General features: G+C 41.5%; 7 protein-coding genes, 4 long non-coding RNA genes, 1 other non-coding gene and 3 pseudogenes across 74 annotated transcripts, besides 43 other annotated features; 8 read left to right on the top strand and 7 right to left on the bottom strand.

The window, feature by feature from the left end:
* The first annotated feature begins 20,750 nt into the window (after positions 1-20,750).
* LOC124906373 (uncharacterized) lies at positions 20,751-20,845 on the top strand (annotated as a pseudogene).
* Positions 20,846-21,366: 521 nt separating this feature from the next.
* On the bottom strand, positions 21,367-26,367 carry LOC101926923 (uncharacterized). Its single transcript, XR_001740580.2, has 3 exons — positions 26,260-26,367; positions 22,473-22,604; positions 21,367-21,457 (listed from the first exon to the last, which is right to left on the bottom strand). It is a non-coding gene; the product is annotated as an uncharacterized LOC101926923 (long non-coding RNA).
* A 30,183-nt stretch (positions 26,368-56,550) lies between these two features.
* On the bottom strand, positions 56,551-62,055 carry DLG1-AS1 (DLG1 antisense RNA 1). The gene is made up of 3 exons (NR_038289.1): positions 61,692-62,055; positions 61,210-61,324; positions 56,551-57,774 (listed from the first exon to the last, which is right to left on the bottom strand). It is a non-coding gene; the product is annotated as a DLG1 antisense RNA 1 (long non-coding RNA).
* Positions 60,981-317,742, top strand: DLG1 (discs large MAGUK scaffold protein 1). Of its 45 annotated transcripts, none has more exons than NM_001290983.2 (26): positions 60,981-61,257; positions 63,067-63,116; positions 63,825-63,956; positions 77,457-77,623; positions 165,713-165,877; positions 198,564-198,662; positions 210,506-210,559; positions 217,534-217,584; positions 220,038-220,162; positions 221,911-222,080; positions 223,624-223,760; positions 229,631-229,775; positions 240,772-240,892; positions 244,219-244,375; positions 255,297-255,399; positions 269,276-269,390; positions 274,546-274,722; positions 279,185-279,251; positions 284,432-284,465; positions 291,042-291,083; positions 293,548-293,598; positions 294,493-294,594; positions 294,854-295,026; positions 300,304-300,413; positions 308,634-308,725; positions 315,573-317,742. In NM_001290983.2, exons 2-26 carry the CDS (start codon positions 63,098-63,100, stop codon positions 315,677-315,679), a joined length of 2,715 nt encoding a protein of 904 aa, NP_001277912.1. In that variant the 5' UTR covers positions 60,981-61,257; positions 63,067-63,097; the 3' UTR covers positions 315,680-317,742. The 45 variants fall into 45 exon arrangements, 39 of the variants coding, with proteins under 39 accessions (NP_001277912.1, XP_016861292.1, NP_001353132.1 ...); XM_017005803.2 differs by lacking the exon at positions 284,432-284,465 and adding an exon at positions 283,617-283,716; XM_017005801.2 differs by lacking the exons at positions 60,981-61,257; positions 284,432-284,465 and adding exons at positions 61,690-61,766; positions 283,617-283,716.
* Positions 61,514-61,643: a silencer, noted in NCBI's record as "silent region_15087". NCBI's record gives its function as "represses an Ori minimal core promoter by ATAC-STARR-seq in GM12878 lymphoblastoid cells {active_cell/tissue: GM12878}" and the evidence as "EXISTENCE:reporter gene assay evidence [ECO:0000049][PMID:35858748]".
* Positions 62,134-62,763: a silencer, noted in NCBI's record as "silent region_15086". NCBI's record gives its function as "represses an Ori minimal core promoter by ATAC-STARR-seq in GM12878 lymphoblastoid cells {active_cell/tissue: GM12878}" and the evidence as "EXISTENCE:reporter gene assay evidence [ECO:0000049][PMID:35858748]".
* On the top strand, positions 66,354-66,424 carry MIR4797 (microRNA 4797). The gene has a single exon (NR_039960.1). It is a non-coding gene; the product is annotated as a microRNA 4797 (primary transcript).
* Positions 156,055-156,593: an enhancer, noted in NCBI's record as "OCT4-NANOG hESC enhancer chr3:196930580-196931118 (GRCh37/hg19 assembly coordinates)". NCBI's record gives its function as "activates a minimal SCP1, AML or CMV promoter by ChIP-STARR-seq in naive H9 embryonic stem cells {active_cell/tissue: H9 hESC(naive)}" and the evidence as "EXISTENCE:reporter gene assay evidence [ECO:0000049][PMID:30033119]".
* Positions 226,831-227,029: a silencer, noted in NCBI's record as "fragment chr3:196860144-196860342 (GRCh37/hg19 assembly coordinates)". NCBI's record gives its function as "represses an EF-1alpha promoter that drives an FKBP-Casp9 reporter gene in an ReSE screen in K562 erythroleukemia cells {active_cell/tissue: K562}" and the evidence as "EXISTENCE:reporter gene assay evidence [ECO:0000049][PMID:32094911]".
* Positions 282,788-282,988: a silencer, noted in NCBI's record as "peak4992 fragment used in MPRA reporter construct". NCBI's record gives its function as "represses an SCP1 promoter by STARR-seq MPRAs in K562 erythroleukemia cells {active_cell/tissue: K562}" and the evidence as "EXISTENCE:reporter gene assay evidence [ECO:0000049][PMID:32103011]".
* Positions 327,869-329,068: an enhancer, noted in NCBI's record as "BRD4-independent group 4 enhancer chr3:196758105-196759304 (GRCh37/hg19 assembly coordinates)". NCBI's record gives its function as "activates an origin of replication core promoter dependent on BRD2, P300/CBP, MED14 and CDK7 cofactors, and independent of BRD4, by STARR-seq in HCT116 cells {active_cell/tissue: HCT116}" and the evidence as "EXISTENCE:reporter gene assay evidence [ECO:0000049][PMID:35650434]".
* Positions 328,470-328,764: an enhancer, noted in NCBI's record as "tiled region #10918; K562 Activating DNase unmatched - State 5:Enh". NCBI's record gives its function as "activates a minimal TATA promoter and a strong SV40 promoter by Sharpr-MPRA in K562 cells {active_cell/tissue: K562}" and the evidence as "EXISTENCE:reporter gene assay evidence [ECO:0000049][PMID:27701403]".
* Positions 329,456-330,092: an enhancer, noted in NCBI's record as "H3K27ac-H3K4me1 hESC enhancer chr3:196757081-196757717 (GRCh37/hg19 assembly coordinates)". NCBI's record gives its function as "activates a minimal SCP1, AML or CMV promoter by ChIP-STARR-seq in primed H9 embryonic stem cells {active_cell/tissue: H9 hESC(primed)}" and the evidence as "EXISTENCE:reporter gene assay evidence [ECO:0000049][PMID:30033119]".
* Positions 330,093-330,729: an enhancer, noted in NCBI's record as "H3K27ac-H3K4me1 hESC enhancer chr3:196756444-196757080 (GRCh37/hg19 assembly coordinates)". NCBI's record gives its function as "activates a minimal SCP1, AML or CMV promoter by ChIP-STARR-seq in primed H9 embryonic stem cells {active_cell/tissue: H9 hESC(primed)}" and the evidence as "EXISTENCE:reporter gene assay evidence [ECO:0000049][PMID:30033119]".
* Positions 330,093-330,752: a biological region, named in NCBI's record as "H3K27ac-H3K4me1 hESC enhancer GRCh37_chr3:196756444-196757080".
* Positions 330,263-330,752: a silencer, noted in NCBI's record as "silent region_15085". NCBI's record gives its function as "represses an Ori minimal core promoter by ATAC-STARR-seq in GM12878 lymphoblastoid cells {active_cell/tissue: GM12878}" and the evidence as "EXISTENCE:reporter gene assay evidence [ECO:0000049][PMID:35858748]".
* On the top strand, positions 330,485-358,562 carry MELTF (melanotransferrin). 5 transcript variants are annotated; one of them, XM_047448150.1, is made up of 16 exons: positions 330,485-330,648; positions 332,392-332,546; positions 333,543-333,642; positions 335,817-335,999; positions 337,189-337,345; positions 338,831-338,898; positions 343,012-343,199; positions 343,933-344,113; positions 344,786-344,937; positions 349,508-349,604; positions 350,490-350,684; positions 351,340-351,493; positions 351,578-351,645; positions 353,566-353,753; positions 356,203-356,401; positions 356,851-358,562. In XM_047448150.1, exons 1-16 carry the CDS (start codon positions 330,600-330,602, stop codon positions 356,928-356,930), a joined length of 2,214 nt encoding a protein of 737 aa, XP_047304106.1. In that variant the 5' UTR covers positions 330,485-330,599; the 3' UTR covers positions 356,931-358,562. The 5 variants fall into 5 exon arrangements, with proteins under 5 accessions (XP_047304106.1, XP_006713706.2, NP_005920.2 ...); XM_006713643.4 differs by having other exon boundaries at positions 356,122-356,401; NM_005929.6 differs by having other exon boundaries at positions 351,337-351,493.
* Positions 330,803-330,852: a silencer, noted in NCBI's record as "silent region_15084". NCBI's record gives its function as "represses an Ori minimal core promoter by ATAC-STARR-seq in GM12878 lymphoblastoid cells {active_cell/tissue: GM12878}" and the evidence as "EXISTENCE:reporter gene assay evidence [ECO:0000049][PMID:35858748]".
* Positions 331,043-331,222: a silencer, noted in NCBI's record as "silent region_15083". NCBI's record gives its function as "represses an Ori minimal core promoter by ATAC-STARR-seq in GM12878 lymphoblastoid cells {active_cell/tissue: GM12878}" and the evidence as "EXISTENCE:reporter gene assay evidence [ECO:0000049][PMID:35858748]".
* Positions 337,519-337,568: an enhancer, noted in NCBI's record as "active region_21107". NCBI's record gives its function as "activates an Ori minimal core promoter by ATAC-STARR-seq in GM12878 lymphoblastoid cells {active_cell/tissue: GM12878}" and the evidence as "EXISTENCE:reporter gene assay evidence [ECO:0000049][PMID:35858748]".
* On the bottom strand, positions 355,558-357,396 carry MELTF-AS1 (MELTF antisense RNA 1). The gene is made up of 4 exons (NR_038285.1): positions 357,329-357,396; positions 356,332-356,700; positions 355,943-356,205; positions 355,558-355,808 (listed from the first exon to the last, which is right to left on the bottom strand). It is a non-coding gene; the product is annotated as an MELTF antisense RNA 1 (long non-coding RNA).
* Positions 356,438-356,837: a silencer, noted in NCBI's record as "silent region_15082". NCBI's record gives its function as "represses an Ori minimal core promoter by ATAC-STARR-seq in GM12878 lymphoblastoid cells {active_cell/tissue: GM12878}" and the evidence as "EXISTENCE:reporter gene assay evidence [ECO:0000049][PMID:35858748]".
* Positions 356,878-357,667: a silencer, noted in NCBI's record as "silent region_15081". NCBI's record gives its function as "represses an Ori minimal core promoter by ATAC-STARR-seq in GM12878 lymphoblastoid cells {active_cell/tissue: GM12878}" and the evidence as "EXISTENCE:reporter gene assay evidence [ECO:0000049][PMID:35858748]".
* Positions 357,818-357,897: a silencer, noted in NCBI's record as "silent region_15080". NCBI's record gives its function as "represses an Ori minimal core promoter by ATAC-STARR-seq in GM12878 lymphoblastoid cells {active_cell/tissue: GM12878}" and the evidence as "EXISTENCE:reporter gene assay evidence [ECO:0000049][PMID:35858748]".
* Positions 359,879-369,710, top strand: RPSAP30 (ribosomal protein SA pseudogene 30; annotated as a pseudogene).
* Positions 369,210-369,504: a silencer, noted in NCBI's record as "tiled region #2091; K562 Repressive non-DNase unmatched - State 7:EnhWF". NCBI's record gives its function as "represses a minimal TATA promoter and a strong SV40 promoter by Sharpr-MPRA in K562 cells {active_cell/tissue: K562}" and the evidence as "EXISTENCE:reporter gene assay evidence [ECO:0000049][PMID:27701403]".
* LOC124909480 (40S ribosomal protein SA-like) lies at positions 372,666-376,413 on the top strand (annotated as a pseudogene).
* Positions 378,470-378,529: an enhancer, noted in NCBI's record as "active region_21106". NCBI's record gives its function as "activates an Ori minimal core promoter by ATAC-STARR-seq in GM12878 lymphoblastoid cells {active_cell/tissue: GM12878}" and the evidence as "EXISTENCE:reporter gene assay evidence [ECO:0000049][PMID:35858748]".
* On the bottom strand, positions 388,491-391,169 carry LOC124906255 (collagen alpha-1(I) chain-like). Its single transcript, XM_047449439.1, has 3 exons — positions 391,053-391,169; positions 390,090-390,906; positions 388,491-390,001 (listed from the first exon to the last, which is right to left on the bottom strand). Exons 1-2 carry the CDS (start codon positions 391,167-391,169, stop codon positions 390,091-390,093), a joined length of 933 nt encoding a protein of 310 aa, XP_047305395.1. The 3' UTR covers positions 388,491-390,001; position 390,090.
* Positions 390,130-390,349: a silencer, noted in NCBI's record as "silent region_15079". NCBI's record gives its function as "represses an Ori minimal core promoter by ATAC-STARR-seq in GM12878 lymphoblastoid cells {active_cell/tissue: GM12878}" and the evidence as "EXISTENCE:reporter gene assay evidence [ECO:0000049][PMID:35858748]".
* Positions 390,130-390,849: a biological region, named in NCBI's record as "H3K27ac hESC enhancer GRCh37_chr3:196696353-196696888".
* Positions 390,285-390,820: an enhancer, noted in NCBI's record as "H3K27ac hESC enhancer chr3:196696353-196696888 (GRCh37/hg19 assembly coordinates)". NCBI's record gives its function as "activates a minimal SCP1, AML or CMV promoter by ChIP-STARR-seq in naive H9 embryonic stem cells {active_cell/tissue: H9 hESC(naive)}" and the evidence as "EXISTENCE:reporter gene assay evidence [ECO:0000049][PMID:30033119]".
* Positions 390,360-390,679: a silencer, noted in NCBI's record as "silent region_15078". NCBI's record gives its function as "represses an Ori minimal core promoter by ATAC-STARR-seq in GM12878 lymphoblastoid cells {active_cell/tissue: GM12878}" and the evidence as "EXISTENCE:reporter gene assay evidence [ECO:0000049][PMID:35858748]".
* Positions 390,790-390,849: a silencer, noted in NCBI's record as "silent region_15077". NCBI's record gives its function as "represses an Ori minimal core promoter by ATAC-STARR-seq in GM12878 lymphoblastoid cells {active_cell/tissue: GM12878}" and the evidence as "EXISTENCE:reporter gene assay evidence [ECO:0000049][PMID:35858748]".
* Positions 390,821-391,356: an enhancer, noted in NCBI's record as "H3K27ac hESC enhancer chr3:196695817-196696352 (GRCh37/hg19 assembly coordinates)". NCBI's record gives its function as "activates a minimal SCP1, AML or CMV promoter by ChIP-STARR-seq in naive H9 embryonic stem cells {active_cell/tissue: H9 hESC(naive)}" and the evidence as "EXISTENCE:reporter gene assay evidence [ECO:0000049][PMID:30033119]".
* Positions 390,960-391,019: a silencer, noted in NCBI's record as "silent region_15076". NCBI's record gives its function as "represses an Ori minimal core promoter by ATAC-STARR-seq in GM12878 lymphoblastoid cells {active_cell/tissue: GM12878}" and the evidence as "EXISTENCE:reporter gene assay evidence [ECO:0000049][PMID:35858748]".
* Positions 391,030-391,239: a silencer, noted in NCBI's record as "silent region_15075". NCBI's record gives its function as "represses an Ori minimal core promoter by ATAC-STARR-seq in GM12878 lymphoblastoid cells {active_cell/tissue: GM12878}" and the evidence as "EXISTENCE:reporter gene assay evidence [ECO:0000049][PMID:35858748]".
* Positions 391,300-391,749: a silencer, noted in NCBI's record as "silent region_15074". NCBI's record gives its function as "represses an Ori minimal core promoter by ATAC-STARR-seq in GM12878 lymphoblastoid cells {active_cell/tissue: GM12878}" and the evidence as "EXISTENCE:reporter gene assay evidence [ECO:0000049][PMID:35858748]".
* Positions 391,300-391,892: a biological region, named in NCBI's record as "H3K27ac-H3K4me1 hESC enhancer GRCh37_chr3:196695281-196695816".
* Positions 391,357-391,892: an enhancer, noted in NCBI's record as "H3K27ac-H3K4me1 hESC enhancer chr3:196695281-196695816 (GRCh37/hg19 assembly coordinates)". NCBI's record gives its function as "activates a minimal SCP1, AML or CMV promoter by ChIP-STARR-seq in primed H9 embryonic stem cells {active_cell/tissue: H9 hESC(primed)}" and the evidence as "EXISTENCE:reporter gene assay evidence [ECO:0000049][PMID:30033119]".
* PIGZ (phosphatidylinositol glycan anchor biosynthesis class Z (Gwada blood group)) lies at positions 391,469-413,946 on the top strand. 7 transcript variants are annotated; one of them, XM_047448993.1, is made up of 5 exons: positions 391,469-391,615; positions 392,529-394,134; positions 394,502-394,635; positions 408,271-408,481; positions 411,617-413,946. In XM_047448993.1, exons 3-5 carry the CDS (start codon positions 394,519-394,521, stop codon positions 413,143-413,145), a joined length of 1,857 nt encoding a protein of 618 aa, XP_047304949.1. In that variant the 5' UTR covers positions 391,469-391,615; positions 392,529-394,134; positions 394,502-394,518; the 3' UTR covers positions 413,146-413,946. The 7 variants fall into 7 exon arrangements, with proteins under 7 accessions (XP_047304949.1, XP_011511494.1, XP_024309535.1 ...); XM_011513192.3 differs by lacking the exon at positions 392,529-394,134; XM_024453767.2 differs by having other exon boundaries at positions 392,529-394,635.
* Positions 408,650-408,944: a silencer, noted in NCBI's record as "tiled region #11589; K562 Repressive non-DNase unmatched - State 22:ReprW". NCBI's record gives its function as "represses a minimal TATA promoter and a strong SV40 promoter by Sharpr-MPRA in K562 cells {active_cell/tissue: K562}" and the evidence as "EXISTENCE:reporter gene assay evidence [ECO:0000049][PMID:27701403]".
* Positions 411,471-412,218: an enhancer, noted in NCBI's record as "H3K27ac-H3K4me1 hESC enhancer chr3:196674955-196675702 (GRCh37/hg19 assembly coordinates)". NCBI's record gives its function as "activates a minimal SCP1, AML or CMV promoter by ChIP-STARR-seq in naive and primed H9 embryonic stem cells {active_cell/tissue: H9 hESC(naive and primed)}" and the evidence as "EXISTENCE:reporter gene assay evidence [ECO:0000049][PMID:30033119]".
* Positions 415,747-416,420: an enhancer, noted in NCBI's record as "NANOG-H3K27ac hESC enhancer chr3:196670753-196671426 (GRCh37/hg19 assembly coordinates)". NCBI's record gives its function as "activates a minimal SCP1, AML or CMV promoter by ChIP-STARR-seq in primed H9 embryonic stem cells {active_cell/tissue: H9 hESC(primed)}" and the evidence as "EXISTENCE:reporter gene assay evidence [ECO:0000049][PMID:30033119]".
* Positions 416,759-417,628, bottom strand: NCBP2AS2 (NCBP2 antisense 2 (head to head)). The gene has a single exon (NM_001355243.2). The coding sequence runs from the start codon at positions 417,583-417,585 to the stop codon at positions 417,286-417,288; it is 300 nt and encodes a 99-aa protein (NP_001342172.1). The 5' UTR covers positions 417,586-417,628; the 3' UTR covers positions 416,759-417,285.
* Positions 417,095-417,768: an enhancer, noted in NCBI's record as "H3K27ac hESC enhancer chr3:196669405-196670078 (GRCh37/hg19 assembly coordinates)". NCBI's record gives its function as "activates a minimal SCP1, AML or CMV promoter by ChIP-STARR-seq in primed H9 embryonic stem cells {active_cell/tissue: H9 hESC(primed)}" and the evidence as "EXISTENCE:reporter gene assay evidence [ECO:0000049][PMID:30033119]".
* Positions 417,095-417,850: a biological region, named in NCBI's record as "H3K27ac hESC enhancer GRCh37_chr3:196669405-196670078".
* Positions 417,171-417,330: an enhancer, noted in NCBI's record as "active region_21105". NCBI's record gives its function as "activates an Ori minimal core promoter by ATAC-STARR-seq in GM12878 lymphoblastoid cells {active_cell/tissue: GM12878}" and the evidence as "EXISTENCE:reporter gene assay evidence [ECO:0000049][PMID:35858748]".
* Positions 417,551-417,850: an enhancer, noted in NCBI's record as "active region_21104". NCBI's record gives its function as "activates an Ori minimal core promoter by ATAC-STARR-seq in GM12878 lymphoblastoid cells {active_cell/tissue: GM12878}" and the evidence as "EXISTENCE:reporter gene assay evidence [ECO:0000049][PMID:35858748]".
* On the bottom strand, positions 417,768-420,425 carry NCBP2-AS1 (NCBP2 antisense RNA 1). The gene is made up of 3 exons (NR_046630.1): positions 420,175-420,425; positions 419,160-419,328; positions 417,768-417,909 (listed from the first exon to the last, which is right to left on the bottom strand). It is a non-coding gene; the product is annotated as an NCBP2 antisense RNA 1 (long non-coding RNA).
* Positions 417,769-418,442: an enhancer, noted in NCBI's record as "H3K27ac hESC enhancer chr3:196668731-196669404 (GRCh37/hg19 assembly coordinates)". NCBI's record gives its function as "activates a minimal SCP1, AML or CMV promoter by ChIP-STARR-seq in naive H9 embryonic stem cells {active_cell/tissue: H9 hESC(naive)}" and the evidence as "EXISTENCE:reporter gene assay evidence [ECO:0000049][PMID:30033119]".
* NCBP2 (nuclear cap binding protein subunit 2) lies at positions 417,774-424,896 on the top strand. Of its 4 annotated transcripts, none has more exons than NM_001042540.2 (4): positions 417,774-417,876; positions 420,870-420,909; positions 422,671-422,792; positions 423,220-424,896. In NM_001042540.2, exons 1-4 carry the CDS (start codon positions 417,799-417,801, stop codon positions 423,289-423,291), a joined length of 312 nt encoding a protein of 103 aa, NP_001036005.1. In that variant the 5' UTR covers positions 417,774-417,798; the 3' UTR covers positions 423,292-424,896. The 4 variants fall into 4 exon arrangements, with proteins under 4 accessions (NP_001036005.1, NP_031388.2, NP_001397786.1 ...); NM_007362.5 differs by having other exon boundaries at positions 420,870-421,051; positions 422,654-422,792; NM_001410857.1 differs by having other exon boundaries at positions 417,774-418,142; positions 420,870-421,051; positions 422,654-422,792.
* Positions 417,901-418,040: an enhancer, noted in NCBI's record as "active region_21103". NCBI's record gives its function as "activates an Ori minimal core promoter by ATAC-STARR-seq in GM12878 lymphoblastoid cells {active_cell/tissue: GM12878}" and the evidence as "EXISTENCE:reporter gene assay evidence [ECO:0000049][PMID:35858748]".
* Positions 418,071-418,310: an enhancer, noted in NCBI's record as "active region_21102". NCBI's record gives its function as "activates an Ori minimal core promoter by ATAC-STARR-seq in GM12878 lymphoblastoid cells {active_cell/tissue: GM12878}" and the evidence as "EXISTENCE:reporter gene assay evidence [ECO:0000049][PMID:35858748]".
* Positions 424,897-425,587: 691 nt separating the features above from the next.
* SENP5 (SUMO specific peptidase 5) lies at positions 425,588-492,382 on the bottom strand. Of its 6 annotated transcripts, NM_152699.5 has the most exons (10): positions 492,229-492,382; positions 473,608-475,151; positions 460,531-460,636; positions 460,240-460,378; positions 459,890-459,937; positions 456,692-456,769; positions 436,751-436,888; positions 432,423-432,506; positions 430,619-430,669; positions 425,588-429,489 (listed from the first exon to the last, which is right to left on the bottom strand). In NM_152699.5, the coding sequence occupies exons 2-10, from the start codon at positions 475,118-475,120 to the stop codon at positions 429,379-429,381; spliced, it is 2,268 nt and encodes a 755-aa protein (NP_689912.2). In that variant the 5' UTR covers positions 475,121-475,151; positions 492,229-492,382; the 3' UTR covers positions 425,588-429,378. The 6 variants fall into 6 exon arrangements, with proteins under 6 accessions (NP_689912.2, XP_005269367.1, NP_001294974.1 ...); XM_005269310.4 differs by lacking the exon at positions 432,423-432,506; NM_001308045.2 differs by lacking the exon at positions 436,751-436,888.
* Positions 461,207-461,714: an enhancer, noted in NCBI's record as "OCT4-NANOG hESC enhancer chr3:196625459-196625966 (GRCh37/hg19 assembly coordinates)". NCBI's record gives its function as "activates a minimal SCP1, AML or CMV promoter by ChIP-STARR-seq in naive H9 embryonic stem cells {active_cell/tissue: H9 hESC(naive)}" and the evidence as "EXISTENCE:reporter gene assay evidence [ECO:0000049][PMID:30033119]".
* Positions 490,873-491,374: an enhancer, noted in NCBI's record as "H3K4me1 hESC enhancer chr3:196595799-196596300 (GRCh37/hg19 assembly coordinates)". NCBI's record gives its function as "activates a minimal SCP1, AML or CMV promoter by ChIP-STARR-seq in primed H9 embryonic stem cells {active_cell/tissue: H9 hESC(primed)}" and the evidence as "EXISTENCE:reporter gene assay evidence [ECO:0000049][PMID:30033119]".
* Positions 492,026-492,605: a silencer, noted in NCBI's record as "silent region_15073". NCBI's record gives its function as "represses an Ori minimal core promoter by ATAC-STARR-seq in GM12878 lymphoblastoid cells {active_cell/tissue: GM12878}" and the evidence as "EXISTENCE:reporter gene assay evidence [ECO:0000049][PMID:35858748]".

Raw genomic sequence — 498,290 nt, 5'->3', positions numbered from 1 at the left:
TTATGAAACCATTTTTTCCTCCTAGGCCTCTGGGCTTGTGATGGGAGGGCTGCCGTGAAAACCTCTTACATGCCCTGGAGACATTTTCCCCATTGTCTTGGGGATTAATATTCAGCTCCTCATTACTTTCTGCAGCCAGCTTGAATTTCTCCTCAGAAAATGGGTTTTTCTTTTCTATCACATTGTCAGGCTGCAAATTTTCTGAACTTTTATGCTCTACTTCCCTTATAAAACTGAATGCCTTTAACAGCACCCGAGTCACATCTTGAATGCTTTGCTGCTTAGAAATTTCTTCTGCCACATACCCTAAGTCATCTCTCTCAAGTTCAAGTTTCCACAAATCTCTAGGGCCAGGGCAAAATGCTGCCAGTCACTTTGCTAAAACATAGAAGAGTCATATTTACTCCAGTTCCCAACAAGTTCCTCATCTCCTTCTGAGACCACCTCAGCCTAGACCTTATTGTTCGTATCACTATCAGCATTTTTGTCAAAGCCATTCGACAGTCTCTAGGAAGTTCCAAACTTTCCCACATTTTCCTCTCTTCTTCTGAGCCCTCTAAACTGTTCCAACCTCTGCTTGTTAACCGGTTCCAAAGTCACTTCCACATTTTTGGGTATCTTTTCAGCAGCACCCCACTCTTGGTATCAATTTACTGTATTAGTCTGTTTTCACACTGCTGATAAAGACATATCCAAGACTGGGCAATTAACAAAAGAAAGAGGTTTATTTGGACTCACAGTTCCACATGGCTGGGGAAGCCTCACAATCATGGCAGAAGGCAAGGAGGAGCAAGTCATATCTTATATGGATGGCAGCAGGCAAAAAGAGAGCTTGCGCAGTGAAACTCCCATTTTTAAAAAAACATCTGATCTCATCCCCATAATTCAATTACCTCCCACGGAGTTCCTCCCACGACACATGGGAATTGTGGGAGTTACAATTCAAGATGAGATTTGGGTGGGGACACAGCCAAACCATATCACATGTATTATGTCACATAGTTTCTGAAGGTCAGGAGTGACTTAGCTAGGCGGTTCTGGCTTAGGGTCTCTGAGGTTGCAGTCAAAGTGTCATCTGAGAAGCTGCAGTCTTCTGAAGACTTGATGGGCTGGAGGAGCCACTTGTAAAATGGCTCACACATGGCTGTTGGCAGGAGGCCTCTGTTCCTTACTGCGTGAACCTCTCCATAGGACTGCTCACAACACATGATCCAAGTGATCCCCACGAACACGTGATCCAAGAAAGAGAGTGACCAAACAGGAAGCCTCAATGCTATTTTACGACCTAGCCTTGGAAGTGACATATCATCACAGTTGCTGGATTCTATTGGTTACACAGACCAATCCTAATATCATACAGGAGGAGATCCCATAAGGGTGTAAATACAGGAGACAGAGATTGTTGAGGACCGTCTTGGAGACTGGCTATCTCAGTACTTCACATACACAACCTCACTTCATCCTCACAAAACTAGCAAGTAAAGGCCCTGCTTCTCTAGATGAGGTGAAGATGGCTCAGAGAAGTTAAGTGAATTCCCAAGGTCTCTCAGGTAATGAACAGCAGAGCTGTGCCTCCCCCAGGTCTCTCATGCAAAGGCTGCCAAATCTACATGTTTGCACTAACAACCACTCTACTACACCACTCCAACAGGAATCCTTCTTGATCCATTCCCCTGACTCAACGCACTTTGCAGCGGCTAAATCTTTTTTTTTTTTTTTTTTTTTTTGAGATGGAGTCTCTCTCTGTTGCCCAGGCTGGAGTGCAGAGGCGCGATTTCTGCTCACTGCAAGCTCCGCCTCCCAGGTTCACGCCATTCTCCTGCTTCAGCCTCCCAAATAGCTGGGACTACAGGTGCCCACCACCACACCCGGCTAATTTTTTGTATTTTTAGTAGAGACGGGTTTCACCATGTTAGCCAGGATGGTCTCAATCTCCTGACCTCATGGTCCGCCCACCTTGGCCTCCCAAAGTGCTGGGATTACAGGCGTGAGCCTGTAATTTTTTTGAGACCGCACCCAGCCTGCAGCTGCTAAATCTTTATCAGAAAATGTTCATTCCTGATTTGTTAAAGAAAATTTAAACTAGGAATAGAAAGATTTTTCCTTACCACAACCAAATGCAACTCATGATAGTGACAAATATAATACTTAATTAGAAAATATTAGACATGGCCGGGCACAGTGGCTCATGCCTGTAATCCCAGCACTTCGGGAGACTGAGGTGGCCAGATCATGAGGTCAAGAAATCAAGAACATCCTGGCCAACATGGTGAAACCCCGTCTCTACTAAAAATACAAAAAATTAGCTGGGCATGGTGGCGTGCGCCTGTAGTCCCAGCTACTTGGGAGGCTGAGGCAGGAGGATCGCTTGAACCCGGGAGGCAGAGTTTGCAGTGAGCTGAGATCGCGCCACTGCACTCCAGCCTGGTGACAGAGTGAGACTCCGTCTCAAAAAACAAAAACAAAAAAGAAAAGAAAAGAAAATATTAGACATAGGGCCATACCACCCTGAAGGTGCCCAATCTTGTCTGATCTCAGAAGCTGAAACATTAGACACAGTCTTGTTAAAATCAGGAATAAAAATCTCTACCATTACTACTATTATTTAATATTGGGAAGATCTGATTCATGCAATAAAATAGAAATAAGAAGTAGAATTATTCAAAAGGAGAAAAAATTATCATTAGAAATTCCCAGATAATCAACTGAAAACACTTGCTGATATTAATGAAATTCCATCAAAGGGCCGTATCTAAGATACATGGCTCGGAGCAGCTGCCTTCCTGTAGATCAGCAATAACCAGCAACAAGACATAACAAATTGCCCTTCTCCCCCATCTCCCCTGTGCCGCCCGGGAGCCTGTGCTATGGTCGTGCTCATTCTGTGGTTGAGCATTTGCACCTTGTCTTAGTCCCTTTGAGCTGCTCTAACAAAATGCACTAAACGGAGTAGCTTGTAAACAGCAGACATTTATTTCTCACAGTTTCAAAGGCTGGGAAGTCCGAGATCTAGGTGCCTGCAGAGTCAGTGTCTGACGAGGGCCCACTTCCTTCTCACTGGAAACTCACAGGGTCACAGGGGCTCACTAGCACTCTGGAGTCTCTTCTATAAGGGACTCATCTCATCCATGAGGGCTCCCCTCATGACCTCATGACCTCACTTCTCAAAGGTCCCACCTTCTAATACCATCACCTTGCTCATTAGGTTTCCCCCTGTGAATTTTGGGGAGACATACAGTTCAGATCACAGCATGCCTTTTCATGGCTTGTGTGTGGAGCAGGTGGCCTGCAGGTATGCAGCTGAAGGGCTGGGAGGTGCGATAGCTACATGAGGAACCCTCATGCTGGAAGTAAGTGTTCCAGGTAATTCTAGGACTGTCCAACCCCCTGAGGCATAACACGCAATATCTTGCCTGCCGCTTTGGGTTTTCCTTTTCAGAGGAAATAAATGATGGAAGATAGGATTCTGGCAGGAACTGGTCAGTGTCTCACCTATAAAAGCCGAATCGAGTAGAAAGTGCCCCTGGTTTTTTAATCCAGAAGATCTAGGTTGGGGTCCTGGCTCTGGCACTATTCACCCTGTGTCCTTGAAGAGGCTACCCACCCACCTCTGTGTTCTTCACTTTCTCTCCCTGTGCGGGGAAAGTCGGGTTGCCCGTCTCCTAAGAGTCGTGGGGAGAATGGAATACGATGATGAGGGGGAAAGAGCTTTGCAAACGAAAGTACGATGGAAACAGAAAGTGAGACTGTTAGAATCAAGGAGGGCTCCACGCCAACCTGCTGACAAAGACTCACTCAGTGCCAGCTCTCTGACCGGTCCCCACACTCTGCACTTGATCCAGCCGTCACGCTACACCCTGGTTCCACACAGGGCTCACACTTGGGTGAACTGATCCAGCCGTCACGCTACACCCTGGTTCCACACAGGGCTCACACTTGGGTGAACTGATCCAGCCGTCATGCTACACCCTGGTTCCACACAGGGCTCACACTTGGGTGAACTGACAACAGTGAGCTCCTTTGGACCTTGTGGAGTCTTTTTTTTTTTTTTTGAGACAGAGTCTCCCTCTTGTTGCTCAGGCTGGGGTGCAGTGGTGCGATCTCAGCTCACTACAACCTCCACCTCCCGGGTTCAAGTGACTCTCCTGCCTCAGCCTCCTGAGTAGCTGAAATTACAGGCACCTGCCACCACAACTGGCTATATTTTTTTTGTATTTTTAGTAGAGACAGGGTTTCACCATGTTGGCCAGGCTTGTCTCAAACTCTTGACCTCAGGTGATCCGCCTGCCTCAGCCTCCCAAAGTGCTGGGATTCCAGGCATGAGGCAACACCTGGCCCCATGTTGACTCTTGTGGGCAGAGAGGACAGGCACAGGAATGCAATTATCTTGCAAGATTATCCAGACCCAGTTTCCTTATCCAAGGATGAGCTTTGATTTCTCCAATGGCTTTGTTTGTATTGTAATGTCTACTGTGAGGTCCCAGGGTCAAAAGGGCAGCATTTTTTAGATATCACCTCCCTTTTCAACAGAGAGATGGTAGTACATCCTATCTCAGGGCAAGGCTTGATGCCTCTCTTGGGCTCTAGGTCTGGTCAGCAAGAGAGTTGGTGACCCTCGGTAGGTCCCAGGGGAAATGACAACGACAAGCTCCTGCAATGTCTTGGGGTACGAGTGGGCAAATGCCGTGAGTGATGCAGAGCAAGGATGGAGGAAGGGTAGCCTTAGCAGTCATCAGAACATAGAGAGAAACAGGCAGGCACTTGGAGAACACGGAACAGGCCAGGGAGCCAGGAGGAGCCAGGAGCAAGGCCGAGGCTCCGGGCTCAGGGCCCCTCGCATCTTAGGAGTTTAAGGTTGACTCTCCTGCTTAGAGCCCACACCTCTGCAGGCCTTCAGAAGTACCACGCTGAACACCAGATAGGATTTCTCAGGTGAACATTTCTCCACCTGACTTTCCTGCTGTGTTGGGAAACAGAGATTCTACGATGGCTGACTCCAGTTACTAAGCCCTCTCTGCCTAAAAGGAGCCATTCCCCCAGCAGACTAGAAAGTGCGTGTGTGTATGTGGGCATGCGAGTGGTGAGGACAGGGGTGTTGCTTAGGAAATGGGGCTGGCTGCTCCCCATATTCCTGAAATGACAGCAGAGGCCTACATCCACAGCCAAGGCTGTGTGGGCTGCCGTGGATTGCAGACCCCAGGCCTCCTGCAGGCTGAGTATCTGCGCTTGGATACTCCTCCCCCTCAACTGGGTCTGCCCTGGCCACAGGACCCACAGGGTCCCTATCGTGGTCCTGGGAGCGGGGAGCTACGGGGGGAGCCTCTTGAGCTCCCCAGCTTGCCTGCGGGCCTGGCCCTGGATTAAAAGGCTGGCCGCCGTAAACCACAGCTGAAGCCCAGCTGTCCCTGTAAGTCTGCCCGGCCCACTTCCCGAAGCGTGTCGTCTGGAGACGATCCTCAGCTGTCTGCTGAGAGCTAAGAAACTACTTGAGCGTGAAGACTTCTGGTGCAAACGGTGCGTGTCCCCAGCTGAGCCACTGCTTTGTCCTGTCTCCCGCCAAGTCCGGCATTTCTCTTTAGCCTCATCTCCCCCGAAACTCTTTGCTTTTTCTCTCTCTGAATGTGTCTCGTCTCTCCGTCTATAGCTCTGCCTCTGTGTGATTTCGTCTCCATCTCTCTGCATGCCTGCCTGTGTATTCCTCTATGTTTACTTCTCTGTCCTGTCTGTGTGTGTCTGTTTCTGTCTCACTGTGTGTTTGTTTCTCTCTGTCTCTCTTTCTCTGCTTTCAGTCTCTCTCTGTTTCTTTCTGTCCCTTTAACACTCTGCTCTCTCTGTCTCTCGCTTGCTCCCTCTGCCCACACGTCTGTCTGTCCCCCTGTCTCTCTGTGTGTCTCTCCTTCAGTCGTCGTCTCCTTGTCTCTGTCTCCTTGTCTCTCAGACTGCCTCTTAGTTTCTCTCTGTACCGCTGTCTCTTTCTGTCTGTGTGCATGTCTCTTTCAGTCTCTGTCTCTTTGATTCTCTCTGCCTCTCAGACTCAGCTCTCTGTCTCTCGTTCCTTCATTCTTGAATAAAGTGCCCAGGGGAAATGTCCAGCAAGAACAAGACCCTCCCCGGACTCCACAGAACAGAGTAGGGTGGACTGCTAGGCTGGGTCCATGTGCCAGGTTGGCTCAACAGTTTTGCTGGGAATTCCCCTCTGGCCACAAGAAGCCATGGCCAGGGAGGGAAAGTGTCCAGCAGTGGATTCTGGGCCTGCGAAGCCAGGCTCCATCTAAGCTTACTTAAGAAGCAACAGTAATAGACCCCCCACCCCCCGCCTTAGGGAGCAGCAGAAAGGTGATTACATGCTGTGTCAGCTAATCCCGTGAAACCCTGTGTCTCCCTCCAAGGAGTCAAACATTCTCAGTCCTTGTATTCCTCCATCCTTCCAAGTGGCAGGAAAGACCTTCAGAAACCAGTGTCTGAACAAAATGCCAGCAGGAAAACCACAGGTCTCTGCTTTATCTAAGTGAGTGGGAAGAAGGGCTGAGGGATGGATCAAGAATTAATGAGGATACAGTAAGTAGAACAATGTACGACTCCATAACCTGAGAGCTTTTGAAAGGACAGCTGGAGCCAGTGCTTCTGGCCGTACATACCTGTGATCAAGTTACACCCTCTCCCCACAAAATAGCCACCTAGCAACCAATACAATATGAATCAGAGTCATAATCACGGCCATTTCTCTTGAATCAGGGGTCCTGCCAGCCACTCTTCATGTATCTGCTTAGTCCATCCTACCAAAAACTCTAACAGTCACCTCCCCATTTTACAGATGAAGAAACTGAGGCTCATAGAGGTTAACTTGCCCGAAGTTACAGTTAGTGAGTAGAAGAGCTAAGATAAGAACTTAGGACTGCCAGGCTCCCAGCCAGCCTGCTCGCCTCCCTGTCAGTCACTGTCACCTCACTGTCACTGTCACTGTCACTCTGAAGAAACATTCTGAGTCAAGTAGAGATGTTCTTTTCACATTTGAGTGTCCTTTTCTGTAGGTGGATCAGAGTATAGAGACATCTGGACACAATTAAGCAGCAGGTCAAGCTGACCTCCCTTCCCTGCCTTCCAGGCAGCAGGTGGCTTCTGAGCATGACCAGCAGCAATGCTGTTCCAATCAGTCCAGGTAGCGCAGGCCCACGGTCATGTCTCTGGAGCTTCGGCAAAATAGTTCACTTGCTGTGCCTGCAGCTCACCAGTGGTCAAAAGAAATCCATTAAGAGCTTAAGAAAAACATGTAAGAGAAAAATTCATAGTTGAGAAAATTCTATTATGCTGTGTTTCTTTTGAATTGGGATAAAACCGACATTCTACACATCATCATGGCAGAGCACTTTTCCACCAGACTTGACCTCAAGGCCTAAGAACAGAGGCAAGAGTCCACCGAAGACTCCTCGTCCGGGGCAACAGCAATTAGGAGGCGTGCATGTGCCTTTCAGGTCTCAGGTCAGAGAAAATTTCGGAAACAAGGTAAAAAGAAAAAGGGAAGAAAGACACTCAGTTCATTCCTCTGTGAATGCCCCACTCCTTCCTTCAGTGGAGAAAGAGGTCTCATCCTCAATCATTGCTCCTGCAGACACAGCGGGGGCAGGGCAGCATGGAGGAAAGCCAGGCAGTGCAGCGTGCTGCCACACTCACAGATATGGAAACCTGCCGAGGCTCTCTGAGTTAATCTCCCCTGGCCATGACCTCATGGGAACAAGATGTGTGTATTTTGTGCCAGGATGAGACTGTGGCTTCACACACAAAAAAAGTTTATGAGGTTTAAAATAACTCATTGCTCTGATTGTACCACAGTGACCCAGAGAGCACACACCCAAAAAGGATTTTGGCCCAATTGCCAAGTTGATGGTCTTTATAGATGACATAAACGGGATTCCGTTCCATTCTTCAAATACTTCCCGAGTTCCTACTGTGTGCCAGTACTGAGCTAGACACTGAGGACACGAAAATAAATCCGCCATGCCCTCTGACCTGAGAGAGCCGATAACTCCAGGCAGGGATATCAAATAGAAACTCAAATATCTATCTTCAGCATATATATATACATATATATTTTGAGACACAGTCTCACTCCAGGCTTCAGTGCAGTGGCATGATCTTGGCTCACTGCAACGTCCGTCTCCTGGGTTCAAGCTATTCTCCTGCCTCAGCCTCCTGAGTAGCTGGGATTACAGACATGCACCACCACGCCCAGCTAATTTTTGTATTTTTAGTACAGACGGGGTTTCACCATGTTGATCAGGCTGGTCTCCAACTCCTGACCTCGTGATCTGCCCGCCTCTGCCTCCCAAAGTGCTGGGATTAAAGGCGTGAGCCACCACGCCCGGCCCCAGCAGATATTTTCTGAGGGCCTACTACATGCCAGACATTCAGAACTAGCGATTACCAAAATGGTAGTCTAATGGCAAATTAGACTCTCTTTGTTGACCAGCTAAACCAGATTCAATTCAGTTTCATGGACAAGTCCCTATCATTTAGCAACTTTTAAAATGCTGTCCTTCCTGCTAGACTGTAAGCTTCATGGGGGCTGGGGCTACACACATGCCTTGTTCACAGTGTGTCTTCAGTGCTGAGATGGTGTCTGAAGACGGTGTCTACAGACGGTGAGTGGTCAAGAAATCCATGAACCTGGGGAAGTTCCTAGGCTATGGGGGGAGCACAAGATGGAGAAGGGATGAAGAACAAAGGGTTCACTCACAAATTATCCTCTCTCTCTCTCTGTCTCTCTCTCATGCACACACACACACACACACACACACACACACACACAGAGTCAATTAATGACATAGAGTGAACTGTAGGCCTCAAACTGCCACGGCTCACAGAAATTGTCATGGTTCCCAGGCTCTGAGCCATCGCGTGGCAGATACCTTGGTTGGCTCTCTCAACACCCACTTCAGCCCCTTGCCCTTGCCATCATGACCACAGAGTCTAGAAAGCTGAAGTACTTAACTTCCCAGCCTCCCTGGCAGCTAGGGATGGCCATGTGACATAGTTCTGGCCAGTGAGATGTTGGCGATGTCTCTGGGCAGGGCCCTAAAACTAGGGACCCTAAAACTAGGATGGTTGCAGTGGTCTGGAATCTTTGGAGTCTTCCCTGCTTCAAGAACCCGAGGACTAGGTTTGAGGGGGAAAGAGGTGGCACCGAGGGAGAGCAGAAGCTCACGTCCTCGGGATAAGTCTTAGCTGCTCTCTGACCCACTTCTCCTTCCTCATCCACCCTTTCTTATTGTGGCAGCCTCCCACCTCCTCTGCCTTCCGTCTTCATGCCAAACACATTTAAACAATTTGGGGCGGAATAGTATTTGTTAGTTTCGGGCTCTGATTCTCCACGGGAGTGATCTTCAACCAAACAGAAAAGATAATGGTAAAATACCTCATTCAGATTTACTTCAAAATAATATGAAATGGGAAGTGAGTGGGGTTACCGCTGCAGCAGGATTGGCTCTGAGTTGATAATCGCTGGAGCTGGGTGATGGCGTTATTCACAACAGCCAAAAGCTGGAAGCCACGTAAGTATCCGTCGACAGACGAACAGGTAAACACAATGTGGTGTGCACAGTGGAACACTCTTTAGCCTTAGAGAGGAGGGAAATTCCAACACATGCTGCAGCATGGACGAAACTCGAGGGCGTTGCGCTAAGTGAAATACGCCAGTCACAAAAGGCAAATACTGTATGATTCCACTCACAGGAAGTAGTTACAATAGTCAAATTCCTGGAGACAGAATGTAGAATGGCGGTTGCCAGGGGCTGGGGAGGGAGGAAGGGGGATGTGTTGTTTAATGGCTGTAGTTTCAACTTTATAAGATAAAAATAGTTCTGGAGATGGTTGCAGAACACTGTGAGTGCAATTAACACTACTGAACCATATCCCTAAAATGGGTAAGATGGTACATTTTATATCTATTTTACCTCAATTAAAAATTTTAGGCCGGGAGCGGTGACTCACGACTGTAATCCCAGCACTTCAGGAGGACGAGGCGGGTGGATCACTTGAGACTAGGGGTTCAGGACCAGCCTGGTCAACATGGTGAAACCCCATCTCTTCTAAACATACAAAAATTAGCCAGGTGTGATAGGCACCTGTAATCCCAGCTACTTGGGAGGCTGAGGCAGGAGAATCGCTCGAACCCGGGAGGCAGAGGCTGCAGTGAGCCAAGAAGATCACGCCACGGCACTCCAGCCCAGGCGACACAGTGAGACTCTGTCTCAAAAAACAAATGAAACAGCTCTGAGGTAGTGATTCAGGGACTACCTGACTCTAGAGATCGGAAAACCTGAATAGAGTGTGAAGACACGGGGATTCTGGGACAGCAGCAGCTTAATGTGTCTGCCTTCCCTCCACATAACATACCATTCCAGACACTACCCACCACCTCTTCCAAGCCAACTTGTTACTGCGGCCAGCAGGTAGGCAAGAGCCTGAAGGAAATATGCTGGGTGGTGAAGTGGGGCTTCCTCCCCTCTAAGAGAGCCTGGACGAGATTCTAAGGGAAGTACCGCTCTGGCCACATACACATACTTGTCTCCTCAGCCCCCAAAAAGCTAAGGAGGAACTGAACAGGTGAGCTGTGAGACCCAGGGGCAGCTCCTCTTGCTCAATAGGGAATGCCTACTGGTCTGCCTGCTCTTACCTGGACCTCCAGGGACCGACAGCACCGAGGCCCCTCCACAACCTGTGGTTTTCTAGCTGCTGAGCCACAGGGGTCAGGCAAAGAAAGGAAACAACATACCAAGGAGGCCGAAGGCGCAAAGGGAGGAATGCACCAAAATTCCAGAACGGGCTTCCGGGGAGACAGAGCACAGTGCAACAATAACAACAGCAGAAGAACTCAACGAATATGGCCTGAAACTTCAAAACATTCTTTTTTTTTGAGACAGAGTCTTACTCTGTTTCCCAGGCTGGAGTGCAGTGGCTCGCTCTCGGCTCACTGCAGCCTCCGCCTCCTGAGTTCAAGTGATTCTCCTGCCTCAGCCTCCTGAGTAGCTGGTATTACAGGCGTGTGCCACCACACCTGGCTGATTTTGTATCTTTAGTAGAGATGGGTTTTCACCACGTTGGCCAGGCTGGTCTTGAACTCCTGACCTCAAGTGATCCACCTGCCTCGGCCTCCCAAAGTGCTGGGATTACAGGCGTGAGCCACCGTGCCTGGTCAAAACATTCTTATTTAACCAAAAAGTGAAATGGATAATTTAAGTGGAAAGATAGCCAGAGATAAGGCTTGAATTCGTGGCTTGACGGATGAATGTGAGGAATACTGCAAACCACAGAGCAAAATGCAGAGGGGTAGAAACTGTCGGGGAAAATGGGAGCCATTTGCAGGGCAGATTTAGGAGACCTAACAGGGGACCAATAACTGAATCAAAGAGGACAACAGGGACAAAAGACAGCGGCCTGACAGATACAGACTCACGGGTTATAAAGACTGCAGCCTTGGAATTGTGTACCTAGCCAAGCCATCATTCACCCACAGGAGTGAAACACACACACACAGACACACACGTATGCAAGGATTCAAAAATTACATCGCTCACATGCAGTCTCTGAAGAAAAGAGTTTTAAAGACCTCAACCAAAATAAGCCCGGCGCAGTGGCTCACGCCCTATAATCGCAGGACTTTGGGAGGCCAAGGCGGGTGGATCATTTAGGTCATCTCAGAAAAAAAAGAAAAAAAAGACTTCAACCAAAATCCAATGAATTCTAACAGAGAAGAAAAGAGGAAACAGAAGTGAATGATAAATCACGCTTAACTATATATGTGTAGATATACATACATATTTAACCATATATACCCACATATGTGTGTGTATATATATGTATTTATGTATGTATTGATATATACATATGTATTATTAAATATAAATGGATAATGACAGACTGTCTGGAAATGTGTAACACTGAATAAGGATTCTTGAAATAGAAGTGAAACACTGCAAAGGAAATTCTCAACCTCCTGAGCAGCAGGGATTACAGGCATGCGCCACCACACCTGCCTGATTTTGTATTTTCAGTAGAGACAGGATTTAGAAAGAAAAGTGCTAAGCGGTTTCAGCTGCACCTAGACGCTGGCAACAGGGCGTGGGGAGTAAAAGCATCCCACAGACTAATTGGGGTGACAGGAAGAAAATGGGGAAAGTAACGGTATTCTGAATGTCTCATTGGTGGAGGAAAGAAACACCTGAAGGGGAGGAATAGTCAGAGAATAGTGTCTGAGTGGAGAAATCATATCTCGTATCCCTATAATACTAAAGAAATAGAGTTTGATTATGAACACCAGGAAAGGAAAGGTGATATAACCATTCGCGGAATGAAAATGTCCACATTAATAAGGGTGGAAAGCAACCTGAGCAAGCCACTAAAATTAAGAAAAAAAATCATTAGAAACATAAGCTGGAAGGAATAAAATGAAATACAACAGTTGTACACTATTGTTGTACACTATCTCTGTGTACACAGAGAATGAACTGAATTCTCTCTTTAAAAGGCAGAATATAGACTGGGCTAAAAAACCAAAAATCTATCTTTTTTTTTCTGAGACGGAGTCTCGTGCTGTCACCCAGGCTGGAACGCAGTGGTGTGATCTCCGCTCACTGCAACCTCCGCCTCCCGAGGTTCAAGCGATTCTCCTGCCTCAGCCTCCTAAGTAGCTGGGACTACAAGCACGTGCCACCACGCCCGGCTAATTTTTGAATTTTTAGTAGAGACGACATTTAACCATGTTGGCCAGGTTGGTCTTGAACTCTTGACCTCAGGTGATCCACCCGCCTTGGCCTCCCAAAGTGCTAGGATTACAGGCATGAGCCACCACGCAGCACAGCCACAAAAACCTATCTTAATCCTGTTTATAAGAAACAGACTTTAAATGGAGTGATAAAGGAAAGTTTAAAGTCCAGGAATAGATCCATGCAGATGGGAAATTTTACTACATGGTAAGAGTGCCATTTCACATTATTGGGAAATAGATGAGTATTTCCACAAAGAATGCTGGGACAATCAGATATTCATTTGGAAAAAAGCAAATTTGGATTAAAAGGAAATCACCTGGGCCGGACACAGTGTCTCACGCCTGTAATCCCAGCATTTTGGGAGGCTGAGGCAGGTGGATCACCTGAGATCAGAAGTTCTAGACTAGCCTGGCCAACATGGTGAAACCCTATCTCTACTAAAAATACAAAAGTTAGCCTGGCATGGTGATGTACGCCTGTAATCCCAGCTACTCAGGAGGCTGAGACAAGAGAATCACTTGAACCCAGGACGTGGAGGTTGCAGTGAGCCAAGGTGGCGCCTGCACTCCAGCCTGGGTGACAGAGTGAGACTCCAGCTCTAAAAAAATAAAAATAAAAATAAAGAAATCACATGAAGCAAAATAGACACACTCAAGAAAATTAAAAGACAAGCAACAGATTCAGATAAAATGTTTCCCACATATATTTATTAATAATAGACAAAGAAGTAATAGCTATAATGTGTAAAGATATCCTAAAAATCAATAAGAAAAAGGCAAGCTACCAAATATAGCAATGGGCAAATAATATGTACATTTCACAGAAGAGAAAAGCCAAATGGCCAACAAACCCATAAAATGATGTTCAACCTCACTTGGAATAAATGGGAAAAAGCACATTAAGGCAACGCCTTTTTTCTCTCATTGGATCGACGAAAATGTTAAAGATTTATAATATCAAGTGATGGCAAGGGTTTGGGGGAGTATAAATACAATCTCTCTGGAAGTCAATTTGACATCTAATGTAATTGTTTTGCTTAAATCTAATACAACCTTAAATGTGCCTTTCTTTTGACTCAGAAGTTCTACTTCCTCTCTTTATTCTAGAAGAAGGCATGTGCAAGAAGCAATGTGCAGGATGCTTACGCCTGTAATCCCAGCACTTTGGGAGGCCAAGCTGGATGGATCACGAGGTCAGGAGATCAAGATCATCCTGGCCAACACGGTGAAACCCCGTTTCTACAAAAAAATACAAAAATTAGCTGGCATGGTGGTGCGTGCCTGTAATCCCAGCTACTCGGGGAGGCTGAAGCAGAATGACTTGCACTGGGGAGTTGGAGGTTGCAGTGAGCTGAGATCGCTCCACTGCACTCCAGCCTGGCGACAGAGCAAGACTCCATGTAAGAAAAAAAAAGAAAAAGAAAAGACAAGACTGGAAAAAGCTAATGTCTACCAATAAAGAAGTGGTTAAGTAAACCTTGACACATACAAACGATGGTATCTTGCAGCTATTAGATATGATATATCTAATACATAGAAAGATAAAAAAGATAGCTTTGACATATTGTAGAGGGAAAGAATCAAGCTGCAGAATAATTTATACCATATGCCACTTTTGTAAAAAACAAACTAACAAACCCACAAAACTATATTATACCTGGATTTTATAGGTATGTAAATGGGGAGAGGATTGGGATTGGGGCTAAGCAAAAGGAACTTTAGCTTTATTTATATTGTTTGAGTGTTTTGCAGTAAGAATGCAATCATGAATTATATATGTGGAAATAAAATATATGTTTAACCCACAGCAAGAAGAAAGGCCTTCCTGCTTTGAAGGGCAAATGCATTCATTCACAATCGGGTGTTAAATACCCACTGTAGGCCAGTTGCTGTTGGAGAGAAAAAATGAATGCTGCCAGCTGCGTCCTGGAGGCTCTCTCTGTCTAGTAGAGGAGATAAGACTTGTAAACCAGTAAGTGAAATATGTCAGCAAAATATGATCTGCGCCATAGGAGGCATACGAACAAATGCTGTGGAACTTGTGAGAGATTAGTTCCTGGGGAGAAAAAAGGGGAGGAGAAAGAAGCAAGAAAGCCTTCACAGGCAAAGCAGTGTGTGAGTTTGTGGTGTGTGTGTGTGTGTGTGTGTGTGGTGTGCGTGTGTATGGGGGTGTTTGTGTGGGGGGTGTGTGCATATGTGTGGGGGTGTGTGTGCGGGGATGTGTGTGTGGGGGGGTGTGTGGGTGTGTGTGTGTGGTGTGTGTGTGTGTGTGTGTGTGGTGTATATGTGCAGTGTCATGTGCAGTATGTAATGTGTGTAGTGTGGTGTGTGTATACAGTGTCTATGTGGTATGTGCACATATGTATGTGGTCTGTGTGTTGTATGCTGTGTGTGTGCGTGTGTGGTGTGTGTGCAGTGTATATGTGGCATGTGCATATGTGTATGTGGTCTCTGTGTTGTGTGCATATATGTGTGGTGTGTGTGCAGTGTATATGTGACATGTGCACATGTGTATGTGGTTGTGTGTTGTGTGTGGTGTGTGTGCAGTGTATATGTGACATGTGCATGTGTGCATGCCTGTGTTCCCACATACGCATGTGGGCAGAGGCTGAAAGGAAGTGGCGGAGGGACTAGGGAAGAAAGCTGTCAGTGGGGCACATGTGAACAGCACAGATGAGAGGTGAATTTGGGCACGCGGGTGAGCAGTGAGCACATAGGTTTGACTAGCCTGATCGGGGAGGGTGGGTTGGAGACACAAGTGAGTGACAAAAGTAGAAAGAGAGGCCGAGGTAAAAGTGCTCATTCATTGAGCGAGCATTTCCTGGGTGCCAATTGTGCCTCGGGCCCTGTCTCCTCCTCGAGAACTTCACTGTCTAATGGGGAGCAGGGAGAAGTCGTTTGGGGGCAAATATATAATTTTATATTTTAAAATAACTGCAATACCACATGCATGCCTGACTACAGAATAAAAATGGCCAGGCTGAGAGGTTTGGATTCCATTTCTGAGGTGACAGAGAGCCCCAGAAGGTGTTTGAGCGGAGAAGTGACACGCTGTGTTTTAGGAATCTCACCATGGCACTGTGTGTGCGGTGGATTCTCAAGGCAGGGAGCTGAACAGAGTGGCTGCAACAGGTCTAGCCAGAGGAGGTTGAGACAATGGTCTGGCCAGGAGGTAATAGGAGCCTACGTAGGGGAGTGAAGAGGAGAGAGAATGGGAAACAACAGATCTGAGCACTATTGTAATGGGAAGATTGTCAGGGTTTGGTGAGTTTGGTCTTGAACATATTGCCTTTGAAGTATTTTTGGAAACACCCGAGCAGGGGTGCGTCACAGGAAGCTGCATAAAAGGATCCGAGGAAGGCCAGCTGGCTGGAGATAATGGCAGATCCAGGAGTCCTGGCTTGTGGTGGAGGACAAAGTGTGGGAGAGATCAGTCAAGGAGAACGTTGACGGGATGAGTAGAGGAAAGAAGGTCACTCTGGAATCTCTCAGGATCCAACAGAATAGGAAGAGACCTAGGGAAAGAGGCCAGGATTTCATTTCCCCAGGACAGTCACAGAAGAGTCAACAGAGGATTCGGTTCTGGCACCTCCACCCCAAACTTGGGCTACTATCTTCCAAGGGCGGGAGGGCCCTCTGATTCTGTTTGTGCAGCTGGCACTGGCCATGGAGAGCCGCCTCTGGGAGTTGACCGGGTGAGGAAGAAACAAGAAGACAGGGCCTCAACTACAGCATGGAGGTGGGTGGATGTACCTGGACACTCAGGATATCAGGGCTGCTAACAGCATCAAAGGACTCATGGCAGCCTCTGATTGGCTTAGGGTGGTCATGTCCATGGTGGTGGTGCTCTGCCCCTTTGCCTTCATGGTGTTGTTTGCTGGCTTCTTCCCAATAGTTTCCTTTGAGACGCAAATTTTCCAGGCCACAGAAGAGGAGAGAAGGAGCAGACACGTCCTCCGGCCTGTGCGTGAATGCAGGACTTTGGTTCACCCGTGGTGAGCGGCAGGCATCTTCTATGACCCTGGATTAAAGGCTCCTTCAATATAGATTTTTGTCTTTATGTCACTCAGATGTCATTTTTCCATGAATAAAGGGCAAGCTGAGTCTAGCCTTCAAGGACTCTATGATTTGGCTCCATATTGCTGAGCTGTGCCTGTTAGCTTCAATGTGTGCCTCCTGATCCACTCTCCACCCTCTGTCATCCTGCCCTCCACCCAAGAGGCGACCTAGAGCGGCTCCCTGGCTTCTGTTGGGCTCAGCCAAAGGGAAGCTCTAGGACACCTGAGGAAGGGAGGACTGTGAGGTCGCGGGATCTCAGTGTGGATCCTGGTTTTATGGATTAAGCTTGCAGTGTTACCAGCCCACAGTTACGAACAACATGTTAGATTCGAAAGGGAATCTCTATTTAGAATGAGAAAAGAAATGGTGACAAATTACACTTTTTAAAAAGCTTACAAACAACACAGTATCACAAAACGTAGAAAAATAACGATATTTTTCTTAATTGCCTAGAAAACTCTACAATACCTTTTTCCCATATCTTTCTGCTGCATATACTTTACATCTCATACAACAACTGTGTAATATAATTTCCCACAGAAAGAATGGAAATATAACGCAGTCTTCAGTAGGCTTGGTTGAAATTTTATTTTATTTTATTTTATTTTTTGAGATGGAGTCTTGCTCTGTCACCCAGGCTGGAGTGCAGTGGTGCAATCTCAGCTCACTGCAACCTCTGCCTCCTAGGTTCAAGCGATTCTCCTGTCTCAGCCTCCCGAGTACCGGGGATTACAGGCACGCGCCACCACACCCAGCTAATTTTTGTATTTTTAGTAGAGATGGGGTTTTGCCATGTTGGCCAGGCTGGTCTTGAACTCCTGACCTCAGGTGATCCACCTGCCTCAGCCACCCAAAGTGCTGGGATTACAGGAGTGAGCCACCGTGCCCAGCCTGAAATTTTATTTTTATCATTGATCATCTACAACTGTTTCAGTTTCACCACTCATTGTAACATCATGTGGAATTTTGAGATTATTGTCAAATGATGGAATGTCAAATGATGGAACATTATCATTTTCTTCCATATATAACTAAGATTTCAGACATTTCAAATTTCCTGGTGCAGGAAGTAATCTTCATTACTCTTTGAGCTGATGACACTTATAAGTCAGTTTGTCTTTGGTGTCCCCATTGTAGTGATGTATCATGAGAAGTCCATTTGTCTTTGGTGTCCCCATTGCAGTGATGTACATGAGAAGTCAGTTTGTCTTTGGTGTCCCCATTGTAGTGATGTATCATGAGACCTACGTTATCATCTGTGGAGGGAGCTGTGGCCACCGCACAGATCCCCTCTTCAGGCCAACACAGCCATCCTTCAGCTGCTGGGGATATCAGATTGGCTGAGGCCATATTTCTGATCAGCTTCTCCCAATCCTGCCATCCTCATTTCCTCACACATATGTCTCCTGAGAGCACTCCACGGTAAGCCTCCGGCCCACAACTTTCCATTTCATGGTCAGCCTCCAGGGAACCCAATCTAAGACAGCTTCAAAGATGTCAGCATTTTTTATCAAAGTAGCAAGAAATGTAAAGCTTTTCCCAGTGAGTTAATATGTTTTACTTTCCTTTAACAATAAGATTACCAGCTGGTCCAAGGGCCTTTATTTCTACCTGCCTTTTCTTTCTTCTTCTTAAAAAATTACTACTTTTGGTACGATCTGAAATGTTATTATGCTTATAGGCTACAAACACAGATGTTTAAGAATTTCTGAAGGGTGAGATTCCATTTTAAGAGAAAATAGTATGGTGTATTTAGAGTTGCATGTACTACATTATGTTTCTGACCAAGAGAACTGAATTCTCCACTTAAAATTGTACGTCTGATGATGGGAAGAATTTGCCATAGGCTATCTTCTGGTTCCATACCTTACAAACCTCTGTTCTCTTCCACTAACCACATACATATTGCAATATGACCTGTCATCACCTTCAAGTCATGACACCAGGTGAGTTGGAGGTGAGAGTATTCCTGAAAGCCATTTTGACATCAGGACAGCTAGTGATGAATTAAGTATATTCAGAAGTGACTGTGGGCTGGGTGCAGTGGCTCATGCCTATAATCCCAACACTTTGGGAGGCCGAGGTGGGCGGATCACTTGAAGTCAGGAGATCGAGACCAGCCTGGACAACATGGTAAAACCTCATCTCTACTAAAAATACAAGAATTAGCTGGCTATGGTGGTGCACACCTGTAATCCCAGCTACTCGGGAGGCTGAGGCAAGAGAATCACTTGAACCCGGGAGGCGGAGGTTGCAGTGAGCTGAGATTGCACCATTGCACTCCAGCCTGGGTGACAGAGTGAGACTCCATCCTAAAGAAAAAAAAAAGTGGCTGTGAGCAACTTACATATACCCAACCAAACCAAAACCCATCTCCCCCTTAACCAGATCCTAAAAATGCCCGCAACGACTCCAAAGCCACCCAACCATGAGATATGTATAGTGGAGGGAAACTGGGATGAAACTATCTTACTTTTGCAAAATTTACAAAATGTGTGACATATGAATACATCGCTAGAACTCCTCCCGGCTTTGGAAGTCACCTGTGCAAGCGTGGGATCCTGAAGCTTAAACTTCGCCAGCGTCACTACAAATCCAGCTCTGCCTGGGTCTCTCCCTGCAAGGTTGCCTCCAGCTTACTGTGCCCCTGGACTGAAGTCTTCTGTTCCTTCCAAGTCAAGTTGCTCTGCAGGACTCTCTGTTCTGGTCTTTGTCTCTTTGTGCCTAGAGGTGATAACACCTTGGCTCTTACTAAGACCAGTTAACTGCACTATTCTTTGTGGTTTCCCTGTGATCACACCTATGCAAATAAACTATCCTGGAACTATCCCATTTTAATTGTGTCCTCTGTTTGCTGTTGGGACTCTGACCAGTCATCACTCACTCTTCCCCAACAAACACCCCTATTTCCCTCAAGCTGCCCCTAACTCTCTCCCTTCCTCACCCCATCCCCAGCTTACACCATCTGCCTCCCCGAAACGTCCTAAGCAAACCCTGCCCATTCTTCCAGGCCCAGCTGATCCCATCCTCCTCCCCAGCCAGAGTGGTGCTCAGGAAGCCCTGCCGGGTCAATGCATGTTTGAACATTATCTGGGCAGTGTCTGCCTGCAGAAGCTCCAGGGAAGGAGGAGGGGTTCCTGAAGATATCGATTTCATAATTAGGCCTCAGAGAAAGAGGCTCTTGGAAGCATCTTTCCTGGAGACCAGAATCACTGCTTACCCCACCACGGAGGGAGGCCCTGTCAAAATGAAGGAGGTTCCTTCCCTCTCCTGGGTGAGGGGCTGGGATTCCCTCTGTCTGTGAGTATGGGAGTGATTAAAAGGGAGGCTGGCTGAGTGCCTTACACAAATCATTTCCAGCCACACACCCGAGGGACACTGCAGGAATGCAGGGCCGAACACAAACGCATCCTTCCTGCTGGGCCTGGCTCAGAAGAGAAAGTCATGTCAGACCCGGGGAAGGGAGCTTCTGGGTGGACAGTGGGTAGAACAGCAGGAATCCCAGGCGAGCAGAGTCCAGGGCTCCTCCTCCGAGGCTCCATGAAGTAACTCATGCAGGAAGAGATGGGAAACAGCCTCTGCCCAGGTTAATGGGAGCGAGTCATGGCCACCTCCCAGGAAAGGAGACTGGGAAAACAGCAGGACCTAGGCCTTTTCTTCCACAGGGCAGAGCAGTCTGGGGAGGCTTCGCTGCTGCCCAGGCAGGAGACGGCCATGAGGACATGTATATTCCTGCGGTGAAAAAAACGGAGGCCCAATTTTGGCCACAGAGGAGATTCCTATCACGGAGAGTGCAGGGACTCTGCCTAGCATTTGAGGCACTTCAGGAAAAGCAGAATGGAGCATGGCACCCAACTCTCCACTCTGACTTTCTGAGTCTTGAGCCCCAAAATGTAGGTACTTTCAAACAAGAAAAGTACCAAGAAAGAGTCTTTTGTAGTTTGCAAGCATGATGATTCGGTTTTGAGAGGTGCCTCCCTCAAACCTTGTAGACGTCGTCATCGGCACATTACCTGCCTGATGTGAAAAAGAGAAAGAAAAAAAGGTAGCAAATATCTGGGGATTTTCTTTCACTGGTTGCTTTTAAATGCTTTAAAATTAAGAGACATTTTTATCCCCTTTATAAAACTGGAAAGATATGCCAGTTTAAAGGTAAGGAAGTGGGCTGGCATGGTGGCTCATGCCTGTAATCCCAGCACTTTGGGAGGCCGAAGCAGGTGGATCACCTGAGGTGAGGAGATCAAGACCAGCCTGGCCAACATGGCGAAACCCCGTCTCTACTAAAAATACAAAAATTAGCTGGGTGTGGGGGGTGCGCCTGTAGTCCCAGCTACTCGGGAGGCTGAGGCAGGAGAATCGCTTGAGCCAGGGAGGCCCCAGCTACTCGGGAGGCTGAGGCAGGAGAATCACTTGAACCCGGGAGGCAGAGGTTGTGGTGAGCCAAGATCACACCACTGCACTCCAGCCTGGGTGGCAGAATGAGACTCTCTCAGAAATGAAAAACAAAAAAATAAAAAAATAAAGGTAAGGAAGTGGCTGATTACCTCTTGGTTCACACGTGGGTGTATGGGCATGGGCCATGGTGGTGTGGTCATAGTCGGTAGAACATGTGTGTAGATATAGATATAAATGTAGCTGTAGACAGAGATAGAGATATATGTCACAGTCAGTGGAACTTAATATTAAACATTCGTGGAAAGAGCTGTCAGTGCTGACCACAGGCAGCTGATCTGTGACCTACACCAGCCTCTACTGCTAAAATTATTGTGACCTTAAGCAAGTCAGTTTCCTATTCTGAGCCTAAGTGTTCTCATCTATAAATGAGGTAATTGGACTAGATATTACTATTGTTTCTGCCGGGCGCGGTGGCTCACACCTGTAATGCCAGCACTTTGGCAGGCTGAGGCAGGCAGATCACAAGGTCAGGAGTTTGAGACCAGCCTGACCAGTATGGTGAAACCCCGTCTCTACTAAAAATACAAAAATTAGCCGGGCATGGTGGTGGGTGCCTATAATCCCAGCTACTGGGGAGGCTGAGGCAGAAGAGTCGTTTGAACCCGGGAGGCAGAGGTTGCATGAGCCAAGATCGCGCCACTGCACTCCAGCCTGGGCGACAGAGCGAGACTCCATCTCAAAAAAAAAAAAAAAAAAAAAATCGATGCTTCTAGTAAAACCAATTGTAGCCCATTAAGAGAGTAGTTTTTAGTGCTCCCGTTAGGTAAGTGTATTCTGCTTTGTGCGGCTCAGTAAGAAAGCCAGGAGCCATAATACTTGGGTTCCCATGTTGACTCTGCCTGTTTCCATCTGATGAGCTTGGATAAGACAGCATGTCTCTCTGAGCCTCAGTTTCAGGAAAGGATCCATCACTTCTCCAAAGCTCATGTGCTCCGATCTTGTCTCATTCCCCAGAGAAAGGCTTTGTGGTGCAAAAACCAAAATGTCTCGGTTCTCATTTTGTCACTTCCAGCTAAGGAGACAGGCATTTCTGAGCCTTCTCCCTTAGGCACCCTATCACAAATAATAAACATTAGTCCATCCTATATCCTGACTTAAGAGGCACCTCAAAATATAATCCCCTGGGGCTTAATGGAGCATAAATACACAGCAGATGAAAGCATCTTGGGGTTTTCCGCATGTAAGCTCCCATTACCTTCTTAAGCTGAGTCACGGTCCCTGACCACATTCTCCTCTTGGATGGCTCAAGGTGGCCAGACTAGTTATGGGACCATTTGGGAGAGGAGAAGACCCATTTCCTTCTGGCAGTTTTCCATGATCTTGAATTCTAGAACCAAAAAGAACACCCCACTGAGCCTCAATTCCTCGGATTGGGTAAGGCCACCCTTCCTGCTAATTGATCGGTAACAGAACATGACACATAACTTCCATAAACACAGGAGCTGGAAAGAGGGGTGTTTCCATGAGGCAGCAGGTGGAGTAGGTAAGTACGGAGGCCCTCGAAGCACTGGCTTTGGATCAGACAAACCCAGATTTGATTCTGGATGGACTACTTTCTAGCTGTGTGAGCTTGAGTGAGTTACTTAACCTCTCTGAACCTCAGTTTCCCCCTCTGTAAATATCTACTTCCCAGCATGATCATGAGGTGTAGACATACTATCTAAAGAGCAGTAGTCTCAGTGCAGGGGCTCGCATGTATCTGGGGCTCAATAAATTCTAGCTCCTCCTCCCTTCTCCTTCCTTTCACAAAATAATATTAGAAACGTGACAAGTCGATGACTGTTAGCTTGGTAGCATCATGAACCCATCATATCAGGCCTGTACCTAACTCTTCAGGTTACTATTATCCCCTAACCTCTTACCTTCTCTGATCTAGTCACAGATCAGAGAACCACCCACCCATTCTCAAATCACACCCTACACTGTGCCATTGTGTGTGCAATTCTTTGCCTAGACTGCCCTCCCCAATCTCCACATGGCCAAGTATTTCTCATTTTTCAAGGTCCAGTTCATCTATTTCTGTCTCCCCATTGCCCTCAATACTGGCAGCAAGGCCCTGTTCAAATGCCATGTTATGTGGGAAGCACTCCCTCACTTCTAACTGGAAGTAAACGCTGCCTCTTCTAAGTGAACGCAGAGGTTTTGCTGTGTGTCTCATCATTTTTCCCTTCTATAATAAAGAAGTAAGAATACCAGCCCCTATCCCTCCACCAGCTGACTAGGAAGCTCTTTGAGAAGGATCAACATTGCGTATGCATCATCCTGGAAACCCTCAGGAGAAAACTCTGAACAGAGCAGAAACCCAGCAAATACTATTGAGTGAATACATGAAGGGAGATTAATATATTTGGAGATGCTGAGAAAGAGAAACTGTACTCTTCAGACAGGGAGTAGAAGGGAAAGAGAAGTTACACTGTCTGCATACCTGCTGTGTGAGATAGATATCGCAGTTCCTAGTTACAGAGGAAGAAAATGAAGCTCGTGGAAGCTAAGTAACGATGTTATGCAACCATTAATGGGTCCAGCTACATGGGCACTTTCCCCAGAGAGCTGGGCATGTGTCATTTCATGTAATACTCACAACAACCCGTATGAAGCAGTCTGATTCTCATTTTGTAGATGAAGAAGCTGAGGCTAGAAGAAATTAAGTAGGTAACCCAAGTTTACAAAGTTCATGGAGTGAGGGCTGTCAGTTTATACCCAGCCTATCAGATGTGGATAATTGGTGGGTACTTCGTTTTCTGTAACTGATCATTTTGTCCTCTAGAATCCCAAATCCCACTGAAGAGCAGGAAACAAACAAAAACTTGTCAAGTCAAAGATCTCATGTTTTTTGCCGGGGAAGGGAGGTAAAAAGAATTTCTGTTTCTGTCTTTGTTTTTTCCGTTGTCTATTTCTTTTGAACAGTACTGTGTTCCAATAATTCAAGGCTCAAACTTCCTTCCAGGCCTGTTTGTCCTTCTCTGAGCTTTCCTCTTTCCCTCCTCCCTGCAGGAAGGCTAGTCCTTGTCCCATCCCCTGAGTTCTCGCCACCTTAGGAGGAGAAGTCCCTCGTGTGCCTGCTCCCAGGGCCCAGTTCACACCTGCAGCTAAAGTCCGTGCCAGAGGACATGTCTGTTCTCTTGGCCCTGGGCTCATCTGAGGCCTGGTGTTCACCCCTCTCCCCTTCTTCTTGCTGCTGGTTCTGTGCCGCCCCAGCTTTTCCCAGTACAGCCAACCTGGGCCTCCACCTGTGTCTTGTGGTGTGGACAATCGTCACAGCATCTGCTGTGGGTCACCTCCCCCTTGCCATAGAGGACTGCTGCCCTCAGCTGACCTCTCAGTGACCTTCTGCTTTCCCCAGTGGGCCCTCAGAGGCTTCCAGATCAGGCTGGGGAGCACAGAGGCGAGGCGTAGTCCTTCCTCAGGCCAGCTGTCTCTCCGCGAGGCCACCCAGGTCACTGTGAGGCCGTCCGCAGGGCAGTCTCCTCCCAGGATTTCTTTAGCAGGAGGGGATACAAACCACTCTTGGAAATTCCCCCTGCTGAACTCACTTCTAATCTTCTCCCTGTGGGTTCGGCCCGGCCAGTGAGCCAGGCCACAAGTGTCTGGCCACTTGCCCTCCTCCTTCCCTTCCCTCTTGCCTCCCACTCCCCACAAACCCCTTCTCCATGCCACCTTGATGTTGAAAGGGTTCCTGTCCCCTCTGCTGTTTACAGATCTGCTTCCTATACCACATTCTCCTCTTTCCCGAGATGCCATTCATCATTTTCCCTTTCCTAGAGCCATAGTGGCAAAATGGATGCAAGGAAAATATATAAGGAAGGTGTCCTGGGGGCCGGGCGTGGTGGCTCATGCCTGTAATCCCAGCACTTTGGGAGGCCGAGGCTGGTGGATCATCTGAGGTCAAGAGTTCAAGACCAGCCTGGCTAAATGGTGAAACCCCGTCTCTACTAAAAAATGCAAAAATTAGCTAGGCGTGGTGGCGGGCGCCTGTAATCCGAGCTACTTGGGAGGTTGAGGCAGGAGAATTGCTTGAATCCGGGAGGTGGAGGTTGCAGTGAGCCGCGATCACACCACTGCACTCCAGCCTGGGCGAAAGAGTGAGACCCTGTCTCCAAAAAAAAAAAAAAAAAAGAAAAAGGAAGGTATCTTGGAAAATACCACTCTGAGTCCACGTGTAGCAGCAGGAATTAAACCCAAATGCATCCAGCACTAAAGCTTTCTGTTAAGCACCATTTTAGACACCCCAATACTACAGAACTAGAGTAGGTGGATCTGAGATTTGAACACAGGTCTAAACCAACCTCAAAATCCAAGCTTTTCCAATTAACCGTTTTTCTCCTTCCTCTTTCACCAACAGACCCTGCCCACTCCAGGGTCTACCGGGTCCCTGCTATGGGTCGCCTCCCCGGTGAATCGACTTCTAATCTTCTCTAGGGTCTGCTTCAGGGGCAGGGTCTAACGGTGGAAGAAAGAAGAAAGACCCTAGTCTTTATCTTACTGGGGTTTCCATACTTAGCAAATCAAAGTATAGGATGCAGGGGTCCGCATTCTCTAACAGCCTGAACAGGAGTCCTTGAGCCTTCACTTCAGCACCAGCTCCTACTTCCTCCCTCCCTGCAAGCAGAGCCCACAGGTATCTCCAACGTTGACCTGAGAATGTTTTCAGAGCAGAAATGCAGAAGATCTTTCTTTCAAAGCACACATGCCTTTGTTCCCTGCTTTGGATCACTTAAGGCAGGCTTGAGCAGCCTCTTAATAGGTTTGTTTTGCGGTTGGTTTATTCCTCCGTTGGGGTGAGTAGACTTCACTTAGCTGCATAGGGGAAGAAAGGCAGTTTGTAAGCCAAGCGGAGCAGCAAATGTCAGATCAGGCTGAAGGCTGCTGAAGTTTCCCACAGGCCCCAAACACCCTCTTGAACGACTTACTCTGCCGGTTTAGTGCAAGGGTGGTTTTCTTTCTCCCCCCTCAGCCGGACCTTTGGGATCTGTTTTACTCACCTGGAAAGTTGCATAATCTTGACAAGCACAAAGCAATTAAGAGATTCCTAGCTCCTGCTGCTGCTGCTGCTGCTGCTGCTGCTGCTGCTGCTGCTTCTACTATACACTGGTAGGTGGAAGAAGGGACACTGGCCTCTAGGATTAAAGACTCTGCCTTCATCGGTAAGTAGACGTAGAGAGCAGACGCAATTCCACAGATCATTCTCATCAATGTAAACTACATGTGCCCAAAATATGTTGGGTCATAAATTTCAGGTAGACACAAAAGTAATGCACCTCCTTGATTACCTCAGTTATTTACAATTGGCTTGGAGAAATCTAGTCTAAGGATTTAATTTAGTAAACATGCATTGAGTTCCTGATGCACAAAAGGAAGGCCCTGGTCAGGTCAGAGCTTTGATTACAAAAATAACTAAGACATGGTCTTAAACCTCACGTGGTTCCTGGCTGCTGGTGGTGGCGGGGAGGGGAGAAAATGACAATATGAAATGTCTGCTCCCCTTAAGAAAATTCTCCCTGTCTTAGAGGGGAACATCACACAATGGGACCTGTCGGGGTGTCGGGGGCAAGGGGAGGGATAGCATTAGGAGAAATACCCAATGTAGATGACGAGTTGATGGGTGCAGCAAACCACCATGGCACATGTATACCTGTGTAACAAACCTGCATGTTCTGCACATGTATTCTGGAACTTAAAGTATATAAAAAAAAAAATAAAGAAGAAGAAAGAAAGAAAATTCTTCGTGTCTTAAGCCTGTCCCCTACCCCTTTGCTTCAAATCCTGGTTTCCAGGAAGATTGATTGACATGTATCACCTCCCAGTCCCCGCCTGCATCTGCTCCCTGCAGTCCTCTGACTTAGCTTTAACTACCATATCTACTTGCAGATTTTAGTCTTTCTCTTACTAGGGTTCCCATACTTAGCAAGTCAAAGTAATATACATACTTATACTTAAAAAGTATTCATTTTGGGGAAGGTGGGGATGGTTAACGGGTACAAAAAATAGAAAGAATGAATAAGACCTACTATTTGATAGCACAGCGAGGTGACCGTAGGCATAATAGCTCTATTGTACATTTTTAAATAACTAAAAGAGCGTAACTGGATTGTTTGTAACACAAAGGATAAACGCTTGCGGGAATGGATACCCCATTCTCCATGATGTGATCATTTCACAGTGCAGGCCTGTGTCAAAACATCTCATGTACCCCATTAAGATATACACCTACTAGGTACCCACAAAAATTAAAATAAAAAATGTGTTAATTAAACAATATTTTTAAAGTATTCATTTCTATCTGAATGCAAATTTAACTGGACATGCTGTATTTTATCTAGCAACGCTGTGTCTTACTAGACTTATCTGCTTGCTCTAACCTGGTGACTGTTCCTTCCTTCTTAAAATGATCTTCTTCTTAAGCAGATGTAACATTGACTGACGTGGCTCTCTCCTGATCATCCTCCCTCCCCTTGGACCACCCACTCAGTCTCTTTCACAGCCTCCCCTTCCCCTCCATGATCCTTAAATGTTGAGCTCCATTAGAGCTCCAGCCTCTGTTCTTCTCCCTCCCTCAGTCTTCCCAGGACATCTTCAACACCTCGTCTTCAATGACCTCAGCCAAGGTGGCATCTGCTTGATGAGTCTTCCTCTAGCTTAGAGAGAATACTTTCTTGAGCTCACTCCAATCTCTATGCTTCATGGTCTCTTGGGCAACTCCAAGCAAGATGTACCACAGGTTTCCCAAGATCAGCATGTTGCAGATTTTTTATTTATTTATGTATTTATTTTTGGGGTGCAGTGGCATGATCTCGGCTCACTGCAACTTCTGCCTCCCGAGTTCAAACAATTCTCCTGCCTCAGCCTCCTGAGTAGCTGGGGTTACAGGCATGCGCCACCACACCCAGCTAATTTTTTTGTATTTTTGGTAAAGACAGGATTTCACCATGTTGGTCAGGCCGGTCTCGAACTCCTAATCTCGTGATCTGCCCGCCTCGCCTTCCCAAAGTGCTGGGATTGCAGGCGTGAGCCACCGCGCCCAGCCGCATGTTGCAAATTTTACTCATTTGTTCCCTCTCCATTTCTACTCTTCCCAATCCCAGTGAATTTACCCCACCATCCAACCCAATACTCAAGTCAGAAACCCAGCAGTGGCTCTTGATTTTGTCCTCTTCCTTCCCGCAACCCCCACATCTAATTTGTCTCCTTGCAGGTTAGATTCTATCTTCTAAAGATTTTTCATCTGTCCCCGTTTGCTCTCTGCCACTGCCCTCTTACAGACCATCATCATCTCTCACCTCGACCGTGGCGGCAGCCTCCTAAGTGGTCTCTCTGCCTCCATTCCTCCTCTATATTCCACAACATCCCCTGAAGGATGTTGCTAACACAAAAGTCATATTATAGCCTTCCCTTATTTCATTGGTTTCTCATCAATCATTGGGCAGCTTGACCCATGGGACTCTTCACCACTTCTCCAAGTTTATCTGCTGACACAGAACAACCCCAGCCATACCGAAAATAGTCTCTCTTCCCCAAGCATATGATTTGGTCTCCGAGTCTGATTTACATGTATCAGGGCTTTCTGCAGCACACTCCTACCTGCACTGGAAACCATGGAAAACTACTCATCCTCCAAGCCTCAAGTCAGGCTTTGCCTCTTCGCAGAAGCCTCTCTACATTCTCCAAGGAAACGTGGAGGGGGAGTATACTCCATGCTCTGTGTTCCTATAGCTGCTAGAGTCTAGCACCTTGTACTAACCTCATTAGAAAGCCCTCTAGAGGACAGATCTGTTTGCAAGTCTTGAATTTACTGTAATTGATTACACATGACCAGACCCTGAGCTCCTGGAACACAGAGACCATATCTTTTATTAGCTTTGTTTTGTTAATATCTAGAACTTTAAAAATATCTGTAAGAATACAGAAACTAATACAACCAACACCTGTGTTTCAATTGACCAGAGTTGACCCCTATTAATATTTGGGTGTATTTGCTTCCAATCTCATCCCTTTGACTCTATTCTCTTCCCTCAGAAGCAAAATTGTAAGCAAGACAAGCAGACAAGGGATCCTGGAGTGAGGGTTTGAGAAGAGTTGGAAGGCCAGGTACGGTGGCTCACACCTGTAATCCCAGCACTTTGGGAGGCTGAGGCCGGTAGATCATGAGGTCAGGAAATCGAGACCATCCCAGCCAACATGGTGAAACCCCATCTCAACTAAAAATACAAAAATTAGCTGGGCGTGGTGGCGCGTGCCTGTAATCCCAGCTACTCGGGGTGGGGGCTGAGGCAGGAGAATCGCTTGAACCCAGGAGGCAGAGGTTGCAGTCAGCCAAGATCATGCCATTGCACTCCAACCTGGCAACAGAGTGAGACTCCATCTCAAAAAACTAAAAATTTAAATTTAAAAAAAAAAGAGCTGGAGTTGGGTGGAGGATGATCTGGGAGGTACAGAAATGAGACAAGTGGAATCGGTCAAAGCATTCTTGTAACAGACTTTGAAACGGCAGAAGTCCACATATTTTTCTTGAAAATGCCCATTTTCTTTGTAAGGCCGAGGTGGGTGGATCACCTGAGGTCAGGAGTTCAAGACCAGCCCGACCAACATGGAGAAACCCCCTCTCTACTAAAAATACAAAATTAGCCAGGTGTGGTGGCGCATGCCTGTAATCCCAGCTATTCAGGAGGCTGAGGCAGGAGAATCGCTTGAACACGGGAGGCAGAGGTCGCAATGAGCCGAGATTGCACCATTGCACTTCAGCCTGGGCAACAAGAGTGAAACTCCATCCCAAAAAAAGCAAAAAATTTGCCCGTTTTCCCATAGACTGATGGCCCACTTTAGCTGTATGTATACTGGTGGCAAACTGAAAACATTAAATGAAAGAAAATCTTATTTTATGTGGTTTTAGCTTAGCAAAAAAATTTTTTTAGAAGACGGCATCACTTTAAAACTCTGGCAAAATTTATTTTCAGTTTCTTTTGGTGTTTATTACAAAAAAAAAACCAATAAAGCAAAAACAAACAAACAAACCGAAACCTCTCTCAAACAGCCTGGAAGACTCTGCACCAAAATATTAATTGTGATTATCTTTGGGTGGTAGCATTAGAGACCATTTTCTTTTGTTTGCCTGTCTGCCTTTTTCAAAGTAATGAAGAAAAGTAATGCAGGAGAGCAATGAGGAAGAGTGATAGCAAATGAGGCAATGAAGAAGAGAATCATGCCTTTAAAAATATATTCTCAGTAATATTCAGGGAAAGGTAAACAGTTTGAGAATTTTTTTCATGATAGACAGAAGATTTGAAGAGAGGAAGAGTATTCGTTGGCAGCCTAGAACTTACAGCTTGCACTTTAGTGAGATTTCTCCCTATCAAGATTATGGATTGGCTGTACCACCCAGGGAACAAACAGCTGACCTCAAATCACATGCCGATATGTTCACAATTAAACAATCACTGAAGAAGCTGTAAAGCACAGAAAATGTGTAGTAGTTAAAAATAATCAACAAATGAAGCTTCTGTGTTTTCTTGCCTGAGAACAAGGGGCTGTTCTTCTAGTCTTTATAATGAAATAGTGAGACTCTGTGGAAAAAGATACAGCAGTTGGTAAATGTTCTAAACGGAGCATTGCAAATATGTCATAAACCCAAGTGCTTCTGAGTTCACCTGTGACTGGGTAAGAACGCAGGACAGGCTGCGAGCAGGTGGTCAGTGGGCCTCTAGATATTAATTCACTGCAGAAAGCGGCCATTACGAAATTTCATTTTTTTCTTTCTTAAAGTCAAATTCCTGATTTTGGTTTTTAAAACAGGAGAAGTATTTCATAATGAGAAAGTGATTTATGTAGAGTTTTTCCACATATGTTACTGAAACAAGGTTGTGCTTTTTGTTTGTTTGTTTGTTTGTTTTTGAGCCAGAGTCTCGCTCTGTCACCCAGGCTGGAGAGCAATGGCTGATCTTGGCTCGCTGTAACCTCTGCCTCCTGGGTTCAAGCAATTCTCCTGCCTCAGCCTCTCGAGTAGCTGGGATTTCAGGCGCCCACCACCATGCCCAGGTAATTTTTATATTTTTAGTAGAGATGGGGTTTCACCAGGTTGGCCAGGCTGATCTCAAACTCCTGACCTCAGGTGATCCACCTGCCTCAGCCTCCCAAAGTGCTGGGATCACAGGCGTGAGCCACCACTTCCGGCTGCCTTTTTTTTTTAAAGGTAACATCCCTGTTCAAAGACAGATTACAGGTGGTAAAAAAAAAAAAAAAACAGTTGAGAAAGCCTTGCAAAGTGTCCATTTTGAAAGCGGAACACCTTTCTCTGTTGTGTTTATTCATGTGCATTTGGCATAGCGAGGTGAAAACCAACGTCCTGCTCCATTCTCCTAATTCGATGCTCACTTCAGTTTCCATGATTTTTGTTCCCCTTGCTACCTGGGGGAGGAGAGTTGTGCTAATGCTTAATTTTTGGACATCCAAATGGTGGGGATAGTTTGTGGCAACCCCTCCACTAGCCAGTCCTGAAATACCTTTTTAGTGTGGGGTCAGACATCCACATTTCCCTGAGGAAGCTTTCCTGGACAGCTTGCCAGGATGCCGCAGGGTGCAACCAAATACTAGAGTATGAAATGGAAGAGGCGGTGGCGGTATGTGCGCTTGATGGGCAGTGAACTGAGGATGGCAGGTCAGCCTGCTGGGCTCTATTCCCACAAATGTCCTTTAGAGAGTTGACCTTCTCTTTGCTGGGCCGAACTCTATTAGATACCATGTGGAATTCTGGTGATAGGAGGGAAATAATTGGAGACATTTATTTATTCACTCAGTCAACAAATCTTTATTGGGCATCCGCAATGTGTTAGGTGCTAATAAATGCAAATAATTTTACAAAGAATAGAAAGTTAGACCCATGAAAGTATTTCAAAATTTACAGTGAGTTTTCATCTGTGTCACTTCAAAGAAGATAAAACAGGCATGGTCCTTGCATTCAAAAATTCATAATCTAGTAGGTGAGATAAAATACGTAGATAAATCATTACATTACAGAGTAGAATACAATACAGGTCACTAGAGAAAGGGCCAGACCCTGACCAGGGAATGAACAGCTGTGCTGGAGTCACATGCCAGTGCTTGCACAGCTCAGAGCTGAAAAAAGGGAGAGGTCACATCCAGCTCTGGTTCCAGCTGTGTCTGAGTAAGATGCACATGATGGAATCTGGACATGCGAATAGGGAGAATAGAGTGGTTGTACTTTCGTCACCTTCAAAATACTTAAAGGGGCACACTCTTGGTTGTGGTTTGTGGCTCAACATCTTCTGGAGGATGTGCATCTTCTGGAGGATGTGCACAACAACCATTTGGTTGCCTTTGCAGAACCTGTACCCTGTACTTTGTTTGTTTGGTTGTTGAGACAGAGTCTCGCTCTGTCGCCCAGGCTGGAGTGCAGTGGTGCGATCTTGGCTCACTGCAACCTCCGCCTCCTGGGTTCAAGTGATTCTCCTGCCTCAGCCTCCTGAGTAGCTGGGATTACAGACATGCACCACCACGCCCAGCTAATTTTTGTATTTTTAGTAGAGACAGGGTTTCCCCTTGATGGCCAGGATGGTCTCAAACTCCTGACCTCAGGTGATCTACCTGCCTCAGCTTCCCAGACTGCTAGGATTACAGGCGTCAGCCACCTTGCCCGGCCTGAACCTGTACTTTAAAATTTAAAAACATTTTTGGAGCCCACAAGATAGTCGAATTGTGGCTGATAATTCATGTGGAATTAGGCCAGGTGCAGTGGCTCACACCCATAATCCCAGCACTTTGAGAGGCCGAGGCGGGCGGATCACTTGAGATCAGGAGTTCGAGACCAGCCTGGCCAACATGGTGAAACCCCGTCTCTACTAAAAATACAAAAATTAGCCAGGTGTAGTGGCGGGCGCCTGTAATCCCAACTACTCAGGAGGCTGAGGCAGGAGAATCACTTGAACCTGGGAGATGGAGGTTGCAGTGAGCCAAGATCCGCCACTACACTCCAGCCTGAGCGATAGAGTGAGACTCCATCCCAAAATAATAATAACAATAATAACAATAATAATAATAATTCATGTGAAATTAAACCTATTGACAGTGGTCAATAGGCCTAAAAGTCTCACTTTTAGGCCATTTTCTAAAGCACCACAATTTAGGGAATAATTTTTTTTTCAATTGTGGGGGATAATTTATAGACCTCAGTGACTCAGATTATTAACTTGGTCCTAAAATTTATAATTCTTCAATACAAGTTCATAAATATTCATCCTGGTGCCTAGGGGAGACCTCTCTTGGCTAAGAGATAGTTATTCAGTAAACATTTTTTGTTTCAACTCTTTATTCTGATAAATATTCTAATACAGTATGGAAGGATTTATTGCCTTGATAATGAGGATACATTATTTTTTTCTTTGGTAATTTCATATCTTGTGGTGTCTCAAATTTCTTATTCTGAGTGCCAGTTGCCATTGAACAGGACTATAGATAAGGAAGATATGAGAATTATAAACAAATGTGGACTTATATCAGAAGCTTCCTTGAAATCAAGGAACTTGCTAAACGTCCTCTGGTATAAGTGTATGTGTGTGTTGTTCTTCTACAAAGATAATTTAAAAAGAATTTTAAAAAGTAGGAATTCGTTAGAGATTCTGATTAGTCTGATATTTTGTATTTCTGGCTTTGCTTATAATTTGCTGCATTCACCTGGTTTTCTGACTCTCATGTCCTGATGGTCTGTGTCCAAGCAGGTAAACACCTGCCTTAGAAGGTCTTCCACGTTCACACAGCAAAAGAAATTAGGGAATCTGCCAAGTTCTCGAGCTCAACGTATCCTTCTTTTTCCAGTTGGTTGAAATGAACAACTAGTATGCCTCTTAGGAACACACACAATAATCTGAATTCTTGGTTTGACTAAATAAAAAATAGAAAGTAATCATATTTATTTAAAGATAAAATCCGCTAGTATCACTTGAAATCAAAAGCCACATAGAATGAACTTGGTTTCAATGAGTCAAAAGATTTCTAATACGCCTCTGTGATGAGATGGAAATGAAGATGAGAAGCAAACTTAAGTCTACTGACAAATATAGAAAATGTTTCACGTCCTGAATGAGTGTGTCCGTGTTTTTCTGTTTCCATCTGGATCCTTTTCAGTGTGATTACTTATTTTTAGGTTGGCATTTTAGCAGGAAGATGAAATGGCTTCAGGAAATAGTGTGAAAGGTTAAGAAGATGGGTGAGAAGTGTAAGTCGAGAGCCGTCATAAGGGAAAACGTGGCCTCACAGTTTTACGTTCAGTGCATCTCTAGAAAAACTAAATATCCATATTTCTGCTCAATTCCTATCATTGAACCTTGTAAACTTGAGTAGCTATGCCGTAGTGTCAAGGATTATTAGAGAAAGTATGGAACTTGAAGACACGTAAGTATAGGAGAGGCAGTGTAACCAAATAATGAAGTGGAAAACAGGCCCTAAAATGGGAATGTGCTATTTTTTCTTTTTCTTTCTTTTTATTTTTTGGGAGAGAGAGTCTTTCTCTGTCACCCAGGCTGGAGTGCAGTGGTGCAATCTCAGCTCACTGCCACCTCAGCCTCCCTGGTTCAAGTGATTCTCCTGCCTCAGCCTCCCGAGTAGCTGGGATTACAGGCACCCGCCACCACGCTCGGCTAATTTTTATATTTTTAGTAGAGATGGGGTTTCTCCATGTTGGTCAGGCTGGTCTCGAACTCCTGACCTTGTGATGCACCCGCCTTGGCCTCCCAAAGTGCTGGGATTACAAGTGTGAGCCACCGCACCCGGCCATGTGCTATTTTTTCTGAAAGCCTTTAGAGTCATATGGGAGAAGGAGGTATGAACTAGAACAAGCAGCAATTTGGTAATGTTATTCATGTTGAACCCAGGCAACCTACCAAAACTGAATGACATAATCTTCAAAATAGTCTTGAGGAAAGAAGCCCTTAGAATATGCATAAATACTTGTTTTTTTATAACAGGTTGATAAGTCCAAGCTATTTTAAAACGCTTCATATTCTCCTCACTCCTTTATGTAGTGAGTAACCAGTGAGGTAGTCAGCTCTGGCTATGCCTTTAGGGCAGCCACCGAGGAGGGCACCAGAACAAATCAGAGTGATGACCGCCTCCTCTGCTGTTTCGACACTCCCCACTCATCTTTGGTGCATGCCAATCCTGGCCCCTTCTGCCTCCCAATCCTGGCCCCTTCTGCCTTCCAATCCTGGCCCCTTCTGCCTCCCAATCCTGGCCCCTTCTGACTCCTGATTGTAGGTTGCCCTCGGGTTTCGCATCCAACTTCTGGACCGGGTTTGGTATTTGCTCACACTTGGCTGAATCAGGGCTGTCAGTCAATATTTCAGCTCATATTCATCATTTAAAATCTTTCCACTACAAGGCCGGGCGCGGTGGCTCACACCTGTAATCCCAGCACTTTGGGAGGCCGAGGCGGGCAGATCACCAGAGGTCAGGAGTTCAAGACCAGCCTGGCCAACGTGGTGAAACCCCGTCTCTACTAAATATACAAAAATTAGCTGGGTGTGGTGGCAGGTGCCTGTAATCCCAGCTACTCAGGAGGCTGAGGCAAGAGAATCACTCAAACCCTGGAGGCGGAGGTTGCAGTGAGCCAAGATTGCACCATTGCACTCCAGCCTGGGCGACAAGAGCAAAACTCCACCTCAAAAAAATAAAATAATGGGTGCAGCACACCAACATGGCACATGTATACATATGTAACAAACCTGCACGTTGTGCACATGTACCCTAGAAATTAAAGTATAATAAAGTAAATAAATAAATAAGTAAAATAAAATAAAATAAAATCTTTCCACTGCAGGCTGCATTGGTGACTCTTTCTGGACTCCATTCCCAGCCTGGCTCCTGCCTACGTAGACGCAGCCTCAGCCAGAAGCCCTGGTCCTGATGAAAGGGAAGTCCAGCAAGAATTCTTTTTTGTTTGTTTGTTTGTTTTTGCTGTTGTTGTTGATGTTAGACAGTCTCGCTCTGTCGTCCAGGCTGGAGTGCAGTGGCGCAATCTCGGCTCACTGCAACACCCGCCTCCCAGGTTCAAGTGATTCTCCTGCCTCAGCCTCCCGAGTAGCTGGGATTACAGGCACACGCCACCACGCCCAGCTAATGTTTGTATTTTTAGTACAGATGGGGTTTCACCATGTTGGCCAGGATGGTCTCGATCTCTTTACCTCGTGATGTGCCCGCCTGGGCCTCCCCAAGTGCTGGGATTACAGGAGTGAGCCACCGCTCCCGGCCGCAAGAGTTCTAATTCTCACTTTGTAAGGATGGAGACGTCCACACAGTGGGACCTTTCCTTCCTTGCCCGCACTGCCTCCACTATGTGGAGCTGGTCCTGTACACTGATCTGTTGTTAACTGAATACATCCTTCCTGCACAGACACTAAAGAGGGCCTTTCCTGTTCTCCACCCTTATGTTTCCCTCCCTCCTGATTTTTCTTTCTTCCAAAGCTTTTGCTGGACTCTTCCTATGAGCCAAAACCTACATTAGGTGCTAGAATTATAAAGATACTATCCCTGCCTTCTATAAACTCATATTCTAGTGGCTTCTGCCTTGAAGAAATAGGACCAATCGAGCACCGTATGTTCATACACTTATTCAACATTTTGGGGGTTTTGCCTTTGTTTAACGTGGAGAGGAATATGAGTTCATTTGCTCCTTGTTTCATGCTGGCTACTTAATTAAGTAAAAGATTTAGGAAGAGCTTTGAGGATAAAATGTATCTTTAGGGAGCTGTTAACTTAACCAGCCCAACCTGAAGTCTCCAGCAAAACTTTTTATTCCCATAATGTAAGTTTGTTAACTTAAAAAATTATTTAAAATAATTATAGGCTCACAGAAACTTTCAAAAATAGAGTCTATACTCTACACGTGTGGTGGCTCATGCCTGTAATCCCAGGACTTTGGGAGGCCGAGGCGGGTGGATTACTTGAGGTCAGGAGTTCGAGACCAGCCTGGTCAATATGGTGAAACCCTCTCTCTAATACAAATACAAAAATTAGCCGGCCATGGTGGCATATGCCTGCAATCCCAGCTACTCGGGAGGCTGAGGCAGGAGAACCGCTTGAACCTGGGAGATGGCGGTTGCAGTGAGCCGAGATTGTGCCACTGCACCTTAGCCTGGGCAACAGAGCGAGACTCTGTCTCAAAAAAAGAAAAAAATAGAGTATAGTCTCTTGAACCCAACTTCCCCAAGGGTGACATCTTGTATGACTGAAGTACAATATCTAAACTGACACTGACATTGGTACAACACTAGTAAGTATGCAACAGACCTTGTTCAGTTTTCACCAATTTTTATATGAACCCATTTGTGTGTACGCATGTGAGTGTGTAGTTCTATGCAACTTGCAATTTAACCCTGCATATAGATTGTGTAACCACCACAACAATCAAGATACAAAACTATTCCATCACCAAAAAGCAACTCCCTTTTCTTTAGGGTGATACCTTCCTAACCCATCCCTGTTTCCTAACAACCACGAACCTGCTCTCCATCTCTACAGTTTTGCCATTTGAGGGTGTTATGTAAATGAAATCATATAGGATATAACTTTTTGAGATCACCTTTTATCACTACACACAATATACCCTTATAATCCTTTCAAGTTGCATGTATGAGGAGTTCATTCCTTTTCATTGCTGAGTAGTATGCCATTGTAGGGATGTACCAGAGTCTGTTCAACCATTTACCCACTGAAGGACATTTATTTTGTTTCCAGTTTTATATTAATACAGATAAAGTTGCTATCAATGCCAATGTACAGTTTGTGTTCATTTCTCTAAGATAAATGCCCAAGGGTGTAATTGTTCAGTATAATAAGTGCACATTTATTTTGATAAGAAACAACCTGTTAGATAGGTTTTTTTGTTTTTGTTTTGTTTTGTTTTTTGAGATGGAGTCTCGCTCTGTCACTCAGGCTGGAGTGCAGTGGCATGATCTCGGCTTACTGCAACCTCTGCTTCCTGGGCTCAAGTCATTCTCCAGCCTCAGCCTCCCGAGTAGCTGGGATTACAGGCGCACACCACTATGCCCAGATAAGTTTTGCATTTTTTATTAGAGATGGGATTTCGCCCTGTTGTCCAGGCTAGTATCAAACTCCTGACCTCAGGTGATCTGCCTACCTCAGCCTCCCAAAGCGCTGGGATTACAGGCATGACCCACCCTGCCTGGCCTTTTTTTAATTTTTGAGACAGGGTCTCACTCTGTTGCCCAAGCTGGAGTTCAGTGACTCAATCATGGCTCACTGTAGCCTCGACCTCCCAGGTTCAAGTGATCCTCCCACCTCTGCCTCCTGAGTAGCTGGGACTACAGGAAGGTGCCACTGCACTCGGCTAATTTTTTATTTTTTGTAGAGACAGGTCTTACTGTGTTGCCCAGGCTGGTCTCAAACTCCTGGGCTCAAGAGATCCTTCCTCCTGCCTTGGCCTCCCAAAGTGCCAGGAGATAGTTTTTAAAAACAGCTTTATAGAAATAAAATTGACATGCAATAAACTGCACATATTGAAACTGTACATTATAAGTCTTGGCAAAAGTATATGCCCTGAAACCATTACCACAATAAAGATAACAAACACATTATTCTTTACTCCCCAAAAGTTTTCTTGTGGCCCTTTGTAATCTATTCTTCCTGCCCTTGCCTGCCCCCCACAACCCATCCCAAGGCAACACTGATCTGCTTTCTGTCACTATCAGTTAGTTTGCAGTTTCTAGAATTTGATATAAATGAGAGTTTGTTCTTTGGTGGGGGCAGGATCTAGCTTCTTTCACTAGCATAATTATTTTTGTATTCACCCATGTTGTCATGTGTATCAGTAACTAATTCATTCTTACTGCTGAGTGGTATTCCATTATATTGATGTACCATGATTTGTTGATCCATTTATCTGTTGATGAACACTTGGGTTGTTTACAGTTTGGGGCCCTTGCCAAAAAAGCTGCTATAAACATGCCTAGTGGATGTCCTCAGAAGTAGCCCAACTCCCTGGAACCTGAGACAAAAAGAGAGAAAGAGAGAGCAAGTAAGAAGGAGGGGCTCTGGCTTCTGCCAGAGAAAGGTCCAGATGATTGTGCCAGAACAGAAGCACCAGCAAATAGCACCTTTCATTTGTGTGGCACTTTGAAGTTCACAAAAACTTTTCACCTTCATTGTCTTCCATAACTTACACAACATCCTTCCCTGGCAACTGGGACAGGCATTACTATCACCAATTGACAGATAAGAAAACTGGTGCTCAGACATATTGAAGTGACTTGGCTAGGGGTCATATAAGCACCAGAGTCTAAGGGCATTATTAATCATTCTTACTGTCCTATGACCTCTTCCATTCTGGTGTTTAGGAAAAAAGCTCAGCTTCTCCACCTCAAGAAATTGTGGCACACACACAAACCTGATTGACTCTCCAGAGTTCTTTAACGTACCTGACTCCCTTTGTTAAATTGTTTAAGGAAAAATAAAAGATATTTGCTACCACTACCAGTTTCCCCTGGAGTACAAAAGCCATTGTGCTATGGATTGGCAGGATTCAACCGTCTTTTTCTTATGAATATATTGGCATTTATAAGCAGGAAGTCCACTGATCTATGATGATGATCCTGGGACACCTCCTCATCCCAAGAACCAAATGGTGCTCTGTGGAGTAGGAATATACTATATCTGAAATAAAATGATTATGATTTTATGTGGTTGACAGCAGATGAGACATTGTAAAATAAAAGGTCAATGCACTTAAAAACATAGTAATAGAAAACTTTCCAAACCAAAGCACAGAGAGGAAAAAAAAATAAACCAAGTCTTAGTGACCTATTAGACACCATCAAGCTGTTTAACGTACTTGTAATTAGAGTTCCAGAAGGGAAAGCAGAAAAAATATTGAAGAAATAATAGCCAAATATATTTCAAATTTGATGAAAACTATGAACTCACAGATCTGAGAGCTCAACAAGCCACGAGACATAACAAAGACAAAACTACATCAAGCCATATCCTAATTAAGTTGCAGAAAACCAGTGAAAAAGAAAAAATCTTAAAAGACATATTACACAGTGGTTCACGCCTGTAATCCCAGAACTTTGGGAGGCCAAGGTAGGCAGATCACCTGAGGTCTGGAGTATGAGACCAGCCTGGACAACATAGTGAAAACCCATCTCTACTAGAAATACAAAAATTAGCTGGGTGTGGTGGTGGGCACGTGTAATCCCAGCTACTCGGGAGGCTGAGGCAGGAGAATCGCTTGAACCCGGGAGGCACAGTTTGCAGTGAGCTGAGATTGTGTCACTGCACTCCAGCCTGGGCAACAGAGCAACACCTCGTCTCAACAACAACGACAACAACAAAAGACATACATACAGAGGCACGAAGATTTTTAAAAATACTGATGACTTCTCTCCAGAAATAATGCAAGCCAGAAGGCAATGGGAAGGCATTTCTAAATTGCTGAAAGAAAACAAAAAATGGCAAACCTAGAATCCTAAAGCCTGTGGAAAAAATATCTCTTAAAAACAAAGATAAAATAAAGACATCTTCAGATTTTAAAAAGCTGAGAGAAGTAATTGCCAGCAGATTTTTCACTATAATAAATGTTAAAAAGAATATCTTCAGGCAGAAGGAAAAGGAACCAGACAGAAACTCAGGCTTACCTAAGGAATGAAGAGTTCTGAAAATGGTAGATAGGTGGGTAAATATAAAAGATTTTTTCCGATTTTTACTATATTTAAATTTAAATGGCCTGTTCTAAGCAAAGTTAATAATGACATATTGTGGATTTTGCAATAAATAGGAATCTAAAATGTACAGCATTGATATGAAGGACCTAAGAAGGAAAATGGAAATACACTGATGTAAAGTTTTTATACTATGCTTGAAGTGCTAATATTATTTGAAGGTGGGTTGTGGTAAGTTAAAAATACATATTACAAGCCCTATAGCAACCACTAAAACATAAAACAGAATTATAGCTAGTAAGGGAACAGTGGAGATAAAATAGAATCCTAAGAAATAAATCACTTACTCCAAAAGAGGTCAGGAAAAGAAGAGGTAAAGGAACAAAGAACAGATGAGTCAAGCAGAAAAAAAAAAAAGAAGTAAGCTTGTAGAGTTACACCTAACTATATTATGTTATAGTATATTATATTAATTGATTTAATTATATTAAATGTAATCAGTGTAATTATATTACATGTAAATAGTCATAACATCCTGATTAAAAGGCAGATATTATCATAATGGATAAAAAGGCAACATTCAACTTAATACTTTCTACAAAAAAAGGAGTTTAAATATATGAAGACAAGCTGGTTAAAAGTAAAAAAGGTAGAAAGAGATACATTACACACTGACTATAAGAAAACTGGAGCAACAATATTAATATCAGACAAAATAGATTTCAGGACCAAGGGTATTACAGTAATAAAGACGGGTATTTCATAATGTAGACGAGTTAATTCAGCAAGATGTAACAATTCTAGATGGATGTGCAGTTAATAACAAAGCTTTAAAACACATGAAACAAAAACTAACAAAGGGCAAAGGGCAATTAGAGGAATTCACATATAGTTAGAATTTTCCACAAAGTCCTATTTCAATAATTGATAGACAAAGTAAATAGAAAAACAATAGCAATAGAAAACATGAACAAGTTACAAAAAACCAGTTATAGAAAACATGAAGAACACTATCACCCAATTTGACTCATTACGTTTTCTAGAACAATATTTCCCAAAACAGCAGAATACACGTTCTTTTAAAGTACACATTGAACATTCACCGTCTCTGATCACAACAGAATTAAAATAGAAATTAATAACTGAAGATATATGGAAATCCTCAACCATTTGGAGTTTAACAACATAACTACTAAATAACCCGTTGGTAACAGAAGAAATAACTAGGGAGACTTAAAAAATATTTGAACTGAACGATATGAGCCTACACTTTACTAGAGAAGCCTCTAATTACCTTCTTTAATCAGCCGAGGGATCAGAGAAGGCTATTTTCTCTCTTAACTTGTTCACTAGCCCATTTCATGTACCCTTCTCCCCAGGATAAAACAGAGGAACAGTGTTACTTAGGTCCTTAACACCTAGTAGTAAGGATTACTATGTATCAGGCAGTGAGCCTGCGCCAGGTACAGTGCTAATTACTTTACCGACATTATCTCATCCAATCCTCACAACATTCCACTGAGATGGGAGGTCTTGTTACACATTTTGCAGGTAAGGAAATGGAAGTGCAGAGAGGTTGACTTGTTCAGATCACAAAATTAGTATCCTGGTGCCAACATTCCAGTCCAAGCAGGATGACGCCGGAGCCCACACGTTTGACACCATGCCATACCAGCACCACAAAGGGCATCGCACAATTCTAGGGGAAAGAAGGAGGGCTATTTATATTTTATGTACTAGGTTTTGGCTACAAAATTCCCTCTTATTAAATCATAGTTTTAGCTACTTTCCAAAAACCACGACTACCTCTTTCTGGTTTGAAAAAGAAGCTTGGAAAAGTCTCCACTATGCTTACTTACTACAAGACCTCAAGGACTGGTTAAGATGAGTCATCCGCAGCTTGAAAAGCAATGTACTTGGAACTAGAAGACACTGATTATCAGCTCTGTTGCCTCAGGCAAGTCACTTCTCTGGGCCTCGATTTCTTCATGTGTAAACCAGGGAAAACAATAACTAACTATAAGGAATATGTAAGAAAACATAAGTGGAAGTGGTTTGTAATCTGAAAAATAATATATGAATTTGAAGGAACTTTTTATGTTTACTGAGGGAGGACCATTTAAAAATGGATTTGATATTACTTATATTAATTTAAAATTTAAGCAGCAAGATCTGATCATTCACTGTGTTTACTGTCAATGATGACTTATATAACACTTTCACTTCTGAATAAGAATTTTGGTATAAAGATTTATTTTCTTTGAGGGTAAAGTTTAAAAAGACTAGAGAGTACTTAAGCTGCCAGCCTTTGCCCTGCTTATACAGAGTGCTGGCAACAGAGGCTGATGCTTCATAAAAATAAACCTTTAGAAGTTTGTACATATACCATAACACTATGCATCAATATTTTTAAAATGTACACCTCTTAATCCAGTAATTTCACTTCCAAGAATTCATCTTATGGATAAACATTTGTTTATCTAGCATGGTTTTTCATAATGGAAATCTGGAAGCAACCAATTTAATAAGTATGGCCATTTGATAAAACACTCTATGGATGATAAAAAAACTATTCTGTAAAAGATTGGTTTCTTATTTACCTGAGAAATTATTAATTTGGGGAAAATAAGTACTAAAAAGCAAAGTTTTAAAAGGAGGCTACAAAAATAGAATGACCATCAGCAATTGATCCAGCAATTTCACTTCTGGGTGTATACCCAAAAGAATTAAAGGTAGGGTCTTGAGGAGATAATTTGTCCACACATGTTTATAGCAACCAACAATAAAAACAACCCAAATGTCCATCCATAGATGAATGGATGAACAAAATGAGGTACATACATACAATGGAATTTAATTCAGCCTTATAAAGGAAGGAAATTCTGATACGTGCTACCACATGGTTGGACCTTGAGAACATTATGCTAAGTGAAATAAGCCAGCTACAAAGAAGACAAATACCGTATTAGTCCACGTGCATGAGGCATCTAGAGCAGTGGAATTCCTAGAGGCGGAAGGTAGAACAGCGATCGCTCGCAGCGGGGAGAGGGAGGAATGCAGAGACACTGTTTAATGTGTGTACAGGTTCAGTTTTGCAAGATGAAAGAGCTCTGGGGATCGGGTGCACAACAATGGGAATGTACATAACACTGCTGAACTGTACACTTAAAGATGGGTAAGGCCCAGCGCGGTGGCTCACGCCTTTAATCCCAGCACTTTGGGAGGCCGAGGCAGGTGGATCATGAGGTCAGGAGTTCAAGACCAGCCTGGCCAAGATGGTGAAACCCCATCTCTACTAAAAGTACAAAAATTAGCCAGGCATGGTGGCAGGCACCTGTAATCCCAACTACTCAGGAGGCTGAGGCAGGAGAATCTCTTGAACTCGGGGGGGCAGAGGTTGCAGTGAGCTGAGATCACGCCAGTGCAGCACTCCAGCTGGGGTGACAGTGAGATTCTGTCTCAGAATAAAAAAAAAAAGGGTAAGATGGTGTATTTTATATCTATTTTACTATAATTTAAATTTTTTTTAATTTACAAAGATAATGAAGAGTTAATGAGGCAGATAGGAAGGAGTGTTTTAGGCCCCCCAAAAAATGATGTTAAAAAATATGGCAGCACGGAAGAGCATGGTACATTCCGGGAACTGGATAGGAGTTTTTACGGCTGGATGTGCCAGACAAGATTGGGACTTTATCTAGAGAAGCAGCATTGAGTTGATTTGCTTAAGGTCACTCATGAAATTGTGGGCAGAACACCGACAGGATCACTCAGACCTGATTCCCAGCTTGGAAGGTGTATGTCTGTGTAGACATGTGATGTATGTTTAACAATCATCATAAATGGGAAACATCTAAATAAAACGCCGGTATCACAACATTTAACATTTGACGCATTAACTGAGTTGTAACATACATCTTCCCGGGGGTAAATATCCCTTGTATAGATCCTTAATTTTCTGTCATTATCATGCACCAAGCCTTTTTGAAGCTATAAAATAAATGTAAATTCCTTAAAAAAAGCAGACTACAAAATAACATGTATGATACTATTTTTCTAAGAAACATATATATATATATATGCATGGAAAATACTAGACATATCTACAGCAAATGTTAGTTGGCTGTTATCTTTGGCTTGTGTGAGTTTGGTTAATTTTTTTTTTCTTAGTGCTTTTCTGTTTTCTAATGTTTCTTCACTGAGCACATAAACTAGAAGAAAATATTAAAGAAAAAGGAATTCTTAGGTGCACCCCATAAAATGGCAGATCTTTAAAGAATGCTTTGGTAATGGTGTCAATCACTTCTTTTGATTCCAAGAAGTAATAATCCTCATATAGGTGAGCTTGGATCTGCAGAAGGAGCTGGAAATGTCAAGAGAGTGGCTGTTAACCAGGAGAGCCCCAGTCCTTACTACCACCTTCTTCCCTCTCTTTTTCTCTTCCTCACTGTGCCATCCATCCCTGTTAGTCTCCTTCTCAACTAGGGTGACTTTCTAGTAACCCAACACTTGTTTGATGGGCTCGCTCCCCAGACAGCCTTATGCCAAGGTGTTTAAATACCCTAGGAGCAGTATGCTGGGAACTGGAAGGTTTCTCATGAATGGGGCCATCTTAGAGAACTAAATTCAGCTTAGAATTCACTGTTTTACAAAATGAGGTCATTTTGCCTCAAAGAAATACAAAAAAAACCCTCAGAGACTATCACCAATACTTCTATGCACACAAACCAGAAAGCCTAGAAGAAATGGATAAATTCCTGGAAACATACAACCTCCCAAGATTAAGCTAGGAAGACATTGAAACCCTGAACATAATAAGTTCTGAAACTGAATCAGTAATAAAAAGCCTACCAACCATAAAAAGCTCTGGACCAGATGGATTCACAGCCAAATTCTACCAGACATATAAAGAAGAGCTGGTACCAATCCTACTGAAACTATTCCAAAAAATTTAGGAGGAGGAACTCCTCCCTAATTCATTCTATGAGGCCAATGTTATTCTGATACCAAAACCTGGCAGGGACACAACAAAAAAAGAAAGCATCAATATCCCTGATGAACAGAGATGCAAAAATCATCAACAAAATACTAGCAAACTGAATCCAGCAACACATCAAAAAGCTAATCTACCACAATCGAGTAGGCTTTATTCCTGGGATGCAAGGTTCATTCAACACATGCAAATCAATAAATGTGATTAGAACCAGAAATAAAGCTGCACACCTACAACCATCTGATCTTTGACAAAGTCAGCAAAAACAAGCAATGGGAAAAGGATTCTCTATTCTATAAATGGTGCTAGGGTAACTGGCTAGCTATATGCAGAAGATTGCAACTGGACTCTTTCCTTTCACCATATACAAAAATCAACTTAAGATGGATTAAAGACTTAAGTGTAAAACCTAAAACTATAAAACCGTAGAAGAAAACCTAGGAAATACCACTCTGGACATAGGCACTGACAAGATTTCATGATGAAGATGCCAAAAGCAATTGCAACGAGAACAAAAATTGACAAATGGGACCTAATTAAACAAAAAAGCTTCTGCACAGCAAAACAAACTACCAACAGAGTAAACAGACAAACCTCCAGAATGGGAGAAAATATTCGCAAACTACTCATCCAACAAAGGTCTAATATCCAGAGTCCGTTCTTCCAGAAGGAAACAATAGACACAGGGGGCCTACTGGAGAGTGGAGGGTGGGAGGAGGGTGAGGATCAGAAAATTATCTATCGGGTACTATGCCTGTTACCCAGGTGATGAAATAATCTGTACACCAAACCCCCAGGACAGGCAATTTACCCCTGTAACAAACCTGCACATGTACCCCTGAAGCTAAAATAAATGGGGGACGGGGGGCAGGAAAAGAAGATGAAGAGAGAGAGAGAAAGAGACAGAGGGCTTATTTAAAGAAATAATTCCTGAATACTTCCCAAATCTGGGAAAAGATATAAACATCCAAGTACAGGAAGATCAAAAGTCTCTAATCTGATTCAACTAAAAGAAGACTATACCAAGATATATAGCAATCAAACTGTAAAAAAAAAACAAAAAAAAACAAAAACAAAGATAAAGAGAGAATCCTGAAAGCAGCAAGAGAAAAAAGATCACCCCTCATAAGGCTATCAGTGGGTTTCTCAGCAGAAACTGCAGGCCAGGAGAGAGTGAGATGAACGATCTGAAAACTATAAAACATTGATGAAATAAATTGAAGAAGACACAAATAAATAAAAGATCAATGAAAAATTAATGAATTAGAAAAATTAATATTGTTAAAATGTCCATACTTTGGTCATTGCTAAATGCCCAAAGAGATCTGTAGAATTAATGCAATCCTTATCAAGAGTCCAGTAATATTTTTACAGAAATAATTTTGAGCAAAAAGAATAAAGCTAGAGGCATCATACTACCTCATCTCAAAATATACTGTAAAGCTTTAGTAATTTAAACAGCATGGTACTGGCATAAAAACAGACATATTGACCAATGGAACAGAATAGAGAACCTGGAAATAACTTCATATATTTACAGTCAATTGATCTTTGACAAAGTTGCCAAGAAGACACAATGTGGAAAGCACCGTCTCTTCAATAAATGGTGTTGGGAAAAGTGGATATTGACACACAGAAGAAAAAAATTGCACCCTTATCTCATACAGTATATAAAAAACAAATCAGAAAGGATTAGACTGAAGAGCTGAAACTGGTAAAACTACTAGAAGAAAACATGGGGAAAAGCTCTATTACATTGATCTGAGCAATGACTTTTTTGGATATGACCCCCAAACCATAGGCAGAGTAGAATGGTGGTTGCCAGGGGATATGGTGTGTGTATGGAAAATGGGATAACATTGGCCAAAGGATACAAACTCACAGTTAGACAGGATGAACAAGTATTTTACAGCACAGTGACTATAGTTAATAATAACTTTGTGGGCCGGGCGTGGTGGCTCACATCTATAATCCCGGGACTTTAGGAGGCTGAGGTGGGTGAATCACAAGGTCAGGAGTTCAAGACCAGCCTGACCAACATGGTGAAACCCTGTCTCTACGAAAAATACAAAAATTAGCTTGGCGTGGTGGCACGTGCCTGTAACCCCAGCCACTCGGGAGGCTGAGGCAGAAAAATTGCTTGAACCCAGGAGGTGGAGGTTGCAGTGAGCCGAGATTGTGCCACTGCACTCCGGCCTAGGTGACAGAGTGAGACTCCATCTCAGTAAATAAATAAATAAATAATAGCATTGTGTAGACTTGAAAATTGCTGAAAGAGTAGATTTTAAATGTTCTTGCCATCAAAAAATGATGAACATGTGAGGTTATGGATACTTTAATTAGCTGAAAGTAATTATTTCACAACTTTTAGATCTACCAGGATATTACATTGTGAACTATAAATATACGTAACTTCTATTTGCCAATTATATCTCAATAATCCTAAAAAATAAAATACAGGAGAAAAAAGTTGCACTACGTTTCGAAAGCTTATCCACATTGTTTAATGTAGCTCTCTGTCATCCTTTGTTGGTAATGTGACATTCCATTGTGCAAATATATATAACTTATAAAATATTTTTTAAATGAGGTCATTTTGGAGAAGCTCAGGAGGAAGCAACAAAAAGGGAGGGAGAAATGTCAAATGATATGAGAACTTAAGGGGGAAAAGGGAAGGAAGAGAAAGATGAAGGCTAAACCATTGTGTAGGAAGACATTGTCAATGCTTCAGCAGGGACTTCAGTGGAGGTGCTGAATACAGCTTCTGACGGTAAAGGTCATGATGCCATCACATGCAAATGGAGAGACAGACTCCTCATCTCAGAAACCAAAGAAATCTAGACTCCTAAATCTGTAATAGCAGGAAGAACCCTCACTGTAACAGGCTTGCCTCTGAATTTCCCAGGCCTCATTGCTGCCTTTCATTCTCCTCTTCCCAGTCTGGAAACGTATTTCCACCCTTCTTCCTTTGACTGCTTTATCAGACCTTCAGGGCTCAGCCCAGGGCTTCCTCTCTTATTGCCTATCAAGTTAGACTTAAATTATCTGTTTCTATGGACCTCCTTCATTTAACTCTAAGTTTCTTGAAGGCAAGAGCTGTGCCATATTCATCTTTGTATTCATCTGTGAATAGATGGTATTAAATATTGCTTGAACTGAACTGAACTGATTGAAGAATTGAGCCTTTCTTGTTCTTAAGGCTTTCACATTTCCTACTTGAAAGCGAGCAATTTTTTTTTTTTGAAGTGTTTCTCTCTTGTTGCCCAGGCTGGAGCGCAATGGCATGATAAGCAATCTTTTCATTGATAACTAAGCTTGGTGCATTGACCAATCTCTAGAGCCTCTGGAGACCCAGGCTCCCTCTACAGCCACCAAGGGCATTATCCATCAGCATTATCCTCAATAGCATCCTATATGGACAGGAGGGATTTCCTTGGGGCAGAGGGACTGATGCAGTAATGCTGCTGCTAATGCTCGCTCTGGACTGGCTAAAAGAGTTTGTTATTCGTGCAATAAAATCTCTGATCTAATCACGTCCCTGGAAAGCTATCTTTTACATTAAAGAAGACTGGAGTCAAGGATTTTAAAGTGCCGGGCACGATGGCTCACACCTGTAATCCCAGCACTTTGGGAGGCTGAGGCGGGTGAATCTCCTGAGGTCAGGAGTCCGAGACCAGCCTGGCCAACATGGCAAAAAATTAGCCGGGTGTGGTGGCGGGTGCCTGTAATCCCAGCTACTGGAGAGGCTGAGGCGGGTAAATCTCCTGAGGTCAGGAGTCCGAGACCAGCCTGGCCAACATGGCAAAAAATTAGCCGGGTGTGGTGGCGGGTGCCTGTAATCCCAGCTACTGGAGAGGCTGAGGCAGGAGAATCGCTTGAACCCAGGAGGCGGAGGTTGCAGTGAGCCAAGATCCCTCCATAGCACTCCAGCCTGGGCGACAGAGTGAGACTCCAACTCAAAAAATAAAAAATTTAAAAAAAAATTTTTTAAAGCAATCTTCTCCTAAGGAATGGTGATTTCTGGAGTAAAAACTTTCTCTGAATAGGAGTTTCCCTTGCTCACTCCTGCACCAGCCTTCTCTCCATGACCAAATTCATAAGGCACTCAGCAAGACTCTGTGCTCAGAGCCCAATTGCAACACACAGTACAATTATGCTGACCATGCCAAATACTTTGGCTTTGGAGAATAGATCTATTAACCCCAGCAACGTGGTTGTGTTCCTCAAGCGATCCTAGCCTAAGAAAAGACATGTGAATAGCCTGACCTCAGAGTCACCCTGGCCTGAGCTTGCCCTCAACCTGATCTGAACTTCCTGGCACTTGGGACCAGAATAATAGCAGTCACACCTGAGTTTCCAGTATAAGGTCACAATGCAAAGAAGAGAATCAAAAACACTGGTCCGAGAAGATCTTCCAAATCCCTTCCTAAATGAAGTGGTTAGATCAGAGATTTATGTTTGAGTTTTTATTCTCTCCTGATTTGTTCACAATTAACTTGCAAAGCTGTGTTAATAGGCAGCTTCATGAACAGAGATCCCAGAGGTTAGAGACCAATAAGAATTGTACAGTATTGCATCATTTCCTTGGGAAATTCTTCAAATTAAGCCACTAGCTGCATTCTTTTCTGGCTCAATTTAGGGTCACCAAACCATAGAAAAGAATGATTCACCAAACAAACTTTTGCTTTTCCTTTTCTGGTGCTTCATTTAACCGCTTTATGCCTCAGAGTAAAGCTATTATAATGGCATTATCCTTCTAATGAGGAACAGTGCAATGCTTTCCTGATGTTAATACCCAGAATTATGCAGTGTTTAAAAGCCACCGTGACTTTAGGGAATACTCACTAAGTTTTCTATTGCAAATACCCTAGTCATATTGAAAATGAATGAGTGTAATTCTTTTGGTGTTTTTAAAAAACGTACAATTCTTTTAATAAATCATAGTTCCCAAAAGGAATAAGAATGGTTCATTAGCAGTACTAATGAAAATTCCATCTTCAGTAAAACTTAGCAGAATATCATTCCCTGTAACAAAATGTTTTCAGACACTTTGTTTGCCAACTTTATTAATGGAGAACTTTGTGGTCTAGATTAGAAAACTGAAGATAATTGAGAGAAAGAGAAAGAAAGAGAAACCATCCTAGACAAGCAGTTATATGTATCATTTAAAAAATAATGGCTCAAACAATAGTGTCACAAATCTTCAGAGGTAATGAGAAATTTTTAAAAAAATTAAAAAGTGGCATAAAAAACATTGTTCTTAGTAAAATTCTTTTCCAGGCATTATATTTATTGCTGAGGTGTTCTCTTCATCCACTCGTTCGTGTTTAGCCAAGCAACCTTGAGAAGTTCGAAGTTGTTTGCCTGCTACAGACCATAAACAAAGACGGAAGATTTGAATTTTCAAGTCCCAAGGCTTCAGCTTTGCAATTTCCTTCTCAGACAAATTTTCCTAGAGAAATAGAATTTGTTTTAGTTCCTGGCTCATAGTAGTTGCATCATACAGATTAGTTTACTGAATGACCTGATGAATAAGGCTTTTATTAAAGTAGCAGACTAAACAATTTTTCTGTCTGTTTTTAGGAACTTTCCCTGTCTGTGGAAGTAAGTGATGACCACCTGAATGAGAACAGAGGCTATTTATACAGAGCTTGCTATAGCGAGGGAGTGAGCACCGTCACTTGCATTTGGCAGAGGCTCAAAGGCAGGCAAGGGAGTAGGAAAGCTTTATAATTAAAAGAAGAGAAAAGGAGATCCTCAGGTATGGAAAAGCTGGAGGCAAGATAACTAGAAGCAAGGCATTTTGTATGATTGATTTAGGGAGAATACTTGCCTTTCTCTGATTGGCCTTGAGTTGAAAGATGGTAAAAATTAGTGAAGCTGGGCCGGGCGTGGTGGCTTACGCCTGTAATCCCAGCACTTTGGGAGGCCGAGGCAGGCGGATCACGAGGTCAGGAGATCGAGACCATCCTGGCTAACATGGTGAAACCCCGTCTCTACTAAAAAATACAAAAAAAATAGCCGGGCGTGGTGGCGGGTGCCTGTAGTCCCAGCTCCTCGGGAGGCTGAGGCAGGAGAATGGTGTGAACCCGGGAGGCGGAGCCTGCAGTGATCCGAGATCGCGCCACTGCACTCCAGCCTGGGCGACAGAGTGAGACTCCGTCTCAAAAAAAAAAAAAAAAAAATAGGGAAGCTGGCAGTCATTGACCAAGTTCTGATTATTTTAGGCCAATTACTGCAGTGGTTGTTGTCTGATTTCCTGGGTTGCTTGCTGCAGAGGTTGTGGATCACAGAGTTCTGTTGTCATATATGGTCTGGTGTGTATTCAGTCTTTCATCATATATAGCAATTTCTTGAATTACTTTCTCATCCCAATCCCCCTTGACATTTCAAAATGTAGTGGCACGCAAAGTGACTTGCCAACTTGTTTAAATCCATTCGTTTTTGTTTGTTTGTTTTGAGAAGGAGTCTCGCTATGTCGCCCAGGCTGGAGTACAGTGGCGCAATAGCTCACTGCAACCTCTGCCTGCCGGGTTCAAGCAATTCTCATGCCTCAGCCTCCTGAGTAGCTGGGATTGCAGGTACCTGCCACCATGCCCGGTTCATTTTTGTATTTTTAGTAGAGACAGGGTTTCACGATGTTGACCACGCTGGTCTTGAACACTTGACCTCAGGTGATCCACCTGCCTCAGCCTCCCAAAGTGCTGGGATTACAGGCGTGAGCCACTGTGCCTAGCCTAAATAGTGATTTTACATGGAGTTTTGTCATTAGGAGGAGGAAGAAACTTGACTTTTTCACTCTAAGGGGATCTTCTATTTGTTTCCAGGAATTTTAGGGACTCACATACATATTAAATTTGGAAAGGTTCTGAGAAGTAATTTTAAAATTGTCTATAGGCAGAACCACATTTAAATCTTCCTAGTGAGGCTGGGTGCAGTGGCTCATGCCTCCAGACCTGGCTAATTTTTGTATTTTTAGTAGAGATGGGGTTTTATCATGTTGACCAGGCTGGTCTTGAACTCCTGACCTCAAGTGATCCACCCACTTCAGTCTCCCAAAGTGCTGGGATTACAGGCGTGAGCCGCCATGTCCAGCCTCAGGTTGAAAGCCTTCTCATAATGTGTGGTGACCCTTGGTTGGCTCCTCCTGTTGAAAGCTGAGCTGATTGGAGGCTCTGTGTATATTTGAGATATTTGAGAGGCTCATTGATTGGTCTGCATTCTTTTTTTCTGACAGATTCTCACTCTGTTGCCCAGGCTGGAGTGGAGTGGCTCGATCTCAGCTCACTGCAACCTCCGCCTCCTGGGTTTAAGTGATTCTCCTGCCTCAGCTTCCTGAGTAGCTGGGACTACAGGCACCCACCACCACGCCCTGCTCATTTTTGTATTTTTAGTGGAGATAGGGTTGCACCATATAGGCCAGGCTGGTCTCGAACTCCTGATCTCAGGTGATCCGCCCACCTCAGCCTCCCAAAAGTGCTGGGATTACAGGCCGTGCCTGGCCTGGTCTGCATTCTTGAAGGGCAATAAAATGACCAGCTTGACATTTTTTTTAAGCAGCTTTATTGAGATATAACTCACACACCATACAATTCACCCATTTAAACTGCACAGTTCAATGGCTGTTAGTATATTCACAGAACTGTGAGTCCAAAACCACTGTTAATTTTAGAACATTTTTATTAAAATAAAAAAACCTCATTCCTTAGCCCTCACCTTCCAACCCCTTCCATCCCATGCTCCTCAACCCTAGGCAACAACTAATCTACTTTTTCTCTCTACAGATTTGCCTTTTCTGGATATGTCATCTAAATGGAATTTGCAGTATGTGGTCTTTTGTAACTTGCTTCTTTTACTCAGCATAATGTTTTCAAGGTTCACTCATGTCATAGCATGTATCAGTACTTCACTTCTTTATTTTGCTGAATAATATTATGTTACATGGGCGTACCAATTTTATTTTTCCATTTACCAATTCATGGGTATTTGCGTTGTTTCCACTTTCTAGCTATTACGAATAATGTTGTAATGAATATTTGTGTATAGACACGTGTTTTCAGTTGTCTTTGGTGTATACCTAGGAGTGGAATTGTCACATCCTATGGAAATTACATGTCCAAGTGTTCAAAAAACTCCCAGACTGTTTTCCAAAGTGGATGCACCATTTTACAGTCCCAGCAGCAGTGTATGGGGGTTCTGATTTCTCCACATCCTTTGCAGCACTTGTTATGATGGTAACAGCTGTGTCTTTTTGATCAGAGCCATCCTTGTGGGTGTGAAGTCTACCTCACTGTGGTTTTTATTTGCATTTTTCTGATGGCTTAGGCTTTCGTTGTAAGCCTTCCAACTATGAGTATCTACTGATCTTTCTGAGGCAATTCCATTTTTCTCTCTGAAGGGTACTCCAGCTATGGCTAGCAGGAAGAAGGAGGTGGGTGTGAGGGAGTTATCTCTGTTCAATACACAGATTTTCCCTTAGTTTCCTGTACTATAATGCACCACCATCTTCCTCTGAGTCTAGTAGTTCCAAATCTAAAACTTCTCTTATTCTCCAATAAATCAAATTCTTGCCTTTTGGAGGAGTGAGGGAAGATGGTCACCGGTCTGAATATGTGGGAGCCTGGGCATCTAAATTCCTTTTTTTTTTTTTTTTTTTTTTTTGAGATGGAGTCTTGCTCTGTCACCCAGGCTGGAGTGCAGTGGCACAATCTCAGCTGACTGCAACCTCCGCCTCCCGGGTTCATGCGATTCTCCTGCCTCAGCCTCCTGAGTAGCTGGGATTACAGACGGGCACCACCATGCCTGGCTAATTTTTGTAGTTTTAATAGAGATGGGTTTCACCATGTTGGTAAGGCTGGTCTCAAACTCCTGACCTCAAGCAATCCACCTGCCTTGGGCTCCCAAAGTGTTGGGATTACAGGTGTGAGCCACCGCGCCTAGCCACTCTTCTTTTTATTAAGGATGGAGGAACAAGTTTCTCTTTGTTCTAATATTTTTGGAGTCTTTTTCCAAGAGAAAAAAAGAATAGAGATACAGCTTTATTCTGCTCTTTTGAACCCAAGCTTCTCCAAATTATTATGGTAGCATTTCTTATTAAATATTTACTTCTCTCTTATTCTTAAATTGCTTTGTTCATCTTCATTAGTAATTGGTAAAGGCCCATCCCTTTTAAATTTTTGACTCATTGTCTCCTACTCCCTTCGAGCTTGGCTTTGTTTATTCATGTGGTAATTTGCAAGTTGAAATGATATCCAACTTGGGAAAATTTTGCAGGATTTTTAAAAAGCATATTTGGAAAAGTTTCTTCAACTGCCGCCCAATTTATTTATAAAAGGCAGAAGATGCTTTAATCACAAATATTTAATCTCAGTTGATAAAATTGTCTTGGGAAGAAATTAATTTAATCTAAAGAAAATTTAAATAGAAAGCAAGATTTAAATGATTCATTATCGTTACCGTTCTTGTGAGTGTAAAATAGAAGAAAATAATAAAGGAATTTAGGGTTATACAACATGAGGAATAGGAAAATGACAGCCCTAGTGAGTGTCACTTCCCAAAAATGAAAGACTGGCACACAGGTCTTTGTTTTGGAAGGTTGTGGCAGTTTTCCATCCTAAATGAGATTGGTCACTGGACACAGTCCACATATAATTATGAAGAATCTTCTGGCTTCTCCACTTACCAGAATTCTATTCAGGTCATATCTCAGAAATGGAATACAAATGACTTCCTAAAATTCTAATAGCATTTCTTCAAATTCCAATTAAGTTTCCAAGTTTATCTTCTCTACCTACATAAGGATAATCTGACTGAAGGGCCCTGGCCAAAGCCTTCTGTGAACAGACAATGGTCATTCTCTTGGCAGGGGGTGGGGTGAAGAGGTTGTTTCATGTAAGGAGATTTTAGTATAATCCTGAGGATTTCCATATGGGATCCTACGGTTCTGTCAATACCACAAGTTCTTCAAAAGCAGAAAAGCAAATTTGGTTAAACTTAGAAACGTATCTCTAGAAAAGATTACTAATTTCTCCTTACCCCCAGCCCCTTCTCTCTAAAAGAAAGATGGATGGTTCTGGAAATGTCAGTAGCTTTCTGCCATCAGGGAAAAGTCCTCTGATAATTGTGTGCCGACGTTGTCTGGGAGCTCTTCTGGAGCTTACTTTACGTGCTTCTCAAACATGGGGATGGGAGTTGATGGGATCTGAGGGCACTTCCAGTTTGGATGTCCCGTCATCCAGAAAACCTCTCTCATACTTAAGGAAATGAAATGAAGGAGAGAAGGAAGCTACAGGGTATTTTAAATATATACCTTTGCATTAAAAAGAAACCCAAAAAACTCCGAAACAAAAAACCAACCCGTTTAGTTATAACATACCACCAGGGTGCGGATATGCATTTCTTCAAGGCCCTATTTCCATCAAAACTGTCTCCATTGTTAAAGGCATTCAAATATATGACAAGTACACTGTACAACAGACTAGCCCATGACTTGTGCCTTATTTTATCTGAATCTCACTCAGCCTCTCTCTTTTCTCTTTCGCTTAGTCTTTCTCTATCTCTGTCTCTCTCTCACACACATATACACCACTCTGTGCCCAGTGTTTTTTGTTTTGTTTTGTTTAATTTAGAAAAGGAGCCAAGTAGAGAAAAAGCAGCATAGATTAATCGAAGAAACAATGAACTAATGTTCAGCCCAGCTCCAGCCAGCTGTGGGGTCCTAAACCAAGTTATCTCAGTTTCCTCTTCCTCTGTGCTCTCCTTTGCAAAGTGGGAGACCATAACCAACGAGTTTATCTTATCGGTTGCTGTGGACCTGCAGTGAGTTAAATCTGCCTTTGAACACTGTATGAGAGGCTATACCACTCTCCGGATAGACCAGTTTACACGGGAGGCAGTTATTAGTCCTATGCTGATTTAGTACTCCATTATACCACACTCCAGGAATCTTAGGGTGGCTCTTCCATTAAAAAGCATTAATTCAGTGCCTAACTACCTATCATGGAGATGGTCAACTGTCCACATTTTAAAGGGAATTGGTTTCAACCTGTAGCTTTTATTCTGTTAAGAATTATCTATGAGAAAGAGATCAGTCTTGGTACCACCAAAACTGGGTAGAACGAATTCTTGATGTAGACTAAAGGGTGCTAATACCATTTCAGTATTCAGCAGGGACTGAGGTTTCAACAGCTTAGAACTGTGGTCTCAGAGGTCACGTGGTTCAACCTTATGTCCTGGGTATCTACCACCCTCTGACACAGAATCCTTGCTGGCTTCATTCAGCACCTTCCTGATTAAAAAAAAAAAAAAATTTCCACTACCTTGAGGCAGCTCTTTGGAATTTTGGACAGTTTCTGACAACTCATGTTAAGGAAAAACTTCCTGTGTTTGTCCATTGGTTGAATTTTCATCCATTGACTGTACTTGCCCACTGGGTACACAGAATAAGCCTGTTTGATGACTGCAGCTCCCTGGAGACTTCTGTTTTTCCAATGAAATGGCCCTAGATTGTACAGTTGTTTCCTGATTGCTGTGGTTACTCTCTTCTTTCCACATGCTGGTTTGTTCAGATTCCTTTAAAAGCGTGCTGCTAAGCAATGCCCCCTAGGCTCTCATGGAGGTCTGACCAATATGTCCACTTTCAACATACTTGACACTGTTCCTCTTCCTGCAGCCTAAGCTGGCATAAGCTTTTTTGACAGCATTAAATCCTTTCCTTTTAGTGATTGCCTTGGCACAGGCAGCATGCTGCTACCCTGCTGGAGTGAAAGCAAAAGATGCAGCGGAGTCTGGCAGGACCTGGACACCTTCATAGATTTATAAGCTGGGGCCTAGATGGAGGAGAAGACAAAGACAGAGATGTGAAGCTGCAAAGGTGGCTTGGGCAGGATGGTTGGGAAGGGAAGGGTTGGAACTTAGAGACAGTATCTTTGACATTGACTCTCTGACATTTCAATAAAAGAATGGGAAATCTGAGCCTTTCCCCATGGTCTTTGACTCCGAAGCCTTTTAAGCTCTTCAAAAGGCAAGTTAACTTGGAGCTGGAAAGTGAACAGCTTTACCTGCTAGTATTTTGTTGAAGTAACTTCTTCTATTCGTCTATCTAACTATCGATAGACAGACAGATAGGACAGATATAGATAGATAGATAGATAGATAGATAGATAGATAGATAGATAGATGATAGATAGATAGATAGATATAGTGTGTGTGTATATATATATATATTTAATGAGGAAGTTGGAAAATTAGATCCAATATTGTGTCCTATTCAATGGCAGCTGCTCACTGCACAAAGTAAGGAAAACTTTGAGGAAATAAAAGTTGCTTAGAAAAATCCAGATGTCAGGGCTGGGTGCAGTGGCTCACACCTGTAATCCCAGCACTTTGGGAGGCTGAGGCGGGTGGATCACGAGGTCAGGAGATCGAGACCATCCTGGCCAACATGGTGAAACCCCGTCACTACTAAAATACAAAAAATTAGCTGGGCGTGGTGGCACATGCCTGTAGTCCCAACAACCCAGGAGGCTGAGGCAGGAGAATAGCTTGAACCCGGGAGGCAGAGGTTGCAGTGAGCCGAGATCGTACCACTGCACTCCAGCCTGGCAACAGAGCAAGACTCGGTCTAAAAAAAAAAAAAAAGAAAAGAAAAATCCAGATGTCATTGCTTTGTATGTTGTGATGATGTGGTAGCCAGCTCCAAGAAGATGGCCTCCAGTGAGTCTTACTTTCTGGTATTCATATCCTTGAGGCTGATCTAAGTAACTGATCGGATATTATGGAGTATGCTATGGTCTGAATGTTTGTGTCCTTCTTAAATTAATACGTTGAAATCTTCACCTTCAAAGTGATCATATTAAGAGATGAGGCTTTTGGGAGGTGATTAGGTCTTGAAAGTGGAGCTCTTCTAAATGGGATTAGAGCCTTTATAAAAGATGCCAGATAGAGCTTGTTAGTCCCTTGCACCATGGGAAGATGTAGCAAGAAGGCTCCATTCATGAGGAATGGGGCTATTACCAGACACTGAATCTCTTGGTGTTTTTTTTTTTTTTTTTTTTTTTTTTTTTTTTTTTTTTTTTAAGACAGAGTCTTGCTCTGTCGCCCAGGCTGGAGTGCAGTGGCGCGATCTCGGCTCACTGCAACCTCCGCCTCCCGGATTCAAGCAATTCTCTGTCTCAGCCTCCTGAATAGTTGATTACAGGTGCCTGCTACCATGCCTGGCTAATTTTTATATTTTTAGTAGAGACGGGGTTTCACAATCTTGGCCAGGCTGGTCTTGAACTCCTGACCTCGTGATCCACCTGCCTTGGCCTCCCAAAGTGCTGGATATTACAGGCATGAGCCACCGCGCCTGGCCATTTTTTTTTTTTTAATTTTTATTCTCATGACTGTTAGATCACATCTGATGGTGTTTTGATCTTGGACTACTTAGTCTCTAGAGCTGTAATACATTCCTGTTGTTTATAAATCACCCAGTCTAAGGTATTTTGTTATAGCAGCCCAAACAGACTATGACAGAGTGTCACTTTTGAGACTAAGTGATGAAAGGCATTGTGGCTTCTTCTGTCTCGCCATCTTGAATCACTTGCTCTGTTGGACGTCAGCCGCTACGTCATGAAGACACTCAAGCAGCCCTATAGAAAGGTCTTCATGGTGAGAAATTGAAGCCTCCGCCCAATAGCCAGCATCAACTTACTAGCTATGTGAATGATCCATGCTGAAAGAGCCTCCCGTAGTCCCCCTGAAGCCTTCAGATGACTGCAGCCCTGGCAGGCTTCTTGACTGCAACATCATAATGCCCTGAGCCAAAACCACCCAACTATGCCGCTCCTGAATTCCTGACACACAGAAACTGAGATAATATTTATCGCTGTTTAACTTACTAAGCTAATAAGTTTTAAACCCTTAAGCTTTGAGGAACTTTTTTTTTATCCAGCAATAAGTAACTAATAAAGATGGGTAGAAAGGAGGAATGAAGAGTAAAGAGCCTTTATTCATTGTTCATATATGTTCATTTGCTAGGCACTTGCTGCCGGCACCTTAGGCTAAGGGTAGAACAAGTGCTGGGTTCACTGCTGCTTTTGTACACCGCTGACAACCAAATAGGGCTGTCACACAGAATGACAAGAAAAAAGGACACGTCCTCTTTCCTCCCCTTCCTCCTTTTTGCTTTTAGGGGAAGGCTAGGATGACATTGAGAACTCACACAAATTTTGTTTTTGACTCCTCAGTGTCCCCTGGGAAAAGGTGCATTGGCCTTTGTGTACTTGCTACAAGGCTGTGTATCCTTGAGAGCAGGACTCGGATCTTATTTATTTCTATCCCCGTTTCCTAGCAAGTGAACATATATGAACAATAAATGTTATCAAGGGAGAGGGCAAATTTCCCTCCCTGTTTCTTCTGAATTCTGAAGAGATTCCATTGTTAGAATGGTTTCTTACTGCAACCATCCCATTCACAGTCCATCAGCGAAGTCTTGAGAGTATGATGCCTGTCATGAGCCACTTTCACTACTAAATAAATTCCGTCCCTCTGTTAAGTTCCCGGCTGTTAGGACACCTCTGCCTTCAGCACCGTTTGACCCTTCTATCCCATTTTCTCTATGCAATGTTGCTTTAACTGTTGTTCAAGATCCCAGGATGCTTGATCCGGGAAAGCACAGAGGTCTGCTGCCAACATACCAACATACCTCTCTGTCAAGTTGTCCAAAATCACAAGAGAAAGAGCCCTGGACTAGAGCTAGGAGACCTGAGTTCTCGGCTGCTCTGTTACTGATTAGCGTCTATGTCCTTGGACAAGTTGCTTCCCTTTTTCCGGACCTCGGTTCCTTGTCCTAGATAGGTTCTAAAGTCGGTGGGTCCTTACAGTAAGTTAGGATTCTAAGGTGCAATCCAAAAGTAAAACCAGTGGTCAGTATACCTCTGAGTAGCTGTTAAGGTTACAATACGAGGTTCCTCGGCCTTCCCTTTGGTAGCCAATGGATACGGCCTCAGTCAGAGGCCGTCAGGTTTACTGGGAAGAGCCTTCCGGTTTTGAAAGACAGGATCTCCGGGTTTCCAGTTCTGTCACTCACTCGGGGTAACTTTGGGCAAATTCTCTCTGGACCTCCTAATAGGGAGGTCCTCGTCACCCCGAGGAAGTTCGAAGACGTGGGCAGTGACTTGGAAAGCTTCCCGAGATTCCCCTTCTATAACCTGGGTGGCTCAGACCGGGAGCGGGGTCCCAGCCGGCCGGTAATTCCGCCCGGAGGTGCGCACGAAACAAACCTGCAGCGCTGGCCGAGGGCGGCTCAGCTTCGGAGGGCGCGACTCCGGGTGAGTTCTTAAAGGGACCGTCAGAGTTTGGGTAACACCTGCGATGCTGACCGGGCGGGGACGCAGGCTTGAGGGAAATGAATGAATGAATGAATGAGCGAATGAATGAACAAACCTTCTCTGCCCACCCTTAAGTATACCATACTCGGAATTAATCAGTTAGGCTTAAAAATCTTGTACTATAACCCTCAAACTCTTGCCAAGTTAACCAGTGTCTCTATTTCATATGTCCTTCTGTAATGAAACCCCTCCCCCCAAGCCTATTACTAAGGGACGAAGAGTAACTTAACAATCAGCCTGGAGTGGAAGGCAATGCAGAGTTGGCACCCCTCCCCGAACTCCTCCCTCTCCCTCTCCCAGGCCCCGCCCTCCCCGCCCCCTGGGAGGTGCAGTTGGCTCCTCCTTAAGGCGGCTTTTCCCCGGTGGGGATCTACCCCCGGGGTCGCCAGGCGCTGTCTCTGCCGCGGAGTTGGAAACGGCACTGCTGAGTGAGGTTGAGGGGTGTCTCGGTATGTGCGCCTTGGATCTGGTGTAGGCGAGGTCACGCCTCTCTTCAGACAGCCCGAGCCTTCCCGGCCTGGCGCGTTTAGTTCGGAACTGCGGGACGCGCCGGTGGGCTAGGGCAAGGTAAAGGCGGGCTCCTCCAGGGCCACCCCGGGCCACCTGTGGAGTCCGAGTGTTAACTCCTTTGTTCTCAGAGCCACTTCAGCGGCCGCCCTTTTAAGCGAAGAGGTTCCCTTAGGATGCTCCCCGGGTACCCCTTCCGTTCCCCTGCCCTCCCCCGACCCGCCTCCCCCTTCCAACCCGAAGGTAGCAGCGCGGGGAGCCCGGGGCTCGGCGCGAGCCGCCTCCTCACTTCCCATTGGCTGAGAGCGCCGGGAAAGCGGTCACGTGGGAGCGCGGCAGGCCAGCTCGGGGGCCGCCATCTTGGCGGAAAGTTTCGGGGGAGAGCGGTTGGGGGCGCGGAAGGAGGCGAGGTTCCGGGGGTGGGGCGTGCGGCAGCAACTGGGCGAGCGGGCCGGGGGGCCGCGGCGAGCGAGGAGGCGGCGCGGCCGAGAAGGAGGACGAGGCCGCGGGGGTGCGGCGGCCCAGGGGAGCTCCTCCCCCGTCCCTTCGCCCCCTCCGCTCGGCTCCGCGGGCCCCGGGCGGGGCGGGGGTACGTGGAGCGGGGCCGGGCTGGGGAGCTGCTCCGAGTCTGGCCGGGGCGCACCCCAGTTCCGAGCGCACGCCGCTCACCGGAACTTTGTGGCGGCGCCGCAGGTGTGGGGGCCCGCGGAGGTGTGCATGCGGGGCGCGAGGGCGTCGCGGAGAGCGGCCGCTGCCCTGTCCGGCCCCCGCTGGAGCAGCCCGGAGGCAGCGAGCAAGGAGAAAGGCAAGCGAGAGGAGGGGGCCCGAGCAGGGCGGGCGGCCAGTCCCGCTGGTCCCCTCTCAGCGCTCTGCGGCCGCTGCTGGCTCAGGGGCCAAGGGTCGGAGCGCTTCACCCGCCCGTACCCAGTAGCAGGTGGGGAGTGTGGATACTTGTGCGGGGGAAGAGGCGGCCTCAGGTCTAGGCTCTTTGGGGAGGGGACGCTTTCGAGGAGAGTTTGGAAGCCGACTTCTGTCTGTTCTTAATTTGGAGGGGTACCCACTCCAAGGAAAAGCTTTCCACGTTGACAGACAACTGCTGCGTTTTGAGACTCTTTCTTTGACTTGGTAAAACTTTGGAACGTGGGGTTTTCAAATAGGCTGCGAGGGTTTTCTATTTCGATAGGGGAAAATGCTAGTTTAACATGATTCTATCCTTTTTCCTTTCCGTTGTGTGTTTTAAAGGTGTGTGCCCTCTTCCTGATTCTGGAGAAAAATGCCGGTCCGGAAGCAAGGTGAGAGTTTATTCCGTAACTCTGTTGTCGATGTCACTTGCTTTTCCGTGTGTCAGTTTTTTGATTGCCGTTTTAGAATCGTTTGTGTAACTTTGATGAGACAGCACGGTCCTAGCTTTATTGCTTAGGGAATCTAAGCCTCATATCATTTCAGAAGATGGAAACACGAAAATGTTTGTTAAACTTTCTTAACATTTCTCTAGTGATTAAGAGAGGCAGTTAGCCCCCCCCCAACAGATGTCCTTAATAACCCTGAATTGGTGTTTTAGTATTTCACTCTATCATTCTTACTAAGCACTATTCTGTAAGCAACTGTGGGATACTAAGAATTTGTATTTTGAAATGTTAAAAATTTGGATTATGATGACAAATTGTAGATAATCTGCTTTTGCATTATCAGGTAATCTGAAACTGTTGCTAATACTTTGATCTTTTACTTTGGCAAACTACCAGTACACATTTATTCCAAACTGCTCACTCTCCTCCGTTTTCTAATGTGATATATGTTTAAATTTTTCTTGTATTTCTTTAATTTTTTTTTTTATTTTTTGGTCATTCTAAGGAATATGTGTACATGAACATAGTGACATCAATTGACCTGAAGGATTTGCGGAACTATTTAGATGTCATGCAGAATTATTTGCACTAGTATGTGATACTTTTTTTGTAAATAGAGAGTTTTAATCAGGCTCTGCTTTTTCTTCTCAGATACCCAGAGAGCATTGCACCTTTTGGAGGAATATCGTTCAAAACTAAGCCAAACTGAAGACAGACAGCTCAGAAGTTCCATAGAACGGGTTATTAACATATTTCAGAGCAACCTCTTTCAGGCTTTAATAGGTGGGAATTAAAACTTCGTAACTATTATGCCAGCTAGGCTTTATGCTCCTCTCAATTCATTTATTTTAAACTTAAGAAAATGATGTACTTAATTCTCTGAGGCATTCGGTAACTTGAACATCTTCAGTGAGTTGTGTGTTTTTCATAGGCCAGTGTCCTTTCTTAAAATAACTAGTAACCAAAAAACTTTCAGGATTATTTCAGTGGCTTTTGAGAACATTGTTTCACATCTTAATAGCATTAACTATTAAAAGATGTTGCACAGATGTTTAAGGACCTAAAAGGTATGACTGAGTTACTGTGAGCTTGTTTCTGTATTTGACTGGCATGTCTCTGAAGTCATTGAAAGCGTGTGAAGGGTTCTGCTGTGTTGAAGAACATTCATTCCCTTAATGTAGATTTCTGTTTGAGCTTGGCATTCATGGAGTCAGAATTTTAGACCTGGAAAATAATCTTAGAGATGATCTTGTCTAGTAACCGTATTTTACAGGCAAGAAAATGGAAAGTTTTATTCTTAATTGTAACTTAATTTGAAGTGGTGCATTGTTTGAAAGAACTGGAAAAATAAGAGTCCTGAGTTCTTTTGCCACTAATTGAATGATATATCCCAAGTCATTTAATCTTTTCTATGCCACCATATTAGCTGTAGAATGTAGCTGTTGAAATGACAGAATGGGTTTAAAGCCTTTTTTAAGTAGATAAATCATTTTTAAAAGCATCATCTCATATTTTGTGTATAATCTCCTATGTATAAAACAAGGTGACTTGTCTGGCTCTTTTGTCCAGGTACCTCAAAAAGTTTGCAAACCACCGAACTAGAAAGTTTGTCTCTTCCAATTCTAAGAATGAAGTTTTTTTTTTTTGTTTTAGTTATCAACTATATAACATTTTAACATAAGAAGACATATACTTAATTATATTACATTTATTTCTTCAGTAACTTCCAGTCAGATATGGCCTTACATCTATCTGTTGATAGAATAATTGTTGGTGTGATTTGAAGACTACTTTCAAGTCAGTGTGTCCTGTCAGGTACATTATTGATAAATGGATGCTCTCTACGGTTTTAGAATGAAAGATTTTTGTAAAGACCACTTGATGCACCTGAACAATTTTGAAAAATGTAACATTTTAATAGACTTTTAAAAACATAAGGATACATAGCACAGTGTAATGAACTGCCTTTTAACTGTTACCCAGCTCCAGAAATTCACATTTTGCCATTTTTGTTTACATTGATGGACATTTTTTACACATTTGAATTTCTGAGGTTTAAGGTCCGAATGGATGATCAAATTGGATTCCTCTGGAAAAACAGCAAAAAGCATTTTTTAGTTATTTGTTTTCTAAATCAACATTGAGCCTAGTAATTTGGTGCAGTTACTGTTGCAAAAAAAGTATGTTTTTTCGCAACAGTATAGAGATATATATATACATATATGTATAGATAGGCAGATAGATAGACTGCAGACTTTTCTTTGTGTGATGGCTGTAACTTAAGAAAATTAAATCGTTAGTGAAATAACAGAATCTACATTTATATTTCTGTCTAGATTGGGGATGGGTTTGCTGTGTTCAGAGACATTTTTGACCTATTCTGCCTTGCCTGTTTTGAATGTGTCTATTCTTACGTACAATTGAACTTTGATAGAGTTAGCTTTCTTCTCTTTTTTTTTTTTTTTTTTTTTGAGGCAGAGTCTCACTCTGTCACCCAGGCTGGAGTGCAGTGGCGAGATCTCCGCTCACTGCAAGCTCCGCCTGCCAGGTTCACGCCATTCTCCTGCCTCAGCCTCCTGAGTAGCTGGGACCAAAGGTGCCCACCACCACGTCCGGCTAATTTTTTATTTTTTGTATTGTATTTTTAGTAAAGACGGGGTTTCACTGTGTAAGCCAGGATGGTCTCGATCTCCTGACCTCGTGATCCACCCACCTCGGCCTCCCAAAATGTTGGGATTACAGGCGTGAGCCACCGCGTCTGGCCTAGAGTTAGCTTCCTAATTACTAAGTTTATATTTGTGAATCTTCTAATTTCATTGGTTGTGAATTTACTTTGACATTTAAATTTACTTATATTTAATGTTCTATAGGATGTGGTACTATATCACATTTTGGTGTAAGACAAGTAATAGATTTTAGGAGTTTTGAAATAGATAACGTTTAATAGAGGTTCTGTGTGTTTCCATGCTATAATTGTTGATACTACGGAATAAATACATTCTCTTGTGTTTCCTGAATAACTTTTAATACTTAGTCTGAAAATGTTTAGTCTGATAAGATTTTCTTTGTATTTTGCAACTCTACCATTGTTTTGAAACAGTGTCATAAATGTACTTTAAGCTTGTAAACTGCCCTAAGCTAAACCAGTTCATTGTGTCCATAGTGTTTGCAGAAAAATCCGACTCAGAAGACAGAGTGCCACTTACTGAAAGGTTTTTTCTCTCAGTAAGTGGCACTCTGTCTTCTGAGTTGGTACCTGTGGACCACTGGATTAAAGGAGAACAGGGGTCTTGGCCACCTGAGCTGTTTGGAGTCATTGAGTGCTTAGATTTTTCACTTCCTTAATTTGGAAATCACTTGTTTAGGCCGCAGTGAGTTATCTAGTTATCTGTTTGGGGTGCCAAGTGTCTTTGGATTTTCAGTCTGCATTGATCATTTATTGATTGATTCTTTGAACTGGTAGTTTATATTGACTTTTCATGCATTTAAAAAAGTTTGAGTCTCTAGGGGTTTGGTGTCCCCCCCTGTAGTTGATACATAGATTAGGTTCCTGTACTTTTGGATTATTCAGAGGGACAAGCATGTACGTACTGTATTATATTTGTTCTAAAATACCAACTGTTAAATATTTCAATATCTGGTATATGTCATTTTTAATTGACAGTGTTTCTGTGTTCTGACACATGAAATAGTGCATTTTATAATTGATACTCGCAATGTAATATAGAAATCATTGGTCTAGTGCTGATAGATACTTGGTAGTATCTTTGAAGGATGGCTTAAAGATTTAAAAATTATTGAAAGCAGAAAAGTTTTTACTAATTTTGAATTTCAGCTGATGTATTGTTTCTTTAGAGCTAAATATTTAAAGTTGTATCTTAACAAAAGTCCATGAACTGCACATTTGTTTAAAATTTACTCCCAAAACATACCTGGTGATTATTTTTGTATAAAGGAAGATAAAGTCTGCTTAATTTCACTCTGTGATTTAGGTGAGAGCAATTTGAAAACTTGCTTTTGTATTCCAGTTTTTTGTGCTTAAGTTTGAAAATTTTTTGAGTAGACGGGATATGGTTTGATTATAATCAGAGCCCAGGTATTCAGGTCCATAGTGGTTTCAGTTCATTCATGATTCTAAGGTGTGTGGGATCTGAGATGACACTGCTAGTCCATAGAGACTTCATACCAGTCTAAACCCCTGCAGTTATTTCTTACGGGATCAGAGAACTCATCTGCTTTCCTTGTGCATGAGAAAAACTGGGGCCCAAGATTAGGCTGGCTTTAGAGACTTGAGTAAGTTGAGTCATGTGATTTGTATATTTTGTCTGCAATAAATAAGCTTATTCTAATGCAGTGTTTTATTTCTGCAGAGATTTCAGAATGAAAGTGGATTATGTAATAATACTGTCCATTTATGAGTTTAGTTACCAGTTCATTTGTTGCCACTCTATTAAAATCTAATAGTTTCACTAGCCCTTATAAAAGGACATTACCCTATCTTTATTTGTAGATACTAGTTTCAAAAGTATGACCCCTTTGCCATCTTCACCATCTTTAAATGTACAGTTCAGGAGTGTGAAATGTATTCATATTGTTGTGAAACAAATCTTCAGAACACTTTCGTCTTGCAAAACTGAAATCCTATACCGAATAAACAACTGCTCCCCTTTCCTCTCACTTCCCAGCCCCTTGTGACCAACGTGCTGCTTTCTGTTTCAGTGAATTTGATCATGTTAGAAACCTCATAGAAGTATTTGTCTTTTTGCGACTGGCTTATTTCACTCAGTGTAGAGTCCGCAAGGTTCATTCATGTTGTAGTTGTTGACAGGATTTTCTTCCTTTTTCAGGCTGAATAATATTCCGTTGTATGTATATACCGCATTTTATCTAGCCATCCATTGATGGACAGTTGGGTTGCTTCCTCCTCCTGGCTGTTGTGAATAATGCTGTTAGGAATGTGAGTGTGCAAATATTTCTTCAAGACCCTGCTTTCAGTTCTTTTGGATATTTACCCAGAAATAGGATTGTGGGATCATACGGCAGTTACATTTTTAATTTTTTGAGGGCCCACCATAATGTTTTCCATAGTGATTGCAGCATTTTACAGTCTCACCAGCAGCACACAGGATTTCCAGTTTCTCCACATCCTTGCCGATACTTAATTTTTTTCCTTTCTTTTTTTGATAATAGCCATCCTAATAAGTGTGAGTATATGACTCCTCTTCAAGTGTATGTAAAACATAATAACCAACATTTATTGAGCACTTTCTATGTGCTAATACAAATATATCATTTAGTCATTGTAATCCTGTGAGGTGTACATTCACCTGTATGAGGTGTTTGTACTGTTTTATAGACTGGAAAACTGAAGCACTGAGAAATGACCAATCTTGCCCTTGGACCCTCAGATGCTAAATTGCGGAGCCAGAAATTGAACTCAACTAATCTGAATCCATAGATACTTCTCACCGTCAACCATTGGGATATTCTTTATCGTTGTTTTTCAGAACTGAGTATTTTAATCTGATAAAGAATACTAAATGACAAGCATGCTTAAGACAGATAGCAATCTTTAGGGTTAGTAATCTTTAAATGATTGTCACTTTGAAGGAAAATATTTATAATGGTGCATTATGTTTATGATGATGGAAATCACACATTTTGAAAACAGTGTTTAGTAATCAGGGTTTGAGATCTTCCAGCTATAGTGGTAAAATGTCAAAATTTCTTAAATTTCTTTTGCATTATATTAGTCCCACTGATGTTACATTTTAGTCTCTTGCTAACTGTGTGTGTGTGTGTGTGTGTGTGTGTGTGTGTGTGTGTGTAACTTTGTAGGCTAGATTTGAGTAAGGAAAACAGGATATGGATCACATCGTTGGCTGAAACTTCCTGAAATGGAGAATTTTAGTAACTTCTCACTTGATGGTTTTGATTCAATTAGATTGAGTTCTTTGCTCATAGTTTGCTTACTACTGCTCTGAAGCAGTGTTTTGATTATGTTGAATCTGGCTGAATTCTCTTTAGAACCTTGGAATCAGAGTTGTAAAGGCATCTAAATATTTCTTCTAAGCCATTTCCTCTCTGCAGGGTCATATTTTTCCTCAGTGCAGAATCCAGACTTGGACCAGATATTACCGTTAGTTGTCACGTCTCTTTACTTAGGGCACATTTCCACAGCTTTTCTTTGTCTTGTGTGAGACTGACTTTTTTTTTTTTTTTTTTTTTTTTACTATTTGGAGACAGGGTCTTGCTCTGCCACCCAGGCTGGAGTGCAGTGGTGGCTTACTGCAACCTCTGCTTCCCAGGCTCAAGCAATCCTCCTGCCTCAGGCTCCTGAGTAGCTGGGACTACAGGTGTGAGCCCCCACGCCTGGCTAACTTTTTCTAGAGACAGGTGTTGCCCAGGCTGGTCTCGAACTCCTGAGCAAAGTTCTGGGATTACAGGTGTGAGCCACTGCGCCCAGCTGAGATTGATGATTTTGAAAAACGCAGTTCCTTCCACTCTTACTTTTTTTTAATATAATTTTCTCATTTTGGGTTTGTCTGATGTTTCCTTGTGATTAGATTCAGGTTTTGTATTCCTGGCTTAGGATTCTGTACATCCAGAGGTACACAGAGTCATCTGCTCTTTGTTGATGATACTGATTTTGATTACCTAGTTGGGTGTTGTCTGAATTCTGTATCCTATAGTCATTGTTTTTTACCCCTTGTGGCTTATAGGCAATATGTGGGGGAGACACTTTAACACCATGTACATATCCTACTCCTTAGCAAAATTTCCACCCATATTTAGCATCCATTGATGATTCTTGAACCGGTTTATAATATGGTTGTTGAAAAGTAAGATTTCTAACAGTAACACTCCTAGGTTTACCAGTTAACACTTTGCATTTTATTCTAAACAAGAGCCTTCCTTCTTTTTTTCCCGTGTCTTTCATGAACTTGCAGATACCTGTTTTTTTTTCAATGACTTATCATTTATTACCATCCTTAATGACATTTGTGCTCTGAGTGATCCAGTGGGGGCCCTTTCAAGCTTGTGTCCTTATGAGATGCCCTCATCATTTTTTGGAGCACTTTCTTAATTTTTGGCATAACAAGATGTTCCAGGTTTATCTTGTACCTCTCCTGCCCCAGCCCTGGAATCAGCCATTTCTCTGAGAAGCTCTGGTTCCTTTTAGTACACACCTTGTTTTATGGAATATGCTTGTGAGTCATGTATGATTCTTAGTCTAATAGTATCTAAAGTATTCAAGTGATTTATTTTTGCCTACTAGCTTGACATCTTTCCTTTCTTTAGTGTGTGAAACAATAGTACAAACTTTTAAATTTTATAGGATATTCTTTCTTCTAGGGGTCAAAAATGACTTTTTAAATGAACATTGGTTTAGAAGAAAGAGTATTTGTGCTTGAGTAGATTTGACTATTGTGGTATTATCTTAGTATGTCATCTGCCCTTCACTGATGATGTTAATTTTGATTACTCAATTGGGTATTGTCTGAATAATCATACTTGCTTTTAGTAAATGAACTGATAGAATTTTTTTCCTCTGAAATGGTAGGGTTATATTTCAGTGTTCTTCAGCTTTCTAGTTGCCTTTCCTGTAACCCTCCAAAATAAATTTATTATAAAAATGATGCATGTTCTATATAAAACATTTGAGATCAGATTATTATATGTAAAATACCATAAGAAAATATTCACACCAGAGGTTACCTCCTACTTCATCCATGGGATGAATATCCTGGAATGTTATTTGTGTGTGTGTGTGTGTGTGTGTGTGTATGCGCGTGTATACACGCCACCCCCCACCTTCATTTTGCAAAACAAACTTCTAAGTAAAACAGTTATTTCCCTTGTGAGAATTGATACTTAAAATCAGCATGTAAGGTGAAAAACCTCATCTAGTTAAAATTATCCCTGAAAAGCCTTCAGAAATTTAACACTAGCTCTTGTTAATTACAGCACAATTGTTTTTTTTCCTCTAGTGGAAAGGAATGATTTCTTCACTTGAGCCCTAGACGAAGCAACTGGCTTGTTTGACTTCTTGTACTAAAAACACGTAATTATAGAATCACACTCAGCACAGTGAGATATAGCAAGAAGCTCACATTTTGAGAGGCACATGAAAACTCAGACTACCTAAAGGAAGAATCTTCTTCCTTCTCATTTTTTTATTTGTGACAGTCACTTATTGGGTAGACAGAGTTGCCCTTTTTTGCAGGGGAGATATACTGCAGTTGTATTTGTATAAGTGTGAATAGTATGATTTCTCTGTACTATACATATTGTTTTTATCTTCTAAAGTTTATCGACAAATGTCTTTCCATGTCAGTAGATTTCTACCATTTTATGTATGTATGTATGTATGTATGTATGTATTTTTTTTTTTTTTTTTTTTTTTTTGAGACAGTTTCACTCTTGTTGCCCAGGCTGGAGTGCAATGGCTTGATCTCAGCTCACCACAACCTCCGCCTCCTAGGTTCAAGCGATTCTCCTGCCTCAGCCTCCTGAATAGCTGGGATTACAGGCATGTGCCACCACGCCTGGCTAATTTTGTATTTTTAATACAGACAGGGTTTCTTCATGTTGGTCAGGTTGGTCTCGAACTCCTGACCTCAGGTGATCCGCCCGCCTCAGCCTCTCGAAGTGCTGGGATTACATGCATGAACCACTGTGCCTGGCCAGATTCGTACCATTTTAAGTGACTGTGTATATAGATTTTTTTTTTCCTTTTCTTTTCTTTTTTTTTTTTTTTTTTTTGAGACGGAGTCTTGATCTGTCACCAGGCTGGAGTGTAGTGGTGCAATCTCGGCTCACTGCTACCTCTGCCTCCTGGGTTCAAGTGATTCTCCTGCCTCAGCCTCCTGAGTAGCTGGGATTACAGGCGTGCGCCACCACGCCTAGCTAGTTTTTGCATTTTTAGTAGAGACAGGGTTTCACCATGTTGGCCAGGATGGTCTCGATCTCTTGACCTCCTGATCTGCCTGCTTCAGGCTCCCAAAGTGCTGGGATTACAGGTGTGAGCCACTGCACCCGGCCTATATAGATTTTCTGTAGTTTTTTTAATGGTTTCCTAGGAGCATTTAGGTTTGTAATTTTTGTGAATTATAAATATTGTATTTGCATATGCATTTTTGTTTCAATTCTTTACTATATTCTTAGGACAAACTCCTAGAAATGAATTGTTTGGTCAAAGGGAGTGTGCATTTTAAGGCTATTGAGGTAATTTGTTAAATACTCTTAGGAATGTTGTATTTATTTTTTAGGAAGTATGTGGAAGAATGACCAATTCACCATACCTTAAGCAATACAGAGTGTTATCCATCTTTTAAATATTTTCTACTCTGATATATGGAATATACCTTTAGTCATTTTTCTGTTTTATTGTGCATTTTGTTGATTAAAGAAATATCCAAAGCTGTAAGAAAGTCTTTAATTATTTTAATTTCTTTTGTAAATTATCTGTTTAATTTGTGCCCCTTCCTCCTCCTTTTTCCTTTTTCTTAGAGGTATAAAATCTACATTAGGCCTGTCAACTCTGCCGTGTAAATTGCAAATAACTTCCCGTGTTACTTGCTTTTAAACTTGGCTTTTAAAGAAAACATATATATATATGGTTGGGTTTATCAATATTTTTCTTTATCAATATACTGCTTTCTGCCCTTAATACGTTTGGAAACATTCCCAATGCTCTAAGCCCCAACATTATTATAATCTATTGCCAAGATTGTAAAAACCTGTATTCAAATTCTTTCAAGACTTTAACATTTTAATGCATTTGAAAATTATCTTGATATAAAGTATGAGATTGCCTTTTAATATAAGTTTATTTATCTCTCATGCAGTTTAAGAAATTAATAGATTTTTTTCAGCAGTTTTGAATTTACAGAAGAATTGAGTGGAAAGTACAGTTCCCATATCCCAAAGCCCCACTTCCCTTTTCCATCTTGTAGGCCATGTGTGGTGGCTCAACGCATGTAATCCCAACATTTTGGGAGGCCAGGGTGGGAGGATCCTTGAGCCCAGGAGTTTGAGACCAGCCTGGGCAACATAGTAAGACCCTGTCTTAGGAAAAAAAAAAATTTAACCAGGCATGGTGGCATGCACCTGTCGTCCCAGCTGCTTGGGAGCCTGAGGTAGGAGGATTTGTTGAGCCCAGGAGGTGAAGGCGCTACTGTACTGCAGCTTGAGTGACAGAGTGAGACTCTGTCTCTTTAAAAAAAAAAAAGGCCTGAGCTCAGGTGGCTCTTGTATATAATCCCAGCACTTGAGGAGGCCAAGGTGGTGGAATTGCTGGAGCCAGGGAGATAACAGCTGCAATGAGCATGATCATACCATTGCACTCCAGCCTGAGTGACCCTGTCTCAAAAACAAACCTTGCATTAGTGTGGTATATTTGTTAAAATTGATAAGCCAATATTAATATATTGTCATTAGCTAAAGCCCATACTTTACATTAGTAGTCACTCTTTGCATTGTACATTGACAAATCTGATGTGCACATTTTTTGCTTTGACACGTATCCACTATTGCCGTATTGTACAGCAGGGGTCCCCAACTCCCGTGCCACAGACCTGTACCTGAGCGGCAGGCGAGCGATTGCCACCTGAGCTCTGCCTCCCGTCAGGTCAGTAGCGGCGTTACATTCTCACAGGAGCATGAACCCTGTCGTGAACTGCGCGTGCAAGGGATCTAGATTGTGCACTCCTTATGAGAGAATCTAATGCCTGATGATCTGAGGTGGAACAGTTTCACTGCAGAAGCTCCCCCACCCTCTTTTCTGTGGAAAAATTGTCTTCCATAAAACCGGTCTTTGGTGCCAAAAAGGTTGGAGACCGCTGTTGTTTTTCACCACCCTAAAAATCCTGTGTGCTCTTCTTCTTCTCCGGTACCCCACTTCTACACCCCCCACACAAACTCCTGAAAACCACTGATCTTTTTACTGTCTCCATAGTTTTGCCTTTTCCAGAATGTCATAATTGGAATCATAAGTATGTAACCTTTTTAGATTGGCTTTTTTCAGTTAGTAATATATTTACGGTTCCTCCATGCCTTTTCATACCTAATAGCTCGTATCTTTTTATGACTGAATAATATTCCATTGTGTGGACATACTACAGTTTATCTACTCACCTGTTAAAGAACATATTGGTTGCTTCAAAGTTTTATCAGTTAGTATAAAGCTACTGTGAGCGTTTGTGTGCAGGGTCTTGAGTTGACTTAAGTTTTCAGCTTGTTTGGGTGAATACCAAGGAGCGCAATTGCTGGAGCATATATAGTATGAGTATGTATAGTTTTTAAGAAATGCCAAAAGTGCCTTCCAAAGTGGTTGTACCATTTTGCATTCCTGTCAGCAATGTGTTGCCCTGTGTCCTCACCAGCATTTGGTAGTGTTGGTGCTTTGGATTTTAGCCATTTTAATAGGTGTGTAGTAGTATCTTGTTTTAATTTGAAATTCCCTGGTGATATTTGATATATGCTCACTTGCCATCTCTGTCTTTGGTGAAGTGTCTGTCTGTATCTTTTGCCTATTTTTTTATTGGATTGTCTTCTTATTGTTGAGTCTTAAAGAATTTTTTGTCCACTTGAATATTAGTCCTTTATTGGGTATGTGTTTTGCCAGTATTTTCTCCCTGTCTGTGGCTTATCTTTTCATTCTCTTTTCCCCATCAAATAAAATTATTATCTTCTCATAGATTAGAAATGTCACCGGTATTATGTTAAATTATTACATACTCTTGGGCCTGTATTTAGATTTTCTCCCCTGACCCTAAGTTAGTATTGCCTTATTTCTTTAGTTTGAGAAATGTTTCTTGGCTTGTGGGTTTCTCTGTTTAAGATTATGTAAGTTGTCACCAAAAGCTAGAATGTTTCTTTGCCTATTTGAAAGTTCCCTTTCTCCCATTCCTCACCCCCTTTGAGAGTATTTCTGGGATTCTGCACTTTCCCTTTACTCCCATTGTTTGCAAACTTTGAATTCTAGCAAGAAAATAACAAAGGTAATGAAAAATTTTTATGTAAAAGAAAATTATATATTTGAAGGCTTCTGAAATGTGTGATCTTGGAGATTTCCAGTTTTTTTTTTTTTTTTTTTAATAGATAAGAATGATTCTGGCCTCTTCTGTTGGACCTAACTGCTTTTCTTCAAGTTTGATTTTTGGAGGTTTCTTAGTGTACATGTTAGAGCTTTGTGTGGTCTTGTTTAGATCTGCGTTCAGGAATCGGACTTGTGGAAACCCAGTTTAGGCCAAAACAGGGAAAGCACTTGCAGATTATGAATGGAAAATGAGGAATAGACTGTGATAAGATTGACCGAGTAGGTTTCAACAAAATTAATGTTTTCAGTTGTGAGTCAACCAAAATCTAATTTTTTCCTAATACATATTTTAGTATTTCTGCATTTTCTTGTTTTCTCTTCTTGCTTGCTGTAGTGTATCATTATTTTCAAAGAAAATAATTTTTCGCAGGGTAGTAAATAAAAATGTAATAGGTGATTTCAATTCTTTGGTATTTGGTAAGCTTTCTGGATCTTCAGATGAATATAGAATCACTTGTAGCTATTGGCAGTCTCTTGACTACCCCTCTGTGCTCCCATTTTCTTTACATTTTCATGGTGAAGATTTAAGTTTAGAGTTGTACTCAAGTTAAATTTTTGCATAGGTTTATTGAAAGACTATCATTTTATACTAGGTAGTAAATTTGGCAATTCCTGATAAAATAGTATTGAGAGAGATGACTTTTGAAGCATTATTTTGCTATAGTTGGATTTTGTTTTACATAGTGTGATGTGTGTGTGTTTGCGTGTATGCATAGCACATATGTGTGTGTGCGTATGTGTGTATATAATATTCTTAACACCCTGTGAGGTAGGTTAATATTATCCTCACTGTACAAGTGTTAGTTTTTACCAGCCCTTTACTTGGAAAGTTTTGCAATTCCACTGGTTATTAAAACTGAAAGGGGGCTGGGTGCACTGGCTCACACCTGTAATCCCAGCACTTTGGGAGCCTGAAGCGGGCAGATCACCTGAGGTCAGGAGTTCGAGACCTGCCTGGCCAACATGGTGAAACCCTGTCTCTACTAAAAGTACAAAAATTAGCCAGGCATGGTGGCACGTGCCTGAAGTCCCAGCTACTCGGAGGCTGAGTCAGGAGAATCGCATGAACCCAGGAGGTGGAGGTTGCCGTGAGCCAAGATCATACCACTGCACTCCAGCCTGGGCGACAGAGCGAGACTCTGTCTCAAAAAAAAAAAAAAAAAAAACAACCCAACTGAAAAGGGAGTTAAGTTTGTCTCTATTTTGTGAAGTTTGTTTTTAAAAGGACTAATGCTTTTAAAATAATGAGAAGCAAGAAGTCTAAGTTATTCTGTCTAAATGTTGCTTACAGTTATGAATTATTCTATACAGGGTAATGCCCACTTTTACTATTCCCTTATCCAAAATTATACAAGTTGGTGAATAAGGAATTAAGCGTGGTGAATCTAAGCGTTATATAACTGCTACTTACAGCTTCGGAATAGCGGGAATAATTAGTGTTAATAAGTTTTTATAATTCTAGCTGATTGCAAAGTCATTTGATCTTTTAAATTATCCTGTGCTATTATAAATAAATTTATCATTTATTTTAGAGTTTTGTCATGACTTTAACTGATTGTTTCTAAAGTAGTATAAAATATTTAATTTACTATTATAAAATATTCAGACTAGAGGATATCCGAAAGCCCTTCTAGTTCTTTGATTTTAATTTCCTCTTTTTTTTTGGCTTTGGCTTTGGCTAGAAGGGCAATTAAAACCACTTGAGGGATTTACATTCCCAGCTTAGATATTGGTGGTGAACGGTAATAACTCCTATCTGTAGAATTCACAGTAATGATATTAGCTACCATCTGTTAGGAGCCTATTCTGTGCTATAGTGCTAGGCATCTTATATGTATTATACTTGAGCCTTGAAACAATTCACAGTGCTAAGAGGCAAGTTACCAGAGGTTAAGTAGTTTGCCTGAACTTGTAGCTAGTTGGTGATGGAGTTGGGATTTGAATCAAGTGCTGACTTTGAAGTGTAAAAAGCCTATGAATTTTACACTGTGCCCTGCAGGTTCTGATATGATTGTGATATAATGAAATAAGATAATATTCACTGTTTAAGTACATTATACGATGGGAATTGATTTACTAATCTAGAGTAAAAATTGTGCTTTTGAGTTATGTTGTTATAGCATTGCATAATTTAGTTAGAAAATATAAATACTTATGAATTTTTATTTTCCTTCTTCTAGATATTCAAGAATTTTATGAAGTGACCTTACTGGATAATCCAAAATGTATAGATCGTTCAAAGCCGTCTGAACCAATTCAACCTGTGAATACTTGGGAGATTTCCAGCCTTCCAAGCTCTACTGTGACTTCAGAGACACTGCCAAGCAGCCTTAGCCCTAGTGTAGAGGTGAGATAAAAAATGTGTTCTGAAGCTGTTTTTTGGTGATCAATTTATTTATGTTACTATGTTTCTTTATTTTATTAAAATAATATTTTATACAAGTGGATTTTGTTATGGAAGTATAATTTATAATAGAATAAAGAGAATGGGGTTAAAAATATTTTTGAAAAGCAAAGCTCAGATTCTCTGTTGCCCCTGTTTTAAAATGTTATGAATGTTTGAAGTCTGAAATACTTGATTTAGACTATTAAAAAATTCTTTGCATGATAGACCTCAACAAGGCTTCATCTGTGTGGTAATTAAAATGGAAATGGTACTTTGAAAAGATGGTTTTGCTCTGGTATTCTTTCCTAGAAATAGGATATAGTTTTGTGGTCTGGGCTGCTAAGTTGTACCCATTTACCTCAAGGAATCTCTTCTTTATTGGCTTGAAGGATGGCATTCAAACTCACTAGAGACTGAAGAGTAAACCTGAACATCAGCACTGGTTTCTACATTTTCTGTAAAGTTATTTCTTTGAGTATTCATAACTATCTTAGTAATATACTTTTTTGTGTGTGTTATACTGTTGCCCAGTTGGATATGGTATAGCAGAGGTATGAAGCAGTTTGTAACAAAGATTCTGCCTAAGAAGCATTAGTCATTTGAAAGTGGTTATTTGTCTGAATTTGAATCTAGTCCTTTCTAGTTAGTGTAAGATGGTGCTGTGCCTGGAAAATGCGATGTTTCTGTTTGGTGAATAATAAATCAGGGAAAAGTGGTGGTAGGCCTCAACCAGATAGCACTTTGGTAAAGAAGTTAGATGGCTTCTCAGTTTTAAGTAACAGAACTATAGAATTTTAGAGCAGGAAGAATCGGAGCACATCTGATCCCTTGTCTTCATGTTAAAGATGAGGAAACTGAGATCCATAATAGAATAACTTGACCCACTTTATTTAGCTAGTTTGGGCAATTATACCTTTGAATTTCAGGACTCTTAACACCCAACTCACAGTTCTCTTTATTAATCCTAGACCTTGTATGTTTCTTTTTGATTAGTGTAATGTTTATTGTGTATATCCTTATTTTCTTTACACTTTTTTTCCATCACTTTTTCCAGGATAATTTCCATTTCCATACTCTTTGGGTTAATACATCACTTGCTTTTATAATAGTCTGAGGTCTATTTCAAATGGATTTTTAAAATGTCTTCAGTCAGTCACTGCTGTGGTTTGAATGTGTCCCCTCCAAAATTCAGGTGTTGCCAATGTGAAGATAATGAGAGGTGGGACCTTTAGGAGGTGATTAGGCCATGAGGACTCCTCCATCCTTCATGGGATTAAGGCCCTTATAAAAGAGCCTCCACAGCTTGGGCACGGTGGCTCATGTTTATAATCCCAGCACTTTGGGAGGCCAAGGCGGGTGGATTGCTTGAGGTCAGGAGTTTGAGACCAGCCTGGCCAACATGGTGAAACCACGTCTCACGTCTAAAATACAAAAATTAGCTGAGCATGGTGTCATGCACCTGTAATCCCAGCTACCAGGGAGGCTGAGGCAGGAGAATTGCTTGAACCTGGGAGGCGGAGGTTGCAGCGAGCTGAGACGGCATCACTGCACTCCAGTCTGGGCAACAAGCGAGACTGGCGATAAGCGAGACTCCGTCTCAAAAAAAAAAAAAAAAAAGAGCCTCCACAAAAAGTTTAGCATGTTAGCTTAACTTTTTGCTTTCTGCCATGTTGAGATGTAACAAGAAGGCCCTTACCAGATCAGATACCTGGATCTTGGACTTCCCAGCCTCCAGAATTGTGAGAAATTATTTTCTGTTTTTCATAAATTACCCAGTCTCAGGTATGCAGCTGTAGCAACACAGAAGGGACTAAGACAGTTATTTCACATTTATTGTCTTAGTTCTAGGTTAGAAAATTGCTTATGTAAAAAACATGTTAAACTTTAAGAGAATTGAATTGCTTACTAGTATTTTTTATTGTCCGATTTATGATACCCTTGATTATAAAGCCTCGAATTCTTATACTCGATTTACTTATTTTTATAGGCGATTGTTTAAGTAATGTAACCATTGAAAGTGAATATTTGACATTATTGGTGGAAATGTAAATTATTACAGCCATTATGGAAAACAGTATGCAGGTTTCTCAAAAAAACTAAAAATAGAACTGCCCACCAGCAATCCCATTAGTGGGTATCTGTCCAAGAGAAAGGATATCAGAATATCAAAGGGATACCTGCACCCCCATGTTTATTGCAGCACTATTCACAGTGGCCAAGATATCAAATCAATCTAAATATCTATCAACAGGTGAATGGATAAAGTGTGATACACACACACACACACACACACACACACACAAAATGGACTACTATTCAGCCATAAAAAGAATGAAATCCTGTCATTTGCAGCAACATGGATGGAACTGGAGGTCATTATGTGAAATTAAGCCAGGCACAGAAAGATAAATATCACATGTTCTCATGTGGGAGCTAAAAATGTTGATCTCATGGAGGTAAAGAGTAGAATGATAGTTACCAGAGACTGGGAAGGGTGGGAGAGGGAAAAGATGAAGAGAGGATGGTTAATGAGTTCAAAAATAGTTAGAAGGAATACATTCTACTGTTCAGTAGCACAGTAGGGTGACTACCGTTAACAACAATTTATTGTCTATTTCAGAATGGTTTAGAAGATTTGAAATGTTCCCAACACAAATAAATGATAAATGTTTGAGGTGATGGATATTCTAAATACCCTGATTTGACCATTACACATTGTATGCACGTACCAAATATCGCATGTACCCTATAAATACATACCATTATATATCAATAATAATATTTTTAACTGTAAGTATTCTTTAAGATTGGAAAAGTGGACAGTTTTGTAAGCTGAAAGTTTTTTTCCATATAGATTTCATTCAGGAAGATCAGTAGTGCATTGAATTTCATCAAAAATGGCATTGGTAACACTTCAATTTTTATAAAATGATGAGGCACTCATATCTAGAACGCTATTTGCAGCTCTGGTTTCTACACCTCCTGAAAGATATATTATGAACATGGTAAAGGCACCTCAAGGGAATAGGAGAAAAAGAACTTTCATATTGTGAGCGTCAGATCTTATTAGTTTGGAAAGTAGATGAGAAGAGAATATGGTCACAGAGTGTTGTTTAGCGCATGGCACATGGAAAATGCTGTAGTAATGTTTGAAATCTGTTCATATTCATGAATAGACTCTAAGGGGAACATTGGGATATGTCCATCAAGGCCTAGATGTTTAAAAAGTAGCAAAAACCTGTATATATCAAACTGGAGTGAGCAAAGTCAGTTAGTAGGAAGTACCATCTTATAGAGATGACAGAAAATCCTGACAAATGTTTGTCTGAAAATGTAAATAGTTTTGAAACACACTGATGGATGATATTTATAATGATTTTTTAAAAAACCTGGAATGTTTGGGGATTTAATTGCTACTTTTTGAAGGTGCTATGAGAGAAAGTAAGCATGTTCCCTTTCACCCATCCATTCATGCTTCATTTGGAAAACTTGGCTAAGTGATCATTTGATCTCTTGTTTCATTTGCTACTTTAGACTCTTGGGGCATGATGTTTAGGACTAAAAAGGGACTTAGAGAATCCACTTGCTCAAAACAAATAACTTAAAACTTAAAGTTTATTGTACTATAACTTGAAAAATTTGAAAATCAAAACCATTTTGTCTTAAACAGAATTTAGGTTATACTTGTGTACTAATTCTTGGATATAGTAATCTTTTCCAACAAAATTGCATGCAACATGCCTCTTTGACTTCATGTTTGCTTTTGCAGGACTAAAAAGAGGATTATTTTTGCTAAAAGTAGTTAAGATTGCTCAATTTTCACAAAGCCTTGACTGTTATTCTCTTAAAATGCAAATCTTCATCTTTAAAGCAGCTATCCAGTTTTGTCTTTTTTTTTTTTAAGTTCACTGATCTAATTCTTGCCAGGTCATTTGTCAGTTACTTTGTGACCTTATAACTTTGTTTGTTCTATTTCTTCTGATGTAGTAAATTTAAAGGGACAGGATTAGTATCCCATTTTCTTAAAAAAATTTTTTTTGTATATATTATCTTTTACTTTGAGCATATGTCTAGTGAGATGTTTGGAATAATGTTTGTTTAGTGTTTAATGATTGTTTCAGAGTGATAGGGATTTTTTTCTTTTTTGTACTACTTTTTTTGTTTTTTTAGAAACTGTGTCTCACTCTGTCACCCAGGCTGAAGTGCAGTGGTGCGATCATAGCTCACTGTATCCTCAAAACTTGGGGGCTCCAGGGATCATCCTGCCTCAGCCTACTGAGTAGCTGGGCCTACATGTGTGCACCACCACACCCAGCTAAAATCATTTCTTTTTTTTTTTTTTTTTTTTTTTTTTTTTGGGACAGAGTCTTGCTCTCCCACCGAGGCTAGAGTGCAATGGTACGATCTCGTCTCACTGCAACCTCCACCTCCCAGGTTCAGGTGATTCTTCCACCTCAGCCTCCCGAGTAGCTGGGATTACAGCACCCACCATCATACACGGCTAATTTTTGTATTTTTGTAGAGATGGGGTTTCACCATGTTGGCCAGGCTGGTCTCAAACTCTTGACCTCAGGTGATCCACCTGCCTTGGCCTCCCAAAGTGCTGGGATTACAGGCTTCAGCCACCATGCCCGACCCCAAAACCATTTCTTTAAACAGTTTTTTGAAGACTGGGTCTCACTATGTTGCCTAGGCTAGTCTCAGACTCCTGGTGGTGGTCTCCAGCAGTCCTCCCACCTCAGCCTCCAGAGTAGCTGGGATTACAGGTGTAAGGTACCACACCCGGCTCTCTCTCTTAATTTTAAAAAATAACACATCATTTTTATAAGAACAACTCTATTCTAAAATAAGAGTGAGTTAGTTTTAGAGATTATAAGAAAGGATATAGACTTAAAAAAAAGCAAGAGTAAAGAGTAGGAGGAATTGCCTGATTTAATGGGATATTTCAGTAGAAAAGGGTTGATTTATAAGGAAGGATAGATGACTCTTAAAAAGATGAGGCCAGGCCTGGTGGTTCACACCTGTAATCCTAGCACTTTTGGAGGCCCAGGCAGGTGAATCACCTGAGGTCAGGAGTTCAAGACCAGCCTGAGCAACATGGCAAAACCCCGCCTCTACTAAAAATACAAAAATTAGCCAGGTGTGGTGGTGCGTGCCTGTGGTTCCAGCTGCTTGGGAGGCAGAGACGTGAGAATCGCATGAACCTAGGAAGCGGAGGTTGCCAAAGAACCCAGGAAGGCAAGATCGTACCACTGCACTCCAGCCTGGGTGACAGGGTGAGACTCCCTCTGGAAAAAAAGGCAAGATGAAAGAGTAGGAGGAATTTCCTGATTTAATGGGACATTTCAGTAGAAAAGGATGCACCCTACTCCTAACATCACAATACATTTCAACTAGACTAGAGATTCAAAGGTTAAAAAAAAAAAAACCATAAAAGTAAGATTTTGGGGCTGGGCGCAGTGGCTCATGCCTGTAATTCCAGCACTTTGGGAGGCCAAGCTGGGCAGATCGCTTAAGCTCAGAAGTTCGAAACCAGCCTGGGAAACATGGTGAAACTCCATCTCTACAAAAAATGCAAAAATTAGCTGGGTGTAGTGGCTCCCTCCTGTGGTCCCAGCTACTCAGGAGGCTGAGGTGGGAAGATCGCTTGAGTCCTGGAGGTCAAGGCTGGAGTGAGCCAAGATCGTACCACCGCACTCCAGCCTGGGCGACAGAGCGAGACCCTGTCTCCAAACAAGAAAAAAAAAGTTAAAAATTAAAAAAAATAAAAATTTTGATTTTTAATAAGGAAGGCTTTTCTAACCATGACCAAAAAACACCACAAAAATTAAAAGGTTAAAAATGCTGCTGACTTTATAGAATTTCTTTGTGGACTTTGACTTCAAATTTTGATTGTAGAACTTCTGAATCTTGAAAGATATAATACAAAGATAAATTATATATTAGGATGAAAATTTGTCACATATATGAAAAAGGATTAATTTTAATTTCCAGTCCTTTCAACTTAAGAAACTTCTTATAGAAACTAAGAAAAAGGCCCGTGTTCAATAGGAAACTGACTTAACAGTGTGAGTATTGTAGTTTGAAGAAGAAGAAATAAATGTGGGCCAATAAGCCTATGAAGAAATGCTCAGCCACACTTAAAAATGCAAATTACATTGACAGCAAGGATATTTTTAACAAATTTGATTGTCAGAGATTAAATAAATAGGAGGAAACAGAAGCTCCTGTACAGTTAGTAAGGGAGAATACAGTAGTGCAACTAATTTGAAAGACAACTTTATATTCGTATCGTTTGATCCAGCATATGCTCCAGATTCACCACAGATTATTGAAGGTATTTGTACAGGGATGCTCACTGCAGCCTTAATTAGTAGAAACCAACAAGGGATATAAAAGATTATCGGTAAGAGATCGGATAAACACATTATGGTAGAGCCATTTAATGCAAGATAAAGTAGCAGGCAAAATATATTCTGTGTATCCATTATGTGTTATTAAATGAGTGAAAGCAGGTTACATGTCAGGAGGCATAGTATGACTGTGTGTGAAAAGAAAACCATGAGGTTAGGCATGTCTGGAAGAATATACACATAGTCTGCTTTCAATAGTACTCTTTTAAAATTGATAAATAATTATACATATTTATATGGTGCTTGTGGTATTTTGATACATGCATACCATGTTTAATGATCAAATCAGGGTAATTGGGATATCCATCATCTCAAGCATTTATCATTTCTTTGTGTTGAGAATATTCCAGATTTTCTCTTCTAGCTATTTTGAAATATACAATAAATTGTTGTTACCTATAGTCACCTACTGTGCTATTGAACACTTCTAATTGTATTTTTGTACCCATTAACCAACTTGTCTTCCTCCCCTCCTTCACTGTACCCTTCTCAGCCTCTGATAAACTACCATTCTACTCTCCAACTCCATGGGATCAGCTTTTTAGCTTCCACATATGAGTGACAACATGTGATATTTGCCTTTCTTTGTCTGGCTTATTTCTCATAAGATATCCTTCAGGCTCATCCATGATGCTGCAGATGACAGGACTTCATGCTGTGTTATGGCTAAATAATATTCTATTGTCTATATATGCTACATTTTATTTATCTATTCGTCTGTTGAGGGACACTTAGGCTAATTCCCTATCGTGGCAGTGGTGAATAGTGGTGCGATAAACATGGGCATGTAGATCTCTCTTTGATATACTGGTTTGTTTTCTTTTGGGTGTATACCTCGCAGTGAGAGTGCTGGATTAAATGGTGGTTGAGAAATGACCATGCTGTTTTCCGTAATAGCTGTACTAATTTATATTCCCATCAGCAGTGTACCAGAGTGTCCCTTTCTTTACATCCGTAGCCAGAATCTGTTATTTATGGTCTTTTTGATAATAGCCATATTAAGTGGGGTAAGAGAATATCTTTTTTCTTTTTTTTTTTTTTGAGACAGAGTCTTGCTCTGTCGCCCAGGCTGGGGTGCAGTGGCGTGATCTTTGCTCACTGCAAGCTCCACCTCCCAGGTCCAAGCAATTCTTCTGCCTCAGCCACCTGAGTAGCTGGGACTACAAGTGTGCTCTGCCATGCCCGGCTAATTTTTTAAATATTTTTAGTAGACACAGGGTTTCACTATGCTGGCTGAGCTGGTCTTGAAGTCCTGACCTCGTGATCTGCCTGCCTCGGCCTCCCATGTGCTGGGATTACAGGCGTGAGCCACCGTGCCCAGCTTATTATGGTTTTGATTTCCATTTCCCTGAGTATTATTAGTAATGTTGAACATTTTTTCATATACCAATTAACCATTTGTATGTCTTCTGAGAAATGTCTAATCTGATCATTTGTGCATTTCAAAATCAGATACTTGCTTTTTTGTTGCTCCTTATATATTCTGGTTATTAATACTTGTCAGATAAATTGCAGATATTTTCTCCCATTCTGTAAGTTGTTTCATCACTCTGTTGGTCGTTTCCTTTGCTGTACAGGATCTTTTTAGCTCGATGTTATCTCATTTACCTATTTTTGCTTTTGTTGCCTGTGCTTTTGAAGCATTACCTAAAAAATACTTGCCCTGACCAACATCCTGAAGCATTTCCCCAATGTTTTCGTATCGTATCGTGTCGTGTCGTGTCGTGTCGTATTGTATCTTTTCAGGTCTTAGATTTAAGTCTTTAATCTATTTTGATTTGTTTTTTGTTACGTTTTCATATTGTGAGTAATGGGAGTCTAGATTCATTCTACATATGGATATCCAGATTTTCCCAGCACCATTTATCGAAGAGACTGTCCTTTTCCCATTGTGTGTTTTTGGCTTCTTTTTCAAAAATGAGTTGGCTTAAATGTGTGGATTTATTTCTGTGTTCTCTGTTGTGTTCCGTTGGTCTGTGTGTGTTTTTACATCAGTACCATGCTCACTTGGTGACTGTAGCTTTGTAGTAGGTCAGGTAATGTGATGCCTCCAGTTTTATTATTTCTGCTCAGGATTGTTCTGGGTATTCGGAGTGTTTTATGATTGTATATGAATTTTAGGCTTGTTTTTTCTATTTCTATGAAGAATGTCACTGGTATTTTATTAGGGATTGCATTGAATCTGTATATTGCTTTGGTTAGTATGGACATTTTAACAATATTAGTTTTTCCAATCTATGAACATGGGATATCTTTCCATTTTTTTTGTGTCCTCTTCACTTTGTCTTAGCAGTGTTCTAGAGTTTTCATTGTTGAGATCTTTTACTACTTTGGTTAAATTTATTCCTAGGTTTGTTTTGGTTTTTTTTTTTTTTTTGGTAGCTATTATAAATGTGATTGTATTCCTGATTTCTTTTTTGGATTGTTTGGTGTTGGTCTATAGAAATACTACTGATTTTTTTATGTTAATTTTTGCATACAGCTTTTTAAAAGTTGTGCCTGTTATTTACAAGTCCCCCCTTTCAGCCCTTCAGTGTTTATCTTATTGGGAGGGGAGTTTTCTGACTGAATGGTGTTAAGGGATACTTTTCCCTTTCTCTTTGACCTTGTGGTTTAATATTTTAAAATAAGCCATCTGCTTTAATTTGAGTGGAGTTTTAGGAGGCAGTAGAGTTAAAAGTATATATTCAGCCGGGTGCGGTGGCTCACGCCTGTAATCCCAGCACTTTGGGAGGCAGAGGCGGGCAGATCACTTGAGGTCAGGAGTTCGAAACCAGCCTGGCCAACATGGTGAAACCCCATCTCTGCTAAAAATACAAAAATTAGCCGGTTGTTGTGGCGGGCACCTGTAATCCCAGCTACTTGGGAGGCTGAGGCAGGAGGCCTGGGAAGCAGAGGTTGCAGTGAGCCGAGATCACATCACTGTCTTCCAGCCTGGCTGGCAGAGCAAGACACTGTCTCAAAAAAAAATAAAAATAAAAATAAAGAAAAAAATATATATATATACACACACATACACACACACACACACACACACATATATTCAGTGTACCAGGTTTAATCTGAAGTCCTCTAAACATTGACAAAAAATTTACTGAAATACTGTATAATATTCTTACATAAAGATACACAAATAATAAAGGAATAGGTTGATTAATTACTGCATTGTGAATATACCAGGTCAAGAAAAAGAACATGGAATGACTGCTAACAGGTTCTGGAATTAGATAGTGATGGTAGTTGTACAAGTCTATGAAAATATCAAAAATCACTGAATTGTACACTTTAAAATTTGGTGAATTTTATAGCATGTCCATTTTATCTCAGTTTAAAAAAGAAAAATACCAGTACCCCAGAAGTCTTCCTTGTACTCTCCCTATTTACTACCTATCCCCTCTTCCTCAGAGGACCATCCAAATTTCCAACATCATAGATTAGTTTTGCGTTCTTTTAAATTGCATATAAAGAGACTTACACAGTGTATATACCCCCTTGTGTGCTTCTTTTTTCTTATATTTGTGCATTTCATCTATGTAGGTAAAGTTTTTTCATCCTTACTGTTGTATGATATTCCATTGTATGATATACCAGAATATATTTACACATTCTGCCATTGATGGTCATGTGGATTGTTTCCAGTTTTGATTAGTGTTGCATTGAACATTCTTTTACATTCAGGTCTGCTGTAACAACAGATAACTTTCCTAAAAATCACCACACTATGAAAAATGGCACAATGAAAACCACAGGTGTTATTTCAAAAATGAGGGCAGGGACCAAACACTTAAAACTTTGTGAGTGACATATTAAAAGAGATTAAAACCTAATAAAAACAACAGCACAGTTTTATGCTTTTTTTTTTCTTTTTTTTTTCCTTAGAGGAGGTCTTGCTTTGTTCTTCAGGCTAGTGTGAGGTGGTGTGATCATAGCTGACTGCACCCTTGAACTAACGGGCTCAAGCTATCCTCTGCCTCAGCCTCCCAAGTAGCTGAGTTTATAGGCGTGAGCCACTGTGCCCAGTTTATGCATGTTAAGTGGTGAATAAATATGTGAATACTACAATCAATTTGGCATCTTACCTTGGAAAAAAACTCAGCTTTGCTTATAGGAGTGTGTTGCAAAGAGTTGCAGCTTGTGAGTTACTGTGATGTGTTAGCTGGGGGAGCTATCTGAAATTGGATGAGAACTTATAGTAGCACCAGTTGTAGAGGAGTGTGGATCATAAAACTCCCATAAACTAAAGTCGCTGGTAGATGTCTGAGGTGTGTGCATTTTGTGTATTCTTAGGTGGCTCGTATCCTCTGGGTACAGTTTTTTGCCTTCACCTAGTCTTTCTCACAGACAAGATTGTGCTTGCTTTTCCTGTATGTGTGTATTTTTTGGAACTATTTGAAAATCAGTCGTAGACATCATGCACTTAAACTATTAAAACTTCAGCACGCATCTCGTAAGAGTAAGAATAGTTAGATATTCTTCTGTGTTATCTTAGTACCATTACCACATCTGAGAAAATTAGCAATAATTGTTCAGTTTTCTCTCCAATCTCTATTCAAAATTGTCCCCAGTCTATTTTGTGGGACTTGAAAAAAATCAGATAAAGCAGATAAATCAAATACATACCATTTATGCATTTGATTGTTAGGTGTCAGTACACATGCCATTTATGCATTTGATTGTTAGGTGTCTGTTTTTAACTGGGTTTTCCTAAAAGCAGAACCTGAGGCAGAGGGCTTAGGTGCTATTAATTTATTTAGAGAGTTCATTCCTAGAGAGCAGAAGTGAGGGAAAGTGTGAAGATAGTATAGGAAGGGGAAAAACTAATACAAGGATGCTTCCTGCCACTAAGTGTGACTGATTTTTGTATCCTTGGTATTGCATCCCTGAGAAGCCATTTGTACTGCATGTTAGGACTCTGCAAGGAAAGAGAAAGAATTTATCTACTGGCTTCTAGTGGGCAGCAGTTCCCCCATACTTTAGGGTTGTGGATTTGTCAGTGTAGGTGATTTATCAGGAAAGCCCCAAGTGAGGGGGTGAGAGGAGGAGATGTGGACTGGGGGCCACAGGCATGAAGTGTTCCTGGGGCTGCTCAGGATGAAAGGTAGGTGTGAAGATCTGGGGGTGACTGTTGGAATGGGTTGGGAATACACATACCAAATCTGGTACAGTGTCTCTAGTCTTTTGTAATCTGATAGAATAGTCTTCCTTATCTTCTTTTCCCCCCCTTTAAATGACATTACCTTTTTGAAGAGACCATGCCAGTTGTTTTATAGACTATCACACATTCTTTATTTGTCTCATTTGTTTCCTTATGTTATTTAACTCATTCCACTAATCCTTGTATTTCTGGTAAGAGGAAGTTAGGTGTAAAGGTTGATGAGACTCGTTTTTGGTAAGCAGACCTCACAGTGATACACAGTGTTGTATTTCATATTGCATCATCAGGAGGCTCACAATATCAGGTTGTTGCTCTTGTGGTGCTGAGTTGGATTGCGTAAAGGTGGGGACCTCCAGATCTTCCACGGGAAAGGTACGTTTTTCTTGTTGATATTGTGAAGTGTGTATGGGGTTGTACTTTGGCACCTTGTAGTGAGTCAGTTTCCCCCCATTGGTGATCATTGCCAAATCACTACATTTGAGGTTTCAAAATGTTATTTTTCTCCCTAATTTAATCATTCTGTTTGTAGTTATTAGTTGGCATTCTTCTATAACACTCTTTTTCTTCATCAACTAGGGATGAACTTCTGTTCCTTCTAAAAAGACAGGCTAAAGTTTACATTACTTTCTTTTAATGATCAGTTATTTGAGTAGCTTGTGTGATAATCCCCTCCAGAGGTTGCTAAGTTCCCCCTTTTTCTTGATCTCTCTCTTTACAAAGTTATCACTGTATACCGAGAAATTTTTATTTACTAAATGTTTACATACATTTAAGTTTGGGTGCTCATATTACTTCATATTTGACTAGACGAATCACTTGAAGGAGTATCTGTGTTTTCTTAGGATATGCTTTACTAGTCTTTGAGCATGTCCTTGCCTTCCAACAATTTTCCCAAGTTTATTTTGAGTTTTCACTGCTCCTGAACTAGAATCCACGCATAACGATGGTTTCCATTTTTCTATTCCTAGGGGTTGCTTTTTCTTTGAGGTGTTATTTTTGAGAGGTAAGAAAGTGGACAGGCAGGTGACACATTCTTCCAACTTTAGCCTTTTGCCCCAGAACTGGTAAAATAAAATTTGAGAAATATCGCGTGAGAAGAAAGCACATATTGTATTCATTTTAAAATATTAATGCAAAATATTGTATTAATAGTTTACAATATTAATATTTTAAAATGAATACAATATGCTTTGTCTTCCTTTCTTAAACTCACGTGTTCCACAGGAACGGATTAAAATAATAACCTTATTTTTCAAATAGCATAGTTTTAAAAGGCACATCACATACATTGTAATAATTTGGGATGTTAGAGGAGCATGAATTCATTCTTGCTATAGCCTCCTAACATACACGAGGTGAGCCAGATTTTGGTTCTTAATACGTGGAGCTTATACTGTGTTTACTTTAGAATTGATCAAACTGTCATTCAGGGATATTGGTACTGCCCAACGTTGCAGTATTAACCTATAGAAAAACTGATTAGAATTCAGAACTTCAGGCTTCAAGACTGATGTTTCCATTTTTGTTTAGTAACTTTCTTGGCAATTGGACTTGTTACCTAGACAAAGGAAAATACTGCAATAAAGTTAAAATAAGGAGAGAAAGAACTAATTTTAATAGAGATAGAAATGTAACAGGCAACGTTTATTTTTTTAAAAAAGCTATAGAAATACAGTAATATGTGGTATGATGATGTTTTGGCCAGCCACAGACCATGTTAAGTAGGGATCCCTTAAGGTTATAATCAAGCTGAGAAATTTATATCTCCTAGTGACATCTTTGCTGTCATAACATTGTAGCATGACGTATATCAAGTGTTTGTGGTGATGCTGGTGTAAATAAACCTGTTCTGCCAGTCATAAAAGCATAGCACGTATAATTAGGTACAGTACATAATACTTGATAAATATTAACAATTATGTTACTAGTTTATCTACTGTACTTTTAGTAGTTATTTTATAGAGTGCACTTCTACTTATTTTAGAAAAAAGTAAAGTGTAAAACGGCCTCAGGCAGGCCCTTCAGGAGGTATTCCAGAAGAAGACATTGTTTTCGTAGGTGGCGATAGCTCCATGCATGCTATTGCCTCTGAAGACCTTTCAGTGGTACTGTCCAGTGATACTGATGATTCTGGCCTTGGGTAGGCTTAAGTTAACGGGTGTGTGTGTGTTTGTTTTTAACAGTATTTAAAAGTGTGTGTTTGTATTTAAACAGTAAAAAAAAAAATTAAAAAATAGAAAAAAGCTTATAGAATCAGAATATAAAGAAAGAAAAAATTTTGTACCTCTATACAGTGTATTTGTGTTTTAAGCTAAATGTTAAGGTGAAAGAGTCAAAAAGTTAAAAAATTTAATTTATAAAGTAAAAAGGTTACAGTAAGCCAAGGTTAATTTATTACTGAAGAAAGAAAAACATTTTTCTATAAATTTAGTATAGATCAGCCTGGGCAGCATAGGGAGACCCCATCCCTACAAAAAAAAAAAATTAGGCGTGGTTGGTGCCTTCATGCCTGTAGTCCCAGCTACGTGGGAGGATGAGGTGGGAGAATTGCTTGAGCCCAGGAGGTCAAGGCTGCAGTGAGCTGTGATCAGTCCACTGCATTCCAGCCTGGGCGACGGATCAAGACCCTGTCTCCAAAAAAAGAAATGTTATAAGAGAAGTGGAACAACTGTCATATTATGCCAAAAAAAAAGCTGTTAATCTAGGAGAAAACTCAGCAAAACTTTACACAGTTACTGAGAAAATGAAAGGCTATGTGAAAGCTTAAGTATGTCACATTGGTTAGACTTATGTGTTCCTAGAAGACACCCCCAATTAGTTTTGAATTATGAGTTTTGATTATGTGACATTTTCAGTAACTCATCATTTAAATAATCTTGATTGCTCTATATCTGTATCTGTGCTTATTACTATTTTTAGTATTAGAGCAGTGATATCTCATGTGCTCCTAAACCTCCTCACCTCTCCTGTTTTTTGGATTTCCAAAGTGATACATGTTTATTGCAAAATTTCCTAACTTTATATGTTTTCAATTATGTGAAAGTCATATCAGAGAATAAATACTAACAGCTCTGTTATGCTCTTAATCCTTTTTTCTTTTAGAATCCCACTGTCCTTTTTCATTATGGAATATCTATAACCTCTTTCTCTGTCTTGGGCCTCTGTTCCCCTCTTTATTTTATCCTGTAAATATGTTCAAAGATTCCATTAGAAAAACAGACAAACAGAAAAAAGTACTTCTCAGTAGGACCCAAAGTAATAATAAACATATAGGATTAGCTGAACAAATACATACCAAATGGTTAAAAGAGGTTATCTCGGGAAAAGAATATAAAAAAAGACTTCAGCATTATGCATCTGTCTTTGTAAGTATGTTTAAGGTGTGCCTGAATTACCTGTGTAGTTAGATAATTTTTTTTAAGGTAAATAAAGGAAAAAAGAGAACAGTTACTGTGGAGAAGGAGGGTCAGAATCTGGGTTACAGAATATTGGGAATGGGAAGAAAAAAAGGCAAACTACGTTTTCAAGAAGCTTAGCTAAGAAGAGAAGGAATGCTATAGGGTCCTACTAAGAAGTGCTTTCTCCCCCTGTCTTTCTCCTAATGGCCTCTGTGAACATATTATATTTACAAGATAAAGTGAAGAAGGGAACAGAGGCCCAAGATGGAAAAAGAGATTATAGACATTGTATGAAGGGAGAGTGAGATTCCAAAAGAGAAAAGGATCCAAGGGCAAAACAGAAGCTGTTCGCATATGTTATCTGATTTTTTGGTGGCATTTGCTACTCTCTACTCTGCTTTTGAAAATTTTTTATCTTCTTGGCAACTATTTGACCTGTTGGTTTTCCTTCATTTTGTGTTATTTTTTAAAAAAATATTTTAATCATGGAGAAACTGTAGTGAATATTATAAATATCCATGTATTTACTACTACCTTAAGAAGATAACATAGTGTAAGTATAGCTGAAGTCTCTTGTGTTTTCCACTGTAATCACGTTCTCCTGCCTTGTTCCCCAGAATTAACCTCTGTCTTGAATTTGGTGCTTGTCACTCACATGTACTGTTTATAGTTACAGTTTTCTTTACCTTTCTTGTGCCTGGGATTCATTGAGTTTCTTGGATCTGTGGGTTTATAGTTTTTACCTACTTTAGACGTTTTTCACCAATTATTTCTGCAAATATTTTTTCTCTTCCTTCCCCTTTGCTTTCAGGGATTCCAGTACTTGTATATTGGTTTGGTTGACTTTGTCTGCAGTTCACTGATATGATTAATCTTTTTTCAGTCTTTTTCGTTGGTATGTTAAATTTTAGACAATTGCTGTTGCTATGTCTTCAAGTTCATTAATCTTCTCAAGTATCTAGTATACTATTAATCTCAGTCAGTTTTTTATTTCAGACAGTTTACCTCTAGAAGCTTGATTTAGTTTCTCTTCTCTTCTCCTCTCCCTCTCCTTCTTTTTGGAGACAGGGTCTTGCTGCGTCGCCCAGGCTGCAGTGCAGTGATGTGGTCATGGCCCACTGCATCCTCAGCCTCCTGGCTTCAAGCAGTCCTGCTGCCTCAGCCTCCCCAAGTACCTGGGGCTACACATGTATACCACCAGGCTGGGCAATTTTTTTTTTTAATTTTTTGGCAGAGATGGGGTCTTGCTGGATTGCCCAGGTTGGTCTCGATAGTTTCGTTTTTATTTTTGTCTAATTAACACACTCTATCCTTCTCTGTCTTCATAAACATAAGGGACAGAGTTAAAGTAACTTTTAAAATGTTTTTGTCTACTGATTCTATTATGTGTCATTTCTGGGTCAGTTTTTATTGATTGATTTTTTTTCTCTTCTCTGGATCGTGTTTCCTTGCTTCTTTACATGCTTGATAATTTGGATGAATTTGGCAGACGTTGTGAATTTTACCTTTTGGGGGCCTAGATATTTTTTTATTCTTTTAAATATTCTTGAGCTTTGTTTTGGGATGTAGTTAAATGACTTGGAAAGAGTTTGATGCCATTCAGACTGCTTTTTTGTTTGTTTTTGAGACGGAGTCTTGCCCCGTTGCCCAGGCTGGAGTGCCGTGGCATGATCTCGGCTCACTGCAACCTCCGCTTCCTGGGTTCAAGTGATTCTCCTACCTCAGCCTCCTGAGTAGCTGGGATTACAGGCATGTGCCACCACGCCTGGCTAATTTTTGTATTTTTGGTAGAGACGGGGTTTCACCATGTTGGTCAGGCTGGTCTTGAGTTCCTGACCTCGTGATCCACTCTCCTTGGCCTCCCAGAGTGCTGGGATTACAGGTGTGAGCCACCGCGCCTGGCTGCTTTTAAGCTTTTTCAGTGGGACTGAGCAACATTTGGTTGTAGAAGGCTATCCCCACTGCCCAGTATATTATGAGTTTTCATTATTCTTGGCCTTGCGTGAGCTCTGGGTTTTGTTCCATTTGCTGCTTTCTAAGATTTTTTCCTCACCTTGAAGTTTCCTTACATGCATGTACTGATCAAAACTAATCTGAAGACTCGAGGGGAACTCTGCAGATCTCTGGAGCTTTTTCTGTCCCGCTCTCTCCTTTCTGGTACTCTTACCTGTGAGTTTTAGCTCTGTTTATTCTCAACGCTTTCTCCTCAACTTAAGGCTGCTGGGTTTCGTTGAGTTTCCCCCTTCTGCTACAGCCAGGAAACTTTTTCTGGGCATTTACAGGACTCACCTCATTAGTTTCTCTTCTCACAGGGTCCAGTGTCTGAAAGTCAGTCTTTTTTTTTATTCCATTATGGTTGGCAGCAATTGCTTGTTTATGGAAAGCCATTGGTATTCTAAAATACTGTTAATTATCTTATGTGCCTATTAGGTGAAGTGTTGCCATCCCAAAAGGCTTATATTTCAAGTCCTTCTAAAGTAGCTCATATTACAGGGTGATTTCTAAATTACTTTTAACAGCAAATGACCATCTGAAGAGAACACATAGGCTTGAAATGTACCTTACTCAGTGCCAGTTGGGTACTTACAGATACTTACAGAAGATGCAGTTAGTGTAGAATTTAACACAAATTGAATAATCATTCCCTGAGTACAGCCTTAAAACCTGTAAGTATTAGATCTATGCAAGCTTTTTTGAAGGATTATTAGGTATATTAAAAAATAATATAGTAAGGGGTTAGTTACATCATGAAGGTTATAAATACACGCCTACAGTACAGGGGAAAGTGGCTTCCTCTTCTGTGAATGAGCACTACAAGTTGAGTGTTCCTTATCCAAAATACTTGGGACCAGAAGCGTTTTGGATTTTGGATTTATTTGGATTTTGATATTTGCATTATACTTGTTGGTTGAATATCCCTGATCTGAAAATTCAAAATCTGGAACGTGGCTAGGCACAGTGGCTCACCCTTGTAATCCCAGCACTTTGGGAGGCCGAGGCAGGTGGATCGCCTGAGGTCAGGAGTTTGAGACCAGCCTGGCCAACATGTCAAAACCCCGTCTCTACTAAAGATACAAAAATTAGCTGGGCGTGGTGGCAGGCATCTGTAATCCCAGCTACTCGGGAGGCTGAGGCAGGAGAATCATCGCTTGAACCTGGGAGGCAAAGGTTGCAGTAAGTTGAGATTGTGCCATTGGACTCCAGCCTGGGTAACAAGAGTGAAACTCCATCTCAAAAAACAAAAGATAACAAAATCTGAAATGCTCCAACGAGTATTGTCTTTGAGTGTTATGCTGGCACTTAAAAGATTTTGGATTTTGGAGCATTTGGATTGTGGATTTTTGGATTAGGGATACCCAATCTGTAGTAGTAATTAGGGATAAATGGTCAAGTGACGTTGTAGTTCAGAAAGGGCCATATCTCAAACAACTTAAACCGTATAAAACTGATGTTTGAGGTCACAGAGATTAGATCATTAAAAAGTGGTTGTGGTTATGATGACCCTAGACATCGGAGATGAATGTGAGGAGTTTAACTAAAATTTGTTCTTTGAAATGTGACTGGAATAATATATTAGACATACTATTTTAATGTGTTGTTAAGTAATTATATGTTAACTGATTAATTTGGATATTTGACTATTTCATCTTATTCTTACAGGTTTGTAATTGAGTTGGCAAACTTCTATTTTTACTGGGAAAATGGAATGTCTAATTTTCAGGATTGTTTCAGGCTGTTTTCAATTTTGTAATCACCTATAGTTTAAATATTAGAAAGGCCACTCATTAATTCAGCAAACATTGTGGTCACCCTGCTATCCCCCAAGATGATGGGGATAAAGTGGTAGGTATTTGAGACATTTCTTTTCTTTTTTTTCTTTTTCTTTTGAGATGGAGTCCCACTTTGTCGCCCAGCCTGGAGTGCAGTGGTGAGATCTCGGCTCACTGCAGTGTCCACCTCCTGTGTTCAAGTGATTCTCCCACCTCAGCCTCCCGAGTAGCTGGGATTACAGGCATGCGCCACCACGCCTGGCTAATTTTTGTATTTGTAGTAGAGATGGGATTTCACCATGTTGGCCAGGCTGGTCTCGAACTCCGGACCTCAAGTGATTCTCCCACCTTGGCCTCCCAAAGTGCTGGGATTACAGGTGTGAGCTACCATGCCCAGCCTCATGAGACATTCTTGAGTCTTGTCCTGTTGGACCTTAGAATCCAACGGATTTAAAAACTGAAACATAGGCATGGTATAAATTCAAGGACTCTTAGGAGTCATTGAGTTTTTTTATTTTACAAAAGAGGAAGTTGAGACCCTCCTCCCACCCCCCCGAAGAAAATGACTGCTTAAGTTACACAGGCTGAATGATATTTCTAACTTGCCGTAGTGATTTTCAGCCTTTTCTATTATGAAGTCTGCCAAACTTAGGGATGCCTGCCCTCTCTGGGCTAGACTACTCTAGATGTGATAAAAATTTCACAAGAGAAACTTCAGAATACTAAGAGAGCAACCAGGTAAAGGGTTTTACATACCTCCTTATTTTTCTTCGCAAAATGCAATGCCTAGTCAGTACTTAGATATCACTTCCATTGTTTTCAGTATTCTGCTTAAAAATGATAAACTTTATTTAGGGAGTTATGAGCCTTGAGCCTTATATGAGCTTTACTCTTTCATGTTGGGAGCAAATGATAATTGCAGGGGTGGGGTGGGGAAAAGGGAGTACTCAACAGAGCATGTAATTTCCAGGCTATATCCTGCATGGGATAAGGGATGTGTTGGCCCATGATGACATTTACATAGCTACATACATATGTATTTAGGTCTGAGAGGAGAAAAACCATTTTTTCCCTCTGCTCTCAACACAGCACACTTCTGTGCTGACTAGATGTGTGAGGAGGTTTTTGGTGAAGCTTTTCCAGTGGACACCTACTGGGTGTCCTATAATTCAATTCTGACACTATCTGCTTGGAGGTAGTAGTAGTCTCTACGTAAATACAGTTCTGGCAGTGTCTACTTGGAGATAGTAGTAGTCTCTGAAGTATAGTGTCAGATCCCACAGGTTGGGGGCTCAGCCCCACAAGACTGCCCCCATTTAGATGGAAATAGTAGATTGTGACCTATGCTTCTGACTGACTAGTTTTAAATTGGGGTTCACACAACCCCTTCCTTGGGTTTGGTTAATTTGCTAGGATGGCTTACAGAACTCAGGGAAATGCGTTTACTAGTTTATTATAAAAGATGTTATAAAGGATACAGATGAACAGCCAGAAAAAGAGATACATAGGGCAAGGTCTGGAAGGGTCCCAAGTGCAGGAGCTTCTATCCTGGTAGAGTTGGAGTCCTCAGCCTTCCCAGCTTGCCTTTGCCAACCCAAAAGCACATCACATGTTGTTAAGAGTTTTTATAGAGCTTGATCTCCAGCCCCCAACCCCTGCCCCTTTCCTGGAGGTTGGTGGGTGGAGCTGAAAGTTCCAGCCCTCTAACCCTCTAATCCTCTAATCCCGTGGTCTTTCTGGTGATGAGCCTCATCCTGAGGCTTTCTAGGGGTCTCACTTTAAGTTACCTCATTAGCATTAGCTGTGATCCAAAGGGCTTGTCATGAACAAAAGAAGACCTTCCCATTACTTAGGAATTTCCAAGAGTTTTAGGCACTCTGACAGAAACAAAGACCGAATATATTTCATATTATACCACAATAGATCTATAGCTGTAGCTGGCATTTACTGAGCACTGTTGCACTATTTATTGCCACTATTGACCTAACAAGTCAGCATTATTCTAAGTGCCCTGTGTATATTATTTAATCCTCACACAACAGCCCCATTAGATAAAGTAAGGTAAAGTCCCATTGGGCCTGTCTCAAGTATACCCTGTTAGGCTTTAAATAAAAGGCTGTAATTTGATACATACTAATAATAGTAATAACAACATTGATAATGCTTACTATTTGATAGGTTCTACCAAATGGTATCTATGTATTAACTCCTTTTCATAACGCTTAACAGTGAAATGTGGTTTAGTCTGAAAGTTGTTAGTGCAGTCCATGTGTATTTGAAATGTTAGGAGGAGGAATGGGGTATAAGAGGCAAGTAGGAACAGTTCAGTTGTTTGAACTTGAGGTCATTCATAATATCTGTAAACTGTGAGGAAACTTTGTGGACAAAAATTGCAGATAATACTCTTCCTTATTATGCATTAAAAATTTGTTAGAAAATTTCTTGGATTTTAAAGGTTTTTACAGACAGGATCTCACCCTGTTGCCCAGGCTGGAGTGCAGTGCTGCAATTACAGCTCACTGCATCCTCAAACTCCTGGGCTCAAGCCATTGTCCAGTTTCAGCCTCCCAAGTAGCTAGGACTACAGGCGCAGGCCACCACATGTAGCTAACTTCACTATGGCATTTGTATAGGGGAGTGTGGCTGGAAGCTTATGATACTGAAAGCCAGTTGCATATCCCTCTGCCATGTCCCCTGTGTCTGTTAGCCTATCTAGCTCCAGTCCTAATGATCTTGGAGACAGGACATGAATTCACAAAGTTAGTTGACTTAAAAACAAAGACTTCTTGAGGAGTTTGAAAGGTTACATAGTTGTAACTATCTTTTTGTGGTGGTTTTTTTTGGTGTGTGGGGGATCAGTGAAATGGATTTAGTAAGGCAGTAAAGTTAAAATTTGCCTTTGTTGGTAAAATGTTATTTATTCACTTTTTTAGCAAAGAAAAAAAGGCAAGTTTTAGAGATAATATTTTAAATTATTGTATTTTGTTTTTCCTGCTCCCCTTCTCAAAAAACCACATGGAATATTCCATTCATTACTGCTCGAGAAAGTCATTACTTTGCAGGCTGCAGTTGCTGAAATGGTTTAGTGGAAGAAATGTTTGCTTGCATATTTTTAGTGATTTTTTTTTTTTTTTTTTTTTTTTTTTTTTTTTTGGTGGTTGTCATTTGAGTATCCAAACTGTAGCTAACGAGGAGAAGCAGATTTAAATTTATATCGGGGGAACCTCTTTGTGGAGCATTTCATCAGATGACTTCCTGTCAACCTCATATCTTGAAAAGAGGGATTAATGAAACAGCATCTGAAGAAGCAGTGGACTCTTGTGGAATAAACCCTGACATCTTCCACAGTGTTTTGTGGGATAATTTCAAGTTCTTCAGATACAGATTACATAAAGAAGATTGTAGGGCACGTGACAGACTCTGGTTTCTTGTATTTTAGATAGTAGAAAAATTGCTACCTCTAAGAATGGATCCTGGAGAGATCTAGTTACAGTTATAACTTCTTCATTTATGGTTTTATCTCACAGCTTTATTTATTTTTATTTACATGTTTTGTTCAACTAGGCAACTTAAAATAGTTTTGCTTTATGTATAAAATATTGTAATGGTAGAGTAATGGATTGCCTGTGCATTGTAACCACAAAGGTAAGATATAATATGCTTTTCTGTATTTCATTGTTAGTGACAGATGTGAGAGACCCTTTGTTCAGTGTCTTTTAAAAATAAGGTGTAACCATTGTTATAGATTTGAAAATAGATGTGTGAATCCATGTGATGCTTAGTTTATATCCTTTAGAAAGGGCGGTATTTTGAAATGTGTTTTAGATAGCCAAAAGCGTGTTGCACAGATGTTTTTTCCCTGAGATTTACAGGAAGCCTTTCTCCCAGCAGCAAGGGTCTGTAAAGTCCTGATTATATTTAAATCTTCTCAGTGTATTCTCAGAGCTACTCTTCTCCCCTTTGTGTCCCAACATGCCATGCTAGTTGAAAGTATAACTCGTTTTGAGAGCATTTTCTGGACTCTTCCATCTATTATAATTATAGTTAATTTTTTGTTTTTTTAGGAAGAGGAAAATAGTCAAGTGCTGATTGTGTTGCCTTTAGAAAGATGTTGATGTGGATTTAAAATGATTAGACTTGTACAAGCACTCCTTGAAAGTACTTGTTTTGAAGTCTGTTTTGCTCATTGTGTTCAAAGTGCAGCATGCTTCACTTAATCTCTAAGTTTGGCTTCTTTTATTTTTGAGCACCAGTTTGCAGACATTGTGTGATGGTGTTATAGATTCAGCGTGCTTACATTTAAAATTCATCCATTGGTTTTTAAAATATGGAATAATTTACCTTTTTTTATTTCTATGCACTTACGATGTCTCATAGTGATTGCTAGACAAACTTGTTGAGATTTTAAAATTACATTCAGTAATAAAAGAGTAGGTAAATTTGTAAATTCTGAAAGTAGAGGCTATTACTCTTTCTGTATAATGAATTATTTTTCATAAGAGGAAAAGCAGGAAAATTGATGGAAATTAGTTTTCTTTTCTTGTTGCTCAGAGTTCTAGTTCAAACAGTAGTTTCTGATCGGATACAGACATGCCCATTATCTGTTTCCATTCCCTGTTTATAAGGAGATGTCTTCTCTGTACCTCTAGGTAAACTGTCTTGTTGAAATATTCTTACTGAATGTTTAAAGGGCACATAATCCTGGAAAACAGGGTCGTTGTTGCTTTTTCCCTCTCTAAATTTTTTTCATGGTTGTCTATGTTGGTTCTCCCCTGTGATTTGCCTTTTATCATTTCATTCATTTTGGTTTTATTTCCAGTATTATAGCAAGGTTATTTGAAATGATCTATCTCCTCTCTCTGCTCCATCTTCCTTGATAGACTTTGAATTTTTTTACATTGACTCTTTTAGCAAAAGAGGGTCTATTTTGCTTAAAAAATTAGATGTAATCATTATCCTAAAGTATTTATAAATTTTTATTATATAACTGTTAAAGCAAAAATAGAGAAGGATGTAGGTTGGAAATTAGAAGCCTAAAACATTGTTTGTAGTTGCTTTTGAAAAAACTAAATTAAAATAATTTGTTCTATTATTAGAAATAAACCCTTTGAACATATTTAACCAATGGCTCTAGCAGGAAGAGCAAAATTCTTGATTTTCTTTTGAACTAAAGGCTGCGGTGTGTACCCCATCCCTTGTTCTTTTCTCCCTTTTCTGGTCTTAGAGAGCTTTGTGATTCTATATGTGTTTTAAAAGTCTGACAGTGTAGTTGATGTAATTTTATCATGTTAATACTAAAACACCTTTCCAAGTGAAATTTTTTTCATCATCCGCCTCCCCTCTCTCCCACTTGTGTAGGCACGGTGAACTAGGTAGGCACGTTGCATCATTGCTACCATGGATACCCTTAAGTACAGGCATGTGGGTTGAGCTAAAGCAATGATGATTAGTTTTTTGGTTGTTCCCCCCCGCCCCCCCATAACTATATGTTCTTCACAATGAAGAATCTGACTTTAAAACGTTTGCAAATGACAAGGTTGTGAGATGTGATGACTAAACCATCACTGCTACTGAACTGCCAAATCTTGGTCTCCATTTACAGTAGTATTAATGCCATTTACTAATTTAAGGCTGTCATAAATAGCTCTGTATTCCTTTTCTGATTAATATGTTTTAAATCCAAGTGTAATGTTTGTTTTGTTTTGCCTTTTAGTGAAAATGAAAATGTACTTCTCTTCGAGTTAAAAAAAATACTCTTCTGGATTTAGATATTTTGTGGGACAAAAAGATGCTAGTGAGCATTTCTAGCATGGCAGCGTTTCTGATTATTGTTCATACACTTATATACATTTTTATGTACTTTAATCAGCTTGGTTACAGTATTTTGTGCTTTTCCACATAATGTCTAAGAGAGATTTATTTTTGTGTTTGTAAGTTCTTGTGTTCTTAGCTAGCTGCTTTGCAAACATGTCCGTTGAGGTGGAGTTAATATTGTTAGAGGCCAGGCAGTGAAGTGTCATTTTTGTCAGGCTCGTAATCACTGTAGGAAAATTAACTCAGAGCATAAAAGGCCCAACAAGAGTGATTTAGGATTATTGTTATATATGGTATATTTTCTTATGTTAGCAATAAAGCACTCTGCTTAAACCGCAGCTGAGGGCATTTCGTGTTCTTTAGCATGGAGGTTTCCCAGCTGTCAAGTAACTTCTGAGAGTAACTTTAGTACCAGAATTTCTTGTAATAGGATCATGTCTTTCTTTAAGTTCAGGTGTTTCATTAAGGCAAGCTGGAGATAGGAATAAAAGGATTATGAAAGAGAAGGAGCTTGAAAGATGCTTTTACCCATACCTGTTTCTGCTTTGTCAGCCTCTTTTTGCTGCCTTTATTTTAGATTTTAGAGTGATGCTTTGCCTTGTCTTCTGAAACAGTTCCCTGAATCTCCTACTTGCCAAAAGTTCATGATTCTTTTGGTGATTCTTTATATGGGTAAAGAAAATGTATGCCCGTGTGTGGGGATGTTTGTCATTCCAGTGGGTGCCCAGCAAATTTGTTTTAACATAACTGATAGAATTTTAGGAATTAAGTCACCAGAGAACTGTTGAATTGTTTTGGTTTATCAGTTTGGGAATTATGAATACAAAATTTGACTCCTTTGGGTAAAACAGCTATCTTTTATTTAAATATTCATATTTATATTAGGGTACTTTCACTTGTAGGTTGTATTAAAATTGTATGTTAGAAGCTTTGAAAGGGGTATTAAATATGTTAAAAGAAAGTCTCAGTACAGGTATTTCAGATTTTTTAGATTTTTTTTAAAAGACTTCAAATTTTTTAAGTTAGGTTTTAATAGTGAATAGAAATGCTGCCCTCTACTGTTGGCTGATTGTTTGACTGCCACGTAAAAATGTTCAGTAACCTGTAATAGAATTTTTTAGTGTAGATCATATTACTGTGTTGAAGTATAATTATGTTAAACGTTTTCCTTATAATTTAGTTAAGTTATAATCAAGTGTTTCCTAATAATGCTAACTACTATTAAATAAGTTCATTACCATTTTGGCTTTTAGAAAAACTTGAGTCCTGGAGAAAGTTTCGTTTAGTCTTAGCTCCTCATTTTATATGGTGAGGTTTTAGTACTTCCTAGATTGATCCCTTATGGTTGTGTGACTGAAAGCTCGTATTGATAACTTATAACCAAACTATAGGTAAAGATACATTTTTCTAAACTAATTATTTTTAGTTTATGCTATGTAAAATGTCTGAACTTCTGAAACTTATGTTTTACATGTAAAAAAATTTGGAATTTAAATCACTATTAAATCTTTGCATGTTTATTAAAATGAGGCACTGCTTTAAAAAGTAGTACTGTTGAGCAAATTTAAACCTCTGATTGATGTTTTTCACCGTGAGTGGAGGGATTAGAAGAGACGGTTTTAAAGATTCCTTTTAGCTTCGCTGAGTGCCTACTGTGTGTGAAGTACTGTAGAAAATAAACACGGAAAACAAAGGCTATTATAGTTCTTCCTTTAGATCAGGAGTTGGCAGACTATGGCCAGTGGGCCAAATTGGGCCACACTCACTCATTTACTTACCTTGTATGGCTGCTTTAGTGCTACAGTGGCAGAATTGGGTAGTTGCAGCAGTGAGCATATGGCCTGCAAAGCTGAAAATACTTACTCTCTAGACTTTTACAGACAATGTTTGCTAACCCCTGCCCCAGATGAACTTCTCATCTAGTGCAGAAGATATATCTAAAAAGAATCATTTTAAACAGATTTTTATAGGACACATAGAATGCCAAATAAAGCTAGCATGTCATTAAAATATGCTTTCTTTATTAGCGCCATTCTTCCTGTTCAGTAGTATCTTAACATCATCTAATAATTCCCAAAGATTCTTGTTTATTGGCCATTTGCAGATATCGTACCTCACAGCCTGGTTATTTTCATCATCATCATTATTTTTTCTGTGTGAACTGCACAAATCTAAGTACGCAGCTTGATGCCTTTTTATAACTGCAATCACTATCCATAGAAAGACACAAAACATTTCCAGTACTCCAGAAAGACTCCCATTAGCTCTTTCCAAGACAGCCCACCCTCCCCAGAGATAATCTTTTTTTTTTTTTTAACTCATATCACTATAGATTAGGTTTGAACGTCATATAAATGGAATCATGCAGTATATATGATTAATTATGGCTTCTTTTACTCAGTATCTGTGTTACTGTGCGTGCTGGTAGCTTGTTCCTTTTTATTGCTGTGTAATATTCCATGGTGGGAATTTGAATTGTTTCTACTTTTTGGTTGTTATGAAGAAAGCTGTGTAAAACATTTTATACAAGTCCTTTTGTGTACATATCCACTAATTTCTCTCAAATATATACCTGGGAGGTAGGATTTTTAATTCACATTGTAGAGCCCTTACCACAAAGTTTTTGTTTAATAGGACAAAGCAGGAGGCAGGAATCAATGACACACTTTCACTTACTTTATAAGTTCACCTAGTCCCCTGCTTCATTACAAAGTGGTGACTTTACATTTTTTCATAAGCACTGTGATTAAGGCAACCTACGTTTTGACTAAATCAAACAGGTTTTATTTCCAATGCCACCTCTTATTGGTGTTGGTGTCTAGAGGTCTTTGCTAAGAATTCTGATAACAAGTTGAAAGTGCTGTGATTGTCTAGTAGTCTTTGCTGTGTTGAGGGATTAGAGATGTGTGGGGGAGGCATGTGACAGAAGAATGGGATCATTTTTATTTAATATATTTGAAAAATTCTTACATATTGAATATAGTGCATTTAAAATTACCTCATTGCTTGAACAGGTCATAGATTTTTTTTTTTGAGACAGAATCTCGCTCTTGTCACCCAGGCTGGAATGCAGTAGCGTGATCTCGGCTCACTGCAACCTCCACCTTCCAGGTTCAAGTGATTCTCCTGCCTCATCCTCCTGAGTAGCTAGGATTACAAGCACGTGCCACCACGCCCGGCTAATTTTTTTTTCTTTGTATTTTTAGTAAACGTGGGGTTTCACCACATTGGCCAGGCTGTCTTGAACTCCTGACCTCAGGAGGTGATCCACCAACCTCTCAAGGTGCTGGGATTACAGGCATGAGCCACCACGCTCAGCCTTTGAATAGGTCATAGATTTCTTAATTTCATTTATTGTATTTTTAACTTTTAGAATGTCTGTTTGCTCTTTTTAGAGTTTCTATTTCTCTTAAATTTGATATTGCATCTAATTTGTACATCTTTTCCTGTGTATTTAAAAATTGCCATTTTAAAGTTCTTTTCTGCTATAATAGTTCTAACATCTGTGGTTCTGCTGTGTGGGTTTTCTTTTGATTGTTTTCCTCTTATGTTATCCTACTTCTTTACATGTCTTAAATTTTTTATTGTGCTCTAAATAACGTATAAAAGAACCATTGAAAGCGAAGCAGTGTTCTTTCCTTTTCAGGAAGCTGCAGTGAGGCTGATAAAATAGGAGTTGAATTTGTTTAGGGTTAGGTTGCTGCTTTAGTTACTTTCACCTGGCTTCTGTTTTCAGCTGTCATGAGGGTGGGAGATGAGTTTTGTGTCTTTCATTGGTTCTTTCCACTAGCATGACTTTAGGGTGTATGAACTGTGAGACTGCAGAAATGTTTCATGGCTTTATAGCCCCATTCTCAGCCTGCTACACTGCTGTACCCTCAGTAAATGCCCCATGAAGGCGATCTAATGTGTGGGGACAAATAACTCTCCATTTTAGGATCCTCCAGATTCTAACTGGTCATGCCAGCCCACGTCATTAAAGGCTCCACTCCTTATACCATCAAAGTCACTCAATCTGTATCAGGTCCATTCCTTTGCCCACCTGAGTCTAGGCTTGTCAGATACACTGTTTAGGTAAGTGTCTGCCTTCTTACAAAAGGCTTCTTTCTTTGGGGTTTAGATTCTTTCCTTCGTGTGCAGAAATTTCCATTTCCTTTTTTTTTTTAATTAAACCTTTAATTTTGGGTTAATTGTAGATACATGTATGTTTGTAAAAAAATAATAATAATGCAGAAATCACATGTGCCTTTAACCCAGTTTCCTCTAGTAGTAACTCTAGCATAGTATCACTAACCAGGATATTGACGTTAATAGAGTCAAACTACAGAACATTTCTGTCACCACAAAGATCACTCGAGGCCTTTTTGTAGCCACACCTACTTTCCTCTCACCCCATCCCCTTCTTAACTCAAAGCAACCACTGATCTGTTCTCTATTTCCATTATTTTGTCATTTCAGCAATTCTATATGAATGGAATAATAAATATATAAACTTTCAGGATTGGCTTTTTTCACTGAGCATAATTTTCAAGAGATTGCCGGGGAGTGAAATTGATGGGTCATATGATAGTTGCATGTTTGCTTGTTTTTTTAAAGAAACTGCTAAACCGCTTTCCAGAGTAGCTGTATGATTTTACATTTCCAACAGCAATGTGTGAATGATCGAGTTTTTCCACATCCTTGCCAGCATTTGGTGTTGCCTCATTTTATTTTAGTCATTGTCATCGATGTGTAGCCACATTTCCCTGATGGCAAATGATTTTGGACATCTTTTCATGTGCTTATTTGCCATCTGTGTATCTTTTTTGGTGAAATGTCTCTTCATGGTCTTTTGCCCATATTCGAATTGGGTGGTTCTTTTTACTACTGAGTTTTGAGAATTCTTTATGTAATCTATTATAGTGTACTAGTCCTTAGTCAGATATATCATTTCCAGATATTTTCTCCCAGTATGTGGCTTGTCTTTTCATCCTTTCTTTAAGGATCTTTCGTGGAACAAAACCTTTTAATTTTGATGAAGTCCAATTTATCAAGTTAGGTGACAAATCTCATAACTCTTTGCCTAACCCTAGGTTTTGAAAATTTTCTCCTGTTTCTCCTGTTTTTTCAGATTAAGTTCATAATCCATTTTGGGTTAGTATTTTTTTTATTGTGGTAAAATATACATAACATACAATTTATTATGGTAACCATTTTTATGAGACTGACATGCTGCCCACTGCGCAAAGAGGACGATTATTCTAACCATTTTAAAGTGTATAGTAAAATGGTATTAAATACATTCATGAGATGCAGCCACTACCACTATTCATCTATAGACTCTGTTCTAATCTTGTAAAACTGAAACGAGGACAATTATCCTAACCATTTTAAGTTTACAGTTAAGTGGTATTAAATACATTTGTGAAATGCAGCCGTTACCACTATCCATCTACAGACTCTTTTCATCTTGCAAAGCTGAAGTTCCATAGTCATCAGACATAACTCCTCATTCCCTCATCAGACAATAACTCCTCATTCCCTCAGCCATCATTCTACTTTGTTTCTCTGATTTTAACTACCGTAAGTACCACATAAAAGTATAGTCAGATGGTATTTGTCTTCTTGTGACTGGCTTGGTTCACTCAGCATCATGTCCTCAAGTTTCAGCCATGTTATAGTATATGTCAAAATTTCCTACCCTTTTAAAGCTGAATAATATTCTATTATATGTCTATACCACATTTTTCGTATCCATTATTTCGTTAATGGATACTTTGTTTCCATATTTTAGCTATTGTGAATAATATTGCTATGAAAACAGTATAATCTCTTTGAGACACTGCTTTTAAAATCCAAAGTAAAAGCAGTAAAAGAAGAGGTTTATAAAGTAGAAAAAGAAATGGGTAGAAGCATCTTTAAATCTCCTCCCTTTCATATTCCTTTTATTCCTACCTCCAGCTTGTCTCGATGATAGACCTGTACTTAAACCATCCACCACCTCTCATAAGGAGAGACAACTAGCACACTAGTCATAAAAAGCAAGGAACAAGAACTATAAAAGAGGGAAAAGAGAAAGAATGATTCAGAAAAGACTGTTCTGTACAGCCAGGAACCTACATATTTTACTGTTTCATAAAAATTATCAAAAAGATCTTCTAACAATTAGTGAATCTTACCATGTACTGGGCATTGTTTCCCACACTCGACAGGTCTATTGAGAAATGTCTGTTCAGATCATTTGCCCATTTTAAATGTGCCCATTTTAAAATATGATTATTTGTTTTTTTGCTATTAAGTTGTTTAAGCTCTTAATATATCCTGGTTATTAATCCCTTGTCAGACGGGTAGTTTGGAAATATTTTCTCCCATTCTGTGAGTTTTCTCTTCACTTTGTTGATTGTGTTTTTTTGCTGTGCAGAAGCTTTTTAGCTTGATGTAATCTCATTTGTCTTTTTTAGCTTTGGTTGCCTGTGGTTTTGAGGTCTTAACCTCAAAAAATCATTCATTCATTCATTCTTATGCATATGGATATCCAGTGTTCCCAGCATCATTTATTAAAGAGACTGTCCTTTCCCCATTATATGTTCTTGGCATCTTTGTTGAAGATGAGTTGGCTATAAATGCATGAATTTATACCTGGATTCTTTTTTCTTTTCTGTGTGTCTGTTTTTATTCCAGTACCGTGCTTATTTGGTTACTGTAGCTTTGTAGTAAATTTGAAGTCAAGTAGCGTGATGCCTCCAGCTTTGTTCTTTGCCTTGACCATTTGGGGTCTTTTGTGGTTCCATATAATTTTTAGGGTTTTTTTTCTATTTCTTTTTCTGTGAAGAATGTCATTGGTAATTTGATAGGCATTGCCTAGAGTCTGTATTTTATTTATTTGTTTTTTTGTTTGTTTTTGTAGAGACTGGGTTTCACCATGTTGTCCAGGCTGTAGTCAAGCAGTCCACCCACCTCGGCCTCCCAAATGCTGGGGTTACAGGCATGAGCCACCGTGCCTGTCCCTGAATCTGTAGATTACTTTGTTTAGTATTGTTATTTTTACAGTATTCCTCCACTTCATGAGCATGGAATAGCTTTCCATTTTGGGGGTCCTATTCAATTTCCTTTTTTTTTTTTTTTTTTTTGATGGAGTCTTGCTCTGTTGCCCAGGCTGGAGTGCAGTGGCATGATCTTGGCTCACTGCAACCTTTACCTCCCAGGTTCTCTTCACAGCCTCCTGAGTAGTTGGGATTACAGGCACCTGCCACTGCGCCTGGCTAATGTTTGTATTTTTGGTAGAGACAGGGTTTCACTATGTTGTCCAGGCTGGTCTTGATCTCCTGACTTCAAGTGATCTGCCACCTCAGCCTCCCAAAGTGCTGGAATGACACGTGTGAGTTCATTTTCTTTAGTTAGTGTTTTATAGTTTTCCTGTATAGATCTTTAACTTCTTTGGTTCAATTGATTCCCATACACTTTATATTCTTTGTAGCTATTATAAATGTGATTGCTTTTTAAATTTCTTTCTTCTCTTTTTCTTTTTCTTTTTTTTTTTTTGAGACGGAGTCTCACTCTGTCGCCAGGGCTGGAGTGCAGTGGCATGATCTCGGCTCACTGCAACCTCTGTCTTGCAGGTTCAACTGATTCCCCTGCCTCAGCCTCCTGAGTAGCTGGGATTACAGGTGCCCACCATGACGCCCAGCTAATTTTTTGTATTTTTAGTAGACCTGGGGTTTCACAATGTTGGCCAGGCTGGTCTCGAACTCCTGACCTCGTGATTCACCTGCCTCGGCCTCCCAAAGTGCTGGGATTACAGGCATGAGCCGCCGTGCCCGGTGCTTTTTAAATTTCTTTTCAGATTGTTCACTGTTGGTATATATAATGCTATTGATTTTTCATGTTGATTTTGGATCCTGCAGCTTTACTAAGCATATGTATCAGTTCTTACAGTTTTTTTTGGTGAAGTCTTTAGGTTTTTCTAGGTATGAGATCATGCCATCTGTAAACAAGGCTAATTTGACTTCTTCCTTTTCAATTTTGGTGCCCTTTATTTCTTTGTTTTACTTCACTGCTTTTCCAGTACTATATGAAATAAAAGCGGTGAAAGTAGGCATTTTTGTCTTGGTCCAGACCTTAGAGGAAAGACCTTCAATTTTTCCCCATTCAGTATGATGTTAGCTGTGGGTTTATTATATATGGCCCTTTTAATTTTGAGCTATGTTTCATCTGTAACAGTTTGTTACCGGTTTTTATCACAAAGGTATATTGAATTTTATCAAGTGCTTTTTTGGCATCTATTGAAATAATCATGGTTTTTGTTTTCGGTTCTGTTAATGTGATGTATCATGTTTATTGGTTTGTGTATGTCACACCATCCTTGCATTCCTGAGGTGAATCCCACTTGATTATGATGCGTGATCCTTTTAATATGTGGTTGAATCTGGTTTGCTAATATTTTGTTGAAGATTTTGCATCTAATTTCATAATCAGTGGTATTGGCCTGTAGTTTTCTTTTTTTGTTTTATCCGTGTCTGGTTTTGGAATCACAGTGATGCTGGCCTTGTAGAATGAATTCCAAAACATTCGATTTTTTTTTTAAAGAGTTTGAGTAGAACTGGTAGAATTTATTAGGAAGCCATTAGGTCCTGGGCTTTTCTTTGGTGGGAGACTTAATTTTTTGTTTTATTTTTAAAAATTTTAATATTTAGTGGAATGGGAGACTTTATTATGGCTTCAATCTCATTACTTGTTATCAGCTTATTGAGGTTTTCTTTCTTCATGGTTCAATCTTGAAAGTCATGTATCCAAGTATTTATCCATTTCTTCTAGTTTTTAAATTTGTTGGCATATAGTTGTTCATAATAGTCTGTAATGATTTTTTTGTATTTCTGTGGTCTCAGTTATGTTTTCTTTTTCATTTCTGATTTTATTTATTTGAGTCATCTTTTTTTTAGCCTAGCTAAAAGGTAGTTGATTTTGTTTTGTTGATCATCTGTATTTTGTTTTATTCTCAATTTTATTTATTACTGCTATGATGTTTATTATTTCTTTTCTTCTACCAATTTTAGATTTGGTTTGTTCTTGCTTTTCTGGTTCCTTCAGGTGCATTATTTCTTTGAAGTCTTTCTCATTTTTTTATTTTTTGAGACATAGTCTTGCTCTGTAGCCTAGGCCAGAGTGCAGTGGAGTGATCATACCTCACTCTTGTCTTGAACTCCTGTGCACAAGTGTTAGGAACAGTTTCTCTTCAAACAAAGGGTTTCACCCTCCTTGTCTTTTGTTCTAGTATATAAGTAATCTTTCTTGCCTTTAACACACCCAGGCATGCCTCCGTCCACCAAGCTTGTAGCCGACCCACGCTGCCTTACTTTAAGTTGTTAGGTACAAAAAATAAACTTCCTGGTTCTTTGTCCTATTCTAAATGCTAAATCTAGTCAGTCGGGATCAGTTTAGATTGTGTGGTCCTACCCCAGATAACAAGGGGAGGACACAGAAACAGGAATGGCGTTAGGAATAAAAACCCCTGCTTTCCTTTGTTCAGTGTGCTCTTGTGATTGTAACTGATGCAGGCAGCACCCTTCTGAAATTTGCCTTGCTGAGAAGTCTTTTGTTTGAGTGCTCATTTTCTTTGTGACTTTGAGCTCTTCTAACAAATTTGGGGGCTCATCTGGGATCCCATTCTCCTCTGGGGAAAGGTCTCCAAGCATCTCTCATTAGGAGACGTGTCCCACTGCCTCATTGTGGTGGCCTCAGGGGTAAGAGATTGAGACCCACCTGGCATGACGAATAAACCCGGGAAGAAAAGTCCTACAAGTAGATACCGCAGCAACCAAGTAACTCTGCACAGACCAAGGTTAGAAAAGCCGTGGGGGCAGTGAAGTATTTCCTTGGTGGTCGAGATCAAAGTAAGAAAAGCCAGGGGGCGGTGAAGTATATCTTGGTCAGAACATACCAAGGTAAGAAAAGCCGCAGGGGTGGTAAAGTATTCCTAGTGGTCAGGTTATCTTGGAGGTTGAAAGTGCATGAATGAGATTCAGGCACATTAAGTGTAGAGTGAGTAAGTCCAATCTGCGGTTCCGTGGTCACCTCATATGGCTTCTGATGGCGGCCCTCCTATAAAGGAGTCAAAGTCAAAGGCTTATACTGAACCTGCCAGTGCTAAGAGGGACCTAAAGTCCCTCTGGGGAAGTGGCCATAGAGGGTGAAGCGAAACAAGAAGAGTGCAAGGGACCTCCAGTAAGTGGGGTTAAGCCTCTAGGGAGAGGGAAGGCAAGAAACCTCTAATATGAAGGATTGAGCCTAACACCAAACCTCCAGGATGGGGACTATCCCAAGTAAGACAAGAAACAGAAAGTATAAGGCTAATAACATTCCCCTTAATAGTCCCTTAGGTCTCATGTTAAAATAATACTGGAAAGATAATGAGAGGACTAAACATAAGAGAAAGCAACAGATGATAAAATATTGTTGTTTCATTTGGACCAAAGAACCCATCCTTGAGCCCTCAGTTTTCTGGCCAAAGTTTAGGTCAAATGAGGATTCAAATTTGTCAACTTTTAATAAAGTATGTCAATGACAAGAGTCCCGTTTCCCAGGAGAAAATAGATTATGCCCTGTGTTGGCAGCAGGGACCTGTCCTCCTTTACCCCCTAAAGGTATAGGGGGCAAGCCAGAAACCAGCTCCTCTGAAAGGAGTAAGGTCTCTACCCCTGAACAGCCCACTAACATCTGGACCCACTAGACCACCTGTATCTGCCAAATCCCCCGCCCCAAGTGGGTGCACAGGAATCTCCTCACTCAGTTCCTCCCCCATGTAATCCTGAATCAATGTTCTCTGGCCTCCCTAACCACACGCCTGAGTCTATGTCTCCCCCCAGGAAGGCTCCAGCGTGAGATAAAACAGTGCAACAAAGATATTCAGAACTTCCCTTTCCCCTCCACCTCTAAGCAATCAACTCCAACTCTCTTTCCCTTAAGGGAAGTGCCCCTTGGAGAAGGAAGCATCGGCTTTGTTAATGGTCCCTTAACTAGCTCAGAAGTCCAAAGTTTAAAAGAGGAACTCAGATCATTATTAAATAACCCCTATGGGACTGCAGATCAAATTGATCAATTCTTAGGGCCACAGCTGTATACTTGGGCTGAGTGAATGTCCATCCTGGGCATCCTCTTTTCAGGGGAAGAAAGAAGCATGATCCATAGGGCCGCTATAATAGTCTGGGAATGTGAACATCCATCCAAAACATTCCTGCAGCAGACCAAATATTTCCAGCCCAAGACCCTCAATGGGATGGTAACAATACAGCTCACCCAAGAAAAGCCTGACCCTCTTCTGTGGACTTCTGATGAAATCCACTAGGTTGAGCAGCTAAAACACCTACCCATCGCTATTCCTGTCTTAGCGCTGCCATCCCTAGAAAAATCATTTCACCTTTTCATTAACGCAAACAAGAGGGTGACTTTCAGGGTGCTTACTCAAGAACATGGGGGTCACCAACAACCTGTGGCCTTCCTATCAAAAGTTTAAACCCAGTAACCTGTGGGTGGCCCAAATTTATTCAGTCTATTACAGCTACTGCCTTAACTGAAGAAAGCAGGAAGCTAACCTTTGGGGGAAACTTGATGGTGAGCACACCCCTTCAGGTTAGGACAATCTTAAATCAAAAGGTAGGAAGATGGCCCACCAACTCAAGAATTTTAAAGTGTGAAGCTCCCTTACTAAAGAGAGATGACTTAACACTAACCACTGACAGTTCACTCAACACACCAGGTTTCCTGACAGGGAACCCAAACCTAAAAGGGCCTAAGTGTAAGTGCTTAAATTTAGTTAATTATCGCACAGAGGTCAGGCCTGATTTAAGGGACCCCTTTCAAAACAAGACAACAGCTATTCATAGATGGCTCCTCCCAGGTAATTGAAGGAAAAAAACATAATGGGTATTCAGTGGTCGATGGGGAAGCTGTCGCAGAAGTCGAGTCAGAAAGACTGCCCAATAATCGGTCCGCTCAAACATGTGAATTGTTTGCAATAAATCAAGCCTTAGAACATTTACAAAATCAAGAAGGAACTATTTATACTAATTCCAAGTATGCCTTCAGGGTAGCCCATACCTTTAGAAAAATTTGGACTAAACGAAGTCTCATCAGTAGCAAGGGCCAAGACCTTGTCCACAGTTAATTAATCACCCAGGTACTGGATAACCTTCATTTGCCACCTCCCCCCCCCCCAAAAAAAAAAAAGTATTGTCCATGTCCCAGGACATCAAAAAAAATCTCTTTTAAAAGACGAGGGAATAACCTCGCAGACCAAAGAGCCAAACAAACTGCTTTTTCCTCTGAAACATGCATTTTCCACCAACTCATTGTCTTTCTCCCCCAACTGCCATTCCCATCTTCACTCCCGCTGAAAAGGAGAAATTAATAAAAATAGGAGCCAAAGAAAACTCAGAAGGTAAATGGGTGTTACCAGACCAAAGAGAAATGCTAACCAAATCTCTCATGAGGGAGGTTTTGTCTCAGCTACATCAAGAAACCCACTGGGGACCTCAGGCTATGTGTGATGCAGTTCTTAAAGTCTATGGATGTATAGGAATTTATACTCTAGCAAAACAAGTTACAGATAATTGTCTAATATGTAAGAAAACTAATAAACCCTAAGAAAACCACCCCTTGGAGGAAGAAACCCAAGATTAAGGCCACTCCGAAGTATCCAAATTGATTATACCAAAATACCCCCAACAGGCCGCCTAAAGTATCTACTGGTGATAGTAGATCACCTTACTCACTGGGTAAATGCAATTTCTTTTTCAAGTGCAACCACCAACAATGTAGTTAAGACACTCATAGAAAATGTTATACCCAAGTTTGGATTAATAGAAAACATTGATTCAGATAATGGAATCCATTTCACTGCACATGACAATATAAAGCTAGCCCAGATATTAGAAATAAAGTGGGAATACCATACCCCCTGGCACCCACCTTCATCAGAAAGAGTAGAAAGAATGAACCAAACCCTAAAAAGCCATCTAACCAAATTAGTTTTAAAAACTCGATTATCATGGACCAAGTGCCTTCCTATTGCCTTATTAAAGGTCCGAACTGTCCCTCAGAAAGAAGTTGGCTTATCTCCTTGTGAAATGCTGTATAGGCTGCCTTACTCACACTTCACTGTTGACATTCCTACGTTTGAAACTAAAAGTCAGTTTCTCAAGAGCTATGTACTTGGTCTCTCTTCCACTTTCTCTTCCCTCAAAGCTAAAGGCTTTTTAGTACAGATGCCACCCTTGGAGTTCCCAGCACATCAGCATCAGCCTGGGGATGATGTTCTCATCAGAAGCTGGAAAGAAGGAAAACTCAAACCAGCTTGGGAAGGACCCTATCTCGTGCTTCTAACCACCAAGACTGCAGTCCAAACAACAACAAAAAAATGCAGACCCATCATACCCCAGTCAAAAAAGCATCGCCATCTTCAAAGTCATGCGCTATTGTTCCGAGACCAATTCCTACCAAGCTAAAGATAAAAAAAAAAAAGCTTAACCCTCTTATAGTGCCTTTTTTTCTTTCCCCTCTCTACTGTCAGACAATTATCCTTTCCTCACCCAGTAACAAAACCAAAGTGGCCGTCGTAGAGGTAAAAGATCTAAAACAAACCTAATCATTGAAACAGGGTACCGAGATGCAAATGCCTGGCTGAAATGGATTAAATATTCTGTCTGCACTCTAAACAAAAATGATTGCTATGCTTGTGCGCACAGCAGGCCAAAGGCCCAGATTGTCCCCTTTCCACTCGAATGGTCCTCCAGTCTACCAGGCATGAACTGTATGGTAGTTCCCTTCCAACACCTCACATCCTGGGGTAATAAGTTATGCCAAGCTCCCTCTCTGCTATTCCCTCAAGTCCAGCACCCTGCGGGTCAGCCCCCAAGGGCCATCAAGCTTCCATTTCCCCATGCCAGTTTTACCTCATGTCTCTCACAACACGGGGAAAACTTGGCATTTCTTGGAGACCTAAAGGGATGCAGTGAGCTTAAGCCCTTCCAGGAGCTTACTAATCAGTCTCCCCTTATTCATCCCCAAGCAAATGTAGGATGGTATTGTGGTGGACTATTACTGGATACTCTGCCAAGTAACTGGAGCGGCACTTGCACTCTGATCCAATTGGATATCCCTTTCACTCTGGCATTTCATCAACCAGAAAAGATAAAACATCGTAAAACAAGAGATGTCCCTCGTGGGTCCTTTGACTCTCATGTTTATATAGACGCCGTTGGAGTCCCACGAGGGGTACGAAATGAATTTAAAGCCCGAAATCAGATAACTGCAGGGTCTGAGTCCATGTTATTCTGGTGGTCAACAATTAATAAAAATGTAGATTGGATAAATTATATCTACTATAACCAACAACGATTTGTCAGTTATACTAGGAATGCCATTAAAAGAATAGCTCAACAATTAGGGCCTACTAGCCAAATGGTCTGGGAAAATAGGATGGCGCTAGGTATGATATTAGCAAAAAAAAAAGAGGTGGAGTCTGTGTCATGATAGGAACCCAGTGTTGTACCTTCATCCCTATTAGTTGAAAGACTTATTACAACAGCCCTTACTGAAACTTTCCTGATTTCTTTTCCACCCTAGTTTAACAAACTTTTACTTCTAGACAGTGAGGAACAGCAAAGTCAGGTCATGTTAGGTAAGTTTGAAGAAGAAAGTGTGTAAATTCAAGAGGGGAAAATTGTTAGGAACAAACAGTTTCTCTTCAAAGGGTTTCACCCCCCTTTTCCTTTGTTCTATTACATAAGTAGTTTTTCCTGCCTTTAACAGGCCCAGGCATGCCTCCATCCACCAACCTTGTAGCTGACCCATGCCGCCTTACTCGAAGTTGTTAGGTTCAAACAATGAATTTCCTGGTTCTTTTTCCTTTTCTAAATGCTAAATCTAGTCAGTCGGAATCAGTTTAGATTGTGTGGTCCTACCCTAATTAACTGGGGGAGGACACAGAAACAGGAACGGCATTGGGAATAAAAACCCCTGCTTTCCTTTGTTTGGTGTGCTCTTGCGATCGTAACTAACGCAGGCAGCACCCTTCTGAAATTTGCCTTGCTGAGAAGTCTTTTGTTTGAGTGCTCATTTTCTTTGCAACTCTGAGCTCTTATTTCTAACACAAGGCATCCTCTTGCCTAATTCTTCAAGCAGCTGGGACTACAGGCATGTCCAGACTGCAGGATCTTGAACTCCTGGTCTCAAGCAATCCTGCTGTGACCTCCCAAAGTGCTGAGATTACAGGCATGAATCATCATGCCCAGCCTATTTCTACTTTTTTGATGCAGGTGTTTATTGCCATAAACCTGCTTAATACTGCTTTTGCTGTATTCCATAGCTTTGGTATGTTGTGTTTCCATTTTCATTTGTTTCAAGTTTTTAAGTTTCCTTCTGAATTTCTTCATTGTTCAGGAGCATGTTGTCTAATTTCCATACGTTTTTGAAGTTCTTGAGGTTCTTTTTATTGATATGTATTTTTATTCTTTTTGTGGTCAGAAAAGATATTTGATATGATTTCTATTTTTTTTTTTATTTGTTCAGACTCATGGCCTATGATAATGGTCCATTCTGGAGCATGTTTTATGTGCTGATAAAAAGAATGTGTATTCTCCAGCAGTTGGGTGGAATGTTCTGTAAATGTCAGTTAGGCCTATTAGGTCTAGTTTGTAGTTTAACTCCAGTGTTTCTTTGTTTATTTTCTGTCTGGGTTATCTGTCCATTTCTGAGAGTAGGGTATTAAAGTCTCCTACTATTATTGTATTGCAGTCTATCCCCTTGGATGTATTAATTTTTTTATATATACTTGGGAGCTCTGATGGGTGAATATTTATAATTGTTATATCCTCTTGCTGAATTGACTGACTCCTTTATCATCATATAGTGACCTTCTTTGTCTTTTTTTTACAGTCTTTGATTTGTAGTCCACTTTATCTGATAGAAGCATAGTTGCTCCTGAGCTTTTTTGGTTTCCAGTTGCATGAAATATCTTTTCCCTCCCTTTTAATGTATGTGTATCTTAATAGGTGAAGTGGGTTTCTTGTAGACAGCATGGAATTGGGTCTTGTTTCTTTCTTTGCCTTTTAATTGGAGAACTGAGTGCATTTACCTTCAGTAGTATTATTGATAAGTAAAGACTACTGCCATTTTGTTGCTTGTTTTCTGATTGTTTCGTAACTCTTCCTTTCTTGTGGTTAAGAGATTTTCTCTGGTGGTATGTTTTAATGTGTTGCTTTTTATTTTTAGTGAATTTGTTATAGGTTTTTGCATCGTGGTTACCATGAGGTTTACAAAAAAATAACAAATTATCTTAAAGAGTTGACAACTTATCTTAGATCACAAAAGAATAGAAACAAAGGAAAATTTGAAAGAACTTCCACAATTTAACTTCATCCCTCCCTCTAAGAATTCATTAGAGGCTTTTAATTGTCTCAGTTTATCTATTTTTATATTATCTGCCACTTAACAGGTTGTTGTAACTGTTACTGTTTTTGATAGATTTATCTTTTGGGCTTTATATAATACTAGAGTCGTGAGTGGATTGCATACCACAATTACAATAGTAAAGTATTTTGGGTTTTTTGTGTATACATAATTTTACCAGTGGGTTTTACACCTTCAAATGTTTTTTTAGTTTGTTTTATTTTTCATGGTAGTGTTTTTTTCTTCCAGATTGAGTAATTCCTTTTAGCATTTTTTTTGTAATATGAGTCTTGTGGTGGTGAATTCTCTTAGCTTTTGTTTGTGTGGGAGTCTTTATCTCCCCTTCATATGTGAAGGGTAATTTTGCTGGACAAGGATATTCCTGGATGGTAGTTTTGGTTTTTTTCTTTGAGCACATTAAAAATGTTCCTGTCCCTTCCTGGCCTGTATGGTTTCCGTTGAGAAGTCTGTTGTCATACAAGGTAGAGCTTCTTTATATGTTATTTGTTTCTTTTCTATTGCTGCTTTTAGGATCCTCTCTTTGTCTTTGACTTTTCAAATTTGATTATTATATGCCTTTGGGTAATCTTATTTGGGTCAAATGTGTTTTCTGACCTTCCTGTACTAGGATATTTACATTTTTCTCAAGTTGTGGAAAGTTTTCTATTATTTCTTTGAATAAGCTTTCTACCTCATGCTTTTGCTCAACTTTCTTTGAACACTAATAATTCTTACATTTTTTTTTTGAGGTAATTTTCTATATCTTATAGGCAATCTTTGTTGCTTTTCATTCTTTTTTCTCCTATGTGTGTTTTCATAGCCTGTCTCTGAGCCTAATGATTGTTTACTCTGCTTGATCCTCTCTTATGTCAAGAGCCTCTAATGAATCAGTTCAGCAAGTGTATTTCTCAGTTCCAAGATTTCTGTTTGATTTTTTTCTTTTCTTTTCTTTTGGTGTTATGACTTGGATAATTTTAAAAAATTACTTTAATCTCTTTTTAAAATTTCCTGATAAATTTCTGAATTGCATTTCTGTGTTATCTTGGAGATCACTGAGTTTTCTTAAAAATACTACTTTGAATATTGGTCAGAGAGCTCATAGATCACTATCTCATTAGTGTCAGTTATTGGTTCCTTGCTTTGTCCATTTGGGGAGATCATGGGTACCTGTTTTCTGTTGTTTGTTGTGGCTGTTTTATTCAGCCTTCTCTGTCTGGCTTGTTTTGGTTTTTACTGGATGTATTTGCTTAGAAGTTCTTTACTGTTAGGTTGCTGCCTCCTTTTTAGCTCTCTCTAGTTACCTTAAGCCCAGGTTCACCTAGGTTCTAGTAAAGAACCAGAGCACTGTTCTTCCCGAATGAGGGAGATTCCAAAGGGGATGTCCCAGTAGTGTGGGAATGCTGGCTAGGAGTTCCTGCCCAGGGGACCTGTACAATAAACCTTCTACAGATGGTGTTGATGAACATCTAATGAACATCTACTCTGATTCAGTGTCTTGCTTGGCTGAGTTACAGTAGAATTTCCAGAGCTGGAGATGGTAGTCTTGCCTCCCTTTTTTGTTTCTGCCTATCCGCAGGGATATTTTTCCCTTCTGGCATTTGAGATGCATCCTGTGGGCTAAGATAAGGGACAGTCTCCTGCCAGAGAACATTAGATGATGGGGAAGCATGAGTTATATCTCAGTCTCACTTTTTCCAGTGTAGAAACAGTGAGTTGTGGGAAAATTTTTTGCCCATTAGGTGCTGGCCAGAATGAGGGGAGGGACATCATGGATGTGGAAGTCCAATTCTTTCACCATCTGCTAGAATTCTTTTTTTTTTTTTTAACTTTTCTGTGGCCCCTGAACTGTCGCATCTTCATATGAGTTCTGGGATATTCCTGGTAATAACATCGGCTCTGTATATTTGTTTTTGGTTTTCTGTGAGAGGAGTGAAGCCAGCTTGCTTCTGTGCTGACATTTTGGAACTGGAAATCCTCTTGATTAATTTTTGTATGTTGATTTATTCTATATTCCAGGAATAAATCCCAATCCCACTGGGTCATGGTGTGTAATCCTTTTAATATGCTGTCAATCTGATTTGCTAGTATTTTATTGAGGATTTTTGTATCACTGTTCATGAAGGATATTGGTCTGTAGTTTTCTTTTCTAGTACTATCTTTGGCCTTGGTATTTGGTAGCGCTGGCTTAATGAAATGAGTTTAGGAGTGAGTAGTCCCTCCTCCTTAATTTTTTGGAAAAGTTTGAGAAGGATTGGCATTAATTTTTCTTTAAATGGTTGGCAGAATTCACCAGTGAAGCCTTCAGGTCCAGGACTTTTCTTTGTTGAAAGATTTTTGATTACTTATTCAGTGTCTCTGCTAATTATAGATCTATTTAGATTTTCTCTTTCTTCATGGTTTAGTCTTGATAGGTTTTGTGTTTCTAGGAGTTTTCCATTTCATTTAGGTTATCTAGTTTGTTGGCATTTACTTGCTCTATATAGGACTCTGTTATCCTATTTATTTCTCTAGAATTGATTGAAATGTTCTCACTTTCATTTCTGATTTTAGTAATTTGAGTCTTCTTTCTCTCTTAATTCCATATAGTTAAAGGTTTGTGTTTTTGTTTATTTAAAGAAACAACTTTTGGTTTCATTAAGTTTTTTCTTCTGTTTCTCTGTTCTCTATTTTGTGTATCTCTGCCCTCATCTTTATTATTTTTTTCCTCCTGCTAACCTTGTGTTTCGTTTGTTCTTGTTTTACTAGTTCCTTAAGTTTTAGACTAGGTTCTTGATTTGAGATCTTTCTTGTTTTGTAATGTAAGCATTTAGAGCTATACATTTACTCCTTAGCACTGCTTTCACTTTATACCATAAATTTTGTTATGTTGTGTTTTTGTGTTCATTCATATGTAAATATCTTCTAATTTCCTTTTTGATTTCTTCTTTGATTCATTGCTTGTGTAAGAGTGTGTTTAATTTCCACAAATTGGTGAATTTTCCAGTTTTCCTTCTATTACTGATTTCTGACTTCATCCAGTTGTAGCTGGAGATGATAGTTCATGTGCTATATCTATCTTTTCAAATGGATTGACATTCTGTATGGTGTCTCACAGATCCCTTAGGCTGTATTCACTTTTCACTTAAATCTTTTTCCTCTGTTGTTCACATTGAGTCTTTAGTGTTATTGTATTTTCAGTTCTGTCATTTCCATATAGTTCTTTGTGTCTTGTATTTCTTTGCTTAGACTTTCTATTTCTTTGCTGTGAGTTTTTATTATTTCATTTGTTTCATGTATATTTGTAATTGTTCATTAATTTTTTATATGACGCCTACTTTAAACTCTGTTAGGTAAGTCTAACATCTGTGGTGTCTTGATGTTGGCATCTCCTGATTGTCTTTTTATATTCAGTTTGAGATATTCCTGGTTCTCAGTGATTTTCAAGGGAAACTTCGACATTTTTTGTATTATGAGACGCTAGATCTTATTTAAACCCTGTGTTTTGGCTCATTTTCTCTGACGCTGCTCTGACAGTGAAAGGTGGGGCACTGCTTCCTTACTGCTTAGTGGAGGTAAAAGTCAGGTTTCTCACACTGCTTCCTTCCACACCTAAGAGAGAATACTCCTCACTCCTGTTGGGATAGGGTGTTAGTTATAGTTCCCCATGTGGTCTTCACTAACACTGCATGGGGTAGAAGCTTTTGTTACCAGTGGATTTGGATGCAAGTCTAGGCTTCCCACGTGTCTGCTTTTGGAATCAAGACAGTACTAAAACTTCATAAAATCAGTTGAGAACTGCTGGGTGCCAGTGGGAGTTCCAGCTCCCCGTTAGTTCTCCATTAATACTGGCTAGAAGTTGGAATGCCTCATTACTGCTCCTCATGTGACAGTATGTAGAAGTAGGGTTGTGCACCTTGTTACTGCTGGATAGTGGGGAAAATCCCGTCTCCTGACTATACCTCTTCTAACATTCCCTCTACCCCCGGCCAGTGGAGAGGGCTGTCTCTTTATTGCTGGATGGGAACAAATGTCCCAGCTCCTTAATTGGCCTTCTCTGACCCAGCCCCAGTTGGGGAAGATGGTTGGGACACCTTGTTACAGCCTCATGAGAGTGGAATTCTAGGCTACCTGCTGGTCTTTGCTGGTGTGTATATGGTTGGTGACAGAGTTTTTTTCTGTGGTGTTTAGCTGGAATAGAGCAGTTGTCATCTAAAAGTTGTATCTTGCTAGGCTGCCCCTTTCTGTTCCTGTGGCAACAAAAGCCTAAAAGAGCTTCTATTGGTGTCTCTCTTTTTTGGCACAAGGTAGGTCTGTACCATTGGCGTTTCTGGGTTGCTCATTTCTTCAGCTGAAATCCTGGGATAGTCTGAGGTAAAAAAGAAAACTCAGGGACTGACTGCCGTGTCTTCCTTAGGGTTCTACATTCCTAGCTAGTCTGCCACCCTCTTTTCACCTTTCAGTCTTATTTTTGTTTTATATATAATGGCCAAAGATTTTAGTTGTATGTAGCATGTGGCATAGGAAAGTGTCTACGCTCTCTTTCAATTGGAAGCCCTCATTGTCTTTAAAAGATATGTTTATCTTTTTTTTCTAGTTGTTATGGTACAAGCCATTGTCTGTGTGACCTTCCACATTCTGATCTGAGCAGGAGCTCCCAGACGCTAGTTATTGTGGGTTGTTTTTGTTTTTTGCACTCTTAAATTTTAGTCAATTAAATGACTGCCTGTTTGTTCTCCAGTATGTAAATTAAATAACCTTTCCTAATTCATAGTTTGGTAGTAACAGAATTCATTATGGACAGCAAATGATGTTTGAATAAAATAATATATTTATTTTGAAAGATGAATATTCTTGAATAAAACAGCAAATGTTAACAGCTAAAGTATACTTAGCATTTGTTGATCTGCTTCCTGGTAAGATTTCTTCCCCCATCTGATTATAGATTGTCTACCACCTCCGTTACTTGGTAAAACTGTGAAAATCGACTTTTCTTGACTTTGGTTCTGCAGCTGTAGCTTTCCCCTGTCCCCCTTTAGGGACAACCCACCTTTGAAACTAGGTCTAGTGCTAGTGGAGAGAGGTAATGTGATTGGGCGTTGAGTCCCATAAACACTGAGCTGAGTAGTTTGGACTTTATCCCATAGGCAATGTAGGGCCAGCCAAATGATCATTTTGAACAGTAGTTCAAATAAAGTTGTTAATATTCACACAGTGTTTGATGGTCTTTATTTTATCTTGTAGGTCACCTGATGTATTTTTTTTCAGCGTGAAGAACTTCTTTAACATTTCTTGAAATGCATTTCTTCTGGTGATGAATTCTCTCAGCTGTTGTTTACTTGAAAGAAGTATTTTTATTTTGTCTTTTTTTTAATTTTTGAGACAGGATCTCACTCTGTTGCCCAGGATGGAGTGCAGTGGTGCCATCTCAGCTCACTGGAACCTTTTCCTCCCAGGCTTAAGTGATCCTCCTGCTTCAGCCTCCCAAGTAGCTGGAACTACAGGCATGCCCCACCACACCCAGCTGATTTTTTACTTTTTGTAGAGACGGGATTTCGCCATGTTGCTCATGCCACTCTTGAACTCCTGGTCTCAAGCAGTCTGCCTACCTTGGGCTCCCAGAGTACTGGGATTACAGGCATGAGCCACCATGACTAGCCTGCCTTTATTTTTGAATGATAGTTTTGATGAAAAAAATTCTGGGTTGACAGGTTTTTTTTCCCAGCACGTTTAAAACCTCATTCCATTTGGTATGTTTTTATTGGTTCCATTTCTGTCATGATATTCATGTTTTCCTTTAAGTCCTTGAGCATACTTAAGTTTTATGAGTGTTTTTGAGTTTTTATCTGCTAATTCTGTCATTTTGCATTTCTAAGTCTATTATGAACTGGCTTTCCTCCTCTGATGGCTCACAGTTTTCTGCTTCTTTGCATATCTGGTTATTTTTCATTGGATCCCAGACATTGTGAATGTAATTGAGTGTTCCTAAGTACTGTTTTCTCTGGAAAATACTGTTGTTTGTTTTGGAAGGCAATTAAGTCATTTGCAGATAAGGTTGATCAGTTCAAGACTTTTTAAAGCTTTTTAAAAGTTGGATCTCAAGTAGCCTTTTCTTTAAGGCCAGCTTAGCCTTAATGCTAAGGCTTGACTGTCTAGGAGTGTCCACTGATTACTACAAGTGTTTATTGAGGCCCCTCTGCTCTGTATAAGTTTGAACACTCCTCAGCTTACTGTGAGCTCTGAAGCTTGTTTATAAGTCCCTTACAGTTTTATTTGCCTGGCCTTGTTGAATTTTATGCTGTTCACGTGTTGATTAGTATTCAGACTGAAGTCTCAAGGGTACTCACTATTTGATTTCTGGAGCTCTTTTTCTGCTTAGCCTTCTTCTTTCCAGTATTCTGCCTTGCACATTCCAGTGCTTCCGTCTCCTTGAACACCAGTCTTGATTTTTGTCAACCCAGTAAGATGGCTGTATTGGCTTGGGTTTCTCCATCATGTGTCAAGTTCCAAAAAATGGCCTCCAGGCAGGAAGCCAGGAAGATCGTAGAGCTCACTTTGTTTTCCTTCTCTCAGGTATTGTAGTCCTGTACTGCTTGTTGTCCAGTGCTGAAAACTGTTGTGGCATGTATTTTTTTTCTAGTTTTCTAGTTGTTTTAAGGCAGAAGGTCAAGTTCTGTACCAGTTAACTTCTTCATGGCCTGACGTAGAAGTTTTTTCATATTTTGTTTATTTAGATCCTGTTTAATTTCACAATAGATTTAAGCTGGTTACTCTGGAATAGAAACTACTACTTCAGTAGTTTCCTTAAAAAACATAACTTTTGACGTGACTTTTTGGGATGAGGGAGATACAATGTATGTTCATTGTAGAGTTTAGAAATACACAAAAATGAACCTAAGTCTCATGTAAACTCAGACTCCATATCTTACCTCTATTAACATTTTTCTGTGTTCTAGTCATTTTTCTGTGATTATATATATAACCCCTTTTATACATAATTACGGGGCATAAACAGACATACAGCCCTCTTTCTTTGTTCCCCCAGTTTGTATTGTGTTTTTGTTTGTTTGTTTTGCTAAAAGGCAAAATTTTAGTCCAAGGTTAGTTTTTCATGTTATTACATGTTCTTTAAAACTATGCTTGTCTGTCCATATTATAATGGCAGTTTAAGATTTCACAACAGGAATATATCATCATTTATTTAGAGAATGTGGGATTGATTAGACATTTTTATTCTTTTCAAAAGTAAGATCTCCAGTCAGTTAAAACTCTACTCCTAAATTCATCCATTATACTTTTTGGAAATGTTTTGTCCTTGTTTTATCCATTTCCTCCTCCCTGAGAAAAGCATTCTGCATTGAAATTTTACACTCAATTTGGTTTGAGAACTGTGCTTTGCTTTTCTTAATTGGATCATCTGGGGTTGTAAGCCTGTCTGTGTATTAGAACTGGACAGGGAGCTCGTTAAAAATAAAGATCGTTAGGCTTAAATTAGACTAAATACCTGGGAATCTTCTTTGGATATCTCACCATTTGGGAACCACTGTTCAAAACCTTATCTCTGGTATTCTAGGTTTCCTTAAAGACTGTGTGTTGATTGGCTTAGTAGGACATAAGATGAGACTCATTGGCGCTCAGCCACAGCCTCTTTGTGTTCATCTATTTCGTTTTTTGGGGACTTCCACCTAAGATGCTGTTTCAAAGAAGTTTTATGCTAGAAGCAAATGTGTTTACCATGGATATTGTTTATCAGAGCTCCGCTTCCAGTGTATAATGGATGGATTTCTTTAGTTTCCTTGAACATGGAGAAGCCTGAAGCAAACTGTATGAGATAGGAGTCATGGCTTGTAGAAGCTTACATAAAACCTTTAAGGCTGGGCACGGTGGCTTACGCCTGTAATCCCAGCACTTTGGGAAGCTGAGGTGGGCAGATCACTTGAGGTCAGGAGTTCAAGACCAGCCTGGCCAATATGGTGAAACCCCGTCTCTACTAAAAATACAAAAATTAGCCAGGCATGGTGGCTCACACCTGTAATCCCAGCACTTTGGGAGGCCAAGGTGGGCAGATCACCCAAGGTCAGGGGTTTGAGTCCAACCTGGCCAACATGGTGAAACCCCGTCTCTACCAAAAATACAAAAAAGCCGGGCATCGTGGTGCGCACCTGTAATCCCAGCTACTTGGGAGACTGAGGCAGGAGAATTGCTTGAACCTGCGACGTGGAGGTTGCAGTGAGCTGAGATCCCACCACTGCACACCAGCCTGGGCGATGGAGCTAGACTCTGTCTCAAAAAAAGAATTTAAGTTTTTAAAAAACCTTCCAATAGAAGTAGTTGAAAAATGATAGTTGCTACTTTTACTTGGCAGTTCTTCTAATCCATGAATATGGACCATCTATTTATTTAAATCATCTTTAATTTCTATTAATAATGCGTTTATAACTTTCAGTGTATGAGTATTGCACTTTTATTACATTTATTACTAAATTTTTTATGCTTTTAAATGTTTTTGTGCATGGAATTATTTTCTTAATTTTGTTTTCAGATTATTCATTATATGTAATCATAATTTTTTTATTTTACTCTTGTATCCTGCAGTTTTAAGTTTTCTGACGATTCCTTCCTTAGGATTTTCTACATATTTTGTAATTACTTCTTCCTTTCCAGTCAGTTATGCTTTTTATTTTTCTTGCCTGATTACACTGGTTAGAATGTCCAGTACAGTTTTGAATAGGAATAATGAGAGTGTAAATCCTTCTTTGTTTCTGGTCTTAAGGAGAAAGCATCGTCTTTCACCATTAATTATGGTGTTAAATGTAGGTTTTTTGTAGGTGCCCCTTATCATGAATAGTTGTTGGATTTTGTCACGTGCTTTTTCTGTGGAGATACTTAGTAGTTCTCAAATTTGGCACAAGGAAGCTTTTCATAGTTTTTTTTTTTTTTCTGCCAGATAGATGGTAATTTTAGGATCAACTGTGCGTTGCATATCATGTAGCCTTAAATGAGAACCACGGCAGATAATTTAATACCATTTGTTGAACAAATATTCATGAAGTGCCTGCAGGATGCATTTCTAACAAGTTCATTTGCTTCTGATGAATGTTCAAGATTTGGATCTAGTAGGTTAGAGGTCAGAGTTTCAGACCCATGATAACAAAGTTTTGTTTCCTCCATGAATTTATTTTTTAAATGGTTTTAAATATTTAAGCATAGAGCTATAAACCTAATACTGAGCCCAGTTCCAGCTTTTTCTAAAATAATAGTTTTCTTTTTGTTACCATGAGCAGTATCATTAGCATGGCTCTTCTTGCACCTTTTTTTTTTTTTTTTTTTAAGAGACAAGGTCTCTGTCATCCATGCTGGAGTACAGTGGCGTGATCATAGCTCACTGCAGCCAGAACTCCTGTGCTCAGTTGTCTTCCCCCCTCAGCCTCCCAAAGTGCTGGGATTACAGGAGTGAGCCACCATGCCTGGTCTTCTTTCACATTTTTATCACCCATTACTATGACAGAACAGTGCCACTCAGAGTAGAGTGGCAATCCAAATAGCTGTTTTTTGTGCTCAAATTTAGGTGATTGAGATTATACCAGGTTTCCTTTTAGAACAGATTTATAAATAGTAATACACAAAGCAAATTATTTGCATGAATTTGTTGGTGTTCCTCTGATTCTTATGCTCTCCATTGTGACCATGTACATTGCGGTTTCATGGTATGATTTGTATCTTACAGGTTTGCCCCATTATTGAAATTGTATGTAGTCACAGTTTAATTTGTTCATTTCTTCTAATTGGCTGTCTTCAACTGTGAAAGCAGCTGAAATTCTGTGGTTAATTGAAATCAGTCAAGGTAGTGCAGTTTGATCAAGAGTGAATGTTACTGCATTTGATTTGACATTAATTTTAATTTTCATTCAACATTTTATTTGGCAGAGTAGCATTTTAGTGGTTTTTGTTTTTTGGTTTTTGTTGTTTTGTTTTTTGTTGTTTTTTTTTTTTTAACAGGGTCTGGTTCTCTTCCCCAGGCTGGAATACAGTGGTGCAATCTTGACTCACTGCAACCTTCACCTCCCAGACTCAAGCCAACTCCCACCTCAGCCCCCCGAGTAGCTGGGACTACAGGCGCCTGCCACCATGCCTGGCTAATTTTTGTATTTTTTGTAGAGACAGGGTTTCGCTCTGTTGCCCAAGCTGGTCTTGAATTCCTGAGCTTAAGCGACCCGCCCGCTCGGCCTCCCAAAGTGTTGGGATTATAGGTGTAAGACCACACCTGGCTGTATGTTAGTATTCTTACAACAAAATGTAATCAGTTGTATGGTATTTTTGCTAAATCAACTTTGTAAGCCTACTTATAACAGAAATGTCCACATTATTGTGGGCTATTCTTTGCCAGACAAATTGATGGCAAATTCATAGGTATCTAATGTCACTGCTTAATTCCTGCCGTTTCAAAAAGACAGCAAATAAGCAAACCACAGCATTAATTCTTCACGTAATTTAAGAAAAATAGTGTTTCTCTAACTCCATTAATCATTTAAATCCCATATGGTTCTCTTACAGCAGTGTGATCTAGCTGCATTTCTTCACTGTTAAGAACTGTTAGGCGCTTCTGTTGGAGATAGTTTCTAATGTTGAAATTATCAGTGAATGTTCATTAATTCTTCATGTTGAAGCTGTCACCATGGAAACTTAGGTGTTATAGCAACTAGTTATATGCTATAACTTACTTAGCATTAAGATGATTAAATAACATACTATATGTAAAGCAGTTGGAAGAATCATGGAAAGCAATGTCATTTCTTAGCAGATACTACTATCATTTTATTCTTGTTTTTTGGCAAGTGTGAAAATTAAATTCAAATATTCTTTAAGATGTATACTTCTGGTCTTGAGATGTAACATCACTTTGTGATCTTACCTAAGTCCTCTGCTCTGTAGGAATTACAATTGTTTACATAAAGATGCTATTACTATCTTTGGTATGAAACTCAAATATTTATCAATAGATTTACCATGATGTTTTGAAAATCAGTGGGATTGGGGACAGTGACATGTCAAAATCATCTAGGAATTAAAAAAGAAAAGCACAACACTGCTTATTTAAACACTGCTGGTCTACAAGTTTAGCTTCTTTTGGACTTAAAAAATTTGTTAGCTTACCCTTGTTTTATGATAGTAACAATAACTCAGCATTTGTTTGATAATGAGTTAATATATAATGAAAAAATTTCATGACTAAATAGTTGGATGTTTTTACTATATTGTTTGATCTCCAGTTAATGTGACAGGTGAAGGAGTTTGGTTGGGTGTTGCTCTTGTATTTTAACCCTTTTATAAGATTTCAGTTGACAGTGAAATTTTAAACATGGAACTGTAATATGTAATATAGGTAGTATTTATTACCATATATTTACTTAATAAATTCATATTTACATTTGTTTATTATATAAATCTAAACAGGCAGTTTTGAGTAGTGCAAACATTTTGATAACATTAATCTCAGCATCTTTTTTTCCCTCTATTTTGTTATACAGTACTGAGAAAAATCCAATTTAAACAGATTAGTAATTGAAAACTGTTTTAAAGCTTGCCTGATAGCCTTAAATTGTCATTCTAGCAGGTAGAAAGAATAGTAAGGACTTTGGACTTGACTCGCCAAATATCTAACCTTGGCTTGCATTTATTAATTGTTGAAAATGAGCTTTGTAGTCAGACATGATTCCCATTTCTGCTAGCTGTGACACCATGGATAAATTATGTGACTCCTCCAAGCCTTGAGTTTCTCTCATTTATCAAATGGACGTTATAATACTTTTTACCTCGTAAGAGGTAGATCATATTTGGATTAAGTAAGGTAATTACATGTGTTAAAGTATATCCAAATAATCATATTTGGATTAAGTAAGGCGATTACGCTTGTTAAGGTATGATTTTCAAAAAAGCAAAGTTCTTAGGCAAATGTAGAATGAACATGTGTCACAGATTGTATTCCACTCACTTGTTAATGAGAGAAATAGTAAGATGTTAAACTTGACCAGAGTGCATTTGTTATCTAAGTATTTATAGGCAATGTTAATAGAAGATTGCTGAGTTAGATAAGAAACTGATTAATATCCAACGAGGCCAGGAATTTAATCTTTGTGGTTATCTGGGCAAAAATTATTTGCTTCTCTATTGAATAAAAAGCTACAGGTTAACATATATAACTTCACTGTCTAGGACTTTTTTTTTTTTTTTTTTTTTAAGAGACAGGCTGTCACTCTGTCACCCAGGCTGGAGTGCAGTGGCTCAATCATAGCTCAAGCAGTGGCTCAAGGGCTCAAGTGATCTTTCCACCTCAGCCTCCCAAGTATTTATTTATATTTTTTTTAGAGATGGACTCTTGCTGTGTTGACTAGGCTGGTCTCGAACTTCTGGCCTCAAGTAATCCTCCCACTTTGACCTCCTAAAGTGCTGGGATGGGACTTCTAGTAAATAGTGTGTTAAAGTGTGCATTCCCCTAAATTAGAATTTCTCAATTTAGGCATCCTTGATTTTTGGGCTAGATCATTCTTTGTTGTGGAAAGCTGTCCAGTGTGTTGTTATAAAATGTTTAGTAGCATCCCTGGCTTCTACCCACTAGATGCCCGTAGACTCTTTTCCTCGATTGGGCAGCAGACATTGCCAGGTGTCCCTGGGGGCGCAAAGTTGTTCCATGTTGAAAACCATTGCCCTGGATAATCTTGAACAACCTTTGTCTCTATACAGCATTGAACGTACTACCAATTTTTTTGCCTCTTTTTCCAAGCTTTTGATAATTTTTCTGACACATGAAAGCACTTTGCAGAATGCCTGACTAGTAGTAATTATTAAATGACAATTGCTACTGTTAATAATTATTTATTATTATTACTTAAATATTGTTTCTTAGGTAGTTTGATAGGTACTATTTGGCTGAATGTATCTGGGATATTGATTTGTTAGATAACATCATTAAAAAGCAGAACAGCCTAAGACACTTTAGTGCAAATCTATCAGATCCACTCAGAGTTTCAAAATAGTCAAAATTAGTCATTTTTCCTGGTAGGTCCCAAAATCAAATGCATGTTTTTTATACTGTCTTCTGCAGTTTTAGGTATGGTAAATTTTGACCCAAAATGTATACGTTGAACTCATTCATTCAGTTTACTAAAAAAACAGACAAGAAACACTGGTTAATTCCTAGTAATCATTAAAATGATCATAGCACAATATTATCATAGTTGAATATATTACATGTTTATTGTGTAACCAACTGAATAAGGCAGACTGTATTAAGAGCACAGGCTAAGTGGACATGCTTGAACTTTGCCTGACATTTTGTTCTATTAGACATGTGCCAAATAATGTGCTTGCTTATATAGTTTTAGGGGAGCAGACATGTCTGCACAGAACTGAATTTTATTAAGACTCAGCGTGTACAACCTACATGATCAATGAGACAAATCCTCCATGTGCACAAAAATTGGAGAAGTTGTATTTTGAGATTGACACAAAATGAGTTTACTTGGTAGTATGGATAAATAAATTGTTATAGATAAACACCAGTATTAAAACTTGTTACACATTTGTGCTTCCAGGTTTTTAAAATTAAAATTTGTAAATTTGAAAATGAAAGTTTTAAAATGAAAGAACATTGGTGACACCTCTGAGGCACTGCAGTGAAAAAGGCTGAGAACCACAGCTTAACAACTATGGCTCTGACTTAGTAAATGTATTTTTAAATATAAAGGCTTCTAAGGAGCACAGTTTACTTTTTCTTGCCCTAGTTACAGTTGACATTTGACTTTTCATTTAAGTTCCACAAGTCATGTGATTTGCAGTTATTTACCTGTCAGGGTAATTAGATTGGAGAACCAGCTATTTCCTTTACTGTTTTAGAAATGTAACCTAGTTTTTTCTCTCTCTCACCCCTTATACAATTACATAAGTAGGAATGGAACAGAATAGAGAATTGTGTAGGAAATTGGAATTAAAAGTGTTCTTGAGCAGGTTTGGAATTAGAGTTATGGTTGGTGGTAAGGGAATTTTTGTCTTTTGGCACGCTGTTTCTGGTGTATAGCAAAATATAGTATACTTTTCCACAAACAGCTTTGCTTACTAAGCATACAGAGACCAGGCTGTTGAGTACAAATATATGAATTGATAATTTTAGTTTTGTAAAATTGTTCTTGTTTTTGTTTTTTGTTTTTTTGGTTTTTTTTTGAGATGGAGTCTCACTCTGTCGCCCAGGCTGGAGTGCAGTGGCGCAATCTCGGTTCACTGCAACTTCCATCTCCCAGTTTCAAGCTATTCTCCTGCCCCAGTCCCCCAAGTAGCTGGGACTACAGGTGCGTACCACCACGCCTGGCTAATTTTTTTGTGTTTTTACTAGAGACAGGGTTTCACCATGTTGGCCAGGCTGGTCTCGAACTCCTGACCCTCAGATGATCCACCCACCTCGGCCACCTGAAGTGCTGGGATTACAGGCAGTTTTGTAAAAGTTGACAGTCTTCATTAGCAATTATATTTCTTAACTGCAATATAGATGTAGTACTTAGAACAACCCAAATAATAGTGGAAGAAAGAAAAGATAATTACATAGATGAAGCAGTAAATATTCCTTTGTGTGTTATTTAGTATTTTACTGGCATTTGTTAATTCAGCTTTTGAGTTTCAATAAATACTGTCCATTTAAATTATAGCGAAGGTACTGCATAAGATGTAACATCTGTGTGCAAGATTTTAAATATAAAATACTGTAAGAATGACATTTTCACAGTATTTTATTTGTTGCTTTGAATGTAATTAGTTAATGATAGCTTTTCTGCCAAAGGGTTGATTAAAAAGCCAAAGCACAGAAAATAATATTTGAAAGAGTGGATAAATCAGTGATATGTCGGTGAGTTAAACTGCTTGACTTTCTGCTTTTAAACTTTCCATATGGTATAGATATACATCAAAATTGGTTCAGTAATGTTTTTCCAGATTTTAAGTGATTTTGATGTATTAGAAAATACTGAACTTTTTTTACTGTCCAAGTTTAATTTGTAATTATTCTACTTAACTTTGCCAGATGATTGATTTTTGTTGTTGTTGCTTGAATTGTTTATAGAGAGGAATCAAACTACAAAATGTGATAATTGAGGTACTCTTTTTACCATTAAAACTATATTTTAAATCAGACTACAGTGTTTAGTGGTGTAGTAAGAAAGCATCACATATGACAAGCTCTGGGCTCATCTCTTATTGAACCGTGTAATGAATCCCTTGCTGCAACATCTTTGCCCCTCCCCCAAAGCAGCCAGCATATATTTGAGCATAGTGGCTCTGCTCGAGTTGTATCTTATTCTCATGGAGGAGATAGCAGAGCTTGTACTGCAGCAAGTGGAGCTCTGTGGTGAATCCGATGCTGGATTACATTTTAAGGATATTAGCAAGGCCCTGACAAAGTGGTGCTAAATGAGCACTTTCATTCTGGTAATTTGACTATAATTTTAGTGAAGCAGTTTTATTATGCAGGAAAAAGAAACAGCATTTTAATTCCAATCATAGTATACCGACCTGATCTCTGCTGTGGGGGTGGAAACAATGAAGAATGCAACATTTTAATACAATTTTTTTTAAAAAGAATGCTTTGGATCTAGATTAAATGTTCAAGACAGTCAGCAAACAACATGCACAAAGGCATTTTTCTGGAATTTCAGTCTTGGATCGATTTAAATGCTCAGGGTCTGAAAAAATGTCTCCTAGCATCAAAAACTTGGATTGCTTTTCTCCGATGTTATGCCACTGTAAAGTAGCATGCTCCAACAGCACAATATCCTTAATGTTTGGATGTAAGGTGGGTTTGAATAATACTTCCTTAAAAAGCTTGGTTTTAAAATCCAATAGTATTTCAGCAAAGAAATGTAATTTAGGTTAGATGGTTTGATTGACTTTAATTCATGTAATAGATTCCTGTCCTTTGTGTGTCTGACATGAGTAAAGAATTGGTCTGTGCACAGTTAAGATATAGTAGAAAAGGATCTGATTTTTATGAAAGCTGCATGTAAAATGTCATTTTCCATTAATGAGGATTAATTATTGACTTGGTTTTTATGTGTTGCTACTGTGGAGAATTAAGTGTACAGGAAACACCATTGATACGCAGGACTGGAGATGGTTTCTGACATCACTTTGATGGAAGAAACTGCTTGTGGCAGTTTTAATATTTAAACTAATGCCATAGACTTTGATTTTGATACTAAATTGTGTTGCTATTTAGATTGTATAGAGGAAAGAAAGCTTTTGAACAAAATAAACACCAAAAGAACCATGACTTTACTACTCATTTCCTATAAATGAAACTGGTTAATTTAGTAATGTGTTCTATATAAATAAAATGAATGTAGTTTGCCTTAAAGATGGTTATTCTTATATAAAATATTAGATGGAACAAAGAGCGGGTGCATTTTTACCTGATTTCTGCAATCAAAAACAACATATGCTGAGGCAGGTAGATCATGAGGTCAGGAGATCGAGACCGTCCTGGTTAACACGGTGAAACCCCGTCTCTACTAAAAAGTACAAAAAAATTAGCTGGGTGCGGTGGCGGGTGCCTGTAGTCCCAGCTACTTGGGGGGCTGAGGCAGGAGAATGGCGTGAACCCAGGAGGCGGAGCTTGCAGTGAGCCAAGATCGCGCCACTGCACTCCGGCCTGGGCCACAGAGCGAGACTCCATCTCAACAACAGCAACAATAAAAACAACATGTGGTTTAAAGCTATTTGTAGGAAGAGAGCCCTCTAACGTAGTATTTGGGGGAATAATTACTTATTTTGAGGTATTGTTTTGAATCGAACTTTTTTTTCTTTTTAGTTTTTGTATGACTGAAACTTTTCAATTGCTGATGTGAAGAGGTCTCAAATTGCTAGCTGATTAAATTAGGCTGAAAGGTTGTTAAAGAATATATTGCTTTTCTGGTCACCCAAGCATTTTTCCCTCTTTACATTAAGTTCTTTGTTTTGTCAGAGAATTCTTATTTTCCTACTGAGATTTCAGAAATTTTCTGAAATAGGAAATGGAAATGATTGCACAAGAAAAAGTATGCTGCTGATAGAAACAGATTTTTAACAAATTTAACATTCGTATTGGTTGTTAAACTATGAGCCAGTAAAAAATTCATATGCATTGTTTAAATAGCTAAGGCTACATTTTTTTCCCCTAGGTGTTAAGCCTGTTTTTTCATGTGGTATGTACAACAGAGTGTTTTAGGAAAAGGATTTTAAATTTTTTAAGGAATATTTTTATAAAGCTAATCACTGTAAAAAATGTTCCTCCTTATATGTAGGTAAATTAAACATCTTATGTATATAAGATGTTTCAAAATACTATTATTATAAAAGGTTTTAAGAAGTAACATGGCATTGCTCATGACTAGTCTGATAGTCTTGGTGGACTTTAAAGTCCTCCCCTATCCTCCACTCCTTTAAACCACTTTGGATGCTGTTAAATTCATTGCACAGCACCACTTGAGGTTCTTGGTTGCCCTCTGGTGGGAAAATGAAGAAAATATTGTATTGAAAATGTCACATAACTTGGTAATTAAAGATAGTTAAAAGGGCATCTAAGTTATATGTTTACAATTTAGGAAATCATTAGATACTTTAATTTAGGAAATAAAAAGAAGTGGGTTATTTTGGGGCTTAACCATTTGTGGATAGAGTTTTTAAAAATTGTTTTCCAAAATGTTTGAATTTTATGGCAGGTAGTACTGACAAGAGACGTGTAGAAATATAGTTTCTAAGACTACAGCATCCTAGTCACATTTTTCATTAGTGTATTTTGATAGATGCAAAATTTATTAAGGCTTTGTGGTGAAACTGACAAGTAAATTAATTAAAAATTTTAATATGTGATTAAAGAAGAATACACATTGGGAATTATACCAGAATTATCCCACAACTTCTAGTTAAAACATTTCAGAAATGGCTTGAGACAATAAGGGTAAACACATCTTTCTTTCCAGTGTATAAACTAATACCAGTATTGCCTGTGCAAAAAGTTTATTTTCTAACAGTACTTCTAATGTCAATTAATAACTGTTTACTTCCTTAATTTGTATGTAAACAACAAGTAATCTTACTATGTAAATTCCAAATCACATTTAAAACTAAGCTGAATATTTTCATTTATGGCAATGAGCTTTTGAAAAGGAATAAAAACACCACCTTGTTTGTTGGAAATTAAGTATCTTTAAAAAGTCAGTTTTCTATGGGACTAGAGTTTACCTCTTAACCATTCTGTTCTTTATGAGACATTTATCCAAGAAGGTTACAGTAATAGATTATCATGAAGAAGCAATATGTTTACTATAGAATCTTGGAAGTCCCCATGTGTGTCAGAGTGAGAGTGTGCATGCGTGTGTATAATTGGAGCAGTATCAGCAAAACATGAGTTAATTTCTGGTGTCAGTCTCTGTGGAAAGAAGCCTGTTTAATCTCTCATGTCTCGCGTTAGAACTCAGAGAAAGGACCTTTGGGAATGTGAGGAGAATGCAGAGGACATTCAAGTTCTTAATGTAGAGACTATGAAGCTGTTTAGGAGGCAGTTCTTTAGGGGTGGATGTGAACAGAAATTAGCAAAATCATAGTGCCTCTGAAGGTATGCCAACTCTGTAGTGTAGAATTAGCTATTTCAAAATAGTAGGCACAGTGAGGCCGGAGCCTAAGGTCCCTAGGAGGAAATGAGGTATGTGACGATCAGAAACTTATATTTTGTGAAGCTAGTTAAAGTTGTTTGTTTTTTTGTAGTATCAAGCTCTTGAAAGTTCTTGCCTTTACTAACTGCCCTAAGAGAAGCCGTCAGAATGCTTTTTGTAATAAAGCATTAAAGTATGTTTGGTGACAGCAGTAATTGAAGTGAGAGAATCCCAGAGGGAAGGCAGAACACCCAGTATAAAGTCAGGAGTGTTTTTTTGGGTGTCTTCTCTCTGCAGGGAAATAGTGTAAGGTGTTAAAGCCTTGGCGATTCTATTTTATTGGAAAAGGTACTGTTCCCACTTAGCTGTGTTTCTTGGCCAGGGATACAAGTAGCTTCAGGGACTTGTTCGTATCTCCTTGCTATGTTGCTTCATATTCTTAATGATTTGTTTTTTGCTGTTAAGAGATAATTGGGTGGAAAACGAGAAGACCTATCTTACAATTACATCATTTTCCCCACTACCCACCCCACTTCTCCCTGGGTGAAATATGCTTAAGATATTTGCAAATAATAAATACTAAACTAACAATGACTTTAAACAAATGGACCCCTATTTTTTCCTCATTATAGTCAGCTTGGAAATATGCAGCTGCTACAGCTGTGGACATCTTTTTTCTTGGGCTTTGCTTCATTGAAAGATGTCTGTTGCAGCTCTAGTCATAAAGACGGGGAAAGGGTGGAAAGGGGAAAGGAGTGTGGTTTATGAAGCTAGTAGATGTCTGCGTATATTTCATTGATTAAAACTGTGTCACACGGACTCTCCTAGTAGTAAGGGAGAGTTGGAAACCTAACTGCAGTCAGCTGTTCGTATCCATGGTTCTGCATCTGTGGATTCAACCGACTGTGGATCAGAATTCGGGGGAAAAATTGTGTTTGTACTGAACGTATACAGACATTTTTTCTTGTCATTTTTCCCTGAGCAATACATTATAACAACTATTTACATAGCATTAACATTGTACTAGGCAATGTAAGTACTCTAGAGATGATTTAAAGTATATGGGAGGATGTACATAGGTTATGTGCAAATACTACATACACCACTTTATATCAGGGGACTTGAGTATCTTCAGATTTTGGTCTCTTTGGGAGGTCCTGGAACGTGTCCCCCACAGATACCAAAGGATGACTGTACAGTATTTAGCTTTTATAGCCTCTATATTAAACAAAAGCAGGGAAAACAGATTGTAGTGTTGGGCAAAGCAATCTACAGTGTCTGACCTAATGCATACAGGCAGTATTTTTACTGAAGTCGGATTAATTTTAGAACTTGTCAAGTAATGTGTCTGTTTAGCTGAGATAAAGCAGAAAAGTGCAACTGAGGCTCTCTCTTCACACATCTAGTTGGTAAAATGTCTACATAAAGGTTGAAACATAGCTTTATTGAGTGTTTGCTTCCTGTTATGTTTCTTTTTTTTTTTTCCTTTTCTTTTTGAGATGGAGTCTCACTCTGTCACCCAGGCTGGAGTGCAGTGGTGCAGCCTCGGCTCGGTTCACTGCAACCTCCACCTCCCGGATTCAAGTGATTTTCCCACGTCAGCCTCCCGAGTAGCTGGGATTACAGGCGCCCGCCACCACACTCGGCTCATTTTTTGTATGTTTAGTAGAGATGGGGTTTCAATCAAGTTGGCCAGGCTGGTCTCGAACTCCTGACCTCAGGTGATCCACCCGCCTTGTTCTCTCAAAGTGCTGGGATTACAGGCGTGAGCCACCACGCCCGGTCCCTGTTATGTTTCTTTATCCTTCTCACTTCTTTGTTCCAGCCTTCAGAAGCAAAAGTAAATATTGCAAAAGAGCTACCATTACACTCAAGTAAAAGGAGTATGCCCCTTTGCTTTTAGGGTATGGTATGTGGTATGTAAGGTTTCCTTGAAACAGTTCACTGAGCACTAATAGGTAACTTAAGATATTCTTATTTAAGAATACTGTTTCAAAAAGATTTCAAATTGAAAAATACTGTGTAATAAATAATGATCAATAGCAGTTTGCTTGTTAGAATTGGATTAGAATAATTTTTAACAGTAATTAAGGTTAAATGCCTTTTGATATTAAAAGCACAGCCCTCCTCTAGTATCTTCCTTCTTCTAAGATGAAATGTACTTTCTCATTTCTGTGCTACCAAACCTTTACATTGAGCCAGTATCTTTAGGGTACTGTTCTATTTTAAAGTCCCTTTTTATTGACTTCATGGTTTCTCCAAAGGAAAAACAGTATTCTTCAGTGACTATGGGACTCTAGCTAGTTCCTCAGTCTTTCAGGATGGTGTATTAAACTCCTTTCTTTTTCTGCTGGATAGGTGGGGTACAAAGAAAAAAGTCCAAAAACTCCTTTCTTAAACTGAATGAATTAAATAATTTTTTCATATATTGGGAAATAGTTTCTATTAGCATTTGCTGATAGCAGTGGCCCCATAATATGTCTGCAGCTAGAAATAGTTGATTATTGTTCTCCTATATCCATTTAGAACTACACTGTGATATATATTATTAGCCTTTTCTTTGAAAATCTAGTACATTACATTTTGGAATGTAATTTTTCTTCCTTTAAGAATGTACTTATTTTTGAAATTTTCTTTTTCACACTTTATATACTTATAAAATTTTCTTTTTATAAATGGAAAGTCGTACGTTTTAAAAGAACATTTTATTTTAAAACAAATACCACTTGGTTTAAATATATAACATTGAAGCAGTGAAATCATTTCAGGAAGTTAAAATAGGGTATGTGTCTTTCTAATTTTTATGAAGAAAATTATTGATTAATTTATTCATTGATTCATTCTCTCAGTAATTAAGCACCTGTGCACTAGGTATATAGCAGTAAACAAAGGAAATCTGCCCGTAAGGCATTTATGTACTAATCATGTTACCTAGTGTAACTTTTCTCTTATTAATTTAGAAATTCTGTCAGTGGAGACGATGGAATAAAACTTTTTAGAGTATTAAATTCTACAGTGTACATAGTAATGTTTTTTAAAGCTCTGTATTAGTTGGCTAGGGCTGCCATAACAAAAACTGCAGATTTATTGGTTGGCTTAGACAGCAAATTTAATTTCTCAGTGTTCTGGAGGCTGAAAGTCCAAGCTCAAAGTGCCGGCGAGATTTCCCAAGGCCTTTCCTCTGTGCATGGTGAGATTTCCCCTGAGGCCTTTCCCCTCAGCTTGCAGATGGCCACCTTCTTACTGCCTCTTCACGTGGCCTTTCCTCCGTGCATGCATATCCCCGCTGTGTCTCTCAGTGTGTCCAAATTTCCTTCTTTTGTAAGGAAACCAGTCAGATTGGACTACCACACCCTAATGGCCACATCTTAATCACCTTTTTGAAGTCCTTGTCTTCGAATAAAGATACATTCTGAGGTACTAGAAGTTAGGACTTCAGTATGTGAATTTTGGTGGGGAGGGCGGGGGACATAATTCAGCCAGGGCTTATTAGTAAAGGGAGAGCCAGGGCTTTAAGTTGACAAGCATGTGAAAGAGGTTTTGAATCTAGGCTTTGATGATATATCACATTTTTGTAAAACATTTTATTTATAAAGTTCACTGAGCATTCGTAAATTAGGTTTGAACAAATCCTATCATCAAGGGAGATTGCCAAGTGAATAAGTAAAGGTGATGTGGTTTAAGAATATTCAATGTTTAAATTACTTGAATTTTCAGATTAAGAAAGTCATTGTAGCCTCTGCTTCTCAATTTGGCCACCCTATGCCTATTTGCTACTACCAAAGAAGAAACATCTTGAGCATGTGTTTGAGAATAGAGGATAGGTAAGAGGACAGTGAACGTTTTGGTAATCTGAGTTTTAATTTCTTTTTTTTTTCTTCTTTTTTTTTGAGTCCAAGTGTCACTCTTGTCGCCCAGGCTGGAGTGCAGTGGCGCATCTCGGCCCACCGCAACCTCTGCCTCCTGGGTTCAAGCGATTCTCCTGCCTCAGCCTTCCGGAGTAGCTGGGATTACAGTCATGCACCACCATGCCTGGCTAATTTTGTATTTTTACTAGAGACGGGTTTCTCCATGTTGGTCAGGCTGGACTTGAATTCCCGACCTCAGGTGATCCGCCCGCCTCGGCTTCCCAAAGTGCTGGGCTTACAGGCGTGAGCCATCGCACCCGGCCGAGTTTTAATTTCAAAATGCATCTGTGTGTGTTTGATGACTACCTGTGTTTGAATTAATATAGGTCTAAGGTATGTTGTGTTAAGTGGGCTTTTTATGGGTTGGCTTTAGGAACCTAGTCATAATTTACATTGTTATTTTAAATTGTTCCAAACAAGCAAAAATTACTGATTTTTTGAATATAGCCTATCCATCAATAGGGAACGGTCTCTGTAAAAACATCTCAGACAGCAGGAGAAGTTATAGTTCCTGATTGCTTATTAGTCTTGCAGAAGTAGAAAATAATAACTTGTTTGATAGTACGTTTTAAGGAATGAAGCAGTTGACTGTGTTTTCCTGGACTTACGGTCCAAGAGTGGGTTTGTTCTGACAGTATAGCTGTGTTTTTTAAGAAAATGAGTCTATTTTAAGCTGTCTTTGGCACTTGCTGGAGATAAAGTACATAAAAAAGAAACCTTCCCTTGAAGTTCATAGCCATTAAGAGATGTGATAAGCAAACCACTGGGAACTCCTGGCAGAAGCCTTTTTTTAGGCTTCCTCATTGGTTTTAGAGAAAAGAGCAATCCATATTTGACATATTTCACAAATTTGAAATGTAAATTATGATGATTATAAATTTCATCATGCTCTTTTCATCGTTTTTGTAAGTGTTGGATATTTGCTATACAGACTGCCTCGAACACTTCTCTTAGCTGACAGTTACTTAACCCACAGTATCTAGAAGATTGTTCATCATTCTTTGTCACTTTTTATCTTACATTGCTGTTCTTTTTATTTTTAAATAATTGAAGTTGTTTGTAAATAACAGAAGAATAAAGGAGTAATGAAAAATCTTTGTTAGAAATTTTAATTAGAATCTAAACATAGCAAACCCAATTTTTAAAATCAGCATTACTGGGATATAATTCACATATAATAAACTACACATATTAAAAAAGTACAGCGTCTTTAAGTGTTGACATCTGTGTACACCTGTGAAACCATCACTATAATCAAGATGGTAAATGTATCCATCACTTGAAAAAATTTTCCAAAGCTGCTTTTCAGTCCCTCCCTCCTGTCCTTCCCTGTTCTCTTCTCTCCCAGACAACTACTGGTTTGATTTTTGTCATTATAGATTAGTTTGCATTTCTAGAGTTTTATATAAATGGAGCCATAAAATATGTTCTATTTTTAAGTCTGGCTCCTTTCAAATTATTTTGAGATTCATCTGTGTCCTTGCCTGTATCAGTATTTCCTTCCTTTTAATTGTTGAGTATTATTCCATTGTATGTTTATAACACATTTGTTTGTGAAGATGTTTGTACCCAAAATGTGTGGTATTCTTTGAATGTAAATAACCACTCATCAGCTGCCCTACATGAACATGAAATATATATCCATTTTGTACATACTGATTCCAAATTTTAATAGGTTTTGTTTTTTCACTTGAAATCAAAACATAGTTTACAAACTTCGATGGTTCATAATCTTGAAGTAGGGAGGACATTCATTGTTCTTGATCCATAATTGGAAAGCATTTCATTTTCTGATTAATCAACACCAATTAGAATGATCAGTCCATTTAATTCTTTATTTTTGTATCATCTGTTTCCTTTCATCCACCTTTGTGTACTTATCTACCTTCAACAGTTGTCAGCTTACGGACAAATTATGGTGTATCACTATAAAAAACGAGAGCATACTCTCACATATACTCTTAGGATACTGGGATGGTCCAAGTTCTTGTCACAAAAAATTGCATGATTAAGTCCTGTTTAATGACTAAGTGGATGAAAATGCTACATTTCCTTTAAACCTAAGTTGTTCACTCATCTATTCTTGAATTTGAGAAAATTCATTTAGAATATTGTCATGTGAAGACTTGTCTCCGATGTTACTTCTACAATTAAATTCGCCATTGTCATTAATCTACAGTGTTGCTATCTTTATTTTCATTCATATTTTGATCAGCTAGTAGTTGTAAAATATCTCTCTGTCAGTTTTCTTCTCTTTGCCATTAATGGTGGTGTTCACAAAAAAGTTAACATAACCTAAACTGCTCTCTTTGAAAAGGCCAGCTTGTAAGGTTGGCTGTTGACTAGTGTCTGGAAACTTAGATTTCAGAAGGATTCCTACCACTAGCTGATCAAGTCGCTTACTGTGCCTAAACTGTTTATACAAAATACTATTTCTGCCGAATACCTCCTTCTGGGAGTCTGAAATTTTGTCATGTGCTAGGTGCCTATGTGACCAGCCCACAGTGAAAACCCTGGGTCCTGAGTCTCTAACAGTCTTTCATGGTAGACAGCATTTCACATGTATTGTCACAACTTGTTGGTGGGTGAATTCAGGAAATCTTATGTGACTCCATTGGGAGAGGATTCTGGAAAGTAGCTCCCAGTTTCCCCCAGACTGCCCCATGTGCCTTTTTTCTTTGCTGATTTTTGCTTTGTAGCCTTTCGTCGTAATAAATCATATCTGTGAATATGACTCACTCTCATAAGTCCTGCCAGCAAATCATTGAATCTGGGAATAATCTTGGGAATCTTTCAACGCAGGCCAAAAGTTAAAATTTTTGAATTCTTAACTGTGTTCAGCAAAAGCTTAAGTAAAAAAAAGGAGAGACTTACCAAGTTGGTGTCTGAAGGATGATGGAATAGTGATGATTTATTTCCAGATAGAATGAATTTTATTCATATGTAAAAAAGTAAATTTTCTCTTTGTTATATGAAATATCTTAAGAAAGAGTAACAATATTGGAAAAGCAATCTTTAAAATATTTAGAATTGCTTTTAATTACCACCCTCTGCCCCATAAAAACTAGAATTGGGTTCAGTGAACCCTAGTGGTATACAAAAGTTTGACAGAGTATGGTTTCTTGGTCATTTGCATGGCATTTAAAATTTGCCTTTATTCAATATTGAGTAGATACAAACTAATAGGTATAAAATATATGTAGGTATAAAGAATTGCTACATAATATTAAAAATAATAAAAGAGTAATACCTGTTTCCTTAGAAGTCCCCTGTTTGCTCTCCTCAGATTCTTTGTCATTCCTTCCCAACTCAGTAATAATTCTGAATTCTATATTTGGTATTCCTTGCTTTTTTAAAAAACAATTCCTGAACAATAAATTGTTGATTTTGTATATTTTTGAACCACTGGGTAATGTTGAATATAGTTGTTAGAGATTTTATGGCTTGTGGCTTTTTGGTTCAGCACATTAGGATATGTTCATTTTTTATTTTTCTTTTCTTTTTTTCTTTCGTAACTCTGTTAACTGACCGTTATGTTATCTTCTGATGAATAGAATCAGTTGGTAATTTTAATGTCAAATTACCAGTGTTTTCTGTTTAGGTTTACACATTTCTTGTCTTGTTTTGACTATCCTTACATACTAGAAGTCATAATCTCCTATGTAGTATTGTCTTCTAAAAGTTTTATATTAAATCTTTTCACATTGAGATCTCAAATCTGCCTGAAATTTTTGTTTTGGTATGATACAGGAGTCACATTTCATTTTTTCTAATGGATACTCAATTATCCCAGTCACATTTATTGACAAATTCTTCCCATTTTCCCCATGATATATAATGTCCTTCATTCCCACATGTGAGTCTGTTTCTGAACTATTACTTATGTTCCAGTCATCAGCCTGTCTAACCCTGTGCCATTACGCATTATCTTAATTACTAAAGCTTTAGAATAATACCAGTTTTAATTGTATTTGTATACAAATAGTAATATCATTTGTAAATAACAAGTTTCGCTGCTATCACACAAAAATAAAATTCCTGAGTCAAAGGTTATATGTATTTAATATTTTGATAGTGTTAAATTGCTGGCAAAAAGTTACTTTCATTTATGTTTTTACCTGTATTAGAGTTTCTGTTTTCCCACACCTTCATCAAAACTAGGTATTATTGGGCATTTGTGGTTTTGTGGGTATGCCCAGATAAAAGTGATAGATCATTGTTTTAATGTGCATTTCTTCTTGAGTGGGAGGATGAACATCTTTTCATTGTTTATTGAGTATTTGTAATTCTTTATACAATGAACTGCCAGTCTGTGTGTCTTGCTCATTTTTCTTTTTCGTTTTTTAAAAATTGATTTGTAAGACTTTATTATAAATTTCAAAACTGGCCCTTTTGTAATGTACTTGAGCTCTCCCTCCTCCTACCCCTCCCCCCAAACTAGTTGGCATTTTCTTTTTAAGTTGGTGACACAAAAGTTTTAAATTTTATGTATTCAAATTTATTAGTCTTTTTTGTTTCCGAGTATCATTTCTTTTTTTTTGAGACAGAGTCTCGCTCTGTCGCCCAGGCTAGAGTGCAGTGGCGCTGTCTCGGCTCACTACAAGCTCCGCCTCCTGGGTTCACGCCATTCTCCTGCCTCAGCCTCCCGAGTAGCTGGGACTACAGGCGCCCACCACCACGCCCGGCTACTTTTTGTGTTTTTAGTAGAGACGGGGTTTCACCGTGTTAGCGAGGCTGGTCTCAATCTCCTGACCTCATGATCCTCCCACCTCGGCCTCCCAAAGCCACCGCGCCTGGCCCTGAATATCATTTCTTACTTAGACTTCACCATTCCAACGGTAGGAACAAGTTTATTCATATTTTGTTTAAGTGTTTGGGTCAGTTCTTTATATTTAGGTCTGTGATCTAATAGGTATTTTTTTTTAAGTTATGCCATAAGAATCCTTATATTTTTCCCCAAATGGCCATTTACCAAATACTGTTTATTCAATAATCCATCATTCCCCTACTGATTTAAAATATTATTCTTATCACAGCTATTACATTTGCATATTCATTTGGTTGTATTGTAGACTCAGTGGTCTGTTCAACACTTTGTTTCTCTTTGTTTGTGCTGCTATCAAACTTTTAATTATTGAGACCTTCTACTGCTTCTCTGTGAGAGAACTGGATAGAGCCAGTTGCCTCTCATGACTTTTAATTCAGAATTTTCTTCTCATATGCCAGTTTTTTCAGATTATAATTACTAGTACCCTGCCACATACTCTGACTCACCCAAATAAAACTGTATTGATATTTTGATTGCAAAAACATTATTATAGATTATTTTCTTGGAAAATTCAAACTTAAAATAATGAGCCTTTATCCAAGAATAACTAAGTAGTGTTGCTTTATTCACTTCAGTAGCATTTTGAAGTTTTCTTCATAGAGATTGGCCCTTTACATTTAATTCAAGTTCTCATTTTTGTTGTTGTTGATGCTTTTGGAAATGGGATGTTTTCTAACAGATTTACAAATATGTACTATTTTGTTTAATCATTTTTACGGAAGTATAATTTACATTCATTGAGCTGTGTCTGTGTAAAGCGTACAGTTTGATTAGTTTTGACAGCTGCAGACCCCTGTGAAACCATTTCCATAGTTGAGATACAGAGTATTTTCCTCACTCCAAAAAGATTGTGCTCCTTGGTATTCATTCAGCCCTCCACTCCCCACCAGGTACCACTAATCTGCCTTTCTCACGATAAATTATTTTACATTTTCAAACATTTTATATAAATGGATTCATACAGTAAGACTCTTTAGTGTCTTTTTAAAAAAAAGCTCCTAATAATGCTTTTGAGATTCATTGAGGTTGTTTGTGTCAGCAGTTTTCTTCTTATTGAAGAGGTGTATTCTGGTGTCTGGATATAAAACACTTTGTTTATTCCTATCTGTTGATGGACATTTAGATTGTTAACAGCTTTTGGCTATTTTGAATGAAGGTGTTAGGGATCTTCATGTACAAGTTTTTGTGTGGACATATATTTTTATTTCTCTTTGATAACTGTCTTGAGGTTGTTTTCATATCCTAGGTATAAGAATGGTTATTTTCACATTTGGGCAGTTGATGAGAGTCCCAGTCGCTCCACATTTTCACCAATGCTTGTCTTTGTCTCTTCTTTCTCCCCAAATTTGGCCATTTTAGCGGATATGCAGTGATTTAGTGGGTATTGTGGCTTTATTTGCATTTCTTTGATAACTTGTGATGTTGAGTATCATTTCATGCTTTACATGAGTAAATCTTCTTTTGTTAAGTGTTTTGGGTTGAATTCTGTCTCTCACAAAAAAAGATATGTTGGAGTCCTAGCCCCTAATATCTCAGAATATGACCTTATTTGGAGATAAGGTCTTTACAGAGATAGTCAAATTAAAATGAGATTATTGGGATGGGCTATTCCAGTATAACTGGTGTGCTTATAAAAAGGAAGAATTTGGTCAAAGAGACATGACACGGCAAGAATGCCATGTGAAGATGAAGGCAGAGATCAGAGTGATGCATCTGTAAGCCAAGGAGTGCGGAAGACTGCCAGCAAGCCGCTGGAAGTCAGGAAGAGAGGCACGGAACAGATTCTTCCTCACAGCCCTTAGAAGAAACTAACTCTGCCTGTAGTCTTGTAAATTCCTTAGGGTTTTCAGTGCGAACAGTCATGTCATTTGCAAATAGAGACAGTTTTACTTAATCTTTACTGGCTGTTACACTTTTACTTTCTTTTGCCTGCCTTCCAGCCACAATTAGGGCCTCCAGCATAATGTTGAAAACAAGTGAGGCAAGTAAGCATCCTTTCCTCCATCTTAATGTTGAACATATCACCATTGTGTGCATTAGCGGTAGGGTTTTTTGTTTGTTTTTTAAAACTTTTAGGTTCAGGGGTACACGTGAAGCTTTGTTACATAGGTGAACAGATTATTACATCACCCAAGTATTAAGCCCAGTACCCAGTAGTTACCTTTTCTGCTCCTCTCCCTCCTCCCACTCTCCACCCTCAAGTAGATCCCAGTGTCTGTTGTTCTCTTGTGTTCATCAGTTCTCATCGTTTAGTTCCCACTTATAAGTGAGAACATTCAGTATTTGGTTTTCTGTTCCTGTGTTAGTTTGCTAAGGATAATAGCCTCTAGCAACATCCATCTTCCCTCAAAAGACATGATCGTGTTCTTTTTCAGGGCTGCATGGTATCCCATGGTGTATATGTACCACATTTTTTTTAGCCAGTCTGTCATTGATGTCCATGTCTTTGCTATTGTGAGTAGTGCTGCAGTGAACGTTTGTGCACATGTGTCTTTGTGGTAGAATGATTTATATTCCTCTAGGTATATAACCAGTAATGGGATTGCTGGGTCAAATGGTAGTTCTGCTTTTAGCTCTTCGAGGAATCACCATACTACTTTCTACAATGGTTGAACCCATTTGTACTCCCAACAACAGTGTATAAGTATTCCCTTTTCTCCATAACCTCACCAGCATCTGTTTTTTTGACTTTTTAATAATAACCACTCTGACAGGTGGGAGATGGTATCTCATTGTGTGTTTGATTTGCATTTATTTAGTTCTGTTTATGTGATGAATCACATTTATTGATTGGCGTGTATTGAACCAGCCTTGCATCCCGGGATGAAGCCTACTTGATTGTGGCGGTTTAGCTTTTTAATGTGCTACAGGATTCAGTTTTTAAGTATTTTGTTGAGGATTTTTGCATCAATGTTCATCAAGATATGGGCCTGAAGTTTTCTTTTTTTGTTGTGTCTCTGCCAGGTTTTGGTATCAGGATGATGCTGGCCTCATAGAATGAGTTGGAGAGGAGTTCAGCCTCTTTAATTTTTTTGGAATAGTTTCGGTAGAAATGGTACCAGCTCTTCTTTGTGCATCTGTTAGCTGTAGGGTTTTCATAAATGCCCTTTATCAGATTTAGATCGTTCCTCTGGATTTTTAGTTTGCTGAGAGTTTTATGAATTGGTATTCAATTGGATCACATATTTTATATGTCTGTTGAAATAATTATATAATTTTTCTCCTTCATTCTGTTAAATATAGAGAATTACATTAATTTATTTTTTAGATGTTAAACTAACCTTGCCTTGTTGAAATAAATCATATTTGGTCATGATGTATTATCCTTTACAGCATCCTTTTCATATTCAATTTGCTGTATTTTAAAAAGGATTCTTGCATTTGTGTTCATGAAGGATATTTGTGTCATTTTCTTTTTTCGTAATGTCTTTGTCAGGTTTTGGTATTAAGGTTATGCTGATCTCATAGTTGGGAGATGTTCACTCTATTTATTGAAAGAATTATGTAAAATTGATATTGTTTCTTTCTTAAATGCTTGGTAGAATTTAGTGTATTTGGGCCTGGAGTTTTCTCAGTGGGAAGAATTTTGGTAACAGATTGAATTCTTTAATATATATTAAAGAAAATATATTTCTTATAAAGACTTATATATATATATATAAATTTGAGAGGCCACTCACATTTACTGTTTTATATTGTGTCAGAATATGGTGTGTGGTAAGATGTGTTTTTTGGGGAATTTCTTGATTTCATCTAACCTATTGGATTAGTTTGCCTAAAGTTTTTTATAATTATCTTTTATTATCTTTATAAGATCTATAGGTTTTTTCAGTGATAACCTCTCTTGCATTTTTTATTATTGGTAATTATATTCTCTCTTTCCTTGATCTGTCTAGAATAGGGTTTATCTGTTTTTATGATTATTTGGCTTTGTTAATATACTCAATTCTTTGTTTTCTGTTTCATTGATTTCTGCCTTTTATTATTTCCTTCCTTCTCTTCCCCTCAGGTTTACTTTACTTAGTCTTTTTTTTTTTTTATAGCTTCTCAAGGTGGATCCTTAGGTCAGTGATTTTAAACTTTCATTTTTAATGTAAGCAGTTAAAGCTACAGATTTCCTTTTAAGTACTTGTAAAGTTTGTTAATAGTTCAGAACCCTCAGGTTCAGTAATTTACTGGAAGGACTCACAGAACTCACTGAAAGCTATTATACTCACAGTTATGGTTTATTACTTGAAAGGATACAGATTAAAATCAGCCATGGGAGAGATAAAAGTCCAGAAAATTTCCAAATGAGGAGTTTCCATTTGTCTTCTCTGGAGTCATGGATGATGTTAACCCTTCTGGTAACAATGTGTGACAATAAGCACTGAGTATTCCAACCAGGGAAATTCAATCAGGACATTCCAAGGGTTTGGAGGGAGCTAAAAGCAAGGTTAAATTCTTTACTACATAGTCCTATTTAGCTTCATTATTACTCCATTCTGAATTGTTTCTGATTTCCTTCTTGAGTTCTTTGAACCATGAGATTTTTAGAAGTGTGTTGTTTAATGTTCAAATATTAGGAATTTTACTAGATACCTTGTTTCTCAGTTAATTCCATTGTGGTTAGAGAATGGATTGGTTGTGATTTCAATCCTTTTAAATTTGTGACTTGTTTTGTGGCCTAGCATATGGTCTGTATTGGCAAATGTACCATATTCACAGAAGGTGATGTATTTTCTTCAGTTGTTAAGTGTTGTTTATCATAAATGTTAATTAGGTCAAGACAGTTGATACTTTGTTCAATTTGTCTTATATTTGTATAGTTCTATCAGTTGCTAATCAAGGAGTTTAAATCTCTTACTAAAATTGTAGAATTGTCTGTTTCTCCCTTTAGTTTCTGTTGGTTTTGCTTATGTATTTTAAGGCCCTGTTATTAAGTACACACATTTATGGTTCTTATAACTTCCTGGTGAATTAAATTTTTAGCATTTTGAAATCTCTTTTTCTTTAGATAAATACTCTGTCTTGAAGTCTGTTTTATCATATGTTAATATAGGCACTTTAGCTTTCTTATGCTTACAGTTTATATACCTTTTCTTTTCATTCATATGCTTTCACTCTGCCTTTTTTTACGAAGTATATCTCTCGCTTTGCATGAAGTAAGATTCATGCTCAGATTCTCAACATCATTTAGTGGTGGCCCAAGTCATATTTGTTTTAATTTGCCTTTTAAATATGAGAAATCTGATTTTTACTAATTATTAATTAAAATCAGTTAACATACTAAATTACTTCTAGTAATTTTTTTAGTGGATTTGCTTGGATTTTCTAGCTGTGTACCAGTATCTCCTGTAATGATTGTTTTATCAACTCATTAAAATTTTTTTCATTCTAAAGGTAATTTTGTGAATGAATAATACATTCACATGGCTTGAAATTTAAAAGCTGTATGAAGATGAAAAGGTCTCCCTCTTGCCTCTTTCCCCCAGGGGTAAATCTCCTCTCGTCAAGCAACTAAAGTTATCTGTTTCCTATGCATCCTGGTTTCTCCGTATATAAGCAAATATGTGTATTTTCTCTTCCTCTTACTATCCCCCCAACTACCCCCACCCCGCCACACACACAGGAGTGTAGTCTATACTATTCTGGACTTGTTTTCACCACTTAACATTATATTCTGGAGTTTTTTCTATTTCCATACCTGAAGACCTTTCTCATCATTTTATGACTTGTGATATTCTCTTATTTGAATAAGAATGATTTATTTGACAAGTTCATTGTTACTGGATATAGTGATGGATGTTTTTAATTATTTGTTTTACAAACAATACTACAATAAATAACTGCCTACACACTTCGATTGTAAACATGGCAATATTTCTATAGGATAAATTCCTAAAAGTAGAATTATCAGGTCAGAGGTTCTATGTATTCATAATTTTGATAGAAGTTGTGAAATTGTCCTTTTATAGAGGTAGTACCAGTGTACACTCCACAGATTCGTATGAAAGTGCCTGTTTTTCCTATGTCCTCATCAGTATATAGTATGTTATCAAACTTGGATATTTGACAATCTGATAATGTGAGAAGTAGTATATCAGCGTAGCTTTAATTTACATTTATCCTCTTGGGAGTAGTAGATAAACATATTTTTGTATATGTAAGAATTACTTGATTTTTTTTTTTCTCTAAATTGTTTGCTTGTTCTTGTTCCATGCATTAGAGAGAGGGCTGGAGGGTTTTGTATCTTTTTCTTAGGGACTAAGAAGTTTTTAAATGTGTTTGTGAAATTAGTCCTTTGGATTTAAGTTACAATTTTTTTTCGTATTTTTTAACGTTTTGACTTCTAGTCAAATTTATCAGTCTTTTTTTAATGGCTTCTCAGTATTATGTTACAGCTATATAGGTCTTTGTTATAGTTATAAAAGAATTTCTCTAGAAGAATCTTGTGTTATAGTCTCATTTAAAAAAATCTTCAGGATATTTTTGTTGTAGCTACCCATTTTCCCCCTTGCTATTTATTGAATAATCTTTTAACCAATGATATTGGTTGAAGATATAAACTTTATTAAAAATAGTACCAAATTTCTATTTATATGCCGATTTTCATCTTTGTTTCACTAATCTTTCTGTTCTTGTACCAGTAATACCATATATTAATCAAGGTTTTATAATAGATTTTAAAATTTGTTGAAGATTGTGCACACTTACTCCTTATCTATAGACTTTCTTTTTTTCTTGCTGGTTTTTTACAAGAATTTCAGTTACCTCTTCTAATTCCTGCATAAATATTTGAATAAATGAATAAATTTTCTGTTGGCCTTTTTATTGGGATTATGTTAAAGATAAAAGTATAGATAAACTTAGGAAGGAGATGATATCTTTGACTTGATTCTTTCTGCCAAGAACGTGGTCTGTCTTCTTTTCATTTGGTAAAGCCGGACATTTGGATACTTTGGTTTTATTCCTGGGCATTTTATCTTTTTTGTTTCTATTTCAGATATGGCCTTCTATTTCCTTGTACCATCTAATTGCTTATTATTAGTTTAAATCAGAGATTTAACTTTGCGTAAAGTTTGTGTAACTTTGCGTAAAGAGCAGACTTTGCGTGAAGGACAAACTTTGCGTAAAGAGCAAAGAGCAAACTTTGCGTAAAGGACCAGATAGTGAATATTTTAGCCTCTGTGGGCCGTCTGCTTCCCAGCTCCGCCACCGCATCACAGAGGCAGCTAGAAAGCAGCCATACATCATACATGGAAATGAGAATGAGTGTGGCTGTGTTCCACTACAACTTCATTACAAAAACAGGTGGCAGGTCCTACTTGAAAGCAGTCCAACAGAATTTCCAGCATACTTAGTTAAATGAAAGCAATCGATATCTATATATTCATTTTCTACCTGGATACCTAACTGAAATCTTTTATTGTTTATTGTTGGTATATCGTTCTTTATTTTTATTTATTTATTTATTAATTTTTTACATTTCTCTTGGATTTTCTGGATTTACCATCAGGTGATCTGTAAATTGTGGTAATTTTATCCTTGTCCTTCTAATTTTTTTATCTCATAGTTTTTTTTCTTGTATCTCCTGAAAAGTGTTAGCAGTAGTTATAATGATATGCTTATTTCTGACTTTAATGCAAATGATGTGTTTCCCCATTAATCAGATTAATGGTTGACTTTTTGGTGAATAGAAAGATACTATAAATCAAGGCTCATGCCTGTAATCCTAACACTTTGGGAGGCTGAGGCAGGTGTATCGCTTTGAGCTCAGGAGTTCCAGACCAGCCTGCGCAATGTGGTGAAACCCTGTCTCCACAAAAAATACAAAAATTAGCTGGGCATGGTGGCTTGTGCCTGTGGTCCCAGCTACTTGGGAGGCTGAGGCTGGAGGATTTCTTGAGCCTGGGAAGGGGAGGTTGCAGTGAGCCGAGATCACGCCACTGCACTCCAGCCTTGGTAACAGAGTGAGATCCTGTCTCAAAAGAAAAAGAAAATATCTTACATAATTAAGAGTTATTTTTAAAATCAAGAGTATATACTGATTTTTTTAAATGCCATCTTAGAAGAATCCGTAGAAATCATTTGACCCTTTACGTCATGGATTTCTTTGTTTACTTTTCAGGAGCATACTGTAATAGTCAGAATAATGCCCTCCCTGCCTACCCTTCTGCCCCCCTCAAAGATGTCTGTGCCCTATAGATAGCCCCTTGAACCTGTGAATACATGGCAAAAGGAAATTAACGTCACAAATGGAAATAAGGTTTTTAATAAACTGATTTTAAGATAGGGAGATTATCCTAAATTATTTGGGTGGACCCAAAGTTTCCTTGGAAGAAGGAATTGGAAAACAGAATCCGAGAGATGACAGCATGAGAAGGACTTGGCCTGACATTGGTGGCTTTGAAGATGGAGGAAGTGGGCCCCCTGCCAAGCAATGTATATAGACAGTCCCCAGAAACTGGAAAAGGCAAGAAAAGAGATTCTTCTGTAGAGCCTCCTCAGACACATTTTGGACTTCTCAACTACAGAACTACAAAAATGTGGGTTGTTTTAAGCCACTATGTTTGGTAACTTACTATAGCTGCCATAGAAAAGTTTTGTTCTCAGTTTTAGTGAGTATATTTCACCATTAATTGTAATGTCGGTTTTAGTTTGGTTTATAGTAGGAAGCTGTCCAGTTGTACTGTTTTACTCCAAGAGGTGATAGTGGTTGTTTTTCATCATAATGGATGTGTTTGTTGAGTATTTGGTATTCATTAATTTTTTTTCCTTCTGACTTGTTAATGAGGTCAGTTACATGAAATGCTTTTTTGATATTTACCTATTCTGACATTTTTGGAATGTATTCTACTTGGGTTGTAATATTTTGATGTTCTGAGCTCTTTTGCTAATGTTTTGTTTTGGAACTTTGTATTTACATTCATAAGTGAGATTGGTTTCTAGTTTTTTTGTCATTTCTGAGGAATTTTTTTTTAGAATGTTGTCCTTTCTCATGATTATTGTTTCAGGGCTTTATCTCATTCAGTCATGGCCAGTTTTGGAAATTTATATCTTCCTATAAAATCATAACAACACAATTTTGTTCGTATTGTATTTTGCTTCCCCCTTCCTCCCACGCCCTTTCCCTAATCCAGGCTTTACTTCTGGGGGAAGGAGTAAGTCCCAGTATTGGTAAGGTATACCATTTTTCACATGTATAGCTTTATCATATGAAGGTTGAACACATTTTTATTTTTTATTTTTTGGTATGTTCAAGATGGTTTGGTATGTGGAAATCCTATCTTGGTATATGACATTTCCTTCCTTAAAAAGCTTGAATTAGTAATTCTGTTCTTCTTGGCCCTTAACCTTTTGGCGATTGCTGTCAGTGGTTTCGGGGATTTTTAATGCTTTTTTTATTCCAAGCAAGTGAATGAATAGTCATCTTCCTGTATCCACAGGGGATTGGGTTCAGGATACCAAAATCAGTGGATGCTGATGCCCAAGTCATAGAAGACATAGTATTTGCATATAACCCGTGCACATCCTCCTGTATTTTAAATCATCTCTGAATTACTTATAATACCTAATTCTATGTAAATGCTACGTAAATAGTTGTTACACTGCATTGTTCTTTATTTGTATTATTTTTGTTGTATTTTTTTCCCCAAATGTTTTCCATCTGCAGGTGTTTGAATCTGTAGATATGGAACTCACAGATATGGAGAGCTGACTAGTTGGGAGAAATTGTTTAACCACAGGCAATAGTTTAATTGTACCTAAAATCTTCATTCCAGCTCCCAGTTAATGTATATAATAGCTAATTTTATTAACACACTGATGGATGAGGGAAAATCATTCTGTAGTTCCTATCACAAAGTAGCAGGTGTTTTACAAAGAGCATAGTTAACCCCATTTGAAAACAGTTTGTCTGGATGTGGCTCTAAGTTGGTCCTGTAGCAGCTTTTGTCGTGTTCAGGAAAACAAGCAATCTAATATCAATTGTTATAGGATTCTTCTGTTTCTATTCCTGCAGCTTCATATTAAACCGTTGTCAAGAACAAAAAGAATAGTGTTTCGTATGCATTTCTGTATTGTGGTTAGCTCATTTGAAATGTACAAGTAGAAAAATGAAGTCAGTGTAATGTGGAAATCACACTGATTCACATAATTTTTCCTATACATGGGAGCAGACTGAGCAGTGGGAATAAGATTATAATCTTTAGCTGGAGAACAGAAAAGCTCTTGGCTCTTGAGCTACCTGTTGTGAGCAAGGTGTTCTTTGTACTCTATTTAAGTAAGTTAAAGACAAGCACCTACACCGGGGCCTTCTGCCACAGAGAGATTCATTCCTAACCCAGTATGACTCTTTGCATAGGATAGATTTCATTGTCTTCCTTACCCTAAAAGTATCTGTGTTGTTTGGGCCCCCACCAGCCCTATTTTAATTATAGTGTTGTCAGTTTGTGCACTTTTACTGCTTGCTGTGGCTCTTGCCTGCCCGAGCAATACAATTTAATGACTGCTCTTTTTCCCTGACAGAGGCCATTTATTTTAACCTTGAAACCAAGAATATAGTTTTGCTCTTGAAAGGATAATTTTTTAGTGGTTAAAGATTGCAAAAGTGAAAGTGAGGATTTTGGAGAAGAAATGTAGTAAATGTCTGTGGCTTTAAATTAATGTATTTTATTGATCTTAAAATGTACTTTCCTCTACTTTTAACCTGTCTCAAATTTGGAATTATTTGCAATTGATGTACTTCACAATTTATTTGGCAGTGGTTTTTTTTTCTTTTTTGGGGGTAAATATAATTACTGGGGCATCTTATAATTGATGATGTGTACTGGATTCATGAGATACAATATTTGCTATTAGATAAATTTTAGAATTTAAAATATCCTACTTTTGACTTTCAGAAAACCTAGTTTTCGAATGGAGATACTGTAATATTTTGATTTTGGAACTGTTTTTGAAAGTTCATGACACAGACTATGACACAGTTTTCTAAGTATTTTACGAGATGGAGATTTTACAAATTTTACTTACTTTATTTTGAGACAGGGTCTCACTCTGTTGCCTAGGCTGGAGGGCAGTGGTGTGATCATGGCTCACTGCAGCCTCAACCTCCCGGGCTCAAGCAGTTCTCCTACCCTCGGCCTCCCCAGTAGCTGAAACTGTAGGCACACATCACCACATCCAGCTAATTTTTAAAATTTTTTGTAGAGGCAGAGTCTCAAAAATGGTCCTGAACTCCTGGGCTCACCTGATCTTCTTTCCTCAGCCTTCCAAAGTGCTGGGGATTACAGGCATGAGCTCCTGTCCCAGGCCTAAAATTAACATTTCTGTACACAAAATACACATTTTCCCTTCCACTTCACTGTCACTGTTAAGACAAATCTAACAGTGGTTAGACTGCATCGTTCTCTGACACGGACAGCATTCCTCCTTACCCTGCAGACTTATTTAAAGTAATTTTCCCAGATCCCTTTGAGAAAATGGTTAAAGTTGTGAACACTTCTTCAGAAATAATGCTCACATCTCCTTACAATTCTTTTACAGTTTTCTGGTTTGCACTTTTAGGCAATTACACTTCTTGTTTTTGTTTTGTTTTGTTTTTAGCATATTGGTTAGAAACGCTAGAGAAGTGTTGAGTAAGATGATACTGCCTTGATTGCCACTTTAAGAATGCCTGTTTCACCATTAAATATGATTGCTGGTAGATGCTTTAAAAGTTTATTTGTATTTCTGTATTGCTAAGAGTTTTTCTTCTCCTAAAATCAGGAATGGGTTTAAAATTTTGAGATTCTTAGGTGGTTCTTAGAGCGTTCATTGAGATGATCATGGTAAAATACATGAAGACATGAATGTCTTAAAATTGAGCCATCCTTATTGTTGGGATACATTTCACATCATAGTGTTGGATTCAGTTTGCTTTTTTTCCTTCCAAAACATTTGAATTCATATTCAAAATGAGCGTCGTTTCTTGTGTTTTCAGGTTCTATAATCTGGTTGAGAAATTTGGAAGTTTTTTGTCTTCCTCAGGAATGCAGCAATCAGTGTTTCCTTGATAGACTTGAAATGCAGATATAATACAGTTACATTTATTGTTATCACTCGTTTTGTAATTCTTCTCATCTTACATTTGTTATGGTTTTCATGCATTTGTTTTATTTGTATATAATCGTGGGGTACAAGTGCAGGTTTGCTACATTAATAAACTGTATTGTGGTGAAATGAGGGCTTCCAGGGCATCCATCACTAAAGCAATGCACGTGGTACCCACCAGACAGCCTCCTATCATCCACCCCTCCCACCCCTCCACCCCTGCAAGTCTGCATTGTCCATCATTCCACACTCTGCCTCCATGTGTACACATTATTTAGCTCCTGCTTGCAAGTGAGAGCATGCAGTATTTGTCTTTCTGTGTCTGAGTTATTTCACTGAAGTGCTTTGGCTAAGCTATTTGGGCTCTTTTTTGGTTCCATATGAACTTTAGGATTTTTTTTTCTGCTTCTGTGAAAAATGATATTAGTATTTTATTGTAGTATTACATTGAACTTCCAGATTGCTTTGGGCAACGTGGTCATTTTAACTATATTCATTCTTCTGATCCATGAGCATGGGTGTTTTTCCATTTGTTTGTGTCATCTACAATGTATTTCATCACTGTTTTGTAGTTTTCCTTGTAGAGATCTTTTACCTCCTTGGTTGAATATATTCGTAGGTATTTTATTATTTTATTTTATTTTGTAGTTATTGTAAATGGGATTGCCTTCTTGATTGGGTGTTTGGCCAGATCATTATTGGTGGATAGGAACACTACTGATTTCTGTACATTGATTTCGTATCCTGAAACTTTACTGAATTCATTTACCAAATCTGAGAGTTTTTTTGGTGGAGTCTTTAGAGTTTGTTTTTTGTTTGTTTGTTTTTTGAGACGGAGTCTCACTCTGTCGCCCAGGCTGGAGCGCAGTGGCGCGATCTTGGCTCACTGCAAGCTCCGCCTCCCGGGTTCACACCATTCTCCTGCCTCAGCCTCCCGAGTAGCTGGGACTACAGACGCCTGCCACCATGCCCAGCTAAATTTTTTGTATTTTTAGTAGAGACGGGTTTTCACTGTGTTAGCCTGGATGGTCTCGATCTCCTGACCTCGTGATCCTCCCGCCTCGGCCTCCCAAAGTGCTGGGATTAGAGGCGTGAGCCACTGCGCCCGGCCGGTGGAGTCTTTAGAGTTTTTTAGATAAAAGATGATGTCATCAGCAAACAGGAATAATTTCACTTCTTCCTCTTTTCTAATTTGGATGCCTTTTGTTTTTTCCTCTTGCCTAATTGCTGTGACAAGTCTTCTGGTATCGCGTTGAATAAGAGTGGTGAAAGTGGGTATTCCGGTATTGTTCCAGTTCTTAGAGGGAATGCTTTTAACTTTTCCCCATTAACTATAATGTTGACTGTGGGTGTGTTATATATGGTCTTTTTTTTGTTGAGATATGTTTCTCAAAGCCTAGTTTGTCATGGACATTTTATTATGAAGGGATGCTGAATTTTATTGAATGTTTTTTCTGAGTCTGTTGAGGTGAGTCTGTTGAAATAAGGCCTTTGACCTTATTTCTGTTTATGTGATGTATCACATTTATTGATTTGTGTATGTTGAACTATCCTTGCCTCCTCAGGATAAATCCCACTGGATCATGGGGTATTATATTTTTGATGGTGCTGTCGGGTTCGATTTGCTAGTATTTTCTTTAGGTTTTTACATCTATGTTCATTAGTGGTATTGGCCTATAGTTTTATTATTTTGCTGTGTCCTTTCTGGTTTTGATAACAGGGTAATACTGGCCTCCATTCCTCAACACATGTTAATCCTCATCTGTTTCAAGAATTCATATTAAGCCTCACTGCTCCTTTTATGTTAATGTGTTGCTGTTTTTCTTAAAATGAAGTATATTGGCTTGCATGGAACAATATGTGGTACCAAATATTTCTTTTAAATTTACTACTGAAATAATAAGTATTTGAGGGGTAGATAGGGAGATATTTGCACACTAATAATATTTGTTCAACTGTCTGGTATTGATTTAAGAACCTTGTACTAAATATTTTATTAAATACTTAGTTTTTGGCCTTAATTTTAGTTATTTTGGATTTTCTAATAGATTCAGGAATCTGCATCATTTCCATAATCAGAAAATTGTTTCTAAAGAAAGATATCTGGAAATTATCTAACAGGAATGAAGTAGTAATTTAGTCACATTCCTATATGTAAGTCATAGTAGTGAGTAAAATAATATTGCTGATATTGTTAACCAAGATTAAGGGCAGTGTAAAGTTTTATGTCAAAGGTAGTGGCCTGAAAAACATAAAAAAGGATGAGGAAATGTGTTTAGAATGTTCTTACTATAATCATTTAAAAATATGTTTCCTCCTTCATCCCTAACCCTCATCACACTTTGTAATTCTTTTTAGTATAAGTGTTAGGTAAGTTAGACTTGGACCATCCTTAGGGAGGCCTTAGTTTTCTACATTCTACTTTATTGGCAAACTGGTTTTATATGAAGTTTTCAGTGTTACAAAAAATTGGAAATAGGCTGAGATAAACCTTTAGATAACAAGAAATACAGATGAATATTGCTGTGTAATGTAATGATGGCCCTGAAAGCTACTTGGAAGTACTTTCTCAAATAATAATTGTAATGAACCCAAGGTTTCTCTTTTTTGAATAATTACAGGTTGAGCATCCTTTATCCAAAGCACTTGGGACCAGAAGCGTTTCGGATTTTGGAATTTTTCAGATTTGGGGATATTTGCATATACATAATGAGATATGTTGGGATGGGATGAAATTTGTTTCATATACACATTATACACATAGCCTGAAGGACTTTATATACACTATTTTTAATAATTTTGTGCATGAAACAGAGTTTTGACTGCAACCCATCACATAAGGTCAGATGTGGAATTTTTCACTTGTGATATATTGGTGCTCAAAAAGTTTTGAAAATTGAAGCATTTTGGATTTTGGATTTTCAGATTAGGGATGCTCAACCTATAATAGAGAATAGACTTTAGTTTTGGTAACTGTATTTTTATAAAAGGTTTTCTTAAAGGTACAAGTATAAGGGAACTCAGAAACTTTAAGAGATTCCCATTGGCTAGAGATATGTCAATTTCAGCTTCAGAAAAGATTTTTTCAATAGATTTTATCACCAGCTATGTATAATCCATCAATTTATCATGATAATTTTTATAATAATTTGAAGGTACTCATATAGTGTAAAATTTACTCTTTTAAAGTATATGGTTATGTGCGCAGAGTTGTGCACCTACCACCACTAACTAATTTCAGAAGGTTTTCATCATCCCAGAAAGAAATTCCATATCCATTAGCATCATTTCTCCCTCTTGAGTGAAATTGCTGGGTCTTAAGATACTTCATGTAACCTTTTGAGGAACCTTCAAACTGTTTTCCAGAGGGAATGTACCATTTTCATTCCCATCAGTAATGTATGAGAGTTCCCATTTTTCCACATTCTTGACCGCACCTATCAGTCTTTTTTTTATTATGGTCCTCATGTTGGATGTGAAGTAGTATCTCATTATGGGTTTGATTTGCATTTATGTAATGATTAATGATATTAAACATCTTTCCATGTGCTTATTGGCTGTTTGTATATCTTCTTTGGGAAAATGTTTAAATCTTTTGCCCATTTTTAAATTGACTCATCTTCTTGTTGAGCTATAAGATGTATTCTGGACAGTAGACCCTTATGAAATATATTATTTGTAATATTTTCCTCCTCATTGTTTGGTTTGTCTTTTTTTTTTTTTTTGGAGACTGAGTCTCGCTGTGTCACCCAGGCTGGAGTACAGTGGCCTGGTCTCGACTCACTGCAACCTCCACTTCCCGGCTTCAAACGATTCTCTGCCTCAGCCTCCCAAGTAGTTGGGACTACAGGTGCCCACCACCACACCCGGCTAATTTTTGTATTTTGAGTAGAGACGGGGTTTGACTATATTAGTAAGGCTAGTCTCGAACTCCTGACCTCGTGATCTGCCCACCTTGGCCTCCCGAAAGGCTGGGATTACAGGCGTGAGCCACCGCACCTGGCCCCTTTGGGTCATCTTTTCGGTTTCTTGATAGTGGCTTTTGATGAACAAAAGTATTTTTTTGTTTGTTTTGTTTTGTTTTGTTTTGATGAGTCCAATTTATGTTTTTTCTTTGGTTGCTGATGCTTTTAATGTCATATCCAAGATACGATTTCCTAATCCTAAGGTCACAAAGATTTACACTTATGTTTTCTAACTGTAACTCATATTTAAGTTTTGGTTAATTTTGTGTTAATTTTTGCACCTAGTGTAAGGAAAGGATCTAATTTCATTGTTTTGCATGCAGTTGTCCCAATATCATTTGTTAAAAAAAACTATTCTTTCTCCCTTGGCACACACATGTCCAAAATCAATTGACTGTAAATGTCAGGATCTATTTCTGGACTCTTTATTCAATTCCATTGATCTATATATCTATATTTATTCCAGTACCATAGTCTTGATTAATGTAGCTTTGTAGTAAGTTTCAAAATCAGGAGGTGTGAGCCCTGTACTTTGTTGTTCATTTTCAAGATTATTTCTGGCTATTCTGTGTTCCTCGCAATTCCGTGTGGATATTAGGATCAGCTTGTCAGTTTCTGTGGGGGAAAAGTGCCTGATGGAATTTTGATAGAGATTGCATTGAATGCTGTATAGAAACCTAACTGATCACCTTAGGAGATGGCAGGGAGCCAATTTTTCAAATCTGTCTTGAAAACTAGTAAATAAGGGCATTTTTCCTGTTTCACCTGTGTGAACCATACCAACAGATAACCAAATAGTAGGTGAAGTATCTCTTTATACATGTATTCCATTGCATTAATGAAAAATAAATATAGAATTAGTTTGTCACAATTTTTGCAAATCCCAGTGAATGAATTAGTTTAGGCATTGAATATCAAGAGCTGCTAACTTTACAAAAAGAGAGACAGGTATTATATGCTTTCTGATAAAATAACACACCACCACCTGTAGTCTTACCAAAAGGACTGAACGTGAGATTAATTAAGTTGTTGCGTCCAGCTACCAATTTACAGGAAATACGGAAGCAAAAGGTCTGCATTGAAGGGCCCCATGATTTTGCAGTCATTCTACTGGAACCTCTTTAGGTCAAATGCCTTGAGTTTTTCCATAATTATAGGGAATAAAAAAGGATCAAGAGGGAACTTATAAATTAAAAGATACTTAAAAGACATAGTTTTAAAATTATTTCTTTCAAGAATGAGGCTTTTTTAAATTTTAATTCCTTTCACTTCCCTCCAAATTACATACGTACATTCATAAGCATGGATACACACATACACATATATAATGATACATACATACAGTGTTGCTTAAAAATGTTTAAACAGTGCATTTATATAAAATTTTAAATATATTTATGTACATACATAGTTTTATGTAGAAAATACATGTCATGTGTATATAAATATCTGTAGCTTTGAAACATCCTTTCCTCATTCAATTATCTATGTTTTTACTTTGTCCTATTAGAAGATGTAGATTTTTGGTCAGTTTAACTTCTGTGTAGAATTTCCTACGATGGGTGTGCCATATTTCTTTAGACATTTTGTTAGTTGATTGATAGGCAGTTTATTGTCAGTTTTTTAAAATTCCAAACTGTAGTGAATATCCTTATCCATGTATCTCTTCTAAAGTATATCCTAAGTTGTTGAGTACCTGTAGAGTTTCAAAAGATGGCACCACATTTCCTTCCTTATATCTACTCCTGAGAGTACTTAGATTGTGTTTCCACTCAACTGAGTATGTAAACTGTGTTAGGTTTTCTATGTTTATGTTAACGTCAGCCTTGATTACAGGATAAAGTTAGAGAACCTTTTTTTATTGGTTTTGAAACTAATTGCAGTCATCTGTGAAAACATTATTCTTATATCCTATCGAATAAGCTAATGTTGATGTAAGCCAGATTGATGTTTTCCGTGTGATTGTACCATTTCACAAAAGGATGTTGTTTAAAAAGTGCTACTGGAGGTTGTATAGTAACTTTCAGCAGTCAAGCCCATAGTTACCATTCTTTTTTTTTTTTTTTTTTTTTTTTTGGTGTGCATTTACAAACGTACATTTTTCCTCCTATCTATACAAGAGATAACTGATATTCCTCCTTAATACTGTCTCTCATTCCTAGAAGTGGGATTACTGGATCAAGGAGTGAAAACATTTTCAAGGCTTTTGAAACATACTGCCAAACTGCCCTCCAGAAAAAGGCCTCTACTGTGAATGTGATGATGGATGCCCATTTCTCTGAATGCTGATGCTGTATTTTTTTTTTCTCTCACTAAAGAAGCTGAGCGTTTTTTCCTCTAAGTTTACTGACCCATTTTTTTCTACTTTTATTTTAAGTTCAGGGGGTACATATGTAGGTTTGTTACATGGGTAAATTGGTGTCACTGAGGCTTGGCGTAGGAATGATCCTGTCACCAAGGTAGTAAGCATAGTACCAATAGGTAGCCATCCACCCCACACCCCCTTCTACCTCCCCAGTCAAGCAGTCCCCAGTGTTTATTGTTCCCATCTGTGTGCTCATGTGTGTTCAGTGTTTAGCTCCCACTTACAAGTGGGAACATAATAGTATTTTGTTTTCTGTTCCTGTGTTAGTTCAGTTAGAATAATGGCCTCCAGTTGTATCCATGTTGCCACAGAGGACATGATTTAATTCTTTTTTATGGCTGCATAGTATTCTGTGGTGTATATGTACCACATTTTCTTTATCCATTCCACCATTGGTGGGTATCTTGGTTGATTCCATTTCTTTGCTATTGTGAATCGCTCTGCAGTGAACATGCATGTGTCTTCTTGGAATAATTACTGATCAATCAATTGATTGACTGGTTTTTTTCCCAGTAGTGGGATTGCTGGGTACTGACCCATTTGTATGCCTTTTTAAAAAAATATCACTTTATGTTCGCTTTTTTTTTTTTAAATCATTGATAAGAGCAACTTAATAAACCTTGGTTTCTTGTTGAAATTCTTTTTTTATTGTGCCTTGTTTTGTGTCTTTTCTTTATGAGTAGGTTTATTCGAGGGTGATGGGAAAGAATATTTTATCTCAGTGTGTCTTTATTTATGCCATAGGCCTTCTCAGCTTGGTGTGAGGAAGCTTTTTTTAAAATTATGGTAATTTTTTAGAAATAGATTGCATAGAGGTGTGTGTGTGTGAGAGAGAGAGAGAGAGATTATAGTTAAAATAAAAAATGTGATTGTCTGCTGAACTAATTTTCAGGTAGAAATTAAAATGGCTGACTTTTAAAAAATTTGTGTACAAGTTAACGGAGTAAGAAAACCAGACTAAGGTGCCTAACTTTGGCTTTTCCATTGACTTTATTTAAATAATTTTATCTTAGAGATACATGATTCAGTTAACATTGGGTAAGAAATGAGCAATCAATATTCAGTCTTCTCTTGTCACCTAGCTTTGAATTATTTCTAATGTTTAAATTAAATAATTTTATTATTGGCATTATTTTTAAAGTAAAATCCTATTTCTCTGAGATCTGATGTATTAAACCATAAATATACTTTTTATATTGCTAAATATTGAGTATTTGGCTAGTTATGAAAACCATGATTTGAATTAAACTCATGTTGCTTATCAGGGCTTCTTCATGTTTATTTTCTTTACAGAAATACAGGTATCAGGATGAAGATACACCTCCTCAAGAGCATATTTCCCCACAAATCACAAATGAAGTGATAGGTCCAGAATTGGTTCATGTCTCAGAGAAGAACTTATCAGAGATTGAGAATGTCCATGGATTTGTTTCTCATTCTCATATTTCACCAATAAAGGTAGGATAGTATCTATTTATTATTGTTATGAATTACATATTACTTTTGTTATACATATAGCTCATGCTCGGAGAGAAGTATTCTTTCATGTAGGTTCGCCCTACCCCACCCCCCCATTTTAGTTTCATAGTTATGGAGAATTTCAAGGTGCTTATTAGTACTCCAGAAAACATTTTTAAATATGTATTTTATAAATGAATGTTAGTCAGTGATGCTATCTTTAAGTCTAAAAATTCCCACGATGGAAATAACTATTAAATTTCAAATACCACACACTGAAATATTTTCAGACACTTGTTTTTAAATATTAGTTGGTATAGAAACAGTGCATTTCCAGCACTTTGGAAGGCTGAGGTGGGTGGATCACTTGAGGTCAAGAGTTCAAGACAGGCCTGGCCAACATGGTGAAATCCCATCTCTACTGAAAATACAAAAAAATTAACCAGGCATGATGACACATGCCTGCAGTCCCAGCTACTCAGGAGGCTGAGACAGGAGAATCACTTGAGCCTGGGAGGCGGAAGTTGCAGTGAGCCTAGATTACGCCACTGCACTCCAGCCTGGGCGACAGCAATAACTCCATTTCAAAAAAAAAAAAAAGAGCATTAACATCATCTTTAAATTCCAAATATGTGACTTTTCTTGATCCTATCATCTCTCCCCTCAGAAGTAACTATAATCCTGAGTATATTTACCCTTTCTTATTAAAGTTCTACCATATATTTCGATTGCTAATCAATTGTTTTGCATATTTTGGACTTTATATAAATGGACTCATACTGTATATTTAACTTGCACTCTTTACTCAGTATTACATTCCTCACATTGATAAATTTCACTGCTTTAGAGTTTTCTATTTTATGAATATACTACAATTTATTTTACTTTTGATGGATATGGATTTATTTTCAGGTTATTACTAGTGTAAAAAGTGCTTGTAAAAACACAGGTTATATATACATCTTTGTGGATAAAGCCAGCTTGTTTCTCAGTAGCTGTGTCATTTCCAGTTTCAGCAGGAACATCTAACAGTTTTTAATTGATCCATGTTCTCTTCAATCGGTATTCTTATTTTTGGCATTGTTTTGGTTTCAAAATGGTATCTGAGTGTGATTTTAATGGGAATTTTACTAGGGAGGTATGATATATTTATTGGTCCTTTAGGTTTCCTTATCTGTTACGTGCCCATTTAAGATTTTTGCTCATTTTTGTATTGGGTCGTTCTTTTTATTGATTTGTATTTCTTTTATATTCTGAATATTAATCCTTTGTTGGTTGTGTGTATTTTCATTAAGGATCATTTCTTACTAGTAAAATTTACCTGGATTTTGTAATTCTCTTTGAGGAGTGATATCATACTACTGGTTAAAATTTTTAATGGTTATAGTACGATTCAGATTTTCTATCAGTTAATTTTGCTAGGCTATTTTTTTCTAGTAATTTTTAACATTTCAGATATATTTTCAAATTATTATTTATGATATCCTGCTAATACCTTTTAATATCTATAGCATATGTAGGCATGGTCCCTTTTTTATTCATAATATCACTTATTTCAGACTCTTTGTTTTCCGTCACCATTCTTGCCAAAAGTGTCAATTTCAAAGATGGTCTTTTCAAAGAACCGTCTTAAAAAAACAATTATCTTGAGTCCCTGCCCTGTTTGCCACCACCCTTACCCCTCTGTTCTTATACACACATACACATACATAAAGACATGTTTATGTATGTACATTCATATGTGTATATGTAAATATAAGTTACATGTAGGATAGCTGAATATCAATTAAAGATAGTGTTCAGTATAAGTAATCTGATCCTCCCTTGGGGAACTAAAAGAGAGTTAAGGAGAGTAAACAGCCAAAAAATCTGATTTTTTGGCTGTTTACCAGTTAGTGGCAGAAACAGTTCTTCTATCTTTTCTTCCTTTCTCTTTTTATCATTATTATTTTTTTCTTTTTTGGTTTCTTTGAGTTTATTCTGTTTTCTTGTTTTTCTAGTTTCTCAAGTCACTTGCTTATTGCACTAATTACCAGCCTTCTTTTCTAGTAGTATTCTTTTATAAATGTTTCTTGAAACAGCATTTTTAAATGTATCCCACAAGTTTGAATATGTAATGTTTTCTTATTGTATTTTTTTAATGTCTGATGTGATTTGTTTTTTGTTAGCCTCGTGAGTTACTTAGAAGCGTGTTTAATTCTTAAACATTAGAGACTATTCCTTCCATTTTGTCTTTTTTGTTTTTGTTTTTCTGAGACAGGGTCTTGCTCTGTTGCCCAGGCTGGAGTGCATTGGCAGTCATAGCTTACTGCAGCCCCAAACTCCTAGGCTCAAGTGATCCTCCCAGCTCTGCCTCCCAAGTAGCTGGGTCTACAGGCACATGCCATCATGCTTGGCTATTTTTTTTGTTTGGTAGAGACAGGGTCTTGCTCTGTTGCCCAGGCTTGTTTTGAACTCCTGGCCTCAAGTAATCCTCTTCCCTTGACCTCCCAAAGTGCTGAGATTACAGGTGTGAGCCACTGCACCTGGCTCATATCTTCTTTTGGATTGTATTTTCTCATCTCACTTTCCCTTATTACTAGCTTGGAAGTTAAAAATTGTTTCTCTTCCTTTAGTGGTTATTGTAGAAATTTTAATATATGTTTAACTTTTAAAAGTCTAAAGTAAATAAATGCCATTCACTCTTACTCCAGACAACATAAGAACCTCAGCACGGGTAAAGCCCTAACACTGCTTGTTGAATGTGCTGTTCTTGTCAGCCTGCTTTTATCTTGATTGAGTTAATCTAATTTATTTATTATTTTTGTCCAAAAACACTCCCAGGATATGTATAATTTTTTTATTTCTGATGTTTTGAATTTCCGGTCATCCTTATTGTTACAAACCAACCAAAGCCAATTTGCACATGGCCAACTCTGGTCTTTTGGTAGGTATTTTAGTAGTTATTTTGGTGTGTTTGCAGATTATGACACAAGCAGACATTTAAACAGTGAGCCAGCATGCATATTTTATGTAGCCTATTCTTTAAATCTCATGAAACCTCAGCTTTCCGTTGTTGCCTAAAATGCTCATTCTAAGCAGATAAAACAATGTTCCAGACACAAGATTTTGTTTACCCAGAGTCTCCAGATGTCTTAGGGATTAAACCTAAGGTGTTATCCCTAAGGGTTTAGGCCTCTCCAGAGTCTTCCGTTTCCCTTATGCAAGGGTGTATTATGTCTCTAAATTAATTCAAAAAATTCACATAACTGGGATGCTATGGATTTCACCAGTGAAATCCCATTTTGCTGATTAATAAGCCACTACCTTCATCAGTGAAAACCTACTTCATTATAATTGGGAAGACTTTTTGTGTAAATCAAAGATTAATATGACAAAACCCCCCTTTCTGTTGTTGTTTTGTTTTGTTTTGTTTGAGTTGAAGTCTCGCTCTGTCGCCCAGGCTGGAGTGCAGTGGCGCGATCTCGGCTCACTGCAAGCTCCGCCTCCCGGGTTCACGCCATTCTCCTGCCCCAGCCTCCCGAGTAGCTGGGACTACAGGCGCCCGCCACCACGCCTGGCTAATATTTTGTATTTTTAGTAGAGACGGGGTTTCACCGTGTTAGCCAGGATGGTCTCGATCTCCTGACCTCGTGATCCGCCCGCCTCGGCCTCCCACAGTGCTGGGATTACAGGCGGGAGCCACCGCGCCCGGCCGACAAAACCCTTTTAGCAGCCATCTCCGTATATGATTCTTGTAATTAAATGCAAGGTGATCAATCTTGGGATGTGAATTGGAACGCAGACTGGCCTTTGGGAGGTTTACAAGTTCTCCAGGTGTTTCTAATGTGCGGGCACAGTTGCGAAGCATTGTGCCACCACTATTACGGCTACTATAGTTGACCCTTGAACAACACGAGTTGGAACTGCACTGCTCCACTTATATGCGGATGAAACAAATGCAGATTTCAAACAAATGCAATCAAACATAAAAGTATTTGTAGGATGCAAAACCCAAGTATACAGAGGGCTGACTTCCTGTAAGTGCATAGCTGACTTCAGGACTTCAGTATGTGAGGATTTGGGTACAGTATGCGAGGATTCACGGGGGACTAGTCCTGGAACTAGTCCCCCGTGAATGCAAAGCTTGAGGTATTTTCCTGCACTACTGTGCTATCTGTGTTGAGCTATTAATATTTACAAGTAAACTTCTGACATCATTTGTCGAATCCTCCTTCTAGAGTGAGAGACTTAAATTGATAGTATTGAGAGAGAAAGCATTCATACTTTAAGATTTTCACTGCTTTCTTAATCTGATTCATTTCTTCCTTAATTTTCTGACCATAAGAGATGAGAAGTCAGTTTTTTGGTATCTGCTTTAAATTGCTTTTTCTTTACATATACTTGCTTTTTGTTTATTCTGACAATGATAAAGGATTATGTCCCTCACAGCTTTTTAAAGAAATATTTTATAGAGGCTTAAAGGAGTATGTTATTAATTAAAGTGTCCTTTATCATCAGTTCTAAGACTTACCTTTTCCACATTTACCATTTCTGAAATTGGTGGAAATCTTGCAGTTGCTGGCATTTTGTCATGGCCTTATCTGAGTGGCGATCTTTGTGTAGTCATATGTAAACCTTTCCTGACACGTTTTGTTAAGATCAAGAAAGTACCAGCATGCTTTCCTGAGTCTTAGGATATTATGATAATCATTCAGCTGGTTCTATGAGAAGCGTCTGAAAACCTGGCCATCTTTGTGGGCCATTCTCTTGCTCTGCCTTGTTCATCTTGTTCTCTTTTGTTAGGTATTAACAGGATCAGTCTCTGAAACAATTATAAACCATCCTCTGGGGTTCTTAAGTGAAACCACTAGTCCCCTTTCCCTCACTAGTCCCCTTTCCCTCACTTTGGTTTGCTGGCTGTCTGATTCATATTTGCAAACTGAGTAGATAAGGATTTTCAATCCCAGCAGAAAAAAATTGTGTGTATTCTCTATCATTTGTTTCTAAATCACACTTTAATATGTTAATGTTTTTTCCTATTGTAAACTTGTTAAACATATTTTCTTGTATATTTCCTGTGTAATATGATGTATCAAGTTTTTAAAAATTTAAACTTTAAAAACTTTAAACTTGATACATAATATTGCCTGATATATTTGCACCATAATTTGATGACCATGTCAGCTCTCAGATATCTGTTATCTCTATTTTTATTAGGTTTTGTAAAGAAACCTGCAATGAGTAATCTTTGGACATGAAAAGTATTTAGTTTCTTTCCTTTGGATGGATTACCAGAAGTCAGATTACTGAGTCAGAAGAATATGAACGTTTCTCAAGTTCTTGAAACTTTCTGACAGATTGTATTCTGATAGAATTGTAATTTAAGAATGATTAAGACTGTTTCGTTTGGGGAATTTCTACCTGCTTCCCCTCTTTCATTCCTAGGTTACTGTGGCAGATGCCACGTAAAATAATTATTTGAGGGGTGTAATAGATTTGGAGCAGGTGAGCATTATAGCAGAGTAGGTAGGGTTCCTTTAACTTTTTGTTAGAAAACCGGAATTGAAGGAAAACAACCCTTATTTTGACATAAGAAGGCAAGCTTTAATGCTTTTTCATCTTAATTTTTAAAAAACCAGAATGTTATAAGAAGCTCAACAATTTATTTAAAATACAGTGTCAAGTATTAGACTAGTAGTCTCTTTTTTAAAATAAAAGCTAATATAGAGAGCTTTTCCTCTTTTATAGTATTGTGGTTTGGAGTGAACAGCTGTTACGCTGCATGTAGAAGTCAGTATATGAATTATTATTTTATAATTTGAAAAAGTATCTTAGAATTAACAGTGGTTTGCTGAGTAGATTGTAAATTAGGCACAGCTTTAGTCTTCACAATTCTAATAAAAGCTAATGGTAAAAATAAAATTTAATAGATGCTTTAAAAATCAACTGCTAGGATATTAGTTGTGTCAAGCAATACATGCATTTAGCAAACAGTTATTAAACATCTGTGCTAGTAACTGTGTTAGACATCAGTGATTAGTATTTTTTTACGGAAAGATAGTTAACACAGTATGATGTGACATGAAAGAGGGAGAAATTAAATTCTTGGAGTTTTCTGAAAAAAGCAAGTTGACATTTGCATAAAGTGTTGAAGGATGTGTAAGATGCCAAGTCAGAGGAGGAGGCCGTTACTGGGGTAAATAAATACAGTGGAAGGGTGACAATCACAAGAAACTGTAGAAATGCAGGAAGGTTTATGTTATTATTGCTGATACTTAGGGTGCATGTTAGGAAATGAGGGCAAAATCTAAAAGACCTGTATGATGAATGTTCTTATGAAAGGTTTGCCACCATGAAACATGCCGTGAATTAATCTATTAGATTATTGTGGTGGTGGTGGTGGTGGTAGTGGATGGTGGTGGCTCTCCTTACTGGAATAATGAGTAAAGTAAGATAGTGATTGGGTTACTTTATTCAGGGCTTGGCATAAAGATAATTATGATTTTATAATTTAAGACTCTGAAAGGGATACTTTCTTGCCAGTGTTGGGAAGAATATCAAGAAAGAAATAGGGGATATAATAGTTTTTTAAAAATCTTAATGTCGAAGAGAAGGACACAGTGGGTAAATTTTGGGGTTATGTAAGAGTAGTGTCAAGGTTCTAAAACTGAAAATGAGCTGAGAATTAGGAAAAATTGTTAGAACAGTAAATCGAACAAATAAAAACCTCAGCCTTTTCCCAAAAAGTTTGAAATGTACATGAAGCAACAGGGAGGACAGTAGGAGTATTATTGAGTGTATGGGAGGATGCAGTGATCATTGAAGAAACAAGTAATTTATATTTGGTTTTTGTCTTCAATGGCAAGGAAAATTATGCTCAAACTATTGTATACAAAGTAAACATTACTAAGAGGGACTTGAAATCAAACAGAAAAAACAGGGTCAATGAGCAGATAATTGTGCTAAATAAGTATATTTCCTAGCATTTTATTTCATCCAGTAGTATTGAGAATATAATGAAATCACTAGCAGCTCTTAGTAGTTTTTAAAAAATTGTAAGAAATGGGAGTGGCAGAAAAATGGACACAAGCAAATATAAGCCTTTTGAACCAAATGCTAGAGGAATAGAAGTTTTCCTGTTTCTAGTATATAATGAGCAGTTTTTGAAATCAACTTTATCTTTACATCTCTGGAACATATAGAAACATGATTGAATTTTATCATGGACCTGGTATACTAAGGTGAGCATATAGTTTGCATGCACTGACCACTAGATGGTGCTCATACAGAAGGGATTTTGTATGTGTGACATTGAGGGTTTTCTAGATAAATAGCAAATCTGTGTTCTTGTCACTCTTCTCAGTCTTGTCTTATCTCAATACAGTTGTATGTTTTGAAATTTAATAGCCCACATTAGAAAAGAGTAATAAAAATGCCTGTTATATTGCATTTACGTTACATTAGCTTTGTAGTTACTTTGGGTTTTTGGTGGGTTTTTTTTGTACTTTAGAGTTTCAGTATTGCTTTTCCTCTTGTCCTTTACCTTTTTACATTTTTCACTAAGATTATTTAGTAAACTGGGCATGGTGGTAACCTCAGCTACGTGGGTGGCTGAGGCAGGAGCATGGATTGAGCCAAGGAGTTCAAGACCAGCCTGGGCAACGTAGTGAGACTCCGTCTCAAAAACAAACAAATAAAAGATTATTTAGTATTTGCCTTTGTTTCTGTACCTAAAGACTGCTGGGTTTGTGACTTTAGAAACGTACACAAATAATTGAGAGCCTATCCAGTATAAATTTTTAACTTTTTATTACCATTTAATATTGTAAATATTCCTCATAGTCATAAATTTTTCATAATCATGTTTTGAATTACATAGTAATCCACTGAACTAATCGTATTTAGTTTACTAACTTAAGCTTTCTCTATTGTTTAGGCTAGAATTCTATAGATTATATTATCACTCTGAAAAAGAAAACACATTACGGAAAAAAGAATATTCTTTGTATATCATATTAAGATGTTAATAGTGATTCCTTTTGGTGGTTTAGATTGCATACCATCTTTTCATCCATTATTTTAAATAGGTTTTCCAGGTTTTTCTTTAATGAACTTAAATTTGGTTTTAATGGAGTTTTTATCTTTCATCTCTGCTGTGTAATGAGAGAGGATATTCTAAAGCAAAGAACAGTTGGTTGCCTTCCGCCTTCCACCTCCCAGTCTAATCTCATGTGAAACCCCTCTTGTGATTTAGGTATAGATTTTTTGTGTGCATATACTGACTACTGGCCAATGGATGAGGTGTTCCTAGATTTTTGTAGGTCATGTAACAGGACATTTTCATAAAGAAGTCTTTCCCAAAACTTGAAGTTGTTTTCTTGATGTGAATGGATTTGGATAGGAAATTTGCATCAAGAAGTATTTCTTCCCTGTACATTGGGGAAATATGGGAGGCAGTGATCTGTCAACTTTAGATTGTACCCTAAGTTCTTTGGCTCTGTAGGGTAAATAGATGCACACTAAGAGCCTACCATTGACCCCTAAGTTCTCTGGCTCTGTAGGATAAATAGATGCTCACTAAGAGCCTACTATTGTATGTCTTTTGGTACTGTTTACAGTTTGAGGTAGGAGATTTGCATTCAACAGTTGTATTCAGTATCTTCATCCATACTAATTCAGAATAACAGAACCCATATCAGTTTTCTCCTCCCCTTGAAGTTTTCATCAGACATGGATCAAGGCACATATTTTAGGGCCAGACCAATTACCGTAGCATTTATATAAACCACACTAATCAGGTCTTTACTAGGTACCTGGTCCATAACAAAACTTGAATTTTTTTCTGGGAGGTTTCATTTTTTCCTTCACAAGAGGATTCTTAGTTACCTGTCCGCCCTTAGTATTTTCTTACATTCTCTACTCCGAATTAGATAGGATCACTCTGGGGCCATAAATTGTCAGCTACTGCCGGCACAGTCCTTGGGAAGAAGCACCAAACTTTCTGGTATAATCTCTGTCACAAAATATCTTGCCCTCAAGAGTCCCACATGGCTCTCACCCTTACTGAGCACATGTTCACTTCTCAGCAGACGCATCATAGAGACAGCATTAGCATGTTTTCTTGCGGAGTCAAGATTTGCAGTGGACCTCAACATTGTAGTTTGACAAAAGGCTGCATCCAGTTGGTGCTGGTAAGCACGTAGACAAGGAAGATTCTGTCAGTCCACATCCGAAAAAATATCCATGGCTGAGGTTGGGACTTACGATATGCTCTTATCAGCTTAAAAATTAGATTATTCAACCAATAGTAAATTATCAAGTAGCGTTTTTGTTCACATATTGTTTTAAAATGACCATTGTTGTAATTACTAATATAGCACAGTGTTAAGAGGGCTTGCTTGGGAGTTTGTGGTTCTCAAACTTGAAGGTACTTAAGAGTCACTTGGGAAGCATTTTAAACATAAAAATTCCCAGGTTCCCCCTGCCCGTAAACATTTTGATGGGGAGAGGATACACCAATCTGCATATATAACTAGCGCCCCAGGCAATTCTCAGGCGAACTATTATGTTAACCTAAATATTAGATGTTAGAATATGTTCCTTTAGCAATCAGGTGATAGTATTTGGTGAACCAGAGTGGTATTTATGTAGAGTTGGATAAAACACATTTCACTGATTATAAAACGAAAAATTTACCAGCGTTAATTCTTTCTCATTTTTAGAAATTTATGACCTTGTAATATGAATGTTTATAAAATACTAGAGAGATGATGCTGATAATTTCTTGAAAGTTCTTTTTTATCATAAAGGTTCCAGAAGCAAAATACTTGTTTTAGTAATTAATCTACCTTGAGACCCAGTTGTTAATCATTAAAAACCAATACATTACATAAAATGATAAAGGAAAATCCATTTGTAATGAAGCGCTATCGTTAGATAGTCAGAGTTTAATGTAGGCAGCACCTTTGAACAACTTAGAGCCAGTGCCAGATAATGTGTAAGATCTGCCTGGTGTAGAAATTTGGATATGAATGACAAAGATTCTTTTAGTGAAATCATTTTAACAGTCAGAACTATTTGCAGAGAGAATCCTCTTATATGTTTTAATTCAGTTCATATTTATAATTTATATAAGCAGTGAAGGTGCCATTGGATTTTACTACAGACTGTGGTTGAAACTTGGTAATCCAGGGTTTTTCCACGCAGTGCATTAAATCAGGCAGCCCCACAGGGTCTTGGTAGTCCAGTGTTTATAGCATCCTTCTTTACCTGCTAATCGACCTCACTTCCTGGATTTCAATCCATCTAGTTATCAGCTAACAAAAGAACAGCTTTTGGTTCCTGCAGACGCTGGTGAAAAAATAATCATGAGAAAGAAATCCACCTTATGTCGTCTTTTTTGTCTGCAAAAATAAACTCAGCCATCATACAGCTAACAGGTACAGAGGGAAGATACGAGCTCTTTCATAGGAAGAAATCACTGAGAAAATGAGCATCATTTCTCAAGGTTTTTATTTTCACTGATCTACAAGTGATGCTGCTGTAATTGTAGCTGCAGTTTTTACCGATCATTCACCACTCAGCAGCTGGTAGAGAAGTAAGCCTGCTTGGCAACCACCTGCAGGGCTGCAGAGATGAATTACATTTTCGGAAACAACACACTTCTATACTCTCGCGGCAGTCGAGGAGGCAATACTAGCTCTAGCCATGGCTCAGCAGGCCCAAAGCAGAAACACTGGGCAAAAAAGGGCTCGTCAGATGAACTGCAAGCTGAGCCAGAACCTTCACGCTGGCAGCAGATAGTTGCATTTTTCACTCGAAGACACAGCTTTATTGACTGCATCTCGGTAGCCACCAGCTCCACCCAGGTAACATACCACTTGTTGAAATTATTTTCAATCTATTTCTGTTTACGTTTGCTCTGTAAAAATGTCTTAATATAGATTTTTTATTTAAAGAATAGCCTTGAAACCTTGGATGTGTAGAAATGTATGTTTTCTGTCCATCCGTGTAGGTCTTTAGCACAAAAGGGGGAACAAGAAATATTTTTCCTTATGCTCTTATGTAATACCAAACAAAATAGCCTCAGATTCAATTGAATGACTTTTCTAAAAATATAAGCCCATTGATACATAAAATATGAATTAATAATGCTCATCTCCTTTTTAGACTGTGCTAAATGCTGTAGAGTATGATGTCTGACCAAAGAAAATGCTGATTTGTTTAGTTTTTGTATGTTATTAGATAACCTTAGGGAGACTGTTACAGTAAAGAAACAGAAGATACTTTGAAATATTTTCATTTTTCAGTGTTTTGAAAATAGATTCAATTTAATATAATTGGCTAGTATTATATATACTGACATCTTAGCTATATTATGGCTTATTCAAGGGATTTAATGAATCGTTTTTTGTAAATATTATTTATCTAGCTTAATTTGAAATTAAGTGAACTTGTGCAATTACACAGTCATGGAATATTTTTTCACATAGTCAAATCACAATTTAAAGAGATGAGCAAATACTAAAAGTCTCTCAAAATTAAAAAAAATCACATAACACCACTTTTTGAGGAAATGAGCTATTGTCTATGGGAGGAAAAATAAAGAAAAATTAATAATTGTTTGAAATACCTATTGTTTGCTACAAGGGTGGTTTGAGGAAATATTCATATTTCTAAATATTTTTAAGCAGTCAGTTCAACTTTAGTAAAAATAAAAGGACGAGAAATGGTCTAAAAACAAGTTGAGAATGCATTTGTCCTCTGACATCAGTGATATTTAAATTAGGAAAATACATACATACACATTCCTTAGGACCTTTTAAAATAAATTCCCTTAAAGCTGTCTTTTAAAGAAAATAATAGAAGCAGCTCAATAAATATAAACTATAACTGTCAACAGTTCTATATTTCTTTATATGTTTTTTATAAATTTCTTTACTGTTTTTGGTTACTAGAATTGTCTTTTAATGGTGTTGATTTAAAATAACATCAGCTTTCTTAAGTAAGAAATTCTACTTACTTTTCTCAAATATTTGGGAGAAATGGAATTACCTAGGAAGGGGGAGTCATTATGTAGGCATTGAGGTTAAGTTACAATCAAAACTTATTGAATGGGCAACGATTGATTTAACTCTTAAATTGAATACTGCCCCAAGAATTTTACTAACCTTATTTTGACTGCAATTACATATATCACGAAAGGATGCAAAGACTAAAGGTTGACAATGTTATTCATTGTAGATTAATACTAGATGATATTTTCCATTGTCAACAAGACAGATATCTTTAGAACTTTTTATATATATATATGGTTTATGTAAATGCACACCCTTCTATATATGTATGCACAGATAACACTAGCATTGATATATCTGTCACTCGGTTTATTAAAAGCAGGCAAATGAAAAGACAGGAAAAGTAGTTCATGTATAAAGTGTTGAAACCACAGAGTTACGTTATAGCCGCTTGGGAGTAGGAGCAGAACGTTGCTGTGATTGCGCCAGAAGAGAGTCATGACCCCTGTTCGCAGTCAGCTCTGCAAAGCCATTTTACATGACAGCCCCCACCCAGTTTGGTTCAGAGCATTCCTGTATGCTAGTATATGAGTTATTAATAGTTTTTATTTCTTTCAGACCTCTTTCCTGATTCTCATCTTGTCTTTTTCATTACCTTTCTATTTTATTTCTAGAAATAGGAGTATTAGGGTAGAGGTTTTAGCTTCTGTTTTTCTTGCACTGGAGTACCAACATTTTGTTTTTCATTTTATACATTTTTGTAACTGATACATTGGATAGTTTATATATCTTAATTTTTTTATAACTTACTGGAGTTGATTTGACAAGTTAAAATATAATGGGACTGAAAAATAACTTGAGATATAATTGGATCTTACTTGATACTAGAATACTTTTTTAAATTGCACTTACTGACTCATGGCTGGCAGCTTTCTTTTGCAGCACTAAGGGATTTATTGTTAGAAACAACGTAGATTGAAATTTCATACTTAGAGCATATAATATATACCTATGAATATAATAAGGTCATAGTGTTTTGTACTGCGATTGGTAAATAACAGAGGTCTCTTATTTCACTGATGTCAAAAATACTCTAAGATTTGACAGAAAGATTAACTTTGAATCTAATTCCATATGACTAAGCCACATGATACTTTTTGCAGATTGGAGAGTTGTTATAAATCAAGTTCTATTAGTATGAAAACTATCTGGTTTAGTATCCCCCCCAAATACAGTATGAAAAGTATCTGATTTAATATCCCCCCAAATATACACAATACATAAAAAGAACCTGTACTTATTTTACAGATTCATTTAAATTGCTTGTCTGCTGGAGGTATTCATGTTCATAACTAAGATTATGTGCCATTTTCTACTATGATACTGGAACTCAGGAGGAAGTCATTAATGTTTTTTGAATGATAAGGAAACTGAGTGGTTATAAACTTTTGCAAGACACCTAGCTTCTCAGTTAGGGTTTGGCATGTAGTTGGTGTTAATAAATGCTTATAGAATTAATTAATTTTTATTCCATTCACCTCAAATGTTATCTCCTGGCCTTCCAAAATATGACACCTAATCTAATACCTCTTCAGTACCTGTATTGATTGGATCTTCTCTCTTCCCTCACAAGTGTCTTTGGTTTTTCACAGCAGCCCATCTCCTTTTCCACTGCCTTTTCTTCCCCTCCATTCTTCATACTATCCTCCAGTCACACTGCCCCGATTCCCCTGATTTCCTCACCCCTTTCAGTCCCCACTCAGTAGTGATAACCAAATAGCTTACACACTGTCTCTCAGTTTTATCATTTCATTGTATCTCATTTTACATTGTGGGTTTTTTGAGAGGTTGTTTTATTTTTTAATGTTAAATAAAAATGAGTTTCTTATGAATTACATTGGTGAAACTTTTTCAGTTTGAGGCTTCATAGTGTTTTTGTCCTTAATTTCAAACGATTAGTATAGAAAAAGTTCTCTATGCATTGCGAAGCCCTCCTTGGTTCCGCACCCTCAGCGTCCCTCCTATTCTTGTGTTGAGGGTCACTCAATAATCGGCCCCGTCCTACTTAGCATACACAGTCCTGTTCCAATCTGGGACCAGTTTTTATATTCAGCAGGGTTTTATAGAACTCCAGCACAGTGCTGCTAGACTTTACTTGATTAACGCCTAGGTGAAAAGTTTTATTTACTTAGTGATATCGACGTTTATTAATGTCAGTAGTAATCATATGAACTTTAAATAACTGTGAAGTGTTCAGTCATTTTGAATGTGTGTATAGCAGCTATTCATACATTTTGGACTACTTGAAAATCTCAACATATAGAGCACTATAAATACTCAAAAAGCCCCCCCCCCCCCAAAAAAAAAACACAACATGCCAAATTAAGCTGAGAGCAGCAAAGCTGTATTCTTAGGAATATGGAACAGACATGAAAACTTGTCAGAATTGAAATAGAATAATAAAGTTTTCTTAAAGAGTAAATATTAGCTGAGTTGAATAATCTGCTTAGAGGAAAAACCCTGTCCTAAGTCAAAAATATAGGAAAACATTGTTCAAGTGCCTGTGTGGAAAAATATTTAGGCTAATTTGTACACTTTAAAAAATATTGTTTGTCTGAAACAGATGCCTTCTGAGTTATAGAGGATTTAATTTTTAGAGCTATGCATTGGATATATTGTCCAATAGAGAGAATAACAGTATCAGTGTCATTGAGTCACTTCTACCAAATAATTTAATGTATATATTAATAAAGTACTTAGGACAGCATCTGACACAGAGTAAGTGCTACATTAGAGTTAGGTGCCCCTGTTAGCTTATTTTTATATCATTTAACTCTAATAGTATATGAACAAATTCAGATATAGATTATTAGGAATTATTGCACCTAGGATAGCGCAGTACATTCAAACATTCAGTAAATATTGTTGACTGATTAAGTTAATTTGTAAGTACAAGCCATCCACTTTTTTTAAGAACCAGAGATCTCAACACCTTTAATTACAGGATTTAAGGGAGGTGCCCCAAAGAGCCTTTGAAATTCTTGATGAGACTACCAGTTTTTTGACCTTTCCTCCCCTCCTAGCACTCCCTTCTACAAATTGGTGAAAACCAGTCACGTGTAGATGACTAAATTTAAGTGATTATCCACTTGGTACCAAGCTCCCCTAAGCATCCCCCAAACATATCATGAGGACTATTTTTAGATCCTAAATCCCTTTTAGCCTGTCACCACAGAAAGTCCAGACCATCCGGATTGCAGCTCTGCCTTCTCTATACCAACTCGCAGACTGCACGTTAAACTTCCAATACCTGATTCCTGGTCTTATTCTCAAATAAATAATCTTGCTTTGTGTTCCAGCCTGCTAAAATAAATGAACTGTGTGCCTAAAGCTTACCCATATTCACTTCTGTACTAGATCGTAGTCCCTTTGGTTGTTCAAGAACTTCTGAAATCCCTTTCTCTCTTCACTGCATCATCTGTCTTGCCTCTGTACTGCCCCTAGACTTGCCTCTATAAGTCCTATCAGGATGTACACCTGCTATAATATCTTTCATTAAAACAACCATCCAAAAAACCCTCGTTGTGTGAGTGTAGATTATCAAATCCAGTGGCCAGTTCTCAGTGTTCATTTTACTTGACCCTACAACAACTGTTAACACAATTGATTACTCCCTCCTCTAAATTCTTTTTTCTCCTTTGACTCGTGGATAGTACTGCTCTTTTAATATTCTACCAGCCTCATTTTCCTTTATAGTATCCTCCTTTTTCCTACTGCTAAATGTTCAAATGTCTCAGGGCTCAGTCTTTGAACTCTCTTTTTATACTCACATTTCAGGTGATCGCATCTAGTCCTATGCCCTTAAATACCATCAGTATTTCTCTTTATTCCAGAGTTAATCCCTGTACATTAGACTTTTATATCTAACTTTCTACTCAGTATCTCCACTTCGGTTAAGCATCTGAAAGGTAACATATTAAAAAGAGAATTTCTAGTTTTATTGGTCTCAATCTTCTTTATTCAGTATGCCATTCACTAAGATGCTGAAGACAAAAACCCTTAAAATTATCTTTTATTCCTTTTTTCTTTGCTCCGTATCCAGTCTGATGCCAAATCCTGTTGGCTTTTTATTCAAGATATATTTATGATTTGGCCACTTTTCAACACTTCTGCAACTACTGATTCAATAATATGTTGCCTGAACTACAGCAGTAGACATCTAACTTCTCTCGTTAATATTTTTTGCTTCCTCTAAGGTAGCACCCCTTCACTCCAGACATTACTCTGTCTTCTTACCTGATTCTTTATTATACATTTTTTACTGTCTTTTTACTTGACTGTCAGCTCCATGTGGGTGGGATTTTTCTGTTATGTTTATTGTTGTATCCTCAGTTTCTGTGACAGTGGCTGGCACACTGTAGATAACCAGAAAATATTTGTTGAATGAGTGAAGAGACAGGGACATACGAACTTGTGCTAAGGAGGGCCCAAGCAGGTGTGTTTGTCTGTCTTTTCCCTTAGACTTTCTGTGAAGCGCGCATCACACTTTATTTAGCATTGTAATAGTTCTCTAACTGATGATTCTTACTTGCCCTCTGAGAAGAAATACACACAAGGAAATGAGGTAGGGAGAGAAGAGAATTCAATTTCCTCAAAACTGGGATAACTATATAACTCAGACCAAACTAGGATACTTTAATGAAAAGAGGGAATCATTAATAATTAAAGTGAGACAACAGGCATAAATACAGACTTCCCAAGTAAATAGAGGCATATGGGGTCACTCTGTTATAACCATTTATTTTCTGACTATTCCCACCAGGCAACAGGTCTGAAATTCACACCAAGACATCTCCATCTTGGACCATCCTAGATTGATTGACCTAACCGTGTTATCGGTACATACCACATTCATTTTGTCTCATGTGTAATGATAATTGTGTTTTGATAAAATATTTTTTCTTCATCTCCAAGGAATGGAATTGTTCATATTCATTAGTGTAGTGCTTTTGTACTAAAAAGTAGACTACGTATAGGGTAGGTAGACAATCTTCTTAAACTGCTTTGAAAATACTGACTCTAATTGATAGGTTATTTTCCAGAGAAATTGGTGGAAATAGTCTCCTTTGGTATTGACTCCCCAAACATTCACAGTTTGGATGGAAACGCTGTTGTACTGGCTGTGAGATGCTGACCCTTGGCAGACACATTTGTTTCTTAATTTTCTACTCAAAAGGCTACTAACTTTGCGAAATTAATATGATGACTCAGACTTGGAAATCAATTGTTCCCCCTTTGACACAAAAAATATTGTAGGATCTATTTTATGTTTCTGTTTTTCTGGAAACTTTTACAGTGCACCTACATGTACTGACTCAAAAATTGGTTCTTAAACACTGTTTCAACACATTTTTATCATTTGTACAATAAATAAAAATAAATAAAAAATAATATAAAAAATAAAAATAAAATTTATATCATTTGTTCAATAGGACACTCTAGAAAAGCATAGAGATGAAGATTAAACCAAAAGTAGTTGGTTACAATGGTTATATAAGCTTTTTTAAATTACAAAATTGACCATACGATCCAGCAGTTGTACTCCTTGGTATTTGCCCAAATGAATTGAAAGCTTACATCCACCCAAAAACCTGTACAGAGATGTTTATAACAGCTGTGTTCATAATTGCCAAAACCTAGAAGCAACCAACATATTCCTCAGTGTGTGCATGGATAAAGTGTGGTGCATTCAGACAATGGAATATCACCCAGCACTAAAAGAAATGAGCTATCAAGCCATGAAAAGACATGGAGGAACCTTAAATGAATATTACCAGGTGAAAGAAGCCAACCTGAAAAGGATACACACCCTTGTTTCCAACTAGATGACGTTCTGGAAAAGGCAAAACTATGGAAACAATAAAAAGATCAGTGGTTGCCAGGGGTTAGGTGAGAGGGATAAATAATAGAGCACAGAGGATTTTTAGGACAGTAAAGCCATTCTGTATGATACTATAATGGCGGAAACGTCATTAAACACATGTCAAAACCCATGGAATATCCAGCCCCCACAGTCAACTCTCATGTAAATTATGGACTTTGTGATGTGGCAGTGTGGGCTCATTGATTGTAACAAATGTACATTAGAAATGCAGGGGTGTTGATTATGGATAGTTTATGTGTGTGAGCAGGGGGCATATGGGAACTAAAACTGCTCTAAAAAAATATATAAAGTCTATTAAAAACTATAAAATTGGTGTCTTAATGTAGATTAGATTGGCTTAGCTTGAAGACATTTGAAATTTATGATATAAGGTCTTTATAGTTAGGAAATGTGTTTTATTCTTCTTTGTAGCTTCTGTATAGTGTCTTGATTGTTTAGATGGCGTTTCTGTCAAGGATAGATAGGCAAAAAGAAGTTTCACAGGCTATAATTTATATATTCTAAATATATTCAGAGAAGTTTTAAAGTTAACCTTTAAAATAATGTGTTAATAACAGTGCTGAAAAGTGACTGAACCATGCTTATGGGATCAGGGCAAGTCAGCCTGAGCAACATTTTTCTCCTGTATTTTCAAGTAATGTTTGTTTGCATGAGAATTGTACTTCATACCTCTTATCACGACTCTAATTCAGTAGTCATTTGGATAATGATTTTGTTTAATGTCAGCCACTAAACTGTAAGTTTCACAAGAGCTGATGCTACAGGGTGTGTGGTTTTTTCCCTTGGTATCCCCAGAGCCTCGCATGGAGAATGCACTTGATAAATATTTGTTGAATGAATAAACAGATGTTATACAGGTGTTAATTTTTATTTAATCTGCTGTTGACGAAGTGGAAGTTTGGAACTTCTAAATATTGTTGGATCACTGTAAATTTCCCAAGCCATTTTTATGTAACACTATGGCTTAAAAACTAGCAAGTCTATGTTACCAGATTTTGTAAAGTTGTGAATTTCAGAAGTAATTCAGATCCTTCTGTGAAAAAATTGTGAAGCATTTATACTCTTACATATCTGAAGAACTTAAATTTTTATCATGAAAATTTTACTTAGTATCAGTCTCTTTAAATAAATTTTCTTAAATTATTCCTTGTACTTCCTGGCACTATTATTTAGATAACATTTCCAGCCCTCCATTTTTATAGCAAAGTTTAGAATTTTGATAAAGGTAAAAATAGTTGTTCAGACTATGTAGAGAACAGTAGCCTACAGTTACCACCTTTTAAAGAAAACTTTAAACCAACTGATGTGGTAATTTTAACAGGCGTATGCAAATACAAACCAACTGGCAGTGCCACCTGGGAGCAGTGGAATTTTATAGAAGCCTATACACGCAACTTGCCCCTCCAGGCATTTATTTAAAAGATTTTCCCTCCTCACTTCGTAACAGGAGCACTTCCTATTCATTCTTTTTCCTTTAAGCCCCAATTTGGTAGCATTTCTGAACAGTATTTTCAGTATCTGTGAAATCAAAACTCTGACTTCTTGACTGGAGCAGCTTTGAAATGTGAAGAAGTTACAGCTGTGACAGAGTGGAACCAAATGATTGCTTTACAATTTGTGTTGTTTTGTTGTTCTGAGAAAAAGAATTGGGGATTATAACCTGGTGTTTAATTATTTGTTAATTTTTTTTTAACAGCCACGTTCAAGAGCAATAAACTGGCATTTAAATTAAAACAGATCCCACCCTCATTTATCTGTATATAAATCTGACTAATCTTGGTAGGATGATCTGATGTATCAAAGGGTTATAAATTTGGAAAGAAATCAGTTGGAAAGTATTTTGTAAGATAGAAAGAAAACAAACAAGATGCATATCAATATTAAGAATTAATTGCTTTAGCCAAACTAAGTACCATAGCAGGATTTTGAAGGGAGAACAAAGAAAAGAGAATAAAAATCATATCATTTTAATCACTTTTTTTCCAAACTGGAAGGCTATATTCAGTATAGAGGCAAAATTTTTTCAGTTGTAAGAGCACAGCTTTATTATATAGACTTTTTAATTAAAGATATTTTAAAGAACTGTAGGTGAAACTTGAAATTTCCATATGTATATCTTGTTTCCTTGTTTTTTAAATTGTCGCTTCCATGGTTTTTGGGGAGAGAGAATTGGCTTATTTTTATTGTAGACTAAGAATTGCAACAGAATTAAACCATTTATAGTTAGTAAAAGTTAACTTAGGTGTCTTAAAGCCATTTTCTATTTTCTTCATTGACTTATTTAGCCTTTTCTTTCTCCTTTTTTAAAAGCAGCTAAAGCAGGAGTCAGCAAGCTACAATCTGTAGGCCAAATGTAGCCTGCCACCTGTTTTTGTAAATAAATGTTTTGTTTTGTTTTTGAGACAGAGTCTCACTGTGTCGCCCAGGCTGGAGTGCAGTGGCGCGATCTCAGCCCACTGCAATTTCCACCTCCCGGGTTCAAGTGATTCTTATGCCCCAGCCTCCTAAGTAGCTGGGATTACAGATGTGCACCACCATACCTGACTGACTGGGTTTCGCCATGTTGGCCAGGCTGGTCTTGAACTACTGCCCTCATGTGATCTGCCTGCCTCGGCCTCCCAAAGTGTTGGGATTATTACAGGCATGAGCCACCATGCCTGGCTTGTAAATAAAGTTTTATTGGAACACAGCCATGCCTATTTGTGTATTGTGTATGACTACTTTTGAACTACAATAGCAGTGTTGGATAGTTGCAACAATTACTGCATGGTCCATAACGCTTCTTTTTTTGTCATTTCCAAAAATGTTTGCTAACCCCTGATCTAAGGATTGATGCAGTATGTATTTCTTTTTACAGGTAATATATATTGTCTTTGCAGTAAAATGTAGTGGTAACAATAAAGACAAAATCTCTTTTTGAACTATTTTAAAGAGATAAGTAAAGAGTACTGGGTAAGTGTACCATCTTTAGAGGATGATGACCTGGATTTAAATTTATATTCTGCCATATCGCCTGTGCCACCTTGGGCAAATTACCTCCATGCGGAGTCTGTCTCCTCATCTGTAGAAAATGGGGATGAAAGTGTTATCTTTTTCAAAATTTAATGAGAATTAAATGAGACAATATGTGCAAAGCACTTATTATAATACATTAATTACATCAGTGAGGTCATCATCATCTTTATCAACTACCCTTTTATCCACCACTACCACCGCCACCACCATCATTTTCATTTCAACAAAATATTCTGACCTTTAAATGAGGAATCTAGAGATACGGAGAAGCAACCATGTTTTAGCTAGAGGGTTGGTAACTTTAATAGGGTGCAGCCAGGGAAACAGAAACCACAGCAACTAACAATAAAAATACACTACATGGGATTGGTTAGATGAGTATTGGAGAACTGGAAAGGCAAAATGAGAATGCCAAGGTAAAATCGAGACTAACTTACAGAAGTAGCTACCTGTAGGGGAACAAAGGACCCAAGCTGAAATTAGTGGAACCTCAGAGGAAGGGCACCATGGATTTTAAATATGAGCCCTCAGTAAGAAGTTGTACTTCCTAATGCAGTTTGAATAGAAAAGCGATGAAAATATTTTAAGCAAATATGCTTGACCAAGACATGTTTATTTTCAAATGGGACATTATTAGGCAATTCATTATTGCTAGATAGAGAACAACATGAAACTGGCAATTTTTTACATTTTGAAACTTCTGTTCTAAGGTTATCAAACTGTAAAACATCTTGAACACCTTCTGATTGGTGGTGGCTGCCCAGAAACACAGAAATAACCTTTTAGCAATGTCTACTATGTATATTGCATGAAAGTGGGTAGGGGAAGGAAGACTGTACCTACCCAATCTATTGCCCAAGTCATTTTAGAGTGCTGATTAAGTTGATTTCTTTTGACAGTCGCATGGTTTTATTCATTCAACAAATATATATTAAATACTTCCTGTGTGCACTTTTCTAGGCACTGGGCATATAGGAGTGAACAGAACAGAAATCTGCTCTAAGTAGAAGAAGACAGATAATAAATATAATTATCCAAAATGCAGTCACATGTCAGTTAATGGGAATACGGTGTATATTTATTTTTGTATATAATTATACAGAAGATAAAAAGTATAGTATAATAAATATACAAACCAGTAAAATAGTTGTTAATTATCATTCTGAAGTATTATATACCGTACATAATTATATGTATTATACTTCTGTACAACTGGCAGTGAGGTATATTTGTTTACGCCAGCGTCACCACAAATGTAATACATTATACTGCAGCATTACAATGGCTATGACATCACTAGGCAGTAGAAATTTTTCAGCTCCATTATAATTTTATACATGTGGACCATCATTAACCAAAATGTTGATATGTGACGTATGAGTGTATATGGTATTCTGGAGGAAAAATAAAGGAAAGAAACAATAGAAAATGTGTGTATTTGTGTGGGGGAAATAGAAGAAGGCAACTTGAGAGAGTGATAACAGGGACCTGAATCCTTACAGACTTGTAGAGGGTGAATAATACAAGGCAAATCTGATTACTGGGAAGCATTAAGGGCCCATTTTAGGTTATTAGTCATGAAGTCTGTGGTTTTGCTTATTTCTCTAGCCACATTCTGATAAAAATCAGGTAAAAAAGCACATTATTGCATTTGGTAATTTTATCCCCATTTGTCAATTATGTAACCATATATTGAAGTTTTAGTGTCTGTTTACTTTGAAATGTTTCGTGTTTGGCTCATCCTTTACTAGGACAAGATTGTCATCTGAATGCTGATAGAATACTGTCTTTTCATAATGGAGGGATGAGAAACCTTAACTGAATATTGTGAGTCTCACAGGTAGAGATAGATTCATGAACTAGATGATCTGTCTGTGTGAACTAACACACTTGTACTCATGTTTCTGTAATGGAATTAATTGCTAGATCTGTTTTCCTATTTACCTTGTTTTGTTTTAAATTTAATGATTTTAATACCCTTAGTGATTTGTTTAAAAATGTGTTTAGTTTTATAATTGTTTGCTTGTGAGATAGTTATGACATGGAAGTCATATGAAGCTGGTTCAAATAACATATTGTTGGTTTTTTACTATACCGGCTTATGTGAAAGATACCTGTTTGCAGTGACAGGACCAAAGGACATTTGAATAAAAAAACAGATTTAAACCATAAAAATCAGCTTTTTCTGAAGGTACTGGGCCCCCGTTGAGTACAGTGATTCCTAAGCAGAGTTTTTATAAATCTACTGTGCTATATTTTATCCTTCTATAAACATTCAAAAGGCTTGCAGTTTTTTTTAGTTTCTCTCTTACTTTTAAATAGCTTCTTTGACATTTAATCAGAGAAACATGCCACATTACAGCATAATACATCTTTAAACAAAGAACCAAAGAACTTAGATTAGGAATATTAATTATGCCATACAAAACCAAAATAAGATCCTTACTAACCCACAGTGACACGACAGTTGATACTTTTCCTTGCCATCTAAGATATTGGTACCAAAAGATTTGCTAATTCATATATCTCATTTTCTCTAAAAATATGGAAGTGTGCATACAAAAATTAACTCAAGATAGATTAAAGACTTAAATGTGAAACCCAAAGCTATAAGACAACCTAAGAAGACAACCTAGGCAGTACCATTCTGGATATAGGAACAGGCAAAGGGTTCATCATGAAGACACCATGCAATTGCAACAAAAGCAAACATTGACAAGTGGGATCTAATTAAAGAGCTTCTGCACAGCAAAGGAAGCTGTCAACAGAGTGAACAGATAACCTACAGAATGGAAGAAAATTTTTGCAAACTGTGCATCTGAAAAAGGTCTAATATCCGGCGTCTATAAGGAACTTCAAGAAATTTACAAGAGAAAAACAGTCCTATTAAAAGAGAGTAAAGGACGTAAACAGACACTGTTCAAAAGTGGCCAACAGTCATGAAAAAGAGCTTAGCGTCACTGATCATTAGAGAAATGCAAATCAAAGCCACGAGATACCATCTCACACCATTCAGAATGGCTACTTTAAAAAAAATCAAAACAAGAGATGCTGGCAAGTTTGTGGAGAAAAAGGAACACTTATACACTGTTGATGAGAGTGTAAATTAGTTCAACCATTATGGAAGACAATGTGGTGGTTCCTCAGAGACCTAAAAACAGAAATACAATTCAACCCAGCAATCCTATTACTGGGTGTATACTCAAAGGAATATAAATTGTTCTGTTATAAAGACATGAACGCTTAGGTTCATTGCAGCACTATTCACAGTAGCAAAGACATGCAGTCAACCTAAATGCCCATCAATGGTAGACTGGATAAAGAAAATGTGGCACATACACACCACGGAATACTATGCAACAATAAAAATGAATGAGATCTTGTCCTTTGCAGAAACATGGGTGGAGCTGGAGGGCGTCATCGTTAGCAAACTAATGCAGGAACAAAAAATCAAATACCGCATGTTCTCGCTTATAAGTGGGAGCTAAGTGATGAGAACAGGTGGACGCATAGAGCGGAACAACACACTGGGGCCGGTGTGAGGGGTGGAGAGTACGAGGAGGGAGAAGATCCGGAAAAATAACTAAATGGGTACTATTCTTAATATGTGGGTGATGAAATAATCTGTACAACAAATCCCAGTGACACAAGTTTACCTGTGTAACAAGCTTGCACATGTACCCCTGAACTTAAAATAAAAGTTGAATTAAAAAGATACAGTAGTGAATCTTTGTGTATATTCTTAGGTCAGTTTACCCCCTTCATATAACGTGTTAATGTAAAATATAAGCATTATTAGCTATCAGATAGTATGTTCATTTATCGTCTTTGGAGTTGCATCTTATGCTATGAAAGTCATTTTAATAAATTAGTGAGAAAATGTTTTTAAATATATTTAGATAGCCTTGCAACTCTTTTATACCTGAGTCGAACTCTTGTATAAAAGATCATTTTTAGTGGCTATTGTGAGTGTTAATAGGCCTTCCTCACTCCAGACTTCTCATCAGTCACCAAGATATACCAACTCTACATTCAAAATGTGTCTTGATTTGACTGCTCATATGTCCATTACCACCATTCAGTTTAAGCCACCAATAACCTTTCAGCTGGATTATTACAGTAAACTCCTAATTGTCCCTTCTGTCTCTTCCTGTATTAATCAGGGTTCATATGCACATAATGAAAACCACTTGAGTGCTTTAAGCAGAAAAGGCTTTAATAAAAGTAGTAGGCTCATTCAATATACATTTATTTTTCAATGAATCAAAGTGAGGGAGGGCGGTACATGGTCATAAATGTGGATGTGCAGAACAGATGCAAATGGCTGTATGTAGTGAGTGTTCAGACCACTTTATGAAAATCTGTTTTAAGTGCTGCTTTTATAATTTTAAGATCTTAAATTAGATTTAAAATATAAAGCTATAGAGAAAATTAATCTCTAAAAACAAATCACTTTAAACATTTGTTCAGATAGCCATCCATTTGATACTGGTTTTTAAAAGGTACTTTAAAATATGTACAATATATCCAATTTTGTAGAAATTTACAATTTCCTTGTGACGGTGTTAATATCATAGCCTCTGTTGCCATGGAAACAAGTCTCTGAAGGCAGCCTCAGAGGCTAATGATTCCATGATGTTGCTGTGGATAGAAACAACTGAGACCGTTGCTAGTCACATGGTCAAGATTTTTTTTAAAACAACAACAGAAAAACTTTAGATCTCATCTTATTGAGTGATACAAATGGAGCAAAACAAGGATGATGGCATAACAGTCACTGTCTAATGAAATAGTTATATAAGATTTTTCAAGTTTAAAATGCCATACTGAATTCTGTAATAACCAAAATATAATGGTTACTGTATATTGCTGCTTCATTATTTATGTTAGAATCTTAAGTTTGACATTTTCTAATTTAGAATCTTATACAGCTCCCCGGAGTTTTACCCTGCTCTAAAACCTTTGCCCAAAGCATCCTGTGATCAGATCTGATATCTTTGCTGTTCCTCATCAGTCAGCCTTCATTTGATTATTATTTGTTTAGAGCTGCATTTTTGTTTCAAGTGAACTAAATGAATTACTTTGTTGTTCTGTAATTGTTTGTTACCAGAATTGGTTATCAGTTGTGATTAGGGAATTGTGTGTGTTGATGCGTCGTTGACTTTCTCAGCGGTGTTGGCCTTAAGGAAGAGGCAGGGGCCTATGTTCTTCAAGGAACTTGGTCAGTGCCCTGTAGAGAGGGGGATGGGTTAAGATGCTGTAAACTGGGAATTTTTTTAAATGGTATTCACATCCTCGTCTAAAGAAGGTGATTCTAGAAGAGGCTCAGAGACAGAGGGTTACAAGTGGGATTAAAATGTAACATTAAAGGATTCATGGTTTATCATAAAGGGTTTTGGAGAGCACCTGCCCAGTGGAGAAAATTTTTGTGCTTTGCTTTGAAATTTGACATAAGCATGTACTTTTGTCTTATTTTGGCTATCAAAGTAGATTATTAATCAGCTATTATCCTATTGTTAGGGCTGGAGACTGTTAATAAGAAAACATATTACATTTGTGACATTTTCAAACACTTAAAAAATAAACTTTAGTGTCCTTAAAAGAACCAAACCAAAACAAAAAACAACAGAGGCACAAGGAAGCTTTTAGAGGTGATAGATACGTTTGTTACTTTGATTATGGCAGTGGCTTCATAGATGTATGCCTATGTGCAAACTCATCAAATTCTATACCTTAAATATGTGCAGTTTTTTATATCACTTCTACCTCAGTAAAGTTGTTTTTAAACTAGAATAAAATTGAATTAAAAATAACGTTAGACTTTCATGACTTTGACACTTTTGATGACTGCAGCTAGTTACTTTGTAATGTATCACTCAATTTGGGTTTGTCTGATGTTTAATGATTAGATTCAAGTTATATACCTTTGGTAGAAATATCCTGGAAGTATTGTACTCTCATTACATTTTATCACATGATATATGATTTTGATTTTTCCCGTTACTGGTGGTGTTAACTTTGATCACTTGATTCAGATATTGTCTGCAGATTTCTCCACTGTCATTAATGCTTTGAAAGGAGACACTTTTGTATGAGTATATCCCATTCATCCACTGGAATGGACGTTTCACTTGGCAACAGGAAGTTTTAATATTCATTAATATTTCTTGAATGAATTACTCTATTACTATGATGGCTGCCAAATGATGATTTTATAATTCCATCATTACATTTTTAGTTAGCATTTTGTTGTAAGAAAATGCTCTTATCTTCATTTATTTATTGATGTATTTATTTATATCAGTATGGGCTCCCAGATTCCTATTTTATTCAGTGGATGTTATGCCATTGTTATCATTGAGTTACAGATTGTTCCCAGTCTGGCCAGTGGCAGCCCTTCAAGCCAACTTCTGTGTCCTTTGTCATCCTCTTTGAGTACTTCCCTTATCTTCTGGTACAGCAAGATGTCTACACACATCTTGTGCTTGCTGAGCTCTAGCACTGGAGTCAGCCATTTCTTCAAAGACCCATGGTTTGGTTTTGTTTGGTTTTGTGTTGTGGTTTTTTTCCCCCCGAGACGGAGTTTCGCTCTTATTGCCCAGGCCGGAGTGGAATGGCGTGATCTTGGCTCACTGCAACCTCTGCCTCCTGGGTTCAAAGCGATTCTCTTGGCTCAGCCTCCCAAGTAGCTGAGATTACAGGTGCCCGCCACCATGTCCAGCTAATTTTTTGTATTTTTAGTAGAGACAGAATTTCATCATGTTGGCCAGGCTGGTCTCAAACTCCTGACCTCAGATGATCCGCCCACCTCCGCCTCCCAAAGTGTTGGGATTACAGGCATGAGCCTCCGTGCCCGGCCATGTTGTGTTGTTTTAAATTGCAGAATGAGTATTTAGAAATCAAGATTTGGATGCCAGGTGTATTCGTGCTGTTGAGCTGTTAGCTGCATCCAGGTCCTCATAGTTAGCAGACCTATGCACATATATACACACACATTTATGTCTATATTTATTTTTGTATTTATCTATATATATTGAAAACTGTTTATACCAATACCTCCAATTTTAGTGTAACACCATAGGTCTCATGCTAATTTTCTATCTTTTCATATTTATAACTGCCTTTTCTGACGCAAGGAAACCTGCTGTCAGTATCCTTCATGTATTTATTTATTGGACCAGAATGCCCTGTATATAAGCAATCTCCTGTCATCATTGCTGCCCTAGTTGGACGCCCTTCTCACGCTGCTCAGGCTCCAGAAGATCCCATTTAGTCCACTGACAGCACAAAACCTTATGCCAGACTGCAGCTACTGCCTCATAGATGCTATCTGTCTCACTTGGGTTCCAACCACACACAGGCTGCCGCCACGGCTTTGTCCATGTAGACACCCTCGTCACCATGCTGAGGCTCCAGCACCCTTTGCCAGGCTATTGCCTCCCTTCCACTCCCTGCCTACAGATGCTTTCCTCACCCTGCGTGAGCTTCAGCAACATGCACTTTCCTATTCAGGAGGTCATCTGCACCAAGGTTGTGATGATACTCTACCATATCATCCTCTAGAAGCCTTATATTGTTTACTTCTCTCAATTATGTCAGCAAACCAGCTGAAATTAATCTTATGTATAGTTTAAGGGTAGGAATCAGTATTTGTTTGATTTTTCCATGTGTATATCCACTTGATCCAAGCACAGTTCTTACAAAACCACCACGCTTTTCTTATGCATTCATAAATCAGAAGTCAGAACCTATGGGTTTTCAAACATTCTTAGAAGGCCATGTAAATATTGCAGTGAGTATCAGTTACGATTGTTATTAATTTTGAGCTCATAATGTGGAATTCAGAATTTTTTTTCTCCAGGAACAATATATAAATGGTGATTGGAGTCCCGAGCTAAACCCACGGAGGCTTTATTCGTAGTATACTTTTTTATTGTGTTAAAGTTTACATCAAGTTTACCATTTTAGCCATTTGTTAATGTACAATTCAGTGGCATTAAGTACATTCACAGTGTTGTGCAAGTATCATCACTCTCAATCTTCAGAACTTTTCATCATCCCAGACTGGGAACATTGAAAAGAAAGAGAAAACACAAAATCCAATGCTTTAAAAATCTCTTTCTACAGGAAATAATAAATCCAGGTAACAGGAGTCCAGAGTGTGAAATACATTTTCAGTTTGTTTTCTAGAGAATGACACTTAAAGATCATAATAATTGTTTTTCTGTTAATATTCACAATGGATCTCCCATCCTTCCCCTTGCATTTATATTAATAACGCCACTGTGTATTCCTTGTCAACAACTGGAAAAGTATAATTCAGAATAAAGAAGCAGCGATAGAGAAAGGCACTCATGATCCCACCCCAGAGATTAATTTTTCAGACATTTCTTTCCATTTTTTATGTGTTTCATCTTCCCTTTTTTACTTAATGTTTTGTCATAAGCAATGTCCCATATAATTTATAAACTGTTCGTACTGATAATTTTAAATTTCTGTATGATAATCTCATATAATTTTCTTTTCTTTCTTTCTTTCTTTTTTTGAGATAGTCTTGCTCTGTTGCCCAGGCTGGAGTACAGTGGCGTGATCTCACTGCTCACTGCAACTTCCACCTGCTGGGTTCAAGCAGTTCTCCTGACTCACCCTCCCGAGTAGCTGGGACTACAGGCATGCACCACCGCACCTAGCTAATCTTTGTATTTTTTTTCTTTTTTTTTTTTTTTTAGTAGAGACGGGGTTTTGCCATGTTGACCAGGCTGGTCTCGAACTCCTAAACTCAGGTGATCTGCCTGCCGCGTCCTCCGAAAGTGCTAGGATTACAGGCATGAGCCACCATGCCCAGCCTCAATCTCATAGAGTTTTCATTTTTTACTTAACAATTCTGACACCTTTGGGTATTTCAAATATTCCACGATTTACCAAATAGAAGCAGTGTTCAAAAGACTATCTTAAAACCTTAGAACACCTTATGGGAGTACCTTAAAACATAGGCTTTTAAAATTATTTCCTTAGGGTAGATTTCTAGAATTACTAAGTCAAAGAGTTTAGACTTTTTTTTGAGGAGGGGGAGACAGAGTCTCACTCTGTTGCCCAGGCTGGAGTGCAATGGCGCAATCTAGGCTCACCGCAACCTCCACCTTCCAGGCTCTAGCAATTCTCCTGTCTCAGCCTCCCAAGTAGCTGGGATTACACGCATGGGCCACCACACCCGGCTAATTTTTGTATTTTTTTTTTTTAGTAGAGATGGAGTTTCACCATGTTGGCCAGGCTGGTCTTGAACTCTTGACCTCGCGATCCACCCGCATCGGCCTCCCAAAGTGCTGAGATTACAGGTGTGAACCACTGTGCCTGGCCAAGTTTAGACATTTTTAAAGCTCTAGATATTTACTGCCAAATTACTTTCCCTAAAGTTTGTGTGAATTTGTATATCCAACAGCAGTGTGAGAGGACCAGTTTTCATGCATTTTTAAAAGCTTTTTTGGAATATTTTTTATTGGTAAAATATGTATAACTTACTAGTCTTTTAAGTGGAATCATGCAATATTTATCCTTTTGTGTCTGGCTAATTTCACTTAATGTTTTAAAGGCTCATCCATCTTCTAGCATGATTAAGAATTTTATTCCTAGGGCTGGGTGCAGTGGCTCACACCTGTAATCTCAACACTTTGGAAGGCCAAGGTGGGTGGATCACAAGGTCAGGAGTTCAAGACCAGCCTGGCCAAGATGGTAAAACCCTGTCTCTACTAAAAATACAAAAAAAAAAAAAAAAAAAAAAATAGCTGAGCATGGTGGCAGGTGCCTGTCATCCCAGCTACTTGGGAGGCTGAGGCAGAGAATTGCTTGAACCCGGGAGGCGGACGTTACAGTGAGCTGAGATTGCACCACTGCACTCCAGCCTGGGCAACAGAGCGAGACTCCATCTCAAAAAAAAAAAAAAAATCATACCCATTGTGTGTATATTATCACGTTTTGTGTATCCGTTCATCTCCTGATAGACACGTGGTTTCTTTCCGCCTTTTGACTGTTGTGTGTGATGCTGCATTGAACATTGGCATACAAGTGTCCAAGTCCTTGCTCTCACTTTTGGGAATATGCCTACCCAGTGCATATTTACCTACCCAATTGCTAGATCAGATGCTGATTCTATGGTTGGTTTTTAAGAAACCACTAAAAGTTTCCTCAGAAGCTGTACCATTTTACATTTCCCACCAGCATTGTACCAGAGTTCCAGTTTCTCCACATCCTTGCCACCACTTGTTACTTTGTTTTTTGTTTTGTTTTAATTAGACACTTCCCTTGTAGTGGTGAAGTAATCTCTCATTATAGCTTTTATTTGTATTACCCTAAGGACTAATGATGTCGAGCATCTTTTCGTGTGCTAATTGGCCACTTGTATACCTTCTTTGCAGAAATTATTCAAGCTCTTCACACATTCATTAATTGGGTTGTTTCTCTTTGTGTTGTTGCGTTGTAAGAGTCTTTAAATGTTCTGGATATTAAACCCTTATCAGGTGTATGATTTGCAAATACCTTCTCCCATTGTGTAGGCTGTCTTTTCACTTGCTTGGTAATGCCCTTTGGTGCACAAAAGGTTTTAATTCTGTTAGAGTCTAATTGATTTTTTTCTTTCATCATTTATGATTTCTAAGGTTCCATTACCAAATCCACGGTCACAAAGATTAACCCTATGTTCTCTTGTAAGAGTTTTATGTTTTCAAATCTCATATTTAGGTTGTTAATCAATTTTGAGTTAATTTTTATATATAATGTGAGATGGGGGTCTATAGACCTTCATCTTTTGCATGTGGATATCCAGTTGTCTCAGCACCATTGTTGAAGAGACTCCATACATTGTTAATAAATCTTAATTTGACTAATTTGGTAGGCAGAAAAGATCATTGCCATTTTATTTTGCATTTATGAATGAAGATAAGCCCTTTTTTTAGTCTGGCAATTTGTTCTTCCTGTTTTAAGGCCTGTTAAGGCAGGCTGTCCTCATCTGCTTGATTTTAGTGTTTTTCTTACATATATAAGATATTTTATTTATATAGCAAATGGGTCTTATTACTAAACAACTTTCCTGTGTTCCAGTTTCATCCTTTTAAAAATAACAAGCCAGATAAAACAGTGAACTTTTTAGTTTAATTTATACCAGGTTCTCTCTACGTTGTTTTTTCATTTTTGCCAGATATGTCTGGCATGTAATAGACAATCAATGTTAGTTGAATTAATTACAGGCATGTTGAGGCAAGTTATTACTGTTCTTGATAACAGAAGTTAGTATCACGGATTTGTAAACTCTCTTTGTCTGCCTGATTGGGCTAATAAAATTACTTTTAGTTTTCTGAATGCATAGAGGAAAGTAGTGAGATGTATTCTGAGTGCTAGAAAAAATATTTTGCAGTCTGTCTATGAAGCAAGTGTCTTATCTCCCAGAGAAGGAAGGAATATTGTAAATGATAATCTTTTATTATTATGATTTAAGCATCTAAAGAGTAGGCATTCATTTTATTACAGAATCATTAAAATTATTATGGGGGTATAACTTTCTAAAACAATTTCTAGAGAATATTTTCTCATTTATATTAGTGTAATGTATTAATGTTTTTCCTGTTGCATAGTTATTTCTGAAAACTATAATTTATCTTTATGGCACAGCTTTTTGTTATGTGTTTCCCTTTTATTTTGGTGTTTTTCCTGATTTTTTGTCATTGATGATTTTTAGCCAACAGAAGCTGTTCTTCCCTCTCCTCCCACTGTCCCTGTGATCCCTGTCCTGCCAGTCCCTGCTGAGAATACTGTCATCCTACCCACCATACCACAGGTTTTTATTAGTTTCTTTTTTCTTTATAAAAATTTCATTTGCTTTTAATGTTTCATTTGTGTTCTTTTTTAAAACTGTTTGAGCTGTTTTTTGTAATTTGGTAATTTACTTTGGGCTTCAGTTAGTAGTTTTAGGGACTTAAACATTTGGGATTTAATATAAGTGGAGTCAGGATTTGCCATTTTATTAGGTTGTCTGTGAAATGGGACACAATGAACTTCATAATATTGAACCTTAGATTTGTTTTCATGCCTTTGTACTTAGAAATCTGCTTAAAACAGTTTTTAAACATTTTTACTTTAGAACACTTTATTCTTCTAAAGTTAGTAAAAATCATTGTACTCCTGATCTTGTACCAATGTATCATTTTATTTAACACTTTGTTTCCTGTTATATATTTATCTTCTTTGGAAATATTCATTCTTATGTTATTTGATTAGATAACACACTTCACATTTATTAGGTAAAAATAATAGCCAACATATCTGGGAGTATATGGGAATGCTCTGTGCTATCTTCACAACTTTTCTGTAAATCTGTTGTAAAATTTTACTTTTAAAAAATTATGTGTAACAGTTTAAAAATAATAGCCAAATGTGAGAGAGTCTAATCATTTTTAGTTTTTCAAAGCTTTACTACTTCCAAGGGGTGGCTTGAGACATTAACTGCCCTTCCAACAGTTATCCAAAGTCAAAATAATGGTAGTGGTATTAAAGATAATAATAAAGATCTTTGGTGTGAAAGATCACGATCTCATTTAAAGTGTAAATAAATGAACCCATAGATTTTTTTTTGCCATTATTGATCTGTAGCCTAAAATCTGGGTAAACATATGTTTGCTGTGTAAACAGTTTCAAAATAAGCTCCATTGGGGAAAAAATGATATATCAGCTGTGATTATTCACATCTCAGTGCCCTTCCCCTCTCCTAAAAAGTGAAGTCAGTGGGAACATCCATACAACCAAGGATTCTAGGGGAAATTACAGTGTTACAATGACTTCAGCCTTACTGTAATAAGACTGAATTGTAATCATTATAATAATACTGCTACTATATAATTTTTGATTATGAAAATAATTAAAAATTAAGTCATAAAACCAACAATGAATAGATGAATCCAAATGGATATTCTCTCTATATTGCAGGAAAAAAATTGAATTTATAAATAAAATATAATTCTGAGCAAACAGTTTAAGGGTTATTATGGCATCATAATAATGTAACATCTTTCCAAATATATAGAGTTTATTAGTACAGTTTTTTTTTTTTTTAATAGAATTGAAAGTTTATTTTACTCTTCTCACTTCAGTCAATTTTTTGGTGTTAAAATAGTTTTCTGGAATCCTTTGAGAATTTGTACCAGTCTCTTTATATTCATTTGGGAGCCTGTCTTTTCCTATTCAGAATTCTCTCATTTATTTACTCCAAGCAACCCTAACTTAGCATCCCACTGCATTTGAAAATTGTTGAGATCTTGCATAGTCTTATAAAAATACACGTTTTAAAGTCAGAATGACCTGGGGTTGGAATTCCAGTCCTACCACTTAACCTGTGTAACTGCACACTTCACTTAACCACAGCGCACTTCCATTTACTCATCTGTAACACTGAAGATAGACAGGAGTACTAACTTGAGGCGCTTTACAGTGATGGAGAGGATGCTTAATGCACGTCAGGTACTGGCACATAATCTTAGCCGCCCATATTTTTAGTGTTATCTCATATTTCTCTGAGACAGCAAACTAAGGAACAAGTTTTGTTTTGTTTTTTTAAATGAGGATATTTATTGAGGATACACACAAAAAAGACCTATTTATTCTGCATAGCTTCACTTTAGGTTTTAAATACACTACGGAAGTTCATGAAAGATAGTTTTACCATTTTTGTTGTGTTATGTGAGAAGCCAATGAGTGCACCTCATTTTCCAGAATAAGTGTGTTCCTAATTAGTGAAGTACAATGTGTACATTATAAAATTAAAATAATGGACTAAAATATCCGTCCCCAAGTAAAATTTAAAATACATACTAACATATAACCCAATTTCAACATATTAAGTGAATATGTATTCTTAAAAGATCCACTACTTTACATTTAGATGCGTTAGGATGTATTAGAAATAAAAACAGAAGAAAAGATTTAGAATCTAGTCTGTCTTTGCCACTCAAGCTAGTTACCCTCTCTGAGTTTTATACCCCCTTCATCTATTAAAATGGGGGGTAACGCCAACCTGACTCCTTTAAAATGAGTTTGAGAGTCAGGCAAATTAGAAAGATACATAGATGAAAACTTTTTAAAAAGTATATAGTCTTTCATGATTTGTAGAACACTTTTATACTTTTCAGAGTACTTTCACATTGATCATATTGTTTGTACTTTATGAAAGTCTTCTACAAATCAGAATTATGCTTATTATACAGAGTGGCACAGATAAAGGTAATATTTAATGGCTGCTTAATATTGCAGAAAGAACGTGGAGTTTATAGTCCTACCCGACTCCACCACTTCCTAGCTTCACCTGTTTCTACGTGTGATGGTGTGGAAATTACTCAACTTCTGAGAGCCTCAGTTTCTCCACATAGAAACTGAGTACAGAGTAGGTGACAGTTACTAGTTCTTCTTACTGGGAGTGTAAACACATAATCTCTGTGATACTAGCCTATTAAATCCAGAGGCTTATTTGCACCCTAGAGTAAATACTCTGCTTTAAAACTAGATGTTTTAAACCTTTATTTCTATCAGTTCTGAAAAGCTATCATGTAATTAAAGTATTGTTGAAAATGCTTTAAGAGCTAATTTTTTGTGCATGGTCTTTTTTGATATTTGAATATGTGCTTTGAAGATGAATAGAACATCGTCTCTGTCCTCTAGGGGCCTACTAGGTGTTTGTGCAAGAGACAAGTTTAACAAATAGCTCCCGCATAATGTGAGAGTAATTACCTTAGAGGTATGTCCAGAGCAGAGCATCATACTGCCTCTGGGCTTTTTTTTTTTTTTTTTTTTTTTGAAATGGAGTTTTGCTCTTGTTACCCAGGCTGGAGTGCAATGGCACAATCTCGGCTCACCACAGCCTCCACCTCCCGGGTTCAGGTGATTCTCCTGCCTCAGCCTCCCGAGTAGCTGGGATTACAGGCATGTGCCACCACGCCCGGCTAATTTTTTTTTTTTTTTTTTTTTTTAAGTAGAGACGAGGTTTCTCCATGTTGGTCAGACTGGCCTCAAACTCCCGACTTCAGGTAGTCCGCCTGCCTCGGCCTCCCAAAGTGCTGGGATTACAGGCATGAGCCACTGCATCCAGCCAGTTGTAGAATTTTATATTTCCACCAAAGTGCACAAGGATTCCAATTTCTCCACATCCTCACCAACACTTTTTATTTTCTGTTTTCTTCATAGTAGCCAGGCTAGTGGGTGTGAGGTGACATCTCATTGTAGTTTTGACTTGCATTTGTGACACATCTGTTCATGTGCTTATTGTCCATGTGTGTGTCTTCTTTGGGAAAATGTCTGTATGAGTTCCTTGACCATTTTTTAATTAGGGTGTTTGGTTTTATCGTCGAGTTTTAGGAGTTCCTCTGTGTATTCTGGGTCTCATGTCTTGTCAGAGATTACAGACAAGACATGTCTGTACCTTTGTGTCATATCCAAGAAATCATTGACAATTCCAGTGTCTCGCTTTTAGCCTGTGTTTTCTTCTAACAGTTTTAAGTTTTAGGTTTTACATTTAGATCATGATCCATTGTAGGTTGATAATTGTATATGGCATTTATTTCTGGATTCTGTTTTATTCCCTTCTGTATGTCTGTCTGCATGCCAGTACCAGACTGTTTCTGTTACTGTAACTTTGTAGTAAGTTTTGGAATCAGGAAGTGTTAGCCCGCCACCTTTGTTTTTCTTTTTCATTACCATTTTGGCTTTCAGGGTACCGTGAAATTCTATGTGACTTTTAGGATGGGTTATTCTATTTCTTTGAAAACCCTACTGGGATTTTGATAGGAATTGCATTAAGTCTATAGATTGCTTTGGGTAATATTGACATTTTTGCAATAGTAAGTCTTCCAATCTATGACCACAGATCCCTTCCCATTTATTTATGTCTTCTTAATTTCTTTCATACATGTTTTATAGTTTTCATTGCCCAAGTTTTTTACTTTCTTGATGAAGTTAATTCTTCATTTAGGAGGCTCAGTGTTCTGAAAATTTGTTCTTTTCGATGCTATAATAAACAGAATTGTTTTCTTAATTTCCATTTTAGATTGTTCAGTGTTAGAAGAAATACAACTGATTTTTGTGTATTGACTTTGTATCCTGCTACTTTGCTTAATTGGTTTAATAATTCTAACAGTTTTTGTGTAGAATCTTTAGGGTGTTTTACATATAAGATCATATCATTTGTGAACAAGTAATTTTGCTTCTTCCTTTCTAATTTGGATGTCTTTTATTTCTTTTTCTTGCCTAATTGCTTTGACAACAACTTCAACTATTCAGCTAGTGGTCATGTTGAGTACAAGTGGTGAAAGCAGACATACTTGCCTTCTTCCTTATCTTAGAGGAAAAGCTTTCAGTCTTTCACCACTGAGTATGATGTTCACTGTGTGTGTTTTGTATATGGTTTTTCTTAGGTTGACATAGTTTCCTTCTATTCCCATGTGCACTTGAGAAGAATGTGTGTTCTGTTATTGTTAGAGTTCTGTGTCTCTTTGGTATATTGTGTTTGTTCATCTCCTCTATTTCCTTACTTATCATATGTCTGGTTGTTCTGCCCATTATGGAGAATGTGGTATTGAAGTCTCCAGCTATTATTGTAGAACCATTTCTTTCTTCAATTCTGTCTCATTTTTGCTACTTAACATTTTGATGGTCTGCTATTAGGTGCGTTAATTTTTGTAATTGTTACATTCCTATATTGAACCTTTTATTAATGTATAATACCTTTGTTGTCTCATAACCTTTTTTTTATTTAAAGTCTATTTTGTCTGTTATGAGTACAGCCACTCCTGCTCTCCTTTGGTTACTGTTGCATGAAATACCCCTTTCTGTCCTTCAGTTTCAGCATATTTGTGTCTCTGGATCTACAGTGAGTCTCTTGTGTACAGCTTGTGGTTGGAACATTTTAAAATTTTTATTCTGCCAATTTCTGTCTTTTGATTGAAGAGTTTATTTACATTTAAAGTAATTATTGGTAAGGAAAGACTTACTTTTGTCATTTTGCTATTTGTTTTCTTTATATATATGCCTTGTAGCTTTTTTGTTCCTCATTTCCTGCATTACTGTCTTCTTTGGTCTTTGATTAATTTTTTGTAGTGAAACATTTAACTTTCTTGTTTCCTTTGTGTCTATTCTTTAGTTATATTTTGTGTGGTTACCATGGGGATTACATTTAACATCCTAGACACTTCTAATCTCAATTTGTACAAGCTTAACTGCAATAATATACAAAACCTCTGCCCCTTTAACTGCTCTGTCCCAACCCCTTTCAGTTGTTGATGTCACAGAATTACATCTTCATATATTGTATGCCCAAAAACAGAAACTAGTAATTTTTAATGCGTTCGTTTCTTAAATTATGTAGGAGACAAAATATGAAGTTACAAATCAAAGTTATAATGTTAGCTTTTAAACTAATAATTGATTTTCGTTATTTACCAATATTGACTTTGTTTATTAATATTAGGCTTATTTATTTATTTATTTATAGGCAGGGTCTCATTCTGTAGCCCAGGCTGGAGTGCAGTGGTGCCATCACAGCTCACTGCAGCCTCAACCTCTTGGGCCCAATCGATTCTCCCGCCTCAGTCTCCTGAATAGCCATGACTACAGGCATGTGCCTACCACACCTGGTTAATTTTTGTTGTTGTTGCTGTTTTGTTTTGTTTGTAGAGATGGGGTTTCACCATGTTCCACAGGCTGGTCTTGAACTCCTGGGCTCAAGCCATCTCTGCCTGCCTCGGCCACCTGAAGTGCTGGGATTACAGGTGTGAGCCACCATGCCTGGCTAGGCTAAGTTTTTTTTTTTTTTAAATTTGAAAATGTAATGGTCTCTTCAATCATGTGGAAAACCAAAAGCAGATTTACATAACCATTGTTACAATATTACTAACTAGTGTTTATTATTACCTATGTATTTACCTTTACTGAGATCTTTATTTCTTCATATGACTTTGAGTTGCTGTCTAGTTTTCTTTCATTTCAACCTGAACTGCTACCTTTAGCACATCTTTCAGGGCAGTTCTAGTGATAACAAACTCCCTCAGCTTTTGTTCATCAGAGAACATCTTAATTTCCCCCTTAATTTTGAGGGACTGTCTTGCTGGATATAGGATTCTTAGTTGACAGGTTTGGGTTTTTTTCGTCTTATTTTAGCAGTGAGTATTTCCACCCACTGCCATATGACCTCCAGAGTGTCTGATGTGAAGTCTGCTGATAATCTCATTGAGGATTTGTTGTATGTGACAAGTCACTTCTCTTGTTGCTTTCAAAAATCTCCCTTTGTTTTTGGCCTTTGACAGTTCTAGTATAATGTGTCTCAGTGTGAGTCTGTTGGATTTCATTATTGTTTATTGAGCTTCTTGGATGTTTATATTCATGTGTTTCATGAAATCTGAGAAGTTTTGGCTATTATTCAAATATTTTTTCTACTCTTTTATCTGTCATTTCTCATGCAACTCCCACAATGCATTAGTTGGTCTGCTTGATGATGTCTCACGGGTCCCTTAGGTTCTGTTCACTTTTCTTGAATCTCTTTTATTTCTGTTCTTCAGACTCAGTACTTTCCCTTGTCCTATCTCATGTTCACTACTTTTTTTACCTGCTCAGATATGCTTTTGAATCTCTCCAGTGAATTTTCTGTTATTGTACTTCTCATTTCCTGAATTTTATAATTTTTATTTCTCTTCATTGATATTTCCGTTTCGTTCATACAGCACTTTCTTGCTTTTGTTCACATCTTTTAATTCTTTTTTTTTTCTTGAGACAGAGTCTGGCTCTGTCACCCAGGCTGGAGTGCAGTGGTGCCATCTCGGCTGACTGCAAGCTCCGCCTCCCGGGTTCACGCCATTCTCCTGCCTCAGCCTCCCGAGTAGCTGGGACTACAGGCACCTGCCGCCACGCCCGGCTAATTTTTTGTAGTTTTAGTAGAGACGGGGTTTCACTGTGTTAGCCAGGATGGTCTCGATCTCCTGACCTAGTGATCCACCCACCTCAGTCTCCCAAAGTGCTGGGATTACAGGTGTGAGCCACTGTGCCCGGCCATCTTTTAATTCTTTAATAAAGTCTTTGTCTAGTAGATTTGCTATCAGGTTTTTGTGGGTTTTTTTGGTTTTTTGGTTTTGTTTTGTTTTTTTTGACAGAGTCTTGCTCTGTTGCCCAGGCTAGAGTACAGTGGTGTCATCTCGGCTCATTGCAACCTCCACCTCCTAGGTTCAAGTGATTCTTCTGCCTCAGCCTTCCAAGTAGCTGGGATTATAGGCACCTGCCACCACACCCAGCTAATTTTTTGTATTTTTAGTAGAGACAGGGTTTCAGTATGTTGGCCAGGCTGGTCTCAAACTCCTGACCTTGTGATCTGCCCGCCTCAGCCTCCCAAAGTGCTAGGATTACAGGCGTAAGCCACCACACCCAGCCTTATTTTTTTTTAAGGAACAGTTTATATTGATTTATATTTTTTTTAATAAGCCACTTATTCTTGTTTATTTAAACAGCACACTTGAATTTAATAATTTGGTAACTCTGAAAATCAGATTCTCCTTCTTCTCCAGGGTTTTCTTTTTTTGTTGTTATTGTTTTTCTGATTGTTGTAGGCTATCAAAGATCAGCCTCAGGTGTAAACGTAGGGTCTTCTTAGATATTTTCTGAGCCTATGCCTTCCCCTGGGCATGCACAGTGACTTTCTAATTTCCTCCATACATGTGGTTGGTTTTTAATGTCCTAGTCTTCAATGTCTGGCTCCCAAAAGGGGAAAAAGAAAATTGAATTGGTGTGTAGGAAGGGGAGGCCTCCAGCTCTTTCAATCTCCTGGAAGTCAGTTCAGCCTGGGAGGTTGGGGTGGGGTTTCCAACAATGAGGAGGAGGTGGAACAGCAGTATCCAGGGCCTGTTTGCACCTTTGTGATGAGAAGCAGCATTCAGAGCACAGATCTCCAGTATTTGGAGAATGTAATTTTCTCTGCCCACCGTGGCTTGTGCAGGCGGTACACAGTTGACTGAGGGATAGAGTGTGGGGAGCTGCTGCTGTGCTAAGCCTGCAGGTCACTGAAATTAACTACAGTTCACCTGGAAGTTGCCAGCCTTCAGTAGACTCCAAGTTCCAAAACATCTACATCAGACACATGCTGCCACTAAAATTGTGTTCAAGGTGGAGAAACAGATTTGTGGTGCTTCCTACTCTACCTTCTTTCCAGAATCCACCCCATTTGTTTTTACAATCATTTTAACCTGCAGTGATCACCTCAGTCATAGCATTTAACTTTGAATGCAATGTGTCTCAAATTAGGATCTAAGAAGAATTCTCTGGAGTTTGTGAGTTTTGCATTGGAAAAGCACTTGTAAAGCACTTGTTCATAATTGAGTAGAGGAGAAAGAAACACTAGACAAATAACATAATGAAACTTTGATCAATGCTGAGAAGGAGAAATACAATGCAGATTGTAAAAGTGGATTTTCTAAACTATTTTGACCTATTTTAAAATAATTGGATCTTAGAATGTATTTTAACACGATTTTTAAAAATGTAATATTGCCCTCTGAAACTTTGTAAGGCTGCTTCAGTCTGTTACAGCAGCAATCACTACAAGATCCTTTGTTGATGAAATAGAATGGTAAAATTTGGGTGAGCCATGTGCCCAGCCAATAAACTTGACTTTTTTTTTTTTTTTTTTTTTTTTGAGACAGAGTCTCGCTCTGTTGCCCAGGCTGGAGTGCAGTGGTGCTGTCTCGGCTCACTGCAAGCTCCACCTCCTGGGTTCACACCATTCTCCTGCCTCAGCCTCCCAAGTAGCTGGGACTACAGGCGCCTGCCACGAAGCCCAGCTAATTTTTTTGTATTTTTAGTAGAGACGGGGCCAGGATGGTCTCGATCTCCTGACCTCGTGATCCACCCGCCTTGGCCTCCCAGAGTGCTGGGATTACAGGCGTGAGCCACCGCACCCGGCCTAAACTTGAGTTTTAAAAAGTCCTACCCTGGGTGACAGAGCAAGACTCCATCTCAAAAAAAAAAAAAAAAAAAAAGACTTTGGGATCCTTAACCAAGACAGCGAGTAGTAGAACAGGTAACATGGAAAATCAAACAACTACAACTAAAAGACTTGGAAAGAGTCTACGTGAAATTATTTCAGATGAAGAAAAAGCCCTCATTGCACCTTGGTTCAAGTGACCCTGTAATCTCAGACCTGGTTCTAGGTCTCTCTATACCTCCCTCTACCACTCAGTGACATTTGAGTATAGGTAAATCACAGTTATTATTAAAATTCATTTTCTCCATCTGTGAAAAGATAGCAATACCTGTCTTTACCCAGGGGGACTGTGTGAGGCTCTAGAGAAGTAATATAAAAGAAAATATGTTGCAAATCATAGGAAGCTATAGAAATGCTTATTCTGTTACTAAAATTTATATACCATTGTGTATAGTTCCAACTTGGACAACAGTGAAGCTCTATAATTCACTTAGAGATTGGGGGTAGAGGCAGTAAAAGGGCAAGGATATTCCAGAAGGAGGAACTAAAAAGCCCCTAAATAATTTGACCCAAGCATCGGTAATAAGGCTTAAGAAACATAATTTTGCTCACCCATGTTGGCCAGACTGGTTTTGAACTCCTGGTTTCAAGTGATCCACCAGCCTTGGCCTCCCACAGTGCTAGGATTACAGGCATGAGCCACTGCACTTGGCTGAATGCCAGTATCTTAATAGCAACCCTGACCCAGAGTATTTCACAACTACTTTAGCTATTAACCTCTTTAAAACTGAGTACTTGGCTCAAAGTGATTTTTTGGTTTACTTTTTATTATGCAAAATTTCAGAAATATTCAAATGTAGAAAGAATAGTACAATGAACTCTATGTATACCCATCACCAGCTGCAGCAATCAACTCGTGTACTTCTATTTGATTCATAACCCCTCCTACTCCCAACCTTCCATTGTTTTATTTTGAAGTAAATATAACACCTTATATCATTTCGTTTATATATATTTCAATATTAGCGAGACTTTCTAAATGAATAGAATCAAAAGGTAACTTCTATAAAATGATGATGAGTTGGTACTGATAAACAGCTAACATAATAATTATGGTATAAATTAGATTTTGATAAAAACCAACTTTTTCCACTGCATGTTTGGTAAAAAATCGGCAGAGGGACCAAAAGGCTTTCTTGCCATAGTGTTTTTAAAATGTAATTTCTTTTGTAACTTTAAATATCCTATTCTTTCTTGCCCTTTTCTTCTGTAATTGCTTAAGCAGAATAAAGTGAAGTTGTATTATTAATTTTTTTAGCAACGTAAAATACCAGTTTGAGTAATCTCAATATACCATTGGGAAATAAGTAATTTGAAATATTCATAAAATCTCAAATGTCTGTAAGTTGGGTAGCTTTGCTTAAATAGCAGTTTTATAAGTACAATTTTTATTTGTTGAGTGGACTTTCACCGAATTATTCAAAGGTAGACTATTATTTAATGGTGGGACTAAACATAAAGTATTATATTTAATTTTATTTTTATATATAATGAAGTATTAGCTACTCATTTTTAACTTACTGCTTGATGTAGCCCAAATGCATACTGTTTAATTTTTTAACCATGAAACTAGGTTGTCTTTAAGCATTTTGTCATATCATTTAGCTGTGGTACTGTGCTGAAAATAATGTGTTATTTGAAGTTTGAATATTCCCCTTTATTAAAAGCCTGTACATTTGGAAGAAAATGGTTATTTTGTGTTACAGTGTTACTTTATACAGCTTTTATGTATAATTCCTCAGGTAATTGAAGTAGAACCATTAATGTGTGTAAGCATATCTTCTAAAGTTTGTTTAAAGGATAGTCATCTTTTTTATTCTCTGAAAGTGTTATGTGACTTGGTACTTTCATAACTTTAAATATGCAGAAGAAAGAATTTTGAGGGGAATTACATCAGATTTTTATTATATTTTTCATTTGTTATTGCATTTTATTCTTTAGTTTCATATACATAATAATTTCTAACCTAACCAGAAAACCAAGATTTTTTTTCAATCCAAACTTAACTAGGTGTGTGTTATTCTGCTTATTTTTCTTGCTGTAATAAATCACTGTTAATTCTGTGAGTGGTCTAGAATAACTGGAAAGCAGTCATTGCAGCTGAAAATAATCGGGTTTTTACATTAAGAGTGTGTTTTTAGTTTCTAAAAGTTTACAATTGATTTCTTTCTGTGATGAACTTTTTTTTTTCCTTGTTTAAAAACAGTTCACTGTGGGGAAGAATTTTCTCCTGGGTGATGAAATGATTGAAATCTTTACTGTATCTTTGGGAAGAGAAAACAATGATTTCTAAGCAACCTAGGAAGAGTTATTGGTTACACTAAAGAATATTCATGGGTTTTATGAGAAGGCTATGGTGATCTGTGTAAAACTTAAGAAAATCATGGCTGCTTTAGCAGAAATAGCAATTTATTTCTTAAAAGCAAATCTGTTTTAACTGCTTATACATAATTTTTTCTGTTTGGTGCTGGAGAAAGGATATATTATTTAACATATAAAAAGCTCATATAAGATTATAACTTAAGAAATAGCAAGTCTTTCCTATGCCTCTAACATTGTGAACATGAACATGTAATGTTTTATTTTCTTGTTAACACATTTACAATTTCTTCTTAAAGGCAAATCCTCCCCCAGTACTGGTCAACACAGATAGCTTGGAAACACCAACTTACGTAAGTTCCATTTCCTCCCCACATTGAAGTAATTCTGCCTTTCCTGTTCCGTTTTTTGATACAAATGCGAAGACCATGGCATTGTTTTCTCTAATACATTTCTCTTAAGATGTTCTATCACTATATACTATAGCTGTAATTGCTATAGTAAATTAAGTAGTATGGTCCTCCTTTGGTCATTTTTTTTTCCTTTTGTAAAGCAGAAATTTTGAAATAGAAATTCGTAATTTAATTCAGAAATTATGATGGCTAACTTTCACAAAAGGTTGTCTCTGACCATTGGTTGCTTACACAGTGCCATATATTTAAATCATTTTAGAAGTCTAATTGAATGACTAGATTTTTAGTAACCAGGTTTTTTTTGTGCATTCATATATACGAAAATAATTAGTTATAACTTTGTAATTTTAAATTGATCAGGGACAAAAGTCCACTTGTTGCATAATTTTATTATATGAAAGTTCCAGAATAGATAAATCCATAGTTACTGAAAGTAGATTAGCAGTTGCCAGGTGGTGGGTGTAGGGCAGAATGGGGAGTGACTGCTAATAGGTACAGGGTTTGTTTATGGGGTAATAAGGATGTTCTGGAATTAGAAAGTAATGATGATGGCACAACTCTGTGAATAAACTAGAAACTACTGAATTGCATACTTTAAAAAGGTAGATTTTATGATATGTGAATATCTCAACATAATTTGTTAAGGTAAAAAAGTAGAAAAAGGTGAGTTAATAACATAAATGCAAATTAAAACAATTAATACATCTTAAACATTATGTTATCAAAAGAGCAAAAAGTTTGTCAGTACATTCTGCTGGTGACAGTATGGGGTAAAAATATACTGCTACATTTTTGTTGAAGTTTAAGTGGATAAAACTTTAGAAAATGCCGCAATTTCGTGATAATGATTGAGTCTAAAAACCATTATTTTTATATTTTTTCTTTTGTAACTTTTTGTATTGTATGTAAGAAGCCATTGCATAATCCAACATCACAAAGACTTAGAGTTAAGTTTTCTTCTAAGAGTTTTATGGTTTTGCTTTTAGATTTTGGTCTTTGATTCATTTTGAGTTGATTTTTGTATAATGTGAAGTAGAGGTCCAACTTCATTCTTTTGTATGTGGATAGCATCACTGTTTGTTGAAAAGACTATTCTTTCCGCATTGAATGGTCTTGGCAACCATATAGAAAATCAGTTAACTGTAAATATATGGGTATATTTCTTTAATTCCTTTCAATAATGTTCTTTAGTTTTCTGTGTACAAGTCTTGGAGTTCTTTTGTTAAATTCACTTCTATGTATTCTCTCTCTTTTTTTTTTTTTTTTTTTTTCTTGAGACAGTTTCACTCTGTCACCCAGGCTGGAGTGCATTGGCACAATCTCAGCTCACTGCAACCTCCACCTCCCAGACCCAAGATGATCCTCCCACCTCAGCCTCCCATGTAGTTGGGAACACGGACACGTGCCACCATGACTGGCTATTTTTTTTTTTTTTTTGTATTTTTGGTAGAGATGGGGTTTTACCATGTTGCCTAGGTTGATCTTGAACTCCTGAGCTCAAGTCATCCAGCCCGCCTCAGCCTCCCAAAGTGCTGGGATTTCAGGGGTGAGCCATCATGCCCAGCCAGTATTTTATTCTTACGATGCTGTTATAAATGGAATTGTTTTGTTTATTTTTGGAGTTTTTATTGCTAGCATATGGGAATATAATTGACTTTTAGGTGTTTATCTTTTATCCTACAACCTTGCTGAACTCATTTATTACCTCTGGTAGTTATGTAGTTTGAATTTTCTATATACAAGATCATGTCACTGGCAAATAGAGATAGTTTACCTCTGGATGCCTTTTATTTCTTTTTTTTTTTTAATTTTAAAGGATGGGAAACTTCAGGATTTTATTTTTTGTTTTTTGGATTTTTTTTTTAATTTCAGTAAGTTTTTAGGGAGCGGGTGTTGTTTGGTTACATGAATAAGTTAGTGGTGATTTCTGAGATTTTGGTGCACCCATCATCTGAGCAGTGTATACTGTACCCAGTATGTAGTCTTTTATCCCTCACCCCAGTCCCACGCTTTCCCGAGTCCCCAAATGCCAATGTATCATTCTCATGCCTTTGCATCCTCATAGCTTAGCTCCCACTTATGAGTGAGAACATACTGTGTTTGGTTTTCCATTCCTGAGTTACTTCACTTAGAATAATAATCTCCAGTTCCATTCAGGTTGCTGCAAATGCCATTATTTCATTCCTTTTTATGGCTGAGTAGTATTCCATGGTGTGTGTGTGTGTGTGTGTGTGTGTGTGTGTGTGTGTGCACACCATATATTTTTTATCCACTCATGGAAAAATGGGTATTTGGGCTGGTTCCATATTTTTGCAATTGTGAATTGCGCTGCTATAAACATGCATGTGCAAGTATCTTTTTCATATAATGACTTATTTTCCTCTGTGTAGATACCTAGTAGTAGAATTGCTGGATCAAACGGTAGATCTCCTTTTAGTTCTTTAAGGACTCTCTGTACTGTTTTCCATAGTGGTTGTACTAGTTTACATTCCCATCAACAGTGTAAAAGTGTTCCTTTTCACTGCATCCACGCCAACATCTATTTTTTTTTATTTTTTTATGATGACCATTCTTGCAGGGGTAAGGTAATATCACATTGTGGTTTTGATTTTCATTTTCCCGATAGTGATGTTGAGCACTTTTCCATATGCTTGTCAGCCATTTGCGTATCTTCCTTTGAGAATTTTCTATTCATGTCCTTAGCCCACTTTTGGATGAGATTGTTTTTTTCTTGCTGATTTGTTTGTTTGAGTTCCTTGTAGATTCTGGATATTAGTCCTTTGTCAGAAGTATAGATTGTGAAGATTTTCTCCCACTCTGTAGGTTGCCTGTTAACTCTGCTGATTATTTTGTTGTGCAGAAGCTTCTTAGTTTAATTAAATCCCATCTGCATATCTTTGTTTTTGTTGGATTTGCTTTTGGGTTCTTGGTCATGAAGTCTTTGCCTAAGCCAATGTTTAGAAGGGTTTTCTGATGTTATCTTCTAAAATTTTAATGGTTTCAGGTCTTAGATTTAAGTTTTTGATCCATTTTGAGTTGATGTTTTTATAAGGTGAGAGATGAGGATCCAGTTTCATTTTCTACATGTGGCTAGCCAATTATCCCAGCACCATTTGTCAAATAGGGTGTCCTTTCCCCACTTTATGTTTTTGTTTGCTTTGTCAAAGATCAGGTGGCTGTAAGTATTTGGCTTTATTTCTGGGTTTTCTATTCTGCTTCATTCTGTGTGTCCATTTTTATACCAGTACCATGCTGTTTTGATGACTATGGCCTCATAGTATAGTTTGGAGTCAGGTAATGTGATGCCTCCAGATTTGTTCCTTTTGCTTAGTTTGGCTTTGTCTGTGGAGGCTCTTTTTTGGTTCCATATGAATTTTAGGAATGTTTTCTCTAGTTCTGTGAAGAATGATGGTGGTATTTTGGTGGGAATTGCATTGAATTTGTAGATTGCTTTTGGCAGTATAGTCATTTTCACAGTATTGATTCTACCTGTCCATGAGCTTGGGATGTGTTTTTGTTTGTGTCATCTGTGATTTCTTTCAGCAGTGTTTTGTAGTTTTCTTTGTAGAGGTCTTTCACCTCCTTGGTTAAGTATATTCTTAAGTATTTTATTTTCCTTTAGCTATTGTAAAAAGGGTCGAGTTCTTTTTATTTTATTTTATTTTATTTATTTATTTATTTATTTATTTGAGACAGTGTCTCACTCTGTTTGTTGCCCAGGTTGGAGTACAGTAGCACAATCTCAGCTCACTGCAACCTCCGCCTCCTGGGTTCAAGTGCTTCTCCTGTCTCAGCCCCCACCCTACCCCACCCCTTGGCCCCCGCCCTGAGTAGCTGGGATTAAAGACGTGCACCACCACACCTGGCTAATTTTTGTATTTTTAGTAAAGTACTCAGTGCTACCTAAAAAGCCCCTTTTATGTGCTGCTTAGAAACCTACATCATGAATTGGCATTAAATTAAGCACCAGGAATATTTACTGAGCACCTACCTTGTGAGGAAACTTAAAGGTGAAAAATCTCAGATTCCTTAAGGCAGAAATCATAAGGTCACAGTATCAAAATTTTACGTTAATGCCAAAAGGGCCATATAAGCACACTCATTTGGAAATGTTTTCGAAAATAAAATTTTAGATTATTTAGAAATAAACAAATGAACAAAAATGGAGCTCAGTGCAGCTAGCAGTTGTGGGATTTGGCCTAATCCATATGCCAAGGAAAATTGGTAAATTTTGAGGTTTCTAAAAATAGAATAGAGTAAGCATAAATTGAGCATTCAACTCAAAAATCTTTTTTAGAAAATCAAAGGACTAAAGAACTGTTAAAAACAGAAAGTAATACCATGAAATGTAATAGATTCATCAATAATGTCAAAACTGCTTATTCGATAAAGACTGATAGACTTTTAGCAAGTCTTGAGTAAGAAACAAGATGATGCAAATAACCTTTAGAATAAGAAAGGGGATATTGCTGCAAATAAAAATTTTACTCGTAACAAAGGACTTCCTGTCAAGTAGGTAAGCCTCCCGTACTCTAGATGCACAGACATGATCAACACAGCTCTTGAAGTTACTCCTCCTAAACTGAGATAAAGAGATTTTACGTGTGTGTGTGTGTGTGTGTGTGTGAGAGAGAGAGAGAGAGCAAGCAAGCGAGCTCCTGGTCAACATAGACCCCATCTCTATGAAAAACAAAAGTAAACAGCCAGGCATGGTGGCATGTGCCTGTAGTCTCAGCTACTCAAGAGGCTAAGGCAGGAGGATCACTTGAGTCCAGGAGTTTGAGGCTGCAACGAGCTATGATTATGCCACTGCATTCCAGCCTGGGTAACAGAGTGAAATCCCAACTCTCTCTATATAAATGCCTTTATAACATATAATCTCTAAGAGGAAAATGTCTATAGATGAGAAAGAAGAGGGAACAAAATAGTAATAGGGTTTGAATCTAGGAGAATCACAAGAGTTAAGAACCCAAAAGGGTAGTAGAGATGGGCTTCAAAAGTTCTCAAGGAAGAAACTCCTGGTCCCTATATTAGACCTGAATTAAGGGCTACATTTTATAGTATGGTTAAGAAAGCAAAGTAGCTTATGTAGGTTTTGTTATTTCTCTTGCAGTTATCTATCATTGCATAACAAACTACCCTGAAGCTTAGGGGCTTAAAAGAACAACAGTTCATTTTTTCTCATAATGAATTGGATGGCTCTGCTTTACATGGTGTGGGTTAGGGCACTTGACAAGGTTGGGAGGTCCAAATAGCCTTATTCACGTGGCTGATAGTTGGTGGTGCTGACTGCTGGTTAGGAGTGTAGCTGGGGCTTTTGGCCAAGGGTTTTGGTTCTCTGTTGGTTAGATCTCTCTGTAGGCTGTTTGAGTTTTACTCATGTTATAGCTGCTGGGTTCTAAAGAAAATATATTCCAAGCAAAGGCAAATAATACTATCAGGCATCAGATGACCTAGTCTCAGAAATCACACAGCATCATTTGTGCCACATTTATTTTAGTCAAAGCTAGTCACAGGGCTTGCCTAGATCTAATTGAAGAGGAAAGAGACTCCTTTTGATGGTAGGGTGATTTAGTTATATTGCAAAAGAATGTCTGGAATGGAAGATGTGAGCCATCTTCAGAAGTAGAATTTATCACAGTCCACATTTGATTTAGATAGAGTTTTGCCCAGCCTCATATCACGAGAAATTTTAAAGGAAGGATTCAAACCCATGTTCATCTGATTCCAGGGACTTGTTTCACCAGTGGCCTTTACTGTAGGAGTTAACTTCTTTCAGGAGAGACTAGGAAATAAATTGGAGGGAGATAAATTGTGACCAAGATATCTTGAATGGTGACTGATTTTGACATAAAACATGTAAGTGAAATTTGTGACCGAGGAGGCACAAAATTCCAGATGTCGAAGTGGAAAATTGCAGGATATGTAATGGAAAGAGCAAGTCGTTCACAGAAAGGGTTGGTATGTAAGGCCTATGAAGAGGTGAAGAATGAAGGGAAGTAGTACATTGGGGTCAGTTCATTCGAAGACATGATTACCAACCCATAGAGTTTGGATATTTCTAGGAAGGGAGAGTTGTGAAAGTTTTAGAGGAAGTATGTTATGGGCTTTAAAAAGATCCAGCTGTTGCCAGGCACGGTGGCTCACGCCTGTAATCCCAGCACTTTGGGAGGCCGAGGCGGGTGGATCACGAGGTCAGAAGATCGAGACCATCCTGGCTAACACGGTGAAACCCCATCTCTACTAAAAATACAAAAAATTAGCCGGGCGTGGTGGGCAGGCACCTGTAGTCCCAGCTACTCGGGAGGCTGAGGCAGGAGAATGGTGTGAACCCGGGAGGCGGAGCTTGTAGTGAACCAAGATCACGCCACCACTGCACTCCAGCCTGGGCAACAGAGCGAGACTCCATCTCAAAAAAACAAAACAAAAAAGATCCAGCTGTTTAAAACAGTGATTTGGGCAGTGGGGAATACTAATCTAAGCGATTAGGCAGACTGCATTGACAGTATTCCATTCCAGAGGAGGTTGAACAAGGCCTGAACAAAGGTATTAGAAATGAGAGTGAAGAGGTGATGATTTTCCAAAAAATTAAGGTGTTCAAATCAGAAACAGTTGGTAACTGATTAGATGTGTGGATCAAGACAGAGAAGGATCGGAGGTTGAAACTATTAAAAGCTGAATGTACCTATCCTGGATTTGAAAGTCATGATACCACGAATGTTGTCAACTCATTAATCACATTTGTATTTTTCCATTCCTTGAAAATCTTCCCCAGAATTATTAAAATGAAGCTATTGTGTTTGATTACTGTCGCATTCAACAGGTTTTCATTAATAAATCATACAAAAATTTTGCCTTGCCATTTTGGATTTTACACTCTGAAGTTTCTGAGCTGCTTTTCTTTTCCCCTGTAGGTTAATGGCACAGATGCAGATTATGAATATGAAGAAATCACACTTGAAAGGGTAAAAACTATTATCTTAATCTGTTGTTCTAGAGAACTTTGTAATATACTGCTTTTTCATACAGAATCCAAGGGAGATCTCTCAAAAACAGAACTATATGATATTTTCTAAGTTCCCAGTTCATAAAATTGGCCAAGGTATTTTCAAAACATTTGCCTTTTCTTTAGTAACCTTATTTTTTTAATAAACTTTTTATTTTACAATAGTTTTAGATTTACAAAGAAGTTGTAAAGATAGTCCCAAGAGTTTCCATTTACTCTGGATTCAGCCTCCTCTATTGTTAACATCTTCTATTACTAGAGTACATTTATTTCAACTAAGACACCTGTATTCATACATTATTATTAACTGAAGTCTCTATTTCCTTACTTTTTATGTTATTCTCTCTCAGAGGCCCATCCAGGAAACTACATTACGTTTAGTTATCCTGCCGCCTTAGACCCCTCTAGATTGTGATAGTTTCTCAGATTTTTCTTGCTTTTTAATTTTGTTTATATTGTTTATATGCATATGATAATGAAGTATTGTTCGTATTAAGTAAGTAGTATACTAGTAACATGGTCATTATATCAATTTTCTTTTCTAGCAAAATAACCATACTTCTAACAGACAGAGCTGTATTAAAAACTAATTATGGTATACTTGCCCAATCAGAAAATGACTTGAAGGTGCAATTCAGATGTGCAAATTTTCTTAAGATATGTTTTTCCCTCAAGAATATCTGCACTCACGCCTGTAATCCCAGCACTTTGGGAGGCCGAGGCGGGTGAATCACTTGAGGCCAGAAGTTCAAGACCAGCCTGGCCAACATGGCAAAACTCCGTCTCTACTAAAAATACAAAAATTAGCCAGGTGTGGTAACGCAGACCTGTAATCCCAGCTACTCGAATCAGGAGAATCACTTGAACCCAGGAGTCAGAGGTTGCAGTGAGCCGAGATCGCACTCTAGCCTGGGTGACAGAGTGAGACTCTGTCTAAAAAAAAGAAAAAAGAATATCTGCATTCAGTTTTTATTGTATGTTATAATAGTAATGCCACCTTATCTGGCTAGCATTTTATGGAAATCTAGTGTTTCACACAAGCAGATTTCTTAAGTAACTAAATGTGTGTATACTCAAGACTGAAATCCTAGATAATTAGATTTATTTATATTGGAATAGAATCTGAGAAAAATAAATCTGAGAGAGTCTCTTACATGTATATCTTTATTGCCATCTACTTAAATTCGGATCACTTGCTCAAGTTGGGTGGCTACTGGAGTAATATTCAAGTAAGCACAGTATTAATGTACTGTACATACTTTAATATAGTAGTTTGTGATGTCTCCTAACTTTTTATATTATTGATTTTTTATCTTTTCCCAGGGCCTTTTAAATTCCTTTTGTTTAGTTAGGACTATACATTGTATTTTTCACTGGTTGAAGAACTTGAGTACCTAAGTAATTTGGTAACCTCCCATAATCCACTGGTACTGTTCTTAAGATTCAGGTAATTCATGAAGTTAGATTGAAAAACATTTTTTTATTAAAATAGAATTTTAAGACAAATGGTGGTAGAGTGGGTGTTTACACTGTTTAATACTAACAGTTAAATGATAGGTCCACATATATTTGCTTACTTGAGTTGCCTGAAATTCAGTTAGAACATTCTTCAAGAAATAAACATTTTTTAATACCATTGGTTAAATCAATTATTTTTAAAGGCTTTTTGTAGCAGTCGAACCCTTTCTGTGAAGAACATATTCAGAAATCTTGTTTCTCCAGTTCATAAAACAAGCAAAAAGTAGAGCTGCTTTGGCAAAATTTACTTTGCTGTCAAGAAAATTCACCAATGTTAAGTTCTCAGGTTGGTCTTTCAGTCAGTGTGAAACAATGCCTTTTGCTAATCGGGTATATTGGTTAAACATGTCAGGGACTGATGGCAGCTATCACTTAGCAGCCACAATTTGGTCATTTAAAAATAAGCTGATGTCAAGTTAGCAGAAGAAAAGCACCATCGCCACCCCCTTTTTTAAAGGCTAAAACAGTATATGGGTTTTGCCTACTCAGAAATAACAGCGGGAAGATCACTTCAGCATTTGTCTCTTAGGAGAGATGTGCCCTACCAAACATGGCTGAGGTGCAGTCTAAAAGAAACAGACTTACAGTGACACCTCTGCAGATGGGTGACTAATCCAACGACAAGTTGCACATACTTTTAAAGAAAGAACTGTGGAGTATACTTCAAAAGTCCTTGGTGTATTTTCTTGAACCTCACCTGTTCAGCAGTAATGCCTCTGAAAGGACTTTCCTCCAGAACAAGTCCATTTAATTTAGAATCTTTATATTACTCACCCATATACCTTTATTTGTTGTGTTCCTTATGTTAGTACAGTTTCTGCGTCCTTTAATGACAGGAACCTGTCCATAAAGATAAATCATATTCAGTCTCAATTTTTTTTCTTCTATCCTCAGGGAAATTCAGGGCTTGGTTTCAGCATTGCAGGAGGTACGGACAACCCACACATTGGAGATGACTCAAGTATTTTCATTACCAAAATTATCACAGGGGGAGCAGCCGCCCAAGATGGAAGATTGCGGTATGTTTTGCGCTTTTTATTGTGATGCTGAATCCACTTTGTGTATTTTTCTTGAAGCAGACTGGATAAGGGATAAATACAAATAACAAACACGATCATGATAACTAGCATAGGGTAGATGCTTTAACAACATTCAAGTCAATGAATGAGATAATTATGCTCTAAGCATTGTGTTCCTGTTTTCATTTAGACTCCAGTTTTATCTTAGATATTATAACATTTTGAATAACAAATTTGGTTGATGGTTTAAATCTTTGTGAGCATATTTATAGAAATCATGAGTTTCCCTTTGTGTTTTCAGATACACTCACAGAATATTTTCCATTTCCTCTCTGGCTGGGAAACATGTGTATAAACTTATTTAAGTACACTCACAGAATATTTTCCATTTCCTCTCTGGCTGGGAAACATGTATATAAACTTATTTAAGATACGGAGGATAGAGGATCACACATCCATGTTGAATCCCACACCACAAAGACTATATGCAAACTTTAAATAATATATTTTCTTATTGACTAGATGAAAATAACATTTGTCTCTGTTTAAATTTAGTGTTCCATTTTGGAAGATATATTTTGCAAACTTTGATTTTTTGAGGGTCATAAATTATGTCATTTTTCCTATTTCCTTGTTTGTTGTTCAAATACCCTGAAGTTTTAGGACTAAAGAGTTTATGTAGTCTGTTAAAAACAGCATCTTATTTTAAGGACGTTGATGCCTTACGCAGTTTTTGAATTTCTAAGCTTTATAATTCTCACTGGGTATGACAGGTGGTATATTAATGAAATCAAATAGATATAAAAATTAATCATTTGACCATTCATGTAAATGTAGACATTTACTTCCTGATTCTGTTAGATATAGAAGCTTGTCAGGACCAGTTTTAATATTTTAATTATGTTTTGTTTACCCTCTCTACCCAATTTGAGATGACCATCTTTTTTTCCTGGTGGAATACCATGCAATCAAAGAGACCAGAACTAGGGAAAAGGCTAAGACTAGGAACAAATCAGACTTTTAAAAAACATAACACCATGGCAAATTATAAGTTCTTTACCTACGAAACCTTTGAATTAAGTGACCTAATCTTTATATAAATTTCAAAAAATAACTTAATTGTTTTATGTCTAATATATAGGTTGGAATAGGCACTCAGAAAATTATTTTTACTTTATCTCAGTTTTCACACTATCTCTGTGACCTTAAACTCGTGATGTGAGCCTCAGTTTTCTTATCTTTGAATCACAGCTCTGTCACTTATTATCTGGGTGGCCTTAGGAAAGTTATTTACATTCTTTGTGCCTCAGTTTCTCCATCTGTGAAATAGGGATTAAAATATATATTAAGCTTACAGGTGTCATGAGGGTTAAAATACCAAGAAAGTGCCTGGCATGTGGTTAGTGCTAAATAAATGTTTGCTATTTTTATAAAGTGTGTCTTAATGCCTACACAGAATAAGCATGCAGGAAGTATGCAAATGGTAGCTGTAATTATTATTTAACATTTTTATATAATCTATTATTTTCACTATTTCTTTTGTTCCTTTTGCTGGCCCTTGGGAAATGTTTGTATTTGTTTATATTAGTTTTTGATATACTTTCTTCATTTATGTTTTCTGGAATTACTCCAGAATTATTTATAATTCTCTTTACCTTAAAAAAGAAGTAACAAAAAATTGGTAAAGTGGAAAATTTATATTTAAATTATATTTAATTTTTATTTTTAATATTTAATTGTTTTCTCAGGGTCAATGACTGTATATTACGAGTAAATGAAGTAGATGTTCGTGATGTAACACATAGCAAAGCAGTTGAAGCGTTGAAAGAAGCAGGGTCTATTGTACGCTTGTATGTAAAAAGAAGGAAACCAGTGTCAGAAAAAATAATGGAAATAAAGCTCATTAAAGGTCCTAAAGGTATGTGGTAAGTCAAACTAAGATAAATCTTTAAGAAATCTCTGAGTTAAATATACCTATGAACTTTATCTGTGACATACATTCCAAGTACAGTATTAGTAATATTCTACAGAACTTGAGTGGATTTTAATTTCTCCGTTATTTCTACTGATTTTTGTCTTACGTAGCATTTTAGAATATTTACATTTCTACCAAGATTGCAGCATTTGAAAAGTTCCTTTTTTTGCGGGGTTTTTTTGTTTGTTTTTTTGAGGCAGGGTTTTGCCCTGTCACCCTGGCTGGAGTCCAGTGGTGCAGTCATGGCTTACTGCAGCCTCAGCCTCCTGAGCTCAAGCGATCCTCCCACCTCACCCTCCCAAGTAGCTTGGACTGCATGCACACACCACCACACTGGGCTGATTTTTTTTATTTTTTGTAGAGACGGAGGCCTCCCTGCATTGCCTAGGCTGGTCTCAAACTCCTGGGCTCAAGCAGTTCTCCCACCTCAGCCCCGCAGAGTGCTGGTATTACAAGTGTGAGCCACTGCACCTGGCCCAAAATTCTTACGTTTATTGATGTATGCTTTTATACATTTTACTGCAGTGAGCATATATATAAATTTATAAGTTTTTTATGATTTTTATATTCAATATTTGCTCAGCATGTTTTTAAGAGTTTTTAAAAGTAGGGAACAAAATATCTATTTGTTTTATAAGTGGATATGTCCCTATTTGTATTAAGTATTCTTATATTGAAGACTTCTAGCATTAAAAGAGTGAAATATTTGTGTCCTTGAACACTTTGAAGTTTAGTATTGCTATTAACTTGTGATAATCTACAAAATACTTTAAATGCAGGTACACAGGCTAAGTTAAAAGAAGAAGTGTTTATAATATGTATTATGAGCAGTTACATCTGCAGTAAAGGACTGTTAAGATGTGATTGCTGAATTTTTAAAACATTGATGGCTTGAGGATAAATGGAAATAGTAGTTTCAATATGTGGCTTCATGGAAGAGGGAGGATGTCAACAAATGAAAAAGGAATGGAGAGCTGAGAAATTATCTGATATTGAAGCTATGGGATTTAGGAATTACAGAAATTCCTTACTTAAAATTGTTAATTCATAGAATATTGAAGAAGAACAAAGGTATTCACATTTTTAAAGCCTGTTGGTTCTGCCCACCATCACCAGACAATGTTGTTATTTCTTCTCAATAATTTTGTTCTTGTGAAAATATTAAAAGTGTAGGTAAGCATAATTATGATGGAAACAAAAGTAAAACATAATTTCGCAATGTCACTTTGGAATAACAAGTGCATTTGCGAAAAGATACTAAGAAGGAACATGTGGGATAAAAGGAATCTATTCGTAACTCTAGGAGCAGCTGTATGTCTAAGTGTCCCTTGATTGCAGAACATATACTAGTAGATAACTAAATAGATTCTTTTCTATTTTAAAAAATATTAGTGTGAGGGAATAATTACCTTGTAGTTTTCAACCATTTCTTTCTGGGCTTAAGTTCATATTTATGGATGAGAATCTAGAACTGTTTTCCAAACAGGTCTTGGGTTTAGCATTGCTGGAGGTGTTGGAAATCAGCATATTCCTGGGGATAATAGCATCTATGTAACCAAAATAATTGAAGGAGGTGCAGCACATAAGGATGGCAAACTTCAGATTGGAGATAAACTTTTAGCAGTAAGTATAAGAAATCTATTGTCTTTTAAATCATTTTGTAGTCTGTTTATTTTTCTGATAGATACTGGAATTTCTCCATACCAAAAAGGTCTAAATGATGTTTAAATTAGCAAATACTAGCCTTGCTGTATCAAATCCTAAAAAATGATTCTTGGTAATTCTTTATTTGTCATTTCTCTTTTCTCTGCTAGCTCCTCCTCCCTTTTCCTTTTATTCCTTTGTTGTTGTTGAGGGCTTGTATGCACAGAGTGTTTCATCATAATCCTTAGGTTTATAAAACAATGTCATCATTTGTTTATGCATGACCCTTTTTTATTTTACTTCACTTAATAGTATAATGAAACCTAGTAATTACCCAGCCCAAGAATTAGAACATCAACCATTTTGTGTTTCTTATTCCTTTGCTTCTTAAAAATTGTTTAATCAGGCCGGGTGTGGTGGCTCACACCTGTCTGTAATCTTAGCACTTTGGGAGGCTGAGGTAGGTAGATTGCTTGAGCCCAGGAGTTTAAGACCAGCCTGGGCAGCATGGCAAAACCCTGTCTCTACAAAAAATACAGAAATTAACCAGACCTGGTGATATACACCTATAGTCCCAGCTCCTTGGGAGGCTGAGGTGAGAAGATCACCTGAGCCCAGGAGGTTGAGGTTACAGTGAGCTGTGATTGTCCCACTGCACTGCAGTCTGGGTGACAGAGTGAAAGCCCATCTCAAAAAAAAAAAAAGTTTAATTATATACATATGCCTAAATAATTTTGTTTAGTATTATTTGTTTTGAAGCTTTTTCAAAACACTATTGCACTGTATGAGACTTTCATCTCCAGTATTTTTTTCACTCAATATTGCTTTACTGAGACTTACCCATATCATTGCTTAGAGCTAAAGTTCATTCATTTTATCTCTACATACTATTCCACTGTATGTCTGTACTGCAATTTATTTGTCCAGTCTTCATCAGTGTATTAGTTTGTTTTCACACTGCTATGAAGAATTACCCGAGACTGGGTAATTTATAAAGGAAAGCGGTTTAATTGACTCACCAGACTCAGGAAACTTACAGTCATGGTGGAGGGTGGGGGAAAGCAAACACGCCCTTCTTCACATGCCAGCAGGAGAGAGACGTGCCAGCAGTGGAAATGCCAGATGCTTATAAAACAATCACATCTCATGAGACTCACTCACTATCAAGAGAACATCATGGGGAGCCACCTCCGTGATCTAATCACCTCCTACAAGGTCCCTCCCCCAACACATGGGGATTACAATTCAGGATGACATTTGGGTGGGGACACAGAGCCATACCATATCAATCAATAACTGTCTCAGTCCATGTTCCTTAGGGAAACGGAATCTGAAGAAAAGCTAAAGTGCTAAGGTATTATTTGGCTGTGTGATCTCAAGAAGGCTAGAGTGAGTAAAAATGAGGAGTGAAGCAGAGAATGAACGAGAGCCAATAGAAGGTAGAATGTGTCTGAGCTGGCTGTAATTTTATAAGGTAGCTTGTTGCTTGTCATGTATAACAGTCTTCTAGGCAGACACTGTAAAAACCATCCGGGCATCATAAACCTTACATCCAGCCATCCAGAGAAAAGAAAGAAAGGTTTATCTGCTGGCCCTTTTATTCTCCTGTCTCTTGTCTACCCCCTAGGGGTTATTTGTCCCAAGCTTTTGGATTGTGTTACCCAACTCCCCTGGGCGCAGTTTCTAGGGAAGCCAGCTCCTATACTCCATGGCACAACACTTCACCCAAGCCCAAAAATGGTAGAGTTGCAGTGGTATGACAGGTCAAACATAGGTTTGTGACATGTTATGGCCCTCACTGTGTGGAACACATCAGCCATGCCCAGTCCCAGCCAGAAGAGGCTCAGAAAACTGGGAAGGGCAGGAGACAAGATGAAAGTAGTATAATAGTCAGGACTCTCCACTGAGCAAGCAGCCAAGGCCTAGCAGAATCTGAAAAGGCACATAAACTGGATCTGGCATAGTAGGAAGTTGGTTTTTAAAAATATACTAGCAAGTACTGGTTTTTAAAAATCTATTTTAAGTCTTTTTTTTTTTTTTTTTTTTTTGGTATTATGAATAATTTTCCTGGGAAGAGCTGCTGTGTGTTCTGGTGAACATGTACAAGAATTTTACTTGACTGTCATGGGATTATTGATTATCCTACTAGTAGCATTCTTTTTAAAAACCATCCTGTTGTTTTCCAGGCTGCTTGTAAAAATTTACATCAGCAATATATAAAAGATTCCTTTGTTCTACATCCTGTTTAGTACTGTTTATTGTTGCAAGGAGACTTTTTTTAGTTAATGATGGCGAAAAGGAAAGAGCAGAACTTGAACTATGTTTCTCTAACTTATCCTTTCACAGCTAAGATCACCACTCTTTCCTCAAACTATAACCAGTACCATCTCACCATCACTCATCACTCACACACAAACACAGTCAAGACAGCCTTCTGTTGCACTAGTTTTCTCAGTTTTACTTTTTAATTTCTTGGCTACCATGTTTTCCTTTATGGTTTCTCTAGAACTGGCTTTGGTGGTAGGAGACAGCAACCTGTGCTGATACCATTGTGGCAAGTCTCTCTCTTAAATCAACTTTTAGTGAGGCTTTTGTTCTCTTAATTACACTGGAATCATTCAATTCTCAGTCCTCATCTTAATTGACTTATCTGGCTGGAGTTTGACACACCTTCCTCCTTCTAACACTTTTTCATTTGCCTAATAGTCACCCTTTATCTTGGTATTTCTCTTCTTAGTAGCCACTCTTCATTCTGTCTTTCTGATGTCTGGTGCCTCCTCATATCTGTAACCTCTAAACATTGAAGTAATCCAGAACTCACTCCTTGTCCATTTTCTCCTTTTTACTATTCACTCCCAAGGTCACTGTTTCTTAATGTGTAGAAGACGACTCTGGTAGATGGTCAAATAACTTTTCTCTGGCGTAAAACTTTGGGATCATCATCTTACACATTTCACATTAAATCCCTCAGCAAATTGTGTCAGCTCTTGTGTCAGGTATCTAGTGATATGTGAGAAAACACAGAGATTAATGGCTAAAAAACACCACTCATGTATTTGTTTACAATTCTGCAGATTGGATAGGGCTTGGCAGGAACAACTTGTCTTTGCTGTACTAGGCCACAAAATCCACTGTTAGGTTGGCTGACACATATGGTGGGCAAGTTGGCTCTTAGCTGGGAACTCAGCTGGGACTGTTAGCCAGGTGCTTAATTATCCAGTGGTCTCTTTGCGTGGTTAGGGTGAGTTTCACACAGGATGGTGGCTAGGTTCCAAAAGTAAGCTTTCCAAAGAAGACAAGCACTGGTACATTGTTTTTATCAATCTTCTCTTTCCTTCACAACTACTGTACCTCATTGGCTAAAGCTAGTTACGTGGACAAGCAAAATTCAGTGTAGAAAGAGATTTTTACAAGGGTGTGAATACCAGGATGCATGGCTTATTGTAGGCCACCAAAGAAACAGTATACCACAGCTATTTAATATGTATTTCAGCAGTATACCACAGCTATTTAATGTGTATTTCAGAAGTATACCACAGCTATTTAATGTGTATTTCAGCAGTATACCACAGCTATTTAATGTGTATTTCAGCAGTATACCACAGCTATTTAATGTGTATTTCAGCAGTATACCACAGCTATTTAATGTGTATTTCAGCAGTATACCACAGCTATTTAATGTGTATTTCAGCAGTATGCCACAGCTATTTAATGTGTATTTCAGCAGTATGCCACAGCTATTTAATGTGTATTTCAGCAGTATGCCACAGCTATTTAATGTGTATTTCAGCAGTATGCCACAGCTATTTAATGTGTATTTCAGCAGTATGCCACAGCTATTTAATGTGTATTTCAGCAGTATGCCACAGCTATTTAATGTGTATTTCAGCAGTATGCCACAGCTATTTAATGTGTATTTCAGCAGTATGCCACAGCTATTTAATATGTATTTCAAAATGCAGGCAGTCCTTGCTTTGCATGGTAATGTGGAGCCATAAAAATGACCATGCTGCTGAGACTCTGCAAAGCAATGTTAATCATCAGTGAAGGGAAATTATTATTCTGTGACCTTTACATTTTTTTGTGAAAATATTAAAAACTGCAATAGTCAACTATAAAGGTACAAATTAGGAAAAAGTGAAAAATATATTAAAGTTAATATTGTTAATACATGGTAATTTAAAACGGAAACATTGATAATGTTTTACTTATTTGCAAAAAAAAAAAATGTATCAAAGAGAAGAACAATCCAAACCTAAAGCAAACAGAAGGGTGGAAATAATAAAGATTAGAGCAGAAATTAATGAAATAGGTAATAGAAAAGATGTAAGAAGACAGACAAAACTGAAAGTTGGTCCTTTGAAAAAAAAATCAACAAAATGACAAACCTTCAGACCAGCCAAGAAAAAAGAGAGAAGGCTGAAATTTCTGAAAGCAAGCATGAAAGAGGGAAAACAAGAGACTATTATGAGTAACTATGTGCTAATACCTGAGGTAACTTAGATGAAATTGACAGATTGCTAGAAAGACATAAACTACCACTTCTAATCAGTGTTATAGTTGAGATTCTATCCAGGGCAATAAGAAAAGAAAAAGAAAAAGAAAATCAGATTAGAAAGGAAGAAATAGGCCGGGCGCGGTGGCTCACGCCTGTAATCCCAGCACTTTGGGAGGCCGAGGCGGGCGGATCACGAGGTCAGGAGATCGAGACCATCCCGGCTAAAACGGTGAAACCCCGTCTCTACTAAAAATACAAAAAATTAGCCGGGCGTAGTGGCGGGCGCCTGTAGTCCCAGCTACTTGGGAGGCTGAGGCAGGAGAATGGCGTGAACCCGGGAGGCGGAGCTTGCAGTGAGCTGAGATCCCGCCACTGCACTCCAGCCTGGGCGACAGAGCGAGACTCCGTCTCAAAAAAAAAAAAAAAAAAAAAAAAAAAGAAAGGAAGAAATAAAACTATATTTGCTGATGTCATCATATTGTATATAGACTATCCTAGGAACCTGCTAATAGAACTAATAAATTAGTTTAGTATTGGTTGCAGGATACATCACTACCTAAAAATCAGTTATATTTCTATACAGAAGATAGGTGAATGGCCAAAAAATAATTGAAAAAAAATCAACTTGAGTATTACGAAAGTAGAAATTTAAAACTAATTGATGTATAAATTAAAAGATGCATCATTTTACAGATTTTTTAAATTAGTTGATAATGTTTAATGTTGGCAAAGGTCTAAGTAGATGGGCACTCTCATATTCTGTGGTAGTGAGTATAAATTTACTAAAACCATTTAGGAGAACAATTTAAATATTTGTGCTCAATTGTGTTCTAATAGTTTTCCAATCTAAATATGGGAATATTAACAGATATGATCTTTAATAAATTATGATATAGCCACACAATGGGCTACTGTGCAGCTGTTTTGTTACAATGTAGTAATTCTATTAATTTGTGTCCCAACATGGAACAGTCTCTAAGGTACCTTACATTAAAAATCCTAACATAAAAACAAAAATTTTAGTATGTTTTCATTTCTTTAAAGATAAAAATGTCTAAAACGCATCCACACACATTCCTAAATGCCTAAGAATGAGAGAAAATCAAGACTGGGAGAATAGGAGGTATGGAGACTGGAATCAAGATGGGCTATTCTGTTAACATTCAACGACTTCACATGTCATGATAAACAACTTACTGAGATCATAGACATCAAACATGGGTATTTTCTTTCGGCATACCTTTATTTTCCTTAAACCACTCTCTTATTTTCCCTTTCTTTTCGTGAAATTGTTTCCAAAACTCAGAGAACAAGTGAATATGTCATAAATGTCTTTTGGGACTTTTTTTAGGTGAATAACGTATGTTTAGAAGAAGTTACTCATGAAGAAGCAGTAACTGCCTTAAAGAACACATCTGATTTTGTTTATTTGAAAGTGGCAAAACCCACAAGTATGTATATGAATGATGGCTATGCACCACCTGATATCACCAACTGTAAGTCTGTTAGCATACGTTTGCTTAAATTTATCTTACTTCTTCAGTTGTGATGCCATTAGTGAAATGTTCTCAGTATAATAAAGTTTAAACATTATGCAAATATTTTTAAAGAAACAATTAAGCATGTTAATCTACTCATTTTTTAAAATCTACTTTAAGTCAAAATTTTTATAATTAGAAGGGGGGGATCCTTTTCACCTTTATTATTTTATAGTAGTAGTTACATTTAAAGGATTTTCAAACTTTTATGTAAGTAACAGTCACTAAAGAACATTTGCAAATATTGAAATTGTTTTGTTCTAAGTTTTCCACTTGAGCACAGAAATTTGCTTGAACAAGCCGTTCATTCTATTAACAAGCAAAGTACAGGCATACCTCATTTTATTGGGCTTTGCTTTATTGCACTTCACAGAGACTACATTTATTACAAATTGAAGGTTTATGGCAATCCTGAATTGAGCAAATTTATCAGCACCTTTTTTCTTCAGCAACATGTTCTCACTTCATGTCTCTTAATGTCTCTGTGTCACATTTTGGTAAATCTCGCAATATTTCAAACTTTTTTCATTATTATTATATCTGTTACAGTAATATGTGATCACTAGTCTTTGATGTTACTATTTTAATTGTTTTGGAGTGCCACAACCACACTCATATAAGACAGCAAGCTTAATAGATAAATGTGTGTGTTCTGACTGCTCCTCTGATGACTAGTCATTCCCCTATCTCCCTCGCTCTCCTCGGGCCTCCCTATTCCCCAAGATACAACAATATTGATATTAGGCCAGTTAATAAATCTACAATGACCTCTGAGTGCTCAAGTGAAAAGTTGCATATTTCTCATTATATGTCAAAAAGATTTAACTTAGTGAGGAAGGCATGTTCAATGGCAATAAAGGGAGAAAGCTAGACCTCTTGCTGCAGTTAGCCAAGTTGTGAATGCCAAGGAAAAGTTCTTGAAGAAAATTAAAAGTACTGTTACAGTGAACACACTAATGATAAGAAAGCAAGACAATCTGATTGCTGTTGTGGACAAAGTTTGAAGTGGTCTAGATAGATCAAACCAACCATAAGATTCCTTCAAACCAAAGCCTAATCCAGAACAAGACCCTAACTGTGCTTCAATTCTGAAAAGGCTGAGAGAGGTGAGGAAGCTGTAGAAGAGAAATGTGAGGCTAGCAGGGGTTGGTTCATGAGGTTGAGGGAAAGAAGTCATCTCTATAACATGAAAGTGCAAGGTAAAGCAGCAAGTGCTGCTGTAGGAGCTGCAGCAAGTTATCCAGAAGATCTGGCTATGATACTTAATGGAAGTGGCTACACCAAACAACAATTTTTCAATGTAGATGAAACAGCCTTCTACTGGAAAAAGACACCTTTTAGGACTTTCACAGCTAGAGAGGATAAGTCAGTGCCTGACTTCAAAGCTTCAAAGTACAAGCTGACTTTCTTGTTAGTTGCTAATGCAGCTGGTGATTTTCAGTTGAAGCCAATGCCCATTTACCAGTCCAGAAAATCCAAGGAATTATGCTAAGCCTGTCTGCCTGTTCTGTATAACTGTAATGAAACCTGTGCTCTATAACTGAAGCAACAAAGCCTGAATGACAGCATATCTGTTGACAGCATGGTTTACTGAATATTTTAAGCCAACTATTGAGACCTGCTGCTCAGAAAAAAACAAAAAAAAAACACTCCTTTCAAAATATTAGTGCTCTGAGACAATGCACCTAGCTGCCCAAGAGCTATGATGGCAGTGTGCAGGGAGACTGATGTTGTTTTGATGCTTACTAACTTGTCATCCACTCTGTAGTCCATGGATCAAGGAATAATTTTGACTTTCAAGTCTTACTATTTAAGAAATACATTTTATAAAGCTATAGCTGTCATAGGTAGTGATTCCGCTGATGGATCTGGGCAAAGTAAATTGAAAACCTTCTGCAAAGGATTCACCAGTCTAGATGCCTTTAAGGACATTCATGATTCATGGGAGGAGGTCACAATATCAGCATTAACAGGAGTTTCAAAGATGTTGATTCCAGCCCTCTTGGATGACTTGGAACAGGTCAAAACTTTAGTGGCAGAAGTTACTGCAAATTGGTAGAAATAATAAGAGAACTAGAATTAGAAGTGGAGCCTGAAGATGTGACTGAATTGCTGCAACCTCATGATAAAACTTTAACAACTAAGGAGTTGCTTCTTATAGATAATCAAAGAAAGTGGTTTCTTGAGATGGAATCTAATCCTGGTAGGTGAAGATGATGTGAACATTATCGAAACGGCAACAAAGGATTTTGGGATATTACATAAACTTAGTTGATAAAGCAGCAGTAGGGTTTAAGAGAATTCACTTCAGTTTTGAAAGAAGTTCTACTGTGGGTAAAATGCTAACAAACCAGCATCACATGCTTCAGGGAAATCTTTTGTAAAAGAACGAGTCAGTGGATATGGCCAACTGCATTTTTGTCTTATTTTAAGAAATTAACACAGGCACCCCACCCTTCAGCAACTACCACCCTCAGTATCAAGGCTATCATTATTAAGGCAAGATGCTCCACCAGCAAAAACATTATAACTTGCTGAAGGCTGAGATGATTGCTAGCGGTTTTTTTTTAGCAATAAAGTATTTTTAAATTAAGGCCTGTACATTGTATTTTTAGACATAATGCTATTCCTTACTTAATATAGTGTAAACATAACTTGTACATGCACTGGGAAACCAAAAAATTTATAATGACAGGCTTTATTGCAATATTCGCTTTATTGCTGTGGTATGGAACTGTAATATCTCTGAGGTATGTCTGTAATTCTGAGGTTTCTGGTGCTGCTAGTTCATGGCCTGCACTTTGAGAAACACTGATTTACAATATATCTAAAATTAAAGGGATTTTCTTTGCTCTTAGGTACATGAGGAGAGATACTATTTATCTTTGTACTTTCAGGTTCTAGTGCTTATATTTGTATGCAGTTCAGTTGTGTTGCAGTTGATTAAATTGTTCTTAAAGTACTTACGTATTTTTAGGTTTCTTACTTTATATATATATATATATATATATATATATATATATATATTTTTTTTTTTTTTTTTTTTTTTTTTTTTTTTTTTGGAGACAGAATCTCGCTCTGTTGCCCAGGCTGGAGTGCAGTGGTGCAATCTCAGCTCACTGCAACCTCCGCCTCCCAGGTTCAAGCGATCCTCCTGCCTCAGCCCCCCTAGTAGCAGGGATTACAGGCTTGCGACACCATGACTGGCTAACTTTTGTATTTTTAGTAGAGACGGGGTTTCGCCATGTTGGCCAGGCTGGTCTCAAACTCCTGGCCTCAGGTGATCCACCTGCCTCGGCCTCTCAAAGTGCTGGGATTACAGGCGTGAGCCACCGCACCTGGCCATTTTATATTCAGTTTTTTAAATATATAAGCTGAGAAGAGATTTAAGTATATTTTTTAATGTGTTTGTATTGGTGGAAAAATGAAATCTGTATTTGTTCTTTGCATTGAGTTAATGTTTGAAGAACCCGTAAATAATAAAGATCTTAAACGTACTGGGTATAACCTGCTTTTGAGTGCTCCTTTTTTAAATTGTAGAATTTTAGAAATATTGGTGATTTTTAAAGTAACAGTGCTTCCAATTTTAGAACTGTCAAGATTCATTATATTACTAATCATTATCAGTTAAAAACATGACATTTTGAAATCTACATACTGCCCTCCAGTAATGTATCTTCATTATCTGCTCATTGATTTATTAATTGCTCAAGTATAATTGAATTATTTCCTTAATAGTATTTAACCTGTCTGATGTACAGGGATGGTGTCTTATACTTCTTTTGTGTCAAAGAAAAGAACCTTGCTACTTATTTGAAATTCTTACATATACTTCCTCTAGCACATAAACTTTATATAAAGGCTTTGTGTATTTTTTAAATAATGAGCCATTTTATTCATCAATTCAAGTATCTTATTTTAAATGCTGCCTATCTAATAACCATGTGCACATTGTGACAGTTGTTCCACGAATTGAGTATTAGTGCCCTGATTATGATTATGTTGTTTTTTTTTTTTAAGATGGAGTTTCGCTCTTGTTGCCCAGGCTGGAGTGCAGTGGCGTGATCTCGGATCACCACAACCTCTGCCTCCCAGATTCAAGCCATTCTCTTGCCTCAGTAGCTGGGATTACAGGCATGCGCCACCACGCCCTGCTAATTTTGTATTTTTAGTAGAGACGGGGTTTCTCCATGTTTGGTCAGGCTGGTCTCGAACTCCCGACCTCAGATGATCCACCCACTTCGGCCTCCCAAAGCGCTGGGATTATAGGCATGAGCCACCGAGCCCAGCTGATTATGTTACTTTTTCCCCCATCTGTTATTGAACTAATAAAGCATTATGAAAAAGCTGACATTCACCTTGCAGTTTCAACTTGATCATAATATTTTGCTTCCAGTCCCTTCCCTTCTTAGGCAACTGTAGATGTGGGTTTCGTTGTACACTTCTGCATATGCAATTCATAAACAATCTGTTTGTGTTTTTTGAAAAGCACTTGTGTTTAAATTTTTTTTACATAAGTGAGTTTTACTTGTCAGTTCTTCTGAAGCCTGCACAGTCACCCTGCTGTCAGGCTATTCAGCTTACTCTCTATCCCTGGCTGTGGTGATCTGGTGTTCTCTTCATCAGTCTGGCTGTAGTCACTGAAGACTTTAGTGCGAAGGCCCATTGTCGTTTTGCCACTGTTACTCATGCTGTCATTCCTGGTCATGTCCAAAAACCACACTAATGATTCATCCAACACCCTGACTTTTTGGTTTCTTCATCTCTTTCTGACTATCCTGCCCTCCACTTCAACTCAGTTACTTGCTTCTAAGATAATACTTTAGATTTTGTTATCTATAATTATTAACTTTCATCACCTCTAAAATACCAGTTTGATCATCCCATTGTGTGACTACAACCCTCAGTTCATTCACCTCTATTCTAGCAATTCCATCTCATTTTGACCTTCAGTCATTTGACATTATTATTTTGTTGCCCCTTGTCTCAATTTTTCTATTTGTATTAGCTTAGATTCCATGGTTTCTCATGTTCACTTCATTGCACATCTTCAAGTCCTTTGCCCCCTTCTTCTTCGCAGCAGAATCCCCCAACACTGGTGCAGGCAAACTCTGCTATTTCATTTATGGTTCCTAAAAAGCAGAACCATGGAGAAAAGCACAAAATTCTGCTTTTTACGTATGGCCATAAATCATAGATAGTGCCTTACTCTTGCCTGCAGTCCTACTACATTTCCCTAATTCACTCTCCCACTCTAAAGAATTTTTCTCTCCCCTCAAACCTTCACTTGCCATCTACTATTCATGAATGATGATCTCACTTCATATTTCATATAAGCACCCAGAAGAGAATTTCCTTATTTTTCCACTTTCAGATATACCTATGTAATTATATTTTTACCCCGAAACTCGACTTTCACTTGTGTTTTAATGGGAGTCACTGTCATTGTTCCTGTTGAAAACCAGGTCTTCCATTTGTATACTGAATGTCATTGTTTGTTGTCTGCAGAGAATCTTGTTCTTGCAGCTGTCCCTTCTCTCTCTTGCATAATCAAATCCTCTGTCTACTGGATCATTACCATCAGCACACGAACATGTTTACATACTCCTTATCTGAAGGAAATAGGAGGGATCGTCCTACAGTCTTAAGATACCTCTCTAACACTGCTCCTTTTCTCTGCTTAATATCACCGAGAGCTGATTTTCCTACCATGTTAAGACTTCTTCACATCAAAAAGGAAAAAAGCCAGGCACAATGGTGCGTGCCTGTGGTCCCAATTATTTGGCAGGCTGAGGCAGGAGGGTTGTTTGAACCCAGGAGTTTGGGGGTTATAGTGCACTATTATTGCACCTGTGTCTGGCCACTGCACTCCAGCCTGGGCAACATAATGAGACCCATCTCTTAAAAAAGAGACCAGGCACGGTGGCTCACGCCTGTAATCCCAGCACTTTGTGAGGCCGAGGCGGGCGGAGCATGAGGTCAGCAGATCAAGACCATCCTGGCTAACCCAGTGAAACCCCATCTCTACTAAAACTACAAAAAATTACCCGGGCATGGTGGCAAGTGCCTGCAGTCCCCACTACTCGGGAGGCTAAGGCAGGAGAATTGCTTGAACCCAGGAGGCGGAGTTTGCAGTGAGCTGAGATCGCGCCACTGTAGTCCAGCCTGGGCGACAAAGCAAGACTCTGTAAGAAAAATAAAAAAACATACCCAGTAAAGAAATGGGGAAAGTCTATAAAAAGATTCTTTTACCTGAGACAGGATCTCACTCAGCTGCTCAGGCTGCAGTGGAGTGACACGATGATAGTTCCTTGTAGCCTTGAATTCCTGGGCTCAGGCCATCCTCCCACATCAGCCTTCCAAGTGTCTAGGATAGCATGCCCAGCTAATTTTTAAAATTGTTTTGTAGAGATGGGGTCTCACTATGTTGCCTAAGCTCCTAACCTCAAGTGATCCTGCCTCAGTGCCCCCAAAGTGTTGGGATTGCAGATAGGAGCCACTGCACCTGACCTCTTTATTTAATTTTTAATTGAATTAAAACATATATTCAGTAAGGGTACCAATTTTAAGAATTTAGCTTAATGATCAGTCACATGGCTTTTTAAAACTGCTATGTATTATTCCATTGTATAAGTGTACAACAATTTTTTTCATTTTACTGTTGAGTCACTTACAGTTCTGATCTTTTATGAGTGTAGCTGCTGTGGATGTTTTTGCACATCCTTGTCAGACATAAGCAGTCATTTCTCATGGAGTGAGGTTGCTGTGTTACAGGGTAGGCATATGTTTAGTCTCCAGCGGATACTGCTGAACAATTTCAACAGTATAGGAGGCAATTAAGACCCCAGTTTTTCTACATCCTCACCAACCCTTGGTATTATCCATCTTTTTAATTATGAATAGTATGTATATGTATAAAGTTATCTCATGATTTTAATGATTATTATTTATTCATTTATTGCTGGTTGTTCCTGATGATTAATTATTTTCAGCATTTTTGCCTGTGCTTATTGCTTTGACTCTTGTTCAATGCAATGTCTGTTCAAATCTTTTTACATTTTTCCATTGGTTTTATTATTGATTTAAAGGAAGTTTTATGTATTTGAGAAATAACTCTAATCAGTTACATCTGTTGCAGATGTCTTCACTGAGTTTATGTTTTCCCTCAAAACAATGGTACTTTTTGATGGATAAAATTTTTTAATTCCTTATCAGTCTTTTCTATTAAGGTAGTGCTTTTAGTGACCTGTTGAAATTTTTCCTATCCTTAGGTCATAAGGGACTTGTAGGAGCTTTATTATTTTGCCTTTCACATTTAGGTCCGATCCATTTTGATCTAATTTTTGCATGTAATGAGAGATTTTTTAATATGCAGATATATAATTGATCTAGCATCATTTATTGAAAGACCATTTCTGCCACTGAATTGCATTGGTGCTTTTCTTTTAAGTGACCACATATATATGAACCTATTTCTAGGCTCTTCTGTTTCATTGAACTATTTGTCTTTGTACCACCTGCAGTCTCTTAATTATCATAATTTTATAATAAATATTGATGTAAAGTAAATCTTAATTTTGTTACTGTTCAAGATTATGTTGGGTCTTTGAATTTCCTTTTTAATTTTAGGATCAAAAACATTACAGATCGGTTTAGGAAGAATTAAATTGAGTTTCTTAATCAGTCCATTAATATGAATATCTCTTCTTTTATTGAAGTCCTTCTTACATTCTCTCTGCAGTGTTGTATAGTAGAGGTTTTATATGTTAGATTTAGTCCTGGCTATTTGATGTTTTTCATGCTATTATAAATGTACTACTTTGTAAATGTTTCTAATTTTAACTGATATATAGGAAATATCTGTTTTGTATATTAATTGCTTAGTCAACAATCTTGCTAAATTTGTTAATGTTAGGTTTTATAGGTCTTTCAGATCGTCTACGTATATAACCATGTCATCTGTGAACAATGAATTTTACTTCCTTCTTTCCTATCTTTATACTGTTCATTTTCTTTTTTCTTGTCTGATGCATTGGTAAGACCTCCAGTTCAGTGTTGAACAGAAATGGTGATAATAAATATCACTGTCATGTTCACAAACTGGGGGACACAGTATTTCACCATTGTATATGGTGTTACCAGCAGGTCTTCTGTAGATACCCTTTTTGTATTAAGAAAGTTAATCTTTATTCCTGGTTTATGGGGAGTTTTTATCCTGTAAGTATTGAATTTTATCCAATTATTTATGGAGATGATTTTTCTCTTTTATTTTGTTAACGTGATAAATTACATTGATTTTCTAACGCTAAACCATTCATTTGTGGGGGGAAAAAACCCACATCCTTATAATATATATTATATATCATTGATTTTGAACTGCTTATATTTTGTTTAGGTTTACATCTGTGTTCACAAGCATGAACTTAACGATAGTGTCCTGAAATTTTTCTGTCTTGTAATGTTTCAGAATGTTATTTCATCTCTAGATGTTTTGTTGAATTTTCCAATGAAGCTATCTATCTGTCTGGCCCTGGAGTTTTCTTGGGAAGGATTTTAGTTCTGAATGCATTTTCCTTAGCAGACACAAGAATGTTCAGATTTTCTTTCTCTTGTTACCTAAGAGGACTAGATAACATTTGATTTTTTTTTTTTTTTTTTTTTGTGGTGATTGTCAAGCATTGATGGAGGGGATGTTTCTCACAGAGGCAGCCTTGCAAGTGAGCAGATGTCAAAATTGGAAAACAATTTTTGTACTAGTTAGAAAAATATTTTTAGCAAGAATAGTAAAAGAAATAGGGAAGATCATAGAAGTTATACATGAACTATAGAAGATAAAGAGCCACAATGTTTATAACCAAAATAAGGTAGTCAAAATATGATACTCAGGAATAAAAGTAGGAAAAAAAAGAAGTCTGTTGAATCTAACAGAGAATACAGTTTCTCTGCCGACATTAAAATGTTCCTGTTTTTTACAGTATATATTTTCTCGCTTTTAACTTATATTCTCTTTAGCTGCATGGCCTTGCTACTTCTGATTTGGACACCAGTCTTTTCCCATTCTCACTTCAAGCTCTTCTACTTGCTTTTCTATAAAATCTTATAGTGTTGAATCATTCATCTTAATATATAAGAAAAATGAATTAGGCACTCTTGTGCTTCTCTGGGGGACCTTTTTACATAAGATTTGGGGTATAAGAAATAGTACTGTTTTATCTGATCCTTCTTTGAGGCCGTCATTTCTTTCATAGGAACATTAATTTTTAGTCTCTGTTGTCTGAGAGTATGTGGTACATGTGAGATTAACTGCCCCAGAAAGGATGCATTGACTAAAGGGATAGTCTGGATGTGTCAGGGAAAATGTATATTTTCTGGTTTGGGCATTTGACTGGATTTCTTGTCTAGTTGTTTTTTTTGTTTCATCTAAATATGAAAATGCAGCAAAAGAATTTAAGAGTCAAAAATCAGTAAACTCTGGATTTTTAACAGGCTAGTGATTGTAGAGGTTCACGTGGGTATCTATTGATTGAGGGCTACATACCAATTCACTTGAAAATCCCATATTCTTACTGACCACCCAGGAAAGACTTTGGACTTTCAAAGTTAAGAGCCATTGGTAGAAAGTCCTTTGGCTCAAATACAAACGAGCATCTTATATATGAACTGGATAGGAAACAATTGCTGTTGGATACTGCAAACCTGTAATATCAATAGATACACTGCATCTCTAAAATACTATCGTTTCAGTCATTTCCTGTTGTCTTTCATCCAGTTCACTTTATTCCTTTATGTTACCTATCTGGCCACTATAGTAATTTGAACTAATAATTCCTGCATTTTTGTACTCCAGTGCGTAGTATGCTGCTTCCCTCCATAGAAGATATGCTCTAATTTAATAAAAAAGAGATTAATGCTTGATAATTAAATAATACAGCTACTTTTGAAGTGCTTTGTAACTTTATCATAGTTGAAGCCTCAAGAAAGTTAAATATTGCTTCCTCTGTGTTTTGGTAATGATTGGAATAATTCAAGTGTCTTATGTCTTTGTAAGCTACAGCTGCCATGTGTTACCTACCTGTGTCTTTAGAAAGCATGGTCAGGAATCACTATAATTTTCTGTTATTAGCTTTTGCTAGAATGGAAAACCTATATGTGGTATTTATTACTATTGAAGTGAACCAACGTTTGGTTTTTGCTTTTTTTTTTTTTTTTTTCTTTCTCGAGACAGGGCATCTCACTCTGTCACCTACGTAGGCTGGAGTGCAGTGATGCGATCTCGGCTCACTGCAACCTCCACCTCCCAGGTTCAAGCAATTCTCCCACCTCAGCCTCCCGAGTAAGTGGGACTACAGGCCACACCACCAAGTCTGGCTAATTTTTGTATTTTTTTGGTAGAGATGGGATTTCACCATGTTGGCCAGGCTGGTCGCGAACTCCTGACCTCAGGTGATCCGCCTGCCTTGGCCTCCCAAAGTGCTAGGGTTACAGGCGTGAGCCACTACGCCTGGACGACAGTTTTTGCTTGTTTTTCGTTTTTGCTTTTTACCAGGTTTTTATTCTTCTATGGGTGAATTTAAAAGCATAGATGTAAATTAGGTTGACAGATCTGAGCTAGTATAAGGACATAGTCTTTTCGCACTTATTGGAAAGCCTCTGATTTTTATTATTCACAATCAAATTTGGACTGTATATAATTCTTTAAGTAATCTGGGTGTGGTGGCTTATGCCTGTAATCCCAACACTTTGGGAGGCTGAGGTGGGAGTATCACTTCAGGACAGGAGTTTGAGACTAACCTGGGCAACATAATGTCCAGTTTTTTGGCTGATGAGTAAATCTTCTCTACCAAATTCTGATATATAAAGGAGTGCATATAAATTACACATTAATCACTCATAAATGGAATACTGATTGGCTTGTTTCGTGTTTGAAGTATTTTTCACTTTGTTTATTTTGAAGCTTCTTCTCAGCCTGTTGATAACCATGTTAGCCCATCTTCCTTCTTGGGCCAGACACCAGCATCTCCAGCCAGATACTCCCCAGTTTCTAAAGCAGTACTTGGAGATGATGAAATTACAAGGTAAGGAAGTTAACATTTATCCTTCTTACATAAAATCAACTATTAAATTGAATTTTAATCAGCCATGTAAGATAGCCACAATTTTTAGGACTAAAAAATTTTATTGACAGTTAGTGAGCTTAAAGGTTAATTTTTTTCCATAGGAGGATTCATTGAAGAGCCTGAAATATACATGTTTTATTTTTACAAATAAATTACCACTCCTTTTTTAAAATTAATACTGCTTTTCTTTGAGGCTTGGTAAATTGTCCTTAGGAATTAGCTTAGTAAAACTAAGTTAAGAAAATTCTTATGCATATTTTAAAGTAACATTTTATATGTTCCTTATCTAATATATACCATAAAAATATGGCAGTTATTTGATTTGTGTTCAGAATTCAATAAGTGGTGGTTTGGTTTGGTTTTAGCAGGAGGGTCTTACTCTGTTGCCCAGGCTGGAGTGCAGTGCTATGAACGTACATCACTGCAGCCTCCAACTCCTAGACTCAAGCTATCCTCCCGTATCTGCCTCCCTAGGTACTAAGATTACAGGCGTGATCCCCTTTGCCTGGCTGGTGGGTGGGTTTGTTTGTTTGCTATATATCCTTGATATTCTGACACACAAAATTTACTTTCATCTAAAATTACTACCTGCACTGAAATGTATAGATTAACTGTCTTTTTAATCCCAAAGAATTCTAATGAGGTAGAAAAAAATTGGTGAAAAAGCATTGTAGATCTTTTTCATATTATTCAATATAGTAATAAGACACTATAGAGTTTGCTTTGTAATTTGTACACGTCTTTTATATTACAGATTCAACATTAAAATGTGTACTAAGTAATGTCTGTTCTTAACGTTTATTGATTACATTATTGTTAGCATTATTATTATTTTTTACTTATCAGACTCCTGATTCTAGGCAGTGATCTTTAGGACAGATAGGAGTGTTTGTCTCTTTTCTTTCATAAAGAATTAGCAATGTTGGAAACTTAATAGGTTGTCAGTAATTGTGTTTGGGATGAAAATTAGCAGAAAGAATAGTGTTCTTATTTGTTTGTGATGGGAATATCCAAGGCTGCTAGTCTTCAGGCAGTGCTTCTAGAGTGACCTTTCATTGCCATTTATTTTTATTACTTTCTAATAGTGCCTATTTAAGGCCGTAAAGAGGGAAACTGTAATAGTGAATGGCTTATCTAGTCTTTAATCTCTTTGCATATTTTACAAACTAAAAAATAAGTTATATTTGCACCTTGATTACTGTTCCTCATGCTTCTTCACTTGAGTCTCTTGTCTAGAATATTGCATTGGACTTTTAAGTATGAACCACTCCCTTTTGATAATCACACTACTTTGTAATAATGAAGTATAAAATCTTTCCAACATTATAAGTTCTTCACAATTTGACTTTAAGCAGTCTTTCAGATGTTACCAATATCAAAAAAGTAAAAAAAAAAATCACAACATACCTACATTTTGGTTCTAAAGTTTATTTTTTAACAGCTTTATTGAGATATGATTCACATATCATAAATTTCACCTGTTTAAAGTATACAATTTGTGGTATATTACATCAGTTTTTAAAAATTGTAGCGAAATATATATAACAAAATTTGACATTTTAACTATTTTTAAGTGTACAATTCAGTAGTGTTAATTGCATTCACAATTTTCGGAACCCTTCACTATTTCCAAAACCTTTTCATTACTTCAGACAAACTCTGTGACCATTAAGCAGTAATTCTCCCTTCCACTGTCTTCCCAGCCCCTGGTAACCTTTAATCTACTTTTTGTCTCTATGAATTTGCCTATTCTGGATAGTTTATAAAAGTGGAACTGTATAATATTTGTCCTTTTGTGACTGGCCTATTTCACTTATGTTGTCAAGATACACTCATTTGTTAGCATGTATCAGAATTTCATTTGTTTTTATGACAATACTGTTCAATTATACATATATGCCACATTTTGTTTATTCATCTAATGATGGGCACTTGAGTTATTTTCACCTTTTGGTTATTGTGAGTAATTCTATAATAAACACTGGCATGCAAGTATCTGTCCAAATCACTGCTTTCAGTTACTTGGGATATATACCTAAGGGTGGAATTGCTGAGTCATATGGTAATTCTATGTTAGCTTTCTGAGGAACCACCAAACTGGTTTTCGTAGTGCCTGCACCGTTTTATATTCTCATCAGTAATGTGTGAGTTGCAATTTCTTTACATCCTCATCAACACTTGTTACTTTTTGTTTTGTGGTTTTTTTAATAGCCATCCTAGTAGACCTGAAGTATCTCATTATTTTTATATCTCTTTCCCTAGTGACTGATGATGTTGAGCACCTTTTCATGTGCTTACATTATTTGAAAATCAGAGTGTATTTTCCCCTGGAAATACTGTTGAATTTCAGCTGAGTATTTTTTAATCAAGTATAATTTCCTAATATAAAATTCTAATTCATACATATTTTAAAGCATAATGGGAACAGTAAATCCGGAATTCACCATCTAATTTAGGAAATAAAACATCACTAATATGATAAAACCTACCTGTGCCCCTGCAGATAGGTTTTAATTATTTCATATAAAAAGCCTGAAGATGGGCATTTCCAAGGTTGGTATAGCAACCTTAGGCCTGTGGTGTCTTCGGTATACTCTTGGTTTCACCTTCCTGATTATAATATGTCCAAACCAGTAAAGGGATTGTATTATTCAGTCGTGTGGGGTTTTGTTTATTTTGTTTCGTTTTTTTGAGGAAAGGAAGGTAGCAAAGATGCTTTGTCCTTGATAAGGTTTGTCTGTCTCTAGAAAATGACAATAAAATTTCCCTTCATTTACCAGAGGTTAGAATGGGGTTATACTCTCACCTCAGCAAAGGGGCATGGGATTGCAATAACTTGTTTAGGTTGGTTATGGTTCATCCCTTTGAGACTGGAGAAAGGGCCTGCCTTCTCTAAGACAAAAGGATACCTGCCTTTTAAACTTCTAAGTAGGGGCAGTGATTGCTTTGAAGGCAATAAAGTGTGCAACATCAGCTTTTCATGAGTATGTGTATTTCCTGATAAGCTCTTATAATACTTTTAAATTTCCACGTTTTTTTTCTGTTTTGGTTTCATTTCTGTTTTATATAACACAGGTTTTTTGCTTTTATATAAAATTAGATTTTTTCCTTTGATTTGTAGGCTTAGAATCTCTTTATCTCGTAGTTTTAGAAAAACCATTTATATTTTGTCTAGCTTTCTTTGTAGTTTGATAACATAAAAATTATCAGTAGGTAGTTCTCACTGATAGAATGTCAGGTTTTATATAAAATTTCCAAGATACTCAATTTTTTTTAATTTTTAGGGAACCTAGAAAAGTTGTTCTTCATCGTGGCTCAACGGGCCTTGGTTTCAACATTGTAGGAGGAGAAGATGGAGAAGGAATATTTATTTCCTTTATCTTAGCCGGAGGACCTGCTGATCTAAGTGGAGAGCTCAGAAAAGGAGATCGTATTATATCGGTAAGACACGTTAGTCAAGATCACGTTTTTGTTATTTTCACTGGACCTATTTTTAAAGCAAGGTCTTCTGTTTTTTTATATCCTAAAGTAATGGGGATATCTTGGTTATCTTCTTAACATTTTACAGCTTAATTGTAGAATTGTAGTGTCAGAGAACATATTATATAATAGGTGTTCTTTTATAGAAAGGGGTCAGTTTTTATAAATGTGCTTGAAGAAATTATGTGTTCTCTATTTATTGACTGGAAAGTTTGCTATGTGTCTATTAACTCAAGTTTGTTACTTGTGTACTTCTTTATACTTTAATCTGTTACCTTCTTGATCTATTGAGGTTTTGAAAGCTATCCAAATATGATTTTTTTAAAGCTACCCAAACATGGGTTCAACAGTTGGTCCTCATAGCATTAGGTTTTTTTAGTATGTCTTTTGAAATTGTATTATTGGGTACACATAGTTTTATAGTTGTTATTATGTAATGAACATCTTGATTTATAATAGTGGTTTTACCCTAGAATCTATATTGTCTGCTATTAATGTGGCTGATTTTTTTTTTTTGGCTTGATATTTGTGTCATCTTTTCTCCTCTTCTTACTTTCAATTTGTGTGCTTATGTTGTTACCCATACACAATTTTTGTCTAAAACTTACCTATAGTTCTACTGTGACACACAGACTTTGGGAAACTTTAATTCTAATCATGCCATTTCTAGTATTTTACTTCTGTTTCATGTTTATACCCATAAATTGTAATTTTTATTTTTGTTTATTAAAAGTTAATCCACAGGTCATACAATTTTTGTTTACCGTCCCATCTTGTATCTTCCCTCTTCTGTGTTTCTCAGTGGACCACTAACAGCATTTGGATTGTACAGTTATTTGTTGTATAGGACTGTCTTGCTCTTCATAGAAAATTTCCCTTTTTTTTTTTTTTTTTTTTTTTCCTTGAGATGGAGTCTCGCTCTGTTGCCCAGGCTGGATGGAGTGCAGTGGCGCGATCTTGGCTCACTGCAAGCTCCGCCTCCCGGGTTCATGCCATTCTCCTGCCTCAGCTTCCCTAGTAGCTGGGACTACAGGCACCCGCCACCACGCCTGGCTAATTTTTTTGTATTTTTAGAGACGGGGTTTCACCTTGTTAACCAGGATGGTCTCGATCTCCTGACCTCGTGATCCTCCCACCTCGGCCTCCCAAAGTGCCGGGACTACAGGCGTGAGCCACTGCACCTGGCCGAAAATTTCCCTTTTTTAAAAGCTTTCATATACATGCTACATGCTAGTAAAACTCCCTAGTCATTGTAAAAAGCAAAAATGCCCTTCAGATATCTAAATGCACCTTAGTGTGCAAGCCCTTGATTTGTGCTTTCAGCAATGGTTCCTTAATCGTAAATATTCTAGACTTTATCTGAAAGTATCTTTATTTTATTTCACTTTAAAAGTTAGTTCAATCTAGAATTACACAGGTTGATAGCTGTTACCTCTCAGTATTTTGAAGATACTGTTTTATGTTGTCTGGCGTGTTGTTTCTATTTAACGAAAGAAGTCTACTCTGTCTTGTTCGTAGGTGACTTGTGGGGGTTTGCTGGCTGCTTGTAAGATGCTTTGTGTTTGATGTGCTGCAGTTTCACTAAAATGTGAAACTTTGTCGATGTCTAGCATATTATTTATTGTGTTTGGGATTCATTATGCCTACTGAGTCAGAGGAGTCATGTCTTTCATCAATTCTAAAAACTTCTCTCATCAATTCTGAAGACTTAGCCATTGTCTTTTCAAATTTTGCCTTTCCCATGTTGTATGTACTCTGTCCCTAAACTCCTATGAGTGGATGTGAATCTGTTTTTCATGTCTGTTAACCCCAATTTCATATTTACAGCTCTGTCTCCTTGTAATTCAAGTTTATAAATTTTCTTTTCTTTTTTCTTTCTTTTATTTTTTAAGAGACAGGGCTTCAGTGCATTGCCTAGGCTGGAGTACAGTGGCTATTCACAGGCACAATCATAGAGCACTATTATAGCCTCAAACTTACGGGCTCAAACGATATTCCTGCCTGAGCCTCCCAAGAAGCTGAAACTGTAGCAGCTTCAATTTTCTTATCTATATCTAATCTGAAACTACATCTTATCTATACCTTACCTATAACTGTATCTTAACTATATCTTATCTATATCTAATCTGAAACTATAGCAGCTTAAATTTTCTTTATCTAATCTTAAAAGCTACGATTTTAAGATACAGAAATTGTCGGCTTGGTTCAAAAAAGCAAGACCAAACTATATACTGTTTATCAGAAATTTACTTTAAATATAAAGGTTCATGGGTTGTAAGTAAAAGTGAAAAAAGGTACACTATGCAAATAGCATACTAAAGCTACTGTCTTAATATGAGACAAAATAGAATTTAAGACAAATAATGTTATTATACATAGATTTCATAATTATAAAAGCAGCGAGAAAGATAAAAGTGTCATTTCATCAAGAAGACATACCTAGTAATACTTTCAAAATACATGAAGTATAAATTATCAGAACTAAGGAAGGAAATGGACAAATCTACAGTCACATTTGGAGATTTAAATGCCCTCTTCTTTAATTGATAGAACAAGTAGACACAAGGAAAAGAAGAAGAATCTCATTTCTTACTTCATGTTGTATAGAAAAATTAACTTGAAATGGACCATAGAACTAAACTTCTAAAAGAAAACATACAAGAAAATCTTAGTAAATATGGATTAGACAAATTTCTTAAATAGTACCAGAGGGCCACCAAGTCAGTTCAATAGAGAAGGGAAAATCTTTTTAACAAATGGTGCTATAATACCTAGATATCTGTATATAAAATTATAAACCTAAACCAGTCTTACTCCAGACATAAAATTTAATTCTAGATGGATTATAGATCTAAATATAAAACTCAGAACCATAATCTTCCTAGAAGAAAATATCAGAGACTATGTTCACAGGCCTAGAGTAGGTAACAGTTCCTTGGACAAAATGCATAAAACACTAACCATAAAGAAGATGACATTAAGAAACCAAATACGCTGGGTGACGTGACTCTTGCTTATAATCCCAGTAACTCAGGAGGCTGAGGCAGGTGGATCGCCTGAGGCCAGGCGTTTGAGACCAGCCTGATCAATATAGCAAGACCCCATCTTTAAAAAAAAAATTTTTTTTTAATTAGCCAGACATAGTAGTGGGCACTTGTAGTCCCAGCAACTTGGGAGGCTAAGGCAGGAGGATCACTTGAGCTTAGGTGTTTGAAGCTACAGTGAGTGAGCTTTGATCCCACCACTGCACTCCAGCCTGGGCAACAGAGCAACACCCTGTCTCAAAAAAAAAGAAAGAAAAAAACCAAATAGGCAAGCCACACAGTGGTAAAAAATATTCTCAGCACATACATGACATACTACTTGTATCCACAATATATAAATATCTCCTACAAATCAACAATAAAAAGATGAATAACCCAATTAAAAATGCACCAAAGACTTGAGCAGGTACAGCACAAAAGATATGTGAATGGCCAGTAAGCACATGAAAAGGTGCTTAACATTAGGCATCAGAGAAGTGCACAAACCGCAGTGAATGAAGAGGTTTGTAGGGAGTTGAATAAGAGTGATGTAATTGTTCTATATTTTGATTGTGGGTGGCTGCACGAAATTCACATTTGCCAAAACTTAACTATACACTAAAGAAGATTGATTATGCCTAGATAAAAATAGGTATTCTTGAAGTCGTAATGAAATACTATATCCCACTTAGTTGAACAACAAAAGAAAAAAATAACAACATTCATTGATGAGGATGTGGAGCAGCTACAACCCTCATTCACTACTAGTGGACGTGTAAATGGTATACCACTACAAGAACTTTTGGGAAGGTTTTTAAGAAGTTAAACATACATCTAATCTTATCACCCAGGTTTTACCCAGGACAAATGAAAGCATACATCAACAAAAACACTTTGACAAGAACATTCTTAACAACCTTATTCATAATAATCTAGACCTTGAAATGACCCAGGTTTCCATCAGCAGGACAATTGCTAAATTGTGGTATGTTTACACAATATAATACTACTCAGCAATTAAAAGGAACAACTACTGAAACACAAAACAAGTATGTTGAGCAAAACAGATAACAAAAATACAATCTATATAATTCCAGTTACATGATAATCAAGAGCAGGTGACACTAACTTGTGGTGCTGTAAGTCAGAAAGTGGTTGCCAGTGATTGGGACTGACTATAGAAGTGCACAGTTGAACATCGGTGGAAAAGATACATGTCTTGTCTGGGGTAGTGGTTTCATGATTTTTATGGTTAGCAAAATCCTTTCAGCTGAGCTGTTCAAATTTCTACATTTCATTGTAAAATATACTGTAATTTATTTAAGTTACAGTATGATAAGGAAAACTTAGTGGTAGGGAATGGACTTAAAAGATTAATATTGTTGAACATATTACCTAGTTATTTAGGGAAATAAAATTAGCTTAGAGCCTCACTTCACACTTTGTGTCCAAATAAATTTTCGTTTAGCCTAGAGTTCAGTAATAGATGTTTTTAAATTGTCCCTTTGGAACCACTTTAGATAGGTCATTGATACAGTGCTAAAGTGTGTGAGACCAACCAACTCAACCTAGTTCACCCAGAACATTCATGGTTTTAGAACTGAATGCCCCATGTCTGGAAACCCTTTGGTCTTGATTCTAAAACTGGAAGTCTCAGCTAGTCCAGGGAAGTAGCTCACCCTAATGTGAGTGCAGTTAAATACAGCATTATGTTTAGCAATATGCATCAGTAACCTTAAAATTTTAATGCTTACTGAACTTCTCTAGGGAAATGCCCTAAAAGCACTAGGAAATAGTAGACCGATCAATAAACTTAAAAGGAAAATTGGAGGAGTGAATTCTCCATAAGGCCTTTGAAAACCTCCGTGTATCCTTGGAACCAGAAGGCCACACACATGTTCAGGGCTGTGCGCATGCTCAGGAAAGACTAGAAAAGGCCTTAAACTCTCACCTCTACCTGATCATGAGCCTCTGTGCAAGCGATTTAAGGCAGTTGTTAATTGCTTATCTGAGTGTTAAAGGTGGGCCCCAAAATGCACATATAGCCCTTGGAAAAGAGTGGAAGATTTGTAAGTTTCAGGTATTTAAGGAAATATGTATTCAGTCATTAACCACTAAGCTAACCAGACAGAGACCTCAGTGGCCACACACAACAAAGAATACGGACTTTATAACATTAAGAAAAGTCACTAACAGACAGCAATGACAAGCGTAGATAAGAGGACAGTTCTGCTATCTGGAGTTGCCGTATTATATTTATTTTAAATGCCTATTTTTCGTCATAAAATTTTGAGACAAGCGGAAAGAAAAGTATGGCCCATATACAGGAGAAAAACGCAATCAATGGATATCGTTCCTAGGGAAGGTCAGACATTGAACATGCTAAACAAAGACATTAAACCAGGTATTTTAAATACGTTCAAGGAATAAAAGAAAACCATCCTGTAGACTGACATGAAAGTAAAGGAACAATATCTCACCATGTAAAAAATATCAATAAAGAGTTAGAAATTATATGTAAGAACCAAATAGAAATTCTGGAGTTGGAAAGTACAGTAACTTAAATGAAAAATTCTCTAGACAAGGTCAACAGCAGATTTGAGCTGGCAGAAGAAAGAATCAGCAAACTTGAAGATGGGTCAATTGAGATTTTGATGCTGAAGAACTGAACAATAACAAAGAAAGAAAGAATGAAGAAAAATTAACAGCTTCAGAGACCTATGGGATACTATCAAATTTACCAACATAATGGGAGTATGTGAAAGATGGGAAAGAGAGAAAAAAGAAGAAAGAATATTTGAATAAATACTCGCCCAAAAACTTCTAGAACTTGATTAAAACCATTAATCCAAGAACCTCAGTGAACTCCAAGTTAAATTAATTTAAAGAGATCTACAACATAGACACATTACAATCGAACTGTCTAAAGCCGAAGGCAGAATATTGAAAGTAGCAAAAAGAAATGACTCACCACGTGCAAGGGATCCTCAACAAGGTTAATAGCTGATTTCTCATCAGAAACCATGGAGGTCAGAAAGCAGTGAAATAACAAATTCAAAATTCTGAAAAGAAAAAAACTTTGTTGACTAGAACTCTATATCCAGCAAAACTATCTTTTGAAAATAAAGAAGAAATCAGGACATTGCCAGATAAACAAAAGCTGAAGGAGTTCATCTCTCAAAAACCTGCCCTATAGGAAATAAGAGAATCCTTCAGACTAAAATGAAAGGAAACTAGAGAGTAACTCAAATCCACATGAAGAAATAAAGAGCCTAAGTAAAGGCAACTACACAGGTAAATATAAAACAACATAAGGGTATTGTTTTATATGCAACTCTTTTTTTCTCCAACCTGATTTTAAAAACAACTGAATAAAGCAATAATTACAAATTTGATGTGCACACATCGTATAAACATAAAATTAATATGACAACACCACAAGGCGGGTAAAGAAACTAGGTTCTTATAAAATGTTTGTTTGTTTACTTATTTATTTTTAGAGGCAGCATCTCACTCTGTCCCCCAGGCTGGAGTGCAGTAGCACAGTCATAGCTCACTGCAGCCTCAAACTTACTCAGGCAATCCTCGTGCCTCAGCCTCCCGAGTAGCTGGGCTGCAGGTATGCACCACTACACCTGGCTGAATTGTTTTCTTTATTTTTTTAGAGATAAGGGTCTCACTGTGATGCCTAGCCAGCCCTCAAAGTGTTGTACTCAAGTGATGCTCCTGCTTCAGTCCTTTTGCCTGAGCCACCTGAGTCACTGGGATTACAGTCTAGAACCACCACATCTGGCTTTAAATTTTTACTTATAATCCAAGATAACCACTAAGAAAATGACTAACAAATATATGTAGTAAAATTAATGACATGGGAATTAAAATGGTACACTAGGAAATATCTATTTAATATAAAAATAATGCAGTAATTGAGGAATAGAGAAAGAAAAGACATAGAACAAATAACCAAATTAAGTAAATTCTACATTATCAGTAATTATATTAAATATAAACAGATTAAGCACTCCAGTTAAAAGGCCAAAGATGTTGATAAAGTAGATTAGAAAACAGAATCCAACTACACAGGGTCTACAAGAGAGACACTTTAGACTCAAAGACACAAAAAGGTTGAAAGTAAACGGGTGGAAAAGATGCATTACACAAAAAGTAACCAAAAGACACCTACTGTGGCTGTACTAATATGACTAATATCAAAGGACGCTTGAAGAAAAACATTATTACTAAAGGCGAAAGACATTTATAGTATATCATTATGTAGTCATAGATGGTATATATTTTATAGTTATATACTCTAATTACCAATACATTTCTAGAAAGACATAAACTACTGAAACTAACTCAAGAAGAAATAGAGAATTTTAATAGATTTAAAACAAGGAAATTGAATTAGTAATCAAAAACTAACAAAACACAAAAATCCCAGGACCAGATGGCTGCACTGGTACATTCTGCCAAACATTTAAAGAATTAACACCAATCATTCACAAACTCTTCCCCAAAAAGGAATAAGCATGAGGAATGCTTTCCAGCTCATTCTGTGTGGCCAGTATTATCCTTATACCAAACCAAAGACATCACAAGAAGAAAAAATTACAAACCAATATCCCATATGAATATAGATGTAAAAATCAACAAAATAACAACCTGGATCCAACAGCATGAACAAGGATGATGTACCATAACCAAATGGAATTTATTCAAGGAATGCATGGTTAGTTCAACATAGAAAAACCAATCAAAGTAAGACACCATCTTAATAAAGGACATAAAGCACATGATATCTCAGTAGACACAGAAAAAGCAATTGTCATAAACCAACAGCTTTTCATGATAAGAACACTAAATAGACTAGGAATAAAAGGGAACTTCAACCTGTTAAAGGGTATCTCTGGAAACCCTATAGCTGACATCATACTAAATGGTGAGAGACTGAAAGCTTTCCCTCTAAAATCAGGAACAAGACAAGGGTATCTGCTCTTCCTACTTCTATTCAACATTGTCCTGGAGGTTCTAGAAATTAGGCAAGATTAAAAAAAAAAAAAGGCTACCAGAATAAAAAGCAAGAAAACTATTTCTGTTTGCAGATGACATAATCTTGTATAGAAAAAATCTTAAGAAATACAACAACAGACTGTCAAGCTAATAAATGAGTTCAGTTAAATTTGCAGGATAGACAAAGAAAACATTGATTTATAATACTATCAAAAAGAATAAAATACTTAAGTATAAATTTAAGGACATGGATCAACAAAAGTGGTATATCCTTTTTTTTTTGGGTTTGGTTTTTTTGTTTTTTGTTCTTGAGACAGAGTCTTGCTCTGTCGCCCAGGCTGGAGTGCAGTGGCGCAATCTCTGTTCACTGCAAGCTCCGCCTCCCAGCTTCACGCCATTCTCCTGCCTCAGCCTCCCAAGTAGCTGGGACTACAGGTGCCTGCCACCACGCCCGGCTAATTTTTTTGTATTTTTAGTAGAGACAGGGTTTCACCATGTTACCCAGGAAGGTCTCGATCTCCTGACCTCGTGATCTGCCTGCCTTGGCCTCCCAAAGTGCTGGGATTACAGGCGTGAGCCACCACACCTGGCCAGTATATCCATTTTTAATGGATTTTAGTGGCGCATTATTTAGCGCCACTAAATATAAGGAATGAAGTACTGATACATGCTCCAAGGGTGAACCTGGAAAATAAGTGAAAGAAGCCAAGCACAGATGGCTACATATTATATATCCCGTTTATTTGAAATATACCGAATAGGTATATATAGGTATATGTACAGTATGGTCAGAAAGTAGCTTCGTAGTTGCCAGGGATGGAGAGGAGACACAGGAGTGACTGTCAGTGGATACAGAGTTTCTTTTTGGGGTAATGAAAATATTTTGGAATTAGGTGGTAATGATGGTTGCACAGACTTGCAAATATACCAAAAACCACTAAACTATATGCTTTAAAAATGTGAATTCTATGGTATGCGAATTATTTCTCCATTTTTAAAAATGTCGGTGTAAAAGAAAAAAAGTGACTCTAAGGCTATTTATACAAGTATCTCTCTCAGTACTGGAATTTCTTCTAAAATATCCTTAATAATGTATCTTCAATTGAAATGTTCAGTGATAGTCTGGAAAGTCTTTAATATGTAGTTTTGTTCAACAAATTATGCTCTTAAAAGAGTTTGGTGCACAGAAATAATTCATTAACATTCTTAATCTTTTCTACAATAATCTGTGAAAAACCTGTCTTTCTTTATATTTCTTGCCTGATATGTTCTCCCAGGAATTGGGAGGATTTTCTTTATGCACTAAGTAGAACTGTTTATACATTGTATTGAGTTTTATATGGCCATCATCAGCTGGAGATACTAATAACCACATTGTTTACATTTGTTTATGTTATGGATTTTAGATCTTGGTTTTCATTGAGGGGGGTGGGGGGGGCTGGCTGGAGACAGAGCGTCCCTCTCTCTGTCACCCAGGCTGGAGTACAGTGATGTGATCTCAGCTCACTGTAACTTCCGCCTCCCAGGTTCAAGTGATTCTCATGCCTCAGCCTCCTGAGTAGCTGGGACTACAGGCACACACCACCATGCCCGGCTAATTTTTGTATTTTTAGTAGAGACAGGTGTTTGCCATGTTGGCCAGGCTGGTCTGAGACTCCTGGCCTCAAGTGAACCACCCACCTCAGCTTCCCAAAGTGCTGGGATAACAGGTGTGAGCCACCATGCCCAGCCTCAAGGGGTATGTATTTAAATTTAGTTGCATAATGGTTTCTTTTTAGATAATATAAAACATCAGATCTTTATATGGTTAAAATGTTCTTTATGTAAATTTATGATCCCAAGAATTTCTGGGCTCATAGTCAAATTTTTTAAAAGTGATATGTGATCTTTAACAGATTTTAGATTAGTTCTCAACAAAACAAGTTTTTGTGTAAAAATTGCATGATGATCGTTCCTTTCCAAAAATTTTCAGTGAAGGTCCTGAACATTGCCATATTCTATTCATTGTTGCTTCTTAATTTTTTTTAATTCGGTATTTAAAGTTTATTACATTCAAGTATAATGCTTCCATGAATGTCCTCTTAAGTTTGTCTTATTGTGGAAAAGGAACAATCTCTTAAGATAATGTACCTTGCACTATATATGTATATATGCGCGCAAAGTATTGGTAACCTTTGAGAAATAAGAATTAAGTTGCCTCTTCTTCTGGAGTAGGATTGTACCTACTGGTAGAATTGGATAATTATTTCACCTAAGGAAGGGCTCTTAATTCAAAAAATAACTCCTGGTTCATTTAATTAACATTTATTCTAATTAAATCAGTCCTTGAAATCTGAGCTGTTTTAATATTTCTAAATAATAGCTTTCCTATTATACCAAAAGAATGGAAGTTTTAGTTTGTACAGGAAGAAAAATAATTGGAACTGAATTGAGCAGTAGGCGTGAGAATGTGGCAGGAGGTAAATGGATGCTACAAGCAAAATGACTTTCCCTCCCATTGCTTGAGTTCCTAGCAAAATAAAGTGTGCAAAATGATGCCACTTGATTTTTCAGGTTCTCAAATTAAGGTACATTTCTCAATGGATTGATACCCAGCCTTCTAGGGGAAAATGTTTTGGTTTTACTAACTTGACATTAAGCAAGGTGGTTTTAGTAAATAAAATAGCTTTGAATGATAATATTTTGTTTTACTACACAATATATTTTTAGTCAATCAGAACAAGAAACATTTTAGTGGTAAAGTTATTGCAACTAATTTTTTAATACATGCTTACTCAAAGAATAGACTATTGTGATTTCTAATCACAGTGATTCTTTTCTCCCAAATTAAGATTTGGTTTGATTTACAGGTAAACAGTGTTGACCTCAGAGCTGCTAGTCATGAGCAGGCAGCAGCTGCATTGAAAAATGCTGGCCAGGCTGTCACAATTGTTGCACAATATCGACCTGAAGGTAATAACATTCTTATTGTCTATAGTTATTGCTTATTTTAGTTTTTAAAATTCTTCCTCTTTAATATTTAATAATGTTTAACTTCCAAGCTAAACTTCCTTTTTTGTGCTTTTTTTCTGATTTGCTAATCCAGTATTTGTTTAGTCTGAACCTAGTTCTTTTTCCAGATCAAAAGTTGTTTGTTTTTTTGGTTTTTTTTGGTTTTTGTTTTTTGTTTGTTGAGACGGGGTTCCACTCTTACTGCCCAGGCTGGAGTGCAGTGGTGCGAACTCAGCTCACCGCAACCTCTGCCTCCCAGGTTCAAGTGATTCTCCTGCCTCAGCCTCCCAAGTAACTGGGATTACAGGCATGCACCACCATACCGGCTAATTTTTTGTATTTTTAGTAGAGATAGAGTTTCTCCATGTTGGTCAGGCTGGTCTCAAACTCCTGACCTCAGGCGATCCGCCCACCTCAGCCTCCCAAAGTGCTGTGATTACCGGTGTGAGCCACTGCACCCTGCCAAAAGTATTTTTTAATGATGTGGGAACTGGCATCCACAAGCTTAACCCACAAAACCCCCATTATGTGGGTTAATTTAACTGTTTACTTTTTTAAATCTGTTCTGTAACTGAAGACATAGCTTTTAATGTCCCTTTTACTACTTTATTGATCTGAAAAAATAATAAAAACCATAAGCAGATATAGTAATAATGCCCAAAAAAATTAGGTCACCCAGATTTTTTCTAGCTTTTGAATTAGGTTATAATTATTAATATCAAGATTTAAGACATGTTTCTAATAGCTGTTACTGCCGCTATTTAAAATAAAGAGAAGAATGCCAAGTTTGGAGTATACTGTGTGTCTAGATGGTGAAGTATGGTGGATGTGACTTTACTAAGTTCCTGGGGGAAGAAGGTGGTGATGGAGAATTTGAGGTCATGCCATAGTAAACATATGTAAGACTCTAGTGTACATCAGCATAACCACATCTCCAATAAAACCTCAGTGGAATTTAGAAAGCTTAAATACCCAAAAGAATACATAGCATATTTGTTGATGCTCATAAACAACATGATGAATAAGGAAAAGATGATGTGAGTAAAGGAGCTAAATGAGTAATTCTGTAATTTATCAACTAATTACATTTATTCTTTTTTGAAGCAGAATTTCTTTTTTAATCTAGTATGTTTTTTAGCTGATCAAAGCAGCATGTTGAGCATTGCTTGGTCTTTCTTAAGTATGGGAGGTTCTATCAATCTAGTAAAACCTTGGCCTTTTAGGCTTAGTAACTAAACAGGGGAAAATTTGTTTAATTGGGAGTAAATTCTGAATATTAATTCACATTAACCAAACAATAGAGACTAACGTATGAAGTCAGAATGTCAATTCGTTAATTTTTGTGAGAAACAAATCTGCCAATGGGACCCTATGTTGTACTTTTATCTTCTGGCCAACATATTCCACCCCGTAGGTACACTATATGGAAGCCGAGTTACAGTCACTGGTTCCTTAGTATTATAGACAGCCTCTCATTTATATGTTTATAAGGAATATAAACTTTTTAGGTATGGTTACGGGTAACTTAATATCTGCTCCCTAACCTCAAAACACACAGAACACACAAAAGCAGTAAGAAAAACAAAACATACACGCATGCTCCTACCCACACAACTTCACTTAATATTAACTAAAACTAAGAAGGCAGGTATGATACCTGGACAACCAAGTAGAGGTAAAGACTCCTTAAGCAGCTGAGGTCTTGCAGAAGCCACACGGAAAGAGGGGAAGAGTTAAAATATGGAATGTTGAGAATGTTTGTGATGGCACAAATTTAGGATATGGTATAAAATTTCACTCATAATGTGGTTTGGTTTAGAAAAGCAGAGGACCCGTATTTGGATAAAGCAGCCTGCCTCTGTAGGATCAGATAATGTGACAGTATTTGGGTTTTAAAACCTGTAAAAATGTCCTGTGCCTCTATCTTTCCTGCACCCCTCGACTTTCTGGAATAGCTACTCTAGCAAAATCTAGCAAAGTAATAAGTAATTTTTTTTGTTTGTTTTAAGATGGAGTTTCACTCTCTTGCCCAGGCTGGAGTGCAGTGGCACAATCTCGGCTCACTGTAACCTCCGCCTCCCAGGTTCAAGCCTCCCAAGTAGGTGGGATTACAGGCACCTGCCACCACGCCCGGCTTATTTTTGTATTTTTAATAGCGACGGGGTTTCACCATGTTGGCCAGACTGGTCTCCTGACCTCAGGTGATCTGCCTGCCTCGGCCTCCCAAAGTGCTGGGATTACAGGCGTGAGCCACAGCCCCCAGCCCCAGTAATAAGTAATTTAAAAGTAGCCTCACATTCATACAAAGATAATAAGAGGTGGGGAAAAGCATCAAAGCTTAGTAACAGGTTAGCTACACGCACACACAACACAAAAACATTAACACAAATCGGATTTTAAGAAGTACAAAAGGAGTCATCCGACACTCTGATAATCAGCATCTTGCAGTTAGTATCTTTCCTAAAGGCTTGGGATTCTCTGCCTTGTTGATAATCTTATATATATACATACAAGACAGACAGATAGAGACAAAGGTAAGCTTTTGGTAGAATTAAGTTTTTTATCTTTCAGGATCTATGGTTTGCCTTATTAGTCTTCCAAAAAAGTACTTTTATGGGTTTTTCAGCTTGTGTACTTTGAACTTTCTTGACTTGGATTCTGATTATGAGAAAAAATAATCTCTACAAGACATATGAAGGAACATTATCTTCTAACTCCTTTCAGTTTTATTAATTCCAAAGGCAAGGAATAATTCACTTTGGGGGGCCTTTACTGTTAATCTTTTTGGAGAATCATTATCAGAAATTAGCTGGACGTGGTGGCTCAGGCCTCTAATCCCAGCACTTTGGAAGGCCTAGGTGGGAGGATTACTTGAGCCCAGGAGTTCGAGACCAGCCTGGGCAACATAGCAAGATCTTGTCTCTGCTAAAACTTTTTTTAAAGTTTTTTAATTAGCCATGCGTGGTAGTGCGCACCCGTAGTCCCAGCCAAGGCAGGATTGCTATGATCTCACCACTGCACTTGAGCCTGGGCGACAGAGTGAGACCCCGTCTCAAAATAAAAATAAAAATAATCGAACATGGGAACTGGAAATATAATACTATACTCGTTTTGGACTCCATATCCCAAAGTTATAAAGTTTTATCACATACTTCCTATAGTTTAAGAATCTCTTGGCCAGGCGCGGTGGCTCACGCCTGTAATCCCAGCATTTTGGGAGGCCTAGGCGGGCAGATCACGAGGTCAGGAGATAGAGACCATTCTGGCTAACACGGTGAAACCCCGTCTCTACTAAAAATACAAAACCAAAATTAGCCAGGCGTGGTGGCGGGCACCTGTAGTCCCAGCTGCTCGCGAGGCTGAGGCAGGAGAATGGCGTGAACCCGGGAGGCCGAGCTTGCAGTGAGCCGAGATCACGCCACTGCACTCCAGCCTGGGCGACAGAGCGAGACTCTGTCTCAAAAAAAAAAAAAGAATCTCCTGTGATAGTATATAATAGTAAAACTGTACGCCATGCATGATACGAACCATGTTATGTTTATTCACTCTTTTAACTCCCAAGATAATCCTGTAAGTAAGCACCGTTATCCCCGTTTTACGTTGTAGTTGAATAAGCTCTTCCATAAAGAGACCAAGTAATTTGCTAGTTACACAACTGTTAAACGGTTAAGATTTCTTCTAGCCCCTTTTAAGCGAAGAAAAACCTTTTCCTCCACCCTTGTATGTTCAGTAACGGGCCTGTGAAGTAAACTGACAAAAAAAACAGATTAACATGGAAAAAAAGTTTCTTGTATATGGATGCAAGAGGCAACAGAAGAAATACTGAAGCTAGCTTGTGGATGAAGTTAAAAGCTTGTACACCTAATCTAGTAGGGAAAGGAAGGAGGGAGAAACAGCTTTTATTAGAAAAACGTACATTTCTTCAGGAAAGACAAGTTTTTAGGAGAAGAGATGGGGGATAAAGTTTGTGATGACATTTGTCTAAACTGGTATGACTGGTCTTTCCATTCTTCGGGGCCATCAGACTCCTCAGAGGGTATTTATGGTAACTTCATTTCTCGGAAGCTGCACCTTTTAGTCAGATTAGAGAAACTCCGAGAAGGCTTTTTTCCTGCATCTGTTGAATCTCAGATATCTTCAGCTTAAAATCTTTGTGGCAACTCTGGGGTTCTGGGTGGGTCTCCATACCCTGTTCTTACTCTTTCAACTACTCATTAAACTCTTGGAATCTCTCACCTCAAATATTTAATCTTATTGTTCCTCAAGAGTATTAGGCCAACTTTCAGAGCTTATATCTCAATCTTTTGTTCAGAAAGCATTAATTATATTGTAATAATACCATAAAAGAAATAAATTGGAAAGAAACTCAATATATAAGTTAAATTTATTTTCTCTTTCCCATTGGTTAGGTCTTATATTTGTGACATATTTTATTTTCGCAAGAAAAAAACTGTTTGGTGGCATAATCCCTATTTTGCAAGTGACCAGAGTCTAGAGAGGTTAGGCCATAGTCACTTAACTTTTCTGCGCTTCAAAGCTTTGATTGAAATCTTGAGTTACAAAGGTAGATTTCTAACACCCAGTGTCCTGACTTTATTTTCATTATTACTTCTTATACCAACCAAAGGGAGAAGAGGTGGAGATAATCTGGGAAGATTGCAGTGGACTAGTGGCATTTATTTGCAGACATTTGTCATTTCTTATCATTTTCAGTAGTAGATAGGTAATTAAAATTTTTTTCAGTCTCCTGCTTTCCCACTTCCCTTGCTGTATTTTTCTACGCGCCTGTGCTGCAGTTGACCCTTGAACAACACAGGTTTGAACTGCGAGTGTCCACTTACGCACGTGCTGTTCAACCAAACTGGGATAGAAAATGCCATATGCCTGTCAGATTCCACAAGGCCTCCTGTTAGACTTGAACATGCACGGGTTTTGGTATACGTGGGGTTCTGGAACTAATCCTCCGAGTATGCCAGAGAGCTATTGTACTTAAAACAACTAACTGGCCTTCTTAAAAATAGTTTCCCTTTTTCTTTAGGCCAATTAATAGTATCCATCCTCTGAGAATTGTTTCTCTTGGGTTTAATATCTGTGTTTAATGTATTTTATTACAGTTATAAATGAATGTTTTTCTTTATAGGGATTGCATGTTAAGAAGAGATTGAGGAAGTCCAATTTCCCCCATACCCCTTCCTCACTTTTTACTTCTAGTGTGGCGGTGAAAACAAAGGTTAAAATTTGAAAGGGGATATCAAATGAAAAAATCAGCTTTTAAATATCTCTCCTTGTATAAGCGTATACATACTAACTTGTAGCCAGCAGTTCAGATACGTCCTAATACGTTTCATGACAAGAAATATGGTTTGATACAGGAATTTTTGAGATGTTGAATGGAGAAAATCTCTTATGTAAAATTATAGCTTTGCTGAGTTTTGATGTAATTCTAGGAGAGGAGTGTAAATGACTTAACTGAAAAAAGGGATGAAACTCTTCCGTCAAAATAAAAATTTAAGAAAATAGGTGTAGTGGTTAGCACTTCGGGAGGCTGAGACAAGAGGATCACTTGAGCCTAAGAGTTGAAGATCCCCTGGGTAACATAGGACACCCTGTCGCTGCAAGTAATTTTAAAAATGAGCTGGGCATAGTGATGCATGCCTGTAGGCTCAGCTACTTGAGAGGCTAAGGTAGGAAGATTGCTTGAGCCCAGGAGGTCAGAGCTACTATGAGCCATGATCGTGCCACTGCACTCCAGCCTGGATGACAGAGCAAGAGCCTGTCTCCAAAAAAACCTTAAAAACAAAACAAAAATATGTTGGTGGGAGTATTTACGAAAATATACACAGGATAGGTAAAATGTGGAGACTGATAGGACTAAAAGTATCAATTGATTGAAACAAAAGGAAAAGGTAGGAATCTTAAGTAGGTAAATGAAATAGAAGGTTTAAAGGAAAAGTAACTTTAAAATGCCGAAGTATGTTTTGAACATATAGAAAGGTAGCTGTGAGGAATTGTTAAGAGTAAGGCAAAGACTTGGCCAGGCGCAATGGCTCACGCCTGTAATCCCAGCACTTTGGGAGGCCAAAGCAGGCAAATCCCTTGAAAGCAGGAGTTCAAGACCAGCCTGGCCAACTTGATGAAACTCTGTCTCTACTAACATAAAAATTAAACAGGCATGGTGGTACATACCTGTAATTTCAGCTACTGAGGAGGCTGAGGCACAAGAATCACTTGAACCCAGGAGGCAGAAGCTGCGATGAGCCGGAATTGCACCACTGCACTCCGGCCTGAGCAACAGAGCGAGGTGGGGGCGGGTGGGAAGACTCTAAGCAAAGACTATAAATATGAAGATCTGAATACAGTGAAAGAAATAGATCACAAATTTAAGAAATTATCAGGAATTGACTTAGCTCTTCAGTATCTTAAATTTTTAATATCTGAGACTATGTTAACTGCTTTGTAGTAACTTAGTTACTCATTAAGAAAGAATATTTTTCTGCATCACTAAAAAGTAATGTGTTCTTTTTACACAGAAAGCTTTTAAATTTCTAAAATGTAGACTATCTTAAATCACTAGGACTTCTATTAATCAGATCAGCAAAATTGCTAAAAACTAATAATGCTACATGAAATGTAATACACATCTTATTTAAAAAGCATTGCAGAACTTTTAAGGAATTAGCAAACAAAACATGAAGGGAAACTAGGAACTCGGAACTCAGGGCTAAGGAAGCAGAGAAGTCTCTTTTGTTTCAAGAGCAACAGCGTACGGGCTTGGGAGAGCCAGTTAAATTTTCAGATATTTTTCAAACTAAAACATAGCCTTTATTAAAAATAAAATTATACAGAAATACAAATAAATTATATTTAAAATAGTAAAATTAAAAACAAAGGTAATATTGAAAAGTCATCACTTCCTAGTTGTTTTCTAGGAAGTAAAATAATAGAAACATAAACCAGTGAGACTAACAGAAAATACAAAAAGAGGGTTGGGCGCGGTGGCTCACGCCTATAATTCCAGCACTTTGGGAGGCTGAGGTGGGCGACTCACAAGGTCAGGAGTTTGAGACCAGCCTGGTCAACACGGTGAAACCCCTGTCTCTACTAAAAATACAAAAATTAGCTGGGCGTGGTGGTGCACGCCTGTAATCCCAGCTACTCAGGAGGCTGAGGCAGGAGAATCACTTGAACCCAGGAGGCAGAGGTTGCAGTGAGCCGAGATCGCGCCACTGCACTCCAGCCTGGATGACAGAGCGAGACTCTCTCTCAAAAAAAAAAAAAAAAAAGAAAGTACAAAAAAAGATAGTAGATTTAAAACTGAATCGCCCAAAACTCCTCCTCTCCCTCAAAAAAATTAGGAAAGCCAAACCAAAATTTGTTAAAAATCTACAATAAAACTAGACAAAAAGATGAAAGATATCCTATGAACCCCAAATATAAGCTGATGTAAACAAGGTATTAACAGCTACAAGACCATCTGATATCAGCATCTGTGCAAGGGGATGCAACAGGAGAAGCCCAATGTTAACCAGTCCTCACAAGAAAATGCAGTAGGTAAATTTGAGAACACCAAGTGAACTATAAGAGTTTTTGTACAATCTGCATGTTGAGTGCAAGGAATCTACACTAAGATATGAAGGGGCCACGAGCAGTCTGGGCCCTATGACACAGTTAACCAGCTGTAGTTCCCTTTCCATTTAAAGCCCCACACTAAGGAAGAACTGCTGGGAATAAAATCCAAATTGAGTAGGATAGGGATAATAGAGCCAAAGGAAATAGAAGGTTCAGATTAATGGGGGTAAGTAAAGTTTCAGGAAATCTCACAGTGTCTGAGGTCATGTCTTTAAACACTTGAGAGAAACAACAAAATAGAGAGTTCTAGAGCTGTGAAGTTAGAAAACCTATCTTGACTCGTAACTCCTATGTAAAAGTTGGGGAAAACTAATTTCATATTAAAATGAGCAGTAGGAAAAGATCACAGTCAAATCCATGGAAACCTATTTGAAAAGTGAAAATAAGGATTAGCGTAATGTCTCCACAGTCAAGCTGTACCAGAAAGACATATAGTTTATGAAGCTAGTGTAAAATAAAATTAATATTTTGAAACAAAGAAAAATGATAGAGTATGTCGAAGAACAACATCAATAAGTTGATAGAACTCAGAAAATTAGTAGAAATAAAAACATTGTTTTAAAAACTAAATTTGACTAAAAGAGACATACTTCCTTAAACCAAGAAGGTGAAAAAGAAGAAAAATTTGTAAAGCAAAAATAGACCTTCTCTTTCTACAACTTGATCAATTTAGTCCTAAAGCCATTATGTAGAGGAGAGAAAAATAGTTTAATCTACACCTCACATCTGGAGAGGTTTAGGAGATTTTCGGTGGCCCATTGGACTTACCCATGAGGTTGGCTTCCATGCAGGGTAATGCCTTGGTTTCAGGAGTCAGAGCCTGAGGGCTGGTGAGGAAAGCACATATGGGAATGCTCAGAGCCCAGTCAGGGAAGTGGATGGCTGTTCAAATTCAGATTGACCAAATTAATATATATGTTAGGTTATTGTTATTCATAATTTTCACTGTTGAGAAGAGAGTTACAAATATGGAAGGGAAGAAAACTTAAACATGAATCCTGTAATACTGGATTAGAACTGAAGAAGTTGGTTTGAAGGGATGGTTTTCCATTGATACAGATGTAAACATAAATATCTACGTCAGTGTGTATGTATCTGTGTGTATGTTATTTTCCCTGGCTCTGCCCACTGAGAGGGCCTGAGCCTAGTGCCACCCCAAGAGCAGTGAGCACCTAGCATCCAGATCTTGCCTTGCAAATATTATTTCCCACTGAAATTACTAAGGCTTTTTTGACAAACGGCAGGTTCCCCAGGAGTCAGGCAAAGAAAATGCTAGATTGTTCTATAATATCCTTTGCCAGAAAACAAGCAAGTACTCAAGGAATGTTGGAGACATGTCAAATGGACCCAGAATCTAACTTCAAGGGACTCTCACTGGCCAAATCAGGAGCAATCTCAGCATTCAGTTGGTGATAATAATGGCAGATTATAACCCACTGAATAAAGTAGGAAATAATGAGTTTTTACTCATATAAATAAATGAATTAATTGAAAGTTTGATGAGAATGGAGAATTGTACACAGTTTCAGTAATTTATTTGCAAAAGGGAAAAGTAACTTTACAGTAGAGAAACCTGGCAGACACAACTTTTATCAAGCGATTAAAGTTAATAACATTGGTGATGGGACAAATCAAAATTGTGTACCACCTGATACAGATGTATTGGGTAGAACATAACATTTGTGATATTCCTGCCAAAGTTGGATAACTTCAATCTAATTGTGTGGGAACTTCAGGCAAACCCAAATTGAGAGAGATTCTACAAAACAATTGACTTGTAATCTCCAACAGTATTAAGGTCACAAAGTCAAGGAAACACCGAGAAACTGCTGTGACTCAAAGATCTAAAAAGACGTGACAACTAAATGCAACAAATGACTTTGAAATGGATCCTTTTGCTGTAAAGAACATTACTGGTGACTCTTCATAGGGATCCGAGCATTAGATGGTAGTAATGTATTAATGTTACTTTTGATGGTTTTGTAGTTATATAGGAAAATATCTGTAGGAAATACACACTGAAGTATTCAGGGATGATGAGACATCAAGAAGGCAAATTGCTGTCAAATGGTTCAGGAAAAACAGTTTGTGATTGCTCTAGTCTTTAAAAAAAATTAGTAAGAAGAAACAAAAGATTTGAAAGTGACAGGTATAGAAGGTAGGTAAAGAATATTCAACATGCATGTAATAGGAGTCTCCTAGGAAGAAATCCAAAACAATGCTAGAAAATGCATAGACAAGAAATCTTTTCTAAAATTAAAAAAGTTATTTCAAACTACACTTCAAAATGCCATAATAAAATGATTAGGATTTAAAGGAAAAAAATATCTGGAATTCCACTTCCCTCCCCCAGCAGAAAAAGAAAGAAAATTCCGTTGTTCTCAGTTTATAGAAGACAATGGAGTGAACATACTCAATAAAGGAAGAAGCTGAATCAAACAGACTTTCACATATAAAAACTGGAATCAAATATATCAACAAATAGAGTGATAGTGTTCGTATAAACACTTCCTGGGGTGAGAGAACAACCTGCAGACATCCAAAATGATAGGAGGAGAGATACTGACATAAGGACTGGTGTTAGCATTAATGAAGAAGATTATAAGGAAGAGAGTATATAACATGAAAAAGCTATATGCTCTGACAATTTTGATAAGGTACAATTATTAGAAAATGGGGACAGAATTTGAGGATAATATGAAAACAGAATAAGCCTCCTAATTGCTTTAAAGTTTTTAACTGGATATAAAAGGATAGTATTTCCAATCCAATCTGGGAAGATTGCTTGTAGGAGGAGACCAAAAGACAAAAGCCAAACAAAAGTTTGCCATTAGAACAAAAGGACAAGCGTGTCTGAATTGTTACACACACACTTAAAAGAACAAACCATATAGTGAGACTGTGCTCCAGTTACTGTTGCTTCATGAGATACTACCCCAAGCTTAATAGGTTAAAACAGCCTTTTAATAGGTTTTGTAGGTTAGGAATTCAGGCAGGATTCTGGCCAGATGGTTCTTGTTTTCCTTCTGGCATCAACTGAGGTCACTTAGTGGGACTTAGGTGGCAAATGAGCTGCTTTGGAGGGCCCAGTTTGGCTTTGCTCTCCTTGTCTTATGTGTTGGTGGTACTGGCTAGAAGTTTGGGCTCAGAGCACCATCATGTGACCTCTGCAGTATGGTGGTTTTAGAACAGTCTTGTTACATGGTATCTGGCTTCCACTGAACAAGCATTACAGAAGAACCAGGCAAAAGCTTCATGGCCTCTTCTAATCTGACCTTGAAAGTCATACGGGATTACTTTCACATTTTTTGGCATACAAATGACCCAAAGCACTAGCCCAGATTCCAGGAGAGGGGAATTAGATTCCACCTGTCGATGGGGAAATTGCAAGGTCACAGTGTACAAGAGCATGTGGGATGCAGGCATCTTTGGAAAATATAATCTGCCACTGGTTTATTTATGTTAAAAGCTTGAATAAATAAGACAGGATGGTAAGAACAGAACTGAGAACAATTTCAGTTATATCAAAAGTTAATTCATAAAAGCAGACAATTTTCAGGCTTGCTAATGAAGCAGAATTTAACCCTGTGCAGTACATAAGAGTCATACCTACCACAAAGAAGTAAAGGTTAAAAATAAAGGACTGCATATTGCTGTAAAAAAAAAAAAAAGCGTGGATGACATCTTTCTATATTGTGCAGTGATCTTCTGGATATACTTACTATTAAGTGAAAAAAGCAAAGCAGGGAAATGTGTATTCTACTGTTTAAGAAAGAAGAGAAATGTTGGCTGGGCACAGTGGGTAATCCCAGCACTTTGGGAGGCCGAGGCAGGCGGATTACGAGGTCAAGAGATTGAGACCATCCTGGCCAACATGGTGAAACCCCGTCTCTATTAAAAATGCAAAAATTAGCTGGGCATGTTAGCGCATGTCTATAGTCCCAGCTCCTTGGGAGGCTGAAGCAGGAGAATCGCTTGAAGCCAGAAGGCGGAGGTTGCAGTGAGCCAAGATCGCGCCACTGCACTCCAGCCTGGTGACAGAGTGAAACTCCGTCTGAAAAAACAAAAAGAAAAGAAATGTATTATGCTTGTGATGTTTGTGTGTATATATACACACATATATACAGATATAAAAATATGGAATAAATGTAAATGTATTTGCGTGTTTGTGGGTATCTTTATATTGTTTAAATGTTGACATATAAGGATCAGGACAGAATAGGATGAGAAAAAGGGATAGAAGCTGGACTTTTAAATACCTGTGTTTTATAGATTTGACTGTGGAGTTATTTTACCTACTTATAAAATCAATGAAAAATTTTAAAGGCAAATTGAAGTTGAAAATAAAGTACAAATGAATCTAAATGTGTATCCACTTGGCAACAGTAATACTCAGGAAGGAACTATTCCAAGTGATTTTAAAATGGTAATTGGCCAGGTACAGTGGCTCACACTTGTGATCCCAGAGCTGTGAGAGGCCAAAGCGAGAGGACTGCTTGAGGCCAGGAGTTCAAGAACAGCCTGGGCAACACAGCAAGATGCCATCTCTACCAAAAATAATTTTTTAAAAATTAGCCAAGCATGTTGGTGCACACGATGGTCTCACCTACTCGGAAGGCTGAGGCAGGATTGCTTGAGCCCAGGAGCTCAAGCCTGCAGTGAACTATGCTTGTGCCACTGTAGTCCAGCCTGGGCAACAGGGCAGGACCCTGTCTCTAAAAATAAAAAAAGAAAACAATAATTCAACCATACATCTCTAGCTATAGCCTAAGGATTAAAAGCTACAGGAAATAGTTAACTGTTTACAGTAATCATATCATGGTAGTAGTGTTGGTGGTCTAATTCACTGTTGTAATATTGGATAAAACAAGTAAGTCATTATGCCGGTACTTTTATTCTGCTATCTCCACTATCTTGAGAACCAGAATTACTCATATCCAAGAAAGCAGATACAACGCTAAAATAGGAGAGCTTAAGTAAAAACCCAGTGGTCCTAATTTTTCATTAGAAAAACCAGTATAAACTCATGATATATTTTTATGATCTCCATTCATCAGTCTATAGTTTAGCTGTTTCTACACATACCAAAGACAACTTGCCATGGATTGATATTTATTTAATTATGATGGATACATTCTACTATTAAGGCTATTTATGTTTTTATTTTAAGTGTTTTGTTGTAATTTTGAAAGGATAGTAAAATATTTTATTATTAATGTGGAATTTTAAATGTTTCTAAGCTTTTTGATGAATTGTTGCTTCAGTTGAGCTTATTATCCGTAAAACAAAGTTGATGATTATGGTGAAAGAAAGAGTAACTCAACAATAATCATGCTTACTCTTACTCTGTCATCTTAACCTACACAAAATCCCAGAGAAGTTATTTGCTGTAAGACAGGCTTTATAAGAAACTCAGATTTGAAATGACCTAGTTGTCTGCAATTTGTTATAAATAGAGGGGAAAAAAGATATGTGTTTATAACCATGTAACTGCAATATTTTTGAAAAGGTGCTTAAACTTTTGTCATTAATAGATTTAGTAGTTTTTAATATGTAGCTTTAAATTGTCCATTTTCAAAATCATATTTTTGTATAAAAAATATTTTAAATAAAAATATTCACAAATATTACTTCAGATTGCTTTTGTGTCTTGAATTTTGATAATTTATAAATTATAAAATCAGTTAAAATAAATTTTGTTTATCACTTGTTTAAGGCATATTTTTCCCTTTAATGTTGACCCTGCACAAGTTCCATATTGAAGTATGTAAAATGAACTGATTGTCTCAAGGGGAAAAAGTCAATAATCAAAGCATCTAGTGTATTAATTATTATTATAGGTTTCTTCCTTAATATAAAAATTAGAATAAATCCTGATTTTTAAAATTTACACTTAAATTCAACAGTAATATAAGATTACTGCTGTCTGATGCATGGAAATTGTCATTTAATTGACTAAATGTGGTATAAACTTTAAAAGAGCATGTAGAAAAATTCTAACTCAGCCAATTCTAATTTATGGTACATTTAGGTTATTAATAATTTTTTTTTGAAATTTATGTGTTGGGCAAAATCTTTCGCATATTACTATTTTAAGGTTCTAACCACATTTAATCAATTATAGGACAGTTTACATATTTAATACGTTATCTTCAAATAACTTATTTTTTGAAAATATATCAATTTATTTCTCTTTTTCTTCCATCAGAATACAGTCGTTTTGAAGCTAAAATACATGATTTACGGGAGCAGATGATGAATAGTAGTATTAGTTCAGGGTCAGGTTCTCTTCGAACTAGCCAGAAGCGATCCCTCTATGTCAGGTAAATTTTTTTACTTCTAATTATGGCAAATCTTAATTAGTTATGCATGTAAATTATTTTGTATTTTTCACTATAACTTACTTAGTTTTACCGTAAGAAAATATATTGCCAATCAGTGTTGTTTTTTATTATTGATTCTCTCTGACAGTGTGCCTTTCAAGAATTGGAATATTATTGTATTAATAATTTTATTAATGAAAGTTATGTAATCCTTGAATAATGATGATATAATAAAGGAAGAAATTTCTGTGGACCAGAAATTGTTTTCAGATTGATGTGTTAGTAGTGACTACAAGCTTGATGATATCATGTCTAACACTTAGATTTAACCTCTGTCCTTTTCTAATATATTTTCCATTCAAGTAACATTTAATTACCTGGCAATTTCCATAGTAGCAAAGGAGGCATATGTAAATAATAATTTAAAATGTGAATAGCCTCGGTAAATAATGCATATTTGGAAAATTTCTACATGCATTTTTTAAACACTTGGGAGAAGGCAAATATGTTATTTTCCTATAATATATAAAGGTTAAGTGGCAACATAGGTCTAATAAATAGGTGATATTAGTATATAAACTGGGGTGTTTCTTTTTTTTTTTTTCATTTCGTTGGCTTATAAGACTTAAAACAGAAATCCGAATGTATTTGTATTCTGTATACTTTTAGTAGAACTTTAACTGATAACTTTATTATACTGTTACTGTAACATTAGCACTGTAAGTAATCTGAACCATTCTTTATAAATTATCATCTCAGTCGTCCTGATTCTGTTGGGGGACCTGTTCCTAATACGTTTCATTTATCCTTCTGATGAGAGAGATATGTTACATATATAAACATGTATCCTATACACGTGTATCTATACACACAAACAGGTACTCTGTACTTGTTTACATATGATATGACTTACTGTCTTCACATAATCTTACTCTGATACATCATGAAAGCAAACCTTTCTCACTTTCTTCTTTCTGTTCCTTTTGTCTTTTGCTGTACTTGGTACTTATAACCCTACCAGTGATGTGGGAATCTTAAATGCATCAGATTTTTTTTTCCCTTCGCCAATTCTAGCAGTACTCATTAAACTCTTGTGTTCCAAAGTCATTAAAAGTATTTTATATATACAAATATATCGAAGAAGGAAGAACATGGATTTTTCTACTCTCTTTTTTACACTTTCTTTTTTTTTGCTTATCTACATTTCCTAATTTTAGTATAATTAATAGGTGTTGCCTTTTATTTGTACTTGATTAAATATTTACAAAGGCATAAAAATCAGAACATAATAGGTTATATTTATTTTCGGTACATTTAGTGAATCTTCACTTGTTATTTTTAGAGAAGTAATGCTCTATTTTCTTTCTGTTTTTTTTTTTTTTTTAAAGACAGGGTCTCACTTTGTCACCCAGGCTGAAGTGCAGTGGCGCGATCTCAGCTCACTGTAGCCTCAACCTCCCGGGTTCAAGGGATCCTTCCGCCTCAGCCCCCCAAGTAGCTGGGACTGTAGGCACATGCCACCATGCCTGGCTAATTTTTGTGTTTTTAGTAGAGATGGGGTTTCACCATGTTTGCCAGGCTGGTCTCGATCTCCTGACTTCATGGGCCTCACCCACCTTGGCCTCCCAAGTGCTGGCATTACAGGCATGAGCCACTGTGCCCAGCTTCTATTTTTTAAAACCATATATTATCTAAAGACTTATAATGAAAAACAACTGTCACCGGCACCAGCCCCTAGTTTCATTCTCCAGAAACAAGCATCCTCCATTTTCCTAGCAAACTTCCTTCACCTCCTTATTTCTAAATATGAAGCCTTCGCCTCTATATTTCTAAATAACATGCATATACTGCTATCTTCTACTTTACCAGTTTTGCGCATTAGTCTTACAACCATGGTAGATGAGAACGTTTCTGTGTAGAACCAAACCACTCATTCAGTCTCATCACCATCACCCAAACATAGCCTATCTCTGTTAATAAAACTAATAGCATTTACAGTCATGTGACTATGCAATAGCTGTCATGACTCAGTCGAGTGGTACCCTATGAGCTGCCTCCTTTCTTCTGCAGCCCTTCATTTTTCCTGGACTTAATAATTGTCTTGCATTTTATTTGATTTTTCATATTCTTACTACTAAATATCTTTCTGTATCTTCCAGTAACCACTGTAGAGTTTTTCACATGATGAAAACATATGGTCACACATACGGTCTGATAGTTCAGGTTTTTTCTATCTTTATGCTCCAGTCTAGACTAGTTCCTCTGTAAACGTGCTGTATAGCTCTCAGCTGGGACTTCCCTTTTGCCATTATTCTATTTCCTTTGGCTGTCTACTATGTCACATGTTTCCTAGATGCCACATTTTCTTCTTTCTCAATTAATCTTCCTAGAGCACATCCTCCAGTAAATTCCTGCGAAAAGGTGTGTGGGAGGCACCCTTTGAGGCTTAGCATGTCTGAAATGACTTTGTTTTGCCTTCTCCCCAGTAGAGAATTTGGAATGTGGGGGAGGGAATGATACCCTGTTTTATTTTGCAGGAGCTCCCTCATCTTCCATTTCTTTTGTGGACATGATCTGGTGTGTCTCTGAGATTTTCTTCTGCTTTTTTGTATTCTTTGCTTTCTCTGTATTCCTTTTTTCTAGCTATCCTATTTTCTTGGAGGTTTTTTCTTTAGTGTTTTATATAAGGCATTCTTTAAATATCCAGTGTTCCTTTCATTGTTTTCCACTCTTAGGAATAGAGAAATGAAGATAATGGATTTAACTAGAAGACAGTGGGGTAAAGGGGGGGATAAATTGGCTCTTAAATTTTCTCTCCTGTCCCACGTCATTCTGTTCTTTTCTATAATTAAATATCCTTAGAGAAGAATCCCTGTCTCCTGCCAATAGTATAAACCAAGTTGCTAGAATTTTATTTTCATCCATTTCAGTCCAACCACCTTCCCCTTCTCCACCAAGTTTCAGAGTATACAGCTCCTCAAATTCAATTTCTCTGGAGACTAAACCACTGGTCTTCTGTGGGTTTGGGGACTGGGAAAAGGAACTTTGGTGGGGTTGGTCTAAGTGCTACATACAGTGTTTCTACCTTCTGTTTTTAGTACAGTAACTTATCCCTGCCTACCTTGGTACTACTGTACACTTCTAATTTATGACCATCTCCAGGATTCTTATGGAATAAAACTTGTTTCTATAACCCTCTCTGCTGCCACTCCATTTATAGCTTCTTTCATTCTGCTAAATTTAATTAGCATCATCCAGAAATGTGTTAAAATCTCTCTTCCCCTGTTGTCTTCTCTCTTTTGTATTTTTCGTATTTTATTGTCATTTTAATGAGTCAGGGTGGAGAAGAAATAGACACAGTGTGCTATAGTTAATCAGAAGCCTCATGGTTCTTTTTGAGATGGGGTCTTGCCCTGTTGGCTAAGCTTGTCTTGGACTCCTGGGCTCAAGGGATCCTCACACCTTAACATCCCAAGTAGCTGGGACTACAGGCACACACCACCACCACCACCACACCTGAGTCTTGTGGGGTTTTTTTTAGTCAATGTATTTCTAATTTCAAAAGCCAAAAAAAAAAAAGGCTGCAAAAAACTACCTACAGAATACCTCTTTATAAAGCTCTGAAACAAGCAAAAACATACATTATATCTTTTAGTCACTCACATATTATATGATAAAACCAAACCAACCAAAAAAGAATGAGTCAAAGAAATAAACATTAAGAATGATAGTTACATTCTAATAGTGGTTAACTCTTGATCCAAGGGAATCAGGATCAGAGGGAATATACGCAGGTGAATGTGAATTACTGATGAAGGTTTTGTGTGTAGTCTTGGGTTGGGTAGTAGGTGAACAGATGTTCATTGCACTCTTACGATTAATAACTCACATGTATTCCATGGGTTTCTTTTTTTATGAATCAAATATATTAAAAGAGAATGTTAAAATGCTAACGTAAGTAGAGATTGTGGGTGATTTCCTTTGTTGTTCAATAATACTGTTACATTTTGTGATTCAAAAGATGAATTTTTATAATAATGTAAGAAGTTAGTATTTTCCTTTTCTGAATGTCTTGACATTTGTACTACCTCTTAAGGTACTTTATTTTCTATTTTATATTATGCTTATTTGTGCCCTCATCTTCTCTATGTTTGAATGTATGTTTAAGTGAGCCCTCCTGCTTAACGATCCCCCCTGCTTCCCTAGCACCTTTAGCCCCACGAAAAGACTTGAAAGAACTCATTTGAAAAACCATTAACTACTAGTTTATTTATTTAGCCATCAAGTAATTCCACCCCTCTTGAGTTTTACTTGAAGAGCTAGGTTCTTAAATGTTGGGTAGTGTGAAAAAGATTACGATTTTCATCCTAATTTCCAGTTGCCAAATTAGAACAAAAGAATGAATAAATTATATTATAAATGTAATTGCTGTGATCCTTTCTTACACTCTTGAGAGAGCTTATTTGGACTTAAGAATTTGATTTATTTTAATGTTGTACATTAATTAATCAAGTGGTAGCACACAATATTTTCTTTTTATCAAATTTTAAAATATTCTTAACACTTTGCAATTACCGTATTAAATTATTACTTTCTCCAAAATATTTGGCAGCTGTTAAAGTCATCTGTAATTAGTGTCCATCATTGTTACTGACTCTGAAAACTCTATCAACTCTAGTATTGTGAACAAATGGAAGGAATAATTAATGGACAGAATAGTCACTATGTTGATCTAGTCGTACAGTCCACAACTAATAAATCAAATATATCAGGGAATTTGTTTTCCTACATGTATCTAATCAAAGTAAAGAGAAGAATGTATCTTAATACTTTTTGTTTATTAATTTCAAACTCTCTGGATTTGTCTATTTTAGAATTCAATATAACTTACCATTGGATTACAATCCAAGAGCGTTTTTAAAATTTGTCTTGTGATATTGAAAGAAACAAATAATACAATACAGTATTTTCATAGCAAGTTGATTTTGCTATTTCTTTTTTGTCTTATCTTGTATGCAGTGCAGAATTGAACTGGGCATTATTTGGCCTACTATGATATATTTAATTACCCAAATTACATATACTTTCAGAACCCTATGATATGTTGATTAATATTATAACAAGTGATTATGGACTTTTTTTCTTCTGACTCTAGAGCCCTTTTTGATTATGACAAGACTAAAGACAGTGGGCTTCCCAGTCAGGGACTGAACTTCAAATTTGGAGATATCCTCCATGTTATTAATGCTTCTGATGATGAATGGTGGCAAGCCAGGCAGGTTACACCAGATGGTGAGAGCGATGAGGTCGGAGTGATTCCCAGTAAACGCAGGTATGCCTGTTTCTTACCACTTGAATGTGAGGCAACATAAATAATTGATGTTCTTTTAAATTTTTTTTAATTTGTGACAACATGGATGGACCTGGAGTGCATTATTCTAATTGAAAAAAGCCAGACACAGAAAGACAAAAATCGTATGATCACATTTTTATGTGAAATCTAAAGTAGTCGAAGTCATACAGAGAAGAATGGTGGTTACCAGGGGTTAGGAGGATGGGGAAATGAGATACAAAGTTTCCGTGACACAAGATGAGTGAGTTCTGCACCTCCAACATGTAAGCATGGCAACTACAGGTAATAGTACTGTACTTGAAATTTGTTAAGAGGGTCGGTCCTAAGTGTTCTTACCCCCCAAAAAAAGGCAACCAGGTGAGGTAATGGATATGTTAATTAGGTTGACTGTAGTAATTATTTCACAGTATGTATATATATAATATATATATATAAAATCATTAAGTTGTACAACTTAAATATATACAATTAGGCTGGGCACGGTGGCTCATTCCTGTAATCCCAGCACTTTTGGGAGGCTGAGGCGGGTGGATCACTTGAGGTCAGGAGTTCAAGACGAGCCTGGCCAACGTGGTGAAAGCCTGTCTCTACTAAAAATACAAAAATTACCTGGGCATGGAGGCACACGCCTGTAGTCCCAGCTGCTCGGGAGGCTTAGGCAGGAGAATTGCTTGAACTCAGGAGGCCGAAATTGCAGTGACCTGAGTTTGCACCACTGCACTCCAGCCTGGGAGACAGAGCAAAACTCTGTCTAAATATCTATATCTATATCTATATCTATCTATATATATAAAATATACACATAAAAAAATTAAAAATAATCACCAGAACTGAAAAAATAAATTTATTTTACTAAAATGATTTTATGCTCAGTTTTTTATATTGTGTTTCACAGCCATTTGATTTTATTCAAATGGAATTGTAACCAGTGACATAACTAGAAAATATGGGCCAGGTGCAGTGGCTCACACCTGTAATCCCAGCACTTTAGGAGGCCGAGGTGGGCGGATCACGAGGTCAGGAGTTTGAGACCAGCCTGGCCAGTATGGTGAAACCCCGTCTCTACTAAAAATACAAACATTAGCTGGGTGTGGTGGCGGGCGCCTGTAATCGCAGCTACTTGGGAGGCTGAGGCAGGAGAATTGCTTGAACCCAGGAGGTGGAGGTTGCAGTGAGCTGAAATTGCACCACTGCACTCCAGCCTCGGCGACAGAGCAAGACTCTGACTCAAAAAAAAAAAAACAACAAAAAGTGATGCCTCCAAGCAGAAATTGATCTAAAGCTACTAGTTACTGAAAACAAAGTAAGTATATATTAAATCAGTGTGCCATTTAGCTATACCAGTGAAGAGAAAACTGAAAGTGTCTGTGGTTGGTGTAGGTAAGTAAGAGGACTTAAATTTTGTATTTTTGGTGGCATGAATTTCTTCCTTCATGCCAAAATGTTTGGAAATATCTGGTAATACGCTTCACTTCTCTTTTTCCTTGCTTAAATTACATGTATTGGTGCAGTTCACTGGTCTTTTCTCTTTGCTTTTAATGATTATATATAGGTAGATAGGTAGGTAGGTAGATTGATTTTTTTAAGAGACAAGGTCTTGCTCTGTCGCCCACGCTGGAGTGCAGTGACATGATCATAGCCCACTGAACCTCAGACTCCTGGGCTCAAGCTATCCCCCCACCTCAGCTAGTAGCTGGGACTCCAGGCGCGTGTCACTGCACCCGGCTAAGTTTTTTGTTTTTGTTTTTGTTTTTGTTTTTGTTTGTGGAGATGGGTTCTAGCTATGTTGCCCAGGCAAGTCTTAAACTCTTGGCTTCAAGCGATTTTCTCACCCCAGCCTCCCACAGCTCTGGGATGACAGCTGTGAGCCACTGCAGCCAGCCCTAATGATTCATTTTAGTGATTCATGGGTGTATACTTAGCACATAGCAAAAGTAGTTAAGGACAGGCCCTCTTTGCAAAGGATGGTCCCAGCTTAGAGGACCTCTTCTAAGGCCTGTGAAGTGCTGTTGAGTGTCTCTGCTTTTGTGGGGAAGGTGTTAAAATGTCATTTCAGAATTCCCCTGAGATAGCTTATTTATGAGATCTGCTTCATCCAAATCATTGTCTGGAAGTTCTTCTTTAAGAGCTTTTTAAAGTAGTAGTAGTAAGATAGCCAGCAAAAATAGTTAATGAGATCATAAAGAAATGTTTATTATAACTAGTTAATTCATTTTAAGTCGATTATGCTGTAATAAACATCTTTTTCTTATTAGTTGAATTTATACCTATTTCGTAACTATTTCTAGACCTTTATTTATTTACCTGTTTGTAGAAGTTGAAAAGTAATATTATTAAATTATAATCAAGATTTATAATTATGATTTTCGGGCTTATAACTGCTGTTGGCTGTATCCATATATTTAGCATGATCCAACTATTTGGCTAGATCTTTCAGTTGATGACAAATCCTCTTTTAGCAATGCAGCAATCAGCATAACTTTTTTCCAGAAATAGAACATAGTCTGCTTTAAATTCGGAAATGCTTCCTCTATGCCTTGTTGAGTCAGTAGAAACCTTACATCTTAAATATCAAGGTCAGAGCTCCTAAAAATTGTCTTGGTTCTTGGAGTCTCATACCTTACAAAGGCTTTCTGTGCCTACACCCAATAATAAACACTGTTGGCTTCACTGGAGAGATTTTTTTTTCATTTTGTACAAAAATTCTATAAGATTGTGTTTTAAAGCAAGCAATAATGTAAGAAAGATATCTTGAGACCTCTGCCAATTTCCACATTCATGAGTAGCATTGCAGAATATAATCTTACTCCCGTAAAATACAGTAAGAAACCACAACTAATTATGCCATTTCGTTCTTGAATGTATTCAAAACTTACCTTTTCTTAAATAGAACTATCTCTTTCTTAGACCTCTTCTAAAATAACATAGGAATTGTAATTCCTACAATTCTTGGCTTTCAGGAATAATATTTACAAATATAGACAATTTAAGTTGCTGAATTATGTACTAAACAAAATAATGATTAGAAAACAAAGTTGAGTTGTAAATGCTCACCCACTAAATGCTAGTTTTGTGGTGCTGTTGATAAGTACCTAGGCAAGATTATAAATTATTCAGGTCATGGAGCCTCAGAATTGTTCTTGAATCGTAAAAATCATGAGTTTTAATTTTTTTTTTTGTTTGGGGTGGGGGACGGAGTCTTGCTCTTTCACCCAGGATAGAGTGCAGTGGCATGATCTTGGTTCACTGCAACCTCCACTTCCTGGATTCAAGCGATTCTCCTGCCTCAGCCTCCCAAGTAGCTGGGATTACAGGCACCCGCCACTGCGCCCAGCTAATTTTTATATTTTTAGTAGAGACAGGGTTTCACCATGTTGGCCAGACTGGTCTTGAACTCCTGACCTTGTGATCCACCCGCCTCGGCCTCCCAAAGTGCTGGGATTACAGGCGTGAGCCACTGCGCCAAGACTTAAATTTAAAATTTAAATTCATGAATGCTAAGGTCCTGCTGTACCCATAGTAAAACTAAATAGATAATAAGGAAAAAATAAAATTCATTTATTCATAGTCTTGTTTTGGTAGGCTTTTCTGTTATATGCTAACATAATTGCTATGTCGAAATTGGAGAATTTATGAAAGCTTAATTTACATGACATTTTGCAAGATTTACATTAGTGTTACAATCTACATAAAAACTTGTTTCATTGTAGTTTTATTTGCTTGCTTATTTTGAGTAGGTAAAGTTCAGAATTTAAAAGATGTGAAGGCTTTACAGGCTGTCTCTCACAACACCCATTTCACCTCCATAGGGGTAAAGATTAACAGTTCTTATGTATCCTTCCAAAAATACTTTAAAACTCTTACTTCAATAACTGTAACTGGTTATTTATATATTTACACACACACACACATATATCATTAAAATTAGGCTTAATTTTTAAATATTCCACCTTTTTGTTAAAAGTTTCAGAGCTATAGAAAAGTAAGTACAAAAACGGCAATATACAGTGAACGTCCACATATCCTTCTCCCACTTTCACCAGTTTTTAACATTTTGCCACATTTGCTTTCTCTAGCTTAATTTTTAGCATATGTGCTTCATGCTAAGCTAATACTTAAAAACAAACAAAACTTGGAAAACTGTTAAACTCAGAAATGGTGCCTCATACTTTCATATAATTTTGTAACTAAATATACATATAAAAATATACACATATATACTGTGTGTTGATAACTTCATAGCATCAGGTTTTGTTTCATAATAAAATGAGCCCTTTATTTCATTTTTCAGCAATTCTAATTTGGGGATGCAAACCTAGATGACTCTTAAAGGTTTTAGAGTATAAAAATGCCCATTATAAAGATAACAATTCTGGTTATTTCTAGTAAGACCCCAGATATGTTTGGTTTACTTAAAAAATAACATTCTATACTTTGACAGAGTTGAGAAGAAAGAACGAGCCCGATTAAAAACAGTGAAATTCAATTCTAAAACGAGAGATAAAGGGGTGAGTATTTGAAATCTCTACATTTTTGTAATTCCTGTTTGAGCTACATTGTTAAAATGAAAAGGATTTTGCTATCAGAATTATTCATGATCAGTTCTTGCCATGGTGCTTTACAATGGTAGATACTTAAGCATTTGTTAAATTCAAGCACCCATTTCACAGACCCTTCCAAATTATCAAAACTATCATTTGATATATTATTAGCAACATACTTTTGGGTCAAGCTTATTTTTATAAATGAAATGTATTTGACCTTCATTCGATTTCCAATTAGAAATTTGTGTTACTAGGCCGGGCATGGTGGCTCACGCCTGTAATCCCAGCACTTTGGGAGGCCAAGTCAGGCAGATCACCTGAGGTTAGGAGTTAGAGACCGGCCTGGCCAACATGGCGAAACCCCGTCTCTACCAAAAATATAAAAGTTAGCCAGGCATGGTGGCGGGCATTTGTAATCCCAGCTACTCGGGAGGCTGAGGCACAAGAATCACTTGAACCTGGTAGGCGGAGGTTGCATTGAGCCCAGATCGCACCTCTGTGCTCCAGACTGGGCAACAGAGCGAGACCCAATCTCTTAAAAAAAAAAAAAAAAAAAAAAAGGTAAAAAATTAGCCAGGCGTGATGGCTTGCACCTGTAGTCCCAGCTGCTCCAGTGGCTAAAGTGAAAGGATTGCTTAAGCCCAGGAGGTCCAGGCAGTAGTGAGCCATGATCATGCCACTGCTCTCCAGCCTGGGTGACAGAGTGAGACCCTGTCTCAAAAAAAAAAAAAAAAAAAAAAAAAAAAAGGAAATATATCAATTCTTTCATCATATATTTTAGAAGTGTATTTATTTTTCCTTCACTTTAAGTCCTTCTGCTTGCATCTAAATACTTGGGCTGTCGATAGATGAGAAAGATGGTACAGGCTTCATCCCGTATTGGTGGATGTAATTCTTAATAATCCTGAACTCACTGCAGTGGAATATTCTAGCAGTAAGCCTGGAGAACAAACTGAATACATGTTATGTTAAATACCATTTATAGCAATGTTTTATGTTTGGGGTTTTTTTTAATACTAAACAAAATTTTTATAAGTCTTCTGATAATATTTGAAATGAATGTGGAATGTTAACTCAGCAAATAAATTTACTCTGTACATCTCTGGTATCACTAAGCACTCAGACTTAAAGCTTTAAAATTTAAAAGATGAGAAATATCTTTGGTTCAAGAAGTTAAATCTGAGAAAATTATGTGTTACATTCCATTTTTTAGAAATGATAAATTCCTTTAAAATTGTAGCTTTCAGAAAAATTCCAAATTATATAGTGTGATCTGAAGCAATATTAAAATAGAAATTTGTATTAGAGGAAAAATCCCAGGTAAATGCTCAGGATTTGAAAAATGTGAATTTTTTAATGCTTGTTTTATGTATATCTTTAAAAATGATTTAGTACAATATACCATCAATAAATTGAAAAAGAGGTTGCATGTTGTAACTTTCCTTTCATACTGTAAGAAGTTAACTGAATTAACGACGTGTTTAAATCTTAGTCTTGTTTGTTGACTGTAACCAACTTTATACAGAGTCACTGTGTTCTAACACAGCACCAAAACTATGCATGATACTGAGTGGGGTGAAAATACGCTTGCCATTGATCAGAACTGCATTTCTTTCTATAGTACCATTTCCTACTTCTCCTCCTTTCCTTACATAGTGATTATGGACTTTATTTTTACTACAGACTTACAACATTTTAGTTTCTCATTAACATGTCTAACATTCATTTGGCTATTTTGAAATACATGTGGAAATTATGTATTTAGATATTTAATATATGTATCATGAATTTATGATATTTTATCAATTCTTACACTGTCTCTCTTGCGATATAGCATTAATGACAGTAAGTATTAAATGTAGTACTTCTGATTGAAAATACAGAGAAACTGGAGGTAGCAAGTCTTCAGTTTTGTGTTTTCCCTACACATTTTTGTCTTGGTTGCTTGTGCTATTTTTTTCACTTTTAATAAGTTCTTCACCTGGAGGATATTAAATGTGATACAACTAATACTTTCTTAACTAACAAGCATTTCTCTCTGTCCTATATTATGATATCTTTATGATATCTCATTTTGGCTAACTGCAAAGATAATAAGAATCAGACATTTTAAACTTCATGTTTCTTTTGGTTGTTTGCTGTGAAACTGACTCTGACCACTATAGATGCAGTAAGAGGGATGAATAAACTTTTATAAAAAACACATCAGTTGTATCAGATATAAAAATTATTGCTAAATTCAAAACCATTGATTCTTATGAACGAAAAGATTTAGTTTTTCCCTAAATTAGATTACCATAATTTTTTTCACTAAAACACTTTCTCGTCTATCTCCTTTCTAAAATTTGGATTTGAACAAAGATTTTTATTCAAATAATGCTACTTGACAGTTTATAAAATAGTTATAAGCCCAGATTTCTCCATAATACTTTTTCTGTCCATTGAATTTTTAACTTCTACTTAGAGTTCTCTTTTATCTAGTTCCTCAGAGCCTTCAAACTTTAAGATTGAAATCAAGACAGTCTGCTTGGCTAATGAACTGTGAACTTATTAATCCTGAATTAATTATATGAAAAGGTAAAAATGAAAGTTTAACCTTGTTTTTATAAAGATCTTTATCAAAATAAGTCTTCTCAAGTCATAGAATTTGAGCTAAAAGTCACTTTAATCTACTTCACTTTTTTTTTTTTTTAATTTAAAGAAAAGGTCTCACTCTATCACCCAGGTTGGAATGCAATGGTATGATCATAGCTAATCATTGCAGCCTCAAACTCCTGGGTTCAAGTGATTCTCCTGCCTCAGCCTCCCAAGTAGCTGAGACTACAGTCGCACACCACTGCTCCCAGCTAATTTTTTTTTTTTTTTTTTTGAGATGGGGTTTCGCCATGTTGCCTAGGCTGATTTTGAACTCCTGGCCTCAAGCGATCCTCCTGCCTCAGCCTACCAAAGGGCTGGGGTTACAGATGTGAGCCACCACACCTGGCTGCTTCACCTTAATTACCTGGCATCACATGCTTAAAATAAGGGCATGCCAAAAACACACTGTTCTTGTCAATATACTTCAAAATAATGAATAATACAGCATCTTAAGATGTGTATAAACTCATAAAAATCAGAACAAAAAAATCTATTCTTTATATTTTTCCCTTCCCCCTCCAAAAAATAATAATTCTTAGTGTCACTGGTAGGTAAGCCCGTTTCCTTCAAAACATGAATGCCTATGACAGAGAAATGACAAAAGAAGCTATTTCTGTTTAATAGCCTCATCGTTCTTGTGCTACATGCTCTTAAATCTATGAATGCACAAATGAGACATTCAAGGAAAAACTTGTTTCCAACATGTGCAATAAGAGACATCAAATCAACTGCTCAACTCCACGTTACAATTATGTATAAACTGTTAGAATCTTAATTGCCTTGTGGCTTTGGTGGACACCAAACTTTTTATTCCCTATGAAGGACGTGGTGCCAATGATTGGATGTGGTTCTACATTATTTATGTGTACTTTTTTTTAATAAGTAGAGTAGAACTTAAGAATAAATAAGTCAGTACTGATAGCATTCACGTTGGTCAGGAGACTTCAGTACTGAAGCATTCACGTTGGTCAGGAGACTTCTGACTCTTCTTGCTTGGCTAAGAGATGGCATTGATAAGTCTCTTGCTGGACTCTGTGTGCTTGATGGACCTTTTAGTTTTCTTCCCATTTTCTGGCTCATAAGCATTTAGTTACCTTTTATCCTCTTCCAAGAATATGTATATGTGTATATATAAATATATATATATTTGTTTTTTAAATATTCAGCATTAGCAACTTTCTCATAATCATTTTGGTTTACTTTTTAAATAATGACTTTTCTGTTAGCTCATCGTAGCCACAAAAAAAGAGATAAAGGAATAACTGTGGTCAGGCCAAAATAAAATGAAGATAATGAATAAAATGTAATTGAGCAGCAAAGTAACATTAAATAACTTTTGCTGTAGAGCACTTAATACTTGAAAATTTTTCTGGAAAAACATGGATTAGTATAAACAAATGTTAGCTTGGTTTGTACTGTAGTAGTAACTGATTTGCCTTTTTTTGTCAAGTAGCATTTTTATTTTTAGGTATAAATGAACTATGCTGTCTGAAATTCTTAAGTATTTTCAGTTGCAAAATGTTAGAATTTATACAAAAGTAGAAATTCACTTTATATGAGATTAAAGTAAAAATCATATACAAACTGCACACTGTGGTCATAGGAGTCAGCTTCCACAGAGCTGCTAGGCTGGGCCTTTGTACACACAGACAGTAGACATCCCTTTGTTTTGCCCCTCCTTCTCTTCTTCAGCAGTCATTCAATGACAAGCGTAAAAAGAACCTCTTTTCCCGAAAATTCCCCTTCTACAAGAACAAGGACCAGAGTGAGCAGGAAACAAGTGATGCTGACCGTAAGTATGTGGATCCAGTGGTCAACTGAAAATAAAATGGAGAGGGACCTACTGCCCTGCAGTTGGTTGTTACCATGGAGACAGTTTCAAGAGCTGCAGCAGGTTGCTAATTGTCTTCAAGGGCAACTTAACAGTTATAAATTAATTTGTATGCCGATCTTAACTTTTTCTGGCACCTTAGGAATTCTTAATTTAAAGCAAACATTATTTTTCAGTTATATGTTTATAACTTGAACATATAAATATGTATAAATGCAGTTATTTGAAGGAAAGATTTTTATGAAAAACACATTCATACATTCAAAGAATATTTTAGAGGAAGAACATGAATACATGAGAAGCTACCTGTTGATTTCTAGGTATAACATGGCGAGTCTGATAACTGGATTCTCTGGAATCATTACATTTTACCCTATTTCTTCATTATATGTAGACAATCTGGATTTTACTTTTAAAATAGCAAGAAATGGTCTAAAATTTTGCTTCTGTACCTGAATCAGCCTTCATGCTAGAACTTTCATTCTTTTGGTAGATTACAGTTAGCAGCTAGCTCATTTCAAAGTTCTAGAAATATGTAAAAATGCTCTGTAAGATATATGTACCTGTAATGGTCTTGGAACTGTCTCTTACTGTAGCACCAATTTTATGCATTACTGACAACTATTTTCTTTGATTATCTTTTTATTGCTTGCTCTCTGGGGACTACCCTCTACAGGAGATCCCTGACGACATGGGATCAAAAGGCCTGAGTAAGTGATCAAAATACTCCCAAGTTATTTTTTAACCTCCATCTGCAGACCTACCTTATTCAGATACATTTTGAGATTCATGGTAGTGCCTTTCTGGCATAAGGAGGTGTATGATTTAGATTGCTTTTAGAATTTTCATGTTTATCACATGCTTGGGACTTTATTTCTGTAATACATAACTTTTTGTTTTTATTTTTCACATGTCATTTGAAAAATTCTCTTGCTCGTAACTATATTTTCCTTTTTGTAATTTTTACGACAGTTACTTTTGCTAGGAACTTTTAAAATATAAAAACTTTTAAGATTTTTTTAAATGTACCCTCATTATTAGAATGTAGAAATATGCTTCCTTGGAGTTTTATGTTCCCCTTTTTTTTGTTAAAATAATTTAAAATAATTTTGATTATGTGTTAGAAAAGCATTACTATAAAAGTATAAAGCACAATAGAATACTACGCAAGTAGCAGTTTATTGAGGGGATAGGTTGTGTATCTCTTTTTTTTTTTTTTTTTTTTTTTTGAGAAAGTTATAAGTTACCACAAGAGTATAAGAACTATTTTGTTTTTCCTTTAGCTAAGATGTTGCCTTTGTTTTTGGTTTTTGTTGCTGCTGTTCTTGTTTAATTTTCTAGCTAGTTACTTAATCTTCATGTAAAGCTTCACACAGGGTCTAGTATGTAGAAGACATTCAATAAATGTTGGCATGAATGAATGAAGCAAGAAGCCATTTTAGCAAATAAAATTTTTAATTTGCATGTTTTCAAATTGCTTAACTGAAAATTTACCAAACATTACTGAGTAACTTTAGGTGACAGTGAGTGATAGAAGTAATCTTTTAATCTAATATTTTCTAAATGGTTCTTTCTATTTAGATTATTAAATATTTTGAAAACTTCTTTGTCATTCATTGATCATTAAGCCTATAGCCAGTATCTTTTAACTTTCTAAGACCTACATTAATAAACATTAAATTTTACATAAGACATTTTTCTGATTTATGCTTTTATGCTGAAATTTTAATCTAAACTGCAGGTACTTTTATTTCAACCATAGTGATTTAAGTTTGTATTAGATTGAAGACAGTATGTTTATTTACAACTCTTTCTGTTAGACACACTTTGTTATTTTTGCATGTGCCTTTATAGGATTTAGTAAGGGCCACAGATTTCCTATCACTAGTGACACCCTTACATTTGGGGAAAATTATCAATGAAAACCTCTAAAATTGGACCATACTACCACAGTTTATGTATGCTATAGAATTTATTTTGAGATTGATAACATACTTTAGAGGTGGTATGGATCAACAAATGGACCCACAGATTTTTCTTATATGTTAAGTGAACAGAGACATAGGAAACTCATAGAAAAAGAAACTAAATGAAGAATTTGGTTCCCATATTGATGTTATAATAGATGATCATTATACCTTGACCCTCTTTCTCTGGTTCTGATTGAAGATTGAGACTTTGGAAGAGAAATAATATGAAAAATGGTAACTGATTATCAGACGACGTTATTCAGAAAAAGATTTTATTTTCTGGAGAGTGACCTAAGATCTCTTGAATAATAGATTTCTGTGCTTCATCTCACAGGAATTAAAAGAATTTATTCACCTGGTAACTTGATCATCAGATCAAGATTTTATTCACAAAATGTTGGAGAAGACAGAAAAATATCAGTAAAATTCTAAAACTGGATATGATGGAGGTTATCACATAAAATAGATGATATAAGGCAGTTGACAAGGTGCCCATGATTATGTAGTAGTAAATACTGGGAAGAAGGATGTGTTCAAGGACGTTACTTGTGGCCTCAGTTACTTACATTCTGAAGTTAAGAATGTAGGGAATAAACTAAGCAAAATCTTGAGAGACTTTAATATAAGAAAATAAGTGCAACTTAATGTAGGTAGTCATCAGGCCTTATTGGAACAAAACTCAAAAAGAACCCAAAAAAGAAGGTTAAGTTATTCCAGAGAACCGAACCTATTGAAGAGAAATGGAATAACACTGAATATCAAGAAAAAAAAAATGTATATCTGCTGTAAATTCACACAACCTATGAAAAATGGGGTATTTAATTGAAGAGCAGACAGAGAAACAGAAGTGATACCATAGAACGCTTTGTGTAGACCTGAATTCATTTGTTCTTTATTCTGAGAAGAAGAGAGTCAAATAAATTATTGATTTCCCTGTTAACAGTAGAGAAAACAGTGAGAGAAATCGTCTTATCAAACCTAATTTTGCTAAACAGAACTAATGAGAGTACAATGGAAGTTTGGGAGAATGCAGCTAAGTCATCATTTGCGAAAAGCTAGAAATAAAAACCCGTGCCGCTTTCATGCTTTAAGGGAGGTAATTTTGAAAAAGCTCAAGGGACTAAAACTAGGTAAGATTCCTTTAACAGAGACTGAAAGGAAACATAACTCAATAAAAGATACATAAGGTGCTCAGAAGTAAAATTATGACATAAGATTTGAGACAAGGTTTGTTCTTATTACATGTAGGCTTTCCATTTTTACAACTTTCCATGTTGTACAACACCTCAAAAATTTCCTCAGGCACGTAGGTTTCCTGTTACATATGTCTTTTCTTTCTTCTCACTTTAAAGACGTACGCATAGTTGTGCAGAGCTTCTAAATGCCAAAAACAGACTTATTTTCATTTGCATTACGAATAAGATGTAAGAGTAGTTTCATTGCTTCAGATTGATGATGTAGTATTAGAGGAGAGCAGAAGAGAAACATGATGTACTGTATCAGGAAGAAGCATTTGAGTACAATGATAAAACTTGGTTAGAGAGATTTGAGATAGATCTGTTCATCAAACATCATAAACAGGCTGGGCGCGGTGACTCACGCCTGTAATCCCAGCACTTTGGGAGGCTGAGGCCAGCAGATCACCTCAGGTCAGGAATTCGAGACCAGCCTGGCCAACATGGCAAAACCCCGTCTCTACTAAAAGTACAAAAATTAGCAAGGCATGGTGGTGCACACCTGTAATCCAAGCTACTCGGGAGGGAGGCTGAGGCAGGAGAATCACTTGAACCCGGGAGGTGAAGGTTGCAGTAAGCCGAGATCACGCCACTGCTCTCCAGCCTGGGTGACAGAGCAAGACTCAGGTTTTTTTTTTGTTTTTTTGTTTTTTTTTTTTTTAAGACAATCATAAACAAAAATAAAAACTTGAAGAATTTATTTGTACCATGTATGTCACAAGGATAATATCTTTATAAGTTTTTAACAGGTAATAAGAAATAAGCTAACTCTCCATTAGAAAACTGGGCAAGAGTGCTCAGAAGATAAGCAAATGAAATAAGCATATAAAAAATGTTTAATTTCCCTAGTAGTGATAAGCAAAATGTTTTACCTGTCACTTTGGCAGACTTTTGTTTAAAAAGAAAACCCATGACGGAGAGAGTGCTGCTAAATGCCTGCTTTTAATGTATTACAAGTAAATAATGTATTACAAGTAAATGTATGGGAGTGTAAATTGGCACAGCCTTCCTGAAAAAGCACATCTTTTGACCCACTAAATCCTCTTCAAAGAATTTATCCTAAGGATGTAATTAGAGATGGAGACAAAGCCTTATATATCAGAATGCTTATTATAATATTATTGAGTAATAACAGCAAAAATAAAAAAAACCGTGGTAAAATGTCTTACAGTTGGGAAGTGCCTAATGAAGTATGATTTATCCATACTATGTAATATTACATAACCATCAAAAATCATATTTAAAGATAATGACATGGGGAAATGCTTACTATCTATGAAAAAAGTAAAATATGAAACTGCATATATTGTCTCAGTCTTATATGTTTGGAGCTATTTTAAATAGTGTTGCTTTGAACATTCTTATACATGTCTTGTGGTAAGCATATATATGCCTTTCTGTTGGGGAAATATCTAGGAAAGGAATTGCTGGGTCGTATAGATACACATTTGTCCAGCCTTAGTAGCTATTGCCAATTAGTTTTCTAGTTTTACCAGTTTGCCCATTCCTAGCGCATGAACTCCCATTGCTGCATATCATTATCGATGCTTGACATGTCTGTTTTGTGTTTTCATTTTAGCCATTCTGGTGGATGGCAGAGACACTCTTTGTGGTTATAATTTGCATTTCCCTGACAAGTAATTAACTTGAACACTTTTCTATATGTTTATTGGTTATTTGACTGTCTTCTTTGGTAAAATGCTTTGAAGAGGAACATTTTCAATTATCAGAAGAAAAACATTTTATTTTTCTAATAACATTCCAAACAATTATGATGACGCTATTCTAAGGACCATACTTTGAGTAGTGAGGCTTTATTGTAGAAGAGCTAAGTGAAATGATATTTGAAAGAACCTGCAGAATTTGATTGTGGCGTAGCTTTTGGCAGTCTTAGAGGGTTTGAGGTGAGTAGGAGAAATCTCAAAAAAAAAAAAAAAAGACAGTGAAGAGATTTTGGTAACTTAAACTTTTTATTATATAAATATCAGATATATTCAATAGTAGAAAAGTAGTAAAAATAAACCCTGCAGGTATTTGTTTATCCAGCTTTCATAATTGTCAACTGAACATTTGCCAATTCTGTTTCTTCTGTACTCCCACTTACACTCCCCTCCCTTCACCCCATTGCAATAACTAATTTTTCTTTAGTTTACAAACTAGAGATTGCAGAGGGTAATACCAATACTAATGTAAACAGAATAACTCTTTTTTTAATGTGGCGTGTTTCTGGGTATGAAATTTAAGGAAATAGGACAGAAAGTTAAAAGGTATATATAAATGAAGACATTCATAATTGTTGATACTTGTGAAAAACAGTTTAAAGCAAATAAAAATATCTAATAAATAGCGAGGTAAATAATGTATCAATCTAATAGAATATTATACACCAATTTTAAATTATTGCTGTCAAGCCCATGTGGTGACATGGAAAGAAATATTTTAATATGAGCTTTTAAAAAACCTACCATTTGGCCAGGTGCGGTGGCTCACACCTGTAATCCCAGCACTTTGGGAGGCCAAGGCAGACAGATCACGTGAGCTCAGAGGTTCAATATCAGCCTGGCCAACATGGTGAAACCAGTCTCTACTAAAAATAGAAAAATTAGTTGGGCATGGTGCTATATACCTGCAGTGCCAGGTAGTCAGGTGTCTGAGACACAAGAATAGAATCGCTTAAACCTAGGAGGCAGAGGTTGCAGTGAGCTGAGATCGTGCCACTGCACTCCAGCCTGGGCAACAAAGGGAGACTATCTCAAAAAAAAAAAAAAAAAAAAAATGAAATTTCCAGCTGGGTGTGGTGATTCACACCTGTAATCCCAGCACTTTGGGAAGCTGAGATGGGAGGATCCCTTGAGGCCAGGAGTTTGAGACCAGTGTGGGCAACATAGTTGAGACTTGTCTCTTTTATTAAAAAAAAAAAACAAAATTTTAGCAGGGCATGGTGGTACATACCTGTAGTCCCAGCCACTCTGGGCTAAGATGGGAGGATCACAGAAGCCCAGGAGAGGAGGGCGAGGCTGCAGTGAGCTATAGTCATACCACCTCACTCCCACCTGAGCAACAGAGTGAGGCCCTGTCCCTTTAATTAAAAAAAAAAAAAAAAGTTAAAATAAAAATTCAGATTTCCCTGTCTCATTGAAAGTTTTATTTTTATTTTTTAAAAATAAAAGTATTAGTCTTTGTTTAATTGAAGGGAGATATTTATTGAGAGAAAACTTGAGATGACATTTACATGGATGAGAAGAGTGCCTATGGTTTTACCAAACAATAAAGTCGTGAAATGGAGTCACTTTTAAGGAGGGCCAGGCAGTTTCTGGCTGGGTGTGTTTGTTCTCATTGTCTTTTTTATGTTTTGCAAAAGCCAGCCAGTGCCAGTCTTATCAAAGCAGAGTTTCTAAGAAATATTAGTTGGTTTTAAAATGCAATTGCCACCATCGGTGCCTTCCCTTCCAGCTGAGACATCTGAATTTATGACTTCTAATATTAGTTGGTTTTAAAATGCAATTGCCACCATCAGTGCCTTCCCTTCCAGCTGAGACATCTGAATTTATGACCTTTACAATCCTTTATCTATATGATCTCAGAAACATGGATTTTCATCTTCAGAAACAGGAGCAAAGCTGGATTGAAAATAAGATCATCTATTTATTTTTAATTACAAAGACATCCCGTCATTAAAATGGGCATCTATTTGTTTAAATATAGTTTGTCCCCTTTGCCAGTTAACGCTGTTTCAAAAACTGAAATAGTGCCAACAGTATTTTCTCCTTTGAGTTTTATGTCTACATTTGGACTAATTCAGGGTCACTTAGCCCTTTTTGTCATATTCTACTTGCTATTTATAATAGATTTGTTCATAAACTGTGTTGTACAAAAATAAGGCATTGTCCTTAATTACAGGAGTTTTCCTTTGCTAATATATATTTATTATTTGAAAAACTTAAACGTTTCAAAGAAAAAGAAAATGCTTTTAAAAAATTATTTTGTTATATATGGCTTATATCTCAACATTTCATTTTGATTATTTGCTTTTTAAACTCATGACACTGTTTTATTTTTTTTCATTGTCCTGCAATTTCAGAGCATGTAACTTCTAATGCCAGCGATAGTGAAAGTAGTTACCGTAAGTGTTTTAAGTTACTTGTTCTTTTGTAATCTCGAGTAATACATCCTCTGCAGGGGTGGAGGGATTCTGAGTGATATGTTATAAAAACCTGAAGTTATATGATCGTTATTTTAAAATCAGGGAGAGACAAGTAAAATTCTGTACTTGAAAAATAAAATCATACTATATATGTAGAGGTTAATTTATAAAATTTTAATAAAATAAAAATATTATTTGTGTACATGATACATATGTATATGTATATGTATTTTTTGTAAGAAGTAAATATCTAGTTAAATGGGGGAAAACTTGTATTTTGACCTTCTGTTTAGTAATTGGTTTTAACATGAGCACTAAAATAATATTTTTCAGTAATGCTAAATTATCATTAGCTTTATTTCCATTTTTATTCTTTGTCACCAATACTGATCTGGGTCATGTCATTGTTTATCACCAGCACTTGGTGAACGGAAGAAATAAGGAAACATTTTCAATGATCACCTGAAAAATAATACTAATTTTTCTTTTGCTGTTTTATATTACATTCTTGGTTTTATTAAGTGAACTGCACAAGCATGTGATGTTTTAAAACAGACTTGGGCATGGGAGAAGGGGAGGGTACATAATATCAGTTGTAGCACCTTAAAAATTAAAATTACTTTTCTAACTTTCTTTTTTTACTGCTGTCTAATATGAAAGTAATCTTGATTACAGATGAGTATGGCTGCTCAAAAGGTCCATCCTGTTAATATCAGTCCCTAATACTTTTTCATGTTGACAGTATATACTTTTAACCGTCATTCATTTGGTTGATTATTTTTCTACACAATAGTTACTTAATGATTTTTTTTTTGGTGTGGAAATGATTTCCTGTATTTCAGCATTTTATTAATTATAACCAGAACCCACTATAGGGTAGTTGAGTGGCTTTCTAGGCTAAAAAGAGGTAATGAAAGTATATACTGTCTCTCACCATTTGCATGAATTATTAAGGTGTGAAATATTCAAATTGCATGTGTTTGCTAGTATGTAAGCCATGTTTCACATCCAGTACTTTAAAAAACAGCTTATAAAATATTGGTCTTATGTACTTTGATAATAAAATTGAAAACAAAGAAATACTTCTAAAACAGAAAAGAATGTTTATGCCAATGTATGGATTTAAAAGACCTACAGCTACATACATATAATATAAACCAATTGCAAAATTCATGGTAAAATTGTTATAGGATCTTGATAATTAAAGAGAAAGTCTTCAAATACATTATCCAATATTGATTGCTTTCATTGAACCACTTGGGTTAACACAGTCTTTTCTAATTTTAGGCGTGGGGGTGAGGGGGGATGTGTGTGTGTTAGTTTAAAACTCCTAGAGTTTTTGGCCGGGCGCGGCGGCTCACGCCTGTAATCCCAGCACTTTGGGAGGCCGAGGCGGGCAGATCACCTGAGGTCAGGAGTTCGAGACCAGCCTGACCAACGTGGAGAAACCCTATCTTTACTAAAAATACAAAATTAGCTGGGCATGATGGCACATGCCTGTAATCCCAGCTACTTGGGAGGCTGAGGCAGGAGAACCGCTTGAACCCGGGAGTTGGAGGCTGCAGTGAGCTGAGATCATGCCATTGCACTCCAGACTAGGCAACAAGAGCGAAACTCCGTCTCAAAAAAAAAAAAAAAAAAAAAAACTCTCAGAGTTTTTAACTATTTATTTCTTTTCACTGGATTCAGATATTCAGATATAATTTGTAGACTCTTTTATTTAGAGTATTTCCTAAGCTCCGAACCTTTAATTTAACCTTTAGAAGCTTTAACTTCTTGTGTTTTTAAGGTCAAAGCAAATATATTTATCTCCTTTACTATCACTGTTGTTTATTTTCTTGGAAGGATTTAGTTTTATCTAAAGCTCTTTTTGACTCACATTAAATTTATTATTTTTTTACAAAGTTGAGTTAGTGAATTTTTCATCAGTGAAATAGTAACAGTAGTTTTACCTTTGCATTTATAATTTTTAATTTTAAGATGTAATTATTTTAAAAATAAAATATACTGTATTCAGTATTGTAGTTGGTGGAACAAAAAAAGTAGCATGTTTTTAATAGTAACAAATTACCTAATACGTAGATAGATGATAGACAGATCTGCTCATTAAAGCATTAATCTTTAACAGATTTAATAATTCTTAGATTCTAAATAAAGGAGTAGCACATAGCATCACAAATGAAGATTTTTAGATTTGATTATCTATAAAATATAATATTGATTATATAGCCCATTTGTATTTTGTTTTACATTTAGCAAACTCACTTTTAAGACTTTATAATTTGACACTTTTTTTTAACTAAATCTTGCCATAAAGTACCTCTTTCCATATCTTTGCCATTTTCTCAGGAAAGTTCTAGTAATGTATATGTTGTTTATGAAGAATTAGATTAGCATCAATTATCTTTACACATTTTTCATCTGTGCCTTCACTTTCTAATAGGTGGTCAAGAAGAATACGTCTTATCTTATGAACCAGTGAATCAACAAGAAGGTTTGTGAAGCCTATTGATGTTTTATAACCTTCTAGAAGAATATACTTTTTAATTTGGGGGAAAAAAATTCTCATACCCCAAAAAATGTTGTATTAAAATTTTTTTTTACTACATATACATGTAGAAATTTACTACATGTGTTTTATGAAACATAGTTTACTCCACAGAATATTAGAATCTAGTCATTTCATACTGACTTTTATATTTGTGTTTTATTTCCCAAGCAACTTTGTTCCAGTGTTCTTGTTAGCATCACTATCTTCCAAATAACCCTTTTTTGAAAATCTTGGAAGTATCTTTGAGCCTTCTCTGTTCCTCCTCCTCCTCCTCATCCAGTTAGGTTCCAGGCACTGTTTATCCCACTTCTTTCTTATTTATGACCTTCTTTTCATCCCTTCTATCACAATGTTAGTTCTCAGTCTCACTACCAATCTCCATTATTCCAGCATGATCCCAGACCACCCAGAGTTTACACTTCTGTTAGATCATCTTTCTAGAATGCTACTACTGGGATTATATCACTTCCTACATCCAGTTTCTGTTCTGCCCTTCTTTGCTCTGCTTCCTTACAATTTCTACTTCAAAGCCATCTGTAAAACACTAGACTTTATTCTGTCATTTGCAATGTAAAGAAACATTATCTGCGAAAACACCAAATTTAACTTGATTGAATTATCAATATGACTTCTAGCAGAAGACTAAGTAAAGTTTAAGATCTGAGTCAAGATTATAAAAGAGCAAGTTACGCATCTTTGGTTGATGGTAGAGTGAGATGGAGAGGGAAGAAAAAAATTAGTCATAACAGTTAAGGATATTTTTGTTCGCTGGTGAAATAAAATACATTGATATTTGTTGAATGTTTATTCCTTTTAACATGCAGTTTATCTTTATAGTTAATTATACTCGACCAGTGATCATATTGGGACCTATGAAAGACAGGATAAATGATGACTTGATCTCAGAATTTCCTGACAAATTTGGATCCTGTGTTCCTCGTAAGTAAACCAAACAAAAACATTTAATTGTTACTCTTAACATTTCCTGTCACTGTGTGTGGGAAAAATAGATATAACCATTTTTTAATGGTTTGTACTTATTTTATCAGTTACTCTTCCATCCTCCATATTATTGTCCTTTCTCAGATTTAAATTAATCTGTTCTGTTGAACTTTACAAAACGATGTAAGTAGAAAATGGATTTATTGTGGTTTTTTTTTTAATATTAAACACTTTCCCAAGTTTTTTTCTGTTAAAGATACAACTAGACCAAAACGAGATTATGAGGTAGATGGAAGAGATTATCATTTTGTGACTTCAAGAGAGCAGATGGAAAAAGATATCCAGGAACATAAATTCATTGAAGCTGGCCAGTATAACAATCATCTATATGGAACAAGTGTTCAGTCTGTACGAGAAGTAGCAGAAAAGGTAAGCATCAGACTAATCCCAGAATATAGCTTCTAATCAGATATGCCTTTGACAGTATGCAAGACTGGTAGGATAGATACAGCACTAATTAGTTTTGTTAATGTGATGAATTTGCTTACCTAAATAATTAATTTTCCATGGCTTAGGAAAGTGCATACAAGATAAAACAGGTAAATAAGGTAAACAAAGAAAGTGAAAATAGAAATGATAACATGAATGTAAGAGAAGTTATTTTCAGGTCATTTGCTAGAGATAGACCTTTTGTTTAGGCCTAGCTCTCCAGCATATATTAAAAGGAGATAAGGGCCGGGTGTGGCAGTGCACCCTTACAGTCCTAGCTACTGAGAAGGCTGAGTTGAGAGAATCACTGAAGCCTGGGAGTTTGAGGCTGCAGTGAGCTATGAGCATGCCACTGAACTCCAGCCTGGGCAACAGAACAAGACCCTGGCTCTTAAAAAAAGAAAAAAAAAGAAAGATCAATAAATCTAACCACTTAAAATTTTTAAAAAACTTTTTTTATGGCCAAAGACTTTTTCCAAAAACTATTGGAAAACACCATTAACAATGTCAAAAGACAACTGACAGAAAAAATTTGCAAGAAAAGGGCTAATATTCCCAATATATAAAGAACTCATAAAAACAGGGAACAGAGACCAGAAACCCAATAGAAAAAAACAGTGGACAAAAGATCAGAATATATAGTTCACACAAAAATAAGATATAAAATGGCCTTTGTACATAGGAAATGACGTTCAACTGTAGTCATTATTAAAGAAATGTAAAGGCCGGGTGCGGTGGCTCACGCCTGTAATCCCAGCGCTTTGGGAGGCCAAGGCAGGCGGATCACCTGAGGTTAGGAGTTCAAGACCAGCCTGGCCAACATGGTGAAACCCCGTCTCTACTAAACATACAAAAATTAGCCAGGCTTGGCAGTGCATGCCTTAATCCCAGCTTCTCAGGAGGCTGAGGCAGGAGAATTGCTTGTACCTGGGAGGTGGAGGTTGCAGTGAGCCGAGGTCGTGCCGTTGCACTCCAACCTGGGTGACAAGAGTGAAACTCTGCCTCAAAAAAAAAAAAAAATAAGGCCAGGCACAGTGGAAGGCTGAGGTGGGTAGATCACCTGAGGTCAGGAGTTCAAGACCAGCCTGGCCAACATGGCAAAACCCCATCTCTACCAAAAATACAAAAATTAACTTGGCGTGGTGGTGCATGCCTGTAATCCTGGCTAAGGAGGCTGAGGCAGGAGAATCGCTTGAACCCAGGAGATTGCAGTGAGCCAAAACCATGCCACTGCACTCCAGCCTGAGCAACAGAGCAAGACTCCATCTCAAAAAAAAAAAAAAAAAATGTAAATTAAGAAGACTACTCTAAATTCAATTTCTCCCCTATCAGATTCAGGGAGAAATATGAAGACATTTTCTTGGTGAGACTGAGAGAAAACAGTTGTGCATTGCTGGTGGAAATGCAAACTGGTACTGCCTTTTGGAAGGGTATTTGGCAATATCTAGCAGCTTTCCTTCAACCCAGCATCCCACTTCTAGGAATTTATTCCAAAGATATACCCCAACAGTATGAAAATACATGGGCAAAAGGGTATTTATTCATTGTAGCATTGTTTATAATTGTGAAATACTGAAAATCATCTAAATGCCCAGATAAAAGTGATTGAATTAATTTTACATTCACAAAATGAAGTTCTCTAAAACTGTTAATAAGGTATTTGAACTGATACACAACATGCAAAAGAATATCTACGGTATAAAATAAGAGAAAATGGGAAAATACAAATCTCTGCTCAGTTGTGTGAAAATAAGCACAGGAAAGGTAAATCAGAACTTAATGAGGTTGGTTACCTACAGAGGGAGTGATGTAGAGAGGGAATTTGGAATGGGATGGAAAGGATGAGGGGTATGACATTTCTCTGAGTATACATTTTTGTATTATTTTAACTTTTAGAAAGTATGTTAGTATTTTACATATTTAAAAAAATCAAAAATAAAAGCAACAAAGAAAGATGGGGGAAAAGCAAAATGATACATAAGTAGAAACTAAATAAACCTGACTGTATTTCTTTTTTTTTTTTTATACTTTAAGTTTTAGGGTACAATAAACCTGCCTGTATTTCAAATGAATAACTTAACTACATTGAAGAGGGGAGAAGTCTTAATCCCAGAGATTCTTTAACACAAGCTGAAGACAGATCTGTAAACAAAATAAAACTCTAATTAGTAGGTTTGTTGGGTGGAGTGTATGGGCTTACAGTTCTGAAACTAATATATATTCTAGGGTTGAGCAAATAAACTAATACAATGGCAGTAGTGGGAGTGAGGTTTGACTGTCAGAAAAAGGGAGAGGGTAAAATGAACTCTGTGATAATTGGATTGGAGATATTAGATAATTAGAGCGATGAATATGAACCCATGGATTGTTAAGAGTAGATATAGAAATAGATGTGTATTTATGTATACACACACGTATGTTTATTTGCTTTATCCACTAAGAAGACCTAAAAATAACACTGAATAAGCCATGAGAATATCTGGGGCCCGGATCTGGGCTTCTAAATATAATTCGTTAATTAAAAGATCCAGGACTCCTTAGAGAAATGGCTGATTCTGGGGCCAGGACTGGAAAAGTGTGAGATAAGCCTGTAACATTTTGCTGCCAGAAAAATAAGGAAGCACTCAAAGAATGATGAAGATGTGTAAAAAGGCAAAGGAACCAAGCTGTAGGGTCCCCCACTGGCCAAGTCTGAGATAATTTGAATATCAAGATAAATGATAATAACATATTATAATACATAGAGTAAAATAAAAATCGTAGAGTCCATAATGATATAAACAAACACAGATGGCCCTCAACTTAGAATGGTTCAACTTTTCAGAGGCGCAAAAGTGATGCATATTCAGTCGCAGCCATACTTCAAGTACCCATACAGCTATTCTGTTTTTCACTTGTAGAACAGTATTCAATGAATTACATGAAAAATTCAACACTTAATTATAAAACAGGCATGTTGGATGATTTTGTCCGACTGTAGAGTAAGTGTTCTGAGCACATTTAAGGTAATCTGGGCTAAGGTATGATGTTCAGTAGGGTAGGTATATTAAATGCATTTTCAATTTACAGTATTTTCAACTTGTGATGGGTTTATTGGGACGTAACTCCCATCATAAGGAGCATCTGTATGTGAGTAAGTAAGTGGATAGAAGGGAACGCTTTGGACTGTCTACTAATCAAGGTAGAAGAAATGATTAAATTAGAAAATCTTTTGAAAACCGCATGGTGGTAATTGTTTCCGGCAGAAACCATCAGTGTATTCTAAAATTAGTGAACATTTGATGAAAAAAGGGATATTTATATAGTCTCAAAGTGTCCTCCCCCAAAATACTTATCAGTTACAAAGGTAAAAATGATAATTTTACAGTGGAGAAACCTAGCAGATAAAACCTTAAACAAGTGATCAAAATTAGGATCACTAATAATGGGACAAATAGATATAATATCGCCTCCCAGATATGATGGACTAAGAAGGACACACATTATGTCTGTAGTATTCCTGCCAAAAATGTGTAACCTGCCATCCGAGAGTGAGTAAACACACAAACCCATAAACCCATAGAATGAGGCATATTCTATGATATAAATATTTTATACTCTTCAAAAACATCAAGAAAGACAAAAGACTGAGGAACTGTGTCAGATTGACGGAGACTAAGGAGACTTTACAACTAAATACAATGTGTGATCCTATGATCCTGAATTCGATCCTTGACCAGGACATTTTTTTACTCTTTTCCAATAAGGAACATTAGATGGCCACTTGGAATCATATTGTGATTATGTAAGAGATGCCATTGTTTTTAAGAAATACGAGGTGAAGGAGCATTATGCAGTTTATTCTCAAACTATTATGTACATATATAGAAAGAGTTAAAGCAAACCTAGAATATTAATATTTCAGTATCAAGTTATTAAAATGTTTAAGCGATCATGTAAAATATTTATGTCTGATGAAAGTAGATAATGGGTACATGGTGTCTATTATTTACTTTTCTATATGTTTGGAGTATTTTACAGTATTAAATTTTTTATTTTAAATGTGCCCACCAAATTGAAATTATCATGTATTGACTTGGACTCAAGTCCTTGGGTTAGAAGTTGCATTATGGGGCTGAGCATGGTGGCTCACGCCTATAATCCCAGCACTTTGGGAGGCCAAGGTGGGTGGATCACTTGAGGTCAGGAATTTGAGACCAGCCTCACCAACATGGTGAAACCCCATCTGTACAAAAAACACAAAAATCAGCTGGGTGTGGTGGCGCACACCTGTTGTCCTAGCTACTGGGGAGGCTGAAGCAGGCGGAAGTTGCAGTAAGCCGAGATCATGCCACTGCACTCAAGTCTGGGTGACAGAGCAAGTCTTCGTCTCAAAAACAAACAAACAAAAAACTGAAGTTGCATTATCGGGGAGGGCCTGATTTCAAATGTATTAGAAGAAAATCTGTCATAAATAATAAATACTATGCTTAACATGGAAATGCTCATCTGTATTAAAAACCTAAGTATCCTTTGTCAGTGAGTTTAAGCTTGTCAGAAAAGTTGTCATTTAAATCCAGAACTGGGGTCCCATATGCTAGTTTATGAGTTTTTGTCAGTCCCTAATAAAATGAGAAATAGAAGGATTGAGTAGTGGCAATGAGGTTTCACAAATTTGTTTATTTAAAAGGTTTGCCCTTACTCTAGGGTTTTTTATCTTTTATGAAATGATAGCTATGGGGAGATGGTAGTTTGGAGTCTTAATGAATAACTTTTCTTGGCAGAATGAAAAATAGGAACCTGGGCCTGGCACAGTGGCTCATGCCTATCATCCCAGCACTTCGGGAGGCTAAGGTGGGAGGATCACTTGAGCCCCAGGAGTTCAAGACCAGCCTGGTCAACAGAACAAGACCCCGTCCCTTAAATTTTAAAAAAAGGGAACGGCGGGGGAGCTCTATTTTTCACCATTTTGAGAAATAACTGATCCGTGAAAACTAGGAACTGTATTTTCATTCCTTTTTAAATATAACATTTGTTTGAAAATGGCAAATTAATTATGCATATTCAGCCATTTCATTTCCTATCTAAAGTTTGCTGAGAGAAATGACAAGTTTACTAAAAGTGAACAAGGATCGAAACAGATCATGATTTAGACTGTGGACCTGTAGGAAAAGTACCTTTGATATTATTGAGAATATTTGGCTCACTTGTTTTTTTTCTTTGTTCCCTTTATTTTAGGGCAAACACTGTATCCTTGATGTGTCTGGAAATGCCATAAAGAGATTACAGATTGCACAGCTTTACCCTATCTCCATTTTTATTAAACCCAAATCCATGGAAAATATCATGTAAGTGTAAATGCCTAAGGCATAGCCTCTGTGTACAAATTCAGTCACTGTAGGGTAATTTATTTACTCTCCCTGCATCTCAGTTTATCTATAAAATTGAGATAATAGTAGTATGTTTATTCACCTCAGATTATGTGGTGAGGATTAAATAAGCACTATGGGTTATAAATTGTCATTGTAATCATCATCATTAATATTACTAAAGTATAAGGTAACATGTGTTAGAACTTTAAATAGCCCCACGTGTGACTAGTGGCTACTGAAGTACGCAGCACAGCTCTCAGGTAACCATTAAGAGAATAAAAGAATGTATAACCATTACCTAATACTTTCAGGGGACAAAAAAATAGAATCTAAGTAAAAATTAAGAAAGAACAAATAGAAACACAGAATGTGAGGCAGAACCATATAAATAGTGAGATGGTATAAACTAAAGCAAATAATAGACTACTAGACTAAATGTTCCAATTAAAAGACAAGGGGTGAAGAAAAAAGTAAATTATATGTGGCTTTCATCAGACACACCTTAAAAATTAGGCTATGGGAAGGTTGAAAGTAAGAGAATAGGAAAAGATATACCATGCTAAACTAGGCTGATTTTTATATGGCTGACGAATATACTTTAAGGCAAGAAGTATTACTTAGCTTCAGAGTGACATTTCATGGCTGGGCACAGTGGCTCACGTCTGTAATCCCACCACTTTGGGAGGCTGAGGCGGGCAGATCACGAGGTCAGGAGATCGAGACCATCCTGGCCAACACGGTGAAACCCCGTCTCTACTAAAAATACAGAAAATTAGCCGGGCGTGGTCGCGGGCACCTGTAGTCCCAGCTACTCGGGATGCTGAGGCAGGAGAATGGCGTGAACCCAGGAGGCGGAGCTTGCAGTGAGCCGAGATCTCGCCACTGCACTCCAGCCTGGGCGGCAGAGCGAGATCCATCTCAAAAAACTAAAAAGAGTGACATTTCATAAAAGTAAAATATTCACTCCAACAGGAAGATCTGTTCGTACATTTGTTTGCACTTCATAGCATTCTCAAAACAAAAAATAAAAATTGACAGCTGCATAGGGGCGAAAAGTAATTCCAACATCATCGAGAGGGACAGAAGCAATTAAATAAGAAAACAAATATAAAAATCAGTGAAGGTATGGAATAACACAAATTTAAAACTTTACCTATTTGACATCTGTTAAACACTGCACTCATCATCTGCAAGAGACACATGGATTTCCAGTGTACATGAAACAGTTACTAAAACTGATCATTTGCTAGATTACAAATTTCAAAGGATAGAAAACAAATACTCTCCGACCATAATGCAATTTAAATGGAAACCAATAATTAAAAGATAACTAGAAAATCCTCATGTATTTGGAAATTAAGCATTATGCTTCTGAGTGAGTCAAAGAAGAAATCACAGAATAAATTGATGTTTTGAACTAAATAGTAGTGAATTGCCAAGTAGAGTTTGGAGGCTTTCATAGCTTTGTTGAAGGAATACACACAGCTTTGAAGGAATACACACAGCTTTAAATGTTAGGAAAGAATGTTGAAAATCAAATATTAGGAAAGTTGAAAATCTAAGATTTTGAGAAACTGAAAAAGAAGGCGGGGCACAACGGCCGGCCCCTATAATCCCAACACTTCAGGAGGCCTAGGTGGGCGGATTGTTTGAGTTCAGGAGTTCAAGACCAGCCTGGGCAACATGGTGAGACTCTGTCTCTACTAAAAATACAAAGAAATAGCCAGGCATGGTGGTGTGCGCCTGTGGTCTCAGCTACTTGGGATGCTGAGATGGGGGGATTGCTTGAGCACAGGGAGCAGAGGTTGCAGTGAGCCAAGATCTTGCCACTGCACTCCAGCCTGGTGACAGAGCGAGACCCTGTCCCAAGGAAAAAAAAAAGAAAACAATATTTAAAAATTTAAAAATAAAAAATATGGCAGAGCAGAAATTAATGAAATAGAAAAAACAAACATATGATAAAGAGGATCAACAAAGCCAAAAGTGTTCTCTTTGAAAATAAAATACAATAAACCATTAGGAGTGATCAAGAAAAGAAAGAAGGCATATCAATGTGAATATCAGGCAAGACAAAGAGGATATGACTACACATGCAGCAGACACCAAAGAGATCAACAGAGGCAGCCTGACAGGAAAAGGGACAAAGGGCTTGGACACATCACAAAAGAGAATCTCCAAAGAATAAGCCTGTGAGATAGTGCCCAACTAATCATGGAAATACAGGTTAAAAAAATGAAAAAGACAAAATATTTAATGCTGGCAAAGATGTGGAACAACTGAAACTCGTAACAGTGTTAGGGGTGCAGATTGGTGCATCTTCATTGGTAAACTGTTGATAGTATCATAGTGTCTCCTAAAGCTGAACATGCACGAGTTATGACCCAGAAGTCATATTCTTAGACGCACACTCCACAGAAACGCTTACCTGTGTTTACAAAGACAGGTACAAGCGTGATGACAGTACTGTTCAAATAGTCAACGACTGTCAGGTGCGGCGGCTCACACCTGTAGTCCTGACACTTTGGGAGCCCAAGACAGAAGGATTGCTTGAGGTCAGGAGTTGGGAGACCAGCCTGAGCAACATGGCACAATCCTGTCTCTACAGAAAACTTTAAAAGGTAGCTGGATGTGGTGGTGCATTCCTGTAATCCCAGCTACTTAGGAGGCCGAAGCAGGAGGATCCCTTGAGCCCAGGAGTTCTGTCCAAGCTGTAGTGAGCTATGCTTGCACCACTGCACTCCAGCCTTGGTGACAGAGTGAGGCCGTGTCTCTAAAAAAAAACAAAGAGTCAGTAACTAAAAACTAGAAACTACCCAAATACTATCAGGAGTAGAATATGTAAATAAATTATGACATGTTCACAATGAAACATTCTGTGATAATGTGAGCAATCTCCAGCCACATACAGAAGTATAGAAGAATCTCACAAGTACAATTTGAGTTAAAAACAAAAACCCAGACCTAAAGATATACATACTCTGTGACTCCAAATTTAATAATTGCTCATAGAAGTCAAATAGAGGTTACCCTGTAAGAATGGGTTGGTGACTAGAGTGAGCACACCCAGATTCTGGGGTCCTAGTCATGCTCTGTGTCTTGACCTAAGTATACAGGTACATGTAAGTTTGTGAAAATGTAACAAGCTGTATGATACGATTTTTCTAATATTGCTCATCTGTGTTTGAAACATATACTTCAGAAAATGTTAAGGAAAAAATAGAAAAGGAAAAGAAAAATAGAAAACCTAAATAATCTAGTACTTATTAAAGACTTGAACCCGTCATAAAAAGCCTTTCCACAAATTAAATACTAAGCCAAGCAGACTTACTAAATTCTACCAAAAGCTAAGAAGCTATGTCAATTTTATACAAACTTTTCAACTAATTTATGAGCATTAATTTGATACCCAAACCTGGAAGGGACTATATAGGAAAGGAAAATGATAAAGTCAGTCTTAATTATGACTATAGATTGCAAGAACCCTTACCAAAATAGGAGCAAATTGAATCAAACAATTTTTTTAATAAGGCAAAATGTAACAACCAAGTTGGGTATATTCCTGGTATGCAACACTGCTGCAGCATTTAAAAACTAATCAGTTATGGAGCTAGAGGGAAGATGGCAGAGTAGGAAGCTCTGGGAATCTGTCTCCCCACCCAGACGACAACTGCACTGGCAGAATCTGTCTGATGTTACTATTTCGGATCTCTGTTCACCATTTTTATCAGGTTGGGAACTCTGAAGTCTATTGAAGGCTTATGACTTCCAGGGGAAGGTTTGAAAGGTTAATTTCAGCTCTTAACATGGTAGCAACTACCTGTTCGTCTACCCTCAGTCCCATAGCATGTAGCCATGTACACATTTTCAAGCAGCTTTGCATAGGGTTTGTGGGAGCCAGTGTGGACAATAAGGATTCTGTCCTCCAAATAGCAGGAATCTTTGCTCTGATAGCTAATTACTGCTTCTGATCATGGAGGTGCAGCCATACAGTGAGCCATTGTTGCAAACCCCACTGCCACTGTTACAAGCCCCTCCACTTGAGGCTGAAGTGACTTAAAGATTTAAAGGGCCATTGCCTTCAGTGGTGATTAGTGAGGAGAAAGAAAAAATATTAAGTAAAAACAAAGGGCTAGTGCTTCCCTCTTCCCCCCACACCACAGACACACACACACACCTTTTTTCCCCCTCCCCTTTTGGGGGCCAGACCAGGACATTCAAAAGTATATGAGGGGAGGTTTTCATATCCATGGAAAATCACAGGCTTAGAAAATACCTGAAAAGACCCTAAGTTTACACCTCAGGCTGATTCCTGGTACAGAAACACCTTGCAACAGTAAACAATAAAATTAAATTTTAAATAAAACAGCAAACCCTGGGAAAGGAAGAGAATTCGTTCTCCAGAGTTACTTACATTGTAAGATTTAAATGTGTAGTTTCCCACAAAAAAATCACAAGACATACGAAGAAACAGGAAAATATAGCCCATTCAAAGGAAAAATAAACAAACTATCCCTGAGAAAGACTATACTTGAGAAAGAGTTAGACTTAATAAAGACTGTAAAACAAGATACTAAATGAGCTAAAAGACATGGACAAAGTCTCAAGAAAGTGATAGGCCCAGCGCAGTGGCTCATGCCTATAATCCTGGCACTTAGAAGGCTGAGACGAGAGGATCACTTGAACTCCGTGGTTCAAGACTAGCCTGGGCAACATAGTGAGACCTTGCCTCTATAAAAGGTAAGCAAAAATTGGCCAGACGCAGTGGCTCACGCCTGTAACCCCAGCACTTTGGGAGGCCGAGGCAGGCAGAACACCTGAGTTCGGTAGTTCGAGACCAGCCTGGGCAACATAGCAAAACCCCATCTCTACTAAAAATACAAAATTAGCTGGGCGTGGTGGCGGGCATCTGTAATCCCAGCTACTTGGGAGGCTGAGGCACGAGAATCGCTTGAACCCAGGAGGCGGAGGTTGCAGTGAGTAGAGACCATACCATTGCACCCCAGCCTAGGCAACAAGAGCAAAACTCCGTCTCAAAAAAAAAAATAAACAAAAATTAGCTGGCCATGGTGGCACGAGCCTGTGGTCCCAGCTACATGCAAAGCTGAGGTGGGAGGATCTCTTGAGCCTGGGAGGTCAAGGCTGCAGTGAGCCGAGATCACACCACTGCACTCCAGCCTGAGCAACAGAGGGAGACCTTGTCTCCAAAAAGATAAAGGAAAAAAAAGATGAAAAAGATACATGAACAAAATGGAAATATCAACAAAGAAATAAAAAACCTAAAAATAAACCAAAAGGAAATTCTGGAGGTAAAAATAACTGAAATGGAAAATTCACTACAGGGATTCAGGGAGATTTGAGCAGACAGAAGAAAGAATCAACAAGTTTTAACTTAAAGATACAACAATGGAAATTATTTAGTCTGCGAAACAGAGAAATGACTGAAGAAAAGTGAACAGAGCCTAAGGGACCTATAAGACACCATCAAGCAGTCAACGTACACATTGTGGAGGTCCTTGAAGGAGAATAGAGAGAAGGCAGAGAGATTGTTTGAAGAAATAATGGCCAAAAACATCCCAAATGTGATGAAAGACGTGAATATAATCCAAGAAAGTCAATGAACTCAAAGCAGGATAAACTTAGATACCCACACTGCGGCACATTATAATCAAAGTGTCAGAATACAGAGAGAATCTTGAAAGCAGCAACTTACCACACACAAGGGATTTCCCAATAAGATTATCAGTCACTGTTTTTGTTTGTTTGTTTTTTGAGACAAGGTCTCGCTTTGTCACCCAGGCTGGAGTGCAGTGGCTCGCTGCTTACCCAGGTTACTGCTGTCTTAACTTCCTGGGCTCAAGCAGCCTCTCACCTCGGCCTCCCAAGCAGCTAGGGCTACAGACATGCACCGCCACGCCTGGCTAATTTTTGTATTTTTTAGAGAGACAGGATTTTGCCATGTTTCCCAGGCTGGTCTCGAACTCTGAGCTCAAGTGATCCACCCACCTCAGCCTTCCAAAGTGCTGGGATTCCAGGTGTAAATAAATACCCACCTTGCCCAGCAATCAGCAGATTTTTTTTTTTTTTTTTTTTATGAGACAGGGTCTACTCTGTCTCCCAGGCTGGAGTGCAGTGGCTCATTCTCAGCTCACTGCAACCTCTCTGCCTCCCGGGTTCAAGTGATTCTCTTGCCTCAGCCTCCCTAGTAGCTGGGATTACAGGGACTCACCACTGTGCCCTGCTAATTTTTGTATTCTTAGTGGAGACGGGATTTCACCATGTTGGCCAGGCTGGTCCCGAAGTCCTGACCTCAGGTGATCCGCCTGCCTCGGCCTCCCAAAGTGCTGGGATTACAGGCTTGAGCCACCATGCCCTGCCAGCAGATATTTTATCAGAAACTCTGGAGGCCAGAAAACAGTGGGTTCAAAACACTGAAGGAAAAAAAAAAAATTTAACTGTCAACAAAGAATCCTATATCTGGCAAATCTATTCTTCAAAAATGAGGGAGAAATTAACACATGCCCAGATAAATTAAAACTGAAAGAGTTTATTACCTGTAGTCCTCCCTTACGAGAAATGCTGCAGAGAATTTTGTAGGGTGGGATGAAAGAGTACTAGACAGTAACTCTACAAAATATCAAAGCAAACGTCATAATTAATGGCAAAATATTGAAGGCTTTCCTTTAAGTTGGGAACGAACTCTATACTCATCATCCAGCTGCAGCAATAATTATCCACTTATGACCAATCTTGTTTCTCTCCACTCACACCCACCTCCTTACACCTTCATTCCAGATTATTTTGAAACAAGTCTCAGACATTCCTATCATTTTGTCTGTGTACATCACTGTGTATTTGAAAGATAATTTCTTACAAAAAGTCACTGATTATCATACTTAAAATAATAATTATTTGATAAAGTTCAAATGTTGCTGGTTATTTCATAAGTTTTGTTTGTGTTTCTTCAGTTTGTTGGAATAAAATTTTTAGTAAGATCTATTCATGGCAGTTGGTTAAGTTGTTTAACCTATAGATTCTCTCTCCACATCTCTCTTTTATGCCCCCACCCCGCCACACCTCCCATTTATTTGTGATAGAAACCAGGTCATTTCTTCTGCAGATGTTTCCCCAGACTGTATTTTCTGATTACCTTCTCATGGTGTTATTTATATGGTTGTTTGTCCCCTTATTTTCTGTAAACTGATAGGTAGATCTCTAAGTCACTTTAATATGAAATTTTCATCAAAGTCAAAAGTATCATAAATTAATGAATAGGTTTTTTGGCTACACTGAGCTGATGCAGAATTTGTTAAAACCCTCTGTCATTCCAAGTATACAGCAACATATTCAGTGACTAAATCTAGTTTTTATTTTTTTATTTTTGTTTATTTATTTATTTATTTTGTTGTTGTGGAGACAGAGTCTCGCTCTGTCACCCAGACTGGAGTGCAGTGGCACGATCTCGGCTCACTGCAACCTCTGCCTCCTGGGTTCAAGCGATTCTCCTGCCTTAGCCTCCCAGGTAGCTAGGATTACAGGCATGCGCCACCACACCCAGCTAATTTTTATATTTTTAGTAGAGTCGGGGTTTCGTCTTGTTGGCCAGGCTGGCCCTGAACTCCTTACCTCAAGTGATCCACCTGCCTTGGCCTCCCAAAATGCTGGGATTACAGGTATTAGCCACCATGTCCAGCCTATTATTTTTATTTTTAAAAATCCCAGAAACAGGCTGGGCTCGGTGGCTCACATCTGTAATCCCAGCACTTTGGGAGGCCAAGGCGAGCAGATTACCTGGGGTCAGGAGTTCGGGACCAGCCTGCCCAACTTGGTGAAACCCCATCTCTACTAAAAATATAAAAATTAGCCAGGCGTGGTGGCGCATGCCTGTAATCCAGCTACTTGAGAGATGGGGGCAGGAGAATCACTTGAACCCAGGAGGCGGAGGTTGCAGTGAGCTGAGATCGTGCCACTGCACTCCAGCCTGGGTGACAGTGTCAGACACTGTCTCAAAAAAAAAAAAAAAAAAAAAAAAAATTCCCAGAAATGACCAGAATGACTCAAGTTTTTAATGACATTCATATTTTCAGCAGAGTTCAACTTTTCATGATTTTCTATTTTATGTGTCATCTCTCCTTTGCCATCTTTTTTTTAAAAGTATTATAATTTGGTAATTATCAATTTCTACATTTATTTTCGTAGGGAAATGAATAAGCGTCTAACAGAAGAACAAGCCAGAAAAACATTTGAGAGAGCCATGAAACTGGAACAGGAGTTTACTGAACATTTCACAGGTTGGAACCGTGTTGTAACAGTCCTCTTTAAGATAGAATTTTGCTTTGAAGCCATGTGAACCGACCCGTTCAGGTGGATTTTGAACTATGCCTACATCTACCCGTAGTAACTAGTATCATCCAGCCTAGGCAGTGGTGCTGGGGAACCTTTTTTTTGAGACGGAGTTTCGCTCTGTCACCCAAGCGGAGTGCAATGGTATGACTCGGCTCACCGCAACCTCCGCCTCCCTGGCTCAAGCGATTCTCCTGCCTCAGCCTCCCGAGTAGCTGGGGCCTCCCTGGCTCAAGCGATTCTCCTGCCTCAGCCTCCCGAGTGGCTGGGATTACAGGCACCTGCCACCACGCCCAGCTAATTTTGTATTTTTAGTAGAGATGGGGTTTCGCCGTGTTGGTCAGGCTGGTCTCGAACTCCTGACCTCAGGTGATCCACCTGCCTCAGCCTGTCAAAATGCTAGGATTACAGCGGTGAGCCACCCTGCCCAGCCAGGAATCTTGAAATTTAATGTTTCTTAGGTTATTGATTAGAACAACAAAAACAGGAATAATTCATACTTGACCAGAGAAAAATAGATTTAGATTTCATTTCTTCTATGAAACTCTGATTTTTCTCTTATCCTTTATAAATTTTGATCCATTTTCTCTAGCCATGTTGAGGTATAATTGACAAAATTCGTATATATTCAAGGCATATAATGTGATTTGATAAATGTGTACATTGTAAGTTGATTAACACAATCAAATTAACATGTCTTTAACCACACAGTTACCATTTTGTGTGTGTAGGGAAGACTCTTAAGATCTACTCTTTATTAACAATAGTCACTACTGCTGTATATTAGATCCCCAGAATTTACTCATGTTAAAACTGAAAGTTTGTGCCCTTTCACTAACATCTCCCCATCTCTTCTACTCTGCAGTCCCTGGAAACCACCTCTCTGTTTCTATGAGTTCTACTTTTTTAGATTCCACGTATAAATGAAATACAGTATTTGCTTTTCTGTGTCTGGCTTATTTCATATAGCATAAGGTCCTCCACATTCACTCATGTTGGTTGTTGCAGATGATAGGATTTTCATTTTTATGGCCTAATAAAATATTCCATTGTTGTATATATACCATATGCATGCATACATACATACATATATATATATATTTGTTGTTGTTTGTTGTTGGGTTTTTTTGGGGGTTTTTTTTGTTGTTGTTTTTTTTTGAAATGGAGTCTGGCTCTGTCGCCCAGGCTGGAGTGCAGTGGCGCAATCTCGGCTCACTGCAACCTCCGCCTTCCGTGTTCACGCCATTCTCCTGCCTCAGCCTCCCGAGTAGCTGGGACTACAGGCAGCTGCCACCACGCCCAGCTAATTTTTTGTATTTTTAGTAGAGATGGGGTTTCACCATGTTAGCCAGGACGGTCTTGATCTCCTGACCTCGTGATCCACCCGACTCGGCCTCCCAAATTGCTGGGATTACAGGCGTGAGCCACCGTGCCCGGCCTGTTTTTGGTTTTGTTTGTTTGTTTTTGAGGCAGGGTTTTGTTCTTGCCCAGGCTGGAGTACAGTGTCATGATCATGGCTCACTGCAGCCTCAACCTCCTGGGCTCAAGCAATTCTCTCTCTTCAGCTTCCTTAGTAGCTGGGACTACAGGCGTGCAACACCACACCTGGCTAATTTTTTATTTTTGTAGAGACAGGGTCTCGCTATGTTGCCTAGGCTGGTCTCAAACTCCTAGGCTCAAGCAATCGTTCTTCCTCGGCCTCCCAGAGTGCTTGGATTATAGGTGCACTGCACCTGGCCTACAATATTCTCTTTATTCATTCATCTTTTTTGTTTTTGGAGATGGAGTTTTGCTCTTGCTGCCCAGGCTGGAGTGCAATGGCATGATCTCAGCTCACCACAACCTCCCGGGTTCAAGCGATTCTCCTGCCTCAGCCTCCTGAGTAGCTGGGATTACAGGCATGTGCCACCATGCCCAGCTAATTTTGTATTTTTAGTAGAGATGGGGTTTCCCCATGTTGGTCAGGCTAGTCGAACTCTTGACCTCAGGTGATCCGCCCGCCTTGGCCTCCCAAAGTGCCGGGACTACAGGCGTGAGCCATCGGGCCCGGCTCATTCATCTTTTGACAGACTCTTAGGTGATTTTCATATCTGGGCTATTGTTGATTATGTTGCAGTGAACATAGGAGTGCAGATTTCAACATACTGATTTATTTTCCTTTGGTTTTCTTTTTGTTGTTGTTGGCTTTTTGTTTTTTATTGTTTTGTTTTGAGACAGAGTCTCACTCTGTTGTCCAGGCTGGAATGCGGGTGTGATCTCAGCTTGCTGCAACCATCGCCTCCTGGGTTCTGTTGATTCTCCTGCCTTAGCCTCCCAAGTAGCAGGGACTAGAGGCACATGCCACCACACCCAGCTAATTTTTGTATTTTTAGTAGAGACAGGGTTACAGGGTTGGCCGTGCTGGTCTCAAACTCCTGACCTCAAGTGATCCGCCTGCTTCAGCCTCCCAGAGTGCTGGAATTACAGGTGTGAGCCACCACGCCTGGCCCAATTTCCTTTCCTTTGTATATATATCGAGTAGTGGGATTGCTAGATCATATAATAACTCAGTTTTTAATTTTTTGAGGTGGCTGGGCACAGTGGTTCATGCCTGTAATCCCAGCATTTTTGGAGGCCCAGGTGGGCAGGTCCCCTGAGGTCAGGAGTCCGAGACCAGCCTGACCAACATGGCGAAACCCCTTTTCTCTACTAAAAATACAAAATTAGCCGGGCGTGGTGGTGCATGCCTGTAATCCCAACTACTTGGAAGGTTGAGGCAGGAGAATTGCTTGAACCTGGGAAGCGGAGGTTGCAGTGAGCCAAGATCGCACAATTGCACTCCAGCCTGGGCAACAAGAGTGAAACTCTGTCTCAAAAATAATAATAGTAATAATAATTTCTTGAGGAATGTCCACACTATTTTCTGTGATGGCTTTACTCATTTACATTCCCACCAACAGTGTACAGGGTTCCCTTTTCTTCATACCATTGCCTACTTGTTATCTCTTATCTTTTTGATAACAGCCATCCACACAGGTCTAAGGTGATATTTCATTATGGTTTGCGTGTGTGTTTGTGACAGAGTCTTGCTCTGTCACCCAGGCTGGAGTACAGTGGCATGATCTCAGCTCACTGCAACCTCTGCCTCCTGGGTTCAAGCGATTCTCATGCCTCAGCCTCCTGAATAGCTGGGATTACAGGCACATGCCACCACACCCGGCTAATTTTTGTATTTTTAGTAGAGACAGGGTTTTGCCATGTTGGTCAGACTGGTCTCAAACTCCTGGCCTCAAGTGATCTGCCCGTCTCAGCCTCCCAAAGTGTTAGGATGGCAGGCGTGAGCCACTGCACCCAGCCTCATTATGGTTTTGGTTTCTGTTGCTCTGATTAATGAGGTTGAGCACTTTTACTGATACCTGCTGGCCATCTGTATGTCTTCTTTGGAAAAATGTCGATTCCAGTCCTTTGCCCATTTTTTAAATGGATTATTTGGTATTTTGCTAATGATTTTCTTATATATTTTGGATATTAACCCCTTACCAATTGCATGTTTGGAAATATTTTCTCCTCTTCCATAGGTTGCCTTTTCATTTTGTTGATTGTTCCTTTGCTGTGTAGATTTTTTATTTAATATCCCACTTGATGATTTTTTATTTTGCTGCCTGTGCTTTCCAAAAAATCATCCAAGACCAGTGTGAAGGCGCTTTTTTCCCTGTGTTTTCTTCTAGGAGTTTTATGGTTCTGGTTTTACATTTAAGTCTTTAGTCTATTTCAAGTTAATTTTGTATAAGATAAGGGTTTAGTTTCGTTCTCTTGCATGTGGATATCCAGATTTTCCAGCACCATTTATTTAAGACACTAGCCTTTCCCTATTGTGTAGTCTTGGCCCCTTTTTAATGATTAGTTGCCCTTTGATCCGTTTTGAAATACTATTTGTTTAAAAAAAAAAAAAGTAGGTAGCAACTCCCCAATATTCTTATTTTACTCGCCTTGTCCTTTAACTTCCTCCTCAAGTCTTTGGACATTTTTGTTGTTGTTACTTGTTTGTTTGAAATAATATCAGCCTAAATTTGACATTCACACTGAGTATCAGTAAGGGTCATGGTTTTTAAACCTTGTGCTTTCTTATTTTTTTCAAACTAATTTCAGACTTAAATAGAAGTTACAAGAATAGTACAGGGAGTTTCATGTACCCTTCACCCAAATTCCTCAAGTGTTAACATTTTACCACATTTATAGGTTTTTTTCTGATACACTTGAGAGTAAGTTTCAGGTAGATGTCCCTTTACTTCTAAATATTTCAGTGTGTATTTTCTAAAAAACAGGGATATTCCCTTATAGAATCATAGTTTTATTATCAAAATCAGGAAATTTAATAATTATATGTCTCATCTAACTATAGATCTTATTAGTATTTCACTATTCTTCTAATCTCTTTAGAGCAAAATGGAAAAAAATGGTTTTTCTGTTCTGGTGCAGGATCCAGCGGAGGCTCACGTGCTGTATTGGATTATCACATCCTTAATGTTCTTTAATCTGAAATCGTTCCCAAGTCTTGTTATTCATGACCCTGACTGACATTTTTTAAGAGTAAAAACACTAGGGGGGATTTTTTGTTGTTTTTTGTTTCGTTTTGTTTTTTGTTTCGTTTTGTTTTTTGTCTTTTGTTTTTTTTTGAGCCAGGGTCTCACTCTGTCACCCAGGCTGGAGTGCAATGGTGCGATCTCAGTTCACTGGAACCTCCACCTCCCAGGCTCAAGTGATCCTCCCACCTCAGCCTCCCAAGGAGCTGGGACTACAGGCTACAGCCAACATGCCCAGCTAATTTTTGTATTTTTTGTAGAGACAGGATTTCGCCATGTTGCCCAGGCTGGTCTCAAACTCATCCAATCCGCCCACCTTCACCTTGACCTCCCAAAGTGGTGGGACTACAGGCGTGAGCCACTGCACCCGGCCAAAGACCCATTCTTTTATAAAATGTCCCTCCCTCAATTTGGATTTATCTGATGTTTTCTCATAATTCGATTTAGGTTCTGCATTTGGGGCAGGAATAGCAATGAAGTAATGATGTGTCCTCTGTGTATCATGCAAGGAGGTTTACAAAGTCTACTTGTGCCGTTACTTATGATGCTAATTTTAATCACATGGTTAAGGTGTCTGCAGCCTTATGCTTTCCCAGTTTCCCTGGTTTACTAACCATTCCATTAATGAATTTACAAAGTAAGCAAAATGTATATTTCCCAAGTCAGTTCCTGACTGTTTTCTCCTAAAATAAATCCTTGCGTGCTGTTGTCAACCTAAACTATGAAATGCTCTAAAATAAATCCTTGCGTGCTGTTGTCAACCTAAACTATGAAATGCTCTGGGATTCTGTCCTGTGCTGTTGGGGTGCATCAAGATGCCAAACCCACGAACCAAGTATTTTGTCAAATGAACTGAGTCTTCAGGGACATTGAGGCATGTCTGCATTTAGCTCAAAAGGTAGAAGTCTCACAAAACTGATACTAGCGAATATCATGTTACTGAAAATTCTTGGTTATTCAGGCGTTCCTAGCTATGTATAAGTGCTTCCTACCTACATACAACGTCTTTCTTCTATGCACATCATCTCAGGTACCAAATAGACAGTATTATTTAAAATCCCCCTTTGACATTTTATGCTCAGTTTTTCAGACCATGGAAATCTACACCTATGATGCTCTTCCAAGATCACTGGGCATTTTTTTGTAGTTTAGTAAGTGACTTATTTAATTTGCAATTCTCAATTATTTCATTTATATGTAAACTTTTTTACGAGACACAAGGTTCCACTCTGTCACCCAGGCAAATGGTACAATCCAATGGTACGATCATAGCTCACTGCAGTTGTGAACTCCTGGGCTCAAGAGATCATCCTCCTGTCTCAGCCTCCCAAGTAGCCAGGATTACAGACACACACCACCATGCCCAGCTATTTTTTTTTTTTTTTAAATACACAGGGTCTCACTATGTTCCCCAGGCTGATCTCAAACTCCTAGCCTCAAGCAACCCTCCCACTTCAGCCTCCCAAAGTGCTAGGATTGCAGGCATGAGCCACCATGCCCAACCATAAACATTTTCTTTCTTTCTTAAAAAGTTAGTTACTCATGCTTAGTGCTGTCTAGCGATACTTTGTTTTTGTTTGTTTGTTTGCTTTATTAACTAATCCCTCACAGACCTCAGGGGCTTCAGCTATTCCCAAAGAATTAGTTGTTAGTAATTGTTACTCTTTTTTTCACACATTATTTCAGACAGCAAATAAACATTGATTGTTAAGTCTCTAACCACTAACAAGCTAGCTTAGGTATCTCTCAATTCACCTACACTACAGTACCTGACATGCTAGCTTAACTGAAAAAAGTAGTATCAATCTGTAATCAGCTCTTTTCCCCCAAGATCCTACCCCAAAAAAAAAAAAAATTATCCTTACATCATCCTGTCTATGGGATTGTACCCAGTTTCCTTTTTTCTACATATGTTTATGGAGAAATCAGGAAAGTTAAGAAAATAATTTGTTTTAAAATAATAAAGCTAATATATGCTCAGATGGTAAAAGAACAAAAGAAAAGATCTCCAAGTCTTACTTTTTGATCCATTTTTAAGATAAAAATTTTATACTATATAAATAGGAAAATTAATGAAGTGAGCCTTTTTTCCTAAGTGAACAGTGTGTAAATGGTGATTCTTCCTGGATGAGTAACTTTTTCAAAGATACTAGCTTCTACTATTTCATCAATAATTGTAATGGCAAAAATAGACAATTAATGGAGATTTCTGATTTTGTTTCTATCATTACAGCTATTGTACAGGGGGATACGCTGGAAGACATTTACAACCAAGTGAAACAGATCATAGAAGAACAATCTGGTTCTTACATCTGGGTTCCGGCAAAAGAAAAGCTATGAAAACTCATGTTTCTCTGTTTCTCTTTTCCACAATTCCATTTTCTTTGGCATCTCTTTGCCCTTTCCTCTGGAGTCTTTCTTGAGTACTGATTTCATGTTGAATTGTATCCCACACATCATGGTCTGCAGCTTCTTTTTCACATGTAGTGTCTCCTTCAAGTTACATCGTGTGTATTATTTAATGTCACTATTGGTTAGTGGCCATTTTTCAGAACTGAAGATGGAATGGCCTGACCAGCTATTAAGAACGTGGGGAGACGCAGAAATTGTGGTAAAATTCCTTAATGTTTAAGGGAAAGTAACTTTAAGAGATTTTTGGAAAAGCTTTATATACATTCTTTTCAAATTTCAGTACAAATGAAAAAGTGGTTTTAATCAGTGATTTAGTAGACTTTGAGCAACTGTGCACGCTTCAGTTTAATAGCATGGTTTGGCCAGTGTATTACTCTCAAGTCCTTTTCTCAATCAACTTCTATCATCAAAGCAATTGTTTCATTATAGATAAATAAGGACATTTTTTAATTTAAAAATTCATGTCTGAGTTGACTTTCATAAGGGATTTCATTTTTTCCTCAACATTCTTAAAGCCTTTTAGTATTTGACGGTTCTTTTTTCCCAGGACATTTGCTAGGAATAACAACGTTTCAATGTTTTTAATCTACTTGAGCAACACTATCGTGTCTTACAAAAGTTGTTCATATGTAAATGATCATCACATTTCGTGAATTGAGGCCATGTTCAGGTGCTAAGGAAGTTCGCCTTTTACACAGAAGATTGAGAAAATTTCCTAGATATAAATACAGATAAATCAGACGTTACAGTGGTGACGTAGTAACCATCATGGCAATGGAAAGGAGTCCAATTCATAGCCTAAAACTTCAAATGTATTCTTAGGAGTCAGATTTTACTGAATATTTTACCCACAATAGCTGCCTATTTTGTTATAATAAAATATATATAAATATATATATAAAACTTTCTTTAAACTGTAACTATGGGAATTATTTTCTTTACATAGTTGCGCACACACACAAACATATATATATATTTAAAATATATTTTGTTTCTTTTGCCACCTACTCCTAACTTTTTGTTTGGTTTTTAAATTAAATATTAATTGAATAGACTTATCTTCCTTAATCATGTGAACTGAAAATGGGGGCATGGTGGTCATGAGGAGGAAACATTTAGGGAAATTAGATTATAAGTAAAAGTGTGGGCATATTCTCCTCTTTTCTACAAAGGTTTTCAAATGGTTCCTGAGGTTTTTTGTTGTTGTCCGTGTTGTTACTGTTGTTCTTGTCATCAGGTTTGATTTTGGTCCTTGCCCTTTCCTTCTAGTTCTCCTTTTATTAATAGGAAGGCAGGCAAAAGCCCCATTTATGTGTGTGTTTTCCCCTCAGACAGCTTTCATCCACTGCTCTGCACTAGAATTGCACAAATCTTCATGGTGAGCAATTTTAAGAAATGTTAGTGAAAGGTAGAAATTATTTCACAAATCAGTTTCTCTGGTCCTTCATATTAATAATAATATTTGGCTTCCCATTGCTCTTTGGAGTTGTTTATTAAATATGTGTTTTTGACAACCTCCTCATTAGTTTCTTAAATGAGTACTGGTTTGTAAAGAATTATCAACATTATCCATTCCATTTATGAAGAAGAGGAGAACAGCTAATAAACTGTATTGTAAAATCCATATGTTAAGTGTGTCTTGAATTTTGAAAGAAAAAATATATTTTGCAAGCTAACATTTTCTTGAAACAATTTGAGGCATCATGTAACTTATAACCGAATCCAAGAGCCGTTAGGCAGCAGAGTGTGTTACCACATTGAAATACACAGTGCTGCTGTTAGACTAAATGTCGTAGGTTGTTAACCACATAGAAACACACTAGTATGAAGAAAACTGTTGTAAAATCTCAAGAGCTTCAGAAACTGCCTTACAAGACCGCAGCATAAGCTATTTTGAAGTATTTACCAAATAGTCACATGTTGTAAAATATCAAGTGGTTATAAAAGGATGCCATTTATATATTAAAATTTACATAACATTGTTTTCTGGATGTCCTTGTTAAGTGATTTTTTTGTAAGAATATACGTGCAGCTTTCTAGATTGTATAGGATTATCAATAATGAGATTACTAATTGCTGAGTATTATGCAATAGCCACTTTAGTATCGTACTTCTTAATTAAAAAAAAAAGAGAGAGAGAGAAGGTGGTGTTACTAGCCCCACTGTAAGGTTTACATTAAATCACTTGCCCAAGATGACTTAGCTAATAAGAGGCAGTGCTTAGTGTTTGGATCCGAGCCTCTCTGCCCCAATCTACATTCTTTCCAATACACTTGGCTGCCTCATTTTTCACCCCCTACTGTGTAAAGAACTGTAACTTAAATTATTATTCTAGCAATGCTTTACAAATAAGGAAAGACTCTTAAATGAAAATCCTTGCCCAAAGTCATACAATTAGTAAGGACAGACCCACAAAACAAGCGACTCCCATCACAGCTGAAAAGACTATTTGTGGGAAACAAGTCAGCCTAGCCCTGCCACAGTGACGTGCCAAGGAAGAACCTTTCAGAACCAGAATAGCCTAGCCCTGCCAGTGACATGACAACCTTTTAGAACCGGAATTGAAACAATATTTATAAAAAAAAGAGTCCATTATTGTAATACCCAGAGAATAATACTGTTTCACGTTTTGTAAAGTCTATATTTTTTAATATGCCTCTTCATACCTTTTTAAGTTGGCAAAAAGAAAAATGCCTCTTAAATTTGGCTGTAGCTATCTGGTTGCTTTCCTGTTCTGTGACTACCTAGGACTCTTCAATAAATAATGGAAGCAAGCAAGCCAGGTGCGGTGGCTCATGCCTGTATTCCCAGCACTTTGGGAGGTCAAGGCATACGTATCACCTGAGGTTGGGAGTTCGAGACCAACCTGACGAACATGGAGAAACCCTGTCTCTACTAAAAATATAAAATTAGCCAGGTGTGGTGGCGCATGCCTGTAATCCCAGCTACTCGGGAGGCTAAGGCAGGAGAATTGCTTGAACCCAGGAGGCAGAGATTGCAGTGAGCCGAGATCACGCCATTGCACTCCAGCCTGGGCAACAAGCAAAACTCCATCTCAAAAAAATAAAAATAATAATAATAATAATAATAATGGAAGCAAGCCTGCAGAGCTCATTCCAGCAAAATACGCTCTGGTTAACAAATACTTGCTAAACACTATATAGTATTTAAACTCCAAAGATGGCAATTCAGGAATTTTAGTAATTAGTAAAATTTGTTTTCTAAGATATTAGAGCAGTTATCTTCTAAGATTCTCTGCCTTGAATACTCTTAATTTACATGCGATAAAATAGAAGCCTAAAGACCCCTATGGCTTTACAAAGTTACACTGCAAATTGGACAGAGCCAGGATTAGAACTTTTAACTCCTGACTCCTAGAAAATAGTTTTCCTACCATACAAATTCCTTTTCCTCCCATTCTAAGAGCTGGATTTTGTGGTTTATTCAATCCCTGAAGGTTTGAATTTCTGCTGTTATAAATATTGGTACATTTATTTATTATATTACAATGAAGAAGTTGCATTTTGAAAGATACCAGGGAAAAACATGGGTGTCACTTTCCCGACCGTAGTGTAGAGCATTTGGTAGTTAAGTCTAACGTTTAAGATTCCATTTATCTCCCTCCAGAATTGCACAGTATACCTCTCACTGACTTTGGCAGCAGTGCCCTCTGATGTGAAGAATGTGGGCTGTGGAATCAGCTTGATTTGAATGCCACTCTGCCACTTACGTAACTTTAGGCAAGTCACATAATCCCTCTTAACTGTTTACTTATCTGTAAAATGGAGACATATTGAGGATCAGTAAGATTCCAGATAAAGGGAACTAGCACATAGAACACTCTAAAAGCTAATTCCCTTCTCCTTTGGAATCAGAGGCTTAGAATTCTTCCAGCTTCTCTTGTGGAGATTAACCTGACCCTTAATTTTGCAAATGTTTTAAATGGGATTTGAATGACTACCTTGCAGGATTGTTGTAAGGGCTGAAGTGCTGTATACAAAACACAATCGGCCGGGCGCGGTGGCTCACGCCTCTAATCCCAGCACTTTGGGAGGCTGAGGCGGGCGGATCATGAGGTCAGGAGATCGAGACCATCCTGGCTAACACAGTGAAACCCCGTTTCTACTAAAAATATAAAAAATTAGCCGGGCATGTTGGCACGCGCCTGTAGTCCCAGCTACTCGGGAGGCTGAGGCAGGAGAACGGCGTGAACCTGGGAGACGGAGCTTGCAGTGAGCTGAGATCCCACCACTGCACTCCAGCCTGGACGACAGAGCGAGACTCTGTCCCCAAAAAAAAAAAAAAAAACCCACACACACACAATCGTATCATCTGATACTTGATACTTCTATTCTTCCCCTTATGAAGGGTTGTGTTTCAGAATATTATCTATCATTCTTCACCTATAGGGAAATTTCCTTTAACAGAATTTAAGTTATTTACATTTCAGTTTCTATAATCATGTTTGCTGTTCTCTTCAAAGGATCCCTATTTTTTGTCAAAGGTGCTGTGAGTTGTGGCCCACCCTTGCTCAGTCTCAATCATGGAACTGGAAAGCATCAAGGTTTCATAAGCCATTCTCATTTCTGTACGGTCCTAGACCCAACGGCTCCTAGCAGTTCTCCAGAACATTAGTTGTGGAGAGTCTCAAAACAGGCCTAAAATAATAGTGTGAAAAGTATTACTTAAATCGCCCAGATAAAATATTTTGTCTTTGACTAGGAATAGTCACTACTTAACTAACTTTCCACCACTGGCTCTTTCCCCACTTCACCCCAAATGGTTACCTAAGAGCTGGCAAAGCAATAAACCCTAGCGTCTACTAAACAGCATCATGAACAGAGATGGGGCTCAGGTGACTTTATTGAAGTATAACATCCATGTAAAATGCATAGATGTACATAGTGTACATATACCTTAATACTTCTTTACAGGTAAACAACATCTGTGTAACCATCATGAAGCTCAGTAAATAGAGCCTGACCGGCACCCCAGGTGAACTCAGCTTCCGCCTGGTCACTACTCCCACCCCAGGGGAAGCTGCTGTCTTCTATCTTTATAATTTGTCTACAGTAAAATTCGCTTTTTTGGTGTATCATCCTAGGTTTTGACACATGCAGAGAGTCGTGTAATCACCACCACAATCAAGACTGCGAAACAGTCCCACTGTCCCAAAGAAATTCTCTGATGCTTTTCCCTGTGTAATCCAGACCTCCTCTCAGCCCCAGTCTGTGACAACCGCCGATCTGTTCGCAGTGCCTGTAGTTTTGCCTTTCCCGGAATGTCGTATGGAGTGTAATGTAGCGTTTGGGGTGTGGCTTAGCAAAATGTATTGGGTAGGAATGCATGGTTTTCATTGCTGAGCAGTATTCCATTGTGTGGATGCACTCACCGCAGCCTATTCATTCACTGCTTGAAGGACTTTGGGGTTATTTTCATTTGTTCCCGTGATAGTTGTGTATTTCTTTGCCACCCTAGACCTACAGGAACAAGAGGCAGCAAGCAGAAAAGGGGTTCTGATGCTGAAAGCCATGATGGGCCCGGCCCCACCCCCACGCCCCCACTTCATCAGTGCCGTGAGCATCCACATGCTTAGCTGGTTGCACAGGAGCCTGTCATGAAACAAATTTTAAAGGCAGAGTGATGGATCCCAAGAGCCTGTTTACAGAAGAAATTTGTGTCGAAAGCAGGAATGACTGCAAGAATGAGCACTTCAGAATTTCAAGCCCTCAGGAAAAAACACTAATGATCCAGTAGCTAGGTGTACCAGTGACTGCTGCCTGACTCATTACTGATGTCCTAGGTGAAATAAATGTAGTCAGTCTAGGACAGCAGTGAATGAGAAGAAAATGAACTGCACACAGGCCATTGCTGAAGATGGGATTGTCTCATATCCTTATAATTTAGAAAACAGTCCATGGAGACAAAACCCTGATCTTTTAAGAAAATGGGGTTTGTTGGATTCCAGACAAAGGATTGTTTTTCCAAATTACTGTTTTCTTTAGGTGGTAGCCTCTACGCATTTTAAATATTACTTATGCAATTTATAGTAATCTAATTCTAGTGCAGTGTGCTTAAGGAATCCTTGATGAGGCCTGGTTCCACCGATGCTCACACTCAGCCTTTTCCTACGTGCAGGTGGCACGCGTGGCCTTGACAGTCTCCTCCATCTTAACCACAGTGCGATGGCTCACTTGTGTGTTAAAGAAATTGTAGGTCCCTCCTTTCAGCCGGCTCCAGAGTAATCCTTAGGAAATACTGGTGTTTACCGAAAGAAGAAATAAACTACTGGTATTGCGCATATATTTATCCTATTTCTGCCAGTCAACTGTTAACAACCAATTTCATCTGGACGGTTTATAACTACAGTAGAATGAATTTTTTTTTTTTTTTTTTTTTTTTTTTTTTTTTTTGACGAAGCCTCTCTGTCACCAGGCTGGAGTGCAATGGCGCGATCTCGGCTCACTGCAACCTCCGCCTCCTGGGTTCAAGCGATTCTTCTGCCTCAGCCTCCTGAGTAGCTGGGACTACAGGCGCCTGTCACCATGCCCGGCTAATTTTTGTATTTTTAGTAGAGACAGGGTTTCACCACATTGGCCAGGCTGGTCTCGAACTCCTGACCTGTGATCCGCCCACCTCGGCCTCCCAAAGTGCTGGCATTACAGGCATGAGCCACTGCGCCCAGTCGAATGAATTTCTTTATACACAAGTCAGTACAAAAAAACAATTAATATGAAATTTGCTAATGAATTAATGATATAATGAATTTTCTGATGGTGGAAAAGATTAGAAAGAGTGATGTAATCTATCTTCTTTAGGATGTCTAAAATTGGGTACATTTACCTCACAGATGGGACAGCTAAAGACAAGACGCAGTGTATGAAAGTCCCATATGTTCCACACTGCTGAGTCTCTACAAAAAGGTTTTCTAAATCGCGTGTCATCTGATCAAAAATATCTACTTCCCTAGTGGTATTTAAGACTAGAAAAGACATCTTTTAGATAGATCCCTTTCTCTGAAAGTTCAGTGCTTGGTTCAGATTTAGTTTATCTGACATACCCTTCCTAGGAAAAAGCTTTACTAAACTTTTAAACTACTTTTCTACTTGTAGCTAATCATGGTTATACTTTATATTCTCTCGGTCACCTCCCATCAGACACCAAATGCTATTAATTCTTCCTGAGCGTGATATTTTTTCTTGTGCTCATTTCCACTGTCATCACTCGAATCCAGGTTCTTACCCCACCCAGGCCTGGATTATTACAGTAGCCTCTTAAATCATCTCCCAGCCTCTAATCTGCTCCCTTGCTGATCCAGCTACCCACCCGCTAACTTTTCCTAAAGTGCAATTTTTATTTCCCTCTCTTCAGTGACCTTCATGTATCCTAAATCCAGATGAATTAATTCACCTGTAAAAGTGTAGTTCCTGGAATACAGTATGTCATCAGTAAGTCCTCTGCCAGCACTAACCTCCCTGGCCATACCTCTTATTTATACACCCTCTTCGGAGCTTGTCATAGCTGTTCGTCAATGCGGATGCCTCCTTTGCCAACACCACCTCCCAAGTGTTGTGTCCTCCCCACCCAAGTCCCCTTATCAAAGCTCTAGTTTCTTCAAAGCCGCCCTAAGTCCCTTCACCTGCAGAAACCTGGCCAGTTGCAGCCCTTGGTGCCTGAGTTCCTGCAGTCCTTGGGTGGCCACTTCACACTGAGAATGTGCTTCCTGTGCCGCCTTTACCGCTTGAGATGCCTCGTATTCAGTGGCATTTTATGCTGTGTTCCTTTCCCCAGCGAAGTACCAGGGCAGATGAGAGTACGCAGCTCTACTCCAGAACCTGCCGGCCGCTGTGGTGTGGTAAAGTCGTCACTGCTGTGGCTTTTAAGGGTCTGAAGACAGCCTTCTTTCAGGTGTCGGCAGTGGCTTCATCTGCAAATTGGTAGCGTTGCGGGGATAACAAGGTCTGACTAGAGGCCGGGCGCGGCGGCTCCGCCTGTGATCCCAGCACTTTAGGAGGCCGAGGCGGGCGGATCACCGGAGGTCAGGAGTTCAAGACCAGCCTGGCCAACACGGTGAAACCCCGTCTCTACTAAAAATACAAAAATTAGCCGAGTGCAGTGGCGTGCACCTGTAATCCCAGCTACTTGGGGGGCTGAGGCAGGAACCCGGGAGGCGGAGGGTGCAGTGAACAGAGATCGTGCCATTGCACTCCAGCCTGGGCGACATGAGTGAAGCTCCATCTCCAAAAAAAAAAGTCCGACTATAAATCTCTAAGCCAATTTCTTTGTTCAATTATAGTCTTTCTTTTCTGGTTCCTGTATAATAATCTCCCTTCTCGAACATGCTTTGTGATTTTATCTTCCTTGTGCATATATGTTTCCTTTATAAGCCAGCTGAAGCCCTCCTTGGAAGTAGCTGGGGTATAAATAATTTCTCTGAAAGTCTTTAGTGACAAAGCCAAATATAGTATTCTTGATTTTTACGTCTTCACTCTTTACCCCCTTTTATACTGGTTTCTTCTCAGATTAACTCTTATATTCAATGAAGTTGATGGAGATTTATTAATGGCTTTAAAACTATATCTCCAAAGTTCATCTTTGAGTCTTTATAATCCTCTTCTACATATTAAAGTCTGAACTGCAAGTAAGTTTTCAGGAAAAGAAAGCTTTTGTGGTTTGATAATAAACTGAGCTCAGCATTGAGAGACTGACATTTGATGGCAGGTCCAACTCAGTTGGAACCTTTCCCGTCCTCCTCCCGCCCATCCCCAGGGAAGAAGCTTTGTTTTCCTTTCTTCCTGCTCACTCTGCTTGTCTGGATCTGATTCTTCACATTCTGATCAAATCTCTCCTGTAAAAACTGACCCTCAACGCTGAACCCCCTGAAAACAGCCCCTCTCCCTTCTTAGCCAAGTATCTTGAGATACTCTGTTCACTCTTCCCTTCATTTATAATAGTATAATTATGTATTGAATCCTATTATATTCCGGACCTGATGCTAGACACTGGGATCGGTGGTAGACAAGACACCATCCCTGCCCTCATGGAGTTGAGTTTCCTGCCTGAGCCTCAGCCCTGGCCATGCCATTGAAACTGCTCACACAGCTCTTTGGGGCCACCATAGTCCCCAGATCCTGTGGCTCTTCTCATTCTTCCCTTCAGCAGCATCAGACACCAGTAATGATAGTTAATAACATCCTAAAACATAACAGTTCACACTTAGAAATCATCCTCTGTGTTTAAGGCCCTGTGATGAGCACAGAAATGATCAAACATAGACTCTGCCTTTGAAAATCCTGGACATAGAGTTTGGCACAGCCCAAATGGACAGGACTTCTCCTACATATGCTTCACAGAAAAAAATTCTTTCCTATAAAGAGGCAAAAAAAAAAAAAAAAAAAAAGCTTTTATTCCTAAAACTTCCTCAACATGTCTGCCATTGTTCTCAATATACAAATTCAGATTAAGCAGTCAGCAAGTGTAACACCCTTTGATATCACACTACTGCAGGTGCTAACGTCCCAACCAGTCGGCAAGAGCGTAACATCCTCTGACATCACACTACTGCAGGTGCTCACACAGTAACCAGTCAGCAACAGCATAACATCCTCTGACATCACACTACTGCAGGTGCTCACACCACAACCCGTCAGCAAGAGTGTAACATCCTCTGACATCACACTACTGCAGGTGCTCACACAGTAACCAGTCAGCAAGAGCGTAACATCCTCTGACATCACACTACTGCAGGTGCTCACAAAGTAACCAGTCAGCAAGAGTGTAACATCCTCTGACATCACACTACTGCAGGTGCTCACACAGTAACCAGTCAGCAAGAGTGTAACATCCTCTGACATCACACTACTGCAGGTGCTCACACCCCAACAAGTCAGCAAGAGGGTAACATCCTCTGACATCACACTACTGCAGATGCTGACACCCCAACCCGTCAGCAAGAGTGTAACATCCTCTGACATCACACTACAGCAGGTGCTCACACAGTAACCAGTCAGCAAGAGAGTAACATCCTCTGACATCACACTACTGCAGGTGCTCACACCCCAACCAGTCAGCAAGAGCGTAACATCCTCTGACATCACACTACTGCAGGTGCTCACATCCCATCCCGTCAGCAGGAGAGTAACATCCTCTGACATCACACCACTGCAGGTGCTCACACCCCAACCAGCCAGCAAGAGCGTAACATCCTCTGACATCACACTACTGCAGGTGCTCACACCCCAACCAGTCAGCAAGAGAGTAACATCCTCTGACATCACACTACTGCAGGTGCTCACACCCCAACCAGTCAGCAAGAGCGTAACATCCTCTGACATCACACTACTGCAGGTGCTCACATCCCATCCCGTCAGCAGGAGAGTAACATCCTCTGACATCACACCACTGCAGGTGCTCACACCCCAACCAGCCAGCAAGAGCGTAACATCCTCTGACATCACACTACTGCAGGTGCTCATGTCCCAACCAGTCAGCAAGAGTGTAACATCCTCTGACATCACACTACTGCAGGTACTCACCCCAACCAGTCAGCAAGAGTGTAACATCCTCTGACATCACACGACTGCAGGTGCTCACACCCAACCAGTCAGCAAGAGTGTAACATGCTCTGACATCACACTACTGCAGGTGCTCACACCACAACCAGTCAGCAAGAGTGTAAAATCTTCTGACATCACACGACTGCAGGTGCTCACACCCAACCAGTCAGCAAGAGTGTAACATCCTCTGACATCACACTACTGCAGGTGCTCACACAGTAACCAGTCAGCAAGAGAGTAACATCCTCTGACATCACACTACTGCAGATGCTCACACCCCAACCAGTTGGCAAGAGTGTAACATCCTCTGACATCACACTACTGCAGATGCTCACACCCCAACCAGTTGGCAAGAGTGTAACATCCTCTGACATCACACTACTGCAGGTGCTCACACCCAAACCAGTCAGCAAGAGAGTAACATCCTCTGACATCACACTACTGCAGGTGCTCACACGCCAACCCGTCAGCAAGAGTGTAACATCCTCTGACATCACACTACTGCAGGTGCTCACACCCAAACCAGTCAGCAAGAGTGTAACATCCTCTGACATCACACTACTGCAGGTGCTCACACCCCAACCAGTCAGCAAGAGTGTAACATCCTGTGACATCACACTACTGCAGGTGCTAACGTCCCAACCAGTCAGCAAGAGCGTAACATCCTGTGACATCACACTACTGCAGATGCTCACACCCCAACCCATCAGCAAGAGTGTAACATCCTCTGACATCACACTACTGCAGGTGCTCACACCCCAACAAGTCAGCAAGAGGGTAACATCCTCTGACATCACACTACTGCAGATGCTGACACCCCAACCCGTCAGCAAGAGTGTAACATCCTCTGACATCACACTACAGCAGGTGCTCACACAGTAACCAGTCAGCAAGAGTGTAACATCCTCTGACATCACACTACTGCAGGTGCTCACACCCCAACCAGTCAGCAAGAGTGTAAAATCTTCTGACATCACACGACTGCAGGTGCTCACACCCCAACCAGTCAGCAAGAGAGGTAACATCCTCTGACATCACACTACTGCAGGTGCTCACACCCCAACCAGTCAGCAAGAGTGTAAAATCTTCTGACATCACACTACTTCAGGTGCTCACACCCAACCCATCAGCAAGAGTGTAACATCCTCTGACATCACACTACTGCAGGTGCTCATGTCCCAACCAGTCAGCAAGAGTGTAACATCCTCTGACATCACACTACTGCAGGTGCTGACACCCCAACCAGTCAGCAAGAGTGTAAAATCTTCTGACATCACACGACTGCAGGTGCTCACACCCCAACCCATCAGCAAGAGTGTAACATCCTCTGACATCACACTACTTCAGGTGCTCACACCCCAACAAGTCAGCAAGAGGGTAACATCCTCTGACATCACACTACTGCAGGTGCTCACACCACAACCAGTCAGCAAGAGTGTAAAATCTTCTGACATCACACGACTGCAGGTGCTGACACCCCAACCAGTCAGCAAGAGCGTAACATCCTCTGACATCACACTACTGCAGGTGCTCACACCCAAACTTTCTCAGGGCACACCAGCCTTCCAAGGGTTCCCCAGAATAAAAACTATTTGGCTTGTTCTTAAAGACATTGCGGGCCATAGAAATAGACAGACAGAAATTATGATTTGTTGAAAAATATTTTTTCCTAAGTACAATATTTTACTTCGTTTTGGGTAAAGGATTTCACCCTTTGCTGGCTCATTAGCCACTACCTGCTGATGGACCTTCTCAGTCTCCTGTCAAAGGCCCCCACTTTCTGAGGCTGCCTGTAGTGTATTCCCTCCATGGGATGTACTGTTCCTCGATTCCCTGACAAGCAAGCTCAATGCTTCTGGGCACTCTGAATCCTTGGAGAGCCAGAGCTGTGTCTTTGGCAAGAGTGGAGAAGAGCTCTTTTTATTTCATATTATGGGGTAGGGTCAGGGAGACTCAGGCAGAGCTGCTTAGGCCCCAGAATCTGATCGAAGTGTCAGTGAAACCAGTTCCTTTAGTCTGTATGCTCTCCCTCTAATCTCAATATGAGTCTAGAATGGGGACCAAACTAACCTCAGCTTCTGCTCCTCCAGAAGGCTGTTTGTGGGTTAAACTACTGGCTTATTACTCTCTCATTACATCCCACCCATTTCTCTGGCACACCCAAGTATGTCCGGACCCCAGAAATGGCAGAATCCTGGCTCAAGCTGAGGCAGACTTCCCCATTCCACAAAGGTGATGCGCGTTCATGCCAACCCTGGGCCAACGGGCCCGATGTAGAATCCCTGAGAACCCAGAGGCAGCAAGTTCACTGATGAGTCACAGCTGAATGACACCCAAGAGATAAGGGAAGAACTTCATTGTGAAAGAGCCCAGCAAACCTCTTAGGTTATGGTTGTTCTCACTCCCTATCAGCGTCACGTGGAGTTTTGCCAAAGGAAGGACTTAGTCATCAAACAGATCCTGCCAGTCATCTGGTGGCTCCTGGAGTGTGCCAACTGAGCCTTTCTATCCTCGTGGTCAGGAGAACGAGGCTTGTTAAGGACTCTTCTATTTATTCCATCTTCTTAGGACAAGCCATCAGCCCCTCTAGCAAGGCTGCCTGCTAGTCCATTCGGCACCTTTGTGCAAACTAGGAAGAAGGGATCCATCTGGGGGGATGGAGAAACAGCTTCCACAGCACAAGTCCTCCAGAGCAGACAGGAGACGGAAAGTATGGCACGTCACGGCCATCATGACCTACCTTTTACATGTGGGGAACAAGCCCAGAGAGGGCGACGAACTCGCCCAGGGTCTGTAAGTCGCTGGTTTTTAAAAAGTAGAGCTCGAGTCTCCTGAAGCCCAGCCCATGTTCCTTCCCCTGATCCAGTGTGTGATAAGCAGTAGCTTCATGGCCCCATAGGAGGGAGGCCTTCCTTCCCCAGGGCGCAGAGCAAGCTCAAGGACAGACAAACTCAGAGGGATGTCTTCTCTCTCACTGTTGTACTTACCCATGTCAGAGAGAGACATCATTTCTGAGTCTCAGAGGGGCTGATGACATAAAGGTGAGGCCTAAATGGAGGCAGGTGACTAACAATGTCTTCAGTTCATTCCCCGCATCCCCAACCACATGGGGAGTGCCGCTTTTGCCCGCCTGCGACAGTGGTTCTCAACATTTGCTGTGCCCCGAAATAAAAACAGATTGTGGGCCCCGCCCCCAGAGCTGTCGATCCAGTGGGTCGGAGGTGGGGCCTGAGCACTTGCATTTCCAGCAAGTTCCAGGGTGATGCTCACGTTGCTGGCCTAGGGACCACACTGAGAACCACTGTCCTAGAAATACGGTCAACCCACCCTTTCCTCCCTCACCTTCTTCACTCTCTTCCTCCCCTTCTCCGCCTGTTTCTCCTTTTCCGCTTCCTCCAATTCCTCTCTGGTCCTCTTCTCACCTTCCAATCAGCTGGCTCTGCCACTGACTGGATGCCTGACTCGGGCAAGTCACCTCCCGTCTCTAGGCCCGAGGAGAGGCAGTCGGCTAGGCCGAGATGCCCCTGCCCGGCTCCCCCCTCGCCAGGGCGCTCGGCCTGGGCTCCCCCGTATCCCAGATCCTCTGTGCAGCTGTGGCCGAGATGCCCCTGCCCGGCTCCCCCCTCGCCAGGGCGCTCGGCCTGGGCTCCCCCGTATCCCAGATCCTCTGTGCAGCTGTGGCCGAGATGCCCCTGCCCGGCTCCCCCCTCGCCAGGGCGCTCGGCCTGGGCTCCCCCGTATCCCAGATCCTCTGTGCAGCTGTGGCCGAGATGCCCCTGCCCGGCTCCCCCCTCGCCAGGGCGCTCGGCCTGGGCTCCCCCGTATCCCAGATCCTCTGTGCAGCTGTGCTGGGAGGGAGCTGCTGCGTGAATGAGATCATCCTCCAGCTGCCCTCCAGCCCCGACTCTGGGATTCTGACCTCTCCTTCCTTCCACGTCTGAGCTTTTCTCTCTCCAGTTAGACACGGTATCTGGAGTCTTTCTAGGGCGCGAGGAGGGGAGGATACCCTGGAACGCGGGGTAGGAGGCTGAGGCGAGAGCCCCGAGCAGCGGCGCCCGGGCCCGAGCGGGAGGCCTCCAGCAGGGGGCGCGCCGGGGCCGCCCAGGGGCGGGGTCCGGGGTCGGCGGGAGGTGACCTGCGCCCCAGGGGCGTGGATTCCGCCCGGGAACTCGCGGCCGCACTTAAGGAGCTCGGGCCAGCGCGAGGGGGAGCAGGGAGGAAGCCCGGCTGCTGCGGACCTCCTCGGACCCGGACCCAGCCCCAGCCCGGCCCCAGCCAGCCCCGACGGCGCCATGCGGGGTCCGAGCGGGGCTCTGTGGCTGCTCCTGGCTCTGCGCACCGGTGAGGCCCCGCTGTGAGAGCCAAAGGCGGGCGGGGGTCCCGGGGCGCCGCGGCCCGGCTGAGCAGGTCCCGGGGCTGGAAATGTGCCTGAGCCTGCGGCTCCGGGGCAGTGAGACGGGGGAGGCAGGGGCTCGGGGTCGAGTGAGGACGGCGGAGGGAACTAGCACTGAAGCGCAGACGGGGAAGTCTGGAAGGCTTCTTGGAGGAGGCGGCCTCGAACACCCGAGGCTTCCGACGCTCCAAGGAGAAGCGCGGGCTGAGGCGTGGTGGGGAGGCCTCGGGGTGTGGAGAGGAGCTCCCGGAGGGCGGCCCCTCCCGACGGGCGCAGGAACTCAGGAAGACTTTGGGGGCTCGGAGCAGCTCTTTCTCCCGAGCCCCCGCGGGAGAAGATTCAGAGGGACTGACCGGCAGGCGCGGGAGTCCGCCCGGGGGTTTCTGGCACATGCAGGGATGGAGGTGGAGACGGAGGCCGGGTCCCCTCGCGTCGGCGCCCCGGGGAGTCAGGGCCCGGGATGGTGGGACGGGAGGCGGGACCTCGGGGAGCGGCTCGCGGGGATCGCGGGCGGCGACCGCCGAGGGGATGGAGTTCGTGGCACCGCTGTGGCCGCAGGCGACGCACTCATCAATGCAAACGATGAAGCCACCGCCACCCCCGCCCCGTCTGAACTTTGCAGTTTCCCGCCTGGGTGGTGGGGGGCTTGGAGCGCTGCGGAGGGGAGGGCAGTTCGACTTCCCAGGCCTCCGCCAGGAGTGGGGAGGGGAGGGCTGTGGCGGAAGCTTCAGTCTCGGCCCTTGGGCTGGTGGGGCTGCCACGGGAGGGTGACCTGGTTTCGGGCGGAGTCATGCGTTTCCCTCCCTCCTGCACAGGCCTCTGGCAGTGCTGGCTGGGGCAGGGTGAATGGCAGAGGAGCTCAGGCCTGAAAGTCATCGGCCCCAAGGGGCTCCAGCACCCCTTCCTCTGGGCCCCTAGCCTGGGAGCTCTCGGGGACTCTGACCCGGTCAGATCCTGAGGCATAAGCAGAAGTCCACTGAGGATGTGGGTGTCTCAGGCTCTCTACAAGGGGGTTTACTTTCAACACAGAAGGTGGGGTTTTTATCTGCTCTCTCAGAAGATGAAGCAGGCTCAGAGAGGCTTGAACCTACCCTGATGGGTCCTCAGCCTCCCCTCTGTGCCTGCCGTCTTCCCTTGGCAGGGCCTGGCACTGTGCCCACCGAGGGTGGCTTTGCAGCCAGCATCATCGCAGACACTCCCCGAGGGGACAGGGCTCCTGGAGGGCAGCCCACCCACAGCCCCCTCACCTCACTCTCCCGTCCCAGTTCATGAGGAAGGCCCAGGGACACTGCTGGGTGAGGGAACCTACACGAGCACCCTCTTCGGGAGGCCTGGAGAGGGGAAGAAGCTTCCACTTCCAGGGCCTGCCGAGACTCCCTAGCCAGTGCTCCCACCAGGTGGGGGTAGCTGAGAAGCGACCTGTAGACCCTCCCATTCCTCCATAAAGGGCCGGGTTCTGAGCCATTCCATTTGCCAGCAGCCGTGCTCCTGGTCAGAGAGGCCCTGAGCACAGGAATACCAGCCCTTCCCCTGTCTCTGCGCCTAGTGCCTCCCTGTGGGAGGGCAGGGCTGCCCTAGAGGACTGGCTGTCCAGGCGAATGGGCTCACACAGAACTGCTGGAGCCACCCTCCATGGTGGGCCGGGGCTGGGCAGGGCGGGGGAGCCGGGCCTCACGGTCCCCTGCCCGCAGTGCTCGGTGGCATGGAGGTGCGGTGGTGCGCCACCTCGGACCCAGAGCAGCACAAGTGCGGCAACATGAGCGAGGCCTTCCGGGAAGCGGGCATCCAGCCCTCCCTCCTCTGCGTCCGGGGCACCTCCGCCGACCACTGCGTCCAGCTCATCGCGGTGAGTCCTCTCCCTTCCACCCTGCCAGACAAGAGGGCTGTGACTCAGGAGGGAGCACACAACAGCCCCATTCACCAGGAAAGGAGCCGACCTCGCCCTGCCAGGCCCGGCCGATAGGATCTCCCGAGTCTCCCTGGCCACGAGGCCAGCTTGCCTCCCGCCGGGCCCAGGCCAGGAGGTGGGAGCCTCAGGAGGACCCGCTGCTCAGAGGGCGCCAGCAAAGAAAGGCACCTGAGAGGCTTCCCTTCCACAAGGCCCCTGCCAAGGGGGCCCAGATGGTGGCGGCCCCTCAGTGGCCGCAGGCGGTTACTTGCTCATCTTGCCATGGGGCTCTCCAGAATGGGGCTTGTGTGGTTTCTGGGGAAGGAGGAGCAGGGGCTGGACTCCCAGGTGGGTGAGCATGGGGTAGGAGAGCAGGTCTGCTGAGAACTGCTAAATGACACTGACAATCCTCCGAGGCACCACCAGAGAGTGGCGTCCCTCCTGGGTGGGTGCAAAGAAAGCTGGCTTTTCATTCCAGCTCTGCCCCCCATATGCCCCCAAGACCTAATCCAATCACAGGCCCACACTGGGGCCAAGGCTGTGGGTCAGGCTCCATGTGAGGGCAGAAACCCCAAGCACAGACCACCTTAGAGAAAAAAAGCTAGAAAACCTAGGGTAGCAGTAGAGGCGCAGGGTGGAGGGACAGAAAGCGAGGGAGACTCACTTGTCACTGCGCACCGTTTTCTGCTATCTGATTTTTTTACTATGATATCTGAGTCCTGCAAAATCAATGATTAGTATTTTTTTTTTAACATTATTAGGAAAACAAGGTGAATCCCTGGCCTGGGAAAGGGGGAGAGCCCTGGGCTCTGGTTGGGCTCCTGGGACAGATGAGAAGGACAGCACAGCCCTCTGGGGCTTGGGGTGGGGCCCCAGGCCATCTGGTAGGTGTCCCGAGTTCTTTGCTGAGCAGGCCAGCTGGGCCAGGCTTGGCTGAGCCACATTTCCTTGCAGGCCCAGGAGGCTGACGCCATCACTCTGGATGGAGGAGCCATCTATGAGGCGGGAAAGGAGCACGGCCTGAAGCCGGTGGTGGGCGAAGTGTACGATCAAGGTAAGAGGGTGCAGTGGGAGGAGAGAGGACAGCCTGCGCTGGAAGTCAGCTCTCCAGGCTGCCCTTGCTGGGCCTGGCCTGAGCTGGCCATCAGCCCTGTCCACAGAGCAGTCCTGGAGTCCCAGCCAGAAGAACGCCCTAAGGCTCTCTCAAATTCCCCAGGGACAGGAGCTCCAGGGACACAGAGAGCTGCCCCAAGTCTGCTCTTGCCCGCAGGGAGCCCAGCAGCCCCCTAGCCTGTGCCCACTCAGCTCTTACTGCGGGCTGTCCCGGGCCTGGCGTGGTGCCGGGCACGGTGCTGTGTGCGTAACTGCCTTGGGTGAGCAAGGCGTCCTTAATGCCGAGCCACCTGCACTCTCAGGGCCTCCCTTCAGAAGCCCGGCTCCGGGTAGGGAGGTGCTGTCTGGCAGCGGCACAGCTCAGCAGACCCAGCCCTTCCCCTTCCCATGACTTCTGTGACCTTGGCCAACCTCCACTTCCCAGACTGTATAATGGGGATAGTAACACCTGCGCTGTCACCCAGACTAAATGAGCCAGGCCGTGTGCCCACCTGACATGTGGTATGTGCTGGAAAGTGTGAGTTCCTTTGCCCAGTCCCCGCATCACACATGGGACCTGCCTCCAGCTCAGCCAGCTCCTGTGTCTCCCCCGCCACCTCTGCTTGGCCGGTGCCTGGCCTCCATCACAGTCCAGCGCAACTGTCACCTCCTCCAAGGTGCTCCCTGAGCCCCTCCCTCTCTGGAGCAGGGCCTCTCTTGCCCGCACCCACATGGCCTCTGCAAGCCTCTGCCTGCTCAGTCTCGTTAGTCCTCAGAGGAGGGTCCAGTCTTCCCCTGTGTCTACCCTCTGGAACTCCACACAGCATCTCGCTTGGAGAAAGCACTGGCTGGTTCCTTGTTGAATTAATGGCCATCAAATGACACACGGCACAGTCCAACCCTGCACACCCATCAGCCAGAAACAGCTCTGCCTCCGAGGCCCCACGCACCTCTTCCTCTTTAATTAACTCGACACCTCTACTGAGCACCTGCTACCCGCTGGTCATAAGCATGCAGCAGTAAACGAAGAGACCTTCCTGCCCCCACAGAGCAGAGAGTAAATAAACACACCCAAAACAATACAGTGACACATGTTGGGGTGCTGTGAGGAAAAGGGAAGGGCAGGACAGAGAAAACGAGGGTTGCGGGGAAATCCACTGAAATAGAGCAGGCAGGACGGTGCTCTGCAGAGGTGATGGGTAAGCTGAGCCCCGCAACCATCTCAGGCGGTCCAGAGGATTGGTAAGAAACAAGGCGGGTGAGTCAGAGGATGGTACCAGACGGAGCTACTCAGGTTGGCGGGGGCCAGACCCTGGTGTGCAAGAAGTAACACTGGCTTTATGTTCTAGAACTCAACTTCATTCTGATATGGCCTCCCACACCACCGGGCAGTTTGTGCACGCGTGCATGCCTGCGTGTGTGCGCCCGTGCGATGGGAGACCCTCTGGGCATCAGTTCCCACAGCTGAGTCTGTGTTTTGCCTGAGCAGCCCCTTGGAGCCACCTTGGCACAGGGGAACGCTTTGCAAGGCTGCAGAGCCCTGGCCCCACCACACACACCCTGCAGCATTCAGGGTCGTGAGCGACTTGGGGCCACATCGCTAGTTCTCTCTGTCTCTGCCTCTGTCTCACTCTCCTTCAACCCCCTCAGCACCAGGAAATCGCCGCTCCTCATCTGGGGAAGCCCCTCCTCGGCTCCCCTGCTCCTCCCAGACACCCTTCTTCCCATGACCCTGACACCATTCCCCCAAACCCTCCAAGTTCTCCTAGGGGCCTAGGCTCTTGGAAAGCAAGGACTTGCTGGCTTCTGCTTTCTGTCCAGCTAAATAACTCCCCTGATGTGAGCAAATGTGGACCCAGCTAAGCACCAGCTGCTGGGGAAGGAAGAGGGGGAAATCAATGAATACATCAATATCTCAGGATCGTCTCTACCTCAAGAGGCTAGAGGGCAGGGCCTCTTAATACATGCAGATGAAGCCCACTTGCTCTCTTGGTAACGAGAACGCTATGCACACATCCGTGTGTACAGCCGTGCTCCGTGCACACACCTCTCCCACAGCCCGCCCAGGCAGGGTGCTGGTGCAGCCTCTCTCGAGGCCTCTCCCTGCTGCCCTCACCCACTCCCCTCCCCTCCTAGAGGTCGGTACCTCCTATTACGCCGTGGCTGTGGTCAGGAGGAGCTCCCATGTGACCATTGACACCCTGAAAGGCGTGAAGTCCTGCCACACGGGCATCAATCGCACAGTGGGCTGGAACGTGCCCGTGGGCTACCTGGTGGAGAGCGGCCGCCTCTCGGTGATGGGCTGCGATGTACTCAAAGGTGAGGGCTTTGGGCTGGGCAGGAGGGTCCCCAGGCCTCCCCCTCCTTTCCTTGGCCCATGCTCGTCCCTTCACTGGGTAGCCTCCCTCCGGCCTCGCCACCATTCTTCATTCCTGGAAGGCGCAGCAGCCCCCGCCCGCCCCGTGCCTCCCCCGCCTCCACTCTGCCGCCGGCGCCGCCGCTTGACTTCCTGCTTGCTTGGACCCTGTGGGGCGCGATTCTTGCTCACGCATCGTGGTGTCCCACATGGCACAGCCAGGCACAGGCCCAGCCCATGAGTGGGAAGCAGTGAATCTCCCAGGAGTGCTTCCCACCAGTATAGACCGGGCGCAGGTCACTGTGTCTAGAAATGTGTCCTCGGCTTTACAGGACCAGAAATGCTATTTTTTCAGGACCCAAACGAGGTGCCGACTTGCACCCAGAAAGCTCCCAAGTGGCTCATCAGCCCAACCAGCCGTGTAAACCCGCGAGAGCCTGGAAGCCTCACCCTCTCAGCTGGTGGCCAGGTGTGAGTGGCTCACCAGGCACTTGGCATATTTATTAAATATCTACTCCTCTGGGAGGTCACAAAAAAAAAACCAGGAAGAGGGCTTACTCTGGAAAAGCTCAGTCTGGCTGGCGATGAGCGTGGCCCGACTGGCTCAGGTGCCAGCAGCAGGGCCTCCTCGCGCGGCACAGGATAAATACTTGTGGGTTTTGGTGCTGGCAGGGCCGGAAGAACCATGCAGGGCGGCAGACCCTGACCTCGTCCCCCGTGAGGCTGGCCGCCGGGCGTGTGCCTCCCTCCCTGTGCCGTGAGAAGGGTTGTCTACCCATCAGTGATCTTCAATAATTCTTTATTTCCCCTCTGTCATCAGTCACAGTTGGCTGAGCTGGAAATGAAACCCACAGTGAGAAGAGCATCTGGCTGATACTGAGTTATCCCACGTGGTCATTTAGGAGGAAATGTTTAGTTCCCCCGAACCATTTTTAAATGACAGTCGCTCCCAGTGCTGTCTGCTGCCTTGGTGGACCCGGTTTGGGGGTCACTGATCGGGTCCACTCCCCAGCTTTGCTCAGACTGAAGCTGGAAGGTGGAACCATTCTCAGCAGAGTCCAGATGAGAGCCCGGGCCCCCTGCTGACCCTGGGGGCTTGGCTTGGCTCTGAAGAAAGTTCTGCTGAGTGACCTCTCTACCTCCTTCCCACAGCTGTCAGCGACTATTTTGGGGGCAGCTGCGTCCCGGGGGCAGGAGAGACCAGTTACTCTGAGTCCCTCTGTCGCCTCTGCAGGGGTGACAGCTCTGGGGAAGGGGTGTGTGACAAGAGCCCCCTGGAGAGATACTACGACTACAGCGGGGCCTTCCGGTGAGCGGAGTGGGGGCAGGGAGGGGCCGAGGGCAGGGAGGAGCTGAGGCCACAAATGCTGGGGAAAAACACCTTTGCCCAGAGAGGGCCGTGGAGGGGGAAGTGGCATGTTGGCTGCGTCTCATCAAAGCACCCTTTATATAGTTCTGTGCCCTGGTTAGTTTAAAAACATCCAGCTGGAATATGCCAAACCGGATTTGCTCATGAAATCAACGTGTTTGGTATATTTAGTGAGGTGAGGGCTCCAAGAGAAGAAAATGGAAAAAACAGCCTTTTGGCCACTCCCATGTCCCCATTCTCAGACCAGCAGGGAGCGGGGTCAGGGGAGTGTGTCTGGACACCTGGGGCCGGCCCGTCTCTGCTGCTGGTTGCGGCTGGCACCTTGGGTAACCCTTCCGTGGATGCAGGAGACTCTAACAGCTCGTGGTCCAATTCCATCTGCCTGCAGAGGAGGAAATGTGCTCAGCAGGATTGGAAAGGAAGCTTCTCGGGCCCCTCTAGCTACCTCACGTTTCCACCTGGAGCAGGGAAGCCTGCTGGTGCCCCACACTCCAGATGTTATCTGACTGGATGCGGTTTTCGGCTTAGAGAGAAGAAACAGTCCTCAGCACCCCTGAGCGGGACAGCCTTGCCCCTCCACTCCCCGTGTCCTTGGCCATGCACACATTCTCTCTGGCTCTCTTGGAGCCTCAGAGCCCTCTCCTGATGTCGCCCGCCCCGATCTGCTCTAATCCCTGTGCATTTTCTGCCCGTGGGGACCCAAGCAGACCCTTTGCCCAGGAGGTCTGACCTGCCTCCAACACTGGGCAGTGACATCAGCAGATCGTGTAAAAGTCAATGGTCCCTTCCACTGAGGATTCTGCGGCATGGCATGAAAAGGCCTTCTAGTCCAATCCCCTGCCTCAGGGTAGAATGCTCTTCAAAACACCCTGAAAATTAGCCCAGCATGGTGGCACACACCTGTCACCCCAGCTACTTTGGAGGCAGAGGCAGGATGATCACTTGAGCCCAAGAGGTCAAAGCTGCCATGAGCTATGATTGCGCCACTGCACTCCAGCCTGGGCGACACAGTGAGACCCTATCTCTAAAAACAAAACAACGAAAACAAACACACAGAAAACCGACGCCCTGAGAGTCAAGGCTGCTGATATTATAATAGCAGCTGCCCTGGGAGTGCCTGCTCCCTACAGGCCTGAGCTAAGATGGAGAGGGTCCATACTGGATTATAAGGAGCCTCTCATCCTCAGAGCAGCCCTGTGGGAGCTACTTTCCCACCCCCGCTTTACAGATGATAGGGGCTAGGAAGGGGCCACAACTCGGCAAAGGCACACAGCCGACCAGCCAGGGAGCTGGAACCCAGACCACACAACTGGAAAGCCCATGCCCATCATGGCCACCCCTACAGCCCAAGCCAGGCCTCCAGAGGTGGAAGATGGGCAGGGGCAGGGGCTCAGCCCATCCAGACCCACAGCTTCTCCTCCGCAGGTGCCTGGCGGAAGGGGCAGGGGACGTGGCTTTTGTGAAGCACAGCACGGTACTGGAGAACACGGATGGTGAGTGGGGGAGGGGCACGGGCCCAGAGGAGCAGGGAGTCAGGCCAGGCCGGCTTGGGGCAGGGACCCTAGATGGCAGAGTTGGGATCAAACGCCCTAGTGCAGTGCTGCTCTGAGTCTCTGGGTGACCTTGGACAAGTCCCACAGTCTCCGAGCCTCAGCACTCCCAGCTGCAAAAGAGCAGAGGCAGGTGTCACCAGTGGAGTGCCCACTGCCCACAGGGCAGGAGAAGGGGGCCAGCGAGCAGCTCTGCTCTGCTTTGATTTGAATATGGCATTGGGTTCTGGTTCCACCTGAAGATGAGGGTCTGATTTTTTAAGCAATTTGCAAACCCCTGCACTGGATCTCACCTACCAGCCCTTCCTGGCATTTTTCTCCTCTTGCCTGGAGAATTTGTCCCTCATCCCTGGGAAGGTTTAAGATATAGTTTGGTGTTGAGGCTGGGCACGGTGGCTCATGCCTGTAATCCCAGCACTTTGGGAGGCCGAGGTGGGCGGATCACGAGGTCAGGAGAAGAGACCATCCTGGCCAACATGGTGAAATCCTATCTCTGCTAAAATACAAAAAACTAGCCGAGCGTGGTGGTGGGTGCCTCAAATCCCAGCTACTTGGGAGGCTGAGGCAGGGGAATTGCTTGAACCCAGGAGGCAGAGATTGCAGTGAGCCGAGATCACACCACTGCACTCCAGCCTGGTGACAGAGCGAGACTCTGTCTAAAAAACAACAACAAAAAAAAAACCCACAAAGACTGGTGTTATATATTGAGCCATCATGTCATTTAAGTTTTTTAATTTTGAAAGAACTGAGCTTTGGAAAACTTACAAGAATAACTCAAAGAGCTCCCTTCTATTCTTCACCCAAATTCTAACTGTTTAGCATTTTCCCACATTTTATTGTGTGTGTGTGTGTGTGTGCGTGTGTGTTCTGACCCATTTGAGAGTACATTTGCCTATGTCATACCCCTTGAATACTTTGGTATGTATCTCCTAAGACAAGGAGGTGTGTACCTAGCCACAGTAATCCAAATCAGGACACGCAACTTTGATACAATCCTGTTATCCAGTCTATAGCCGATATTGCAGATTCACTCACCGTCCCAATTCTGTCCTTCATGCCCATTTCTTGCAGACCAGGACCTAAACTCTTACCACGCATGGGGTTTAGTTGTTAGATCTCTTTACTTTCCTTTATCTTGGAACAGTTTCTCAGTCTTTGTTTTTATGACATTGGCATTTTGAAGCATCAGGCCGGTTATTTTATAGAATGTCCCTCAATTTAGATTTGCCTGAAGATTGTTTCTTTTTTTAAATTGAGATATAATTTACATGCAGCAAAATTTGTTCTTTTTGAAGGATAGTTCTATGAGTTTTGCCAAATACATGCAGTTGTATAACCACCACCACAATCGAGATCTTGATGGGGCAGACCCTTCAGCCCAGGAGTTCCTCAGGCCCCTGCTAGTTATCTCCCCGCACCTGCCAGCAAGCAGCAAACACACCGTTCTGTCTGCAGTTTTGCGTCTCCCAGGACGTCTGATGATTGGGTTTTTTTTTTAAATCATTGTCATTCTTTGCTGTTATTAACCATTGCCTTTTAAATCAGAAAGTCCATCACGAAGGCAAACATGGACCAGATCTGAGGAGGAAGAAGGCGAGTGCCCTGCACACGAGGAAGCACGTAGGACGATGCGCTCTAGTGCTGGGCAAGCCTGGAAATGGGCTCCCGTTCACAGGCCCCAGGACGAGTCTGACAAAGGAGAATTTGGAAAACGGGCAAAGAGTAGGGATATGTTGGGTTAAGAATCAGCTCTTTCAAACTTGGGGTTTTTTTTGAGATGGGGGTCTCACCATGTTGCCCAGGCTGGTCTCAAACCCCCAGCCTCAACTGATCCTCGCATCTCAGCCTCCTGAGTAGCTGGGATGACAGGCGTGCACCTGGCAGCTTTTTCAAAGTGTTGATGGTAATCTGAGGCAATCTAAGGGAGTCATTTTTTAAGTGACTTTATACAGAAAGATTGGTAAGAGCCAAGGGGTAGAAGTGGCATAAATGTCTAAAGCAGGGAAGTGACAGGACTTTCATTGTTCTTGGCTGAGGAGAAGCGGGAGTGGCTGATGGAAGCACCTAAATGATGCCTTTGTCTGTGGGAAGGCAAATGATGCCCCAGAGCTCTAACCAAAGGTTTTGCAGCCGCCGAAAAACAGGAAAGTTGGGAAGCGGGGGTAGGACTACACTGAATCATTAACAGTGCTGTAAACTACCATGTGGCCATTAACAATGACCTTTAGGGAGTTTTCCTAAACGATCACTCTGGTGCGGGTGTTTGGTTTTGTTTTAAAATAGCTTTGCAGTGAAAGCTTTCATGACCATACAAATTATCTTTTTTCTTCCTATTTCCTTGTAGAGGTTTTTTTCCTCCTTGTCTTAAGGTCATAAAAATATTGTTATGTGGGACCATCTGTGGTTTAATTATAGTCCTTAATATTCGTCTTCTCAATATCCCTGTTTGGTGTTAATAGTTACTCTTGCAAATTTTCTTTTCTATCGAGAAACAAATGAACTTATGGAAAGTTTCCAATACTGTGGAAAAATACTCTACCAAATAGGATGCAAAATTGCCTGTCAACTATGTCCTTAACCAGGTTAAAAGCGGTCAAAAGGAGGCTGGGCACGGTGCCTCACGCCTGTAATCCCAGCACTTTGGGAGGCCGAGGCTGGCAGATCATGAGGTCAGGGGTTCAAGACCGGCCTGGCCAACATGGTGAAACCCCATCTCTAGGAAAAATACAAAAATTAGCCAGGCATCTTGGTGCACACCTGTAATCTGAGCTACTCGGGAGGCTGAGGCAGAAGAATAACTTGAACCTGGGAGGCGGAGGTTGCAGTGAGCCAAGATCATGCCACTGCACTCCAGCCTGAGCGACAGAGTAAGACTCCATCTCAAAAAGAGAAAAAAGGCCAGGTGTGGAGGCTCACGCCTGTAATCCCAGCACTTTGGGAGGCCGAGGTGGGTGGATCACGAGGTCAGGAGATCAAGACCATCCTGGCTAACACAGTAAAACCCCATCTCTAATAAAAAAAAATACAAAAAATTAGCCGGGCGTGGTGGCGGGCACCTGTGGTCCCAGCTACTCGGGAGGCTGAGGCAGGAGAATGGCGTGAACCCGGAAGGTGGAGGTTGCAGTGAGCCGAGATCGTGCCACTGCACTCCAGCCTGGGCGAAAGGGCCAGACTCCGTCTCAAAAAGAAAAAGGGGGGGTGAGGTCAAAAGACAGGAAATAAAATAGAAAAAAGGACTTGAAAGAAATCCATCGCAATATGAATAGTTGGAGTTATGGGAGATCCCCCGTCCTCTCTAGTCCTGGGGTGGGTAGATTCCTTCGGGGTTTGTTTCCACCGTGGCCCCTGCTCCGGGAGCCCTGCCCCCTGCCCCCTGCTCAGAGCCAAACGCAGTGCCTCATGGCAGCCGCAAGCTCATCCTAGACTCTTGGTACATTCATCTGTCTCACCCAAAGCCTTTCTTTTTTTTTGAGACAGAGTTTCGCTCTGTCGCCCAGGCTGGAGTGCAGTGGCGTGATCTCGGCTCACTGCAAGCTCCGCCTCCCAGGTTCACACCATTCTCCTGCCTCAGCCTCCCCAGTAGCTGGGATTACAGGCGCCCGCCACCACGCCCAGCTAATTTTTTGTATTTTTAGTAGAGATGGGGTTTCACCGTGTTAGCCAGGATGGTCTTGATCTCCTGACCTCGTGATCCGCCCACCTCGGCCTCCCAAAGTGCTGGGATTACAGGCGTGAGCCACCACGCCCGGCCAGCCTTTCTTATTTTCTTACTTTTTTTATCTTGAATAGTTATTTATAAGTATTGTATTACTGTCAGATACCTCCAATTCACTTTAGCAATAGAAATTGGTGAGAGCTAGAAAATGAGAGTAACGAGATAGAGTCTGTGTAGGTACCTGGAGTTGGGTGCGGCCACCAAGCTCTGCCACCTTCTGAATGCTGGGTTCTCATGTCCATGACACCCAGCCACCCCTCAGATTCCCTCTCCTGGGCCTTCCCCGCCACCCGCCCCAACCCCTTTCGGAGCTGGCTCAGCCCAGGCTTCCTGCTTCCCAGGGAAGACGCTTCCCTCCTGGGGCCAGGCCCTGCTGTCACAGGACTTCGAGCTGCTGTGCCGGGATGGTAGCCGGGCCGATGTCACCGAGTGGAGGCAGTGCCATCTGGCCCGGGTGCCTGCTCACGCCGTGGTGGTCCGGGCCGACACAGATGGGGGCCTCATCTTCCGGCTGCTCAACGAAGGCCAGGTGGGCTCAGGGTCCCCCAACCACCTGCACAGCTTCCTAGATGGTGCCGGGCCTTGTGGTCGCTCAGCAGGGTGGGACCAGGAGGGGCAGGACCCAGAGACTGTCCTTGGGACGGACCCCAGCATCGGGCCAGGTCAGAGTGAGGAACCGACTATGCTGGCTGGCCAGAAGGAGGGCTGGCCAGGAGAGGGGGGCCCAGAGGAGGGGGACCCAGGGATTCAGGCACCCTCAGAAGAAGCTCCTGAGACTTGTGTCTCTGAGAGCTAAAACCAAAACATATGAGCAAATAAACCAAGTAACAAAACCAGCGCCTTTCAAAGCACACCATTAATTACATGTGGCGAATAAGGTTTGGCTAAAACCGCCGCTTGTGACAGCAATAGACTTCTGACTGCTGGTGCCCCAGGCTCAGTTAGTTTTGCCCTATCCAGGCTGCTACCACCAGCCCCACGGCGTGTCCTCAGGACCGTCCCATGCCTGGCCACAGCCATGTGTCCAAACAGCTGAGTGTGAGGAGGCCAAATGAACTCAGAGTAGACCCAGAACTGACAGGGCCCAGGGGAAGGAGGCCGCAGATCAGGGGAGGCGCCGCAGAAGAGGGAGGCCTCACCTGGCCCTCAGGGTGGGTGCCTGGTCTGAGGTCGGGGAAGAAGGAGGTAGGGGCCAAAGTGGGAGGGAAGGATATGGCCTGTCAGCACCCTCACCACCCTGTACCACACCCCTTGACACACAGCGTCTGTTCAGCCACGAGGGCAGCAGCTTCCAGATGTTCAGCTCTGAGGCCTATGGCCAGAAGGATCTACTCTTCAAAGACTCTACCTCGGAGCTTGTGCCCATCGCCACACAGACCTATGAGGCGTGGCTGGGCCATGAGTACCTGCACGCCATGAAGGGTCTGCTCTGTGACCCCAACCGTAAGTCCACCTGTCCCCACTGCTGCCAGCTCCAGCCCAGCTCAACCTCGGGCATGGCGAGGCTCTCTGGGAAAGTGGCCGGGGGAAGACGCTCACCAGGGAGGCCTCTGCGGGAACCTGTCATTTCCATTCCTCTGCCCCTGGGGCTTTGGGGAGGAGGCATCTCTTCCACTGTATGGCCTGTTGTACCTCGGAAGCCCCACCTGGCCGCAGCGGGGGAGGATGCAGACCATCAGAATCTGTCTTGGGAAGGGTCTCCTCGCCCCCCCATCCACGGCCATGGCATCCTGTCAGCTCTTCTACAGCCTCTCGCTCCTACTCCCCGCCTCTACCCCATGGCTACAGCCCTGGCGCAGGTGCCATCTTTCGCCTGGACTATTGCAGTAGTCTACAAGTGAGCTTCTTGCCTTTAGCCCCCTGGCCCCATGTATCTTCCACCTCCAGCCAGGGAAGTGGGTACCACACACTGAGTTACATGCACGCCAGCCATGGTCTTCCTCAGGCCTCACAGTTGCCCCTTTTCTGTGTGAGGAAGTGGGATCCGATGGTTAAATAACTTATCCCAGCCACACACCTGACAGGAGAAAGGCCCAGAATTTCCCTTGGGTCCGACTCCATGCTCTTCCATGGCAGTACTGGCCTGGCAGTGACCGCTTGCTTGCCCCACCCCAGGGCTGCCCCCCTACCTGCGCTGGTGTGTGCTCTCCACTCCCGAGATCCAGAAGTGTGGAGACATGGCCGTGGCCTTCCGCCGGCAGCGGCTCAAGCCAGAGATCCAGTGCGTGTCAGCCAAGTCCCCCCAACACTGCATGGAGCGGATCCAGGTGGGAGTCACGCAGGTGCAGCGTGGGCCAGGTGGGCGGGTGGTGGCAGTGCCTGGGCAGTTCTTACTACCCACACCCCCTGCTGCCTGGGGAAGAGGAGAGTGTCTACTGCAACAAGCCCACAGAGACGGGTGGGGAGGAGCGACCGCAGGGGCCAGCACCCACCCCAGGGGACAGAGACAGGCGGGGAGGAGCGACCGCAGGGGCCAGCACCCACCCCAGGGGACAGGCAGATAGGGGTGAGTCCCCTGGAGAGCCTGGGAGCTCCTCACTAAGTGGGGGTGCCAGGAGCAGAAGAAGCGCTGGCCCAGCTGGGCACTGACGCCCTGTAGCCTGGGGCAAGCCCCTTCCCCTTTCTGAATCTCAGCCTTCCCTTGTGCAATAGAGAGTGGGCGTGGATCATTGTTCGACTTTTTTTTTCTTTTTTCCTGATTTTTCTAAATAGACAAATAATAATTGTGCATATTCATGAGATACATACTGATGTTTTGATACATAGAATACATGGTGATCAGAGCAGGATAATAATTAACATACCATCATCTCAAACATTGCTCATTTCTCCGTGTGGAGAACATGCAATATCGTCCTACCTGTTTGAAACTATGTATTATTGTTAACTCTAGTCATCCTACAGTCTATAGAACACTGGAGCTTATTCCTCCTATCTCTCCTGGCTGGGTGCATTGGCTCACACCTATAATCCCAGCACTTTGGGAGGCCAAGGTGGGTGGATCACTTGAGGTTAGGAGTTCAAGACCAGCCTGGCCAACATGGTGAAACTCTGTTTCTACTAAAAGTACAAAAAAATTAGCCGAGCATGGTGGCACACAGTTGTAATCCCAACTACTTGGGAGGCTGAGGCAGGAGAATCGCTTGGACCCGGGAGGTGGAGGTTGCAGGGAGCCGAGATCACACCATTGCACTCCAGCCTGGGCGACAAGAGAGAGACTGTCTCAAAAAAAAAAAAAAAAAAAAAAACTCTCCCTATTCCTCCCTTCCCCTACCCTTCCCAGTCTGCAGCATCCTCTGTTCTACTTTTTACTTCTGTGAGATCAACTTTTTTTAGCTTCCACATATGAGTGGAACATATGGTGTTTAACTTGCTGTGCCTGGCTTATTTCACATAACACGGTGTCCCCCAGTTCCGTCCGTGTTGCTGCCAGTGACAGGATTTCATTCTTTTTTATGGCTAAATAGTATTCCACGGTGCATGCCAATGACATTTTCTCTATCCATCCTCTGTTGTTGGACACCTGGGTTGATTCCACATCCTGGCTATTGTGGCCAGTGCTGCGATAAACATGGGGTGCGGGCATCCCTTCCACAGGCTGATTGCCTTTCCTTTGGACAGATTCCCAGTGGTGGGATTACTGGACCATATGGTATTCAATAGTTCGATTTGTAGTTTGTGGAGGGACTTCCGTACTGTTTTCCATAGCGGCTGTCCGGGTTTACATCCCCAGCAACGGTGTGTAAGAGTTTCCTTTATTCTGCATCCTCACTAGCATTTGTTATTTTTTATCTTTTTGATAACAGCCACCCTAACTGGGGTGAGCTGATACCTCACTGTGGCTTTGATTTGCATTTCCCTGATGATCAGTGATGGCTGCTGGCATTTTGTATGTCTTCTTTTGAGAAACGTCTGTTCTGATCATTTGCCCGTTTTTAAGTTGGATGGTTTTCTGCTGTTGAGATGTTTCCGTTGCATGTGTATTCTGGATATTAATCCCCTGTTGGATGAGTAGTTTGCAAATATTTTCTCTCATTCCATAGGCTGTCTTCATTTCACTCTGTTCGTTGTTTTCTCTGCTGTGCAGAAACTTGTTTGTTTGATACAATTCCCTTTGCTTATTATTGCTTTTGTTGCCTATGCTTTCGAGGTCTTTTCATAAAATCTTTTCTCAGACCAATGTCCTGAAGCGTTTTGCCTATATTCTCTTCAGCAATTTTATTGTCTTGGGCCCTGCATTTAGGCCTCTCATCCATTTTGAGTTGGTCCCTGTGCTGGGTGAGGGGTAGTTTAGGGCCCCGTTCATTCTGCACTTGGACATTCAGCTTCTTCCCAGCAGCGTCCACTGAAGAAGAGATCACTCTTTTCCCAAAGAGGTTCTTGAAACCTTTGTCAAAAATCAGCTGGCTGTAAAACTGCGGGTTAATTTCTGGGTTCTCTATTCTGGATCATTGGTCTATATGTCCGTTTCTATGCCTCTATCTTTGTTCTTTTTGCTTAGGATTGCTTTGGCTATTCAGGGTCCCTTGTGGTTCCATACAAAGTTTAGGATTGTTCTTTCTAATTCTGTAAAGAATGTCATTGGAATTTTCATAGGGAAGTTCAGCATTGCTGACAGCACCGAGCACTCAGAATACATTTTGCATTGATCACAATCTAGTGAACGGAAACTTTTCTTTCAGATAGAAATTTAAAAATGTATGTCCTTTATATACAGAGATATGACACAAATGGTACCCACTATTTTCTAATGTATTCTATTCTAATCCTTTTTTTCCTGACACTTGTCATGACCCACTCGATTTGGCCCCCATGAATAGGCTCACCATCCGCAGCTAGAAACACTGGCCTGATCTCTAGTGCCTGTTCAGCTCTTTCCTGGTTCTCTTCTCTGCCTGGAGACTAACGCCAGATGCAGAGGGGGCCCCCGTGGCCCTGCAGTCAGGGAGGACTGCTGTGGTCACGGGTGTCCAGCCTCGGCCCAGAGCCCCGGCTGTCAGCCCTTGGGTGTTCACACTCCCCAGTTTTTGTTTTCAGAGCAAGTAGGTGGGGCCTGCTCAGGGGGTCCCCAAGCACAGGCCCCTCAGCAGTGCCAACTCTGCCCAGGCCAGGGAACCACATCGACTGGAAGGCCACAAAGAGGAGACCGGGCAAGAATACAGGGTGACCAGGCTTACGACGATGACCATCGCGCAAGCTGACACTCCCCGTATGCCCCACACAGTGAGGGCCATTGTGTGGATCATCTCGTGTAACCCTCACAACAGCCCTGGCGGTGGCTGTGACCATCAGCCCCACTTCTGGGTCTGGAACCGGGGAGAGAGAGGCTGGGGAAGTAACTTGCCCAAAGTCACCAGCCGGGATGTGCTGTATGAGCCTCCCCACACCGCGTTGCCTGAGCCAGGCCACAGCCCTGTCTTCACACTTCTGGATCTCAGGAGTGGAGACCACCCCAGCCTCAGGCCAAGGAGTGCCCAGGCCCGAGGCGGGGGTGTTCCGGGAGCTTCCGCAGGCCCGATAGAAGCCTGTCCTTGTGCAGAGCTGAGCGCGACTGTGTGTGACGGTGACAGAGGAACCTCCACCGGAACTGCGGAAAGGGCTCGTTGGGAGGGTCTTTATTTCCTAATGCCTGGCAGGCTGCCCTATTGTTCCAAGAGCCCCAGAGCAGGGAGAGGTGCAGGGAGGGAGGTTTCAGCTCCCTCTGAGTGACAGCCTCCTCTCAATCTGGGCTCACAGAGGGCCACGGGGCTGCCCTGGGGCCTGCAGGAAGAGGAGAGACTTCAGGGGCTCCTCAGAACCCCAGCAAAGGGCTCAAAGACCCTCAGTTCTAGCTTCTGAGGTTCTCAGAGAGGAGTCCAGTGTGGCTGTAACACCCATTCCTGCCCTGCCAGTTACCCAGGGAAGGGACCATCAGCCAGAAGCGCCCTGGGCTGTGGTGCAGGGTCTGTGTCCTGCCCGACAGCACAATAGGAAGGGGGAGGTCTGAGTGGTGGAAAAAGGGCCCCGAGCTGTGCACCCTCCTGGCCCCAAATATCAACGCCGCTGCCTGTTATTAACCGCCATCACTTCATGCCTCTTCAGGAATGGCGTGGGACACCTTCCTGGGGCACAGGTGTCCGCACTCTCCCCCACTGTCACACTGTCATCCCCTTCCCTTGAGGTTAATCACACTACTATGGCTCTGTTACCAGTTAGCCCCTTGGCGGGGTCCTGGGACCACCTGTCAATAGGCTTCCGAATGGACAAGCGGGGTGGGTGCAGGTGACCTGGAGGCCCCAGGAGGGTCCTGGGAAGAAGGCACTGGACCCTCCCGCGCCTCCGCAGGCAGAGCTCCATCCCTCAGCCCTGAAGCCTCCTCCCCAGGCCCTGAGACTGCCATCGTTTCAGATCCGGTCATTCTTCCATCTGTACACGCATTTAACAGACAGGCATTGCAGCACACGCTGTGCTGGCCCTTGGCCAGGTGCTGGAGAGGCGGTGCCCGGCTGTCTGGGGGCTGGCAGGGCACAGGGAGGCCCACGCCAAGCATGAGGGTAGGGATCGCGCTTGCTTTGCTCAGAGCAGGGACACAGGGGACCCTGGGTGGCCACGCGCAGGAGTGCTGCGTGGGTGTTTCTGCCCCTTGGTCCTCCAGGCACCACTCCTGGCCAGGCGTCTTCACAAGGAGAGGAAGGGACAGACTGCCAGGATGGGGTACTCCCCACCCACATTCCCCAGGGGAAGGAAGCCTGAGGCCACAAACCCCAAGAGACCAGGCCCTGCCACCTCCACAGGACCCCGACATCCAGAGCCATCCTGGGCCCACCCCGGCCCAGTGGCTTCTTCTATTCCCTTCAGGCTGAGCAGGTCGACGCTGTGACCCTGAGTGGCGAGGACATTTACACGGCGGGGAAGACGTACGGCCTGGTTCCCGCAGCCGGGGAGCACTATGCCCGTGAGTGCAGGGCCTGCCGCCTGGCCTCAGCCGGGAGGTGGGGATATTTTTATAAATATAAAAGAGTGCCCCCCTCAGCCATTTTCAAAAGCTCCATGCCTCTCTCCTGGGGATAGTGGCTGCCTGTCACCAGGCCTGCCCCTCCTGCCCCAGGCCTCAGTTTCCCCAACTATTCAACAAACGTCTCTAAGGGGCTGGCAAACTTTCTGTGAAGGACTAGAGGATAAATACATGAGGCTTTGCAGACGACAGACAGTCTCTCTTTCAATAACCTTTTCAAAATATAAAAACCATTCTTAGCTTACAACCCAGGCCATACAAGAGCAGGCCTCGTAGTTTGCCATCTTGGACTACTGGGGCCTCCTCAGCCTCTTCTGGCCCTAAGCAGCCATGGAAAGTGGCCCTTCAGAGTCCCCCTGGCAGCTCATTTGCACCTTCTCAGGGGCCTGGGCTGGGGCTTTGGCCTCTGTCCTCTTACTGGTGACCTCAGAGGCCTGGGTCCCTTCCACCTGGGTGTGAGCAATCTCTGGGCTGTAGGAAAATGCTTCTGCAGCCTCAGCTGCGCCTCCACTTTCCTCCTGGGTAGTGAGAAAAATACCACCTGGGTTTAAGGAAAGAAAGAAGCCCCTGTGGGGAAGGACTGCTGGGGCCAGAGGAAGACAAGGCTGGAAAGTGGAGGCAAGAGGCTGCTTCTCACAGGGGACGCAGGCAGGGGCCCCCGCTGGGCCTGCTCCCAGAACACCCTGGCCTCAGGCCTGGGTACTCTTTGGCCTGCATAGCTCAGGCAAAGAGACAGGAAGGAGTGGGTTTGAAGGAAGGACCCCCCCAGGCACTTGCCCGGGCTCTCAGATGAGGGGCCCCTCACGTGAGTCCCTCTCTCCCCAGCGGAAGACAGCAGCAACTCGTACTACGTGGTGGCCGTGGTGAGACGGGACAGCTCCCACGCCTTCACCTTGGATGAGCTTCGGGGCAAGCGCTCCTGCCACGCCGGTTTCGGCAGCCCTGCAGGCTGGGATGTCCCCGTGGGTGCCCTTATTCAGAGAGGCTTCATCCGGCCCAAGGACTGTGACGTCCTCACAGGTACCCCCCCCTTTTTAGGAACGCAGACTGGGGAAGCCTTCTCTGGGGTTAGCTAGGGACCCGCAGCCTGTTGGGGAGAGGACCTTGTTGGAAGGTGGCCAGGCTTCTGCATATGTGCCCAGGTATCTCCATAAGCTGGGGACAGAAGGACCCACCATATGCTATACATGAAGCCCCTCCAGTGTGTTAGATCACACAATATTCATGGAAACTGGCAAGACCCTTGGGCTGACAGGCCACACACCTCTGTCCTGGCTGTTAACTCAGAAAACATACAAGCACTTTTTTTTCTAACCACTGACACAAGCACACAGAGGGCACTAGGGTTGGCAGCTCCCACTCCCAGACAGCTGGACACCTGCTCTGATTGGAACAAAATAGTGAGGTAGTGAGATCCCTGTCCCTGAGGGAGTTCAAGTGAAGGCTGGGTGATGTTTGGTGATGGAGATGCTGTATCTAGACAACCTCTGCATTCCCCGCACTGAGATCCTCCAGGAGACACTCCACTCAGAGCTGAGGGGAGCGGAGCAGACAGGTGGCCTTGCAGTGTAGGATCCGGGGGGTGGGCAGACCTGTGGGGGAGCGGCCCGCCCAGCTCCCTCCCACACTTTCCACTGCTGGCCCCTCATCATTGCCCTTCCCTCCACCCCAGCAGTGAGCGAGTTCTTCAATGCCAGCTGCGTGCCCGTGAACAACCCCAAGAACTACCCCTCCTCGCTGTGTGCACTGTGCGTGGGGGACGAGCAGGGCCGCAACAAGTGTGTGGGCAACAGCCAGGAGCGGTATTACGGCTACCGCGGCGCCTTCAGGTACCCGGGTGGCCTGGCAGTCTGGGGCTGTGTGCAGAGGCTGGGACCCTCCTGCCGACGCCTGCCCTGCCCTCTGTGTGGCAGGTGCCTGGTGGAGAATGCGGGTGACGTTGCCTTCGTCAGGCACACAACCGTCTTTGACAACACAAACGGTAGGTGGGGGCAAGAGCAGGGCCAAAGGTAGGTCGGGGGGACTGTTCCCCATCTTCAGCACCATCCAGACACCATGCTGGGCTGGGGCCAAGCAGCAGCTCAGAGAGGCTGAGTCTAGAAGGCTGTGCCCCCTGGGAAGCTGGGAGCCCCAAGGGTCACAGGGTAAGAACAGACCTCAGACCACACATCCAGGGGTGCTGGATACATGACGGTTTTTACTGGCCTGGAATTCAAGTCCCTAATCCACCGAAACGGTAGAAACTCAATCCCAGTCAATCTGGAAAGACCCCCTTCTGGGAGTATTGATGTAGTGCCAAGGTGTGAGGTGGGAGTGGCATGAGCCTCTCCACAGGGTCATGAGTTCAATCAGTATCTGGTCTGTGTTCCTGAGCAGGTCACTGCCTCATGCAAGGAAATCTCTCTGCAGCCCCCAAGCCACACCGAGGCAGGGCACGCCCAACATACCACACAGGGGGTTTTCTTCCTGGAGTCACCTTCCTGGGCTCCGCCTGGGACAAAGAGCTCAGGAACGCTCTGCTCCGGGACCCCAGTACATACATGGTCCTATCAGAGCACACGCTCCCCTGACTTATATCACTTCCCCTTCTTCTTGTTCTCCGTGAAGGAATCTGTGTCCGTTTTGAAGACTAGAGGCTGTTTTCCTCCAACACCAAAGGCTTGTACTGTCTGCATACCCTGCCTACACCCCAGGCTTTGAAACCCCAAATGCTGGAGGCCCAGTCTTCTCCACTCGCTCCCAACATGTCTCCTCCTATAGACTTAGCCCAGAAAGGCACAACTGTGGCCCGGTGGGGAGGGGACTGGACAATGGGAAGCAAGACGTGCAGGGAAAAAAACGAAAACCTCAGTTAGTGTTTCAAAACTTGGATCTTGCCTCCTATGGGGGTCACCAAGGCGGTAGGACCATTTGCCCCAGCAGAGCTAGGGAGGGCTCCAGGCCCTGAACCCTTCCTGTTGCCACAGCCCAGCTCCCCCACCCAGCCTCCTACCAAGAACACCTGAAACCCTCCCCCAGGGAGGGGCTGTGTGCTCCTGCACGAGCCCAGCGGGCCTGCCTGGTCCCAGATCTGTGCATGGTGTCGTCTGGGATGGGGTCAGGGGAGGCGGGCAGGTGCTGGAGAGGCCTTGGGAGGTTCACTTGCAGTGAGTCACCCGCCTCCCAGGGCCACTCCTTTCCCTTTTATCTTTAGCTCTCCTCAAGGCCCACCTGGATTTCCTGGAAATGGGAGGAGGATGGATACTAAGTGAATGCACAGAGACATGAAAATGTGATTCCTGAGGGCAGCATTTTCTCAGGCAGCCCGAGACCGCCTGCTTTAGAATCAGTGGGATGCTGGTTTAACATGCAGATTCTTGAGCCTGATCTGAGACCTCCTGAATAAGATTCTTTGCAAGCAAGGGCCCTTGAAGCTGCCTTCTGCATCCACAAGTGATGCTATACCCTGTTCCATTTGAGAACTTCAGCCCTTAGGGACAATCACCCACCACCTTCAGGGAGCCACCCCACACTCAGGCTTGAGGATGTAACACATAGATGGGGTTCTCTGCCTGGGAGTGATTAACAGCCTCAGTTTCCTCACCTGTAAAATGGGGACAAAAACACCTACCCTGCGTTACTGTTGTGGGGATCAAGCAACGCGTGTAAAGTACTTGTCACATAGTAGGTACTCCCTACTCCCTGCTAATTAATGGCAGCTCCTGCTAATGGCATGAACACAGCTGGGTTCTTTCACCCCGGTAACACAGCAGAGCACGTGGAGAATGGAGAGGGTTGGGGAGCTGGCCAGATGTTGCCACCTCCCTGTGGTGAAGGCCTTGGGGTCCCAGGATAGCAGCTTCTCTTTACACTTCTCTCCACTCCCGGAACGTCCCCACACACACTGCTTTACCCCCCTCAGGCCACAATTCCGAGCCCTGGGCTGCTGAGCTCAGGTCAGAGGACTATGAACTGCTGTGCCCCAACGGGGCCCGAGCCGAGGTGTCCCAGTTTGCAGCCTGCAACCTGGCACAGATACCACCCCACGCCGTGATGGTCCGGCCCGACACCAACATCTTCACCGTGTATGGACTGCTGGACAAGGCCCAGGTGAGCCAGGGTGGGGCTACCTCATTGAGGGGTGTGCAGCAGAGGTAAGCTGAGCCCCTGGGAGGCCTCAGTCTACCTGGAGCAGACCTCTAGAGAAATTGAGGAAGCCCGGGGGAAATTCTGTGATTTTCACTTACGCAAGGACATCCCTCCAGAAACTGTCCCCTCTGCCTCCTGCATCGTTGATTTTCCCTTCTCAGTCGGACCATTTTCACCAACATGAAACATGCTGTGACTTCTGCCATCCTTAAAGAACAAACTAACCTCTTGGTCTCACATCCATCCTCTTGCAGCTGTAATCCTGCTCCCTTTTTTTCTTTTTTTTTTGAGACGGAGTCTTACTCTGTCGCCCCAGGCTGGAGTGCAGTGGCACTATCTCGGCTCACTGCAAGCTCCGCCTCCCGGGTTCACGCCATTCTCCCACCTCAGCCTCCTGAGTAGCTGGGACTACAGGCACCCGCCACCATGCCTGGCTAATTTTTTCTATTTTTTAGTAGAGAAGGGGTTTCACCGTGTTAGCCAGGATGGTCTCGATCTCCTGACCTCGTGATCCGCCCACCTCGGCCTCCCAAAGTGCTGGGATTACAGGCATGAGCCACTGTGCCCGGCCAATCCTGCTCCCTTTCGAAGCAAAACTCCTCCAAAGAGTGGTCTGCTCTGGAGTTAACAAGTCCTCTCCTCTGGCCTCTCTTAAGGATGGAGACTGAGTTAGCAAGTCCTCTCCTCTGGCCCCTCTTAAGGATGGAGACTACCCCAGACAGGCTCCCACCAGGGCCCTGAAGCTGTTCTTGTCAAGGTCACAGTGACCCATGTTGCTAAACCCAGTGGCCATTTCTCAGTCTTCATTTTACTTGACCTCTCAGTGGCACTGGCCACAGCTCTCCCTCCTCCTGGAAACACCTTCCCCTGCAGATGCCCAGGTCCTCAGCCCTGCCTGGCTGTCCTCTCACTCTCTGGCCACTCCTCAGTCTTCTCTGCTGATTTCCTCCCCATCTCCCTGACCTGTTAGCCCTAGGATTCAGTTCTCAGCCCTCTTCCCTGTCTACAGCTTACCCTTGATCTCATCCAATCCCATGTCATCAAATACCATCTATATACAGATGGCTTCTAAATTTACATCTTCAGACATCAGTCCCAAACTTGCATATTTAACTACATACTTGACATTTTGACTTGTGTTTCTAACAGTCATCTCAAATGGATCAAGTCCAAAGTTGGACCCCCGTCCCTCCTTCAGTCTTCCCCACTTCAATTAAGAGCAACTTTAGCTTTTCCATTTCCTCGGGAGTCATTTTTGACTCCGGTCTTCCTCTCGTGCTCTACAGCCAATCTATCAGCAGATCCCATTGGTTGTGCTTTCAAAATATACCTAGAATTTAAACCCAGGTTGTCTCACAATGGAGCCACTGGTTTCTAACCACTCCCCCTCCCCCGACTTATGCTGAAATTGCCTTCTCCACACCCACCAGCACCACAGAACTGCAGAGCTGGCTGGCTCGCCAGGCCTGTTCCTAAACTTTGACATTGTGAACTGACGCATGTTCCTTCCTGTCATCTTCCCCACAGAACCCCTCTATCCCAGGAGTGCTTTACTCTGGGTCCCTGGGCTTCCCTAGGGGGTTGCTAAGTCCTCTGAAGTAATGTGGGAGAAGAATCCTGGGTGGATGTGCATTTTTCTGGGGAGAAGGCTGACAGCTTTCATCAGATCTTCAGGAGGATCTGCGAGTCCCTCCAAAAAGACTGAGAGCCACCTGACTCCTTCGTTCCTCCTTGATCAGTACTTAACACTTTACATAGACATTCATGCATGTTCTCCAGATGTCCTTTATTTATATTCGTATTCATAAGTTCTCATACTACTTCTGGTCTTTTTAGTAGCTCTTTTAGGGCTGTAGCCACAGAACGGTCATTCTAGTGATTCTGAGCAGGGTGGAGAGGAGTGCAGCATCCCTGGGCGGGTGGGTCAGTGAAGACACGCCCAGCTCACCTGATATTCTGTGACTGGTTGCAGAACACAAGTCCCTCTCGAAATTGTTTAGGTTTGTGGGGAGATATCTGTAAGACAGAGTGAGAAAGCCTTATGGAAAAGGCCAAGAAGTGCTCAGCAGGCCTAGCAGAACGCTCAGGAATCCCACCCACACCATCCCTCATTTCTGGGTCTTTCTTCCTGGACATCTCAGGCCTCAGACCTGCATCCAGGAGCTGGAGCACCGCAGTGCTTCTGAACGCCTCTTCCAGTGGCACCTGCGGGCCTAGTGTCCCCACACCCGCTTGGGTGACAGAGGCCAATCAGTTGTCAAGCTTATGACTTCCAATCAGAGTGGTGGGGCCCTGAAATGACTTGCTCTTTGGGTCACTGTATGTAAAGCAATTTGCAGCTAGCGGCACTGGGCGGGTGACCCTGCCTGAGCCCAGTGAGGAGCAGGTCGTCTGCCTGCGGTGCTTCCAGGACCTGTTTGGAGACGACCACAATAAGAACGGGTTCAAAATGTTCGACTCCTCCAACTATCATGGCCAAGACCTGCTTTTCAAGGATGCCACCGTCCGGGCGGTGCCTGTCGGAGAGAAAACCACCTACCGCGGCTGGCTGGGGCTGGACTACGTGGCGGCGCTGGAAGGGATGTCGTCTCAGCAGTGCTCGGGCGCAGGTAGGACAGGCCCGCCCTGCCGCCTCCCCTGGTGCTATTCAGACCCCTTCACCCCAGAACCCTGAGGGAGCGGGGGGCGCTGCGGGTCCGGGGAGGCGGGTGGAGGCCCGTTCGCAGCAGTCCAGGTGGGGTGTCCCGGGAGGATTTTGGCCAGGAGGCTGCGGGCCGGGAGGGCGGGAGCCCGGCGGGTCTCCCAGACGGACCTGGGTAATGAGTGTGAACGCTCAAAACGGCGGCGCGGGGAGGATCTGGGGCCACGGCAGAGACATGCGTGTGCTGCCTTTCTGGAAAGAGCGCATCTGGAAGGGCAGCAGGGGAAAGGAGCACAAAGAGGGAGGCTGCGGCGAGTTCGGTCCCGAAAGATGCCCCCACCCCCACCCCAGAGCGGGCGCCTGAGGCGGCCACCGCGGCCCGGGCTTCGGGGCCTGACCCGCCGCGTTCGTCCCCAGCGGCCCCGGCGCCCGGGGCGCCCCTGCTCCCGCTGCTGCTGCCCGCCCTCGCCGCCCGCCTGCTCCCGCCCGCCCTCTGAGCCCGGCCGCCCCGCCCCAGAGCTCCGATGCCCGCCCGGGGAGTTTCCGCGGCGGCTTCGCGCTGGAATCCAGAAGGAAGCTCGCGAAGGCCGGGCCCGGCGTGGGCGGGAGCAGGCGCCTCCCCGGGAGCCCCGCCGCCCACGGGCGCCACCTGGCGCTGCTACCTGAGGCGCCGCCCCCGGGCCCGCGCGGCCCTTCCCGCCAACCGCCGCCTCCCGCCACCTGGAGCCGCGCGGGCCGCGCCGGAGGAGGCCGGTTGCCCAGGAAACCGCTGAGTCCGGGCTTCCCGCCGCCCGCCCCGCGGTGTCGCCCGAGGGGCCCGCCCGCCTCCTCCCCGCAGCCCCGCGCCCCCGTCCGCGAGGCCCCCTGGGGACGCGGTGGCCGCCGAGGCGCCTACACCCGCAGGCCGCGGCCAGGCCGTCCCAGGAGGCCCCGGCGCCAACGGGACCCGGCGCGTGGGACAGCGGCCTCTGCTGGCGGCGGCGGGAGGGAGGCCGGACCGGGGCGACGGGGAGAAGCCTTCGCCCGCGGGACCGTGTCCGGGGTGGGGGCTCCAGTTCCTCCGACCGCCCGTGCGCTGGGAGGGAGGCCGAGCCCGGGGAACGCCGCGTGCCCTGCCTCGTCCCCCACTGTGGCCGCGCCAGCTCCATCCCGGGCCAGCCGCGTCCACGGGCCCCCTCCCGAGTCTCCTCAGGCTCTCGCCTCCCCTACCCCCGTGGGATGCCCACCGCCCGCACCCACGCCCGAGCCTGGCGGCAGCAGCCGCCCCCCGCCTGAAGGGAGCCGGAGGTGACCCAGGCCGCGGGCTCCCGAGGCCCCTGAAGGGCTGCGCGTGGGGACCCGCCATGCTTCTGGGTTCCGAACGGGGGTGAGCTCCGTCTCCTCACCCGGCCCCGCACCCGCTGGGCCTGGGGACCCCTCACTCCCCGTGCCCGCCCCTCCGCGAGGCAGCAGAAAGCGCCCGGCCGGGGCCTCTCTCTACTCCATCTTGCCACAGTTGTCTGAGAAGCCAGAAAAAGTTTCCAGAACTGGCAGCCCTTAAAAAAAATGAAGAGGAAGAGAAGAAATGGGAGCAGGCAGCCCTCGTCAGCAGACCGGGAGCCGCGTGGGCGCGGAGCCATTTGCATTCCGGTCTGCGGGGGCTCGGGGATGCTGGTGACAGGCCCGGTTCCCGGTGGCTCGCCCCCACCTGCGGGCGTCGGGAAGGATCCCTTCCATCTCTCAGCCGCAGAGGAGGCCCTGGCAGCGCCCCGGCTGTAGCCATGCAACCCCGAGGAGTCCCGGGCACCTTCACCCCACCGGGAGGGGCCACAAGGACCTGGGCCTCGGCCACCAAGCTTTGTCCCCTCTCGCTGTGGGGGGCTAGTGATTCTCCTCCGACCTGACGATTGCTTGGTTTTTTCAAAAGGGAGTTTTGTGCGGTGAGAAGTGTGTTTCTGTGTGGCTAACTCTGGGCTAGCGTGCCGTGGCCATTGAAGGTGTGGCCTGCGTGGGTGCAGTGTAAGTGACGCTGGATTGTCAGGTGGCAGCAGGGGACCCCTGCTGTGTCAGTGCTAATGAAACATGTTGGTTGGTTTCTAAAATAAAGCCAAACAAGCCAGCACATGCAGAGGCTTGGACCCTGATAGAAACTTCTGCTGCCGATTTCTTTCGTTTTGTTAGGCACTCAAAGGCCTACCTGCTCCACCGAGAAGGGCAGATTCCATTCTCCAAGAGCCAGTCAGGGACCACTCTCATCCTCTAGTCAGTGAGGCCCCCCGCGCCCTTCTTCGACCTGGACTGGTTCTCTGGCTCTTGCAGGGCCTCCGCTGCCCTGGCACATTCCAGCTGCCTCCACCCCATCAGGCTCTGGGGTGTCTGCCCTTCTGTGGATGGGTGCAGAGAAGGGTGCAAACTTCTCTGCTGCCCCCTGCCCCACACCTCCAAAATAAGCGGCCCACATCTTTTCTCTGGCAAGCTCGCTGCTAACTCACTGGAGGGGGGCGTGGGGAGCGGATCTCCCAGAGACCCTACAGTGGGTGCTCTGTGGTATCTACTGAGGTGGGGGTGGGCCCGGCTGGTCTTCATCAGTGCTCTGCTCTCCCTCTGGAAGGGGAGGTTTTCTCTGCTTCCCTCTCTCATGGCTTCACTTGGCCCCCACACCACCACCCCTCGCCGCTGTGGCCATCTCCCAGAGCCAGGTCTTGCCCACCACTGCACACAGGCCATTTTCCATGAAGTCGGCTCAGTTATCACAAAGCCAGTCAATTCCTGGGGACCTGGATGGCCAGAGTTGACCGACTTTGTCTCTGCATCACATGGACGAGTCTCAGCTGCACAGTCACTCCAGCTCGCCTCATGCTACCACTTCCCTACCCTGAACTTCTGGAAAGGAAAGTTAACCTTTGGGCACCCTAGCCCCTCATCTGAAAAACACACAGTACGATCACCAGCTTGGTGAGGTGGTTGTGAAGATCCAGTCTAAGATGCAAAACACTCAGCACAGTGCTTGGCACACGGCATAGAGACTAAGACACAAAACACTGCACAGTGCTTGGCACACGGCATAGAGTCTAAGACACAAAACACTCAGCACAGTGCTTGGCACACGGCATAGAGTCTAAGACACAAAACACTCAGCACAGTGCTTGGCACACGGCATAGAGTCTAAGACACAAAACACTCAGCACAGTGCTTGGCACACGGCATAGAGTCTAAGACACAAAACACTCAGCACAGTGCTTGGCACATGGCATAGAGTCTAAGACACAAAACACTCAGCACAGTGCTTGGCACACGGTGGGTGCAGGAAGGATGTTCACTGTCACTACTGCTATTACTCCAGAGCCTGTTTTCTTGTCTTCAATTTGGAATTCCTGGGAGAGATCATCTGATTGGCCCAGTGTGCGTCAGGCATCTACCACTGGACCAGTCAGCACAGGCCAGAAGCAGGGTGTATAGCGGACACATGGCCACCGAGGCCCCAGAAAAAGGAAATGAAATCCTTGTGAGTCAGGCAGCCATGCCCCAGCACCCCCATGGCTACCAGGCCTGTTGTAGGGCTATTGGCCATTTGTTGAGCAAATACTTACTGATACCTACTTGTCAGTACCACCCCTAGACCTAGGCAAGAGGGATTCTAGTCCTCGGTTTTGTGCTTTCAAGCAGTGCTTTTCAGACCTTGATGTGCACATTAACTGCCTGGGGATCTTGTTAAAATGTAGACTCTGGTTCAGAAGGGCCAGCATGAGACTGAGAGTCTGCAGTTCAGACCAGCTCCCAGGTGGTGCCTGTGCTGGTGGTCCAGGGACCACACTTTGAGAAGCAAGCCTTCAGAGGCCTCCCCCAGACCACACCCCACACCCCACCCACAGAGGGAGCAATCACAGGGAAAAGGGATGCGTTCACTCAGGGGTCATCTTTTCTTTTTTTGAAACGGAGTCTTGCTCTGTTGCCCAAGCTGGAGTTCAGTGGCACAATCTTAGCTCACTGCAACCTCCGCCTTCCGGGTTCAAGTGATTCTCCTGCCTCAGCCTCTCAAGTAGCTGGAAATACAAGCGCCCACCACCACACATGGCTACTCTTTGTATTTTTCATAGAGATGGGGTTTCACCATGTTGGCCAGGATGGTCTCGAACTCCTGACCTCGTGATCCGCCCACCTCGGCCTCCCAAAGGCCTCCCAAAGGGATTACAGGCATGAGCCACCGCACCTGGCCCCAGAGCCCATTTTTCACACCATGTTCCAGATACCTGGGATCCTGGACTTTATACCTCAAACAGCCCTGAGCCAGCTTCCAGGGTCTGGAGGGCCCCTTACCTAGATCCTGCCTCCCAAGGTGGCCAAAGCTCTCGCAGGAGGTGTAGTTGAGCGTGATGAGCAGGCTGCCGTGTCCTCTGCAATGCGCAAGGCCCTCGAAGCGTGGGTTGCAGCCTGGATGGGAAGAGAGCGGGTGGGCTATGGCGGGGAAGCCTGTTCTGTCCGCAGCTCCTATTCTAGGCTGCTGAGTCTTTATAAAGGTTTGTTTGTCAAAGTAGGAGGACAGGACACATTCTCTTTAATAGCTTGTTAGCTTGATTTGTAACATTTAATGTGGAGCCACATGGTAGGCGGGCCTCTGTTGGTACTCTTGTCCTAGGCCCCACAAGTGCTTGGGGTCGGCCAGCCTGCTGTGTGCACAGCCCTGTGCTCAGCGCTCTGGAAGGTACAAAGAAGTAAGTACACGGCCTACTAGCCCTGCCCCCCTTGGTCTCATTTGGAGAGGCCACCGAGGTGGTGTGGTAGAAGAACACTGCTGTGCAGGAGGGACAGTGACAGGATAGACAGGGCCTTGTGGCCCACACGGCACAAGCCGTCACCCCCAGCTTCAGACTCCTCCCCAGGTGTTCTTGACTGTTTACAATGAGGATGTGTTCCTCAGGACAACATTCTTGAAAAAGATTCACACAACATTTACAATAGGTATAAATGCTACAATTTTTTAAAAAGATATATTAATTAGGCTGGGTGTGGTGGCTCACCGCTGTCAACCCAGCCCTTTGGGAGGCTGAGGTGGAAGAATCGCTTGAGCCCAGGAATTTAAGACCAGTCTGGGCAACATAGTGAGACCCCATCTCTACAAACAATTTTTAAAAAAATTAGCCCAGTGTGGTGGCCCACACCTGTACCTCCAGCTACTTGGGAGGCTGAGGTGGGAGGATCACTTGTGCCTGGGAGGTGGAGGTTCCGGTGAGCCGTGATGGTGCCACTGCACTCCAGACCAGACCCTGCCTCAAAAAAAAAGATATTCCAATTTTGTGGAATAAAAACCAGCTCACTCACCTAAGATTCAGGAAACTTGAATTCTCATTCCACTTTGGTATTCACCCTGGGCCAATACTTTCTCCTCTCCCCATCTCAGTTCCCAAATCTATAAACTGAGAAGCGGGTATGGGGCCTCGACGATTTCTAGCTCTAACAGTAATTCTTAGACTAAAACACATCTGAGTCTTCACGGGGTTGTTGCCTGTGCTGAAGTGAGAGGGGCCGGGTGGGCTCTTTTTGTTTCTGCCTTTCTCAGCTGCCTCTGCGTTGGTGCTAACAAGCCAGAAGCTGGGTTTCACAGCGGAGAGTCATATACGTCAAAGCTTCTCGCCTTGAGCGTATGTGAGGATCACCTGAGGGTTTATTAAAACATAGACTGCGAAGCTGGGTGCAATGGTGTATGCCTGTAGTCCCAGCTACTTGGAGGTTGAGGCAGGAGGATTGCTTGAGCCCAGGAGTTGAGGCCAGCCTGGGCAACATAGTGAGACTCCCATCTCTAAAAATGTATATATTGGCCAGGCATGGTGGTTCACGCCTGTAATCCCAGAACTTTGGGAAGCTGAGATGTGAGGATTGCTTGAGGCCAGTAGTTCAAGACCAGCCTGGGCAACATAGGCCCAACCTCTACACACACACACACACACACACACAGACACAAAAGTGTTTTTAATTAGCCAGGCGTGGTGGTGTTTGCCTGTGATCCCAGCTACTCGGGAGGCTGACAGGGGAGGATTGGTTGGGCCCAGGAGTTTGAGATTGCAGTGAGCTCTGAGCTATGATTGCACCATTGCACCCCAGCCTGGCAGGTTCTCAGGTGGTCTGATGCTGCCGGTCAAGCCACCTCACTTTGAAGAACACTGTTCAGGGCAATGTGAGCTCACACCCCATGAGCGCATTAACAGGTGCCTGCCCCAAGGTGTCCAGGGCTTGGGTGGGAAGGGTGAGTGGTTCCCCCTAACCAGGGAACTTCATGGAGGAAGTTGGGCCCAGCCTGGAAGACAAGCCAGGTCTGTGTCCGTGGCCCCCGTGGGCTCCATGTGGAGGGGTGGAATGTGCGGGAAGGTGCCTCAGCGCCTGGCCCGGGTCTCCGAGCACGCAGGCTGTCGGTAGAATGGCATTCTGACTTCACCCTTTCCCAGCATGCGGCTCCCCCGTCCCTCTGGCCCTGCACTCCCCACCCTCACAATTCCGAGCAGGGCCCTCGAGAACAGGAGAGAACTCAGAGATCAGCATGTGAAGGTGGTGCGTGGTCGGAATACCCCCCTTCCTCCTTCCTAGCTTCTGATGTCCCTGGAAACCTCCAACTCTACAGAAAAAACAAATGTTATCTGCTCTACTGAAGTCAGTCTTTGGGTCGCTGGAGGTTGAAGAGAAGGGCCTGGTGGTTTACCGGGCAGGGCATCCTTAGCCAAGATCCCCATCCAACAACTTGTGGCAGACTCTGCTGCTGGTCTTCTCCCCTTCTTCCTGTCTAGCAGACTCCAGTTTTGTTCGGGTGGCAGCGTGCCCAAGTACAAATACTCACTCCTGCGTGCCCAGGCAACTCGGTTCTGGCTGAAGAAACCTGAGAAGTTTCAGGGCAGCTGTTTAGGAGGAACAAACAGCTAGCACAGCCCATTGCCCCGGAGCCCGTCTCCCTCTTCCTGCCCGGAAAGTGGACAGGATCGCTGGAAAATGGAGCAAGAAGCACAAGGAAAAGGACCGCATGGTCAGGACAGCAGAGCAAAGAGACAAAAGCGTTCGGCTCAGGTGGCAGCACCCAGGCCTGGAACAGTCTAGACTCCCTGACAGCTGATTCCTGTCTTCTCTTGTTTCAGCTGGCTGCATTCTGAATTGATATAAGTGGTAACAGTGGAAAGAGCCCGAGATGGGCCCTTGGGGCTCCCAGGCTCTTGTCTTGGCTTTGTGTGGCTCAGGGAAAGTCACGGCCGCTCTGTGGGCCCTGTTCCTTCATCTGTGGGGTGACCCAGAAGGCCTCCAGGGTCTCCTTAGGCCCTTCTGTAGCTCAGATTCAAGAACCAGAGCTGGTCCCAGCTGAAAGTTCCCGAGATGGGCATGAGTGGAGGGTTTCAGGGATGGGGCAGGAAGTCACCTTGTGAACAGGTGACACCTGGGGTTGGGGGTCTTCTCAGTGTTCAGCCAAAAGGAACCCTTGAAGCACAGGATTTGAGGGGTCTGCAATATTCAGTCCAGTTGTTGGAAGCATTTTAACATCCCAAAGGGGAATTGTTTCTAAGTATCTCTTTGACTTCGACCTTCGGATTCACATTTGTCCCTGGAAGAAGCCCCAGGGGATCTCTGCAGACCCGTTCCCGGCCCCACACGTTTTGTAAGTTAGGTGGGATGGCCGGTTGGAGCTGCCTCAAGAGAGAAGCCTGAGGCCCTTTTAACTGGTGGCAACCAGGTCATGAGGCAACCTCTGTGATGTGTGGGCCAGCTTAGGCCTGTGTCACGTGGCAGAGCCCTGGTTCTGGGGGCAGAGCCATCCCCTCCAGAGTACAAGGTCTGAGACTGGGGAAGAGGAAAGAGCAGGGTACTGTCAGTAAAGAATGAAACAATAGAAAATAGATGCAGGCTGCCCCAAACCACACCATCCTCCACCCTGGCCCAGCCACAGCCCTATCCTGGTGTGGATTCCTTACAGCACCTGTCGGTTCTGTGAGCTTTCTAGGGAGGCGGGAGGGAGGGGGCCTACTGTCTCAGAGGCAGAATGCACCAAAAGCACTTTTCAAAGGCCATCTGTGGGCAGAGGCACTAACTGGAGACTGCAACAGATGTTTTCATGATCGAGCTAGTGTGAGTCGGCTCAGAACAGTCACCCTCCACAGAGGCACCTGTGAGCCTCCGTTAAAGAGGACGATTGGCCACATTCCACCACGAAGCCTCTGGGATTCTGCCTGCTCCCTCCTTCTCTTCCTGCCCTCTTTGGAAGGCCTCCTCCAGACTCCAAGCCCAGCCTGTGATGGAATCACCGTAGCCCCAGTAAACCAATCTGTGACCGTGGGACACACTGCAGGGGTGGAGAGGAAAGCTTGCCTTTGAAAACAGTAAAATACATTCACCTATGTCTCTTCCCTTGGCAAAAAACTGTGTGTGTGTGTGTGTGTGTGTGTATGTGCATGCACCTGCATGTGTGTGTGCGTGTGTGTCTGCATGTCTGCGTGTCTGCATATATGTGTCTGTGTGCTGTATGTGTGCGCGCATGTGTGTGTGCGCATGTCTGTGTGTGTCTGTGTCTGCGTGTGTCTCTGTGTGTGTATGTGTGTCTCTGTGTCTGTATGTGCGCGTGTGTGCATGTCTGTGTGTGCATGTGTCTGTGTGCGTGTCTATGTGCGTGTGTGTCTGTGTCTGTGTGTCTATGTGCATGTGTGTGCATGTGTGCATGTGCATGTGTGTGCATGTGTGCATGTGCATTTGTGTGTGTGCATGTGCGTCTGTGTACGTGTGTCTGTGTGTGTCTGTGCTTGTGTGTGCACGTGTCTGCGTGTTTGCGCGTGTTTGTGCATGTGTGTCTGTGCATGTCTCTGTGCATGTGTGCGTGTGCGTGCGTGTGCGTGCGTGTCTGTGTGCGTCTGTGTGTCTGTGTGTGCGTGTGCGTGTGTGTCTGTGTGCGTGTCTGTGTGCGTGTGTGTCTGTGTGCGTGTGTGTCTGTGTGCGTGTGCGTGTGTGTCTGTGTGTGCGTGTGTCTGTGTGTGCGTGCGCGTGTGTGTGTCTGTGTTAGGGGCAGGGGAGTTGCAGTTTCACTGCAAGGCATAGTTTTAAGAAAGGGAGGCTGACTACAAATGTGTACACAATGGTGGATACATGTCGTTATGGATACATGAATCCAAATCCACGGAGGGACAACTGTGGGCCCTGAGTGACAACGCTGTGTAAAGGAAGGGCTGTGAATTGTGACACACGCACCACTCTGAAGGATGTAGTGAGAGCTGTGCCTGTGTAGGGGCGGGAGGTAGATGGAAAAATCTCTGTACCTTCTGCCCAACTGGCCTGCTCTTTAAACTGCTCGTAAATATAAAGTAAGTCTGTGTTTTTTTAAAAGGCCTCACCCGGCCAATATATAGGCCACAGTCTGATAATGGAGAAACTACCCCCATCGCCTCCCAACCCCCTTTCTTATTATCCACCCCTGACCAAGTGCATGAGAATTGTCACCCCTATGGTCATCTGGCTGTGGGTCTCTCCCCTTCCAACTGTGAGCTTGACTTCTTCGATCCCACCGTCTCAGTTCCTGTGCTGGGGCCTGCAGAGAAGCAGCGGCACTAGGCCAAGCCTTCCTTCCCACCGGGATGCCCTCGGCCTCCCAGCCGCCTTCGGCCCGAGTTTCTTTAGCCCACTTGCCTCCTGGAGGAAAAGCCGAGCCCCCTGCAGAGCTGCAGGCCGTCCTCAGGCCCCCCAGACTCCAGCAGGAAGCCGAGCAGACTGTCATGGGGACGACTAGTCACGACTTTAGATATGGACTCGGGGCAAGAGCCCCTCTCTGCCTCTCACACAGAACTTCCCGAGGAGAAAGCTGTCTCCTCGTGTGTGTGATTCTGCTGCCCTGGCCCCTTGGGGAGGAGCCCTGGATTTCCTGAAAATGAGGATCTGCCATTGCAATGAGGCAGCACAGTACCCCTGCTTGCTGTAGGGATTGTTCTTGAAGACCAACCTGCTGAAATGGACCTAAGACAGCAGCTGGACAAATGGCCAAGACAGAGGTGTCATCGTGCCCGTGCCTCAGTTTTTTGTAATAAGAGACATACTGGAAACAGCCTAAATGCCCAGTATTAGGTTGGGTAAATGAAACACGGTTCATACCTTCATTCCCAGTGGAATGCAATGGATGATGGTCTACAGCTGTTAAATGAAGGGTGCAGCTACATTTACCGATGTGGAAAGAGTTCCACGGCATATTGTTGAGTAAAAAGAGCAGGTTATGAAACAGTATATAATCCCATTATCATAAAATCTCACATACAAACTCACACGCACACTCACACACACAGAGCTGTCTGGAAATCTGTTCACCAAACTGTTAACGGTGACTAGCTCCAGTTGGTGGAATTTAAGGGGTAATTTTTACTTTCTTTAAACTTTATTTTAGTTTCTTTAACTCTTTGTTTTGAATTTTAAAGCCTTTTAAATATCTAATCAATATCATTTTGGAATGAATAAATAAGCAAGCAAATACAAAGTAAAAGAGCTGGGCACAGTGGCTCACGCCTATAATCCCAGCACTTTGGGAGGCCAAGGCAGGTGGATCATCTGAGGTCAGGAGTTCAAGACCAGCCTGGCCAACATGGCAAAACCCTGTCTCTACTAAGAATACAAAAACTAGCCGGGTGCGGTAGCGGGCACCTATAATCCCAGCTACTCAGGAGGCTGAGGCAGGAGAATCGCTTGAACCCGGGAGGCAGAGGTTGCAGTGAGCCGAGATTGCGCCACCGCACTCCAGCCTGGGCGACTTAGCAAGACTCCATCTCAAAAACAACAACAACAACAAAAAGTAAAAGTAAAACTTCCACTGTCCCAAGCACAGTCCCAATGTCACCTCTCAACTCTGAACAACGCAGGTGGCCTCAATGAGGAGGCTGAGGAGGCTGCGGAAGGAGCTGCAGCTTGGGGCTACTCAGTCCTGGATGTGGACGTGGGGGATGTGGCCCTGTGACCAGCTGTGTGGCCTTCAAGCTGTCGCTTAGCCCTTCAGAGCCTCCACGTCTTCCCTGAGTGCCTGCCTGTGGGCTGGCTGGGAGGGGATGCAGGGAGGCACCCACAGCCCAGAGGCTCCTCAGGGCTCCACAGCCCACAAACGTGTGCCTGAGCAACGTCCTCTCCAGCTTCCCCAACTGCTAATGGTCCTGAGTGCACACTCCTGCCAGGCTGGGGCAGACGCAGGAGGAAGAAAGGGAAGTCTAGGAGACAAGGGCATCCTGAGGAAAGTAGACGAAAATCCAGGCCCAGCTGGGTCAGCGACAGGTGCCCTAGCATCAGAACCTGGGAGGGCTCGGGGGAGGAAGGGGAGGGCCTGAGCCCAGGATGAAACAGGCCGCTTCGGGCAGCGTGGGCCCCAGAAGATCTCCTCCAGCCTCCTCCATCCACTACCCTTCGCTTATTCACACTGTTGGCTCCAGGGCGCTCCCATCCCGCCCAAACCCCTCTCCCTAGTTCTCGGGCTTGTGTAGGATGCTAGAGCTGGAAGGGACCGCGGTGAATCAGCTTGGCCAATCAGCTCGCCTCACCCCCTCACAGTTCAGGAAACCAAAGCGTTTAGGAGACAGGGCTTCCTGCTGATGAGGACGCAGCCATCACAGCTCCGGACTTGAACCCAGGGTCTGGTTCCCGGCTGTGGCGTAACAGGACACAGTGTGCGGGACCAGCCTCCATCAGCACATCCCTCCCACCAGCTCCCCACCCGCTCTCCGCCGGGCGAGTGGGAACAGCTGTGCCACAGCCATGTGCCTGGTCCTGCTTGCCAGCTGGCCGGCAGGGGACGCAGCACCAAGATCCCATTTTAGAGTCTGTTCCTAGGATCCTTCCTGGCACCAACTGTCACAGGTTGGGTTCCCAGGAAAACACTCGAGGACGGAGATTTGTGTGCAGGCTTCTCAGGGAGTGCTCTCACAAACAGTGCCTGCCAGGGGGTAAGAAGCCACGGGACGGGCAGAGAGAGGAGTGAGTGCCATGCAGTAGCCAGGAAGGCCCCGGCTGGTGAACCTTCCGAGTTATCTTGCCTTGAGGCAAGAGGGCCTGGCCTTTCTATCCCTACGGCAGCCCTCATGGACACAGGTTTGGAGATGGGGGCGACCTTGAGCAAGGTGGTTCTCTTCAGCTGAGGGCACCTCCCAGAGAGAAACCCAGCTGGGCCCCACCAAAACCATCAACACTCCCGGAAGCTGCAGGAACCAGAGCCTCTGCCCTGAAGGGGCACTGGCCAGGGCCCCACAGCGGCCACTACAGAGAGGGTGGTGACCTGCCCTGAGATCAGGTCGCCCGTGAATGGTGGCCCTGAATTCACTTCCAGAGCACCAAAGCCCACACCTTAATCCCAGTAAACATATGAATATCTGACACTTAGAGGGTGGGCTTATGTGCACTAGGCCCTGCCTATAAATCTCATTGTTTAACCCTCAAAGCAACATCATGAAGTATCAGTATTCAAGACACAGTTTACAGATGAAGAAACTGAGTCTTGGAGATGATAGGTGATATGTTTGGCTGTGTCCCCACCCAAATCTCATCTTGAATTGTAGTTCCCATAATCCCCACAAGTCATGGGAGGGACCCGGTGGGAGGTGATTGAATCATGAGGGCGGTTCCCCCCGGGCTGCTGTTCTCGTGATGGTGAGTTCTCCTGAGTCTGGTGGTTTTATAAGGAGCTTTCCCCCCTTTTGCTCAGCACTTCTTTCTTCTCCTTCTGCCATGACTGTAAGTTTCCTGAGGCTTCCACAGCTCTGCACAACTGTGAGTCAATTAAACCTATTTTCTTTATAAATTACCCGGTCTCAAGTATGTCTTTATTAGCAACATGAGAACGGGACTAATACAACGGGTAACTTGCCCAAGATCACTCGGCTAATAAGCCAGATTGAAGCCCAGGCAATCCGATACCAGAGCCGCTACATGATCAGGCCACACTGATACACTGGACCTTGCCCGGTAGCTTGTGGATAACATCCATTTCAGGGAGAGAGTGGTGAACTTTGACCTTGGCAGGCTGGTGGTCTGCAGACTGATAGTGGCTCCAAGGAGGCAGAAGCTGCCTGGGATCTTTCCATCCCCGCAGCCTCCCTGCCCTAGTCCCCGTGAGCTCCAGTGCCCAGGGGGGCGCAGCCGGGCCGGAGAAGTCATCCCCCTCAGCCCTGCTCACAGCCCATGTCTGTAGAGCAGCAGGTGCCGATACCAGCCAGGCAGCCTGGGTTTGGCCACACAATCTCTGCAGAGCCCTGGTGCCTTGGTTTACAGAGCTGTAAAACAAGAGATTGTCCCTATTATCATCAAGCTCGTGGCTCCCTCGGGTCTCTCTGAGAGGGGTGCTGGTGAAAAATGATGATGGCACACACAGCAAAATGTGGGTGCTGGCTGTGTCCTGCAGGGTCACCAGGCCCTGCAGAGGTTGACTTGGACAGCCAGCCACCCCACATTCCTTGGGAGAGGCACCTTTCCTCCCACCTGTGAGAGGCTGTCCTGAGAACCAAGATCTTCATTCCTCAAAGGTCTTGAATGCGTGAAAAAGGAGGCTGCCCTAGGGAAAGAGACCAGAGGTCCCCGGGCCATCCTTCAGCCCAGCTTTTCTCTGTCACACTCCATGAAGAGTCTGTATTTGGGAAGGGCCTGTCTCCCCTCCAGGCTGCCAGCGAGCCCCTTAAGGGCAGGGATAGAGCCTGCCCCTGCCCAGTACATTCCCAGTGCCCAGCCTCACCTGCCGCAGAGCAAACACAGACAGTGTTTGCTGAACGCATGAATGAGATGAGTCGTTAGTTTTGCCTCCTGGAAGTTGGACTGGTCCCGGGGGAGTTCCAGGAATACTGAGGAGCTTGGTCCTCCCTGGCAACTCGTGGTGTGCAGAGCTGATTTTAAAAAGGATCACTGTTGGCATCGGGGCTGGCCAGTATCTGTCCCTGGTCCGGAGGCTGACCCCTGTCCCAGGGGGTGTGTGTTGGTTTGCCAGGGCTGCCGTAACAAGGTGCCACAACCTGAGTGGCTTACGCGGCAAGCGTATCGTCTCACAGTCCCGGAGGCCGGGCGTCTGACACTAAGATGTCAGCAGGGCTGGTTCCTTGGCCTGCAGAAGCACCACCCACACTCAGCCTCTGTCTTCACACGGCACTCTTCGTGCGTCTGTGCCCAAATTCCCCCCTTTCAGGAGGACATCAGTCATACTGGATTAAGGCCCATCCTAATGACCTCATCTTAACTAATGACATCTCAAACAACCCTATTTTCAAATAATGTCCCATTTTGAGGCAGTGGGTGGGGGTTAGAACTTCAACACAGGAATTTGGGAGGGACACCACTCAACCCATAGCAGCTTGTGATTGTTCTGTTGGTCAGGGCTGGGCACAGAACACCCCGTAGGCTCTCTGCCCCCCTCCCCCACAACCCTTGTTCCCTACCCTCACCAGTGCTAATATGAAGATGATGAAGATGATGTCCAGGTGACGTGCCAACCCAGAGAGATCAAACCATCAGGCAGCACTATCCCAGCCCCGAGGCGTGCCCTGACCCTCTGCTTAACTTCCCCTGGTGAAGAGGTGAAGGAGCAGGTATAGATGAGTCTCACCCGCAGCTAGACGGGCTCAGAGTTCTCTCTGGTGCTAGTTTTGGTACACGTGGGAGGGAGAAGAAGCTGGCTTTCCCAATACCAGGCTCTGGGCACCAGGCTTAGTGCCACCGGGGCGTGCTCATGCCCGACCCCACCTCTCTCACTCTACTTTCTCTCCTCCTTTCCTCCCTCTCCAGCTCCAGCTGCTGCTGGTTCCTAGAACCCAGACCACCCATCGGGGGCTGGAAAGGAAGCCAAATGGCCCCAGCATTTCCCAGGAATGTTACATTTTGACAATCAATTACCCACTTTAGGTGTGACCTCCTCTTCTCCCTCCCAGCTCCCCGCAGGGGAGCTATTAGAATTATCCCCATTCTACAGGACTGGGAAATGAGGCTGTGAGAGTGAGGAACTGAGGAACTTGCTGGGATTTGAACAAAGGCAAAGTCAGCCCCAAAGGGTGGTGGTGGCAAGTCTCCACCAGGCCAGGCTGGGAAGCCTGTGCTGCCACAGGCCTGACTGGACTGCCTGCCTGCAGTCTCCAGGACATTGGAACCAAAGTCCAGGTGCAATTGCCTTTATCGCGTCTGCTGCAGTTCTCCACAATCATCTCAAGGACACCGGCCAGTTGGCCCCCAGGAGCAGGAGGCTGGTCAGCGTTTGTCAGAGCAGGGCTCATCACTGATAACAAAAGTGCTGGCCACGCCAGTGCTGGAGGCAGGCTGGGGACTGTGCTTATCTTTGAGAGGACAGAATTCCACAGCAAAACTTTTCAGCCTGCAGTGGCTGCTCATCTGAGCCTTCATCAGGGTGTGAGGTCCCGTCCTCCTCTTGCTGGGGGTAACCTAGAGCAGAGAGCTGTTCTGCCTAAAGACCTGCCCTGCCATTAGCCCTCCTGGCTGAAGGCTCCTTCGCCCTGCAGCAGAGCATGGGTATGGCTAGGAAGGAGTGACTTGTAGGGAAAAATAGCGCCACCTGCCCCAGATACTAAGGCGTGGAGAATGGTGTAACATACTCCAAACACACGGGCAGGTCCCCATGTGGATGTGACGGATGTGTGTACACAAGGGCAAGCATGTACACCCCTGTTTCCAGGCCTGGCCCCCTGCAGAAAGACGGAGGAGGTGGATCCTGCTCAGCAGAGGACAACAGGATCTGCCCTCACCCAGGAGAGTCTCAGGACTCCAAACGCATGAGGCCTCACTCTATTCCTGTTTCATTTCCATCAGAGGCTAAGAACTTATTAACAGCCAGGCTTCCTTTCTTTCCACTCCAACTTCAGGTTCCTTCTGAGACTTCACAAAGGAGAGGGGTGGGGACTGCTTTGAAATGCATCTGCTTTGCTTAGTCTCTTCTTAGGCAACTTTTAAAAATTGTGATAAAATACACCATTTTCACCATTGTAAGTGTACAGTTCTGTGGCATTGACACTGTTGTGCAGCCATCACCCACCACCCATCTCCAGAACCCTTTTATCCCCAACTGAAACTCTGACCCATTAAACACAAACTCCCCATTTCCCCAGCCCGTCAGCTCCTGGCAACCACCATTCTACTTCCTGCCTTTATGAACTTGATCATTTTAGGCACTTCATATTAAGTGGGATATACATACTGTATTTGTCCTTTAGTGACTGGTTATTCTCCTTGAAACTCAGGCTTCAAGTTTCATCTACGTTGTAGCATGTATCAGAATTTCCTTCCTTTTGCCTTTCCATGCTACCTGCAGAGGGTTCCATCCGGCATTGTTCTGGATTCTCACTGTAATTTAAAGGGAAATTTTCACAGTGTCCGGAGCCCTTGATGTCCTGCAAATGAAGAAAGAGGATGTCCTTAAGTTCCTTGCAGCAGGAACCCAGTTAGGTGGCAGCAATCTTGACTTCCAGGTGGAACAGTATGTCTATAAAAGGAAAAGTGATGGCATCTACATCATAAATCTGACGAGGACCTGGAAGAAGCTTCTGCTGGCAGCTCGTGCCATTGTTGCCATTGAAAACGCTGCTGCTGTCAGTGTTATATCCTCCAGGAATACTGGCCAGAGGGTCGTGCTGAAGTTTGCTGCTGCCACCGGAGCCACTCCAATCGCTGGCCCCTTCACTCCTGGAACCTTCACTAACCAGATCCAGGCAGCCTTCTGGGAGCCACGGCTTCTTGTGGTTACTGACCCCAGGGCTGACCAGCAGCCTCTCAGAACGGAGGCATCTTATGTTAACCTACCCACCATTGCTCTGTAACACAGATTCTCCTCTGTGCTATGTGGACTTTGCCATCCCATGCAACCAGGGAGCTCGCTCAGTGGGTTTGATGTGGTGGATGCTGGCTCGGGAAGCTCTGTGCATGCGTGGCAGCATTTCCCGTGAACACCCCTGGGAGGTCATGCCTGATCTCTACTTCTACAGAGATCCTGAAGAGATTGAAAAAGAGCAGGCTGCTGCTGAAAACACTGTGACCAAGGAGGAATTTCAGGGTGAATGGACTGCTCCAGCTCCTGAGTTCACTGCTACTCAGCCTGAGGTTGCAGACTGGCCTGACGGCGTGCAGGTGCCCTCTGTGCCTATTCAGCAGCTCCCTACTGAAGACTGGAGCACTCAGCCTGCCACGGAAGACTGGTCTGCAGCTCCCACTGCTCAGGCCACTGAAGGGGTAGGAGCAACCACTGAATGGTCCTAAGCTGTTCTCGCACAGGCTCTTACGCAACATGGAAATAAGGTTGATGGAAAATAATCAGTTTCTAAAAAAAAAAAAAAAAAATTCCTTCCTTTTTAAGGCTGTATAATATTCCTATATATAATATATTATATGTAGATATATAATATATAATATGTTGTATAATATATTATTATATATAACATAAATAATATAAAAATAATATTTTATATACTATGTAAATATTTCTACATATTATATTATATATAGGAATATTATACAGGGTTAAAATATTATAGATTATATAAACAGGTAATATATAATATTCCTATGTATATAATATATAGATTTTGTTTATGCATTCATCTGTCAATGGGGACTTGGGTTCCTTCCATCTTTTCAGTGCTGCTATGGGCATGAGTATACACATCTCTGTTTGAGTTCCTGCTTTCAAGTCCTTGTCTATATACTCAGAAGTGGGATTGCTGCATCCTGTGGAAAGTCCATGTTCAATCTGGGGGGAGTCATCATACTGTTTTCCACAGTAGTGGCGCCATTTGACATTCCTACCAACAGGGCACAAGAGTTCCCATTTCTTCACATCCTCACTAACATTTATTTTCTTTTTTATAATAGTCAACCTAATGGGTGTGAAGTGGTATTTCGTTGTGGTTTGGATTTGCATTTCCTTAATGATTAATGACGTTGAGCGTCTTGTCATGTACTTACTGGCCATTTGAATATCTTCTTTGGAGAAATGTCTATCCAAGTTCTTAGGTAACTTTATATTTTTAAAAAACTCCTTGATGCCCTGAAGGTTGTCATTCGGGACTGTTTCTCTCTGAGATTTCCTGTGGCCCATCCCTGTGCTTCGCTTGCTCCCAACACAGATGTTCCTCTGGGAACAGGAGGCAAGATGGGAAAGGGAGCTGGAAAGACAAACATCACCCAGCCTTGGGACCAGCCTGGAGAACTTTGCTCTTGGGGATTTCAAGCTTGTTGCTTGAGAAATCCAGAAACTCAAGCTAAGCTGTGGCCAGTATGCCATGCTTCCCCCAAGACAGAGAGGCCAGCTTTGAGGGGACTTTGTCTGGGCTGGGAGGGCCACTGACACCGCGCTCCTGGCAGGAAGGTGCAGCCCCTGCCTCCAGACCTGTCTTCGGGCCCCAGCTTGTGATTTTCTAGGGAGAAGCTGCTGCCTGCTGGCCACATGACACCTACGGTCACACGCACAGGCCTTTCTGCTGATAGGAAAGATTGTAATCACGTCTGTAACTGGAAGGTGTGTACAGGGCTGGGCTCATCTTCCACCTCAGTTCAGAGTTTATTGCCAGCACCAGCCTCAAGGCCCTTCTCCTGTTTCATTCCTCTTCCCCACTTCATCTCTGGGCCCAATTCCTGTCCCCACCTCCCCCTCACCCCACCACGGCCATCCATTGCAATGCGTCTGATGTGTATCCTTGCATCGTTGTCAAACGCATGTTTGTGTGTGTGTGTGTCTTTAACATACCCTGTCCTGTGCTAATAAATTGCATTCTCTTTCTCACTCTATTGTTCACTTAACACTACGTTTTAAAAACCATTCATACTTTAGTATGTGTTTCTAATTCATAGAGGATTCCATCCTGGCTTCCATATCTGGGAGATAGACAAACAGGTACCACTCTGTGGCCCAGGCTGGCGTGCAGTGGCGCCATCTCGGCTCACTGCAACCTCCGCATCCTGCGCTCAAGCGATTCTCGTGCCTCAGCCTCCTGAGTAGCTGGGATTACAGGCGCCCACCCCCATGCCCAGCTAATTTTTTGTTATTTTTAGTAGAGTCTTGGTTTCTCCATGTTGGCCAGGCTGTTCTCAAACTTCTGACCTCAGGTGATCCACCCGCCTCAGCCTCCCAAAGTGTTGGGATTACAGGCGTGAGCCAACGCGCCCGTCCCCGATCCACCTTTACTCTTAAGGTATGAACTAAATTAATCTAATCATCTATGCCTTCGCTTGCTTTTTCTATTGAACTATCTCTTCCTGAGAAGGTGGCTTCAAGACCTCCAACTACAATTGTTGGGCTGTTTCTTCCTACAGTTCTGCCAGCTGTTGCTTCAGAGTTTTTTCAAGACTATTGTTTTGCATGTGTGTGCGTGTGTGTGTGTTTGTGCATTTTATCATATGCTATATCTCTCTTTGATAATATGATGGTTTTACCTTCAATTATATTTTTTAGCTGTTAATATCACTACTCTTTCTTGGTTCATATTTACCTGCTATATCATTTATCTGTCTGTTTCTTTTCAGTCTTTCTCTATCCTTTTAAGTATATTCCTCACAGTTCTCAGTATCAAGACTAAGAGTTTCTGCCTAGATATTTTCTGCCTTTTTATTTAGCTACTGACATTTTATTTATAGTTATTATTCATACTGTTACTTTAGGACTTATTTGTATCTTATTTTATATATCCTATTTACCATATGTTTTGTTAACTTTTTTCCCTTTCCTTCTGCTGGTTTGAAAGTGTGTTTTAGAACCCTGTGAAATGCACCACTGAAGAGAAGGCTCTTAGGAGTCATGGTGACTGAGAACATCACAGTATCCTGGCTGGGGTCCTGGAACAGAATTGGGCATTCGTGAAAAAACTGGAGAAATCCAAATAAAGACTTCAGTTCAGTTAGTAATGTTATATCAATGTTAATTTCTTAGTTTTGGTAAATATATTGTGGATACATAAGATGTTAACATGAAAGAAATCTGTACTACCCATACTACCTTTACAATTCTCCCACAAATCTAAAGTTATTTCCAAATAAAAATTTTAAGATACATCTATGTTTAAAAAGTACATGTATGCATGTATGTATGAGCAGGCAACAAGAGATTATCAGGAATGAACAGATAGCTTTTAAAAACTTTTGAAATGAAACATACAAATCTTAAAATACCAATTAGGGAATTGGGAGTTAACAAGCTACCAAAGTTGCAACCCTGAAAGACAAATAGAAGAAAAACATAAAGGAAGCACAAGTGAGGATGTGTGTGTGTGAAGATGCACATGTATGTGTAGCCAGGTCCTCAAAAATGTAGAACAGAGAGGATGAGGGAAATAAAATATTCACAGAGATAATGGCCATGACATCTTCAGAACTCGTGAAAAACATATCAGAAGTCTAGGAACAAAAATGCATCCCAAGTAGGATAAGTAAAAATAAATCCTTACCTAGACACATCTCAGTGAAAATGAAAATGCAAAAGACAAAGGTAAGATCTTAAAGACAACCAGAGTGAAAGGGCAAGTCACCCATAAAGGTTAACAGTTAGAAAGACAGCCAACTTCTCAGCAGACACAACAGAAGTCAGAAGATAGTGAATACAGTCTTGCAAATGTTGACAGAAAATAACTGTCAACTTGGAATGATGAACCCTGCAAGACTATCTTTCAAGATTGAGGGTGGCAAAAATGGGGAGTTTGTCATCAAGAAAGTTGAACTAATGAAAGAAAAAAATTGATCTCAGAAGAGCAATCTAAGATACAGGATAAAAAGAATGCTGAGTAAATGGAAATAATGTATATAAATTCTAATATTGTCTTTTAAAATTATTGTAATTGTATTTATAGATATCATCAAATTGCTCTACTCAGAGGCTTTCCAGTTTATAGTCACCAGCAACATAAGAAAGTACCCATTTCCCCATCTCTCTGATAGTGTGATTTTTACTAAACCAAGAGTTGAAAATGGTATTTCAGCTGGGCATGGTGGCTCATGCCTGCAATCCTGGCACTTTGGGAGGCCAAGGTGGGTGGATCGCTTGAGCACAGGAGTTTGAGACCAGCCTGGGCAACATGGCGAAACCCCATCTCCACGAAAAAAAAATTTAAAAAATGGCCAGGCATTGTGGTGTGCACCTGTAGCCCCAGCTACTCCGGAGACTGAGGTAGGAGGATCACTTGAGCCCAGGAGGCCGAGGCTGCAGAGAATCAAGATTGTGCCAGTGCATTCCAGCCTGGGCAACGGAGCAAGATCCTGTTTCTAAAATATATATATATAAATAAAAATTAGCATGTGATATGTCTTTCTATATATTTAAATTATCTTTTGTATCTCTTAGAATTTGAAAGTTTAATTCATAAATATGTTTCAAGTATCTCATTAAGTTTGTTCCAAATTGTTTCATTTTGTGTCATCATTGTTGCTTTTGTTGTTGTTGTTTTTGTAAATGGACTTAAATGAACTTTCTTCCATTAGTTTTTCTATTAATAACTAGTTGTTCTTTACTTATGTAAAGTCTACAGTTTCTGAATATTAATATCAAACTAGACACTTTACAGAATTATTCAGTAAATTTACTGAATTTAATTTTACTGAATTATTGTAACACTTTCTTAATAGATTTTATTTATTTATTTATTTATTTTTATTTTTATTTCGAGATGGAGTCTCGCTCTGCCGCCAGGCTGGAGTGCAGTGGCGCGATCTCGGCCCACTGCAATCTCCGCCTCCCGGGTTCAAGCGATTCTCCTGCCTCAGCCTCCTGAGTAGCTGGGATTACAGGCACCTGCCACCACGCCTGGCTAATTTTTGTATTTTTAGTAAAGACGGGGTTTCACCACGTTGGCCAGGCTGGTTACGAACTCCTGACCTCAAGCAACCCACCCACCTCGGCCTCCCAAAGTGTTGGGATTAGAAGCACGAGCCACCGTGCCCGGCTAGATTTTATTTTTTTAGAGCAACTTTAGGTTCACAGCAAAACTACGTGGAAAGTACAGAGATTTCCCACATGCCCCCAAACCCTCGCCACACATACCACCTCCCCCACCATCCTGCACCAGAGTGGTACATTTGTTACGGCCGATGAACCTATGTTGACACGTCGTTGTCAACCAAAGTCCACAGTTCACGTTAGGGTTTACTCTTGGTGTTGCCCGTTCTATGGGTTGAGACGTGTCCTGACATCTACCACTGTGGTATCATATAGGATAGTTTCACTTCTCTGAAAATCCTGTGGGCCCTACCTATTCATCCTCTCTCCCACAACCCCTGACAACCACTGATCTTTTTAATGTCTCCATAGTTTTGCTTTTTCCAGAATGTCATATAGTTGGAATCACATAGTATATAACCTTTTCAGATGGGCTTTTTTCACTTTAGTAATACGTGTTTAAGATTCCTCTATGTCTTTTCACAGCTTGACAGCTTATTTCTTTTTAGTGCTGAGTAATATTCCACAGTCTGAGTGTACCAGAGTTCATGCATTCACCTGTTGAAGAACAGCTTGGTTGCTACCAAGTTTTGGCAATTATGGTTAAAGTTGCTGTAAACATTCATGTACAGGCTTTCTTTTTTGAGACAGAGTTTCGCTCTGTCACCCAGGCTGGAGTGCAGTGGCGCAATCTCGGCTCACCGCAAGCTCTGCCTCCCAGGTTCACGCCATTCTCCTGCCTCAGCCTCCCAAGTAGCTGGGACTACAGGCGCCTGCCACCACGCCCGGCTAATTTTTTGTATTTTTAGTAGAGATGGGGTTTCACCATGTTAGCCAGGATGGTCTCGATCTCCTGACCTCGTGATCCGCCTGCCTCGGCCTCCCAAAGTGCTGGGATTACAGGCGTGAGCCACCACGCCTGGCCTCATATAAGGCTTTTGTGCAGACCTGAGTTTTCAGTTCATTTGGATAAATATCAAGGAGCTCGACTGCTGGATTGTGTGGTAAGAGCATGTTTAGTTTTCTAAGGAACTGCCAACTCTCTTCCAAACTGGCTGTATACCATTTTGCATTCCCACCAACAATGAATGGCCCTTCCTATTTCTTTTCATCCTCACCAGCATTTGGTGTGTAATTTCTGAATAAAATCCTTTGTGTTTTCCAAGTATACAGTTATTTTGATCTGAAAATAATAATTTTTCCTCCATTCTGATTTCTCTATCTCTATATTCTACCTCTTGTCAAATTATATTGGCTAACACATCCAGAAAAATATTAAGTAATAGCTGTAAAAATGGATAAACCTCTTTTGTTCTTGACTTCAAGTTTGGGAGAACTTTTATTGTGTCCCCATTAAGTATGATGCTGGCTTTTATACTGAGATAAGTATATTGTTTCGTATTAAGAAAATATACCTGTTCCTATTTTATTAAGAGTGTTTACCAAAAATAAACTGTTGAATTTTTCAGTATCTGTGGGGATTATCACATCATTTTTCTCTTTTATATGCTAAATATTAATATGATCAATCACATTGATAGATTTCATAATATTAAACCATTCTTAAATTTCTGGAAGGTAACCTTTTTAGAAAAAAATCTCCTTAGGTCTGGCACGGTGGCTCACACCTGTAATCCCAGCACGAGTCAGGCGTATCACTTGAGGCCAGAAGTTCAAGACCAGCCTGGCCAACGTGGTGAAACCCGTCTCTACTAAAAATACAAAAATTAGTTGGGCGCAGTGGCGCATTCCTGTAATCCCAGCTACTCGGGAGGCTGAGGCAGGAGAATCGCTTAAACCACGGAGGAAGAAGTTGCAGTGAGCCAAGACTGTGCCACTGCACTCCAGCCTGGGCAACAGAGTGAGACTCCGTCTCAAAAAGAAAAGAAAAGAAAAGAAAAGAAAAGGAAATTCCTTAAATTCATAAAAACAACGAAACTTATATGTGCCCTTATCTCTGAAGAGAATGTTAAATAAATGCACAAATAAGAAAAAGCTGCTCATGAAGTGCTCCTGTGTTTTTGGCACCCCAAGTTCCTCCACATACGGAAAACCCTGGGACCTTCTGGCTAGAAAGACACAGGCAAAGAGCCCACGGGGACCTCCCTGCGAACGCAGAGCTTTGCTTAGCTTCAGTTCAGCCCAGGGACTGTCTGAGGACCCGCCTCAGGCCCGGAGCTGTAGGGCTTGGGGCCCCCTCCAGCCTCCAGGTGACTCAACACCACGATTAGACTCACTAGGCAATTCTGGGAATGATCTGAGATCTTTCTAATGTTTCTCAACTTCTTTCACAATGCTGGAGGCCCAAAGCCAGCCCTGCGCTCCTGAGAAAGGAGACACAAGGAGCAGAAGGTCAGGGTCAGCGGGGCATGGCGAGTCTTTTGAGTTTCTTGGGAAATGCTTCCCGGGCTCAGCAAATACAAAATGGGAGCCTTCTGCTTCTACAAATCAAACTCCTGTGATTGCCCCCTCTGACCTCAATTCTTTTTTTTTCTTTTTTTTTTTTTTTGAGACAGAGTCTCACTCTGTCGCCCAGGCTGGAGTGCAATGGTGCAATCTGGGTTCACTGCAACCTCCGCCTCCCGGGTTCAAGCGATTCTCCTGCCTCAGCCTCCCGAGTAGCTGGGACTACACGTGCACGCCATCATGCCCGGCTAATTGTTGAATTTTTGTAGAGACGGGGTTTCACCATGTTGGCCAGGCTGCTCTTGAATTCCTAACCTCAGGTGATCCATCTCCCTCGGCCTCCCAAAGTGCTGGGATGACAGGCGTGAGCCTCCGCACCCAGCCCCTCGATTCTAATGCTCTCTTTCTAGCCCTCTCTTCCCAGCTCGGATGGGCCCTTGGCCCCAGGTCTCCAGTGGCAAGTCCGGGCGGGCTCCGGGGCCATAGACTCAGCCTGGCCTCCCAGATCCCGGGCAGCTTGGGCTGCGCAGAGAATCCAAAAGGCTTCCAAGGAGGTGAGTCCGTGGAATGTGTTCGTGATTCGCTGAGATGAAGCCGAAGGGAAACAGCCCAGGGCAGGGACACCGCAAGCATTAGGTAGAACCACATGACATTGCAGATAATTTGCTGTTTTTGACCTACGACAAACCAGCATTATCATACTGTTCACCCAAACCCCAAGGCCGCCTTTGAGAGCGCGATAATCACAGAACCAATTCTGCGGAGCCACCCAGTGGTCAGAAGAAGAAAACAGGGCTTGATTCTTAAACGATGCTGACGATGATGATGCCGACAGGGACAGGGTAAGTGACGCTTCCGGAGCCTCCATGACGTGCTGGGAATAGAAGTTTCACACAAGTGATTATTTAATGTTACTGTGTTTGTCGCAACAATCAAGTATACTTATATAATACAAACAGCTCTCCTGAGTCAGCAGGTAGGTAATATTATTATTCCCATTTTAGAGGTGAGAAAGATGAGGCTCAGGGGATTCAGCAAGCGGCGCAAAATCACACAGACAAGGGAGGCAGACCCAGGTTTGAGCTCAGAGCCTGGCTCAGAATCATGTTCTTCACATGCAGGTTCCCTTTCCACGTTAGGGAGAAGGTGAGGCTCCCAAGCCAGAGATCCGAACTCTGGGAAGTCCCCAGGCAAGACTGACCTAGGTGCACACACCTGAACTTCTCAGCACTTCACATCACAGCAGAACAGAAGATGAGCCGGGTGTGGTGGCTCACGCCTGTAATCCCAGCACTTTGGGTGGCAAAGACGGGCAGATCGCTAGAGCCCAGGAGTTCCAGACCAGCTTGGGCAACACGGTGAGACCCCATCTCTACAAAAAATACAAAAATTAGCCGGGAGTGGTGGCGCTTGCCTGTAGTCCCAGCTACTCAGAAGGCTGAGGTGGGAGGATAGCTTGAGCCTGGGAGGTCGAGGCTGCAGTGACCTGAGATCGTGCCACTGCACTCTAGCCTGGGTGACACAGCAAGACCCTGTCTCAAAAACAAAAACCAAAACCCAAAGAACAGAGGATGTTAGTGGAACCATTACAGCAGGATATTAAAGTAATAGTTTCAGTCCCGGCACGGCGACTCACGCCTGTAATCCCAGCACTTTGGGAGGCCGAGGCAGGTGGATCACCTGAGGTCAGGAGTTTGAGACCAGCCTGACCAATATGGTGAAACCTTGTCTCTACTAAAAATACAAAAATCAGCCAGACACCAGTTACTTGGGAGGCTGAGACAGGAGACTTGCTTGAACCTGGGAGGCAGAGGTTGCAGTGAGCCAAGATTGTGCCACTGCACTCCAGCCTGGGTGACGGAGTGAGACTCCATCTCAACAATAAATGAATAAATAAATAAAGTAATAGTTTCAAAAACTGCATTAAAGGAAGTTCATTAAAATAAAAAGGAAAACTGTGTGCTACACAGAACATTGATCAAGTAATTAATCGTTGGCTTTGTGAAATTCATTCTGGAAAATTATCTAAAAATTAATCAGTATTTGTATAATTTGGATTCACTGTTTTGATTCAAATCTTCTTGAAAGATAAAAATATCCTTCAAATCCTTTGAATGGCAAAGTCCAAACATTACCATTCCATGCTGCCATGAAACACAGTAGGCGGGGTAGAGGCTGGGAGGAAAAAGGCTGCTTGCCAGTCAGGCTGAGGAAATGGCAAAGCAGGCAGGATGCGTCCTCCCCCAGGGCTCCTAATATGGGCTCTGGGCAGCGGACTCCCCATGAATGCAGAGTCAGAAGGGAGCCACAATGGCCAGTCTCTGCAGATGTCCCATGAGCTGACACCATGGGACTATCGGCACCATCGTGGCCTGAGAGGGTCGGGGCTATATCAGGTGTCTTACCCCCAAGACCTTGAGCTGTGTGGCTTCCCAGAGATCACGGGTCATACGACAGATGCGGAAGCCGAGGCACCTGGAGAGGAATCAGCTGACTTGGGGTTACACATCTAGTGGGTGGCAGAGCCAGGACTGTTACCCAGGCTCTGACTTCCCGTCCAGATCCTTCCAACTCCTCACCGAGGTCAGAAGCGCTGCTGCTCTAACTGACCTGTAACTTGGTGAGTTAGGAAAACCACAGGAAGGCCAGACCAGGACTTCAGCTGTTCCTGAGCCTGGTTCTGCCTGGGAACTTTGTGCCACTCCATGCGGGCCTGGGGCAGAGAAAGAGCGAGACAAAGATGCTTACAGCATGGGCTCTGCACCCATCCTCCAGCTTCCTACAGTGTCTTGGTACCCTTTGGGTGCTCAGTCGTGCTTACCAATGGTGACAATGAGGACAAGGAAGAGGAAAGGTGAGAGGGGACAAAGGAAGGGGAGAGGACTTGATGACAGGGAGAAGCGGGGCTGGACTATTTGAGGGAAGATGACAGTGAGGCTGACCCAGAGAAGGCCTTAGAGTTACTCAATTACATCTCAGACTAAGGAAAGGCTCTTATATTCGGGGCTGTTTCTCATTTTAAGTTTTGTGGGCCGGGCATGGTGGCTCACGCCTGTAATCCCAGCACTTTGGGAGGCCAAGGTGGGCAGGATTACTTGAGGTCAGGAGTTTGAGACCAGCCTGGCCAACATGGTGAAACCCCATCTCCACTAAAAATACAAAAATCAGCCGGGCGTGGTGGTGGGCGCCTGTAATCCCAGCTACTCGGGAGGCTGAGGCAGGAGAGTCGCTTGAACCTGGGAGGCGGAAGTTGCAGTGAGCCGAGATCGCACCACTGCACTCCAGCCTGGGTGACAGAGTGAGACTCTATCTCAAAAAAAACAAAACAAAAAAAAAAGTTTTGTGTATCTATCCTAACTTTTACAATTGTGCACATATATTACTTTGGTTAAAAATGTAAATTAAAGGAGAAAAGACTTCGATCAAACACAAGAACCTAAAGGGTGACAAAGCGTTGCTGTGGCAGCTAGAGAGGTATAGATCCCTGGCAGGCAGGGGCCTGAGGGGAGGCAGATAGCTAGCACCTGCCAGCTGGGCCAGAGAAAAGAAGGGGCCTTTTCCCTTCTTGCCCCAGCAGGGTTCCACAGTAATATTATTTTGTCCCATGGATCAACCACTGTCCTCATCAGAGGCTCTTAACCTTTGTGGGGTCATGGGCCCTGGGAAATCAGAAACCCTATTTGCCCCAGGAAAAACAGTGTACATGTATGCATACCCATAAAACTGTCTGTATAACTCCCTGGGTTTACAAGCTCCTGGTTAACCCCTGCTCCATGTGCTGATGTCCAACCAGACTGTTTTCCCAGTCCACCTTCCCTTCTGAGCTTTAAACCCACACATTCAACTTTCCTCTGCATGGAAATCTCCCAACAGTACCTCAAAGTGTCAAGTAGTTAAAACCAAATTTAAACTCCCCCTAAATCTGCTCCACCCCCTGTGCTCCCTGTGTCGGGACTGGAACTATCACCCACCCATTTGCCAAGTATGAGATCTGCTGTCAACTTGGAGCAGTGGTTCTCAATGCTGGCTGTACATCAGAAGCCACCGTGGAGGCCTGTAAAACACGGAGGCCTGGGCCTCCCTGCTGGCCCTCAGACACAGAGCCTCTGGCAGGAAGTCCAGCATGATCAGTCTGAAAGAAGGCTGAGAACCACTCCCCCAGACAGAACATCTTTCTGTCAGTCTCACTCCAAAACAGTCACCAAGTCCTGTGGCTTCTACCTACTGAATTCCACGGCATTTATTTAGAATAGGTCATTCTCCAGCATGATACGAAAGTCAACTCTTAAAACAAGGTAGACCAAGCATGGTGGCTCATGCCTATAATCCCAGCACTTTGGGAGGCCAAGGCAGGAGGGTTGCTTCAGGCCAAGAGTTTGAGACCAGCCTGGGCAACTTAGTGAGACTCCACCTCTAACTAAAAGAGAAAACAAAAAGAATAATCAGAGGAAATTTCCCTTCCTATCATCACCTCCCAGTTACTGGCCAGCCTGCCTCCATTTTAACCTCCTTCAGTCCTTCCTCCTCAGCCGGAGTCAATGTTCCAAACTGCCAGAGTCTGGCTGTGTTATTTCCCTGCCTAAGCCTCTCGGTGGCCCCTCATCACTCCCAGGAAAAAGTGCATGCTCCTTAGCAAAGCACATGAGGTCCCCGCCCCACCCCAATCTGGGTCCTGCCTACTTCTAGCTCTACGTCTTCCCCACACCCCGCTATACCTACACAATCCACAAAAACACAACTCTAAGCTACCAACAGACCCTCTGCCTGGATTCCTTTGTTGCCCCTCTGGGAAGGCTTCCTGGACTAGACCTGGCTGGATTAATTGGGTGCCCCCTTCTCAAGGCACCCAGAGCACCTCCTGCTTATCTCCAGCACTGGATTAACCACAGGTGATTTTTGACAAAGGTGTCAAGGTAAAGATAGCTTTCTCGACAAATGGTACTAGAAAAGTGGATATCTAGATCTATATCTAAAAATGAGCCTTGGCCGGGCACGGTGGCTCACGCCTGTAATCTCAGCACTTTGGGAGGCCAAGGCCAGTGGATCACTTGAGGCCAGGAGTTCGAGACCAGCCTGGCCAACATGTTGAAACCCTGTCTCTACTAAAAATACAAAAGTTAGCTAGGTGTTGTGGCGGGTGCCTGTAATCCCAGCTACTCAGGAGGCTGAGGCAGGAGAATCACTTGAACCCAGGAGGCGGAGGTTGCAGTGAGCCGAGATCATGCAACTGCACTCCAGCCTGGGCAACAGAGCGAGACTCCATCTTTTTTTTTTTTTTTTTTTTAATTGATCATTCTTGGGTGTTTCTCGCAGAGGGGGATTTGGCAGGGTCACAGGACAATAGTGGAGGGAAGGTCAGCAGATAAACAAGTGAACAAAGGTCTCTGGTTTTCCTAGGCAGAGGGCCCTGCGGCCTTCCGCAGTGTTTGTGTCCCTGGGTACTTGAGATTAGGGAGTGGTGATGACTCTTAACGAGCATGCTGCCTTCAAGCATCTGTTTAACAAAGCACATCTTGCCCCGCCCTTAATCCATTTAACCCTGAGTGGACACAGCACATGTTTCAGAGAGCACAGGGCTGGGGGCAAGGTCATAGATCAACAGCATCCCAAGGCAGAAGAATTTTTCTTAGTACAGAACAAAATGAAAAGTCTCCCATGTCTACCTCTTTCTACACAGACACGGCAACCATCCGATTTCTCAATCTTTTCCCCACCTTTCCCCCTTTTCTATTCCACAAAACCGCCATTGTCATCATGGCCCGTTCTCAATGAGCTGTTGGGCACACCTCCCAGACGGGGCGGCGGGGCGGAGGCGCTCCCCACATCTCAGACGTTGGGCGGCCGGGCAGAGACGCTCCTCACTTCCTAGATGGGATGGCGGCCGGGAAGAGGCGCTCCTCACTTTCCAGACTGGGCAGCCAGGCAGAGGGGCTCCTCACATCCCAGACGATGGGCGGCCAGGCAGAGACGCTCCTCACTTCCCAGACGGGGTGGCGGCCGGGCAGAGGCTGCAATCTCGGCTCTTTGGGAGGCCAAGGCAGGCGGCTGGGAGGTGGAGGTTGTAGTGAGCCGAGATCACGCCACTGCACTCCAGCCTGGGCACCATTGAGCACTGAGTGAACGAGACTCCGTCTGCAATCCCGGCACCTCGGGAGGCCGAGGCTGGCGGATCACTCGCGGTTAGGGGCTGGAGACCAGCCCGGCCAACACAGCGAAACCCCGTCTCCACCAAAAAAATACGAAAACCAGTCAGGCGTGGCGGCGCGCACCTGCAATCGCAGGCACTCGGCAGGCTGAGGCAGGAGAATCAGGCAGCAGTACCGTCCAGCTTCAGCTCGGCATCAGAGGGAGACCGTGGGGAGAGGGAGAGGGCGAGGGCGAGGGCGAGGGCGAGGGCGAGGGAGAGGGAGACAATGAGACTCCATCTTAAATAAATAAATAAATAAATAAATAAATAAGACCCTTGATTCTTACCTCACACCACCCATAAAGTTAGTTTGAGTGTATCATAGACCTAAACAAAAAGCCAAAACTATACAATTCTAGAAGAAAATATAGGAGAAAATATTTGCAACCTTACCTTAAGGTAGGCAATCAAGGAAAATGTTTAATAAATTGGACGCTGTCACAATTAGAAACTTTGGCTCTTTGAAAGATAACATTAGGAAAATGAAAAAACAGGTGGGTGTGGTGGCTCACACCTGTATTCCCAGCATTTTGGGAAGCTGAGGCAGTAGGATCACTTGAGCCCAGGAGTTCAAGACCAGCCTGGGCAACATAGCGAGATCTCATCTCTACTAAAGATAAAAAATTGAAATAAAAATAATTAGCCAGGCATAGTGGCGTGTGCCTATCATCCCAGCTACTCAGAAGGCTGAGGTGGGAGGATCACTTGAGCCCAGGAGTTCGAGATTGCATTTAGCTACAATTATACCACTGCACTGCAGCCTGGGAGACAGCATGAGACCCTGTCTCATGGAAAAAAAGAAAATGAAAAGACAAACCATAGAATGCTATGGGCTCTCATGCATTGCTGGTGGTAATGTCAAATAGTATGACCACTTTGAAAAACAATTTCTTACCATGCTGCCAGGCGCAGTGGCTCAAACCTGTAATCCCAGCACTTTGGGAGGCCAAGGCGGATGGATCACAAGGTTAGGAGTTCAAGACCAGCCTGACCAACATGGTGAAACCCCATCTCTCCCAAAATACAAAAATTAGTTGGGTGTGGTGGCGCAAGCCTGTAATCCCAGCTACTCAGGAGACTGAGGCAGGAGAATCACTTGAACCCAGGAGACGGAGGTTGCAGTGAGCCAAGATTGCACCACTGCACTCCAGCCTGGGCGACAGAGCGAGACTCCATCCCAAAAAAAAAAAAAAAAAAAAAAGTCTGGGTGTGGTGGCTCACGCCTGTAATCGCAGCACTTTGGGAGGCCGAGGCGGATGGATCACGAGGTCAGGAGATCGAGACCATCCTGGCTAACACAGTGAAACCCTGTCTCTGATAAAAATACAAAAAAAATAGCCGGGCTTGGTAGCAGGCGCCTGTAGTCCCAGCTACATGGGAGTCTGAGGCAGGAGAATGGCCTGAACCCGGGAGGCGGAGCTTGCAGTGAGCTGAGATGGTGCCGCTGCGCTCCAGCCTAGGCTACAGAGCAAGACTCCGTCTCAAAAAAATTAATTAATTAATTAATTAAATAAATTTTTTTAAAAAAAGACTCACCATGCAACCAAGCCATCCCGCCTACTTCCAGGCATTTTATCCGAGAGAAATGAAACATATGTATATTCAAAAAACTTTCTAGGAAGGCTCAAGTCAGTTTTATTCACAATGCCTTCAAACTGGAAACAACCCAGACATCCAACAACAACCCCGCATCCTCCTTTGGGGTCCTGAGAGGGTGCCTCCCCACCAGCCCAGCTTGGCCAACTTTAGTCCATCCATCAATGTCCAAATGGACAAACAGCCTGTGGCATATCCATACAATGGAATACTACTCACCAGTGGTAAGGAGGGAACTTGATACACACTTTAGTAAATACCTGAAATTTTAGGTTGCTTCAGTATCCATTTTGAATATAGGGTTAACAATTTCATACTAGAAGCAGGGCTTAGTCACCTTGGATACAGTTTCCAGCTCTCTGCTGGAAACAGTATCTCAACACATTCCGTCCAGATATCTGGTCCTAGGTAGCCACCTCCTGGTAACTGCCTCCTTGTGGGATGTATACATACAACCAACTAGACTCACCCCACTGACGCCCACACCCTGCATGGACTATGCAGATATGTCTCAGTGACCACCCCTAAGTCACAAGGTGGCCCCACAGGACTCCAGTTCGCTCCTCTAGGTGAACCAATTAGAGCTCCCCTTGGGAAAACTGCTTGAGTAATGCCCTGCACTCCAATAAAAGCCTCAGCCCACAGGTCCGTCTCTCTCTGGCTCCCCCCACCCCCACAACGATTGTGTACAGTGTCCCCAAGACATTCCCGACGGCCCTCAGTGTGCCCTCTTCCCCTGTGGATCTGTAAGTAATAGGACCACTTCTGTTAGTTCCTGTGTTTCGTTGTGTTGCCTGCTCTGTGTCATGCCTGACTGAGACGCTCAAACGTAACGTTTTCCCTGGTCAGGGCTTTCCCTAGAGAGCAGCTATCTTGGTAGGAATAAACTAGATACAGGTCAGACAAGAAGCACAAGGAGATCTGCCAGGATAAATATGTCTCCTGGGAGAGGGACACCCGGTCACAGGTCAGCCAGGATACAGAGGTGCCCCATGAAAGGCCCACGGCAAACACCCACGCCCAAATCCCAGGAGCCCTGTCAGGGCAGAGTTGGCCTTTACAGTGGCTCTCCAGGGAGGTCTCAAGACCAAGGTAGAGGAAAATACAACACACACACGCCACACGGGCGACGCTCAGCTGCATGGTGCCAAGCGAAGAAAGCCAGGCACAAAAGACCACACGGTGAATGGTTCTCCTTGCATGCAATTGCGAGAGAGGCAAAGGGCAGTGACAGAAATCAGAGGAGCAGTTGTCTGGAACCAGGGCGGAGGGGAGGTGAGGGGTTAGCTGCAGAGGGGCAGGAGGGTACTTTTGGGAGGAGAGGACTTCTTGAACTCGGGGGGAGACTAGCCTGGTGGTTTCGCGTGTCAGAAGTCATGGAACTGAGCCGGGCATGGTGGCGGGGCCTGTGGTCCCAGCTGCTCGGGAGGCTGAGGCAGGAGGATCGCTGGAGCCTAGAAGTTCAAGGCTGCGGTGAGCCGAGATCGTGCCACCGCACTCCAGCCTGGGCGACAGAGACCCTGTATCTAAAAAATAAAGGAAAAAATTCATGGAACTGTATACTTCCATGTACTGTACTTAAATTTCCTGGTATTTATCGTATGTATAGAATACCTCACATCTTAATAAAGTCGTCGTTTTTAGTGTGAGGGGTGCTATGGGGCACGGAGGGCGATCCGGCTGCCGACCCTCGGCGGCGGCGCGGGAGTGCGAGGCCGGCGGGGAGGTCGGGTCCTGCGGCCTCGCCGGGGCCCCTGCAGCGCTCTCCCGCCAGGGGGCAGCGTCGGGCCGGCGGCGCGGGCGGGAAGCTCCAGCGGCCGGGACGCGGTGGTGCCGTCTTCCCCCTGCGGTGAGGGACCGCGTCGCGCCACCCCGCTCTCAGCGCAGCCCGCAGCGGCGAGGCCACCGGGTGGGACACGGGTGCCCGCGCGTCGCGCCGCAGCTCGCGGGGACCTGGCGCCCCGTCCCGGGAGGGGATCTGGCCCCCGGGCGCCGGCTCTCCGTCCACGCGGCGTCCTCCCTGCAGCCCGCTAGGGCCGCTCGCCCGTCGCCGCCTGCGGAACGCGGAGGGGCAGCACGGCCACGCCCGGCCACTCGAACCTGCTCCCCGGCGCCGCGTGACCGTGTCAGGTCCCCGTCGGCCTCGCCGTGCCGACCCCGGGCGCCTCCACAGTGGCTCGGAGGCCGCTGCTGCCCGGATGCCCGGGTTCCACGAGGCTCTCCCAGCCCGACAAGCCCGCCGATCCCACGGGCACGGGCGGAGGAGAGGGAACCGCCGCGCCCGCCCCGCGCGCCGTCGCCGACCCCGGTGGGTCGCGCTTCCCCGCGCACGCCGCGCTCTGGCGCGGGGAGAGGCCCCTCGGGGTCCGCCCGGGTCAGCGTCCCGCGGGGGTGGCGGCCGTTCGCTCAGCCTCCTCTCGACTTCCCTTTCCTGTCAGGGCTGCTGGGGCTGACAGGCTCCCGGGCAACCACGCCGGGGAACCCCTCACGCCCGCCGATCGCTGCGGGGCTCAGCAGCCGCCCCGTGCGCTGAGTCCCCTGTCATGAGTGACTCCATTGCGAGGCGTTTCGGGCCACGAAGCAGGACCGGGGGCCGCACTCCGGGTCCCCGCCCTGCCCTCGCCGACCTCCCGCGCGTGGAAGGGGGACGGCGGCGGCGGAGCTCCCCGCCACGGAGAACCCCGAAATGGTCATTTCGAACGAGAGGAGTGTGGCCTGGGGTGTCTGGTTTAACAGCCCCCCGCGCCGAAAGGCTGTTCGCCGAGGAGGGGCCGCCGGGGAGGGAGCCCGAGCGCGGCGGGGCGAGACCGGTCCCCGCCCGGCGTTGCCCGGCCCGAGGGACGGCGGCGCCCCCAGGACCCTCCCCAGCGCGGCCCCAGCTCGCTCCGGGACCGCGGGGCCAGGCCGGGCGGGAGCGCGGGGACGTACACGGCGGCCCCGCCCGCGCGCTCCTCCTCCCTCCCGGCCCGCCCTGCGCCGGCGGCGGCGGCCCCAGTCTCCGCGCTGCTGAGGCGCGCCCGGCCGCTCCCACGGCCTCCCCTCCGCCCTGCGGTCCCGCCGCCTCCGGGGCCTCCTGGGACCCTGGCCCTCGCCGGGCAGGACGCCGCCAGCGCTGAAGGCGCAGCCCGGAGGCCGCGCGGGTGAGTCGGTGCGCAGCCCCAGCGGCTCCAGAGGAGCGGGTGCGGGGAGGGCGAGCGGACCAAGTCGGCCGCGTTCCCACCTTGCGCGCAGCCGGGAGACCAGCAGGCCCAGCCTCTAGGGAGGAGGGCAGGGGAGCTGGGGGCCGCCCCCCGCATTCTCGCAGGCACCTGTCCCTAGGCCGGGGTCCGCTGGCTCGAAGCACTGACCCGCCCCGGACCTAGGGGGACGGAGGCAGCGGTGACATTTGCCCAGGAAGGGCGGCAGTGGGTAAACTCCACTCCAGGGCACGGGTCTGGGCGCAGGTTGAGGCCTGGGGTTGAATCTGCTTCTGCTAGAGGCCAGTGTTCTCAGGGAGGCCCATAACCCGACTGGGTCTCAGTTCCCCCTGGTATGAAACAGCAACAGGGCAAGAGGAGGAAACCATGCCACGCTGCAAAGCTCTGAGCACGAAGCCGAGAAGAATCTCGGCTCCCGGCCTCGGGGGCTGCACTTCGGGCCAGGCCTGCACTCCCAGGATAAGAGGATGGCCTCCTGCCCCAGGGGTGGCATGGGGGCGCGCAAAAAGCAAAGGTGACCCTGCCAGGGAGCACCCAGCGCTCCGGTTGGTGGTCATGGGGTCTTTGCGTGGGACTCACAGTGTGGCCGGGAAAGTTCTGTAATGAGGACATTTCTCATCATTCCTTCTTCTCAAAAGTCATTCGTCAGCCCCAGACACCTTTGCCTCGGAAAACTGAGAACTACTTTCAAAATCGTCAACACCCCCATCTCCTGCTACAGAGCGGAGTCCCCACTTTGCAGAGGCGCACTGCAAGGTCGCGGGTGGTTAAATGGTGCGCCCTCCTTGATGAAGATGCCTTGTTCTCTTTCACTCTCTATGTGTGTTTAATGTTGTGTGTTGCGTTCTCTGTGAAGCGAAGGATAAACACGGGCCCTTTCAGGCAACCGAAGGAAGAAGGCGGCCAGCATCAGATCTTCCCGTGCTTCAAGGTGGAGCACCCTGCAGGGCTTACTGCAGCGCTCAGGGTCAAAGTGAGGATGCAGTGCGGCACCAAAAGGCAAATGGACTCTGGAGAGCCACTCTCACCTTGTACCCCTGGAGTAGACCCCGAGGACTGGAGGACTGGAACAAGATCTTAGTCCTGAGGGCGGGAGAAGCAGCCTTTGGTGGTTGCACAGGGGCCCGGCTTTTCCCGAAGTCTTAAAGCCTGCTCCAAATGCCAGATTCAGACAAAGGGGCCGAACCTTGGGCCCGCCGCCTTCTCCCATAAGCGGCAACCCAGCAGCTTTGCCAGGAAGTTTACATGTGAAGGTACGGACCTTTCTTGGAATGAGCCACACCTGATGGCCCTGCCACTCCGGACGGCGCTCGTTCACGGCTGTCCCTGGAGCAGACACGGTTCTGCGCACACACCTGGGCGCCGGAGAAACAGGGCACCCAAAGCGGGCCCAGGCCCTCGGACTCAGCGAGCTGGACACGTGTCCCCATCACCCGCGGCTGGCGGGAGCAGTGTTTCTACTCCCTTCCCTCCCCTCCTCCCGCCCCGCAGATGTGCTGTCTTTCCCGGCCTCCCCCCGCGCCCAGCACAGTGGTTTCTGCTTGGCTGTTCCCCTGTCTCTGAGATGGTCTCTCCCTGCTGCTTGCCCTACACATTCTCCCACACAGGCGCGCGGGATGCCCCTGTCGGCGTGGTTGTCAATGCCTGCTCCCCTGCCCCCCAGTCCAATCTCCACGACTCTGGGCCCTGTCGCTTCATCCTAAAGCCTTCCGCTCACGAGCCCTCCCGACGACCGACCCCCAGGAGGCTACTGGAGATGCAGGATTTGGACCCGTGCTGGACCCGCACCCGGACAGATCCCTCTGAATGAATGAATGAATTAATGAGCAGGCTGCATCCTGATTAGGTTAAGGTGGGTGGTTGCCATGCTTGGCGTTGGCTCTGTCCCCTGGGATAAAAGGCGAGAGGCAGCCACATGGACAGCTCCTCCAGTGGGGTCTCAGACTGGAGAGACGCCAGCGGGCGGGGGTCGTTCCCTGGAGCTCCCGCATTTGTTATGGTCGATGCCCCACTACGTTGTCACCTTCTCCGGAGGACCTCCTGCTCTGTCCTTGACAGATGGGCCCCAGTGGGCCCACCCAGGCTGGAGATGAATCTCAAAGGGACTCCATGCCTGGGAGACCTCAGCCAAGCAGGGCAGAGAAATAATCAGACAACAGTCAGCGCATGGCGCCTGCAGAGTTTTGCACAGGGTCCTTCAGAAGGAGGGTTAGGGAAGACTTCTTGGGGGTTAGGGCAGTTAAGCAAGATGGATAAAGAAAGCAACCACTTATGTCTGCATATTTTCTTCATTTCATCTTCACAACAGCCCTGAGATAGGTACTTGTTTTAAAGCTGAGGTATAAATTGGGGTTCAGAGAGATTGAGTGCTTTCACCATGAACAAGTGACAGAGAGCAACGACTTGAACCGGGTTACCTGATGCCACCGCTGGTCTTAACCTCCATGTTATTAGCGTATTGGGTAAGTGAAACCGTGTGAGCCAAGAAGCTGGGGTGAGAAACAGCACGGAATAGAGGAGAGGGCTGCAGAAAGGCGTGATGTTTCTGGAGCACCGAATTCTACTCACGAACACAGGAGTGGAGGCGGGAAGGGGACACTGGAAGCTATGGAGGGCCTTGTCAGCCACAGTAAGGAATGTGGACCTGGTCCTCAGGGTGGTGAGGGGATGGCCCCCCATCCAGAGGTTTCTCACAGGGGAGTGATTCGGCCTGTCTCTGCCGCAGTCAGAAGGAAGGATGCAGTGAGAGAGGGAAAGTGGAGAGGCGGATGGCGGTGCAGTCTACTCCAGGTCATGCTTCTTACCATCTCCCTCATTATTCATCCACAGAAAATGATTGCTGTTATATGACACACTGGTTAACAAAGGAGGGGGCTGTTTGCAAACAGAAACAACCAACCCAGGGCCTCCAGCCATCCAAAGATTCTGCACAGCCAGCCACCCCTAAGGCTAAGAAATCCCAGGTACATGCACACCAGTCACAGCATACCTGGACTCAGACAATGACAGTGGAGAATGAGGAACAAGAGCTGGGTTCAAGGAATAATTAGCAAGCAACGTTGGCATTACGTAGTGCAGGGACAAAGGAGGAGGGAGATAGCCCGTGGGATTCTGGACTAAATTGGGCAAATGGTATGACATGGTTAGGCTTTTGTGTCCCCGCCCCAATCTCATCTTGAATTGTAATCCCCAAGTGTTGAGGGAAAGACCCGGTGGGAGAGGATCGGATCATGGGGTGGTTTCCCCCACGCTGTTCTTCGGATAGTTAGGGAGTTCTCATGAGATCTGATGGTTCCATAAGCGTCCGTCATTTCCTCCACTCACACTCTCTCTTGCCACCTTGTGAAGAGGTGCCTGCTTCCCCTTCCGCTATGACTGTAAGTTTCCTGAAACTTCCCCAGCAATGTAGAACTGTGAGTCAATGAAACCTCTTTTATTTAGAAATTGCCCAGTCTTGGGCAGTTCTTTATAGCAGTGTGAGAATAGATTAACACAGTAAATTGGTACCAGGAGTGTGGGACACTAATACATGGTAGTTTCCTCATTGCTGTAGGGAGCATGGGGACAGGGCTCATTCCAGGGAAGGTGATGAGTTCTTTTGGGCTGCCCTGTGTTTGAAGCAGGTACAGAAGCCTAACGGGCAGTGGAGCAGGGCAGTGGAGTCAAACAGACCGGGTCCATCTTCCAGCTCCACCAACTTAGTAGTTCCGTTACCTTTTGCAAAAAGCCTGTTCATTTGTGTGTAAGACAGGGATAAGAATAGGTTCATAGAGGCTGAGGTGGGAGGATTGCTAGAGCCTGGGAGGCAGAGGTTGCAATGAGCTGAGATCATGCCACTGCGCTCCAGCCTGGGTGACAGAGTGAGACCCTGTCTTAAAAAACAAAAAAAAGGATAGGGTTATAGACTTCCCATAATTAAATAAGATAAGGTACAAAGCCTGGAAGGTAATATGTATCTAATAAATGGCAGTGCTAGACTGGGCACGGTGGCACACGCCTGTAATCCCAGCACTTTGGGAGGCCGAGGCAGGTGGGTCATGAGGTAGGAGTTTGAGACCAGCCTGGCCAAGATGGTGAAACCCCATCTCTACTAAAAATACAAAAATTAGCCAGGCGTGGTGATGCGTGCCTGTAGTCCCAGCTACTTAGGAGGCTGAGGCAGAAGAATCGCTTGAACCTGGGAGACAAAGGTTGCAGTGAGCCAAGATCGTGCCACTGCACCTAGCCTAGGCGACAAGCAAGACTCCATCTCAAAAAAATTAAAAAAAAATGGTAGTGCTAGGCCGGGCACGGTGGCTCATGCCTGTAATCCCAGCACTTTGGGAGGCCGAGGTGGGCGGATCACGAGGTCAGGAGATCGAGACCATCCTGGCTAACATGGTGAAACCTCGTCTCTACTAAAAATGCAAAAAATTAGCCGGCCTGGTGGCAGTCGCCTGTAGTCCCAGCTACTTGGGAGGCTGAGGTAGGAGAATGGCGTGAACCCGGGAGGTGGAGCTTGCAGTGAGCTGAGATTGCACCACTGCACTCCAGCCTGGGCGACAGAGTGAGACTCCGTCTCAAAATAAATAAATAAATAAATAAAAATAAAAATAAAAGCAAACAAATAAAAAAAGGTAGTGCTATTATTATTGTTATACTATTCCTTATTATTATCAGTAAATCCGAAGCTCAGAAAAGAAGCAATTTCAGAAGGCATCAAGTAGAAATGGAAACCATGAGAATAAATGAGATGATCCAAAAGAGTGTATATGGAGGACATTGAAGACCAGGAACATTGACATTTAAGGGGTGGACAGAGGAAGAGAAGCCTAAGAACAAATGGCCTGAGGAGGAGGAAAGCTGTGAGAGCCCGTGGAAGCCACGTGTAGCAGCCACACAGCTAGCTGATCCTCTGCCTCCTTCCTCCTTCCTAACAGAACCTGTTGTTAGGGTAAGCTCCCACAGTGCCAGCTCCAACCCAGGAGGTGAGTCTTCATCAGTAATCTCATTTCCCTTGCCAGTGACTGGTTTGGGAAGGTGTATTTGATGCAGTTCTGTTCAACAGCACTTGATAGAAAGTCTGCTGGTGAACTTCTGGAAAAGATTTCCTTGATCTTAAAGAGAAATGCAGGTGCAAATCAAAACCACAATGAGATACCACTTCACACCCACTGAGATGGATGGAACCCAAAAGTCAGATAACAAGTGTTGGTTAGAACCGTCATACATTTCTGGTGGGAATGTAAAATGATACAGCCACTTTGGAAAACAACCTGGAAGTTTCCCCAAATGATTAAACATAAAGTTACCATAGGATGCAGGGACTTTACGTATATACCAAGAGAAATGAAGACATATGTCCACGAATAAACTTGTACACAAAAGTTTATAGTAGCACTGTTTACAATAGCCAAAACATGGAAACAACTCAGAGGTTCATCAATGGATGAATGGGCACACAAAATATGGTATATCCACACAATGGGATATCACTTGGCCATAAAAAGTAAGGACGTAGTGATACCTGCTACAACACGGACGAACCACGAAAACATTCTGCTAAGTGAAAGAAGCCAGCCACAAAGGCCTCCAGAGACTGAAGGGGGCCTGCCCCTCCACACCTGTGGGTATTTCTCGCAAGGTGGAGACGAGAGACTGAGAAAAGAAATAAGACACAGAGGTAAAGCATAGAGGAAGAAAAGTGGGCCCAGGGGACCGGCACTCAGCAAGTGAGGACCTGCACCGGCACTGGTTTCTGAATTCCCTCAGTATTTATTGATCATTATCTCTACTATCTCAGTGAGGGGGATGTGGCAGGACTATAGGGTAATGGTGGAGAGAGGGTCAACAGGAAAACATGTGAACAAAAGACTCTGTGTCATAAATAAGTTTAAGGAAAGGTGCTATGCCTGAATGTGCACGTAGGCTAGATTTATGTTTAACTTTACATAAACATCTCAGTGCAGTAAAGATCAGTATTGCCGTGCAGTAAAGATCAGTATTGCCACCAGCATGTCTCACCTCCAGCCATAGGGCGGTTTTCTCCTATCTCAGTAAATAGAATGTACGATCAGGTTTTACACCAAGACATTCCATTCCCAGGGGATCATGAGACAGATGCTTTCCTCTTAACTGCAAAGAGGCCTTCCTCTTTCAGTAATCCTCCTCAGCACAGACCTTTTATGGGTGTCCGGCTGGGGGACTATAATGTAAGGTCTTTCCCTTCCAACGAGGCCACATCTCAGGCTGTCTCAGTGTGGGGAAGCCTGGACAACACCCAGGCTTTCTTGGGCAGAGGTCCCCATGGCTTTCCACAGTGCATTGTGTCCCTGGGTACTCAAGACTGGAGAATGGCGATGACCTTTACCAAGCATACTGCCTTCAAACACATTGTTAACAAAGCACATCCTGCACAGCCCTAAATCCATTAACCTTGAGTCAATACAGCGCATGTTTCTGTGAGCACAGGGTTGGGGCTAGGGTTACAGATTAATAGCATTTCAAAGCAGAAGAATTTTTCTTAGTACAGATCAAAATGGAGTTTCTTATGTCTTCCTTTTTCTACATAGACACAGTAACAGTCTGATCTCTCTTTCTTTTCCCCATACAGACCTTACGATTTCATTCATATGGAAGTTCAGGATAGGGAATTCTATAGAGACAGAAAGAAGATTAGTGGTTTCCAGAGTCTGGGGTGGTGGACAAGGATGGGAGGTGATAACTAAATGATATGGGGTTCTTCTTGAGTGATGAAAATTTGTAAAACTGACTGTGGTGATGGTTGCACCTGTCTACGAATATACCAAAAACCATTGAATTGTACACTTTAAAATTATACGGTATATTAATTATATTTCAATAAACCTGTTTTAAAAAGAGATAGCCTCAAAAATACAGACACTTCTCAGTTTGTCATGTCTGGACGAGATGGCTGGAACTGAGGATTATGTCCACACAAAGAGAAAGGCAGCATCAAGGCTGACCTGAGAAGCGGCAAGGGACCCTGGCAGTACCAAGTCTGGTTGTTTTTTTATGTGACATGATCAATTGTTTCCTGCTTTTTCTTTTAAGAGATGGGGGTCTCGCTGTGTTGCCAGGCTGACCTTGAACTCCTGGGGTCAAGCAATCCTCCTGCCTCTGCCTCCCAAGGAGCTGGGACTACAGGGGTGCACCACCACACCTGGCAACATGATGAATTGTTGAAGCAGCTTGCATTGTTTTTGCTGTTGTTGTTTGCAAACAACTAAATGTTTTATGCAAAAAGGAGTTAATATAGGGAATTAGCTGCTTACAAAACCTTTGGAAGGGTTGGGTGATCAAGCTCTAGGCTGAATCCCCAGGAATGACTCCTAGAACACTGCAAAACTGACCAATGGAGCTACTACTTCTGTCCCGTATCAGGAAAGTGAGGACTCAGGAGACCAGCACTGGAACTATTGCATTCAAGAACACAGCACTTTAATTATGACTCAGGGTTAGAAAGCCATTGCCCAACCACCACAGCCGCCTGTCAGCAGCACCCAACGAAGCCGGTGAATGAGCATGGAATACTACTTCAGAAACTGTATCCATCTCCTATACCTTACTCGCTAGAAGGAAACAGTCAAAGCAGCAGGAAGATGGTATTTATTTGACTTCCACCTTCCACATGTCTCTCATTTAATGACCAACTTATTTTGCTCTTTATTCCTACTTCCGTCTCAGAACTTCTATCTGGAACCATTTTTCCTTCTGCCTGATATATATTCTTTATAATTTTCTGAATATCTGCTTGTGAAGAACTTTCAGTTTTGGTTTTCTTGAAAATATCTTTATTTTGTCCTTGTTCTTGAAAGATTTTTTTCTTTCTGGGCATAAAGGATAGGCAGGTAGTTGTTTTCTTTTCTTTCTTTCTTTCTTTCTTTCTTTCTCTTTCTTTCTTTTCTTTCTTTCCTTCCTTCCTTTCTTCTTTCTTTCTTTCATCTTTTTTCTTTTTTTTTGAGACAGGTTCTTGCTCTATCGCCCAGGATGGAGTGCAGTCATGCAATCTCGGCTCACTGCAACCTCTGTCTCCCAGGTTCAAGCAATTCTGCCTCAGCCTCCTGAGTAGCTGGGATTACAGGTGCACACCACCACGCCCAGCTAATTTTTGTCATTTTAGTAGAGACAGGGTTTCACCATGTTGGCCAGGCTGGTCTCAAACTCTTGACCTCAGGTGATCCACCCGCCTCGGCCTCCCAAAATGCTGGGATTAAAAGTGTGAGCCACCGCTCCCAGCCGTTATTTTCTTTTAGCAAATGAATATTGTCATCCTTAAGGGCCTATTGGCTACAGCCACTTCTGATACCAAATGGTGAAGGTTCAGTACAAGAAATAGAAGCCAGCAGAAAAGGAATTTGATACAGGCAAATAGGTAGTAAAAATCATTCGGTACACTGAAAAATGACCTCTATTTGGGCCTCCAGGAAAATCTCTCTGAACACCCAGAAGTAACTCCATAAAGGAGCGACCACTCCTGTAACAGTCAGGCTACTGTAAAGCCACCTGTAGAACTTAGCTGGGTTTTGTAACACAGTACTGTGGCCACCATAACTGCAACTGTGTCCTCCATTCCCACAAAGTGGGGACTGGATAGTGGAAAGCTGATGCACGAACATCCCATGTCTTCAATGATCTTGTTTCCCAGGAGAAAACAAAGAAAACTGCAAAAAATATGGCCTGTCTCACATCTGCTTTCTAGATTCTGAAAACCTAATTTGCATAACCCAACTTCAAGAGTGTCCACAAAATGTAGCTTTTTGTTTCCTACCCCTCACAGTACAGTAAGACACCCTAGAAGGAGCTAGGAATAGTGGAAGGATCCCTGCTGTCAAATGGCAGGCAGTGTGGGGGGCCTGAAGTGGCCAATGGTTTTGACAACGCGGAAGCCAAGGAGGCGAGAGCCCCCTCTCTAAAAAAAATTGAAATTAAAAAGCGAGGAGTGAATTCAGTGAATGCAGATGGTTTGAGGATCCCTGTGAAGGGAGGAGGAGGAGAGAAAGGTAGTAGTAGAAGGAGGGGACATACAGTTTCAAGGGAGTTTTGGTTGGTTGTTTTTCTAAGAATGGTAGAGAGATGAACGTGTTTATTAATGGAAAGGAAGGTGTCAACCAAAGAGAACAGAGGGAAGGAGTAGATGCATGATGGAAGGAGAACTTGCAGCTGGTGGGAGGGGATGCTCATGATATATGGAAAGATGGTCATACTTTCCTATGTGACAAAACAAATTTTAAAGCAAACATTGTATGATCCCCTTCCATTTACAAATATATAATAGATACATTGAAAATACTCACTGAATGGTCAGACATCCCTTATAGAGACAAAACTCAATTTCAATGTTGCAAAGCTACACTACTGAGATGGAGCAGCCCCAGGCAATGGCACAGGCTTGGGCAGGGGTGTGTAGTAACTGGAGGGCAAAATAAGAGTGGGCGAGGGTGAGATAGAGGACAGCAGAGCCATGCTATCGAAGGCCACATGCCCATGAGACTGGCTTGCTCCATAGCGGAAGTCATGATGCCAACTTGCCCACCTTCCCATACGCTGAGGAACAGCCTGCCATCCGTTCTTCTGGAGCCCAGCTCAGAGACCTAGGTATAGCATCCTCCGTTCCCACTCACCCTCAGCAGATGCCTTCAGCAGTTGTGGAGATATACAAGTTCCCGCATAGTAGTTTTGAGACACATCCTGTGATAGCAACACAATCCCCTCATGTTTCCTGCCCCCCTCCCCCAAATCATGACCAGAAGGATCCGCTGACCAAGGCTGTCCCTTAAATATATGACTTCCTTGAGAATAATTTGACACGGCTTAAACTAATTTAGCTTTTCTCAATCCCTGTCTTAACTCTCAACATGACTATTTCTCATGCCAACATTATGCCAAAGTGTAGATATATAAGAATAAACAAATATAATCCTATATTTTCCAAGAAAATCATATATCAAAATGTTAACAGTGTTTTTTGTTTGTTTGTTTTTTGTTGTTTTTTGTTTTTGACGAAGTCTCGCTCTTGTCCCCCAGGCTGGAGTGCAGTGGCGCGATCTTGGCCAACTGCAAACTCCGCCTCCCAGGTTCAAGCGATTCTCCTGCCTCAGCTTCCCCAGTAGCTGGGATGACAGGCGCCCGCCACCACGCCCTGCTAATTTTTGTATTTTTAGGAGAGACGGGGTTTCACCATGTTGGCCAGGCTGGTCTTGAACTCCTGACCTCAGGTGATCCGCCGGCCTCAGCCTCCCAAAGTTCTGGGGTTACAGGCGTGAGCCACCATGCCCGGCCTAACAGTGTTTTTTTGAGTGACAGGAACTGCATGTAATTTCCATTTTCCCTTTTTGGCTTATTGCACTTTTTACTTTTTCTACAACAATTTTGTATTATGTTTATGAATAGAAAAAAAAAATAAAGGTTGTTAAACAGGACACAAGTGGAAAGTTGTCCTTGAATTATAAAAGGAATAAAGTGCTGAAAATAACTAAAATGCTGGATAAAATAGTATGTAAGCCGAAGAAAATGTAAGTAATACTTGGGCATGAAGACAGGGACTTAGAGAGGTATGCAAAGCCAGGAGCCAGGTTTGGAGTTGAGGATACATACAAAACTGTGAATTTGAGAGCCTCCTTGGCTTCCTCATTATCCAAACCACTGGCCACTTCAGGCCTCTATATTGCATGCCATTTGACAGCAGGGACCCCTTCCACTATTTCTATCTCCTTCTAGGGTGTCTTATTGTACTGTAAAGACTAGGAAACAAAAAGCTATTTTTTGTAGATACCCTCAAAGTTGGGTTATGCAAATTAGGTTTTCAGGACTTGGTAGCTTCTCGGGACTAGCAGGACAGAAGATAAAGCTTACTGCCCACCCGGAGGGAAGCCTAACAGGAGACTCCCCGCAAAACTGTGACTCTGGAGGGCCACGTTCTAATATAAAGGTGGCCTAAGAAATAAATTTGGCCGGGCACAGTGGCTCACGCCTGTAATCCCAGCACTTTGGGAGGCTGAGGCCGGCGGATCACGAGGTCAGGAGTTCGAGACCAGCCTGGCCAACATGATGAAACCCCGTCTCTACTAAAAATACAAAATTAGCTGGGTGTGGTGGCATGCGCCTGTAATCCCAGCTACTCAAGAGGCTGAGGCAGGAGAATTGCTTGAACCTGGGAGGCAGAGGCTGCAGTGAGCCGAGATCATGCCACTGCACTCCAGCCTAGGTGACAGAGCAAGACTCTGTCTCGGAAAGAAAAAAAAAAAAAGGAAGAAAAAAATTATTCCATCCCTACAGGACTGAAAGGAAAACTGCCCTTGTTGGATCCTGATGCTAATCAAATTGAGCTGGGGGTGGGCTATCTCCCTTCAGAATTTGTAATCATGAGCCTGCCCTCATGAATTTACATGACCAGGCACTATCCCCCTTCCTAAAAGATAAACACATACACACACACACACACACACACACACACACAAAACCTGGAGCCAAAAATTTGATTAGAAATGGTCCTAGGCTTGTAATGCCCACAGTTACCTGAGAGAAGCAAGTGTAAATCCCTTCAAGAGGAACTAAGAAATTTGCCTCATCCCTGACCTCAAAGAATTCCCACAGTAATATTCCAAAGAAAATGAGATAATTCACTAAATAAAATAATTCACTAACTATACAAATAAACAGGGCACTATGAGTGAGATCCAGCAGAAACAAGACAGCAGATTCAGATCCAGACTTTAGATGCTGGAGTTATCAAACCTAGTATATCCAACAAGTATGTTTGATATCATTTAATAAATAAAAGAGAGTCTTGAAAATATCACAAAAGAGCAAGCAGATGTGGAAAAAAATCAAACAACTTGTAGAAATGAAAAATATAACAACTGAAATTTAAAACTCCATAGACAGGTTTAACATCTAGATACAGCTGAAAGGATGATTAGAGACATGGAAGATAGAACAGAACTTACCCGACATATAGCCAAGAGAGCTAAAGATATGGAAAATATGAAATAGAACTTAAAGAGACATGGAAGATAGACTGAGAAGGTCTGTGATATGGTTTGGCTGTGTCTTCACTCAAATCTCATCTTGAATTATAGCTCCCATAATTCCCACATGCTGTGGGAGGGACCTGGTGGGAGATAATTGAATTATGGGGGTGGTTTCCCTCATACTGTTCTTGTGGTAGTGAATAGGTCTCACGAGATCTGATGGTTTTATAAGGGGAAACCCCCTTTGCTTGCGTCTCATTCGCTTGCTTCTCATTCGTTTGCTTCTCATTCGCTTTTTGCCTGCTGCCATGTAAGACGTGCCTTTGCCTTCCACCATGATTGTGAGGCCTCCCCAGCCATGTGGAACTGTGAGTCCATTAAACCTCTTTTCCTTTATAAATTACCCAGTTTCGGGTATGTCTTTATCAGCAGCATATAGTCTAATGAAGGATTACTTTCTATAAATGACAAAGGGTCCTAATCCACAGGTTCGAGAAGCCAAAAAACTTTCGACTATAATAAATAAAAAGAAATGTGCACCCAGAATAATCATAGTGAAGACACATAACATAGTATACTAAATATTAAAATATTAAATAATATATGGTATTTTATAGCATATTGGAAACTGAGTATATGTAACTTCCAAACTGTTAGAGAAAAGAGAAAAAAAACTAATTCAAAAGAAGGCAAGAAAGGACAAAAAAAATTGAAAAAACAAGACAAGAAAACACAAAATAAGATGGTATAAATAAATGTATCAATAATAACCCTAAATTGGCCGGGCGCAGTGGCTGACATCTGTAATCCCAGCATCTTGGGAGGCTGAGGTGGGCAGATCACCTGAGGTCAGGAGTTCGAGACCAGCATGGCCAACACGGCAAAACCCCGTCTCTACTAAAAATACAAAAATTAGGCAGCCGTGGTGGTGCGCACCTATAGTCCCAGCTACTCGGGAGGCTGAGGCAGGAGAATCGCTTGAACCCAGGAGGGGCAGAGGTTGCAGTGAGCCAAGATCATGCCACTGCACTCCAGCCTGGGCAGCAGAGCGAGACTATCTCAAAAAAAAAAAAAAAAAAAAGAAAGAAAGAAAAGAAAAGAAAAGGCTGGAAAATGATGTACCAGGTAAATACTAAGTTTCCAAAAAGTGTGTATAGCAACAGTAATATCAGAAAAAATATATTTTAGGACAAAACAGAACTAGAGATTAAAAGATTACTATATAATGATAAGATATTCAATTTTCCAATAAGGCATAACAATTATAAACTTCTACAAATATAATAATATAGCTTCAAAAATGAACTAAAATTGACAGAATTACAAGGAAAATTAGACAAGTCAACTATTTCATGAGCTAGTTCAACACACATTTCTGTGATTGATAAAATAAGCAGTAAAAAATCAATAAATTAAGAATATAAAAGATTTGGGCCAGGCAAGGTGGCTCATGCATGTAATCCGAGCACTTTGGGAGGCCAAGGTGGGAGGATTGCTTGAACGCAGGAGGTCAAGACCAGCCTGGGCAACATAGCAAGACTTTGTCTCTACAAAAAATTTAAAAATTAACCAAGGATGGTGGCACATACCCGTCTTCCTAGCTACTCAGGAGGCTGAGGTCAGAGGATCGCTTGATCCCAGGAGGTCGAGGCTACAGTAAGCCATGATCGTGCCACTGCACTCCAGACTGGGCAACGCAGTGAGACCCTATCTCAAAAAAAAAAAAAGATTTCAACAACACAACTAATAAGCTTGATCTAATGACAACTTATAGAACTCCATATCCAGTAAGTATAGAATGTATGGTGTTCTCAAGCATCCATGGAATATCTACAAAAATGACCATTAAAAATTAAATCCTTCAACCATAAGGCATTTGTGGAGGAAGAAATTACAATGGCAATTAGAAATATTTAGAACCAAAAGTTGATGAAATTATTACATAGCAAAACTTGCAGTGTACAGTTAATACTAATTTAGAGAAAACTGTGTGGCCTTCAACACTTCTCATAGAAAATAAGGCTCCAAATTAACGAGCTGTGCTCATAGCAAAAAATCTGAAATAAAACAATGAAATAATCACCCAAAAGAGTAAAAGGAAAGAAAAAATAAAGATGAGCAAAGAAATTAAAAACAAGGGCAAAAGTTGATGTTTTGAAGAAATTCGCAAAATCAACACAATTCTGGTGACGATTATAAAGAAAGAAAAAAGAATGCACAAGTAAACCAATATTAGGAATAAAAATCAGTTTAGAATATAAGCTACAGTACAAACTACAGTTAGAAGATTTAATTTCTAATGTTTGATAGCAGAGTAGGGTAACTATAGTTAACAACGTTTTCTTTTTAAAAAAAACTTTTTATTGATTGATTGAGACAGAGTCTTGCTCTGTCCTCCAGGCTAGGGTGCTGTGGTGTGATCTCAGCTCACCACAACCTCCACCTCCTGGGTCCAAGCAATTCTCATGCCTTAGCCACCCGAGTAGCTGGGATTACAGGTGCACACCACCACACCTGGCTAAATTTTGTATTTTTTTGGTAAAGACAGGTTTTTGCCATGTTGGCCAGGCTGGTCTCAAACTCCTGACTTAAAGCAATCTGCCTGCCTCAGCCTCCCAAAGGGCTGGGATTCCAGGTGTGAGCCACCGCACCTGGCTTTTTTTTTTTGACAGGGTCTTGCTCTGTCACCTAGGCAGAAGTGCAGTAGTGTGATCATAGCTCTCTGCAGCCTCAAATTCCTGGGTTCAAGTGATCCTCTTGTCTCAGCCTCCTGAATAGCTGGGATTACCAGCACACACCACTGTGTCCAGCTATTTTTTCGTAGAAATGGGGATCTCACTTTGCTGCCCAGGCTGGTCTGACCTCCTGGTTTCAAGCGATCCTTTCATCTCAGCCTCCCAAAGTTCTGGGATTATAGGTGTGAGCCACCTGACATTACACCTGAGAGCAAGAACTATTTAAGGTCAGAATTTAAAATATCAAGAAGTCAGGGCAACATCACTATTTCTGGAGGAGGGACAAGCAGGTTGTCAAGCTTGCTTTCCTGTTCAGCAGTGATGCTGTGGACTTACAGATCCAGCATGCCATGGGCTCAGATTGTCACTGCTCTTTGAGTTACATAGAAAACTTCTGAGATGCAGTTAATACTATATTTGAGTTGAGGGAGTTAGGATTCTCATCATATAGAGTTACAAATGTTCCCATCACCTTCCAAAAGGCAGGTTCCAGGGTGTGTGAAAGTTGGAGGGAGTGACTGGAAACAATGGGGTTGAGTGTAATTTTTGCAGGGAAATGGGTGGCATCCGTTGACTTTCCCAAGTTTTCAGAAATGCAAGAAGCAGCCTGCCATACTGGCCTGTGGATAGGAGCTGGTGATCAGGATGGGCTGCAAGACCCAGATTTGTTGGGTACCCTGATCTTCCTTGCAAATGTCACATTGAGCAAATGTCATATTTAGACCCTGTATAAGTCAGGATTCTCCAGAGAAACAGAAACAATAGGGAACTGGCTTTATCATTTACTATGAAAATTAGCTCATGCAATTATGGGGGCTGGTGAAGTCCCACAATCTGACACCTGCAAGCTGGAGAACCAGGAAAGCTGGTGGTTGAATTCAGTCTGAGTCGGGAGCCTTAGAAACAGAGGAGCCTACAGTGTAACTCCCAGTCCTAGTCCGACGGCCTGAGAGCTTGATTCAGGGAGGTGGGTTGGGGCACACTGGTGTGAGACATAGAGTCTGAAGACCCAAGAACCAGGAGCACCGATGTCTGAGGCAGGAGAAGATGGCTATCCCAGCTGAAGAGAGTGCAAATTCACCCTTCCTCCACCTTTCTGTTTTATTCAGACCCTCAATGGGTTGGATCATGCCCACCCACACTGGTGCAGCTGATCTTCTTAGTCTACCAATTCAAAGGCTAATCTTAGCTGGGCACGGTGGCTCACGCCTGTAATCCCAGGAGTTTGGGAGGCCAAAGTGGGCGGATCATGAGGTCAGGAGTTCAAGACCAGCCTCACCAACATGATGAAACCCCGTCTCTACTAAAAATACAAAAATTAGCCGGGCGTAGTGGCGTGTGCCTGTAATCCCAGCTTCTCAGGAGGCTGAGGCAGGAGAATCACTTGAACCTGGGAGGTGGAGGTTGCGGTGAGCCCAGATCATGCCACCGCACTCCAGCCTGGGTGACAGAGCAAGACTTCGTCTCAAAAAACAAACAAACAAAAAAACCACAACAAAGGCTAATCTCTCCCTGAAATACCCTTATAGACACTGCCAGAAATAATGTTCTACCAGCTATCTGGGTATCTCTTAGGCCAGTCAAGTGGACACATAAAATGAACCATCAGACTCCTTAGCAAATATGATCAGCAAGTAACCAAGTTACTCAGCAGAGGCCTCCGTTTCCCCATCTGTACAACAGGGATCCTAAGACCCACTGCTCCAGACTGTGGAAAGGATTAAATGAAATATGCATGTCACGTGCCTGGCAGTTAGTGGGCATAGAGTATGAAGTAGCTATTATTATTATTGTCATTTTTATTAAATGACAGATCCATTTTCAGTTTGTTCAGACAGTTGAATATATTATAATTTACATCGTGATAACCAACAACTGTTATCCTCAACAGATGCAGATCTGTGGATCCAGCGTAGCATCTGTAGCAGCTGGGACATCATTCCAGGTTTTGGGCCCGGTGTGTTGGCAACAACTGGATCTGAAGATGGCAGTCAGGGTGCTTTGGGGTGGTCTCAGCCTGCTCCGAGTGCTGTGGTGTCTCCTTCCGCAGACGGGCTATGTGCACCCAGATGAGTTCTTCCAGTCCCCTGAGGTGATGGCAGGTAAAACTCCGCATGTGTGGCTGAGACAAGCTGCAGCAGAGTCTGCTTGAGAAGCTGACGGGAGACTTTGTGGGGAGGGAGTAGCATGTCTGGGTAGATGAGTAGTAAATCCACAAGCAGAGCAGCAGCCTCTCTCTCTGGGGTAAGAACTTGGAAGTGGGGACTTCATATCTCCTTCCCGAGTGGTGACACTGACCTTCTGGGTAATGCTAATAAACCACCAGTCTCTTTGATGTATCCCTGCTTGGACCAACAATACAGGTCATTCAGAATGAGAGCTGTGTTGGACTTCCCATGGGAACACTTTTATTAGAGTTAGGCTTCCCCAGTGTTTGGCAAGAGCTTCCATAGGGCTGTGATCTGAGATCATGAAACTTCTCTTCTGTAGATTCAAGAGAGGGGTAAGGGAACCCAGACCTGGGACACTCACTCATCTGTTAGGCGGTGTGGGACACATCATGAGGCTGGTTGCCTGGCCCATACCGTCTCGCCCAAAGGCCTTGAGGCCTTTCAGATGTGATGGGCATGTGGGGTCATCCTCATAGTTCAAGACGGCTGCTTGAGCTCCAGCCATCAAGCCTACAGGCAGTCTTTCCAGCCAACAAAGGAGAAGGGCATTACTTCTCTCTTTAAGGTCATATTTTGAAGGGCGCATGCTTTTTGCTCATTTCTATCACACTGGGCAGAATGTATCATGAGGCCACACCTAGCTGCAAAGGAAGCTAAAAATTATAGTCTTTATATCTGACCAAGTGCCCAGAAAAAGAGTCAAAGGAGTCAGATGCAGTGGCTCACGCCTGTAATCCCAGCACTCTGGGAGGCTGAGGCAGGTGGATCACCTGAGGTCAGGAGTTTGAGACCAGTCTGGCCAAAATGATGAAACCCCATCTCTATTAAAAATACAAAACATTAGCCTGGCATGGTGGCAGGCGCCTGTAATCCCAGCTACTTGGGAGGCTGAGGCAGGAGAATTGCTTGAACCCAGGAGGTGGAGGTTGTAGTGAGCCAAGATTGTGCCACTGCACTTCAGCCTGGGCAACAGAGCGAGACTCCATCTCAAAAAAAGAAAAAAAAAAGTCTAATGAAGGAGGAGGGAATAGATATTTTGGAGGCATCAGCTTTCTTTGCCACAGGGCTCAACAGGTGAATTTGTTTTTTAAGTTAAAAGGCTCATCTTCTTTCCCTCACGTCGTTTTTTAACCAGAAAAGCAGCCAGATAGATTTGATCCTGGATTTTGCTTCCCTTTCAACATCTAACATAGATAGATAAAACAGCTGAAAGTCTGGAGAAATAAGTAGCAGAATCAAAGAGCCCGAATGATCCGCAGGCTGTATGATCAGCTCGAAACAGCCAGCAGGTGATCAAGCAAGAGACGCTGTGAACAATGAGGCTTGGAGTGGAGCTGCTCCCGCGCCCCCACCCCTCAGAGCTCTGGGACGTTGGGGCACAGGGTTACAGAACAGGCAGCAAGTATTTCTTAAATTATGTAAGTACTACTTGGATATATTCTTCTTACAAAAAATTTAAGTATCATAGGCAGGGTGCAGTGGCTCACGCCTGTAATCCCAGCACTTCAGGAGGCTGAGGCGGGTGGATCACCTGAGGTCAGGGGTTCAAGACCATCCTGGCCAACATGGCGAAACCCCATCTCTACTGAAAATACAAAAATCAGCCAGGCACAGTGGCGGGCGCCTGTAGTCCCAGCTACTTGGAGGCTGAGGCAGGAGAATCACTTGAACCCCAGAGGCAGAGGTTGCAGTGAGCCAAGATAGCGCCACTGGACTCTAGCATGCGTGACAGAGTGAGACTCTGTCTAAAAAAAAAAAAATTTAAGTATTGTAAACAAAACTAACATAAATCACCTCTGACATAACCCTGATGGCTCATCACCTACCCCTCTTCTCTCCCCCCATCTCCTGATAACAATCATTATCAGAGATGCGGCTCTGTCAAGCTTGACAGGTGTAAGGACAAGGGTGCTTGTCCTTGGCTTTTGAGATCTTGGAACCCTGAGAAGAGGTTAGGCCTCCCCCACCTGCCCGCCTCCCACACACTCTTCCCAGGACACACTGCCACCTCATCTCCCGGGGAAGCCCCTCCTGCCCTCTGCACTCTGAGCTCCCCTGCACTTGCTTCTGCTGCTCCTGACAAATCCTCAAAATCCTACGAGCAGCTCAAACTGCACCCGTCTGTGAGTTCACAGTTCTGTCCATCAGAAGGGCAGCACGGGCTCTCTGCTCACAAGGTGGACATCAGCGTATGGACTGGGCTGAGTTCTTGTCTGGAAGCTCTCTAATTCTAGCAGAATCTAGTTCATTTCAGCTGTGGAACCTATGGTGCGGCTTCCTTGCTCTTAGCTTTCAGAGGCCACCCACATTCCTAGCCAATGGCCTCTTCCGTCTTGAAGCCAGCAGTGGCATGTCAAATCCTTCTCATGCTTTGAATCTCACTGCCACTTCTGCGTCCAGCTGGTGAAAACTCTGTTATTAAAAGATTGTTGTGATTAGGTCCGGCCCACTGCATAGTCTCCCTATTTTACAGTCAGTGCTCCTGTATAAGTAACCTAATCTCAGGATACAGTCCATCCTGCGGGCCAGGTGCAGTGGCTCAAACCTGTAATCCCAGCACATTAGGAGGCTGTGCTGGAAGAATGGATTGAAGCCAGGAGTCTGAGATCAGCCTGAGTAACATAGCGAGAGCTGTGATCTCGCCACCGCACTCCAGCCTGGGTGACAGAGATGAACGAAGCGAAGGAAGGGGAAGGAAGGGAAGGGAAGGAAGGAAGGGAAGGAAGGGAAGGGAGGGGAGGGAAAGAGAAGTAAAGGGAAGGAAGGGAAGGGAGGGGAGGGGAAGGGAAGGAAGGGAGGGGAGGGGAAGGAAGGGAAGTAAAGGGAAGGAAGGGAAGGGAGGGGAGGGGAAGGGAAGGAAGGGGAAGGAAGGGAAGGAAGGAAGGGAAGGAAGGGAAAGAAGGAGGGAGAGAGGGAGGGAAGGGAGGAAAAATCCAGCCCGTGCACAGTCCCAGGGATTACGCAGGGCACACACACCAAGGGGTGGGAAATGTGGGGTGCCCTCCTAGAATTTTGCCCACTACATCCCTGAGCTTGGTACTGGCTCACCTCTGCCTCTCTCTGCAGAGGACATCCTGGGCGTTCAGGCCGCGCGGCCCTGGGAGTTTTACCCCAGCAGCTCCTGCCGCTCGGTGCTCTTCCCCCTGCTGATCTCTGGTTCCACCTTCTGGCTGCTCAGGCTCTGGGAGGAGCTGGGGCCGTGGCCTGGCCTGGTGAGCGGCTATGCGCTGCTGGTGGGGCCTCGACTCCTCCTCACTGCCCTTTCCTTTGCTCTGGACGGGGCCGTGTACCACCTGGCCCCGCCGATGGGGGCGGATCGCTGGAACGCCCTGGCCCTGCTGTCTGGTTCCTACGTCACCCTGGTCTTCTACACAAGGACCTTCTCCAACACCATTGAGGGACTCCTCTTCACGTGGCTGCTGGTGCTGGTATCCTCCCATGTAACGTGGGGCCCTACACGCAAGGAGCCGGCGCCGGGTCCACGGTGGCGCAGCTGGCTTCTTGGAGGCATTGTGGCTGCTGGCTTCTTCAACCGGCCCACCTTTCTGGCCTTTGCTGTGGTCCCCCTCTACCTCTGGGGCACTCGTGGAGCCACAAACCCTGGTTTGAAGTCTCTGACCCGGGAGGCCCTGGTGCTGCTCCCTGGGGCAGCCCTCACAGCAGCGGTGTTTGTGGCCACGGACAGCTGGTATTTCTCCAGCCCCGCTACATCCAGGAACCTTGTCCTGACACCTGTCAACTTCTTGCACTACAACCTGAATCCCCAAAACCTGGCGAGACATGGCACGCACGCGCGGCTCACTCACCTGGCAGTCAACGGCTTCCTGCTCTTCGGGGTGCTGCATGCCCAGGCCCTGCAGGCTGCGTGGCAACGGCTGCAAGTCGGCCTCCAGGCCTCTGCACAAATGGGCCTCCTGAGGGCACTGGGTGCCCGGAGCCTGCTGTCCAGCCCCAGGTCCTATCTCCTTCTCCTCTACTTCATGCCTCTGGCCCTGCTATCTGCCTTTAGCCACCAGGAGGCTCGGTTCCTGATTCCCCTCCTGGTCCCCCTGGTCCTGCTTTGTAGTCCACAGACGCAGCCTGTGCCTTGGAAGGGCACTGTGGTCCTCTTCAACGCCCTCGGTGCCCTCCTCTTCGGCTGCCTGCATCAGGGGGGCCTGGTGCCTGGCCTGGAGTACCTGGAGCAGGTGGTCCATGCCCCTGTGCTCCCAAGCACACCCACCCACTACACACTCCTCTTCACTCACACCTACATGCCCCCCCGGCACCTCCTACACCTCCCAGGCCTGGGGGCACCAGTGGAGGTGGTGGACATGGGGGGGACTGAGGACTGGGCCCTGTGCCAAACCCTGAAAAGCTTCACCAGACAACCAGCCTGCCAAGTGGCTGGTGGGCCATGGCTCTGCCGCCTCTTTGTGGTAACCCCTGGCACCACCAGGCGTGCCGTGGAGAAGTGCAGCTTCCCCTTCAAGAATGAAACACTTTTATTTCCCCATCTGACCCTGGAGGATCCACCAGCCCTGTCCTCCTTGCTGAGTGGGGCTTGGAGGGACCACCTCAGTCTTCACATTGTGGAGCTGGGGGAAGAAACCTGACAATATGACAGAGCACCCACTGCCCAAGACTCAGCCATAGAAGATGCCGCCCCACCTTCTACTTGGGTAGCTGGGCTGGGACGCTGGGACAGGACCCCGTCCTCCTTCATGACTCCCACTGCTGCCTCTCCTGGGCATGGCTGTTAGCTGTTCTGCCTTCTGGGTGAGCTGGCACTCTTCTCCCTGAGACCAAAGATTTGACCTGTCGGTCTTGATGTCAAGGTCCCCAAAGACCAGGTTAAGTGACGACACCTGTCTGTTCCTGCCCTGTTGCTTCCAGCCACTGTGATGTTTGAAATATGTGATAGTACCTGGTTGTGAAAAAAGACAATGAACTGCTAGTGACATTCCTCAATGACCTCTCCCAAACCTCCCATGATGCCTTACCCTTGCTGTCATGACAACCCTCTGGCTTCCTAAGACCCATCTGCCTATCGAAATATGTGCAAGTCAGTGAGACGAAGTATAGAGAACAGGTGGCCCAGATCCAGGGGACCCAACTTCTGGCCCCTTGGTCTGTCACCTCCTCGCTGTGTGATCTTGAGAAAGCTCCTTCCACTCACCCACCCCACTTCCCAGTCTGTTGGGATCAGAGGAACTTTGAGGTGTCTGCCGGCTAACATTGTGTCATTCCTGGAGTCCACAGTACACGTCCCCTGCCTCAACAGGCACAGCTCTCACAAAGCTCTTCAAGCATGGAAGTGGGAGTTGTGTTGTACTTCATGGCACTCTGATGCCTGCTGTCTCAGTGTTTGGTTATTATGCAAACAAGTAATGTTTGAAATATATAATAGCACTGGAGATTTTCTCCCTACTTTCTTTTACTCCTGTTCCTGAGAGGTGGTGGGAAACTCTCCAGCCATTTCTGCACCTTGTCCTTAAGAGTCATTCTCCTGGCTGGGCATGGTGGCTCACACCTGTAATCTCAGTACTGAGAGGCCAAGGTAGGCAGATCTCGAGGTCAGGAGTTCAAAACCAGCCTGGCCAACATGGTGAAACCCCATCTCTACTAAAAATATAAAAATTAGCCAGGCGTGGTGGCACGCACCTGTAATCCCAGCTACTCAGGAGGCTGAGGCAGGAGAATTGCTTGAACCCAGGAGGCAGAGGTTGCAGTGAACCGAGAGCCACTGCATTCCAGCCTGGGAGACAGAGCAAGACTCCGTCTTGGGGGAAAAAAAAAAAAAGGGGGTCATTTTCCCAGATTAGGGAGCCAGGTGTTCTTCCTCCTTAGAACTGTGGGTCTCAAGCCCTCCCATCCTGCCCCAGAGGGCAGAGAACACACAACACTCAGCTAGTGTCTGGTTACCAGCCTCAATTTTTCCGATGGCTTCAAGCTTTCTAGATTGCATGATTAACTGTGCTGCCTAACTAGAAATGATCAGAGCTGGGTGTGGTGGCTCACACCAGTAATCCCAGCACTTTGGGAGGCGGAAGCAGGAGAACTGCTTGAGGCCAGGAGTTCAAGACCAGCCTGGGCAACAAAGTGCAATGCCATTTCAACCAAAAACAAAACAAAACAAAATTGTGGCTGGGCGCGGTGGCTCACACCTGTAACCCCAGCACTTTGGGAGGCCGAGGTGGGCAGATCACAAGGTCAGGAGATCGAGACCATCCTGGCCAACGTGGTGAAACTCCGTTTCTACTAAAATACAAAAAATTAGCCAGGCATGGTGGCACGCACCTGTAGTCCCAGCTGCTCAGGAGGATGAGGCAGGGGAATCACTTGAACCCGGGAGGTGGAGGTTGCAGTGAGCCGAGATCGCACCACTGCACTCCAGCCTGGTGACAGAGTAAGGCTCCGTCTCAAAAAAACAAAAAAAACAGAAAAAAAGTTTTTAATTAGCTGGGCATAGTGTCATGGGCCCGTAATCCCAGCTACTTGGGAGTCCCAGGGAGGAAGATCGCTTGGCCCAACGGGTCGAGGTTGCAGTGACAGCTAGTATTGTGCCACTGCACTCCAGCCTGGGCAAGAGTTAGGTCCTGTCTCAAAAAAAAAATCAGAAATTTAGCTAGGAGCTTCAAATGACAGGACATTTCTATATACAATGGATTTCCTAATCGCAGGTCTGCTAACTGGCTGGATCGTAGTCTGTCTGTATCCCTGACCCTCTAAAATGAGGGGTAGTGAAGGGGTGGGTTGCCCCTCCACACCTGTGGGTGTTTCTCGTTAGGTGGAAGGAGAGACTTGGAAAAGAAAGAGACACAAAGTATAGAGAAAGAAAAAAGGGAGCCCAGGGGGCCGGCATTCAGCAGACGAGGATCCCGCCGGCCTCTGAGTTCCCTTAGTATTTATTCATCATTCTTGGGTGTTTCTCGGAGAGGGGGATGTGTCAGGGTCATAAGATAATAGTGGAGAGAAGGTCAGCAGATAAACACGTGAACAAAGGTCTCTGTGTCATAGACAAGGTAAAGAACTAAGTGCTGTGCTTTAGATATGCATACACATAAACATCTCAATGCCTTACAGAGCAGTATTGCTGCCCCCATGTCCCACCTCCAGCCCTAAGGCGGTTTTCCCCTAACTCAGTAGATGGAACATACAATCGGGTTTTACACCATTGCCCAGGGACGGGCAGGAGACAGATGCCTTCCTCTTGTTTCAACGGCAAAGAGGCGTTCCTTCTTCTTTCACTAATCCTTCTCAGCACAGACCCTTTACGGGTGTCACGCTGTGAGGGACGGTCAGGTCTTTCCCTTCCCACGAGGCCATATTTCAGACTATCACATGGGGAGAAACCTTGGACAATACCTGGCTTTCCTAGGCAGAGGTCCCTGTGGGCTTCCGCAGTGTTTGTGTCCCTCGGTACTTGAGATTAGGGAGTGGTGATGACTCTTAACGAGCATGCTGCCTTCAAGCATCTGTTTAACAAAGCACATCTTGCACCGCCCTTAATCCATTTAACCCTGAGTGGACACAGCACATGTTTCAGAGAGCAGGGGGTTGGGGGTGGGGTTACAGATTAACAGCATCTCAAGGCAGAAGAATTTTTCTCAGTACAGAACAAAATGGAGTCTCCTATGTCTACTTCTTTCTACACAGACACAGTAACAATCTGATCTCTCTTTTCCCCACAGGATAGGAGTCCAGGTAACTTGTTCCATGGCAGGCAGTAGTCTTTTTTTTTTTTTTTTTTTTTTTTGAGAAAGGTTCTCGCTATGCTACCCAGGCTGGTCTCATCTCAGGCTCATGCGATCCTCCTGCCTCTGCAGTGGCTGGGATAAGACACAACTGCCACCAGGCCCTGCCCCTAGGCAGTAGTCTTAATGCCTGATGGTGGGGGGTTGGGGAAGGAAGGGGTTGAGTATCAGGGTAAATGCTGCAGAGCTGTGTTAAGGACTTAGGCCCTGGAGTCAAATGCCTCTGCTCACATCCCACTCTGCAAGACTTTGGGCAACTTAAGCAGCAGCCTCTGTTTCCATCGCAGTGGCTCTTGCCTATAATCCCAGCACTTTGGGAGGCTGAGGCGGGAGGATCACTTGCGCCCAAGAGTTCGAGACCACCCCATCTCTACAAAAAAATCCAAAAAGTAATCTGCTTCCTCATGTGAATGTCGTTGTAAGGAGTGAGATAACACATAGAGTGCAATGAGCAAGTCCCAGCACAGAAGACTCATTTCATAAAATACGTGTTTATTATTACCATAGGCCTACAGTCCCCGGTATTCTTAACACATCTTGCCTGAGAAGTATCACACTCATGCCTATCAACCAGCTCACACATTTAATCAAAGGAATTTGGCAGCTGTAGGGTTGTCTTTTCATCCATATCGTCCCTGGAATTAACTGTCCTGCTATACCAGTCAGATTGAGCAGCATCTGTCAAGAGTTTCAGTCCCACTTGCAGAGGAAAGGCTCTCTGGCTTCGGTCCGTGGCTCTCCGTAGGTGCCGTGTCTGGACCCAGCCTACCTTCATCTCTGTTAGGCTTAGGGCTGTCTCCACACTGTGTCTTGTCCAATCACAAGACTTCAACGGAGCGGGCGGTCTGGCCTAGGCTCTTATGCGTGGGATGTCTGCAGGCCAACAATCCCAGTCGGGATTCGAAGCCGCGCGCAGTGCCCGGAATGACCCCTCCACATTGATGCCACTGTAGAGCCCGGAAGGAAAAGCAAGCGGCCTCGGCCCCGCACAGCCCAGGATTAAATGTTTGCGCCAGGGCCCCTCTGGCTACCTGGTGGTGGCCCCGAGCGGCCTCGGAGGCCGCGGCGTAGCTCCTGGGTGAAGGCGTCTCTAAATCGCTCAGCGCGGCGGCACAGGGAGCCCACGGGCCCAGCCGCGAGGTCCTGCAGGCGGCGGGCCGCGTCCTGGCCCCGCAGCTGGGCCTGCAGCAGTGCGAAGGCCGTGAGCTGCGCCGCACGTCGGATAGGCCGCGACTCTGACAGACGTTCCACCAGCTGCGGGCTGTGCAGCAGGGCGGCCAGCAGCCGCCGCAGCACCATCTTCTCCAAGCGCCCGGAACCCGACCTCGCCGCCCTCGTCTTCCGCCCCGCGGCGCCCGACCCGGACGTCTATGCCCCCGCGCAGCTTGATGACGACACGCCGCCCTCGGATTGGGTCCAATGAGATGCTCGCCTCCGCGCGTTTCCGCTTCCGCCATCGCGGACGCAGCCTCGTGCCGGGAGTCGCCGCATTGTGGTCCGCTTCTCTGCACTATGTCGGGTGGCCTCCTGAAGGCGCTGCGCAGCGACTCCTACGTGGAGCTGAGCCAGTACCGGGACCAGCACTTCCGGGTGAGGGAGGCCGGGCCGCGAGACGGGAAGGCCCTGGGCAAGAACGCTGAGAAACGGTTTGCTCTTGTCTCATTGTGTCGCCTCCCATTCAGCTGAAATCCGCAAACGCCAAGTGGGGCCCCGGTGCCTGCTGGCGAGGCAGGGAATGGGTGCTGGAAGGGCGCTTGGATATCACTGAAGCCACTTGCTCTGGAAGACGGGGAACTGGAGGCTCGCTTATCCCATTCGCTCGCAGCCGCTCCCTGTACCCCAGCCAGTGCCGAGAGGTTTGAGCGGTGGTGGTGGTGGCGGCTCCCGTTTCCACGGTTGTGCCTCCGCAGACGACTACGTAGCAAGGGGGAGGGGTGCCCTTCTCTCTCCCAGAGTAGGCAGAGGCGCCTTCCTGATGCAGATGCGGGGCTTTTTGCTTTGTTTTTTAAATCGGCGAAGCAGTGCCCTTCGGCGATTCGGGCCCCTTCTCTGGGAGGATGGTGTTACGGAAGCTGTACGCGGTGCGTGGGAGACACAAGTGGAGTCCTCACTCCGCCCTCGGGGAAGCTTCGGAGTGGGGAGGTGGACCCGCCAAGCTCGGCACTTTGAGGGTGTTCGGATGTAAAGATCGGAGAATTGCTGGATTTCAGAAGAGGGAAATTTTTAGTCCGGACTATATCACAGTATATTTTGTGGAAAAAGGGGAGGCAGCAGATATTCAAAGTAGACTTTTCAGTATCAGCGGAGGTAGGGATGGAATACGGTTGGGGGTTGGCGGGGCGGGACTCATTAACCCAATTATTTAGTAAACGTTTATCGAGTGCTGTCGCCAAATCCTTGTGCTAAACCCTAGAGGGAGAGGGAAGACAGTTTCTGCGCTCTGCGAGCTCATAATCCCCTGTAGTGAGGATTCAGAAAAGGGAAAAATCCCCTTGTGACTGGGAAAGGAAGGGGCGCATATAGCAGAGGGTAAGTGTGGAGAATGTGTGAAATGTGTTACTAGAGTAGGGAAAGGGAAATTTTGTTTGACGCTAAATTAGGGAAGCTCTTAGATTTATTTAGTCAAGGCTGGGAACGGTGGCTCACGCCTGTAATCCCAGCACTTTGGGAGGCTGAGGCGGGTGGATCACGAGGTTAGGAGTTCAAGACTAGCCTGGCCAAGATGGTGAAACCCCGTCTTACTAAAAATACAAAAATTAGGCGGGCGTGGTGGCAGGCGCTTGTAATCCCAGCTATTCGGGAGGCTGAGGCAGGAGAATCGCTTGAACCGGGGAGGTGGAGGTTGCTGTGAGATCGCGCCACTGCACTCCAGCCTGGGCAACAGAGCGATATTCCTTCTCAAAAAAAAAAAATTTATTCAGTTAATGTATTTTATTTTTTGAGACAGAGTCTCGCTTTATTGCCTAGGCTGAAGTGCAGTGGCGCAATCACGGCTCACGCAGCCTCAACCTCCTGAGCCTAAGTGATCCTACCCACCTCAGCCTCCTGAGAAGCTGGGACCACAGGCTCGCGCCACCACATCCAGCTAATTTTTTGTAGAGACAGGGTCTCCCTGTGTTGCTCAGGCCAGTCTCGAACTCTGGGACTCAAGCGATCCACCTGCCTGGGGCTTCCCAAAGTGCTGGGATGCCTAAGTGCCAGGCATGATTTGCACTTCTACCACTTTTAGTTACTACTTTAGACAGTTCCACATCCTGACCATTTTGAACTTAAAGCATCCTGTGAGATGAAAACTGGAACCTTCTGACTTTGTCTATTATTCATCTCCTCAGTCTAAACCTGTAGCTTTTTTTAGATGCTAATGCCATACTGTCATGTGGAATTTCTAGCATTCTGTGAATGGAATCCATATTAATATACTTTAAGCACTTACACCACAGTTATCTTAAACTGTAGGCTATTTATTTGGATCTTACTTACATGTGTGAGAAAAGTAGAAAAAGAAGATGCCTCCTTTCCATGTTCACAAATCAGTAACAGCAGTAAAATGAAAGGAATTTACTTTCTCTAATGTCTCACTCCAAAGTTCCGAAAACCTCTTTTTAACATACAATGACTATTGTCCTGTGGACTTTTTTTTTTTGAGATAGAGTTTCACTCTTGTTGTCCAGGCTCAAGTGCAGTGGTGCAATCTCAGCTCCCTGCAACCTCCACCTCCCAGGTTCAAGCGATTCTCCTGCTTCAGCCTCCCGAGTAGCTGGGATTACAGGCGCCCGCTGCTACCATGCCCAGCTAATTTTTGTATTTTTAGTAGAGACAGGGTTTCATTCACTATGTTAGCCAGGCTGGTCTCAAACTCTTGACCTCAGGCGATCCACTCGCCTCAGCCTCCCAAAGTGCTGGGATTACAGGCATGAGCCACCGCGCCTGACCCCGATGAGCCATTTTGGACCCAGGGCTTTGTCTGTCAGGTGTGTTGGATGAAGCCCAGTTATATGCTTAAGTCTCTGGCTTCATCCTGTCATCCCAATTTGGAAGCCCATTAAGAAAGTGAGCTCTGTTTTGTTTTTAGTGATCACTACATTTTCCCCTAAACTCAGAGAAAGATCTATGAGCACGTAAAGCATCAAGGTTGTGGCTTTCAACAGTCTCTAGGGGGTTATTAAAGAGGAACTCTCTCTCTCTCTGAAAACCCACTTATTTTTCACTACGAAGGATAAAAGGGCCCTTTGTCATATATTGGGTCAAGGTCCAGAGTCTACACTTGGGTTTAAAGGATGCACTGCTGAGGATATGGTGTGTGCAGGGAAAAGGGAAGCCGCTTGCGTGGCAGTCGGGCGTAGAAGTGACTTTGTTGTATGTGGTATAACTTTTGAGCCCTGTCTCTACTAAGAGTCTGGACTTCGCATAAGTGCTTCACAGAAGGTCGACATCCCCCTTTTTGGGCAAGGGATTTCTGGTAGGCTGGGATGAGAGAAGTTGATTTCCAAACCAGAATTAATGAATGTCTCTACCGTACTTAGAAATACTATTTAAGCAAGGCTCTGAAGTTGCTTAACTTTTGTCTCTATTTGAAATTCTAGGGTGACAATGAAGAACAAGAAAAATTACTGAAGAAAAGCTGTACGTTATATGTTGGAAATCTTTCTTTTTACACAACTGAAGAACAAATCTATGAACTCTTCAGCAAAAGTGGTGACATAAAGAAAATCATTATGGGTCTGGATAAAATGAAGAAAACAGCATGTGGATTCTGTTTTGTGGAGTATCCTTCCCATGGATCTAATGTAGCTGCTGAACCAGGGTAGAGCTGAGAGTGGTAGCTCATAAGCGTCCCTGCACTCGTCCCTACGTTTTCCTTCATCTCCCTCCTACTTTCCACCCAGTGTGTCTCTGCCCTTATACTGTAAAGCTGATACTATTTATATTCTCTTCTGAAATCCATGCTTTATGGTTCTTTAACAAAAAGTTTTTCAAGAATGTTTGCCCTTCACGTAAAAAAAAAAAAATTCCAAAGAATGTAGTGAAAATATAAAAATCTCGTACTGTTCTAAACCCCTAATGCCCTTTGCCAGAGGCAGTCAGTTACCAGTTTCTTGGGCGTCTTTCAAGAAGTAACCCTGTGGGTGTGCGGTAGTGTATTTCATGTGCTGTTTTTAAAATCATTTTTTTATTTTTTATTGTTCCATTTCAGCATATGTAGGTCTTTTTTTAAAATAGCTGTACAGCTGGGCATGGTGGCTGGTGTTTGTAGTGCCAGCTGCTCAGGAAGCTGAGGCAGGAGGATCAGTTGAGCCCAAGATTTCAAGGCTGCACTGAGTTGTGACTGTGTTCCAGCGGGGGTGACGGGTTAAGACCCCATCTTTAAAGAAAAAAACTTTTAAGTAAATAGCTGTATAGTATTTCATTATATAGATGTATATAACCTGACTGTATAGGTACAAACCAAAACTATTTACTTTGATCATTTAATTCCCTTACTCAGACTCTTTTAAGTATTGGACCTCTTGGATTTATCCTATGTTCTTTTTACTGTATGTTTTGGTCATTCAATTTAATATTCTGAGAAATTTTGCAGGCCCAATTTAATATATCTTTTGAATTTTTTCCTGTGCCCTGAATTATGTTTGTTTCGGTTGAAATTTTTCCTTAAGTGTCTGGTGATCCCTGGATTTCTGCTCATAATTAAGGAAAAGAATGCTGACTCACTGGACCCAGGCAGGGCTTCTCTCCCAGATTGCAGGCTTGCCTCGGGGATACACAGGTTTCCCAAATGCTAGAATGAAAAGAGATTTTATTTTGGCTTGCTAACATCAAAGATACTAGTTTCTCCAGATGGTTTATTCAGAACACTGTTGTCTTATTTTTATTTGTCTGAGATTAAATGTCTTCCCCTTTAATTAAAGGGAGGTCTCTGATGAAGTAGGTTTGGGAACTGCTACCTTGGTGACAGCTTGAGTCTTTCCTTTAGTGAAGTGCAGCACAATTCCACGTGCACGGTGACCTTCTCTTGATTAGGGTGCCTTGGAATGTACAGAACCTAACTTGAATATACAGCACTGGTTTCTTGGATAAGAAGTGTACAGTGATCTAAACTTGCAAACCAAAATACAGAGATGATGGGACCAAAAATTATCAACAGGAATGTCCAAGAAATATGATCAGTGTAGCCATGGATACGTGTCATATTTGACTCTATGTGCTTCCAAACCAATCGCAAACAGGCCTGGGCAAGCTGAATTACTGTCTTTGAACTCCATCTGGTTGGATTAGCTCTTGTACTTTTTAACAACTCAGCTTCATTTACATGTTGTTCCCCTATTTCCAGAAATGTTTGGAAAAATGCTAGTGTTCCTTAATACTTAAGATATTACTCACGCGCAGATGCGGAAAACGCCATGCGGTACATAAATGGGACGCGTCTGGATGACCGAATCATTCGCACAGACTGGGACGCAGGCTTTAAGGAGGGCAGGCAATACGGCCGTGGGCGATCTGGGGGCCAGGTATGCAAGAAGGGTCTCTGGGCTCAGCCATTGCCTGGGATTCCAGTCACAATGACAGGTGTTTTGGCAATTTGTATTTACTCTTTTGTAAATAACTTTGTGTCTATAACCTTGGCTTGAAGTGGATCTGAAAACCACCCAACGGTTTGGGTGAATTTTTTTTTTAAACCGTGAAATGGTATGTTCTGTACGTTTCTAACAAGCAACCATTCTTGAACTTCTGCTAGGGCTAGGTATCTTCCACCTGCAGGAACATCTAAAATGAAAGCAAAACGCACTGAAGTGAGCTGAAGTGCATATGTCCTGCTTGAAATGTTCACATTGTGGCATCTGAACAGGTTTCACTGTTTGTCTAACATGTTTGTGGGAGGCATATTTGTTACACCATTCTTTTCCATACTGTAACTCTGGATTCTTTCCATTAAAGGTTCGGGATGAGTATCGGCAGGACTACGATGCTGGGAGAGGAGGCTATGGAAAACTGGCACAGAACCAGTGAGTGGTGAGAGCTCTGTCAGTGACAAACACTCCTTTGGCCTGTTGAATTTGCTGAAGAACATCACCTAAAGTCTGCACACGAGCCCATTTTTACCAAGATTTGATCAGTGTCTTTACTGAGCTGGAAGCCTCTGAAAGTTATTAAAGGACAGAATCCAAAAGAATGCCTTTAATTCTTGTCTGAGAATCTTGGCCATGTGTCAGATTATCAGAACAATTTTGTTACCAGGTCAGAAATTGTGTTCTTTGACAACAGATTGGATCTGTAATGTTGATTAGTCTTTAGCCATAACCACTACACTTTTAGAAAGACAGAAAAATGTAAGAATTTGTTTTTACCATAATGAGTCTTAAGTAGGTTCATGATCTACATTGGGGCCTGGGATTATTTTTTTAATTTTAAGTTTGCATGAGATAGCCTAATAAATGGAGGTGGGGCCAGGCATGGTGGCTCACACGTGTAATCCCAACACTTTGGGAGGCTGAGGAGGAAGGATAGCTTGAGGCCAGGAGTTTGAGACTAGACTGGGCAACATAGCAAGACCCCGTCTCTACAAAGCACAACGAAAAACAACAAATGGAGTTGTGCTATGTTGTATTGCTTTGCACAAAATTAGGAACAGGTGTTTGACAATTGAATTTGTTTTCTGTGAATTCTAACCTCTAAAGGCATGCTTAGAGGTCAAGGACCTTCCTGTGTAGTTGGTGCAAAAGCAATCTCCACAGGACAGCACTGCTTCCATGCTTCATACATCAGGAAATGAGGCCAGAACTTGAGTATTTACTAACACGTTTTTCAAAAGATGTCAGTGTTATACCTAAAGCTAAAAAAAAGCAAGGGTTTGTCATAGAGGGAACCTCTAAATAATTTCAGGGGTAGGGGAGATGTTGTCAATAGGAAATGGGATAAAATATCAAGAGACAATGAAAACACTGCCTTGACATGAGGACCAGCAAGTTTATTCTTTTCATTTTCAGTGATGTTGGGAATGGACTGGGTTTTAAAAGGGAGCTTGAAGAGGGAATGTTTGACAGTCACAGAAGGTTCCTGCAGCAGATGCCTCTTTTAGCCATTTCTCATTTTTTTCCTCAAATTTTACCTACTGAGGCTCAAGCCTTCACAGTGAGCTGATGGTCTCTACAGGGAGGGGAGTCTAGGGAATTTATTTGGTATTTGTAAGGCAAGAGGTGATTTCTCTCTAATATATCTGAGTTATTGCTCATTTAAAACTGTTAAGTCCAGTATAATTTTCCCTGATATGAAAAAATGTGCATTTTTTTCACTTAGCAACAAAGTACCTTCTAATTTCCAATAGTCCGTGAAAGTTGGGGCTGAAGTACCTAAGTGTGAATGTCTCTCCCGTTAAACTGAGTGTAGAAATCTGAATTTTTAAAAGAGCTGTAACTAGTTGTAAGTGCTTAGGAAGAAACTTTGCAAACATTTAATGAGGATACACTGTTCATTTTTAAAATTCCTTCACACTGTAATTTAATGTGTTTTATATTCTTTTGTAGTAAAACAACATAACTCAGATTTCTACAGGAGACAGTGGTTTTATTCGGATTGTCTTCTGTAATAGGTTTCAATAAAGCTGGATGAACTTATCGTTGTTGCTGCCTGTTTCCTGGCCTATAAAGAGGGTTGTGTTCTGGAATTCCTGTACTCTGGATACACATGAATGAGTTCCAGGGGGATTCTATGAATAGTGTGGACAATTCGCGTGTCCATTTTGATTGACTGACAGTTGGAAATAACTATTGCTGCGTGTGAAGAGAGCGCACAGATTTTCTTGTGAAAGTGATCAAATAGGCACCAAGCAACCTCTACTGATGGAAGAATAGGTTAGTTTTCCAAAAAACATGCTCTGGATGATTGCAAGGGAAGGGAAATTGTGGGTGGATTAAGAACATCTTATGTTTCCTGGGCTAGAGAACACTAAATGTGAGTCTCTTTACTGCACCATTCTTTCCTATTTCTCATGGATAGCATCTGACCTGTTTCTCACTTTAATCGGAGAAAAGTGAAAATTCAAACGTACAGATGAAGGCATCACTATTAATACATGTTAGTGAAGTGTGAGAATTAAACATTCAGTTTCTCAGTCAAGCTAAGATGAAGATATAGAACATTTCCGTTGTAGAAAATTCGAGTGATGGTGCTGCTGCTCTGAGGGTGAGCTGGTTAGGGCCTGCACTGCTCACTGTTCTGAAATGACCTCTGTCGTGACTGGAATGTCACAAGAAAAAAATTACTCCTCGCCAAACAGTACATGTTACTCAAGACGAGAGAACACAAGTTTATAAAGGCATTTAGTTTATTTTTCAAAAAAATACTTTGCTAGAAGGGTTGAGTACTGTAATTTTACATGATCATAATCTCTAAATAAATTCTTTTTCTGACCAACAGGTACCAGTTAAGTGAACAGCTCGTCTAGGTCTGCTTTTGTAACACCCAAATACAATTAGCACTTCTCTGCTGGTATTCCCTGGGCCGTCTTAATTATCTAGAGGCCAGGAGGCAAAGCCTAGCACGTAACAAAGTATGTGCTTTGTAACTGCTGATTAATTCAGTTTCTTAACTAGGCAGAGCAGGTCATCAGTGTATCTAATTCACACTATTAATACACTGTCTTGCTGAAGAGTCTGACCTGCCCAGAACCCCGTTATGGCTAGCCCAGGGAAGCAGTAAACTGCAAAGCAGAGAAAAGGGGCAGCTAAGATGAGGCTAGTGCTGGCTGAGTCCCAGTTAGGTCTGTTACTGTTCTGTTCCAACTATAAATCCAGGATGACTGTTACTCAGATTCAGTGCTATGTAGAAAATAGAATGCACAGCCAAAAACATAATTTGGGGATGACTGGCAGCACCTTTTTTTCCCTTTCTTAAGAGGCTAACTGAAAGTTGATTAGGATTCTTGAGAGAACGTAACTAAAAGTTGAATCAAATCTATATTCACTGCTATAGATTTAATAAAAGGAAAGACCACTGTAAAGATGCAACTACAACCTGATGCGTCTGCTGAGGAGAGGACTGGGCAGCTTGTTGAAGGCTCGTCAAAAGTAGCGCTTAGTTATCACAAGGCCTGCACTCAACCTCAAAAGCGTAAGGTTTAGGCCAGGCACGGTAGCTCATGCCTGTAATCCCAGCACTTTGTGAGGCAGAGGCGGGTGGATCACCTGAGGTCAGGAGTTCCGAGACCAGCCTGACCAACATGGCAAAACCCTGTCTCTACTAAAAATACAAAAATTAGCTGGGAGTGGTGGCGCACACCTGTAGTCCCAGCTATTGGGGAAGCTGAGGCAGGAGAATCACTTGAACCTGGGAGGCAGGGGTTGCAGTGAGCCGAGATCACATCACTGCACTCCAGCCTGGGCAACAGAGCAAGACTCCGTCTCAAAAAAAAAAAGCATAAGGTCTGCCTACCTCATGGGCACCCAAACAGTTCAGTGCCAAACTAGTACCAGTAAAGCCATGCCTGCCTCTTTCACCAACAGTCCAGAGTATATTTCAAAAATATCTTTATTAACCAAGGAAGCAATTACTGCAAACATCAGGACAAAGGACATTCTAATCTAGGACTTGAGTTAAATAGAGGTTTACACCTAATCACAAGAAGAGAGGGAAAGCAATTACGTGTGCTGAAACCAAGTTTCATCAATGACAAATATTTTAAAATGACTTTTAAAATACTTAACATTGGCCAGGCACGGTGGCTCCCGCCTGTAATCCCAGCACTTTGGGAGGCCCAGGCGGGCAGATCACTTGAGGTCAGGAGTTCAAGACCAGCCTGGCCAACATGGTGAAATCCTGTCTCTACTAAAAGTACAAAAATCGGTGGGGCGTGGTGGCACACACCTGTAATCCCAGCTACTTGGGAGGCTGAGGCAGGAGAATCGCTTGAACCTGGGAGGTGGAGGTTGCAGTGAGGCAAGATTGCGCCATTGCACTCCAGCCTGAGGGACAGTGAGACTCTGACTCAAAAAAAAAAAAAAACAAAAAACCCAAACTCAACATTTAGTCTAAGCCACACTGGGCAGCACACCTCAAGGTGCCCTATGAAGCATGAGACTGGAAGTGGAAGAGTCACTGGATTTGGGCAGCTCTCTCTCGGCGTTGATTTTCTTACAGGAACAATTCTGTCTCTTCTGCATGCCAGGTTCTGTCACTGAGGAACTGAAACACTTCCTCACTCTGAAGTACAAGACATTTTGAACTGACAGCCCAGTGACTGGCTACTTTGGTATACCACACCCCCACAAAAAAAAAAAAAAAAAAAAAAAAAAAATCAGAGGCAAATTTCTGGCATGTTTTGAAAAATCTCATGTTTGCATAATTATGTTTGAAAAACTCATTATGAGATCTTCCTTACCCTAAACTGTCATTTTTTCCTAACGCTGACAGAACCCCACCTATAGCAGCATAAAGTGCCTCTACTCTCAGTCTTTTTAACGACTTGAAACACAGTAAGAAACACTGACCTGGTTTGACATTAAGGATTTTGGGTCTGGAGGACTCAGGAGAGGAAAGTGCTGGGGCTGCTTCCCAGTGTCACCACTGGTGTTGGGAACCCTGCATGTAAACATGGTCGGACTCAATCCTCAACTGCTGGCAGTCAGCCTTCTCAACCATACCTCAGGGCCAAGTGAAACTAAACATTTTAGCTTTTTCAACACTCCAAACCTACGCGGGCATAAACTCGAGAATCTTCTGCCATTTACTTTGTTTTTCTATTCAGACTTCTGAGTTTCTCATACATACATTGGTTGGTTTTCCTCCCAATTCAGAAAGGGTAACTGGGTAGGTTTCACATGTATCTTTCCAACATGTCACGAAAGGCTGGATTAAAGATGTGAGACGCGTGATATTCATCCTAATGCAGCTAAGTGTATGGACAAGGGCCACTTGGCCTTTCTTCAGAAGATGAGGTTCAACAGAAGGAGAAGAACAGCTGTGCTAGTGTCAGCACTGGCCATGCAGAAGCCAGACGTACCCTGCATGTTACTGAGGTCACTAATGGGACAGGAGAAAGAACCTGACACGGTTGCTGCGCTCCCATGGGACTAAGTTGTCTCTATTACCTTCCCTCTTCTCTCCAGCCACCTGCAAAACATCTCAAGTCAGTCAGCCTTCAGTTTTGAATGTTTACGTTTCAGATACCCTTGAAATAGAAATGCATTTGGTAAACCTTAACTTCTTCCAATTGGGAGGCAACACAGGGAAATGACAACTTAAAAATTACTCTGAGAACAGCTGCATTCTCATTTGTTTGACCACTAGTTTGATGGATGTTAAGATTTTTTTAACAGGTCGAAAACAGAAAAATTCAGGGAATTCAATATCCCAGCAAAAGCCTTTATGAGATGTATGCCACGTATTATAATTCCTAAAACCACGATTGAAATCTGTCATTGTTACTGGCCTCCAAGGTTGCTTTTTCTCACACCTTACTCCTCCCAAAGCAGCCACTGTGCTTACAAGTGTGCCTCCAGAAACAGAAGACACCAGTCAGTTTACGACCACTTCCATCTCACCCTTCAAAAGGAATGGACTGCACTCTCTAAGACTCACTTGGAGAGGGAAGTTGGTGAAAGTTGCCGCTGGTAAAGTAAAACAGGACTGGATTTGTCAAAACCACCCCCAGCTACCCTTAATGCCCCAGGGAACACTTACTATTCTCAGAGTTATGTTGTATCAAAAACATCTTGCATTTTTAGGTTCTGGGAGTAAATTTGAAACCTGTATTCAGTTCACGTCTAACTAAGTTTCAAAAGCTGCACCAAATCTACTAAGCTTTTTTTTTTAATACTCTTCACTGCATGCTCTGTCTATATGCATGCGTTTGAATAATAAATATTAAATATGGGGGACGCACAGAACCATAAAATTAAAAATGAAACCAAACTGAACATTAAACAATAGTACATGGTAGCTGGAGAAATGAATAAGGGCAAAAAATAAATTTGAGGTAACAATAGTGGCCCAACACCACTGATCTGAAATATCTGTAAAAATTCAACTAAGTGTTTGGAGATTCAAGTAACAAACCATCTGCTCCAACTTGGTCAGACTTCCCAGAGTCCCTGCTGAGTTTCAGTCCATGAGCCGGCACTCACATAGCTCCTTGTAAATCCTCTTCCGCACTCGGGGCATGTCTTCTTGTGAAAACTGGAAAGGCTGCTCTAAGGCGAGGCACTTGCAGTACTGCAAAAAAAAAGGTCCCAGAAACACTTCAGTGGCACTTGGAGTTGTGGACCAGCCCATTCTGTTTTACTAAATGCAGACCTAATAGTGTCTAAGGCAGAAGACCCCAACCTTTTTGGCACCAGGGACTGGTTACGTGTAAGGCAATTTTTCCACAGACTTGGGGGAGAGGGGGTTGGTTTCAGGATGAATTATCAGGCATTAGTTAGATTCTCATAAGGGGTGAGCAACCTAGATCCCTCGCATCTGCAGTTCACAACAGGGTTCACACTCCTAAGAGAACCTAATGTGGACAGTATCTGTCCGTGGCCCAGGGGTTTGGGACCCCGATCTAAGGCAGCATTTTCATGTCTGTTTAAACTACTGTAAAAATACACTGTTTTAAGCATTTACCCAAATTATAGGTGACTGACCAAGCTAGTGCATGGCTTGGGATCTCCTCTCCCTCCTGACCCAATACTGTGAAAAGCAGCAACTGATGAAAAGGCCTCAATTCCTCCCAAAGTGCAACCTGCTGGAGTGCAGCTAGACCCATCATGGCCCTTAATGGGAACTTGAATTTGTTTATAAAACCCCAAACATGCATGAGGTATACAAACGAACCGGTCTTCCAAGATCTTTGCAAATCTCTAAATTCATGCATCATATTCTGTAATTTCCAACATAAATATATGTATAACTGAATTTTTTTCCATAGCCCTTTTCGATCTCTAAGGAGATCTACAGCACAAGATGGCAGTTTCTCAACGTGGACCTTATTTAAAATCTAATCACTGTGTCAAAGACCTGCAGATTGCTTGCCAATGTTTTTTTTTTTTTTTTTTTATGCAAATGCCAATGGTTATGATATGGACAAATTCAAGTCAGTCTCCAATGTGGCTTACTAATAACCTCCAGTGAGACATGGATGACACCCACACTTCACTCTTGATCCCTGGAAGGTGGTTCTTCCTAATGATAACATCTGAACATGCAGAAACTACTGCTCCTCAGCAATAAAGGGGAGGGAAAGTACTCCGTTGCTCGTACCTAGCATCATATACACATACAGGAACTGCCATCTCTCCCCTCTCAACCCAACAGACTCAATTCACACATTGTAAGTTCCGAAAAGCAAGTGTTTCTTTACCTGGAGCACAAAGACTCCACAGTCACTGTCGTTTTTCTGTTGTGGAATACACTGAAGGGAAAAACAAAATAGTCATTAAAACAAGATCCATTACTTCTCTTCAGATAAGAAAAACTCCTTTATGGAAAAATGCGCAAAAGATAGGAAACTTTTCTCTCTCCAGGACAGCTGGTATATCTGATATCTCAAGCATCTAATTTTATGGAGGCACCTGGCCACATAAAAAGAGCTATCAGGTGGCAACCCCAATTTATAGGACAATGTTTTACCTAAATATGAGAAATGGGAAATCAAATGTAAAAACCTGTTTTAAAACATGCATTTGGATACTGAGCTCTGCTATCAATTCATTGACAGTGGAGTCAAAATGGAACTGTGCCTGGGAGAACAAAGGCCCAGCCTCTGGATGCTAGGATGGCGACAACTCCGCTGAGCAGTCTTCACTTCTGATCTCACATCACACGACCCTGTCCTATTCTTTGAAAGAAATCGTGAAGGTAAACAGTATGGTTTTTGTTTTGGGTTTTTCGCGACAGGGTCTCACTCTGTCGCCCAGGCTGGAGTGCAGTGGCACGATCTCAGTCTCCTGAGTTCAAGCAATCCTCCCACCTCAGCATCCCAAGTAGCTGGGACTACGCCTGGCTAATTTTATTATTTGTAGAGATGAGGTCTCACCATGTTGCCCAGGCTGGTCTTGAACTCCTAGACTCACGCAATCCACGCACCTTTGCCTCCCAAAGTGCTGGGATTACAGGTGTGAGCCACTGTGCCCGGCCAACAGTATGTTTTTAAAAGAACTGGTTACTGTATTCTGCTCAAAGCGGTAATACAGAAGATCCTGACTAAATTTAGAATACCCAGATTTTTTAGTTGGGTAAATTCAGGAAATTTACTAGTTCTGGTTTGAACTGGTATACTAGGTTATTCAAAACACAAAACTTAAGCTTAATTTTAAAATTTAGCATTTGGTTCGGTTCAAGGGTGAACTAATAAATCTTGTCTCTTTGGGTTTGGGTTAAAGGTTTGTTTCAAGATCCTGCCTATAACATCCTGTCAATGATCCAGACAGACCTGTGTTCAAGGACCTGACTCTGTATCAATAGTTTTGATGTCCTTTGGGGAAAATCACACCTGGGCTTCAGTTTTCTCATTTACAAAATAAAGACGATGCTTATCCCTAAATGACCTGCCTACCTCACAGGTTATAAGGATCAAATGAGATCCAATACACAAAAACACTGGAAACAACACAGCCCACCATCAATGAAGACACTGGTATTTACGACAGGAATGAGCGGCTGTGCCTGGGCACTCTGCCCCACAGTTTGAATGTCATGGGCCAAGCATGGTGCTGCATCCAGACAGTGGTGGGACTGAAGCGCTTGGGCTACTATCTTCCCCACATGCCTGCCAAGTAGCTCAATGCACTTTCTCCCCCTCAGTGGATCCAAATAGTCATTTCAGCATTTCTCTGGGTCTATATGGGTCATCTGGAAATAAGAGCCATGATGCAAGAGGCAAGTGCCACCCAAAAAAGATTTTTTTTTTCCCCAGAAGAGCAAACACATCATTAGCAACTTCCTCAGGGAGGAAATGACTGAAGTGATTTGCTCCCGGGAAGCACTGGGCAACTGAGCAGCGATGATGAATAGTCAACTGAAGTTCATTCTCAGCTGCCTCCCTGGAGCCTCCAGGCTCTCCTTGGTATCTCTGTCACTAGTCTTCAAATGCTCTTAAAGGCACCCACCCTTAGATAATTCCATCCCCTGGACATGCCTGGGTTTCATTGTTATCACATACTTACCTTCGTAACAGCAGTCTGCCAACCCTGAAGAAATTCAGGTCTATTTTTTTCTCTGGCTTCAGTCAGCAAATACTTTCTTATATTCTGGTTAAAAAGAAACCACAACACAGATGCTGTGTTCCATCAGTTGGTGAAAAATGGAACATGCCCATAGCAGACAGAAGGAAAGGAGGAGGCTGTGGCCCCATAACTGGGCAGAATATGCATTAAGAAGCTGGAACAATTTTTTTTTTTTTTTTTTTTAAAGAGAGGATCTTGCTCTGTCACCCAGGCTGGAGTACAATGGCGTGATCATAGCTCACTGCAGCCTTGAACTCCTAGGCTTCAGAGATCCTCCTACCTCAGCCTTCCAAGTAGCTGGGACTATAGGTGTACACCACCGCTCCCGGCTAAAGCCGGGACTTTATTTCAGACTCTTCATTTCATATTGTTAAGGGGGAGTCAGACCTTCTGTATTCAAGGTATGCATCAAGACTGTGGACGCTGGCATTTGTGTAATCAGAACGTTTTATGAGATGGTTAGCCAGCCCTTCCCAGCAGTAAGTCAGCTTGCTGCATTTGAAACTTACATACTGGCAAGTCAAAAAGAAAGTCTTCATCATTGCCCATGCTCAACAGAGGAAAGGAACCCATGGCAGACATCATTAATAACTAAAACTAAATGAAAAATATTCCAGCCTTAGATATTCTGATACACTCCTTATTTTTGAGGGCTGCAGAAAAGGTTAACATTCAGCTTCTGGAAAGTAATACTAAAATTCCTTCTGAATACTAAATATGCTCAAGTCCACTGTTGAACTATCTACCAAGATGAAGCCTGCTGGAGTTTCAAAATGTCCCCAGTGCTCTCAACCTCTGTGCGTCTCTCTCCACATCAAGAGTGAAGTCAGAGGTTATGTGAATAACCCACCCCACCCCCCAACAAAAGTGGACCAGGGCCAGACGCGGTGGCTCACACCTGTAATCCCAGCACTTTGGGTGGCTGAGGCAGGTGGATCACATGAGGTGAGGTCAGGAGTTCAAGATCAGCCTGACCAACATGGTGAAACCCCATTTCTACTAAAAATACAAAAATTAGCCAGGTGTGGTGGTGCACACCTGTAATCCCAGCTACTCCAGAGGCTGAGACATGAGAATCGCTTGAACCCAGGAGGCGGAGGTTGCCATGAGCCAAGACTGGGCCACTGCACTCCAACCCAGGGGACAGAGTGAGACTCTGACTCAAAAAAAAAAAAAAAAAGGTGGACTGGAAGCCACCTCTTCAGAAGAAAAAACATGATGAAAGCAAATACTTAATATCCAACAAAGTATGACAGCATGTTGCACTGCTCCCTCTAAAGAAGTAACTTCAAGTTCTCAGAATAAGCAGTATATATAAATTCTTTTTTTTTTTTTTTTGAGACGGAGTCTTGCTCTGTTACCCAGGCTAGAGTGTAGTGGTGCGATCTCGGCTCGCTGCAACCTCCACCTCCCAGGTTCAAGCGATTCTCCTGCCTCAGCCTCCCGAGTAGCTGGGACTACAGGCGTGCACCACCATGCCCAGCTAATTTTTGTATTTTTAATAGAGACGGGGTTTCACCATGTTGGCCAGGCTGGTCTCTATCTCTTGACCTTCTGATCCGCCCGCCTCAGCCTCCCAAAGTGCTGGGATCACAGGCGTGAGCCACCCTGCCCGGCCAGTATATGTACATTCTTAAGTAAAATACAGGCAAAAAGGATTTGTCCTTAAAAATGGTCACCGGCACTCAAAATGTACTGAGCATCTCTAAGGGTTCAAGTGCTGGGGACACTAGTGAATAAAGCTCTTGTAGTCTCTGCTGTCATGGAATCTACACATTTATGTGGTGACTGTTTAAAACACTTTTTGTCAATTCTTTGGAAATACAGGCCCCTTAGTTAAGAGCCACTTCTACAACCCCTACATCCTCTTAAAACTAAAAACAGCTTGACCCCACCTGGCCAGATGACTGAACTGTATTTGGCTCTAAATGACTTCTAGCTATCACCTAAAAGGAGTCTGTTCTTAGGGTCTTTTTGCAAATGTGCAAAATTATTAGGCCAATTGTAATTTTGCTGAAAAGGTAAGAACTCTGCAGGAGGGCTTGGGCAAAAATTCAGAAGATGAATTTTTATTACTGTGCAGAACCAGGCCCTAATGATTCAAAATCGACTTAAACCCAACTGCATGTTTTACAAACAAAATCCTGTTTAACCATCATTCACTCCATGAAGGCGAATGTTTCTCTGGCCCCTACCTGACTCCCTAGCATCAGTGCCTGGCACAAAGCAAGAGGCACAGTAAATAGTTCCTACTTGAAACAGTTTTCCCAACACCTCTGCTCTCCTCTGCCTGTCAGAATCTGAGTCTTAAAGGCACTGATATGGCTGCACTTTTGGTTATACCTTTGCAGGTCTGTCTAGGAAAGAGACAATATAGACAGGCTCTGGCAGGTATGGGAATATGTTGGTTGAGAGAAAGGCAAGGAATTAGGGGAAGGGAACTGGAAAAGACGCTCACATCTGGTATTGTGAGAACTCTGGGCCCACGAGGCTTCTTGTTTTTGGGGTATTTTTTTTCCTGGATTTCTTGGAAATGAAAATGTGGATTTCGAAAACTTGATTTTCCTCATAGTTTGCATTATACTTAATTTTTAAATTAAATGTTAATTAAACAAATAATACAAGAAAATATTCTCCTTGTAAAAAAAAAAACGCAAAATGAGGCCAAATCCTCTTTAACTATTAGTCCTGCTTTTCTACACTTACCCAAAGGTAATAATCATTGATATAAAAAATGGTAAGGTCCCACCTTTTTACTTACAAATATGTATGTATATATGTGTCTACACATACACCTGCATGTATTTGTGTACTATACCGTATCATTCCACAATTGGCTTTTTAAAGCTCTATGCCTTGGACATCTTTCCATTTGAGGACTTGAAGGTCTACTATATTCAATTTAACTACTATGGTCAGTTTAATAGTATGGGTATACCGTACCATAGTGTATTTAGCTATTCTCTTGCTAGAGCTAAATTTGGGTTGTTTTATTTTGCACTATTATAAATAATGCTGCCATGAACATCCTCGCACATGCCTCATTCTTGTGTGCATATACAAGCATTTTTATGCAGTAGATAACAAGAAATGGAACTGATATGCAACAGAATTTGTATCTTTTTAATTTACAAAGCACTTAGAACTGATGAGAACTGCAACTATCCCCAAGCGGCTGTATCAATTTATACACTCTAACCAGAAAATATGAGAATGCCTATTTCCTTACACTTACATAGACACTTGAATAGCATCACTTTTTCTAACATAATGGGCAAAAAATTTAACTGATGTAGTTTTCATTTGCATTTCTATAATTTCTGGTAAGGCTGAACACCTCTCTGTGTTTTTAAATGGTCATTTGCATTTTTCCTAAAATTTACTAAATTAGCCTTTGTCCATTTCTATTATGTCCTTTTATCCTCCCCTTATTCATTTGTAGGAGTTTTCCATGTATTCTGGATAGTTATTGTCTGTTATTTGCATCATACATATTTTCTCCAAGTCTGTTGCTTGTCCTTTAACTTTATGATATACAGAAGTTTTAAATTATTAGGTGGTTAAATTTATCCAATTGTTCCTTATGTCTTTTCTTTGGTTCCATGTTAAGAAGTCCTTCCCCACTCTGTGAACATAACATTTTCCATATTTCATTCAAATACTTTTACAGTTTTGTACAGATTTCTTTTAAGTACTTAAAGCTTTAGGAGTTTTCATAATAAAGAATTTCCACATTTCTTCCTAGGGCATATTCCTGGGTTATTTATGTTTTGTTTCTTTTATAAATGGAATCTTATTCCCAGTTACATTTTCTTACTGGTTCTTGGTAGTGCAGGAAAATCCGGAAACCTACTCATTTTTCTTGATTTTGTATCCCACCATCTGTTTATTAGCTGAACACTAATATTTTGTCAATTGATTCCATTAGGTTATAGTTTATTCTACAGGAGTTATTTTGCAGATACAGGCCAATTTTAGCTCTAAGATGATCAAAGAAAAACAATTTCTAACCACATTCAAGATGTAGTTTTAAGGGAAAAGCAGAGAAAATCCAAGTGGAGTATCTCAGAGGGGGATCTGGATCCTAGACAGATCCTCTCCTCAGCCAGAGATTCCTCTTCTAGTCCTTTTCTCAGCTAACACTTTGGAGGATTTTCATGACATAAACTGTTCCTATATGGTTTTGACTGCTGCTGTTCTATCTAGAGCTAAGATGCTATTTGGCCAATTACAAAATAAATGAAAAAATAGGCAGTATATTAACTTACCTCTACACAAAACTTAAAATGAATGCCTTGGGAATCATAAAATGAAATAATTCGATTAGAGAGTGTCACAGTAATGAGAGACCAGTGGACTTCCAGGTGAATAGGAATCAACAGAAGACTCTTTTTAAACAAATCCACCTGATCAAGAAAAGAGAAAGAAATGCAGCCATCACCACAGGCTATCCAAACCACCAAAAACCAGCAGCTTCCATTTGCTGACCTTTGACCTGCACAAGGGCAAAAAAGTAGGAAGCAATGAACCAGAATTTGAACCCAGGTCTTACTCTAAGCCCATGCTTGTAACTATTAAGCTATAATACACAACAATAATACAAAAATAAAGATATACAAAGTACAGTTTTCCAGTTAATCTACTAAACCTGTGTGTCAAGTGCCTGAAGACTTGGCTCCTTGTTTACCTCATTTTCTCATATACATATTTAACCTGGATTCAACTCTTGTTTAGAAAGGAATCATAGTATTAGAAAATGGTATAAGGGGCCAGGCACGGTGGCTCACACCTGTAATCCCAGTACATTGGGAGGCTGAGGCGGAAAAACTGCTTGAGCCCAGGAGTTTGAGACCAGCCTGGGCAACATAATGAGACTCTGTCTCTACAAAAAAATAAAAAATCAGGCCGGGCTCAGTGGCTCACGCCTGTAATCCCAGCACTTTGAGAGGCCAACAGATGGTTTGAGCTCAAGAGTTCAGGACCAGCCTGGGTGACATGGCGAAACACTGTATCTACAAAAAAATACAAAAACTAACCGGGCGTGGTGGTGTGCACTGGTAGTCGCAGTTACTTGGTAGGCTGAGGTTCAAAGGATGGCTTGAGCCTGGGAGGCGGAGGTTGCACTGAGCAGAGATTGCACCACTGCACTCCAGCCTGGGTGACAGAGCCAGACCTTGTCTCAAGAAAAATAAATAAATAAAAAATCAGCCAGGTGTGGTGGTGCATGCCTGCAGTCCCAGCTACTTGGGAGGCTGAAGCAGCAGGATCACTGAGCCCAGGAGGTCGAGGCTGCAGTGAGCCATGATCACACCTCTGCATTCCAGCCTGGGCGACGGAGTGAGACCCTGAAACTGCATCTACAGACATGGTGTAAGCAGCAGTTAAGATCATGGGCTCCGAAGCAAGTCTGCTCAAGTTAGACTCGTTCAACAGACATGATATAAGCAGCAGTTAAGATCATGGGCTCTGAAGCAAGTCTGCTCAAGTTCAAATTGTGGCTCTTCCACGTATTAGTCACATGACTGGTAATTTCCTTAGCTTCTTTGCACCTTGATTTCCGCAACTAATAAAATGGATAGAAAATAGTACCTACCTTATGAAGTTTTTAAGAGTAATAAAAGAATATGTGTAAAATGCATACAACTCTGTTTAGCACATTATAAGTAGCCAAATACCTTAGTTATTATTATGATTACTTGCTTGGGTCTCTCAAATGTCAAAATTGAGAAAAACATCTTTGATAATACCTTATGCATCCTTTACAATCCTAACACATATTTTATATCATAATATATATCCCTTTACAATCTAGAAATGCTTGCTATTCCACTCAAAATTCCAGTTGTAGAGTGGGTGATAAAGTAGTAAGTGCTCCACATACATTTGTAAAAGAGTGAATCAATTTCCCTTCTCAGGTATTTTTTAGCATAATTTGGTGATTACTTGGGTTAAAACATTTTAAACTACCTTATATTCTCTGAAACTAATTTCCCAAGATTTCCTTCTCGCTTTCTGATACTCAAATAGTGTCCTGCTCTAAATGAATCTTCTGTTAAGTCTTCATGACCTTGGAGCAAAATCACTTAAGCTTTTCAGTTTCTGCATCCATAAACCTGGGGGAGTGAGGTGGGTAGAAGGAAATAGTGAAAATAATAAACAATGTTCCTTTCCAGATTAAAAATTCTGAGTATCCTTTTTTTTTTAATTCCGAGTATCTAAAACAAGGAATCATATTTAGAATACAGTAGTAAATAAAACCAGATGTATATTCTTCTCAAAAAGTAATGTTTTCTACATTGTAAAACAGATTTTTGTATAAAAATTAGAAAATACAGAAAAAGATACACTTCACCTATCTTTCCAAATCATTTTCTTCTTCTAACACACTAACATAGACATACATAGAGCTTTATACAGGCTGAGTAACTCTAACCCAAAAACCTGAAATCCTCCAAAATCTGGAACTTTTTGAGTGCTGACATGATGCCACAGACTGTCCACAGGGGTGGCTGAGGTAGTGACATTTTTACTTTCTGATGGGTCAATGTACATAAACTGTTGCATATACAAAATTACTAAGAATATTGTAAATTACCTTTAGGGCATGCATCTAAGGTGAATATGAAACATAAGTGAATTCTGTGTTTAGACTTTGGTTCTACCCCCAAAATATCTCATTATATATATGCAAATATTACAAAATCTGAAAGAGTCCAAAGTTCAAAACACTTCTAGTCCCAAGCATTTTGAATAAGGGATATTTAACCTGTACACATAATTAAGAACAATGTGCATGACAGATTGTATCACTGACCCCAATTATTTGTTGCCCTCCCTGTGAGAAGATTATACAGACTTGCCCATTGCCATGTGACTTCTCTGCCCTCCCAAAGAGAGAAGTGTAGTCCTGTCATGTGATTTGCTTTAATCAAAAGGATGTAATAAGCAGAAGTGAAGTTATGTCACGATCAGATTGAAACTTTCAGAGCTACCATGTGAGACTGCCATGTCTCAGGAAAGGTGCTGCTCCTTCAGTTTGGGTCCCATTCGCAGAATAAAGAAGAAAAACCATAGGTTCATCTGCTTAGATGCAGGAAAAGCATTTGATGAAATTCAGTATTTACTTATGATTAAAAACTCTCAGGAAAATAGGAATAATAGGAAAGCCTACAGCTGACACCATACACAGTAGTGAAAAACTGAATGCTTTCCAAGACTGAGAACTAGGGAAAGATGTCCTCTCTCATTACTTCTATTCAACACTGCAGCCAGTCTTAGCCAGTGCAGTAAGGCAAGGAAAAAATGGCATACAGATTGCAAAGAATGAAATAAAACTGTCACTACTTATAAGTGTCTATGAAAATTTCACAGAATATACAAAAAAGCTCCTAGAAGTAATAAATGACTTTGGTAAGGTCAGAGGATACAAAGTCAAAATACAGAAATCAACTGTATTTCTATATACAAACAACTAGAAGATAATATTTTTTAAAATTCTGTTCATAGCCAATTCAGAAACATGAAATACTTAAGGATACATTTAACAAGAATGTATATGTAAGATGTATACACTAAAAATTACAGATAATACTGAGAAAAAATAAATGCAAAGATATATACCATGTTCATACACTGAAAGGCTTACTATTATTAGATGTCCATTCTCCCCAAACTAATGTATAAACACAATCCCAATCATTCCAGCATGCTTACTAAACAACAGAGTTTGACAAACTAATTTTAAAGTTTATATGAAAATGCAAAGGACTCAGAATTGCCAAAACAATCTGGAAAAAGGATAAAGCTGCCAGACTCACAGTGATTTTGAGACACACTATGAAGACACAGTAATACTGTGTAGTGTTAACATAAAAAATAGGCATCATTGTAAGAGAACAGAAAATCCAGAAGTAGACCTACACATATATGATCAGTTGACTTTCTATAATGGTGCCAAAGCAATGAAATTGGAAAAGAAAAGTATACTAAGAAAAAAAAAATCTTGATCCCTCCCTTTTTTTTTTTTGAGATGAAGTTTTGCTCTTGTTGCCCAGGCTGCAGTGGAATGGCACAATCTCGGCTCACTGCAACCTCCGCCTCCTGGGTTCAAGTGATTTTCCTGCCTCAGCCTCCCAAGTAGCTGGTATTGCAGGCATGCTCCACCACACCCAGCTAATTTTGTATTTTTAGTAGACACGGGGTTTCTCCATGTTGGTCAGGCTGGTCTTGAACACCTGACCTCATGTGATCAGCCCACCTCAGCCTCCCAAAATGCTGGGATTACAGGCGTGAGCCACCGCCCCTGGTTGGTCACGTTTCTTTGTTCATTTGTTTGTTTTGAGATGGAGTCTCACTCTGTAGCCCAGGCTGGAGTGCAGTGGTGCAATCTTGGCTCAACAAAACCTCCGCTGCTAGGGTTCAAGCGATTCTTCTGCCTGAGCCTCCCGAATAGCTAGGACTACAGGTGCCTGCCACCACCCCTGGCTAATTTTTGTATTTTTAGTGGAGACAGGGCTTCACCAAGTTGGCCAGGCCAGTCTTGAACTCCTGACCTCAAGTAATCCACCCACTTCAGTCTCCCAAACTAATAGGATTACAGGCGTAAGCCACTGCACCTGGCCCTTTGTTGATTTTGAGTCCAATGATGAAAGTGGGGTGTTGAGGTCTCTAGCTATTATTGCATTGTTGAGTCTCTCTCTCTCTCTGGCTCTTTTCCGTTTTTGTTTGTTTTCTTGCCTTCTTTGTGATGGTATCTCTCTTTAGCTCAGATAATATTTGCTTTATATATCTGGGTGCTCCAGTGTTAGGTATGTGTGGAGACAGATAGATAGATAGATAGATACACACATACATAATTTTTATATTGTCTGACCTTTTTATCATTATATAATGACCTTGTCTCTTTTTAATAATTTTTATCTTAATACCTATTTTACCTGACATTAAGTATAGCTACTCTGCTCTCTTTTTTTGGCTTCTGTTTGTATGGAAAAAGAGGAGTTCTGGTTTTTCCAGCCCTTTCAGTCTGTGTATATCTTTATAGGTGAAGTGAGTTTCTTGTAGGCAGCATATGGTTGGGTCTTATTTTTCTTTCCATTCAGCCAATCTGTGTCTTTTGATTAGAGACTTTAGTCCATTTACATTCAATGTTATTATTGATACGTAAGGACTTCCTACTGCCATTTTGTTATCTGCTTTCTACTTGTTTTATGGTCTTCCCTTCCTCCCTTCCTTCTTTGCGTTGAAATGATTTTCTCTGGTAGTATAGTTTTATTTCTTGCTTTTCATTTTTTGTATACCTGTTGTAGATTTTTTGTTTTGAGGTTACATGGTTACCTCAAAATAAAAGCCTCATGAGGCTTGCAAACAACATCTTATAAACAACTATTTCAAACTGATAACTCGTTACCAAAAAAAAAAAAAGTCAAGAGAAAACGAAAACAGAACTCTACAGTTTAACTCCAAACTCCATCCCCCTCTTTGACTTTTTGTTGTTTCTACTTTTTTTTTTTTTTGACAGAGTCTCGTTCTGTCGCCCAGCTTGGAGTGCAGTGGCACAATCAGGGCTCACTGCAAGCTCCGCCTCCCAGGTTCACGCCATTCTCCTGCCTCAGCCTCCCGAGTAGCTGGGACTACAGGCGCCCGCCACCGCGCCCGGCTAATTTTTTTGTATTTTTAGTAGAGACAGAGTTTCACCGTGTTAGCCAGGATGGTCTCGATCTGACCTCGTGATCCACCTGCCTCAGCCTCCCAAAGTGCTGGGATTACAGGTGTGAGCCACCGTGCCCGGCCATTGTTTCTATTTATCTTTTTATATTATCGCTTAAAAAATTGTAATTATAATTTTTGATAGGCTTTGTAGTCTTCCTACTCAAAATATGGCTTACACACGGCAATTAGTGTGTCAAGCCATTCTGTTCTTGTGTACTTACTGATACCAGTGAGTTTTGTACCTTTGGATGATTTCTTATTGCTCACTCATGTCCTTTCCTTTCAGATTAAAGAGCTCCCCTTAGCATCTCTTATAGGTCAGGTCTGATATTGACAAAATCCCTCACAGCTTTTGTTTGTCTGGGAAAGTATTTCTCCTTCATGTTTGAAGTATATTTTCGCTGGGTATGATATTCTAGGATAAACGTTTTTTTCCTTCAGCACTTGACATGCCACTCCCTCCTGGCCTGTAAAGTTTCCACTGAGATGTCTGCTGCCAGATGTATTGGAGCTCCTTCATATGTTATTTGTTCCTTTTCTCTTGCTGCTTTTAGGATTCTTTCTTTATCCTCAACCTTTGGGAGTTTGACTATTAAATGCCTTGAGGTAATCTTATTTGTGTTAAATCTTCTTGGTGTTCTAGGACCTTCTTGTACCTGAATATTGATACCTTTCTCTGGGTTTGGAAAGTTCTGTTACTATCTGAGTGAAGTTTCTACCCTCTCTCTCTCTCTCTACCTCCTCTTTAAGACCAATAACTCTCAGATTTGCCCTGTGACTTCTAGATCTTGTAGGTTTGCTTCATTCTTTTTTCTCCTCTGTGTATTTACATACAGTCTGTCCTTAAGCTTACTAATTCTTTCTTCTGCTTGATCAATTTTGCTGTTGAGAGATTCTGATGTATTTTCTAGTTTGTCAACTGAATTTTTCAGCTCCAGAATTTGTTTTTTGTGTTTTGTTGGGGTTTGTTTGTTTTGAGACAGAGTTCGCTCTGTTGCCCAGGCTGGAGTGCAATGGCATGATCTTGGCTCACTGCAATTTCTGTCTCCCAGGTTCAAGCGATTCTTGTGCTTCAGCGTTCTGCATACCTGGGATTACAGACCTGTGTCACCACGCCCGGCTAATTTTTGTATTTTTAGTAGAGATGGGGGTTTGCCATGTTGGCCAGGTTTGTCTCAAACTCCTTGCCTCAAGTGATCTACCCACCTAGGCCTCCCAAAATGCTGGGATTACAGGTGTGAGTCGCTGTGCCCAGCCTCTGCTTATTTTTTTAAAAAAATATGTCAATCTCAGCTGGGTGTGGTCACTCAAATCCCAGCACTTTGGGAGGCTGAGGCAGGCAGATCACAAGGTCAGGAGTTTGAGACCAGTCCGACCATCATGGTGAAACCCTGTCTCTACTAAAAATACAAAATTAGCCAGGCATAGTGGCACATGCCTGTAATCCCAGTTACTCAGGAGGCTGAGGCAGGAGAATTGCCTGAACCTGGGAGATGGAGGTTGCAGTGAGCTGAGATCACACCATTGCACTCCAGCCTGGGCAACAAGAGGGAAACTCTGTCTTTAAAAAAAAAAAAAAAAGTCAATCTCTTTCTTAAATTTCTCTGACAGGATTCTAAATTCCTTCTCTGTGTTATTTTGAAATTCTCTGGGCTTCCTCAAAACAGCTATTTTCAATTGTCTGAGAGGTTGCATATCTCTGTCACTATGAGATTGGTCATTGGTGCCTTTAGTTTGGTGAAGTCATGTTTTCCTGCATGTTTTTTTTGTTTGTTTGTTTTTTGAGACAGTTTCATTCTTGTCACCCAGGCTTGAGTGCAATGGCATGATCTCGGCTCACTGCAACCTCCACCTCTCAAGTTTAAGCAATTCTCCTGCCTCAGCCTCCTGAATAGCTGGGATTACAGGTGCCCGCCACCACGCCCAGCTAATTTTTTTGTATTTTTAGTAGAGAAAGGGTTTTACCATGTTGGCCAGGCTGGTCTGGAACTCCTGACCTCAGGTGATCTGCCTGCCTCAGCCTCCCAAAGTGCTGAGATTATAGGCGTGACCCAAGGTGCCCAGCCTTCCTGGATGTTCTTGATGCCTGCAGGTGTTCATCGACGTCTGGGCAATCAAGAGTTAGGTATTTATTCTATCTTCACAGTTTGGACTTGTTTTTATCTGTCCTTCTTGAGAAGGCTTTCCAGGTATTCAAAGGAAATTGAGTGTTGTAATCTAAGTCTTTGGTCACTGCAGCCGTATCTGCACTACAGGGAGCCCCAAGCCCAGTAAGACTGTGACCCTTGCAGGCTCCTGGAGGTCTCACCTTGGTGTGCTTGGGTAAGATGGAGAGGAATTTCCTAGATTATTAGGCGATCTCTCATTCTCTTCCTTCACTTTCCCCCAAATAGTCTCTCTCTCCATGATGGGCTGCCTGGAGTTGAGGGAGGGGTGGTGCAAGCACTCCCATGGCTACCACAGCTGGCACTGGACTGGGTCACAACTGAACACAGCATAGTACTGGGTCTTGCCCAAGGCATGTGGCAACTCCTGCCTGGCGACCGCTGATATTTATTCAAGGTCCAAGGGCTCTTTACTCAGTAGGTGGTAAATTCTTCCAAGACTGGGCCCTTCCCTTCAGGGCCAGTAGGTTCCCTTCTGGCCCAGGGTGGGGCTATAAATACCATCCAGGGTCTAGGGCCTAGAATTGGAGGCTTCAGGAATGACTGGTGCTTTATTTTACTGTGGCTCAGCTAGTGCTCAAGTTGCAAGACACAATATTCTGTACTCTTTCCTCTCCGTTCCCCAAATGGAAAGAGCACCTCCCCAAGCTCCACTGCTTCAAGTTGTGGGAGTGGCAATCCCTTCACTACCAGAGCTGGTGTCTGAGTTGTGTGCACCCCAAATCCACAGGCTCTGACCCCAGCACAGTGCCAGGACGTGCCAAAAGAATGCAGTCCTGTGGCCTGACTGCCTTTCAAATTTATTCAGGACCCAAGTCCACTTTACTCAACTGGTGGTGGAACTAGCTGCAACTCAGGTTCCTACCGCTGGGGCGGAAGATTCTCCTCTGGCTGGGGCTAGTCTGAATGCTCCCTCCATGGGTGCTGGCAGAATTCTGCCCTGTGTTGTATTCCATTGTGATATGACAGCACTGGAGTTTCAATGCAAAGTCCCACAATCATTTTGCTCTTCCTCCTGCAAGCACACAGATTCTATCTCCGCACACTGCCAGGGGATAGGGAAGGGGTGGTGTAGGCAATGCAAGAGTGTCTTTCCTACCCTCTTCGATGCCTCTTTCCTTGAGATGCTGTTAAAACCAGGTACTAGGATCACTCACCTGATTTCTGGTTCTTATGAAGGTATTTTGTTGCATGGATAGTTGTTCAATTTGGTGTTCCTGCAGGAGGACGATGGTTGAAGGGTACTATTCTGCCATCTTGCTCCTCCTCCTCTCAGCTTAACCAATTCTTATAAAACCCCTCCCCACACACATATGTATGTGTGTGTAGACATATATATATATATATATATATATATTTTTTTTTTTTTTTTTTTTTTTAAAGCAAACCTCTGGGCTCAAGTAATGCTCCTGCCTCAGCCTCCGGAGTAGCTGGAACTATAAGCACCTACCACTTTGCCTGGCTTTTTATTTTTTTGCATATACTTGTACAATTTTTTTGGAGGGAGACATCAATCACAATATTTTACCCCTACCTACTTTAGATGTTTTCTCCTATATAACCACAATCTCACTATCTCTGAACACACAAGATATTTAACATCAGTTTACTAATATCATCTAATGCATGAATGACCAAGTATGGCCCACTGCCAGTTTTTATTAAGTTTAATTGAAACACAGCCACACTCATTACTTGGGTATTATCTACATCTGCTTCTGTGCTGTAACAGGTCAGTAGATAAATCAAAGACCATAAGGTCTGCAAAATCCAAAGTATTTATTATCTGGCTCTTTCAGAAAAAGATCACTGACCCCTGAATATATTAGTCTATACTAAAATTTCCCCTAATTTACCCAAAATATTGCATCTCTTCCAGTCCAGGATCCAATCAAGATTAACTTACTGCATTTATCTGTCACTCAGTGTGGTTTTCATTTGCTTTTCTTTTACTGTGAAGTTATGCAACTTTTTATATGTTTAAGAGCCTTTCTTGGCCAGGCACAGTGGCTCATGCCTGTAATCCCAGCACTTTGGGAGGCTGAGGCAGGCAGATCACTTGAGGCCAGGAGTTCGAGACCAGCCTAGCCAATGTGGCAAAACCTGTCTCTACTAAAAATACAAAAATTAGCCAGGTGTGGTGGTGTGTACCTGTAATCCCAGCTACTTGGGAGGCTGAGGCAGGAGAATCGCTTGAACCCAGGAGGCAGAGGTTGCAGCAAGCCAAGATTGTGCCACTGCACTCCAGCCTGGGCAAAAGAGCAACACTCCATCAAAAAAAAAAAAAAAAAAAAAAGCCTTTCTTATAAACCTTTTCATCACTGAGTCTTCTACTGAGTTCAGGGTCTTACTAGTTTTTTTTGTTTTTTTTTTTTGAGATGGAGTCTCACTCTGTCACCCAGGCTGGAGTGCAGTGGCATGATCTCAGCTCACTGCAACCTCCGCCTCCTGGGTTTAAGAAATTCTCTGCCTCAGCCTCCCGAATAGCTGGGATTACAGGCGCACACCACCACACCCAGCTAATTTTCTTGGATTTTTAGTAGAAAAGAGGTTTCACTATCTTGGCCAGGCTGGTCTTGAACTCCTGACCCCATGATTCACCTGCCTCGGGCTCCCAAATGCCACCTTGCCCGGCTAATAAAAAATAATTTTCTTTGTGGCTAAGTACATGTTCAATTTTTACAAATATTCCTGAACCATAGCAATAAATGTATATTCTCTTAAGGAGCATAAACATCTATTAAATCAATTATATTGACTGTAATTTTTGTATATGTCTTTATTGTCTACTAGATTTATCCACTTATGAGAAAAGTCTGCCACTATCACTATTTTACCAAGGTCCTCTTGTTTCTGTTTTAATTGTATTACACATATTTAGCAACTGTGTGCTTTGGTGCATAAAGATTGGTCATTATATCTCCTTTATATTGAAATCTGATAATTACACAATTTGCTTCTCACCTTAAATTCTATTTCAACTGCTATTAATATGATTAATATTCCTTTCTGTTTTTGTTTCAATTTGTCTAGTACCTTTAAATTTCTACAATTTTCAAACAAATTATTATTTTTAGAGGCAAGGTCTGTCACCCAGGCTGGGGTACAGTGGTGTGACCACTGCTCACCGCAGTCTCAAACTCCTGGGCTCAAGCAATCCTCCCACCTCAGCCTCCGGAGTAGCAGAGACTACAGGCACACACCACCACGCCCAGCTGCCTAGTACCTTTTATTTTTTCTTTTAATGAAAACTTGAATTTTCAAAAAATTTTAAAGTTCCGGGATACATGTGCAGAACAGGCAGGTTTGTTACATAGGTATACATGTGCCGTGGTGGTTTGCTGCACTTATCAATCCGTCATCTAGTTTTGTTTTTTTCTTTTTAATTGAGACAGAGTCTTGCTCTGTCACCCAGGCTGGATTACAGGCATGAACCACCGCACCCCGCTGTCATCTAGGTCTTAAGCCCTGCATGCATTAGGTATTTGTCCTAATGCTCTCCCTCTCTTTGCCCCCAACCCCCTGACAGGCCCCGGTGTATGTTGTTCCCCTCCCTATGTCCATGTGTTCTTATTGTACAACTCCCACTTATGAGTGAGAACATGCAGTGTTTGGTTTTCTGTTCCTCTGTTAGTTTGCTGAGGATGATGGCTTCCAGCTTCATCCTTGTCCCTTCAAAGGACATGATCTCATTCTTTAAATGGCTGCATAGTATTCCATGGTGCGTATGTACCACATTCTCTTTATGTAGTCTATCACTGATAGGCATTTGGGTTGGTTCCATGTCTTTGCTATGAGTACTGCAATAAATATACACACGCATATGTCTCTATAGAGAATGATTTATATTCCTTTGGGTATATACCCAGTAATAGGACTGCTGGGTCAAATGATATTTCTGGTTCTAGATCCTTGAGGAATTGCCACTCTGTCTTCCACAATGGTTGAACTAACTTACGTTCCCACCAACAGTGTAAAAGCATTCCTATGTCTCCACAGCCTTGCCAGCTTCTATTGTTTCTTGACTTTTTAATAATTGTCATTTCTGACTCGCATGAGATGGTATCTCATTGTGGTTTTGATTTGCATTTCTCTAATGATCAGTGATTAGCTGTTTTTGTTTTGTTTTTTTTTGAGACGGAGTCTTGCTCTTGTTGCTAAGGCTGGAGTGCAATGGCACAATCTCAGCTCACGCAACCTCTGCCTCTCAGGTTCAAGCGATTCTCCTGCCTCAGCCTCCCGAGTAGCTGGGATTACAGGCCCCCACCACCACAACTGCCTCAGCTTCCCAAAGTGCTGGGATTACAGGCGTGAGCCACCGCGCCCAACTGATGAGGTTTTTTCATATGTTTTTTGGCTACATAAATGTCCTTTTTTTTTTTTTTTTGAGACAAAGTCTCACTCTGTCGCCCAGGCTGGAGTGCAGTGGCGCAATCTTGGCTCACTGCAACTTCCACTTCCCAGGTCAAGCAATTCTCCTGTCTCAGCCTCTCGAGTAGCTGAGACTACAGACATAAATGTCTTCTTTTGCGAAGTGTCTGTTCATATCCTTTGCCCACTTTCTGATGGTTTATTTTTCTTGTAAATCTGCTTAAGTTCCTTGTAGATTCTGGATATTAGATCTTTGTCAGGTGGGTAGACTGCAAAAATTTTATCCAATTCTATAGGTTGCCTGTTCACTCTGATGATAGTTTCTTTTGCTGAGCAGAAACTCTTTAGTTTAATTAGAATCCATGTTGGCTTTTGCTGCAATTGCTTTTGGTGTTTTTGTCATGAAGTCTTTGCCCACGCCTATGTCCTGAATGGTACTGCCTAGGTTTTCTTCTAGGGTTTTTACGATTTTGTGTTTTACAATTAAGTCTTTAATTCATCTTGAGTTAATTTTTGTATAAGGTGTAAGGAAGGGGTCCAGTTTCAGTTTTCTGCATATGGCTAGCCAGTTTTCCCAGCATCATTTATTAAATAGGGAATCCTTTCCCCATTGCTTTTGTCGGGTTTGTCAATGATGAGATGGTTGTGTATGTGTGGTGTTATTTCTGAGGTCTCTGTTCTGTTCCATTGGTCTATATGCCTGTTTTGGTACCAATACCACGTTGTTTTGGCTACTGTAGCCTTGTAGTATAGTTTGAAGTTAGGTATGTGATGCCTACAGCTTTGTTCTTTTTGCTTAGGATTGTCTTGGCTATACAGGCTCTTTTTTGTTTCCATATGAATTTTAAAGTAGTTTTTTCTAATTCTGTGAAGAATGCCAATGGTAGTTTGATGGGAATAGCATTAAATCTATTAATTACTTTGGGCAGCCAGGAGTGGTGGCTCACATCTATAATCCCAGCACTCTGGAAGGCCGAGGCAGGCGGATCACGAGGTCAGGACATCGAGACCATCCTGGCTAACACGGCGAAACCCTGTGTCTACTAAAAATACAAAAAATTAGCTGGGCATGGTGGTGCATGCCTGTAGTCCCACCTACTCGGGAGGCTGAGGCAGGAGAATTGCTTGAACCCGGGAAGTGGAGGTTGCAGTGAGCCACGATCATGCCACTGCATTCCAGCCTGGGCAATGGAGCGAGACTCCATCTCAAAAAAAAAAAAAAAAAAAAAAAAAAAAAGATTACTTTGGGCAGTATGGCCATTTTCAAGATACTGGTTCTTCCTATCCACGAGGATGGAATATTTTTCCATTTGTTTGTGTCCTCTCTTACTTCCTTGAGCAGTGGTTTGTAGTTCTCCTTGAAGAGGTCCTTCACATCCCTTATAAACTGTATTCCTAGGTATTTTATTCTCTTTGTAGCAATTGTGAATGGGGGTTCATTCATGATTTGGCTCTCTGCTTGTCCATTGCTGGCGTATAGGAATGCTTGTGATTTCTGCACATTGATTTTGTATCCTGAGACTTTGCTAAAGTTTCTTATCAACGTAAGGGGTTTTGGGGCTGAGACGATGGCATTTTCTAAATATAGAATCATGCCATCTGCAAGAGACAATTTGACTTCCTCTCTTTCTATCTGAATACCCTGTATTTCTTTCTCTTGCCTGATTGCCCTGGCCAGAACTTCCAATATTATGTTGAATAGAAGTGATGGGAGAGGGCATCCTTGTCTTGTGCCAGTTTTCAAAGGGAATGTTTCCAGCTTTTGCCCACTGATATTGGCTATGGGTTTGTCATAAATAGCTCTTATTATTGAGATATGTTTGATGAATACCTAGTTTATTGAGAGTTTTTAAATGAAGGGATGCTGAATTTTATCGAAGGTCTTTTCTGCATCTACTGAAATAATCATGTGGTTTTCGTCACTGGTTCTGTTTATATGACGGATTATGTTTACTGATTTGCATATGTTGAATCAGCCTTGCATCCCAGGGATGAAGCCAACTTGATCATGGTGGATAAGCTTTTTGATGTGCTGCTGGATTTGGTTTGCCAGCATTTTATTGAGAATTTTTCGCACCGATGTTCATCAGGGATATTGGCCTGAAATTTTCTTTTTTTGTGTCTCTGCCAGGTTTTGGTATCAGGATGATGCCGGCCTCATAAAATGAGCTAGGGAGGAGTTCCTCCTTTTCAATTGTTATGAAATAGTTTCAGAAGGAATGGTATCAGCTCCTCTTTGTACCTCTGGTAGAATTTGGCTGTGAATCCATCTGGTCCTGGGCTTTTTGTGGTTGGTAGGCTATTAATTACTGCCTCAATTTCAGAATTTGTTATTGGTCTATTCAGACATTCCACTTCTTCCTGATTTAGTCTTGGGAAGGTGTATGTGTCCAGGAATTTATCCGTTTCTTCTAGATTTTCTAGTTTATTTGTGTAGAGGTCTTTATAGTATTCTCTGATAGTAATTTGTATATTTCTGTGGGGTCAATGGTGATATCCCCTTTATCATTTTTTATTGTGTCTATTTGATTCTTCTCTCTTTTCTTCTTTAGTTTAGCTAGAGGTATTTTTTGTTAATTTTTTCAAAAAATCCAGCTCCTGGATTCACTGATTTTTTGAAGGGTTTTTTTGTGTTTCTATCTCCTTCAGTTCTGCTCTGATCTTAGTTATTTCTTGTTTTCTGCTAGCTTTTGGATTTGTTTGCTCTTGCTTCTCTATTTCCTTGTTGTTGTTTTTGTTTGTTTGTTTTGAGACAGAGTTTCACTCTTCTTGCCCAGGCTGGAGTGCAATGGCGCAATCTCAGCTCACCACAACCTCCACCTCCCGGGTTCAAGTGATTCTCCTACCTCGGCCTCCCAAGTAGCTGGGATTACAGGCATGTGCCACCACACCCAGCCAATTTTGTATTTTTAGTAGAGATGGGGTTTCTCCATGTTGGTCAGGCTCATCTCAAACTCCTGACCTCAGGTGATCTACCCGCCTCAGCCTCCCAAAGTGCTGGGATTACAGGCATGAGTCACCACGCCCAGCCGCTTCTCTAGTTCTTTTAATTGTGATGTCAGGATGTTGATCTGAGATCTTTCCAGCTTTTCGATGTGGGCATTTAGTGCTATAAACTTCCCTCTTAACACTGCTTTAGCTGTGTCCCAGAGATTCTGGTACATTGTCTCTCTGTTCTCATTGGTTTCAAAGAACTTCTTGATTTCTGCCTTAATTTCTTTATTTACCCAGGAGTTATTCAGGAACAGGTTGTTTAACTTTCCTGTAGTTGCCTTTTTTATTTGTTTTAAATTGAGACAAGGTCTCAGTCTGTCACCCAGGCAGGAGTGCAGTGGCGTGATCAGGGTTCACTGCAGCCTCGACCTCCCAGGCTCAAGTGATCCTCCCACCGCAGCCTTCTGGATAACTGGGACCACAGGCTGCCACCATGGCCAGCTAAGTTTTTTAAATTTTTTATAGAAACGGGGTCTCGCTTGGTTGCCTAGGCTGATTTGAAACTCTTGGGCTCAAGCAATCCTCCCATCTACAGTAATTTTAGGCCTCCCAAAGTGTTCAGACTGCAGATGTGAGACACAGCGCCCAGCCTCTTTAAATGTCACTTCATTTTCAACCTTTCTTTTTCATATTATTTTATGTATACTTCTTATATTCAGCATAAACCTGGGTTTTTTTTTTTTTTACTTAACCCAATCTCAGAGGATCTACAGCAAGCTTGTCCAGTCCACAGCCCACGGGCAGCATGCAGCCCAGGACGGCTCTGAATGCAGCCGAACACAAATTTGTAGACTTTCTTTTATGAGATCTTTTTTGCAATTTTTTTTGTTTTAGCTCATCAGCTATTGTTAGTGTTGGTGTATTTTATGTGTGGCCCAAGACAACTCTTCTTCTTCCAGTGAGGCTCAGGGAAGCCAAAAGATTGGACACCCCTGATCTAGAGGAAGGAATAATTTAGTTTATTATTTAATGAAACAACTCACATATTTGACTTTATTCTTTCACTCTCATGTTTATCATTCAGATACTTTTCCATGAATGTATATTTTTTGCCCACACTGCTTGTAATTTTTCCCACCCCAAATGGAATATAAGCATCTTCCATTATCTTTTTTTTTTTTTTTTGAGACGGAGTCTCTCTGTCGCCCAGGCTGGAGTGCAGTGGTGCGATCTTGGCTCACTGCAAGCTCCGCCTCCTGGGTTCAGTCTCCTGAGTAAGTGGGACTACAGGCATCCGTCACCACGCCCGGCTAATTTTTTTGTATTTTTAATAGAGATGGGGTTTCACCGTGTTAGCCAGGATGGTCTCTATCTCCTGACCTCGTGATCCGCCTGCCTCGGCCCCTCAAAGTGCTGGGATTACTGATGTGAGCCACTGTGCCCGGCCCATCGTTCATTATCTACACAGCTTTTCCTGCTTAAGTAGCATCCAATTATATGACTGTACATTTTAAATTTGAACAATCCTCTACTAGTTGTCCTACATTTTTCTAATGTAAATACAACCATAGGCCGTCCAGTCATACAAGTCACATACTTGGAAGTCATCTTTCACACTTCCTTGTCCTTCATCTCCATAACCAACTTATCACCAAATCCTGTTAATTTTACTTCCTACATCACACTCATCTTCCATCTCTCCTGCTATCATTCTACTTCAAAGTACCATGAATCTGAAATGGTCTCCTGTTCTGCCCACATCAACTTTGCTCCCATACCCATCCATCTTCTTCAGTACTGTTAGAACAAAGACTACAAAGTGGATAATGTCACTAAAAACCATTCAATGGTTTCCTATTACATTTAGGATAAAATCCAAAATACAAACCTCAAGGCCCTGATCTGTGGATCAGGTACACTTCATGCCACTGTCTTCTTAACTCTCTGCATTTCAGCTACACTAGCCTTTTCCCATTCTTCTACCAGATACTTATTCCTTCTGCCTATGTTTCACATACCCCTATTCTCCATTTACCTAGTTAACTTGTATTCATCTTTGATATTTCTGCTTAAATATTACTTCCTATGAGAAACATTCCCTTACCCTCAGGCTAGGTTAACCAAACCTGCATTCCAATACACTCCTGTAGTACTTTTCTTTTGTACCCACTAAACAAATAATTACACCACCAAAAATATAAATACAAACTGTGGTAGGTGCTGTCTCCACCACTAGACTGCAGACTTTGTGAAAGCAAAAACTGTCTCTAATATTGTTTTACTTACCTCTTTATTTCTTGATTTACTATAATGTCTGGCACTATGATACTGTAAAATAATAAATTTGGTCTTTGACCTCATTTCCTGGCATACAACTCCCTAAAGTCCTTGGAATTTCTGATGTCTTTTTTTCTTTTTTTTTAGAAAGTCTTGCTCTGTCACCCAGGCTGGAGTGCAGTGGTGCAATCTCGGCTCACAGCAACCTCCACCTCCTGGGTTCAAACGATTCTCCTGTCTCAGCCTCCCAAGTAGCTGGGACTACAGGCACATGCCACCATACCCAGCTAATTTTTGTATTTTCAGTAGAGACAGGGTTCCACCATGTTGGCCAGGCTGATCTTGAACTCCTGACCTCAAGTGATCTGCCTGCCTCAGACTTCCAAAGTGCTGGGATTACGGGGACATGACCCAGGCCCAAAGTGATGTCTTTTTGTATGTTGATGATTAACTGATGGCTGGCAGCTGCTAGGTGGCTTTAGGATAAGAGCAAGGCAGAATTAGAGGATTGTGACTTTCAGCCCCACCCAACCCCCCAACCACCAGGGAGAGAAGAGAAGCTAAAGGTTAACCAATGGTCACTGGTTTAGTCAATCGCCTATGTAATGAAGCCTCCATAAAAACTGACTGCACTGGGAGAGCTTCTGGATACTAAATATGTGGAGGTTCCTGGAGGGTGATGTGCCTGTGGAGGTCCTAGAGAATCCCTGTGCCCACTCCCCTACATCTCTTCCCATGCATCTCTTCATCTGAATCCTTTGTAATATCCTATATAATAAACTGCTAAATGTAGGTAAGAACTTCCCAGAATTCTGTGAACCGCTCCGGCAAATTAATCAAATTCAAGGAGGGCGGCATGGGAACCCTCACTTGAAGTCTGTTGGTCAGAAGTTTCAGAAGCCTGGACTTGCAACTGGTGTCTGAAGTGGGTGGGGGGCACTCTTGAGGCATGAGCCCTCAAACTATGGGACGTGGCACTGTCTCCAGGTAGACAGGTCGGAATTGAATTAGAGGGCATCCAGCCAGTGGTCGCTGCAGAACTGCTTGCTTGCTTGCTTTGGTCACAGAAGTCTTCTGTGCTGACTACTGTTGTGGTGTGACAGCAAAGGAAAAAAGTTTTTCCATATAGGCACATAACAGGTACTCAATAAATGTTTAATGCCGGGCACGGTGGCTTACCCTGTAATCCCAACACTTTGGGAGGCTGAGGCGGGCAGATCACCTGCCTGAGGTCAGGAGTTAGAGACCAGCCTGGCCAACATAGTGAAATCCCGTCTCTATTAAAAATACAAGAATTAGCCGGGTACGGTGGCAGGTGACTGTAATCCCAGCTGCACAGGAGGCTGAAGCAGGAGAATCGCTTGAACCCAGGAGGCAGAGGTTGCAGTGAGCGAAGATAGCGCCTGAAAGACTCCATCTCAAAAAATAAATCAATAAATAAATGATGAATGAATGAATCAATGTTGCTAAGGACAATCCTATCTATCATTTACACACACACTCATACACACTCCTTGCCTGCTGCTTAAACCCTCTAATGTCTTCATTTTTATTTTTTATTTAATTTTCTTTTGACATGGAGTCTCGCTCTGTCACCAAGGCTGGAGTGCAATAGTGCAATCTCGGCTCACTGCAACCTCCACCTCCCATGTTCAAGCGATTCTCCCACCTCAGCCTCCCAAGTAGCTGGGGTTACAGGCGCCCACCATCACAGCCCGGCTAATTTTTGCATTTTCAGTAGAGATAGGGTTTCGCCACATTGGCCAGGCTGATCTCAAACTCCTGACCTTCAGTGATCCGCCCACCTCAGCCTCCCAAAGTGCTGGGATTACAGGCGTGAGCCACCGCACCTGGCCTAAACTCTCTAATGTCTTCAAATTGCCCTCATGATCCAAACTCTTTACCAGGGCCTATATGGCGCCACATGACTTGATCCCTGCCTCCTTCCCTGATCTCATGTGTGTAATACTCCAATATACCAAACTCACTTCTGCTTCAGGGCCTTTAACATTCACTCTTCCATCTACTGGGAATGCTCCTCTGATCTTCACAGTTTTCAGTGAAATGGGATCTCTTCAAAGAGGCCTTTGCTGACAAGCCTATCTAAAAGAACTAGCCCATCTTCCTCCTGCTACCCTATCCCAGTTACCTTGTATTCTCATACTGTGTTCTGATGTTTCCATAGCAAATAGCACTTACCACTCTCTGACTAGAGTACATCATACATAGTAAATTAGGTACATGGTTTTTGGAAATTATTTCAATTACATGTATGTATAAGATTTTATGAATAGATTGTGATATAAAAGTTATTTCTCCTGATGGATCAGTTAACATTTTAAGAGACAGGATCTGGCTATGTTGCCCAAGCTGGCCTCAAATGCTTGTGCTCAAGTGATCCTCTGGTCTCAGCATCCCAAGTAGCTGGGACAACAGGTGCGAGGCACCGTGCCCAGCACCAGCAAAAAATTGTTGAAAGCTTCTGCTGTCTGCTGACAAGCCTACCAGATAACACCAAATGATGGCAGCTCCTTCTTTATCATCCCACTGTTCTACCACTATAATTGGGACCAGTAGGCAATTAAGGTCTTTCAAACAATAAGATTTAAAAGAAACAAATTTAAAACTTGTCACATTAAAAAGTCTGTTTCTACTTAACATCGTATTGGCATTAAAGTACTTATCCTTCCACACAAAGTGGTTTATCATCTGCGTTTCAAATTTGGAATAAAAAAGAAATAAAGAGAATACCTTTTTAGTCCATCTTTTTACTCCATTATATCCTTTGGTTACCAGCTGTCTATGAAAAAAGCTGTTGAAGAAGTGAACCTAGAACAGACAACAAACACAAGCAACCAGATTATATTAGGCTGTGCCCAGATTTAACTTCAAAAGAGGAAATTTTAAAATGTTTGAATGTAAAGCAGACAAAAAGGAAGGAAAAATTTCTTCATAAAAACAATGATTGAGGAGGCAAGTGGATCATCTGGGGTCAGGAGTTCGAGGCCAGCCTGGCCAACATGGTGAGACACTGTCTCTCCTAAAAATACAAAAATTAGCCGGGCGTGGTGGCACCCATCTGCAATCCCAGCTACTCAGGAGGCTGAGGTAGGAGAATCTCTTGAACCTGGGAGGCAGAGGTTGTAGTGAGCTGAGATCACATCACTGCACTCCAGCATGGGCACCAGAGCAAAACTCCGTCTCAAAAAATAATAATAATGATAATAATGATCAAAATATAGAAAATACATTACATGGTTTACAGAAAATGCTGTTCCAAAGTTTTATTGGAATGACCTTACAGCTGTGGTCTATAGTCAGCTTTGGAATGGGGCAGTAAATAGACTACCTGAATCCAATCAAGTAGAGAAGCAACCTGACAAATCTCTCTAAATCAGGTGAAAAAGCTGAAAGAGGCTATGAAAAAATGAGGTAACAATTACCTTGAACTCAAGGGAGATGGATTACAAAACTAACTCCATGTGAAGGATGTGGATTTAGAGACTCCTGTTGTTACAGTAACCATAAAAAGGCCTTGGCATGATTATTTCTAGTACCACAGAATTACCCTGGCTGTACAGAGTATCAGGTCCTGCGTCCTTGGCTTTGAATTTCTGACTTATAAGTAAGTGGTATATCAGCTCATCTTAGAGGGTAAACATATTGTGATCTTAAAGTGCTCATTCAGTAACTTGAGGTGATAAAACTGTTCCCTTAGCACTGTGGTTCTCAGAGTGTGGTCACCTGACCAGTAGTGTCAGCATCATCTAGGAACTTGTTAGAAATCCAAATTATCAGGCCTCATCCCAGACCTATTAAAGCAGAAACTCTGAAGGCAGGGCCCAGTAATCTGGTTTTATAAACCTTTCAGACGGTTCTGAGGCACATTCTTTTGATAACCATGCAGCTTAACATACAGACTGAAAGAGCTGCCAGACATAGTGGCTCACACTTCTAATCCCAGCAATTTTGAGAGGCAGAGGTGAGAGGATTACTTTAGCTAAGCCCAGAGCTCAAGCTAGCCTGGGCAACATAGCAAGACTCCTGGCTCTACCAAAAATAAAAATAAACTAGCTGGGTATAGTAGCACAGTGGCACATGCCTCTAGTCCCAGCTACCTGGGAGGCTAAGGCGAGAAGATTGCTTGAGCCCAGGAGTTCAAGGCTACAGTGAGCTATGACTGTGCCACTGCATTCCAGCCTGGAGTGTCTTTTTAGTGTCTCTAAAAAGAAGGTTATGTTTTATAATTTTAATAAAAACAAATAAATAAGAAAGAGCTTATAGTAGCTGTCTCTAGAGCAGTGATTCTCAAAATTGGTGTCCATCAGAATCATCTAGAGAGCTTGTCAAAACACAAATCGGTGGTCCCCCACCTCCAGTTTCTGATTCAGTAGGTGTGGGATGGAGTCTCAGAATGTGCATTTCTAGTAAGTTCTCAGGGGATACTGATGCTGCTAGTATGGGGACCATGCTTTGAGAACCACTGCCTTAGTTAAGTGTCCTTTTGACTCCATGAATGTTTAGAATTAAATGTACAATGGTGGTAAATGAAACCCTTGAAATTAATACTTTTATGTTAAAGATAATCTATATTGTTTAAACTTTCTGATGATTAAGAGAATTTGACAATAGAGCATCTAGCAGATTAGCCTCATGATTCCAATTTATAAATGTATAACAGATTTATAATTTAAGTGGAAAGTCATAAAACATTTTCTATATTCATAAACGGTATCAGAATCTGACTTTTTAGTATTTATGTTACTTTATTAGATTGGTAAGTTTTATACAGCACTTGGAAATTTTTGCACCCATCAGGCATTTGTGTACTCAGAAAAATACATTAAGTAAAAAAATAGTTTTGATATGTAACAAAACTCTTAAGAGAATTTAGAGTTTATGAGGGTTCAATCTGTATTTGAACTGAGTATCAAAGATTTATCTAAGGAAAAATGAAAGATGAGTTTTTTTTTACATTTTTAAAGAGAGCAAGATTTTAAGTTAAATGTAAAAAGCTGGCCTGGCATGGTGGCTCACATCTTTAATCCCAGCACTTTGGGAGGGGGAGGTGGGCGGATCACCAGAGGTCAGGAGTTCGAGACCAGCCTGCCCAACATGGTAAGACCTGTCTCTCCTAAAAATACAAAAATTAGCCAGGCATGGTGGCACACACCTGTAATCCCAGCTACTTGGGAGGCTAAGGCAGGAGAATTGCTTGAACCCAGGAGGTGGAGGTTGCAGTGAGCCAAGACCACGCCACTACACTCCAGTCTGGATGACAGAGCAAGACTCGGTCTCAAAAAAAAAAAAAAGTAAAATAAATACATAAATGTAAAAAGCTTAGCCAGTCCCTTTTGCACATCTCCCCACCAAAAAAAGGCCCTCTCCAGATATCAACAAACATACCTACCCTAACACAAATAAATAGGAAAACAATTGCACAGTGATTTTCTTATGCTGAAGTGATTTGATGGGGCCAGGCGCTGTGGCTCACACCTGTAATCCCAGCACTTTGGGAGACCAAGGCAGAGGTGGATCACCTGAGGTCAGGAGTTCGAGACCAGCCTGACCAATATGATGAAACCCTGTCTCTACTAAAAATACAAAAATTAGCCAGGCATGGTGGCACATGCCTATAATCCCAGCTAGTCGGGAGGCTGAGACAGGAGAATCGCTTGAACCCGGGAGGTGGAGGTTGCAATGAGCCGAGATCACGCCACTGCACTCCAGCCTGGGCAACAAGAGCAAAACTCCATCTCAAAAAGAACAAAAAGAAGTGATTTGATGGAACTTACGATCAAGCCCAGTACATGATCAAGAAAAAATTGAACTCTTCTTTTAAAAAATTTAAGGAATGTCAGATAATTACATCAAATGTAAAAACAAAAAAACTACTCATTTTAATACACAAGAACACTCTCTCCTGCAGAAGAGGAAGTTTTCACTTACTTTGTCTGGGACTGCATCCATTATCAGCTCACCATACATATTAATGACCTATAAAAAGTCAACATAAAACCAGCTTACTATCTCTGCCAGTTAAGTTGGAGAAAGAAAAACAAAATAAATAAATAAAACCAGGCTACTAACCCTATACAATTCAGTACATCCCAATCAGAATAAATAATATATTATTACTGCCAATAGTAATCAAACCGTTTGGATCCTGGGGCAAGTAACCAGTAAAGAATGAAGAATCCTTATTCCAAAAGACAACTGAGAAGCCAAACTAGAGATTATATTTTATTGACTAACATCCTCTGCAACTTCTCCACACTGAAAAACTACAATATACTAACCTGGTCATTCAGCCAGTTCTGACCATCCAGAGTCGCCAGGTCGTCCATATCCAGCATGTGTTTATTATAGAAGATACGGAAGTTACATTTTTGATGTCTGGCCCGATAGTTTGTTATTTCCCTATTGATAAATGGTTTTCTGAAAGAGAAAGATTTTGAAACAAAAGGTAAAAAAAACATGAGTACTTCTCAATTTACTGCTAAATATCTTTTCTTCTGTAAATCAAGAGAAAAGTCATATATGCCAAAAATTTTATTTTCAAGGGCTTAACTTTAGCATCATTTATATACCTATTAGAAAAGTCTTCATTAAAGACATCTTTTAATCTTCCAAGGACTTCTTTTTCACTGAGTGGAACCAAACTGCCATACTTCTTCATAACCTCATCTAGGAATCCTTAAATAAAGGAAGAAAGAAAAGTTAAGATGGAAAAACAAGCCATTTTCAGTAGAGTCATTCTCCAAACACTTAACCTATACACAGCACTTAACACATACAGTGGTTAACCTATATTACTATATAATATTGATACTATATTTTTAAAGTTATGTCTTTTGTAAAAAATAAAATATATTAGGCTCTAACCAATGCAATCTAGAGAGACATACTGTGAGGAATCATTTCACATTAGATTTTTAAGTTACTGAAGCATTGTTAGAGAAGGAATGGATAGCTAGAAGGAAATACTAACAGCTTCCCACAGCTTAACCTTCTCTTAAAGCGTGACTTCTAAAGGGCTTAATCACATAGTCAAATGTGCCTATCCTTTTGGTAACTGAAAGAATTATTATTTTAAAATCACAATTAGCATTAACTGATGAGATCACTGTGACTCTATTATTTGGTAAAGGTATGTACTTTAGTATCAGCAAGGGACAATATCATACATCTTGATAAGTTATTATACTCATGACACCAAATAACGCTGTGAGGTGAGCTCAACTGGATAACAGCTAGTGAGGCACTTTTTTTTTTTTTTTTTTGAGATGGCGTCTCGCTCTGTTGCCCAGGCTGGAGTGCAGTGGCACGATCTCTGCTCACTACAAGCTCCACCTCCCGGGTTCACGCCATTCTCCTGCCTCATCCTCCCAAATAGCTGTGACTACAGGCGCCTGCCACCACGCCCGGCTAATTTTTTTGTATTTTTAGTAGAGACGAATGGAATCATCATCAAATGGAATCTAATGGAATCATTGAACGGAATTGAATGGAATCGTCATCGAATGAATTGAATGCAATCATCGAATGGTCTCGAATGGAATCATCTTCCAATGGAATGGAATGGAATCATCGCATAGAATCGAATGGAACTATCATCGAGGGGTTTCACCGTGTTAGCCAGGGTGGTCTTGATCTCCTGACCTTGTGATCCGCCCGCCTCGGCCTCAGAAAGTGCTGGGATTACAGGCGTGAGCCACCACACCCAGCTAGTGAAGCACATTTTAAGACAGTAAATAGAATTTTTTGGAGATGGGGTCTCTTTCTATCATCCCAGCTGGGGCATAGTAACACAATCATAGCTCACTACAGCCTCAAACTCCTGGGCTCAAGCCATCCTCCTGCTTGGATAGTTAGCTGGGACTATAGGCAAGTGAAACCACACCCAGCTAATTTTTTAATTTTTTTTTTTTAAGATGAGGGTCTTGCTATGTTGCTCAGGCTGGTCTTGAACTTCTGGCCTCAAGTGATCCTTTCGCTCCAGCCTCCCAAGATGAGAAATAAAATTTAAAGGTGGCTTTTTGGCCACACCATAGGACAGTCTTCAGGTAAATGTAAGTAACATGTATATGTGCTTATATATATCCCTGAATGATCCACTGAACCTAGAAAAGCCCCAGGAAATAAACCCAGGACGTTCTTTCTTTTCTTTTTTCTTTTTTTTTAAGACAAAGCCTTGCTCTTTTCACCCAGGCTGGAGTGCAATGGTGCGATTTCGGCTCACTGCAACCCACCCCTCCTGGGTTCAAGTGATTCTCCTACCTCAGCCTCGTGAGTAGCTGGGATTACAGGCGCCCGCCACCACGCCCAGCTAATTTTTGTATTTTTTTTTTTTGTAGAGACGGGGTTTCACCATGTTGGCCAGGCTGGTCTCGAACTCCTGACCTCAGGTGATCCACCTGCCTTGTCTTCCCAAAGTACTGAGATTACAGGTGTGAGCCACCGCGCCTGGCCACCCAGGACATTATTTCTAAGTAAATACAAAAAAGCTGAGGCAAGGCTTAGACGCTCACAGAAGTACAGACATGACTTAGGTTGTTCACCAATGCTGAATGGGCAGAGCAACAAATTAGCTAACCATCAGTCTGACGGTTAAGTCTGCTGAGTTAAGACAGGAAAAATGAGGATTGTTAGCCACATATCTTAACCAGCTCCCTTTGTAACTCCAAGAATGGCCTCTGCCATGCATTGATATAAACAGGATAGAAAAGATGATAAGAGTGTCTTGGGAATGAAGTGTTTTGTCTTTTATGAGGGGAGAGACAGACAAAGAAGTGAACAATTTATTTTTCCTCCTGTTAATCTCCCACCAGAGTACCTCTCAATTTTCAAGGCTTAACATAGGAGCAAAGGTCAGGGTACAGTAAACAGAAAAGAGGTCCTTTCTCACGTCCATTCTGCTCTAGGCTTTGGGCAAATACAGTAGACAGGAAGATAGTCCCATGCTCCAACTTCATCAGGGTATCAGATAAAGATTTGGGGCTTCTAATCTAGGAACAGACCATATACTTGCCTCTAGTGTTTACTATTTCACATCTTACAGTTACCTAATCATAACCTTGTGTCTACATGGGGGAATGGGCCCAGTGGAAGATAAGGAATCCCACCATTTGAGAAACTGCATTGAGAATTATTTTTCGTTGTAAAATAATACCCCTAACAACAATAAAAATTAAACTTTAGGCCCCACAACTTTGATTGAGGCTCCTCAAATAAGAAGGCAGTGTCCCCCACAATGGGATATGGATGTGAATTTCAAACTAGTATCATGGTGCTCTTGTTAACAATGTTATTTCTGGTGGTAGAATGATGGAGATTCTAAATTATTACACATTTTCCTCTTATCTGTATCTTTATTTTCATTTTCAGATGATAAACATGGATTTCTTATTCGGTAGAAATGCCCTTCAAGGTACGATCTTCAAGGAGAACCCTAGATGACAGTGTCTCACTTACACACACCATTATCTCACTGGGACCAGAAGTAAAACAACAGTTAAAAAATACTCATAAGACAAGCACTAGCCTGTCTCATTTAGTTCTTATAGCCTCCCTGGGTGTTAAGATAGTATCCCTACTTTACAAATAGAGACACTGGGCCAGGTGCGGTGGCTCATGCCTGTAATCCCAGCACTTTGGAAGGCGGGTGGATCACCTGAGGTCAAGAATTCAAGACCAGCCTGGCCAACATGGTGAAACCCTGTCTATGCTAAAACTACAAAAATTAGCCGGGCATGTTAGCGTGCCTGTAATCTCAGCTACTTGGGAGACTGAGGCAGGAAAATCGCTTGAACCTGGGAGGCAGAGGCTGTAGTGAGCCGAGATTATGCCACTGCACTCCAGTCTGGGCAACAGAGCGAGACCTCATCTCAATCAATCAATCAATCAACCAGTCAATCAAATGGAGACATTAGAAGCTTTGAGAGGTTGTTACCTCCCCAAGGGCACTTAACTAGCATATGGTAGAACTAAGATCCTGATTGTAGGTACCGTGACTACAGAAACTGGGCTGTTAACTATCATGTCATGCCACTTACAAAGCAAGAAATATCTGTTATCTTTTCTCTACAAAAACAACTTGGTTCTTCACCTTTCCTTTTTAATATCTGTGGGCCAAGAACTATCCAGAAACAGATTTTATAAAATGACAGTTAAATCCACCATTCTTTATCCACTTGCTTTCATTAAACTAATCAATTAAAAAAGGAAAAATGCACTTGGTATATACAATTTATTTTACTCAGAAACAGATTTTATAAAATGACAGTTAAATCCACCATTCTTTACCCACTTGCTTTCACTAAACTGATCAACTAAAAAAGGAAAAATGCAATTGGTATACACAATTTATTTTACTCCCAAAGTACTAAAATTTCAAAGTGACCCAAGAAACAAAGGATAAAATGTTAGGAATAAACAACAAACAAAAACTGGAGTTCAAATTACAGAGCACTCTGCAAGTACAAAAGGTAGTAATATAAAAAACAAAACCTGAGGTGTCATTTTAGAATTTAAAGTACCCGGCCAGGCACGGTGGCTCATGCCTGTAATCCTAACACTTTGGGAGGCTGAGACAGAAGGATTGCTTAAGCTCAGAAGTTCAAGACCAGTCTGGGCAACAAAGTGAGACCGCTTCTCTACAAAAAATACAAAAATTAGCCAAGCATGTTGGCACATGCCTGTAGTCCCAGCTACTCGGGAGGGTGAGGTGGGAGGATGGGTTGAGCCTGGGAGGCAAAGACTGCAGTGAGCCAAGATCCCACCACGGCACTCCAACTTGGGCAACAGAACGAGACCCTGCCTCAAAAATAACTGAAAAAATAAAAAAGAACTTTTTAAAAAAAAGAAGTTAAAGTAAGGCCGGGCGCGGTGGCTTACGCCTGTAATCCCAGCACTTTGGGAAGCCGAAGCGGGTGGATCACGAGGTCAGGAGATCGAGACCATCCTGGCTAACATGGTGGAACCCTGTCTCTACTAAAAAATACAAAAAATTAGCCGGGCATGGTGGCGGGCGCCTGTAGTCCCAGCTACTCGGGAGGCAGGAGAATGGCGTGAACATGGGAGGCGGAGCTTGCAGCGAGCTGAGATTATGCCACTGCACTCCAGCCTGGGTGACAGAGTAAGACTCCGTCTCAAAAAAAAAAAAAAAAAAAGAAGTTAAAAGTAGCCATCATGTTAAACTAACGGCACTGGACAGTTTTCGTTTGATGCAACTGACCTGGGTCACATTCCACCCTGGATGTGGAATGAGGTTCCCCGTGCTGTGCACGTAAGAAATGCAAGCACATGGTTCTCCAACAAAACACAGTGCATACCTCAGAACGGGCCCATCAGCAGTAAGGAAGGTATACAGTATCTAAGAACAAACATAAGCAATGCGCAAAACCTAAGTGAAAAGATGCGAAATATGACTAAGGGACAGGAAGTCTTTTGCAATGAAAGCAACTGTCCCTAAATTAATCTATAAATATAATGCAACAACAAGTAAAAACCATACTTTTTTAAAAGATTACAAAATAAATCCAAAATTTACCTTGGGACAAAAATGTGAGAAATTCCTAGAAATTTTTGAAAAGAATTAAAGGAGAGAGGTGAATAAGGAGCGCCAGGTCCTGTCAAATGATAAAACTACGCTAATTAAGGCAAATAGAGCCAGCATGGAATAGAGATCAAATCCAAAGAGACTCTGTGGTAGGTTGCATTTCTGAACCACAGGGAAAAGAGCAAATCACTCAATAAACAGTATTAGAACTACCAACTAATTTCATTGGTTCCCAGACCCATGGGAATAAATTTAAAAAAAAAAAAAGAACTCGCAACTAAATATTTTATTAACAGCTGGAATTCATTTTGGTGTAAAGAATGAGGTAAGGATCTACCTTAACTTTTTTCCAAAGCACTAAATTAAAAATAACACATTAGGCCGGGGGCAGTAGCTCACATTTGTAATCCCAGCACTTTGGGAGGATAAGGCGGGCGGATCACCTGAGTTTGGGAGTTTGAGACAAGCCTGACCAACATGGAGAAACCCTGTCTCTACTAAAAATACAAAATTAGCCGGGCGTGGTGGCGGGCACCTGTCATCCCAACTAATCGGGAGGCTGAGGCAGGAAAATTGCTTGAACCCAGGAAGTGGAGGCCACCGTGAGCCGAGATCACGCCACTGCACTCCAGCCTGGGCAACAAGATCAAAACTCTGTCTCCAGAAAAAAAAAAAAAAAAAAAAACCACATTAATATCTAGAAAAAAAGAGTTGGACATTTTTATAAACATTTACTTTATATGTGGAAACAACCTTTTAAGTAGTTATTTTTTCTCATACACGACCATAAATATTTTTAAATAAATGGCAGTGAGCCCATAATTCCTTCTGGACTTTCAAGCCCTTTGAACATGTATTTCTTAAACACACTAAATTTTTTTTTTTTTTTTTTGAGACAGAGTCTCACTCTGTCACCCAGGCTGGAGTGCAGTGGTGCGATCTCAACTCACTGCAACCTCCAACTCACAAGTACAAGCAATTCTCCTGTCTCAGCCTCCCAAGTAGCTGGGACTACAGGCGCATGCCACCATGCCTGGCTAATTTTTGTATTTTTAGTAGAGACGGAGTTTCACCATATTGGTCAGGCTAGTCTTGAACTCCTGACCTCAGGTGATCCACCCACCTCGGCCTCCCAAAGTGCTGGGATTACAGGCATGAGCCACCGCGCCCGGCCTAAACTTACTCTTCTTGAAGCTGCTTTTTTCCATTCACTATATCATGGACAGTTCTCTTTTGCCTGAAAAAATGCATACTGTATTGTAACCAATTCCCTACTGATGGCCATTTATTTTTACCTCTAAATAATGTAACAATTAAAACTCTTGATCTATCCTAGTTCTACTGTTTCCCTTGGACACACCTACTACAAGTTAAATTTCTGGGTAAAAGGGCATGCATATCTAAATTTTTAAATTTTCATCTAACTTTTGCTATACACACACACATGCACACAAGATTTAAATGTCTGTAGAGTCAATTTGGTATATTTTCATTGCTTCTGAGCTTCCTATTATGGGCAAAAATGTCTTATCAATATAAGATTATAAAAATGGTCTCCTGCTCAAACAACGAATAGCAAGAACATAACCCAATTTAAAAAGCAGGCAAAGGACTTGAATGTGGAGAAAGGGGAACCCTGTACACTGTTGGTGGGAATGTGAATTAGCACAGCCATGAAGGAAAACAGTATACAGGTTCCTCAAAAAATTAAAAATAGAACTACCATATGATCCAGCAATTCCATTTCTGAGTGTATTTCAAAGACAATAAAATCAGTGTGTTGAAGAGGTACCTGCACCCCATACTCACTGCGGCACTATCCACAATAGCCAAGACATGGCATCAACCTCAATGCCCATGAGTGGATGAATGGAGAAAGAAAATGTAGTATATATACACAATGGAATACAATTCAGCCTTAAAACATCCTGTCATCTGCAACATGGATGAATCTGGAGCATAATATGTGAAATATGCCAGACACAAAAAAATATACTGCATGATCTCACTTACATGTGGAATCTAAAGTCAAACTCATAGACGTAGAGAATCAACGGTAGTTACCAGGGGCTGGGGGTGGGGCAGAGAATTGGAAGATGTTGGTCAAGGGTCATAAAGCTTCCGTTAGACAGGAGGAAGTGGTCCTAGAGATCTATTGTACAGTCTGGTGACTATAGTTAATAATAATGTACTGTGTCTTGAAAATAGATGAGAATTGATTTTAAATGTTCTCACGACGAAGTGAGTGATGGATATGCTGATTATCTTGATTTACTTCACAAAGTAAACATATATCAAAACATCACATTGTACCCCATAAATATATAGAATTTTGTCAATTAAAAATAATCTTTAGGTCAGGCACAGTGGCTCATGCCTGTAATCCCAGCACTTTGGGAGGCTAAGCCGGGCGGATCACTTGAGGTGAGGAGTTCAAGACCAGCCTGGCCAACATGGTGAAACCCCATCTCTACTAAAAATACAAAAAATTAGCCAGGCATATAGTGGCGCACCTCTGTGGTCCTGGCTACTCCAGAGGCTGAGGCACGAGAATCGCTTGAACCCGGGAGGCGGAGTTTGCAGTGAGCTGAGATCACGCCTCTGCACTCTAGCCTGGGAGACAGAGGGAGACTCTGTCACAAACAAAGAAACCAAAAACTTAAAAAGAATGATTTCCTGTATTTTTTTTTTCTTTTTTTAAGAGTCAAGGTCGGCCGGGCGCGGTGACTCACGCCTGTAATCCCAGCACTTTGGGAGGCTGAGGCAGGTGGATCATGAGGTCAGGAGATTGAGACCATCCTGGCTAACACAGTGAAACCCCGTCTCTACTAAAAATACAAAAAATTAGCCGGGCGTGGTGGCACATGCCTATAGTCCCAGCTACTCCGGAGGCTGAGGCAGGAGAATCGCTTGAACCCAGAAGGCAGAGGTTGCAGTAAGCAAAGATCACGCCACTGCACTCCAGCCTGGGAGAAAGAGTGAGACTCCGTCTCAAAAAAAAGAGAGAGACAAGGTCTTGCTGTCACCCAGCGTGGAATGCAGTCGAGCTACCATAGCTCACTTCAACCTCAAACTCCTGGCTTCAAGCAGTCCTCCCACCTCATCCATCTGAGGAGCTGGGACTACAGGCATGCACCACCACATGCAGATAATTTTATTTTTTGTAGCAATAGAGTCTCGCTAAATCTATATACATCCCTCTATGTATTTATATCGCTATGTTGCCCAGGCTGGTCTCAAACTCCTGCCCTCAAGCGATCCTTCTGCCTCAGCCTCCTAAAGTGCTGGGATTACAGATGTGAGCCACCATGGCCGGCCTATATTTGTTTCTTTTTAACAGCTTTATTGAGATGTGATTCACACACCACAAAATTTGCCCCATTAAAGAACACAATTCACTGTTTTTTAATATATTCAGATTGTGTAACTATCACTACTACCTAATTCCAGAACACCTCCATTACCCCACAAAGAAACTCTATACCCATTAACAGTCACCTCTCATTCCCCTTCTTCCCAGCTCCTGGCAACTATTAATCTACTTTATATCTCTATGTATTTGCCTATTCTGGACATTTCAAATGAACGAAATCATATGTTATAAGGCCTTTTGTGTCTGGCTTTTCACTTAGCATGCTTCCAAGGTGCATCCACATTTAAGTATATATCGGTGTTTATTCCTTTTATAGAATAATATTCCATTGTATAGATATACCAAATTTTATTTATCCATTCATCAGGTGTTGAACATTTAGGTTGTTTTCACTTTCTGGATATTATGAACAATGCTGTTACAAGCATTCGTGTACACATTTCTGTGTATTTGGTTTTAATTAGCCAAACTTTTAATCCATCTGGAATGTTTTGCGGCACAGGAATCTATCCCTTTTCCCTCCAAAAGAAGTAACCATCCAAGTTATTTCTCTTGGATGTGCTATAATTTTACTACACTAAATTTAGTGTGAGTTTGTGTATGTATTTGTGTGTTTTAATCCTGATTGGCACTTGCAAAGCCTTTCAACTTTAGACTCAGACCTTTCTTTTCAGTTCTAGAAAACATTCCTAATTTCTTCAGTTTCCCTTCCATTATCTCCTGGCATACTCATGACATAGAGGTTAGAACTTTAAAGCGAAGCAAGAACTTAAAGAACTTGCAAAGTAATCTCAGTGCAGAGTCCTAGACTTTCACGCACGCCCTCAAATCTTTTGCAGCTGTCCTGCATGAGCGCATCAGCATTCATTTTTTTGCAGCAACCCGCTACTGTCATTGCAAAGTATTCACCTTGTTTTTCAAAGGAGGAGCTTTCTTCTTACACTCATATTTCATCATTTTATGTAATACTGAATAAAATTATGAAACTGCAACAAGTAAATCTCCCCTAAGTATAACTGACTCTTAAACATGTAAATCAACTGAAAGGAGCATAATGTGCAGTCATATTAGAGACAAGCCAGCATTCAGCACCCCACAGAACTCAATAGTGGCTAATGTTGTAGAAGTCCCTTAAAGGATTATCTATTGTACTCATTGCCCCATTAATCAATACTGAGGTTTAGTTCTGTTATTTGCTGAATTTGTCTATTTCATTGTGTTGGCTTTTCTCAGAGGATGGTGATAGACTGTTAGTTCATCTCTACTTAGGTAACTTGCTGAGAATTGAGGGCAAAGGGCTATAATGGGCAGTAGCTGCTGCTCTGCCTTGAACTATTTTCAGTGGGAATAAGGACACTAAGAACCCCAGCAGCTGTTCTGAAAATGGATGTTCCTCACTCTTGCCAAGTGTTACAAGGTGTACGTGTGTGGGTGAGTATCCTGTCTCTTGTCCTTAGAATTTTGGCTTGATAACAGATTTGTTCTTTGCTGACATGTGGCACAGGCAGGGAGAGATTCCCCAACTACTCAGTCCTTACCATGGGTGTCCCCTTTCCTCTCCACTTCCACCATCTCCAGAAATATGAGCACTCAGTATCACACCACTTCCCTGTACTAATCTTCCTTCTGCCCGCCTGGACCTTCCCTCTACTTTTTGCCCAGTGGGAGCTGATTCTCAGTTTCTGATCTACCAAAACTGTCTCCTCATTTGTGAGTATGAAGACACATGTGTTTTTAATATTTTTTCATAATTTCTATGGATTTGGTAGGAGGAAGAAGAGAGTCCATGAGCTTACTTCATTCTCTTAAACCTGAAACTGCTATTGGCTTCTGATTGATATTCTTTAGTAATTCAAGGAAGCTTCCTTTATTACTAGTTTTCTAAGAGATTTAAACCCAAAAGGAAACAATTTTACTAACAGGTTTTTCAGCACTTGCTGAGATACCATTTTTTTCCCCTTTGGCCTATTAAAATAGTGAATTATATTGTCACTACACATGAATTCTGTAAGAATTCCTACTTCCTCAGGTCATGCTACAGGTTTTACTACGTGCATATTCAATTTATCAACCGTACTTGAAAGTGTTACATCTATAAAGGTTAACTGGCATTTGTGGGTAAATGCTAATTCTTTTCAGGTGTAAGTATCATGGGTCTGCTAACCTCAGTAGGGAAATCTGGCTTTACTCTAGGACAGTATAGACAAGAGGTTTTTTGGTGTTGTTTTTTTTTTTAATTTGCTAGGACTCTGTACTTTGTGTCTTTCTATGAGGAAGAATTTATTTACTAATTTATTTATTTTTATTTTTTTTGAGACAGAGTCTTGCTCTGTCGCCCAGGCTGGAGTGCAGTGGCACGATCTCAGCTCAATGCAAGCTCCGCCTCCCCCGTTCACACCATTCTCCTGTCTTGGCCTCCCAAGTAGTGGGGACTACAGGCGCCTGCCACCACGCCCGGCTAATTTTTTAAATTTTTAGTAGGGACGGGGTTTCACCATGTTAGCCAGGATGGTCTCGATCTCCTGACCTCATGATCCGCCCGCCTCGGCCTCCCAAAGTGCTGGGATAACAGGCATGAGCCACCGTGCCCAGCCAGAAGAATTTATTATACTTAATGGTTGGAAAGAGAAAGTGCTCAGAACTGTTTCAACTACCAAGAAATAAACCTCCTAACTAGCTCCCCAAAGCCAATGGTAATAATATCTGTCCAGATGTCCTATACAAATGCATATGCACACATATATACTCACACTCATCCTACATATGTCATATATATCTTTTAACAAAATGGTTTCATACCATTTTGCAACTTACTGTTTTCACTTTTTTTCTTTCTTTTTTTTTTGTGAGAGAGTCTCGCTCTGTCGCCCAGGCTGGAGCACGGTGGCATAACCTAAGCTCACTGCAACCTCCGCCTCCCAGGTTCAAGCGATTCTCCCTGCCTCAGCCTCCTAAGTAGCTGGGATCACAGACACGCACCACAACACCTGGCTGATTTTTGTATTTTTAGTAGAGATGGGGTTTCACCATGTTGATCAGCCTCGTCTTGAACTCCTGACCTCAGGTGATCCGCCCACCTCGGCCTCCCAAAGTGTTGGGATTACAGGCGTGAGCCACAGCACCTGGCCTGTTTTCACTTTATATAGACATCTTTCAGTATCAAAATATAGATCTATATTCTTAAACAGCTGCTAGCAAACTATTGCCTGAATGGGCCATAATTTATACTATCATATTGTCTTCCAAAGAAATGTTTACACCAGTTTACCTTATGGGATAGATTTTTGACAAGAGAAGGCTTCTTAAAGCATGACGTAAAAACTAGAAGCCTCAAAGTCAAATATAGGTAAGCTTTAGGCCAGGCGCAGTGGCTCATGCCTGTAATCCTAGCACTTTAGGCAGACTGGCCGAGGCGGGCAGATTGCCTGAGCTCAGGAGTTCGAGACCAGCCTGGGCAACATGGTGAAACACTGTCTCTACTAAAATACAAAAAATTAGCCGGGCATGGTAGCGTGTGCCTGTAGTCTCAGCTACTTGGGAGGCTGAGGCAGGAGAACTGCTTGAACCGGGAAGCAGAGGTTGCAGTGAGCCGAGATTGCGTCACTGCACTCCAGCCTGGGTGACAGAGCAAGACTCCATCTCCAAAAAATAAAAAATAAAAAAAGACAGATAAGTTTTACTATGTAAGAACTGAAAACTCCTATTAAGCAAAAATATCAAACAATTTTGGGGTACTGAAGGCTTTTACCTTTCGTGAGGGACCATTCTTATGACATTTATAATCAGCAATTAAACATTTTTATGACTAGAATGACACCAAGTTCCCTGAAGGTCATATATTCTGTTCATTGCTACATTCTTAGGAACCAGCACAGTGCCTGGTACATTGAGCGTCTCCTATATTAAAAAAAAAAAAACAGAAACAATCCAGTTGAAAAATAGGCAAAGGGGCAGGGCACGGTGTCTCACGCCTGTAATCCCAGCATTTTGGGAGGCCAAGGTGGGTGGATCACGTGAGGTCAGGAGGTCGAGACCAGCCTGGCCAACATGGTGAAACCCCATCTCTACTAAAAATACAAAAATTAGCCAGGCATGGTGGCGGGTGCCTGTAATCCCAACTACTCGGGGGGTTGAGACAGGAGAATCACTTGAACCCAGGAGGTGGAGGTTGTGGTGAGCCAAGATCTCACCATTGCACTCCAGCCTGGCGACAGAGTAAGACTCCATCTCAAAAAAAAGAAAAATAGGCAAAGGAAAACCATGCACATACAAAAAAGTGGCCAATAAACACAGAAACAGATGTTCAAACTTAAAACTCAAAAATGCAAATTAAAACAAAACTCTGTGATCTGTAAGACTGCCAAAGCTTAACAAATGTAAACTGGTTCAACTTTTTGGAGGGTAACTTAATTATCTTAAAATTTTAAGTGTGAATATTCCTTCACCATCAATTCTAATAATGAGAATTTAGCTTACAGAAACAAATGTATAAATGTAAAGACATAATTTCATCGCACTATTAGCTTATGAAAAAAATGGAATCAATGCAAGTGTCTACAAGGATTAAATGATGGAACATCTACATAATGCAGCAATATAAAAGGCTTCAAGCAGACTAACTGGTTTAAAGAAATATTCATGAGTGGGAGAAAAAAATAGGACTCTTATTAGCAAGGATAATGCACAGCAAATGTGAGCTTGGAGTTTGAGGGAGAATAAAGGAAAAGTGCATACCAGAAAGACAGACTGACAGCTGTTCATCATCCACTGGAGAGGCTTTCTGACTGTTCTTTCCACCTCCTACTTGATTTTCTAGTTTGAGTCCACTGCACACCAAGGGAGCCTCCAGTGGACTTTTACAGTAAGGGTGGTCCAGCAACTCAGAACTAAGAATGCTCTGCTTGAGAGATCCATCCTCCTCCATCTGGTATGAGTTCTCATTTTGAACAGCCTTTTGGGACACAGGCCCATCTACGCTACTCACAGATGTATCTGCTCCAGACACTGACAGTTTTACTCTGTCATCACTGACAGAACTTGTCTGATTTTCCTGACCCAGAGTCATAATTTCTCTTTCAGTTTCTGAAATGAACATGGTATTAGAACGATGTTCTGGTAAGGGGATGTCATGAATCAGCTCTGTACACTCCCACTTAGGAGAAGAACAGGATGACTGGTCCCAGGCGTTTGTGGCACTGCCATTCTGTTGGTCAGGGAATGCTTCGTCTAAACTAAGCTCCTTGCCCAAGAAAGAGCTTCCTTTAGTGTGGCAATCAGGCACATGAGAGTTCGTCCCCTTCACCACAGCACTGCTGTCCATATCTGGAAAGTACGGCTGATGCCGACAAGAAGGGTCTTTAGGTTCTGGGGAAGGAAATGGGCTGCAACTGCCACCCTCACCGTTCTCCCTACGGGTCTCTTGATGGTCCCCAGTGACTTTCTGTACCCAGCTTCGCTGGGCTTTTCTTAGCTTGCAAACCTTGCTTTTGGTTCTGAAGTGCTGGGATCTGAGAATCCTGTACCGAAATCTAATCATGGATAATTTCTCATACATCATAAGAGGAGATAATTTTATCCTTCTATGTTGGTTAAGTTGGAACTTTTTTGGAATCAAGGGTCCCCCATTCCTGTGGTGCTCCGGCCCTTGGCAGCAGCCGTAACAAAAGCCCTTTCTCTTATGGTTGTTCAAGGTGACCACAATCGTGCCACTCTCACCTGGACTTTGGCTCTCCCCATTGAACTTCATGGGAAAGTCAGAAGGTTGTGGGTCTGTCCTAGGTCTGTGACCATTGGCCTGACCTAAAGCACTATTTGATGGAAAGTCAGTAACTGCCTTCAAGAGATTTTTCTCTCTGCAGTATTCATGGTCAGAATTCTTTGCTGATGACAACAGCTTCTCTGCTTGGAGTCTCAGGAGAGTCTTTGAGGAGGAAATGAAGTGTTTAGCGTCCTTTCTTTTCACTTTAGAGGACAAAGTACTAACATTTTGAGTAGCCACATTGAACTTGGTCTTAGCACAAAGGGGTTCATCCTTGATCCACGTTTTCTGGATTTGAAGAGCTTTCTTTCTACCCTGGAAATGTCTCAACTGTCTATTCCAAGTAACTGGCCTTCCCAGCTTAGCTTTCAGAATGCACAAGTGTTGGTGAAAATAAAACTTCTTAAAGCCTCCAAACCCAGTATTCCATTTCTCAGAAAAGGCTAAGTGGATTCCTTTCCTCCATAGAATTTTCCTCTGTTTTTTCATTTTTCTGATGCATAATGAGATCTGGATGCAGCTGTAAAGAAGAGAAGTAAGTTATATTTCTATCTAAAAATAAGGTCATGAAGACATATTCACAGTAACTAAGGCAGAAAATTGAGAAAAAAAAAGAGTACATATACTTCAATTTAGACTATTGGACACAATGAAATCTTATCTGACCAAGGTTTTCATCACAATGAAAACTGGAGAGGAGGGAGGACATGAGTAGTCTAACAAAAAGCCATTTGCTGTACACCTGCCTCTGAGAAAAATAAACTTAAGAATCATTTTCGACCAGGCGCAGTGGCTCACACCTGCAATCCCAGCACTCTGGGAAGCCAAGGTGCAAGGATTGCTTGTAATCCTCACACCTGACACCAGCTCCTGGTGAGGCTGAGGCAGGAGAATTGCTTGAACCTGGGAGGTGGAGGTTGCACTGAGCCAAAAATCGCGCCACTGCACTCCAGCCTGGGTGACAAGAGCGAAACTCCATCTCAAAAAAAAAAAAAACAAAAAAAAACTGATTTCTGTAACCTCAGTGTGATTTGGAGAGGGAACTGAGGTAAACATGTGTTCAGTCCTCCATTTTTTTCCCCAGAGAAAACTTATACACAGAAAGGTAATACAGCACTTCTGAGTAAACTGTTGTCAAGCTGAAATTAGAATATTGGCTTCTGTTTCATAGTCTTTCTTCCACTCTACCTGCAGTGACTGGTGCCTTTCTTTCTAGACTAAAGAGCCTTCGCTAATATTAGATTTTATTAAATCCTGAGGGGAAGTTATTGTTTGGATTTGACTGTCATTCATTTCCATCTACTTCTAGAGTGTGTTCCTGCAGTATATGTGTGTATGCTTGTGTTGGTTCTTTTTTCTTATATTCACTTGAGATCCAGAACCATCACTGGGTGAGAGCATTTGATAAAGTCCTGTCCTTGCATGGCTACCCAGAGTCTTTGACTGGTAACAGAGGAGCGTGGCTTCCCTCTTGAGATGCTGACCTCACATGTATTTACTAAATATCTACTGGTGCATGACTATACAGAACAAAAGTACCTGCTCTTTTAAAAATCTGCTGTATGAAACTAATTATTTTGCTATGAGCAAATTATAATTAAGTCAATATGGAATCAGTCTTAAGTGGTATTTGGTCTCCTCTCCCTTCCCCGTCCTTCATTTTACACATGAGAACACAGGGCCAGGTGTGGTGGCCCATGCCTGTAATCCCAGCACTTTGGGAAGCCGAAGCAGATGGATTACCTGAGGTCAGGAGTTCGAGACCAGACTGGCCAACATGGTGAAACCCCGTCTCTACTAAAAATACAAAAATAATTAGCCAGGCATGATGATGAGTGCCTGTAATCTCAGCTACTTGGGAGGCTGAGGCAGAAGAATTGCTTGAACCTGGGAGGTGGAGGTTGCAGTGAGCCAAGATTGCGCCACTGCACTCCAGCCTGGGAGACAAGAGTGAAGCTCTGTCTCCAAAAAAAAAAGCAGCAGCTATAGGACCTCAGAAAGCAGAAAGGCTCAGAAGCAGAGGCAACATATACCTATGAAAGTCAGGAGTATGGGTGGTGTTGAAAAGGAAACGCTGGCTCAAAGTCTGAATAAGAAGCAGTGAAACTCCTAGATACCATCTCCTACCGTGGCAGATGATGAAAGTTTCACTTTCTGAGGAGGATGACCCAGGATAGTCCAGTATATCATGTACAGCTGAGCACAGGGGTATACCAGGAGGATAAATGAGTTTACACCGTGAATTCCCCTCCAGGCCCTTCCCCACTCAGCTTCCATAAGACTGGCAAGAAGCTCTATACCCACAAGAAGGCGACTAGTCCCTGGGGGAAAACAGATCATTCACGGAGAAAAAACCAACAGATAGTGATATTTGGGGATGTCACAACAAAATAAGTCTGAACAATGACTCAATAGGGTGGCCTAAAGTTTAAGAAGCAGTTAGACTCCAGATCCCTACTTAACTCCACATGGCAGGTAAGTGACCCTCCCCCACCCAAGATTGGAAGTTTATCCTTTAGATAAAATAGTGAAATGTAAAATGCAAAAAAGAGTAAAATGGAAAGTCTGCAGACACAGGGACTCCAGGCATAATTTGAAGATGGAATTATATACTGCATATGAGACTCCGAACACACTTTGCCACTCATCTCCCAGAATGCTAGCAGTCTGTCTCACCCATACAAGCAGACTGAAGATTCTTTTCTGGAGACTATAACTAGTCCACCAAAAAAAAAAAAAAAATCCATAAAGATACAGATATTACCCCACAAAATGGCCCACAGTGTACCCCAAAGTTGACACATTCCACCATGTGTTAAGAGTTCCCAAGCAGTTTCTTAGTGGTCATTATTAAAAACAACTAGACGGGCTGGGCATGGTGGCTCACGCCTGTAATCCCAATACTTCGGGAGGCCAAGGTGGGCAGAGCACTTGAGGTCAGGAGTTCGAGACCAGCCTGGCCAACATGGCAAAACCCCATCTCTATTAAAAATACAAAAATTAGCTGGGCATGGTGGTGCATGCCTGTAATCCCAGCTACTTGGGAGGCTGAGGCACAGGAATTGCCTGAACCTGGGAGGCAGAGGTTGTGGTGAACTGAGATCGCACCACTGCAGTCTAGCCTGGGCGACAGAGCAAGACTCTGTCTCAAAAAAATAAAATAAAAAATAAAGGATGACCAAGAATCACCAGATGTCTAGGGATAAAAACAGACCAAAACAAACAGATAAAAGCAAAAACTATATAAAGTCAACTTTTATAAACCAACAGGGAGGGGGAGAAAAGGGAGTTATTGCTTAATGGGTACAGAATTTCAGTTTGGGAAGATAAAAAGGTTCCTGGAGATGAATGGTGGTGATGGTTGCACAGCAATGCGAATGTACTTTAATGCCAATGAACTGTACACCTAAAAATGGTCAAAATAGTAAATTTTATGTTATGTATATTTTACCACAATTAAAAAAAAAGAGGGGGCTGAGTGTGGTGGCTCACACCTATAATCCCAGCACTTTGGGAGGCCAAGACAGGCGGATCACTTGAGGTCAGGAGTTCGAGACCAACCTGGCCAACAAGGTAAAACCCCAACCCTACTAAAAATACAAAAAAATTAGCCAGGTGTGGTGGCACGTGCTTGTAATCCCAGCTACTCGGGAGGCTGAGACACGAGAATTGCTTGAACCTGGGAGTTCTGAAGGCTGCAGTGAGCCAAAATTGAGCCACTGCACTCCAGCCTGGGTGACAGACCAAGACTGTCTCAAAAAAAAAAAAAAAAAACTAATACTATCTCAAAGAAGCAAAAGCAAATATTACATCCATTGAAAAAAAAGAACAGGGTGTTATTCTTTTTCTAAAGGAATGGCCAAAAACAAGAAAGGGGTCTTGAAAATTAAAAATAATAGCAGAAATTAAAAACTCAATTAAGCTTGGAAGTTAAAAAAAATAATAAATGAACAAAATGAAAAGACAGCTGATAAATTAGAAAAAAATATTTGCAACATGTATCATAAAGGCCTAATATCCCTAATATATAGACCTCTTAAATTAAGAGATAACTGAAAAAAAGCCTAATGGAAAATAGGAAAAATACATAAGGAGACAATTTACAAATAAAGCTTTTTAAATGTTCCTTAAGCTTAAGAAAGATGTCCAAATTCATTTATAAGACAATTGGCAAAAATTATAACACATTCTCTTGGTGGGGAAGAAGGGCCTTTCCACACTTTGTTAGGAGGACTACAAATTGATCCAATCTTTTTGGAGGGTAATCTGGTAACATTTAATAACTACAAAAGTATTTACCTTTTAATCCAGCAACCCCACTTTAAGGAATTTACCTGAAGACATGCCTACAATAATACAAATATACACATGTACAAGGCTATTCATTGCAGCATTGTTTATAATAGCAAAATATTAAAAACAACCAGCAGGGAACTGTGGCTCAGCCTACAATCTCACACTTTGGGAGGCTGAGATGGGTGGACTGTTTGAGCCCAGGAGTTTGAGACCACTCTGGGCAACATGATGAAACCCCATCTCTACAAAGAAATATAAAAATTAGCCAAGTGTGGTGGCATGTGCCTGTGGTCCCAGCTACTCAGAAGGCTGAGGTGGGTGGATCAACTGAGCCCAGGAGTTTGTGGTTGCAGTGAGCTGAGATTGCACCATGGCACTCTAGCCTGGGCAACAGAGTGATGTCCTATCTCAAAAAAAAAATAAAAAAGGAAAAGGGCCAGGCGCGGTGGCTCATGCCTGTAATCCCAACACTTTGGGAGGCCGAGGTGGGCAGATCACCTGAGGTCGCGAGTTCGAGACCAGTCTGGCCAACACGGTGAAACCCTGTCTCTACTAAAAATACAAACATTAGCCGGGCACGGTGGCACATACCTGTAATCCAGCTACTCGGGAGACTGAGGCAGGAGAATTGCTTGAACCCAGGAGGCGCAGGTGACAGTGAGCCGAAATCACGCCATTGCACTCCAGCCTGGGGTACAAAAGCAAAACTCCGTCTCAAAAAAAAAAAAAAAAAAAAGAATAACTGGCTAATACTCTTCAATCACATCAGTCAAAGTCCTGAAAGACAAAGACAGACTGTCCTAGAATGAAAGACTGAGATTAAGGAGACGACAATTAAACAAGGTATAATCCTGGATTGAGTCTCAGTTCAGAAAAAGAAAAGTCATGTGACAACTGACAAAATTGGAATAAGGTGTGCAGATCAGTTAGCAGTATTCTCTCAACGTTAATTGCCTGGCCTTGACAATGTGCTGCAGTTCTATAACATTGGAGAGGCCAGGTACAGTGGTGCACACCTGTAGACCCACCTACGTGGGAGGCGGAGACAGAAGGATTGTTTGAGCCCAAGAGTTCAAGATCAGCCTGGGCAACATAGCAAGACTCTGTCTCCTTAAAAAAACTGAAGTAAGGTTGGGCACAGTGGCTCATGCCTGTGATCCCAGCACTTTGGGAGGCTGAGGTGGGTGGATCAACTAAGGTCAGGAGTTCAAGACCAGCCTGGCCAACATAGAGAAACCCTGTCTCTACCAAAAATACAAAAATTAGCCAGGCACGGTGGCATGAACCTGTAATCCCAGCTACTCGGGAGGCTGAGGCAGGAGAATCACTTGAACCCAGGAGGCAGAAGTTGCAGTGAGCCGAGATCACGCCACTGCACTCCAGCCTGGGCAACAGAGTGAGACCATGTCTTCAAACAAACAAAAAAAACTGAAACAAAACTTCGGAGCAAAGCTAGGTGAAGCATATAGAAAAACTGTAATATTTTGCAATTTTTTTCGGTAAATTTGAAGTTATTTCGAAGTTAAAAGTAAAACATTAAAACATTTAAAATTTTGAGCAATCTCCCAGAAAGTACCACAAAATGACAGACTGAAACTAACATAACAACTAACAAAAAAGGTTTACAGAGATGTAAGTTATCAAAATATTTACCTCCCATGCATCCTTCTCAGAGAGTCACAGGAGAAGGTACTCTGGCAAATATGGGAGTAAGTCAAGAATACACAGGATGCAGGAAATGAGATCCAAAAACAAGAGTCAGGCAAAAAGAATACTAAAGATAACAGTAAAAATAGATGCAGAATGACAATGTGCCTTAAGCCTGGAGGGCCACCAATCCAGAAGGGAGCGGTCAAAAGTCAGTCAAAAGGCTCCAAGAATGTGATCCTGATAGAATTTCTAAAGTGTATGAAAGCAAATAAAGGAGAAACAGACAACCAGAAGAGAGTTTGCAGTTAGTAGTAGGTACAGAGAACACTAAACAAAAGATAAAGACAATTAATTTCAGGGACAACAGAAAAATGTACAAGAAAGGGAAAACAGTGGTTGTAAACCTTGGTATACTACATGGCTTAACTATGACTACCATTTACATAATAGTAATAAGCTAAACACTGATCTAACCCAGTGCTTCTCAACCAGATACTCCATACCACCTCAACCTAACATTTGGAAATGTGTGGGAAATTCTTGGTTGCTGTAATACATTCAGGTTGGTATTGACATTTACCGCTGGGGTCCAAGGATACTAAGTATCATGCAATAAACACAACAATGAAGAATTATCTCACCTGGAATGGTAATACTGCCCCTTATAGCATCCCTATAGTGGGAAGATACAGTGGTATCTTGGAGGGAAGATAAGAAGTATGCAAGTACACAGACGTGGGGAACAGATGTAAAAAAGAACAATCTTCATCTTCAAGTCAACAGATAAAGCATAAACTAAGTAATCACAAGTTACATTATAAAAAGGTAATTTAGGCCGGGCATGGTGGCTCATGCCTGTACTACCAGCACTTTGGGAGGCCGAGGCAAGCGGATCATTTGAGGTCAGGAGTTCGAGACCAGCCTGGCCAACGTGGTGAAACCTTGTCTCTACTAAAAATACAAAAATGAGCCAGACATGGTGGCGGGCACCTATAATCTCAGCTACTCGGGAGGCTGAGGCAGGAGAGTCACTTGAACCCGAGAGACGGAGATTGCAGTGAGCGGAGATCATGCCACCGTACTCTGGCCTGGGTGACAGGAAGACTCCATCTCATAAAATATAAAAATAAAAAGGTAATTTAAAGACATGTTGTTTATACCAAAACAATACCTCAAAGACTTGAAAGAGGCTGCTTTTGGTGAATGGGAAACAGCAGAAAGGGGCAAGATTCTGAGAACTATGTCAGGAAAAAAAGCTAGAGGTTTCTACCTTCAGCATATAGATTTCCACTATAAGGCACAGTACCTTATCCTTAACTATGCATGGTATCCCTCAGTCCAGATAATAATCGTTTTCTACTCCAGATAGTAAGTCTCTAGTTACCCTATTTATGTCTACGGGGAGAAGAAAGGGAGGTCAGGAGTGGAAACTTTTCTGAAACAGACTTTCAAACAACTCCTCATATTTTCTGTCCCACCTCCACCTCCACAGTACAGGACACAGCTAATCTTGAGACTTTTAAAGGGTTTGGTAACATAACATGACTATTTGAAGGCTCTCTCCACTGTTGGTTTAGGATACAGCTTTCTCAAGTTGGCGAATTAGTTGCCATTAGTCTTTTCTGCTTTCCAGCTTTCACGATATTGTTGTTATTCTCATTGTTCCTGTTCTTTGTTATCTAGAGGGTTTTTAAGTCCTCCATTGTTTTAATGAAATTTTCAGGCTGGCATAAAATTAAACGTATATATTCAATCCACCACCTTTACCATGATACACTGCTGAATGGAAAAAATGAAGTTGCTGACCAATATGTACCAGCCCACTTTTGTTAAAAGGAAAAATATATGCATATGCTTGAATGTTTGGAGAAAAATGTCTAAAAGCATATACACCAAACTATCAAAAGTTTAGGATCACAGTTCCCAAACTGTGCCCAAGGCAACCTGGGATTCTGTAGAGAACTCACGAGAGCACAACAGGAAATTCTAAATTACAGGGAAAAAGTAATCTTCTATACTTGTCAAACACCTTATAAACTACTAGTTCAAGACAGTTCAGCTTCAAAATAGATCACACTATGTTCCTTTTGATGATATCATAATCTTTGCAAAGCTGAGTATCTATTGGTTGCTGTGATTTAAAAAAAAATACTGTGCAAATATCAATTTAGAGCAAAAAATGAGTGGAGAAAACAAAGATGTAAACAAATGTTATTTATTTTTTAAAATAGCGAGATAGTGGCCGGGCACGGTGGCGCACACCTGTAAGCACAGCACTTTTGAAGGTCGAGCAGGGCAGATCACCTGAGGTCAGGAGTTCCAGACCAGCCTGGCCAACATGGTGAAACCCTGTCTCTTACTAAAAATACAAAACTTAGCCGTGTGTGGTGGTGGGCACCAGTAATGGCCAGCTTCTCAGGAGCCTGAGGCAGAAGAATCGCTTCAACCAGGGAGTGGAGGCTGCAGTGAGCCAAGATCATGCCACTGCACTCCAGCCTGGGTGACACAGTGAGACTCCATCTCTAAATAAATATTTAAAATTAAAAATTAAAAAAAATAAAATAAGGTAGTAAGATGGGGTCTCACTATGTTGCCCAGACTGGTCTTGAACTCCTGGCCTCAAACGATCTTCCCACCTCAACCTCCCAAAGTGCTGGGATTATAGGCATGAGCCTCCATGCCCAGCCAAAAGCAAATTTGTTTTAATTAAAAAGTAAGCAATGTGGGTGGCAGAGTCCAATATGATTCCACGGTTTGGGTTTTGTAGTGCCCAACAAGTATATACGGTAAATAACTGTGGTTATTTAAGAATGAAATCAAAATGTAATTTTGTCTTTCTCTTTCTTATTTTTTTGAGAGTGTCTCACTCTGTCACCCAGGCTGGAGTGCACTGGTGCAATCAGAGCTCGCCCCAACTTTCCAGGCTCCAGCAATCCTCCCTCAGCCTCCTGAGTAGCTGGGACTACAGCAGACACACACCACCACGCCTGGCAATTTTTTTTTTTTTTTTTGTAGAAATACGGTCTATGTTGCCCAGACTGGTCTTAAACTCCTGGACTCAAGTGATCCGCCCACCGAAAGAGCTGAGATTATAGACACGAGCCATCACATCTATCTGACTTTGTCTTCCAATTTGTGTATTTCTTAGATGTCAATTAGGTTGAAAGAACATAAATACTTTTTTCTTTTCTTTTTTTTTTTTTTTTTGAGACAGAATCTCGCTCTGTCGCCCAGGCTGGAGTGCAGTGGCGCAATCTCGGCTCACTGCAAGCTCCGCCTCCCGGGTTCACGCCATTCTCCTGCCTCAGCCTAGCTGGGACTATAGACGCCCGCCACCAGGCCCGGCTAATTTTTTTTGTATTTTTAGTAGAGAAGGGGTTTCACTGTGTTAGCAAGGATAGTCTCGATCTCTTGACCTCATGATCCGCCTGCTGGAATTACAGGCGTGAGCCACAGCGCCTGGCCCATAAATACTTCTTAAGCTGTCTGAACCTAATTATTTAATAAATCAAACTGTTAAGCTTAGGGACATGTAAAAAATATATTAAGGAGGGTGTAAACAGAGAAAGTTTGGGAACCTCTAGTTTAGAATATCATATTTTACTTTATCAGTGGAAAAATCACTTCTATATAAACAAACTTCTTAATATGAAATAAACATGTAATTCAAATAAACGCTTACTATGGTATACTGCCAATATTGGCCAGGCATGGTGGCTTATGCCTGTAATCCCAGCACTTTGGGAGGCAGAGGTGGAGTATCGCTTGAGCCCAGGATTTCAAGATCACCTGCCTGGGCAACACAGGGAGATCCTGTCTCCAAAAAAAATAGCCAAAAGTGGTGGTACATGCCTGTGTTCCCATCTACTCAGGAGGGTGAGGTGGAAGGATCGCTTGGGCATGGGAGGTCAAAGTTTCACTGAGCTATGATCACACCACTGTACTCTAGTTTGGGTGACAGAGCAAGACCCTGTCTCAAAAAAATAAAAAAATAAAATAAAAATTAAAAAAAGTCAAATTCAGGGTACAATGGAAATATCTGGCAAAAGGGTCAGGAAACACCTCTCTGAAGAAATTATTTTTTCTCTGAAGAAATTATTTTTCAGCTGAGACAAATGATGAGCAAGAGTTCCTAGGAAAGAGAGGGAATTCAGTATTTCAAGGAATGGAAAGAACTTCAGTAACACTTAGAGGCACGGAAGGGGTAGATGAGGAACAGAAGAGCTAAATTCACGATGCTGACACTTAACATAAGGTTGGTGTGAAGCCACTGAAAGACAAAGATCTGATTCATATTCTTGAAAAAAATCATTCTACCTGCAATGTGCAGAATGGCAAGGAGAAGGCCACAGCAGAAGAAACCCATTAGGAATCTGTTACAGGTAAATCAATGCAGATACAGTGGGACAGCTTCTTGGATTAAGAGAAAAACTGGGAGGATGTAGCAAAGTGAATCAATCTTCAGGACACAGAAATGACAGGACTTGTCATTTGTCAAAAGCCTATCTGTTGGGGGTAAATGTTCCAGTATCAGCTACTAGGTAGATAGTGGTATCACTGATACGAAACACAGACGGAGATCGATTAGGGGAAGGTTATACTGACTATGCCTTTAGTCTTTCACATGTTCAATTTGAGATGACCATTAGAAGTCCAAGTGGATATATACAGCTAGATATACAGTTCAAGAATTCTGAAAAGAGGACATCATGTGAATTCCAGTTTTCAGCTTAGAGTAACCAAAGCTATAGAAAATGATAAGATCACCTAGAAAGAATTTGTAAAAGGTAGAAGAGAATGAGAGAATGTACCCTAGGGCAATAGCCCAAGGAACTCTAGGAATTTTTTTTTTTTTCCCACTCTTGTTGCCCAGGCTGGAGTACAATGGCACGATCTCAGCTCACTGCAACCTCCGCCTCCCGGGTTCAAGCAATTCTCCTGCCTCAGGCTCCCAAGTGGCTGGGATTACAGGCATGCGCCACCACGCCCAGCCAATTTTGTATTTTTAGTAGAGACCGGGTTTCTCCATGTTGGTCAGGCTGGTCTCGACCTCTGACCTCAGGTGATCCACCCAACTCAGCCTCCCAAAGTGCTGGGATTACAGGTGTGCCCAGCTGGAACTCCAGGATTTAAGAAATAAAGAAAGACTAAGCAAAGGAAAGTGAAAAAAAATGACCAGGGAGATAAGGTCAAAAATCAGGTAAAGGTGGTATCAGCAAAGCTAGAACAGGTTTCTAAAAAGAGGGAAATGGTCAGTTAAAGGTTGTTGAGAAGTCGAGCAAGATAAGGATTAAAAGTGTTCACTGAATTCTCTTGACATTTGCAGGAGAAATTTTAGTACAATGGAAAGGACAAAAACCAAGGTGGAACAAAAAAGGCGATATATAAAAATTGTTCAAGAAGCCTGGGTAAAGCTCAAACATTTTTTTAGTGGAGATTCTTATACATGTTTAAATTCTGATGAAGCACTTTACTTCTGGATAAAGACTGCAGATTAAGCAGACACATTTTACCATCATTCCCTCTTAAAACTTCATTAAGAATAAAAAAATTGTCCTTTATCTTTTTTTTTTTTTAAAAAAAAAAGGTCTCATTCTGTCAGCCATGGCTCACTGAAGCCCCAAACTCCCAGGCTCAATCAAGTAATCCTCCTGACTTAGCCTTCTGAGTACCTAAGATTACAGGTGTGAGCCAATAAATTAATTTTTTAAAAGAAAAAACCAGCCAGGCACCATGGTGCATGTCTATAATCCCAGCTACTCAAGAGGCTGAGGCAGAAGGATCCTTTGAGGTCAAGAATTTGAGACCAACCTGGGCAACACAGCAAGACCCATTCCTAAATAACTAATTAAAATTAAATTATGTTTTTTGTTTTGTTTTGTTTTTTGAGATGGAGTCTCACTATGTCACCCAGGCTATAGTGCAGTGGCACATCTCAGCTCACTGCAAGCTCCGCCTCCCAGGTTCAAGGATTCTCCTGCCTCAGCCTCCCGAGTAGCTGGGACTTCAGGCGCCCGCCACCACACCCGGCTAATTTTTTGTATTTTTAGTAGAGATGGGGTTTCACCGTGTTAGCCAGGATGGTCTTGATCTCCTGACCTCGCAATCCACCCGCCTCAGACTCCCAAAGTGCTGGGATTACAGGCGTGAGCCACCACGCCCGGCTGCCAAGAATTTTTTAACTTAATTTTTTAAAGATATAATTTACCTACAGTGAAATACATAAACCTGAAGGGCTTTTGTTTTTTTAAAGCATATGTACACAAAATGGAACACCGAACAACAGCAAAAACATTTTGAAAGTTGGAATGTGGATTGACTTAAAGATCTAAAGACGTTAAGTCTCGGCTGGGGCCGGGCGCGGTGGCTCACGCCTGTAATCCCAGCACTTTGGGAGGCCGAGGCAGGCGAATCACCTGAGGTCAGGAGTTCAAGACCAGCCTGACCAACATGGAGAAACCCCGTCTCTACTAAAATACAAACATTAGCCGGGCATGGTGGCATGTGCCTGTAATCTCAGCTACTTGGGAGGCTGAGGCAGGACAATTGCTTGAACCTGGGAGGTGGAGGTTGCAGTGAGCCAAGTTCACGCCACTGCACTCCAGCCTGGGCAACAGAGCGAGACTCCGTCTCCAAAAAAAAAAAAAAAAAAAAAGTTAAATCTCAAGCTTGCAGGGAGGAAAGCAATCTAAAGAACAATACCTCAAAACAGGTCAGGAATTGTTCTACAGAGGGATGTGAATATGAATATGACGCTAAAAATAAAAGGATTGGTCAAATGATTTAAATATCCTCCCACATGCCACAAAACCAGCCAACTGTCCCCTACCCATCCTTGCAGACACCTGGAGTCTTCTTCTCTAGACTAGAACAGCACAGCCCAATAAAATTTCTGCAATGACAGAAATATTCTATATCTGCTCTGCCCAATACGGTAGCCTCTGGGCAAATGTGGCCATTGAGCACTTGAAACATGTCTAGTGCAAGTGAGGAACTAAACCTTTAATTTTAATTATTTAGATTTAGGCTGCTACATGTGGCTAGTGGCTACCACACTGGATAGTGCAGCTCCGCTATCCAATATGGTAGCCACTAACCACACGTAGCAGCTTAAAACAATCCTATGTAAAAACAAAGAATTCCTGGACTGGAAAGCTTTTCAACTGGTCCAGTTGAGAATGAGGTCATCTTACTGAAAATAGTTGAGTTAAATGAACAAGAATGAGTGTTTACATAACGAATACTAAGACCTCCAGCCTTTCCCTAAGTATAGAAGCCAGACTGCTGGAAGCCCAATTTGTACTCTCCAAGTAGGAGATCCCTTCTTCTTTAGGGAATCTGACCCTGGAGCAAAGACAAGATACTGCCATTGAAGGTTCTTGAATACAACGGTCCAGTAATTAAAAGCAAACTTCACATGCGTTTCCTTTACATTTCTGCCCCTGTATTCCCAGCCATGCTGCTGTATGTTCATACTGACCAAATATCAACATTCCTTCAAAGATAAAACACGCACACAAGGGAAATAGAAGGTTTACACTCTTACTAGATACTCACCGACCCTAGGACAGCCCCAAGCCTAAACAGCCCCTTAAGGAGCCCAATATTTGGGTGAAAGTTCACAGCGCAGCCACCGTACAGGTTAACTGAAGCTTCACTACGAAAAAGTTATATCGGCCAAGTGTGGTGGCTCACGCCTGTAATCCCAGCACTTTGGGAGGCCAAGGCGGGCAGACTGCTTAAATCAATCTGCATTCCAGCTTCCAAAATGTTTTGCTATTTTTCTGTCTTCCATTTTGTGTACATATGCTTTAAAAAATAAAAACCCTTAAGGTCTATGTATTTGACTGTATTTTTTTTTTTTTTTTTGGAGATGGAGTCTCACTGTGTCACCCAGGCTGGAGTGCAGTGACCTGATCTCGACTCACTGCAACCTCCACCTCCCAGGTTCAAGAGATTCTCCTGCCTCAGCCTCCTGAGTAGCTAGGAGTACGAGTGTGTGCCACCATGCCCAGCTAATTTTTGTATTTTTAGTAGAGATGGGGTCTCATTATGTTGGCTGGTCTCAAACTCCTGACCTCAGGTGATCAACCCACCTCGGCCTCCCTAAGTGCTGGGATTACAGGCATGAGCCACTGCACCAGGCCGTAAATTATATCTTTACAAAATTAAGTTAAAAAATTCTTGAAAATTTTAGTCTCAAGTAGTTTCAGAGTCAGAAGACTGCCTCAAGAGCCAGCAAGTGACTTCTAACCTTCAATTTTTGCCAGCTCCCTAGAGCTGCTTTGTTTCAATGTTAACTCTGCAGTATCAGTTTAGATTGAAACTGTAACCCTGGGTTCATACTAACCCTTCACATGTACCTCTACTTGTCTCCTGTCAGAATGTGAAATTCAACAACAACTAAAACTTCAGAATTAAGGTATTCCAGACACAAAAATAAAATTTTAGAGATTCAGCTATTTGGTTTCTCAGATACATACCAGGTCTCTCTAGACTCTGAATGTATTAGACAACCTATGTGTTACCATCACTTGTTTTTTGTTTTTTTTTCTGAGACAGAGTCTCACCCTGTTGCCAAAGCTGGAATGCAATGGTGCAACCTCGGCTCACTGCAACCTCTACCTCATGGGTTCAAACGATTCTCCTGCCTCAGCCTCCCGAGTAGCTGGGATTATAGGCGCCCGCCACCATGCCCAGCTAATTTTTTTGTATTTTCAGTACAGACGGAGTTTCACCATGTTGGCCAGGCTGTTCTCTAACTCCTGACTCGTGATCCACCCGCCTCGGCCTCCCAAAGTGCTGGGATTACAGGCATGAGCCACCGCACCAAGCCAACATGACTTTTTAAATCACTGACTTTAGGATATCCTTTGTCATCTGGTTGTAGAAAATCAACATGCTGCTGACCGGATACAGTGGCTCACACCTGTAATCCCCGCGCTTTGGGAGGCTGAGACGGAGAGATCACTTGAGGTCAGGAGTTCAAGACCAGCCTGGCCAACATGGTGAAACCCCATCTCTACTAAAAATACAAAAATTAGCCGGGCGTGGTGGTGGGCGCTTGTAATCCCAGCTACTTGGGAGGCTGAGACAGGACAATCACTTGAACCCGGGAGGCGGAAGTTGCAGTGAGCAGAGATCAAGCTGTTGCCCTCCAGCCTGCACAAGAGTGAAACTCTGTCTCAAAAGAAAAAAAAAGAAAATCAACATGCTATAAACATGATCATTTTAGAGAAAAAATAATTTAGTATATTTGGAGAATCTGTGATGTAGGGTCCATTTCCGGCTCTACTAATAATAGAGTAGGAATTGCTAAAGCAATAAGAAGGCTACCAAAGAATAATTGGAGAATGAATATATTTCCCTAAAAGAGAAAGTTCAACGCAGCCTGATGGCCTATTTACCTTAATTTTGAAAATATTACCCACGCCCAAAAAAAGTCACAAGGGTTTCACCATAATAGGTAAGAAAAATACATGTAAAGCACTGTGACCACCTTACCAGTTGACCCTTTCTGAGCGTCTACCAAATTCTTTAAATCAGTGACAGAGTACAATCTAACCAAGAAAAGAAAAAGGAACTAAAAATTCGCAAAGACATGCTTAATATCGCAAATGCCAAGGTGATCTACTTCAATCAGATGTTTGGCAACTAGAGAAGCACAGAACCCCGTTCTCAAACTGAGCTCCATAGGAAGCTGGCTAATAACACAAAGTAAATGGCCATGCATGCCAGGATGAAGGAGGCAGAAAGGCAGGCCTGTGTATAGAGCACTGGGTTTATGACAAGCTAGAATAAAAGCAAAATATTGTTAAATTTCAATTTTTCTATGATTTTTGAAGGATTCACATAATGGCCTACCAAAAAAAAAAAAAAAGGCTGATTTAGAAAGTAATATAGCCCAGGCGCAGTGACTCACTCCTGTAATCCCAGCACCTTTTTTTTTTTTTTTTTTTTTTTTTGAGACGGAGTTTTGCTCTTGTTGCCCAGGCTGGAGTGTAATGGCACTATCTCAGCTCACCACAACCTCGCCTCCCGGGTTCAAGCTAGTCTCCTGCCTCAGCCTTCCGAGTAGCTGGGATTACAGGCATGCGCCACCACGCCTGGCTAATTTTGTATTTTTAGTAGAGATGGGGTTTCACCATGTTGGTTAGGCTGATCTCGAACTCCCGACCTCAGGTGATCTGCCCGCCTCGGCCTCCCAAAGTGCTGGGATTACAGGCGTCAACCACCGCGCCCGGCTGATCCCAGCACTTTTGAGAGGCGGAAGCAGGTAGATCACTTGAGGTCAGGAGGTCGAGACCAGCCTGGCCAACATGGTGAAACCCCATGTCTACTAAAAATACAAAAATTAGCCGGGCGCGATGGCGGGCACCTGTAATCCCAGCTACTCTGGAGGCTGAGGCAGGAGAATCGCTTGAACCTGGGAGGAGGAGGTTGCAGTGAGCTGAAAAGATCGCGCCACTGCACTCCAGGCTGGGTGTCAGAGTGAGACCCTGTCCCCCCTCCAAAAAAAAATTGTGAGCCCAGGTGTAAATGAAGCCCCCCTCCCCAGCACCCTCCTCTACATACCAAGCTTTTCTCCTAGAAAAGATGCACTGGGAAAAAGCTATCTTGAGTAAAGATCAAAACTGATATAAGCCATCCCTCATATACCAATAATATGCCATCAATAAGCGTGAGACATGTGGATGGCTAGGAGAGAGTCTGGTTTCTTCCTGATGCTGCCCACCCAAAACAGAGACTGCAGTTAGGCTCTGACCACACGAGCGCCTGGCATCTCTAGGCAACCTTTTCCATACCAAGCTTAGTTATTCCGGGCAAAATGCAAAAAAAAAACATAAGTAGGAACCTATCATGAAGTGTCCTGGATATTCTTAAATTAAATTTAACCAGATTCTCAAAACATTTCATAACTAACGTCTGCTTTCTTCATTTAATTCTCCAAACATTATAATTTACATTGGTAGAAGAAAGTCCCACTTTACCTGCGGTGAAAAAGGTCGAAATGTCTATCTAGCATGAGATGAAAAACACTACCAGAGAGCAGGGTAGGATTTCACCTCGGCTATTCTCGCTCTAAGTCCAAAACTCCCACATCCTCTCCGCATCCCTCCACCCCGACAGAGTGGCCACAGGGCGTAGAGCGGAGGCTGATACCGCTCAGAGCAGACCGAAGGGAAAAGACGTCTCCCACCGCGCTCATGCCCAACCGGGCTCTCTGGAAAAGGGTCCCGGGGAGCGCGAGGAAAGAAACGAAGGCCGGAAGGAGGCAGAGCGGTCTAAGCAAATAAAAACCCCGGACTTCCACGGCGGCCGGAGCTGGAGGCCTGTGACAGCGGCTCCTCCTCTCAGAGCTTTCCCGGCTTCAGGAGGAGCTGGGGGGCGCCAGCTTCCCGGTGCCTGCGACGCACAGCCCGGCTGGAGCGAGAGCGCAGGGCAGCGGCCCCTCGGGACGAGCTCGCTCGCCTCCCCCGGAAAGGGAGGCTGTGGCCGAGACGGACGGCGGCCTCCAGCTCGGGCGGGGGAGGGCGGCTCGAGGCCTCCGGACCGGGCGCTGAGGTGGCGCACCGGCGCGGGAATGGCCCCAGCCAGCCCCGCCAGGCGATCGCTGAGTCCGTCACTCGTCTGCCCGCGTCCCCGCTTACCTGCTACCCTCGTTCCTGGCAGCTGCCCCGCCGCCGGCCCCGTCGCGGCAGCAGCCTGGACCGCGGACCCCGCCTTCGTCAGCTCCAAGGGAAGCCCCGCCAGCGACGAGGCGTCCGGCCTGTTCGCCGCGGCCACAGCCGCCGAGCTTCCTCTGAAGCGGCTGCCGCGACGCCGGCGCTGGCCTATCGCGTCACCTCCTCCGCGCCCTTCCGCCTGCGAGGCTGGGCCTGGCACCGCCCGCTTCCGGCGCTCCCGCCCCGCCTCCCGACCCGGGGCCGCCCCGCCCCCGCCCGTCACCGCGTCCTTAGCCCCGGCCTCCCTCAGAACGCGCTGGGATGGGAACCGCGTTCAGGAGCTGCTAAGCGCGTTTGAGACTTCAGCCCCTTCTCCAGCTTTTAACCTAAAAGGGCTAAATCAGACCGCAGCTAGTGTACACCCCTACCCTCCGCTGATCCCGTCACCCCTGCGCCGAAAGCAAAAGACCCATTCCAGCTCTGGACGTTGTGAGGCCTGGCCCAGGCGTCCGCTCTCTGGTTTTCCTATTGATCTTACCCCTGGTATTGTGATTGGCCTCTTTATCTATGTCTTACCCGCCCCAACTGTGAATGCTTTCCAAAATTATAAGCCGATGTCCTGACAGGCAAAAACATAATAATAGCAGATTTATGGCGGAAGATGAGTTCAGTTTTGAACATACTCGATCTGGAAGAATAAAGTGGAGGTGACTGCAATGGAAAACCAACAGTGCGTTGCTGAGAGCCTGTGTAGGCAGTAAGGATATGCATTGATGGTGGAGAAGATAAAAACAATACCGAAGCCAACTGCAGGATGGTTTGCTTTTAATTATCATCATGTGTCAGAAAATTCTAAACAATGTTAATGAAAAAGTACTCCTTTCCAAACAAAAGCTTTGTTTAGTCTTAGTTCTAAGCAATGGCTGCAATTACTGTTGATTTTTTTTTCTTTTTTCTTTTCTTTTTTTTTTTTTTCCAAACAGGGTCTTGCTGTCTCGCCCAAGCCGGAGTGCCGTGGCACACCCTAGGCTCGCTGTAACCTCTGCCTCCTGGGCTCAAGCGATCCTCCCACCTCATCTTCCAGGGTACCTGCGACCACAGGCTCCTGCACCACGCCCGGCTAATTTTTTATTACTATTACTATCATTATTTTTGTAGCGATGACATCTCCCTATGTTGCCCAGGCTGGTCTTGAACCCCTGAGCTCAAGTGATCCTCCCACCTGGGCCTCCCACAGTGCTCGAATTACAGGCGTGAACCACCACACCAGGCCCTCTCACTTCTTTTTAACAGTTTCTCTTTGTCAGTGATTTTTTTTTTTTTTTTAGAGGAGTGTCGCTCTGTCGCCCAGGCTGCAGTGCAGTGGCGCCATCTCGGCTCACTGCAAGCTCTGCCTCCCGGGTTCACGCCATTCTCCTGCCTCAGCCTCCTGAGTAGCTGGGACTACAGGCGTCCACCACCACGCTTGGCTAATTTTTTTTGTATTTCTTTAGTAGAGACCGGGTTTCACCAAGTTAGCCAGGATAATCTCGATCTCCTGACCTCGTGATCTGCCCGCCTCAGCCCCCCAAAGTGCTGGGATTACAGGCGTGAGCCACCGCACCCAGCCTGTTAGTGATTTTTAGCCATTTATTTTGTGCCCTATCTTTGTTTTCTTTGTATTTATCTGTCTTGGATATCATTGAGTTTCTCTGATTTGTGGGTAGATGTCTTGCATCAGTTTTGAGAAATTCTCAATCATTATCTCTTCAGATATGGTTTTTGCTGCATTCTCTATGCCTGTTCTCCGAGACACCAATTACATATGTAAGATTATTATTATTATTATTGAGACAGAGTTTCACTCTTTTTGCTCAAGCTGGAGTGCAGTGGCGCAATCTCGTCTCACTGCAACCTCTGCCTCTGCCTCCCGGGTTCAAGCGATAATCCTGCCTCAGCAGTATTATCTACTGAGGTAGATAATACTATTATAATAGTATTATTATCGAGTAGCCAGAATTACAAGCGCCCACCACCACGCCCGGCTAATTTTTGTATTTTTAGTAGAGATAGGGTTTCACCATGTTGGTCAGGCCGGTCTTCAACTCCTGACCTCCGGTGATCCACCTGCCTCAGCCTCCCAAAGTGCTGGGATTACAGGCATGAGCCACGGCACCCAGCCCATATGTAAGATTATTTGATCTTGTTCACCGTGTCTTTTACACTTTGTGATGTCAATTTTTTTTTCAATTATTCAGTTTGAAGGTTTTCTGTTTTTCAGGTTATTGAGTCTATCTTCTATAATCTCCAATCTGCTGTTAAATCTATACATTGAGTTCTTAATTTTAAATATTAGATTTTCAGGTTTTGTTTTTTTTTGTTGTTGTTGTTTGTTTTTTTTTTTTGAGGCCAAGCTTCGCCCTTGTTGCCCAGGCTGGAGTACAATGGCGCAATCTCGGCTCACTGCAACCTCTGCCTCCCAGGTTCAAGTGATTCTGCCTCAGCCTCCCAAGTAGCTGGTATTACAGGTGACCGCCACCACACCCAGCTAATTTTTGTATTTTTAGAAGAGATAGAGTTTCACCATGTTGGCCAGGCTGGTCTCAAACCCCTGACCTCGTGATCCACCCATCTCAGCCTTCCAAAGTGCTGGGATTACAGGCGTGAGCCACTGCATCTGGCCTGTTGTTACCATCCTTATATCCACGAATACTCATTATTTAGCTTCTACTTATAACTGAGAGCATGTAGCATTTGGATTTTTGTTCCTGCATTATTTCACTTAGGATAACAGCCTCAAGCTACATTCATATTTCAGCAAAAGACATGACTTCATACTTTTTATGGCTGTGAAGTATTCCATAGCGTGTTTGTACATTTTCTTTATCCAGTCCACCATCGATGGGCACCGAGGTTGACTCCATGTCATTGCTATTGTGAACAGTGCTGCAATGAACATACAAATGCATGTGTTTTTTTGGTAGGATAATTTATTTTCTTTTGGATGTATACCCAGTAATGGGATTGCTGGATCAAATGGTAGTTCTGTTTTAAGTTATTTAAGAAATCTCCAGGCCGGGCACAGTGGATCACGCCTGTAATCCCAGCACTTTGGGAGGCCGAGTGGAGCAGATCACCTTAGGTCAGGAGTTTGAGACCAGCCTGGCCAACATGGTGAAACCCTGTCTCTACTAAAAACACAAAAATTAGCTGGGTGTGGTGGTGGGTGACCGTAATCCCAGCTACTCTGGAGGCTGAGGCAGGAGAATTGCCTGACCCTGGGAGGCAGAAGTTGCAGTGAGCCGAGATCGTACCACTGCACTCCAGCATGCGTGACAGAGCAAGACTCTGTCTTGAAGAAAAAAAAAAGAAAAGAAATCTCCAAACTGCTTTCCACAGTAACTGAACTAATTTACATTTTCACCAACAGAGTATAAGTGTTCCCATTTCTCTGCAGCCTCAACAGCATGTTATTTTTTGGCTTTTTAATAATAGCTATTCCGACTGGTGTGAGATGGTATCTAATTGTGATTTTCATTTGCTTTTCTCTGATGATTAGTGATGTTGAGCATTTTTTTATATGTTTGTGGGCCACTTGTATGTCTTCTTTTGAGAAGTTCCTATTTATGTGTTTTGCCCATTTTATTTTATTTATTTATTTATATATTTATTTATTTACATGGAGTCTTACTGTATTGCCCAGGCTGGAGTGCAATGGCACAATCTTGGCTCACTGCACCCTCTATGTCCTGGGTTCAAGCAATTCTCCTGCCTAAGCCTCCCAAGTAGCTGGGATTACAGGCGCACACCACCACGCCTGGCTACTTTTTGTATTTTTAATAGAGTTGGGGTTTCACCATGTTGGACAGGCTGGTCTTGAACTCCCAACCTCGTAATCTGCCCTCCTTGGGCTCCAAAAGTTCTGGGATTACAGGTGTGAGCCGCCTCTCCCAGCCATTTGCCCATTTTTAATGGGGATATTTGTTTCTTGTTTGTTCAGTTAAGTTCCTTATAGATTCTGATATTGAACCTTTGTTGGATGCATAAATTATGAATATTTTCTCCCATTGTAAGTTGTCTGTTTACTCTGTTGATAGGTTCTTTTGCTGTGCAGAAGTTCTTTGCTTTAATTAGGTCCCATTTGTCAAGTTTTGGTTTTGTTGCAATTGCTTTTGAGGATTTAGTCATAAATTATTTCCCAAAGCCAATGTCCAGAATGGTGTTTCCCAGGATTTCTTCTACGATTCTTATAGCTTGAAGGGTTACATTTAAATTCTCAATTTGTTTTGAGTTAATTTTAATATACGGTGAAAAGTGGGGCTCCAGTTTTATTCTTTTGCATATAGCTAGCCAACTATCTTAGCACAATTTATTGAATACAGTGTTCTTTCCCCTTTGCTTGTTATTATCAACCTTGCCAAAGATCAGATGACCATAGGTGTTGTTTTTTTTTTAACCAATACCATGCTGTTTTGGTTACTGTAGCCTTGTAGTATAGCTTGAAGTCCAGTAATGTGATGCCTCTGGCTTTATTCTTTCCACTTAGGATTGCTTTCGCTATTCAGAGTCTTTCTGATTCCATGTAGATTTTAGAATAATTTTTTCTAGTTCCTTGAAAAATGACGTTGGTAGTGACAGGTGAAGCCAGCTGGACTTCCTGGGTTGAGTGGGGACTTGGAGAACTTTTCTGTCTTTAAAGAGGATTGTAAAATGCACCAATCGGCACTCTGTAAAAATGCGCCAATCAATGCTTTGTAGCTAGCAAGAGAATTGTAAAATGCACCAATCAGTGCTCTGTAAAACGCACCAATCAGCGCTCTGTAGCTAGCAAGCAGATTGTAAAATGCACCAATCAGCGCTCTGTAAAACGCACCAATCAGCACGCTGTAGCTAGCAAGAGGATTGTAAAATGCACCAATCAGCACTCTGTAAAACACACCAATCAGCATGCTGTAAAATGCACCAATCAGTGTTCTGTAAAATGCACCAATCAGCAGGATCCTAAAAGTAGCCAATTGCAGGGAGGATTGAAAAAAGTGCACTCTGGGCTGGGCGGTGGCTCACTGTATAATCTTAGCACTTTGGGAGGCCGAAGTGGGCGGATCAGAAGGTCAGGAGATCAAGACCATCCTGGCTAACATGGTGAAACCCCATCTCTACTAAAAATACAAAAAATTATTCAGCATCATACTTAATGGGGGCACCATAAAAGTGCTCCCAAACTTGAAGTCAAGAACAAAAGCAGTTTATCCATTTTTACAGCTATTACTTAATATTTTTCTGGATGTGTTAGCCAATATAATTTGACAAGAGGTAGAATATAGAGACAGAGAAATCAGAATGGAGGAAAAATTATTATTTTCAGATCAAAATAACTGTATACTTGGAAAACACAAAGGATTTTATTCAGAAATTACACACCAAATGCTGGTGAGAATGAAAAGCAATAGGAAGGGCCATTCATTGTTGGTGGGAATGCAAAATGGTATACAGCCAGTTTGGAAGAGAGTTGGCAGTTCCTTAGAAAACTAAACATGCTCTTACCACACAATCCAGCAGTCGAGCTCCTTGATATTTATCCAAATGAACTAAAAACTCAGGTCTGCACAAAAGCCTGTACATGAGGCCAGGCGTGGTGGCTCACGCCTGTAATCCCAGCACTTTGGGAGGCTGAGGCAGGCGGATCACAAGGTCAGGAGATTGAGACTATCCTGGCTAACATGGTGAAACCCCATCTCTACTAAAAATACAAAAAATTAGCCGGGCGTGGTGGCAGGTGCCTGTAGTCCCAGCTACTCGGGAGGCTGAGGCAGGAGAATGGCGTGAATCCGGGAGGCGGAGCTTGCAGTGAGCCAAGATCGTGCCACTGCCCTCCAGCCTGGGGGACAGAGTGAGACTCCGTCTCAAAAAAAAAAGAAAGGCACTTTGATAGGACAGAAATGGAACATGGGAGGGCCAATAAGGGAATAAAAGCTGGCCATCCACAGCCAGCAGTGGCAACCCGCTCGGGTCCCCTGCCACGATGTGGAAGCTTTGTTCTTTCACTGTTCAAAATAAATCTTGCTGCT

The sequence above is a fragment of the Homo sapiens genome, chromosome 3 (genome assembly GCF_000001405.40).
Source record: "Homo sapiens chromosome 3, GRCh38.p14 Primary Assembly".
Classification (NCBI taxonomy): Eukaryota; Metazoa; Chordata; class Mammalia; order Primates; family Hominidae; genus Homo; species Homo sapiens.
The sequence above is the reverse complement of the archived record's forward strand: the minus strand, read 5'-3'. Positions and strand labels throughout refer to the sequence as shown.

Bases quoted from the DNA above. Each gene is read 5' to 3' on its own strand.
- DLG1 (XM_017005803.2), top strand. The intron at 63,957-77,456 runs GTGGGAATTAAA...TCCTTCTTCTAG, and splicing joins CCTCTTTCAGGCTTTAATAG to ATATTCAAGAATTTTATGAA. The intron at 294,595-294,853 runs GTAAGTAAACCA...TTTCTGTTAAAG, and splicing joins ATTTGGATCCTGTGTTCCTC to ATACAACTAGACCAAAACGA.
- MELTF (XM_011512850.3), top strand. From the start codon at position 330,600: ATGCGGGGTCCGAGCGGGGCTCTGTGGCTGCTCCTGGCTCTGCGCACC. The intron at 350,685-351,336 runs GTACCCCCCCCT...CCTCCACCCCAG, and splicing joins GGACTGTGACGTCCTCACAG to CAGTGAGCGAGTTCTTCAAT. The intron at 356,402-356,850 runs GTAGGACAGGCC...GTTCGTCCCCAG, and splicing joins TCAGCAGTGCTCGGGCGCAG to CGGCCCCGGCGCCCGGGGCG.
- LOC124906255 (XM_047449439.1), bottom strand. From the start codon at position 391,169: ATGACCATTTCGGGGTTCTCCGTGGCGGGGAGCTCCGCCGCCGCCGTC. The intron at 390,907-391,052 runs GTGGCCCGAAAC...CAGCCCTGACAG, and splicing joins GCGGCCCCCGGTCCTGCTTC to GAAAGGGAAGTCGAGAGGAG.
- PIGZ (XM_024453767.2), top strand. From the start codon at position 394,441: ATGGCGGTGCAGTCTACTCCAGGTCATGCTTCTTACCATCTCCCTCAT. The intron at 394,636-408,270 runs GTACATGCACAC...TATCCTCAACAG, and splicing joins CTAAGGCTAAGAAATCCCAG to ATGCAGATCTGTGGATCCAG. The intron at 408,482-411,616 runs GTAAAACTCCGC...CTCTCTCTGCAG, and splicing joins GTCCCCTGAGGTGATGGCAG to AGGACATCCTGGGCGTTCAG.
- NCBP2AS2 (NM_001355243.2), bottom strand. From the start codon at position 417,585: ATGGTGCTGCGGCGGCTGCTGGCCGCCCTGCTGCACAGCCCGCAGCTG.
- NCBP2 (NM_007362.5), top strand. From the start codon at position 417,799: ATGTCGGGTGGCCTCCTGAAGGCGCTGCGCAGCGACTCCTACGTGGAG. The intron at 417,877-420,869 runs GTGAGGGAGGCC...TTGAAATTCTAG, and splicing joins ACCGGGACCAGCACTTCCGG to GGTGACAATGAAGAACAAGA. The intron at 421,052-422,653 runs GTATCCTTCCCA...TTAATACTTAAG, and splicing joins TGTGGATTCTGTTTTGTGGA to ATATTACTCACGCGCAGATG.
- SENP5 (NM_152699.5), bottom strand. From the start codon at position 475,120: ATGAAAAAACAGAGGAAAATTCTATGGAGGAAAGGAATCCACTTAGCC. The intron at 456,770-459,889 runs GTAAGTGAAAAC...TGTCTGTTCTAG, and splicing joins TGGATGCAGTCCCAGACAAA to GTTCACTTCTTCAACAGCTT. The intron at 436,889-456,691 runs GTATTCTCTTTA...TTTCTTGATCAG, and splicing joins TAAAAAGATGGACTAAAAAG to GTGGATTTGTTTAAAAAGAG.